The 576,716-nt window shown below is 39.5% G+C and overlaps 4 protein-coding genes and 1 pseudogene across 17 annotated transcripts; 3 read left to right on the top strand and 2 right to left on the bottom strand.

Moving 5' to 3' along the window:
* Window positions 1-63,222: 63,222 nt before the first annotated feature.
* Window positions 63,223-137,040, top strand: SMAD1 (SMAD family member 1). 4 transcript variants are annotated; one of them, XM_012453995.3, is made up of 8 exons: window positions 64,282-64,556; window positions 85,276-85,403; window positions 96,411-96,985; window positions 117,874-118,131; window positions 120,568-120,684; window positions 124,634-124,855; window positions 131,701-131,957; window positions 135,682-137,040. In XM_012453995.3, the coding sequence occupies exons 3-8, from the start codon at window positions 96,586-96,588 to the stop codon at window positions 135,823-135,825; spliced, it is 1,398 nt and encodes a 465-aa protein (XP_012309418.1). In that variant the 5' UTR covers window positions 64,282-64,556; window positions 85,276-85,403; window positions 96,411-96,585; the 3' UTR covers window positions 135,826-137,040. The 4 variants fall into 4 exon arrangements, with proteins under 4 accessions (XP_021522393.1, XP_012309417.1, XP_012309418.1 ...); XM_021666718.2 differs by lacking the exons at window positions 64,282-64,556; window positions 85,276-85,403 and adding an exon at window positions 63,223-63,423; XM_012453994.3 differs by lacking the exon at window positions 85,276-85,403 and having other exon boundaries at window positions 64,171-64,556.
* Window positions 137,041-182,129: 45,089 nt separating this feature from the next.
* Window positions 182,130-221,727, top strand: MMAA (metabolism of cobalamin associated A). 2 transcript variants are annotated; one of them, XM_012453997.3, is made up of 7 exons: window positions 182,130-182,144; window positions 201,151-201,655; window positions 204,394-204,516; window positions 207,982-208,152; window positions 212,741-212,826; window positions 215,348-215,497; window positions 216,816-221,727. In XM_012453997.3, the coding sequence occupies exons 2-7, from the start codon at window positions 201,211-201,213 to the stop codon at window positions 217,101-217,103; spliced, it is 1,263 nt and encodes a 420-aa protein (XP_012309420.2). In that variant the 5' UTR covers window positions 182,130-182,144; window positions 201,151-201,210; the 3' UTR covers window positions 217,104-221,727. The 2 variants fall into 2 exon arrangements, with proteins under 2 accessions (XP_012309420.2, XP_012309421.2); XM_012453998.3 differs by lacking the exon at window positions 182,130-182,144 and adding an exon at window positions 195,289-195,377.
* Window positions 186,821-198,760, bottom strand: LOC105718350 (nuclear receptor coactivator 4-like; annotated as a pseudogene).
* A 19,472-nt stretch (window positions 221,728-241,199) lies between the features above and the next one.
* On the top strand, window positions 241,200-306,382 carry CUNH4orf51 (chromosome unknown C4orf51 homolog). The gene is made up of 7 exons (XM_012454028.2): window positions 241,200-241,486; window positions 255,263-255,336; window positions 283,261-283,319; window positions 285,391-285,451; window positions 285,798-285,871; window positions 288,663-288,829; window positions 306,160-306,382. The coding sequence occupies exons 1-6, from the start codon at window positions 241,257-241,259 to the stop codon at window positions 288,768-288,770; spliced, it is 606 nt and encodes a 201-aa protein (XP_012309451.2). The 5' UTR covers window positions 241,200-241,256; the 3' UTR covers window positions 288,771-288,829; window positions 306,160-306,382.
* Window positions 306,383-308,219: 1,837 nt separating this feature from the next.
* Window positions 308,220-485,650, bottom strand: ZNF827 (zinc finger protein 827). 10 transcript variants are annotated; one of them, XM_012454009.2, is made up of 15 exons: window positions 485,043-485,648; window positions 448,456-449,505; window positions 438,537-438,709; window positions 431,663-432,143; window positions 416,775-417,008; window positions 396,044-396,283; window positions 393,356-393,413; window positions 373,629-373,732; window positions 330,009-330,146; window positions 326,451-326,622; window positions 325,175-325,341; window positions 316,208-316,399; window positions 315,647-315,833; window positions 313,706-313,738; window positions 308,220-312,219 (listed from the first exon to the last, which is right to left on the bottom strand). In XM_012454009.2, exons 1-13 carry the CDS (start codon window positions 485,083-485,085, stop codon window positions 315,652-315,654), a joined length of 3,234 nt encoding a protein of 1,077 aa, XP_012309432.1. In that variant the 5' UTR covers window positions 485,086-485,648; the 3' UTR covers window positions 308,220-312,219; window positions 313,706-313,738; window positions 315,647-315,651. The 10 variants fall into 10 exon arrangements, with proteins under 10 accessions (XP_012309432.1, XP_012309431.1, XP_012309422.2 ...); XM_012454008.2 differs by having other exon boundaries at window positions 315,656-315,833; XM_012454002.2 differs by having other exon boundaries at window positions 312,131-312,219; window positions 315,656-315,848; window positions 485,043-485,649.
* Window positions 485,651-576,716: the final 91,066 nt, after the last annotated feature.

Raw genomic sequence — 576,716 nt, 5'->3', positions numbered from 1 at the left:
CAGTGAACAAAGGCAAGATCTTTGATCCAACTCCCCTTCCATAAGGAAAGATTCTAATGGGCTATGCTGCAGGGAGCCGGCAGAGAAATCCACTAACGACAAGTTGTTTCTGGATTCCGAGGTTCTTGTGAATGGGCCAGTGAAATAGATCCCTGAAGGTTTGTCTGCTGTAACAAAGATTTTCAAAGGGAAGAAATTGTATAGACTTTTTTTTACCTTCAACCAAAAAAGCTTCAGTTTTCTGGGGTAAAATTAATCTTAGGAACAAATAGGGAGTGGAGTCTGGATAGGATAAAGCAGACAGTATTTACGCTTCAGGGTTTCAAACAGTGATGTCAGCCTAATGGTCCACTGCACACCCAGCATCCCTCATTCAGTTCTGCAGATGAAGGTTGCAGAGAAAGGAGGTTAGAAGCATGGACAGAGCTTGGGAGTGACACTGAAAGCAGGGAGAGATGGCATCTCTAGGAGGTCTGCTGGAAGTAAAAGGATTGCCCTTTAATCTGAGAACCCTTTTGCTTTCCTACAGCACATAGCTCTCCTTATCTTGCACCCCTGCCCTCTTCCTTAAGGCACGAACAGGAGACTCATGGATGTGGCATTCTTCACCTTCATGAACATCATGCCCCACCTCATGCCTTCCACCTCCTGTCTCAAGACAGGAAGAGAGAAGTATGCAAGATGGTTAGTCAGTCAGGGTTCTCCAGAGAAAGAGAACCAGTAGGATATATATGCATATATAAAATATATAACACATACCATATATCATATAAATGATCATTACATATCATATGAAGGAATGTAAAGAATATGTAATATATGTCACATAAGATAAAAATGTACATTATATATATACACACACACATAAGAAAGAGATTTATTCCAAGGAACTGGTTTACATGATTGTGGAGGGACTGGCAAGTCTGGAATTGTGTGCCAGTCTGGCAGGCTAGAATGGTGTGCTGATTATCAAGGAAAGTCTCCTTTACTTAAAGTCAACTGATTTAACCACTTCTACAAAATACCTCCATAGCAATACCTAGACAGGTGATTGATTAACTGGGTACTCTAATCTAGCCAAGTCGACACATAAAACTAACAAGTGGCCTTGGAAATATATACATGCACTTAAACTGAGTTAGAGGAGACACATACTAAGTGGGCTAACACCTGAAGTAGGGGGAAGTTTGTTCAGCATCCTCCTACCTTCTTTCTACACTCAGCTTTTCCCTGGGGCCACTGCATCAAGATTTTCCTCACTCTGGACACTCAATAGGTTTCTGCTTTCTTGATGATCCTCAACTTTCAGTTTCCCTATGATTCTTTATTGTTGTCTTCTTTTTTTCTTCTTTAAAAAAATTTTTGTTGTTGTTATTTTTACTTTTATTTCTCTCCCCATGATTCTGCTCTTTCACACCACGGATCAATCCATTAGCAAGTCCTGTCAACTCTCCCTCCAAAACACACCCCGTAGAAGTACATTTATCTCCCCTCCACTATTATCTCCAGGTCCAGAGTCCACCATGTCCTCTCTTTAAGTCTCCTCACTCACTCCCTCAGCTCCTTCTTTCATTCCATCCTCTTCTAACCCACTCACCACTGAGCAGCTTGAGAGATCTATGTAAAATTAAATATGATTTTGTCACTCTGCTGTTTAAAACTCTCCAAAATTGTCTTAGCAATAAAACTCAAGTCCCTTATGTTACAGGCTGAACTGTATCTTCTCAAAATTTATATGTTGAAGCTCTAGCCTCCAGGATCTCAGAACCTGGCTATATTTGGAGATAGACTTTTAAATACATAAATAAGTTGGCATGAGGATGTTGGGGTAGGTACCTAATCCAATATCACTAATGTCCTTATAAAAGGAGGAGATTAGGACATAGAGACACACCAGAGGTTTCTATACGCAGAGGGAGTCACCAGGTGAAGAGGCAGCAAGAGGATGCGGGGGAATCATCTACAAGCCAGGGAAACAGACCACAGGAGAAACCAGTCTTGCTGGCACCTTGATTTTGGATGTCCGGCCTCCAGAACAATGAGAAAATAAACACCTGTTGTTTAAGCCTCCCAGTCTGTGGTATTTTGTCATGGTGGCCCTAGCAGACTGAAATGCCTTACTATGACCTACAGGGTCCCAGGTGATCCATCTAATCTACATATCCATGCCCATCTCTTCTCATTCTACAAGTCACTCACTCCACTCAATCTTCCCTGACCTCTTTATTATTTCTTAAGGGCACCCAGCTGGTTCCTTTTGCAGGACTTTGCACTAGCTATTTCTTCTGCAGGAAAGGCTCTTTCTCACTTCTTTTATATAAATGGGCTCAAGGCTCAGTTCAAATGTCACTCAATCACAGAGGTCTTCCTTCAGCATCTAATTCAAAGTAGTCTGCCTGCCACCAAACTCCACTCAGACACTACCACACCATTCTGCTTTTTTCCTTCCCAGCACTTAATCATTTTCTGTGATGTTATATTTTTTACTTGGTTTTTCACTCACTTATTGCCTGTCTCCCCATAGGAGAAAGAAATTCCCTGAAAGCAGACATGTGCTCTGCCTTGCTCAGCAGTGGATCCCCAGCATGTGGGGCTTGCCTCAGAGTTGTTGACTGAGTACACATTTATTTCTATTTATATAATGTGGCCATTATATAAATTACCCAACCTTTCCTAATTTTTAATTAGTATAAATAACAAAGTGAAAATGTTCATTAACGAATGAATGAACAAATGAATAAACCCAGCAGAATATTTGGAGTGGAGACTCAAAAAATGAAGATATTTGATTTATGTATTTATGTTTCTATTCTCTTTCTTTTTATTATTATTTTTTAAATTTTATAGTGATGGAAGTCTTGCTATGTTGCCTAGGCTGGTTTCGAACTCCTGGCCTCAAGCCATTCTCACGCCTCAGCCCAAACATTGTTCCAGGATTACAGGTGTGAGCCACCATGCCTGGCCCTGAATTACATATTATGTTTCATAGATCCTTTTTCCTTTGACCCCATGAAAACTTCTGTTCCCTTAAGGTTCTTTTTTAAATCTCATTCACTTGTTAAAAGAAAATAAAACTAATAAATTAATTTACGCTAAAATGTATTTGGCTGATGTCTCTTCCTGGAATCCACCAGAGAAAGTTACAAATTGGAAGAGTTAAGCTCATTTAATAAATAAATATTTGATTACTGAAGACTTTCAAGTGGTGCGACTAACTGAAGAATTTCACTGTATCACCTACCTGGGTCTTTCTAAATTATGGGGATCTGATATTCCTCAAAGTATCCTTATTGCCCTATAAATATTGAATATATTCATTGAAATCTTTAGACCCAAATCAGTTTCTTCAGACTGTTTCTTAGTGGACTTTTCCCAAGGCTTCAGTATGCCAAAGAATGACCTTGAGAGCTGTTAAAATGGCAGATTCCAGGCCCTCACTTCTAAAGATTATGGATCAGCAAATTTGGGTGTGTCCAGGAATCTTTATTTTTAACAAACATCCCTCCTAGGCAACTCATTTTTGAGGAAACATCATTCTAGGGCAGGATACAGATACTCCTCCAGACCCAAATTTGCTGAGAACATTCCTAGGAATTGAAATGGTGTCAAAGAAACCGCTTTCAGTTACACCTCTCTCCAGATATGTCAGAGACTGGGAAACACAATAGGAGAGCATGCTTGAAGCTGAGCGACAATAGGTAAAAACTAGATTGAGGGTCTACTATTTCTTGCAACAGCTATGTTCTCCTTTGTTTAGGCATAGGCAATAGCCTAAATAATGGTGGCTGCTTGCTTCATTCACTTTTAGGCAAGGCATGTGGCAAAAACAAACTGAAGAAGAGCTATGGTCTGTGTAAGGTTTATCCACCAGGACTATCTTTACAGCAAGCCTGCTAAAATGTAACCAGAGGATATCAGGCCTTAGTAAGATGAGAGGGAGATGCCTGTGTCGTATTTCCATGTCCTGCTGCCGCACCACCACTCATTTCAACCATCCCTGCAGGTTGCATTTTAGGCCTTGTTCATGTGAAGATCTGTCTTGGTAGATACTTGACATCTAGGTCTGAGGGACATAGAAACTTTTGAGGGCATGAATTTTATCTTATTTTTCTATTCCCAGTGCCCACCACAGTGCCAGGCATAGAATAAGAGCTCTGAAAATACCAGTATCTTCGAATTTAGAAGAGGAAGACAATAAAAACGCATTTTCTCTCCCCTGAGGTAACATCTGGGAAGACCTCTGATGCAACGGCACATGTTGATGGGAAGCAGCGATTACATCACACTTCTTGGTATATAAATCAATAGAGAGAAATTGGCTGCCCTTTTGTTCTTCCTAGAGTTACATGAATTTGGGTTTCATTATTTCTGATTAATCCCAACATGTTGAAAACCTGTATTTTCTTAAGCTTTAAAAATGTGAGGAGACTTGCCTTAGGGGGGAAAATATTTGTATATATAGGCATTATTTCAGTTACAGTCGTGAAGAATGTGGCCACATTCTTATAACTTCCCATTTGGTTTTTAATGATGCCAATGCATCATACTTAAGTCACAAATGTGGAATTTTGAGGCAGAGGACTCTAAGGATAAAGTCATATATTTTGTCCACATTTCCCCAAGTTGGTCATTGAGAGAAGAGAATCTACTCTATAGTTGTGAGAAGTAGAGTACTTTTACATTTAGCAAAAGAATTGCCTGAGCAAGTTATACAATTCCCAACATATCCATTTTTAGCTAGGAAGGAAAATTCTGATAGATTATTTCTCAGTTATTTGACAGAAAGGTGATAGGACAAAGTGTTCCCTTGGTAACAAACAGACTCCCAGGACACACAGCTGCTCAAGACAACACATGTTCAGGGAACACTGGGAACATGACTGTTCTTCATAATAAAAAGGTTCATCCTTCTCAGATGCCAAGAAATAGTCAAACATTTTGGATCATTTCCAATTCTTTTTGGTCAGGTCAGTACTCTCTTACCTCTTGTAGATGTTCTTTCAGCAGCAATGCAAAAAAAAAAAAAAAAAAATGTGGACTAGGAGATGAGCCCTCCAGGAGGGAGAGGGAGTGAGCATACCAACAGTTCTTTGGTTAGGTGTGGAAGCTGCTGTTTAACTTCAAATACAGAAACAAAGGCAGGTTTAAAGATCAAGAACACAGATAGTGCTGTCTTTTATTTTCCCCAACTGTGTTTGAGATCTCCTATCTTCTTCAAGATCAGTTGATTGCCTTTTCTTAAAATAAATATAAAATTGTCTTGAATTTTACATGACAATTCTAAGCAAGCCTCAGCTTCTGCCTTTCACATTAATGAAGGAAATAATTTTATTCTTCTTCCTATTGTCAAGCATAAAACTTGGATCTGGAGAATCCCCAGGAGTAAAAGTGTTGTGTTTCACTCACCAAAACAAAGTTAGACAAAGTAGTATTTTGTTAAATGATATGTAATTATTATACAAACATATTTTTACACATTGGCAATGATTTATTATCAGGAAATAATAAAGCTTACTTTAAAATATTGAACAAAATGATAAATTTTTATAAATAGTGCAGTGTCTCCTGGATATGTTGGTAGGAGAGAAATATATGGAAATATAGAAATGGAAGATAGATATATAGAAATGTAGATACATAGAAATGGAAACCTTTATAACAGAAAGAGTGATCCAAACCAATCCTGGGATGTCACAGGGATGAAATTCCATGCTTAATTATGTTATCCAAGGGTCTCAGGATACCTGGAAAAGAAAGAATAAGACCATACATATGAAGAATTGGTGGCCTGTGTAACTGACATGGTTATCTGAAAGACTGTCCCATCACTGTCTTTTGAACTCCAATACCTGAAGTTCCATTGTCAGAGCCATGCTATGACCTCCAGAAGAACCATAGTATATTCAAGTACTTTTACCTTGGAGCAGTGTTACATTAACTCACTAATTCTCCCTTGGCATGGATAAGATAAGCAAACCGTAATGAACCCTGGAGAAATGGCTCAACAGGAAAGCAGGTTTTGAAGATGAGAAAGGACCTATACCAGTCCTGAGTATAGGACCCTGCTTGGGCTGAGGGAGAGGCAGGAGCCCAGTGAGCCAAGGGACAAGTCTGAGGACCCTGAATGAGGGCAGGAAGAAGTTAGAGAAGGGTGAGGGGAAAGTCTCAGGGTCCTGGTCTTGTCTGAATTACTTGATGGTTGTCTATTAAGAGAAGGCATGAGGCTTTAGACTCTGGAACCTAAGAAGACTGCTCACTGTTTGGTTGGGTGCAGCATAATGAAAAATGAACATTAGGGAGTTGTCCTTTGTCCTTTTCATAAAAGAACAACTCTGTAGGAGGCATTTCAATTCTCTCTGCTTGCAAGCTCAAGAACATATTTCCCGAACAGTGGAAGGTGGGCCACTGTAGGGCAAGATGGATATTTTTATTCTAATAATTATATATGTTTAATATCTATTAGAAAAAGGTAAGTAGGGCCGGGCGTGGTGGCTCACGCCTGTAATCCAAGCACTTTGGAGGCCAAGGCGGGCAGATCACCTGAGGTCGCGGGTTCAAGACCAGCCTGACCAACATGGTGAAACCCCATCTTTAAAAAAGAAAAAGAAATAGAACATTTAATTTACAATCTTGACAATTAAAAAAAAAGAAAAAGAAAAAGGTAAGTAGTACATCAAACTTATGATTTCATGAATATTACAACTTAGGAAAAATCTAAAGTAAAAAGAGTCAGTTTAAAGGGAAATATTAAGTAGGTTATAAACAAACAAAAAAAGTAGGCTGGACTCGGTAACTCACACCTGTAATCCTAGCACTTTGGGAGGCTAAGGTGAGTGGATCACTTGAGGCCAGGAGTTCAAGACCAGCCTGGGCAACAAAGGAAGACCATCTTTGCAAAATAATTTTTAAAAATTAGCCCATAGTCACAGCTACTCAGAAGACTGTGGAGGGAGGAAAGCTTGAGCCCAGGAGTTCAAGGATGCAGTGAACTATGATTATGCCACTGCACTGTAGCCTGGGTGACAGAGCAAGACTCTGTCTGAAAAGAAAGAAAAGAAAGGGAGAAAGAAAGAAGAAAAGAAAGGAAGGAAGAAAGAAAGAAAGGAAGGAAGAGAGAAAGAGAGAAAGAGAGGGAGGGAAAGAAAGAAGAAAGAAAAAAGCTCATCAGGTAGAAAATTTTAGAGATATTTGGAAATAAATGTACCTCTGGTCAACTTAAGAGCTATGATATGTTTACAAACTAGTAAATGAAGCTATTTATCTTATATGCAAATGACTGAGAACAAAATGATTGGATCTTCAAATGATAGCATTCTGATTTCTGCAACTTTTTTTGGAAAGTACTGCAATCAGTAGGCAGCACTTCAGAGTCAGTATTGCAGGATGGTTAAACAAAGTGGCGTCATTCAAGTCAAGGTCCGAATTCAGACTTCATGAATTACCAGCTGTGTGGTCTTGGATAAGTCACTCTATATCTCTGAGTTTCAGTTTACTCACCCCCAAAGTGGAAATACAGTTGGCCCTCCATATCCATGGGTTCTGTATTCATGGATTCAACCAACATTGGATCAAAAATATTTGGGAAAAAATGGACGATTGTGTCCATTTTTATACAAAACATGTAGTTTTTTTTCTTGCCATTATTTCCTAATCAATATGGTACAACAACTATTAATATAGCACTTACTTTATTACATTAGGTTTTATAAGTATTCTAGGGATGGATTCAACCAACCTCAGATCAAACCTATTTGGGAAAAAGTGGACAATTTTGTCTACGCAAAACATGTATAGTTTTTTTTCTTGCCATTATTTCCTAATCAATACAGTACAACAACTATTTATATAGCACTTACTTTATTGTATTAGGTATTATAAATAATCTAAGGATGATTTAAAGAATGCAGGAGGATGTGTATAGGTTATATGCAAATACTGCATTATTTTATGTAAGGAATTGAGCACTCACGGATTTGGTTATCTGTCAGGGGTTCCTGGAAGCAATCCCCTGAAGATACAAGAAAGTTATATTTCCTTCTAAGGATTATTGTAAGGGTTAAATGAGATGGCGAATGTAAAGTGCTTAGCACACCTGAAAAACAGCGATGTCTCAACAATCTCAAAAATGGTTGTTTTGATATGCCTATTGTCCCTTTCTTGCTTGGGTCTTTTCTCAATCCTTTTAAGTATCTTTAACTGGCTTTTTTTCACATCTCAACACATATTTATTATTATATACTTTTGTTTTACATATCTTCATTTTAGTATAAAAGACCACAGGGAAGTAGAGGATTACGTCCCAAAAAACTCCTGACTGTCTCCCTGGGTAATTCACTTCAAGACTATTCTCTGCTTTTCGTGCATTTTTAAATGCTTTTGTTCTGTTCATAGAGGATCCCATATAATCTACTTCCTTGTATTGCCAAAATTCCAGGAGGCTTTATGAGGCTCTTTCACTCATTTGATACTTTCGTAACAGCGAATCAACCTTGTAACTACGTGACACATTCTTCAACTTGTGAGTCATTTCTTCTTTTGGAAAGACATTTGAAATAGACTCATCTGTTTCTTTATCTAGATACAATGTGCCAATCGCTGGGGTCACCTAATACTGGGAGACGGTCAAAAGGAGACATTCTTGAAACAATTCATTCTAGTGCCAAACTGACCAGCTTAGCTTCCTAGAGCTGAATCCTAACATTCGTTGTCTAACACATTAGGCTAACTTGCCAGAAGCCGGAACTACCAAGTAACTAAGGCAAGGCTGCTCCACACTATTTTGAAATTTTAAAAATTCCTTCAGTGTTTTCACAGTATTTTTTCAATAATGAAGACCTACATCCTCCTTATGATGTTTCTGCTGTTGCTGATCACCATTGTCGTCATGATTTGATGAGCAGAATGCCGACTTAGTTAGGAGCGTGGACTCAGGTGTGAATTCCAGCTCTTCTAGCGACTATGTGACCTTTAGTCAGTTACCTCGCCTCTCAGTTTTGCTCAACTGTAAACTGGGAAGCACATGTAAAGTGCCTAGAAGACTGTCTGTGTTGTGGCCATCCTGCAGGAAGGTATGGACCCCCACCCAAAATTTAGTTTGTATGTTGACACTGATAATGCTATACACACACCAGGGGTGTGAAAAGGTTTATGGAGAGGCTTTTTGGAGAAAGCAGAGCAGCTCTCCTGAACTGGTCCAAAAATGGCTTAAGAGAGCGAGAAAATGTATTTATTGTGATTGGTAGGTGGGGCTCAGGTGAGGGTCCTGAACGTGTTTGGAATCTCTACTGGTGCCAATGAAGGGAGCACTAGGGTTTCTTACTTTCTTGCCCTGACGTGCAGATAAGAACAAAGGGAAGGGGTGGAGCTTAAAAGCTGTCAGCAGTAGAAAGTCAAAAAATAGAGTCAGAATCTATTATAATGTATCACAGAGCAAAAGTCAATAAATTGTATTACGGTATTCACCTTCCGCTAATTCCTAATGTCCGCCTATGGATGATATTCTAGGAGTGTTGACCTAATAATGAAATATACCATATAGACTTGCCAGATAGACTTGTTCTCTATTTAATGCTGAATAGAGCATCGCCCTGAGTGGGTTCGTGTTACCCAAATCAATGTGTCTGTATAAACTCTTCATTACCAATAGCAAATGACTTAAGAGTGGTAAAGAAAAAAGTCTCAATCTTTCTATCTTTTTGTATTTACATGAACGTGTGTGTATGTTTGCTTGTCTATATGCATATAATAATAAATGCACAATTATTGGTTGTGACATTAGTGTCAGTACATTGTAATAATTTTATACATTATTCATTAGTATCTTCAAAATGGTTAAAAATGTGTTTTACCTTAGGAATATGCATATATGAGGTGATAGGTTTGCTAACACTTGCTTTTAGTTTTAAGAATTTTACATCAAAATACCTGTGATAAATCAAAAGGCAAGGAGAACTTTAATGTTACATGTATGTGTTTTACTGATTTATAATTTGCACACTATAAAATGTAATAATTTTAAATGTACAATATGATGAATTTTGACAAATATACACAGTCATATAATCTGTACAATAATTACGATATTTCCATCACCCCAAAGAGGTTTTTTGCGACCCTTTGCAGTCAGTGACCTAAAACTCTTGGCCCCTAGCAACCAACCACTGAACTGACTTCAATCACTGTAGTTTTATCTTTTCTAGAATTTCATGTAGACAGAATCATACAGTATATAATCATTTGTTTGTGGCCTCTTGTATTAATTTTCTATTGCTCTCTTAATAAATAACCACAAACAGCAGCTTAAATCACACCCATTTACGATCTCACAGTTCTGTGGGGCTGAAGTCCAGCTACAGTGTGGCTCAACCGGGACCTCTGCTTAGATTTCACAAGACCATAGTCATCAGGCAGCCCTGCGCTCCTTGCTAGAGGCCCTGGGGGAGAAGCTCTTTCCAGGTTCCTTCAGGTTGTTGGCAGAATTCCACACAGTTGTAGGACTGAGGTCCCCATTTCCTTGCTGGCTGATAGCTGCGGGCCATCCTTACTTAGTTCCTAAGGCCTCTCTCCAGTCCTTGTCAATGGCTTCAATATAATCCCCAGGGATCATTTTGACTTCCCCTTCTGCTGCATCTCCATGACTACAGTTAGAGAATCTGCTGTGCTTTTAAGGGCTCATGTGCTTAGATTGAGCCCACCTGCTTCACCCAGGATAATCTCCTTATGTTAAAGTTTTTAACCTTATTGACATCTGCAAAACCCCTTTTGCCGTTTAATGTAGCATATTCATAAATTCCAGGGATTGGCGTGTAAACACCTTTGGGAGGACATTCTACCTACCACAGAGCTGTCATTTAATATAATTATTTTAAGATTCATCCATGATGTTGTATGTTTCAATAATTCATCCATCTGCTGAGTAGTATGTCACTATAAAGTTATACCACAATTTGTTTCTTCATTACCAGTTGATAGAAATTTGAACTGTTTTTTGTTGTTGTCTAATAGTAATGAAATTGCTGTTATCGGAGGTCAGGAAATGGTACCCTAAAATATGACATTTTGACACACTAAGTACTTTGAACTAAAGAAGCAGCCTCACAGCCAAGGTCTCTCTGACCTTTTCCAGGTCCCCTCACTCATCTCTTGCCCCTTTGCTTCATCCGAAGTGCTGGGAAGTGCTTTCTATTGCATTCTTTTTTCTTTTTTTTTTCCTGAGACTGAATCTCCCTCTGTTGCCCAAGCTGGAGTGCAGTGGCACGATCTTGGCTCACTGCAACCTCTGCCTCCTGGGTTCAAGCAATCCTCCTGCCTCAGCCTCCCCAGTAGCCAGGACTACAGGTGTGCGCCACCACGCCCAGCTAATTTTTTCTATTTTTAGTGTTAGCCAGGATGGTCTCAGTCTCCTGACCTCATGATCCACCCACCTTGGCCTCCCAAAGTGCTGGGATTACAGGCATGAGCCACTGCACCAGACTTTCTGACATTCTTCTATCTGACTAAGGGGAGTTTCTTAAGAAGACATGCAGTCACCTTGAGCCCTTTCCTGTATCCCAGACAAATTTTGTTCCTGGCTGTGTCTGGTTTTGGGTTTGTTTTTTTGCCCATTCATCTCCCATAAAAATTATTTACTCTTCCCCTGAAAGTGCCTACAGGCTTCACCTTCCTCTCTTCCATGAAGAAAGATATAGAAGCTTCTAAACCTAGTAGGGTTAATAGGTGTCACTTTCCTGTGATGCACCTGTGCATGTGATAAATTTATATGCCTGTCTCTCCTGTTAGTCTATTGTAAGTACATCTCTCTCTCAAATATCAAATCTCAACAGGGAAGAGAGAGGGTTATCTCACCCCAATGCTATAAAACATTTTTATATAAATCTTTATGTTAATACCTATTTGTGTGTGTGTGTGTAAATACCTAAGAAAAGAATGATTGGATACATGGTAAGAGTACATTTAACTTTAGAAGAAAATGCCAAATTATTTTCAAAAGTGGCTGTACCATTTTTCTTAACCACCAGCAATATATGAGAATTCTAGTTGCTCCACATCCTCACAATAGTTAGTGTTGTCAGTCAAAAAAAAAAAAAAAAAATTAGCCCTTCTAATAGATGTGGAGTGGAATTTCATTGTGGTTTCAATTTGCATTTCCCTAACGACTAATGATGTTAGGTATCTTTTCATATGTTTATTTGCCACATATCTTTTTTGGTGAAGTCTGCTAAATTTTTGCTGTTGTTCACTTAAAAAAGTGGGCTGTCTTATTATTGAGCTATGGGAATTGTTTATGTACTCTGGATGCAAGTTATTTCTCAGATACGTATTTAGTAAACATTTTACTCAGTCTGTGACTTGCCTTTTCATTTTCTTAACAGAGTGTGTTGAAGAGTAAAATGTTTTAATTTTGATGAAGTTTAATTTATTGGTTTTTTACTTTTATGGTTGCTGCTGTTTTAAAAATCTTTACCTAACCCAGGATCACCAAGATTTTTTTCCTCTGTTTGCTTCTAGAAATACGTTAGACTTTTAGCCCTGATTTACAGGTTTGCAATCTATTTTGATAATTTTTGAACATGCTGTGAGATAAGGATTGATTTCTTTTTCTTTTTCTTTCTTTTTTTTTTACATGTGAATATCTGTAATATTATGAAACACAGAGTTGACCCTTGAACAACACAGGGGTTAGACATGCTGACCCCCTCATACAGTTGAAATTTCACATATAACTTTGACTCCCCTCAAACTTAGCTACTAATACTGTTGACTAGAAGTCTTACTGATAACATAACAGTTAACACATATTTTGTATATTATGGGTTTTACATACTCTACTCTTACAATAAAGTAAGCCAGAGAAAAGAAAATGTTATTAAGAAAATCATAAGGAAAAGAAAATATATTTACCATTTATTAAGTGGAAGTGGACCATCATAAAGGTGTTCATTTTCATTGTCTCCATTTTGAGTAGGCTGAGGAGGAGAAGGTGGGGAGGGTTGGTCTTGCTAAGAGTGGCAGAGGCAGAAGAAAATCTGCATATAAATGGACCTGTAACAGCTCAAACCCATATTGTTCAAGGGTTGAATGTAATCCATCATTACCAATTACTGAGAGAAGGATGTTGAAATCTCCAACTATAATTGTGAAATTGTTCTTTCTTTTTTCAGATCTATCAGGTTTTGTTTCACGTACATTAAAACCTTGTTATTAGATACATATTGCTGTGGTCTAATATTGGATTTCCCCCAAAATTTATATGTTGAAATCTAATTCCCAAGGTAATGGTAATAAGAGCTGGGGCCTTTGGGAAGTGATTAGGTTATAAGAACAGATTCCTCATAAGCTGAATGAGTGCCTTTAGAAAAGAGGCCCCAGAGAGTTGCCTTCACCTTCCCACTACCTGAGGACATTTAGAAGGTACCATTTATGAGGAACAAGTCCTCATGAGATACTAAATCTGCTAATACCTTTATCTTAGACTTCCCAGCCTCCAAAACTGTGAGCAATTTCTTTTGTTTATAACTTACCCAGTAGTGGCATTTTTATATAGCAGCCCCAACAGACTAAGACACATAATGTGTGTATTCTGGGCTTTTAAGTCTTGATGTATTTACTCTTTTTTTTGAGACACGGTCTTGCCCTGTCACCCAGGCTGGAGTACAGTGTGTGATCACAGCTCACTATAGCCTTTACTACCAGGCTCAGTGATCCTCCCACTTTAGCCTCCTGGGTAGCTGGGACCACAGGTGCACACCACCATGCCCAGCTAATTTTTTGTGTTTTTTGTAAAGATGGGGTTTTGTCACATTCCCCAGGCTGGTCTTGAACTCCTGGGCTTTGGCAATCTGCCTACCTTGGTCTCCCAAAGTGCTGGGGTTACAGACATGAGCCACTGCACCCAGCCTATTTCTTTATTTTTATAAAATGACCTTTTGATCCCTGGTAGTGTTCTTTGTTCTGAAACATATCTTGTCTGATATTAATAACCATGCCAGCTTTTAAAGTTCATTTTAGCATAGTATACGTTCCTATTCTTTAACTCACATAGCTTTCTATTTAAAGTGGGTTCCTTGTAGACAACATTTAGTTGACCTTTATTTTCATCCATGCTGATAATCTCTGCCTTTTAAGTTGGGTGTTTAGCCTACTATACTTAATGTAATTATAAGCATGGTTGGCTTTAAATCTACCATTTTCTTATTTGTTTTCTGGTGCTTTTTTCTCTCATCTGTACTTTGTTACCTTTTTCTTCTTTTCCTGTCTTCTTTTGAACTGTTATTTTTTAATGATCTCATTTCATTGGCCTTTGTTTTGTTTTTATTTCAAGTTTTTTTGTTGTTGTTTATCTGGTTTTTTAAATTGGTTCCTCTCAAGTTTACAGCATGTCTTTCACTTGTTAGAATTTACCTTCAAATAAAATGTATCATTATATTTATCGTTTAAGAGCCTTGAGTATACGTTCATTCTACTCTCCAAGCTTTGTGCTACTGCTTGCCATCTACATTTCACTTTTACATATTTATAAACCCCACAATACATTATTACTTTTAACAGTAGATTATCCTTTAAAGAGATTTTTAAAAAATTATCTATATATTTACAATCTTGTGTTCTTCATTCGTTTGTAAGATACAAGTTTCCAACTGTATAATCCTTTTTGTCTGCTGTCTAAAGGACTTCTTTTTAAATTTCTTGTAGTGCCAGTCTACTGGCAATAAATTTTCTCAGATTTTTATATACATGTAAAGTACTTTTCAGAGTTCACCCTGCTGTGTTTTGGCTCATATGTTTTAATGAGAGACTACTGTTATGTTCATTTTTTGGTATAGGCTAAATTTTGCACACACACACACACACACACACACACACACACCCCCATATCCCCAGATTAATATGTTGAAGCCCTAACTCCCAAGTGGCTGTGTTTGGAGATAGGGTTTTAGGAAGTAAATAATATTAAATGAGGTCATAAGAGTAGAGTTTGAATCTTATAGGATTGGTGGCCTTATAAGAAGAAAAACAGAAATACCTTTCTCTCTGTGTGTGTGTGTGTGTGTGTGTGTGTGTGTATGTGTGTGTGTGTCCATGCATATACACTAAGAAAGGGCCATGTGAGGTCACAGCAAGAAGGCAGCCATCTATAAACCAGAAAGAGAGCTTTCATCAGAACCTGACTAAAATTCCTTTGCTATTATTACTTCTTAAATACATTTCTGTTGTATAAGCTACCCATTATGTGGTATTTTATTAGGCAGCCTGAGCTGACTAACACATCTTTACTTTTCCATATGTAATATTTCTGTTTCACTTTTAAGATTTACCCTTTATTAGTAGGTTGCAGTACTTTGGCCATGCTGTGCTTTTGTGTTGTTTCTTTCATTTTTTCTTATTAGGGTTTGTTGCGCTTTTTGAATCTGTGGATTTATCATTTTCATCAAATTTAGAAAGTTGTGGCCATTACTTCCTTCAAGTGATTTTTCTGTTCCTTTCCTAACCTACCTTTTCTGGTACTCCAGTTATAAATATATTAGGTTGGTCATGATGGTTTATGCCTGTAAGCCCAGCACTTTGGGAGGTAGAGGCAGGTGGATTGCTTGAGCACAAGAGTTTGAGACCAGCCTGGGCAAAATGGTGAAATCTTGTCTCTACGAAAAAAAAAATGCAAAAATTAGGCAGGTGTAGTGGTGCATGCCTGTGGTCCAGCTACTCGGAAGGCTAAGGTGGGAGTATTGCCTGAGCCTGGGAGGTCAAGGCTGCAATGAGCCATGATTGAACCACTGCACTCCAGCCTAGGAAACAGAGAGTCTCAAAAATAAGTAAATAAGTAAATTAAATAATTGGGACTACTTAACTTTGTTCTACTGCTTTCTGATGTCCTATTCATTTTTTCCCAGTCTTTTTTCTCTGTGTGTTCTATTTGAATAGTTTCTATTATTAGGTCTTCAAGTTCACTTTTTTTTTCCCTTCTGCAGCGGTTAATCTGCTGTTAATTTTACCCACTATAGTTTTGGCCTTAGATATTGTATATTACATCTCTAGCCTTTCCGTTTGTGTCTTTCTTATGTCTTCCATTTCTTTCCTCATCAGGCTCATGCTTTCATCTACCATCCTGAATCTACACAGTACATTTACAGATGGCTTAATGTCCTTTTCTACTAGTTCTACCACCTGTGTAATTATTTTATATTTTGTCCAGTTTTATATTTGTTTAAAGATGGGGAGGTAAATCTGATTCTTATTATTCCATCATATTAAGAAGGTAAAGACTTTAATGTCGTTGGGACAACTGTTGAAGAGTTGTTTTATGTATCTGAAGTATGGGAAACAATTAACCAACTAGGAAAATATTAGAACTTATTATTAAGTTCTAATTAATAATTAGAACTGGTCTCTGGGAGTTCGAGACCAGTCTGACCAACATGGAGAAACCCGTCTCTACTTAAAATACAAAATTAGTCAGCCATGGTGGCGCATGCCTGTAATCCCAGCTACTCGGGAGGCTGAGGCAGGAAAATCGCTTGAACCCTCAATTAGAACTTAATTCCAATTGAGTCAAAACTGTTGTTTGATATAATTAGGGAAAATATGTGATTTTATTATTGGAAAACAAAAATTGACTACGTCTTAAAGGTTCTAAATTTTTTTCTTAAATATAATAAAATATTTTTATATCAACCTTTTTTTTCTGTTTCTATACCACTGCAGTCACTAAATTCTCAGAAGGTGGTTGGCAATTTCTACGTCGGTACTCCTGTGTGCATCAAAAATATGCCTGCACTATGGAAGAAGTTTTAATGTTAGCTGCTAGATGTTTAGATCTTCACTTGCAAATATCTAGCATAGTTTCCCTGCTCAAATCCCACAGAATTTACTATCTCTAGGCTGGATGCAGTGGTCCATGACTATAATCCCAGGACTTTGGGAGGCTGAGGCACGCAGATTTCTTGAGGCCAAGAGTTCGAGACCAGCCTGGTCAACCTAGTGAAACCCCATCACTACTTTAAAAAATAAAATGGCTGAGTGCAATGGCTCACACTTGTAATCCCAGCATTTTGGGAAGCCGAGGTGGGTGGATCAAGAGGTCAGGAGATCAAGACCATCCTGGCTAACACAGTGAAAAACCATCTCTACTAAAAATACAAAAAATTAGTCGTGGTGGCACGTGCCTGTAGTCCCAGCTATTCAGGAGCTGAGGCAGGAGAATCACTTGAACCCAGGAGGCAGAGGTTGCGGTGAGCTGAGATCGCAACACTGCACTCCAACCTGGACGAGAGTGAGACTCTGTCTCAAAAAAAAAAAAAAAATTAGCTAGATGTGGTGGCACATGGCTGTAATCCCAGCCACTTGGGAGTCTGAGGCACAAGAATCATTTGAACTTGGGAGTTGGAGGTTGCAGTGAGCTGAGACTGTGCCATTGCACTCCAGCCTGGGCTACAGAGCAACACTCTGTCTTAATTAAAAAAAAAAAAAAAAAAAAAAAAAATTTCCCATTTTTAGATAGTATCTAGTAAATGCTCGTCACTTCTAAGCATATCCTCAAATTGATAAGTGAAAACACAGCTGTAAAAATCTCCTTTTACAGGCCAGGTACAGTGGTTCAAGCCTGTAATCTCAGCACTTTGGGAGGCCGAGGCTGGCGGATCACCTAAGGTTGGGAGTTCCAGACCAGCCTGACCAACATGGAGCAACCCGTCTCTACTAAAAATACAAAATTAGTCGGGCATGGTGATGCATGCCTGTAATCCTAGCTACTCAGGAGGCTGAGGCAGGAGAATCGCTTAAACCCAGGAGGCAGAGGTTGTGGTGAGCTAATATCCTTCGTTGCACTCCAACCTGGGCAACGAGAGTGAAACTCCATCTTAAAAAAAAAAAAATCTCCTTTTGCACCAAGCACTATTATTTGGTTATTTGAGAGGAAAGCACCGTGTATTGTTTGTTATATGGCAACATCTTTGGGGAAAGCAGCATGTCTTGTGCATATAGCTATATCCACAGAGACTATGCTGAGCATATAGTAAGTGCTACAAACATATACAGAAATAAGTAAACAGACTGCTGTTTATACTCAAAAGATACTCAATGCTCTTTGATAATAATTTACCAATATGTCTCAGAACCTGTTAATTCTTGCATTTTCAGCTGTGCATCCAGAAAATTGAAAGAATAAAAAATGATGAAGTACAGCCTGAGGTGTTAAAGATTATAGTTAACATCTGTTGGTCAGGAGCCCTCATGCAGTGGTCTATTAAAGTCTGGATGCAAAAATCTAAAAAGACTGGATTGCTGGCATCAGACTGAATTCCTAGAGGTGAGGTCTTAACCATAAAGATAGAACTTGATTCTGGCAGCATGTATTTTTATAGTACCATGAACATTTAACCCACCTTAATTAAAATTATATTCCATAAACAATACTTTTTCTTATACATTTTGTCACTTATTTTGCGACTTCATAGTTAAATATTACAAAATAAGAAGTAGCAAACATTTTGGCTGTCTTTAAGTGTTTACTGAATTTTGCTTGTCAGCAGCTGGTCATTGCTATGTACTTTCTTTTTAACCAAACCCAAATTGGAAAGAAAATAACAAATGTTCAGTGAATTAATTTTCTGTGTGTATGTGTGTGTGGCTGTCTTTCAGAGACATCAACCATAAGCATTGCTTATTGATGGTCATCTTTTTGGTTGCAAACTAATCAAGTGGCAAAGATAAAATGGATCCTATACAAGGGATTTAGAAAATACTTTATAAAAAAGAACTCGAATAGCAATACTTATAGGAACTAGACCATACATGTAGAGTAAAGCATGTAGTGTGTACTTTGGGAATAAACAATGAAGTTATTAGCTATATGAATCTTAAATGATTACATTAATATGCTGGATGACTTGGGAAGTTGGACAACTGGTCCTTCACTTTTTGTATCTTTCTCTCTAACACCTCTGTCATTTTCAATAGCCTTTTACTTTTTGAGGCTTAGCTCTGTTATATACTCTAGGTCATAGGTATAAATGAATAGAATACTTTCTGCATTCAATTTATTATAAATTATCTTTAACATATATAATAGTTTAATAAAGAAAACTTTCCATATGATAAAGTTTTGTTTTACTTAAGGCACACAAGCTTGCTTATCCCGATTTATGTTGTTGTTGTTGTTTTTCTGTTTTGTTTTGTTTTAGGCTTTCAGAAGCCTGAAGCCATGGTTTTCTGTCTCAGTGATAAGCTTAAAAGAGGGATGAGGAAGAGGATTTACTGGCTCAACCAGAAACAGAAACTAAGAATCCATGACTGTATTCTCTCCCTTAGACACCCAATAGCTTCTTTCTTCTAGCAGGATAAATATCTTTGTAAATGCTAAGGCTATCTATGCAAATGTTTCACATTCTTTTTGATAACACTCACTCAATTAATTCCAAGATAGCATTATATATTTTTTTCTTTATTTCAAATACAGGGTAAAGGAAAAGACTTCCTTAACAAAACATTGTACTACTTTCTCACAGCTCCAGTGAACCCCGAGTTAAGAACTAAAAAAGCAGTTTCAGGTAGTAGTCTATCAAAAACAGTGAGGCTCTGCCATCAACAAGATATGCGGTGCATAATGTAATTTTTTTAAACGAGAAAAAGATAGAGCAGAGGGTATAACCATTCCTCCACAGTCACCCAGGAGCTCTGATTGGAACTAAATCCACACATCTTTACATTCAGTATCTTTCTTGTATAATCGCAATAAGTCTATGACTAGCTTTGTATTTATAAACACAGATTCTCCATTATATTAGTTGAAATAACTATTAACAAACATTTATTTAATCATTTTCAATGTTAGTTGCATTAGTGAAATATTACAATATCTAAACAAGCATAAATAGTGCCTACATAACAGATTTTTAAATTCGTTTTCAAATTAGCATTCAAAGCAACTATGTTATAACTCAAAAATACACTCAGCTATGATATTGATACAGGCAAAACTACCTGAGAAGAAGCCTCAATGATTTACCACTTGAATCACTACTTGAAAGGGAGGTAGGATCAAGGCTAAATGAGGTATGCCTGTAATATGATGATTTTATGTCTTTTCAAGTAAGTATCAGATCGTACTCAATTTGTGTTTGTCTCTTTAAAGCGAGTACAACAAAAGACTACATACTCATTTCAACTGATACCATCGTTACTTGACAAAACTTTGGCGCTCCTCCTTTGAAATTGTCTTTCAAAACTACAACAAAAGCAAGATCAACATTCTCATCTTGCTTTTACCCCAAATGTAATTATCTAGATTAATCATTCACACATGTATTTAATGTGTTTGACCGTTTTTCTTAATCATATCCATGTTAAAAATTTTGCCACCATTGAGCACATTAAAAATAATGAACTAGAGATCTGAAGAAATTCCTATTAAAAAATTTGAACACAGGCAGAATAAGTAATTGCCTTCTATAGAGAAGCTCCCCACACACACATACACAAACACACCTTGAGTATTCATGTTCTAATATCTTTTAGAGTCATTTCTTGAATACAGATTGATTAGTAAATACTTATTGACTATACTAGAAAAACAATATGGCACAGTAAAAAAGAATTTGGCCTTTTGAGTCAGATTAATCTATTTTGCCACCTATTCTATTATCTTAATAAATTATTTGAAATTTTGAGTTTCTGTATCTTAATTTGTAAAATGGAGATGATAATGCTTATTTTGCAAAGTTGTCATGAAGATTAATGAAGATAATTTATCCAAAAGCATTGAAACCTCAATGTAGTGTAAGACAGGCTCGTGCTTGTAATCCCAGCACTTTGGAAGGCTGAAGTGGGCAGATCACAAGGTCAAGAGATGGAGACCATCCAGGCCAACATGGTGAAACCCTGTCTCTACTAAAAAATACAAAACATTTGCTGGGCATGGTGGCGCATGCCTGTAGTTCCAGCTACTCAGGAGGCTGAGGCAGAATTGCTTGAACCCGGCAGGCAGAGGTTGCAGTGAGCTGAGATCGTGCCACTGTACTCCAGCCTGGTGCCTGGTGACAGTGAGACTCTGTCTCAAAAAAAAAAAAAAAAAAGACAGATACTTCAAGAAGTCATCTCATTCTAGCCTCAGATCAACTCTTTTTAAGTATACCAGACAAATTAAGTAGCTTGTTCAAGTTTCCATAGTCATCAGTCAAATAAATCAACTGCTCTTTACCCCACCATGCTAGCCAATGGTGAGCATCACAGAAGTGAAAAAACAAAACAAAACAAAACAAAACCCACTAGTCTTCCTTATGAGGCTTGGAATCTTTAAAAATCATTCCTGAAAATAATAGGAGACCCAGTGTATAGCACAAAAACAGACTGACAACCTAATTTTCCAAGGCTATATTATCTAATTGCCCTTTAATTTTCTCTTTTCAGTTAGACTTTTTTTCTTCTATTTCTGATGCTCTTTAAAATTCCTACTGCTATAGCAGAGATGAAACTTTTACAAGGAAATGGGTATCAGAGAAGAGTACCTGGATGAAACATATGTAGCTTGTTATTCAAAAAAGAGATTGCTGTAATTAATAATGATCATATTGGAATAGTAACTAGCTATAGCTTCATAGTAAAGCAGTTCCTCTTGAAGTCCATGTCATTGTATAGAACTTCAAGAGGGACTGCTTTACTATGAAGCTATAGCTAGTTAGCTATATTGTAAGTATAGCCCATTAAATAGTATACAGGATAGACCATTTTTATTGCCTGGATTTTTTTCTTTGTAAAAACAGCTTTAATGAAGTTTAATTGACATATAATAAATTCATCTATTTAAAATGTAAACTATGCCAGGCACCTTGGCTCACGCCTGTAATCCCAGCACTCTGCGAGGCCAAGACAGGTGGGATCACTTGAGGTCAGGAGTTCAAGACCAGCCTGGCAAACATGGTGAAACCCTGTCTCTACTAAAAATACCAAAAATTAGCCGGGTGTAGTGGCAGGCACCTGTAATCCCAGCTACTCAGGAGGCTGAGAGAGGAGAACTGCTTGAACCCAGGAAGCAGTGAGCCGAGATCATGCCATTGCACTCCAGCCTGGGCAACAAAAGAGAAACTTCTTCTCAAAAAAAAAGTGTGAACTGTAATCAGTTTTGACATATGTGTATACCTGTGGAGCCATTAGCATATTCAAGATAATGATCATATCCATCAGCATCAAAAGTTTCTTCTTACTCCCTTTATAGTCCCTTCTCCTTGCCCCTTCCTGCACTCCACCTTCCCCAAGCAACCACTAATCTGTCTTCCGTCACTATAGATTAGTGTTCATTTGTTGGAATTTTATACATAAGTAATATGCATATGGTTTACACTCTTTTTTGGTAGGATGGGAGCTGAGTCATGTTGCAGCGTGTATCAACAGTTTGTTCCTTCTGGTTGCAGTAGTATTCCATTGCATGACTGCTCCATAGTTTGTTCCTCAGTTTTCCTTTTGATGGACATTGTGATCTTTTCAGTTTTGGGCTATTACAAATAAAGGGTCTATGGACATCTCTGTGCAAGTAGATAGAATGTTTTCATTCCAGAATGTCTACTCATTTCAAAATAGGCATATGCTTTCATTTCTCTTGGGTAAAAAAACCTAGGAGTGGAAAAATTAAATTATATCTTAGGTGCATGTTTTTAAAACTGCTTTCCAAAGTGATTATACAATTTTACATTCTTACCAGTAGTATATGAGATTTCCAGTTATTCCATATCTTAGCCAATATTTATATGGTAAATATTTATATATCAAACTTCTGAATTTTAGCCACCCTCGTAGGTGTAAGACTAATAATGATGAACATCTCTTTATGTACTTATCTGCTATTTGTATATCTTTTTTGGTTAAGTGTCTGTTTCAGATATGTTTAGGTATTTTGCCCAGTTTTTAATTTGGTTGTCTGTTTTCTTATTATTGAATTTTGATAGCTCTTTATATATTCTGGTTACAAGTCCTTTATTAGATGTAGTGCACTGAATAATAGCCCCACAAAGATGTTCATGACCTAATCCCCCAGAACCTGTGAACATATGTACCCTGTATGGCAAAAGGGACTTTGCAGAAGTGATTAAGTTAGTGATCTTCAGGTGGGGGATTATCCTGGATTATCTGGGCAACCCTGTATGTAATCACAAGAGTCTTTATAAGAAAAAGACAAGAGGGTCAACATGGGAGAAGACAGTGATATGACAATGGAAGCAGACATCAGAGTGCTGTGACCAGGAGTTAGAAATGTTGGAAGCCTCTAAAAGCTGGACAAGGTTTCACATATTCTCTCTTGCAGAATCTAGAAGAAACCATCCCTGTTGACACTTTGATTTCAGTCCCTAAAGACTCATTTTGGACTTTTAACCTCCAGAAATGTATAAGAATATATTTGTATTGTTATAAGCTACTAACTTTGTTTTAACTTGTTATAACAGCAATAGGAAACGAATAAATCAAATAACTACTTTGCAAATATTTTTCCCAATCTGTAATTTGTCTTTTCATTCTCTTAATAGTCTCTTTCAAATCTGAAGATGTGTTGAATGTTGATGTAGTCCATTTTGTCAATTTTTCAAATAGCACTTTTGGTATCTAATATCTAAGAGATATCTGTACTTAAACCGAGGACACAAATAAATTTTTCTATATTTTGCTCTAGATGTTTCATAGTTTATATTTTATTTTTAAGGGTATGATGCATTTTGAACTAATTTTGGTAGAAGATGTGAGGAATGAATCAAAGTACATTTGTTTGTTTTAGAACCTTTTATTGAAAAGACTGCTCTTTCTTCACAAAATTGTCTTTATAACTTGTCAAAAATTAGTTATCCACATATACGAGGGTTAATTTCTGGAATCTGTATTCTCTTGCATTAATCTATGAATCTACTTTACAGCAATATCACACTGTCTTAATTATTCTAGTGCTTTAATAAGTCTTAAAGTTAGGTATTATTAGTCATCCAACTTTGTTCTTTCTTCAGATTAGTTTTGGCTTTTCTAGGATCTTTACATTGTCATAAAATTTTAAAATCAGCCTGTCAATTTCTACAAAAATGTTGCTGCGATTTTGACTGGGGTTACATTAAATCTACAGGAACATCTCAGGATAATTGATATCTTAACAATATTGAGTCTTTTGATCTTTGAACATGATATGTCTTCCCATCTGTTTAGTTTTCTTTACTTTTTTTTCAGCAATCTTTTGTAGTTTTCATTGTATAGGACATATATTTTGTCAGATTTAACACCAAGAATTTCATATTTTTTGATGCTATTGTAAACAGTATTTTTAAAAAATTTAATACCTGATTGTTTATTGCTAGTACATAGAAATAAAATTGATTTATGTATACTGATCTTCTATCTTGAAACTTTGCTGAATCACTTATTAGTCCACATAAACAATGGTGATTTCTCCAAATAGGGATAGGTTGGCTTCTTCCTTTACAATCTAAATGTAATTTACCTCTTTTTATGGCCTTATTGCCTTGACTAGATCTTCCAATGTAATGCTGAATACAGATGGTGAAAGCAGATATCCTTGAATTGTTTGTAATCCTAAGAGGAAAGCATTTAGTCTTACCCATTATGAATAATATTAGCTGTTAGCTTTTTATAGATGGTCTATAGCAGACTGAGAGAGTTCACTTCCATTTCTTGTTTGCCAAGAGTTTTTATCAGACATGGATGTTGGATTTTGTCAAATGCTTTTCTGTGTCTATTGCTATGATCATTTTTTTGTTGTTGTTAATGTGATGAATTACCTTGATTAACTTTCTAATATTAAACCAACTTGCATTACTGGGACAAACCTTATTTTGCCTGATATATTATCCTTTGTCATGATGTATTATCCCTATTGTTGTATTCAGTTTGCTAACATTTTGTTTAGAATTTTCACATTAAGTTCAGGAGTTAAGTTGGTATATAGTCTTAATGTTTTCCTCTGGTTTTAGTATCAGGGCAAAACTGGCCTCATAGTACTAATTGGGAAGTGTTCCCTACACTTTACTTTCCTGGAAGAGATTGTGTAGATTTGGTACTGATCACCAGTTTTCAGGAGAGAGTTAAATGCAAATTCTATTTCTCTATTAGATACAGGATATTTGAGTTATCTGTCTTTTTGAATGAGCATGATAGCCTGTGTCTTTTAAGAAATTTGTCCATTTCCCCTAAGTTGTCAAATTTATTGGCATAAAATTGTTCATGATATTCTCCTATTATCCTTTGAATATCTGAAGAATCTCATGTGATACCACTCTTATTCCTAATACTGATAATTTATGCCTTTTCTTTTTTGGATGTGCTGGTACAGTTTTCTTAAATTTCCTTAGAGTTTGTTTAATTTCATCAATCTGTGAGTTTATAGTTTTCAACAAATTTGGGAAGTTTACAATATTATTTTTTCAAATGTTTTTCTGACCCCTTCCTTTTCAGGAACTCTGATTACACCTGTATTAAGCCATTTGAAGTTGTTCCATAGGCACTGGTGCTATTTGTTTCCTTTTTGTTCTTTGTTCTCTCTGTTTCACTTTGGCTAGTTTCTATTGCTATATCTTCAAGTATACTTATCTTTTCTTCTGCAATGTTCAGGCTGCCATTAATCCTACTCAGTGCATTTTTCATTTCAGACATTGTAGTTTCCATCTCTAGCAGTTTAATTTTGTCTTTAAATATATTCCTCGCTCTAGTCCACATTTTAAACTACGTAATATAGATACAATTGTTGTTTTAATGTCCTTGTCTGTTAATCCTAATGTCTATGTCAGTTCTGCATTGATTTTGATTTGTTAATTCTTCTGTTCATTGTGTTTTATATTTTCCAGCGTCTTTGCATGCCTGGTAATTTTTGGTTGGATATCAGACAGTGTCAGTTTTACTTTGTTGAGTGTTGAAATGTGGATTTTTTAAATAATATTTTCTGTAAGTATGCCTAATCTTTTTCTGGAATGCAGTTGTATTACTTGGGATTGGTTTGAGTTTTGTCTTCCTTTTAAGATTTATCAGCCCAGTCCAGAGCAGTGTTTAGTTCAGGGGCAATTATTTCTCATTACTAAGATAAGACTCTTCTGCACCATGAATTATGAGTTTTTCAGTCTGGGTGTACAGACTGGAAAGTGCAGAAAGGCACTTTCCCATCCCTGTGTGCATACTAGGCAGTGTCCTTCTAATCTTTACAGGTGGTTCCTTTCCTGATTTTCTCTTATGAATTCACACAGGTCTCTGAAGTTTTCACTCTGCACTTTTCTCTCTTCTCCAGTTCTCTGTCCTATGAATTCTAGCCATCTCAATCTACTTGGACTTTCAACCCCATCCCCTCAATCCAAGGAATCTGCTGAGAACATCCTGGCTTTGCCCTTTCTGCACTGCAGCCTGGAATTTCTCTGAAGTCAGTAAACTGAGGCAATTTTAAGACCTACCTTTTTACTTTCTAGGCCTCCAAGATAATCTCCATTGTCTTGAAAAATCATTGTTTTATGCATTTTGTCTGGTTTTTTGGTTGTTTCATGTACCAGGGTAAATTTTGACCCTGTTTCGCTATTTTGACCAAAAGTAGAAATCCAGTTTCATTGTTTTAAAGGTACAGTGTTTCAGCAGGACTTCAGGATACTTCACCAAAGTATGCATATTTACTTTATTATTCCAAAGTTTAACAATGACGTACCTTGGATGTGTATGCAAACCCCAGCAATTATGTCTTATTCACCCTTGCATTCTTAACATCTATCACAGTTCCTGGCCTGTAGCGCATACTGAGTGCTTAACAAATATTTCAAAATTAATCATGAGTGAAGTAAAGTAAAAATGTATTGCAAGGACATTACAGTCAGATGTTGCCTGTTTGACTTCTGGATTCTCTCTCTCTGTTTGCGTATGCTTGATTTTTATTTTTCCTTACATAGCCAGGCTTTCTCCAGGGAAAAATATATCAGGGTTGATATTTCCAAGCAACTCCATTTTTATATCCTTCTAGCTATATGACTTCAGAGACTCCCTTCTCTTCCCTTCTCCTCCAGCTGCAAATAGAAAAGTCCTAGGGAAGGACTCAAATCAGTGCAGATTAGGTAATATGCCCACCCATATGGTGAGAGATATAACACATGTTATTTTTTAAGAAAGCATTTTATCCATTAAAGTATATGTCATTTATAAAAATTGTGGAAAATTTAGACAAGTATATAAATATATATAGCAATCCAGTGTTAATATTTTGAGACCGATCTTTCCTTTTTATGAAACATTCTCATGGAAAATGGGGGAGGGGCAGCAGAGTCTATATGTTTAGCATGTTATTTCAGTTTCTATTTGTAAATACTTGAATTCATTCTTTCTGAGGAAAGTTAGATGGAGATGGAAACCAATTAGAACCTATAATTTGCCTGTAAACACAGCAAGTCTATGTGTTTGCAGGAAATAAGGAGAGAAAAGAATGGTTCTACGTCTTTGACTGTATTGAGAAATTCTGTCTCTTTAAGAGACCCAGAAACTATTTGTTCCCATTGCTGGTCTCGACTCACCTGTGTTACAAAACACCTGTGTGCCTTCAGGGCAGTCTCTTTTGAACACTTGTATAAATTAACATTTGCCTTTAGGGATTCCAAAGTTCTGTGTGAAAAACTATATGCAAGGGGAGTCTCAGCAAATCAGCTCCAATAGTTTTCATATGGCACAGGCCTTATTATACAGATTTTTAAAACAAATCCATTTTATTCAGATGAACCATTTAAAAATGTTTATTAAATACCTACTTAGGGCATAACATTATACATGCTATTTCGGGGATCATAAAGAAAATGGAGGCATGATTCCCATCCTTAAAAAGCAAACTAATAATCTAGGTGGGGAGGTAGGTAAAATGAATTTATCAGCTTTAGTGAGAGGGAGAGGTCAGGATTTTAAAGCCACAAATCCCAGTTTGACAAACATTCTGTTGAACAAATTCATATTTTATTGCCCATCCCTGCAATTCATTGTGTCACTGAGGCTTAAAATATGAATGGCACAATGTCCCTCCCGGCAGGGCCGCTGCTAGAACATGAAGAACCTCTTAAAGGGAAATACAAATCTCATCCATATCCCTCTGGATTGGGCTTTGTAAAAATGTGTCCTCTTTTGACTGACCAATTAGAAAAAAGCGACCCCTCTGGGCAAGCTGATTAGAAAAATGTGCCCCTTCCACAGCCCTAGGCTGGGTAGAGAAGCTGGAATTTGGGTACCATTTGTACTCCAGGAGCACAATCTAAATGAGGAATCTGCAGTTTATTCTCATTATTCTGTCCTCACATTTTCTAATAATAACCAATCCTAATTCTTTGAGCCAGGTAAATAAGGGATATTCTTATAGATATGGAACTCTGCTGCCTCAAGTTGTTACTTTTTTCAAGTTGAGACTTTTTTTTTAACCTCTTGGCATACCTACAGATTCCTCAGGTTTGGTGCTATGTTTATTATTTCAAGAGATATATATACGTTTTTTTCACCACATTGTTAGATAGATGGCAGAAGATCTGAAGGGCTTGTCATAAGAAGCCCTGGGCAGCTGGGGTAGTTTTTCCAATACATGCATTTCAGTGCTATGACTGATGGGCAGAGACAAGAGGGTCAGAGTACCTTTGAGCAAATACACAATCCTCCAGTGACCCCTCTGGCACTACATCAGAGGTTCTGCAGTATAGCTCCAGGCAACAACTTGAAGCTAGCCAGAATTTATGGGGGAGCCTCTGCTGTGCTCAGTTTTTAAAAATACCTGCACTACAGTGCCTGACAACTGGCTTCTGCTTAAGTGCATCTGATGACTCCAAACTGAGCCTGATTGATATCAGGCAGGACTGTCCTTGGGAGTGCTTTTGGGAGATAGCTCTCATTTGCAAAACTTTCTTTTGAGTCAGGGTTGTCTCAAGGGTGTAACTAGGGTGTTCCTATAAGTGGTTCCAAATAAATGGAAGCCTAAAGCTAAGAACTTCTAGTCTTTTCACGACCCTTGCTATAAATTGCCTGGGATTTGTTGGGACTACCATGTGTACTAAAGTTAGTAACCTGAAAATAAATATTGTTTTGGAGGGTTATCATCCTTGGTTAGAAAATAATTTGATTTCTAGACATACTTCATGGTTGGTAGCGAACAGCTGTTTGGAAAGCATGAGATTTGCTCCTCTTTCATCTCTGCTTGTTTACTCTACTCAACCTTCACTAAATAAATAATAATCTCACCAAATAAGAAGGATAATCTAGGCTCCCAGAAAAAGAATTAAGTTGTTTGTTGTTGCAGTGTTTGTAGTAATGGGGAGTTGAAGGTAACCTCAGGATTTACTGGATAGTAAATGCACACCCAGGAGTATTATGCAATGGTTAGAAACAATAACTTAAATGTACCTGTAGCAACATGCATGCATCTAAAACACATCGTACCTAGTGGACGAAGTAAGAAGCAGAGGTAAATACAGCACATTAACATTTCCACAAGTTTAAAAATACATGCATACAAGACAGCACTACCCATACTGCAAAAATACACACAAACGAAAAGGTAACACATCACAAATGTTAAAATGGATGCTTGTGAAGGCAGGAGAGGAAAGGGAATGGGGTATTGAGAATGAAAGAGTAAATAGCATAAGTGAGACTTACACACATAGCAGTGATTAGCTCTACCCTCTGTTTCTCAGGATAGACAACAAAAACAGCAACAGAGTTCTACTTTCCTCTGCTAGAGACTTCCAGAAGGTCTGTTGGAGTCCCAGGAATGTGTATTTAACAAGCCATTCTTTTTAAGTCTTCTCGTCAGAAAATTTGGAGAAACGTTCTAAAGTCTAGATAAAAACAACTTACGAATATCCCACTTTCATTAAATTTACTTCAAAGCAATCATTGGAGAACTTGACGAGAACCTCTTATGAAAGGTGCAAAATGGGAGAAACAAAAGAAGTAACATCTGTTCCCTGCCTTTAATAAGCTAAGACCAACACACCTGGAAAAATAAAATAGAACGCGTACAGGCATACCTGGGAGATATTGTGGGTTCGGTTCCAGACCACTGCAATAACACAAATATCCTTGCTTATATTAACTGTCAGGGTGATCTGGAGAAGAGATATTGAGTGCACCAGAACATTTAGGGAAAACCTCAGCAGGTGCTGGAATGTCTGTTCTTTGTAGGTAGTATGAAGAGTTAGAAAGGGAAAGTGGTGTTGGCATTCTAGCAAAGAGAATGGTGAGCCACGTTTCAGAATTGGGAATTGGCAGCATGCGCAGTACCAGTGAGGTAGATAGTCACCATGAAGGGCACATTTTGGATTGGCATGAGGAATCAGTTGAACAGATAAGCTGAGAAAGAGTAGGAAGGATTTTTAAACCCACGGGGAAGGTTTAGATTGATCTTGGAAGAACAACACTACTCCCCAACTAAATCTCATGTACATCTAATCCCATCTTAGTATCTGCTTCTCGGTGGACCTGAACTAATGCAAGTAGTACTGACAGTAATCCAAAACATAGTCAGTTGAGACAGTGATTTGGGATTGGCTCACCCTGCCCAGCAGGCAAAGAAGACATCATCTTGAATAATAAGTGGGACACCCTGATACAAGGTGACAACTCACATGCTAAAGATTTTAGTGGTGATGACCTAGCAAAATGTCCCAGTAGAGGGAAGCAAACTTGCAAGGCAATGATTCAGACAGGCATGGAATCTCATGAAACATGGCATGCAACCACGAGACCCTCTTCACAGTGAAGGGGATGTGAAAGTGGGTCTGGGGCCATGGGATCCACTAATCTTTGCATGCTGTGGTCTAGATACAAGCAGCATTATGGGACACTGGAATAACCTTTTAAAGGTACAACTTCACTTTCAGTTCTGAAACAGTACTTTGGAAGGATTCAGTACCATTTTCCATAATGGCATATGCATTTACTCAGAAAGCCATACTATATCCCAAATAGGAGAAATACATGGGCTTAGAAACAAAGGGATGGAAGCATAGTGGCTTATTCCCATCACTCACTTGGGATTTTGTCTTCTCATCCCCACAACTCTAGGTTCTGCAAGGTTGGAGATCCCAAAGAGTGGCCCCACTCTTTCCAAGGGACACAGAAAGGAAAGTATTGAACTAAATGCTTTGGCTGCACCCAGCATACTCCCTGTGACTCCTTGTGACTAGGGATTGGCAAATGATCAGTCAATAAAATGGTAGGGGTAATTGACCCTGATTAGCAGGAAGAACTGTTATGAGATCCTGGCTAGCTTACTCCAAGACTAAAAGTTGCATATTTTGTTTTGCTTATAAACTGTTTCCCAAAAAATGGACAGTACTTAGATTTTCTGATTGAACATTATATTGAGATCCCTGCTCAAAAGTCATTTGGGTCCCACAGAGCAAAAGAAAGCAAGTTCACCTGGATTACACAGAAATCAAATAAAAATGCTTTGGACATGCTAAAACCCTATCTCTAAGAAAAATACAAAAAATTTAGCCCAATGTAATGGCGGGTGCTTACTCAAGAGGCTGAGGCAGAAGAATCACTTGAACCAGGAGGAGGAGGCTTCAGTGAACCAAGATCGCACCACTGTACTCCAGCCTGGGTGACAGAGTAAGACCCTGACTCAAAAAAAAAAAAAATGCACTGGACAAATGAGCAGAGAACATCCAGTTTTGTTTAAAAGTAACAAAAGTTGGAGTGTTTATTAAATTTTAAGTGAAAGCAATAGCAAAGACTTGGAACCAACCCAAATGCCCATCAATGATAGACTGGATAAAGAAAATGTGGCACATATACACCATGGAATACTATGCAGCCATAAAAAAGGATGAGCTCAAGTCCTTTGCAGGGACATGGATGAAACTGGAAACCATCATTCTTAGCAAAGTGACGCAAGAACAGAAAACCTAACACCATGTTCTCACTCATAAGTGGGTGTTGAACAATAAAATAAGAACACATGAACACAGGGAGGGGAACATCACACACCAGGGCCTGGGGGTGGGAGGCTAAGGGAGGAATAGCAGGGGGTGGGGGAATGGGGACGGGTAGCATTAGGAGAAATACCTAATGTAGATGACTGGGCGATGGATGCAGCAAACCACCACCATGACACGTGCATACCTATATAACAAACCTGCATGATCTGCACATGTACCCTAGAACTTAAAGTATAATAATAATAAAAAAATTTAAGTGAAAGAAGTTTGCCTTTAAGAGATCATAATAAAAGGTGATATATTTCTTTTTTTTTTTTTTTAGATGGAGTCTCGCTCTGTCTCCCAGGCTGGAGTGCAATGGTCCAATCTCAGCTCACTGCACCCTCCACCTCTAGGGTTCAAGTGATTCTCCTGCTTCAGCCTCCTAAGTAGCTGGGATTACAGGTGCCTACCACCACGCCTGGCTAATTTTTTGCATTTTCAATAGAGACGGGGTTTCACTATATTGGCCAAGCTGGTCTCGAACTCCTGACCTTGTGATCTGCCCATCTCGGCCTCCCAAACTACTGTGATTATAGGAGTAAGCCACCGCGCCAGGCAAAATGTGATCTATTTCAACAATGGAAATTTCATGGACTTTCTCACACCAATTACTGAACTGGGTCTTTTATTTTTTCATGGACACATGGAAACATTTCAAAATAAAACACTAAATGTGACTTGTTTATCCAAAACAGCTTATAAAGAATTAATAAAAACAAGGTGAAAACTGGTACAAAATGAAATAGCAAATTAAATTAAACCAGAAAACAAATAGTTTCCTTCTTATAGATTCTCCACACCAGATGTGATAAATACTAATCAGATAAATACCAAAAAGATGTGTGAAACAGTTACGATGAAAATTCCTAGGAGGCATTTTTAGCTTTTTTGCCAGCTGAAAATCATCTTCCCGTTACTTCATTCAACAAAGCGAAGGTCTGGATAATCCTAACCTGCTTCTGGACAACTGTCATTGTCAGTCTTAGGACAACATGTGGTGAAAGTGAAACATAGCGGTGCAAACAAGACTTTTAAACATTAACAAATTTGTATGTGTGCCACGTAAGGCTTAGTCCTTTAATATCATTAGTTGTGCAAAAGTTTTCTCTTTCCAGTTTATCCTATCAATGAACTATTTTAAGTTATTTTAAATATATAGGCTGTTTCAACTGAATTACATCCCTCTACGCACATCTTAATATATTGAAGTCCTAACCCCCGTATCTCAGAATGTGGTTGTATTTGTAGATAAGGTCTTTATAGAGGTGACAAAGTTAAAATGAAAAACAACTAAAAGGAAAAATAATGGATACTAGGCTTAATACCTGGGTGATGAAATAATCTGTACAATAAACCACCATGACACGTTTACCTATGTGCCAAACCTGCACATGTACCTCTCAACTTAAAATAAAAGTCAAAAAATACATTAAAAATAAAGTTATATGTTCAACAGCAGAAGAAATCTGTTAAGTTACTAAAATTGAAAATGACAAAGATGAACTATAAAATTAATAGAAATTGTTTCGATGTAAAGCAAATTATAACAAAAGTTTCAAATCATACCAGAAGCCATAATTCATTAAAAAAAGATTAATTTTTTCAAACTGAAATAATTAATAGGTTATTGGATCGTTTGGAAACATAATGAAGAGAATGATGCATAAATATACATTGGGAAAACAAACTCTTTCCTGATTTCACAATATTTTGATATCACTCGCAATAACATACAATTCACAATATTCTTCTAAACAAGTATATCAGACTGCTATGGCAAGCTAGTTACTGAGTGTTGTCAATTCAAAGACTATTTGAAATTAATCATTCATTAGAAATCTTAAAATACCCTGAAATTTTATAGTATATGCATAAAAGAATCTAGATTGAAGTTTTCCCAAATTGAATGACAATTCTAAAAATTGATGAGACAGCATCAATAAGAAAAAGATGAATAAAACCCACACATGTTTAGAAATTAAAAATAGGCTACTACATAATAGTTCAAAGAAAAATACAAATTAAAGTTTAAAACACTTAGAAATTAATTAAATTGAATGTCAAAACTTGGACGCATCAAAACTTGTGGAATGAGGTGAAAATGGCACTTTCAGAGGATATTGTAGAAAAGAATAAAGATTGAAAGGTAATGTGGTAAGTGTCCAACTAATAAATTAAAAACAGAACAATATAAGCCTGCAGGAAGAAGAGAATAAAGACAAGAGCAGAAATCAACAAATTAGAAAACAATTACAAATAGAACAGCAGCAAAACCAAAGTTGGCTCTTCAAAAATACTTATTTAAAAAATCAGTCTCTGCTAAGATTGATCAAAGAGAGAGAGAGAGAGAAAGAGAGAGAGAGAACATGCCCAAATGAACAATACTAGGATTGGAAGGGGTATAACCTCGTATAACCTCTGTTGTACCCATGGTTGTAATATTAAAGAGTCCTATAACTAAGCTTATGCCAATTTAAATTTGAAAATAAAAACAAAATACACAAAATCTTAGAAAAATATATCCCAAAACCAACACAAAAAGAAATATGTGCCTATTACATATACGTGTGAATTTTATCCAACTTTATGAAATGGATAATTCCAATTAGAATTATCTTACAGAACTTATTATCTTATAAGTTTATACCAAACTGTTAAAAGGAAAAACTTGGAAATGCATTTTACAAGGCAGTTTAACTTTGATCTTAAAACTAAAAAATTGTACAAGAAAAGAAAATTATAGGTCAATCTAATTTAGAAACATGATGAAAACTTCTAAGTACAATATTAGCAAACTGAATCCAGCATATACAGAAAAATGAAATATGCCATGACTAAGTTGGGCATTTATCCCAAATATGCAACAACAGTTTAATATTAGCAAACTTATGAATATAGTTATCATATAAATAGATTAAAGGAGAAAAATGTGATAATTTTAATAAATGTAGAATAAGAACTTTATGAATGTATAACTCATTTTTTAATTTTAAAAACCCTATCAATTTAGAAGCTGAAGATTTTTACCCTGACACAGAATAACTACCAAAAATTTGTACAAAATATCATATTAGCCAGGCACAGTCACATGTGTCTGTTGTCCCATCTACTAAGGAGGCTAAGGCAAAAGAAACTTCCTCCCAGGCTTGAGCTTGGCAGTTCAAGTACAGCCTGTGCAACGTAGCAAGAGCCCCCATCTCTAAAAAATAAAATGAAATGGCATAATCAGGAAAAACAGAAAAACAACATACACTTCTACTCAACATTGTATTAAATATCATAAGCCAGTACAAAGAGTCAAGAGAAAAACTAATAGAAGCAAAGATTGGAAAGGAAGGAACAAAAACTATCATTTTTCATAGATATATGTATACATAGAAAACTCCAAAGAATCTGTAGAAAATTTATTGAAAGTATGAGTTTGGCAAAGTGGGTGGCAAAAAGATAAATGTACGAAAATCGATTCATTTGTATACACCAGCCACAAACAGCAAACGGACTCTAAATATCCATTTAAAATTGCAACAACAAAAAAATGTACTTCAGAACAATCTCACACAAAAAATGCAAGTCCTTTATGGATAAACTATAAACCATTCCTGAAAGATGTAAAAGAAGAACTAGATAGGCAATGGTTCCATGTTGATGAAAAGGAAGACTCAATGCTCTAAATATGTCAGTACTCCCCAAATCGATCTACAACTTTAATACAGCACAATTCAAATCTCATCAGTGTTTTTGGTGGAAATTCGCAAACTAATTTTAAAAGGTGTACATAATAGCAATGTGCCAAGAATAACAATACTTCTGATGAAGAGGAATAAGTAGATGTACTTGCCAACTAAATATTAAAATATTTTAAAACTCTAATAATTAAGATAGTATTGTCTTGGTGCAGGAAGGCAAATTGACCAGTGGAACAGAACAGAGTTCAGGAATCAGACGTCTGATGTATGGTAGAGGTTGTATTGTAGTTTGGTGGGGAAAAGAAAAGATGAGATGGTCGATAAACATGCAAAGATAACTGGCTATCTCTAAAAGAAGTTGGATTCCTACTTCATTAGTACTCTAGGGCTATCATAACAAAATACCATAGACTGAGCAGGTTAAACAACAGATGTTTATTCTCTCACAGTTCTGGAGGCTGGAAGTCTAAGATCAAGGTGCTGGTGGGGTGGGGTGGGGTTCTCATAAAGCCTCCCTCCTTGACTCGCAGATAGCCGCTTTTTTTCTGTGTTCTCACCTGGCCTCTCCTCTACACACATTGCATCCTTGGTGTATGTGTGTCTCTCCTAAGACAGAAGTCCTATTGGATCAGGGCCAAACCCTAATAACTTCCTTTAGCATTAACTACATCCTTAACGGTCCTATCTCCAAATATAATCACATTGAGGGTTAAAGCTTCAATATACAAATTTTGGGGGGACATGATTCTGTCTATAAAGCTACAGTAGACCAGTAGAAAGAAAAATCTATTCCAGATTGATCAAAGATTACATGTGAAAGACAAAACTTTAAACCTACTACAAGTGGATGTAAGACATGAAACAACAGTTTTTGTACATTGGACATCAGGCAGCTCAAGACAGCAATCCCTGAGAAAATAGAAATTTACAAAGTAAGCCCTAGAATGCCCCCAAATAATTGCTTAAAGACAGCTTCCGGGCTGCAGTGCAAGAAGGAGGATCTCAAACAGCCTGCATGCTCCTAGTGTTAAGGGGACAGAGCTAAGGATTCGGGGAAGCCAGGGCAGCTAGAATTTGTAGGACCAAGTAGTGGAAAAATTGCTGCACAGAGAAGAGATCTGCACAGACAGAGCTGCAGATATCCACAGAGAGTTCCCTTTGAATCTTCAGTTAATTATTGATCAGTGAATGTATATGCTAAGAACCAGAAAAAGAATCACTAGAAAGGAACAGGTACAATAATCCCCAGAGATTACACAACAGGCTATTGCAGTCAGAATGGAAAAACCGATACTAGAAGAGCCATAGAGTACTCAGAAAGGAATTGCTTCACTAATGGGGCCAAATTAGCTCCAGACTAAAGGCTGCTCCGTTCCTACCTGAACAACCTTAAAAGCAAGCACTGAAAATATCAAATTGCTTTCCAGTAGCTTAATTGCATCTCAGAACAAAGTTCAAGAATATGTAAAGGAATGAAGATGTCCTGCAAGGAACAATATGAAATTCACAATGTCTGAAATCCAATCAAAATTGCCAGGCATGCAAAGAAGAAGAATATGACCTATAATGAGGAGAAAAATCAGTCTATAAAAACAGACCCAATGAAATGGATTACAGAATTAGTGGACAAGGAACTTAAAGCAGCTATAAAAAGTATACTCCATATGTTCTAGAAGGTAGAGGGCAACAAGAGCATTTTAAGAAGAGATGTGAAAGAGACTTTTTAAAAAAGACCCAAATAAAATTGCTAGAGATGAAAAATACAGTCATTAACAAGAGTTGATGCTGTAGAAGAAAAGGTTAGTAAATTAGAAGACATAGCAGTGGAAATCATTTAAAATGAAACACACAGAAAAAAAAGAAAAACAAACTAAAAAGCACAGTGCATCACTGAGCAGATGGAAATATGTAATTGGAGTTTCCAAAAGAGAAAAGAGGAAGGAAAGGGGAGATAAAAAGAATTGAAGAAATAATGACTGAAAATATTCTAAATTTCATGAAATTTATTGAAATTTTATTCCAAATTTAATTATCAAAGGTCTAGTGGATTCTTTCTTTCTTTTTCTTTTGTTGAGACAGTCTCGCTCTGTCATCCAGGCTGGGGTACGCTAGCACAATCTCAGCTCACTGCATCCTCCATCTGCTGAGTTCAAAAGATTCTCATGCCTCAGCCTCCCGAGTAGCAGGGATTATTGGTGTGTGCCACCATGCCAGGCTAATTTTTGTAATTTTTAGTAGAGATAGGGTTTTGCCATGTTGGCCAATCTGGTCTTGTACTCGTGACTTCAAGGGATCCACCCACCTCAGCCTCCAAAAGTGCTGGGATTACAGGCGTGAGCCACCAGTGCCTGGCCAGATTATTTCCTGAAGCCATTCAAGACAGTCATTAGAAACTACAAAAACAAGAAATTTGATTTTTTTATGGACCCACAAAAAGACGGTAGTTTGTGGTTAACTCAGAAAAAGAGTGAGAGAGAGAGAGGCATACAAAAGATGGGAAGTGGCAGATATCTCCTACTTCTTCAGAACAAACTTCAGGTGATTTAATTCCAACTCACTGATGATTTTAGATCTAGAACATCTCCCAGAGATCATCTTATCTAATTTCCTTGGCTTATAAATTCAAGAGCCAAGAATAAAGATATTGAATGACTTGTCCAAAGTCACATAAAATGTTAGTTACAGAATTATCACTAGCACTTAAGTTCCTTGATTTCCAGTATTCTAGGACTCTAGAAGCACTCTAGGCTTTCCAGCAAATCAGAGAGAAAAACACCTCTCTCTCTCCTTTTTTTTTTTAAACCCTGGGCAAACCATAAGGTATCCCCAATGTACAAGTAAAATTCTCTGATCACATTATTCATTTTAGAGAATAGCTATAAAAATGTGATCTGCTTTGAGGATGAATAGTCTGGTTTAACTGGCTATGAGGTTTGCTTGAGGATCAGTGAGAGAAAGTACCTAGTAGTGGCTCCAGGACCTGGAACCCTATCATAGGACTGTGAGGGCAAAACTATTTTCTTAATAATGCTAAGACACTATTTGCCTTTTCATGCTCCTTCTTTTGTAAATACACAGTGGAATTTTCCAGAGTCTACATGATGTGTGATATCATAGCAGATTGAATGTACAAGAAGGTGTGAGACTATAGCTGTCTTCTATTGTCAGGCATTAGAAAATTAAAAAAATAATGCTACACTTCTCACTATTTTTTTGTTTTGAAAAAGTAATTTTTTCATAAAATATGTTATGTTAACATGTAATCAGTTTGTTGTTGCTGTTTAAAATTATATAATAGGCTGGGCACGGTGGCTCATGCCTGTAATCCCAGCACTTTGGGAGGTCACAGCAGGCAGAGCACAAGGTCAAGAGTTCAAGACTAGCCTGGCCGATATTGTGAAACCCTGTCTCTACTAAAAATACAAAAAAAATTAGCCAGGAATGGTGGCAGACATCTATAATCCCAGCTACTCATGAGGCTGAGGCAGGAGAATTGCTTGAACCCGGGAGGTGGAGGTTGTGGTGAGCCAAGTGGCACCACTGCACTCCAGCCTGGTGACAGAGAAAGACTCTGTCTCAAAAGAAAGAAAAAGAAAAAAATACATATATAAAATAAATATTTTAAAAGTTCCCTCAGTCTTAACTTCTAATTTAATAAATAGTGATAGGTATAGTCCATATAAATAAAAGTTCCTTGGAGTCCCTTAGAGTGAAAAGGGATCCTAAAACAAAGAAGTTCAAGAATAGCTATTATACCAGGTTTCCAAAATCATGCTGAAGAATTTATTTTTCACTCTCAGGCTCATCACTGAAGAGTTTTGAACAGGGACGTGTCATGATCAGAGTCAGGCTTTAGTGAAGACTTGCCTGGCAATTTATGGGTGGATAGACAATGAAGAAGGGAATGAAGATAAAACAATCAGAAGGCTATAAAAGTGCAATTGAGAATCGGGGAGATAATGGACTAAATACGAGAAGGAGGCAAAACGATGTAGCAGTGGAACTTACGGGAGAAACAGTGATGAGATTCAAGGGTCACTGGAGAGAAAAATGACCAATATGTTACCTAGATGACCAAAACAGTGGCAGTACCATTAACAAAAATAAAACAGTCAAGAGGATGAGTTTTAAGTTTTGAACTGTTAATGTTGAAGTAAAATTGTGAATACAACCTGCAGAGAGTTGGAACTGTGGAACTAGAATTTAAGAAAGGTTAGTTCATGTTGGAAAGATGGAGTTAAATGGTGTTTGAGGTTTGGGGAGCTGAAAAATTCCCCAGGGAGATGGAGGGGCTGGGCTGGAGAAAGGGGGGCGGGGGAAGAGACTTCATAGGGCCAAGAGGGGAGGTATCAATCCTAAAGGTAGAGTTAGCACTAGGATTTTGAATGCCTCTGAAGCCAGGAGGAGTGCTTCTAGAAGGAGAAAGAAGAGTTAATGGTACCCAGAAGCCCATAGGGGTAGGAGCTAAAATAATTTCTGTGATGTCTCAGGAATCTTCAAATATAATTTTACTGGAGTGGTGGATGTGAGTCAGATTTCAGAGGGCTAAGGAATGAGTGTGGGTTGGGAAACTCCAAAAACAAGTTTGCCCATAAGAAAATAGAGTGAGAGAAAATGGTAGCCAACCCAGAGAATGGATAAACTCTGAGGATGAAAACATGCAGGAAAAAAAAAAAAAAAGAAATCCTAGAAAAACTTACTGTTTGAGGCCAGAAAGAAGGAGCCTGAAAAAGAGGGTCAGGATTGGTTAGTGCCCACGAAAATGAGATTGGCTACAATGTGGGAAAAAAACAGCTAACAATGCCCATGAAAAGCTTATATGCCTAGAAAACTGCAGGAGATTTTATAATAGTAAACTTTTGCAAGTGGTTTCCTCTGAAAAGTAGGACTCATGGAGATTTCCTTTTTGTATTTATTCTTCTGTATAATTGGAGTTTGAAATCTTTAAGATCACGACCCATGTTTATTTTATATAATTTAAAATATTTAAATTTTTAACCATCTGTGTCAAGTTCAAAATTTTAAACAATTTGACCTTGATGAATTGGAAGGAAAAATTGAAGAAGGTATCTCTTACTATATATATACACTTCAGAATTTCTTCATGTGCATAAACTTCTTTTATAATTTAAAAAATGTAGGAGAAAATATTGTCATCAGGAGGAAAAATAAATAGTTGGAACTACATTCAATAACATTTACCTTTTTTTTTTTGAGACAGAGTTTCACTCTTGTTGCCCAGGTTGGAGTACAATGGTGCGATCTCAGCTTACTCCAACCTCTGCCTCCTGGGTTCAAGCAATTGTCCTGCCTCAGCCTCTCCAGTAGCTGAGATTACAGGCGCATGTTGCCATGCCTGGCTAATTTTGTATTTTTAATAGAAATGGGGTTTCACCATGTTGGTCAGGCTGGTCTTGAACTCCTGACCTCAGGTGATCTGCCTGCCTTGGCCTCTCAAACTGCTGGGATATAGTCGTGAGTCACCATGCCCAGCCAATATTCACCTTTTAGTGCTAGGCAGGAGGATATAAAGTCTCTGCCCTCAGAGAGTAAAGAGACAGGACATGATGCAAAATGGCTTCTAAATCCCAGCCCAGGATACAGAGTAAAAACATTGTGGGACAAATTAAAAGAATTAACTCTAAAGCTACATCTAAAGCCTTTAAGGTGCCTGGTATATGGTAGGCACTCAATAAATATTAGTTATTATGATTTGTCACTTTATATTTATATTTAGTATATTATAAAATATAAATGGAGAGAGATACAAGATGGCCGATCACTAGCAGCTCAGGATTGTAGCTCCCAGTGAAAGCGCAGAGAATGAGAGGACGCCACACTTTCAGATGAATTTTTATTGCTCACGGACCAGGAGATTCCCAGTGGAGGAGCCCCACAGGTCACCAGCGTGACTCTTGTGACTGGCGCAGTGGTTCTTGGTGCAGAGTAAATGGGACTGGGTTCCCTTTTGGTCGACATTTGGAGCTCCGGGAAGGCAGAGTCGCCTATTCAGCTGATTGAAAAAGGGACTCAAGAAGGAAGCCAGACCGGAGATTCCCAGACAGAAAAGCACCATGAATCTTAATGCCGCTGTTTTAGCCAGCGCAATGGGTTGCTCAGATTCCGGCACTGGGAATCAACAAGTGGAACGTCCACTCAGAGACCTAATTTGAAAGTCAGTAATTACAAAGATGACAGGTGGATATGATGGAAAGAAACCAGAATAAAAAGGCTGAGAATACCCAAAATCAGAATGCCTCTCCCTCTACAGGGGATCACAGTTCCTCATCAATAAGGGAACAAGGCCTGATGGAGAATGAGTACATTCCATTAACAGAATTAGGCTTCAGAATATGGATAATAAGAAACTTCTGTGAGTTAAAAGAACATGTTCTAGCCCAATGTAAAGAAACTAAGGAGCGTGAAAAAAAGTTTGATGAAATCCTAACGAGAATAGACAATTTAGAGAGGAATATAAGTGAATTAATGGAACTGAAGAATACAATACGAGAACTCCGCGAAGTGTGCACAGGTTTTAACAGTCTAATTGATCAAGCAGAAGAAAGGATATCAGAGGTCGAAGACCAACTTAATGAAATGAAACGAGAAGACAAGATTAGAGAAGAAAGAGTAAAAATGGATGAGCAAAGTCTCCAAGAAATATGGGACTATGTGAAAAGACCTAATCTACGTTTGATAGGTGTACCTGAATGTCATGAAGAGAATGAATCCAAGCTGGAAAATATTCTTCAGGATACTATCCAGGAAAACTTTTCCAACCTAGCAAGCCAGGACAATACACAACTCCAGGTAATACAGAGAACACCACAAAGATACTCCTCAAGAAGAGCAACCCCAAGACACATAATCATTAGATTCACTAGGGTTGAAATAAAGGAGAAAATACTAAGGGCAGCCAGAGAGAAAGGTCAGGTTACCCACAAAGGGAAGCCTATCAGACTCACAGCCGATTTCTCAGCAGAAACCCTACAAGCCAGAAGAGAGTGGGGGCCAATATTAAACATCCTTAAAGAAAAGAATTTTCAACCCAGAATTTCATATCCAGCCAAACTAAGCTTCATAAGTGAAAGAAAAATAAAACTTTTTGTGAACAAGCAAGTACTCAGAGATTTCATCACCACCAGGCCTGCTTTACAAGAGCTTCTGAAAGAAGCACTATACACAGAAAGGAACAACCAGTATCAGTCATCCCAAAAACTTAACAAAAGGTAAAGAGTATCTCTCCATAATGAAGAATCTGTATCAACTAACGGGCAAAATAGCCAGCTAGCATTAAATGACAATATTAAACTCACAAATATCAATATTAATCCTAAATATAAATGGATTAAATGCCCCAATCAAAGACACAGACTGGAAAATTGAATAAAAAGTCAAAACCCATCAGTATGCTGTATCCAGATCCATCTCACAAGCAAGGACACACAAAGATCCAAAACAAAGTGTTGGTGGAAGACTTACCAATCAAATGGAGAGCAAAAAAAAAAAAAAAACAAAAAAAAAAAAAACAGGAGTTGTAACTTTCGTCTCTGACAAAATAGACTTTAATAATAACAAAGACTAAAAGAAACAAAGAAGGACATTACATAATGGTAAAAGGATCAATGCAACAACAGGAGTCAATGATCATAAATATATATGCACCCAATATAGGAACACCCAGATACCTCAGACAAGTTCTTAATGACTTATAAAGAGACTTGGACTCCCGCACAATAATAGCGGGAGTCTTCAACACCATATTGTTAATATTTGACGGATCAACGAGATAGAAAATTAACAGGGACATCTATGATTTGAACTCAGACCTGGAACAAGTAAACTCAGTGAATATTTATAGAATTCTTCACCCCAGGTCCACAGAACAAACATTTTTCTCAGTATCACATTACACCTATCTTGAAAGTGACCACATAATTGGAAGTAAATCACTCTTCAGCATTTGCATAGCATTTCACAGACTTAAATGAAATATTGGTTGGCTGTTTGTTTGTTATTTTCCTCCCTTATTCCTTCTTGTCTCTGCTGTTAAGCACAATTATTGGTATAAAAGAAGTTTTTAATACCTATTTTTAGATTGCATTCCTGGGCAATAGAGCAAGACTCCTGTTCTCTCTCTCCCTTTCTCTTTCTCTTTCTTTCTTTCCAAAAAAAAATATATAAATGTAGTAGCCTTAGACCTCTAATAATTCAATTAATATTTACAGAACACTGTGCCTGCACATGTGCCAGAGATTAGAAAATGAGATACTATTCTTTCCTTAAAAGCTAATTGGTAGGCTGGGCAAGGTGGCTCACGCTTGTAATCCCAGCACTTTGGGAGGCCGAGGCAGGCAGATCACCTGAGGTCAGGAGTTCGAGACCAGCCTGGCCAACATGGTGAAACTCCATCTCTACTAAAAATACAAAAATTAGCTGGGCAGGGTGGCGGGCACCTGTAGTCCCAGTTACTCGGGAGGCTGAGGCAGGAGAATTGTTTGAACCTGGGAGGCAGAGCTTGCAGTGAGCCGAGATCATGCCACTGCACTCCATTCTGGGTGACAGAGCAAGACTCTGTTTCAAAACAAAACAAAACAAACAAAAGCTAATTGGCAAACAAAATATAAAAAAATATATAATAATGCAGGTCAGTGTATGCCATATTCCAAATATGTGATCCAGACACAAGTGGTTTTGCAACTGAAGATTAGAGAAATCACAGAGAACAGGAGCAATTAGGAAAAGCATTGCAGAGATAAGACATGAATGGACCTTGGAGAATAGGTTAAGAAAGAAAAGGGCATCCTAGGGGGAAAAATATGATGAGCAGAGACTAGAAACAAAAAAGATGTGTGGTCTAAATATAATTTGTTATGCTGGATGGGATCCTGAAACAGCAAAAGGACAATAGTATAAAAACTGGTGTTCAGTCAAAAGTAATATACTGATATTGTTTTCTTAACTTTGACAAATGTATCATGATAATGTAAGATGTTAACATTAGAGAAAACTGGATAAGGAGTACACTTATAGGAATTCTCTGTACCAACCTTATAATTTTTCTGTACATCTAAAAATTATTCCAAATTAAAGTTTATCTTTAAAAACATGCATGGTAAGTTCATGAACTAGTGAGTAAATGAATACCACCAAAGCTGAGAATTTAGTTAGAAAGATAATGATAAATTAAGATGAACAGGTAGGTAAGTCCTAGATTGCAGAAGACATTGAATGCCTGGCTAAAGGTTTCTGATTTAATCCTGCAATTCATGTAGTGTCTTTGAAACTAACCGAGCAATGAGGTGTTTGAAGGAGAAAGGAGTCTTCAAATAGGTGGCCCAGAAAGTCTTATGTCACCATCAACATTGACTTCCATGTGACCACTTCTAAAAACCAACACAAATGACACACTAACATATTCTTTTTCATATTTCCCTCAGTTATTAAAATGCTAATGTTCAATAAAAATACCAGGTAATGGGAGAGAAGCAAACATTGTATCCCTCGCCTCATGAATCATCGAGCCCTAAATAATGTTGACTTGGTCTCACTCAATATCCATAGTGCTAGAAGCAGACCTTTCTCTATGAAAAGTTAGTGTTGCAATGAACTTCCGCTTTTACTGTCAGCCAAGAACAGTTCCCTGAAGGATATTGCTTCACTGTAGGAAAATCATTTCAAAGACCCTCCAAGTCGAGAAAATGTAAGGCAAACGGTTTTTGCCTGAGAGTTTGTGTGTAGGTGTAGGTGTCCAAAATGAGCATATGTTTGTTGCTTAACCACATCTGCCTTTCCCCTTTGCATGCAACAGGGAGATTCATTATTGGGGTGTGGCGAGGTAGTCCAGTGACAGGAAAAGATGCTAAGACAGACCAAACCGGGATTTTTGAAGAAGATCTATGTGTTCCAGCATGTCAGGAGGCTGGGATTGGGTTCTTTTCCAGCCTTGGCCCACCTGGCTCGGTGCTAAGCATTGCAGGGAAAAACAGATAAGTGTGTGAATGTGATCTAAAATAGATGTGGTCTCAGAGCTCCAGAGAGACACTGCCGGGGTGATGGGAAGAAAAGAGCTGAATCAATAGGAGCATCACAGCAGCCACAAACAAATGCCCTGCTATCAGAATGTGCGGGACCCATCTTTAACCTTATGTGGCCAAGACCAAGCCAAGGCATTAGTGGATTGTTCATACTTCCCAGCTTTCTCTCTCTTCCTGGCTTTTTTGCAGGACTGATCTCCTTTGAACTGAGTAAGTTCCTGGTGTTCTTACCCAAGCAGGGTGGCTGGGGGAGGCCTTAGGAAATAAGTGGACTTCCTGTCACTAAGGGCAGGTGGGATCAAGCATAAATTGAACAAATAAACAAGAGGCAATTACGTTTGTATTCCAAGCTAGCAAAGTGGATCACTCCAGATATACTATTGATGTGAATTTCTACCAAGTGAGTCATTTCCCCTATGGTCTTTCCTAACATTTCTTAAATGTATTCCCACAACACCTGCAGTTCAGTGCACTGTTTTTTAGAATAAAAGAAGCAGAGCGTACAGCCTGCCTAAGAGAAAAATGGACCCAGAGGATAGGAATGAGAGCTTCATAAAGAGGAAATCTGAGTGTAGTAGTCTGATTATTTTTTCTGCTTGTTTAGGACATACTAGCATGCTGCCTGTTTGAAGCCATCTCACAGGATCTTTATAAGAGCCACTAGGATGTCAGTTCCATGAAAGGAAGAGTTCTGGGTTGCTTACTGACCTGTACCAGGGCCCGGTAGATGCTCAGTAAATATTTATTGAACAAACCAATGAATCTAGTGAGCTAAGGGACATCAGAGTATCTAAATACTACAAAGTAGGATTGAAGACTGATGATCGTTCATGTCTATCCACTGAAAAAACTACTAGGGAGGGACAAACTTTCTGGGAGAAGATTGTCAAGAGGAAATAATACATTAATATAAATACACAAGGGAGAAAGTTTATGTAATGGAGGGCTCCAGTCTAGGTCTCTTTAAGCTAAATTGAGCCAAGAGTATTGCCTTACTGATGAGTATTCCTTTGTGGAGGAAATAGAGATCTTTGAGAAGTAGAAGTAAATCTCAATTTTCTGGGCCTGATACCAGATATTCTAACACATTAAAGAAGACAGACAAAGGAGATGACACCTTAAGATTTATTCCAGACTGTATATTTTCCTCCTTTTGTGAATTAGACTGTATATTTTCCTCCTTTTGTGAATTAGACTGTATATTTTCCTCCTTTTGTGGGTTGAATAATGCATGTTGAGGAAATAATAGAGAATGTGGGGAAAGAAGGTTTCTGCTGTTCTCTCTATAATTTTAGGAGCGACACTATCTGGGCAGCTTGAGGTCTAACTAATCCTGTGATATCTAGACTAAGTGAGAAGAGATGGGTGAGCCTCCAGGTAAAGGAAGATGGTAAGATGTATCTTGTCCAAGGGCTCTTCTGGCTGAGTATGCACTAATAGCTGATTATCCCAAAGAGTAACTGAAAGACCCAGGGTAGCTCTACTTACTGGGAAAGAGGGACATTTTATATTTGACTTGAAATGTTTGTTATATTGTCAGAAAACTCTATTGTTACAGATTTTCTGGAACTCTATACCAAATTTCCCCCATTATTCTAACGAGAATGACCTAGTAAGTCAACTGTGTCTTGCCATGTATAATTTACTGTACTGAATACTGGAAATTATAATACAATGGTAAGTATATGTGTATCTAAACATAGAAAAGGTCCAGTAAAAATACAATAGGAAGGGTGCAGCTCAGGTGTTTCCCTCAACTAGCGTCCTGGATGCGGGTTGTCTCCAGGAGCACTCAGGCCAGTGGACAGTGAGGGTGCAAGTTACAATTTGGATATAAAACCATTTTTCTAGCCCACTTTAGAGAAGACTGTGGACACACTAATTAGAATGGTTCCAATAGTCTACCTTACAAGACACTTCAGATTCAAAGAATTTCCTTTGTAAAAACAATAAGGAAGGCATCACAGTTTTCCATTTAGATCAACAACTTCAAGTTCTTACCATGGAAAGTTCAGAGTAAGACTGAAGTGGTTCTCCTTGCTGTGGCTCCTTCAATCCTATCACCAACAGGCACCTCAGGTTGTTTGAGCTGGACAAGGACTACGTGAATGGAACAGGAAGATACAGAGTTGCCAAAGGCATGATCTCTCCCATTGGCAATGCATATAAGAAGAAAGACCCATTCACATATAAGAAGAAGGGGTCTTTATTCTTATATGCATCACCTGGGTTCAAGTAAGTCTCAAGTCTCAGCCTCCCAAGTAGCTGGGAATACAGGTGCAAGTCCTAGCTAATTTCTGTATTTTTAGTAGAGATGGGGTTTTGCCATGTTGGCCAGGCTGGTCTCAAACTCCTGACCTCAAGAGATCCACTCACCTTGGCCTCCCAAAGTGCTGGGATTACAGGCATGAGCCACCATGCCCGACCATCATCTGCCCTCTCTTTATTTTCAGGAACAACTTCAGGGACGACAGCATGCAACTTTGAATTGAGAGAACCACAGATAATGAGGGGTCTCATTCAAGAAGCTTATACTTCTGAATGCTTTTTAGCATTAATTGATAGCTTAATCAGACCTGAGTGGACTTCTCTCACACTGTCGTGCCTTCCTACTAGGAAGGACCTGTGCCCTGCTCAGCTGTAACTCTACTGACCTCAGGACATCACTGGACAAGGCATGTGGGGACCCTTGCAGGAGCCCTGGTAATGATGAAATGATCCTATTGTTACACTATTTATGGAGCAACAACTTTGTACAGAGTACTAGCTGCTTGGCTTTTTCTCCCAGTGCGCAGGATGCTGCTGATGCCGCAGCGTAATAGCATAACTCTGGGTGTCCTCAAGGACAGAACTTCCCCTTTGAATAAGGAAATTAGAACAATAAACTTTACAGGGGAATAAATATTAATGACTGATATGATTTTCTTTAAGGAAGAAGAAAATATGCCATTGTTGGTTCCCTCTCGCATCATTTCCATAATTTGCTTTTGTACAGTGAATTTAGAGGAAATGAGTGATGCTGGTGTTTTGTTTTGCTTGTTTGTTTGATGCTGGGGGTTTTATGTGTGGTACAGTTTTTGCCCCTTACATTGTGTAATTTGAACACAACAAACTTGCAGTAAAAGTCCTTTATTGACGTCTTCATTCAGATGAAAAATAAAATAAAATAGGAAAGATTTTTAAATGGTACACTTGTATAGGGCACTTGCCATGAATAGAGCTTGCAGGACTGGAAATTGCTCTGTATGAGTCAGTGGGTGAGAGGAGGGTGAATGTGAAGGCATAGGACATTAATGTATACTACTGTAGACTTTATAAACATTGCACACTTAGGCTACACCGAATTTATATAACAAAGGTTATCTCGATAATAAATTAACCTTAGCTTACTGTAACTTTTTAATTTTATAAACTTTTAAGTTTTTAAACTTTTGGATTATTTTGTAATAACTTAGCTTAAAATACAAACACATTGTACAATTTTACAAAAATATTTTCTTTCTTTGTATTATTATTCTATAAACTTTTGCTATTTTTAAATTTTTTAGTGTTTGTTGTTGGTTTTTGTTTTTGTTTTTGTTTTTGTTTCTTTTTAAACTTTTTTGTTAAAAACTAAGACACAAACACACACATTAACCTAGGCCTGCACAGGATCAGAATCATCAATATCATTGCTTCCCACTGTCACATCTTGCATCACTGGAAAATCTTCTTAGATGACATGCATGGAGCCATCATCTCCTATGATAACAATGCCTTCCTCTGGAATACCACCTGAAGGAACCTGCCTGAGATTGCTTTACAGTTAACTTTCTTTTTAATAAGTAGAAGAACTATACTCTAAAATAATGTTAAAAAATATAGTATAGTAACCACATAAACCAGTAACATAGTCATTTATTATCATTATCAAGTATTATGTACTGTACATAATTGTATGTGCTATACTTTTATGCAACTGGAAGCACAGCCAGTTTGTTAACACCAGCATTACTACAAACACAAGTAATGCATAGGGCGATGACATTATGATGGCAACATCACAGGTGACAGGAATTTTTCAGCTCCATTATAATCTTATATAGAACCACCATCATATAGGCAGTCCATCGTTGACCAAAACATCACTATGTGGTGCATAATTGTATATTTTTATGCTACATTTTAAATTTCAAAATTAAAATGCCAAATATTATTAATAATACGACTGCTGAAAGTTTTCTTTTTTAGTTATTTTTGTTCTTCAATTATATCCCACCAAGGATTTACAGATTGTTGCATTTTTTTAAGTCATTCAAAATGAATCCTTTCTGTATCACAAGCTTAATTAACAGGATGATTTGTGTTTTTTTTAAATTTTAGTTTTTATTGATTCTTTTACAAAATGACTATTTATTTATTTATTTTGAGATGGAGATTTGCTCTTGTCACCTAGGCTGGAGTGCAATGGCACGATCTTGGCTCACTGCAACTTCCACCTCCTGGATTCAAGCATTTACACAAAGGACTACGGGCACCCACCACCATGCCCGGCTAAGTTTTGTATTTTTGGTAGAGACGTGGTTTCATCATGTTGGCCAGGCTGATCTCGAACTCCTGACCTCAGGTGATCCACCTGCCTCAGCCTCCCAGAGTGCTGGGATTACAGGCATGAGTCACCACGCCTGGCTTGACTTTCAATTTATAAGTAAGTAAAATATTTCCATGGTTCAAAGTTAAATCCACAAAACATGGTATATTCAGAGAACTCTAGCTTCCATCCTGTTTTCTCAGCCTTTTTTCCCTTTGCCCTCTCTGTAACTTTATTTTTTTTTTTGTTTTTTATTTTTTAAAGAGAAAGAGAGAGAATGGGGAGGAGGAAAAAGGAAGAGAAAGAGAGAGAGGGAATGCGGAGGAGGAAAAAGGAAAAGAAAGAGGGAGAGAGAATGGAAGTATTGCTTTCTTGCCCAGGCTAGAATGCAATTTAGTAATGGGTATTGAAAACCTCTTGTATACTGATAATTACACTTAATGATGTAGTCAGGAAGGAATAAGGGAAGAAGATAACAAACAAACAGCCAACCAATATTTCATTTAAACCTACAAGCCAGAAAAGAGTGGGGACCAATATTTAACATCCTTAAAGAAAAGAACTTTCAACCCAGAATTTCCTATCCAGCCAAACTAAGCTTTATGAGCGAAGGAAAAATTAAATCTTTTGCGAACAAACAAGTACTTAGAGAGTTCACCACCACCAGGCCTGCTTTATAAGAGCTTCTGAAAGAAGCACTATACATATAAAAGAACAACCAATATCAGCCTTTCCAAAAATATATCAAAAAGCAAAGAACATTAATACAATGAAAAATTTACATCAACTAATGGGCAAAACAGCCAGCTAGCATCAAACGCCAGTATTAAACTTATATATATTGCAATTGGATAAAAAACCAAAACCCATCGGTATGCTGCATCCAGACCCATCTTACATGCAACAATACACAAAGACTCAAAGAGAAGAAGGAAGATTTACCAACCAGAGAGTAAAAATAAACAAATAAACAAAAAGCAGGAGATGCAATTCTCATCTCTGATAAAGTAGACTTTAAAGCAACAAAGATCAAAGGAGGCAAAGAAGGACATTATATAATGGTAAAAGGATCAATGTAACAAGAATAGCTAACGATTCTGTAGATCAACGAGATAGAAAATTAACAAGGATATTTAGGACTTGAACTCAGACCCGGAACAAGTAAACTTAATAAACATTTATAGAACTCTCCACTTCAAATACACAAAACATACATTACCACCTCACACCTATTCCAAAAGTGACTATATAATTGGAAGTAAATCACTCCTCAGTAATCGCATAGCATTTCATAGGTTTAAATGAAATATTGGTTGGCTGTTTGTTTGTTATCTTCTGCCCTCTCTGTAACTTTAAAACATTTTTTATTTAACCTTCCATGATTATTTTTTATGAGCAAACATGTATATATTTATATCCCTCACCTTTTAAAAATGAATGAGAACATAAATACATATTTTTCTCTACTCAACATTTTTCACTTAACAATATATACCAGCAATTACTCTCTGTAGCATATAGAAAACAGTCCTAATGCTTTGTTATAGCTCCAAAGTATTCCATTGTGTTACTTCAGCTAGACCTCTAGGAACGGACAGTTGTGTTGTTTCCAGTTTTTGACAAAGCCAAGGTTTCTGAGAATGGAATAATGACTAGTAGCATTTAATGAGTCTGAGCCATGCAATAGAATAAAGACAGAAAAGTATTGATTGGATTTGGCAATACAAAGGTCAATGAAAATTTAACCAGGGAAAAAGTGTTATGTACACAACCTTCCCAGCAGTATGGAGTGGCCCTGCCTTAGCAAGAATAGTTTCAATGGCATGGAGCAGACAGAGGTTGGATTCTAGTGGCTTATGGGATGAATGTGACTTATGAAAATGAAGACAGTGGGGGCATGAACTACTCTTTCCAGAAATGTGAATGAGAAGAGAAAAAGAAAATGGATAAAACTAGATTAATATTTAGGAACAAGATGGGTTTTATTTTTGTGGTTCTGTTTTGTATATTTATTGTGTGCATATGTGTATATTTTTAGGATGTTTATTGTTTGGGGGAAGGAGCCAATGGAGAGAAAGAGTTGAGACTACAGGAAAAGAAATGTTGTTGCTGGTGAAGATATTTAGCAATTCTTCATTTTTTAAAGAGAAGACTCCTGACGTTATTGAGAGTATGTTGAAAAATATAAAGGTGTCCACCCCTTACCTTGCCCTGTTTTATTGGCCTCATATCTTAGATTTCACATCTTATCTTGTGTTCTAGTGTTCATTGTTTGTCTCCCCAATTAAAATATCATTGCCAACTTAAAGTGAAAGCTTCTTGCTCACTGCAGTTATCCAGTGCCTAGAACTGTGCCCAGCATGCAGTAGGTACTCATTAAACATTAGCCACCTGAGTTAATGTTGTTCTTTCATTGTTACCAGGACTTTAATAGTAAAAACGTTTCCATGTTTTCACTATTATTTTATCTCCTGTGATTTTACACAAAGCATTCCAATTTAGCCATGGCTTTTAGGGACTATAAAATCCATTTGAAATGGTTACAATTTGAGCTTAAGCACCTTAAAAACAAAACACAAACTTACGTGGGCATGGTGGCTCATCTACATCCTAGAACCCAGCACTCTGGGAAGCCAAGGCTGGAGGATCACTTGAGGGCAGGAGTTCAAGACCAGTCTGGGAAACATAGGAAGACCCTATCTCCATTAACAAAAAAATAGTTAGGTGTGATGGCATGCACCTGTAGTCCTAGAACTACTAGGGAGGCTGAGATGGGAGGATGGCTTGAGCTCAGGAGTTCGAGCCTGTAGTGAGCTGTGATTGCACCACTGCCCTCCAGCCTGGGAGACAGAGTAAGACCTCAAAACAAACAAACAAAAACAACTTCAGGGAGTCTTATTTAGGCAAAATGGATCCTCCCTTGGTTAGCTGGGGAAAAACGTGATCATCTTGTCTCAAATGGAAAAGCACAATATTAACCTGTCTTTTGAAAGAGGAGGTAACATAGGGTATAAACTGGTACAGAGTGGAAGACTCTTTCTAGAAACTGGAAGAAGGGCATTTTCTCGTGAGAGAGTGACCTTTTATGATCCACAGTTATTGCAAATACATTGCAGCCTGTGGCTGTTCCACTATGGTAGTATCTGAGACTTTAATTTAGAGGTAAAATATTAGCAAGCAAATTTGGCCACAGATCTAAGGCCAAATCTTCCAGTCCACTTGTAAAGGGGCGGGGGAGTGGGGAGCGGCAGCATCAGGAAGATGCTCCCAGTTCCTTGATCCGAGGTTCTTGGCCTCTTACCCAGAAGAATGGGGAAAGGGGCCCCGGAGGGGAGGTGAGTTTGCCGTCGTTTGAATAAATATAGTGGACCCAAAGAGTTTTGTAGAGAGCGATTTATTACACATAAAGAGAGAGAGAGAGAGAGAGCACGCATGAGAGAGACATAGCTCTCATGCTGCCCTGGGAGGGGATTCAGAGTAGGAAGCCATCTGTATAGGGAGAGAGCAGTGGGATTTTAACACTTTAGTTATTCCCTCCCCATTCATGTTCTCGTCCAATGAGAGGAGTTCTTTCAAACTTCCTCTGGAGTGATTGATCTTTGACTCTGATACCGGATTGGCTACTTTTGATTTAGAGAGCCCTCTCCTCCCAGAGCTTTCAGTGGGGTTTTTGGACAAAGGAGCCCACCTAGATTTCTCTACCTAGCACCTAGCCTATGGGCAGGAAACCCAGACAAAGAACTTTGCCTTCCGCATAGAGCCAGGAAACTCCTGCCTTTGAAACCCCACCCCTCATGGACTTGGGAAGAGTCCCTAACACTTTTTAGATAATAAAGATCATATTTAGACTTTTATCTCTCTGACTTCTGATTTTTTTTTTTTTTTTGGTGGTGGGGCAGGGTCTGCCACCTAGGCTGGAGTGTCCTGGTGCAATCATGGCTCACTGTGGCCTTAAACTCCTGGGCTGAAGTGATCCTCCCACCTTAGCCTCCCAAAGTGCTGGAATTACAGGCATGAGCCACTGTGCTGAGCCTGATTTTGGTCCTTATTTGGCTTCATACTTAGGAGAGCAAGCAGGTGTCATTTATTGACCATCTTCTAAAAACCCTCAATAGACAGTGTTCAAATATGTATAATTCACCTGCATAGCCAAGCCTTTCAGATTGATCATTATGGATCATCTTTTTAAAAATCTTCATCATAACTACTAGAGTTGGATAACATTAAAGGAAGTCATACAAAGCAAGATTTTTCAAAGAAACATTTAAGGTACATGTTGCAACTCTAACACACATATCTTTGTTTCCTGTGCTTCTTTCTCTATATTCTAAATACTGTCTTGGAGGCAAGACCCTTTAAGTAGGTTCATGCTCACAGATTTTTGAGGCTTTCTTCTTAATTTCCAGCTCAGCCTCTAAAATCTTTCTTCTTATTGCTTCCTTTCAAGACAAAAGGAAAGCATTTTTTGTGTTGTCAATGCTGTGCTTTTAAGTACCTGTTTACATTCTAAAGAAAAGGGAAAAAGACCTATTTTAGGAAGTTTCCTCCTTGAGGATGAAGAGCCATTGACTCTTCCTTATAACCAGGAGGAGATAACATTCCACTTTACTCTTTTCTCAGGATTAAATTTTGAAAGAAAAAATTATTGTAAGGTATTTTTTTCTACCTCAGTAAAATTATACCTTAGAAAAGTTAGTGGTCTTAGCAACAGCTTGATATCACAGTTGCTTCAAATATAAAATTAAGAAGCTATTTCGGAATATATCTGAATCTTTCCAGATCAGAATATTTTAAAATAAAATCTTTTAAATGTCTAGAACAGAAATTCACAATATTTCATAGCACTCCTAACTTACTATCAAGAAACAACTTGTACATTCTCTGCAGAAAGAATTAAACTCAATATAATAAAGAGAGAAGGTTTATTAAAACGCCAAGTTTTTCCAAAAGATTACTTACCTATGTGTTAATAAGTCTCAGTCAGTAAAGTCAGAAATGAGTGGCGAATGTAGTAAGACAAAAAAAAAAAAAAAAAAGCCTCAGTAGCAGGGACTCCCAGTTACCTGACCAATATTCAGTGTTGTGCCGGTAAAGTTTAACAACTGCCTCTCCACAAAAGGGGGCAGGGCCTTAATTTTTGGTGTTTGACTGTTTTTGCAATGTAAATACTCCCACCATAGACAGTTTCAGGCTACCAATGTGTTTAATGACAAACTTGCAAAAAATCTGAAAATGTTGTCATCAGCTCTCAGAACCAGTACAAGTCATTTGGAGCACACTGTTGTATTCATCTTTTACCTTCTTTCTCACTTTGTCATTTTGTGGTCTGGATTAAAAACAATTTGATTAGATTAAAAACCAAAAATGATATTTCCTAGCCATCCTTGCAAATAGGAGAAGCCACATGAGAGTTCTCACCAAGGATGTGTAGGCAGATGTTGCAGTAGTGATGACAGCCTATCACTATGACATGGTGGCGATAGGTGGTGTCTTCCTTAAAGGGGCTTCAGGCTTGGTCCACCCCTCTTGTTCTTGTCTGTTTGTTTTTCCTGTCTGGAATAAAGATGTAACTGGAGCTGCAGTGGCCATTTTATAATCAACAACGAGGGAGAGGCAAACGGAATCACAGAGACCTTGGTCTAACCTAACACCTTTGAGTTGATTACTTAGAGTTTTTAAAATTCACATGACAAACGTTCAAACCCTGGTTTGTGCTAGATATGGTCCTGAGCTACCCTACTGAACTGTCCCTGGAATTCCTTTTTCTGGTCTTCTTTCTACAAGAGATGAAGTAAAATCCCATCTTGCTTAAGCCACTGTTATTTTGATTTTGTATTAAATGTAACCAAAGCCAATCTTTCACCATGTAAAACCTTGCCAATGGATGAAGGCCTAGTGAAGAGAAATTACTTTTGAAAGCAAAACTGTTAAAGAATTTTTTCTGGAAATCATGTGGTCACTAAAACTTTTAAAAACTGACAAATCCACTAATTGAGTCTACCTAAAATATTTCACTAAGGTACAACACTATGAATGCTCAGTGAAAAGAATATTGGCTACATTTACTGAACATGTATATATGCCAGATACCTCATTAAGTACTTTAGAGACATTAGCATATTGTCCTGTGACCTTGAGAAGTCACTTAAAAATTAGTGTTTCAGTGTCCTCACCTATAAAATGGAAATAGCATAGTATCTGTCTCATTGGATTGATTTGAAGAATAAAGGAGTTAAGAACATATATGTAAGGTGCTCAAAACAATGGCTGGCAAATAGTAAACATAAGTGTTAGCAATTATTATTACAATTATTATTATTCCTCACAAACCCTATTCAGTCGACATTGATACTATCCACAGACGAGGATGGTGGCATCTACCTTGTATGGAGATTTGAGACTGAAAGAGAATGATGCCTCTCAGGTGTTTAGCATTGTGACAGGTAAATGCTCTGTCAACTCTGGCCATTATAAGTTTGATATGTAACAGCACTTGAAAAAGGCTCTCATTTCAATTTTATTTCAGCAGTTTTTGGGGAACAGGTGGTTTTTGTCACATGGATAAGTTCTTTAGTGGTGATTTATGAGATTTTGGGGCACCCATTACCTGAGCAGTGTACACTGTACCCAATGTGTAATCTTTTATCCCTCAACCCCCTCCACCTTTCCCAAGTCCCCAAAGTCCACTGTATCGTTCTTAAGCTTTTGCATCCTCATAGCTTAGCTCCCACTTATAAGTGAGAGCATACCACAATTGGTTTTCCATTCCTAAGTTATTTCACTTAGAATAATGGTCTCCAACTCCATCCAGGTTGCTGTGAATGCTGTTTTTTTTCCTTTTTAATGGCTGAGTAGTATACCATGGTATACATGTGGCATTATGTCCTGAAGCTGCACAGAGCAGTGGGGCCCTGGACCTTGCCCACAAAACCATTTTTCCCTCCTAGGCCTCCAGGCCTGTAATTAGATGGGCTGCTGCAAAGGTCTCTTACATGCCCTGGAGACATTTCCCCCATTGTCTTGGCTATTAACATTTGGCTTGTCTTTAATTATGCAAATTTCTGCAGCCAGCTTGAATTTGTCCCCAGAAAATGGCTCTTTTTTTTTCAACTACATGGTCAGGCTGCAAATTTTCCAAACTTTTATGCTCTGTTTCCCTTTTAAACATAAGTTCCAATTTCGGACCATCTGTTTGTGAACATATATGACTGTATGCTGTGAGGAACAGCCAGACCTCATCTTGAATGCTTTGCTGCTTAAAAATTTCTTCTGCCAGGCCGGGCGCAGTGGCTCACGCCTGTAATCCCAGAACTTTGGGAGGCCGAGGTGGGTGGATCACGAGGTCAAGAGATCGAGACCATCCTGGCCAACATGGTGAAACCCCGTCTCTACTAAAAATACAAAAAAATTAGCTGGGTGTGGTGGTGTGTGCCTGTAGTCCCAGCTACTGGGGAGGCTGAGGCAGGAGAATTGCTTGAACCTGGGAGGTGGAGGTTGCAGTGAGCCTAGGTCACACCACTGCGCTCCAGCCTGGCGCCTGGTGATGGAGTGAGACTCTGTCTCAAAAAAAAAAAAAGTTCTTCTGCCAGACACCCTAAATCATCTCTTTCAAGTCCAAAGTTCCAAGATCAAGTCAAAAGATCTCTACAGCAAGGGCATAATGCCACCAGTTTCTTAGCTAAAGAATATCAAGAGTGAATTCTGATTCCCAATAAGTTTCTCATTTCTATGTGAGATCATCTCAGCCTGGACTTCACTATCCATATCACTATTAGCATTTTGCTCAACATCATTCAACAAGTCTCCATAAAGTTCCAAACTTTCCCACATCTTCCTGTCTTCTGAGCCCGCCAAGCTGTTCCAACCTCCGCCCATTACCAAGTTCCAAAGTCGCTTCCACATTTTCAGGTCTCTTTATAGCAATCCTCACTTTCCTGGTACTAATTTTCTGTATTAGTCCATTATCACACTGCTATAAAGAACTACCTGAGACTGGATAATTTATGAAGAAAAGGGGTTTAATTGACTCACAGTTCTGCAGGCTAAACAGGAAGCAAGGCTAGGAGGCCTCAGAAAACTTACAATTATAGTGGAAGTTGAAGGGGAAGCAAGGACGTCTTATTTTCATGGAGCAGGAGAGAGAGAGCAAAGGAGGAAGTGCTACACTTTTAAACTATCACATCTCATGGGAACTCACTCATTATCAAGAACAGTGTGAAGGAAATCTGCCCCGATGATCCAATCACCTCCCACCAGGTCCCTCCCCTGACATGTGGGGATTACAATTCAGCATGAGATTTGGGTGGGGACAGAGAGCCAAACCATATCACCCCACAAATTTCAGAAACTTGAAATATAAAGTTCTACTGTCAACATAATGTTTACCATAGAATTTTCACATGGAATTTTGTAATGTATAGACTGTTACAAAACTCTTAGAAAAAGAGCTAACAACTCTTTATTAATTCCTACTATTTATAATTAGATCTGAATGTCAGATATGAGGGCAATAATGAGAACGATTACTATGAAGTATGCTGTAATTAAGAAAAAGATACCAATTTGTATTTTACCACAACAGTTGTATTAGAGATTTATTCTTTCAGCAAATATTTGAGAGTCTGCCATGATAAGTCTGTGCAAACTTTGGGCTTGGAGATGGGAACACAAACTAGATATGGCTCCCACCCATATATTACTTAGAAGAGCAGTGAGATTTTCTCACTGGATGTTCGACAATACAATGAAATACGTTTATAATTACAGACAACTATAAGTTCTTTGTAGTAAAGGGTGTGAGGAGAGAATAAAGGATTTCAACAACAACTATATATATATATATATATATATATATATATTTTTTTTTTTTTAAACAGAGTCCTGCTCTTTTGCCCAGGCTGGACTGCAATGGCACCCTCATACTTCATTGCAGACTCGACCTCCCAGGCTCAATCCATCCTCCCACCTCAGCCTCCCGAGTAACTGGGACTACAGGCATGTACCACCACACCAAGCTACTATTTTGTATTTTTTGTAGAGGTGGGGTTTCACCATGTTGCCCAGGCTGGTCTCAAACTCCTGATCTTAAGTGATCTGCCCACCTTGGCCTCCCAAAGTGCTGGAATTACAGGCATGAGCCACCATGCCTGGCCAGCATTCCTTTTAATATGAAAAATAACACACCAATGATCCTAGGCAGGCTCATTCCAGGAAAACTGAGTCACTTAAATTCCCTGAGGGATCTGAAGTATAAATCATTACATTTATTTTTCTATTGAGTAGAATCATCTCTTAAAACAGGTTTTTGGATTTACATTTTGCATATATAAAATTTGCAGCCAATTTAAAGGGCTCATCTTATTGTGATTAGTAGCTGATTTTTTTCTGATAAACTGATTACATAGCATAATTAATTTGCCTTCAGTTCCTTAAAATCTTTTTTTCTTTGAGGATCTTGTCTTCCTCTCTACCTTAGCTATCCACTATCTCTGGTCACACTCTTAGATCTTGGCAGTGCTCAAAACTGCTCCAGCATCATCATTTCAATTTCAAGTATCTCATTCTCAGACTGCTCCCCAGCTTTTGGAAAAGGTTCCCAACTCCAGTAACTCATGGACCTCACTAGTACCGTCAATCAGTGGATCCTATCATCTTTCCAACATCTCACATTACTATATGTTCTCACCTCCCTCCTACCAAGACCCCCACAGTCACTCCATTGCCTATACCTTCTGCTGTCTAATCCTGTTTCCTTCCATGACATACACCTACAAAACCCCAGCCCTAGTTAAACTCAGCTCTGCCCCCTTAGGTTGAAGGAGGCTGGAGAAGACCCACAACCATGCTGACTGGTCTTACTTTAAATTCATAGCCACTAGGCTGGGTGTAGTGGCTCTTGCCTATAATCCCAGCATTTTGGGAGGCCTAGGTAGGTGGATCACCTGAGTTCAGGAGTTCAACACCAGCCTGGCTAACATGGCCCCGTCTCTACTAAAAAATACAAAAATAAATTAGTTGGCTGTGGTGAATGTGCCTGTAGTCCTAGCTACTCCTCAGGAGGCCAAGGGAGGAGAATTGCTTGAACCCTGGAGGTGGAGGTTGCAGCGAGCTGAGGTTGCATCCCAGCCTGGTGACAGAGTGAAACTGTCTCAAAAAAAAAAAAAAACAACAAAAACAAACAAACAAACAAACAAAAACAATGTTTAATGTATTCACAGTTTCACATGGCTGGGGAAGCCTCACAATTATGGCAGAAGGTGAAGGAGGAGCAAAGGAGCAAAGATGTCTTACATGGTGGCATGCAAGAGGACGTGTGCAGGGAAACTGCCCTTTATAAAACCATCAGATTCTTGTGAGACTTATTCACTATCACGAGAAGAGCATGTGAAAAACCCGCCCCCATGAGTCAATTACCTTTACCAGTTCCCTTCCATGACACATATGGGTTATAGGAGCTACAATTCAAGATGAGATTTGGGTGGGGACACATAGCCAAACTATATCAGTGGTATTCTATTCCAGCAACACAAAATGAACTTAGAAAGGGAAGGAACAGCTAGCACACAGACACTGAGGTGAGAATGTGCCCAGACTGTTCCAGAAAAGTGAGGACACTAGTGTGACTTGGGGAAGTGAGCAAGAGGGAGAGTAGAAGAGCAGATCAGAGTAGTGAAGGAAGGGGAAAGAAAGATTATGTATCTGAGTCACGGCACCAAAAAAAAAAAAGAAAGATTATGTAGAGTCTTGGGCTCATTATGGAAACTTAATTTGAGTGAAATGGGGACATAAGGGAGGATTTTTAAAAAATTTAACACAATACCATTAATATATAGTCCATATTTATGTTTTTACAATGGTCTCATCAACATCCTTTAAAAAAGAATATCCAAATTTTTATTACCATTTAAAGAAATAACTTGCACAATGGGCAAAATCAAATTTTATAGCATACATAATAATATTAATAATCATCATTTAAGATCTCTAGGATTACACTAAGAAAGATCATCTAGGCTGAGCACGGTGGGTCACGCTTGTAATCTCAGCACTTTGGGAGGCCAAGGTGGGTGGATCACTTGAGACCAGGAGTTCAAGAGCAGCCTGGCCAAAATGGCAAAACCCTGTCTCTACTAAAAATACAAAAATTAGACGAGTGTGGTGCTGGGTGTCTGTAATCCCAACTACTTGGGAGGCTAAGGCAGGAGAATTGCTTGAACCCAGGAGGTGGAGAGCACGCCATTGCACTCCAGCCTGGGTGACAGAGAGAAACTCCATCTCAAAATTAAATAAATAAATAAATAAATAAATAAATAAATAAATGCCATCTATAGGTTTTTTTTTTTTTTTTTTTTAAAGCTTTAAAATATCAGTTTATAGCTCCCCCTCCCCATTCAGGATCCAATCAAGGTCATATACTGCATTTCATTGTCATGCTTTTTTTTTAAATAGCTTGAGGAAAATTCACATATCAAATGATTGACTCATTTAAACTGTACAATTCAATGGCTTTTGGTATATTCACAGAACTGTGCAACCATCACCAGAAACTAATTTTAGAACAATTTTGTCACCCCATGACCTTTAGCTGTCACTCCCCAGGTTCCTCATTTCTCCAACCCTATGCAAACCAAGAATCTACTTTCTGTCTCCATAGCTTTGCCTACTCTGAGCATTTCAGATATGTGGACGAATACAATGTGTGGTCTTACTGTGTTATCTTCTTTCACTCCACATGTTTTGAAAGGTTATCCAGGTCACATGCATCAGTATCAGCACTTCTTTCCTTTTTATGGCCGAATAATGTTCTCTAGTATGGGATATTTTATACTGTTTATCAAGGGAGAGTTTTCAGCAGGGGAGTGGCCTAATCTGAGTGGCATTTAACAAGGCTCACTTTCCTGTTGTTCCAAGGAGCAGAGAATGACCAACTGCATCAAATGCTGCTTTTAGGGAAAATAAGATGAGGTCCACGAATTGACCAGTAAGGGCTCAAATAGTTTAAGGCAAAAAGGAATTTAATATACATTGATATATATTAATGATATACTGATACACATGGCTGGGAGTGACGTTTTTTTGCTTCATGTGAAATTTATTCCTCAAAAAATTATTCTTTTCTAAACGTAACTCAACATTATGGTAATTATCCAAGATTTTATGCAGCTTCCAGAGAGTTGGCCAAGAGAAAAGTTGACTCTTGCAAGAAGATATTTTCAATGTCCATGCAGATCAGGTAGGTAAGAGTTAAGTTTGTTTTCGGGGTGTTGGCACCATCTAAAAGACTGCAGAAATTGGACCAAAAATGCAGAGTTCTAAAGCAGTATCTCCTTGTGGCATGTTATTATTTGGAGCAACAAGGTTACCTACTCGAATCATTGGATCCTAAGTTGACACAAAACCCATCTGTTGACCCAGGGTTTGTATCAGCACGTGCAGTAGTTACTAGCTAACCACTTCTGGGTACGTTCAACTTCTGGGGCCCGCAAATTATTGGAGAGTGAGTAAGGGACAATGAAAACTAGACATCAAAGGGCCAGTCTCGAAAGATAACTGTCAACATGCATTCCATGTTTACAGAAGAGTTAATGAGCGTTTCAGAAAATAAACACATGGAGCATCGAAATTCACTTGCAGATAATGCACCACGTCCACTCCACTGGGACTAAAGAAGGCAGGGTTAGGAAAGCCAGAACGCCGCCACGCTTTTTCTCCAGGAATAAACGGGGCGTGGGGCTGGGAGTGGAAGGGGGTGACTCGGGCCGCTCCCCCGCGCCGTCCTCCAGCCCCGGCCGCGCTGCGCTCACGCCGGCCGGGCCGGGAATTTGGAGAGGATCCCTGGTCGCGCGGCAGCGGCGGCGGCGGCGGCGGCGCGCGGGTGAGCGTGTGAGCGGGCGGGCGGGCAGGCGAGTGCGCCGGGCATTGGCAGCCGGGGAGTGGAGGCTGGGCGGCTCCGACTCCCTGACGCCAGCGCGACCAGATCAATCCAGGCTCCGGGAGAGACGGGCTGACGGGCGGGCGGAGGAAGGAGAGGCCGAGCGGCTCAACCCGGGCCGAGGCGCGGGGAGGGACCCTGGGAGCGGAGCGCGGCGCAGCGCCCGGCCGGCCGGACCGGGGCCGCGGGACCCCGCTCTCCCGGCCACTCGTGCGCCCGCGCGGATGGGCGCGCCGCCAACCCGGTAAAACGAAACAGACCCGAACCCAACTTTCCCTTCATGCTGCGTCCCCGCCCTCCCCTCGGCGCCCCGGGCTTTCCAGCGCCGCCGTCTCTGCACGCGTGGGGCCGCCGCGGTCCTGCGGGGCCGGGGGCGCGGGCGGCGGGGGGGAGGGGGCTCATTCCTCGCGGGGCGGACCGTGACCCCCCCCAACCCCCATGATGGCGCCTCCCGGCCGCTCTGAGGAGCGAACCTGCCACCGCGTCCTCTCCTCGCGCCCAGCCCGCCGGGCTCCCCCGGTGTCTTTGTTGGGTCTTCTGCTGTGGGAAGCCGAGTTCCCGGCCCCCCTAGCCTCGGCCCCCGGGCCTGACCGAGCCGGGACCTCCCCAGCCGCGCTCGCTCTCCGCGCGCTCCTTACATCTCTCTGGTGCTGCAGCCGGGCCGAGGCCCGTCCGCGCGGCCCGCGGGCCCATTGTGTCCCCGCGCCGGCGGAGCGACCCCTGCGGGAGCTGGAAAACGGCCGCCAGCGCTGCCTTCCACGGCGCCTGGAAGAACGGGTCTCGCGGGCGAGGGACCCGGGCGCCCCGGGCCCCTCCACATCCCGCACGGGTTTCCTTCTCGGCCCTAGCGAGCCTCTTTGGGGTCGAGGTCAAGGAAAGTTCGCACAGAAATCCCCTCTAATTTATTCAAAGGTTTGGCCGCGGCGCGTAATTTTTTTCCCCTCTTCCGCCTACACCCGCTGCGTCTCCTGGTGTCTCATTCCTTTCCCTTTACCGCAGTCGATTGCCTCACTGCATGTGTATTCGTGAGTTCGCGGTTGAACAACTGTTCCTTTACTCTGCTCCCTGTCTTTGTTAGTGTTTCTCGGGGTTGTTTCTGTAGGAAGGTGGGGGTGGTGGGCGTGAGAGACATACGTGGGCTTGTTTTTCTAGTTGCTGAATCTGTATGAAGGCTTTAAAGGGAGAACGTTTCCTTGATGTGCATTAGGAGGGGGGAGGAATAAATGCCTGCCAGATCTCACAACTACAGTAGCTGCGCTTTTGTTTATTTTGAAGCGCACGCAGTTTTTAAATACACGGTGCAAGACAACCAGTAAAGACGCGTTTCTGAAAATTGAGACCGGTCTCAGAACCATCTCCTGAGAAAGCATCATTTTCGTGAGTGCCAAGACAACTGTCCTTTTTCTGTGTCCTCCCCCGCTTTCCTTTCCACTGCATCTGAAGTTTCAAAGTACGTTGAATGATACAGAAGTTGCATGATTCCTGTTGTGTCTTCCTGTTGCTGGAACTCTCAGCTGCTAAATCTCAGAATGCCTTTATTTCATTTTTGGCTCTAATTGCCTGTTGCGGATAACTTGCTCACATCTCAGTAACACAATGAGAAAGGTGTTCCCTGCCCATGTTGATTTTTCATCTTGTTTGTAATTACTTTAAATTGTATTGAAGGTAGGTGAGCTGTATTAAAAAAAGAATCGGGGCAGAACCAGTGTTCACTGCCCCAGCATTTTCAATTGGTATAAATATTGTTGCATCAGTGTTATTCTGATGTAGGTGCCAGATCTAAATATGCTATATTGATTAAAGTGTTTGTTCTGCCCTCTCCCACTCTCTTTCCCATTTTCAGTTATTTGATATTTCTGTGCAGGTGATGTATCATTGGTGGTATAATACTGCAATTCTTAGGAAAGTTTAACTAGGGTCGTGAAAGATGATTTTTCTGGAGGTGGGTGATGCCAGAGCCTCTAGAGGATCCAGGAAGGATCGGGTTTCTTCTGAGGGTAGGGATTTGTCCTTGATTTAGTTTTGACCCCTACAACCATAGGTATGTAACCAAATACATTTTTCCTCTTGCTGTATCCTTTGGTTTCATATCCTTGAAGAGCTGGTGATCTTTGTGTTTTAGAGAAATGACAGTTTTTAGGCAACTAAAAAAACATTGACCTCTAACACTTCTTGGAGTTTAATTTTATTTCTACTACGTTTAGTAAGGCATTAAGATGAAGTAAGTCACATTTTCTCAACTGCATTTATTACATTTATTAGCTAAAAACTAAATTTCACTTTGTAATTTCGATTTCTAGCAATTCTGGGTTAAAGATAAAATATAATAACTTAGTAGATTGGAAAAAAAGGAGTAACTTGGGTGTAATTAGACAAGCATGTTTAAGCTGCAGTAGCCTACATAATCAAGGCCAAGTGTGTGTGTATAACAGATCTCATTTGTGTAGTCTTACAAGGCTAATGGAAGCATCACTGAGGCTTTATAAATAATGTAAGTTGTGTATAATGTAGAGTCTCCAGAGACGGCAGAGAAAGCATCATTACCAGCCTTTTCAACCTGCTTGAAATCTTAAATTGATTTACAGCACTGAACTGGTGCAAAATGATACATCAGGATGACATGGGGTCAGCCTGTAAAAGTCTATGATGTCAGCCTATTAGTTCAGTCATCATAATTAAACCATATTACAGGGGTAGCTAAGCAGGAGTCTGGCGTTATACTTCAGATATGGGTGGTACATAGGTTTTGTTTATAGTGGAAAGGCTGAGATAGCCAGGAACACCAGTGTTCCTGGAAGAGGGAAAAGGCTTACAGAGCTATGAATTTTTGAAGAAAAATTTGAGATGAATGCAGAGATGCTCAGTCTGCGTTGTCTAAGTAGCTTTTCATTTGGTAGAGGAGAAGCAGCTCCTTTAGAGATGCTGAGAAGGACCTTTGCAGCTCTGAATCTGTATACTGCTGTGTAGTGAATCATGCTTCATGTGAGCTTGAATTTAACTTGGCCTTGGGGACCTTCTAAAATATCAGAGTACCATGTACTTAACTCTGATCCTTTTATTACCACTGAATTTGCACTGTATTGATGTATCAACTGACATGTAATTTCTTTACTAGTCAAACTTACCAGGTCTACACCGGAAACAAAGATATTTGAATTGAACCTATAAAAAATTTCAGAAAAAGAAGATCCTTATTTTGCTTAAATTTCTGACAATTCTTATTTAGCTTATGGATTATCTAGGGCCCTGCTATCCAATAAAGTCTCACATGTAGCTTTTTTGAAATTTTGTTTTATTCTATTTTTTTGAGACAGGGTCTTGCTCTGTCACCCAGGCTGGAGTACAGTGGCACTATCATAGCTCGACCAGCCAGGCCCAGTCAGCCCTCCCACTTCAGCCTCCCAAGTTGCTGGGACTGCAGGCACTGCCACCATCCCTGCCTGACTAATTTGTTTTTGTATTTCTTGTAGAGACAGGGTTTCATCATATTGTCCAAGCTAGTCTCAAACTCCTGCTCAAACTGTTCTCCAGCCTCGGCCTCCCAAAGTGTTGGGATTACAGGTGTGAGTCACTGCATTCAGCTACTTACAGCTATTTAAGTTTAAATTAAAATTAAATAAAAATTCATTTTCTCAGCACTGACCACATTTCAGGTGCTTAGTAGCCGCTAGTGGCTGCCATACTGGACAGTGTATATATAGAATAGTTCCGTCATCACAGAAGGTTCTGCTAGCCAGTGCTGCCCCAGCACCTTTACCACTTCTCACTTGTTACCTCTACTAATGAGTTTGTGGAGTTAAAGATGGAAAGTCATATATAAACTAATTTTATTTCTAACTAGCTGTTCTTTTTAAACTACAGTCCAGTTTGGAAGGACAGTTGAAGCTACTAGATAAAAGGAGTTTGACTTTTCTGTAGATTTTATTTATTATTATATTTAGTATTAAAAGTTGCTTTAAAGTCATGGATCCTAATTTGGTTTAGAGCCTTAGAGAGGAGAAATAATTGTAGCTAAGCTTTTTTCTGAATTTTTACTTTATGTATGCCAGGCATTGTTTATAATTCCCATATCTCATTTAAGCCTCAAAACTTCTATAAGTACTGTTGTTGGCACATTTTACAGGTGAAGAAACTGAGGCCAGAATAATTTAGTATCTTGCTTCAGGCTATGTAATTAGTGAGCAGTTATAGTTTGTAATCTTAGCTGGGATCAAGGCAGTCCGGCTCTAGAAACTCCATATTAACTATATTTTTTGTTCTTTTGTTCAGAAGACCCAAGTCGTCCTTGTTCTGCTGTGCTTTACTATGCCAGTATAGACATGACTTGGCTTGTGTTTTTTTAGGTCTTTAAATAAATTTACCTTCTGTTGTGCCTTTCTAGGCTATCTTCTGTCGTCCTTTTGTAAGTGTTTAAGAAAAGAAAAATAATGCTTATCTAAGCAGCACATAATTTGAAGAATAAATCTGACATGAAAGTAACGCATTTCAAAGCCAAGTTAGTTTTATCTCTGCTTCTCTGCATAATCCTTATCACTTTCCTCTTGCATTTTCTTACATAATCTCGAACTGATGTTAAGTTAGGGATAGTAATTCAGTTTGTCTGTCTTACCAAAATTAGTCGTCTTCCCTGAGCTGTTAAACACTATAATAATAGTAACTGCAAATTCGTTGGGGATTTTTTTTTTTTTTTGAGCCAGAGTCTGGCTCCCTCACCCAGGCTGGAGTGCAGTGGCGCAATCTCTGCTCACTGCAACCTCCACCTCCCTGGTTCAAGCGATTCTTCTGCCTCAGCCTCCTGAGTAGCTGGGACTATAGGCGCATGCCACTATGCCCAGCTAATTTTTTGTATTTTTAGTAGAAACGGGGTTTCACCATGTTGGCCAGGATGATCTCCATCTCTTGACCTCGTGATCCACCCGCCTTGGCCTCCCAAAGTGCTGGGATTAGAGGTGTGAGCCACCATGCCTGGCCTTGTTGGAGATTTTTTTTAAAAAACATTTAACATCTATTTTTATAAATGTTTTACAAGGTCAGAGCTGTTTAAGGATCTGATGAAACTGTGGATCCTGTATCTTCTTATTCCCACCTTCCTATCCAAAAATGCTTATATGCCATGATGAGTTAATATGTACACTTAACTATCCAAATCGTATGTCTTTTGGGTGAAGTATGTCTATGGGACTGTGCTGCCAAGTGCTTTCATAAACATTAAGACTTGTAATTTTCTTTACAGAGAATAGAGATATTTAGTATTAAAAGTTGCTTTAAAGATTTTTGAATCTAGTTGGTTCATATCAAGGTGAACAATCTGAAATCCAGAGAAGGTAACTGATGTTCAAATTTACCCATCTAGTGATTGGAAAAGGGAAAGCCAGGACCTGGATTCCTCTTAGCATTAAGAGCCCATTTGTTTGTTTATTTGTTTTCCCTTACCACGCTCACTAGGTTCCTGAGACTTTGGTCTGAGCATATCCAGCGTAATTTAGGGAAGGGGGGAAAGAAGAATTTTTTGACACGTTAGGGACTTTTGATACCTAACATTGTTTGAGCTAAGTAGGAATCAAGCCTGACAACCATAGAGAAATGCTTATTTTCTACATATTAAAATTGATTCTTTTTCATTCTGGAGGTGGAAGAGAAAAGCCCTATGTCTAATTTAATCAATACAACCTTATTAGAAAATGGGAGATCGAAGCTTGTACAAAGTTCGAATTAAAGCAGGCAGCTCTGACATCTAGTAAAATACACAAATCTCCTCTTGACCCTCACAAACAAATCATATTTCTAACCGAAAGCTAAAGTTTGGGGTATTTAGGGGATACTAGGGAGCTAGGGAGTACTAGGGAGAGAGTTAGACAAGTCTGAGAAGAAAAAGGATAATTTAAATATTAAAATGTGGAGAAAATAGGTTTAAGTCATAGCATGTCTTTGAGGTCGATGAAATGTTCTGCTACTTCTATATGTGGTATTACTTTTTGGTACCAAGATTTTAGAATGTACTTTGATAACGAATAGGGACATCTCCTCTTTGCCCCAACCTGAAACCTCTTGAATCCTCTATATTCCTTTCCTGCTGTTATCTGGTAGTACAAATATTCAGTCTAATCTGTTGATCTGTCATCTGATTTGCAGCAAAAATACCTGAAGTAGTTTCGTCACTCTGCTGTAGCTACCTTTAAAAAGAAAAGGAAGGGGGGAAAAAAAGGCAGAGCCAAATAGTATTAATGTAATTGCTTAAAATCTAAATTAAAATACTCATTTTGGTGTGTGTTATTACAATGGTATCAGTTTTAGAGGTGCAGGGCTAGTCCTATATGCAGAAAAGTAATGTCTATAGTTATTGCTGGCTGACTTGCAACAATGAGCGGCTTCTCTAGAACATTCATTTGCATAAAGGAAACTACCTTTCAGAAAAGAAAAGCCAAAACTTTCATAAGCAGTTTCACTTCAATGACTACACCAGAGTTTTAGTAAGGTACTGGGAACTACAGTATTTGAACAGTTCAGCATCTTTATAATTTTTGTTATAAGCTAAAATCAGAACCTTAGAGAAGACTCTCTCTTGCAAATAAAGCATTAAATCCACGAGGGTGTGAGGGAGTCCTTACCTGGTGATTCTCCCAAATCTCTTCTCTGTTCTTAGTGTTTGAAAAAGGAGCTTTTTCTTTGTAAGAACCTAGATTTGCGGTATAGATTTGTTTCTTAACTAATTTTTTTTTTTAGATAATAAGCCTAGATTTGAAGAAAGAATGTACAGTTGTTAATTATGCATCTGTATGCTTTTGAGCTCAGGATGTGAATGAATATTCACTAGGTCCTGTTTGGGAAGAGGAGGAGAGAGGGTTCTATCTGTTGATTCAGAATATATTTTTATACATAATTTTTAATGCTTTGTTTGTAGTTCCTCCTTAATTTAAGGACTTCTTTACTGTGAATATATTCCTCTACAATCTGAGATTGTTATTTTTACTCAAACTATCCATTTATTATCCTTCCCCTGTCTTTTTTTTTTTTTTTATGGTTTCTTTGTGGTATGCTTATGCAAAGTAGAAGTATTCCAGACCTTTATAGCTTTTTTTCTTTTAGTTTCAAGCGCTGCAAGAAAAAAAGGTTGGGGATGGGGGGAGACTGTCTCTCAACTGTTATAATTAGGCATTAAATTAAGTCATTATTCAGTTAACTAAATGCAAGATCTTTTGTTTGTTTAGATGGAAAAGAAACATATCTTTTTAATGAAGGAGAGATATTAATTGGCCCCTTATTTGATAATTTTGCTGCAGTATTGTAATAAGTGTATGCTTCATTTATTCCATGAATATTTATTAGTTCTGAGGCTCAATAATTAGGGGCTACACAAAAATGAAAAATTAAATGCAGCAACATTGTAAGGGTTGTTACAAGATAGTATAGGAGTAAGTTGTACAGACAGCTCACATCAGGACCACTGTGGCATGGAAGGACATGTGAGTTTGCATAGGTAGAAGGAAGAGGGACATTATAGCAGAGTAATGGCATGGAAAACTTGGGAGATAAGCATGAGTGTTGAGTATCTGTAGAGCAGCACTGTCCAATAGAATATCTGCAGTGATGGAAATGTACTACCTCTGTGCTGTCTAATACAGTAGCTGTAGCCACACATGGAACAGCATTTTTTGTTTTAATTAATTTGTGTTTCAGTTGCTGCATGTGGTTATCATATCAAATAGCACGGATCCAGAGATAGTGAGCAGCCTTGCCTGACCCCAGTGGGTGTTCTTATGGAGCCTGGTATGGTGATGTGGAGGAGATGCTCGGAAAGGTTAAGTTCCAGTGAGAATTTTAGGGCCTTAGAGTGCCAGAATAAGGAAACATTGAGAAGTCACTGAAAGTGTTTGAACATGCAGTTTGTACTGGAGGGATAGAACCCAATGCCAGGAGGTCAATAAGAAAGCTATTGACTTATGTGTGAGATGATAAATATCTGGTAGACATAGAAAGAGAAGCGTATTTTAGGTAAAACAAAACAAAAAACCATGAAGGCTTGGTGATTACATGGCTATAAAGTAATGAGAAAGAGATGTCAGAGATTATCCTTAAGTTTCTAACTTTGGTGGCTGGAAAATTAGTAAGGGTGTTACTTAAGAATAGGGGAGAGCTGGTTGTAGAAGGAATAAAGATTGTGCGAATGATAAATTAGACTTGATGTGTTGAATTTAAGGTGAGATATCTCGGTAGAAGTATGCTACAGGCAAGCTGGAGATAAATAACTGAAGGTTTGCGAGGACTTGGAAGCTTTACGTTAGACTCTCTGCAGTCATCTACTGGGTACTATGAGAGAACCACAAAGAGAAAGAACTGGTAGATTGAATCTTCCATTGGATCCCACAGTTAGGAATTAATAGAAGAAAGAGGCTAATTTGAAGTAGACTGTCTGAGAGGCTGTTTGACGTAGACCAAAGAAGGAACTGGAAGAAAGGCACTAGAAGAGAGATTCTGGAAGTAGGTTTGGAGGGGAAAATGTACAGTTCAGGGTGAAAGAGAGTAAGTCAGATAATCATGTCAATGCAATTTCAGAGAATACTGAATACGTTAAGAAGTGAGAAACAGATTCTTATACTGTCTTAAGTGACTTGCATTTTAAGATAGATGAGACCGCTTCGTATTTGAAGGTTGAGGGGAAGAAGTCAGTGGACAGAGAGCAGTTGGAGGTGATGGAGTTAGCAGGTGACAAAATGTTGACCGTGATAAGGAAGGAGAGTTGTCTGAGGAAGAAACAGAATGGGGTCTGAGTGAGATGAAAGCATGTAGCAGAGCTCCTGCCCACTTTTGCTGATTTTCCTGTATTGTTGGAGGTAAGTCCTTTCACTGGGATGGTGAAGAGGAAGGTCAGCACATGGTAAGGGAAGCTTAGGAATACTGGAGAAGTTTTGGAAGAACCAATGTAGGTAGTGTGCCAGGCAATTTATGGAGAAGTCAAATTCTGAACAGTTGCGGGGAAGGCTAGGGTAAAGTTTGATGAGGCAGTATAGGAGACTAGGTTAATTGTTACTTTTGGGTATCACTTTGAGGACTTGTAGGCTTAGGGATAGCAAATGGGTTCAGAGATAAGGCTCTAGAGTCGATTGCCTGGGTTTAAGACCAAGTCCCAACACCACTTCATAAGGAGCCTGATGAACAAAATGAACTGAGAAGAGGTAAGCCATGAGAATCCTGGTAATGAAATAGTGAAATATCAAGTTTGGGTATTTGTGGATAGAGCATTTCCCTAACAATTCTAGATAAAGGTTTCTAAGAAAAGTATAGAAATTGAACTAACAGAAGAATCCCTTTAATGATTTTAAAGGTTATTTAAATTGATTAGAACTTTAAAAAATTAGTATTGTATTCTGAATTTTTCTGCGGCTTTTCTTGTAGCATTCATTACAGTTAAAAACATTTCTTTTTCACTAAACCAATACATGCCTAATGCAGAAAGATTCTGCAGTGGATTCTTGTCATAGCTTTAGAAGGAAAGGGGAGATTGATTTATGCCGTTGGGGGGAGGGTTATTAATAACCAGCCACAGGGCCTTTCTAAATATGGCTCCAAAGGCAGAAACAATAAGCTTTTTATAGATTTGATAGCATTTATTATATGACCAAACATACTCAAAAACAAAACCTGAAAGACAGATAACAGTTTTGCAACAAGATATTGTTCTTTGTAAGAAAGTCTTATATCAATAGGAAGCACCACCCCAACAGAAAAATTGGTAATGGATGTGAACAAGCAATTCACAAACAAATAAAATATAAACTGCTGATGGGAAGGTTCTGTGCCTGTAATCCCAGGAGGCTGAGGCAGAAGGATTGCTTAAACCTAGCAGTTCAAGACTGCAGTGAGCTATGATTGTGCCACTGCACTCCAGTCTGGACAACAGAACGAGACTCTGTCTCAAGGAAAAGCAAAAAAGAAGTAAAAACTACTAATGAACGTAAAATGTTCTGGTTATGTCCTAGATCAGACTCTTGATTGAAATGGGGATGATGCCTTCCTTTTTCCTGTATTTTGTTACCAGTCTGAGAAGACTGGGCTTTTCTCATTTAAGGAAAGGAAGCCTAACTTTCCCAGTCTACTAACAGAATCTGGAGTTACAAGGAGGTAACAAGGTGTATGTAAAGTGGAGTTGTAAGAGGCAGGCACCCTGCTTCCCTCCATAACATGGTTTTGGTCCAGGAGTTTCCTTATTAGAATGTGAGGGACTATCAGTTACACACAGTTTCTCAGTCACCTGGCATAGTTGATGAACCTTGAAGACACCAGTGCTCCTTAGAGCATGTTGAAATAGGCCCCTTTCTCTCCTACCTGAATTGCAGTATTAGATTTTATAGTGGCATTTACTCATTGATGTGAGATGCAGTGATGGTCTTGGAGTATGGTTTTGATTATTGAGATGGATGAGTTTATGAGGTATTAAAATAAAGTGAGAAAAGTTCCCTTTGTAGTAAAACCTTATAATGTTTAAAAAAAAACGTAAAAGTTAGGCATCAGTCTTTAATTTTCCAAATTTGTTTTTTAAAGGATAATAATGGTCATAGGTTTTCTGTCAGTAGAAAATTCAAACTGTTTTCTCTCTGCTCTCAGACTACAACAGTCAGCACAAAATACTTCTGTGATTAAATGTGTGGGTTTTTCCCTACACACCAAACACTGGCTGGGTGTCTTCCAATTCAGTTTTGACACTACTTGGAGATAGCATCAGATCCTACAGATTGAGGGTTCAGTCCCACCCACCTCCAACATAAGTCCAAGCCTCTGGAACTTCCGGCTGACTAGCTTCAAGTTGGGGATCCTATGACCCTGCTCTTTGGATTCATTTAATTTGATAGAAAGGCTCACAGGGTTTGGGGAAACTTACGTTTACTGATTTATTATAAAGGATATTAAAAAGGATACAGATGAAGAGATGCATAGGGCAAGGTGTGGGGGAAGGGGGCATGGAGCTTCCATGCCTAACCTGGGTGTGCCACACTTCAGGAACCTCTGCGTGTTCAGCTGTCCAGAAGCTCTCTGAACCTTGTCCTCTTGGTCTTTTATGGGGCTTCATTTTATAGGCATGATCAATTATATCGTTGGCCACTGGTGATCAACTTAACCTTCAGCCCCTTGCCCCCTCCCTTGAGGTTGGAGGGTGGGGCTGAAAGTCTCAACCCTCTAATCCTGCCACCATCCAGAAGCTGGTTAGGTGCTGCCAACCAACAGTCAGCATTAGCATGCAAAAAGACATCACTTTGGAGTCTCCAAGGATTTTAGGAGCTGTATGCCAGAAACAAGGTTGAAGCCCAAATATATATTTTACAGTATCGCAGGTTTAAAAGGCTATTCATATCGTTCCCATAAGGGAATGAGTCTAGTGGTTATTGGTAGGATCCTTACCAAACTGAATTACATTCAGTCTTAAGTGGGTTCTTACCTTGTCGCTAGACAGAATCAGAATTTATCCGCGTCTTCTGTCTTACCATCTCCTTTCTTTTAAATGACCTGCAAACATTTTAAAGTTGGATAAAAAAGGCTTTTAAATCTCACCTTCAGGCTCACAACTTGGCCCACTAGCATCCCCTGCCCATCCTCACATCCTTTCTGAGTGAGGCGTGACTGGGAGTGCGGGCCCTGAAGTGGTATGCATTGGTGAGACCTGGCACTCAAACTCCTGGGCTAAGTGGTAGAGCCAGGAAAATGGGTCTTAATTTTATCAGAGACAGTAGCTTTTCATGAAAGAGAATAACGATGCAGTGAATGTTGCTGTAGAAATTATACAGCTGGTTGTGTATAGCTTGCCATCTCATCTATTACAGCTTCCTGTTTTGCTTTTTGCCCATTGCCAGCTTTGCAGTACAACATAATTAATAGCAACCCCTTTATTTTCCGTGTGTTTATGTTTGTTTGCTAGGACTTCTGTTTAGTTTACTCAAGCTTGAGGGAATATTTGATTAGTTTAAATGTTTTTCTGTTAACTGTGAACAAAATTAACTTGATTATCATTTAAATGTTGGCACAAAAACTATTTATAGCATTTATTTGCATTTATTTATAGCATATATTTGCTGAAGAGTTGTCAATTTGTGTGGGCTGAGATGTTCTGTATTCTAGAAAAGGCTCCTTTAAAAGGGGTGCATCCTCACTGTGGAGTTCTGCTTTTTTATTAAGCTGATGTTAATCAATTCAGCAAGTATTTCATGTATTCCTACTGTGCATCCAGCACTGGACTATGTTTTGGGTAGGGTAGAGGAAAGTGTAAATCATTTTCTGCCCTGAAGAAGTAGTCTAATTGGTAAGAGGAGATTATACATTTGAAGCTGTTTTACTTACAGTTGGGATCATGTTTTAAAATCAAGGGATTGCGTTCTTTTCCAATCTGATGGAATTGTTAGAGCTTTTGCCTCTGGCCCAGTTCTACCTTAGTTCATTCTTTTAGCAAGGTTTTGAGTGTCCATATTTCTGTTTATGCTTATGTTCATAGTATGTCTCTTAGACAGCTTCATAAAGTTGGGATAAGGGATTGTAGGTTTAAGACCTGCACTGAGGATCTTCTAACTTTGAGGAACAATACAAACCTGCTTGTTTAGTCTAGCATCTGTTGTAATACTTTTTACTACAGTTACCTTATTAACTGTTTAGACTGAGTTCCTTGAGGGTATGGACAGTGTCTTTATGATCTTTGTGTTAGCACGGTACTGGTTCTCCCTTGTCTATTCATTAGAATTGTATGAACAGCCACCACCACAAAAATGCCTGGGCCCGTCCTATCGACGGATTATGGTAAGGATTCTTTCACAAAGTACCACAGGGAATATTAATATTGTTAATATTCAGAAAGAAAAAATATTGTTAATATCCAGCAATATTAAGAGTGGTTGGCCTGACACACAGTAGGTACTTGATGAGTGAATGTTTTCTTTTTGTGGTTTTTAGAACTACATCAGGAAATATAATATGGTATATTGTGAGTTCATTGTGGTTATGAACCATGTCTTTTATACTTGGTAGCACCCAGCACTGTGTGATGCCGGTTGTGAGTGCTCAGACTCACTAGTTAAGTTCTGAGGATTGACTGCTTTGCTTCCCCTTTCTTTTCGTTGAGAAGAACAGAGATAGAAAGGGTGTGTGTGTTTGACATGTTTCCCTCTTCCCCTTGTGGAAGAATCAGCAGTTCTGTGAGTCCCAGAGTCTAGAAACGAGTTATAGAAAGCTGTCGAGGCCTGAGGTGCTTATATTGCAAAGAGAAAAGAAGAAAAGTGGCAGTATAGAGCTGTGGCTTATCTGGCTATGTTAGAAAAATGTTTGGTTGTCACAACTGGGAGGGAGGGGCTGGAGGGTTGCAAATAGCTTCTAGTGGGTAGAGGTCAGAGATGCAACCAAACATCTTGTAATGTTAAAGTTGAGGAACCCTGAAATAGAGGATGAAAAGGGAGATCAGAAGACAAATGGGATAACTGAAGTGGTAGTGTCATGACCGTTTCTGCCACACCAGCACACAATTTGTGTGCTTTATCTTCCCACTTCCCTTACCCTTTACCCCAAATCATTCAGAGTGCAGAGTACTATTTTTGCCATTATCTGTAAGTAGCATTGTGACTTACAACTGTGTATTAGGTGTTAAAATTAATATCTTAGTATCTTACCTATATTAAAATATACCTGCAAGATTCCTTTAGTTTTCTTTATCTCTACATTTACTTGATTAGAAAAGTATTAACCTCAAGAAAAAGAGAGCTCACCATTTTTGTTTTATGTTTTCAATAAAGGATCTTAAAATAATTAGTGGGAATGTAAAGAAAATGAATTAATTTCTTTCTTTCTTTCTTTCTTTCTTTCTTTTTTCTTTCTTTCTTTCTTTCTTTCTTTCTTTCTTTCTTTTTTTAATAGACAGGGTCTTGCTATGTCACCCAGGCTGGAGGCTGGAGTCCAATGGTGTGATCACAGCTTACTGTAACTTTGAACTCTTGGGCCCAAGTGATCCTCCTGTCTTAGCCTTTCAAGGAGCTGAGACTGCAGGCATGCACCACAGTGCCTGGCATTTTTTTTTTTTTTTTTTTTTTTTGTAAAGGCTATATTGCCCAGGCTGGTCTCAAACTCTGAGCCTCAAGCAATCTTTCCACCTTGATTTTCCAAGAGTCCTGGGATTACAGGTGTGAGCCACTGCGCCTGGGTCAAGAAAATGAATTTCTTAAAAGGAGTTTAATTTTAATGTTCTACAGATTCATCATGAGAAAAGGATTATTAAGATTTGGACATACAAGAGCTAATGGTGCCCATTTTCTGATGTCTTGTTGAAGGATATAGCTTATAATGTCTTATTCTAAGATCTTTAGATTAAAATGAATTTAATTTTGTTACTGCTACACTAATAAAACTCTTGGTTTTTTCATGTCCTAACAGAGTGGGAAGATATCAAGAAGGAAAGCAACAGCAAAAACAAGAATAAATTAGAAGGGGAAGGGAAGGAGATGGAGGGCATTTTTTAAAACTATGAGCAAATCCTTTCCCATTAGTTCTTCTGCCTTATGCATCAGACCAAGAAGGGGGTGACTGAGGAGAAGCAGTAGAGGGGTTACCTTGGCAGGTTCCTTAACCTTTTTGTACCTCAGTTTTGTCATCTGTAAAATAGTAGTTATTTTATAGAACTCATAGAAGGATTAAGAGAGCTATTTAATAAATTTAAGGTGCTCAGAACAGTGCATGGTGATTCATTATGGTGGTGGTTGTGGTAATGAGAATGATATAAGGATGATTTTTGATTGTTTTTTAATATAGTTGACCCTTAACCAACAAAGGCTCAAACTGCTTGGGTCCACTTATACCCAGATTTTTTTCTCAATCAAAAGTGGATAGAAAATACAGTATTCACAGAATGTGAAACCTGAACATGCAGAGGGCGAGCTTTTTGTTTATGCATGAGTTCCAGAGGGTCCACTGAGACCTGTATGCAAGGATTTTGGTATTGGGTGGTTGGATCTGGGAACCAGTGCCCCAGGTATACCGAGGGATGATTATACTTCTGTTGAAAATTGATGGAGTCCATGGATGTACTTTTATCCAGTGTTTCCCATAAAACCACCTACTACTTTCTCCCTTTGAAGTTGGTGGTGATAGTGATAAAAGTTTTGTGAGTTTTCAAACTAGTATATTTCATGCGTTCTGTAAAAGTCTGTTTTATGCCTATACTCTGCATTCCAAAAGTGATTTATATGATAAAATGTTTGTCTTTATGTTTTTATAATATACTAAAACACTATAATTAACTGTCATCCGTTTACAGATTTTTCACAGCAATTTTTAAATCTTAAATAGGCATTTCTCTAGAATTTGCTGTGTTCTCAGGGCATATTGTAGCTTTATTAATAGTATAAGCAAAATATAAATGATTAAAAGCTTTCTTTGTTGAATCATAATACATTGTAGCAGCAATAGTTAATTATTAGTAAGGCTGCTTTGGATTATCCGTTCCGTTTTCCATACCCACTAATGCAGGTGTTTGATAGTTAGACCATTTGGATTTCCATTGTAGGGTAAGTAACACAGCTCAGAAGGTGTGGAAGATGTCATTGTAGCACAGACTGTAGGCCGCTTTGTCTGCATGTATGTTTCTCTTTAGATGAAGAGCCTGAACAAGTGGTCCTGTGACTTTTATCACAGTCTACCATCTGATATGGTTCTCCCATCTCTCCCATACCCACTTTATAAGCTTGATGGTGATGGGAACTGTCGTTTTCTTTCTACTGCAGCTTTATGTTGGTGATGAGGGCTCACAAATTTGTTCAGTTAAATAGTGGATAAATGGAAACTAAAGCCTTCTTAGTAGTTCAGCACGTGAAGGAGGAGAACTTGGGTTCTGAAGCCTTCTGAGAATATTGTCTTGGGTTTTTCCATTGTAATTGGTAAATAAGTTACTTTAGGGAAGTTAGCAGATAAGATTGTACTAAACAAGTGATCAGAGGTAGAAAGGCCTAGATTCATGGGTACAGATCTCACCTAATTCTGTAGGTGATGGTTGCTTATATCTAAAGCATTATTTCTGTAAAACCAGTGAAAAACTTTGCTTTTGCTTCTTTTAGGTCTTAGGTGAGGGAGCTCTCACATTCTGGAAGAGGGTTGCTGCTGCTGTTTGTTCAGTTTCTCCTCTGAGGTGGCCAAGTGAATGTTTGCAATTCCAGTCCAGTTTTTGGCAGATTGAAAGAGTCTGTCACTGATTGTCATATGAAGGAGAGTGAAATCTGGCCGATCTCAGTGTTTGTTTCAGTGGTTATATAAACTTTGATTTTTAGAAGTTATTCTTTCAAATAACAGATTTCTGTAATGGAAAAAGGACAGGACTAAATTGCTCATGAAGATACTTGAATAACATATAACATTTTTATTTAGTAAGAAGTTCGTGCATTGAAAAATTTATTGGCTATTTGAATAGTTAATAGAAAGGGGAGTAAGGGTCTAATATGGGAGGGAAACTTTTTAGTTATAATGTGCCATTTTGTGAAATGGAATTCTTTGATTATGTGCCTGGATGCTTAATAAAAGCATACATTCCATTCCTATCTATATCATATTAACCTAGAATAGGGTCATGTATTTTACCAGAATACATTTCTCTGAAAATCCTATGCAGATACACTTTGAAATTATTTTTTTCCTTTATAAGAAGATGTATCTTGCCACCTGTTGGTCATAATGCTGTCTTCTAGGGCTATGTAGAAATAGCTCTCTTACTTCCTTTCAGTTTTTATTTCTTTTTATTGTTGGGGTTTTAAATTTGAAAACAGCATTTGGTTAAGAGTAAAAGTAATTGGCTCTCCTGCACTCCCTTGCACCCAGCTCACTCTTAAAGGTAACTGCTTGTTCAGTTTCCTTTATTTTTTTTCCAGGCCTTTAAAATTGCACATGTATATACATAGACAGTTTTTGTTTCTATTTGCGTTTTTAAAAAGAGACCATACTATAGGTACTGTTTACCACTTCTTACTGAACAGTTGCGGTAAGGTTTCCTTTTCATGGTAGTATTGTACATGGAAGTCCATCTGTCTTTTCTTTTGTTAACAGTTACGTCATAGTCAAATGTACCATAATTTATTTAATCATTCCATTATTGTTAGGCACCTGTGTTATTTAGAACATGAACATCCTTAAACATGGATCTTTGAGTGTGCTCATCTAAGGTTGCCATTTCCCCTGTGGCTTTCTCAAGCCGTGGCTGCTTTCTCCCATAAACCTGTTACCTCTTCTTGCTACCTTCAGACCATTCTTCTAGCATCCTCTATAAAAAACACCTAGCTTTGACTATCCCGTAAAATTATACCACTCATTACCCTTCCTTGTTAGTCATTTTCTGCCCCACTGCCCATATCATTCACTCTAATTCCTGCAAGATTTAACTCCTAGTTGTTGTTCCCTTGGTTGAGCAACCCTAATCCAAAAATTCAAAATGCTCCAAGATCCAAAACTTTTTGAGGACTGATGTGGCACCACAAGTGGAAAATTCTACGCTTAACTTCATGTGACAAGTCACAGTGAAAACACAGTCAAAACTTTTTTTGTGTACAAAATTATTAAAATTATGGTATAACATTGGCTAGGTATGGTGGCTCATGCCTGTAATCCTAACCCTTTGGGAGGCTGAAGCAGTGGATCACTTAGCTCAGAAGTTCGAGATCAGCCTGGGCAACATGGCAAAGCCCTGTCACTACTAAAAATCCAAAAATTAGCCAGGTGAGGTGGCACTTGCCTGTGGCCCCAGCTATTCAGGAGGCTGAGGTGGGAGGATCACTTGAGCCCAGGAGGTCTAGGCTGCAGTGAGCCATGCCACTGCACTCCAGCCTGGGCGACAGAGCAAGACCCTGTCTCAGGAGAAAAAGAATTACTCTTCAGCCTATGTGCATAAGGTATAGATGAAACGTACATGAATTTTATGTTTAGACTTGTGTCCCATCCCCAAGATACCTCATTATGTGTATTCAGAATATTCTAACATCCAAAAATATCTGGAATCTGAAACACCATCTGGTCCCAAGCATTTCAGATAAGGGATACTCAGCCTGTATTCTTGTACAGGAATTATGGATATTTAGTCCATCATTCTTGGACTGCTTCTCCTCCAGTGGCCTTGTCTTTGGTCCTACCTCAGATACTCAATCTCTGGCTGGAAAGATTCTGTAAAAGAAAAAAAAAATCTCACTCAGTCTCATAGTCCCCATAATATGAGATTTCATACTTCTAAAAATTAAACAATTCTCCAATCTTGTGGTTATTTTCTTTATTTACATAAGCAGTGAAGTATTATTTGTTCATGTCTATACTTTGAGAATATATCCCAAATCTGACGACTTCTGCCATGCTGATTGAAATCTTTATCATCTCGCACCTTAATAATTGCCATAGCTTTCTAACTGGTCTCCCTACCCACCAGTCCCTACTTCCATCCCTGCATCTTTCAGTATGTTCTCAACCCAGCAAGCCATAGTAATTCTGTTAAACTGTAAGCTGGATGATCTCTCCTCTGCTCAGATCTCTCGGTGTTTCCATCTCAGTTTGGAGCAAAAGCTCTGAAGTCCCTATGGGCCCCGCACATACCTGCCCCTGTGATCTCTCTGTCCTCATCTCCCATTTCTCTTCTCTCACTCACTCCATTCCAGCCCCAGTGAGGACTCCTTGCTGTTGCTTGAACATCTCAGGAACATTCTTGCCAAATGGCCCAAATGGCTTTTGCAATTGCTCTTCTCTCTGCTTGGACTGCACTTCCCCAGATATCCCTTTTCAGAGGGCTGTTCAGATATCACATTCGCAATGAGGCTTTCCTTGACCACCAGAATGTAGGCCCCATCAAGGCACAGTCAGGGACTTTGAAAAACTTTTTTTTCTCTTTCAGTGCTGCGTTTCTAGTGCTTAGAATAGTGCCTGGCACGTGATACCTGTTTGTTGAGTGAATTGAATTACTGTAGTGGTTATCAGTTTTTCTTTTTTTGTATGAAGTTAGAACTTCATTAAACAGACAAAAACTAGACTGTAAACCTCATTTTTTTGCATATGCAAAATATTTAAATTAGCCTTATTTGTGAACCTACTGTGTTAATAAATCACTTTTGTTTTTCGGCATGTTATAATTTTGAAGTAAGTCTTTCATATTCAGGTTTAATCTGCATAACAACCCAGTGGATTGGGCGGTGGTATCACAATTTTGTGGAAAAGCAAATTGAGGCTCAGAGTTGTTTTCTTGAAAATACAGCTACTTAAGTGGAGAGCTGCAGTTCAAACCTTTTCAAGTTAAGGACTCTTGTTTTCTAATTTAGAAGCCATCTTAAAATGACAAAAGATGGTTAGAGGTTTTATTTGAAAGTATGAAGAATGTGCCCTACTTTCTCTTTCTCATTCTGGGTTTTGTCTGCCTTTTGTTTCCATTTTGAAAATATGTAAAATAAATGGTTAACTTTAAAATTCCTGACAATGACAGATCAACAAGTTTTATTTCTCTCACCTGTGGAGGAAGTGGCCTCCACCCAGTTTTACTGAATTAGGAGGGAAGTGATTTTTTCAAGTGATAAAAAGAAATAAAATTCCATGCTCTTCCCAGAGGAGGAGTTCAACAATTGGGAGAGTGGCGTGAGACCATATGTTGGTTTGTAAAAGGATATAACTTGTAAAGATGTTTCCTTTGATGCCTGTGATGAATATGGATGTGTTTCCCTTCTAGAGGGTCCTGATTAAATTATGCAATTAAGAGCTGAGCTGAAGGATCTAAATATAGGAAGAGAGTTCAGGCTGTCCTGCTTTGTGTCTGTCAGTTCACCCCTACAGATGTGCATGTTTGTTGTCATAAACAGCACCTGTGAGATCAGCGCAGAGAGAGAAATATGTTCCAAAAAATGAAGTACAGCAGGTTTTTTTTTTTTTAAGGGATAGTTTTTTCCTCCTGTAGTCGATTCCATTTTCATCCATGAATTTGGTATTTGGATTACTTTTTGTTTTTTAAGCCTGACTGAGGGACTTCAGTATCAGTCAGTACTGGTTTAAAATGTAGATCTACTACTTACCAGATTACGGTCTGGAGAAAGTTACTTTAACCTCTGAGCCTCAAGTTTATTAGTAAAATTGAGATAATGATTTATACCTTGAAGGACTGGTGTGAAGAGTCAATGTAATAATGTTTGTAAAAACAACCAGTATAATGCTTGTCTAAGGTGGTAACTCAAACAATTCTGTTTATTAGCTACTAATGAATCATTCATAACTAGCCACTTACAGAAATCTACCACATTTAGCATTCTCTGTAGTCTAAGATTGCTATTCTAGGATAACTGACTCAAAGAGAATAGTTTTTTCTAAGAGACAAATACCGTAGACTTTTTCCTTGGGTAGTCAATAAAATTAAATCTTAAAATGTCTGTGGTCTTCAGTCTTTCCTGTGTTTAAGGAGTGAGCATTTGTAGGCCAGGAGTCTTTACAATGTTTGAGTTGACATGAATGTGAATGGACTTTATCAGGGTAAGCTTATGAGGAGCTAGATATTTTCAAAGCCTACCATGTCCTGAAGGACAATATTCCATCACAAACATGAATTTGGGAATGGGGGTTCAGTGGGATTAAGGAATGTTTTATAACTTTTAGAAAAAATGGCAGGGAAGTAGAGAAAAGCCAACTTCATTGAAGTTTGGGACAATAAGAAAACTTTAACTGCCTTCAGTCTACTTACCTATGCAAGTAATCATCTAATGAAACAAAACAGATGTGACAACTGCTATTTTATAGAGAATCTCTATGATTAAGACAAATTAACCAGGTGCTCTATTAGCAGCCTAGATTTGTCAGGATGAAGGATTTGTGTATGCAGTACAGAACCAGAGAGAACTCCAAGAATTTTCTAATACAATGAAGACTTGTTGAATAGCATACTTGGCACACCTAAAATACATAACCTACAGTTTATATCCTTAGAGACTCTTGTCATTGTGACATCATAAGTTCCTTGCTTTTTTTTCATCAAGGGGATGTTACTTTTGAAATTGTTTGGCTGAAGTATCATAGCTTCAGTGAACTTACACGTTGGTGAGTAGTAAGCTGGAATTCAGTCTACATGTTATTCCTTTTCTTTGTGATTCCTAAGATTTCTACTCACTTAGTACTATTGAGGGACCATATTGCGTCTCTTGCTAGCATGTCACTTAAATCACACTGGAGGGACTGGAAGACCTGCTGTTAGTGTCTCTGCTTTAAAGGCAATAGTACCTGTGTTATTGCATTACTGTAAATAAAGGTTTTCACGAGCAGAACCTCTCTCCTACCTCCAACCCTCAATTTCTCCAGATTTGGAAAATCAATATCTGGCAAAAAAAAAAAAAAATTCAGCAGGAAAAACATCAAACTAGCTATTCTGCATCGTCAATCCCATGTTTGGAAGGTTGGAAAGTGTTTGAAAGTAACCGGAGCAAGACTGAATAGTAAGAGGCTCAGTAAGATGGAGCTTTACTTGTGGGTGTTTGTGATAGTAGAACTCTCCTGCTGCTGTGAACTGAGACCAGCAGAGTTCTCTGTTCTCTGTGGGTCTCCATATGGCTTTCTTGTGTAGGAATTTTGGCTAAATACATTTTTTCCTTTAAGGACTCCGTTGAAGTAGAGTTCATTTTAGCCTTTTTAGCAATGAAGTTAAGCGCTGTACTTTATGAAGTACATTAGAATTAGTAAAAGAGTGAGGTTTTATCCATTTTCATATTTGTTTCTGTTCTAGGTTTTTTTCCCCCTTCATTTTGCTTAGTGTTGAGTTTTATTTAGCTAAATTTGACTTATTTGAAACTGAGAAATGTTGAAAGTTGAGGGCTAAGTGCTGTTTTAAAACAGGAAAAAGGAATGCAGGACACTTCACCTGTTTCCTCCTCCAGTACAAATACAGCAGGTCCTCAAACAACCTCATTTCGTTCAGTGTCATTTCCTTATAATGTTGATGAGAAAAAACATTCCCAACCTAGGCCACTCTGTGTGTGGAGCTTGCACTTTCTCCGTGTCTGCGTGGGTCTTCTCTGACTACTCCAGTTTCCTTCCATATCCCAAAGGTGTGCACGTTAGGTGAATTAGTATGTCTACATTGTCCCCATTGCAGTGAATGTAGGTATGTGTTTGAGTGCACCCAGCCATGAAATGGCGTCCTGTCCGGGGATGGTTCCCACCTTGTACCCTGAGATGCTGGGATCGGCTTGGGCCACTGTGACCCTGAACTGCAATAATTGGGTAAATAATTATCTTGTTTCTATTAATCTTTCTTAAATGTATATATGGCTCACATTTATTTCAGTGTTAATTGTATAAGTGTTTTGGGTCTTAGAAGTTTGGTGATGTTTTTGTGACCAGGAGTGCCCTGTAGGAATTTAACTCTTGTTTATATCAGTTAGCTGATGCTAAAATTAGTTTTGTTTTACATCGTTTCACTTAAAGAAACAGCTTCCAAAAACCTACTTAGGACATTAAGTAAGGATTTACTGTATCTGAAAACCCAGTTATTTCCTAATTGGAGTAACTGGGTTAAAGAAGCCTTTGAACGTTGTTATTTGTTGAACTAGATCTAACTACTTTAGGGTATTTTCTGGAACTGAAATAACTAGATCCATTTCTGTTTTTATATTCATTGTAATGGCATTGGACTTGTATAGCAAATTTTAACTTGTCTTTTGCTTGTCTGCCTTAAGGGTAGATAGAGATTTATCATTTTCCTTAAGGAGCTGTACCATAATCTTTTATGCTTTTTATTAGGAGCCGTTTACAGTTCCTACCATCTACTAATTATTGTGTTCTACTTGTTCCAGAGTTCTGTCTCCACCTGTCTTTATTTTTAGGGGTACTGATTTTTAGGGGTACTATTTCTCTGTTTGGAAATGTGTGCGGATACTTCTGTCTCAGCCTTCTTGCTGGGCCGTTGTCTCATGTGGGTTGTCTGCTGTTCCACATTTAAGTAATAGGTATTTAGCTTTATCAAAAGTTTTAAGTTCCTAATTCTTCTGGACCTCTGATTAATTCAGTCTGATTTTATTTAGGGTAATGATTATGATCGCCTTTCCATTTTATGAGGTTTTCATCTTTTACCAATAAATCTCATTGTAATTCTTTGCTTACAAGATGGCTTGAAAGATGCAAGCAGTGATGGATTGCTCTTTACATTGTAAAGTATTTATTGGCATTAAGTTGCTGAAATAGTATGTTTTTTGCAACCTTTGTGCTTTTATGCATTTTAAACCCTACATCTTCAATGTATAATATTCTGTGAGTCTATAGTTTCTGTAAGTGTCAGGAATGTTTCAGGTGTCTTTATCATCCTTTGGAATCATGATCTATTTGGACAATTCCATTTTTGTTCAGAGTATACAATTGACTTGAGTACCTAAGTAAAATGAAGCAGGTTAGAAAAAAGTAGTTTATTTTAGAGTAATGAAAATTACATTACAGGTCCCCTGGCATATTCCCCTTTGACCTTTTTTTTTAAAGACGGGGTTTCACCATGTTGGTGAGGCTGGTCTTGAACTCCCGACCTCAGGTGATCTACCCGCCATGGCCTCCAAAGTGCTTGAATTACAGGCGTGAGCCACCACGCCCTGCTGACCTTTTTTGATGTTTTAATTTAAGCATCTCAAGGCAAGAGTTAATCTCACCAGGCCTTGAATTCTATCCAAAATTGGAAGTTAGGTTAGATAACACATATGTTTCTGTAATACTAATGTTAGCAGTTAATATTGATCACTTTCTACAACGTCTCTGAGGTATCTTACATCTCCATGGCATCTAATGAAGTATATTGTGAAACGATTTCATATATTAAAAACACTGAACTACAAAATTCGTGCAGTTTGTTTATGATCACTCTAAAGTCCACCGTAGATCTACTTTGGGAGCTCAAGTCATACTTTTTCTGTGTATTCACAAGACCAGTCTATCTGTTTAAGAAGATATCTGGTGGTGTAAGTCTGGAAATTTGCACATAGGTGGTTTAATTACTTGGAAATACTTGTTTCCAAAAAGAAAAAAATGGATCAAACAATTTTATTTCATTTTTTTTGAGGTGCAGTCTCACTGTTGCCCAGGCTGGAGAGCAATGACGCGATCTCAGCTCACTGCAACGTCCCACCTCCTGGTTCAAGTGATTCTCTTGCCTCAGCCTCCCAAGTAGCTGGGTCTGCAGACACGCACCACCACGCCTGGCTTATTTATGTATTTTTAGTAGAGACTTTAAAAAGCCTTCGCCATGTTGGCCAGGCTTGTCTCGAACTCCTGACCTCCGGTGATCCGCCCACTTCAGCCTCCCAAAGTACTGGGATTACAGGCATGAGCCACTGTACCCAGCTGATCAAACAGAATTTTTATAAAGTTGTCTTTAAAAAAAAAAAAAAATTATTCAGCTGTTAAACATTTTCAAAGTGAAGTTAATCAATACCCTTTACTTTTAGTTTCTTAATTCTTTTGATCTTTGTGCCATGATTTTTTTAACTGTTAAGAAAGAGTTATGAACCAAAGAACAAGAAGTGGGGGGAGAAAGAGTGGCCTTCTTCATTTGACATTAGACCATTTATCTTCTGTCATTTGCCTTTCTTAAAGTACTGGAAGTTTTTGGATTTTTTTTCCCTCAGTCACTTTTTGTAGCTTGTATTTTTTGTTTATTTTATTGAATAATATAATTATTCCCTCAGTATTTAATGGGAGCATTTATTTAGTCTGTTGAATTCCACACCGGTCCAATAATTATAAAATTGTAATTGTTAGTTTTTGTCTGAAACTGATACATAGGGTGGTAGGACATTATTTGTCTCCTCATCGTTTTATTAATGTACTTGGATTTTAACACTTGGTGGTTACTCCTCCCTTTAAAAAACAATTGTATCTTCATATGCAAATTAGAGTAATTAAAAAAAAACTTTACATGGGAATTTGGGATCTGTAACATATTAAATGGAAGAGAGTGTGTTTTGTTGATATTCACAGGAGTTGGATAATTTAAATGTTGCTTTATTACTAGATGATACCAAGATGAAGAAAATGCCCATTTGTTGTGCAATTGGCTAATTAGGTTTCCTTAATATATAAAGCAAGTTACACAGCAGTTAATAGTATTTTAAATTTGTTTTTTTTTCTTTTAATGTTAAGGAATAGCACATAAGTTGGAAAATTATATAGCTATGTCGAGAGGAGTTGTATAAGAGTATTTTTCTAATTTCACTTCTCGCAATTCTGATAGAAATCCTTCCCATGAGTGAGACTCCTTAGGAAAACGTTCTGAATTTAGAACACTGCTTTAAACTACATTTTTTTTTAACTTCTCAAACCAGATCACACGATAAATCCAACCTGATTTCTAAGTAGTGTCTAGGTGTGGTTTGAGCTAATGAATTGATTTTTGTGGGGTTTTTTGGCAATTAGCAAATATTTGCATAGAAAGCCTTTTTTAAAAAATTGTAAGTTACAGTTTTTCATTAAAGAATGTTTGAAAAGTTTAGAAAAGGAGGAGAGAGACACATTACTAATCTTCCAAACCCAGTTTTGGTTAATATTTTGATATATTTACATAGTTGTTCATGGTACATATAACCATTTTATGTTCTGCTTACAGTTTTCTCCAAGTTTTTACATAGTCTTTATGAACATAATTTTTAAGGGCTATATAGTATTCCATTGAGTAGGTGTATGTATGCAGTTTACTTAGCTATTTTTCAATTATTAGATGTTTCTCATTTTTTCTCTATTATAAGTAATGCTGATGAAAATCTTTGTGCAAAAACTATTTTTCCTTTCTGGTTCAGAATATTTCCTTAGGGTAAATTTCTGAAAGTAAAGTTACTGGAATAAAGATCTCAATATTTTTAACGCTGCTGGATTGTTGTTTTAACTAGATGAATACTTTTTCTTTTTTGTCAGTGTGAAATGTTTATATTTGGACAAGAGGGAAGGAAATCTCTGTTTGCTGACTCATGTTTTTATTTTGCACTTTAAACTGATAAGGCCACTTAGCTTTTGACATAAACTAAGGCAGGAAGTACAAAAAGGGGCAGAAAAAAAGTAGTTGTCTTGCCAAGGCTATAGTATAGTAGACTCATTTGACTTCCTTATATGAAGTAGGTTACCTGTTTGACTTGTATGTAAAAAAATGCTTAACTCAGGTAAAAATTAGTCATCAGCCTGCATTTTGTTTTGTCTGTGCATGTTTATATGCAAAATGCTGTGATCCTTTGACTTTAATTTTTGTGGGAGGCCTCAAGACATTTACCACCCAACTGGCTTCTATAGTGTTTGGAGGCCCTTGGTTTAGATTTTTTTTTTTTTCCTCTCAGTATGAAAAAACTCTTTCTGTATTGAAGATACTACCTTAGATGTCTTTCTAAACTGTAGATCTAATTATGCTAATTCTCAGATTTAAAACCTCCACTTGTCTACATGATAAGATTCTTCACAGTCTTGCCAGTGCCTTCATATCAGCCTTGTATAATCTCCAGCCAGATTAAACCTTAGCATTTCTATCATGCGTCTGTTAGAACAAGCCATTTAGAAAAGTAGTTTAAAAATTCTGGCTCTACGTCCCGGCAAAATGGGTTCAGATCCAGGTTCTGCTACTTATAGCTGTCTATATAACTTTGGACAAGATACTTAACTTTCCATTTTATTTTTCTTACATGTAAAATAAAGAAAATAATGGTAATTACTTCACAGTAAATACTGTGGCGTTGTTGCTAAGATTAAACTGGTTAACAAATTAAACAACAGTGAGCAGTGTTTGTCAAGTAATGAACACTCAAAATATCTGCTCTATTGCATTGCAAAATTCTACTTATCTTTTAGGTCTGATGTTTTCTCTTGGGAAAAATGCCCTGAAATCTCTGGAATTAATTGTTCTTTCCTTTTCTGTTTTTATATATTATTGTTTATCTTAGTTTGTAGGCTGCTATAACAAAATACCAAATGGATTGAGTGGCTTATAAACAACAGAAATTTATTTCTCAAAGTTCTGGCAGCTGGGAAATCCAAGATCAAGGTACCTGGTAAGAGCCCTCTTCCTCTTGGATGGCTTCTTCTCACTCTCACATGGTGGAAGAGAGGAGAGCTCTCTCTGGGATCTCTTTAATAAGGGCACTAATCCCATTCATGAGGGTTCTGTCCTCATGACCTAATCACCTCCCAAAACGGTTCACCTCCTAATTCTATCACCTTTGGGGTTAGGATTTCAACATGTGAATTTGGCGGGGCGGGATACAAATATTCATACCAGAGTGTTGTTGATACTTGTTTTATAGCCTTTATCACATGGTATTAGAGTTAGTTAATAGTAGGCAAATGCACAGCATGTGGGCCTCCTCTTCTGTTATTCTTGTGCCATGGTTGACAGTATAATCATAGCATTTCTTCTGACAGAGTCCCCGGAAGTCGCCTAATAAGACATCTCAGCACTTTTAGATTAGCATGCAGGTTAGCAGTTTGCTCTCTGGGAGTTAGTTGTTTACGCACTGGCTTTCCCAGTGGATTGTGAGCTCCTCCAGGATGTTAGACATCTTTGCCTCTGTGCTAGCACTGTGCTAGGCCCTTAGCAGGTGCCTAATACAGCTTTGTTGAATGAATGCCGATTTGAATAGTTAAAACAGAAATCTGAAATGGTGGTTCTTGTACACTACCTTGAAATAGCCCCAAGTGATTTTGATACAAACTTAGCCATTCTGTTTTAAAATTATTGGTTAAAATGTTAAAAAGCTGTTTTTGAAGTAGAAGAAATGGGCATATAGAATATGAAGAAATACACTCCCTCTACAAATTGTTCCTAGAAGCCTAGAAAAAAGTTCTTGTTCTTTTGCAAAACTAACCTTTTAGTAAAAAGGAAATTATCATATCAATAGGTACACTCTGACCAAGTGTGACTTTTGATAATAGCATAGTTTTGTTTTCTCTTTCTGTTAATGTTAAATGAAAATAATACCAACTTCAAAAAACAAGTAAATTTGGGTGAACTCTTTAAAAAGGAAAACAGCAGACTCTCTATAGCCTCCCAAATAAAGTTGACGCTCCACATTTGGCTGTCTAAGTTCTTCAGGGAGTTAAATTATTCATCAGGCATTTAGTGAGAATCTGCTATGTGCCAGGTACTATGCCAAGTTCCAAAGGTAAGAAAATAATAAGCTGGAGTCCCACAATCATTTCCTGTAGTGAGGATGATAAATGTGTAGATTATCACAATGTAGTCATAGACATGCACAATTTGCCATGACAACTATTTATAATAATTTTTTAATTTCTGAGGCTCACTAATAATTTTCCCCATTCTAATTCATTTCTTGGTAATTTGTGTCTTCTCTTTTATTTATCAGTTTTGCTAGGGGTTTATCCAATTTTATTAGTATTTTCAAAGAATCAACTTTAATTTTGTAGATTTTCTTTAGTATGCTTTAAATTTCTACTTTCATTTTCTTCTTTTTTTGGGTTTAATTTATTTTTCCTTTTAAAAAAGTCTTTGGTGGGTATTAGAATGTTAGTTTTCAGCTTTTTTCCTTTTCTAATATATGCATTTAAGACTATAAATTTCCCTCTGTGCCTTGAGCCACATCCTACATTTTTGATGTGATTTTTTTTTTTTTTTTTTTTAAATTGGGGCAGAGTCTTGTTCTGTCACCCAGACTGGAGTGCAGTGGCACAATCTTGGCTCACTGTAACCTCTGCCTCCCGAGTTCATGTGATTGCCCTGCCCAGCCTTCCGAGTAGCAGGGATTACAGGCACATACCACCATGCCCGGCTAGTTTTTGTATTTTTAGTAGAGATGAGGTTTCACCATGTTGGCCAGACTAGTCTCGAACTCCTAAGCTCTAGTGATCCACCCCCCTTGGCCTCCCAAGGTGCTAGGATTATAGGCATTAGCCACCACTCCCGGCTTTGATGTGATATTTTTACAAGCATTCAATTAAAAATATTTTCCATTTCCACTATAATTTCTTCTTTGACACTTGGGTTATTTTAAAGTGTGGTTCTTTTCAATAACAATATTTTTATTGATTTCTTAGTTACACTAAGATCAAAGGATATATTCTATATGGTTTTAGTCTTTTGATAAAGATTGAGATTTGCTTTGTCGTTCATTATATAGTCAGTTTAAGTAAGTATTCCATGTGTATTTGAAAGTGTTATGAATTGTACAGTTGTTGAAGGCTGTGATAATATGTATATGAATTGGATCAAGTTTTTAAACATGTTTCTTTTCTGTATCTTTTGATTTTTGTTTGCTTGTTTTATCATTTACTATGTTAGTCTCCCACTAGGATTGTGGGTTTGCCTGTCATTGTAATTGTTAATTTTTGCTTTATGAATTTTGAGGATGTTATTATTTGCATAAAAATTGGAATTTAAAAATCTGCATAGTGGCTCAACTCATCACTATAAAATATCCTTTTTTTCTTTTTTATCTTTAAAAATCTCTGGTGATACCTCCTAAACTCTATTTTATCTGAATGGATAGTTTCAGTTTTTTGGGTAGAATATGCACAGTATGTATTTTTCCGTTCTTTTGCTTTCAATCTTGTGTACTTATATTTAATGTATGTCTCTTTTAAGTACCATATAGTTAAATAATGTTCCCCACAACACCTGTCTCTTAGTTGTCATATTGTAGTCTATTTATATTTAAGTAATTGCTCATACTTTTGGGATTATATCTAAATCTTATTATTTTCTATTTGTCTCATCTGTTGTCTCCTTTTCATTTGTTTTACGTTCATCATTTTTAAAATTTTTATTTGATTTTTAGAGACAACGCTCACTCTGTCACTCAGGTTGGAGTGCAGTGGCATGATCATAACTCCTACTGTAACTCTTAGGCTCAAGCAGTCTTCCTGCCTCTGCCTCCTAAGTGGCTGAGATTACAGGCACGTGCCACCTTGCCTGAGTACTTTTTAACCTTTTGTAGAGATAGGGTCTTCCTGTGGTGCCCAGGCTACTCTGTAACTGCTCAAGCTGTCCTCCTACCTTGGCCTCCCAGAGTGCTAGGAGTACAGGCATGATCCACCACACTGGGCCAATATTTTTTAACTCCATATTTTTTAACTCCTCTATTGTTATAATTTTTAACTTATTCTCTCTCAGTTGTTGCTTTATTATGACGTGAATTCATAACTTATTATACTAATAATAAATTAATACTTTACCATGGCCTGGATAACACAAGAATGCTAACTTCATTTATCTCTTTTTGCTGTTGCCATGCATTTTAATTCTACATATATTTTAAACACCACAAGACATTCCTATTTTTGTTTTGTAAAGTCAGTGTTCATTTAAACTTACCCTTATTTCTCCTTCAGGAGCCCTTCCTCATTTCTTGCAGTTCTTGGCTTATTTTTATAATCTTTTTCCTTTTGCCTGAAGAATTTTTCTTAGTATTTTTTTTTAGTGGCAATCTACCATAAACCAATTCTCTCAGATTTTGGTTGTTGGAAAGCATGTTTATTTCACAATCATTTTTTGAATGATTGTAAAATGATTGAAAATTTATGTAGAATTTTAAGTTACCAGCTACTTACATATGGCACTAAAGATGTTATTTCATTGTCTTCTGTTTTCCATTGTCTATACTATAATGTCAACTGTCAACCTGATTGTACTTACTTGAAGGTAGTGTGCCTTTATAAAGAGTTTTGTCAGGTTTTCAGGAATTTTATGGTAATATGACACTTTGAAACTTGTAGATTTCTCTGTATGTATCCTTGGTAGGTGTGTCAGGCTTCATGAATGTATGATTAGATGTCTTTTGACAGTTTTGGAAAATTCTTGGCTAGTATCTAAAAATATTTCTCTGTTACAGTCTTTCTTCTTTTCCTTTAAGACTCTACTTACATGGTACTAGATCTTTCCACTAGATCCATTATGTCTCCTCAGTTTTTTATTTTTCATTTTTTCCTTCTCTTTGCATTAGTGTATTTTTTACCGATCTTTCTGTTCACTAATCTTTTAGTCTGCTGTGTCTAACCTGTTGTTAAGTTCATCTATTTAAAGTCTTCATTAGTTACTCAATTTTTTAGTTCTGTAATTTTTTTTTTTTTTTTTTGAGACGAAGTCTCACTCTGTTGCCCAGGCTGGAGTGCAGTGGCACAATCTCGGCTTACTGCAACCTCTGCCTTCTGGGTTCAAGCGATTCTCCTGCTCAGCCTCCTGAGTAGCTGGGATTACAGGTGCGCCACCACGCCCAGCTAATTTTTTGTTTTTGTAGTAGAGATGGTGTTTCACCATGTTGGTCAGGCTGGTCTTGAACTCCTGACCTTGTGATCTGCCCGTCTCGGCCTCCCAAAGTGCTGGGATTACAAGCATGAGCCACCGTGCCCAGTCAATTCTACAATTTTTATTTCATTCTTTTTTATAGATTCCAATTCTCTGTTAAAATCTTCAACTTTGTCTTCTTTTTCCTTGACATATTAAATAGTAATCATTAATATTTTAAAGGCTGTATCTGGTAACTCTACTACCTAGGTCACCCCTTAGGTCTATCTGTATTCTGTTTTGTTTTGGTCATTTGGTCCTCTTTCCTAGTATGCTTGATAACTTTTGGTTGATTGCAATATACTGTGAATTTAAAATTATAGTGGCTACATTTGATGTCTCTATAGAGAATTTGTTTTTCTTCTGGCAAGCTGTTAGAGAGCAAAACCCATCACCTAGATCCAGGCTAGGATTAAGATGATTCTAGGTTGGTTGTAAAGACTGCTGCACTTCATTTTTGCCCTTAGACTAGGGTGTATTCCTCAAGGAGATTCCATTGAAAGCATAGACTAATTACCAGGGTTTCTCCTCAGCAGGCCTTCCACTCCATTTGTTGTTGTATTTTTATTTTGTGTTTCCTCAGCACTATGAGACTACTAGGAGCTCTGCTTTGTTTTTTATTCTCTTAATTACCTCTTTCTGCTTGGTTCCTAGACCTTTTGCTGCTCATAGCATAGCTATTGGCAAATCCCTGGAAAGGAAGAGCAGTGAAGAATATTCAGCTCACTTCATTGCATTTCCCCTCTCTCCAGAATCTTGGCCTCTTCAAGTCCTGGGTGCCTTGGTTCCTCTTTGATGCCTTTAGAAAGCTGGGCTTTTGTTTGTTTGTTTTCTGGCTTGTTTGTTTGGAAAGAGGTTGGTCTGATATGTGCTACTCCCAATTTAGCCAGGGTTTGTACAAAGTTAACCTCCTTAACCTTTTTCACATTTTATGTTTTCATGTGATGAAGAGTAAATAGCTTAAATGAGGCAACTTGGCTGAAGAATTTGGTACAGTATGTGTCCACGTGCATTCCTTTTATGTCAATAAGTAGCAAAATTTTTAAAGCATGAGATGTATTTCCTGTCTTATTTGCCCTATAGCCCATAGACAGTCTTGTTCACTGAAGAAATGCCCTAAGATATTACTACATTTATATAATAGGAATTTTCTTTTAGCATAAGAAATATTTGTAGAACAAACCAAGAACAAATATTAAGACTAATATATATTTTTTTCACTCCCTGTTGCTTCTAGTTTTTGTTAATTGAGGTGTTTTGAAATATATTTTTAGAGGTTATAAATGAATCTAAATCTAAAACATTGTAATATCTGTTGAGAACTTGGACTTTTTTTTTTTAACTTTGTTGCTTTTATTCCAGAGCTTATGTTAACAGTGGCTTACTACTTTTTAAACTGCTTCTCAGTTTACTCATCTGTAAAATGGCAACAATTGTATTACCTAGCTCAAGGGATTGTGAAAAGCATTCAATGCTGTATGTTAGTCTGATTTGGTTGCCATAATAAAATATCATAGACCGAGTGGCTTAAATCACAGAAGTATATTTTCTCACAGTTCTGGAGTCTGGAAAGTCCAAGATCTTGGTTCTGGACAATCCAGGCTTTGGTGAAGGCTCTCTTCCTGGCTTGCAGATGATCACCTTGTTGTAGTGCCCTCCACAGCCCTTTCTCAGTGCATGGGCATAGAGGCTGGAGGAGGGAGATAGCAATCTTAAGACCACCTGTCTTACCAGGTTGGGGCCCCACCCTGATGACCTTATTTCACCTTAATTACTTTCTTAGAGACCCCATCTCCAAATATAGTCACACTGGGAGATAGGGCTTCATCGTATGAATTTTGGGGGCTACAATTTAGTCCACAGCATACTGCAATACATGAAAGCATTTAATATAGTACCTAGCACATAAAATAGTACCTTAATAAATTTGGTTGTATAGTAGAGATGATTCTAACCATTTTTTTTTTCTTTTGTAGGTGCTGACTTTTGGTTACTTTTTGAAACACTAGGAATGGTAATTTCTACTTTTCTGGACTTCAAACTAAGAAGTTAAAGAGAGTCCTCTGTAACAAATCTCTTCCACTGTCCTTTTGCATTTGGAGACTCCTTTATTTCACCATATCCAAGGAGTATATAAAGAGTGCTGTCATTATGAATGTGACAAGTTTATTTTCCTTTACAAGTCCAGCTGTGAAGAGACTTCTTGGGTGGAAACAGGGCGATGAAGAAGAAAAATGGGCGGAGAAAGCTGTTGATGCTTTGGTGAAAAAACTGAAGAAAAAGAAAGGTGCCATGGAGGAACTGGAAAAGGCCTTGAGCTGCCCAGGGCAACCGAGTAACTGTGTCACCATTCCCCGCTCTCTGGATGGCAGGCTGCAAGTCTCCCACCGGAAGGGACTGCCTCATGTCATTTACTGCCGTGTGTGGCGCTGGCCCGATCTTCAGAGCCATCATGAACTAAAACCACTGGAATGCTGTGAGTTTCCTTTTGGTTCCAAGCAGAAGGAGGTCTGCATCAATCCCTACCACTATAAGCGAGTAGAAAGTCCTGGTAAGTGAGTCCTTTTATGTTGATCTGCTTTGTGTGCCCAGTACCAGATTTGTGTTGTTTAGAACATCAAAATAATCCCTTTCCTTGTTTGTAGTTATAATTTAAAAATAATCATGGAAACTGTGTGTGTGTCTGTAAGAGAGAGAAGGCCTTTGAGTATTTCGTACATTTTAACAGCTTAGTTATCTCTGGTTAACGTTATGTCTTAGGAGCAGGCTATGACAATTGTCATTGCAGTACTAATATCTCTAATTTTTAATCAGTTGTTTTCTTTCTAAATTTATTTTTTATGTCCCATATGGTTCTCTGCATTTCTCTAGATAAAACTAGCTATGAATTGTATTCTAAGGAAAGAAAATTAGAAGTGCAGTATTGCTGTCTATATGCTTGAGGGAAGTACACAGCATGAGGGCATTTGCCAGTGACTTCAACCATTTTGAACTTAAGAACAGCACTTTTTATCATCTCTGGTGGAATTTTGCTGTAGCATATTTCCTGTAGTGAATATAAAGGGATTCTATTCTTCTGTGGAATCATTTGATACTATTACTTCATAAAATACACCTAGTTTTTATATGTGTAGTCTTTTGAGAGGTATGGTAAAGAACGTATATCAAAATTTGTACGGTTTTGCCCTCAAGTTAGAATCTACATTCTAGACAGTTGGATCATTAGAAAGTGATTAGATATTCATGCACTTAAATGTCTCATTGTCAGATTGGGACCAATTTTGTTGATGGATTGGCTGTTAATAGTTACTGGGTTACTAAGGCTGTACATTAGAATCATATGGCTCTCCTCCCAGACATCCTGATCCTGGAATAGCCTGGTAATCTGTTTTTAACAAGTACTTCAGGTGTTGCCAATGTCTATTGAATTGGTGTTTGGGAATTGCTAAACTTGATCATGTAATAGCATGGTTTTCAAATAAAAGGCATTCTGTAGTTTTGTGGAATATTTAAGACATGTCAAAAAAAAAAAAAGATTTTGAAGACTAGAGAATAGTATAACAAGTGTCTTTGTATCCACCACTTATTTTAAGAAATAAAAGATTACATGTAAACTGGAACCCCTGTTTCTGCTCCTCTGATTTTGCTCTCTTTGATAACCACTGTTCTGAATCTGACGCTTATCATTCTCATGCATGTTTTTATATTGTTATTACATATGTATGAGTCCATGACAATATGTAATATTTTTTATATTTTAAAGTGTTATATAATGATATTGGAATTTCCTTGTATAACTTTTTTATGTTTATCCAACATTACGTTTTTGTGATTTCTAGATGATATACTTTAGGATTTCCTTGTTAAGTCTTGTGACTTTGGGAATTTATTGGAATTTCATTGATTTTATTTGGGGAAGATTGACATAGTATGCTCTTGAGCATAATATTATGTAGTACACTTTTAAGTTTCTCCATATAGCTCTTGCACATCTTAGATTTATTTCTAGATAAGTCATTTTTATTGTTTCCTTTTAAAAGTTACATTTTGCTGCAGTTGTTCTTGGCTAAGAGTGTATTGCCTTTTTTCTAACAACTGTGCTGAATTCTCCTTACTAGTTCCAATATAGACATTCTTTACTGCTTGTTATATCAGCTGTGATGCAGTGTTCTTTTTTCTCAACTCAGCACAGAGATACATATCCCTTTTCTAGCCAGAAACGGAAATGGAGCTAAGAGTTTTGAAGAGTAAAATGTATTGGATAAGTAATATGTACCAGCAATGTTATTTAGGAACATGATTTTTTTTGATCCTCATAGTAAACTTAAAAAGTATTAATACATAGGGAAGATTTTAGTTCTACTGCATAAGCAATGAAACGGAGGCCCCTACAAATTAAGTGCCCTGTGTTAGAACTAGAAAATAGAGGCATTTGACATGAAAACCAAAATTCACTATTTAAAAAACACTATGAGGCCGGGCGCGGTGACTCAAGCCTGTAATCCCAGCACTTTGGGAGGCCGAGGCGGGTGGATCACGAGGTTGAGAGATCGAGACCATCCTGGTCAACATTGTGAAACCCCGTCTCTACTAATACAAAAAAATTAGCTGGGCACGGTGGCGCGTGCCTGTAATCCCAGCTACTCAGGAGGCTGAGGCAGGAGAATTGCCTGCACCCAGGAGGCGGAGGTTGCGGTGAGCCGAGATCGCGCCATTGCACTCCAAGCCTGGGTAACAAGAGCGAGACTCCGTCTCAAAAAAAAAAAAAATGAATATGTCTTCTCCATCCACATTCCCCCTCACCCTGCACTAACCTTCCAGCATTTCATCTTGCAGTGCAGCAGCTGCCTCCTGGCTGGTCACCCCCTTCAGTCCATTGTCTACAGAGAGGGGTCTTTTAAGATGCAGACATGATCCTCTTGTCCTGCTTTTCATTGCTCTTGGGAAGTCCTCTAGAGAGGTCTGCACATTCTGGTCTTTGCCTACCTTTCCAACTTCCTTTGTGCTCTTGCATGCTTTGTGTGCTTGAGTTTAGTGGAAACATTCCATGCACGTTTCCTCTATCTGTAGCTGTTTATCCTCCCTCTGCCTAGCCCACTCTTATTTATCCTTCACGTATAGCACATGGTCATTACTTAATAAACTAAGTAATTGTGTGGCAGAGGTCAATTTCTCCCTTGGGAAACCTTTCTTGATACTGCCTTCTGCACACATATCTCCCTACTCCACTTGGGGAGATTAGGTCTCAGTTCCCACAGCAACTTGAATTTCTTTAGAATGTTCTTCACACTTGTAATGATTGTTGTGTTGGTCTTCTCTGCAAGATAGTAAATAAAGCTCCATGAGGGCAGGGACTATGTATATTATTAACGTCTCTGTTTTTAGCAACAAGCTCAGTTTGATAAATTTTAGCTGTTAAATGATGTTGCTGATTTTTCATTTAATATAGTCATTTGGCCATTTTTTTTAGAGCTGAATTTTCTATTTGTCTATACCTTTTGACCATCTTCTTCCCTTCTTTGGTCATTTTATGGCTATTACACCTCTGATACAAGATGAAAAGTTAAAACCAATACCAAGAATTGTTCTTTAGAGTGTAATATCTCCATTTCTTTGACCAAAAATAATGTTATGGACTGGAGTAATTGTTGTATTTCCTTAACCTATGCCCTTTATTTTCTTATGAATAAAACAGTGTAAAAATGGTAGTGTGGAAAAACAAACTTATGGAAACACTTTGCTGCAACTTGTATTTATTATAGTTAACAATGACAAGTGTGCAAGGAGAAAAACCTTCCTTTTGTTGAAATTTACTACTTTGACCATTGCTGAACAATACATCTTTGGGAAAGTAGAAAATGTTAGGAATTTCTTTTTCTGCAAATGTGTGAACACTTAACAGGAAAGAGAAAGTTTGTGGAGCTTCTGAATACTATGACCCTACTGATGATGTAACAGGTGGACTGTTTACTTGGACTTTTACTAGCCTTCAGAATCAAGGCTACTTATTAGTGGTTGAATTAAATGTAGGGTTTTTTTTTCTTACCAGAGTAAATGCTGATAGTGGTTAAGGAAGTCATCTAACTGTGGTATTTGAGAAGACCATTCAGTTGCTATCTGCTGCTATTAAAAAATGCCTTAATGGAGATTACCTGCCATTGGCATTTTTTTTTCCAAATGTTTTTCACATGGTTCTTGAAAATCATCTTCTGCACTTTCGACTTAGTCAACTTGAAAGGGCATATTAAACCTGAGCTTGAAATTCTGAGATTTCGGTTTTGATATTGAAGATAACACCCTGGCGTTAGCTTCCAGGTGCTTTCATTTTCAGCATGCTGGCTGCCAGCTGTTTAAAATTAAAATTCATATAAAATCCTCTTCACCTGTTGACTGAATGCATGTTTTCACTCTTTGGCAGTCTCAGTCACTGTGTAATTCATGTCTTGGTAAATTTTATCTTGAAGAGAAATTATCTTAACATTATAGAAATGGAGAACAGATTCGTTCTCACCAGGGGCTAAGGAGAGGAAAGAGGGGAAGGGAAGTGGGTGTAGCTATAAAAGGGCAAAGTGAGGGATCCTTGGGGTGATGACAGTTTTCTATATCTTGACTGTGTCAATGTCAGTATTCTGATTGTGATAATTCTGTAATATTCTGTGATAGTCTGTAATATTCTGATTCTGTAAGTGGGATTTCTCTGTTATTCTTAAAACTGCATGTGAATCTACAATTACCTTGATTTAACAAATGGTTTTCCATAAAAAAGCAGCTACTTCAGTCACACTAGTGCTTTTCCTTAAAATAGGCATTGTACTTTGGCATGTGATGAAGGTGCTTTTTGTGCACTTTTCATTTTGTTACACAGAATATTAAAAAGACAAGAATGGAGATTTAATAAAATTAATATTTTAAAAAAACAAAAACGAGCCAGGAGCCATGGCTCATGCCTGTAATCCCAGCACTTTTGGAGGCCGAGGAGGGTGGATCCCCTGCAGTCGGGAGTTCAAGACCAGCTAGACCAACATGGAGAATCCCTGTCTCTACTAAAAATACAAAATTAGCTGGGTGTGGTGGTGCATGTCTGTAATCCCAGCTTCTTGGGAGGCTGAGGCAGGAGAATTGCTTGAACCCGGGAGGCAGAGGTTGCAGTGAGCCGAAATCACGCCATTGCACTTTAGCCTGGGCAACAAGAGTGAGACTCTTGTCTCAATGGCATGGGAGTGGGGTGGAGGGGATAATGGAAGTCTTTAAAAAATGTCTTGCTTCACTACATTGTGAATGTGTTTTTATATGTGTCTGTGGTAACAAAAAACTTCAGTCTAATTGAAGTTTTTTTAAAAGTGTTTTAAATACTTGGGATTAATTAGCAATAATATTAACTATAAAAATTACGATAAAGCATTATGCCTTGTGTTCCTGCATGTCTAAATTGCTTTTCATTCAGACATTTAAAGCACATAATAAACTAACTCCTTAGGAATAGTGCCTGCTCCAGAAAGATAGCATGTAATTACAGCACTATATGCTAGCATGAATAGAGGTGTGGACAGAAACTGCAACTAACTTTTACACACTACACAGGGGCTGCAGCTAACTCTTACACACCCAGGAGTCACCACAGAAAAGCTTGCTCACTTAACTCTGACACATACAACACACTGTGTTGCAGCCTGTGTGGTGAAGGAATACATGTTTGTGTATGTTTCAGCGTAGAAAGGACTTAAATTTAAGTTTGAAGGTAGACATACAATAAAATACAAAAGAATTACTAATAAAATAGACCAGGGAAAACACAATGAAAGATCAAAACTAAGGAAAACTAGCACAAAGCTGTTTCATAGGAGTTACTGTAATACAAATATACTATGTGTAGTTACATGTTTATAATCCTAGCCTACATGTTTCTCATAATGGCTTTGGTGTGGGGAGAGGTATATGTATTAGTAGCTTGGAGATGAAGGAAGAAAGTTTCAAGAGTTATGAGATACAAATCAGTTTTTGTGCTTGAAGGGTGGGTTCTGGGCAGAGCCACTGAGACACTTGCAGAAGCTTCTAGCAGGAGGGGTGCCTTAGGGTGGGGAGGGTGCCCCCTGGCTTTTGCAGTTGCCCTTCCACAGTCCTCTCAGGGCTCCATTCTTCAGTCTACATGGAAATTCTTTTTTGGCTTTTTGTTTTGGTTTTTTTTCTTGAGACAAGGTCTGGCCCTGTTACCCAGGCTGGAGTGCAGTGGCACAGTCATAGCTCACTGCAGCCTCAAACTCTGGGCTTCAAGAGATCCTCCCACCTCAGCTTCTCAAAGTTCTGGGGTTACAGGCATGAGCTACCATACCTAGCCTGGAAGTTCTTTTTTGAAAAAGCACAAGGTCAGTACTTAGATTTCTGTCCACACAGCCAACTGGACATGGAGTTAAGACAGTGAACTCTCGCCACGAATTTATCATTTGCATTGGCTTATGTTTGATAATTTTATCATTGTCATCTATAATATTACTAGAAACAGATGAAATAATATAGTTATGACTAGGATTTTATACCCAGATCTTTTAGTGGATTCCAGTGTTAAATCCTAGGCAAAATGTGAAGCTTATTATTATTATTTTTTCCCTGAGCAACTGTCTTAAATGCATTATTTGTAGCATTTGTTTTGGGTTATTAATTGGTGAATAGATACTCTTTCAGCAATTACTATATGTTACTTTTACATGAATTGTGAAAGTACATAAATTATTATACATTGATTGAAGCAGACATCTAGACAACCACCATGTGATTTGTTTCTGGGCAGAATTTTTCTATTGCCAAATTAATTTGAAATTTTAAGACAGTAGTCCATAGATCATGCAAAGTACCTTTCTCATACTTTTGCTTTCCTGATCTTTATCTTCTGCTTTATTATTTTTCTTCTATTTCTACAGTATTAAGTGGGCAAGAGAAGATATTTTCAGATCTTTCAGATTCATTTAAAGTACAGCTGTCTTCCACCCTCCATTGCTAGTTCATAGAGCTGAAAGAACACCAGCCAGCCAGCAGCTGTTAAAAAGAAAACTAAAAAAAAGTGGCTGAAGAAAAACAGCAATTTTGAAAACCATAGAAAAACATTTGTCATAATATTTTAAATTAAAAGGAAAAAAACCAGGCTAATATTTCCAAGACTGCCTTTGGGTGAAATAATAATTGAGACCTTCTGCATTGTGCTTTTTGGCTTATTATTCCCACATGTGGATCATCCTGGAGCAATGATTTCTTGTAGGTTTGAGGAAGTTTTATATGTGGTTGTAGTTGGGAGGAGTCACAGGTGATTTGCCCCCTGTGGGAGTGCCCTGTGGCCTTGCTGGACACTTAGAAAGGGGAGAGAAATAGAAGGGGATGGTTGCTTATGTAATGATCTCAGGGTGATTAATTTGGTTTTACTTTCAGTCTCTTTGGTGCTAGATATCAAAAGATCAGAGAACAGACCGGAGATTGCTTTCTCTCAAATATATGTTCTATCTCCTTGCCATTTTCCACTCCAAAATGCAAATATTTCCCTGAAAGACTAAGCATCACGACTAATAAGCATGAATTAGCCAGATCATCAAAACTCTGCCCTGATATTTGGAAAAATGAGGTTTGTTTAGGGAGGAGATGGGGAAGCAACAAAGGTTTATCTGTTTTGAAGAAGCAGAACTGGAGGATTTGAAGCAGCTGTAGGGTGGATAACATGAGCTGTGTGGTAAAAATCTAAGAGGGCTTGCAGAATAGTAGAGCTAAAACTCCTACATTTTGTCAATTTGCCAGTTTGGCTGGTGATTGGTGTAGTTGTTTGATACTGGTGCTGAATCTAGTTTGAACGTCTGCATGCAGACTCTTTTCCCCTGGGTTTGGGCTTGGCTGTTGTGAGCCAGGCCAGGCCTCCCTGTGTATGGGAGATGGAGAGATAATCACTTGCTGCCTGCCCACTCTGCTTTCCTAATTAGCATTGCCTTCAGTCCTCAACAGGATTTCTCCAGCACTGAAGCCTGGCCATAATACTCAATTGTAGGTCTGCTCTACATAAAATTATGTAACTAGAGGTAAATGTAACTTCCTTGATAAAAATCTAGGGTCTTGGAAACACGTTCTGTGGCTTAAATAAAGATTTAGGTCAACAAAGGAGTGTTTGGCAATTTCCTCCAGTTCTCTAAATTGTAATGTTCGTGCTCTGGAATCTTAGCAGGTTTTAAAAATGGAAGATCAGGTTTATATTCTGCTGTATCACCACCTTGGTTCTAACACAGCTCTCCAAGAGATGCTGCTGTTCTTAGTTCTTTACTCTTTCACATGAAAAAAGCCATTTCTTATCGAAATTGTGGCCTGGCGTGGTCTAGCTTATGTAGTCACATATCACCTTCACTCGACTAATTGCCCAGTTGCCTTTCTGGGATGTTCAGTCAGCATAAAGTAAGAAGATGATTTTTATAAGGAGTATTTGGACAGCTCATTGTAAACTGAAAATAAACATGTAAATGATAAGAGTGAAATTGCCTTGTACATTTTCGCCTTTGTTTCCCTATTGTTTCCCTATCAGTTGTAGCTAGCTAGCTAGCTTTGTAGCAGATTCTGCGGTATTTTTTTCTGTGACAGTATCTTTCTTTGAGCACCTGAGAAGTTTACCCAGGGTATGGTGGTGTGCTTGACAGATACTTAAGTAAGATGATCAAGTTGGGAGAAAAGTTGTGGATAAATGTCTATTCACATACTTAGAGCTTTTAAATAGGGAAAAATGATAGCTAATCTTAAAAAGGTTATTTAAGAGAAAAATGATGGAAGCATGTCACAAAGACCCAAGGGCCAGCTTGTGACAAATCTGAGACAATTTGATCAACAGAATAATTAAGGACAGAAGTGAGTTGTAATTGGCAGAAAAACAGGAATTCATGCTGATGACAAATGGGGGAGAAGGAAAAGGCTCTTGCTCACAGTAGAATGCAGTTGCCAACCGTGGAGTTCTTTAGGGTATTCGGGACAATAAGGCCATTTAAAGGAGATACTTATTTCTCTTTAGTAGATCAAATATGGTAGGGGAGAATCTAGGGTTAGAAGGCCTGGACTAAATTTTGGCACTTGATAACTTTGACCTTGGGTTAGTTATTTGTCCTCTTTGAGCTTGTGTTTGCTAACCCATAAAATGGAGGAGTGGTTACATCTACTTTTCAGGGTTGTGGTGAGGATAAAATTAAATAGTGCATATCAAAAGGCTTTATGTACTAATGCATTCTTGAAACAATGTGACTGAAATAGTGATACAAGAAACATCACTTCTGTGTATCTTTCTTAGAATAAAAACAAAATTTGTAATTTGAGCAATTTTCACTAAACAAATACTCAGAAAACAAGTGATATTGTTAGAATAAAAATATTAACAAAGTTAAAATAGTGACTTGTTATTGCTTCCTGTGTGCTGGACACTGTGCTTATCACTTACCAGCTATTCTCATTTAATCCTAACCACAACTGCAGAAGTAGGTACCAATGTGACTACTGAGATGCAGAATTTGAGTAAGTTTTCACACAACTTATGTCTGGAGAGCGAGGATTCAAATTAAAGCCTGACTGCAAAATCCATGATGCTAACCACTGTATTGTACTGCTTCCCAAAAGAAGTATTTTGTTTAATCAGTTACAAAAAGGAGGGGCATCCAGAGTTTTTGGTAGTAGAGCATGTGATCTGTGATCATATATGCACCAGCTACATGAGTTTTAGGTTGTGAGTCCTCATCTGCCCATTAAGTGTTTATGGAGGCTTGTGTTTCCCATTGATCAGTAAGGTTTTCTTTTTATTTATTTATTTATTTATAATTAATTTCGGCTCACTGCAACCTCCACCTCCTGTGTTCAAGTGATTCTCCTGCTTCAGCCTCCTGAGTATCTGGAACTACAGGCATGCACCACCAAGCCCAGCTGCTATTTTTTGTATTTTTTGGTAGAGATGAGGTTTCACTATGTTGACCAGGCTGTTCTTGAACTCCTGACCTCAAGTGATCCACCCACCTTGGCCTCCCAAAGTGCTACCGTGCCTGACAATAATGTTCTTTATTAGATAGCAGGTATCTCATTTTCATGGAACATATTTAATTGCATCAAATATAAACTCAGAATGAGCTGAATATAATTAATTGAGCTGCAGTTATAAATTAAGCGAAGATGCCTGGAAGACACCTGGGTTAACATTTACATATCAATAGTGCAATAAATGATTGGGCACCACAGGCTAACTGCTTTATACGTGATGATGACTATCCCTCACTGAGTGCTTATAGAACTTTGTTAAAACTAACCTGTGCAACGTTGGGAGACACCATAGCACAGTGGCTAAGAACTTCGATTGTGGTGCCAGGCTGCCTAGGTTTGAATCCCGTCTCCCTGGTTATTGGTTATGTATTCTCTATCTCATTCTCTGTATCTCATTTTCCACTTTTATAAAGTGAGGGGTAATGTAGTGCCTAGGATCAGAGTTGTTATGAGGATTATATGAGTTAATATATGGTACAGCTTGGTCTATGGCACTTGGTACACACATGTATAAGCACCATATTAAAAGAAAATCTGAGAAGTACTATTATTCCCATTTAAAAGTGAGGTTTAAATAGTAAATTGCCCTAGTTAATTGGCTAGTAAATAATTAAAGCAGAATTTCCAGTTTTGGAACTGAGAAACTAAAATCTGCTTCTGACTGTTGTTATACTTCATGTGTGGCTTTTGAAGGTATTTTTTTCACCTGATGTTTTTAGCTTATGCCTTGAATTTTTTTTTCTACCTCTAACAACTTTTGAAGTCTCTAATAACATGGCACCTTCCTTCTGTGGAAGTAAAGCAAATAAATGCTTGGCAAAGGAAAGGAAGCTACTGGGGTAAGAGTGGGAAGAGAAAAGACAGAGAGGTGACTAGGTTATTCTCACAGTGCTGTTAAGGGCTTGCTATCCCTTTGGGGAAGCTGAGGTGAGAACTTATGCCACCTAATTCATACAGCTAGGACCCTGGGCAGTCTTGATCCAAAGCCATTGCTTTTTCCATGACACCATGCCACTTGACCAAAAAAACTGGACACTGTAAATTTTCTGTAAGCTTAGTATAAGGCCATGCCAGCCTTTTCCATGTCATTTGGATTTATATCTGTATAGTATCAAAGAATCAGGGCCAACACTGTGTAGAGTTTTTAATAAGTGAAAGGGATGATCTTTAGAAATTTGACTTAAGATTAGAAAAATTGAAGTTCAAGTTCCACAGCTACTTAGTGACATAGATAGGGCCAGACACCTAGCTCTCTTGCCAGTGCAGTTAGTAACTGTTCATCTTCCTGTAGCTAGGCTGTGTTCACCCAAATGAAGGTTTTGATTTGTTATACTTGGGATGAGGTATAAAAATCTGCCTTTTAAAATAAGTATCTAGTTCAGGTGCAGGGATTCTGAGGGCTGAACTTTGAGAAAGACTGGTCTTTATGAGCCCATTTATACTAGAAAGGTCAGGAATAGCAAAACAATTTACAAACATACAGTAATTGAAAAAAAGCATTCATTCAGGACCTATTAAGTGTCAGACACTGGATAATTCAAAAGAAAGGAAACCAATTCTACCCACAAAGGCATTATGATCCAGGTGAAGAAAAGTCAAATTAGCAATACAACGTTGCAGATGCTACTTCAAAATCACTGTAGGGCATACTGAGGCACAAGGAGGAATTCTTTTCTACTAGGTGGAAAGACCAGGAAAGACACCATGGAAATGCTGTTAGAACTAAGACTTGGAAATATGGCCAAGTAAGCAAAGGTACAGAAATATGAAACTGGCAGATGAAAACTGCAAAAATCCCCAAAGATACGTTGCAGCAGGAATCTGAACTAGGTCATGGAGTCATAGCAGATGTTCTGTGGGACACAGAGAAGGTATTTTTCAAGAAAATCATCTGTGGTATACAAAAAGAATCATTGGCCTGGCATTATCGAGGAAGTTGTATTCTCAGAAGTTGAGTTAGATTTAGATGAATTATAGGTAAATTTAATGGCTGTTTTTTAAAGCTTGATAATGTTATTGAATGAAATTCATTTCTTTATGTCAAATTGTGTTCACATATTTGTCTATTAATATATTTGTACTTAAGAGTAATTATACTCCTAGAAAATACTTCAGCGTTGCTACCTTTAGGCAAAAGTGTCATACCTTTTAAGAAGATCTTCCCCCAAAAAACTAAACAGAAAGATGGACAGAGAATTTAAAAAACAACTTCCACAATCTCTTTCCAGTTTTATAGTACTAAGTGATTGTTTAGTGGTTATGAGCAGACATTGATGCACATCCTGGTCCCCAGTTAGCAGCTGTGTGACCTTGGATGGGTTACTTAGCTAGGCTGAGCCTGATCCTTCTCCTGTAAAACAGAGATGGCTGCTGTGAGGATTTAGTGATAGACACTTTTCCCTATGGGCAAGGACAATGTCTGTCCTGCTGACTCACCTGCAGTGCCCTGCATGATGGACACATACATGGTACCCAGCGAACCTTATCTAATATTTCAGATCTTTCGAACTATCACCTCAAAGCAAAGAAAGTGCTACCACTCAGGGATTCGGGCTGTTATATATTTTCATTAAAATTTAACCTCTATTGAGGTTCCAAGAATCGTTTCTTCAGTGTAAAATTTCCCTGACATAGCCTGAGGTAAGGAATTTTATTTCATAAATGTGTATACTGTTAATTTCATAGCCTTTCCAGCACTTTCTACGTGAAGTGTCTCTTTTTAGAAGGTCACTGAACACACACTGTTGGGGACATCTGACTTGTGTAGACATCATATTGGGCACAGCTGCTCTGGCAGCTTGCCCTCCCCTTCTCACAAGAATTGACTAGTTCTGGAGCAGCTGACTAGTTCTGGGGCCATTCTTCTACTAGCCCTGGGCCTCCTTTCTGTTTGTAGGTGGCCTCACTGAAATGTCCTGAGATTCAACTTAGATGCCATCTGGGGCTGGGCTTTGAACATTACGAAGCTCTAGGTGTACATGAGCAGCATTCTCATCAATCAGAAGACTTGCAGAATTTAGAGCAGGAAGTCCTGGTGGAGAGCAAGTTTCTTACTCTTTTGTGTGAGGAAACAGTCCCTGAGACATTAAGTGATTGGCTCAAAGTCACAAAGGTGGTTCTCAGAGTCAGGACTAGAACTCAGGTGTCTTAACTCTAACCTAAATGCCTTCTCCACCTTGTCAGAACTAGAAAGCATTTCTCTACTGCCAGTTAACAAGGAGCTTTCGTCCATTATTTCTACATGGACAAACATATATCAGAACTCTCTCGTGTGTTTAAAAAAGAAAAAAGCTACTTTTTCACGAACATTTGGTGGGTCACAGCCCACAGGATTTGTCAGACTTAGTCTCGTTACTAGACTACTATACCACTGACAACTTGGTGATAGAATTTCAAGCAGCATTTAAAAATCTTAAAAAAGCTCTCACATCTAGAGTTTACGGGAATCCTTTCCAGAGCTCAGTCCCTCTCTACAATTTTAACTGTTCTTTTTCATTCTTTTCCTTGTACCTTAGCAACGCAGAAAAGCTGAGTGTAATAGCAGAATCACAAATAACTCTCAAACTTTTACTTCCTGAAACATTCTTAGTTCGGTTTCCCTGTTGACTGGAAAAGGGATTTTATTTTTATTTTTAACAGAGATGCACAGTTTGAAAAGCAGAGCTACATCACTGAGAAAAGGCAGAAATCTGAAGATTTTTTTTCTCATATGAGAAAAGGAAAAGAGGTCAGAAAAAGAAGATAACTTCAGCCTTTTAAAGACATAACACAATTAGAGATTTTCAAGTGGGTGGGGAGGATTGGTGAAATCACCTAGGGGCCTTTTTTCAGAATATATTTGAGGGGTTGGGGTGGGAGATGAGATTTGGGTTTTTATCAGGGTTAGAGCTCCTAGGATACAGGAATGACATACATGGTCTTATTTTTAAATAACTCAAAAGAAATCCATGTGTACAAAGAAAGATGTTTTAACATTGGGCTCCTCTTTGAAAGCAGATTCTTATTCAAATTAATCAACAGGAGTAGCCCTCAAAGAGAGAAGTCCCACACTTCAGCCATTCTTTGAAGTTACCAAGCAGGGGTCACCCTAGTGCACTAAGAAAATGGTTCCCCGGAATAGTCTATGTTCCCATATTTGTTTTGCACAAAATAGTAACAGCCTGAGACATAAAGCAAGTCAAAGGGAAACACTGCTCACCCTCTCTCCCTTCCTTATTGGTGACCTTAGTTGGTCCTACAGTTTGCAAATCCTTATTCTTCAGGCTGGTAAACCTCTCACCCAAGAAATGAGAATGGCACAAAGAAAGTGTACTTAAACATGAATAATTATCTGAATGTTTCTTCTTTCCTTTTCCCCTAATAGAAAACATATTTTAATTATTCTTTACTGAAATCTTGCTGAAATAAAAGGAACATGAAGTGGGGATAAAGTGAGATATCTGGGAGAGAATCACAGCATTGTCCAGGATTCCACACAAAGAGAGAGGCCTGGGCTGTGTTATTTTAGAGCAGCACGTGTGTGTAGGCTTAACCCAGCCTGACTAACTTCCATGTGTCTCCTCTCTGCCACATTAATACTTCTTTCTAGGGCTGGCAGCTGTTCCAGAACTGTCTCTTTCCTGAATTTAGTCAGTCATTGCTTATAGTTAGGATGAGCATTTATTGTCCAAGCCAGGAGGCTTGAAATTGACAAGTCACTTATTACTAATTACATCAGACAACAGGTACAAATTGGGACTCTCCCAGGCAAGCTAGAATGTACAGACACCCTACTTACACAGTTTCAGGCTGGGTGTGGTGGCTCATGCCTGTAATCCCAGCACTTTGGGAGGCTGAGGCAGGAGGATAGCTTGAGGCTAGGAGTTTGAAACCAGCCTGGACAACATAGTGAGACCCTGTCTCTACAAAAAAAAAAATTAACTGTGCATGGTGGCAAGTACCTGTAGTCCTAGCTGCTCAGGAGGCAAAGACAGGAGGATCTCTGGAGCCCAGGAGTTTGAAGATGAATTGCTCCTATGATCGTGCCTGTGAATAGCCGCTGCACTCCAGCCTGGGCAGCATAGCAAGACCCCAGCTCTAAAAATAATAATTGTTTTTTAAAAAAGCAAATAAGGAAGTTTTTGTATGCACTGCTATGGACTGTGTGGTAATAATTACCAGTTAGAAGATACATTGGAGGAGAAGCCTCATTTAATCTCATTGAAAATAGCAACAACTTGATAAATTTAACAAGAAATGTACAAATCCTATATGTAGTGTTAGGAACTGAATTTTATGCCCCAAAATTGATATGTTTAAGCCCTAACCCCAAGCACCATAGAATATGACTGTTTTTGGAAATAGGACCTTTAAAAGAGGTGATTAAATTAAAATGAGACCATGAGCATGGGCCCTAATGCAGTCTGACTGGTGTCTTTATAAGAAGAGGGATGAAACATGCAGAGACACCAGGAGAAAAGGCCATGTGAGTACACCCTGAGGAGGCAGCTGTCTACAAGCCAAGAAGAGAAGCCTCAGGAAAACCAACCTGCCAACACCTTGACTGTGGATTTCCAGCCTTCACAGCAACAGTGAGAAGATAAATTACTGTTGTTTAAGCCACCAGTCTGTGGTATTGTGTTAACGGCAGTGTTAGAAAACTAATACAGACAGTACCTGTGGAACACAAAAGTGGGCTTGAACAGACCTTCCTATGTCTTCAGAAGGGCATTTCAGCATCATGAATATATTAATCTTGACTTAATTTATGAATATAATGTGACCTCAATAAAAGTATCAGTAACTTTTTTTCTGGAGGTAAACAAGGTGATAACTGAAGTCATATGGAAAGCTAAGCATGCAGACAAAACACTGAAAAAGAACTGTGAGAGGGGCTGGCCCTATCAGATACTAAAACCTCTATGAAGCTTTTATAAGTAAAACAGTGGTACTGGGGCACAGGCTAGAATAGGATGAAATGCAATGGAATTAAATATCTAAAAGTAGACCCAAACATTTATGGAACTTTTATTTTTTTTTTAAAAAAGTGGCAACTCCAATCATTGGGACAGAGATGGGCTTTTTGATGAATGATATTAGGTGACTGGCTTTGGAGAAAGATAAAATTAGATCCATTCCTCATACCACAAATAAAACTAAACTCCAAAGGAATCACAGATCTAAATAATGAAACTTTATAGGCACTAGAAGTATGCATGGATGAATTCCTCCTTTTATAATCTGGGTATAGGAGAAGGCTTTCTAGGACTCAAAAATCCATATACAATAAAATAAAATGTTGATAAATGTGACTACCAAAAAATATACATGAGCAAAGTGAAAAGACAAATGACAGTTGTGGTAAAATATCCACAACATATATCACAGGCTAGTATCTCTAGTATGTTGTTTTTTTAAATGAAGGATGAAAAGACCAAAAATGGGCAAAAAGCATAAGCCAGCAGTTCACAGACAAAGATAGAAAAGCACTCTCTCAAATACATGAAAAGACAATCAATATCACTATAAGAGAAATGTAAATTAAAATTGCACCAAAATGCCATTTCTCACCTATCAGATTGTCAGGATTTAAAAGCTTGACAGTCTGTTCTGGAAGGTATGGAAAAAAGGGACTCCTATGTGACAGTGCAAAATGGTGCAACCATTGGGAAGGGTACTTGACAATAACAAAGTTATGTCAGTGTACCCATTTGCCCAGCATTTCCACATCTAGGAATTTGCCCTGAAGATACACCTTTGACAATACAGTCATTGCACTATTACATTTTATGGTAAAATATTGTGAAATACCTACATGGCCAGATATGGGAGTTAAATGAACTTTGGTTATTATCTGTCAAAACACATGAGGAAGACCTCTGTGCACTAATATGAAGTTATTTCTCATGTATAGATGAAAAACACAAAACCCAAAAGAATACATATAGTAGGCTACCTTCCTTTTTTTTTTTTTTTTTTTTTTTTCTTTTTTCTGTCACCAGGCTGGAGTGTAGTGGCATGATCTCGGCTCACTGCAACCTCTTGCTCCCTGGTTCAAGCGATTCTTCTGCCTCAGCCTCCCGAGTAGCTGGGATTACAGGCATGTGTCACCATGCCCAGCTAAGTTTTGTATTTTTAGTAGAGATGGGGTTTCACCATGTTGGCCAGGATGGTCTCGATCTTCTAACCTCATGATCTGCCTGCCTCGGCCTCCCAAAGTGAGTAGGTTACCTTTCTTTTTAGCAGTAAAGATGAAATAAGAAAGCGTGCATTTATCTGCTTGCTTTTTTAAAGAAGAAACACAGGATAAACCAGAAAAAAATGAAGTTGGTGACCCTTTGAGGACGTTAGAACTGGGGGACTAAGTTAGAAGGGACAGGGTAGGGAATGTATTGTTTTGACTTTAAAATCATGTTAATATTGTCTGTATTTAAAAAGTAAAATCAACAAGAATGAGAGAGGAGAACTCCTAAAACTTAAGTGCAAACAGCAACAAATGTATTCAAATTAACTAATAGGAGAAATTGAACAAAATTTAAAATTAATAAAATAACACTGAAGAGGGAGATGAATCCAAGTAAATTTTGAATGAATTTGAATGAACCCAAGTAGTTTGTATACAAATTTTTTTTTAAAGAAAGTAAACCCCAAACTTGTCTTAGTAGGTTTATTTTATAATTTCTGAAATTTTTTCAATGTATTATAGAATTAAGCACATTCATAAATACTTTAATGTTGGTAGCCAAGGTTCTCACTGTTGAAGTAAGGAGATAGAGATATGAAATAGAGAAAGACAAATGAAAACCCTATGGAGTTGGCTTATGCTTGGATATAACAGCATAACTCAGTTTCCAATACACACATGCACAGACACAGGGCTTAGAATCAGTGTGACTCCAGTAGACATACAGAACACAGCCAAATCCCATATTTTGGTTTCTAAATACCATTCCTTACTAAAGGGAACAAGATATTACAAGGACTGGCTAAAAGGGAAGGTAAGAGATAAGCCTGTTGTTCCAAAAATTAACAAATACTAAAAAAATTGGGGCATGTTAAAAAGGCACAGGGACTAGCTTGAACAGGCACCAAATGGCCAAATCTAAGACAATATGACCATCAAAATGGTTAAGGACAGTAATAGATAATAGCCCATTGACTAAGACTTCATGAAGCCATACTGATGACTGTTACAGATAGGCATATAGATACATGAGAAGATGGAAAAGCACTTCCTCATATTAGAATCCTGACTAATAATGAAGGAATATGGAGTTAAAAGTCACCAGTTCGCAAGCTTTATGGCAAAAATTTATTCAAGCAAAAATGGATGCTAAATATAGGGGATAAAGCTTGATGAGGAACAGGATATTTTACACAGTCTTGTGGTATCTCTCACTACTTATTAATTACAAAAGCAAGGTTAGTAACTGTCTACCGTGGAAGAAATGCACAATACCTTAACCAGGGGATCAAGATTAATCCTCAAACCTGCAAACACATTGTGTGCTTCTGTATGTATGAACTGAGAAAGGAATAATACCTCTTACGTAGTAGTCTAACCAAAAATCTCAGAGTTTAATCACAGGGAAGCATCAGAGGGACCCAAATTGAGAAGTAAAATAACTACCTGTATTCAAAAATGTCAGTAGCATGAAAGCAGGAAGGGAAAAAAAGACACTGAAGAACTATGCCAGATTACAGGAGACAAAAGAAATACAGCAACAAAGTATAATACCTGATTCTACCTTAAGTCCTGTGTCAAGAAGTTGCTACATAGGACATTGTTGAGACAGTTGACAGACTTGGAATATGATTTTATATGAGATAAAATCATCAATGTTAAATTTCCCAAGTTTGATAACAAATGTGTATATGTAAGTTAATGTTCTTTTTGGGAGTTACTCTGAAATGCCATAGGGTAAAGGGACATGTATGTTACCTGCTCTCAGATGATTCAGAAGGAGTGTATATGTGTTCCAGGGCAGGGGAAGGGAAGAGAGAGAATGAATAAGTTAATGTGGCAAGATGTTAAAAATTGGTGAATCTGGGTAAAGGGTATTTAAGTGTTCTTTGTATTATTACAGTTTTTCTGTAAGTTTGAAATTATTTCAAAATAGGTTAAATTTTTTTAAGTTCATAGAAGGTTTTATAGCTGCCTCGAACTGGAAACAACCCAAGCACTGGGTTGATTTTCCCCCCAACCCAAGTATTTATTAGTGGAAGATAAAATTGTATCATCAGATAAACTGTGGTTTATACACATAACAAGATGCTACACACACAACATTGGATGAACGTGCATTGAGGAAGACGTATGCAGATCATTAGCTTGGAGAGCTGAAATACATTGCCCTTTGCTGTGGCTATTGGAAAGGCTGGTTCTTCCTCCCTGACTACCCCCATTTGCAAGTAGTAGGAAAAGTAAGTCTCCAGTTCTAAAACTGTTAGGAAACAAGAGCTGCTAAAACAGATGTTCGACTAAGTGTTACATGGGTGCAAAAGTTACTGTGGTTTTTGCCATTAAATGCAAAACCCGCAATTATTTTTGCACCAAGCTTCATAGACTCTGTGCATACGTGTTGTGGGAGGGAGGGGTCCTCTGAAGGATAGAGGAGATGAAGAATTGGTTCTAGCTGCTGTCTGGTGCTACGTTTGTGGGAAGGAGTTTAGGGGCCAATGTTTTCCCCTTTTAAGGCTAAAAATCATAATTGAGACCATAGCCAGATCCCTGTAAAAGGCACATTTGGAAATAGTAACTCAAGTTACAGCAACTAAAAGAAAAGGGAATGTTTGTCATTGCAAAGGTGATTGAAAGGTATTGGGCTGTTTTGGAATATAAATTTTTACTGGCATTGGGGATCCTTATCAGGAATGTTTCTTCGACAAAACAAAGGTATTTTATGGTTCAGATGACTATTGAAAGATAGACAAAGAAATTATGCTTTTAATGATTTGGTTTGGGAAGATTCCATCACCGTACTAAAAAATACATTTATTATATACTCAAAAGATTTGTTTCTAAAGAATCAAATAGGGAAGTCAACAAATCTGATGCTATGGTATTATGTAGGAGTATAAAATATAGCACATAAGAAATTTTAATAGTTTTTTTAAAAACCTATTTTTTAAAAATAGGTTTCAGCTCATAAAAAAGTGATAAAAAAGCAAGTTTCAGCTCATAAAAAAGTGATAATCCAAGTGTTAAGAGAACTTTTTACTGTAAAACTGATATAAATTATGCATAGATTCCCTGGAAAGCCCTCAGAAGTCTGCTAATTCCTAATGCCACTAAATATTGTTTCTTTGGGGAAATATAGTCTGATTCCTAACTACCAACAATAATTATAGGTTTTAAATCTCTCCTTTCTCCTCTCATGGAGTTTATAAAATGGGTTGTTTTTTTCTCTTCGTATCTGAGGCCACAGAGCAGGAGGGATTGCAAAGGCAAATATTAGAGTGTCCATCTGGTGACCCTGGCAGAGAAACTTAGGATCTAACCCTGGGATCTGGCTAGGGCTCTGTAACTGACTGTTAGCCAGCCCTGCCTTTCTAGGATAATTATATGTATAGTGGCTTTGCCTCAGGTGGTTTCTGGAGGTTGATGACGATGCCAATTATTAACTCCTTAGGTTCCTAACATAGAGCATTTAAGAGTGACAGGAGTTGTTTTCTTTACTTCTCAACAGGTGCCTACCTATTTGGCCGCCTTTGTACCTTGAGTTTTCAGTTCGCAAAATGTGGATTGTATAACCTATTTCTTCCTTGGCCTCTCAGCTGGTGTTAAGGATTATTGAAAAGTGGATAAGATTCTTAGAAAAAAGATATTTATAAAGTATGACTCCTAGAACAGGATACAACAAAAATCCACAAAATACCTTATATTTTATATAATTGACTATCTTCATGGCATTTAAGTTTTTTATGGCTCACTGATTTTACTTCTTCAGCTTTATTTACTGTACTGCTTTTTTATGTTAAACTAGGGTGTCAGCTTAAAACATTTGTGAATAATTCATATCATTCAATAAGGATTAACTGTTAAATGTGAATTCTTACCAGCAGGACTATGAAGTATAATTGTCAATGTTGATAAACAATTATGCTTTGGTTTTTAGTGAATGAAAAAAATTAAGAATGAGGGAACCTTAACACTTTTAACCTAAAAGATTGTATTTTGCCAACTTTCCTTGGGCAATTGGTGAATACTGCAAATCTCAGGCATATGTCATCAGTGATTCTAAAGGGATTGTATTTGTTCCTGCATTTGTTCCTGAGGGTAAAATTGCTTTTCATTTGAATGATGCTTTTGAGTTGGCAGCAGGGCAGGGATCAGATAATTTGTTGTCACAGATTTTTACTTTATTGTGATGTAATTATAGATCATCATTCTCATTTTTGTCTTTTCTCTTTTTCTCCTTCTTTTTCTAGTACTTCCTCCTGTGCTGGTTCCAAGACACAGCGAATATAATCCTCAGCACAGCCTCCTAGCTCAGTTCCGTAACTTAGGACAAAATGAACCTCACATGCCACTCAACGCCACTTTTCCAGATTCTTTCCAGCAACCCAACAGCCACCCATTTCCTCACTCCCCCAATAGCAGTTACCCAAACTCTCCTGGGAGCAGCAGCAGCACCTATCCTCACTCTCCCACCAGCTCAGACCCAGGAAGCCCTTTCCAGATGCCAGGTAGGTTGGAATGTTCAGTGTTGTTCTGTGGTCAGATCAGATAGTGTTATCACGGTGTCACAGAGAAGCTGGATCAACATGCAGTAGAGGGAGCTTTTCAGCCCTGGTATATGACACAGTGCTTCAGCACTTTTCAGATACGATTTTTGGAGAAAGGAGACCTCATAGCCAAGTAAGCAAATGTCTTATTTTATTTGTCAGGCACAGATGCTTGAATAAGCTGTATTTTTCCCTTCTTTTTAAAAGGTTTTGAAACAGCTGCATCCTTCTGGGAGTGGCATAATTGTTACAGTCTTGACTCTTGATAAAAAGAAAAATAGTATATTTACACATTTGCTCTTAGAACACAACCTCAATTAGCATCGTTTTCATACATGGAGAAACTCCTGTTGTAAGTGCAACCTCAGAAAAGATATTTCCTAAGGGATCACACCCCTACTTAATTAAATTTATTTAAATGATGATGTAATCCCAAGAAACACATACTTTAACAACAAAGGAATTAGAACAGAAGTACTGGAAACCATCTGCTTTTTCAACTTAGCAAACACAAAAAACAATTCTTTTTTTAGACATAACTAATGTTGTAATGGTTATCAAAATAAATGATTAATAAGGACATTTTATATTTTACAGGTTAATGAGCAAGCATCTCCAAAAAAAAAAAGTGCCAAATTCTTGCCAATAGACCTTAAGAAGCATACCCTAAACAAAAATGTACTTAACATCTATTAATGTTTTAGGAAAGGAAAATGACTGGGCACGTGTGTTTATTGGGCTGCTTGAAATTTTTTAAGTAAATTTGAATTTAGTATCATTGCTAGGCCTTCAAAAATTGACAAGTGGTCCACACTTATATTGCTTCATTTTATTTATGTATTATTATTTTCTTTTATTTAAATCTCATTTATTTCACATTGTTTTGTCTGTTTTTCACTCCAAAGCTGTTTGGGACGAGGGTTGGGAGATAGACTAGTTTAAAAATCAAACTCACGGGTGACTCCTGTCCACCTCACCCCCTTCCACCTCACCACTAACCTGTTTGATGGGTAGGTTAGTGGTGAGGAGACACATTTCAGAAGACTTCTGAGCAATGGCAACACAGAGTTGCCCCAAGAGTGAATTAAAGGTTATTGCTTGAATTTACACTTTGTTTCAGTTGTCAGGGATTAAGGTAGGCCAAGTAGCAGAAAAATGGAAAACAGTTGCAAGGGATGGGAGGAGGTGCTTGTAGGAATAGTAGAATAGTATCAATAACCTCTTGGTTATGCTGCTGCTGTAAGTTGCCAATGAAATTTTCACCAGCTTCTTGGCAGAAATTCATTGATTTGGGCTCAGAGGAGGCTTTTGGTCTTTATTCCTGGCTTGAGATAAAGCCAGGTGAGCCTTACAGCTGCAGGGAAGAGGCTGAATTAAAAGAAGCTGGAGAAAGGGCAAAAAAAGACATCCAGAGAAGGTCCCAGTAGTCCTGTCTCAGTACTGTGAGTCGTTGCTTGTTAGCAGCTGGATGTAAAGTTACTGGGTTGGGATTCAGCTGGAGAGTGAGTCTTGGAAATCACTGGGGCTCTTTGAAGGAACAACATGAGTTATTTATATTTGACAGTTGCTCTGAGTGGTCTTGATTACTTACCCAAGCATTCATGATTCCCTCAGGTAAAATTTTGTCTCCAACGCTCTGTCACATATGTTAGATGGGCTCATGATAGCTAGTGAGGAACTTGCTTTTGGGTAGAAAAGAATTATTTGTGAGAAACCTATACCCTTTGTCTTATGTTAAGAAAATGCAAGACTTGTGTTAGTATTCTTTGTTGAAAAAATCATGTTTGCCTCTTACTTGCCAGAAGAAACATATATACAAATTCTGAAGTAGAAGATAGCTGTGATAAACTGATTTATTTTCTTTTATTCTGTTACTAGGGATTTAAAAACTAGTGATGATTTAAATGGGTAGGGAGGATGTGGTCCTAACAGATTGCCTAAAGTCATGGAAAATTAACAGTTCAAATCAGTAGGCTATAATGAAACTCGGTAAATTTCCTAAAAGCCCATAGATTTAATGCAAAAGACCCTGAAGCTCCTTTTCTTAAGAAGTCCAGTGAAGTTTTCAGAGGTTTTCCTCTACCAGTGAAACTGAAATGTAGTGGTCCTCTCAAAGCAGAATAAAGTATGCTTAAAATACTCTTCTGATTGGATAGGCAAACAGCTTCTGGAACTGGCTTATAGTATAATACTTTTCCGCCCACTTAATTATCACAGAAATGCAAATGATTGTGGCATGATTAATACTTTTTAGAAATTGTACATCAAGGCCAGTGCCTGTAGTCGTTAGTCTTTAAATGGGGAGGTTGAAATGGCAACTTGATCTCTTAACAGTTTCAGTACAGAAGAGGATATGTGTTTAAGGGTTAAGAAATAACTTCTTTCAAAACTTTGTAGCTGATACGCCCCCACCTGCTTACCTGCCTCCTGAAGACCCCATGACCCAGGATGGCACTCAGCCGATGGACACAAACATGATGGCGCCTCCCCTGCCTTCAGAAATCAACAGAGGAGGTAAAACCAATTGTTACCTCTTCCCTTTCTTAGAGTCTAAAGTTTATCTGTCCAAATGTTACTTTCTCTCACAAATTTTTATTAGTCTTTAAAAAGAGACTATTATTTGAGAAAAATAGAGCCCAGTGGTAAGAGAAGCTCAGTAGAATTCCTTCAAGTCTTTCATTTAAAGAACAAATACACTGACTTAACTAATGAAGACCTGAGAATGATTTTGCAGTCATCTGTTTAGGTCTTTAATACTTATAATTTTTAACTGATGATGAAAATAATTTTTTTTTTGAGACTGAGTTTTGCTCTTGTCACCCAGGCTGGAGTGGAATGGCACCATCTTGGCTCACTGCAACCTCTACCTCCCAGATTCAAGTGATTTTCCTGCCTCACCCTCCTGAGTAGCTGGGATTACAGGCCCACACCACCACACTCAGCTATTTTTTGTATTTTTAGTAGAGATGGAGTTTCACCATGTTGGCCATGCTGAACACAAACTCCTGACCTCAGATGATCCGCCCACCTCAGCCTCCCCAAGTGCTGGGATTAAAGGCATGAGCCACTGCACCCAGCTGAAAAGAGTATTTTTAAATGAACAAAATGGTATTCAGAAACAATAAGCATAACAGTACTGAAGTAGCATTTCATTGATGATTTCCAAAGTTGGAAGTTGGTATAACTGGGCTGTCCAAAGGCTTTCTTTTGTAATTAAGATAGATATTCATAAACCTCATCTGTTTTTCAGTCCTTATGTATGTGTAACTACAACTGGAACAAACTAATAGCATTTCTTTCTTGCTGTTTGTTTCTAACTTTGTTACTAAAAGAAATTGAGGCACAAGTTTTTCCTCTTCTCAACCTGAAGAACTTGCAAGCAGAAATGAAAATTTCTTTCCCTCTTTAGTAAAGGGTGGGTCTTTGATTCCAGCACTGTATTATCCTTAGCAGTGCTGAATGGAGGATCGTTCTTCCAGCTCTACATGGGCAAGTAGAATAGACTTAAGTGAGCAGAGAACTCAGGTAAATAAGTCTGGTAGAATCTCTGAGAATTTGTTAGAATCCACAGCCACACTGGCAAATAAAACTGTTCCTAAATAACCTCTCATGAAAGAAGGTGCTTCACTGCTGCACTCAGCACATGGCATGGGTCATGCGATTTGTATAATGTTGATGCAAATTGACGTTAAAGTGCAATTTGATTACTAGGCGTGTCTTATTTCATTCTTAGTGCTTTTTTATTAAAATAGGAGTTGCTTATTGTCTGTATGATACATCATACAGTGGTAGCTGCATGTCATTATACATTTGTCCAAACCCATAGGATGTACACCACCATGAGTGAACCCTGATGTAAACTATAGACTTTGGGTGTAGGTCTATATGATGAATGTAGGTTCATCAGTTATAACAAATGTACGACTCTGGTGGGGTAGAGTCGTACATTTGTTAATGGGGGAGGCTAGGAAGGTGTAGGGGTTTCGGGGGGCATATGGAAAATTACTCTGCCATACGCTCAGTTTTGCTGTGAACCTAAAACTGCTCTAAACATCAATTTAAAAATTGGTGTTGAAGGCTGGGTGTCATGGCTTATGCCTGTAATCCCAGCTCTTTGGGAGGCCAAGGCAGGCGGATCACCTGAGGTCAGGAGTTCGAGACCAGCATGGCCAACATGGCGAAATCCTGTCTTTACTACAAATACAGGAGGGGTGTAGTGGTAGGTGCCTGTTGTCCCAGCTACTCAGGAGGCTGAGGAAAGAGAATCGCTTGAACCTAGGAGGCAGAGGTTGCAGTGAGCCGCGATTACACCATTCTACTGCAGCCTGGGCAACAAGAGCAAAACTCAGTCTCAAAAAAAATAAAAGTAAAAACAAAAATTAGTGATGAACTCAAAGGACCTTTCTTAGATATTCAGTGTAATAAATTGGAATGTACACCTTTTTAATCAGTATAATTTTAAAATCTTTTTTATTGGCTTCATATTTTATGGTTCTTGATTATCTCTTGAACATCTTATCAAACATAATTATAAGTCAACGAACACTCTCGTTGGGGGAAATAACCTCTGTCTCACACATCTGCGGAATTTATATTTGGGGACCAGGATAGCAGGAGAGAATAGGCACAGTACCTCACTATTAGGAGCATGTGGACCCGGTAACTATTGTTGCTAAGCCCAGAATGTCTGATTTCAGGAAACAGATCTTTAAATTGCTTTCAGATTTTTTTCATTTAAATAGCTTTAAATTTTTTTCCTTTTTAGTTTATAGTCATTTAATATTTTCATGAGAAAGGAATGTTGGCCATTTTTTTTGTTTTCCCCTTTTTTTTCTACTTTTCTTTAACCTTTGGTGATTTTCTTAGAGCAGGGGTCAACAAACAACAGCCCACAGGACAATTCAGCCCGCTACCTGTTTTTGTAAATAAAGCATTATTGGACCACAGCTGTATTTATTCATTACATATTGTCTGTGACTACTTTTGTGTTACAAAGGCAGAATTGGACAGTTGTGATAAAGATTATATAGCCCATAAAATCTTTCTGGCCTTTCACAGAAAAAATTTATCAACCTCTGACCTAGATGAATAGTATTTTGAAGTATCCTGATAGCTGATAAAAGCCTTCTGTTAAAATGCTGCAATCTGCTTTAAGATTTGTAAATCATAAGTTTTGTTCTTTGAAATATAGCAAATTGATATAGTAGAGTTGCTTAGCAAGCAGGGAAGACAATGTATGTTTTCAGCTAACTACTTAAGTAAAGCAACTAACTTATGTCTGGGCATTTTAATGAGTATTTTCCTTGTTTTTTTGGTGTGTGTGTGTATGTGTGTGGTGTGTGTTTTTTCTTATTGTTGTTCTGTTTTGTTTTGTTTTTACCAAATTCTAAAGTAAGTGCATTTTAGTATTTGTGGAATTTGATGTTAAGAACACAGAGGTGCTTCTCCCTTAGCAATTATAGCCTGGGCTTCTGATGTGGACTTTCTTTTCTTTCTCTTATTATTCTATACCCAAGACTTCATAAACCTCAGATCATTATATATTGGTTTGCTGGAAATACATGGTTTGTATTCCTGGAATCTCTAAAGCAGCGATACAAGAGGTTTTACTACAGAAGGAATTCATCTTTAAAACCTTTTAGTTTCAAATGTTTAGAAGCATGTTCTGTTTGGAGAGATTTGTTAGTCTTAAGAGATTTGACTTAACAAGCTGCATCCTGTCAGTAAAGTTGGGTAATTTCCATTGTTGGCCCATTCTGGGAATGGAGAGACAAAACACACCTGCTCTGCATGACTTAAAGCAAATATAAGGAAGTTAGCATGAAATCTGGATGAGAAAGATATGATTCATTCTGTAAGAATGGCCAGCTGGCAAGATTTCTTCCTGAGTTTGAGAACTGGAGCACCACTGTAGCTGTGATAGTTATTGGCGACTTAATATGAGGTAAAGTAACTTCTTATCAATAATTAGAAACTGATTTTCATTGCTTTGAAAAAGCATAGGCATACTTAGTCTTTGCCAAAACGAATTCATTTTTATGCCAGTACTTTTGGCATATTTCCTGTCTTCTATTGCCCTCTTCCCACTTATTTTTTCACTTGTCACTTTTTGTGTTTCTTTAAATGGTGAGTCAAAGTCTATAGTGGGGTGATTTCCATTTCTGCATATTACAGAGCAATTAGCATATTGTTAGTATTTGGCAAAAGTTGTTGCTATGCTTCCTTAGCTGGTGTTTTGGTTATCTGATAGTAATTGGAGAAAATTGTTTTCCATTAAAGGAGAATGTCATATTTAGTAAGAAGTACCTGCTTTAAACATCATAGAAAAACTGTATACATTATAATAGCAATTGCTTTTCCAATATCTTCATTCCATGATCCTGACCCAATTCAGCAATACGGTTTCAATTTTTGAGAGCCTGAGGCACTAACCTTGGTTGATAAGACATTTTCTTTCTTATAGATGTTCAGGCAGTTGCTTATGAGGAACCAAAACACTGGTGCTCTATTGTCTACTATGAGCTCAACAATCGTGTGGGTGAAGCGTTCCATGCCTCCTCCACAAGTGTGTTGGTGGATGGTTTCACTGATCCTTCCAACAATAAGAACCGTTTCTGCCTTGGGCTGCTCTCCAATGTTAACCGGAATTCCACTATTGAAAACACCAGGCGGCATATTGGAAAAGGTGAGTTTTTGCTTTAACCTCTTTCAGATGTTTTCAGTTGTGTCCCTGTTCCTCCAGAGCTGACTTAAAATCATTCCTCTACCAAACTAGTATAGCAAAGACCAGGTAATATTCACTTGCTGCAGTTTGTAAATATTTTTCCAGTTTCTTCCATCTGGAAGCTCTTGCAGTCAGTGATTTTTGTGCTCGATCAACTCTCATGATATTGAAATTAATTAGTTGAAATTATGATTTGCCATTTTAAGACTATTTTATTTGATATTTTGCTACAGAATAAATTGACGGTTAAAAAATAAATTACAACCTAAAATTAAAAGCAAATTAAACTTAATTGCTAATTGTATTTCAAATGAATACCGTAATTCAGTAAATAGAAAAGAAAACTAGATTCTAGCACAAACATCGTGCAAGGTGGCCAGATAGAACCCTACAGTGGTTGTCCCCCCACAGGGACACCAAATCGAACAACTATCCACATAAGAAAGCACCTTCATAAGAACAAGAAATCAGGCATGGATATATTTATAATAAGAAAAAGTAAAGACCAAAAAGCAAGCCTAACAAGTTACCAATATAGTATGTGACTATCCTCGGTCTAGGCTGAGTGGAGTAGATAGAGTAGGGGGAGGATTTCAAATAAATCCTGAACTCTTTTTAGTAAACTTGATTATTTCACAGCTGTGTGAGTGAAACCATTCTGAAACTTTCATATGTATTAAAAGATGAAGCAAATGACTAAATATGTGGATATTGTTGGGAGCCTGGGTTTCCACTGTGGAAAAATGGACATAGAAATGCAGAAGGTAGCAAAAAATAAACCCTATGAAGGAGGATGAAGGTATCAGTGCAAAATCCTGATTTTAATAATACATATGTGTATGCATGTTTATGTTCTCATGTATTATATATGTGTGTATGTATGCATATGTATATGCATTTTTACATGCATATAGTTGCTTATCTGCCTGCTGAAAGGGCCCAGAAGCATACATACCCAGTAGCAATAAGCACACCTAATGTTCAGATCATCATCTCTGTCTAATACCATGTTCCACTAAAAGGAACTAGGGCTCCTTGAAGAAATGGCTGATCCCTAGGCTTGGACAGGTAGGCACAGGAGGATCGTGGAGCATCTTGTTGTGGGAGAAAGTAAAGAAATAAAGAAATGCTTATGGAAATCATGGGGCATGCCTCAGGAGCCAACTTGGAGGGTCTTCCACTGGCCAACTCTCAGACAATTTGAGCTTCAAAATAACTACACTGATGAATTTTATTTTATTTTATGTATACATATACATAATTTTATTTCATTATATATTATCTATATTATATGCATTATATATGTATATGTGTGTGTGTGTGTGTGTGTGTGTGTGTGTATATATATTGACATGGAGTCTTCCTCTGTCGCCCAGGCTGGAGTGCAGTGGTGTGATCTGGGCTCACTGCAAACTCCATCTCCCAGGTTCAAATGATTTTTGTGCCTCAGCCTCCTCAGTAGCCAGGAGATTACAAGTGTGCACCACCACACTTGGCTAATGTTTGTTTACTTAGCAGAGTCTGGGTTTTACCATGTTGGGTAGGTTGCTCTCAAACTCCTGACTTCAAGTGATCCACCAGCCTTGGCCTCCCAAAGTGCTGGAATTACAGGCGTGAACCACAGCACCTGGCCTCAGTATAGTATTGAATTTTAAACCACTGAAAAAAAAAATGAATACATAAGTCCATACTTATAATAAATAAATAAGTGAATGGGGAAGGCTAATTGATAATGTAGAGTGAGTGCTAAAGTTTGAATATCATCATTTTGTAACCATCATAGTAAGGATCAGGCAAGAATCATCAATGGATGCTAAATATAAAGAAAATGTTTATGAGAATCGATATATTTGCATGGTCTTAGGAGTGTTGTCCCTCAAACTGCCTATTAGTACAAGGGAGAATAAAAAACATTAACTAAACAGTGGAGAAACTGTATCATTTGTATTTTAATTGTAATTGTATAATTGATGCCCTGTTTTGACTGGGGGATCAAAATTATCATCACCAATGAGAGACAGATGGGTATCATATATCTCCAGATGTCATACCTTGAGAAGGCGGTAACGTCACCTACGCAGGATTCCAGCTGAGAATGCAAATCCAAATCTAATCCTGAGGAAATACCAGACAGGCTCAAAGCAAGGAACATTCTATTAAAGAGGGTGAAGAAGGGGGACTAATTTTTCCAAAATACTATGTCAGAAGATACATAAAGATATGAAAATGTTCCAGATTAAAAGCAGTTAAAGAGATAGGACACCTGTATGCAATACCTGACCCTGGACATGATCCTATACTGAACAGGAGAAAAAATATACTGTAAAGGACATTATTGAGGTCAGCAGACAAATCTGGAATATGAATGGTAGATTAGACCAATGTATTTGCATTACCAACTACACTATGGCTATGTAAGAGACTATCCCTATTCTTAGGAAATACTTAAGTATTTAAGGAAGTGGTTCAGGAAGAAATTAGTACATAAAGATACCGGTCTACTCACCATCTATCTAAAACCTGTGTCACAATACATACGTACATAGACACACATGCACGGTGCGTGTGAAGCAGCAGCGTGGAGGGACGGCACAAGTGATCAAGCAGATGGAGTAAATTGTCACAGTAGACGCATCTGGATAATGATTATACGAGTTTTCTTTGTTCTGTTTTTCTTTGTTCCCTTTCAAACTTTTCTACAAATTTGAAATTATTTCCAGAGTAAAAGTATGAAACAGTGACCTACTGTGAAATTCAGAGCAGTGGACCAGGTTAAAAGATTATTTATTAGATGCTTAAAAAGCACTCAAGGTAAAGTGTAGCATTTACTCCTGAGGGTAAGAAAACTCCAACTCTTAAATCAGGAATTGATAGATATTTTCTTACATAATTAAAGGAAAAAACACTATACATTTAATAATGAAATGCTAGAACTTAGGTTCACAGCATACATAGATATTTTTCTGTGATCTGTAAACCTCTGAAATTGTATATAAACACAATTTTGCATACATTTGGGAGGGAAAGACATACTTTTCATTAAATTCTAAAGATGACTGTTATCCCAAAATAGAAAAAAAAAAAAAAAATGTATTTTGAGACATTTCCTCTTAAAACATTAAGAAAATAAGGATTCTTGGAATGCTGTTGTTCCAGATGCCCTGAGTAGTGTCCTCAAATACAGAATTATAGATAATGGAAATAAGTCAAGATTATCATTATGTGTAGATGATATGTTTGATTGGCAATATTCTTGGGATAGACTCTTGAAGTGAAATTAGTAGATCAAAATCTCTTGATATATTTCACCAAATTACTTTGCAAAAAGTAATTCCAGCACTTTGGGAGGCCAAGGCAGGTGGATCAGTTGAGGTCAGGAGTTTGAGACCAGCCTGCGCAATGTGGTAAAACCAGGTCTCTACTAAAAATATGAAAGTTAGCCAGGTGTGGTAGCACACACTTGTAATCCCCGCTACTCAAGAGGCAGAGGCACAAGTATCACCTGAATTTGGGAGGCGGAGGTTGCAGTGAGCTGAGATCAAGCCACTGCACTCCAGCCTGGGCGACAGAGAGAGACTCTGTCTCAAAATAAATTAATTAATTAATTAAAATAAATAAATAAAATTAATTTGCACTCCTACCAGAAGTATATGATGAGAGCCTTTCTCTTTTCATCCATGCCAGTATTATGATTGGACATTGTGCCTATCCAAATGACGTGATTGTTTATTTAGAAACCTCCATAGAATTTATCCTTTAAAAATTATGAAGTAAGTTTCCTTTAATCTGGTAAGAAAATATAAAGAAAGGGGAAATCTCCTTCCCAATAGCCACAGAAAACATCAATTTCTTGGAAATAATCTGAACCTGCAATATGTGAGAATTGCATGAAGAACCCAAATTTTACTGAGAGAGAAAATTTGAATAAATAGGCAGTCTGTGTTCCTTAAAGGGAAGGCTTAATATTGTGAGAACATTTTAAGCATATTCCATCTAATTTAATTTGTAGTTTAAAACAATTCAGAATCACAATGTAATTTTTTTTGAAAGTTGGAAAATGTATTCTGAATATTACCTTGAAGTTTAAACAAGTGAGGCTAGCTATATTTGTAAACAGAAAGTAAAGAAAAAATTATTGGCATTAGGGCTAATAAAACATTGTAAAACTATAAATAAATCAGTGTGTAGACAAAACAGAATGAGTTAAACTCAGACTATACTGTATATAAAAATATAATGTATGTTAAGTGAAGCATTACAAATCAGTAGAGTCTTCTAATGGTTCTGCAATAACAAAGTTAGCTTTTGGGTGAGGCTGGAAAAGAGAAACACTGACCTCATACTATATATGCAAACAGATTAATGAGTTGAATATTTTTAAAAAGGCAAACAATTAAAAACCTAGAAAAAAGTATACTTGATCAGAGAGGTAGAAATTTTCTAAGCATAATAAGCAACAAAGGATCATAAGAGGTTTGACTAAGATTGCAAACTTCTGTAGGTTAAAATTACGTCACAAACAAAATTGAAAGACAAAGGACTAACAGGGAAACAAATAAGACATAAAGTATTTATATCCTTCCTACATTAACAGTTCATTAAAAAAAAAAAAAATAGAACCCCAGTGAGATAAATAGGTAAGAAATGTGAACAATGAATTCACAAGAGAAACACAGATGGCTAATAAACTACAAGAGCATATCCAGCCTCACAGGCAAATTAAACAATCATTTGTCAGCTATAAATTAGGGAAATTTTGTTTTTGCTCTACATTCAAATTCAGTACTGGCACGGGTAAAATGAGAAAGGCATTCCTACACTGCTGGTGACAGTGTAAATTGATGCATTCTGGAAAGTCATTTGGCAGAGTGAATCAGCAGCCTTCCATCCAATAATTTAACTTCCAGGAATCTCTCCTAAGGATATTATCAAAAATTGTCCAGAGACATTTATCATGGCATTATTATAAAAGCAGAAAATTAATATCAACCCAGTGATCCACTAATGGAAGAATCATTTTATAAATGCTTATACAATCATGCAGATATATAAAATGTTTGAAAAGACATTTTAATGATACCTAAAACCTAATACAGTATATCAGACTATTAATATTTATTGCCGCTAAGTCACTAAAAAAGTGATAATATTTTCTGCTTCTTTATATTTTGATTTACTTTCTGATTTTTCAGAATGAAAATCTGTCATTTTTATTATCAGGAAAAATTAGTAGCATACACACTCTTAAATTGTTTTCTCTACATCAGGCCAAAAAAAAAATGGGCTTCTGCTCTAGCAGCTATTTAATTGTCATAGAAATTCTAACCATTGTATATACATATAAATACAACATATAATATTTTCTATGAGACAATAATTTAACCTTGACTAAGTCATACCAGAGTTACCTACAGTGTGGATCATTTCAACCCACATAGGATATAACGCTGTTGGGTGACCTGTATAAAGTCATCTTTCATAATGGTGTGGGGCTTTGTGAGAATGAGCTTTTTCCCCCTATTTTTCTTTTTTTTAAGGCAGGGTAAGACCAATTTCCTACACTTTAAACACTCTAGGTCTCACAGGAAGAAATTCAGAGCAGGTAGTAGTTTAGTGAGATCTGATTTTACACTTTATAGTTTTTTCTTTCCTCTTTTCTTTCCTTTCCTTTTCTTTTCTTTCCTTTTCCACTGGATCTTATGTCTTACAGCTCTTGTCAATACTTCTTCCACCTGTGGTTTTCCAGTTTCTCTACTTCTTTTTCTCCATCCTTCCCTCTCTAAAATTTTCCAAACATCTTAGCTGCAGAATAAATGCAAGAGCACTTTATATATAGTGAATACATAGCATCCAGGTTTTGTTATGCTATATTTTTAGAGTGGAAATACACTTTCAATATATGGCCAAATAGGGCATTAATCACTTACCAAAATGAAATTGCTATGCTTTGTTGTCGTTGTTGAAACAGGGTCTCACTCTGTCACCCAGTCTGTAGTGCAGTGGCATGATCACAGCTCACTGCCGCCTTGACCTCCTTGCCTCAAGCGATCCTGTCACCTCAGCCTCCATGTAACTGGCATACACCACTATGCCTGGCTAATTTTTGTATTTTTTTTTGTGGAGATGATGTTTTGCTCTGGTCTTGAACTCCTGGACTCAAGCAGTCTGCCTACCTTGGCTTCCCAAAGTGCTGGGATTACAGGCGTGATCCACTGTGCCTGGCCTATTGCTATTTTTAAAACGTTTTGTTATGTTATTTTCTAGAAACCTCCTAAATATTGTATTAACTAATACAGTTAACTAAGATTTTATCAGTCATACAGCATCCATCCCCAGTCTTTTTGGCACCAGGGACCAGTTTCATGGAAGACAATTTTTCCACAGAGTGTGGGGGAGGGATAGTTTCAGGATGAAACTGTTCCATATCAGATCATCAGGCATTAGAGTCTCATAAGGAGCATGCAGTGTAGATCCCTGGCATGTACAGTTCACAATAGAATTCATGCTCCTGTGAGAATCTGATGCTGCCACTGATCTGACAGGAGGTGGAGCTCAACCTGTAATGCTTGCTTGCTTACCCACTGCTCACCTCCTGCTTTATGGCCTGGTTTCTAACATGCCTCGGACTGATACTGGTCTGTGGCCCCGGGGGTTGGGGACCCATGTTGTACAGGACTTAGAGAATAGCTATCTAACTAGCCAAAGTTTAAATCCGTGTAAATTTAAGTTTCTGTGTTGAAGCTGCACAGATGCCTTTGAGCTATAAAAACTAATGATAACAAAATGATATGTTTGTCTTCCTACAGGAGTTCATCTTTATTATGTTGGAGGGGAGGTGTACGCCGAATGCCTTAGTGACAGTAGCATCTTTGTGCAAAGTCGGAACTGCAACTACCATCATGGATTTCATCCTACTACTGTTTGCAAGATCCCTAGTGGGTGTAGTTTGAAAATTTTTAACAACCAAGAATTTGCTCAGTTATTGGCACAGTCTGTGAACCATGGATTTGAGACAGTCTATGAGCTCACAAAAATGTGTACTATACGTATGAGCTTTGTGAAGGTAAGTGAGCCCTGACTCCTCCATTTAAGGTCTAATATACTTTTACTGATTTGTTTGTTGTTTTTTTTTTTTTTTTGGCAGTATATGAATCCGTATCCTCTTGATAATATGTTCATATTAGCTGACCTAACTATGCATTTTTAAACTTTAGCAAGAATGTCAATTTTTAGGAAAATATCATTGGAACATAGGTGTGCTTATATTAAATATCAAAAGCAGTAGGTTTTAATAGCCTTTTCCTTATTCAAATAGCACCGCTTTAGCTATTGTATTACCATTAGCATATGTCGTGTTATATATTTACCATATCATTTAAAAGATCAGTTGAATAAGCATATCTTCCTTTTCATTCTCGTTTTTAGTACTTTTATGATGGTAATGCTTGTTTTTGTTTCAACAGTAAGCAAGTGACTTTAATTTTGTAAAAATTAAAGTTCGTCGTATTGGAAGTTGTGTTTGGTCAGGTTTTTTTAGTGGTTTCAGTAAGCCTCGTGATTTTTTTATTATTCAAAAGTTACCTTGCCCAAGATAAATAGATGCCTTAGCTCAAAGATTGCATTGTAAGGTTTGATGAGGGAGAAGGTTAAAGACATTGCTCATAATAATTGATCTTTTTGCTGTCTCATCCTCTGCCTCTGAGAAATAAAAATGTTTAAGATGTCATTGAAATCTAAAAAACCTTAAATGTCTGATTAGATTTCATGAGTCAGTGACTTATTCTAGTAACTGACCTATCTCTGAATTCTCAAAAATAAATTTTATCCTCTGGTACTTTCAGAAACAAAACTAATTACATATTTGAGTGAGCCAATTACCTTTTATATCTTCTCTTCAGAAGCTCACCAAACTTGTTGTTAAACCTGTTTTGTAATGTGTTTATTACTGAGGATAATTTTGGACCTTTACTTGTTGATCATCCCTTAGATCATAGATATCTTTTCCTGAATATAATTACTTTTCCTACTTATTTAAAGCATCTTAGATTTTCAGTGTGTTCCCTCGGTGTTTTTGTTTTTTTTTTTGTTTGTTCGTTTGTTTGGCAGTGTACTTCAACAGCTATTTGTAGCTGAGTCTGGTGTTAAGAAAATTTTTTTTACCCTTTAAAGAGGTTGACCTATATGCTATGTACATAGGGGACTACAAAGACCTTTCTTATTCATTATTAACATGTGCTGTTTAATTTTTGTCTTAGCATTTGGCTCAAATGATTTTTAAAATAAGAACAGTGACCTGCCAGAAGTGTTTTTTGTTTGTTTTTATTGGTATGGAGGAAAGAACAGCTCTAGAGAGTTGAGATGCAGTTTCCAGTTTTTTTCTACCATTCTAACTGTATGATTAAGGCACAGATTTTGTCTCTGGTTCTTATGTTTATCATCCTTGAAATGGAGGTGGATGGAGTTGAGAACTATGGTAATTATTTTTAAGGTCCCTCAGTGAGTCTATTATTATTGAAGGATCACTCTAGGTGAATTTATGACTTTAATGTTCCAATTAGCTTTCTCCTCAAACTCATTTCTTATTGATTACCCAATCAATTTTAATTATTTTACTTTTGTACAGTTTTAATAATTTACTTTTACACAAGTAAAAACACCCTTTACACTAATAAAAGGTATTTATAATACAAAGTTATGCATTCAAAATTTATTAGATTTCATTCATTCAGCAGATACTTTAGCACTATTTCAGAGAAGTAATACAAGGATGAAAAAGCACCTAAAGTCTCTATCTTCAAGATCCTTATGTTCTAGTATATCTTTAATTATAATATGATAAGCACTAGAATCGAGAGTTATACAGTATATAATGAGCTTAGCCTGGAAGTTGGATTTAGAGAGCTAAAGATAAATATTATTTAAAAATTCTGCTGAATGTTAAAGAGAAGTTGTTTATCATATATTAGCAACAAAAAATTTGCACACAGTTTTTACAAAATTGTTCTTTATGATAAGGACTACATACTTTATCCTCTCCCATTCAGCATTTTAAAGGAATTATAATAGAACATTTTACTAAACAATAGCCAATCTTGTGCTGTTTTTAAGATGATCATTTTTGGATGTTAACATAAAACATATTTTATAAATTATTAAACTCACCTATGTCTGAAACTCTCCTGTGTCTGAAAATTCCAAGTCAGTTCAACTGAACATGTGTTTATTGAGCTTCTGCTTTCTATTATTATGCCATATATTGGAGGTAAAGATAAATTCTTGCCTTCAAAGATCTTGTTATCTGATGGAGGAAACCTGCACATAAACCTGTAAATTAAATTTAGGAGTTTGTTTATATTTACAAATGCATGGTATACCTACATCTATATATATATGTAGTTCATATAGGTTCTGATGTTGAGATAGTTTTCTTTTCTTTTTTTTGAGACAGAGTCTTCCTCTGTCTCCTAGGCTGGAGTGCAGTGGCATGATCTCAGCTCATCGCAACCTCCACCTCCCAGGTTCAAGCAGTTCTCCTGCCTCAGCCTCCCAAGTAGCTAGGATTACAGGCTGCAACGCCACCACACCTGGCTAATTTTTGTATTTTTAGTACAGATGGGGTTTCACCATGTTGGCCAGGCTGGTCTTTAACTCCTGACCTCAAGTGATCCACCCACCTGAGATGTCTTGCTCTGTTACCCAGCCCAGAGTGTAGTGTTGTGATCTTGGCTCACAGCAACCTCCCCCTCCTGGGTTCCAGTGAGTCTTATGCCTCAGCCGCCCGAGTAGCAGAGATTACAGGCATACACCACCACCATGCCCGGCTAATTTTTATATTTTTAGTAGAGACGGGGTTTCGCTATGTTGGCCAGGCTGGTCTTGAACTCCCGACCTCAGGTGATCCGCCCATCTCGGCCTCCCAAAGTGGTGGGATTACAGGCATGAGCTACTGCGCATGGCCCCAGATATATTTCTTAAAACTACTGGAGTAGGTAGGTAGCACAAATAAATAGAACCCAGCCTTCTCTAATACTCCTCATGAAACAACAATTAGAAGATTAATCAGAATATCACATTCATTGTCCACCCACACCAATGAGTTTTTGATGTTTGCAGTAGCAGTTACTTTTCTCTTTTTCATAGTGACTTTATTCTGTAGAACTGTAGTATCTTAATGCAGTCGATCTGGCAAGCTACCTTCTTGTACAAATGAATGATAGAATGTATTGATTGATGGTAATGGCTGGGTGTCAGTAATAGCTTTTTGGATACTTGAATGTACTCCTGCCTGTTTTGCTTAGAGATTGAAAGATCAAGAGCTGTGTGTTGATAGAAGGACTTTCAGTGGCTAAGTAGGGAAGAAATTGAATGTCAGTCTGTCTAGCATAGCTTTTCCTTATTTTCTTGATGATAAAATGAGAATTTAACAATAGCTATTACATTACTATCAGTAATGTAATGGGCAATGACAATTACAGTTTTAAAGTGTCTTTATTAAGACAGCTTTATAATGTATTTTAAAACCTTCATTCCTCAAGACCAGTAATTCTTATTGGAATCCATGGATGGACCCTGGGGAGCTAACATCCATCCCTTGAATTGCCTGCCCAATTATGTGTGTGTTTATGCATGTGTGTGTTTATGTGTGTTTTTTTCTCCCCGGGGATGGGGGGCAAGGGGGAAAGATGCATAGCTTTAATCAAAGTCTCTGGTTATGTAAACTCTTTTTACTTAATAAGTTTAACCACTGAATTAAACAAGTTAAATGACCTCCAGTATGTTTTTCCTAGGGCTGGGGAGCAGAATACCACCGCCAGGATGTTACTAGTACCCCCTGCTGGATTGAGATACATCTGCACGGCCCCCTCCAGTGGCTGGATAAAGTTCTTACTCAAATGGGTTCACCTCATAATCCTATTTCATCTGTGTCTTAAATGGCCCCAGGCATCTGCCTCTTGAAAACTATTGAGCCTTGCATGTACTTGAAGGATGGATGAGTCAGACACGATTGAGAACTGACAAAGGAGCCTTGATAAATACTTGACCTCTGTGACCAACTGTTGGATTCAGAAATTTAAAAAAAAAAAAAATCTTGGTAACATACTGTTGATATCAAGAACCTGTTTAGTTTACATTGTAACATTCTATTGTAAAATCAACTAAAATACAGAGTTTTAGCAGGATTTTGTGTATAGTTAAAGGGGAGATGGCCAGGCCAGGGACAAATTATCTACTAGAAAACAGTCCTAAGAGATTCTTTTGTGTTTGGCACTTTAAGGTCATCATTGGGCAGAAGTTTAGCATTAATAGTTGCTCTGAAACAGGTTTAGAGCCCATGTTGAGTCTTCTTTTCATGGGTTTTCATAGTATTTTTAAACTATTTGTTTAGCAACGGTTTTGTTTGTTTAATAAAGGTTAATCTTGATGATATACATAATAATCTTTCTAAAATTATATACTGACCATACTTGCTGTCAGAATAATGCTAGGCATATGCTCTTTGCTAAATATGTATGTACAGAGTATTTGGAAGTTAAGAATTGATTAGACTAGTGAATTTAGGAGTATTTGAGGTGGGTGGGGGGAAGAGGGAAATGACAACTGCAAATGTAGACTATACTGTAAAAATTCAGTTTGTTGCTTTAAAGAAACAAACTGATGTCTGAATTTTGCTGTGTTTCCATTTTTTTTAGAGATTTTTATCATTTTTTTCTCTCTTTTGGCATTCTTTTATCTCTTCCTCTTCAAAAAGCAGTGCTGCAGCTGGTTAATTCATGTAACTGTGAGAGCAAATGAATAATTCCTGCTATTCTGAAATTGACCGCCTACATGTTTCAATACCAGTTATATGGAGTGCTTGAATTTAATAAGCAGTTTTTATGAAGTTTACAATACAGAAATAGGCTTTAATTTTCAAGTGAATTTTTTGCCAAACTTAGTAACTCTGTTAAATATTTGGAGGATTTAAAGAACATCCCAGTTTGAATCCATTTCAAACTTTTAAAATTTTTTTGTACTATGTTTGGTTTTATTTTTCTTCTGTTAATCTTTTGTATTCACTTATGCTCTCGTACATTGAGTACTTTTATTCCAAAACTAAGTGGGTTTTCTCTACTGGAAATTTTCAATAAACCTGTCATTATTGCTTACTTTGATTAAAAATTTGTCATCTCCTTTGTTCACATACTAGATTTTAGGATCAGTAAAGTTTGCTACTCTTCTGGGAGTTTTTTCTCAAATGTCTTCCACCCAACATGAGCGAAATTGCTAATACACTGGAGCATGAAGAGACCGGAGCCAATTTAAATCACAAAAGAAAGGGCATGTTCACCTTAAAAAATTAAGAAAAACTACCAAAATCTAAATGTATAAACTTTTTAATTTTAGGAATTACAACAGCAACACTTTTTGGTTAGTACCATGCAGTCAACCAAAGTAACAATTTCTAAACTTCAGATTGAAGATACAAGTGTGACTGACAGGAGGTAATAAAGGGAGAGGGATGAGAACTCACAGTACAGCAGGAGAAGATGACTGCCTTTGCAATCTACTTAAGACTGGGATGGTCCCAGCACTACCCACACCCTCCCAAAAAAGTTTACCAATGAGGGACACAGATTGAAGAACATTTAGATTATTTCCTGGCCCAATAGATGCCATTCTTTCTCCTTTACATTTTTATATATCTTTCCTGGAGTGTGTTTCTGGGGCATGAAATTTAAGGACCCTCCCTTTTTAAACCCAGTTTAAAAGAAAAGGATGCCTTGCTTTTTCACCCCCAAAATACAACGTTTATTCCCTAAACTATGACCGAGCAAAAATTGCTGCTGCTGTTTTTTGTGTTCAAAAACATCATGATATAAGTAGAGAAATCCATGGATAGAAGTCCTACATTATAACACAAATTCACGCACATCTTTGCTGGATCACTTAACTTCTGTGAATTCTGTTTCTTCATTTGTCAAGTGGAAATTATAGTTGTGTCCTTATCACAAAATTGAGGTAAAGGTAGCTTAAAAACATCTGCCTTGCAAGTACGGGGATCACTTGAACTTTCCCATATGCTCTATTTTCCACTTACCTAAGTCATTTCAAGCACAGGCAATCTAGATAATAGTGATTGGTGAGATGTAATCAAAGATATTAAAACTATTAGGCCTAACAATGAAGTATAACTGGAATTATCTGGAAATAAAGAGCTCAGGCCAGGATTCCTCATCCTTTTCCTTGTAGAAAGTCATGTTTGTGGTCCCATGGTTGCCTGCTGGGACAGTTATACAAATTATTAGTTGGGTGTAGCAATGCTGATAGCCAGCTTGAAGTTCTATCAGATAAAACACAAAGATCATCCAGTAGATTGAAATCTCCTGGTTGGGGACCCGTGGAGTTCACAACATGGTGCATATGTAGCTCCTTCATGGTTAAGTGCAACTCTGTGTATTTTTGGTGAAATCTTAGGAAGATGATTGTCATCAACCATAGGAGGCTGTAAGTCTCTTTGAAAGGTTTAATTAAAGGAATGGAATAAATCAACTATTAGAAGTGGAGGGTCCTGGAGCTCTTGTCTCATTCCATCATCTAATATTATTTGACTTCCAGCGAGGGTTTTAATTTTTCTGCACCTTTTTCCTTATCTGTAAAATGGAGACAATAAAGCCTACCTCCTGGGGTTATCATGATCAAGCGTATACATGCAAAGCAGAACCTCTCAATAAGTGTTAATACAGCCAACTAAATCTGGCTGGGGAAACAACCGAAAGGAATTTTATTCAAGAGACATTTGATGAAGACCTACTTACCTTTGAAGTACTTAATAAACACAGATCTTATCTTCAAGGAACTCTAGAGAGAGAAACCTGGAGAAAGAAAACTAGCAATGCATGAATGCCTAGCCTATTGTGTTCCAGGACTCTGCAAGGGGTTTCCAAACATTGTCTCTTTTCATCCTCACAAGGACATACTAGTTACTACTCCATCCTCAACTCCTAATGCCATTTTTCTTATAAATGAGGAAATTAACTCAGAGGCTATATAAGTTGCCCAAAGTCACCTAGCTAGTTTAGAAATAAGTTTCACTTCAGATCTGACTTAAAATCTAGAATTAATTCTATTAAATACCATATTCTTACTTCTCTTGTGAGTTCAGTCATTCGCACTTAGAGAATGAAGAGCACAGAGGGAAGAAGTAGTTCAGACTTGGTTGGATGGAGATCAGTGGAGGTTTTACAGAGGAAGTGGCATTTAGTATTGAGCCTTGAATGATGAGATTTTGATAATTAGAGGAACTTCCGGGCAGGACAAGAGTCCAAGACAGATACCTGTTGTTCGGCATGCCCCAGCATCTACCCCCCAGTTTTTACAGATGTGCCTCGCAGACTCAGGGTGACTGGGATTTATCATACTGCATGACATAGCCCCTCTGGCCACTGTTGGGTGGAATCTGCTCTTTGGGAATTCTGGAGCTAGAAATAAAGTTTGTCTCTGCATATCTGAAGATGCAATAAACCTTAGGAATTGTCCCCTGTCATCTCACCTGCTATATGGGCTGGAGACAAGGAAAAAGAGAATTCTCAGGACATCCAGTGTCCTGGGTCTGGGATTTATCAAGACCTGCCACATTTCTGTTCTTTGCTATCCGTGGATACACCAGAATCTGTACAGATAAATCCTCCCTTTTACTTAATGTAGTTTCACTTGGGTTTTTGTTCTAATACAGTATGAAATTATTTGGCTTTTTTAAAAAAAAGATTTTTTTAATTATTTTCTTTTAACCGAAATAATACTTGTCCACTAGAGATTTTTAAAGTACAGGATAAACAAGCAGAGTCACACAACAGAAGCATGCTGGGCCCATAAAGTACGGGGTAAACAAAAAGAAGAAACCTAAAGTCACCTGTATTAACCCATGATAATTAAATGAGTTTATCCTTGAACTAGGTGATGATAACCTGGCAGAGATAGCATGCTATAGGAAATGCAGGTCTAGAGGCTAATTGGAGCACCAGCTTAGTAAAGAGATGATGATTGACTCCATTTGTTAAGCAGTTATTGAGTACCAATCCTGTGTCAGCCACTGTGGTAGGTGACAAAAGTGAACAAATCTCAGCCCTGCCCTCAAGGGGCCTGAACTCTAACAGGAAAGGCAGACAAGTAAATAGACTGATGGCACAGTGCCATGATAGCAAGGGGCACAGAATGGCACATAACCTAAACAGGAGTAAGGGGAGACTTCTCAGAGGAGCTAGTGCCTCAGAGCTGAGTCTAATAGCTATTACACAGCAAGGCATGGGAAGGGGGAAATGTGTACCAGGCAGAAAATAAGGCACAACTGTTGGGAACAACCAGTAATTCTGTGTAGCTGGAGTGTACGGCAGTTATATGCAATGATGGGTAAGAGAATGGAGAGGTAGGAAGGGGCCAGGTCATTAAGAATCTTGAATATGTTCTGCTAAGAAATGGGATGTTTCCCAAGGATTTTACCTCCTAGGGATCTCAGCCTAAGAGCTAAAAGGATCAAATAGAACAGGGGCCAGGAGAAAACCAACAGCCAAGCACATACATAAGGAGCAGAAAGGAGCTAAGAAAGAGTAGGAAATAATCACAGAAGCCAAGGGAGGCAATTCAACAAGCAGGGCTTGATTTACAAGATAGAGAAGGATGGAATTTAGAAAAAGTTTACACATAGACTAGGAAGTCTTCGATAACTTTAAAGTTTTGCAGGGGTGGGGCATAAAGCCAAATTATAAGGGACTAAAAAAAGTGGAGGAATTTGTTTCTTTTGTAAAGATGAAGTCTCACTATGTCGCTCAGGCTGGTCTCAAACTCCTAGGCTCAAGTGATCCTCCCACCTTGGCCTCCAAAAGTGGTGAGACTACTGGTGTGAGCCACTGTGCCCAGCTCAAAAAGCATTTTGATTCTGGAAAAGTTTATTGGTGAGAAGGACACAAAGAAAACAGAATGAGGTGGCTGGAGAGATGAGCAGATGTGGAGAGAGGCTCTGTTAGGACAAGGAGCTATGGACATGCCTGTTAGATGATGTGTGCCTCCTTGGTGAGGTCATTCATTCAAAGGGGACTAAGACCGGGCTGAAGAACAGAAAGGTCACAGCAGCCATTATAAAGAGAGGAGTCCACAAGTAATAAACCAAAGCATTGTCAAGAAGTATATCAGTGTGCACAGCAGAGGTGGGTGATAAGACCTTGAGGTGGATTCAGTCCACATAGTCATACAAAGTCTCTGTAATTTGGGGGCCAAATCAGAGAAAAAGAATATGGTAAAGTGCTTAGAGTTGAGGATCAGCAAAGCAGTCCTGGGGAAATTCTGTCAGACTAATGACTATCATTGGAATGATGGTCTATGTGGAGAAGGCTAAGAATCAAACTAGGAACAAGAAGCCAAAGGGAGTTGCTGGGAAGCATTCAGTGTGAGTGTCCACAGCCTTCAATCATTACCTCCCCCTCATAGAAATTTGAGAAGACGAGCATCTTGAAATTCCCAGAAATAATAAATCCTGAACCAAAGCCATTTCATGAGGGATACTAATATGGAACAGAGTTGTAAAAGTCATGGGAAGAGAGCTCCAGCAGAGCAGCTTCCACAGACACACACCAGCCCACCTACACCCTTTCCTCACTGCAGCCCCCTCGTGCTGCTTTGCCTGCACAAATTCACCCATAGCCACCCCCAACCAACATCACTACACCAGTACATATGTGCATCAGCAGATCTCACCTCCTCTTCCCCACCAGCAGGCATGAGCATGTGCACTCACGCCACTGCTGCTGGCGTGAGTGCACCCTGCCCCCTTCCCCATCACATTGCCACTGCTGTCAGTGTTGGCAGGCACAGACCCTGCCAGCCATGCCCCACTAGTGCCTCGTCCCTGCACTGTCACTGCCACTGGTGCAAAACTAGGCCCAGAAAACTGAGGACGTACCCTGAGTAACCACCACTGCTGGTGTAAACGTGCACAGAGGGCACACAGTCCTGTGCTCAACAGCATCTGGCCCCCATGCTAATACCACCACTGGCAGGAGTGCATGCACAGTCACCAGCAGAGTCCTCCCCCCACCCCTGTACACACACACACACACACTGGCACCTCCCAGTCATGCTGCCACTGCTGCTGTTGCAAATGCCCACACAGAGACAGGCACCTTTGTATCCACTAGCAACCTGCCACAGCCAATGAAATGTGCACCCCACTGCGCTGCTGCTGCTGCTGCTGCTGCTGGCTTGTGCAAACAAGGGTAGATCCCACTGCTACTACCCTACAATGTGCTTTGGCTGGCACTACCCATTGGAGTGTTGTGACTAGCCTGTAACTAACAGCCAGAGGATATGGCAGCCCCTCCAGTGCAGGAGGTTTTTAACCTCAAGGAGCCAGACAAGAAAGCCAGGAGCCAATACCAGCCCCTAGTGTTTGAGCATGCAGTCTAGAAGTCCTGAGTTGATCCTTGACCCCCTAAAATCTTCCAGAAATGATTCCAGTCAAATGAATCCACCTTATACCACAATCAAACCCCCAAGGTCATTAAATAGGATAAAATAAAATTAAAAAAAAATCATCTGAAGGATAGCAACTTTAAATACTGAAGGAACTTCAGTTCACAAAGATGAGAAAGAAACAGTACAAGAACTCTGACAACTCAGAGAGCCAGAGTGCCTTCTTTCCACCAAATGACTGTACTAGTTCTCTAGCAAGTGTTCTTAACTTGGTTGAGATGGCTGAAATGACAGAAATAGAATTCAGAATACTAATAGGAACAAAGACAATTGAGATTCAGGAAAACATTGAAATCAAACTGAAGAAAGCCAAGAATCACAACAAAACGATATGGGAGCTGATAGGCTAAATGGCCTGTGTAGAAAAGAATGTAACCAACCCAAGAGAGCTGAAAAACACACTACAAGAATTTCATAATGCAATCGCAAGTATTCACAGCAGAATAGATCAATGTGAGGAAAGAATCTCAGAGCTTGAAGACTGGCTTTCTGAAATAAGACAGTCAGACAAGATAAAGAAAAATGGAATAAAAATAAATGAAACCTCCAAGAAACATGGGATTATGTAAAGAGACAAAATCTACAATTCATTGGTATCGCTGAAAGAGATGGGAAGAATGGAAGCAACTTGGGAAACATATTTCGGCATATCATCCATGAGAATTTCCTTAACCTAGCTAGGGAGGGCAACATTCAAGTACAAGAAGTGTAGAGAACCCTCACAAGATACTTCACTAGGAGATCATCCCCATGACACATAATCTTCAAATTCCCCAGGTCAAAATGAAAGAAAAATGTTAAGTGCAGTCATAAAGAAAGGTCAGGTCACCTACAAAGGGAAGCCCATCAGACTAACAGTGGACCTCTCAGCAAAAACCCTACAAGTCAGAAGAGACTGGGGGCCTATATTCAACATTTTAAAGACAAGAAATTCCAACCAAGAATTTCATATCTGGCCAAAATAAGCTTCATAAGTGAAGGAGAAATACAAGCCTTTTCAGACAAGCAAATGTTGAGGGAATTTGTTACCACCAGACCTGCTTTACGAGAACTCCTGAAAGAAGCACTAAATATGGAAAGGAAAGAATATTACTAACCGCTACAAAGACATACTGGGAGTACACAGACCAGTGACACTAGAAAGCAGTCACACAAACAAGTCTGCATAATAATCAGCTGACAACACAATGACAGGATCAAATCTAGATGTATCAATGCTAACCTTGAATTTAAATGGATTAAATGCCCCAATTAAAAGGCACAGAGTGGCAAGCTGGATAAAGAAACAAGACCCAATGATATGCTGTTTTCAGGAGAAGACATGCAATGACAATGACAGGTTCAAAATAAAGGGATGGAGAAAAATCTACCAAGTAAACAGAAAACAGAAAAAAGCAGGAATTGTGACCCTAATTTCAAACAAAACAGATTTAAAACCAACAATGATTTAAAAAGACAAAGAATGTCATTACATAATGGTAAAGAGTTCAATTCAACAAGACCTAACTATCCTAAATGTGTATGTATCCAACACAGGAGCACCCTTATTCATAAAGCAAGTTATTAGAGACCTTCAAAGAGACTTAGACTCCCAAACAAAAACAGTGGGAGACTTCAACATCTCACTAACAGTATTAGACAGATCATCAAGACAGAAATTTAACAAAGATATTCAGGACCTGAACTCAACACTGGAGCAAATGGATCCAATAGACACCTACAGAACTCTTTACAACAGAATATACATTCTTCTCATGGCCGCATGGTACGTACTCTAAAATTAACCACACAGTTGGACATAAAACATTCCTCAGCAAATGCAAACACACTGATATTATACCAACCACTCTCTGGGACCACAGTGTGATAAAAATAGAAATCAAGACTAAGAAAATGATTCAAAACTATACAAATTACATAGAAATTAAACAGCCTGTTCCTCAATGACTTTTGGGTAAATAATGAAATTAACAAGTTATTTCAAACTAATGAAAACAAACATACAACATATCAGAATCTGGGACATAGTTAAGGCAGTGTTAAGAGGGAAGTTTGTAACACTAAATACTCACATAAAAAAGTTAGAAAGATCTCAAATTAACAACCTAATATTACAATTAAAAGAACTAGAGAAGCAAGAGCAAACCAACCCCAAAGCTAGCAGAAGACAAGAAACAACCAAAATCAGAGCTGAACTAAAGAAGACTGAAACAAGAAAAATCATTCAAAAGATCAACAAATCCAGTAGTTGGTTTTTTGAAGTAATTAATAAGATAGATAGACTTCTAGCTAGACTAATAAAAAAGAAAAAAGAGAAGATCCAAATAAACATAATAAGAAATGACAAAGGGAATGTTACTGCTGACCCCACAAAAATACCATACACACAAACTAGAAAATCTAGAAGAAATTGATAAATGCCTGGACACATGCACCCTCCCAAGACTGAAATAGGAAGAAATTGAATCCCTGAACAGACCATAATGGGCCCCAAAATTGAATCAGTAGTAAATAGCCTACCAACCAAAAGAAAACCCAAGACCAGATGGATTCACAACCAAATTCTACAAGCTGTAGAAAGAAGAGTTGATACTATTCCTACTGAAACTTCTCCAAAAAACTGAGGAGGAGGGACTCTTTCCCAACTCATTCTGTGAGTTAATATCATCTTGATACCAAAACTAGACAGCGACACAAGAAAAGAAAATTTCAGACCAATATTCTTGATGAACATAGATGCAAAATTCCTCAACAAAATACTAGCAAACCAAATCTAATGGCACATCAAAAATATTTACTCCACCCTAATTACTCTGCTTTTTTCTGTTTTCTTTTTACTTGGTACTAAACAGTTTACTGTTTACTATGCTTTTTTTCTGGTTTCTGTTTACTTGGTAGATTTTTCTCCAACCTTTTGTTTTGAACCTGTGGTTGTCATTGCATGTCTTCTCCTGAAAACAGCATATCATTGGGTCTTGTTTCTTTATCCAGCTTGCCACTCTGTGCCTTTTAATTGGGACATTTAATCCATTTACATTCTACACTACAATAAACTAGACTTTATCCCTAAGATGCAAAGTTGGTTCAACATACGCAAATCAATAAATACGATTTGTCACATAAACAGAACTAAAGACAAAAACTATGTGATTATCTCAATAAACTAGGTATTGAAGGAACATACCTTAATATAATAAAAGCCATCTATGACAAACCCACAGTCAACATCATACTGAATTGGCCAAAAACTGGAAGCATTCACCTTGAAAACTGGTATAGGACAAGGTTGCCCACTCTCACCACTCTTATTCAGCATAGTATTGGAAGTCCTGGCCAGAGCAGTCAAGCAAGAAAAGAAATAAAGGGCATCTAAATAGGAAGAGGGAAAGGCAAACTATCACTGTTTGCAGGCAATATGATTCTATCTAGAACACCACAGTCTCAGTCCAAAAGCTCCTTAAGCTGATAAACAACTTCAGCAAAGTTTCCATAGACAAAATTAATGTATGAAAAATCATTAGCATTCCTATACACCAACAGCCAAGCTGAGAGCCAAATCATGAACCCATCCCATTGACAATTACAACAAAAATAGTAAAATATCTAGGAATACAGCCAGCCAGGGAGGTGAAAGACCTCTACAGTGAGAATTACAAAACACTGCTCAAGAAAATCAGAGAAGACACAAACAAATGGAAAAACATTCCACACACATGGGTATTGTTAAAATGGCCATATTGTCCAAAGCAATTTACAAATTCAATACTATTCCTAGATCAAACTACAAAATTAGAAAAACCTATTCTAAAATTTGTATGGAACCAAAAAAGATCCTGAGTAACCAAGGCAATCCTAAGCAAAAGGACAACGCTGGAGGCATTGCATTACCCAACTTCAAACTATACAACAGGGCTACAGTAACCAAAACATCATGGCACTGGTCCTAAAGCAGACAAACAGACAAATGGAACAGAATGAAGAGCCCAGAAATAAGGTCACATACATACAACCGTCTGATCTACTACAAAGCTGATGGAAACAAGCAAAGGGGAAAGGACTTCTGATTCAATAAATAGTGCTATGATAACTGGGTAGCCCATATGCAGAAGATTGAAACTGGACCTCTTTCTTATACCATACAAAAATCAACTCAAGATGTATTAAAAACTTAAATGTAAAACCCAAAACTATAAAAACCTTGGAAGACAACCTAGGCAACACCAACCTGGACATAGGAACTGGCAAAGATTTCATGACAAAGATGCCAAAAGCAATTGCAACAACAAGAATTGACAAATGGGATCTAATTAAACTGAAATGCTTCTGCAAAGCAAAAGAAACTATTGACAGCATAAACAGACATTTACAGAATGGGAGAAAATATTTGCAAACTATGCATCTGACAAAGGTCTAACATCCAGCATCTACATGGAACTTAAGCAAATTTAGAAGGAAAAAAACAAACAACCCCATTAAAAAGTTGGGCAAAGGACTTGAATGGATACTTCTCAAAAAGAAGACATACATGCAGCCAACAAGCATATTTTGATATTAGAGAAGTGAAAATCAAAACCACATGAGATACCATCTCACACTAGTCAGAATGGCTATCATTAAAAAGAAAAAGAAAATAACAGATACTGGTGAGGTTGCAGAGAAGAGGAAATGCTTATATATTATTGGTGGGAGTATAAATTAGTTTCAACCAATGTCAAAAGCAGTGCAGCAATTCTTCACAGAGCTGAAAACAGAACTAGCAATCCTATTGCTGAGTATATACTCAAAAGAATATAAATTATTCTATCATAAAGACACATGCATGCATATATTCACTGCAGCACTATTCACAATAGCAAAGACACAGAATCAACCTAAATGTACATCAATGATAGACTGGATGTATTAGTTCATTTTCATGCTGCTGATAAAGACATACCCAAAACTGGGTAATTTATAAAGCAAAAGAGTTTAATGGATTCATAGTTCCATGTAGCTGGGGAAGCCTCACAATCATGGCAGAAGGCAAAAGGCATGTCTTACATGGTGGAAGGCAAGAGAGAATGAGATCCAAGCAAAAGGGGTTTCTCCTTTAAAACCATCAGATCTTGTGAAACTTATTCACTACCACAAGTACAGTATGGGGGAAACTGCCCCAATGATTCAATTATCTCCCACCAGGTCCCTCCTACAACAAGTGGGAATTACAGGAGGTACAAGTCAAGATAAGATTTGGGTGGGGACCCAGCCAAATCATATCACTGGATAAAGAAAATGTGGTAGATATCATTGCTCAAGGAAATAAGAGAGGACAAAACAGATGAAAAAACATTCCATGCTCATGGTTAGGAAGAATCAATATCGTGAAAATGGCCATACTGCCCAAAGTAATTTATAGATTCAACACTATCACCATCAAGCTACCATTGATCTTCTTCACAGAGTTGGAAAAAAACACTTTAAACTTCATATGGAACCAAAAGAGAGCCTCCATAGCCAAGACAATCCTAAGCAAAAAGAACAAAGCTGGAGGCATCAAGCTACCTGACTTCAAACTATACTACAAGGCTATAGTAATTAAAACAGCATGGTACTGGTACCAAAACAGAGATATAGACCAGTGGAACAGAACAGAGGCCTCGGAAGTAATGCCACACATCTACAACCATCTGATCTCTGACAAACCTGATGAAAACAAGCAATGGGGAAAGGATTCCCTCTTTAATAAATGGTGTTAGGAAAACTGGCTAGCCATGTGCAGAAAGCTGGACCCTTCTCTTATACATTACACTAAAATTAACTCCAGATGTATTAAAGACTTAAACATAAGACCTAACATTACAAAAATCCTAGAAGAAAACCTAGGCAAAACCATGCGGGACATAGGCATAGGCAAGGACTTCATGACTAAAACACCAAAAGAAATGGCAACAAAAGCCAAAATAGACAAATAGGACCTAATCAAACTCCACAACTTCTGCACAGCAAAAGAAACAATCATTAGAGTGAACCAGCAACCAACAGAATGGGAAAAATTTTTTGCAATCTACCCATCTGACAAAGGGCTAATATCCAGAATCTACAAAGAACTACAGCAGATTTACAAGAAAAAAAGAAACAAGGCCATTCAAAAGTGGGCAAAGGACATGAACAGACACTTTAAAAAAGAAGACATACATGAGGCCAAGAAACATGAAAAAATGCTCATCATCACTGGTCATTAGAGAAATGCAAATCAAAATTACATTGAGATACCACCTCACGCCAGTTAGAATGGCGATCATTAAAAAATCTGGAGACAATAGATGCTGGAGAGGATGTGGAGAAATAGGAACACTTTTACACTGTTGGTGGGAGTGTAAATTCGTTCCACCATTGTGGAAGACAGTGTGGTGATTCCTCAAGGATCTAGAGCTAGAAATACCATTTGACCCAGCAATCCCATTACTGGGTATATATCCAATCCAAAGGATTATACATCATTCTATTATAAAGACACATGGACACATATGTTCATTGCAGCACTATTTACAATAGCAAAGACCTGGAACCAACCTAAATGCCCATCGATGATAGACTGGACAAAGAAAATGTGGCACATATACACCATGGAGTACTAAACAGCCATAAAAAACGATGAGTTTATGTCCTTTGTATGAACATGGGTCAGTCTGGAAACCATCATTTTCAGCAAACTGACACAAGAACAGAAAACCAAACATCACATGTTCTCACTCATAGGCTGGTGTTGAACAATGAGAACACATGGGCACAGGGAGGGGAACATCACACACTGGGTCTGTTGAGGGGTGGGGAACTAGGGGAGGGACAGCAGGGGGCAGGGAGGTTGGGGAGGGATAAGACTGGGAGAAATCCCTGAAGTAGGTGATGGGGGCATGGAGACAGCAAACCACCATGGCATGTGTGTACCTATACAACAATCCTGCAAGATGTGCACATGTTCCCCAGAACTTAAAGTACAATTTAAAAAAAGGAAAGAAAGAAAATGTGGTACATATGCCCCATGGAATACTATGCAGCCATAGAAAAGAACAATATCTCATCCTGTTCAAGAACATGGATGGAGCAGGCGGCCATTATCCTTAGCAAACTAACTCATGAATAGAAAACCAAAGACCACATGTCCTCACTTATAAGTGGAAGCTAAATGATGAGAACATATGGACACAAAGAGGTGAAAAACAGACACTGGAGCCTACCTGAGGGTGGAGAGTGGGATAAGGAAGAGGATCAGAAAAAATAATTATTGGGTACTTGGCATGGTACCTAGGTGATGAAATAATCTGTACAATAAACCCCCGTGACATGAATGTACCGACATAACAAACCTGCACATATACCCTGAACCTAAAATAAACGTTTTTAAAAAACGGTAAGAAAAAATAAAATTAAATCAAAACTTGGAAGCATGGTCTCTAAGAAATACTTTGTGAAAAGCTGACAATTTGTACATTTCCCCTTGATCCAAAAAACAAATATATCAAAGTGTAATATGACTCGCTTTATCTCTAAACACAGACAATTTTTAAAATGGAGTGGAAAGAAAGAAAAGAAATTGCAACAGAGCTCCTTGTTACTCTAGGATTAGAAATCCTGTGAGACATGAGACAGAACATTTTCTTTTTAAAAACAAGAAAACAAACAAAAACACTCCTTATTTTTGTATTTATTTATTTATTGAGACGGAGTCTCACTGTCACCCAGGTTGGGGTGCAGTGGAGTAATCTCAATTCACTACAACCTCCACCTCCCAGGTTCAGGTGATTCTCCTGCCTCAGCCTCCCAAGTAGTTGGGATTACATACATGCACCACCACTCTCTGCTAATTTTTTTCTTTTTTTTTTTTTAGTAATGGGGTTTTGCCATGTCGCCAGGCTGGTCTCAAACTTCTGACCTCAAGTGATCCACCCACCTTGGCCTCCCAAAGTGCTGGATTACAGGCGTGAGCCACTGCACCTGGCTGGAGAGAGAACCTTTTCATCTTTGCTTTGGTCTTGTGTCTGAGAGACTAGAGAAGAGTCACCCACACCTAATTTCCATCCCATGGATTCATAATTAGACTCTAGAGGTAATGGCTAGGAGCAGGTACTGAGTTTATACAGACTTGCCAGCTCTACCACTTTCTAGCTAGGTCATCTCGGGCAAGTGAATTAACGCCTGAGCTTTAGTCTCATTGTCTGTAAAATGGAAAAATAACAGTCACTCTCTCATGGGTGAGATACAATGGTGTGATGTACATTAAATACTTGCACAGAGCCACACAGTAAGTGCTTAATAGTGGCTTGGCTGCAATGGTCATGATGACCTAGAGGGGTTCATTAATACAGATCTAGTGTATACTCAGTAAGCGGAGGTGGTAAGGTTTTCAGTATCCCTGGGATATGATAGATGACTTGAAACCTAATAGGAATTTTTTAAATCCCCATAACAATAATTAGCATTATGGTAAAGAAAAGAAAAAATAAAAAGCAGTGCTCAGTACATACATAGCTAATGTTAATAAAATAGACCCTGCCAGTTTTCCCCTAATGCTTCCAACAGGATCCATAGATTCCTGACTTGAAGAGAATGATGTGACTATTTTTTGCAAGTTTTATCCTATTTGCTAAATAATTGTACTCTCAGGGTACTTATAAATGTAAATGTTCATTTATGTCATTCTTCACCCCACCTTTAGTTTATGGACTAGTCAACTGCTTTTTAGGGCATCCCTGACCCCTGTCATTCCCAATATGAAAATAATTTCTTTATTCTTGGTTCCAGCCACAGTTACACTACCTTGAATGATTTCCACATCTGATCTGAGACTTGTGACTTCCACCCTCAGCCTCAGAGCTCTGCTGACCTCAAAAGATTCGAGCTGCTCTTCAGTTCTTACTGTCACTCACATCCCACTGCCACTGCTGAAACCACATGCCAGTCATTCTCTCACCCCACCGGGAATTCGCAGTCAGTATATGGCTTCACCACAACTTTGGCCATTCTCTGTCTGTAGAGTTCCACGGCCCACATTCTTCCTTAGCCCTCTGTAAGCAAGGATTTATTTTGGTAGTGTAATTTTGTCTCCTTTGGTCAGGACATCAAAGTCTCCTTTTCTACTTCTGGAAGTGTATGATTCATAACTGGGTGAACTAGCAGCCACTTTGCCCTGGTGTCTGCCCAAGTACACGGCAGATTCTACCCTTACCAGCCATCATATGTGAACTCACTTGTATCTAGTAAAATCCATTAACTCATGTCCCTACCACTTTTCCTACCCACCCCAACACTTGGCTAAATATATTTAGAAACTTAAATTGGCAAAGGTCCTTTTGAAAGGAAGGAGACAAGATAAGCCAAACTGACATTTATAGGACATGTAATTCTATGTAAACACAAGGCATTAGACATAACACCTATAAGACATTTCTTTGAAGTCAATCTCCATATGGCAGTAAAACATTTTAAAGTTCAAACTGGTAAGATTCCAATACCAATGAGTTTTGGCCTTGATCTATCCTTAAAATAGGTGGAGAGTTTTCTGTGGGTATTCCAGACTCTAGCATCTCTCTTTCAGGAGACGAAGGGGAGGATGAAGTAAGGGAAAGAGAAAAGGATTTAAGTCAGAGAGACCCGCGTCCAAATCCTGGCTCCTGCTCCCTCCTGGGGTGATCTCTGGGCAGTTCTTCAGATCCTTTGAGGTGGGATTTTCTCTCTGTAAAATGGCAGATACACTCTTCAGAGATGCTGGGAGGATTGGGACTGATCAAATGCTGCTTATCATACCCTAAGTTGATGCCCAATAAACAGTAATTGCTATTTTATGTTTTGTTACGCTGGCAGGGTGATTTAGTTTCTAACTTACATATGTTTATTTGAAAATGCACTGTAACCACTTCAAATTAAAGATTAAAATTGTATGGTATGAGAGTTATACCTCAATAAGGCTGTTAATTTTTTTTTAATTTAGAAAATTGAATCAAATTCCCTTAGAAAATGTGAAAGTCATTTTTAAACTGAAAAATTTCATGGCCGATTCTGTAGGTGACCAATAAATATTGATTAATGGACTTTATTTGTAACTTTTCTGAGAACATGAGTCCAAGGCCTTCCTTATGTAGCCTGCCCTTAATCCAAACATTAATTACTACTTTTGTATTATAAGATTATTATGATATCCATACTCTATGCATTGGGAAATAATTTGAAATTCATGAAGAAGTCCATCCTTATGCTTTGATAAATGAGTATAATTAGTTCCAAAATTTTTGTTCATAAGGCAAAACTGGTGTCATCAATCATTGAGTATTCTCATTAAAATTAACGTTAAAAACCTCAGTGTTTCTCTTAATGGAGTAATTAATAGAAGAGAGTGTCTCATTTAATAGTGCTGAAGGTCCCTGAGGCTCTCTCCTGACCGCCTTTCTCTCCTCCGTCCGCCCACGCTCCCAAGGTGACCTCACGTCTCCAATCCCACGGTTTTGGATGCCTTCTGTGTACCATTGACTCCCAGATGTGTCTCCAGCCAGAACATCCCACAGGAACTCATGTATCTAACTTGACATCGCCACATGGCTGTCATCTCAAACTTGGGAGTGGCATGGGGATCATGAGTTTAATTTGGGCCATGTTACATTTAAAAACAGTAAGAAGACAAAGCCATGGATTTCTCCCAGGATCTGTAAAGGTATGTATCATTCACTCAGTTTACTAAAGCCAAAAATCTTTTCTCATCTCACATCAATGCCATCAGTAAACCCTGTTGCCTCAACTCTGAAAACATCCTTAATCTATGAATTTCTTTCCATCTCTGCTCCTTCCCTGCTGCCTTGCCTGAGGCTAGTCATCTGTTGCCAAGGTTTCCCTGCCACCACTTTTGCCCTGCTACCATCGATTCTCCACATGGTATCCAGAGCACTCTAAAAAACGCACATCAGTTTGTGTTACTTTCCAGAATAAAACCCTTTAGTGGATTCCCATGGTACTTTCAATAAATCCAAACTCCTGCCAGTGGCTCAGTGGTTCTCATTCCTGGGGAGTGCTTGGAATTTCATAGGAGCATTTTTTATTGTTGAAATGATTGGAAAGAGGGGCTGCAACTGGCATTTAGCAGGCAGGGTCAGGAATGCTAGATGCCCCACTCCAGTGAGATGTTCCTTCATTTTGCCTGTCAATCATTATCTGAGCCTGGATAATTACACAATATTATATATTAAATACAAAGTACTTGCATGGAATTTTCCAGGAACGCAATGACTGTGTCAATGTAGAAAAGGTTGTACTTTGTTTTGTTCCAAAATTTGTCTAGAAATGTTTACTATTTCAGAAAATCACCTCACCCTTAGAGGAGCTACTGGCTGTATCTGAGTCACTATTGCAACATTCCTGCACCTGCACAGTGATTCCACCTAAACAGGTAATCATTTGATGGCTTCTCATGCTTTCTAGTGGACACATGCCTGAACATTGACAGGTGGCAATAAAAAGCCTGTGTTATAAATTTCTTTATGAAATTACTCATTTAACAATAATTAATGGTTGATTGACAATACCAGTCCAGGCCTATGAGCAAACATTTTGGACTAGTTATACCCATCCATTGAGGAATAAATGCATTTCTATATGAAGCCACAGATGATTTCCTGATGCATAGAATATGGTTGTCATAACAATCTAAAGACAAAATAAGCAGGAAGTAATGCAGGCCACAAGGGAGCAGTCTAAATCTTTGCACCAGCTATTTATTCCCTCTTCCTGCAGTGCTCCTGCGGACAGTGTGCATGGATGGCTCCTTCGTGAGTATTACCTTGAGGCACTCTCCATCCCATCACTTACTGGAATGCTCTTTGGCACTTGTCACCTGATCAAGGACCTTTTTTGTTTTACACAACAGTGTGTCCACTGTGCCTCAAACACTGCCTGGAATAGAGTAGGGGCCCAGTGCATATTTGTGGAATGAAAGAACTAAGAAGATGAGGCAATGTAGTGAGCATCCTGGGTAATATGTAAATAGCATTCCCAATTCTATAATATAGAAAACTGTCAAGTTTTGCCAATGAAATAAAGTGTTAAAATATTTTAGCCAACTTGTAGCATTTGTGGTTCCCAGGCCACCATTTCAGAGGTAGCAAATTAGGGCTAACTGAAGCTGACATTTACAATATATTTGTAAGCTCTTTTATTCCCATTAGTTAAAACATATTTGTGGGCACAAATGTAGGGTTTTAAAGCTTATGTAAGTGATATCTTATCAAGACTGGAGATAAAAACCAACCAATCGTAATGGATAGATATGTGGTCAGATGCCTCCCAGCAAACCCTGATTACCAATAAGCACGAAAAGGCTTGTCAGCATCAAAAATTGAAGTATAAGCATAGTGCTTAGGCAAGTGCACATTTTCCTCAAGGGAATCTAAAAAGAGATGTGTGTAAAGTGTGTTAACCTGTTCTAGCCTCCCCATCTCCAGTCCGCCCTTCACACCATCTTTCCAAAATATCAATTATATCACTCTATTCCTGTGGAAATCCTTCAGTAAGTTCTTGTCCCCGTATATGACATGTGTAATGAGATTTTTAAAATGCCATTTACTTGCAAAGCGTGTAGGGATCCTTTATAGTCTGGCACCTCCCATTCTCCTAGCACGACCCCACACATGGCTAAGCTCTAGCCTCTAGCCACACCTCATCCAGCCTGTCTAACAACCGCTTGCTTTTACACAGCCATCTGTCCAAAAGGGCCTTCTCCTGCTGCCTGGAAAACTCTAACTCATCCTTTAAAAATTATTTGAGACCTCCCTGATTCCTGTCTCAGGCAGTGGTGGGTGCTCTCCATTGCGCATCCACATTTCAAGCAATAAACACTCCTCAGTAATTTTCTAATCATGTTCTCCCACTCTGCTAGCTGCTGTTTGAATCCAGGACTGTATCTCATTTATCTTAGGATTCCCAGTGCTACCCCAAGGCTCAGAAACAATAAGCACTCAATAAACGCTTGCCTGAATGAAAAAGTGTACTCACCTAAAGCTATATAAACTCTTTATGCAGGAGTAGACAGACCTCTCAGAAACGGATATTATAAATATGATTTTTGGCTGGGCGCAGTGGCTCATGTCTATAATTGCAGCACTTTGGAAGGCCAAGACAAGTGGATAACTTGAAGTCAGGAGTTTGAAACCAGCCTGGCCAACATGGTGAAATCCCATCTCAACTAAAAATATAAAAATTAGCCAGGCATGTTGGCGCATGCCTGTAATCCCAGCTACTCGGGAGGCTGAGGCACAAGAATTGCTTGAACCCAGGGGGGGAGGTTGCAGTGAGCCAAAATCGCACCACTGCACTCCAGCCTGGGCAACGAAGTGAGACTCCGCCTCGAAATATATATATATACACACATGTATGTATATGTATGTATATATATATTTTATCCTTTTAGGATTGAACATGACTCAATTTGTGAGGAAGGCTAACTCAGTCTGAATGTGAAATCTGAACTTTCTTTCCTTGGGATTCTTAGATTCCATCTCTTTAGAATATAGTTTAGCAAAAACATAGGAGAGATATGAAGACAGGTGAATGTTTATGTGCATTACATTCAACAAAGTTTTTGTTGTTGCTTTGGAGACAGGGTCTTGCTATGTTGCCCAGGCTGGTCTCAAACTCCTGCCTCAAGTGATCTTCCCGCCTTGGCCTCCCAAAAGTGTGAGCCACCACTCCCGGCCCTTAAACTTGATAAGATTTTTATGAAGGATGTTTTCAACCTTAATGCTAACATGAGGTTTCCAAAAGAGTGAAAGACGTGGTCTATCCTGGATCACAGTTAAACTGAGGAAGCCCAGTATACAGGCATCGGAGAGAGACTGAGGGACCAGACAGATGGTGTAGCCCTCTACAGGCCCTTGATGGTCCTTGCGAGGCATTAATGGCTGCAAAATGAGACCCTGAAATTGCATGTAAAATATTCTGTGTATGTACCAAGGTGTATTTCTCCTAAAAGGTGGGGGTGGATGGGCCCATAGCTTTCATTAAATTCCCAAAGCCATCTGTGACTGGTAAAAGGTTAAGATCTAGCCCAATATCTATTCCTCCCACTGCTATAGAGGAAACCGAGGCCTAAGCATAACTATGCTATGATACTTACATCTCCCTGTCCCTTCTCACCGACTCTCCACAATTTGAAGATGCTTTTAAATTCCTTTTACATTTGTACCAGGTCAGAATGCAAATTTTATAATAAAATTAGTGAGTTGTGTTTGAGCTTTTAAAATTGCAGTTTCATAGGCTCTTAGTTTCTGAAACAGTGATGATTTGCTTTATTTATACACGAGCTAAGCTATTAAACTCTTTAAAAGGAACTATGCATTTCAATATTTGGTTTTCTCTGTAGGAAATGACAATCAGAAGTTCCCCAGGGAAATTCTTGTTTTGACTCCATTTTTATGCTTTCGGAAAGAAAAACATTGCTTTTTGATTTGGAACAGCAAAAAGAGGCTGTGTCTTTCTGTTTCTCATGGAATATGCCCCCTTTGGAGTTACTGCCTTGATGCAATTGCTGATGTATCAGTCAGAACAGCCTATTGTTGTGTAACCATTTTCTTGGTTTTTAAATACAGTGTTCCTCCATATCTGAGGCATACAGCAGAAGGATTTGTTTTAGGACACCCTCAGATATCAAAATCCCCAGATGCTCAAGTCCCTTACATAAAATGCATAATATTTATGTAAAACCTATGCACATCCTCCTGTGTACTTTAAATCATCTCTAGATTAATTATATACCTAATACAATGCAAATGCTATGTAAATAGTTGTTATGCTGTATTTTGTAATTTATAAACGAAATACACTGAATTGTCTTCTTAGTTGTAAGATTTTTAAAAAGAGGTTCAACTCTATGTAGTTCAGAGGTTCAATTCTAATACTAAAGGAGAACAGGAAGTTCTTCCCAGGTTGCACACTGGCTACAGTGATTCTGCTTAAAGCATGGTATTATTGATGAACTGATCTCACTCAGAGTGCTTGAATGGGGTAAGGGAGAGAGAAAAAGCTTCCAGGTGCAGAAGAGCTCAGGGAGATATGCTACTATCACTATAAAACATCTAACCTTGGGAGGTGGTGGGGAGGAGCTAGCAGGGAGAAGGGAGGATGGAATCAGTCCTCCCTCTATGGGAATTCCTAAAAGAAAAGAAAAGAAAAGATAGTCTGGAGGGGAAACAACCAGAAGAATTATGCAAATATAGTAAAGTATTAGCATTATGTACACAGGAGGGACAAATGCATGTAAATTGCAAATGCGGAGAACTAGAGGAGCACGAGGGGTGAACCCGGAGGAGGCTTGACAGACCAGACCAGGGGCAAAGGAAGACAAGAAAGGAGGGAAAAATGAGGAGGATTAAGGAATGACAACAAGAAAAAGAAAGACAAAGGAGAAGAAGAAGGAGGTGGGGAGAAGAGGAAGTAAGAAAGCAGGAGTAGGGAGAGGAGAAGGAAGGAACAGACTGAGAGCATGCGGCTGTTATCTGCACCTCCCCATTTCCCTGGGGTACCCACCTCAATTCCCAGCCTTCCCCTACCGCCAGTTGCTGACCTTCATGTTCCTAAACTCCTCTTGGAAGCTTATTCTTCCAGTTTCTGATCATTCATTCAGGTAGCAAGCATTTCTGCAGCAAATATTTATTGATAATGGCTCTGGCAAGAGTGAAGATTTCATCTAGCCTTGGAGCAGGACTGCCAGGAAATTGCAATGAGGAAGTAAAACCTGGGACAGTTCTAACAACAGCCTCAATCCCCAGCAGTGTGTGGTTACACTCAAATAGAACTGGGGTCGCTGGCAAAATGGTCCCTTTCCCTGGGTTCCTTTACACAACAGTCAAGTTGATGCTCCATTTGCGCTGGCTGTGGGTGAAGTGGGCAAGAGGCAGGCGCCTTAGATGTCAGGCAGGTGGAGATATGCCCTCTGACATTAATTAGGGATCGGTTGTTACGTTACTATGTCATTATACTTGACTTGTTCTCTAGTATTCTTCCCCAGTCTCCAGGCCAGCCTAAAGAATGAAGGATAGAAAGGCTGATTAGAAGCTCTGAATACGGGCAAAGGGACTTTTTGACCATCAGATTTCCCCTCACGGTCATGGTGTTAGGGGATCCCTAAGACCAAAATGAGCAGAGTTTTGCTCTAAGGTTCTAAGCTCCATGGTGGCTGCCCTAGTTCTTCCCAGAGAGTTTGCTGGGGAAGAATCTTTGCCTTGGAATAATTGCTGTGTTGTTGCAGTTCTGCAAGCAATCCTGCTGGAGTTGGAAGGGAGGTGGGAGAACTGTACTCTATATTAATCCTTCTGTTCTCTGCCTCACTTCTCATTTCCGTACTGTGATATCTGCCATTTCCAGTCCCCTCCCCAAAGCTGCAGCCCTCACTGCTTATGTTCTAGGTGGCTTCTGCCTCCTGTCTGCTTCATGGCCAACACTCGCCATTCTCTTCACACATTCCAGAAGTGTGTTGAGCTCTCTTATCAGTGGATGGGTCCCTCGCCATTTTATTACTATTTTTGCTGGAAAATTATATTTTTTTACGTTTTAAATTACTTTACTATAATATCAATGGGCTCTCAAGGGGAGCTGTATTTCAGCGTATGTTCTTTGTCTGCCATCTTGAGTACAGTATTCTGTGGAAATTTGATACACCAGAAATTGGGTCAGGATATGGGCAAAGGAAAATCATTAGGAAAACAACCTGAGGCAAATGGGACTTGACTGTGCCCTGAAGGACAGGAAACACAGCCACAGACAAAATAACATAAGATTCCTATTGACAGATATAGAAAAATTATTAATAGTCTTTAGTGGAACAGTTGGAACCAGCCCCAGTGCTGACATGCATCATCACAGCCACAAGCCACAAGACATCCCCAACACGGAAAAAAACATTAACCCAGCATGAATGGTTTTTTCAGTCACCAACACCAATGATGAATATTTATTCAATAAATAGTTCATTAAGCATCTATTTCATGCCAGATATTGTGCCAAGTGCTTGAGATATAATGGTGAACAAAATCAGACATATTTCTTGGCCTCAGAGAGTTTACAATATTGTGATTATATAATTAATATGGTTTGGCTGTGTTCCCCACTCAACTCTCATCTTGAATTCCCCTGTGTTGTGGGAGGGACCCTGTGGGAGGTAATTGAATCATGGGGGAAGGTCTTCCTTGTGCCGTTCTTGTGATGGTGAACAAATCTCACAAAATCTGATGGTTTGATAAGGGGGAGTTTCCCTGCACAAGCTCTCTTCTTGTCTGCTGCCATCCATGTAAGATGTGACTTGCTCCTCCTTGCCTTCTGCCATAATCGTGAGGTCTCTCCAGTCATGTGGAACTGTAAGTCCAATAAACCTCTTTCTTTTGTAAATTGCCCAGTCTTGGGTATGTCTTTATCAGCAGCATGAAAACAGACTAATATAATAAATAAATGTAAACTTACATCTGTGGTTACTGTTTTTCTGGAACAATGCATCCATCTGTGAGAGTGAATAAGGGGTTGCTAACCAAGTCTGAAGGGTAGGTGAAGGTTTTTGGGAAAATCTGACTTATGAGGAGCACAATTTTCAATAAGGGCCATTGTACATTTTATAAATATGTATGTATAAAGATCGTTAAATCCAGCCTAGGCATCAGGAGACCTGGGAGGCATTTTAGTTTCAGGTTTGCCAACAGGTGGTATGACTCTGGGCAACTCAACTCAGCTTCCTTGGGAAAGATTTCTTCATCTGTAAAATGAAGAGATCTGATGAAGTAATCTGTTAGGTAATGAGTAAGACACAGAAATATATTTGTCTTCACATAAAATGACCTCATATCTTTGTATATTTCTGTTTGCACTTAAAATGACATCATATTGACAAATATACATTGGTCTTGTTTCTGGGAGGTATGTTGGCTGAAGAACAGGGTTTCAAGCAGCAATTATTTTTGAGCATTAATTAAGTAGTCTTTTGGGATTTTTAATCTTAGATTCCTTTTAAATTGTGAAGGTTTCTAAAATGTTCCTTTGCAATAGTGTTAACTGTTGCTCTTAAAATATCCTTCATGAAATTGGGTGGAAGTTTGTGTGTGTGTGTGTGTGTGTGTGTGTGTGTGTGTGTGTTTTGTATTTATTGGCAATAAAAGCCCCCTTTGAGGAAACACAAGATTATTTTCTTGTCTGTAGAAATGTCCCTAGAAATGATAACATATCTCAGGCTGCCTGAGTGATTTGGCAAATTGAAAGAGAAACTTCCATGTGGTCAGAACCCCAAAACAGTTTTTAGAATTCGGCTAGCACTGCTTCTTGAAGGATGTTATCTTTAATCCTTTCTTTATCGGTTTGTGTTTATTCTTGTGCTTGATTGAAAATGTTCATAGTTTGGAAACACTATCTCTAAGTGAATTAAATGCTTGTGTATTTTAAAAATAAAGTTACACTTCCATCTTTTAATTTATTTTCAAATTATCCTTGATTAAGCTCATAGTTTTAATTCCTAATTTGGAGTAAACTCTCTGCCTTCAGGAGCTTCAAGTCAGTGATCCACTGGTCCTCAAATTTAAGTGAGTTCATTGTTTCATCAGAGAGGCTGTCCTCCTCTGGATAAAGAGTTGGTACTCAGGTGTGGTTTAGCTAAATCCACAGGAATCCTGACTCTACTATGATTTCATTGGGTGATATTGAGGCAGAAAATAAAAGTAACATGTGACTAACAGTTTCGAGAGGAATCTCATCTGGGTCCCTGATAAAGACTAAAGGAGAAATGTCTGTCTTTCACCAATATTCTTTCCCCCCTGAGAAATAGTGGTTCCACCAGCAGAGTGTAACTGTCCAGCTCTGTTGATCTCCAAAAGCCTTTGAAATATGAATATAATCACAAACAGGGTTTTGGGTGGCACAGGGAAATATTTAACATCATCTTTGGGAAAGCGGTGGTGCTCTCTTCAAATTCCTTTCAAAAGAAGTTTTGTGTCTTTCCTGTTTTCTGTAGTGATGTTCTAGTTGCTAACCACCATTTACAGTCCAGAGTGTGCAATGAGATGGCAGTCAATGCATAAATAAATACTTGTGAACTGCTAATAAGTATCTCAGAAAAAGACGGTCATTTTCAAGTATTCATGTCAACATTACTTTATGGGCAAATGTGTTAACAATATACATAGCCTTGATCAGTTGTGGCCATATTAGTCAAAATGCAGCTGTGAAGGGATTAAGAAAAGGCTGACCAAATTTTTTCTTATAAATTGCATTAAAATGCAATGCAGAAGAAAAAAAATGAACGAAAGCATGCATGGTTTTCCTAAACCTACAACATCTGTGCTGATAGTTCAGACCTGCATTTTGATATTATACATATGTAGTTACACATATAAAATATGTTTAGCATTAAAACCTATATTGAGGATGAATACTTACTGACATGGGAAGAAATTTGTAATAGACGTATAATTTAAAAATCAGGTGTAAAAACAATTTGCAGTGAACGGTGTCACTGTAGTGGATAAGTGTATACATATTAAAAAGAGAGAGAGAGAGAGAGAGAGCTGAGTTGATATACAGAAGCTGTTAACAGTGATTACCCCAAGACAGTAGGGTCATGGGCATCTTATGTTACTTACTCTTCTTGCTAACTTTTTTCCAATTTTTCTTCAATAAGGTTGCATTGCCTTTTTAATAAGAAGAATAAATATTAAACATATTGTATAACAAAAAGTGTTATGATCACTTGTCAGCAACTGAGCCACTGATATTTGCAGCGATCACATAAGTATGAGTGAGAAAGAAATAAATAACAATAAATTCCTTAGGGCCAACCTTTCCCAATGTGTGTTCCTGAGAACACATGTTCACAAAATTCTCTGTGAAAAACATAAGGAGGATTGATTTTATATAGCCATGTCGCCAACATTTTAAAAAGGACTCTAAGTCTTTCATAAATTCAAAAGGCACTCTGGAAAGTTCTGCAGTAGAGAAACCTGCTACAGCAATTTCAGTTGTTGACACTCCAACAACATGGGTTTGGACTGTGTGGGACCACTGATATGCTGATTTTCTTCTGACAACTGCCAGTCTAAGACAGCAAAATCAACCCCTCCTCTCCCTCCTCCTCAGCCTACTCAACATGAAGGTAATGAGGATGACAACCTTTATGATGATCCACTTCCATTTAATGAAGAGTAAATACATTTTCTCTTCCTTATAATTTTCTCAATGAGATTTTCTTTTCTCTAGTTTACTTTATTGTAAAAATACAGTACATAATACATATAATATACAAAACATGTGTTAGCTGTTTTTGTTATAGGTGAGGCTTCTGATCAAGAGTAGGTATTAGTTGTTAGGTTTTGGGGGAGTCAAAAGTTGCATGCAGATTTTTGCCTGTATGGGGGGTTGGTGCCCCTGACTCCCAGGTTGTTCAAGGGTCAACTGTACTTATTTGACCACAGACCCCTTTTTTTTTCATGGAACACCTATTAATATTTCATGGCCCCCACTTTAGAAAATGTCAACTTAGTCTATTTTGTGTTGTTATAACAGCTCACCATAGACTAGGTAATTTATATATATATAAAAAAAATATTGTTTACAGTCCTGGAGGTTGGAAAGTCCAATATCAAAGTGCCAGCATCTGGGGAGAGTCTTCCTGCTGCATCATTTCATAGTGGAAGGTGGAAGGTCAAGAAAAGATGCTCCAGAGAAAGCAAGACCAAGAGGGGTCTGATCTCACCTTTATAACAAGCCCGCTCTCATGGTAGCTGACCCACTCCCACAGTAACAACATTCATCCATTCATAAAGGCAGAGTCCACCTCTTAGTAGGCCCCACCTACTGCTGCATTGGGGATTCAGTTTACAGCACATGAACTTTGGGGGACACACTTAAGCCATAGCACCGTCTTCAGTCTGAGAGAATTTCTTTCATTGACGTTCCAAAGGCTTATTCTGATGACTTTGTCTAAAGAAGGGATTCTGCAGCCAAATGCTTGCTTTTTAATATACCTAATGAGTTAAAGTGCAAAAAAGTACAGAACTATCAAACAGCAACAAATGTGCTTCTGCTGCCTACCACAGCGTTTTCCTTGGTGAGAAGAAAACCCTGCATTACGTTCCTCTTTGGCTTCTGTCTCTGCAGATGAGAAGAAAGTGGACACCCCACAACAAACTACAAGGAGTTTCCGTTTTCACGTCCAAGCCCTAATTTCTCAGGGTTAGCCCTACTTCTAGTCTTTTCCAATCCACTCTCACTTCCTCCAGTTGGTAGAAATGATGCTTCAAAAGTCCTAATGAGAATTTCCAGAGCTGGATTCCAGCATTCACAGACCAGTCACTGGGTGTTTGGTACCCACAAGGCTAACAATTTGGGATACCTTTTTAAAAGATAGGGTCTCACTATGTTTCCCAGGCTGGACTTTAACTCCTGGGCTCAAGCAATCCTCTCACCTCGGTCTCCCAAGTAGCTGGAACTACAGGTGCACACAATCATGCCCAGCTTTAAGTATATTTTAATCACAATTTTAAAATCATAATAAAACAATTACTTTAATGTGGTAATGTAAAAAAAATTGCCATTTTGACCACTTTGAAGTATGCAATTCAGTGGCACTATATACATTCATGTTATGCAGCCATCTCTACCATCCATTTCAGTAACTTTTTCATTACTCCAAATGGAAATTATGCCCCCATTATTGGTAGCCTTTATATTAGTTCTGTCTGTGTGAATTTGACTATTCTAGGTATCTCATATAAGTCGAATCATACAACATTCATCACTTTATGTCTGGTTCTTTTCACTTAGCGTCATATCCTCAAGATTCATAATGTTTTTCAATTAATAAAGGCTATTTCATATCAATGAAAGGGATGATGTTGTTTGTAGTTTTTTGCCAAGATAAAGAGCCCACATGCAGTCCATGTCTTTCCTGACTCTATTTCTGCTGAAATAGCTCTAATCATAATCATTGGTGATCAGGATTGGTAGAATTATACTATAGTTTGGTTTTCTTAAGAAAGCCTGACAGCCATGATATTTAAAATAATTAAATTTACACTTTGACGTGAGGCTACTAAAAGGTAGGATATATCATTGAGATATGCCACTTGAAAAAACTACTTTAAAAAAATGGCATTACTGGTGTCATGAAGAAACGCTTTTATTTCAACCATGGTTTCAAAAACTTGTGTAAACACTTTTCCCCTTGATAAATAGTTTACTTCTGTGTAGAAAAGGAGGCCCCCTTAGCATAGGGTTGGAGCAATAAATTAGTCAATAAGTCACTGGGCACTTTTCTTTCACATATTTCTGCACATTTCTGTCAAGCACCGATTGATACTCTGCACACCTGATTCTTTCCAAATGTAAGCCAAGTATCTGCTAGCGTGTACTCCTAATAAGACATTGCTCATCTGTGCTGTATGCCGTTAATATTATATGATATACAGCAGTTCACTTGGATTATGAAATTGCCAGCAGCTAATTAAAGTTTCTTTCTGAGCATGGTAATTATCATTAACCTTAGAGCTGGTTTTAGAAACTGTTTAGTGATAATGTGACTTCTATATTTCTTTTTTTGATATATAACTTTGAATAATATTTATTTAGTTTCAGTCTTTTCTCCATCTTTAAATGACAAAATTTATCAATTTCATATTAGAAAGCATTATTTTGTGCTTGTTCAGGAAAAACTCAATTGGTTTATCAGAAAGGTCACGGAACTCTGAAAGCAATGCAAAAGCTCCTGTGGCTTCCTGCCATTCTTTAACAAAGTTTTGTAACAGACAATGCAATAGAAACTAGAGGCAAATTGATTGCTGGTCTGACAAAATCCAATTTTCACATACTCATCAAAATTCACTTGTTTTAGCAAATACAGCTTCATATTTGATATTTGCATCGAATTCCTGTTCACTGTCTACATTTACAGTGTTGTTCTACTTATATTACAATTTTATCACTACTTTTATACTTTACTTTTAAATAACTGATTTGTTTCTGTGAATTGGCTATCATGACACAATAAAAAGTCTAAAACTGACAGATGTAAATGACATTTAAATATATAAAATTCAATAGTCAAGGCAAAGTGCACTATTAACTATTAGCTGAAATGCACAACTTTTAGGAAGAAATACAGTGATTATTAAGCATGTGATTAGCTTTCTATAAAATATAGTAAGTTAACCTTAACTCTCAAGTTTACGGAATAAATATGAACTCAATTGTTTTCTTGCTCTTTCCTCCTATAGCTAGCCTGGAAAACATCAATGACCCATAGTCTACCTGAGATCAGCATTTCCCTATAGGGTCTGATTTTGTGGCTGCCTGTCCTCCAAAATAGCTCATTATTTAAAGCCTCCAAGTTATTTTTTTCTTCCTGTGACTGCAGGATAGACCTGGCTCATCAAATTCAAAGGATGTAAATACTGTGTGAACCAATTGCGTCACTTGTCCCAGCTACTCCGGAGATTGAGGCAGGAGGATCAATTGAGCCCAGAAGTTCAAGGCTGCAGTGAACTGTGATTGTGCCTTTGAATAGCCACTGCCCTCCAAACTGTGTGATAAAGAAAAATTCTGTCTTAAAAAAATACTCAAAGCTATTTTTATTAATATCATGCAGCCTACACCATTAAAGGCAGGCTATAGACTTGAGCTACATATGAAATAGACATAGTCCCTATCTTCCCAGGGCATATGATTCAGATCTTAAATAAATAAGCACAAATAAACTGCAAACTACCAATTGTAATAAGTGCTGAAGGAAAAGAAAGATAAGAGAGAATAATTAAGTGAAGGTGAGTGTTAATTTAAACTGTTAGGTCAAAGGCAAGCACGGTGTGAGCTCCTCCACCTGGGGAATAATCCACAGGTACTTAGTATATGTCCTTTTTCTAATAACATTTGTGTAGTATAGGAATGCCTGGAGATAAAAGATGTTTCTTCTATGATTCAATTACGTTTTTTAGTGGTTACTATAATAAGACATTGTTCTAGACTTGGCAGGTGCAGATGGGGGCATAGAGTGAGTAAGATAAGATTTCTGTTGTTATGTAGTTTTGTTCTAGAGGTGAGATGTTCCTCCTCAGAATATGGAAAGAGAGGCCAGGCACGGTGGCTCACGCTGGTAATCCCAGCACTTTGGGAGGCCAAGGTAGGCAGAACACAAGGTCAGTCAGGAGTTTGAGACCAGCCTGACCAAAATGGTGAAACCACATCTCTATTTAAAACACCAAAAAAAAAAAAAAAAAATTAGCTGGGCATGGTGGCGAGTGCTTGTAATCCCAGCTACTCAGGAGGCTGAGGCAGGAGAATTGCTTGAACCCAAAAGGTGGAGGTTGCTAGTGAGCCGAGATTGTGCCACTGCACTCCAGCCTGGGCAGTAGAGCAAGACTCCATCTCAAAAAAAAAAAAAAAAAAAAAAAGAATATGGAAAGAGAAAAATATAACTTTTTTATAACTGTAGTAAACTATTTTTTTATAACTGGAGTAAACTATTAAAAAAGTTTATGACGTTCACCACGGGGATAAAGAAATACACCCATGCCTGATGACACTTGACTGTAGTGAATATTTAATAATCTGTTTTTTACAAAGGCATATATCAATCAGAAGTGGTGATGAACAAGACAGAAGATAAATGCTAACATGGAGCTGGTATAGTAGATATTGTAGATTGATGACACTACCCATTACTATTACCTTACTCCTCTTATGATTGAAATTTGGCCTCAAATATAAATTTGTAGAGAGAATTATCAACAAGAACTGGATATGCTGCTGGCATTCTGATCACATATATTATTAGTGTTTGGGAGTGTGTTTACCATGAATCTTTACCTGAGTAGACTATAAATGAAGCTGTGAGCCTGCTAGGCCAGGCACTGGCTCTGGATTGAGTGCGGTGCCATCATCCCCAAGTAGTGCCCCCAGGGCCTGTGTTGGGGTGGCCAGGCAGCTTTCACCTTGAGACTACTGGCTTTAGGGTTAGTTTTTTTTTTTTCCAATCAGCAATTTGAATTAATCAATTATCATATTTTTGAGATACTTCATCAACTATCTCTAGAAAGACAATAATGACTTAGAATGTCAGATAAGAATGGTTATTTCAAGGTTTCATAAAAAAAAATTTTCAAAAGATAGGCTGATATTCCCAAGTGCTATCAAAATAGACTAGAAAATGTAGGAGCAATTGAACCCACAACTTTTTATCATTTTATAAATGCAATTGCCGATTCTATAAGGAAGAAGATGGGCTAACACAGCCAACAGGATTCTTTTCAAATAAATTAATACATTAAACAGACATTTCTTTTATTCTGACAGCTGAAATAGTTCATAAGATCAAAAATAAACATTCAACAGTTCAGTCTTGTCTCCCTTTCTTATGCAACTGAATAAGCACATTTGAATTTGATGTAAAGAGGACTAAGAATATTTATCATAGACAGTTGAATAATATTTATCTGAGACCAAATCTACTCATTTCAAGTTCAGCAAAAATACACAAAGAATTTGATAAATATTGCATTATGCTTCAGGGCAACTGCTCATACTTTTAATATAATCTTTTTTAAAAAAAAACTAATTCCTTTTACTTTGAAATTGAGGTCCATCATCACATATGACTTTAAAAATACATTGTATTTCTTTTTGTCTCAGCCTAGGGAAGATTTTTTTGCTTGCTTTTACACCACAGTCTTCAGTTATTTTTCTCCTGAATGAGAGGAAAGAAAACTTGAACATTTGCAGAAAAATGCAGCAAAAGGAAAAAAAAAATAGGCTGACTGTAAAATGATGTGGTCACGTTAGATAATTGCATACTGTTGCTAAGACAGTGTGTTTAGAGACATTAACTTAGATTATGCTAATTATTTTGGAAATTTATGGTGTTCAGTTTATGGAGCTTTATGTAAAATGGAGAATACTTAAGCAACTTAAAACATTGATTAGTTTTTCTACAATTTGACTGCACATTAAGATCATGGGATATTTTTAAATGTAATTTTTTTATTCATAACAATTAAAAAGTGCTCTTTACATACTTAATTAAAACATGAAAGAGGGAGACAGACACTGCTAACATGTTGTGCATTTCCTTCCAGCATCTAAATAAATAAAGATAGTTGTAGATTTAGGAATCACACATTACTGGGAGATTTGACCATGAAAGCAGAAAACTCTCACATCTTCTGTCTTCTCTCTTCACTACCAAGGCACATGAAAAGAGATGCCTTCATCACAATCGCAGTTTCACATGATGCCTTTGCTGTTGCTTCCCCACCTAATGAACCAATTTTCCCTATAATGGTTCCTTTCCACATTTATTTAGGAAGCCACCTTTCTCATAATTTTTTGTTGCTGGTATTCTGAGCCAGGTGCTCTCTTTTTTTTTTTTTAGATGGAGTTGCTCTGTCACCCAGGCTGGAGTGCAATGGCACGATTTTGGCTCACTGCAACCTCCATCTCCCAGGTTCAAGTGATTCTCCTGCCTAAGCCTCCTGAGTAGTCGGGATTACAGGCATGTGCCACCATGCCCAGCTAATTTTTGTATTATTAGTAGAGACGAAGTTTCACCATGTTGGCCAGGTTGGTCTCAAACTCCTGACCTCAGGTGATCCACTGCCTTGGCCTCCCAAAGTGTTGGAATTACCGGTGTGAACCACTGCACCCAGCCAAATCAGGCATTCTTTATTGTGACTTATAACTAGTTTTCCTGCTATAAAGGAAAATTATGATTATTATTTTTAAATATATTTTATTGAACTTTAGGTTCTGGGATACATGTGCAGAACATGCAGGATTGTTGCATAGGTACATACATGGCAATGTAGTTTGCTGCCTCCATCCCTGTCACCTGTATCTGGCATTTCTCCCCATGTTATCCCTTCCCAACTCCCTACCCCCCACTGCACCTCCTCTAGTCCCCCCCAATAGACCCCAGGGTGTGATGCTCCCCTCCCTGTGTCCATGTGTTCTTATTGTTCAACACACCTCTGAGTGAGAACATGCGGTGTTTGATTTTCTGTTCTTGTGTCAGTTTGCTGAGAATGATGGTTTCCAGATTCATCCATGTCCCTACAAAGGACACGAACTCATCGTTTTTTATGGCTGCATAGTATTCCATGGTGTATATGTGCCACATTTTCCTTGTCCAGTCTATCATCGATGGGCATTTAGGTTGGTTCCAGGTCTTTGCTATTGTAAATAGTGCTGCAATGAACATATGTGTGCATGTGTCTTTATAATAGAATGATTTATAATCCTTTGGATTAGATATATACCCAGTAATGGGATGGCTGGGTCAAATGGTATTTCTAGTTCTAGATCCATGAGGAATCGCCATACTGTCTTCCACAAAGGTGGAATGAATTTACATTCCCACCAACAGTGTAAAAGTGGTCCTATTTCTCCACATCCTCTCCAGCATCTGTTGTCCCCAGATTTTTTAATGATCGCCATTCCAACTGGCGTGAGGTGGTATCTCAATGTGGTTTTAATTTGCATTTCTCTAATGACCAGTGATGATGAGCATTTTTTCATATGTTTGTTGGCCTCATAGATGTCTTCTTTTGAAAAGCGTATGTTCATATCCTTCAGCCACTTTTGAATGGGTTTGTTTTTTCTTGTAAATCTGCTGTAGTTCTTTGTAGATTCTGGATATTCGCCCTTTGTCAGATGGGTAGACTGCAAACATTTTTTCCCATTCTGTTGGTTGCTGATTCACTCTAATGATTGTTTCTTTTGCTGTGCAGAAGCTCTGGAGTTTAATTAGATCCCATTTGTCTATTTTGGCTTTTGTTGCCGATGTTTTTGGTGTTTTAGTCATGAAGTTCTTGCCTATGCCTATATCCTGAATGGGTTTGCCCTGGTTTTCTTCTAGGGTTTTTATGGTGTTAGGTCTTATGTTTAAGTCTTTAATCCATCTGGAGTTAATTTTAGTGTAAGGTGTAAGGAAGGGATCCAGTTTCAGCTTTCTACAAATGGCTAGCCAGTTTTCTGAACACCGTTTATTAAAGAGGGGATCCTTTCCCCATTGCTTGTTTTTGTCAGGTTTGTCAAAGATCAGATGGTTGTAGATGTGTGGCACTGCCTCTGAGGCCTCTGTTCTGTTCCATTGGTCTATATCTCTGTTTTGGTAAGAGTACCATGCTGTTTTGATTACTGTAGCATTGTGGTATAGTTTTAAGTCAGGTAGCGTGATGCCTCAAGGTTTGCTCGTTTGTGTCCTCTCTTATTTTGTTGAGCAGTGGTTTGTAGTTCTCCTCGAAGAGGTCCTTTACATCCTTTATTAGTTGTATTCCTAGGTATTTTATTCTTTTTGTAGCAATTGTGAATGGCAGTTCGTTCTTGATGTGATTCTCTTTAAGTCTATTATTGGTGTATAGGAATGTTTGTTATTTCTGCACATTGGTTTTGTATCCTGAGACTTTGCTAAAGTTGCTTATCAGTTTCAGGAGATTTTGGGCTGAGACTATGGGGTCTTCGAAATATACAATCATGTCGTCTACAAATAGAGACAATTTGACTTCCTCCTTTCCTAATTGAATATCCTTTATTTCTTTTTCTTGCCTGATTGCTCTGGCTAGAATTTCCAATACTATATTGAATAGGAGTGATGAGAGAGGGCAACTTTGTCTAGTGCCAGATTTCAAAGGGAATGCTTCCAATTTTTGCCCATTCAGTATGATATTGGCTGTGGGTTTGTCGTAAATAACTTCTATTATTTTGAGATATGTTCAGTCAATACCTAGTTTATTGAGAGTATTTAGCATAAAGGGCTGTTGAATTTTGTCAACGGCCTTCTCTGCATCTATTGAGATAATCATGTGGTTTTTGTCTTTGGTTCTGTTTATATGGTGAATTATGTTTACAGACTTGTGTATGTTGAACCAGCCTTGCATCCCCAGGATGAAGCCTACTTGATTGTGACAGATAAGCTTTCTCATGTGTTGTTGCAATCAATTTGCTAGTATTTTACTGAAGATTTTTGAATCTATGTTCATCACGGATATTGGCCTGAAGTTTTCTTTTCTTATTGAGTCTCTGCTGGGTTTTGGTATCAGCATGATGTTGGTCTCATAAAATGATTTGGGAAGGATTCCCTCTTTTTGGATTGTTTGCAATAGTTTCAGAAGGAGTGGTACCAACTCCTCTTTGTATGTCTGGTAGAATTTGACTGTGAAGCCATCTGGACCTGGGCTTTTTTTGGTTGGTAGGCTATGAATTGCTGACTCAACTTCAGCCCTTGTTAATGGTCTATTCAGGGTTTTGACTTCTTTCTGGTTTAGACTTGGGAGGGTGCAAGTGTCCAGGAATTTATCCATTTCTTCCAGGTTTACTAGTTTATGTGCATAGAGTTGTTTGTAGTAATCTCTGATGGTAGTTTGTATTTCTGTGGAATCTGTGTTAATATCCCTTTATTGGTTTTTATTGCATCTATTTGATTCTTCTCTTTTCTTTTTTATTAATCTGGCTAGTGGTCTATCTATTTTGTTGATCTTTTCAAAAAACCAGCTCCTGAATCTATTAATTTTTTGAAGGATTTTTTGTGTCTCTATCTCCTTCAGTTCTGCTCTGATCTTACTTATTTCTTGTCTTCTGCTAGCTTTTCAGTTTTTTTGATCTTGGTCCTCTAGCTCTTTCAATTTCAACAATAGGGCGTTGATTTTAGATCTTTCCTTGCTTCTCATGTGGGCATTTATTGCTATAAATTTCTCTCTAGACACTGCTTTAAATCTGTCCCAGAGATTCTGGTACATTGTGCTTCATTCTCATTGGTTTTGAAGAGCATCTTTATTTCTGCCTTCTTTCCCTTTCTTCCTTCCCTTCCTTCCTTCCTTTCTTTTCTTCTTTCCTTCTTTTTTCTTTCCTTCTTTCCTTCTTTCTTTCTTTCTATCTTTCTGGAATCTTGCTCTGTCGTCCAGGTTGGAGTGCGGTGGCATGATCTCTGCTCACTGCAACCTTCGCCTCCTGGGTTAATGTGACTCTTCTGCCTCATCCTCCCAAGTAGCTGGGATTACAAGCACCCACAACCACACCGGGCTAATTTTTGTATTTTTAGTAGAGACAGGATTTCACCATGTTGGCCAGGTTGGTCTTTATCTCCTGACTTCAGGTGATCTGCCTGCCTCAGCCTTCAAAATTGCTGGGATTACAGGCATGGGCCATAAGTAACACAGAGGATCCCTAACTTTTGGGTGCATCCAAAACACCTGAAGGGCCTCATTCCCCAAGTTTCTGATTCAGTTAAAAGTCTGAGTGTGGCCAAATAATTTGTATTTCTAACATTTCGGGTGATGTTGATGCTGCTGGTCTAGGGACCAAACTTTGAGAATCACTGTAATAATGACAGGTAAGGATTTGTTTCAATAATTTCTGAAAAGCAATGCTTCTTCCTTCTATTGTTGGTTCAACCTTTGATAATTCAAGGAAAAAATAATGTTTATTTTAGATTAGAAAAAGTAGTAATGTCTATCAAAGGTTTTAAAAAATCTTAGTCATTGGCTTTTGCTAACTCCTTTGCACGGATTGTGGAATCTTACTGGAACCATTTGACCCTGGAACTACATCACGATACAGCTGGTCTCATTTTTTAAATGTCACCTGCTCTCATTTAATTCATTTCCTTTGGTGTTTTCCTTCCTGTGGAAAGTCTCTGACATCTGTCCTACATACTTCCTTATGAATACAAAAGCTCATCTTTTTTATTTTTAGCTTTTATGAGCCAATTACTCTTACCCTTTTTGTATTTGTGATGTTTTCATGCCTTATGTTTTCAAAAGACACTCTAGTCTATAATTATTTATGATTGCTCTTTAAAAAGAATTTTTTAACCATCTTTTACTACATTCTGTTGACATATTTAGGTCTGAGCCTAATGTCAAATACTAGCAGCAAGATGACTTCTCACTTCATTGGCACCATCATGTGGTGAAATTGTGCGCTACATTGAAACATTTGCCAACATGGTGCCATTTTATCACATCTTATATATAGATCACACTGAAATTGGAGCGATCATATTAAGTTAGGGAATCTGAAATAATCCTGTTACTTTAGTAAATGCACAAAAAAGTAAGCACCAATGATTAAGTATGTGGACACTGAAGTCAATTACATGAGTTCAAAGCCAGGCTTTTATACTAACATATGACATTGGGCACATTGGTTGATATCCATATGTAAAATGGGATACCAGTAGCATCTGTCTCACAGGGATGTTGACAATGGCCATAAAGTAGTATCATCTGTGATTGTTACTATGCCATCACATTTGATTTTCCCTTTATGTTCAAATCAAGAAAAGAAAGAGTATCAGAAGACTTCCCCTGTGAATTTAGAAAATTACACCAAAACAAAATAATTATTTTCAGAATGATTAGAAGTAACATGAAGTTAAAAATTGTTAAAAGATCAAGATTGAAAAAAACATTTAAATAAAAATTATTTTATTAAAACAGCAACTTCTGGAAAGAAAGATCTTATGAACTTTAACCAAGTGAAATTTGAAAATTAATCTGGTTATATTAAGCATAATTGACAGTCAAAATAAATAATTGTCAAGGATGAGTAACTTAAAACCTTTTAAGGGTCAAAAATACTTTTTAAAATTAAAAATGATTTATAGTCCCCAATGCTCTCAATGATCTATTGAAAAAGAAATGTATAATTTTATAAAGCCTTGAAAGAGATACATATGGGACAAATCTGTATGTTGGAAACCTATTAAAAAATAAATTCTAATTATTTTATTAGAATAATAGTGAGAGTAGAAGAAAGCATGCAGGTTTGCTGTGATTTGAATGTGTTCCCCAAAGTTGATGTGTTGGAGGCTTCATTTCCAATGCACTGGTGTTGAGAAATGAAACTTTTGAGAGGTGATTAGGTCCTGAGGGCTCTACTCTCATTAAGGGATTAATGGAGCCATTATTGCAGGAGTGCATTAATTGTCATGGGAGTGAGTTTCTGATAAAAGGATAAGTTCAGCCCCCTTCCTTGCTTTTTACCTACTTTTTCTTTCTCTTGCCTTCCTGCTTTCCACCATGGAATGATGGATCAAGGAGGCCTCACCAGGTGCAGGCCCCTTGATTTTGGACTTCCCAGTCTTCAGAACTGTAAGAAATAATTTCTGTTCCTTATAAATTACCTAGTCTGTGGTATTCTGTTATAGAAGCACAAAACAGACTAAGAACATTCGTGTTGAGGAGTCAGGCTGTTGCTATAACAAATACCTGAAAACGTAGATGTGGCTTTGGAACTGGGTAACAAATAGAGGCTGGAAGAATTTGAAGGAGCAAGTAGAAAAGCCTAGACTGCTGTGAATGGAGCACTGGGCAATTCTGTTGAGAAGACAAGAGCTGTGAGCAGAGTCTAATCTTCTTAAGGATTACTTGAGTGGTCATGACCAGAAGGCTGGTAGAAATAAGTAAAGTAAAGGCCATTCTGATGAAGTCACAGATGGAAATAGAAACAAGGCATTGAAAACAGGATTAAAAGCTATCCTTGTTTTGCAGAAAGTTGTGGTGGAACTGTGTCCGTTTACTAGGACTTTGTGGAAGGCAGAACTTAAAAGAGATGAACTAAAATATCTGGTGGAAGAAGTTTCTAAGCAAAATTATTGAAGGAGTTAGATGGATATGTTTAACTGCATACAGTAAAATACGAGAAAATGTACGATATGAAAGCTACAGAGAGAGAGAGAGAAAGAGAGAGGTGATTTAGAATTTATACTGAAAGGAAAGCAGAGCAGAAAGATTTGGAAAATTTGCAGCCTGGGCGTGGAGAGTGTGTTATCCAAAAGACCACCAGAATGGCTGTATGGTAGAATGGAGAGCTTTATTGGCAGTATCAGTTTACAAACTGAGAAGAGAGTCTTGGCAGGTGCTCTTTGAAGATGAAAAGGGCAGGTTGGGTCTTACGCCTCAAAGGGCCTGCCTGTACAGTCATTCACATTCAGCAGGTTGGGGGAAAGCTATACATATTTATGTGGACAGCTGAGTGAATGTGTAATGGGCAGACACATGTAACACGTATCCCATGTTCCCTTTGGGGAGGGGCTTTGGCATTAAAATGAGGTGAAATTTGGCTCCATGTTAAACGGTTAACTATAAGGTACAAAGATTGTGCATAATCTCTATAAGCTTGCTGAAACTAGTTTAAGGTCTAAGTAACTTATTAGGAAAGAGTTTTATAAGGCACATCCTCTGTCCAATCAGAGTTGCAGTGTACTGGGTTGTAAATCAGAGTTTATGAGGGCTCTTGATGATTTACCTGATAGCTCCTATTGTTAGGGAGTTTACTGTGTTTTTTCTTATAGCCATAGGAATTTAGAAGTTATCATGTCAGTTGAGCACTGAACCCTCAACTGTAGGTAATATCTGTTTCCTTAACCTTGGGGTCTTAGTTGATAGAGGGGCATCTATTCTGGTTTCTCAGATTACAAGTAAAATGGTATTTTTAGGACAGCAAACCAAGGATATGGCCAAGCAACTATTTGCTAAAGAGGTTAGTAGGGTTAGAAGGAAACCAGGTGGTATTCATCAAGACCGTGGAGAATAACCTGAAAGGAATTTCAGACATCTTTGAGGCTACCCTTACATCACAGGCCCAGGGCTCTAGGACAGAATGGTTTGGGGTGGGGTTGGCCCAGGGTGCCCTCCAGGGCACTGCCCAGGGCCACTTCCAGACTCCTCTTTCTGTATGCCAGTACAGTAATCCTGTCACCCCAGCTGTGGTTCAAGCAGGCATGGCTATGGTTTGGGTTGTCATTCCAGAGGACACAAGCAGTAAACCTTGGTGGGATCATGTGGTGCTGATTCTGCAGATGTGCAGAATGAAAGAGCTGTGGGGCATAGTGACTTCCACCTAGATTCCAAAGAATGTGGACAGCCCAGTAGATCAATGCCTAGTGGTCTTGGGAGTGGGGCAGCTCCCAAGACCACAAACTGTAGGGCTACCAGCATGCAACACCAACCTGGGAAAGCTGCAGGCATGAAATTTCAACCTGAGTGCTGCTGGGTGGACAGTCCACCAAAGCCACAGGAGTGGAGTTGCCTGAGGCTTTGGGGACCCTGCCCCATCCTGGTGTGCCCAGGATGTGGCATATGGAATCAAAAGAGATTATTCTCCAGCTTTAAAACTCTCATTTCTTATTGGATTTTAGACTTGCTTGGGTCCTGTTACTTTCTTCTTGCCTATTTTTCCCTTTTGGAATGGGAATGTCTATCCTATGCTTGTCCCAACATTTTTTATGGAAGTAGATAACTTGTTAAATTTCACAGGCTCACAACTGGAAAGGAATCTGCCTCTGGATGAATTGTGCCTTGAATCTCACCCATATCTGATTTACATGAGACTGGTCTTTGGACTTTTGAACTGATGCTAGAACAGGACTTCTGGGACAACTGGGATGGAATGAATGTACTTTTCATGGTGAGATGTCATAAAGTTTGGAGGCTAGGGGTGGAATGCTATGGTTTGAACGTGTTTCTTGAAGTTCACATGCAGAGGCTTGATCTCCAATGCAACAGTGTTTAGAGGTGATTAGGTAATGAGGGCTCTGCCCACATAAACTGATTAATGCCACTTCACAGGAATGAGTTGGTTGTCACAGGAGTGAGTTCTCGATAAAGGGATGAAACCAGTCCCCTCCCCACCCACCCTTCTTCCCCTCCCTTGCCCTTCCGTCTTCTGCCATGGAATGACACAGCATTAAGTCCCTCACCAGAGGTGAGCCCCTCTATGTTGCACTTCTCAGCCTTTAGAACTCTAAGAAGTAAATGTTTATTTTAATTTTTATAAATTACTTAGTCTCAGGTATTGTTATAGTAGCACAAAATGGATTCTTTTCCATCCCCTTTAACACTATGTATAATTATTAAATAGAATGAGTAATCTTGCCAGAACCACAGTCTTACATTCAGTTTCCAAACTGTAGTTTCCCCAGATAGTTAGCATTGTTCAATGAATTTTTGTTATGTCATTATGCAAATGTAGTCTATGTTCATTATCTTTGTACTTATTACATTCATCAAAAGCTGTCCAGGAACAGATTTTCTGTTTTGTCAACTACACCAATAATCTTGTTCCCAGATTTTACATCAGTATTTTCAGACTGTGAGGGAAGGAAAACAAGAAATGGAAACAATTTCATGAATTTTAAATATGCTGTAACTCTGTTTTAGTACAATAAAGTATATAACAGCCGTCTGCAGTTGCTTCCAGCATACCCCAATCTCAGGACAGTGCCAGGTTAATGCAGTTGGTTAGAATGTGGCAGTATGTCCATAATTATTTCCCACGTGAATCACTTGGCTTGGCTGTGCAGAGAAGAATGTCTTCAGTGTTAGTCTGAACTTTTGAGGCCAGCAGTCTGGAAAATCTATGCCTTTGATTATTGACATTTGGAGATTTCCAAACATCTATTATTGACTTCCATTTTTATTCCATTGTGGCTGGAGAATAATACTCTATACGATTTTAATACTTATAAGTTGAGACTTATAACCCAGAATATGATCTTTCTTGGCACATGTTCAATATGCATGAACATGGCACCTCTCTCCATTTATTTAGCTTTCATTTCAGCAGTGTTTTGTCACTTTAGAGCACAGTTCTTGTATGTGTTTCATTAAATGCATTCCTAGGTGTTTATAATACAGATGCTCCTCAACTTATATAACGAGGTTATGTCTGAATAAACCCATCCTAAATGAAAAATACTGTAAATTGTAGGTGGGTTTTCCACTTAATATTTTCAACTTACGATGGGTTTATCTGGATGTGACCTCATTGTAACCTGAGGAGCATTCTGAATGCCTATCACTTTCACATTATTATAAAGTAAAAAAAATCCTCAGTCAAACCCTCCTAAGTCAGGGATCTTCTGTACTATTATAAATGGCGTATTTTAACATTTCATTTTCCAATTCCTGCTTACTAGTATATATTTTTTATATATACTGAACTTTTACCCTATGACTTCAACATCTAGTAGATATTGAAGATTTTCCACATGAACAGCACACAAAAACAACTTATGTAGTAGTTTTGAAAAACAGATTTTCTACATAGACCACTGTGAATAAACAGTTTTGCACTTTTCTAATATTTATATTTTATTAATTATTTATTGTACTGTCTAGAACTTCTGATACAAAGTTGAATAGAAGTGGTGAGAGCAGACAGCTTCACCTTGTTCCCAATCCTAGGTTGGATATTTCACCATTAAGTGTAATAGCTATTGATCTTTCACAGAGATCCTTTATAAATTCTTTTACTTCTAGTTTTGTGATTGTTGTCATCATGAGTTGGCAATAAATTGTGTCAAATGCTTTTTCTGCCATTACTAAGATTTTCTCCTTTATTGATGTTGTAAATTATTGTTTATTAATGTTGGGCAAATCTTGCATTCTGGATAACCACAACTGGCCATTGTATTTTACTTTTTTCTGGGTTCAATTTGCAAGTATTTTCTATAGGAATTTTGCATCCGTATTAGTGAGTTTTTAGGCTGTTCAAAAGAAGACTATGCACTGGACTTGGCCTGTGGACCACAGTTTGCCGATTCTCGATCACTGATTTTTTCTTCTTTTCTAATAAAGGCATGAAAAAACTATCAATTTCCCTCTGAGAATAGTTGTATTTCATAAACTTTGAACTGTTGTATTGATGGCTATTAGCCAAATAATGGTTATGGAGAGTGTTTATGAAGATAAAGTGAGCTTGACTGAGTGTTAGTCCAATAAAAGAGCTTACAAATGGACTTTTGGATCTGTGAGAGATGAGCAATGAAGAACAATATTAATATAAGTACTTTTTCAACTAGTTGATAAATTAACATAAACTTGCATAATCTGGCACCAATTCTTTTGGCTCCTATCCCTAAAAAAAGCCAGTCTGCAACATCCAAAACATTTACCAAGACAAGGAAATTGCAATGATTTTACTGTACCTTATCCAGTATTAATTTGCTGCCACCTGCTGGGAGGCAGAAATGGGTCTCCAGCATTGCTAGCTACAATTTGTCCCCAACTATTTATTTTGAAAAATTTCAAATTTATAGAAGAGTTAAAAGAACATTCATATACTATTTCACCTGAAACTACCAGCTATTTTGTTTTGTTTTTTGGGACTGGTGTCTCACTCTGTTGCCCAGGCTGGAGTGCAGTGGCACCATCTCACCTCGCTGCAACCTCTACCACCTAAGTTCAAGAAATTCTCCTGCCTCAGCCTCCAGAGTAGCTGGGACTACAGGCATGCACCACCACACCTGGCTAATTTTTGAATTCCTGACTTCAAATGATCCACCCACCTCAGCCTCCCAAAGTACTGGGATTACAGGTGTGAGCCACCATGCCCAGCCGAAACTACCAACCGTTAACATAGTGCTCTATATTCTCTCCTTCCACGTTTTTGTTTTGCTTTGGTCTGGATTATCTGTAATAAATTTGCAGACATCATGATTCATTCCTAAGTACTTGGACATGTATCACCTGAGAACAAAACAATTCTTCTAATAACTACAATACCATTATCATTCCTGAGAAATTTAAGTCAACAATATGTCACGCTTCCGGGTTTTTTGTTTTGTTTTGTTTTTTGTTTTTTTCGAGAGGTGGTGTCTCACTCTTGTCCCCCAGGCTGGAGTGCAGCAGCACGATCTTGGCTCACTGCAACCTATGCTTCCTGGGTTCAAGCGATTATTCTGTCTCAGCTTCCTGAGTAGCTGAGACTACAGGCATGTGCCACCACACCTGGCTAATTTTTTTATTTTTAGTAGAGAAGGAGTTTCACCATGTTGGCCAGGATGGTCTCAATTTCTTGACCTCGAGATCCACCTGCCTCGGCCTCCCAAAGTGTTGGGATTGCAGGCGTGAGCCACCGTGCTGTGCTCAGCCCAGGTTCAAATTGTTTAAATCCTTAATGATATCTAGTTGACAGCTGTCTCTAATGTACAACAGTCCTCCTGCCTTTTTTTCACGTTAACCTTATTGAAAGGTCCAAACAAATCACATTCTGAGTTTATCTGAGTGTTTTCTCACAATCAGATTCAGGTTAAACATTTTTAGCAAGAGTACTACATAGGTGTACTTCCCATAGGCTCATAATGGCAAATTCCTATTCTCGCCAGTATTGGTGATGTCAGCATTTTTTTTTCCCATGAAGCATCTATTAACATTTTGCTAAAGACTATTGTTCCATGGAAATGTGTTCCCTAACCTGTGTTGTTTAGGAAACATCTGAATAAAAAAGTGATAAGAACGAAAATGTTTTAGGTAGCAGGTAAGGATTAAGTCAGTTTTAAAATTAACAAACTTCTTCATTTCTAAGACAGCACAAACTGAGTTTTCATGAAACGTAACCCTTACCAAAACAAAACAACTGTCCAGACGAGCAACGACAAGTTTAAAGAAACGAAATAAACCATCTCAAGAACTGTCATTCTGTTTGTGTTCAATAGCTGAAATTTGAAAGGTCTAATTTTATGTTCTTTCCATGAGATCCTCGGTTTCATTTAGACTTGTGCTTAATTTTTTGTCATTGACTATTGAGTCTACAATCACTCTTTGGACTGTGGTAGTCTTTTAGTCCAAATAATAATGAAAATGGTGAGACAGTAATTCATTTTTTATTATTCTATAAGAATCAACCTATATCAAATAGCTGCAAAGGCCTAAAGTCTCCCAAATGCATGTCATTATGAAAACTGTGTGTAAGGACTGACATCTTGGTTCCATATACTAATTATACTGCATGGCCCCCATTTATAACCATATCGACTTGTCATAATTTGATCCTGGCTACTGCCTATGGATGCTATCTTTATCACATTATAGCAAACATTTGAGAGATTAAGTTTTTCTTAAAACTCCTAGAATAGCATGAACGGCTTTACTACTTATTACGTCATCTAAGAGGCTTTTTAAAAATTAGTTGCCATTCCGCCCACGCAGTGAGGTAGCATATATGCCTATTTTCATCTCCATTTCAGGCTAGCGCCTTTCCTCCCTCCGGTGACTTCCCGAGGATATCCCCGCAGCAGTGAGCCCGAGTCCTGGCTTTGGGTGCATGTTAAGAAATATTAATCAACATGAATGGGTGCCTTTTAAGAGAAAAAATTGTGGGTCCTTCAGCCTTTAAAAACCATGCCACGGTTTAAAAACTTAAAACTATATTCTGGTGGAATGCTGAGCATTTCTTCAAATCACTGTGAGGAGCTTGTCTTTAATTTCACCGGTCTGTCAAACGTAACACGTCTCTCCCCCACCCCACATTTCAAGCTTCCAGGGAGCGGAAGAAGGGGCTCTGGGTTTCCCGGCTGCTACAGGCTGCTGGGGGTGACGGCAGGGCTTGGCCTTCGTCCGACTCCAGGGCGTCGCGAAGGCCGGGACGAAACGAACGTTACCCTCGACCTTCGAGGGCGAAAGATTCCATGGGACCTAAGAAGGGCAAAACCTACCCTAAAGGCCGTAAACCGCCCTCCCCGCCCCCGCCAGAGAACTTCCCGGCGCAAAGCTGCCGCAGGCCGCCGCAAGCCGGGAGACCTTCACGCTCACGCCCTATCCGCCACACGCCGGAACTGCGCGGCCACGTCCGCGGGGACCCGGGCCATGCCCCGCACCGCCACCCGGCCCCAGGCGACCCCCGGGCCCCACGCGCCGGCAGACGGCGCTGCGCCTGCGAGAGAGGATCCGGCGGAAGGGGCGGGAGCAGGCGGCACTTCCGTGGCTTCGGGCGGGTGAGTACACGGAGTACGCTCGGCGTCCGGGAGGGACTGAGCTCCCGCCTACGGCTGCCCTCCCGCCCTCCCGCCGGGGGGCCAGTGCAGCCCTCCGGGGCGCCCCCTGGAGGATTTGGGGTGGGGGAAGGAAAGGAGAGTTATTACCGAATAGTCTCCTAGGGGCGCAGGATATTGTGTGGACAGGCAGGAGTCGGCAAATGGGTTCAAATGGAAGGTTTAACAAAGAAGGCCCTGTACATAAACAGTGTTTTATAATTCTCATTTTGGACAGGTTTCTCAGGTTATCTTTGAGCCACAGCAAGGAAGCTTTGTTAAGGTGGCTCATGCCTTTTCGCTGCCAAACCCGGTGAATGGTTAACCCGAGGCCGCGTCAGAGAAAGCCACTGTGACTTCTACCAAAGAGTGAAATTAAAACTCTTTTCGGGGAATAAAATCCAGGATATGAAAGTAGGATTCAAACTAAAAGTTAGGAACAGTATCTAGGTTCTGTCACCTGCTGTGCCGGGCAGGGGCTAAATCTTTTTCAGCAGAGGACATGCTGTCTTCGTATTTATTTCTCATTAGAAAATGAAAGGCAACCTAAACCAAAATAATCTGATAAAATTTTTGTATTTATTACCTGCCTTGAGAGTTGTACCCTAATCCATGTTTTGAAAACATAAACTGATAAAACTTCTCCAAGTTGGTAGAAAGCCAAAAGTTTCCAGAAAAACTGTGGGTTATTCAGCATTTTTCGGTTGTCTACAATGCTCAGAATATTCCTTTACAGTGATTTTACACTACTGTTTTGTTCAGGGTAACAAGAGATTTTTAAAAGTCAAAGACAGGGACAGGTTTTTAAAGGGCTGTATCCTATTAGGAGAGAGAAAACAAGCATGGAAAGTTACATAACCCTAAGAAATGTAAATCACCATTTGAGATATTTGAAGATATCAAAACCTTTACTTAGAATGGAAAGAGCTGGTGAGTGCTTGAAACAGTTACCATTTAGCTGATTGTTGCCATGTGGGAATGGGCGTCCCTCAAATCCAGATCCTATTTCCTCCAACACAGGCCAAAGATCTGTATTTTTACGTGATTTATCTTGATTTTTAATGTTACTTGCTAACAAATTAGTTAGGTGGGCCAGGTGCAACTAGTTTGTGACCTCTGCAGATTTTCACCTTAGTACAGTCCTTCACTTAAAAATGATTCAGCTAAAAATTTTTTGACTTTGCAGTGGGTTTATCCAGACACAAACTTCATCGTTAGATGAACAAATAATTGAATAATAATTACTCAGAAATAATTGGAATTAGAGGTCAGAAAAAGTCCTGGAGACTGGGATCGTCAGGAAAGATTTTAAGCTGGGTAGGAGAGATATCATAGAGGGGGAGGGTTAGAAAAGATGAGTCAAATCTTGGGGTTGGGCGAGTGGTAGGTTTGGAAGATAGTAAGTAAACTTTCCTTAGAGGAAATTTGGAAAGGCAAGTGCAAGAGGTGCTGCTGGTCTGGGGACTACACCTTAAGAACCATTGTCCTAGAGTATGGTGAACTTTCGGAGGAATTTGAGTAGGAGGGTAAGGAGACCACATTCATCTTTCAGGATGAGTCTTGGCTGTGAAGTCTGAAAGGAGAACTGAGGAGGGAGAAAAGAGGACGGTTTCTTAGAGGTGATTGGCACCTGCTTGGTGCCAGGCCCTGTCCCAGGCTTTCTCATGCATACTGTCTCATTTCATACTCACCATGACCCTGATAGGTAGATCTTAATGTTTTCATTTTGTAGGTGAAGGAACTTTGAGAATATGAGAAATTACCTAGGTACCATAGTTGGTCACAGAGCTTCCTAATTCAAGTCTAGATTTGAAATAGGGTGGTCGCAGTGGGAATGTATCAAAACATTTAATGGTCATGGAATTTAGAAAAATAGAGACTTCTCAAGCAAATTTAAACCCAAAACTAGAAATTGGGATATCTGAATCTTACTGAAAAAGTGATCAAAGTTAAAGTGGACAGAGAACTTTAGAGAATCCCTGCATGAATTTGGTATGCGTTCTTTATTACTCTTAAATCATGATGACATATTTAAACCTATTTAAAAGTTGCTTATTTAAAAAGTCATTCTGCTCTACAAAATTTTTCTGAAATTATTTGAAAAAGAGAAAGTAAAGCCTTCTGTGGGGGATGGTGGGATATGGTAAACAGATTAATGGCATTTGAAATCAAATCAAAATCTTATCTTCAAATCAAAAGTGATTAGCATTGAGGAATGGAAACACATGGTACAACACTGCATTGCCTGTATGAATTGTGCTGTCGTTCTGCAGACATTGATCTAATGTATTGATTTTGGAAATTCTGTATGCTTTTTTTTTTTTTTTTTGCCAGAGTAGTTATTGAAATTGAGAATATTCATTGGATCAATTTCAAGACAAATATCTCAAGTCAGACTGGCTTCTGCTGAGCAAATTTTTAATGAAGGAAAATATCCATATATTGAAATCAGTATAAAAAGAAAGTCCTTGAAATAAATATATATATTACTGTAAAATCTAGAAAAAAATGTACATTTTAAAAACATCAATTAACCAAGTAGTCACTGTAGTGGAGTTATTGACCCATGCAGAATTATGGCATATATTCATTAATTCTGTGAGCAAATAATTGTCCTATAAATACAAAGATAACCAATATGGTTTGGCTGTGTCCCTCCCCAAATCTCATCTTGAATTATAACTCCCACAGCCCCCATGTGTCATAGGAGGAGCCTGGTGGGAGGTGACTGAATTGTGGGGATGGGTCCTTCCTGTGCTGTTCTTGTGATAGTGAATGTGTCTCTTGAGAGCTAATGGTTTTAAAAAGGGAGTTTCCCTGCACAAGCTCTCTCTTTGCCTGCTGCCATCCATGTAAGACGTGACTGGCTCCTTTTTACCTTCTGCCATGATCGTGAGACTTCCTTAGCCATGTGGAACTGTAAGTCCATTAAACCCTTTTTCCTGTATAAATTACCCAGTGTAGGATATGTCTTTATCAGCAGGACTAATATACTAGGTATGGCATACTTTGAGGTATCTTACTGAATCTTAACAAAGCTGAGGAATTTCTCTTGTATTTTGGTAGTGCTTAGCTTACAAATTGTAGAATGAAGCCATATTCCCAAGAATCATGAAAATTAATTGAAACATTTTGATTTAGGTTTTTTTTTTTTTTGACTGTTATGCTTTAATGGAGGCAGATACAAAATTCATCAATGCAAAAGAATGTTTTACATACTCATTAATCTAGTCATTAATGCAAATTATATTTTGGCAATGTGAAATACAGTGTGTTTGGCCTCAAAAAGGAACTACAGAGTTAGCTGCAACTTAAGATAACTGGAAAGGCTCCTTACATTGTCTTTGCATACCACCTTTATTATAATAGTTCTAAATGATATCTAGGGAGGGAATTAAAAAATGATACAAAGCTCTTTCCAGCTGTGGTTCAGAGAACTCTAGTGAAGCTGTTTGGCAATGACATTGTGGGACCATGAAGTTTCTCCAGAAGTATTTCCAATAACAGGCAGTTAAGAAGCTTAATAGTTTTCAAAGTTTGGAAAGCACCTAAGATATCTTAGAGAATTTAAAAACATTATAAACCCCAGTTCTTTCCTACAGAGGCATTTTAAAGCATGGACATAACTTTAAGGAGATTGGGAAAACCTGAGTAGTATTGATAAAGTTTCAATGAATACCCCAAGGCACAAGTGTTGAAAACACTTGTTTTCAACTGTTCACTAAAACGTCACTTTTGGCCGTACAGGTAATGCTGTACTTGCAGTAAGAGGATTACTTTATCCCTAGTTAAAAGCATCAGGTGTCAAGCTTGGCTTCCATTTACACAGGATGCACCAATAATCCCTAAGATAGTGAATGGTTCAAGTACTATACTACATTTCCAACATGTATTTGCCTATTTGCTTAGTCGGTACTAGGGTTCTTTTAAACCCCATAGGTTTGTGGAGTATTTTAAAAGTCTAGAACTACCTCAAAAATAGTCTTGAAATAATACCAAGCTCTAAAAGAGCTCACTGGATATTTTAATAACATTTACAGAAAGAAAGACAAAATTTGCAGTAGCTGAGTTTCTTTCAAGTGAAGAATAATAATGTAGAACATGTAGGCTAAAATGTTTGGTAATTAATGTCAAAAATTGCCAAGATAATGAATATGTATTTTGATAATCACTATTGACCAGGTTAATTTTTTGTGCAAAATACACTCTATATTAATAGAACAGGAAAATCATTATTTCAGACCACTAACAGAAGAAAACCCACAGCAAAGAAGTACCTATAGGGCAATTAATTTTTCAGGAAGTTTACTAGCTTTAGAAGACATCATTACACTTCAATTACAGAAATATTTCATTTTTAAAACTAGAGTGTTTTAATGTACTTTCAGTACCGACTCAATCTAAGGAGGCTTGGAGGCTTGTGAAAAAGATATATCCACAAAGATGCTGCATTTCTAGTGTGGGGGTGAATTAATACTTCTGTAAGAAGGAAGGAACTGAATCACCTCAGCATCAATAAACAACATTTTTCTTTTAAACAGCAACTCATAATCTGATGACTCACTTTGCTTTACTAGTTCAAAATTAGGCAGGAGAAGAACTAAGCTAACTGGTCAGACTCAGAAACGCAGTCACGTAGCTCATGATGTGTGATAATCAGCAGAAAGGCCACTCAACTCTTGTCCATCCTTCACATCTGTATAGGAGTTCAGTATAACCACTTGTCTTTATCAACTTTAAGCTGCATACAGGCAGAGAGATCACAAACTGCAGGGAGGTCGTAATGGTCTGAGGGGAAGTTATGTTCTTCCTATAGAGGTGAATTAAGTAATACTTCCTGGGCCTTCTTTCGAAGCAGCCACTTGTCTTCTCCAGAGGATAACTGCTAAGGTTGCCCATCTTCTTTTCTGGCAGGACCTAGTCAGCTATGTTAAAGGGACACCAGGAAGTGGTCATGGGACTTTTAAGCTTTTGTTTGCCAGCTCTGTCTTCAGTACTAGGCACTTCCTTGAGACTTCCTTCTTTGCTTGGGGGCCTGATAAGCTACTCAAGGGGCTGTTCTTTATGACTTGGAAGGAATCAGCAATTCTTCAAGGAACCATTGCCTTTGGTGCTTTAGTTTGTTCTGTTCTCTTCTAGAATGACAGTCACATATTCAGGAAATCTTTATGCTTCTCAGGCTCAGGTTTGGGTTCCATGGGCATCCCATTTTTATCCTTTCCTTCTTTCTTCAGAAGCCACTTATACAGAGCCTCCTTCTCACAATTTTCATCACACACACAGCCAAAGTTTGTGCAGGGCTCATTGGCTCTGCACACCTCCTCTACCTTACATGGCTCATGATGATTCTGGACAACCCAATCCTCTGTAACCATGCTGGGGGTGGACAGTGGTTTCTTGGCCTCCAAGTGGTTATTCAGGCACTTCAGATTGCCTAGATTTTCAATCTCCACACCTTTGGGCTGTTTTCTCTGACAGTTGGTACAGGAGTCAGTCTTGACAAGCCAGTCATTCACATTTAGGACTGGAACAAGAGCTTAAACTTCTCACTGATTTCACGACTGCCATTCTCAGGCTTCCCCAGCTGATGGGATTTCTGGGGAGTCACCAGCCAATTTGATAGGTCCATCTCATCTTGCTTAGGAAGCTCTAGATCTTCAACCTTTTCAATGGAGAAGGAACTAGTAGTGGAACGGCTGTTACACTTTTGATAAACTGGTTTTTCAGGAACTTCGTGTTGCTGATTCTTCAGGAGCCAGTTTTCTAAGCCCTTTAGATTTCCCCAGACATTACTGAAGAAATTGCAGGCTCTGGAAGAACTCTGACAATTCTCCAAGGTCTGCTGTTGAGTGAACCAATAAAGAATCAATTTCTTTATTGGTGCTGGGTATGTAAGGAGTCTGATGACCACTGGCAGGTTTGCTTCCAAGGAGTCATTCACTGAGAGAGACAGCTGCAATACTGGATGCTGACTTCTGCTCTGACATTGGAATATAGCCTCTCTTCTCCAGGAAGGGCCCAGTATTTGGTGAACTATGAGCCATCAAGTGCTCAGGAATTTGAATGGTTTTGGGAGACACAAATGTGGTGATGTTGTGGCACAAAGCAGTTGTGTCAGCTAAAAAGCAGGACAGTTGAATCTTCAGGTTTAAGGGTCAAACTACCCAGTCTATCCAGGCACACAGAGACTTGATTAGCTAGAGCTTTGTTTTGGGTACACTCCATTTGATAAGTAAGACAACTGAAATGGCCAAATAGCCAGTCGAGCTGCTGAGCCTGCTGTTGAAATGTCTCCTCTTTAAGCTGATAGATGAGGTCTACCTGTTCATATAGCCACACTTATGGTGTCTAAGACATTCCAGGTAATGGCTTATACAACTGTGAATCTGAGCTTTGACCTCTCGCAAGCTATCTTTAATATGCTGTTCAGCCTGGAGATCTCCACCAATAGCAAGCTCCCAGTCCCTCCGTGCATCACTACACCTCCAAAGGAGTTCTCTATTACTGGAGCTGCCACTCTGGTCTTGGAAGGTATTCCTTCTTCTCACTGCTCCAGGCCAAGTGCCCCAAAGCTGATCAGATTATTGATCAAGTTCTTTGATTTCTTCCCATGAGAAAGCAGGAAAAGATGCTGAGTTACATGAGCCGGTAGGAAATCCTCTCTACTTACATGATTTTGCCATTTTAGTGGAATTAGTCTGTTCTGCCTGTGACAGTATATAAGGGTAGAAAGCTGCTCATACAAGGCTGAGTTATATTGGCTTTTTAAAAATTTATAGGCTGCTTTAAAATCTGGTTGATTGGATAAATTCATGGGGCTAAATATATTATGAACTTAGTTATCAGGAGTTAATTATTGTCTGTGGAGCAAAAAATATTTTAAAATGTGGTCTGTTCTGTCACCTTACACATTATTGAGATCTCTTACTGATACAAAACTTCACACAGGAGATAGAAACTAATTTTTCATTTAGGCCTAAGCAAAAAATAAATAAAAAGATAAACTGCCAGCCATAAACAGGCATGTTCAAATGTACAGGATTATTTTATTTTCTCTAGAGTTGACACCATATAAATCTAGAATTATGAAATCCATAATTTTTTCCAGTTTCTGCCACTAGTTGTGAAGCCTTGGTGAATCAGCCTCATGCTGCTGGGCCTCACTTTTAAAATAGGATGTCATCCACTGTAGGATTGTTGTGAGGATTAGCTGAAAAAATGCATGCACGATGCCTCACACATAATAAACACTCAGTAGAAGGTGGCAGCTGCTGCTTGCCAGTCAGATGGTCTAGAGAGTTGGAGGGAACCAAGAAAATTAGTCCTCTGGGAAGAAGTTTGAGGATGTCAAAAGCCACAATTACGCACATCTGGGTAGCTTTTTGGTTTTGGCGAAAGAATTGGAGTAAGATGGTATCATCCTTTGTCTGATTCTTTCTTTTCACTGAAAGTCCTTTTAAGATTTGTATTGGCATCAGAAGGCAGAGAACTGTAATCCCAAATTGTGATAAAACCTGCAGTTTAAATCATAAGCTTATCAAGCTGGGCATGGTGGCTCATGCCTGTTATCCCAGCACTTTGGGAGGCAGAGGCAGGTGGATCACCTGAGGTCAGGAGTTCGAGACCAGTCTGGCCAACATGGTGAAACACCATCTCTACTAAAAATACAAGAAAACTAACTGGGTGTGGTGGCACATGCCAGTAGTCCCAGATACTTAGGAAGCTGAGACAGGAGAGAATCACTTGAACCTGGGAGGCAGAAGCTTCAGTGAGCCAAGATCGTACCACTGTACTCCAGCCTGGATGAGACAGAGTGAGACTCCATCTTAAAAAAGAAAAAAATCGTAAGCTCATCAGACAGTTGGTGTAGATTTTCTGAGAAAGATTGCAATTAAATTGTTGTATGAAACCACTATTTTTAATGTTAAAGCAATCTATAATATTTAGAGAATATTTGCTTACATTATTATAAATGGACATATTTTCATCTAGTAAAGCTTTTGGTTTTAAGTTTTGATTTCTTGCAAAAGAAAATCAAAACCGTTTTCTTACCGTTTTTCTGTTTAGAAGATTGGTTACATGTCAAAGGTGCCTTGATTCAAAACAGGAAACTTAGAAGGCAGAATATTTTAGTAAAGGTCCTTCAGTCACACAGGTTAAGATTGTTACCCAAACTTTTCTTTATAGTTTAGTAGATTAATATAGAGTAGATAGAGTATATATTCATGAACCTAAAAAAAAAATATTGGAAGGTTACTGTGTGCCAGGCACTGTGCTTGTTTCTGAGGAAATAGGCCCTTTCTCTGGGAGAATCAGTTGAGATGAGCAATGAGAATTGGTAGGGAGAGGTCTATGAACAGATAAATTAGAAGACAAGAAGACAAATACTATTTCTCAGATGAACAAAAGACTGTGAAGCATTGAATAGAACACTTAACTGCCTGGATAAGGTGTGGGAAGATGTATCTCTGAGGAGGTGCTATTTGAACTGAGTAGCCATTTGTCAGCAAAAAAGTGAAGGACATGCATTACAGACACCTAGTTTTTATTACAGCATATATATAGTTAAAAAAAATTACCATGCTCAAAAATGGTTACTGTCTCATATATATCATGTTATTTCAGAGTTTTTTTGAACTTCAAATTTAACATGATGATTCTGATAAAATAGCTGTTCATAGAAGAAAAGGTAAATTGTGATTATTGCTTATTTCACCTTGCACATAATTATTTTTACAATTTTTTTTTAGTATATATGCTGACTTTACATCTAATTTAGAAACATATGAATGCATTTGATGTAACACTGATAGTCACAATAACTGGTAAAATTAAGCATTCATCAAGTTTGACTCTGATGTTAGGAAAAAATCTAAATGCAAAAGGAAGCAAGTTACAGGTTATGGCAAAGATTATAAATCATGAGTAGTTATTAGACATTTCTTATTAAATTTTAAAAATTCTGAATTTTATCTTTTAAAAAAGATTTTTGTTTTTATTTACTTTTTCTTACCATACAACTGTATTAGCTTTCTATTGCTCCTGTAATAGATTACCACAAACTTAGTGTCTTAACGCAAATTTATTATCTTATTATAGTTCTGTTGGTCAGAAGTCTGACACGGGTCTCACTGGGGTAAAATCAAGCTGTCAGTAGCTCTTCATTCCATCCTGTAGGATCTAGAGGAGAATCAGTTTCCTTGCCTTTTCCAGCTTCCATAGGTTGTCCTCATTCCTTGGTTCATGGCCCTTTTACTCCATCTTCAGAGCCCTGAAGGGTGGATTGAATCCTCACATAATATTACTCTGCTGTTCATTTCTACCTCCCACTTTCATACTAAAGGATATTGGTGATTACATTGGGTCCACCTGGATAATCTAAGATAAATATTTTTACATTGTCAGCTGATTAGCGACTTTAGTTCCATCTGCAACTTTAATTCCCTATTTGCCACATAACATAACATATTCATAGGTTCCAGGGATTCAGATGTGGACATGTTTGGGAAGCCATTATTGTGCCTATCATAGTAACATGCTGCTTTAAAAAAAAAATTAGAAAAATATGGTCAGCCAAAAAACAACATAAAAGCACTATAATACCACTGATCTGTAGATGAGGTTACATACCCATTGATATATATATTTCTCCTGGGTGTGTGTGTATGGGGAGGGTGTCAATGTGTGTTTAAAATTTTTTGAAAAAGGTGTCACACTTCCTCTTTATCTTGAATCCGTTTTTTAGTAATCTGGTCTCGTGGATTTAAATAACATCTAAACATCGAAGGAATGTTGAATTTTATCAGATGCTTTTTCAGCGTCAATTGAAATGCTTGTACGCTTTTTGTCTTTGTTCTGTTGATATGATGTATGACTGATAGATTTGTATATGTTGAGCCATCCTTCTATCACAGGGATAAACCCCACTTGGCCATGATCTTTTTACTATCAGGCCAGTATTACTCTGATACCAAAACCAAAGATATAACAAAAGAAGAATACTAGAGGCTAGTATTCAAAAGAATAGTATTATTTTTCTCTTAAGTATTCAAAAGAATACTAGCCTTGTATTAGTTCATTTTCATGCTGCTAATAAAGACATAACCAAGACTGGGCAGTTTACAAACGAGGTTTAATTGAGCTTACAGTTCCACATGGCTGGGGGAGGCCTCAAGATCATAGTGGAAGGCAAGAAGGAGCACGTTACATCTTATAAGGATGGCAGCAGGCAGAAGGAGAGCTTGTGCAGGGAGACTCCTGTTTTAAAATCATCAGACCTCATGAGATCCATTCACTATCAGGAGAACAGTACAGGAAAGACCCAGCCCCATAATTCAGTAATCTCCCACTGGATCCCTCCCATAACATGTGGGAATTATGGGAGTTACAAGGTGAGATTTGGGTGGGGACACAGAGCCAAACCTTATCAACCCTGTAGAATTTTTTTTTTTTTTTTTTTTTTGGAATGTCTTTGGTTTGGGTGTCAGAGTAATACTGGCCTCATAGAATGAATTTGGAAGTATTCCCTTTTCCTCTGTTTTTCAGAATAGTTTCAGTAGGATTGGTATTAGCTCTTTAAATACTTGATAGAATTCAGCAGTGAAGCCATTGAGTCCTAGGCTTTATTAGACTTTTTATTAGAGCTTCAATTTCATTACCTGTTACTGGTATGCTCAGGTTTTGGATTTCTTCATTGTTCAATCTTGGTAGGTTATATATGTCTAGGAATTTATCCATTTCTTCTAGATGTTTTCAATTTATTGGCATATACTTGCTCACAATAAGCACTAATGATCCTTTGAATTTCTGCAGTGTCAGTTGTAATGTCTCCTTTTTCATCTCTGCTTTTATTTATTTGTATCTAATCTCTTTTTTCCGTAGTTTGCTCTTGATTTTCTAGTTAAGATACATTGTTTATTTGAAGTTTTTCTCCTTTTTTAATGAAGTCACTTAAGGCTATAAACTTTCCTCTTAGTACTGCTTTTGGTGTATCCCATTGGTTTTGGTATGATGTGTTTCCATTATTATTTGTTTCAAGACATTTGTCAATATCCTTAATTTCTTCATTGACTCACTGTTCATTCAGGATCATATTGTTTGATTTCCATATATTTGTTAGTTTCCAAAATTATTCTTGTTACTGATTTCTAGTTTTATTCCAATGTAGTTAGAGAAGATGCTTGATCTTATTTCAATTTTTTGAATGTTTTAAGACTTTTTTTGTGAGCTAATATTTGGTCTATTCTTGAGAATGATCCATGACCAAAGAGAAGAATGTGTTTTCCCCAGCCATTGTATGAAATGTTCTGTAAATAGCTATTAGGTCCATTTGGTCTGTAGAGCACATTAAGTCTGATGTTTTATTGTTAATTTTTTGTCTTGAAGATATGTCCAATAATGAAAGTGGAATGTTGAAGTCTCCAGTTATTATTGTATTGTGGTCTATCTCTTTAGGTCTAATAATATTTGCTTAATATATTTGGGTGCTCCATGGTTGGGTACATATAGATTTAAAATTGTTATATCTTCTTGCCATATTAAACCTTTTGTCACTATTTAGTGACCTTCCTTGTCTCTTCTTATAGTTTTTGTCTTGAAATATATTTATCTGATATAATTATAGCTACTCCTGTTCTTTTTTGGTTTCCATTGGCATGGAATAACTTTTTCCATCCCTTTATTTTCAGTCTATGTTTGTCTTTATTGCCTATAGAAAGTGAAATGGGCTTTCTATAGGCAACAAATCATTGGGTCTTGTATTTTTTTAATACAATCCACCACTCTATGTTTTTTGACTAGAGAGTTTAGTCCATTTACATTTAATGTTATTATTGATAAGTAAGAACTTATTCCTCCCATTTTGTTATTTTCTGGTTGTTTTTTGGTATTCCCTTTTTTCTTTCCTGTCTTCATTATAGTGAAGATGATTTTCTCTGCTGAAATGATTTGGTTTCTTGCTTTTTATTTTTTGTGTATCTGTTGTATGTATTTTTTTCTTATGTTTGAGATTACTGTAAGACTTGCAAATACTGTCTCTTCACCCATTATTTTAAGCTGCAAAAAGTTAACAGTGTTTAGATAAACAGAAACGTGAATAGAAAACTAATAAAGAGTATGCCTTAATTCCCCACTTTTTAATTTTTTGTTGTTTCTGTTCATATCTTATATGCTGTCTGTCTTGAAAAGTTGTTGTAGTTATTATTTTGATTGGTTCATTGTTTAGTCTTTATACTTAAGACTAGTTTACATACCACAGGTACAATGGTCTTTTGTATACTTTCTGTTACCAGTGAGTTTTGTACATTCAGATGATATCTTACTGTTCAATAATATCCTTTTCTCACTGGAGTGTTTTTTTAGCATTTCTTGTAGGAAAGAATTGGTGTTGATGAAATTTCTCTGCTTTTGTTTGTCTGGGAAAGTATTTTTACTTCATGTTTGGAGGATATTTTCACTGGATATGCTATTTTAGCATGATTTTTTTATTCCTTCACCACTTTAAATAGGTCATGCCACTCTCTCCTGGTCTATAAAGTTTCCACTGAAAAGCCTGCTCCCAGTCATATTGGAGTGCCATTGTATGTTGTTTGTTTCTTTTCTCTTGCTGCTTTTAGGATTCATTCTTTATCCTTGACCTTTGGGAGTTTGATTATTAAATGCCTTGAGGTAGTCTTTGAATTAAATCTGCTTGATGATCTGTAACCTTCTTGTATTGACTATTGATATCTTTCCCTAGGTTTGGGAAGTTCTCTGTTATCCCCTTGAATAACATTTTACCCGTCTCTTTCTCTACCTCCTCTTTAAGGCCAGTAGCTCTTAGATTTGCCCTTTTGAGGCTATTTGCTAGATCCTGGAGGCATGCTTCATTGTTTTTTATTCTATTCTCTTTTGTCTTCTCTCCCTGTTTATTTTTAAATAGTCTACCTTCAGCTCACTAATTCTTTATCTTTTTGGTGGGGGGAGGGATGGGGTCTTGCTCTGTCACTTAGGCTAGAGTATAGTGGTGTGATCAGGGTTCACTGCAAGTTCAAGCAATCCTGTCACCTCAGCCTCCCAAGTAACTGGGACTACAGCCACCACACCCAGCTAATTTTTGTATTTTTTGTAGAGATGGGATTTTGCCATGTTGCCCAGCTGGTCTCAAACTGGGTTAAAGGCGTCTGCATGCCTTGGCCTCCCACAGTGCTGAGATTACAGGTAAGAACCACCATGTCTCGCCCAAGCTCACAAATTCTTTCTTCTGCTTGATCAATTCTGTCTTAAGAGACTCTGATGCATTCGCCAGTATGCCAGTTGCATTTTTCAGCTCCAGAATTTCTGCTTGATTCTTTTAAATTCTTTCAATTTCCTTATTAAATTTATCTGATAGAATTCTGATTTCCTTTCTTGTGGTATCTTGAATTTCTTTTTTTTGTATTTTGAGATGGAGTTTATTCTGTCACCCAGGCTGGAGTACAGTGGTGCCATCTCAGCTCACAGCAACCTCCACCTTCCAGGTTCAAGTGATTCTCCTGCCTCAGCCTCCCAAACAGCTGGGATTACAGCACCCACCACCTCACCTGGCTAATTTTTGTATTTTTAGTAGAGATGAGGTTTTACCATGTTGGCCAGGCTTATCCCAAACTCCTGACCTCAAGTGATCCACCCACCTCAGCCTCCCAAAGTGCTGGGATTACATATGTGAGCCACCACACTCAGCCATCTCTTGAATTACTTTGAGTTTCCTCAAAACAGCTATTTTGAATTATCTGTCTGAAAGATCACATATCTCTGTTTCTCCAGGAGTGGTCTGGTGCCTTATTTAGTTCATCTGGTGAGGTCATGTTGTCCTGGGGGGTCTTGATACTTATAGATATATTTGTTTGTGTCTGAACATTAAGGAGTTAGGTATTTATTGGAGTCTTCACAGTCTGGGCTTGTTCGTACCTGTCCTTCTTGGGAATGCTTTCCAAATATTTGAAAGGGCTTGGGTGTTCTGATCTAAGCCATATCTGCATTTGGGGGCACCCCAAACCCAGTAACACTATGGTCCTTGCAGATTCATAGAGGTACTACCTTGGTGCTCTTGGATAAGATCCTGGAGAATTCTCTGGATTACCAGGCAGAGACTCTTGTTTTCTTCCCACACTTTCTCCCAAACAGAGTCTCTGTTTTGACCTACCTAGAGCTGGGGATAGGGTTATATAAGCAACCCTGTGGTCACCACCACTATGACTGTACTGAATAAGACCTGAATCCAACACAGCACTGGGTCTCACAAAAGACCCACTATAATTACTACCTATCACTTGTGTTTGTTCAGATTCCTAGGGCTGTACAATCAGCAAGTGGCAAAGCCACACAGGCTTATGTCCTTCCTTTGAAGGTGGTAAGTTCCCCCATGCTCCAGGCAAGTCCAGAGATGTCATCCAGGAGTAAGAGCCTGGAGTCAAAAACCCTAGAAATCTGCCTGATGCTGTGTTCTACTGTGGCTTAGCTGGTGCTCAAACCACAAGACAGTGTCCTTCCTACTCTTTTCTCCCTTTTCTAAAGACAGAGGAACCTCACCCCATCACTGCCACTACCACAGGCCCACAAAGAGTACTACCAGACTACTGTTGATGATGTTCCCTTAAGGTCCAGGGGCTCTTTGGTCAGCTTGTGGTGAATGCTGTCTGACCTGGGACTCACCCTTCAGGGCAGTGGGCTCCCCTCTGGCCCAGGGCAGGCCCGGAAATGCCATCCAAGAGCCAAGTCCTGGAATTGGGGACCCCAGGAGTCCACTTGTTTCTTTAGCCAAGCTGGTACCTAACATGCCAGACAAATTCTCCTTTATTTTTCCCTTTGCTTTTCTCAAGCAGTAGTCTTGCCCTGTACCTACTACAGCTTGGAATGTGCTGAGTCTCACCTGAAGCCAGCAAGTCTCAGAGTCTCACCCAAGGCCCTCAATGTGGTACCTTGGTATTGCTGCTGGGCCCAAGGGCTTTTCAGTCAGCAGGTGACGAATCCTGCCAGGACTGGCTCCTTTTCTTCAATGCAGCAAGTTCCCTTCTGGCCCAGGGTGTCTACGAATGTCATTCGGGAGCTAGGGCCTGGAAGGGAAACCTCATGACTATAACTGGTACCCCATCCTGCTGTGGCTGAGGATATCCAAGATGCAAGACAAAGTCCTCCCCACTCTTCTTTCCTCTCATCAAGCAGAAGGAAGGTGTCTCTTTTGTAGCCATGAGCTGTGCAGCCTGGGATTAGGGAAGGAGTGATGCCAACACTCCCTTCACTGCCCCGGCTGGTGTGTCATTGGGTTGTGTTCCCCCGCTAAACTCCCTAGTCCACTGGCTCTGGGCTCAGTTCAACACTAGGACTTACCTAGGAGTTGCAGTCCTTGTGGCCTAGACTGCCTTTAAAGTTTAATTGGGACACTAGAGCACTTTAACCCACAGTGGCAAGGCTTGTGTGAGCTCAGGGAACTCAAGTTCCAACTGCTGGGAACAGCCATTCCTTTCTGGCTGGTTTAATGGTTTAAATGCTCCTTCTGTGTGCGGTGTCCAGTGAGTTTGTTCAGGTTTTGCTTTCTGCTGTAGCAGGGCGGCACTGAGTTCAGTGCCTCAAAATTGCTATGTTCTCCCTCTCCCCAGCGCACAGAAATGCTCTCTGTATCATGCCACCGCTGCCAGGGAATGGGAGAGGACTGGCGTTGGGATTCAAAACGGTTTTTCCTACCTCTTCAGTGCCTCTTTGAGTGATAGGAAGTTAAATCCAGCTAGAAGATGATTGGTGGAGTCTTGCATTCTGCTATCTTGCTCCACCCCGACCACCTCTCTCTCACTTTTTTTGAACTTGTTTGGTAACAGGAGGTAGTCATGGTAAGACTTGTTAATTAAAGAGCATATGTTAAATAGTTCTAATTTGCTCTTAGACTACATATGACAACATCTCCCCTATGGGTCACTAGGACTAGATTTGATATTAAGAATGTTTTATATCCTGCAGATTTCCTCTGTCTGTTCTTTGGCTCTTCCTCATGCCACCACCATCACTGCAACTGAAAATATTTCTTACTCACTTCAGAAGTGGGCAGAGTTACTAATATCTACTTTCCTTTTAGCCAAAGGACTTCTCTGTTATTTTAACATAATTTATTAAGGAATGCCTGCCATAGAGAGTCAAACAACCTGGGTTTGAATCTTGGCCCTGCCACTGACTATGACTGTAATCACTCAATTCTCTGGGTTCATTTCCCCCTCTGTTAAATGAAAATAATAATAACTGCTATACTGCCCTCATGTAATTAACTGGAGAATAAAGTGAAATAAAGGATCTGAAAGTGGCTTGTAGACTCTAATGTGCCAGGCATTTGGGGAATGAAGTAAGTTCAGATCAGCAGCAGCTCTTTTTTTCTTTTTATTTAAGCAATTGCAGTGTGCCAGGATCCATGTTAAACTTTGAGGATTCTAACAAGATAAACTAGGTCAAAAAGGTCTTAAATCAGGCTTTTCTTTTCCATTCCTTAATACCTTGCCGAAGTCCAGGTCCTCATCATCTCCTTTGCTAGGCTTCCTGAACTGGGCTCTGTTAAAAAGTCTCATCACTTTTGACTTCATGCCACTGCTTCTAGAGTTATCTCTTCAAAAGCGAAGTTAATTATGTCACCTCCATAAAGGTCTCTGTCATTTGTCCACCGCCTACAAGACAAAATTTAATTTCTTGACCTCAGTTTACATCCGATCCAGTCTTATCTCCTACGAGTTGTTCCATATACCCTAGGCTTCTGCCTTACTGAATTTCTCAATTTTCTCTGACATGACAGGGACGAGACCAAGTCCTAACTCTGATTTTGCACATTTAAGTCCTCAGCCTGGAAAGCCTGCCTCAACCTTCTTCAACATTTTTGTTATTTCAGACTCAATCTTGACATAGACTCCTCTATGACTTGAATTCCCCAAGGAGAATGAGTTCCTATAATCTTGTCTGTTCCCGTGGCACTTTGTCCCTTCTTTGATGTGGTGTATTTTACTCTGTGAGCTCTTTAAGTGCTAGGATTAGGTTATTTAAGATAAGATAATGAATGAGGCATTCTACCTGAGAGAGTATATCGGGTTGAATGATGGCCTTCGAAAAGATATGTCTACATCCTAATCCCTGAAACCTGCGAATGTGGCCCTATTTGGAAAAAGAGTCTTTGTAATGTAATCAGGTAACTAATTCTGTTATGGTAATTATGGTAATTTGTTACAGCAGCCCTAGGGAACTAATATATTAATAGAAGGTTATGTTACAATGGCTGCAACATAATCAAATACTATTGTCATCACCATCAGTACCATTACTATAGTCACCATTATTATTATCACCTATCATGGAACCTGAAAGTAGTATATACTTAGAAAATTGTGGTTGAATAAAAATACAGTTCTTGCCTATGAGCTTCCAGTCTGTTGGTAGTGGCAGTGGTGTTGATGAGAATTGTGCTTAAAGGTGGTGTTGAAAGAGAGCTTCTAAAACAGACTCCCTCTTAAATTTTTGTTTTGAATATCTTTTTGTGTGTTTGTGTGAAAGGTGATAGTAGATGTTTTAAAATTATTTTTTAGAAAAACTTTTATACATTTTTAATTGTCCTTTTAGAATAATGCTAGTTTTGTACAAATAGACATTAATAATGCACCCCCCAAATAGGAAAAAAAAAAGTTGTTGTTTTTGGAAAACTGATGAGCATTTATAGTTCTACCAGTTTAAAAAATCTTAAACTCTTCTTTCTCCCTAATAGAATGTTAAGTAGCTAAAATTAATTTTATGTTCTATTGGCCTTGAAGTACCATGCAGAGGTGGATCTTGGAGCAATAATTTATTCCATCATGCCACAAGGTGCTTGAAAATCAACCAAAGTTTACAAATACCCATAAACCCAAACTGGGTGAGTTATAGATAACTGTAAATTTTAGTTTGCTACTGGAAGAATTACCAGTGTTTCATAACTTGGTGTAATTAAAATAAAAACTAAGGTTAATTGAGCTCTTACTCCATGGCAGACACTGTTGTAAGCTTTTTACAAGAGTTGTCATTTTGCTGTCACAACCACCCTGCTTTCTCTTTACTCCAGAGGAAGCTGAGGCACAGATTGGTCAAGTAACTTTCCTAAGTTCATTTTGGCTTAAGTAGCAGAGACTCATAGTGACCATGGCTCATAACCTCTGCACTGCCCTGACTCCGCATACCATGTCAACTTTCATTCTTTAATACAGTTTGAAGTAGAGAATATCAATATGTCATCATAAAAAGATTCTTATCTAATTTCATAGTGTTTCAAACTTTAGTGTGAATCTACAGGGATTCTGATTAGTGGGGCTGGGAATGTGCATTTTAAATAAACACCCAGATGGCTCTGACTGTACTTTGAGATACACTGATCTGGTTACTACACGACCCCTACGGTTCACTTGTGACTTGTTTCTGTGCTTTAGGTTAGGCTCCTCTTTGCATACATCTGTGTTCAAGAGTGAGTCTGTTGAATACATATATGTGTCTAAACTTACACCTGAAGTGCCCACCCTAGTAATCACATTTCCTTTTGTAGAAAATGAATACAAGGCCAGCATCAGAGAGATTCATTCTTTTAACACCTTTTGTATGAGCTTCAGAATCTGGTGTATTGACCTGAGGAAACTGTTAAGATGAACGTAAGAGAAAGCATAACATAAAGTTTCTACCCTAGTGGTATTCTATATATTCAGTTTTTATTAGAAGAAAATTTTAATGTAAATTCCACTTCGCAGGAGAGTAGTAGTTCCATTATTTGGGTTACTCTGAATATTAACTGTGACCGTAAAGGGATTCTTCTCTTTTATTTAGTAAGAAAACTTTCACCCATTTGTACCACCAAAATCTCTGATTATGTGTGGTTTAGAATATGGGGGAAACACTATGCTTTCAAATTTTACTACTTCAGTATTTTAGTTATATATTGAACTGGCTAACATGTTTTTCTTTCTTCAAGGAAGGTCACAAATCACATTGAGCCAAAACGCACCCAGTGTTTTCTTCAGTTACAAATAAAATGAATATGCCCATGCTGCTACCACATCCTCACCAGCATTTCCTAAAAGGCCTTTTAAGAGCACCTTTCCGATGTTACCACTTCATCTTTGACTCACGGACTCATCTCGGATCAGGAATCTCATCTGCTCGGCCATTTAATTCTCTTGGACTCCATTGTACAAAGTGGATGCTACTGTCAGATGGTTTAAAGAGAAAATTATGTGTACAAACAACCTTAAAGGACCACACAGAAGGACTTTGTGATAAAGAGCAAAGATTTGTGGATAAACTTTATACTGGTTTAATCCAAGGGCAAAGGGCCTGTTTAGCAGAGGCCATAACTCTTGTAGAATCAACTCACAGCAGGAAAAAGGAGTTAGCCCAGGTGCTTCTTCAGAAAGTATTACTTTACCACAGAAAACAAGAACAATCAAATGAAGGAAAACCACTAGCATTTCGAGTAGGTCAGTCTTTTTTGTGTGTTTTTTTCAGTAGATATTTTTATACATTCTCTGTATTCTGTTTTTAAAAGAAGTCTAAATAGTTTGCAGTTGAATGGGGACGTTTTTCACATATTTGGATGAATTTTAAATGACTTTTCATGGCAAATGTTAGTTAAGTTGAAAAAATTGCCATGACCATTTGAACCAAGGCTATGTATTTCAAGAAAATAATATAAGATTTTTATTTTGGCAAGAATCTTGCTATCTTCCCAGGATAGAAATATTCATAGGAATAACTATTAGTGAGTTTACACCTTTTTCTTCTGGTAGTCCTTCTGCTTAATAAAGTGAATTCCCTGTTTTATTGTCGTATCAACTATAATTATCACATTTCAAAATTCTGTCTCTTAGTTATTTTATTAGTCTTTGCATAGACAAGCCTCACTTCTTTCAGGTACTTTTTATTGAGTTTCTGGGTGTGGCTGTAAATACAGTCATCTCAATACCAAAATGTATTTCTTTTTTTTTATTTTTTGAGTCAGTTCACTCTGTTGCCCAGGCTGGATTGCAGTGGTGCGATCTCGGCTCCTGGGTTCATACACTTCTTCTGCCTCAGCCTCCCGAGTAGCAGGGATTACAGGCGTGCACTACCACACTAATTTTTGTATTTTTAGTAGAGACGGGTTTCACCATGTCAGCCAGGCTGGTCTTGAACGCCTGACCTCAAATGATCCACCTCCCTCAGCCTCCCAAAGTGCTGGGATTACAGGTGTGAGCCACTGTGCCCAGCTGTTTTATTTTTAGAGATGGAGTCTCACTCTGTCACGCAGGCTAGAGTGCAGTGATGATCACAGCTCCAGCATCGTGCTCAGCTACAGCATCATGCCTCCAACATAATGCTTGGCTAATTTTTTAAAAAGTTTTTCATAGAGATGGGGTCTCATTATGTTGCCCAAGCTGGTCTCGAACTCCTGGCCTCAAGCAGTCCTTCCACCTTTGCCTACCAAAGTGCTGGGATTACAGGCATGGGCTACCATGTCCAGCCTATCAAAATGTACTTTAAAAAAGAGATCATATTTATTTGTTTTCTATTAGATGTTCATTTGATTTCTTGAATAATTTGACTTGGTTTTGAAATTGTTCATTGTAAAACAGTTTGGATATGTTTGACCAGCAGGAATCAATCAAGGCAGTTAGGATGGAATGAGAATGTCCCATGGTGGTGAACTAGGTGATTTGACCCAACCCTCCTGCTAAAAGCAACTTGGTTTGGTGGTTAAAGTGCAAAAATTTTGTGGAGAAAGGGTAAATACTTTTAAAATTTAATATTACATTACACTTTTATCTCACAGTTTATTGGCAATGCAGAGATGAAAGCCTCCTAGTTTTTAGGGTAATGGTCATAAAATGCTTTAAAGATACTTCAAAATAGCTCACCAACCAGTATTTATACTGGTCCCCATATTTCAAACTTCTTAATCTTCTGCCCTCACTGAGGGATTTTCATTTGAGAGTACTACATTGGATGTTAATAATCTTTATGTATGGTAGACAAAGATAATAGCAAACTCCCACAGAGAAATTCTTGTTATGACAAAGTGCCTACTTAACTAGATTTTAGAGAATCTTTGAGAAAATGTCCCAGAAATATCTGGAATTAACTAGCAGTTCACACATAACTTTGTAGTGCTATTCTGATTCTTCCATCTTGATCTTATGAGGCCAGATAAACCTGTGTTTTTATTGCAGTTATGTTTTCACCATCATAAGTAAAAGCAACAAATGTTTATTCAGCACCTAAAAAGGTGTTTAAGATAGGGATTGGATCTGCCCTAAGAATTGTGGTAAGGAGTCAGGCATACCATACACTTTACATACTTTGAGTGTAGTTAGTTAAATGCCTATGTTTTATGCATTTCATTGAATATACACTTACAGTGTTATAAGTGTATATTCATACACTGTTATACCATACACTGTTCTAAACATTGCAGACATTAACTCATCTAATTCTTAAAACAATCTGAAGAGAGAGGTACTATTACTATATCTCTTTTATCGCAGTGGACACTGAGGTATAGAAGGAGGTTAAGTAACTTACCCAAGATCACACGGCTCGTAAGAGGCAGAGCTAGGGTGAGAACTGGCTGTGTGGCTTCAGGGTGTGTGCTCTTACCTGCCAGGCACTGGCCAACTCTCTAAGTAGGGGAGTTTTCTGCTTTTCTTAACATAAATTATTTTTTTCAGGATTCAGTTTATATTCTTTGAGTTATGAGTGAGATGAAGAAAAAAGATGATCCTTTATAAATAGAAAATTGTTTTCTTAATCACTGGGAGTTTCTAGAATAATGAGTTGTTTTTTAGTGGGAGGAAGTGTACAGAACTGAGGTAGGTAGAATAATTACTGATCATGGTGAGAGATGGGCAGATGTAGAAATTGAGCACATTGACAACAGAGACAAGGAAGCCTGTCCAGGAAGATCTAGATTATAGTACAAAAGCAAAGCATGTTTTGTAATTTTTAAAAGTGAATCTTGTGAACATGTGGAACTCAGAGTGTTTCCTTTGTATGTCTCCATTACTCAGGAATTAGATAAAAAAAACAGACTTTTATTGCCGTTTTAGGACATGTTGAAATATAATTGCAATTTTAATACATTAGGGGAAATAGAAGGTAGTGTAATATTTTACTCAGTAAAACTGATCATAGTTCTGATTTCATTTATTTCATTGAATTAGAAGATCTCTTTCTACCATAGGATTGTCTGGGCCCCCGGGTGCTGGAAAATCAACATTTATAGAATATTTTGGAAAAATGCTTACTGAGAGAGGGCACAAATTATCTGTGCTGGCTGTGGACCCTTCTTCTTGTACTAGTGGTGGTAAGTATGGTTGATTCTTTTTAAATTGCAGGGCTCTGGGGGCTCTCTGTTACAATTTAGTAGGAATTGGCACAGTTGGGAGACCTCTAACTGCTAGCTAAGTTTGGTCTCACTGAAGGAAGGGAGTTCTGTAGTTAGCGGGGAGCTGAGGGAACTAGTTTGGGAGCGTTATACTCTTCAGAGGAGGCCAGCTTGTAGATAGCTCTGCGGGTACTCAGAAAACTGCACTAACAGGTGCCAGAAGTTGAAGATGATCAAATGGAAATTTCAGTCCTTTGGCTCCCATGCATAAGACCAGGCCCCTCTTTGCTCCTGTTTTTTTTCTTTTCCTGGCTGCATTAGGACCTGTACAATTCAGAAAATAGGTCCTTACTCATTCATCGTTTTCCTCATAATGTTTTAACATCTCTTAAACTTTTTTTAAAAAACCTTACTGTTGTATATAATTGTCAACTGTTTATATAATATGTTCAGTTAAACAGAAAGCTCTTAGAGGGGCACTGTAATATACTGCTGTTCCCCTTACAGCATTTAGCGTAGTACATTGTACTTTGCACAGTGTTCAGCAAATACTTTCTGATTTGAGGTCATGCAGTCACTCAAAGTTTAATTTGCAGCCCATCAGAGATAAAATGAATATAAACTTAGTTCGCCAAAAGATCATTTAAAGAAAACAGAAAGCATACCATATAAACACTCAGGAAAGGTTTTTTTCTTCCCTTACCCCTCTTTATGATTTCAGCTTTTCATATTACAGTTACTTACTTAACAAGTATTTTAGTGCCTTCTATACGGGAGGCATTGTACATGGAAGGTTCTTAAACTGTGTTATATAATGGTGAACAAGATATACAGTCCTGACCTTAGGGAGCGTTCGTCTTACATGGGAAACACAAACACAGGCCATTACAATATAAGCTGTGTTGTGAAGGGGTAAATACAAGATGCTTTATGGAAGTATTTGGTTTTTGTATACTCTGTAATAATGCAGGTTTAATACTAAAATTCAGAATGGTGATGTAATCATAGTTTAGGGACTTGGGTTAATATAGATGTGGAAGATTCCTGTTACCACCCACTGAGAAAGCTAGCTCAGAACTTTCAAAATTTTTGAGTCACTATAATGAAAAAAGTTAACTGTAAAATAAAATTTTTGCTCACAAGGTTCAGAATTAAATCCATGTCAATGTGTTGTATAATTTATTTACAGCTTTAGAACTTTGTTAAAGGTATATACTTAATAAAGGATTTTTAAATAAGGGGACCTCATTTATATATAGGTCAGAAGACCATTCCCCCATTTTCACAACATTCTACAATACTTACAATACAAAAAGAAAATAATAGTTTGAGATAATAATAGACAAAAATAATGTCATAAAATAGTTTGTGATTAAAGTTACATGGCCATGTAGTTCCTAACCTTTCTCAAAAAATAAGGTTCCTTTCTTAGGCAAAAAGTCATATAGACTTTGAAAGAAAAATATACAACGATAGACTAAACACTATAAATTTCTACCTTATTGCATCAGTACATACATACACTTAAAAAATAGCATTACATTAAAGTTTAAGAAGCATTAGTTTTTTGGTCTAAACTCAATCTTTTTTGTGCTTCAAATTCACAGAACCCCTGTGATAGCTTTGAGATCTTCCTGAGGTTCTGCAATTAACAGTTTTGGAATTGCTGGCTAAGACATGGGAGAGTAATTTCGTAATGTTGACTTCAGTGTGATGGGATCTATAGGATAGTAATTTAAAGTATAGCTTTGGCAGGTTGTTTACTTACACAGAAATTATTTCATGTGGAAAATTACTTTAGAAAAAGGTATGTGAAGTAAATAAGGAAGTTGGGGTATGGGGCACATATGTGCTCTAGAATTGGAACCCATCAGAAGACTCTGAACTGGCATTTAGTGGTAAAAGAGCGTATCTTTAGGAAACTTTTCAATCTTTAACACTACGTAGAAAAAGTAGCTCTTAAAAAGAGGGAAAATAAACACTCAGATTAGAACAGCAGTATACCTGCAAATGTTATTATATGACTAAAGCAAAATAGTAGAAGGTAATAGTAGTCCTGGGACTTTCAGTCTTCTAGAATTTGTAAGTATTGATGTTTGTCAAAATATTATACTACAGTGAACACAAAAACATAACCAGTTTCATTCCACAGTTATTGAGTGCCTACTCTTAACACTTTGCTAAGCATTTAGTGTAAAACATATGTAAGACATGGTCCTGTAGGCAAAGACTTACGCTAAAGCATGGTTTCTCAACCTTGGCAGTAGTGACATTTTGTGTCAGATCATTCTTTGTTGTGGGTGGCTGTCTTGTCCATTGAAAGATGCTTACTTAGCAGTATATTTGGCCTCTACCCAGTAGGTGCCAGTAGCACCCTACCTCTCACTTGTGGCAAGCAACTGTGTCTCTAGGCATTGCCAAATTGCCCCCAGTTGAGAACCACTGTGTGAAAGAGATAAGATATGAAACCAAAAAAAATGTGTTGTATGAATAGTTTTCCATCCATTAACTTAGCTTACACTGCATTCAGTGAGAGCTCCAAATTTTCTAAGTAGTAGGCGATTAGAAGCAACAGACTGGGCAGAAGGGGCAGCTTGAAGATATATTTGCGTAGCACTTACATAAGGTTGAGAAAATGTCATTTGCAAAAATAAAAGAATGAGGAGTGGAGGGTGCATGGAGATAATAGAAATAGGAGGGGCACTAAAGTTCTCTTATGCCCTCCAGGATGCTGGCATACATTGCAGAGCTGTTGTACCGTAGAAATTCACAGAGATGGGCATGGACTGAAAAGGTTCCAGGCAGACTGTATGAAGGAACAAGGACTTTTACTGATCTTTTTGAGGTGGATAAGTTCTGTGTTTTTTGTTATTAACAGTTTTGAAGCACGTTCCTGTATATAATTACATTTGATTCTCCCAGTAGCATATTACCCTTGTGATGTAGCTGAGGAAAGAAAGGTTCAGGAAGGTAAAGTGACCTCTCAAAATTGAATAGCATAAAATGGTGGAGCCAGATTACCGACCTTGGGCTTGACACATTGTAACTTACCAGTGAGGAAACCGAGAGATACTTCTGGCATGAGAGCACAAACAAAAGATGGGAAGAAGCAAACACAGTGATGTTAAGATGACATTAATATCCCTGGTTGGAACACAGGATTGGTGTGGGGAGTAGTAGGAGCCAGAATTGGACAGGTAAGATGCAGCTAAAGAATCTAGATGGGAATCTTTGGTCGGTGGGAAGCCATAAATGATAAGTTTTGAAGGGCTTGAAATGTTAAGATTAATCTGACCTCATTGTATACAATGAGTTGGAGGGAAGCTCAGTAATATGAAATGCAGTTTGAGATTTAGGGAGAAATGGCATGAAGCCTCTAGAAACTGGCTGATAATTGACCCGTAAAACTGTTCTATGATTATAAAATGTAGCTGTGTGTTTCAGGATCACTCTTAGGTGATAAAACCCGAATGACTGAATTATCAAGAGATATGAATGCATACATCAGGCCATCTCCTACTAGAGGAACTTTAGGAGGTGTGACAAGGACTACAAATGAAGCTATTCTGTTGTGTGAAGGAGCGGGATATGACATAATTCTTATTGAAACTGTAGGTGAGTGTGATATTCTATTTCATAACAACAATATACTATTTTGTTAATGCTGTATAAAGATGAGTGACAACTTATTTTTGTTCAGCAGGTATTTGCTAAATGTATAATTAAATACAAGATATCCCATACTCCATAGAAGATATGAATATATAGGTTATAATCCTTACCCTCAAAGATCTTACCATTTAAAAAGTAAAACTAAACCATCTATCTGGATAACTGTTATACAGGTGGTGTGTTATACACGCCAGAGGAGAACTGTAAGCATTAGGATGACTTGTGTAAATGATGCTTTAGCACAGCACCTATTTTGTTTAAGTACATTTCATATGTCTACTATGTTCACTAAGAAAATTAATGTAGGTTGGGCGCGGTGGCTCAAGCCTGTAATCCCAGCACTTTGGGAGGCCAAGGCAGGCAGATCACGAAGTCAAGAGATCGAGACCATCCTGGCCAACATGGTGAAACCCTGTCTCTACTAAAAATACAAAAAAATTAGCTAGACATGGTGGCACGCGCCTGTAGTCCCAGCTATTCGGGAGGCTGAGGCAGGAGAATTGCTTGAACCTGGGAGACAGAGGTTGTAGTGAGCCAAGGTCGTGCCACTGCACTCCAGCCTGGCGCCTGGTGACGTAGTGAGACTCTGTCTCAAAAAAAAAAAAAGAAAATTAATGTAGTTGGGTGCCTTTTGAAAATGCAGATATGTTTTATTTCATTGTTTTATATCCTTAGCTTATACTTACATGCAATGAAGATACTGAAATGAAAACCCCAAGAAATTCATTCTTGTGGAGAGACAGTCTATTATATTACTGTGTGATAAATGTGATACAGCCTAACTCAGATTTGGGGACCCAGTGAAGACTTCCTAGAGGAGGTGACAGCTGGACTCAGTTTTGAAGGAAGAATTGGAGTTAAACAAAGTATGGGATAAAGGGCATTTGCAAAGATACATGGAAGTGAGAAAACATGGCCCATCCAGAGAAGTGCAGTTTGCTCAGGATACTGAGAGCATGGGGTGTGAAAGCAGGGAGTGAAGGGAGGTAAGCTGGAGCAGTAGGCCAGGCCAGATTGTCAGGGACCTTACATGCCATCCCAAGGAGTCTTCCGGAGTTTGCCATGAAAGGAGTGGGAAGATGCTGCTGGAAAAGCAGGAGAGTGAGAAAATCAGATATGTATTTTGGAGAGATCCCTGGCAGCAGAGTATAGAACGGTTAGCAGGAGGACCAGAATCGAATAAGGAGACTACTGTACTTACCCAGAAGGGGATGGTAGATGTCTGAACCAAGCAGAGGAAGTGGGAATGGAGATGAGATGGATCAACAAAACATTGAACATAAATGAGCAGGATTTCATCCATAATAAGATGTGAGATAAGGAAGGAAGGGGCATTGCAGGTGATAGAGAATACTGTGGAAAAAGTAGATTTGCAGAAAGGAAAACAATCAGCTCAGTTGTGAATATATTAAGTGTGAAATGCTTATTAGGTGTCCGAGTGACTGTGTGTCTCAAGAGAAAAGGACTAAATGAGAAATACAGACTTAAACAGTTACCAGCATAGTTCATAGTTTCATATTTTAAGAATTTGGTTCAGATAAACTGGGGAAAATATGAGACAAAAATGGAAGATAGTTATATTAATCTGCTAGGGCTGCCATAACAAAATACCACAGACCAGGTGGCTTAAACAACAGAAATGTATTTTCTCACAGTTCTGGAGTTGGAAGTTCAACATCAAGGTGCCTATAGGGTTGGTTTTTCCTAAGACCTCTCCCTTTGTCTTGTAGATAGATGGCTGCCTTTTTGCTGCATCTTCACTTTACTTTCCCTTGTCTCTTCCTGTTCACTCTACTCTCTTAGTGTCTCTTCCTGTCCTTTTGAGGACACCAGTCCTATTGGATTAAGGCCCTACCCTTATGACTTCATTTAACCTTAATTGCTTCTTTCAAGGCCCTATCTCCAAATAAAGTCACCTCGAGGGTTAGAACTTTAACATAGGAATGTTTTTAGATGAGGGAAACACAAGTCAGTTCATAACAATAGCCACGATAGGGCTTTAGAAACTCCACCATTAAAGAGTAGGTGAAAGAAGAGTTAGTTGCCTGAGTGGTATTAAGAGAATCAAAGAAGAAGAGCACCTTAAAAACCACATATATTACCTGAAAATTGTAGTTAGCTACTTTTCCCAGAAACTCAAAATAACAGTGACTCAAACAAGAAAGAGGTTATTTTCTAAATAAGAGTCCTAGACCAGGCATTGTGGCCCCAGCCTGTAATCCCAGCACTTTGGGAGGCCAAGGCAGGCAGACTGCTTGAGTCCAGGAGTTCCAGACCTGCCTGGGCAAGATGGTAAAACCCTGTCTCTACAGAAAAATATAATAAAAATTAGCTGGGCATGGTAGCATGCACCTGTAATCCCAGCCACTTGGCAGGCTGAGGTGGAAGGATCACCTGAGCCTGGGAAGTTCAAGGCTGCAGTGAACTGTAATGGCACCATGGCACTCCAGCCAGGATGACAGAGTAATCATAAAATAAAATCAGAGAAGCCTGAGGCCAGGCATGGTGGCTCACACCTGTAGTCCCAGCACTTCAGGAGGCCAAGGCGTAAGGATTGCTTGAGCCCAGGAGTTTGAGACCAGCCTGGGCAACATAGCAAGACCTCAGCTCTACCCAAAAAAAAAAAAAGAAAAGAAAAAAAATTAGCCAGGCATTTTGTTACACACCTGTAGTTCCAGCTACTCAGGAGGCTGAGGCAGAAGGATGGCTTGAGCCCAGGAGTTCAAGGCTGCAGTGAGCCATGATCGTGCCATTGCACTCTAGCCTGGACAACAGAGCAAGAACCAAAATCAAAAAGGAGCTAGAGGCAGGCAGCCCAGAGTAGGTCTGGTGCTTTGACAGTGCCCTCAGAGTCACAGATTTCTTTTGTCTGCCTGCTCACCATTCTTAGCACTCAGTTTCTGTCCTCCAGTTTGCTCATGGTTAAAAGATGGCTGATAGAGCTCTAACTGACACTTTCACATTTCACACAGAAGGAAGAAGGAAAGGGAAATAAGGAAGCAGATGGGTGGCAGAAGAGGTATAGCTAGATTAGCCATCTTTAAAACACTTTTCTGGAAACCCCATCTAACGACTTTTGCTTTGACTTATTCATCACATCTAGCTGAAGGGGGATCTTGTGAATGTGGTCTTACATCTGATACATTGATACTCCTAATAACATTGGGGTAAGAAAATAGGGAAGAATCGATATTAAATACGCAACTCTAAGTCCATCACACCAAGAAAGGGAGAGAGTTTCCAGAATTTTAGTGGAAGCAAGTTTTTTTTTGTGAGATGGGGTATCACTGTGTTGCCCAGGTGGGAGTGCAGCAGTGCAGTCACAGCTCACTGCAACCTCAGCCTCCCGCCCTCAGGTTCAAGCTGTCCTTCCACTTCAGCGTCCCAAGTAGCTGGGACTACAGGCACACCACCATGCCCAGCTAATTCTTATATTTTTTGTAGAGACAGGGTCTCACTACGTCACCCAGTCTGGATGCCAGTTTTAAATGGGGTGAGATGGACATGAAGTGAAGTGGAAGCAGTAAGCATAAATTCCCTTTTTCCAGAAACTTGAGTATTAAAAAAAAGTGAGAAACATGGTGATAGTTGGAGGAATTTGTGAGTTTTTTTGTTGTTATTTTGTTGCTGGTGTTTTGGTTTATGTGGTTTTAAGATGAGAAAGATTTGAGCACAATTTATGTATTGTGCTGGGGAGCAAGAGCCTGTAAACAAAGGAGAGGTTAAGATAAAAATCAGCAAGAACCCAGAGGAAGTGGAAAGGAATGAGAGGTTCCTTTTCAGTCAATAGTTCTTACACTGAGACTGCAGATGAGGCAGTAAGGCTGAGTTTGTATTTGTGTCTTGTTACCTGTGGAGTCCCGGAGAGGGAAAAGGTGAGGAAGTTCTTGCCTTTATTTCCTCTGTGAAGTAGGTGATGTGGTCCTCTTCAAGCAGGGAGATTATGGGACAGTGAATACTGTGGGAAATGGAACGGAGGCCAACTGAGGGCGTTAAGGGAGATTGCTTTTGCCAGGCAGCAAGGAAGGTGCAGCAGAGGCTACCTGTCATGTCTCTTGTCCACAGAGTTGAGCAATTTCTCTCACGTGCTTATGGAGGAAAGAGCACACATAGTTGGATTGATCCATGCATAACTGGGCGTTTGCAGGCAAGTATGAGGACGAGAAGGCAAAAAAGATGAAAGTGTTTGCAAGCATGATTCAAGATTAAAGTCACAGTGTTCAAGCTGCTTGCCAATGGAAGGGAAGCCAAGAAAGAGCTGTGAGAATAAGGAGAGGATGGAAGCTTCTAGGTTCTCCATTCAATCCAAGAACAGAGGGGGAGAGCTGGGAAGGATAACTGGTTTGCTTAGAGGGTAAGATAGAGACATTTAATACATTCTTCAGAAGTGGAATATTTAAAGTGGTGACCAGGTTTATTATGTGACTATTAGTATGAGTGAATGAAGTAGAATGAAAATGATGGTCAGTGTAGTTGAGAAAATCTAATAAAGGTGAATATTTTAGGATATAGCTGTGATTTGAAATTTCAGGTGTGGGTCAGTCGGAGTTTGCTGTCGCTGACATGGTTGACATGTTTGTTTTACTACTGCCACCAGCAGGAGGAGATGAGTTGCAGGTAATTGTTTTGATTTTTTCCCCCAAAAATACAAAGTGTATGTCTCTAAAAATAAAAATTTCCAATGTTGTGTTTTTGTAAACTAAGTTGATAATGGTTTAGAAAAAGGAGCATCATTCATGCTGGCTAAAATACCTGAATCAAAGGCAGATTCTCTGTATTTTTTCCCAACTTACAGGAATAGAATATATAACCTTGAGAATGAAAAATTATGCAACATAATTTTTTCCATCTGCAGCATGACTGAAATACAGGGGTAGTTCGAGCCAGAAGAGACCATTGTTGCGTGGATGTTGTTAGTACACTTGATTCAAAAGTTCTTCATAAGCTGTAACTGGGATCCCACTAACCTAGTTTGTATGTTGTAACAACAGGATTCTTACTCTCCTCCTGCACTGCAGTTCTGGCACTACTACCCAAAGTTAGTGCAGACTTCATAGGGGGAGGGCATAGTCCTCCACAAGCCTCCTTTCACTTCAGACACTAGCTGCAGGATCCAGGGTTCCCAGGCCACCCATACCTCTAACCAACTGGCTATAAATTTTAGGGTTCCCATTGCCCCTTAGGTTTAGTAATTCATTAGAGCAGCGGTCCCTAACCTTTTTGGCACCAGGGACTGGTTTCATGGAAGACAATTTTTCCAGGGACTGGGGGTAATGGGGGATGGTTTCAGGATGAAACTATTCCACCTCAGATCATCAGGCATCAATTAGATTCTCATAAGGAGTACACATCCTAGATCCCTAGCACATGTAGTACACAATAGGATTTGCACTCTTATGAGAATCTAATGTCACCACTGATCTCACGGGGCAGAGCTCAGGTAGTAATGCTCACCCACCTGCTGCCTACCTGCTGTGAGGCTCAGTTCCTCCGTGGCCTGGGGGTTGGGGACCCCAGAGCTAAATGACTCAGAGAACTCAGGAAAGCAAGATATTACAATTGTAGCGTGCTTATAAAGGATACAAATCAGCACCGTCCAAATGAAGAGCCACGTAAGAAGTCTGGGAGGGCCCAAATGCAAAGCTTCTGTGTCCTCAGGACACATTTCTCTCCTGGCATATTGATGTGTATCATCAACCAGAAGGCTTCCTGAGCTTTGGTGTCCCAAGGTTTTCTTGTGGTTTCATTATGTAGGCATGACTGATTGAATAACTGAACTTGATCTCTAGCCTCTGTCCCCTCCCTGGAAGTTGGGTTGATATCACATGGCATAAAACCTCAACCCTGTAATCACATGATAGGTCTTTCTGCCGTGGTCAGTCTGCCATCCTGAGTGATCTCATTGTATAAACTCAGGTACGGCCCCAGGCACCTCCCATGAATAACAGACACTCCTGTTACTCGAGAAATTCTAGGAATTTAGAACTTAAAAGATTACCTCCCAGAAACGCAAAGACCAGACAAATTTTTTCTTTTTTTTTTAGAGACAGGGCCTCACTCTGTTGCCCAGGCTGGAGTTCAGTGGCATGATCATAGCTCACTGTAACCTTGAACCCCTGGGCTCAAGCTATCCTCCTGCCTCAGCCTCCCAAGTAGCTGGGACTACAGCCATGTGCAACTACTCTCAGCTAATTTTTAAATTTTTTTTTCTACAGATGAGGTCTTGCTTTGTTGCCCAAGTTGGTCTTGAACTCTTGACCTCAGGCATTCCTTCTTCCTCAGCCTCCTAAAGTGCTGGGATTACTGGTGTGAGCCACCACACCTAGCCCAGACAAATTATTTGTTATACAATATTTCCATTTCAATTTTATAATTCTAAAGCATAGTGATAGCAGACTATGGCTGCTGATTTAGAAACATTATCTATTAGAATTTCATAATTGAAAGTTTTGTTTAAAAATATTTGAAAATAAATTTTAATCTTATATAGAAAAATCTGTATTTACCAAATAAGGTTTGGCTTTTGGATTTCATCCTTTATTTCTAATATTTTTATGTAACATAATTTGAATTAAGAGATTGAGGTTTGTCCACGTAAAGCTGAAGAAAGAAAAATACCAAGTATAAAAAGAAATAATAAAAAAGATATTGACATACTTTTAGATATCAGATTATTTTTCCTCAAATGCAAATTGAAAATAAAATCCGAATTTTAAGGAAAATTTCAAAGACATTTTTCTGGAAATGCAGATGTTAATGATAGGTGTGTTTTCTTTTTAAGAACCTTAATGATGGATGGTTTTGCATCCTGCAATGTTAGCTCATGAGAAGCAGATTCCATCATGAGACAATGTGAACTCTCCTGCCTCAATCATGTTGTGGCTTGATGTATTTACCCTAATTTTGAATGTATTTCAACTTGTTAGTCTCTAAATTTGGAAGAGAGATTACAGACGACTTCTATAATCTCAACGCCAATGCTTTTGAGTAATTTCTGTCATGTAATTGTGTCTTGACATCCAGGGCTTAGGAGGATACAGATAAAAAGTTAATGACATATATGACTTTCAAAATCTTAGCATTGACTAATTTTCCCATTTTTATTTTGGTCATCATTAAATGTTTTTGATCTCTTTAGGGTATCAAAAGAGGTATAATCGAGATGGCAGATCTGGTAGCTATAACTAAATCTGATGGAGACTTGATTGTGCCAGCTCGAAGAATACAAGCAGAGTATGTGAGTGCACTGAAATTACTCCGCAAACGTTCGGAAGTCTGGAAACCAAAGGTAAGCTTGCACCGCATTCTGCATCTTTCACTCTGAGTGGATTGTGTACATTAGAAGACGGGATGTAAGTCCCAAAGTAGACATATAATCAATCTTGCTTCTGTGTGAAGATTATAGTTTTAAAAATCATGACAAAGCCAGAGTGTGTAGTGATGATTTGAAATATAATCCATTAACCACTAGATGTCAAAAGCTAGATAAGAGGTGATAGATTTGATTGTTTAAAACTTGATTTGAGCCATTTGAAAGTGATAGCAAATCCATTCTGAAAGGAACCATCCTTAAGTTATAGAGCAGCTAATGATTTGATTACCTATATTGGAATTTGAGTAAGAGAGAAAAGGCCTCCATTCCCATTATGTTTGTTGGGTTCCATTTTCAGTAAGGAAAAAATTTTAATCCTGTAGTAAGTGATGCAGTAATATTGATGTGGGCCACTTTATTTGTAGACAGACACTATGTTATTAAGGAATAAGCTGTAATCATTATAATAAGACAATGATGACTTGCCTTACTGTCATATCCCAGTTTTTCCCAATCACGTTGTCTGTGTTGAGTCTGGAGTCACCTTAGATATACATGCAGGTATCAGATGCCCAGCTCTTCCACTTGCTAAATCAGGCAAATTTGACAAAGGGAATTAGGCTATTTCTCAACCTAGCTTCATTTTCTGGCACTCAGGCCTCAGGGGAACCTACCTGACATTGCTCTTATCACAAGTCCTCTATGATGCCCCTGACCATCTGAGGAATCCTAAATTAAAACAAATCTTGGCAGGGCACGGTGGGTCACCCCTGTAATCCCAGCATTTTGGGAGCCTGAGGCAGGCAGATAACCTGAAGTTGGGAGTTTGAGACCAGCCTGACCAACGTGGAGAAACCTCTTCTCTACTAAAAATACAAAATTAGCTGGGTGTGATGGCACATGCATGTAATCCCAGCTACTCGGGAGGCTGAGGCAGGAGAATCGCTTGAACTCTGGAGGCAGAGGTTTCAGTGAGCCAAGGTCACGCCATTGCACTCCAGCCTGGGCAACAAGAGCGAAACTCCATCTCAAAAGAAAAAATAAATAAATAAATCTCTGGGCTAAAAATTTGACCTTGAATCAGTGTTTTATTTCTGCTGTGCACTTACTAATCCTAGGTATATTACCTCAGAATATATATTGGTATATTTACTTTGACACAGCAATAAAATCTCATTCATGTCAATTGTCTATTTCCGTAGACTGTAAGAATTAACTGGCAGATATCAGAGTCCCCATGAAAATGTTTTCTATTATTTTAAGTAAAATGGTCTGGTTCTTCCCTTTTCAATAGGTAATTCGTATTTCTGCCAGAAGTGGAGAGGGAATCTCTGAAATGTGGGATAAAATGAAAGAGTTCCAGGGCGTAATGCTTGCCAGTGGGGAACTAACTGCCAAACGACGGAAGCAACAGAAAGTTTGGATGTGGAATCTCATTCAGGAAAGCGTGTTAGAGCATTTCAGGACCCATCCCACAGTCCGGGAACAGATTCCACTTCTGGAACACAAGGTTCTCACTGGGGCCCTGTCCCCAGGACTAGCAGCAGACTTACTGTTAAAAGCTTTTAAAAGCAGAGATTAATAAAATTCATTCCATATAATTTTACATATCATTTCATAAATTATTTTAATAGAAAAATCACTTGTATGCTTACGTTTTCAGTAATTATTGTATGGTGTTCTTCTTTGATTGTGAACTGTGCTTGAAAACTTGAAGGAAGTTAGATACGAATGGCAAAGTTTAGACAGTCAGGCAGTATTTATAAGGTACCTGTTGTATGTTACTGATTTCTGTTTCTTTCTCTTCTTATACCCTGACATGGTGGCCTGTAGGGTAGTTTCTTCTTATTAGTCAAGAGCAGAGAAAGCTGAGGAGAGCAGAAAATATCTTGCACTTTAAAATGCTTACTTTGATTCCATATTATCTGAATTTACAGAGAAGATGTAAACAAGAGTGGCCATAGTTTTGGAGTCCTTCTTGAAACCAATGCAACACACATTGGGTTGCTATGAGCTGAAAATCATAATTGACATTTAGTGTACCAGATTATTCTAAGAATTTCTGAAATCACCATGTACATGTGTAATGAAACAACTGGAATAATGTGATGATGTGAACACGGTTCTGAAGTCTGCTTGTCTGGATTTGCAGGCACCCTTCCCCCACTGATGTGATAGGTAAGAGAGCAAAAAGGAACTGGGAAAATCAGCTGCAAATAAAATGGGTGATTAATCCCCAATTCTTGGACCCATTTTATTTGTAGCCGATTGGAGTAAACCTCCAAAGACGAAGTGAGGTCAGAATGGTTCAAGGATTGTTCAATTGAAGACTACCAAAGCCTTTTGTTTCTCTTCTTCCTTGGGCATTTCATTTCATTTTAGCATTTTTTAAATATACTTTTTTCTTGACGGTGAACAACTTTTATCCTATGGAGGAAGCATAGCACAGTGATTAAGAACTTGGGCTCTGTAGTTGGACTATGTGGGCTTAAACTCTAAACCCAAGTCAATCACATATTAGCTATATGAGCTAATCTCTCTAAGCTTTCATTTCCTCCCTGGTAGAATGAAACTGGTAAATAACTTTCTAAGGTTAGTGAAGACTAAATGAGATAACATAGGAGAATTATTGAACTATCATCATGGTATATAGGAAATACTGAAATGCTGCTTACTATCATTATTACATTAAAGTTATGGATACCTGAAACTGTACAAACCTGATATGTAATTTCAGTTTTCTCCCATGGTCTTGTTACTACCATCATGCTTTTTTGATGTTTTATGTTTATCTTTGAAGAACCCTTTCTAGTTAATTCTTTGAATACATTTTATACTATTTGATTGTAGTTGTAATTATGTACATTTGAATAAAGTTTCTAACCATAAAATTTCTCCACTGCACAAAAAGCCATTATAGAAGTTTCTAGCATATTCTATTCTGAACCCTGTAGAATATTTTATGTAGAATATTTTAGCAGTTTGCATTGTTACTTACCCTACTGTGGAATCAAATCTCTTGAGCATTATTTTAACAAACATCCCTTTAAATATTTTGGAAAGATTTTTAGTACTCCATTGGCATAGCTATTTCCATACAAGGATTAGGAGAAACTTGGAAAGGTTTTCCAGTTGACTTTTCTGATTTTTGAAAGGACTACCATTAAACCACCCTATCAGACAAAAAACCTGGTTTTAGAAACCTGAGAGAAGGAATTGGATAATTACCCTGAGTAAACTGTTACAGGGCATAACAAATCTACTGCCATATGTGAAAACAGTGTAAGTAACGCTGGAGCACACACACTGCATTATAGAGAAGGTAGGAAAGGTGGAAGGACTTTTGTTAGCCTTAATTTTAAGGCTAAAAGCATTTCTTCTCAGTTTGAACTACTTTTAAAGGTTATAAATGTCATCATAAAAATCATTAGAAAACTCCCTTCTCCTTATGTTGTCATGGTACCATTGGGTATTGTATAGAGACCAATTTCTAAGAGATTTTTCACCTCTTTCTGTTACTTGCCATACTGGAGGTAATATAATAATAATGAAATATAGCCTTCTTTTTCAACTCAGAAATCCTATTCCCTCTCCCTATCTGTGATTATATTGTGCTGGACTTCTGACTTGGTCAAAAGCATAGGTTTTGACTTAGGTACATATGGGGTCAGATCTCAGCTCTATCACTAACTAGCTATATGATTTTTGGCAAGTTTTTTCTTTATATGCACCAATTTCCTTATCTGTAAAATTAAGATAATAGCTACTTTACAGGGTTGGAAGAATTAATTTAGAACTTATAAAGTGCTTAGCACTCAACGATTGGTAGGTGGTGGTGTAAATATTTTACATAGATATTTGTGACGGTTCTTGGTTCTACAGAATAGACTAATATTTTCAGATTGGCCAAGCTACTTAATTTCTCTGTGCCTCAGTTTCCTCACTATTAAATAGGGATGACATTAGTATCCACCCAGAGCAAGACTATTTTAGTATTACATATAATCCTTGGATATAAGTGCTGATGAAGTTTGGATATTTGTCCCCACCCAAATCTCATGTTGAAATGTAATCCCCAGTCGTGGAGGTGTGGCCTTGTGGGAGGTGTATGTATCAGATCAGATCTCTCATGAATGGCTTGGGCCATCCTTTGGGTGGTAAATGAGCTCTTGCTCTGGGTTCACACAAGATCTAGATCTGTTTATTTAAAAGTATGAGGCACCTCCCCCCTACACTCCCTCACTTCCTCCTACTTTTGTCATATGACATGCCTGCTCCCCTTTTACCTTCTGCCATGATGTAAGCTTCCTGAGGCCTCCCTAGAAGCTGAGCAGATGCCAGCACCATGCTTCCTGTAGTCTGCAGAACCGTAAACCAATTAAACATCTTTTCTTTATAAATTTATAAATTACCCAGTCTCGGGTATTTCTTTATAGAAAGAACAGCCTAGTACAAGGGCTAAATACGTATTTGATAATAAATGGTAGTTATCTCTTAGAACTGTTATGAGGATTAAATGAGTTACAGTGTCTATTCATCTTAAAAGATAGTTCTGAAAAAGTCTCATAGGTTGACTTTGCCTTGTCAAGAACATAATTACCATTAACTCCTGTAGGTAGGAAAAAAATGTACTGAGCTCCAAAACTGACAGACATTTTGCTGAAAGATATCAAATCTCATTAAAATGATGAGAGTTATTTTAATAGTTGACATTAGCTATCCCAATGCAACCTAACAAGGCATTTACTCTTCATAATCACTTGATCATATGGCTATTTACCTGCTTTCCCTAAGCCTTTATAGCTATTGCCTAGTGTATACTGAAGACAGCAGCTAACGAACAACATATGTATGATAATTTATGTAGCTAAACCTGTAATGCAAAAAAAAAAAAAAAACAACAGGAAAAATCAGTGCAAATCATCCAAACATTGTCCTCACCAGATAGACTGCCATCATCGAAGTCATAATGCTGCTGCTAAAAACTAGTAAACTACTAGTAAACTGTGAAGACAGAAGTAACTCCTGTGATCTATACGTTTGTGCAGATGGTGGAGCTTTACTGCTCCTGAAGTCTGAGAAATGCAAATGTGGCTTCGTTAATGCAAATGCTTCCTACACCAGACTTTATGAAACTCCTCCTAAAATTGAATTCTTATCCAAGTGGGCATATGTTAGGGTGCCATTGTAATTCAGGTAGAGTGTCAGAGTGGAGGCTGGCACCAACAGTAGATGTTCTAAACATTAGCGTTATTCAGGTAAGACTACAAAAATGATGAACATGTCAAAACTTTAAAAAGAACAGTCAGAAAAACTATTTAACGTATGTTTTTCTTTCTATAGTATTTTAATTAAAATTTACTAAATTTATGAACATTTTTATCCCGCTTGAGATGAATACTAAATGATAGTTCTTGTTCCATGAAGCTTCTATAGATTTGCTTTGTTATTTGTGGTATGTTTGATAACAAAAATATTAGTGGCAGAAAAACAGTTATATTGAATGCTTTTGTTTTAGAGAAAATTTCACTCTGTACTAGAAAATGTAGATGATATAAGTCAAAGTTCATTAATACTTCCCTGAAAATTTGTGTATAAAAGTAGCCTTGGAGCAGTTTATTTTGCTCAGCCCTCTCAGCTTCTTGATAGAGTAAGGTGAGGGCATATGTAAGTCAGTAAACTATTCTACTGTTAGTAAGGTCAAAGACTTAATCTAAATAATTATGCTTTTAACTAACACAGAGGAAATCATGTGACCTTATTCTCAAAGCTCGTAACATCCACTTGGCCAATCTCGAGATGTGGATAGAATTCTTTTTTTTTCTTTCAATTTTTACAATAATTTTTGACACATCAAAGCTGTGCATGTTTATGTGGGCACAATTTGATGCTTCAATACATGTATATGTTGTGTAATGATCAAATCGGAATACTTAGCATATCTGTCATCTCACACATTTTTCATTTCTTTGTGGTGAGAACATTTAAAAATCTTTTTTTCTAGCTATTTTGTAATATACAGTACCTTACTGTTGGAACCATAGTCACCCTACTGTGCCATAGAACACCGGAACTTATTCCTTCTGTCTAATTGTAACTTTGTACCCATTGAGCCCCTTCTCTTCCTTCCTTCTGCTCTCCCCTTCCCAGTGTCTGGTAATCACTGTTCTCTTCTCTATGAGATAAACTTTTTTTTAGATTCCACATGAGTGGGGTCATGCATTAATTGTGTTTCTGTGTCTGGCTTATTTCCCTAAACATAGTGTCTTCCAGGTTCATCCATGTCGTTGCATGGTGTTAATAGAATTTTACAGAGAAATATCTTAGCATGATAGCATAGCCATTTATAGGGCTCATACTTAAATGCCAAATCTTGTTATATATGGAACCCAACTATTTCAAGGATCGATGTTCTCTTATGAAGTCACATTAGCATTTACACCCAGATTTTGCTGACTCAGAATTCCATTGCATGCAGGATCTCGGTCTTCTGAAAAGTCCTCTCTCCAACTATTTTTGGAAGTCTCAGGGGTTTCCTCACTGATTCACAAACAAGTTCACACTCTTGGGTGCAGCCTACTCGTGCCAGGCTTCTGTTGGGCCTCTACTATTTCTACTGGTGCTGTTCCTGTAGGAGAATGCTGCCTTGCTTAGATGTTCCCAAACTGTGAAACACTTAAGTTGCCAAAATAGTGCTGTGTTTTCAAAGCACAGCATCCTTGCCTCTCTTCCCACAAGGGCCAATGCTTTGTGCTGGGATAGGAACCAACTACTACCATCTCTCATTGTCCTCAGGTCTCCTGTCTCTCTCTTCCCCTGAGCACCTAAGTACACAACCTCTGGAGAAAGTCTTCCCCACACAAACCCACTTTTCAAAATGTAAATCAACTCCTGCAAAGGATGCCTGGATTCTTGGCTGTCCTTCCTTTTCTGGTAGTATCACCTTTGGCTGAGTCATGACCTCCCAACTTCACATGTGGATATGGTTGCTAATTCTGTCAACCCCTCAAAAAAGTATCACCTCCATTTTACAGAAAGAGAAACTGAGCATCAGGCATACTAGGAAATTAATCAAAGTTCACCATTTCTAAATGTGATGCATTATATACATTAGATTCAACCCATTACCATTTTCCAAGCTGCTCAAAGCACTCTATGAACCTCATTCTTTCTATAAGACAGTTCAGTGGCAGATGTTATCTTCAATTATATGTAACATCTGTGGTGTGGAGTAGTTAAGGAATTTGTACATAACTCAGATGGTAAGATCCTGCTCAGTGTTTTAACTTTAAGGTCTTTCTTCTATAACCTAATATCCTTGATTTTGCTTTTGTGGAGAACACACCTCAAGGTATTTTATTCCTGTAGAATTTTTTGCTTATGTTTAAGGATAATATTTTAGACATTCAAACCAAATAGAAACCCTTAATATCAGCTTCTGTATTAGCCCAACTAGAAATGATGGAAATCTACTAGCTTGGGTAAGAGAGTAATATACTGGCTCGTCTAATCATACAAGGAGAAGAGTAGGAGTACAGTAAACTTCACAGGCACAGATGATGCTGGGGATTCTCCCTGCCGTTTATCCTCTATGTATTATTGACTTCATTCTTCTGGCTTCCTCCACATAGCTGGAGATATGGCAACAGCAGCACTTAGGTCCACAGGAAGGATTTCCCCTATCTCCATAGACCTAATTCTAAAAGACCTAATTCTATCTCCATAGACCTAATTCTAAAAGACCTACTTCTAAAAGTCTCCATAGACCAGCATTCTTGCTGGTCTGCCTGACAGGTCGTAGGTCCATCTCCATGGCCAAGGATATGGGTTCTATAATTGATTGGAGTTGAGGAAAGATCAGTTCCCCAAAATAAGAGGTTTGATAGTCACAGAATCAAATCAGATGCCAGGCAGACAAAACAGATGTCTATCATATATACTTTAATCTGTTTTGGAATAAAGTGAGATATAAATGTATTATTGATTGGTGTCATATTAAAAGGTTAAGTCTTCATGAAAAGGTTTAATTACTGAATTATTGGTAATATAGTTAACCCTTGAACAATATGAATTTGAACTGTGTGGGTCTATTTACACGCTGATTTTCTTCCATCTCTGCCACCCCTGAGATAGCTAGACCAACCACCCCTCTTTTTCCTCCTTCAGCCTACTCAACATTAAGATGACAAGGATGAAGACCTTCATGATGATCCACTTCCTCTTAATGAGTGATAAATATATTTTATGATTTTCTTAACATTTGCTTTTCTCTAACTTTATTGTAATAATATAATATATAATACACATACAAAATGTATATTAATCAACTGTTGATGTTATCAGTAAGGCTTCTGATCAACCGGAAGCTATTAGTAAACTTTTTGCATAGTCAAAAGGTTTCAGCACCTCAGCCTCAGTGTTGTTCAAAGGACAACTCTATACCCATTGAAACACACACAAGTGAAGTTCGTATTGTCAGCTGTCACATATTTGAACTTAATAACGCATAGAAATAAATAACACCCTTATTTATTAGATATATCCATCCCTGATCCAGTTTTACAAGTAAAATATTTTTCTTTTATCCACCTATACTAAATTACTATTTACCCTTCCTGTCGTTGAAGATGCATCTGAAAACAAAGGATCAGTAGCTTCAAGAGGAATGGTTAAAGCATGGTATCTTTTTTGTATTATTTCTTTTATGTCTAGTTGATTAATAGGAGATTTTAGAGTTGAAGAAGCTATGACTCATGGAAGCAATAAATTTTAGACACAGGACTTTTGATTGTGTGGTTGATCTACCCAAGCCAACTCTAGAGAAAAATTACTTTATTTTAAATATAGAGAATCTCATGAAAATCCAAGGACAGGAATCAAAATTTAGCCTTTAAGAATGGAGGCAATAAGGACTTCCATTTTAAACTCTGACATATAAAGAACTTGAAAATCACCACTCCCACCATCCTTACCACAGGAAAATGCTGGTCAAACTGAAAATCAAGGACTTTGGGACCCACAGGGAACCACCACACTGAAATCTGGAGACAGGTGCACACAGATAGTCACAGCTCAGATCTGCTTATCTAGAGCAGAAATCACTGGAGCCATGAACTGTTAGATTATCTTGAAAAATGAAGTGATTATTTTGAAGAATTGCTGGAGGCTGAGTTTAGACTAGTGTAAAAGTGAGAAACTCCTGGACATTGCAGTCTTAGGGGAATTCCCACAGTTTCACGGACTTTACTTCTAAGAACAGTGTTGTCACAGTGTAGATTAAAAAAAAAATCTCTCATGGTTCTGGCAGGAGGAGGAAAAGAGAAATCATTATGTAATAAGCCCAGTGCCTCCTCATAGGCCTACTCTCCAGGGGAAAAGACTGAGCTTTTTCCAGGCTGGGATAATGGCATTCCTTCCACTCCATTCCCAGCTGATGTTTTTTCTCACCTAAAAGGGACAGGGAAACATAGTCAACAGGAGTCAGGGCTTGGGGCAACTAGATTAGAAACTCAGTAGCCAGTGAATGGGGAACGGAGTGGGAGTAGGAAGAATCTGTATCATTGGAAAAAAATTTGTGAAGTCACAGTTCAGAAACACAGGACCAATTAAAAAACTGATATTTAATTTTAAGATTATGGGACCCTCCCCTATTAAACCTTGCATTAAACCTTGCTATTGTAATAGTGGATTACAGTTGTAAGAACTGCCAGACACAGACTCTTTGAGGAGGAGTACTTAGGAAAGCCTCAAGTCAAAAGGAAAGACAAAAATAAAGACATGAGGAATTTGAAGACTCTAGTACCTGTAGATACCCCAAATATTAAATACAGCTCAACTTCTAGCCAGACTAATATGCATCCTCACACTAAACGGCGGTAAGTTTTTGTTAGCCAATAACATGTATATATTTCAATAAAGAAATTACGAGGTATGCCAAGAGGCAAGAAAATACATAATATGAAGAGACAAAGCAATCATCAGAACAGACTCAGATATGACACAGATGTTTGAATTATCAAACAGGGAATTTAAAATAACTGATTAATATATTAAGAGATCTAATGGAAAAATAGACAACATGCAACAACTGATAGTTAATGTAAGCAGAGAGATGGAGACTCCATGAAAGAAAAGGAAATGCTAGGAATTTCTAAAACTAGCAAAAATGAAGAAAGCCTTCAATGAGTTCCTCAGTAGACTCAACATGACCAAGGAAAAAGATCAATGAGCTTAAAATAAGCCATTAGAAATTCACAAACTCAAATGCAAGATAAAAACAAATAAAAGCATGGAATAGAACATTCAAGAATTGTTGGAAAATTCCCAAAGATACACATTTATGGATTACTAAAAGGAGAAGAAAGAAAAGAAGAAATGTTTGAACTAATGATGCCTGAAACCTATCCAGAATTAATGACAGACACCAAACCACAGATCCAGAAGCCTCAGCAAACACTAAACAGGATAAATAAAAAACAACAACAACAAACCCACACATAACCATATATTTGAACTGCAGAAAACCAGACAAAAAGGATGTGGGCCATTCTCACATGAATCAGAAAGTCTCAGTCCTGATAGTTCTCTCTATCTTATTTCTGCACCATTCTAGATTTTAACTCTTTCATAACTGTTTTTTATATGGACTACCAAGGGCCTTTCTAGCTTAAATTTTATCTCATTACCTTACATCTTTAGTTTCCACTTTAGCACTTTATAGTTTATTGATTTCAAATTTCGGATTCCTGACAGAAATCTTCTGGTGGCAACAGGGGTCACTGAGAGGAATCTATGGGTAAGTTTCCCAGAATCTGGTGCTCACCTCGATCTGTGTTTCAGGAGGTGGGATAATAAAGCATAAATATGGTTCCTGCTCATTCATCAAGAACTGTTTGGATGACACTTTTTCTTGGGGTCTGTGAGTAAAACAGGCAGTGATGGGTACTTCCACCACAGAATATTAGGTAGACCAATGAGTTCCAGAGGGGTGAACAGTTTTGCTTAAGCAGCCAGTATGACTTAGACTCAAACCTACCTCTCCTAACTAGCATTTACTCAGTGATCTCTCTGTGACACAGATTAGAAACAGTTTGTTAAGAAAAATGTTTTGCCTTTTGTTAAATTTTTTTTTTTCATTTTAAGACAGGGTCTTAAATGAAGTACAATGGCACCATTATGGCTCATTGCAGCCTCGACCTCCTGGGCTCAAGCAATCCTCCTACCTCAACCTTCTGAGTAGCTGGGATTACAAGTGCATGCCACCATGCCTGGCTAAATTTTTGTATTTTTAGTAGAGACAGGGTTTCACCATGTTGGCCAGGTTGGTCTTGAACTCCTGGACTCAAGTAATCCACCTGCCTTAGCCTCCCAAAGTTCTGGTATCACAAGCATGAGCCACCGTGCCCAGCCTTTTTTTTTTTTTTTCAGCTGTAGAAAAAGATACAACATAGGTGGGGTACAGTGGCTCACACCTGTAATCTTGGCATTTTGGGAGGCAAAGGTGGGAGAATCACTTGAGGCCACAGTTTGAGACTAGCCTGGGCAACATGGCAAGAGCCCATCTCTACAAAAGATAAAGTAAAAATTAGTCTAGGTGTTGTGGTTCATGCCTGTAGTCCCAGCTACTTGGGAGGTTGAAGTGGGGAGGATGGCTTGAGCCCACGAGTTTAAGGCTGCAGTGAGATATGATCTCTGGACTATATTACAACCTGGACAATAAAGCAAGACTGTCTCTAAAAAACAGACACACAAACAACATAAAATTCACCCTCTCAATTTCCAAGTATAAAAGAGCATCAACCACATGCATATTGTTGTGCAACAGATGCCCAGAATCACCCCCACCCTGCATGACTGAAATGCTGTAGCCACTGAACAAACTTCCCACTGCTTTCTTCCCCCAGCCCTTGGCAACCACCATTCTACTTTCTATTTCTATGAGTTTGACTATTTTAGGCACCTCATATAAGTGGAATCATGCAGTATTTGTCTTGTGACTGGCTTATTTCACTTAGCATAATATCCTCAGTTCATCCATGTTGTAACCTAGGACAGGATTTCATTTTTTTAAGGCTGAATAATATTTCATTGTTTGTCCATACCACATTTTCTTTATCCCTTTATCTATCAATAAACAGGTTGCTTCCACCTCTTGACTGTCATGAATGGTGCTACAAATGTGAATAATGCTGGATGTGCAAATACCTCTTTGAAATCTTTAATTCTTTTGGATATCTATCTAGATGTGGAATTGCTGGATGTATTACTTTGTTACCACGCTGCTATAAAGAACTGCCCAAGACTGGCTAATTTGTAAAGGAAAAAGGTTTAATTGACTCACAGTTCCACATGGCTGGGGAAGCCTCAGGAAACTTACAATCATGGCAGAAAGTGAAGCAAACACATTCTTCACATGATGGCAGGAAGGAGAAGCACAGAGCAAAGAGGGAAGAGCCCCTTATGAAACCATCAGATCTTGTGAGAACTCACTATCACAAGAACAGCAGCTCCCATGATTCAATTACTTCCCACCAGGTCCCTCCCACAACGTGTGGGGATTATGGGAACTACAATTCAAGATGAGATTTGAGAGGGGACAGAGCCAAACCATAACACTGGCTCAATATGGTAGTTCTATTTTTAACTTTTTAAGGAAACTCTATACTGTTTTGCATAATGGCTGCATCATTTTACATTCCCAGCAGTGCACTGGAGTTCCAATTTCCTCACATCCTCACCAACACTTTCTGTAACTCTTACCATTACTTTCTTTTTTTGGTAGTGGCTATCCTAAAGGGTATAATGTGATATCTCACTGTTGGCCTTGACTTCCATTTCCCTGATGATTAGTAATGTTGAGCATGTTTTTATATGCTTAAAGTCCGTTTGTATATCTTCTTTGGAGAAATGTCTATCTAAGTCTTTTGCTCATTTATTAATCAAGTTATTGTTTTTTTGTTATAAAGGTGTAGACGTTCTTTACATATTCTGAGTATTGACCCCTTATCAGAGATATAGTTTTCACATAAACCTTTAAATTATTCCTGTTCTTCCCTCATAGAATTATCCGTCTATCTCATTCTAGAAATGTCATTGCTTCCTAGAGATCTGCTACACATACTATATCTTTATTTCAAATAAAGAATCTGAGAAATCACACCACCTCTTTTGTAAAACCAGTGGTGTTACTGGTGCCAGAAACTTTCTTCCGAATAGCTCCAGTCACCTGGGGCTCTTCAAAATAACAGAGGACACAAAAACCATTTTTCTCAATGAATCTCAGAACATGTTATTGCCTGTCATATATTATTACTGTTATTATAGCTTGATTGTGATTGTGTCCCTTTCTCAAAAAATATGTTGAATTCTAACATCCAGTACCTTAGAGTATGATCTTATTTGAGAGTAAGGTTGTTGCAGATGTAATTAGTTAAGATGCAGTCATGCTGGAGTAGGGTGGGTCTATCCAATAGGACTGGTGTCCTTATAAGAAGACAACATGTGGCAAAGACACACAGGGAAAATGTCATGTGATGATGAAGGCAGAGATTGGAGTGATGCAGCCAGCTGCAAGCCAAAGAGCACCAAAGGCTGCCGGCAAACCCCAGAAGCTGGAAGAGGCAAAGGAGGATTCTCCTACAGATTTCAAAAGGAGCATGGCTTGGCCAGCACCTTAGTTGCAGACTTTCAGCCTCCACAACTGAGAGATAATAAATTTCTGTTGTTTTATGCCATCTAGTTTGTGGTATTTTTTAATGGCAACCTTTTCTCTTCCTTTTATATTCCACAACTTATACCGTATCTTGGCCTTAAATTCAGTATTGGGCTTTGAATATTCCAAATATTGAAATAGACATTTTTCCAAAGAAGATACACAAATGGCCAATAAGCATACAAAAAGATGCTCAACGTTACTAATCATCAGAAAAATGTAAGTCAAAGCCACAGTGAGATACCACCTCACACCCTTTAGGATAGCTGCTATCAAAACAGAAAGTAATAGTAATAAGTAACGTTACAGAAAGTGTTGGTAAGGACGTGAAGAAATTGGAACCCTGAGAAACTAATACAGCTGTCAAACTATCTAAGCCTGCCTCAGAGAGAGAAATGTCTACAAAGATTTTATAACTACCCCTGCCAATCCCCACTGCCCAAATAAGAATATATTCTTTCACCTCCCAATTCTGCTTCCCTCAGCACCTTGGAAACCCATGAAAAGAAAGCAACACATGAGACTCCTGGTGTTTCTCTTATCAGGGTACTTTGCTTCCTTTTATATTCCACAATTTATACCCTATCTTGGCCTCAAATTCACTATTGACATTTGAATATTCCAAAGACCTAAATTTTACAAGTCTGGGAGGTTGAGTTCCTTATAAGAGGGACCCAGAAGATGTTAGAGGCATTCTAAAAAAATTAGGGATGAGCAACAGAAAAGTCATTATGAAATCTTTGGTCACTCAAGCTATTCTGCCTTGAGGAAATAATGGGGAGAAGGCAGAGTACATAGTGTTCTGCTATTATAAAACTCATTTCAGTTCTATCAAACTTTTTATTTATTTATTTATTTATTTTTGAGATGAAGTTTCGCTCTTGTTGCCCAGGCTGGAATGCAATGGCATAATCTCGGCTCACTGCAACCTCCGCCTCCCAGGTTCAAGTAATTCTCCTGCCTCAACCTCCCAAGTAGCTGGGATTATAGGCATGTGCCACCATACCAAGCTAATTTTGCATTTTTAGTGGAGATGGAGTTCCTCCGTGTTGGTCAGGCTGGTCTCAAACTCCCGACCTCAGGTGATCCGCCTGCCTTAGCCTTCCAGAGTGCTGGGATTACAGGCCTGAGCCACTGCGTTCAGCCATTCAACTTTTTATAATATGCATTCATGTTCTCTAGCATCAAGCTCTATCACATGGCATTTACGTTACAAATTTTTAGCTCAAAATTATATATATATATATATATGTATTTCTTTTTTTTTTTTTTTGAGATGGAGTCTCTCTCTGTCGCCCAGGCTGGAGTGCAATGGTGCAGGCTCAGCTCACTGCAACCTCCACCTCCTGGGTTCAAGTAATTCTCCTACCACAGCCTCCTGAGTAGCTGGGATTACCAGCACCCACCACCACACCTGGCTAATTTTTTGTATTTTTAGTAGATATGGGGTTTCACCACGTTGGCCAGGCTGGTCTTGAACTCCTAATGTCGTGATCTGCCGGCCTCAGCCTCACAAAGTGCTGGGATTACAGGCCTGAGCCACCATGCCCAGCCCTCAAAATAATATCTTAATAATTTACTAGGTATTTGTACTAGGTATTTGTGTCTCAAAACAACAGATAATTCACTACACAAAATTTACCTACCTTCCAATATCAAGAAAGAATACCTAGTGAAATTTGTATGCTGTTTATGCTGTCTTTTTACACAGTTTTCTGCTTAAATACCTCTTGATTAGAGAATTAATCCTAAGCAGGGTAGCAGGAGGAAATGACATGGGTATAGTGTATATCACTCAAATGTATTTGTAGAAAGTGGACAGGGCCAGGCGCAGTGGCTCACGCCTGTAATTCCAGCACTTTGAGAAGCCGAGGTGGGCAGATCACCTGAGTTCAGGACCAGCCTGGCCAACGTGGTGAAGCCCTGTCTCTACTAAAACTACAAAAATTAGCCAGGCATGGTGGCAGGCACCCATAATCCCAGCTACTCAGGAGGCTAAGGCAGAAGAATTGCTCGAACCTGGGAGACAGAGGTTGCAGCGAGTGAAGATCGTGCCACTGCACTCTGGCCTGACCAACAGAGTGGGACTCCATCTCAAAAAAAAAAAAAGAAAGTAGACCAGTATGGCAGGAAATAATAAATGGTGCTGTTCAGTGACCCAAGGTAGTTGCAAAATAAGTATTTATTGAATGAATAGGTGAATGAACAAATTCTGAGCAAAGTTAATATGTAGACACAGGGACAAAGAGGCAAGGCCATAGATTAAACAGTCCCTTCAAAGAGTGACAGATCAAAGGGCAGTAATATGTTGAATTAATACAATTCTCCAAATACCCTAAAATGGCATTTGTCAGGATACTCACATTTCTGTAAGACAAAACATTGCATTTCTTGGCTCAAACTATCTCTCAGTGTATCTCTGGAAATGCAGAAACAGGTATGTAAATGCCAGTGCACATTATAAATCTGCTACCATGCAGACTAAATGCCCAAAGGACATAGGGTGAAGTATTAACCTTGATCATTCTAGGATCATCTGTTCCCAGGTTTTGGCACATTTCTTTCTGTACATCCTTAAACTTTTAGGTCCAAAATCAGCACATAGTGAGAAAAGAGATAAGGACAGTCAAACTTGGAAATGTATTTGACTAAGCCACCAACATAGGCAAATAAGCTCCCCTTGATAAATAGGGAGGGAATGAAGGATCTGTCTGTTAAACCCCAAGAAGATTTACCCTCTGGTCTCTGTTCACCAACATTCATACATTAACTAACTATTTAACAACTTTATTTTATGGCTTTCTCCACCTCTACCATGAGTTCCAGATAGAGTTCATCTATCTATTATTTGTCTTCAAGCATTAAGAAACTGTAATTCACTAAGATTAATCTCTTTTTAACAGAGAACTTTTTTGGACTCCAGTTAGGCAATATGCCATGGGTGATAGCCTTCTAGAATATCTCCTCTGAGCTTGAATAATTTCTGGGTTGTGAGGGTTTTGCATGTTAATATTTTATTGATAATATTTGATGTGTGGTTCTTAAACTTGGTTTCAGAATCTTCAAAGTATTTCAGTGATGCATGTGACAAGAGACTGTATACTTCTTTCCTGTAAGCAAGTCTACAGACCTCAGCTTGGGTACACAAGGCAGTTGGCATTAAAAATAAATAGAGAATGTCATTCTTTGGTCTTTCTCTGCAGGACTTACTTATTAGGTCATGATTAGAAGCTTCTTTGAATATGAAATCCAGTCATATATGGCTTATCAGAGATGCTTTTGGACAGTTCTAAGAAGAAGGGGAGTAGTCAGCAAAAGTGGGACCAGACAAAGCCAGGGCAGAGATAGGTGGAGGGTGACAAATAGATGGAGTGTTCAGTAGGTAAGAGTCCAGACTCCGCAACCACATTGCTGAGTTTCAACCCCAGTTCTCCTGCTTCCTAGCAATGTGACTTTGGGTAAACTTTCTGTAGATCAGTTTCTTCCTCTGCAAAATGAGGGTAACAATGGTGCCTTTCTCATAGGGTTGCTGTGAGGATTTAATGAATGTTAAAGTCTAAGAAATGTGCCTGGAAAGTGTTAAGTAATTTGCCTCTATATTAATCCATTGTTATTATTATATACATGAGACTCAGGTTAGTTAAGCAAGAATACTTTGAAATATCTTTTAAGACATCCTTCTAAATGACTTTTGACTATCCCAATAATGTTTTGCGTATAAGAGACTGAGACAGGTGTGCAAGCAGAATTGTATAGGAATGGCTTACATTTACAGTACAGGAAAGATAGGCCAGCTCCACTTGTGAGTCAACATTCCCCACTCTCTCCGGGGGTGACCTGACAAAATCAGCTATTACTACATGCTGTTTGTCCCAGAGTTGCTGCTAGGAAATCCATGAAGTCTTGACCATTATTATGAATCTTTTTTTTTTTTTTTTGAAACAGAGTCTCACTCTGTTAACCAGCTGGAGTGCAGTAGCCTGCTCTCAGCTCTCCGCAGCCTTTAACTCCCGGGCTCATATGATCCTCCCACCTCAGTCACCCAAGTAGCTGGGACTACAGGGACGTGCCACCATGCCTGGCTAATTTTTGTGTTTTTGTTTTGTACAGAGGGGGCTTCGCCATGTTGCCCAGGCTGGTCTCCAGTCCCTGGGCTCAAGCAATCCGCCCACCTCAGCCTCCCAAACTGCTGGGATTGCAGGTGTGAGCCACCGTGTTTGGCTTTGATCATTTTTTAGCTTCACTTATTAGGAGCCTTTTGACTTATTCGTCTGAGAGTGTGAGACACAATTTGTGGACTATTTCATCACAGGTATTTATGAATAGACAGGGTTTCCTTGAAAAAGAACAACCATTCAAGTTTCCTCACATGAATACCTTGGTCCTTTCCTCAGTGGGCTCTCATATTCTTTCCCCCCTATTTTCCTATTCTCTATTCCCCACCCACTACACACACACACCCTAAAGAGCTGTATACCTTATTTTCTCCTACCTCTGATTACTGGACCCAGAGCTAAAAGGAAGAAAGTTTAAGAAGTATCGTATTCGATTGAATTGGTTCCAATCTCCATGCCTTAGAGGTTTTCTTTCTTTCTTTTTTTTTTTTTGAGACGGAGTTTCACTCTTGTTACCCAGGCTGGAGTGCAATGGCGCGATCTTGGCTCACCGCAACCTCCGCCTCCTGGGTTCAGGCAATTCTCCTGCCTCAGCCTCCTGAGTAGCTGGGATTACAGGCACGCGCCACCATGCCCAGCTAATTTTTTGTATTTTTAGTAGAGACAGGGTTTCACCATGTTGACCAGGATGGTCTCAATCTCTTGACCTCGTGATCCACCCGCCTCAGCCTCCCAAAGTGCTGGGATTACAGGCGTGAGCCACCGCGCCTGGCCCAGAGGTTTTCTTTCTTAAGGCCTAGATTCTGGAAGGAAGTGGAAAAGTAAATGCAAAGAAGTTCTTGCAAGATTTGAGTGATTGATTATGATATGACTTGGATATTGGTTCCCCCCTCCCGCAAATCTCGTGTTGAAATGTGATCCCCAAAGTTGGAGGTCATGCATCCTGGGAAGTAATTGGGTCATGGGAGCAGATCCCTCATGAATGGTTTAGGTCCTGCCCTGCCATGATGAGTTCACAGGATATCTGATTATTGAAAGAGTCTGGGATCTTCCCTGCTTCCTTCTCTTGCTCCCTGTCTCATCATGTGACACGCTTGCTCTCCCTTTCACTTAAACCATGAGTAAAGCTTCCTGAGGCCTCACCAGAAGCAGATGCCAGCACTGTGCTTCTTGTGAAGTCTGCAGGGCCATGAGCCAATTAAATCTCTTTTCTTTGTATATTACTCAGCCTCCGCCATTCCTTTAGAGCAACATAAAATAGCCTAATACAGATTATATGTCAATGCATTTAATTTGCTTTAATTTTTGTAAAATATCATTTTGACTCTGATTATAAATTACAGATATTCATTGTAAAAAGTTTTAAAAAAATAAAAGAATATAGGATGTAAAAATCATATGCATTTTTCCACTCAGCTAAAATAAGTATTAACATTTTATATATAACCTTCTAGGCCTTTTCTTCTAAATACACACACACATACACATATACACACACACACTTTTTATTAAGTGAAATCGGGATCACAACATACGCACTGTTTATAATCAGTTTCAGTTTTCAAATAGTAAACAGAACCAAAAATAAATTTCAGGAAAGCAATGAAAAAAGATCCTTCCTTTTGGTCTTTTGCTCACTAATTTTATCAATTTCCTTTTCCTGTTCCTTTGCGGTTTCCCCTTCTTTTATTTCCATCAATTCTTATTGCAACTGGTTCCTTGTATCCCACGTCTTTTAGGCCATCTACTACTCAGTTTTTGATAAGTTGCTAAAAATTTCCAAATCCCACAGTTAGTTGGTAAGCATGGAGAAATTATTCCAAGAACAAGGACTAAGAATTAATACTATTGTAACTGAAATACTCAAACAGTTACTAACTGTAACACATTATGTGTACTCGTTAAGGTGTATAGCCACACTCATCCAAATATCAGAACTTAGTACCTTATGGGGAGGAGATGGATTCAGGCTGAGATGGAAATTTCAGCTTTGTATGTTTTTGTTTTTGTTTTTCTCAAGGCAATTCTGCTTTCTCTAGTCTTTATCTGGTATCTTCCTAGGTTTCATCTTGTGATGCTATCAGTAAGCTTCTGTCTTCACAGGATATTGCCTGACATACTAGTCTATGGTGATAGAAATTGAAATGGTGGTCGCCAGATGTTGTGTTTTGTGAGTGTGCGTGCTTGCGTGTGCATGCGTGTGTGCACATATGCGTGTGGGCATGTGTGCATATGTGTACGTGTGTGTGTGCATGTGTGTGTGTGCACATATGACTGTGTGTGCTGTTTTGACTAGAAAGGGACACAGAAGAGCCTTCTAGCAGATATGGGTCATAGTTACATGGGTAAGTACATATGTAAAATATATGTGTGTACTTTACTGTTTGATGTTATCTCTAATTTTTTTTTTGAGACGGAGTCTTTCTCTGTTGCCCATGCTGGAGTGCAGCGGTGCAATCTTGGCTCACTGCCACCTCCACCTCCCAGGTTCAAGCAATTCTCCTGCCTCAGCCTCCTGAGTAGCTGGGACTACAGATGCGCGCCTCTAGGCCCAGCTAATTTTTCCTATTTTTTTTAGTAGAGATGGGAATTCACTATGTTAGCCAGGATGGTCTCAATCTCCTGACCTGGTGATCCACCCTCCTTGGCCTCGAAAAGTGCTGGAATTACAGGCGTGAGCCACCATACACAGCCTGTTATCTCTAATTTTTTTTTTTTTTTTTTTTTTTTTTTTTTTTTACAAAATGCCCTTTGATCCACCGTTTTGGCAGGCTGTCTGTCAGTACTTCAGGCTGGTGATCTAGTCAGGATGCAGTAACTTTCAGAGACTGCAGCCCAGCCATCGTGTGAGCTATAGAGACCTCTGGCCTTTCCTGTTCCTGGACTCTTCTATGGAATAGCAATCCTCAGAGATGCTTTTGACAAAAGGAGTTTTGTGGTCAAGTAAGTTTAAGAAATGCTGCGCAATCTAGGCCATTTTGCAAGATGCACAATGCAAACAGATGTTAAAAGCACCGAGAAATCTTACAACAAAGAACATGTTTATCCCAAATTGTTCTAAACTTACTTACCATGAAACCCTTTTAATTAATACCTATTGACATCTCATTCGAATAATCAGCTTATGTTCGGAGAGAAGTCTAGTCAAGGCCAGGTCACCAAAGGCTCCCATGCACCAGGTGAAATGAACACCCCCTTCTAGTTTTATTTGATGTGAGGTCACTTGGTAAGTTCCTATTTTCACAAAATCATGCTCACAACCCAGAGTTTGTTGTCACAGTGCTCTTGACTTTTTTTGTCATATTTAACACACTGGTAACTAAACAATACAGCTTGCCATAAATCAGTTACAAAAGGGAAGTTTTAGTGCAGATTTTCCAAACTAGAAGTCAGACCATATAAGTCAATGTCCATGGAAAGTTAAATATCTGATAAAATGTCAGAACAAAGAATGAGTGTGAGGTCCTCTAGAATAATTATAGATTAAACACTTACGATAATAAATTCAATTAGTCTGTTCACTTATTCTCTAATTTGAAGGCCAATTTATTTTTGACAGACTTGTTCAACATCTAGTGGACTGCTGAACTAAGCCATAATTCTATCTAAACCCAAGAGTAGACATTTTCCCTTAAGTTTCACTTTTGGTTTTTGAGGTTATAATTATTAAAATGATATCATAACTGACTATGGGAAAAGTAAGATATTATAGAGGACAGGAAAATGATAATAAAGTACCCTGATACCATAATGTATTTGTAAAAGACCTAATTTTATTTCATATTCATTTATAGACTAACACATAATTTGAGAAGAAAATTTTAAAATGTTTCCTACAAATGATCTTTCACAGTTTTGTCTATTTATGTTCCTGTCTCAAAACAATACATATGGCTGGCACAGTTTTCCTTAAGCAGCCACTACCTGATGCTGAGAGGGTTGAAAAGACCTAGACAGCCCAGTGTTCCTTTCTCATCTTCACTCTTTATCTTCATCATCTTTTATTTAGAAAAAAAATAGAGATAGGATCTTACTGTACTGTCCAGGCTGAACTTGAACTTAGGCTCAAGTGATCCTCCTGCCTCAGCCTCCTAAGTAGCTGGGATTACAGGTGTGTACCACCACCCTTGGCTTCTTTCATCTTTTCATCTCATCTGGAGTTCTCCAAAAGTCTTCAATTCCATGATAAAAAGTAGCTAAATCTGCCAATATCAGCCTAATTCTTTTTCTAGGACAAAGGTGCTTATGTTCCAGATTTCAACATTTTAAGAAAGAAACCATAAGGAGACATACTAACAAGTATTTGCAAATAATCTCATTCTCAGATCAACATACCATATAGTGTGTCAGCCTGATTTTAAAAGTCTTCAAATTCAACTCCTGAAGCAGCGTCACTTGTATTCAAAGACCAGTTGCAGCAGAATCCTGTAACAATATGAAAATGCGGATCCCTCGGCTTACCTCAGACCTGTAGTCTCTGAAGGTAGAGCTGAGGGTTCTGCAGGTTTAATGGGCCCTATTGGTGTTGATCAAATTAACTATGGAATTTCTTTTTTTCAGCACTTAATGATAGCTCCACCTGCAGAGTTGCTAATCAGTACTTCTGGCATGAGGGTGTTGGGGTGAAGTGGGGAAGGTACATGGCATCTGTGTTTACTAAGAATTCTGAGGGTTACTTGAATGCACACTGGGGGGTTGAGGATTACTGCACCAACAGCTAATTAAAAAAATAAGAACAAATGTTGAAAAATGTATTTGATTATGATTTGCCAATGAATTGTTTTTTAATCTGGAAATGTGAGGATGGGCAAACATAATAATCTGATTTACAGTAATTATTAGTGAAGGATGGAGGGATTCAAGTGAATAGAAGATCAAATGCTATGACTTCTCAACATAAAAAAGTTCATGGTTTCATTTCCATGACCTTAATTCTCTCTCTCTCTCACTTTTTTTTTTTTTAGGAGGAAATACACTTTTTAAACATTTCAATAGTTTTTGGGAAAACAGGTTTGGTTACATGGATAAGTTCTTTAGTGGTGATTTCCGAGATTTTGGTGTACCTGTCACCCAAGCAGTGTACACTGTACCCAGTATATCATCTTTTATCCCTCACCCACCTCCCACCATTGCCCCGGAGTCCCCAAAGTCTATGATATCATTTTTATGTTTTTGCATCTTCACACTTAGTTCCCACTTACGAATGAGAATATATGATGTTTGGTTTTCCATTCCTGAGTTACTTCACTTAGAATAATGGCCTCCAACTTCATCTAGGTTGCTGCAAATGCCATTACTTTGTTCCTTTTTATGGCTGCGTAGTATTCCATGGTATCTATATCCACCACATTTTCTTTATCCACTCATTGGTTGATGGGCGTGTTGGCTGGTTCCATATTTTTGCAATTGCAAATTGTGCTGCTATAAACATGCATGTGCATGTGTCTTTTTCATATAATGACTGCTTTTCCTCTGGGTGGATAACAAGTAGTTGGATTTCTGGATCAAATGGTAGTTCTACTTTTAGTTAAGGAAACTACATATGGATTTTCATAGTAGTTGTACTGGTTTACATTCCCAGCAGCAGTATAAAAGTACTCCCTTTCCACCACATCCATGCCAACATCTATTATTTTTTGATTTTTACATTATGGCCATTCTTGCAGGAGTAAGGTAATATCTCATTTTGATCTGCATTTCCCTGATAATTAGTGATGCTGAGCATTTTTTCATGTTTGTTGACCACTCATATATCTTCTTTTGAGAATTGTTTATTCATATCCTTAGTCCACTTTTTGATGGGATTATTTGTTTTTTTCTTGCTGATTTCTTTGAGTTCCTTGTAGATTCTGGGTTTTAGTCCTTTGTCTAGAACTAAAACTTTGCATGGTTTGCAAATATTTTCTCCCACTCTGTGGTTTGTCTGTTTACTCTTCTGATTATATCTTTGGCTGTGCAGAAGCTTTTTAATTTAATTAGGTCCCATCTATTTATCTTTGTTTTTGTTGCATTTGCTTTTGTGTTCTTGGTCGTGAGGTCTTTGCCTAAACCAATGTCCAGAAGAGTTTTTCCTATGTTATTTTCTAGAATTTTTATGATTTCGGGTCTTAGATTTAAGTCTTTGATCCATCTTGAGCTGATTAAGGTGAAAGATGAGGATCCAGTTTCATTCTTCTACATATGACTTGCCAATTTTCCCAGCACCATTTGTTGAATAGGGTGTCCTTTCCCTATTTTATGTTTTTGTTTGCTTTGTCAAAGATCAGTTAGCTGTAAGTATTTGGCTTTATTTCTGGGTTCTCTGTTCTGTTCCATTGGTCTATGTGGCTATTTTTATACCAGTACCATGCTGTTTTAGTAAGTATAGCCTTGTGGTATAGTTTGAAGATGGGTAATGTGATGCTTCCAGATTTGTTCTTTTTGCTTAGTATTGCTTTGGCTATGCAGACTTTTTTTTTTTTTTAATTCCATATTAATTTTAGGATTTTTTTTCTAGTTCTTTGAAGAATGATGGTGTTATTTTGATGGAAACTGCATTGAATTTATAGACTGTTTTTGCCAATATGGTCATTTTCACAATATTAATTCTACCCATCCATGAGCATGGGATGTGTTTCCATTTGTTTGTCTTATCTATGACTTCTTTCAATAGTGTTTTGTAGTTTTCCTTGCAGAGATCTTTCATTACCTTGGTTAGGTATATTCCTAAGTATTTTATTATTTTTGTAACTGTTATAAAAGGGGTTAAGTTCTTGATTTGATTCTTAGCTTGGTTGTTGATGGTGTATAACAGTGCTACTGATTTGTGTACATTGATTTTGTATCCTGAAACTTTACCGAGTTAATTTATCAGACCTAGAAACTTTTCAAATGAGTCTTTAGGATTTTCCAGGTATATGATCATATCATCGGTGAAGAGCAACAGTTTGATTTCCTCTTTACTAATTTGGATGCTCTTTATTGCTTTCTCTTATCTGATTGCTCTGGCTAGGACTTCCAGTACAATGCTGAATAGAAGTGATGAAAGTGGGCATCCTTGTCTTTTTCCAGTTCTCGGGAGGAATGCTTTCAACTTTTCTCCATTCAGTCTAATGTTGGCTGTGGGGTTTTCATAAATGGCTTTTCATATTTTGAGGTATGTCCCTTCTATGCTGATTTTGCTAAAGGCTTTAGTCCTAAAGGGATGCTGGATTTTGTCAAATGTTTTTTTCTGCATCCATGACCTTAATTCTTAACCCTGGCTGCTCTTTAGAATCCTCCAGGATTAAGCTTTAAACAAATAGTAATGCCTGGGCCCTACTCCACACCAACTAAATCAGAATCTCTGTGGTGGGGGTCTAGACTCCTGCTTATTTTAATGGCTTTCAGGGTGACTCAAGTGTGCAGCCAGCCAGAGCACCACTACTCTGTGACATATGAGAAGCTGTTGAGTCACCTGCTATTGCTGACATTATAAGCAGTTCTCTTTCAGACACGTGGAGCCTAGGTCTTTAGGGGAAGTGAATGCTTGGCACTGTTCTTTCATCTCTTGTTTCCACTTCTTGAACCACCATCATTAGGAATTACTGCTTTATTCATGATGGCAGTAATATACAAATAATTTTGCCACATGCTTTCTTGCCATAATTATGAAGCAGCATATTTCTTAAAGTCCAGAAAGTTATATAACTTACAAATTTGTTAGTTAAAATTTCCCTCCCTTAGGAGGCAAGGGGGTAGCGTTCGTGGAATTTTGTGATTCGTTGCTTGGCAACTATATCTAAGACAATTAAGCTTCTGCACTCTGTGAACTGTTGAGTCATAAAGTTTGGTGAGCCCAGTCAATTGCTTCCTGCTACTAGAAGGAAATTAGTTCTTCATTATGCAGAGAACTTGACAAGTTGTCATCCGGAGCAGGCCTTTCGTAGTTATGTCACACTTCTACTTGACTCCACAAATTCTTCTGCCCTTTAACCCTCTTACTTCTCAAGAGTTTGATCTGATCAGACGCAAGGCTGGAGCATCTTGGCAGGATGAAACACGATGGTCAGATTCTTCTGTGACAACATACACAGGCAGCTACCAGAAAAAACAACTGGACAAGTCCACGTGTAGCCGATTTTCTTTAAGAGCAGGACAGCATGAGCCTGAGTGTAAACAGTAAGATTTCTTTGTAATTCGCACCTGGATATATCACTATAAATAGACAAGAGTGCTCTTAGAAGAAAGAGGTATTGTAGACCCTGAGAGACTTCATAGACTTTAACCCTCTATATTTTCTTTTATAAATGTCAGCAGGAAGAAGAGCTAAATGCCAGTGACCAGCTGAAATTATGATCTTATTCTCTATTTAGTACTCTTAAAGTTACATATAGCTACCTACTCCTCAAAGGATATGGATATGAATATTTGACTAAATTTTGGAAATTTTGAGTTCTCTTTTCAGCAAAAAGGTGCTCCTGAGAATTTTGCTTTGTGTCTTGCTTAGTTTTCTGGCTTTCGGGAGCTTAAAATTTCCTTCAGAGCAGGAAGAAATTGACTAAATCCTTTCCTACTCCCTACCTGTGGTTATTGCATTTTCTGAGTGTTTACTGTAAGCCAGGCCCTGTGATAAGCCCATAATCAAAAAAATTAATTTCAGTTTGATACAGCAACTGCAACTATAGAAATAAGTAATCAGCATAAACAAAGGAGATTTTGTGGGTATCTGGTGGGGGAGGGAGTGTTGTGTGTTGGAAGAGAGCTCAGTAAAGCAGGTTTCTTCTAAGCTGGTTTGGAAGGCCAGTGAGTGGGAAATGGAAAAGCACACTGCATGGAGAAAAAACATTCAGCCCCAAGCACTAACAAGGAGCTGCAAGGAGCTCAATAATACATTTGAGAATGTAAAAGTAGGGATGTGGAAAAATGTCAGGACTCATTATGAAATCTATCCTTCTGTATATATTAATTGGTAAATATTTTACCCAAATTCTTGAAACCTATTTGATAATCAGTTAAATTATTAACTTCAACTTCAGCTACGTGGAATAACCCACATAATACCCTGATAAATATTAGTTATATTGCCATCCAGGCCTTTCCAAATTATCAAAACTAAGTGCTTAAAGCTAAAATGTCTCAGAAGTACTTTCCAATTGGGTGCCTTGCCTGGTTTAGTCTAACAAACTATAATTTCTGCATTTTTTAAATAAATCTCAACTATGTTGGCACTTAATTAGCTTTGGACATCCCTCTGCTAATTTTGTGACACTTGAGTTTCCTCTTGGCCAGATAGTAAAGTTGTCTTAGTCCATTTTCTGCTACTATACCAGAATACCACAGACTGGGTGAATTATAAATAATGGAAGTTTATTTGGTTTATGGTTATTGGAGGATGAGAAGTCCAAGAACATGATGCCAGCATCTGGTGAGGATCATCCTGTGGCAGAGGGTGAAAGGTGGAAGAGAGCACTTGCAACAGAGAAAGATACCAGAAACTGAACTTGCTTTAAAACAACCTCCTCTTGAGATAACTAACCTGCTCCTATGATTAATCTATTTGTTAAGATTCCACACTTATAACCCAATCACCTCTTATTAGGCCTTACCTCCCAAAACTATTGCATTACGGATTAAATTTTTAACACATGAACTTTTGAGTGACACACTCAAACCATAACAGTAGTCTTTAAGCACTACTGAGGTCTTTTCTGAAAATAGCGTTTGAAACAAAGGTGGTATCCAAACAGATCCACTTATCAGAACAGGAAAAAAAGGTACTACATTTAATAATTCTGAAAAAAAATTAGAATATGACATCTGGTGAAACTGTACAGAACTCTGATTTTTTTTCCTATTCAGAGTGTGATCATTATGTGAATCATTCCAACCAAGGTGGCCTGTGACATTGCAAACCACAAAAGAGCATGAGCTAGTGAGGTTCGTCTGTTTTTGGAACCTCAGAAATGTAAATATATTCTTTGCACAACTATTTCTTATTCTAATAGAAGCTAAGAAGAAGCAAGTGTTATAAATGAGGATGAAGTACAGATTCAGCTCATTTTGAAAGTACTGATTATATTCTAAATTTGCTTTTGTTTTTAATCTTTTTCATGGCTAATTTTAGCCCCAAGGACAAATGTCTTTTTAAGTTCTGAGCAAAAGCTATTTGATTAAAATTCTGTAACCCTATAGAGAGACATTTTACATTGCTATAAAATCAGAATTGTCCAAGGAGAATTATTGAGACAAAACAGAAAATCATTGATCATTTAAAGTGGGTTAAGTCAGAAAAGAATTAAAATATACAAAACATTATACTTTTTATTCATCATTTTTATTTACTATACATTGAATATTCATACTGTGTGAGACAGAAGAAACTTAGTAGAAGTCCTGATTATTTGGTTCTGAACCAGTTTTAACCGCAGATATGTAAATTTGTAAACATAATCAAAGGAATTCGGCATTTGGAGGATAGAGATTAGTGTGATACAGACCTTAAGCTATTATGAAATATTGGTGTCAATCCCAGTTGTCAGCCAAGGTTAAAATAAGGGAAGAGTCCCACTTTGAAATTCCTAAACCAGGAAGATGGCTCAAGTATAAATTATTAAGTCTTGATTCTTTGTGTGTTCAAGACAAGGAATGGAATGGCATACAAATTGGGAAGGAAGAAATAAAACTGTCTTTGTTTGTAGATGACATTATTATCTACAAAGAAAATCTGAAAGAATCAGAAAAAAAAAAAAAAAAACCTGGAACTAATAAGCTATTACAGCAAGATGCAGAATATAGGGTTAATATATAAAAATCAATTACTTTCCTATATATGAGCAATAAACAAGTGGAATTTTAAATTAAAAACGTGATACCGTCTACATTAGCATCTCTCAAAGTTAAATACTTAGGTATAAATCTAACAAAATATGTACAAGATTTATATAAAATTTTATAAAACTACAAAATTCCGATGAAAGAAATCAACCAAGAGCTAAATAAATGGAGAGATTTTTCTATGTCCATGGATAGGAAGACTCATTATTATCAAGATGTCAGCTCTTCCCAAATTGGTCTATAGATTAAATGTAATTCCAATCAAAATCCTAGCAGGTTAGTTTGTGAATATCAACAAACTAATTCTAAAGTTTACATGGAGAGGCAAAAGACCAAGAATAACCAACACAACAACTTTAATGCTTATTATAAAGCCAAGGTAATCAAGATAGTGTAGTACTGGTGAGAGAACAGATCAATGGAGCAGAATAGAGATCCTAGAAATAGACCCACATAAATATAGTCAACTGTTCTTTTACAAAGAAGCAAAGGAGCAACTATTGTTCTTTTCAACAAACGGTGCTGAAACAAATATTCACATGCCAAAAAATTAACTGAGACACAAACCTTATACCATTCACAAAAAGTTAACTCAAAATGGATCATAGACCTAAATGTAAAATGCAAAACTATAAAACACCTAGAAGATAACAAGAGAAATCTTAAGTGACTTTGGGTATGTTAATAGCGATGACTTTTTAGATACAACACCAAAGGTATGATTCAGGAAAGAAATCATTGATAAGCTGAATTTTGTTAAAATTAAAAACATCTGTTCTGAGTAAGATAATGTCAAGAGAATGAGAAGAGAAACCACAGACTGAAAGGAAATATTTGCAAAGGATATATTTGATAAAGAACTGTTATCCAAAGTATACAAATAACTCTTAAAATTAAACAATAAGAAAACAATCTAATTACAGAATGGGTCAGCAGGGCGAGGTGACTCACGCCTGTAATCCCAGAACCCTGGGAGGTAAGGCAGGCGGATCATGAGGTCAGGAGTTTGAGACCAGCCTGGCCAATGTAGTGAAACCCTGTCTCTACTAAAAATGCAAAATTTAGCCAGGCATGGTGGTGGGTACCTGTAATCCCAGCTACTCAGAAGACTGAGGTGTAGGTTGCAGTGAGCCAAGACCACACGATTGCACTCCAGCCTGCAGGACAGAGTGAGACATTGTCTCAAAAAAAGAAAGCAGAGGTAGCCAAAGAGGCCAGGTACAGTGTGGCTCACACCTGTAATCCCAGCACTTTGGGATGCTGAGGCAGGAGGATTGCTTAAGCTCAGGAGTTTGAGACCAGCCTGGGCAACATGGTGAAAACCCGTCTCTACTAAAATACAAACAATTAGCCTGGTATGGTGGCGTGCGCCTATAATTCAAGCTACTAGGGAAGCTGAGGCAGGAGAATTGCTTGAACCTTGGAGGCAGAGGTTGCAGTGAACTGAGATACTGCACTCCAGCCTGGGCAACAGAGCGAGATACCATCTCAAAAAAAGGGGGGATGGGGGACCAAAGACTTTAAAAGGCGCCTCACTAAAGGGATATACAGTTCCACAGTTGGCAAATAAGCATATAAAAAGATGTTCCACCACAACATATGTCATCAGGGAAATACAAATTAAAATAACAATGAGATACCATTACACACCTATCAAGAGTGAACCCCTAAGGTAAACTATGGGCTTGGGCTGATAATTGATGTGTCTGTGTAGGTTCATCAATTGTAACAAATGTACTGCTCTGGTGGGGGATGTTGATAATGGGGAAGCTATGAATTTGTAGGAACAGGAGGTATATGGGAAATCTCTGTACATTCGTCTTAATTTCGCTATGACTGAAAAGCTGCTCTTAGAAAAAAAGTCTTTAAAAAATTGAAGCAGAGGAAGCTGAGGAGTGGCAAGGAGGGCTGCTTTAAAAGGGATGGTCAAAAGGCAGGAAATATTATTATGGTTAAGGAAAGACATTTTCTAATAATAAATGAGTCAACCAAATAGGAGAATAGAGCAATCCCAAATTTGTCTGCATCTAATAACATAGTCTCTAAGCTTATTAGGTAGAACTGAAAGAGCCAGAAAGAGAAATGAGTAAATACACAATCATAATTGAACATTTTAACATAGCTGTCTCAGTAACTGATGGAAAAAACTCATTAAGAAGGGCAAACCAAATTTGAACATGATTAAGACACTTGTCCTAATTGACATAACTACCAACCACAGAATATACATTCTTTTCAGGAGTATGTGGAATATTTTCAAGAATTGACTATAACTTAGGACATTAAAAAGCAACAATTTTCCAATAATTTAAATCATGCAGAGTATGTTTTCTGACAAGTGTTAAGCTGGAAATCAATGACAAAAACAAAACTAGAAAATGTCTAAATATATAGAAATATAACAATACACTTAAAGCAGGAAAAGCTGCAAGACCAACCTCTCAAACACTGAACTGGGAAGGAAGGGGTGATTTATTCCGCTGGGAACAGGGGAGCATAGTTGCCTAACAGCCAAGCTCAGCTCACAAAGAAAGTCCCTGCCCTTTTAAAGCTTACAACTCTAGAAATTAGATGTGAAAGGGTCTTGACCCATGAATTAGGCATGGGGTGGGTGTTTGATCCTGTTTAAGTAAAAACAATGCCTTCGGAGAGATTCCTCCATACCATATCTGTATGATTATAGATGGGATTGTGGTTAGCAATAGGGGTCTTACCCTTAACCAGGCTGGCGGCGCCAACTGGGCCCTTCTCTGGTTAACTTCTAACTTCTCCTTTTGAGATGCAATGTAGAAGGCCGAAGATGATGAAGGGTCTCCTTCCTCATACTTATATAACCCATGAGTAAAAATTAAATCACAATGGAAATTAGAAAACAATATTTGAATTGAATAATACATAAAGTATGATAAATAAAAGATTTGTGAGAGCCATTGCCAAAAGGTGGAAACACCCCAAATATCCATCAATAGAGAGATAAACAAAATATGGTACATACATACCATAGAATATTATTCAGCCTTAAAAAGGAGTGCAATTCTGGCACATGCTACAACATGGATGCATTGAAAAAAAAAAAAGCATTGAAAGCTTTATGCTAAGTGAGTGAAGTCATACATAAAAAGACAAATTTTGTATGAGGTACCTAGGCTAGGCAGATCATAGAGACAAAAAGTAGAATACATGTTACCAGAGGCTAAGAAGAGGGGGAAATGGGAGTTATTATTTAATGAATATAGAGTTTTTGTTTGGGTTGACCAAAGAGTTCTAGACATGGATAGTAGTGATTATTGCACAACATTGTGAATGTTCTTACTTTCACTGAATGTACACTTACAAATAACTAAAATGACAAATTTTCTGTTGTGTGCATTTTACAATAATCATAATAATGAAAACTTGTGAAGGGTAGGACTTGTAGAATGCAGAGAGGGGGCTCGTGTATATCCATCCCTCCATATACCTCTGCATATTCATTCCTTGCACAAATTGTCAAAATCAACTTTTTCAAAACTCTGGAAATTAACCAAATGGTTACAGCAATCTGAGGAGTGTATATTCAAGAAAACTACAAAACTCTGGTAACAACGGTGAGGTTTCCATATCGTAACTTGATCACTCCCATCCCCTTGATAGTCCTTGAGAGCAATGATGGTTACTACATTTGTTTGATCATGAAAATGGTAAGTTCTTTTTAAAAATAAAAGTTCTCAAGTGACTCTCCTTAGAAGTTATCATAATGAAGCACTGATGAATGTATGTTTAATAAGTGCTCCAGATGAATCTTATGATCAGAAAAAAAAGGGAAATGCTGTTTGGAAGAGGGTGAAAAATCTGTTCAAGCCACATGGCACCCTGACACAAAACTCATGTCACTTAAGGGGCTGTGAGGAGTCACTCTTTCAGAAGACATTGGTTCCCTTTACTCTCTGTAAAAGAAAAAGAAATCTTGGGGCTCCTAAATCACTAAGCAAAAGGGAAAAGTCAACCTAGGAACTGCTTAAGGCCAACCTGCCTCACATTCTTCTCAGAGTCACCCCTCTGCTCAGTGAGATAGATGCATATCTAATTGCCTCCTTTGGAAAGGCTAATCAGAAACTCAAAAGAATGCAACTGTTCACCTCTCATCTCTCTGTGACCTGGTAGCTCCCTCCCTTCTTTGAGCTTCCTGCGTTTGCTTTAAGCTGTCCTGCCTTTCCAGACTGAACCAATATACTCCTTACATACATTGATTGATGTCTCATGTTTTCCTAAAATGCATAAAACTAAGCTGTGCCCCAACCACATTGTGCACATGTCCTCAGGACTTCCTGAGGCTGTGTCATGGGTGCACATTCTTAACCTTGGCAAAATAAACTTTCTAAATTACTGAGACCTGTCTTTAATTTTCAGGGTTCACATCTCCTTTTCACTAGAGGACAAAATTTACTTTTCTATGTCAATCTTGGACTCTTTCAACTGACCTCATTGTTGCTTAGGAGGAAAACAAACCCAGAAAAGAGAAAAAAGTTGTGATAACTGTGACTGAGCCTTTCAAAATAGTCCAAAATTGTTTGAAAAGCAATCGTTTTCCTTTCTGAATTGGCAGTTATAGAAACAAATTCCTGAGTGAAAAAGCAGCAGCATGTCAGGTTATGCTTCTCAAATGAAGTAGCCCAGGACAAATAGGGAGAGCAAGTTTGTTACAGCAGCAATAGAAAAGTAATACAGGTGGAAGGGTGAGCAGAAACATTTTTATAGTAAAGAAAAAGTATAAATGATTTTTATAATAAAGGAAAACATAGCATGATACAAAATTTTTAATAAATGTTTAAATTAAAAGAGGAAATTTAAAAGTTAGTGCTTACCAGTAACAGTTAAAAATGACATTTAAAAAAATGCCACATACCAGCCTGGGCAACATAGTGAGACCTCATCTCTACAAAAATTAAAAAGAAAAATAGCTGGGTAGTGGTGACACATGCCTGTGGTCCCAGCTAATCGGGAGGCTGAGGTGGGAAGATCACTTAAGACTAGGAGGTGCAAGCTGAAGTGAGCCATAATTGCACCACCACACTCCAGCCTGGGTGACAGAGTGAGACCCTGCCTCAAAAAAAAACAAAAAACGCCACCTACAACATGGCTAAAATAGGTCACATCTCTAGGAAGAAATGTAATCAAAGATGCGCAAGATCTCCACACAGAAAACTGAAAGACATTAGAGGAAACAGAGAAAACGTAAAAGGAGATGCAAACCATGTTCATGAATTGAAAGATGATTGATGTGGTTTGGCTCTGTGTTCCCACCCAAATCTCCTATCTAATTGTAATTCCCACGTGCCGAGGGAAGGTCCTGGTGGGAGGTAATTGGATCATGGGGCAGTTACCCCCATGCTGCTTTTGTGATAGTGAAGGAGTTCTCATGATAACTGATAGCTTGAAAAGTGGCAGTTTCCCCTGCATGCCCTCTCTCTCCTGCCACCATGTAAGATGTGCCTTGCTTCCCCTTTGCCTTTTGCAATGATTATAAGTTTCCTGAGGCCTCTCCAGCCATGTGGAATTGTGAGTCAATTAAACCTCTTTTGTTTATAAATTACCCAGTCTCAGGTAGTATCTTTACAGCAGTGTGAAAATGGGCTAATGCAAGAATATTGTAAAAATGTCAGTTCTTTCCAAATTGATTTATAGATTTTATACAGTTCCAATAGGTGTTTTTGTAGAGCTTGACACAATGATTCTAAAATTTATGTGGAACTACAAAGAGCCAAGAAATAGCTAAGACACTCTCAAAAAAAAAAAAAAAAAAAAAAAAAAAAAAAAAAGTTGAGTGTCTAAGGTAGGATGCTTTTATGAAACAAGAATAAACAAAGACCAGTGGAACAAAATAAAGAGCCCAGAAACAGACCCATGCATATACAAGTACTTGATTCATTAAAAAAAAAAAAAAAAAAAAAAAAAAAGCAGAACAGCAAAGAAAGGCTATGTTTTTAATTCCAGGTAGATTAATTCAGATGAATTCAATATCAAAGTATAAAAGGCAAATCAATGAAATCATTAGATGACAATATGGAGATTATCTTGATGATTTCAAGGTTGGCAAAGATTTCTTAAACAGAACACAAAAAGCACTAACCACAAGGAAAAAGTTAGGTAAATTTTGAAATACCTTAAAATTAAGTAGTTCTATTCAATCAAATACAATATTAAGGGTATATAAAAAGGCAAGCCATAGAGAAGAATATATTTTCAACTTAGTGACTGACAAAGGGCTTGCACCTATGAGAGATATATGTACCTATATACATATATATGTGTGTATACATATATATATGAATTTGTAAGAACTCTTACAAATTAGTACCAAAAATAAAAAAACACAACCCATTAGAAAAATAGGAAAGAGGCTTCAAAATTAAATTAATAAAACAAGATATCCAAATAACCAATAACCAATAAACATACCAAAGGTGCTCAACCACATTAACAATCATAAAACGCAAATTAAAACCACGAAGATCTTATGCTAAATACCCTCCAGAAAAGTTGAAACTTAAAAAACCATTAATATTAAGTGTTGACATAGACCAATGGCACAGAATAAAGAACCCAGAAATAAAGCCACACACCTACAGCCAGCTGATCTTCAAAAAGGTCGACAAAAATAAAAATGGGGAAAGGACACACTATTCAATAAATGGTGCTGGGAAAACTGGCTAACTATATGCAGAAACATAAAACTAGACCCCTACCTTTCACCATATAAAAAAATTAACTCAAGATAGATTAAGGACTTAAATGTAAGACATCAAACTATAAAAACCCCAGAAGAGGCTGGGTGCAGTGGCTCACACCTATAATCCTAGCACCTTGAGAGGCGGAGGTGAGCGAATTACCTGAATTCAGGAGTTTGAGACCAACCTGGCTAACATGGTGAAACCCCATTTCTAGTAAAAATAAAAAAATATTAGCTGGGCATGGTGGTGCACGCCTGTAATCCCAGCTACATAGGAAGCTGAGGCAGAAGAATCACTTGAGCCTGGGAAGTGGAGTTTGCAGTGAGCCAGGATCGCACCATTGCACTCCAGCTTGGGCAACAAGAGAGAAACTCCATCTCAAAAAAAAAAAAAATTCTAGAAGAAAACATCTAGGTAACACTCTTCTGGACATTGGCTTAGGCAAAGAATTTATGACTAAGTTCTGAAAAGCAAACACAACAAAAATAAAAACTGACAATTGGGATCTAATTAAAGCAAAGCTTCTGCATAGCAAAAGAAGCTATCAACAGAGTAAATAGATAACCCACAGAATGGGAGAAAATATTTTCAAACTTTGCATCCAACAAAGGACTACTATCCAGAATCTATAAGGAATTTAAATCAACAAGCAAAAGCTAAATAACTCCTTCAAAAAGTCCACAAAGGCCCAGGTGTGGTGGCTCACATCTGTAACCCCAGCACTTTGGGAGGCCGAGGCAGGAAAAGATTGCTTGTCTCCTGAGTTTGAGACCAGCCTGGGACTATAGGGAGACCCCATCTCTCCAAAAAAAAAAAAAAAAAAAAAAAAAAAAAAGAATTAATCAGGTGTGGTGGCATGTGTCTGTGGTCCCAGCTACTCAAGAGGCTGGGATGGGAAGATTGCTGTGAGCTATGATCATGCCACTGCACTCCAGCCTGGGTGACAGAGTGAGACTTTGTCTCAAAAAAAAATTGCACAAAGGACATGAATAGACATTTCTCGAGAGAAGACATAACAAGTGGCCAACAAACATATGAAAAAATGCTCAGCATCACTAATCATCAGAGAAATGCAAAGGAAAACCACAATGAGCTACCATCTCACATCAATCAGAATGGCTTTAACAAAAAATTAAAAAATAAGAGATGTTGATGAGGTTACAGAGAAATGGGAACATTCATACACTGTTGGTGGGAATGTAAATTAGTTCAGCTTCTGTGGAAAGTAGTTTGGAGATATCTCAAAGAACTAAATATAGAACTACCAGCGACCCAGCAATCCCATTACTGGGTATATATCCCAAGGAAAGTAAATCATTTCACCAAAAAGACACCTGTGCTCATATGTTCATTGCAACACTATTCACCATAGCAAAGACATGGAATAAACCTAGGTGCTCGTCAATGGTGGATTGGATAAAGAAAATGTGGTGTGTATACACCACCGAATACTACATAGCCATGAAAAAGAATGAAATAATGTCCTTTGCAGCAACATGAATGCAGTTGGTAAATGAATTAATGCAGAAATTGAAAATCAAACGTAGCATGTTCTCACTTGTAAGTGGGAGCTAAACAGTGGGTACACATGGACATAAAAATGGAACAGTAGACACTGAGGAATCCAAAAGTTCAGAGAGGGAAGGGAGCAAAGGGTGAAAACTACCTCTTGAGTACGAAGTTCACTATTTGGGTGACAGTTTCAATATAAGCCTAAACTTCAGCATCACACAATATATTCATGCAACAAATCTGCACATGTACTCCTCGAGTCTAAAAAAAAAAGCCTACTAAGTGTTGGTAAGGATGTCTAACAGTAAGCTCTCTCATATACAGCTGATGGGAATGTACACTGATGTCACTGTTTAGAAAAAGTTTGGTTTTACTTTCTACAGTTGATTCTATGGATATCTGAGACCTAACAATTCTACTCCAACTGAAATGCACTTTCACATGTATGCCAAGAGACATATATGATAATGTTCTTAGCAGTACTTTGCGTAATAGCCAAAAACATGAAAACAAGCAAAATGTAGAATAAGTACTATTCATCGGCAGAAGAGCCAACAGTGGTGTTATTATCAATGGAATACTATATAGCAATAAATAAGAAGAAACTATGGTTCCACTCAATAATCTCACAAATATAATGTACATTTTGAGCTAGATGACATGCTATATAATTCTATTGATATAAAATTAAAGAAAAAAAAGGAACATCGCAAACCATCATGTTTACTGATAAAATATATTAAAACAAGCAAAGAAGTGGTTCCTGTGGAAGTGGAGAAACTGGCTCACTTGCCACCTGTATCAGAACCATCTGCTCCAGATGTACTAAAGAATCCTTGCTGACAGTCGAGCTAAATAATCTGCACTTTTAAATTCATACTCCCAGGTTAGAAGAATGATGCAGGGTAGGCCACCAACCCCTGTCTCAGGAATTATTAGGGCTGATTTGTATGCTGATGATATGTGTTTAGGGCTAGTTAGGCTGACATTAATTCCACTCTACCCCTACCTCACAGAGTCACAGGTTCCTGAAGCTTGAGGTCCCTCCTCCCTCAATCAGAGGCCCTAAAATAATAACTACTGTGTGTTGCACTCTAGAAACTGATGACTTTGTTCATTCTGTACAAAATAATCTGTTCTTGCCACCCAGTCTCTGCTTGCTTAGAGTGTCATATTTGGATTCAAGGAAACTAGGATACAGATGTGTTTCAAAGGATACACACTGCATCTGTGAGTCCCCAAGTTACTCCACTGATATTAAGTTTTTAGTTTTTTTCAGACACCAACATAATTACTGTAATCTTTCTTATCTCATTCATAGCACTTATCTTATTTTGAAAACAACTCCCTAGAGAAACACTCATAAATCCCTTTGAAATAATTACGAACTTAATGTTTGAGCTTTTCATGCACAGAAGCTGAAAATATTACCCTTTTATGACAAATTAGAGAACAAACAAATCACTAAAGATGATAAAGTACAACTTTAGTTTATTTAATGGGATTGTGGGATTATCGTTAGGAGTGTGGAGAGAGAGGAAGAGAAGAAACAAATGTTTAAGAAACCAAATGAAAAGATGAATGATTCATATTTCTCTGAGTAAATACCCAGTAGTGGGATCACTGGGTAGAATGGTAGTTCTGTTTTTAGCTTTTTGACAAATTGTCATACTGCTTTCCACAATGGTTGAACTAATTTACCCTCCTACCAACAGTGTACACATGTGCTCTTTTCTCTGCAACCTTGCCAGTATCTGTTATTTGTGACTTTCCCAATAATAGCCATTCTGACTAGTGTAAGATGGTATCTCATTGTGGTTTTAATTTGCATTTCTCTAATGATCAGTGATAATGAGTTTTTTTTGATATGCCTTTTGGCCACGTCTTCTTTTGAAAAATATCTGTTCATGTCCCTTGCCCGCTTTCTCATGGGATTGTTTGTTTTTCTCTGGCAAATTTGTTTAAGTTCCTCATAGATGCCGGATATTAGACCTTCGTCAGATGCATAGTCTGCAAATATTTTATCCCATTCTGTAGATCGTCTGTTTGCTCTGTTGATAGTTTCCTTTGGTATGCAGAAGCTCTTAAGTTTAACTAGATCCCCTTTGTCAACTTTGACTTTTGTTGTGATTGCTTTTGTTGTCTTTGTCATGAAATCTTTGTGGAATATAAATCATTCCACTATAAAGACACATGTATGCAAATATTCAATGCAGCACTATTCACAATAACAAAGACGCAGAATCAACCTAAATGCCCATCAATGACAGATTGAATAAAGAAAATGGGCCGGGCATGGTGGCTCACGCCTGTAATCCCAGCACTTTGGGAGGCTGAGGTGGGCGGATCACCTGAGGTCAGGAGTTCAAGACCAGCCTGACCAATATGGTGAAACCCCATCTTTAAAATAAAAAAAAGAAAGAAAATGGAGTACATAGGTACATAGGCATCATGGAATACTAAAAGAGAACAAGATCATGTCTTTTGCAGGAACGTGGATGGAGCTAGAGGCCATTATCCTTAGCAAACTAATGCAGGAACAGAAAACTAAATACTGCGTGTTCTCATGTATACATGAGAGCTAAATGATGAGAACACATGGACACAAAGAAGGGAACAACAGGCACTGGGGTCTACTGGACAGTGGAGGGTGGAAGGAGAAAGAGAAGCAGAAAAATTGCTATTGGGTATTAGGCTTAATACCTGGTTGATGGAGTAATCTGTACAACAAACCCCCATGACACAAGTTTTATCTATATAACAAACCTTCACATGTGCCCCCAAACCTAAAATAAAAGTAAAAAAAAAAAGATGAATGGAAATCCCTGTAATCCATAGGCTTCATGTGACTTAAAAATCCATACATTTGTAACTCGTTTCTTCTATTTGCTCTCCTTAGAATGTCATTGCCAAATAGTTCTGCCTGCAGTCTTCTCCACTGGGCTGGTACCCAAGAGACTACAGATGTCAAAAGTAAGTGCAATATGATCTGTTTCTGGGCCCAGCCCTTTTGCCAAAGTTGCTGTGTTTCTTGGAGGTTCTTTATTTCTCTTGCTTTACTGAGGTGTGATTGACAAATAAAAATTGTAGGCTGGGTGCTGTGGCTCACGCCTGTAATCCCAGCTCTTTGGGAGGCTGGGGTGGGCAGATCACTTGAGGTCAGGAGTTCAAGACCAGCCTGACCAACATGGTGAAACCCTGTCTCTACTAAAAATACAAAAAAAACAAAACAAAACAAAAAACAATTAGCTGGGCATGGTGGCGCATGCCTGTAATCTGAGCTACTCAGGAGGCTGAGGCATAAGAATCACTTGAACCCGGGAGGCGGAGGTTGCAGTGAGCCAAGATCGCGCCACTGCACTCCAGCCTGGGCGACAGAGTGAGACTCTGTCTCAAAAACACCAAAACAACAAACAAGAAAATTGTATATATTTAAGGTGTAAAATATGATATTTTGTTATATGTGTACATTGGGAAATGATGATCACAATCAAGCTAATTAGCATATCAATCACCTCACATAGTTACTGTGTGTATTTCGTGTGTTGAGAACAATTAAGATCTACTCTCTTGGCTGGGCACAGTGGTTCATGCCTGTAATCCCAGCACTTAGGGAGGCTGAGACGAGTGGATCTCTTAAGGTCAGGAGGTCGAGACCAGGCTGAACAACATGATGAAACCCCATCTCTACCAACAATACAAAAATTAGTCAGCTGTGGTGGCAGGTGCCTGTAATCCCAGCTACTCAGGAGGCTGAGGCAGGAAAATTGTTTGAACCCAGGAGGCAGAGGTTGAAGTGAGCCAAGATAGTGCCATTGCAGTCCCGCCTGGGTGACAGAGCAGGACTCCATCTAAAAATAAAAGAAAAACAAAAACAAATCTACTCTCTTAGCAACTTTTTTTTTGAGACAGAGTCTCACTCTGTCACCCAGGCTGGAGTGCAGTGGTATGATCTCGGCTCACTGCAACATCTGCCACCCAGGTTCAGGTGATTCTTGTCCTTTACCCTCCCAAGTTCCTGAGATTACAGGCACCTGCCACCATGCCTGGCTAATTTTTGTATTTTTAGAAAAGACAGGACTTCACCATGTTGGCAAGGCTGGTCTCGAACTCCTGACCTTGAGATCTGCCCCACTAGGCCTCCCAGAGTGCTGGGATTACAGGCTTGAGCCATTGCACCCAGCTTTCTTAGCAAATTTTAGGTATACATTTTAATTAACCATAGGCACTATACTATACATAAGGTTTGCAGATTTATTCACCTTATAACTGAAAACTTGTACTCTTTTACCAACAAATCCCCATTTATCTTACCTCACACCTCCTGGTAACTACTGTTCTACTATGCTTCCGTAACTTCAACTTTTTAGATTACACATATGAGTTAAATTAGGCAGTTTTTGTCTTTCTGTGGCTGAGTTATTTCACTTAGCATAATGTCCTCCAGGTACATCTATGTTGTCACATAGACCAATTTGTCCTTCTCTTTAAGGCTGAATAATTTTCCATTGTATGTATATATCACATTTTCTTTACCATTCATTATTGATGCTCACATAAGTTGTTTCTGTATCTTGACTCTTGTGAATAATGCTGCAATGAACATGAGAATGCAGGTGTCTCTTCAAGATCATGATTTTACTTCCTTTGCATATGTATCAGTGAGATTGTTAGATCATATAGTAATTCTATTTTTAATTTTTTTGAGAAACCTCCCAAATAACATTCTCATCAACAGTGCATAAGGGCTTCCTTTTCAGGCGGGGCGTGGTGGCTCACGCCTGTAATCCAAGCACTTTGGAGGCCAAGGTGGGTGGATCACCTGAGGTCGGGAGTTCAAGACCAGCCTGACCAAGTCTTTAAAAAATAAAGTCTTTAATAAATAAATTTAAATAAAATAAATTTATTTTAATTATTTTATTTAATTATTTATTTATTAAATAAATTTAATAAAATAAATTTATTTAAAAAATAAAGTCTTTAAGAAATAAAGTCTTTAATTAATAAATAAAGTCTTTAAAAAATAAATAAAGACCAGTCTTTAAAAAATAAAATAAAATAAAATAAATTTTAAAAAGGGCTTCCTTTTGACATATCTTTGCCAACACTTATTTTTTGACTTTTTGTTAATAGCCATTCTAACAGCTATAAGTGATATGTGGTTGTGGTTTTGATTTGCATTTACCTGAAATTAGTGAGGTTGAGAATCTTCTTATATACTTGGCCATTTGTTTGTGTTATTTGGAAAAATGTCTCTTCAAGTTTGTCTGTGAACAACAGCCTCTGGATGTCCTGACAACATATGCCTGAGGTTAGGGTACAGCTTGGTTTTATACATGTTAGGGAGACACGCGATATAGGTCAATACATGTAAGAAGTATATTAGCTCAATTCAGAAAGGTGGGACAACTCAAAGCAGGGATTTCCAGGTCACAGGCAGATTTAAAGATTGTCTGATTAGCAAATGGTTGAAAGAGTATTTATCAAAGACTTGGAATCAAATAGAAGGGAATGTCTGGGTTTTGATAAAGGGATGTGGAGACCAAGACTTTATCATGTAAACGAAGCCTACAGGTAGACTTCAGAGAGAATAGACGGTGTTTCTTACCAGATTTTAAAAGTCTGTTCTATCAGTCTTAAGGTCTCTGTGTTGCTGTTTGTGAGACATGTCTGACCCCCACTTCCCATCATGGCCTGGACTAGTTTTTTGGGACAATTTGAAATGCCTTTGGCTGAGGAGAGGGTCCACCAGTCAGGTAGGGGGGCTTAGAATTTTATTTTTGGTTTACAAGTTCATTATATATTTTGGATATTAACTTCTTATCTGAGATATGGTTTGCAAATATTTCCCCTTGTTCTGTCAGTTTTCTTTTCATTTTGTTGATTGTTTCCGTTCCTGTGTAGAAAGTTTTTGTTTAATATAGTTCCATTTGTTTATTTTTGCTTTAGTTGACTTTGCTATTGATGTTATATCCAAAATTTACTGCCAAGACCAATGTCAGAAAGCTTTCTCCCTATGTTTTCTAGGAGTTTTTTGTTTTCAGGTCTTATTTTAACTCTTTATTTTGAGTTGATTTTTGCGTACACTGTAAGATAAGAGTACAATTTATTTCTTTTATATGTCGATATTCATTTTTCTCAGCCCATTATTGACAAAATTACTGTGGGAGCCATAGGCTCTTGGCCCCCTAAAGGTTTGCTAAAAATCACTGACATTAGGCAGATTGATTTTTAGGAGAAAAGGCATAAAAATTTATTTAACATGCATCCACAGGAGCCTTCAGAATAAAAGCCTAACTTCCCAACGAGTTACAGAAATGTGTATATTATCCTGAGGCGCAGTAAAGAATGCAGACTATGGGCAAGTCTAGAAACAGGCAAATCAGGTTTAATGGCAAGGCAGGTTTAAAGAAAGAGAAATGAGGAGACCTGACTAGCAAAGGTGGCCTTTTTGTGTAGATGAAGGCTCCCTCAGAGAGAATAGATAGTAAATGTTTCTTTTCAGATCTTTAAAGGTGTCAGTTCATCTGCTAGAGGTGGAGGAAAAGGTTTTAAATAAATAATTAAGGCGTCAGACTCTCAACTTCTCCTGGATCTGGGGGAAGGCATAGGAAGGGAAGTAGAGATGGCTTCACTAATGGAGATTCTCTACAGATGCAAATTTTCCCCACTTAGAATAGCTTCACAAGGCCACTTCTGCCTGCTGGCCAAGAAGCAGCCATTTAAAAATATGTCAAAGAAATGTATTTTGGGATAAAGTATTTTAATTTCCTTCACTATTCTTTCCCTATTGTGTAATCTTGGTGCTTTTGTTGAAGATCAGCTAACTGCATATGCATGGGTTTATTTCTGGGCTCTCTGTTCTTTTTCATTGATCTGTGTATCTGTTTTTATGCTAGTGCCATGCTCTTTTGATTGCTACAATTTTCTAATATAATTTGAAATTAGGACAAATGTTTTCTCCTGCTGCTTTCAAAATTGTCTGTCTGATTTTTGTAAGTTTTGTTACTAGTGGCAAATCCATATAGGTTTGCAGCAATCGCAATTCTTGCCTCCTCAGAAGAAAGAGTTTGACTGAGAGACAAAAGCAGAAGGAGAGACTAAGGCAAGTTTCAGATCAGGAGTGAAAGTTTATTAAAAAGCTTTAGAGCAGGAATGAGAGGAGGTAACGTACACTTGGAAGAGGGTGAAGCAGGTGACTTAAGAGATCATCTTGGAAGAAGGTAAAGTGGGTGATTTGAGAGATAAGTGCACGGTTTGACCTTTTGTCTTGGGGTTTCATATATTAGCATGCTTCCAAGGCCTTGCATCCCTTCTCCCCTGTTTCTTCCTTTGGGAGGGGCTGTCTGCACGTGCAGTGGCCTGCTAGCACTTGAGAGGAGGGCATGCAGTGTGTTTACTGGAGTTGTATATATGCTCATTTGAGGTATTCTTCCCTTACCAGTCAAATGTCCCTAGAAGGTCATATACTAGTTAAACTCCACAATTCTGCCTCTTAATGTGCAAGCTTGAGCCCATTCACCCAACTCCTGAGATCTTATCAGGATGTTGCTGATCACCAGTTTCAGGTGTTTCTATTTATTGGGAGACTGCCTTTCCCTGGAGTTGGCTGTGACCAATTATTATCTTAGAGAGACAGTTAACAACCACCTGACCATCACCTGATGGTTGCCTGAAATTTTTGGTGGGTGCGTGTGGCAGGGTTGGAGGTTAGGCCCTCTCTTGACCTGCTCAAGCTTGACTAGCTACCTACTATAACATTTCCCCCCTCAAGAGTCCAATACCCCAATTCTTTGAGGAAAATGGATGAAGGTCAATCTTCTGTAACTGATTCCTGCTGACAGAGAGGCGTTTTAGTGGTTGTTCTGCAGGTCTTGGCCTCTTGCTAGTTGTCAGGGCAGAGCTGGCTCCATGGGTTGGTGAAAGCAGTGTCCAACCAGGTTTTTGCCTCTGTCGTGTCCCACTGATGAGCAGTCTAGGGGTTGTCTGTAGAAGGGTGCCTCTTGAATATTGAGAGGACCGTATCCCTCAGTGACATCATCTGGAACTTGATGGCCTGAAGACAAAAGGAGACAAATAGGGTTATTAGAATTAGAAGAAAGCCAAACCAAAATAAGGGGGTGATGATAACTCCAAACAATTCTGAGACTGCCAATATGCTCAGGTAGTTGATGGCCATAGTTATGCCTGCTAAGACTTGGGTGTGTGGGGTTGTTAGCTGGTTCCAGTATGTGCTCAGAATTAGAATGTTGATCCAGATTTTTACATTTCCCATCCATCTTGTTTCTTCTGAGTTGCAGCCAGAGATCACTGGTTGGTTCACAGGAATAAGAAGGGTTAGTCTAAATTGCAGACAAAAATTCAAAAACAACTGATGAGACTACAATCTAATAATAGCTGTACCATAGTTTTTGAAACATAATTTTTTTCTCTCCAGTCCTCAGTTTTATTAAAGACAAATCATGATAGAACTGACTTGTTCACAAAATAAAGTCTTATTATACTTGGCCTGATTATTCGCGTAAAGCACAGTGAGAATAATTATTTGCCATATAGCCTCCTTTTAAAATTATCTTTAATGAAACTTTGTTCCTTAAGGAATTTCAGATGAGACCTTTTTAAAGCCTTAGGTTGGCACCATCAAATACCTGTATGACTTGGGTAAAATTTCTCTCCTCTTGAGGTCCCAAGGTAACTTGGGGCTTCTAGGCCTGTTAGAAAGTGACATTCTTTACTTACCACAGACCAGGAACCCCATACAGGGACTACGTAGCCAAGGTATGAGGGCAGTTTTCTGAAGGGGCTTTTATTGGCTTCATAATTTCATTTTGATTCCTTAAAGGAAGCCTGCCATTCTAGTCAAAGCCTTGGTAAAATAACCAGTTTGTCGAATTGTGTCCTGTAGAAAACAGATTCCTTTTTTTCTTTTTCTTTCTTTTTGAGACGAAATCTTGCTCTGTTGCCTAGGCTGGAGTGCAGTGACACAATCTTGGCTCACTGGAACCTCTGCCTCCTGGGTTCAAGCAATTCTCCTGCTTCAGCCTCCCCGAATAGCTGGGATTACAGGTGCCTGCCACTACACCCAGCTAATTTTTTGTATTTTTAGTAGAGACAGAGTTTCACCATATTGGCCGTGCTGGTCTTGAACTCCTGACCTTGTTATTCACCCACCTTGGCCTCCCAAAGTGCTGGGATTACAGGCATGAGCCACTGTGCCTGGCCCTTGAAAACAGATTCTTATTGCACTTATGCAAATAACTATATTGCCATAAGTTAAAAATGCAAATAGTTTCCAAATTCTGGATAAATTAGGTAGAGAGAAAAAAATAAGCTCCAAATTTTGTTTACAAGAGTATATTTTACTCAATTGTTAAAAGCTATAAATAGCTCAAAAGAAAAGTTTTCTTGGCTCTGAAAAACAAAGGATCAGCAATGTTTTAAGCAAAAAGTCATATAAGGATTATTTCAATCTTCTATCAGTTCAGTCCAGGCAGCTAACTCCTGTTCTGCTTGATATTCATGAACATTTCAGCTCTCTAATAGAGTCCTGAAAGGTTTTTTTTCTTTATTCTAATGTCACAATCTCCAAAGTTATCTGAAATCTGCATTTAAGAGCACCTGTTAGGCCAAGTACAGTGGCTCAAGTCTGCAATCCCAGAATTTTGGGAAGCTAAGGCAGGTGGATCACTTGAGGCCAGAAGTTTGAGACCAGCCTGGTCAAGATAGATAGTGAAACCCTGTCTCTACTAAACATACCAAAAATATAGCCTTTTGTGGTGGCACATGCCTGTGGTCCTAACTACTCAGGAGGCTGCAGCAGGAGAATTGCTTGAACCTGGGGTGGCAAGATTGTGCCACTGTACTCCAGCCTGGGTGACAGAGCAAGACTCTGTCTCAAAAAAATTTAAAAAGAGGACCTGTTAGAGCCTTAGAGCTAATTATAAAACCATCTGTTAAAGACAATTAAAACAAGACAATGGTCTGTGGATGACAAAAAGTCTTAGGGCAGCCACAGTCAAAGACACAATTGACAAGGACATCAGACAGAAGTGCAGATAGGGCTTGACTCTTTCTAGCATAGCCAGGGGGCATGGCAAACTCTGTATATCCCCAGGCTTTACCTAGCTTTAAAGCAGACAAGGCGTACAGTTAAGTCATTGTAGCAGTTTATGAAGCATTTAGTAGGCATAATAACCTTTAAAATTGCATAGCATTTCTTTTATAAATTCCCTTTCATGAATCTTTTTTATGACTCACACAGACTATCTACAACATGCTTTGACTTTCTAACTTGTCCTAAACATCACTCTTTTTAAGCAACCAGTTATTTTACTTTAGGACAAGAATTTACCATCCAAAATACTTTTTCATATCAAATTTCGTTTCTTTATAAACTTCCTTGCCTTTGAATTTGACAAACCATTGAATTGTACTGCATGCTGCTTTGCACATTCTTTAAAGGGGGGCACATGAGGAGGTTATTTACATTCTGTACTGGAGAAGTTATCTCCCCTCAAGATATTGCTCAGTTAGATTTTTGCTAGGCCTTGTCTGAATAAGTGTGGCCTATTTCTATGCCACTGGGGTAGGATTGTCCAGGATGCAGTTATTGGTTAAAGATTTAGGTAGCTTTCCTTGGAGAAATAGAGCTATTAGAAAGATGAATTCAGGGGTCAGGTAAATATTAAGCAAGCACCCATGCTGGTGAGTATATTTTTCCCCTCAAGAGGTGTTGGGTATTTAGACATCACCAGGGACTGGTCCCTTAAGTAATATAAAGGGATGTGAATATTTTCTTTTGGAGGGATGGGGTGCCATTTCTCCCAATTACCTGACAAGATTTGGAAGAGAGTTGCTCAGAGAAGATTAGCACAGAGTAGTCAGCTCTTGAACCCAAAAAGGAAATTTATAATTTTACTTCCAACCTCCAAAGTTGCCCTCAGCTTTGTCTTGTTGATGGCAGTGTCTGATTTGGAAGCCAGCCAGAGCAGACAGCCCCTTTAGCTCAAGGCCATCAGGAGTTGAGATTCTGTCCCATGGGTGGTTTAGACCTCAGAGCAGTCTCACTTCCAATGGCCAACCTTCTGCCAGAAAGGGCAAGCCATCCACGTGGCTTTTATCCTACAGGGGCAGTGCCTTGCAGTGGCATGGCTTCCTGCACCAATGGTAATTACCTGGAGAAGTGTCCTTGGGGCAACCTGGAGGGGCTGGTGGACTTGCAGAGCAGCCAATAGTTGAGCTCACCTTCTTTCCCTTTGTTTCTCCTTTTTCTTAGCCCTGTCCTTCTTATTCTGCTCCCAGTTATGAAAGACTGAAGAGGCTAATTTGAGGACCTCCTACACAGGGGCACTGGGTTCCAAGGCTGACTTTTGCAATTTTCTTTTCATTCATTTTTAAGCCAAATAGTGTTACAAAGGAAAACTAGTTTCTTGTTTTAAGGTTTGGGGAAATCTTTCTGTTTTGGGAGATGCATCCAAGGGATATGTCATGTGTTATGGAGACGAGATTATCTGTCTGTGAAGACAGAGAAGAAAAGAGTAAAAACAAGGTGTCCCCTCTTATTTTCCTATTATCCTATATGGGGCATCCCCTATTCATCCTTAGGGTTCCAGAATGAACCAGTCTTACCATGTACCCTTTACCTTGGCCCCATCTCAACACAATTATGCACTTGAGAATAGAGGAGATATTGGAGTAAACAGTGGGCCCCCTGTTTATCCTTGGGGTTCCAGAATGAACCCGGCTTACCATGTATCCCTAACCTTGCCTTTGTCTTTGTTCTGATGGTAATCTGTTAGTCTGGGACCAGTCTTTATCTCTGTCCTATGGGTTTCTTGTGCCTGTGGTATTGGGCTGGCCTATATCCTTGTCTCCATGACCTCATAGTGACTCTCACTTGGAGCATTATAGCAACAAAATCATTATCTTTTCTCAGATTCCCATTTTCCATGTTCTTTAAGTAGACAAGAGGCCTGCTTTTCAGCTAACTGCTTGAAGGGGGCTGGACTTCCCTTCCTTTAAATATGACCTTGAAGGTCTTGATGCATGTTGAGAAGGGCATGGAAGTGATTAGAGAAATGGAGGCTACAAGAAGTGGGAGGAAGTGAGAATACTACTCATGGGAAGCCTTCATATACTTACAAAAACAGCAGCTCTTGAATTTTAGAGGGAAACGTTTATTTGCCCTCTTGACATAAAGTAGTAACTTCCAGAGGACTTGGGGCTTGGAGAAAGAACTCACAAATGGCAAAGGAAGAACTTTCCCTCCTTCTGGAGGGGTTCTAACTCAAAATAAGCAAGCATGTGGGGTTCTTAAAGGGCCACAGAGTGAGACCTTAAGCAGGTGAACAAACTGTTTCAAAAGCCACTGAAAAACTTACGCTTGGAGCATAACAGGAACAAAAGCATATGGGAAGCCATAAGTTGTCGGCAAAGCCAGGGTTCCAGTTAGTGTCTATCTCCACAATGTGCCAAGAGACAGGGGAAGGATTGGAAGTCATCTGAGTTGGTGGGGTAAAAACAAGTATAAATCTCAGGGGATACCTGCAAGGAAACCCATGTCTTTGCTGCCGTGCAAATGCAGCAAGAGCTGCAGGAACATGAATTACAGGGAGTGTGTGTTGAAGAAGTCATGTGGCATGCAAAGTGAAAACAAGGAGGCGGACTTGCCCCCAAGGCAGTCCGGTGGGTGTGCAAGGCCATTTCAGAATATACATAGAGAAAACAGGAGAATAGGCAGTGTAGGTTTTTTTGTTGTTGTTTTTTTTGGGGCAGGGGAAGAGATAATTTTAGTTGAAAAAGCAGAAGAAATCCCAAACATTCCATGGGTTTAGGCTTCAGCCCTATCACTCTCACTAACTCCCTGTTTTGAAGGGCCATTAGTGCCTCAGTTCTACTTGATGTGGGCCCCAAGATTTTTCCCACCCCACAAACCACCTGCCAGGGTGAGCTGAGAGATCAGCCAAGAGGAGCAGAGCCACTTGTGGCTGAGAGGAATCATTCTGGGGGTTGGTTAGTAAGCAGGGGAGTAAAAGGGGAGAAGAAAACCATGTATAGGGGTTGAATGTCTCCAGCTGAAGAAGGTAAGGTGTAGAAGTTTCTTACCACTAGGGAACATAGCTGAGTCATGCAGCACTGAAGTATGTTAACAGCAGAATGTATTTGAGTCATGTATTATACCAGTATTATACCAGCAGCGAATTCATACAGGTCTGCAGCAATCTCAATTCTTGCCTCCTCAGAAGAAAGAATTTAGCTCAGGGGTATAAGGCAGAAGAAGATACAGAGGCAAGTTTTAGAGCAGTAATGAAAATTTATTAAAAAGCTTTAGAGCAGGAATGAAAAGACGTAAAGTACACTTGAAAGAGGGCCAAGCCGGTGACTTGAGAGATCAGCTGTGGAGTTTGACATTTTGACTTGGGATTTTATATATTGGCATTCTTCTGGGGTATTGTGTTCCTTCTTCCCTGATTCTTCCCTTGGGGTGGGCTGTCTGCATGTGCAATGGCCTACTAACACTTGGGAGAGGAGCATGCACAGTGTGTGTACTGGAGTTGTACATGTGCTCACTTGAGGCATCCTTTTCTTATCAGTCAAATGTCCTTAGAAGGCCATATCCCAGTTAAACTCTGCCATTTTGCCTCTTATTGTGCACACTTGAGCCCACTCACCCATCTCCTGAAATCTTATCAGGAAGTTGTCAATGACCAGTTTCAGGTGTTTTAGTTTATAAGGAGACTGTCTTTCCCTGGCATTGGTTGCAGCCTATTATTATTTTAGAGATACAGTTAGGCCTGTCTCTCTGATGGCTGCCTGACATTCCTGGTGTGTGTGTGTGGTGGGGGGTTGGTGGTGGGAAGTGAGGAGCCCTCTCCTGCTCTGCTCATGTCTGACTAGCTACCTACTGTGACAGTTTGAATTTAATGTGTCATGATTGAAGAAAGCAAAGATCACTTGGTGACCGTCTAGAGGCAAAACTTCTCTATGGAATTTAGAAGTAATTAGATTTTCCTATTATCTAAAGCTGGCATCTGGTACCAGGCTTCTTTGCCCCAAATTTATCAATAACTAGAATATTTATACATCTCCAGAATGCATGTATGTCAAAACTCATTGTGTAACCCTTGCTGACATCAAGGCACCAAAATGTCTACAAATGTAATAATTTATCATGACCTACATGCCTAATATGGTCTAAATTATCCTTAATGCTTCTGCTTTAAGGTCCATAAATACACCTAAGGAAAAATCCATCACAGTGCACTCAGTCATCTCTTGTTGAGGTGCTCTGCTGCACTCTTCTTCAGTGTTCTATCTAATAAAAGTTTACTTTTCAAATCTATACTGTTGTTGGTAAATTATTCTTACTATCCTGCTATCTGTGAGCTGACCAGTTTCCATTGCTTGGGCTCTAATACCTCACCTAACAATGGAAAAGTCATCTTTGGGTTGCCTCTGTTTGGGAATTTTTGATCTTCATGTACCTGGCTGTCCATATCTCTCTCCAGGTTTGGGGAAATTTTTGTTCTTTAAATCAGTTTTTCAATTCTTTCTCTCTTTTGGTGCTTTCTCTCTCTTTTCCTTCTGGTACTACTATAATCTGTATATTAGTTCTCTTGATAGTGTTCCATAAATCCCATAGCCTTTTCTCATTTATTTTCATTCATTTTCTCTTCTTTCTCCTCTGACTGGATAATTTCAAATTATCTGCTTTGAGTTCATAGATTTTCTTCTGCTTGATCAAGTGAATTGTTGATGCTCTTCATTGCATTTTTAAGTTTATTTATTGCTTTCTTCAGCTCCAGAATTTTTCAAAATAAATTTTATTGTGCTAACAAGGTACAGGAACACCTTGTTTTGTTGCATTTTGCTCTACTGTGCTCCATAGATAATTGCTTTTTCTCCTTTTTTTTTTTTTGAGACAGAGTTTCACTATTGCTACCCAGGCTGGAGTGCAATGGCGCAATCTCGGCTCACCACAACCTCCGCCTCCTGGGTTCAGGCAATTCTCCTATCTCAGCCTCCTGAGTAGCTGGGATTACAGGCACGCACCACCATGCCTAGCTAATTTTTTGTATTTTTAGTAGAGACGGGGTTTCACCATGTTGACCAGGATGGTCTCCATCTCTTGACCTCGTGATCCACCTGCCTCGGCCTCCCAAAGTGCTGGGATTACAGGCATGAGCCACTGTGCCTGGCCCGATAATTGCCTTTTTCTCACAAATTGAAAGTTTGTGGCAACCTTGCATCAGGCAAATCTATTGCTGCCATTTTTCCAACAGCATGTATTCATTTCTAGTCTCTGTGTCACATTTTGGTAATTCTCACAATATTTAAAATTTTTCATTATTATGTCTGTTATGGTAATTTGCAATTAGTGATGTTTGATGTTATTATCGTAAGTGTTTTGGGACACCACAAACCACACTCATATAAGACAGGAAACTTAATTGATAAACTTTGTCTGCTCTGCCAACCTATCTCTCCTCTTCTTGGGCCTCCCACTTTCCTAAGACACAACAATATTTAAATTAGGTCAGTTAATAACCCTACAATGACCTCTAATTGTTTGAGTGAAAGGAAGAATCACATATTTCTTACTATAAATTAAAAGCTAAAATGGTTTAGCTTAGTGAGGAAGTCATGTTGAAAGCCAAGATAGATCCAAAGTTTGGCCTCTTGCACCAAACATTTAGCCAAGTTGTGAATGCAAAGAAAAATTTCTTGAAGGAAATTAATGATGCTACTCCAATGAACACATAAATGGTAAGAAAACGAAACAGTCTTATTGCTATTATGGAGAAAGTTTTAGTTGTCTGAATAAAAGATCAAAGCAGCCACAACATTTTCTTAAGCCAAAGCCTGATCCAGAGAAGGGCCTTAACTCTCTTCAATTCTAGGAAGAATGAGAAAGGCAAGGAAGATGCAGAAGAAAAATTTGAAGCTAGCAGTTATTGTTGGTTCATGATGTTTAAAGAAAGAAGCAATCTCCATTACATAAAAGTGCAAGGTGGGCCTGGCGCGGGTGGCTCACGCCTGTAATCCCAGCACTTTGCAAGGCTGAGGTGGGCAGATCACGAGGTCAAGAGATTGAGACCATCCTGGCCAATGTAGTGAAACCCCATCTCTACTAAAATACAAAAATTAGCTGGGCGTGCTGGCGCGCGCCTGTAGTCCCAGCTACTCGGGAGGCTGAGGCAGGAGAATTGCTTGAAGCTGGGAGGCGGAGGTTGCAGTGGGCTGAGATCGCGCCATTGCCTGGCCAAAGAGTGAGACTCTTGTCTCAAAAAAAAAAGAGCAAGGTGAAGCAGCAAGTGCTGATGTAGATGTTGCAAAAGTTATCCAGAAGACCTAGCTAAGGTAATTAATGAAGGTGGCTTTACTAAACAATATATTTTCCATGTAGACAAAATAGCCTTCTGTTAGAGAAAGATGCCATCTAGAACTTTCATAGCTAGAGAGAGGAAATCAAAGCCTTGCTTCAAAACTTCAAAGGACAGGCTGACTCTCTTGTTAGGGGCTAGTGCAGCTGATGACTTTAAGTTGAAGCCAAAGCTATTTACTATTTTGAAAGTCCTAGGGCTCATAAGAATTATGCAAAATCTAGTCTACCTGTGCTCTATCAATGGGACAATAAAGCTGAATAACAGCATATCTGTTTACAGCATGATTTTCTGAATATTTAATCCCACTGTTGAGACCTACCACTTGGAAAAAGAGATTCCTTTCAGAATATTACTGCTCACTGACATTGCACCTAGTCACTCAAGAACTCTGATGGAGATGTACACGGAGTTTAATGTTGGTTCCATGCCTGCTAACACAACATCCATTCTGTAGCCTATGGATTAAGGAATAATTTCAACTTTCTAGTTTTATTATTTAAGAAATATGTTTCATAATGCTATGGTCACCATAGATGATGATTCCTTTCATGAATCTGAGCAAAGTAAGTTGAAAACCTTGTGAAAGGATTCATCATTGAAGATGCCAATAGAATATTTGTCATTAATAGAAGGAGGTCAAAATATGAAAATTAACAGGAGTTTGGAAGAAGTTGATTCCAACCCCTATGGATGACTCTGAGGAGTTTAAGACTTCAGTGGAGTGCGTATTTGTAAGATGGGATGGAAGTAGCAGGATAATTAGAATTAGAGGTGGAGCCTAAGGATACAACTGAATTGCTACAATCCCATGGTAAAATTTTAATAGATGAGGAGTTGCTTCTTATGGATGAGCAAAGAAATTGATTTCTTGTGATGGAGTCTACTCCTGATGAAGATGCCATGAACATTGTTTTAATGACAACAAATAATTTATAATATTACATAAACTGAATTGATAAAGCAGCAGCAAGGTTTGAGATGATTGATTTCAACTCTGAAAGTATTTTAAAATTAAGGTATGTCCATTTTATTTTTATTATTTTATTCTATTTTTTTGAGATGGAGTCTCACTCTGTTGCCCAGGCTGGAGTGTGGTGGCACAATCTCAGCTCACTGCAACCTCTGCCTCCTGGGTTCAAGTGGTTTTCCTGCCTCAGCCTCCCAAGTAGCTGGGATTACAGGCACCTGCCACCACGTGCAGCTAATTTTTGTATTTTTTAGTAGAGATGGGGTTTCACTATGTTGGCTAGGCTGGTCTTGAACTACTGACTTCAAGTGATCTGCCTACCTCGGCCTCCCAAAGTGCTGGGATTACAGGCATGAGCCCTGTGTCTGGCCCATTTTATTTTTAGACATAATGCTCTTGCACACCTAATAGCCTACAGTATAGGGTAAACATAACTTCTGTATGCACTGGAAACAAAAAGTTCATGTGACCCACTTTATTGTGATGTTTTCTTTATGAAAATGGACTGGAACTAAACCCACATTATCTCTAAAGTATGCTTGCATACAATATGATGCTATAGAGTACATGTATAGTAAACAGATTACCGTAATGATGCAAATTAAATATCCATCAACTCACATAATTACCCTTTTGTATGGCAAAAGCAACTAAAATCCACTTAATGATTAATAGTATGAATCCAGGATCTACTAGTTTTATTACCTGCAGTCCTCATGTGTATATTAGATCTCTAGACTCGTTCTTCCTACGTATCTGCCACTTTGTACCTTCTGACCTACATATTCTGTTTGTTTTTTATTTCTGCTCGTTAAACTTCTCGTTTGGTTCATGTGCTGTTTTCCTGATTTCATTAAGTTGTCTGTGTTCTCTTTGTGGCTCACTGTGTTTTTTCTTAACAATTATTTTAAATGTGTCTGGAAATATGTAGACCTCCATTTTGGAGGGTTGTTTACTGGAAAAATATGGTGTTTCTTGAGTGGTGACATGTTTCCTTGATTTTTCATATTCTTCAAAGTCTTGAGTTACCGTCTTTGCATTTGGATATATAGTCATGTCCTCCAGTCTTCACTGACTGGCTTCAGGGGACAAACACCTTCACCAGTCAGCTCAGCTGGGTATTTGACAGCTCTCTCAGGCCTTTTCCATGGATGCGTCCATACCACCCCTCTTGCTCCCTCTTTGAAGGAAATTCTTAAGATTGTATGCCTTCTATAAATCCTGCAGCACCAGACCAGATGCTGAGAGGCTCTTGTTTGTCCTCCCTAGAGCAGTGCCCTAAAATGCTCACATTTGTGTGCTTTCTCCCAGTCCCATGGAGTTGGGTGGTCTGTCTGCACATGCTGTCTGCAGAGGCTTGCACTTCTGTCTCCAGGGACACATGTGAAGAACAGGCTACAGGGTAGGGGGTAGTGATGCATGTGGGGCATTGGGGGTACCCATGGGCCAGTTGGGGTGGTCTGCAGGTGAGACATCCCAAACAGCTCATGGGTGGGTTTCTGATGGACTCCCTGAAGCAGTAAGTGGGGTCCATGGCCCTTTGTTGAGTTCTGAGCCCTGGTGGCTGTGAGTCTTTGCCTGTCTTCCCTGGTTGCAGCCTCCCTCCCCACTCAGCTGTGATAATCACCTCAGTATTTTCTGTGGGGTGAGAAAGAAGTGGGCCTCTTGGGCAGTGTCTCACACAGCTGGAGGAGCCGGGAGCTCACTCACCGTTGTCTCTTCTTCCCGTGGGAGAAATTGTGGGCTGAGGAGATCTCTCTTGGCACTGAGTTGTGCTACCTTGCAGGAGAGGTGTCATGGGTAAAGGGAAACTGTTCTTCTTGCCCTCTTCAATGCATCTATTCTTGGATTTTTTACTCCAATAATGTTCTGGAATTTCTCCACTGGCCACCCAGGCTCCTGCTACAGTACTCTCATCCATGGGTAGTCATCAAAATCAATGAGTCCATGGGGAAATGATGGTAGAAAACTCCTATTCTGCCATTTTACTGACAGCATTCTTCTCTACTTTTAGATTCTTTATTGTAGCCCCGATGGCTTCCATTTGCCTACTAAAGGCACGGTGGTCTTTAGCAAGAAAATGACCATGTTCCACTCTGGAACGATTGCTCTTAAAAATGACAGTTCTTCTAAAGCAAACATTTTTCTCCGTTATATTAGTCACAGAATGTAACTTCCACCAGAGCTTGGAGCTCTAGGTGATATAATCTGAGCTTTACTGAGTACACCAAGAAATTAAGAAGAGAAACACAAACTATCATCTATCACCTAGTACACTATATTTACCAATCTATAGCCACTTCCACTCTGTTTCAGGTAAATTAGGTTAACACTAGTTGCCATAGACAACCCCTCCATATTATCTATTATCAAAATTATCTATTAATTAGTGGGTTGACAGATAAACCCCCAAATTCCAGTTGCTTAACACAATAAAATACTTTTTTCCTTTATACAAAGGCAAAGGTGGCTGTTCTTCAGGTAGACGTTTCTCATGGTGACTTGGGACATGGACTTCCTTCCTCTTGGGGTTCCACCAGTTTCTGAAGCCCCAGAGCTCCTTGTCTCCATCTGGCAGTGGGGGATAAAGGAGACGGGAGACACACATGCTCTTTCCTCACTCAGCCTGGAAGCGACTTGCATCACTTATGCTCACATTCCAGTGTGATGCCAGAGAGCTAAGAAATGGATTCCTTGGCTGGGCAGCCAGTTCCTAGCAACAACTGCACACTATGGAAGGAACAGCTGGCCGTTCTGTCACACACTGATTTTGAGAAGGGAACACAATAGGTGATTTTCCATATAATTTCCATCTCTCAGGGTTGAATCGTTGAAGGTTTAATAAGACTGATGATTGTAATCTCAAATTAGGATTTGTAGCAGTTTATAAAATATTCAGGTAATACTCATTTGTGGTGGGATGTGTTTATGTATGTGGTGGGGGCTGTGATGGTGGAAAAAGCTATTCTGCAGCTTTATTGGGTTTTCCTAAATGATGGAGATAAAGGTTTTTGATAGTTGCCTTGGATGAACACTATTTTGTTGGCTTTCTTAGTAAAATTTGACTTTATGAGCATAGCACATCTGAGGAGGGTTTTATGTGTTCCTCTGTGGTTTGTTGAGGCAAGAGGAGAGGGCACCTGACCATGTGTGCTATTGTTAAAATCAGGAAACACTTTCTTTCCTCCCTTTGCAGTAAAGAACATAAAATTGAAACATGCTACATAGCCTGAAGACCAGTCTGAGCCCGTGTTTGGGAAATTGAATGGCTTGATCATGTCATTCATAGTAAGCTAAGGTGACAGTGCATCTGATCTGAGTAGCACAAAGTGTAATTCTATTACATTCATATTGTTTTTTGTGCCCTTCGGAATTCTGATGAATTCTGATTAACTCTGCTAATCACCCGTGGCCTGCCAGACCTGCTGAGCAGTCCTGCAGTTGGATGGGTGGGAGTATTCAAGGGCTGGTACCATGAGCAGCAAAAACAATAATCTACTACTCTGCAGTAGGTATTACTTTGCATTCCTATCTCCTCTCCAGTTGTTATAGTAAAGCACTGGTAGGAGGAAAGGTAGAAATGGCATCAGTGAATACACGCATAATGACTGCTTGTCAATTTACCCATATTGCCTTTTTCATTCTTCTCAAGTGGTCATTTTCATATAACTGATGCCGCGTCTCTTCATTAAGAGGTAACAGTACATCAAGGCAGAACTATTTACCCAAATGATAATTTCTCCTTGTGCTTTTTCTCCATTTCCATGTCAAATTTTAGATTATCAATATTAATTTTGCTTGAAGTCAAGGATCAAATTGTCAATGCCAGCCAACTATATAAATTTGCTTGTCACTAGTGGACTTAGGTCTACTGGTTACTCCTTTGCAACATCCGTTCATAAATAGAAAAATTGCATGGGCAGTTCTTAAGTGTGATTCATGATCATCATAGGAGAAAAGTTCTCAAATTCTTTTTTGCATCTGCCTTTCAAAGATTTCAGTTGTATTTCTGTCTACATTAAGGTGCTTTTCTTTTTGCATTAATATTAATTTTCTTTCCAAGGATTTGGTTTGGTTGTGGCTTTTCTGACCTGGTTCCCTTCTATATCGTATGCTCAACTCTCATATTCAAAGTAGAACAAAGCAATAGTTAAAAAAAATCCAGTATTATAAAGCTGCAATACACCAAAATTTTAGTTCAACTTTCTCTCCATTATGCTATGCTAAGACAGGTTCTAACATGTTTTGTCTTATTAAACTTCTCTCCAGCAGAATCATCTTTATGAACAGCACATAGAATGCAAAGCATGATACAGCTGGGCCAACACTTACTGGCTTTCCCTTTCCTTTCTCTGTCCTCAGCTCCATATCTGTATCCCACATCTGTACTGCTCTAGGGAGAACCCAGCTGAAACTTGCAAAAGAGTGCACTGGTCTCTTTTATTCTTGCTGTTCCAGGAGATGTAATATGCACTAGGAGGAGGTGTTATGTTCTATGACCACAGTAAAGCCCAGACGTGAAAACATGTGTAAGATGTCCTTGGGATATTTCCTAACCACAGACAGCAAACTTCAAGTCTCCAAATCAGCTACTTGGAACTGCTTTTATGGGATATGACATTTAACAAGGATGGCAGTGCCTAGGATAATATTGAAATGAACCAAATAATATGCTAAGAGGGCCAAATACATATGAGTTGTAATGTAATTTCAAGAGTATTTGTGTCTGTTTTTAACATCCTTTCTCCCCGATTCTTTCAACCCCACTTGTATTCTTCTGTAAAGCCTTTCCAAGCCCTGAAAGACTTCAAAACGCAGTAAGAACTCACTGGACTATCCCGTAAGTCATGTCTTGCCAACCCAATCTATTCTCCATAGAGGGATATTTTAATGCATAAACAAAATAATCTCACTTCTGTTTCCTGTTGCACTTACAACAAAATCCTAATTCTTTACCACAGCCTAGACGGTCTTGCACGAATGTGACCCTGCCCATCTTTCCAGTATCATTTCACACCTTCTCCCACTTTTGCTCACTCTGTTCCAGTTATACTGTATTCGTTTAGCAACTTGAAAATGCTAAGCTATTTCCCACCTCAGGACCTTTAGGTGTGCTCTGTAGTCTTTGCTGGAACACAATTATCCCAGTTCTTTTTTTTTTTTTTTTTGAGACAGCGTCTCGCTCTGTTGCCCAGGCTGGAGTGCAGCGGCATGATCTCGGCTTACTGCAACCTCCTCCTCCCAGGTTCAAGCAATTCTCCTGCCTCAGCCTCCTGAGTAGCTGGGATTACAGGGGCATGCCATTATACCCGACTAATTTTTGTATTTTTTAGTAGAGATGGGATTTCACCATGTTGGTCAGGCTGGTCTCGAACTGCTGACCTCATGGTCCGCCTGTCTCGGACTCCCAAAGTGTTGGGATTACAGGCATGAGCCACTGCGTCCACAATTATCCCAGTTCTGCTGAGCTGTATCCTTCAGGTCCTTCAAGTCTGAATTTAAATGCCACCTCTTCAGAGAGGCGTTTCCTGGCTACCATGTTTAAAGTAAGTTCTTCACATTCTCACCCTCTTCATCTCTATCTTGATGCCACTTTGTTTTCTATGCATTATGGTATTTGTTTACTTGCTTATTATCTCTTTCTCCTACTAGAGCATAAGCTTTATGAGGGCAGGAACTTGTCTGTCTTGTCTTTGTATCCCCAGCACCTGGCACAGCTCGTCACACAAACCAGATTGTTTGTCACTGTTTGCTGAACGATGGTTTTTATGGTCCCTCCATGGTTGGCTTTTCCTTCCCACAATGTACTTCCTTATAGGGGCAGTTCTTTGTTTATAATTTGCCTTCCAAAAGGAAACTTATAAATGACTTTTAAAAATTAGAAGGCAGTGTATAGAAGCAACTTTTGAAAAACTGTATTTCGAACGACAGCCTTCAGGATCCTATGTAGGAGCCCCTGGAATTGCGATACTTAAAAAATGAAGCCAATAACTGGTGCATGGCACTGTTGCACACAAACAGGATTTTAATTATATTCACTTCTCCATCCCCTACCCAGCTTCCGCGACGCATTAAAGGAGATACGGCCAGGTAAAACCCACATCTGAAACTTACAAGGAATATAAATAAGGAATGGCAAATGTGATTTGGGGGAGAAGAACAGAGGAGAGAGAGCAGGTGACTGGCTGGTGCCTGTGGGAGGAGTTGGGACCTGAGACTGGGAAAGGACCTTCCATTTCTTAGCACCGTTCCAATATAACTGGAACAGAGTGAGCAAAGGTGGGAGAAGGTGTGAAATGAGACTGGATAGATAGGCAGGGTCACATTTGTGCCATACCTTCCTGCTTCCAAGCTTGGTTGATTTCATCATGCCTCAGAGGTGTGCCCCTTGTTCTGTGGTTGGATCATTTCCAAAGCTTATTTGATCTTGGAGGTTGGGGACCCAGAATGAAGATGGAAGCAGGTGGGTTAGGGCATTCCTGAATAGAGGGAGGCTTTTTCCATGGGTTTTGTGGTCTGTCTGTGAAAGGGACTCTACGCTGGCCCTGGGATGTGAACATAAAGGAGCAATGGGCACCTCCCCCAGCTCTCCTGGGAGAGACTCACAGCTCGCCAGCCACGGTTTCCTCACACCTAGGCCAGCTTTTCCCAGCAGAGGGAACTTCCCGCTCAAGGCCTCCTCTGTTCTGAAGCCCAGAAATGGGGCCAACAGGAAGACTCTCACTTCTCACTTCTCAGCTATATGGGGAGATATCCAGAGTGAAACTCACACACCTATACCCCCCAAAGGAGCCCTAGGTCTCACCTATCTCCTTCTGTGAGTGACTCCACACAATATTCCACCCGTCAATTGAGCCATTGCTAGCTGAGGTGCTGCACTTTTTACCCCCACCATAGATCCCCGGGCATGTTCTTGTTCTTCCTTCACCCATCTCCCCACTAACAGAGACTGATTTTAGCATTTCCTTCCTGGTACAAGGCCTTAAGGTCTTTCTGCTGAGGGGAGAGAAGGGCTCAAAAGGCTTTGGTGTGATGTCTTCATTGTTTTCCCCTAGGGCCACCCTTATTTACTTCCCATTTTCAACAAAGGAAAGATGCCCCTGTGGGACAGTGGAGGGGTCAGGGGTCAGACAGGCAGGCTGCTCCCTCACCTAATCACCACCCTCACCCTCCTTCCCATTCCCCTGTGGAACTTGATAGTCACAGCTGCCCAATGTGTACAATAAGGGCAAGAAGATGATCTACAACAAGCCTCACTCACCATCGTGTGAGCTGTCACAGAAGAGGGAACTGTTAACTTCATGATTTAGATTGTTTTCTGGCTAATTTGTATGCCTTGCTGTGAAGAGTACATACATTTCTTTTAAACTACAGTAAGAAGAAAATACCACATTGGCCACCAATACTTCTAGGCAGAGTGAGAAACACTTTGCCTGGAATTGAGGTCCTCACCACACTAAACATGACAGCTACGCTGTGTGACTGCCAGCACACCCCAGAGAATCGCAGGATGGGCCTGTGGACTGAAAAAATATCAATGTCCCTTTCAGGTGATGGGAATCTTGTTTTATTTTGCTCTCTCTATTTTAAATTAGAAAACAGACTAAGAAATGGTTAAATGTGTTTGCCGGAAAATATTCAAGTGTAAGGCAACAGTTTCCAAATTCCCTGCAGAGACTGGGCACAAGGGAACATTGGCAGCCAAGCCTGTTATTAAGAAGGTCACAAGATGCCATCTGTTACTGCATGCACTTTACTGTTCAAGCATAACATCGACTAGGAGGTGGCTGCAATTGATTTTGCCTGTGAACTTAAAAGATAGAGCTATGATGGACACCATAGTGAGTTTAGTAGGCTTATATGAACAAACCATGTGTCTGACTATGAGATGGGCAGGAGTTACGTGGGGAGAAAATAGGGAAAAGGTGAAGCATTATTTTCAGTTCTGTCCTTGGTTATAGCTCAAATGTAATTTGGGATGCTCCTGGGTGATTTTCTTTTGTGTGTGTGTGTGCCTGGTTTTAGCCATTTACAAAATATGGTAGTAGAACTGCCTTCTTTATTTATAATTATGAAGTTAAGGCAGATAAATGGGGGAGAGCATGCATAAAAAGACAGATAAATGAACTGCCTTATTCTTTTGTTATCAAAGAATAAAAGAATTAAAAATTCTTTTGAAGAAAATTCTTTTAAAGAATTTTAAAAATCCACAAAGTTAAAATGGCACAATCAATACTCACCTACCCTCTCCTAGATTCATCGATTGTTAATATTTTGCCACATTTCCTAACATTCGCTTTACCTCAATCTCTCTATACTGATATACCTACAAATACTTATTTGCTGGAATGTTGAGAGTAAAATTAAAATGTCATAGCAGTATATCCTAAATATTTCCACATGAGTATCCTATGGATAAAAATGTTCTCTTACATAACCACAATATTATGATCCCACTAAAAAAAAAATGACATTTTCTTAAAGTCAGCTGATTAGAAAAAAAAGGAATTTAACATTGCTAGAATAATTTTTACCTAATATGCAGACCATTGAATGAGTTATTCTTAAAAATCTGTCAGGAAAGAGATTTGCTCTCTAATCTATCTTGACGGCTAACACATCTCTCTTTAAGACAATGATACCTTATATTTTTGAGACACTTCGAAAAATCTGATGGAAGCTCTGGGCCCTATCTTCAGAAAAATATTCATAAAGACAGTACCAGTCTGTGGCCTGTTAGGAGCCAGGCTGCACAGCAGGAGGTGTGCAGTGGGGAGCCAGCAAAGCTTCATCTGCATTTATGGCCACTCCCCTTCGTTGGCATGACCATCTGAGCTTCTCCTCCTGTCAGACCAGCGGCAGCATTAGCTTCTCATAGGAGCGCAAACCCTATTGTGAACTGCACATGCGAAGGATCTAGGCTATGTGCTCCTTATGAGAATCTAATGCCTGATGATCTGTCACTGTCTCCCATCACCCCCAGATGTGACCATCTAGTTGTAGGAGAACAAGCTCAGGGCTCCCACTGATTCTACATTATGGTGAGTTGTATAATTATTTTATTATCTATTACAATGTATTAATAATAGAAATAAAGTGTACAATAAATGTAATACACTTGAATCATCCTGAAACCATCACCCTTGCCCCTGCCCACCTGCCTTCCATGTTTCCATGTTTCCATTGTCTTCCCTGAAACTGGTTCCTGGTGCCAACAAGGCTGGGGACTGCTGCATGAAGACACTTAAACTGGTCAACAATGTATACATCTTGGCTGCTTCTAGTTATGTTTTCACATTTAATCTAAATTCTCCTCCTCTGTGTACATACAATTTAAGACCACAGTGCTCAAAAAACATGGAGAACGTTTTATCTTCACCTTCCAACATTGTGTTTTGTGTTCATGAACCTTCATTTCAAATGATAGGCATGTGGGAGCTCAAAGTTTCCCCAACCTATTAAAGGAAAACAGAGTCACAGATAAGGCTGACAGTTGTACTATGGCCGACACCCAGTAGGTGGACTAAATGATTAGAACAGAAGACCTGGAGGTATGCTTCTAAACTTGAGCTTCTCTGATTCTGCAAGTCTACACTTGCTTTCTTGATAATTTGCTTTTAAAAACTAAATACCTGTAAACTGGAATTACAGGAAATACAGGTATTTCCATCAGGGTTGGCACAACATTTAAGGACCTAACACCTAAAGATGGAATTTGTTGGTAATCACAAAGATATTTAGTTTTATCAACAAATTGCCCAATTCAGTTATAGTTCTAAGACTGGGCAGGGAAGCAAGAAGGTACATGCTAGCAGATTAAGGTAACATGAAATGTCCTTAACTAAAAGGCAGGCTGAAGCTGCCAAGGTCAAGTTGTACCATAGGCCCTATTTTGTGAACTGTGAACTTGCAAAGAAAAGTCACTAGCTAACCATACTACAACATAAGGGAGCTTAACACTGGTTAAGAGGAACACCGGTTCCTCCATACCGACTAAAGAAAATGAGAGACATTTCTAGTTCAGTTAGAGTAATAATCAAGTTGGCTGAAAGATGAACACAAATGTGTAAATACCTAATGCTATGGTCTAGCACAATCCTAATGTCTGCTTTTGTTCCCCCATAATGCACCAAATGCCTCAAAATTACTTTCTGTAAAACTTTAATATTGTAGAATCATATCACTTACTAATTAATGATTAGTATAATTCTTGAAAGGAAGGGTAACAAAAAGCTAGTTAAGCCTCTGGGAGGCCTGTGGGATTTATAAAAGTCTTACAGAGCTTTGAAAGGCTAAGAATTCACAGAGCGTGGAACAATCAGCACTAATTGTGAAGGATAAACTTCTTATCCATCTGCTTTTACTGTGACTGTGAAAAAGTAGGTTTTTCTTGAATTTAGCTAAGTAATTGTTAAGCTCTTTGACTCTGGCTTAAGATATCTTGTTTTTAAAAAGAGTTTACCAGCATAAAATAGCACACAAAGCAAGGAACATTGGCCACTGGCTAGTTTTCTCTCTTGACTTATTCCTAATGACCAGACCCCATCATATTACATCAAGCAAGACACCCTTTCAGCATTTTCCTCTGATTTTTAATAATATCACACCAGATAACTCAATATCATTAGTCATTAAAAAATCAAGCTGGATACCATGGCTCATGCTTATAATCCCAGCAGTTTGGGAGGCTGAGGTGGGAGGATTGCTTAACCTCAGAAGTTCGAGACCAGTCTGGACAATAGCGTGAGACTTCATCTCTACAGAAAACGTTTAGAAATTAACTGGGTCTGTAGCATGTGCCTGTAGTTCCAGCTACTTGGGAAGCTGAGGCAGATGGATCACTTGAGCCTGGAAGCTGGAGGTTGCAGTGAGCCATGATCATGCACTGCACTCCAGCCTAGGTGGCAGAACAAGACTATCTCAAAAAAAAAAAAAAAAAAAAAAGAGAAGTACAAGTAAAAAAGCACAATGACATCATATGTTCTCATTTGGAAGTGGGAGCTAAGCTATGAGGATGCAAAGGCATAAGAATAATATAATAGGTTTTGTGGAACTCAGGGGAAAGGGTGAGTGGGGGTGAGGGATAAAAGTGGGTGCAGTGTACACTGCTTGGGTGATGGGTGCACCAAAATCTCAGAAATCACCACTAAAGAACTTATTCATGTAACCAAACACCACTTGTTCCCAAAAAACCTATTAAAATTAAAAAAATTTAAAAATTTTAAATAAATAAATAAAAAGAAATAAAACACAGGCCGGGCGCGGTGGTTCAAGCCTGTAATCCCAGCACTTTGGGAAGCCGAGGTGGGAGGATCACGAGGTCAAGAGATCGAGACCATCCTGGCCAACATGGTGAAACCCTGTCTCTACTAAAAAATACAAAAATTAGCTGGGCGTGGCGGCGTGCGCCTGTAGTCTCAGCTACTCGGGAGGCTGAAGCAGGAGAATTGCTTGAACCCGGGAGGCGGAAGTTGCAGTGAGCCGAGATTGCGCCACTGCACTCCAGCCTGGCGCCTGGTGACAGAGTGAAACTCTGTCTCAAAAAAACAAAACAAAACAAAACAAAAAACACAATGAGCTACTACGTCACATCCATTAGAATGGCCGTAATCACAAAGACAGTAACAAACTTTGGGGAAGATGTGGAGAAACAGGAACCTTCATTCATTGCTGGTGGGAACATAAAGGAATACAGTCATACTGGGCACGGTGGCTCACACCTATAATCCTAGCACTTTGGGAGGCTGAGGCAGGTGGATTACCTAAGGTCAGGAGTTCGAGACCAGCCTGACCAATATGGTGAAACTCCATCTCTATTAAAAATACAAAACTTAGCCAGGTGTGATAACACACTCTGTAATCCCAGCTACTCTGGAGGCTGAGGCAGGAGAATTGCTTGAATACAGGAACTGGAGGTTGCAGTGAGCCAAGATGGTGCCACTGCACTCCAGCCTGGGTCTGGGTGACAGAGCGAGATTCCATCTCAAAAAACAAACAAACAAAAACAGCTACGTTGGGAAACAGTTTCTTTAAAAGTGAAAGAAAATTTAATAGCAGGATCCAGTGATTCTACATATAGGTTTTTACTCACTAGAAATGAAAACATATATCTACACAGACTTGCAGGTGAATGCTCATCACAGCATTATCCATAGCAGCCAAAACTGGAAATAACCCTAATGTCTGTCACCTGGTGAATGAGTAACAAAATCTAGTGTATTCGTACAATGGAATACTATTCGACAATTAAAAAAAAGAACAAAATACTAAAACAGCTACAGCATGGATGCCCCTCAAAACACCGTATTAAGTTAAAGAAGTCAGACATAAAAGATCGCACAGTGTATGATTCCATTTGTATGACATATCCAGTAAAGGCGAATCTATAGAGACAGTGGATGAGTGGTTTTCTGGTGCTGGTAGTAAGAAAGGGTATTAACTATAAATGAACAAAAGGAATCTTACTGGAATGATGAAAATACTCTAAAACCAGATTACAGTGATGGTTGCATAACCTGGTTAGTTTACTTAATTCATTGAACTGTATACTTAAATTGGGTCAATTTTATGGTATATAAGTTATATCTCAATAAAATTGTTAAAAAATACAATTGAGCTTCCCAAGACCTTAATAAAAGTTTACAGCCTTGAAATGTCAGCAGTCTTACTTCTCTCTAATTCTGAATGTAAGTTTGTATCATAGCATAATATTTCAGACACAAAAATGTTTACCTCTCCCAAAAGCTCCAGAAGAATTACTATGAATTTAACTAGTTCAGTTTGGTCTTACCTGTTTGATGTTTACTTTTAAAAATAGATATTATTCTTAATTGACACATAATAATTGTATATATTTCTGGAGAACAGTGTGATATTTTAGCACATGTATATACTTTGTAATGAGTGAGTCATGTGGCATATCCATCACCTCAAATATTTATGACTTATTTGTGTTGGGAACATTAAAAATCCTTTTTTGTAGCTATTTGAAAATATACAATATTCCAGAGACATTTCAAATAAAAAAGAAAATACACAATAATTTTTTTTTTTTTGAGACAGAGGCTTGCTCTGTTGCCTAGGCTAGAGTACAGTGTGCAATCATGGCTCAATGCATCCTCAACTTCCCAGGCTCATGCAATCCTCCTGCCTTAGCCTCCCTAGTACCTGGAACCACATGTGCCACCATCACACCCAGCTAATTTTTAAAAATTACGATTTGTAAAGACAAGGGTCTCCGTATGTTGCGTAGGCTGGTCTCAAACTCCTGGCCTCAAGTGATCCTCTTGCCTTGGCCTGCCAAAGTGCTGGGATTACAGCCATGAGACATGGTGCCTGGCCATAAATTACTGTTAACTGTATTCCCCCTACAGTGTTATAGAACACTAAAACTTATTCCTCTTATCTAGCTATAATTTTTGTTCAGATGCTAAAGGGAAACAAATGATGTGTGTACAATTTGTGGTAATAGCCTAGTTGGAAGTGCAAGAAATTTTATTCTAACACTACATTTAATCCTGAATTTTCCTCTTCATGTGCATGCAGGACTATTCCCTGATATAACCAGACCCTTTAAAAAATTGTTTGATGTCAAGCATGGAGTGGTAAGTCCAACATTTCTCAGTGATTACTTAACTGTAGAGAGCTTAAATGATTGTATACTGCATATTATTTATTTAAAAAGGGGGTTAAAATTTTAAAAAATAATACTCACCATTTATTCCTGATTGCTTATTTTGTGTGTGGCTTTCTATTAGGTGATAGGAATACAACAATAACCATGGTTACAAATTGTGAAAGACTGATGATACTGTGTTTTTATCATCATCACCAACTTTTCCTCTTTCCCATGCAGAAGAAAAATGATATGTAATATACTGGTAGTTAAAAATAACTTTTCTCTAATTGTAAACATTCAAATAATACAGAATAATAAAGTAAAGATTATCTGAAATCCTTTCCCTTCCCCCAGGGACAATCACCATTTTCATTTCAGTGAACATCTTTATAAATATCTCTCTATACTTATGTATACCTAAGGATACATGCACACACACAGTATATTGATGAGATCATACTGAACACTGTCCTCTGTAACCTGCTTTTATTACTCAGTATTTTCGTGGATATCCTTCAGTGTTAATTAACATAATTATTTATTATCATTTTTAATGGATACATAATGTTTAATTGACTGACTCCATTACAATTTAAAAATATGCCATGGGTTGGGCACAGTGGCTCATGCCTGTAATCCCAACACTTAGGGAGGCTGAGACGGGCAGATCACCTGAAGTCAGGAGTTCAAGACCAGCCTGACCAACATAGTGAAACCCCATCTCTACTAAAAAAAAAAAAAAAAAAAAAAAAAAAAAAATTAGCTGGGAATAGTGATGTGTGCCTGTAATCCCAGCTACTTGAAAGGCTGAATCCAGCAGGTGGAGGTTGCAGTGAGCTGAGATCATGCCACTGCACTCCAGCCTGGGTGACAAGAGCAAAACTCCATCTCAAAGGAAAAAAAAAAAAAAAAAATATATATATATATATATATATATATATGCATGCCATATCAGGAGGCATTTAGGGTTTTCTAATTTATAACTATTGTAACCAATGCTGTGATCAACAAAATTTGAATACACGTTTTGCAGCTGTGAAACCATCTTTTCAGGATACGTTCCCATAAGAAGAATTCTTGGGTCAAAAGTACACTTATTTTACATATGGCAAAATTGCCTTCCCAAAAATTGGCCTCATGCCCCAGTAGTGTGTGAGAGTGCCCATTTTCCTATATCCTCTCTAACACTTGCTTTAAAATATAATCTTGATGTTTTCCAACTTGATAGATGAAGATAGTTCAATTTTCTTTTAATTTTATTTATTTGATTATTAGTGAGGTCAAGCATCTTCTACGTTTATTTATCATTCATAATTCTTTCATGAATTGTAGTTGATTCTCATTATTTGTGGTTATATTTTGTAAAATCACCATGAATACTGAATTAGGTAATACTGAACCATTGTTCCTAAAGGAAATATAAGGTTAGGTTCCTGGGAGCCTACAGTCATGACATTTTTGCCAACTGATCAATATGTAATTTTGTTTTTATATATGTTTCTGTTTAAAGACACTTAATTTAATTCATGTTGTTATTTTATTAACATTGAACTCATGGCTAACAGCACTATAACTAATGCCAGAATGGAGCTTAATTAGTTGACAAATTTTAACAAGTAGGTAAATTTGCAAATATAAATTCATGAATAATTATATTTGAATGATAATGATAGTGTATTTCCTTTGTCCATTTTCCTACTAGGGTGTTTAGCTTTTCCTTATTGATTTGTATAAAGTATTTTCATATTAGGATTATACTCTTTTGTCTAAATTTTACTGTTATTGTTATCACAGTAGTGGCTTTTTTTGTTTGTTTGTTTTTGAAACAGGGTCTTGCTATGTTGCCTTGGCTGGCCTTGAACTCCTGGGCTTAAGAATCCCCTGCCTCAGCCTCCCGAGTGGCTGAAACTACTGTACTCATGGTGGTGGCTTTTGACAACAGTATCAGTGCTTTCTGAATGTAGGGGTGGGGAGGAACAATGTTGGGAAAATGAATTTTATTAGATTTCGATTATTATGAAAGTGGTTGGTATTTATATCTACCTCTCCTTTTCTAGGCACATCAAATTTGGGGTTTTGTTGATTTTTTCCCGACACCACCAAATTATGGAAAATCTTGTCTCATCCTAGACTACCATTTTATATCAATTTTCTGCCTTTATTTTAATCATGGTCTTCATGTGATATTTTCATACCTTTTGCATTTCTGCTTCCTTCCTCCCGGCACCCACATTGTTGCGTCATTTCATCTCTCCTAACAATGCAAAAGGTAGGATGCAGAAATAACAGGAGGGAGAAATACAAGAGGCATTTGCCCCTCATGCTTGTGGTAGAGATAGGGGCTGTGTATGTGAAGGTTTGGATCTAGTGATTTAAAACGAGGTTTGGGAATGTCAGGAAATTTCACTTATGGTAGACTCTGTTTATCACAAACATTCACACATTGGCTGTCTCTTCACCCTAGGTGTGAGACCTAAAAAGCCAGCACAAGAAGCCCTGATGAACTACGGTCAGCGAGGGATATGTGTCCTAAAGCATGTAAGAATCTTTTCACTTGCTGTGCAACAGATCTCTGGGGGAGAGTCAGGAAGTGGGGTTCCGCGTGTCTCCACATGGCAGCAGGGAGGTGGCCTGTGTATGTTTAGAGCTGGTATAAACGTATTCCCTAAGTTACAATCAGGCTAAAAGTGGAGCAATTCTGATAAGAAAAAGTCTTCCTTAAAGCATCATGAACAGTTTCTTGGGTAGATCTCTCTATAGCTTTTTTGGAACAAGCCCCTAAGAGGCTTACAGCACTTGGGATTTCTATTGTACTTCTGAATTTTCATCAGTGAGTTGCTGGGTTCTGCCTGTTGTGAAAGAGGGAGTGAGTTCTCAGATCGCCCTGCCCTGCCACGTATCCATCCTGTGTGTCCGGTGGCTGGAGAGTCCCTCTCCATATGCCTGTCCTGCCACCCAGCATTTATGGTCCCTGCTTCCCCAATACGGCCCTCCAGACCAGGGAGTCTCTCCTTCCTGATTAGACTTTCTCAAAACCCAGGGCTTATAAACAGATTGTTAAAATGGGGTTCTTTTTATGTCTTAAAGTTCTGGCAGAGACTTTCAGAAAATAAGTCGAAAGAGGCCAGTTGCTATGGCTCACGCCTGTAATCCCAGCACTTTGGGAGGCCCAGGCGGGCAGATCACCTGAAGTCAGGAATTCAAGACCAGCCTGGCCAACATGGCAAAACTCTGTTTCTACTAAAAAGACAAAAATTAGCCGGGCGCGGTGGCTCACGCCTATAATCCCAGCACTTTGGGAGGCCGAGGCGGGTGGATCACGAGGTCAAGAGATCGAGACCATCCTGGTCAACATGGTGAAACCCTGTCTCTACTAAAAATACAAAAAAAATTAGCTGGGCATGGTGGCGCGTGCCTGTAATCCCAGCTACTCAGGAGGTTGAGGCAGGAGAATTGCCTGAACCCAGGAGGCGGAGATTGCGGTGAGCCGAGATCGCGCCATTGCACTCCAGCCTGGGTAACAAGAGCGAAACTCTGTCTCAAAAAAAAAAATAAATAAATAAGACAAAAATTAGCCGGTGTGGTGTTGGGTGCCTATAATCCCAGCTACTCAGGAGGCTGAGGCAGGAGAATTGCTTGAACCCTGGAGGCAGAGATTGCAGTGAGCCAAGATCATGCCATTGCACTCTAGCCTGGTTAACAAAAGCAAAACTCTGTCTCAAAAAAAAAAAAAAAAAAAGAGAGAGAATAAGTTGAAAGAAAGAATAGAAACTGGTTTCTACATAGAAGGTACAACTATTTTTGCTATTCTATTTATTAAGATTTCTCTTTAACTTAAAAAAACTCAAACTCATCCTAAGTAGTTATGTTTATTATACCATGGGTTTGATATGCTCATTATGTGTGTTAGAAAAAAAACCCTGACCATTAAAATAAAAAATGCTATACAAGTACTACCTAACAGTATCACAAAAGCCACCAATTATACATACATTTCACTTTGGAAATGCTGGTCTTTGGGCCTTAACTAGCAAATCTGATACATTTCACTAATGAGAGAGGGTTGGATGACCCATGCTGATTCCTAGGCAACTAGTCTATTTTAGTGGTGGTCTTTCAGAAATGGTGCAGTTTTTCTTGACTTTTCTACTTAGGACCTGATAACTTTCCCAGGGAGCATTTCAAGCATGGGAAGCCAGTGATGTGGCAGACCAAGGAGGGAGTTGTTTGGGGGCATTTGTAGCTGTGTGGTCCCCTTAAAGTTATATTGTGTGATCAACCAGGGACATCCCTTCACTGTAGGGTTGATGCCTGCTTCTAGGAAGGGTAGATGATTTCCTGAAAGTACATTTACTGAAAGCTGTCCTCTTGGGAGTGGCTTTGGGGAATCATTATCTATTGTTAAATAAATAAATCCCTCTTGCCTACATAGAGTTTTACTGATGCCAAGCAATTCCTTTGCCAATCAGTGTCTGCAGCTGTTCTGGGGAACAGTTGCTTCTCTCTGTAAGGTACTTCCCCAGCCCTCGCCCCTAGAAAGGGAATTCTCTCTGCTCACAGTAGCAGCTTTTAAGTCAACCATTCCCAACAAATAAATGACATTACATATTGCTCTTGCTTTTGTGGTGCAATAACAGGCTAAAATTACATGCACGTGCACACACACACACCACACAATTAATATGGGGCGCATATTTGGAAAACCTTGGACCTAGAGTTCAGATCAAAAAATAAATCATGACTTTTTATTTATGAGACAAGGCAAATCTTAATATTTTTAAATAGGTGATATATTTTGGAGGAGAACAAGCTCTGAGATACATAAATGCCTAATTTCCTTCATCAAAGCAACAAGTAGAAATTGAACGAAATTTTCAACCATTGTTAACACTATTCTTAGTTTAGAAAGTATTTGCTTGCTGTGTAGTGCCTTTGGTAACCATTCCCTAAATGTTTATATTCCTGTGTCCTATCTTGAAGAAGTTCCTGATGGAAACTGGAAAGCAGAGCATTCACCTCCAGGATTGTGGGGACTAAAGGAATGGTAGGGAAACCTGGAAAGAATCTTACCAGAGAAGCAGTGGGGGCCGGTTAGGGACTGCAAGAGTTCCTGCCCTTTTTCTCTCCTGCTTTAGTCATCTGGCCTTCCTGACAGAGACACAATATATTAAACAGGAAGGTTAAGAGAGATGGACCAAAATGCAGGATCAATCCCATCTCCTGTTCATGAATGATGTCTGGTTTGGAAGAGACCATTTAATTCTCAATTGGGTGGAAAAGTGACCTTTGCAGATGAGTGAGTGCTGACAACCAGGCCATTTTTCTCCAGCTTCATAGACGGTGGGATTCAGAAAGCAAGGTTGGCTCATCTGAGGATTCAGAAACTGATCCATACTCCGATTATGGCTCGGGAGGACCCTCATTACCATTTAACTGAGTTGGAAAACGAAGCCACAGTGCTGGAGGCCTGTAGTTTGTTTAATAAACAACTTTGAGGTATGAATCCCCCCAAATCCTCCCCCCTCCCCCCTTCGCCCCCGGGAACATCTGGATCCTGGCAGGTTGGCTTTCTGGGACATTTCCATGGGCTTCATTTCTCGTTTTTTTTCCTTTTTAATTGGTGGAGAGACAAAAGTTGTTATAATCTTTATTAAATCTTCCTTTTAAAATAAATACTTGGAACCACATTTCGCTGCAAGAACCACAGAAATGGTGCTGCGACCCCGACCGTCGTGGGCTCGGGCGTCACAGAGCCGGTCCCTTGTATCTAGGAGCCCCGGGGAAGGGCGCAGGGGCGTGAGAAAGGCTCTTTGTATTCAGAGCGGTCACCCGGCAGAGCCGGAGCCTTCCACCGCCAGGTTTTCCTCCGCGCAAAGCGCCGCCGGGAAGCGAATTGGCTCAGACCTTCGGGCGGGAGGGGGCGGCCTGAGCCGCGGCGGGCGCGCGAGCTCAGTGGCGGGGATCGCGGCCCTCCCGCCCCGGCTCCCCTGGTGGCTGCCCGCGCCCCCGAAGCCCCGCCCACGGCCCACCCACCCACCGCCTGCCCCTCCCCCGGGCCCGCCCCTTCCCGCCCCGCCCGCCCCGCCCGAGCGGCCGCCTCATCCTGCCTCCACGGTCCGCCTCCTCTCCCGCACGATCCTCTGGCTCTCTCCACGGTCCTCCTTCCCCCACCAGCATCCACGAGCCGCCTCCGCCGCCTACGACCCTCCTCCTCCCTTGGCGACCCTCTTTCTGCTGATTCTCCCCCCACCGCCCGCCTCGCCGCCCCCAGCGGAGCGCACCGGAGGGAGGGACCGGGGGGCTGCCGGGCTGCGCGGTGACCTGGGCGCGGGAAGGAGCCCGCTGCAGTCCAGGCCCGCGAAGGGCCCCGGCAGCCGCCGACTTCCGAGGAAAGGCAGGACGGTGTTTGGTTTGCTAAAGTAGCCGCCTCCTACCCCCTCTTCCTCCCCAGTCCCCGCTCTCTGCTCCCCATGCCCCCTAGTTACCAAGACAGTCCTTCTCTTAGGATTTCTATTGAATAGAAAATACAATTAAAAGTCGCAGCACCACCCCTGCATCCCGCCCCCTAAACTGCTAGTGATTATTTCTGTCCCTTAGCCCTAGATTGGGTTAAATACATTCCCCGGGAGCCATCTGGTTTGATTCCCGGCAACCTTCATATGGTTTCCATTAAGCTCGCCAAAAGCATGCATTGAAAAGGCAGCCCTGTAGCCACTCAGGAACCTCCGGAGTTTTGCTCTGGTCAGCCCCGGTAGACGTCTCAGGCAGAGGAGGAGAAAGGCCTCTGTTTAGGTTCCGAGTCTAGTACAGCGTGATCCTGGTTTTAATCTCAAATTTCTTTGCTTTTCCTAGTCCAAGAAAATACAGTTCTCCAAGGTAATGGTTATCATTCATTTATTACTTGTTTTTTTACTATATGCAAGGGCTAGCTGGTTAGAATTCTGTTTTAATTCTAAAAATGAAGGCTAACAGCTTTACAGATGGGTTGCAAAAGTAACCTGGCCACAGAGGTTAAATTTGACCATTAGCATTGGTATGGTGGGGTTTACGCCTTCTCTCCTGTCTGTACCGCATTCCTTAACCCCCAAAACGCAAAGAATAAATGTTAGCTTGTGGAAACATATTCCCTCACACGTGGGTTGGGGCTTGTGGTCCAAGAAAAAGGGAACCGGCAGTTCATAGACTCGGAGTGTTATAACTAGAACGTTCCTTAGGGTTCATCCAATATGTATGGCAATTAATTGAGAACATGCAGAAAGTGGAGAGGCTACAGGAAGGTCACCTACAGTACTGCGGCCTAATATGGGGATGGGAGGGTGGGGAAGAACCCTGGGCATCAAGTGCTTTATCATATACAGTAAGGAAGATTGTGTCAAACCAATTCATTAGTGGCACATCCTGGCTCTCCCCAGCCCCTCAGCTGCAGTCCCATCCCTGTCCTGCTCTGTGCCTCCCTGTTTGGGGAGTTAGAGCTCTTTGCTTTTCTTCCTATTTCCCCACTCCAGCCCTGACCGTGTGATTTTTATTTGGGTTTTTAAAATGAAACCAGGTGCTGCATAAAACAAAAGCAAAGTAATAACAAGGAAAGACTATCCAGCGCCTGAGGAATGTGCTGAGTTTTATGACTCAGGCTGTCCTGGCAAAGAGCTTGGACTGACAGCAAGAGGTGGGTGGCACGGAGCACAGACCATACATGGCAGCCCTGGCCTCCCCAGATAGGCATGGTCAAGGCAGCCTGTGACTCATTTCACAAAACCAGAGACTCTTGTTCTTTGTGGAACAAGACTTCCCCGAGGCTAGAGCAGGATGATCATCAGCTTTTCTCCTAGAGCCAGTTCAGTCTGATAAAGCAGGGGCCACCCCGGAGTTTGGAGGGGAAGAGAGCCCAGGCACAAGGCCATCCCTAGGAAAGAAACAGGCTTGGTGGACTTGGGCAAGGCCTTTGATGCAGTCAGGAGATGAATAACAGGGAAGCTGCAACGTGACATGAAAATTAGCATGTATTGTAATGGAGACAATGGCTTGAGAGTTCCAGGTGGCGGGACTGCCACAGTGCCTTGGAGAAGGGGACTGTTGGTGTGCTTCTAAGCCCAGAGGAGGTGTTTGCTCCTCCTGAGTGCATGGAGCACAGGAAAAGCTTGTCAGATGCCATGGGGTTTCCGAGGTGCCATTCCTCTTGCAATCAGGAAGAGTAACTAAGGGCAAAATGAGTAGACTTTGCATAAACACCCAGAGAGCCACCCAGGCACACATCCTCACATTCTGAGAATTCTTTTCAAATGAGCATAGTAATGGGGTGAGGTGTACATTTTTTCTGTTACTAAGAGACAGCCTGAGAGAGTGAGAATGCAAAGGAGAATGTCTCTCCTAGCAGAGGTGGTGGGAGGGGCTGGAATTTGGGTGACAAGGATCTGTTTGTGCCCCCTTTATTACACAGGCCTGGGTGGAATGGGACTGATAGGGCTCCTTCTGATTTCTGCGACCCCAGAGAAGGCTGTCACGTTTTGAATGAGAATGAACTTTGACTGGCATAAATAAGATCTCCGTGCAGCAGCCCCATGGAACAGGGGCTTGTTTTTCCTTTTCTTATTTCTCTTTTTCTTTTCCTTTCCATGGAATACCCATTGAAAAGCTATGGTGACTATTCCATAATTGCAGGCAAAGCTCTGCTTAACTTTTCCCTCAAAGTCTACTTACCTGGAAAAATAAAGTCTTTTGAGAACGATGACTTCATAAATATTTATAGTGGGAACAGGCGTCACTCTGGTTCTGCGAGAGAATGGGCTCATTCAGTTTTATTTATGATGTGACACCTGGGTGAGTGACAGCCGTCATCTGGGTCTGCCCTACACTCTGTTCCACTGAAGCATGTTTATGGAGTGATTATGGCTGCAAATATTTGCTATATTTAGGTCCTCTCCTCCCCTAACTCCCTCTTAGCCTTCTTAAGTCCCCAAACCAGCAAAAAAGTCAAGCTATGATCTAGGAAGGTTTGAACCCTAATGACAAGGCACGAGGGCTTGAACGTGTGCTATAGAAGGACTTGACGAATTGGGAGGCAATTAGAGTGGGAATGCTGTTATTATGGCATTCAGAAGGTTTTGCTGTTCCTTGTCTAGCAGGTGAGGGCTCTCAGCTGGGCATGAGGGGTTTTGACAGGTAACGAGCACAGCCCTGAGTGATGAATGCAGAGGGATGCTTATGAAACTCTTCCCTTCCCAGGGAGCTTTCTCTGGACAGGATCTCACAGGCCCTGAAATCGTCACCATGTACCCCAGGGCTCTGGGGGCAGGATCTTGTGGGGACTCTGTGACCTCAGCTGGGTCAAGGTCTGTGGTGTAACCCGAGGCCTCCTCTCAGCCACACCTGGTCTGGGGCTGGGCACAGCAGCTGCTCTCCATCAGCTGTGGAGGAGGGAGGATGTTCTCCGGCTTCCTGGCTTTCAATTGCACATGCCCTGACCTAGGCATTTCAGGCTGGACCTAGACATTCCTCAGGACTCAGTATTTGCTTGCGATCAGCTTGGCAATCTATTGTTTATCCTGAGAAGGGCCAGGTCTTGGCACAGTGGCCTGAAGTGTTGCCAGTGTTTTATTTTTAGAGAGAGGAAAATGTCTGCCTTTCAGCAGCTGCTCTTTTTCTGGCACACATCAGTGATGGTGTAAAAAAGTTCAAGTGAGAGATTCCAAGCCCTAAACTCATGGCCTATGACACAGACAATAGCACCGTAAGCCTCTCAACAGGCACCTTTGGGGAACCTAAGATGTGTCATTAGAAGGCCTCCTGGGCAGAGTAGTAGCCTCCTTGCTACACCCTGGAGGCAAGAGTCTTGTCTAGTCCAGAAACCTCAGAGCCTGAACATCTTGTGAGTCCCTTTTGAAAGCATCAGCTGATCTGAACTATTATAGCTCTTACCTCTATTCATCTCCTTATCTGCCAGTCCGTAATCTAGTTCAACTTGGTAGGCAGAGTAAAAAAAAAAAAAAGAATCTGTTAAATTTCACGTTCATCAACCCTTCTTAAAGCCAGTGACGTCATCATAATGATTGCAAAAGCCAGCCAGTGTCCATGGCAAGAAATATCTTACTAGACTCAGGAATCACATTTCCAAGTTTTATTGCAATTAATATTTGTCCTAACATAGTGCCCTTTTGAAACATATTTTTGTAGGTCTTGTGATTCTGGCTACTGACAATTTGTTGGAAAGCATTTTGTAAACTGTAGTGACATATTATGCAAAGGTAAAATGGAATGGAAACAAAGAGAAAGAATTATCATTACCTTCTTTTCTTCCCAGTTTTTGAAAAAAGATTTCTTTCTAACTGCACAAATAAAACATGAATACATTCTCCTTTACTGCTTATAGCCCATGATCACCTTTTGGATTCATTTTTCTTCCTGCTGGAGCACATCCATGGTAGATTTTCTTTTGCTTTTCCTCCCTTGTCCATCAGAGTGGGTAATACATTTGTCTAAGGGCTTGTATATGTGAGAAATTATTTTGTTCTCTCTGTCTGAGTGTTAGCTTGGCTTGTTATAGAACTCTAAGATCAAGTTGACTTTTCCTGGGCATTTCTAAGTTATTCCATTATTTTCTTGAGACTGCTTTGGTTGATGAGCAGTCTCCTTTTGATCTGACTCTCACTCCTTTGAGGTAATCCTCTGTGTCCTCTTGTACCTTTTAGGATTGTCTTTTTCATCTTGATGCTCCAGAGTTTCGTTTTGATATCGCTATGTATGAATTTATTTTTAAAGTTTATCCTGATTGGTAACGATAGGCTCTTTCAATCTGAGTGTTCAGGTTCTAAGATACGAGGTGGAAACCAGAAAGGTTAAATTCATCTATGTAGCAAAGTGCTGAGGAAGAGAGGAAAGGAATTGCGTGGCCTGAGCATTGGAGGAATTTTAAGGGGTGATAGAGACAGCAAGAGAGTAAGGCTTGGAGAGATTCTTTGTTAGTTGGTTCCTGCTGGAGCACATCTTTGGTAGAGAAAAATGTGTAAAGAAGCTTTTTAAGCTCTTTGGATGCATATTAAAAATATACTCCCAGCAGGGCTCAGTGGCTCACATCTGTAATCTCAGCACTTTGGGAGGCTGAGGTGAGTGGATCACCTGAGGTCAGGAGTTCGAGACCAGCCTGACCAATGTGGTGAGACCCCATCTCTACTAAAAATACAACAATTAGCCAGGTATGGTGGTGGGGCCTAGAATCCCAGCTATTCGAGAGGCTGAGGCAGGAGAATTGTTTGAACCTGGGAGGCAGAGGTTGCGGTGAGCCAAGATCACACCACTGCACTCTAGCCGGGGTGACAGAGTGAGACTCTGTCTCAAAAAAAAAAAAAATATATATATATATATATGTGTATATATATGTGTGTGTGTGTATATATATGCATATATATGTGTGTGTGTGTATATATATACACACACACACACACACCCCTCTTTGGTGTTTTATGAAGAAGCTAAGACTTAAATTGGTGTTAAATATGTTTTTTCTGTGGGATTGTTGTATCTGTGGTTTAATACTAAACCACAAGATTGAGCCATATGACTGCTTTGAATTAATATGAATTACATAAGCAATTATCATTATTATTTTGAGATAGAGTCTTGCTCTGTCACTCAGGCTGGGGTGCAGTGATATGATCTCAGCTCACTGCAACCTTTTTCTCCTGGACGTAAGTGATCCCGCCACCTCAGCCTCCCAAGTAGCTGGAACCACAGGTGCGCACCACAACACCCGACTAATTTTTTGTATTTTTGTTAGAGATGGGATTTCACCATGTTGCCCAGGCCGGTCTCAAACTTTCGGCCTCAAGAGATCTGTCTGCCTTGGCCTCCCAAAGTTCTGGGATTACTGGCATGAGCCACTGCACCTAGCCAGCAATTATTTTTTAATAATTAGGCAAATATCCTTCTTTCATTCTGTCCTTCTTCCTTCTCTTCCCTTCCCTCACGCTGACCAGGCTACAGTTTCTTCTTTTACGTAATGAAGGATTATTTTGCAGAATGAGGTGGAGTTAGATGCTCTAAAGTCCCGCTGTTTCTCTATAACTCTCCTTCTTACTCATTTGTCATCTACCTATCTAAACATTTTCTTTTATGGCTTAATAGCTTATAAGTGGACACAAATATTTTGTCCACTCATTTGGTAATCTGATTTCTCACCAGAGAGTTGTCATGTTTAAATTACAGCTTTGGTCAGAAAAGGCTGTACAGTGACCAAAGTTATAGCAGGTTAGGACTCTTAGCTTAAGATCTAGAATGCGAAGCTCTGCTGACTCCCCAGAAGTTTACTACTCCAGACTGAGGAATTCATTCCATAGATTGTCTTAGTCCACCCACAGGAGTTAATGTGTGGCATAGAGGGGCAAGATTTGGGAAAGGCTCAAACACAAACTGATATTCAACCAACAATATAGAGTCTCTGAACAAATGAAGGCAGGAGATACCAACAAAATTATATTATGCCTTTTCACTCTCTTCTTGAAACATAATCAATCATTGAATTAGCTTTTATTTTACCATGTGCATGTATTACCTTTTAGAAAGCACTAAAAACAGTTGTTAAACTTTTAAAAGTGTAAGGACAGTAGGATAATTATTGAGGGGCCAAATTCTCCCAGGAGATTTGAATTACTTGAGAGCTTTTTCCTCTACTTCTAATCTCCACACTAAAGTGTTTAATATAACGAGACAGTAAATATATGTAGTCTGTAGAATCTGAGTTATTCTCCTGACGAAACGGTAGAGATTGAGTCTCTGCAGCCCAGCACCCCTGACAAATACTGAACTCCTAGTTGTTAGATGCTGCTATTCTCACTAGGATTTGAGATATGCATAGTCTCTGCCTGAGTAAGCAGGGATGCAGTGTGACCTAGAGGAGGGAGATCCGGGAAAGGCTCAGCGTGGAACTGAGATTCAACCACCAATAGCATCTCTTAGCAAATGAAGACAAAAGATGCAAACACATGTAAGTTCAGAGTCTGCTGACAATGGAAGGCAGCCAGGTGAAACCCGTTCACGTGGATCTTCAAGGGAGTCGGGTGTTTCTTCGAGTTGCCATCAGCATTTCTTCTTTTCTAGAATGTAAAGTTAGATTCAGTTTGTGTGTAACTAGGGCTCTATCTGTCTCCAGAGAAGGTGAAATGCTTTGCAAATTATAAATATTTCTTCCTTTCTGAAAAAAAACAAAACAAAACTGACAATGTGAGGTTTTCAAAACTGCATTTTACAAAACAAGAACTGTGCATTTACTTTATAATTTCAAATTCTGTGTTTTCCATTTTTGGTTAATCTGTAATTAACTGTGGCTCTCAACTCATCAGATTTCCTACAGTCCTTTTCATCTTTTCTCCAACCTTTATGATAAACAATTAATGATCTATACATTATGTAAATACCCTTCTGAAATTCAGTACCCAAGGAAAAATCCATTTTTAAAGAGAGGGATTCTGAATAATAACCACCCCTTGTTTTGAAAATATAGGTTTTCACAAAACAGCATTTGTAAAAGCAGGTCCACTTCTATAGAACGTGTGACAAGTATCTAGCAGATGTCATTACTGCAAAGTACTCCCTTCAAAACCCTTACATTTGCACTTCCTCTGGATTTGCCGCTTTTATGGAAGAGCCCACCATGGCAACACACGCTTTGCTTCTCAAAGTGTGGTCTGCAAGGCTTTACCAGATGGTCTCCTTCAGAGTAAATGCTTTCAATATGATAATGTTTATATTTCTGTTTCTGGCATGCACTAATAATTTTCTCATGATAGTTAATAAAAAACAGATTATTTCATTTCTATCTCATAAAACCCAGTACCTTTCCTCTCATTCTATCTGATGAGGGTTATTTTTCCCATTGGTGAGGCGGCAGCGAGCGTGGGCAGGATTATGGAGCTGCCACCTTCTCCACGGCTGAAGTGGTGTGCAGCCTAGAGTTTGAGGTCACTCCTCCTCACAAAGGTCAGGCTTGCAATGCATTAGAAAAGGTCAGTTTGTCAGGGTAACATGAGATCAGGGCTCCAATATAAACAATCTCTTTGAAGCTTCAAGGTTTACCTTTTAGCTCTAATATTCTGGAATTTACTGACTGAATCTGGGCTCTCTGGCCACATCCATCATGTTTTCTTAGAGGCTGATCATATTCCCTTCTAATCCTTCATTTTTGCAGACTTGAATACTTACTTTATAACTCTTGCCACAGCAGAGGGGTGAGGGGTAGGGCCACTTGTCATCCCTTGACCTCTTTTTTTCCTTTTTTAACTTTTTTGGACTCTTTGTATTTAGGAGAAGCGGTACTAAATTTTTTCTGTGTAGCCCTGTTTTCCTGTGGATGTGTTTGGCTAACAGAAACTGGTCCTGGTGGGCAGCAATAGTAGGGATGGTATGAAGACGGATGGCCTACACTTCAAAGGAGGACTTGATAAAAAAAGATATGGAAAATTGGTTTGGAATGTGACTGGATATTATAATGCCACTAGTTTACTCTTCTTCAAAGGAATGTGAAGAAGGGAATGTTTTGGAAAAGGTTAGTTTTCCCTTAGAAAGAAGGAAAGATTTGGGGTCTTTTCGCAAAAGCTAGGATGCATTAACTTTTCTTTTCTTTTCTTTCCTTCTGTTTTCTTTTCTTTTGAGACAGAGTCTTACTCTGTTACCCAGCCGGGAGTGCAGTGGCTCACTGCAAACTCCGCCTCACAGACTCAGGTGATTCTCCTACCTAGCCTCCTGAGTAGCTGGGATTACAGGCACCTGCCACCATGCCAGGCCAATTATTTATTTATTTATTTATTTATTTATATTTTTTTTAGTAGAGACTGAGTTTCACCATGTTGGCCAGGCTGGTCTCAAACTCCTGACTTCAAGTGATCCACCCACCTCGGCCTCTCAAAATGCTGGGATTACAGGCATGAGCCACTGTGCTTGGCTGCATTAATTTTATTTCTTTCAGTACTGAACTCAATAGAAGGGTAGACTTTTCTCTTTGTTGCCAGCGTCTCACCATCTACACATTCTTTAACCAACTGGAATTTAGCTTGCACTCCTAACCTGTCATTGAATCTGCATCCTTAAAGATAACTAAGGGCCTTCAAATTGATAAAGGCTATGAGATTTCAGCCTCACTCCACTCATCCTTCTGTGCAATTTCACATAACATCTCTCTGTTCTTGGCTTTTCTAGCAATGTGGTGCTTCTCTCCAACTTCTCTGTTTCTTCTCGTTCTGTGTTGACACCTCCTCCTTTTTCTTCTCCTCCTTAAAGTCACTCCCTTAAAGACATCTCCTAAGTTCTGTCATTGGTGCCTCTGTTGTTGCTGGTTGTTGCTGCTGCTGTTGCTTCCATGATGTTCCCACCCTCTTCACTGTCTTCAAATATCGTCTTTGTTCCAAGTCTCTTCCTGAACTTTCTTCTGAGTTTTGGAATACATTTTCAGTCTTCTATACAAGAGCGTTTCATCTAGACAGGAAACTACTGTGATCTACCTGGTGAGGATGCAAAGAACCTACACAAGGATGTTAAGAGTGGAAAAGACAGGAGAGAGTCATAAAAATATTTGGCAGATAAAATAAACAGAGCTCTTTGATGGATGAACTATCCAAAGAGCAAGAGGAAGAAAAAGAAGTGGGAGAGCTAAAAGGGGACAAAGCTGACCCCAAGGTTGATAGTTTAGGTAAGTTGGAGGATAGGTGTGCCCTTATTGGAGCAAGAAATACATGGTAAGGGTCAGATTTAAGGGAGAAGAAGATGACTTCAATTTAGGACATTTGGAACATACCTCATCTATCTGCCTTTTTTGCCTTTGAGTCTTCCTTTCTGTCTTAGTCTGTTTTGTGTTTCTGTAACAAAATGCCTGAGACTCTATCATTTATAATAAATAGAAATTTATTTGGCTCGTGGTTCTGAAGGCTGGAGAGTCTCAGATCAAGAGGCCAGCATCCTGTGAAGGCTTTCTTGCTGCATCATCCCATGGCAGAAGTTGGGAGGGCAAGGGAACGCATAAGAGAGAGAAGGGGACGCGGGTTCAACTCATCTTTTTATGAAGATCTTGCTCCTGGGATAACAAAGCCACACCTGTGATAATGGTATTAATCCATTTCTGAGGGCAAAGACCACATGAGCTAATCACCTCTTAAAGGTAGTATCTCTCAACATAGCTGCATTAGGGATTAAGTTTTCTACACATGAACTTTGGGAGATTCAAACCATAGGACTTTCTTAGTGCTGCTAGAATTATCTTCCTAAAATGCAGGTCCAATTCATGCTATTTGCCTTAAAATTTTTTTGCTAGCTCTTACTAACTACAGAGTAGTTTAGGCATTCAGTCTCTTTGACGGGGATTTGAAGCCCTACACAAGCTGTCTTTGTTTGGTTTCATTGTAATCTTCTAGCACAACAGAATCCACCAAGCAATTTCTCACCTTCTTGCCTTTGCTCAAGCTGTTCTCTCAATCTGGAATGCCCTCCCCAATTTTTCTGTCTATGGAAATCCCACTCATTCTTTAGATTGCAGCTTGCATGCTACATCCTCCATAAAGCCTCCTCCCACCACAGTTAGAATCTGTCATTCTTTATTCAATATTTTCACAGCAATTTATGTGTATTTTTCTTTGTATTATAATTCATATGCTCAGATGTGCGTTTCTTCTATTGGTTGGTAAACTCCTTAAAACTGGGACATATATCTTAGTTATCTCCATTCCTTATCAGCTGCCAACACATGACTTTCCATATATTTGTTGCTCATTAAATAATAAATGAAAAGGAGAGGAAGACATTGATCATGGTTAGGGTAGAAGGGGAATCGGGGAGAGAGAGATGGTTGGTAAGGTAGGCTGGGTCTTTCTTTAGAACATGTTCAACTGGGATGGAAACTTTGGGTTGTGAAGAACAGGGACGGAGAATAATGATGAGGGAAGTGATGGATTACGGGTAATGTGAAAGGCTCGTATTTAAACACAGGATCCTATGACACAAAATCATGCATGTACACGTTTAGCTTCTTATCCACAGACAGATAAACCAAATTGTAAAGTCCTTCAGCAGGCGATTACTCTGCCCATTTAATTGTAACCACAACTCTGGAATATTTCACTATTGCTGCTCCTATGTCTATTGTCTCATGCCATAAAGAGATGGGACCTTGAATAATAGTGTGGTGATGATCCATTGCTATGCCCATTTATTTAATTGTAGAAAAGGTGGGCAAGGAGGACTTCTGATTAAAAGATTTCTTTGGCCCTTAATTTTTATTTTCATCAATCTGGTTTTATATTAAATAGTACAAAAAATGAAAAATATTGTCTTTAAAAATTATTTATTTTGGTGGGTACACAGTAGGTATATATATTTATGGGGTACATGACATATTTTGATACAGCATGCAAGGCATAACAATCACATCAGGGTAAATGGGGTACCCATCACCCAAGCATTTATCCTTTGTGTTACAAACAATCCAGTTATACTCTTTTAGTTATTATAAAATGTACAATTAGATTATCATTGACTATAAGACACACTGTTGTGCTATCAAATACTAGGTCTTATTCATTCTTTCTATAACCATCCCCACTTCCCCCTAACCCCCTACAGTTCTTCCCAGACTCTGGTAATCATCATTCTACTCTTTATCTTCATGAGTTCACTTGTTTTAACTTTTAGATACCACAAATATGTGAGAACATGTCAAATTTATCTTTCTGTGCCTGGCTCATTTCACTTAACAATCTCCAATTCCATTTATGTTGTTGCAAATGACTGAATCTCGTTCTTCTTTATAGCTGAATAGTACTCCATTGTGTATATTTACCACATTTTCTTCATTAATTCATCTGTTGATGGACACTTAGATTGCTTCCAAATCTTGGTTATAGTGAACAGTACTGCAAGCAACGTGGAAGTGCTGATACCTCTTCAATATACTGATTTCCTTTCCTTTGGGTATATACCTAGCAATGAGATTGCTGGATCATACAGTAGCTCTATTTTCAGTTTTTTGAGGAACCTTTAAATTGTTCTCCATGGTGGTTGTACTAATTTACATTCCCACCAACATTGTACTAGGGTTCTTTTTTTCCACATCCTCACCAGCATGTATTATTGCCTGTCTTTTGGATAAAAGCCATTTAAACTTGGGTGAGATGATATCTCATTGTAGTTTTGGTTTGCATTTCTCTGATGATCAATGATCAGCTTTTCATAAACCTGTTTGCCATTTGTATGTCTTCTTTTGAGAAATAGGTATTCAAATTTTTTGCCCATTTAAAAATCAGATTATTAGAATTTTTTTCTTTAGAGTTGTTTGAATTCCTTATCTATTCTGATTACTATTCCCTTGTCAGATGGGTAGTTTGCAAATATTTTCTCCTAATCTGTGGGTCAGCTCTTCACTTTGTTTATTTTCTTTGGTGTGGAGATTTTAACTTGATGTGATCCTATTTGCCCATATTTGCTTTGGGTTGCCTGTGCTTGTGGAATATGACTCAATAAAACTTTGCCAACTTCAGTGTCTTGGACAGTTTTCCCAATGTTTTCTTTTAGTTTCATATTTTGATGTCTTAGATACAAGTCTTTAATCCATTTTTATTTGATTTTTGTATATAGTGAGAAATAAGGGTCTAGTTTTATTCTTCTGCATATAGATATCTAGTTTTCCCAGTGCCATTTATTGAAGAGACTGTCTTTTCCCCCAAGGTAAGTTCTTGGCACTTTTATCAAAAATGAGCTCACTGTAGATGTCTGGATTTGCTTCTGGGTTCTCTATTCTGTTCCATTGTTCTATAGGTCTCTTTTTATGTCAGTACTGTACTGTTTTGGTTACTACAGCTCTGTAATATAATTTGAAGTCAGGTAATGTAATTCCTCCAGTTTTGTTCTTTTTGTTTAGGATAGCTTTGACTATTCTGGGTCTTTTGTGGTTCTATGTACATTTTCGGATTATGTTTTCTATTTCTTTGAAGAATGTCGTTGGTATTTTGGTAAGGATTGCATTGAATCTGTACATTGCTTTGCCTAGTATGGACATTTTAACAATATTGATTCTTGCAATCCACGAACACGGAATATCTTTCTTTTTTCTGTCCTCTTCAGTTTCTTGCATCGGTGTTGTATTATTTCATTGTAGAGATCTTTCTCTTCTTTGATTAATTTCTAGGTGTCTTATTTGATTTGTAGCTGTTATAAATGGGGATCCCTTTTAAAATTTCTTTTTCAGACTGCTGTTGGTATATAGAAATGCTACTGACTTTTGTACGTTGATTTTGTATGCTGCAGTTTTACTGAATTTATCAGTTCTAATAGTTTTTTGATGAAGTCTTTAGGTTTTCTCAAATATAAGGTCTTATCATCTGCAAACAAGGATAGTTTGACTTCTTTCTTTCCAATGTGGATGCCTTTTCTTTCTCTTGTCTGATTGCTGTAGCTATGGCTTCCAGGACTATGTTGCATGACAGTGGTGAGAGTAGGCATCCTTGTTGTGTTCCATATCTTAGAGGAAAGGTGACTTTTTCCACTAGTGATATGATTTAGTTTCTTTTTATTTTATTTTTATTTTGTGTGTATCTGTTTTTTGGTTTGAGGTTACGATGAGACTTGAAAATACTATCTTATCACCCATTATTTTAAGTTGATAACAACTTAACACTGTTAGCCTAAAAAAACCAAACAAGCAAACAGAAAACTAATAAAGACTCTATGCCTTAATGTCATCTCCCACTTTTTAACTTTTTATTGTTTCTATTTGTATCTTATATGTTATCTATGTCTTGAAAAGTTGTTGTTGTTATTATTTATGATTGGTTCATCTTTTAGTCTTTCTGTTTAAGATGAGAGTTGTTTACACACCAGTTACAGTTATAATACGCTGTTTTTTTTCATGTATTTATGTTTGTGTACCTTCAGATGATGATATTTTTTATTGCTCATTGACATCCTTTTTTTTTTTTTCCTGAAAAGAACTCTCTTTAGCATTTCTTGTAGGACAGTTCCATTGTTAATGAAGTCCCTCAGGTTTTTTTTGTATGGGAAAAATCTTTATTTCTCTTTCATGTTTGAAGGATATTTTCACCAGACACACTATTCTAGGGTAAAAGGGTTTTTTTTTCCTTCGGCTCTTTAAATATGTCATGCCACTCTCTCCTGGCCCATAAGGTTTCCACTGAAAAGTCTGCTGCCAAACATATCGGAGCTGCATTGTATGTTACTTGTTTCTTTTCTCTTGCTGCTTTTAGGATCCATTCTTTATCTGTGACCTTCAGGAGTTTGATTATTAAATGCTTTGAGGTAGTCTTCTTTGGATTAAATTCGCTTGGTGTTCTATAACCTTCTTGTACTTGAATGTTAGTATCGTCCCATAGGTTTGGGAAGTTCTGTGTTATTTTCCCTTTGAATAACCTTTCTACCCCTATCTATTTCTCTGCCTCTTCTTTAAGGCCAACAACTCTTAGATTTGCCCTTTGAGGCTTTTTTCTAGATCTTGTAGGAATGTTTTATTCTTTTTTATTTTGTCTTCTCTGTGTATTTTCCAATACCCTGTCTTCAAGCTCAACAATTCCTTCTGCTTGATCAATTCTGTTATTAAGAGATTTTGCTGCATTCTTCAGTATGTCAATCACACTTTTTCAGCTCCAGAATTTCTGCTTGATTCTTTTTATTTTCATCTCTTGCTAGATTTGTCTGACAGAATTCTGATTTCCTTCTCTGTATTATCTTGAATGTATTTGAGTTTCCTCAAAGCAACTATTTTGAATTCTTTGCCTTAAAAGTCACATATCTCTATTTCTATAGGATTGATCTTTGGTGCCTTATTTAGTTCATTTGGTGGGGTCATGTTTTCCTGGATGATCTTGATGCTAGTAAAACAACTGCTAGTTGTGTGTCAAAGATGAGAAGAAACAGGCAAAACCCCTATACTGAATATTTTAATTTTTAATTATTTGTTGTGAGTACAACTACTCTTTGTCCAGCCCCATCTTCCTGAGGAAGTTATATGTTCCTGAGGGAGTTATATGCACAGAAAAGATGCCAGACAAATGTAATCTTTTTATTCCTAGTTGGAGTATGGCTCACAACACCTTTCATGATAAGTCTGAACCTAGGAGAGCCACTGAGATGCCTTTTCACTTGGGCTTGAGGCTTCCTGCTAAGGCCTGGGTGGTAACTTCTTCCTATCAGCCCTGTTTTGATTATCATGTGGCTTTCCTAGGTCAAGGAAGCTATGGGGGAAGGCAGTGCACAACTTTCTCCCATGGATTCTCCCTAAAAAGTCCTAGAAGAGCTACATCCCATCAGAGAAATAAAAAAACACACCCCCAATATGAGAGAAATCTAAAGAGACGCTGCTACATGAATGAGAAGGCTCTGCCTGCCTCTTGATGTGCCGACTCCTCCATTTCTTAGCATCGTGGCACAATGCTGTCCATAGCTCTGCCGAAGCCCATCAGTCCTTCTCAGGAGTGAGGGGCCAGGAGTGGAGGGGAAATGCTTTGAGCTAACCCAGCAGGGTGGGTGGGTAATCAACCTTGACCTAGAGGCTAAAGACCTGGCAACATTCACACCAAATACGATCATTTTATTGGACACCTCTTGTTTTGCACCTCACAGACTCACCTCATTCTACTTTTTGCTGTAGCAACCAGCTCTGGTCAGATGTCATTGACAGGACCTCCTCTCGGCTTCAAGCAATTGGGGTGGGAAATGGAGGGAATAGAGTTGGAGAGATGAAGGTGGGCAGGGCAAAGCCTCACCATCCATCTGGCAAACCCCTAACTCATCAAACCAGATCAAACAGTTCAGCAAAATACGTTTAAGCCACCCTCAAGATGGCTGCAGGCAATCCAGGCATGGAGATTTAGCTTTAATCAGAAGAGAAAAACTTAAAGCTGGTCGCTCATGGGTGGCTCATGCTGGTAATCCCAGCATTTTGGGAGGCCAAGGTTGGAGGATCACTTGAGATCAGGAGTTTAAGAACAGCCTGGCCAACATGGTGAAACCCCGCCTCTACTAAAAAAAATACAAAAATTAGCTGGGTGTGGTGGCAGGCACCTGTAATCCCAGCAACTCAGGAAGCTGAGGCAGGAGAATTGCTTGAACCCATGAGGTGGAGGTTGCAGTGAGCCAAGATCATGCCACTGTATTCCAGCCTGGGCAACAGAATTGAGACTCTGCCTCAAAAAAAAAAAAAAAGAAAGAAAGAAAAGAAAGAAAGAAAAACATGTAATGTGAGCAGAACAATCTTTTTAGTCATTTTTTTTTCCCTTCACTGAGCCTGTTGTGGCTTGAAAATGTTGAGGTGCCATTTTTGCTGTAACTGCCTTATAAGGATTCTGCCTTGCAACCATCTCTCTTTCAAAAAGCTTTTTCTTGTTTACAACAAGTTGTAGAACCATGGTTGATTATATGTTATATTAGAAGTAGGAAGGGGGCCTCTTAGAGATCATTTAGTTCAGCGTCTCTTTTCATAAGATGCTTAATGGTATGTCATAATCACACCCCTCGTTTGTGTCTGAGTCAGGTTTGTAACTCAGGTAGTCTGACTCCATGGTAATGTCCCTTGTGGTTGGCAAAAGTTATAAGTAATCCAAATTTTCTCACTATACAGGGTCAAAAAACACCTGTAGGGAGTTGTGTAGAGGGAATTGATTTTGAAGTGTGAATTGAGGTAGATTCTCTGCTCCGGGTTTATAATTCTACTGAAAACCAAGAATTATAAACTAATACTTAGCTGTATGAGAAAGGAATTCCAGGGAGATATAGCAATTGGTTTTTCTTTTCCCTTTTTATCCTCCTATCAATGTGAGCAGGATCTGCATTTTCCTGTTTTACAGATTCAACTACAAAGGAAGAATGATGAACTGAAGCTCTACAACTTCATAAAGAAGAGGACTTGATTAATAAATAACCTGACAGCTTTCAGATGTTGCACAAGGAAAAGCAGGGTGCCCCAATTTCTGGGAGTCACTGCACTTCACTTACCCTGGGGCCTGTTTTACAGGCATTTTCCTGCTTAGTTAATTGTAGTTATTCCCAAAATAAACCTCATTTTATGTGGCACTCTTCTATTCTGAGGCAATGATGTAAGCAAGAATATTGGCTGGAGTATCTTGAATATCTGTGATAGATGGCTCCTTAGAATGAATCCTAAATCTCCAAGGGACCTATTTTATCTTGTGATTTTGCTCACAGGTTCTAAGCTACTGCTGGGCAGGGTTCCAGTTCTATATTCTCTGTCTTCTGGAAGCACTGATGAAATCACTCAGCGGCTACCGCTTCCATCTCACTAGGCACCTCTTGGCTCTCCTTCATCCCCACAGACTGAAAGCACAGTGACTAATGTGTCTTCCCCCTCAAATTATTCACAAACCCCACATGACCTTTGGCAGGCAGGGGTTCTACTGTGATGCTTCTGATTGTGGGTAAGGGGACATATGTGCTCACTATGGCTTGCTATTTCTCCTTGCTCCCTCGAGACCAGTGAGGCAGCTCTGTTAAATGGTCAGGCATAGTTTCTTGGTGGCCCCCAAACAATCCATCGGCAATGGATATATTACAGAAAACATGGCTTTGAGTCTTAGCTTAAACTCTATTTATGTAGCATGACAATAGGAAAAATCTCTAATTGTACTTGAATTAAAATTCAAACAAAGGCTCCATGACTGGCTTGAAGATGCCCAGGTCCAAGTGCCATGTTTTCCAGGGAAGTCAAGATGGGAGAGGATGTGGTCTGTTCTGTCATGGACAGTTCTGTTTCCAGACCATTTCTCAAAGTCACTGGAGGCCCATTCTGGGGAAATGATTACTAAACTGTTGATTATTTTCTTTGTATTGCTGGCTATTCCCAACCACAGGGAAAATATGAGGTAGCTGTGGAGTTTAAGAAAAAAAAATGTGTACAAAAATGAGAAGCCACGCCTGCCTGCAGCACTAGCAAAAATCAAAGACGTCTGGTTTATATGAATATTTCCAATAAACACCAGACACCCAAAACAAAATTAGTATTGGAACCAAATTAAAGAATTTGACTCAATTACCTAAAAAATAGCTATTGGATGAAAAAATAAAGGATAAAATAGTGTCTAATTACTGACTGGCCATTTTCAAAGTGGCTTCTCCTACATTATCCCATTTTTAAAAAAGTAAATTTGATCTTTTTAAATGTTAGAGTGAAGTGGTTCACAATTGCTTGAAATAAGCAAAGGACATTATATTTATACGCATGCAAATTACAAACCAGGCAAAACAGTCTCTTCTGCTGCTTTATATATTTTTGTCAACCATCATGGATTCATGGAAAGGTCTCAAATAGAACAAAATGGATTTTAAAAAATTGTTTGAACTTAGCATGTTTTTCATTTCATTCTCGCTCTGTCTTTGGTCTCACTTTCTTTCTCTGTTACCTTCCCTTGAATGGTGAACTATTACTTGCATTTGGATAGATCATTATTTAGTTTGCCAAACATACCATTTTTCCGCTCATTAAAATCTCATAGTTGCTCAGCTTCATTAAGATAAATGGAATTATTCATCTGTTTTCCCCCCTTTGGCTATGGGGTCAACAAAATGATGTAAAGCAGGAGAGGACAGGGCTGGTGAACACTTTTAAATGTCACTAAGTAATTTTAGGAAGGAGCTGGCCTACCACTGTCCTGAATGTTGGATATGCTCTCAACCTTAATGCCCATTAATGATGTACATAATAACAGTTTGTATTGTAACCATGGCTGTTCAACACTTGAATTTTGTGACAGTTATAACCGGGAGTGGACATTTCTGAAATCTGATTAACATACACTGAGAAGTAAAAAACCGGAACAAAGCAAGACAAACAAGACCCTGAGCCTAACAAGCAGTCAAGGATGGCAAACCAAAAAAGAAAAAGAAACAAGAGTATAGCCAACCTTTTTTTTTTAATTAGAGTATATTATACTTTCAAACTGGATACACTAGAAATTGGCAATGCAACATAAGATGCAAAGGAATATACCAGTTACTGTCAAAATGACCCTGTACAGCCTTGTAATGCAAAAAGCTTTATACAATACAAATTTTCAGTAATGTACACAAACCTTGACAGTATGATCATCTGAACATAATATGAAGAGTTAAAAAAAGGACAGAAGAAAGAAAGTGCTGAGAACCCTAACTGCATTACTATATGGAAAAATAAGCTAGCTTTCACTGAAGAATGCATAGTGAAAACAACTGAAGTTAGTTGGTAGGTGAATTTCTCAAAGATGTTAGTGTTTTACACGGAAAGGATATCTATGGAATACATCCTTCCCTGAGTATCAACTGCAAACCAAATTCAGGGGTACATATTTTCTAGGGTGGAGTCTGAAAAATGCTGTAGATTTTTTTCTTTATTAATAACAATAATAATATAAAAAGTCAAACAAACTCCCAACACACCTGTTCTCACTCAGAAAACTTTTATAATTTACCAGAAAGATTGATGACTCTTTCCAAAGTGCTAAAAAAGTTGCCCAATTATATTAAGCATTACTAAGTCATTCAAATACAAGTTCAGTGGCAAGCAGTGAAATGCATGGCATTTGAGCAGTAAACGTCTCCTTCCTTCACCCCTCTTGTTCTTGAAAGTGTCAACCCTAAGACCTCCTATTGCACAAGTGGCATGCTGTAAAACCTATAGTTGAATTGTCAGGGCCACCCTTTCAGGTTTTTAACCCACTGGTGCTTAAGTGTTATTCACCTTTTCTACCAGCCTCTGTGGGATTATAGCCCTCTTTCCTGTCATCACTGAACTTGTAATTTTGAAAACATATTATTAGCCTAGTGGCACATTCTCCATTATATGGGGATAAAGACATGACTTGAATAAAGACATGACTTGGAAAAAAAAAAAAAAAACAACAAAAAAGCCATCCCATCCATAAGCCCAGAATTCTTGGAGTGTATTGTCCATAACTATCTTTAGTGTCTTTTACTGAGACATTGACGTGGCGAGGTTGAACATCGTTTCAAACCTGGCCAAGAGCAAAGGTCTCTGCTGGAGAATGACTGAGGGTTTGGGAGCTTCCCGCCCTAGCTGGTTTGGCCTCCCTGACCCTGTGGGCATCTCCTTAGTGTAAACAGGTTTGCCAGGGCACCAAGCAGGCTCCCCATCCACAGCGGGTGACTGGCAAAGGGAGGTGTAGCACACCTGCTGGGTGTGGGGACGAGGGACTGGCATGGAGGGGACTGGGGAGAGCATGGTGTGGACAGACAGTACAGTCTTCTGGCTTCCTGTAGAACTGTAATAATTTCCAGGGAGCTTTCAGCAAAGCAAACTGACTAGAGGAAGAATATTAGGGATGCTTTTATTTTCCCCTGGTGAAACAGATTTAAAAAAACTCCAACTCTTAGGATAACACGATGGAAAACAGCAACACAGAAAGAACGCGTTCCTCCTGTACACCAGTTCTCCAATAGATAAATAATATATAAACTTTTATATTCCAAACTTCCCATTATGATACAAAGAACATTTCTTCCTGTTCTTTCAGCCTGTTTCATACTGGAAATTCTGTTGTTTTAAAAATACAAGCAATGAACATATTCAGCCAAAGATTTTTTTTCCTTTTTTCTTTTTAAATCACTCATTACTTTTTAAGATTAGCGAAGGGCTTTACAACCAACCCACACCTGCTTCCTGCTGCAATAAAGTGCTGCACATAAATTGCCATTTTAATGACCACAAAATAAGAGCTTTTAAATAAGTATAAAGTTAGCCTCCTAGCAGGTTACATCTACCAGGCGTTAACAAAATGGAATACAGAGTTATTAATAACATGGAGGATACCGCGATAGCCAGAGGATCAGCAAAACACAATGGAAACTTGTCAGGGGCATAAACTGAACCATAGGACTAAACAGCACCTTTTTGTTGCGTCATTATATGTCAAAGAGGTTGTGGCTAAATCTTCAAACATACAGTCTTCTCATTCCATAAAAAAGGTACATTTTCTTCCTTTTATTTTACTTTTTTTTTTCAGATGAGAAACAAAAACTAGTGCAAGACCATAGCACTGTGCAAAACTGCCGTTTCTTTTTTTTAGTCTGAGCATTTATACCCAGAATTTATCCAAACCCCTTTTAATCTCCTTGGCTGGATTTATCGACCATAATTTTTTTCACTCATACATGTCTTTTTCCTGCAAACAAATGGTAACCACTGAATTAATACATCATATATATATATAATCTGCCCTTAAAAAAATGATGCACTGTGTGTGTGTGCACCGTCCACATTTGTCTACGTGTGGGCACACACACACAAGATACACTTAAGTTCTGTGATGTTAGCTGCAGTGCTGCGAGATATTTCTTCCAGATCAGTCACTTGATTCCTCGCATCTTCATCACCAGAGAAGATCTGAGCACAGGGTCTCCAGCGCTCTGGCGGAAATCTCCAGCAGCACTGCAGATGTCTACCATTCCTTCATCGACTAAGCACCAGGCCCTACCACTCTGTAGCCGTCAAAGAGAGAGGGAAAGGTGATGAAGGAGCACAGGGAGAGACAGTTGTGGATGAACCACCCAGGAGGGAAAAGAACGTTCATCGCTGTTGAAGAAGCCAGTACAAAGAATGTGCAATAGAAATGTCACGGCACGCGACACACGGCTTTCTCTTTCAGAATCCGCAAACGCCCACGCACCCCATTCACCCAACAGAAAACCAAATGCACCGGTATACAAGCTTACAAGTGCTGATTGCTATTAAGGGCACTCTCTTCAGGGTTTAACAAGACAAGATTCCTTTCAGAGAAAAGTACGGAGAAGGGCTGAGAGTGGGAGTGGGTGGCTGGGGAGGCATGCCTCTGAAGGTAGAAGTATGCAGTAGGTCACCTCTCTGAAGATTGGATAAAGCAGCTTTCAGGTCAATGCAATAGGTATACACACAGAGCCAATTCTCTATTCCTTACTAAAGATATACAGTACACATGTTTCAGACCCATGGGGGCCTGTAGGTTTTGCAGCAACATACACCTGCTGGGGTTGTGTTTAAGTTTTGAGGGTTTTTTTTTTTTGTCTTTGTCTCTTTGTTTTTTGGTACAGAACATGGCTGCCCTTAGACAGTCTCTGCTCTTTCTCTTAGTCCGAGATAGGCGAGGAAGGAGTGTTTGGGCGAGGGGATGCTGGGAGGCGCAGTCTGAGGTCGGGGAGGGTGGAATGTGAGATCCAAGTGGTTCTTGGGGTATAACATTGTCAAGGGAATGAGATGGGCAAAATCTGAGTTCCGGTACTTGTCAAAGCGCAAAGGGGAGCCGTTGAAGGCCAAAGCCTTGAGTGCCAGGTTGGGCTCTGAGCTGCTGCCGTGGGCTGCCGACAGGGCCACGGTCTGCAGAGCCTGGGAGGCGGACATGACTGACAGGGGAGACAAGAGATTCCGGGAGCTCCCGACCACCAGGAGCGGGGCCCCGGGGCCGGCCGGTTCCTTGGGGGCTGGACACAGGCCCTTCTTGTCCTCCTCGGGGCAGTCCCCACTCTGGTGCTTCTTGACGTGGCGGCTGAAGACGAAAGGGTGTGTGGTCTTGAACAGGCACTCTTCGCAGCTGAAGGTCTGGCGTGGGGCGTGCTTCAGCTTCTTGTGCAGGTTGAGATTGTCCTTGCGCTTGCAGCTGTAGCTGCACTGGTCACAGTGGAAGGGCCGCTCCCCGGTGTGGACGCGCACGTGCTCGATGAGCTTGTTGGCGGTCTTAGACAGGTAGCCGCACTGGTCGCACTTGTAGTGGTTGCCCAGGCGGTGCTCCCGGGTGTGCGTCTCCAGCTCCAGCTGGTTGGCCTTCACCGTCTGGCAGATCCGGCACTTGTACTCCATCTTGTAGTGGGTCTTGAGGTGGCACTCCATGGCAGCGGGGCGGTTGGTGGAATAAATGCAGAATGGGCACCTGCCGGGGGAAGCAGCACAAGGGAGGTTCAACTGGGATGGTTCCGAGGCAGCCCCGCTTCTCCCCTCCTCACCAGCCTTCCCTCACACCGCCCCCCAGTGTCTGAGGCCTGCCCAGCCCAGCCCTGCTGCCTCTCAGGGGTGGAACAGCCCTTTTTGGCTCTCCCTGCTGACAGAGCAGTCCCCACTGACGAGCAGCTCTGGCGAGGGTCGCTTGGCCTATTCTGGGTCTCCTGGCCAGCACAGCCAAGGCCAGCCCTCAGGAAGGGGAGCAGAGAAAGTGCCAGGAATCAATTTCCTGGTGCTCCCCTCCAGCCCCCACCCAACCCCTCGGAGCCCTCCCCACTCCCGACCAGACAGAGCAGAGGTCTAAACCTCCTGACCTCCCCTCTAGATGGGAGCAACACAAAGAATCGACTTTTCATGCACCACACCAAGCACACGCAGAAAGGCTAAGAGGTTTTAAAGAACAGCTTATAGGGGGAGCGCTACCTCCAGCAAACAGAAAGTCACAGGGGTCAGAATCGTGCTTATTAAGGGGTTGTTAGGATGAGAAGGCCTGTGTGTGTCTCTCTATGTGAGTGTGTGCGTGTGTACATATCTATGTACTTGTAAAACATATCTCCTTATAGGACTGGCTCTTGATCAGGAAAGGAGGCTGAGGACTATGGCAGGGGCATGGGAGGAGAAGGAAGCCCACCCAAACAGCCCATCTGCTAATGAGGAAGGGAGGAGGGAGGAGACAGCTGCTATCTGGAGCTCGAAGACATTATTAGTACATGATTATGCCGTAGAAATGGTAATAATCCAACTGAATCGGAAATTCTCAGAGGGCAGGAACGAATCTTACATTTCCTCTGCATTCTCTGCAGTGCTTGGTAGAGTACTCAGCACATGGTAAGCACTCAGGACATACTGGTTCATTATTTGAGTGGTCTCTACAGGCAATTTAGGTAGATTCTGGAAGGGTGGATGCTGGTCTCAGCTCCATCACCTTATCAGGCCGGAGCTGGATACCCTAGGATGAGCCTGGGCCTCTCTGTGGCTCAGTTTCTCCATCCTTTGCAGTAAGGCTATGCTACCACCAACCCTCCTGTCTGTCCAGAGGGGCCACGAGGAGTGGTGAGGCCACGTTAACAAACTCCGCTGAGCTTCTCTTTTAGAAGCTGCCAGGCTGGAGTCAGTGGCTTAGAGAACGGTGGCGTGTTTGCTCTCTTTCCACAAAGAATGCAAATGCAAAAGTGGCTGCCTCAGCTCTTGCTTGGCTCCTGCAGGGCAGGGCCCGGGAGTGGACTGTCCTCGGAGGGTCTGGAGAGAAGTGTTCAGCAGAGCCCAACACAACCAAGTGCACCGTGCACGGCCTCCTCAGCGCCAAGCTCGCCGTTAGCCTTTGAACCTCAGCTCACAGAAGAGTGCACACGAGAGAAATATAAAGCCCATTCCCAGGTCAGGTGCACACACAACCCCTACGCCAAGCTGGGCCTTACCTAGAGGAGTCTGAAACTCACCACTGTCCTGAGCTACGGCAAAAGAAAAATAATAGTATAATCTTATTTGATCTGCATTATGAACAGGATATAGAGTACAAGCAGTTCCATCACAGAAAAGCAATTTAGACATCGGCAGTCTGTTTCATTTTAAGGACATTTCTGTGACCCACAGCTCAATCTTTCTTTCGCTGCTCAGGCAAAGTGCTAAGGGTTTTTTTCCGTGCTCCCGTTATTTTCTTAAAGACACTCTCTCAGGCAAATTAATTCTCTGATATGGCAAAGGAAACAAAACAAAACAAAACGAAGACTCACTGTATAGCCAGAAGGCATTATCAATTTTTTCAAAGTATTCTTCTACTTGGTCATCCTAGAACATAAACTATTACACAGGGGACGGTTAGCACCGCACGGGAAGTGTCTGTACCAGCAAAAGCATCAGAGTTCACTGTGCATTCTCCCCCATGGCTTCAGAGGCTCGGGACTTTGGAGGTCCCTGAGGAAAGGCGAACTGGCAAAGCCAAAACTGGCAGGGGCCGTAACGTTCATGGGTGTGACTGGGCTACTGGGAAGGGCAGTGAGCACTGGTCCAACCACAGAAAAACATGATTCTGGTGTTTTTCTTTTTAAAATAAGAGCACACAAATATTTATAAAGGGACAGTGGGAACAAACCAAATGGAATTCCCAAATGAGCTCTCACTAGGCATTTCCCATCGGCTGGTTTCCCTGAATTATAATCACCCCCTCCCCAATCCCCTCTGCTCTCCCCTCCCCCTCCCACGGAAGCACCCCCAAGAGTGAAACGAAATGGAGTTCAACGGTAGGTCCTGTTGCTCCCTGACTCTCCCGTTTGGGGCAGTTTTTGAGGAGGCAGGGGCCTGGGGGCACGAAGCCTGCGCCGCCCCCCGACGCGCCGCCCCCGACACTGCACCGCCCCCGACACTGCACTCCCAGGGCCCTTTTCCATCTCTCCCTTCCTCACCCATTTGGGGGAGTCATGCCACCTCTCTGGCAGGTTGCGAGTTTCAATGATGAAAATGTTTTAAAACAAAAGTTTTTTTTTTTCCCCTTAAGTAAAATGTAATTTTTCATTCAACATGATTGTTTAGCTAAAAATGAGTAATTATGCCTTGAAAACGGTGTCTTTCTGTGTCGCTACATGTGCTGCTTTCTCTTTACCAGACCCTAAGTGCCTTGTGAACAGGGACTCTGATTTCACTGGGCAGATTAGGTAGTACTAGGGGATACATTTCTTGAGGGTGGAAATGGTGTTTTATTCCTGTGTGCCCATTAGCACCTGTTATCAAGCCAGACACACAGTATGTTTGATATTAATTGATTGGTCACACTTGAGACCAAAGAGTCTCTTGAAAATACTGGTTAAAGATGATGGTCGCTGTCTACATCTCTGGAGGAAGACATCAGTATGTTTGCAGGAGGATAGGAAGCACATGCTCTTTGTATGAAAAATGTTGCCTCCTGCCTCTTCAAACTGTCCAATTTTGGGGGGTGGGGTGGTTGTAATGGTTACTTAAAGGATGTGTAGCAAGCCATCTGAAAACCAGAGATGGTGAATCTCGGTGACAGCATGATTTATGCTTGCGGACACTAAGCCCAGACTCCATTAAAATCAAGTCTGAACAAAACTCAAGCAGTGTAGGAGGAGTCTATTCTTGCATGCTGGGCTGTTGCAACGTGTAGTTTTTCTTGCCCTGAATCCCAGGATATTTGCAAAATGGATTCTCCTGCTGAGGTCTATTGACACCTTAGGGGGAACAGGTCTAATTCAATCCAGCTAAAAGGCAGCAGAGGTTCCTGACTAACTCCCCTCATACCAAGCTCCCCTTTTCCATGACTCCCGAAACCTTCACGGGAAGGGACAGGGTAGGGAATGGGAAAGGGTGTTTAATAACAACGCAGTAAAAGGTTCTGTACTTGCTTTCCTTACTTGAGCCCACCGGTGGGGACAGTGTGGCATTTCTTATGCTCCAGCAGCTGTTCAGGGGTCTTCATGAACTTGTGGCACACATCACACTCAAACATCCGGGTGATGAGGTGTATCTGCAGATGACGCTCAAACATGTTCTTCGTCTTGCAGACAAAGTTGCAAAAAACGCATTCGAACCCTGCAAGGACCGAAGCTGGGTATAGAGGTGCATGGGGCGGGGGGAGAGGAGGGCAGGAGTGGAGCCGAGTTTCTCCTTCCTCCCGCCTCCTCTGCCTGACAGCTATACCCTGCCAGGCACTGTTTCCCACATCTCTGTGCTAAAAGGAGTCAAACATACAAATATCGGGATCAGTGTCACCCTCCCCATTCTTCCACCCCATAGTCAGATGCAAATTAAGCCAAAGGAAATGCAAATTTTAGGTGATGCCCAGCATACTGCATTCTGGGCCTATTATCAGTTTCTGACATCGCTCCTGTCCAGGGCTTATTCTCAAGAATGGGTCATCCTGGCGTGCGGAGGATTGAGCAGGCTCACACCCACCTCCTCCTTACCTTTCTCTGGCTTTTCCTCACTGTTCAGTGAGGGCTGGCTCCCAGGCATGACAGAGATGACCAGCAGGTTGTTCCCACCCTTGTTTTTCTGGGAGCCATCTGAATCATCTTTGCTGTTGGCCGAATCGCTCAGAGCTGAGAGGGAGGATGAAGAGGGGCTATTTGATTCGCTGGGGGTCTTCCTGTCTTCCCCTGAAAAATAGGCAAATAACCCAGTCTTGTTACTGAGATGAAAAGAATGATAGCAACTGAGGGTGACGAGTTGAGTCTCATGGATGCATCAACATTCTGGGAGCACAGGCTCATGTCCCCAGCAACCTCAGCGATGGGGGATCCCAGGTCCTAAGGCACCTACCTCCTTTGTGGTACTGGGGGCCAAGAGCAGGCATTCATTCATTTGACAAGTGTCTATTAGCTAAGATGTACCGAACATGTTACCACATTCCAGGAAGTGTGTTATACTTTGAATTATCTCATTTTGTTTTTTCAAAAATCCTATGTGACACAACTGTTATTAGTCCCATTTTACAATGAGGGAATGAAGTCACAGAAAGGTTAATCTGGCCTAGATCATCTGACTGGGAAGTGGTGGTGAAGAGGTTTGAGCTGGTCTGCCTCCAGGCTCCATGCTCTTCATCAGTACACTGGTCCCTCTCCCTCAAAGCCAGATACAAACAAGTTAGCAGGTCATTAAAATCTAGTGTCAAAAGACTTCTGCTTCTACTCAAGAGGGAGTGTCAGGGACTGGGTTTACCATTACTACTGAAACAACTGCAAAAATCAGACAAAATGTATCATATGCTAGTTTTCACATCACTGGATGTTAGGCAATGAAGAAAAGTGGTCCCTGAGAGACAGGAAACAAAAGAGGTGAGCCCTGTGACTGATCAGCTTCCTGCCTTGAGACTTTCCAGGCTTCAGTGCACAGAGGAGGAATCAGGTGGAACCTGACAGACTCCCTGAGTGGAGGAGATGGAGTTGAGGGCCTGACCAGACTTTGCAGAACAGAGTATCAGAGAGGAAGGGGCAGCACAGAAGAAGAACTCCAGAGACCACAGAGGGTTCCCCTTGAGTATTCAGCAAAGTATGGATCAGAGCATGGGGGTGAAGAAACTACCTATAGTTGGAGAGGGAAAAGCCACCTGAAAAGCTTAGAGAACAGTGCACGACACTCAGAGAGGGCTAGAAATAATGCTTGTTTCCACCAGTCAGATTGGAAAAACACTTAATCTACAGGGCATTAGGTAGAAAACTGAGAAAGCTCTCTAAGTCATGGGTTAAACCTAGATAAATCACCACCTAGTGATCTAGACCCACCGAAGAATTGTGAAAGCAAGACCCCAAAGGAACGAGGTTTCCAGGTAGCTAGTTGCATCCTAAAACAAAGGTCAAGCATATGTATAGGGATATAAAATATTAAGCATCCAACATGGTAAAAATCACAATGTTTGCATCCAAGGATGATCAGATGTGCAAAACAATAAACACAATTCAAATTGAGAATAATCAATCAGTCAAAGCTGACCCAGAACAGACACAGTTGTTAGACTTTGCAGACAAGGACGTTAAAACAGTTGTAACTATATTTCATATGTTCAAGAAATTAAGTAGAGACATGGATAATATTAAAAGATCCAAATAAAATTTCTATGGATGAAAACTGCAGTCTGTTACCAGCAGTAATCCCATTAGACGTGGCATAGGAAAAGATGAGTAAACCTGGAGATAATAGCTATAGAAACTATCTGAAATGAAACAGAGAAAGGAAATCCCCCAAATGAAAAGAGCATCAGTGAACTGTGGGGTGCCTTTGGGAAGTGTAAACTTAAGTTTAATTGGAATCCCTGGTGGGGTAGGGAGGGTGGAAATTTGAAATGGCCAAACATTTTCCAAATTTGAAAAAAATTATAAACCCATAGATCCAAGAAGCTCAATGAACTTCAAGTATAAGAAACATAAGAAACCTGTACAAAGGAACATCATAAATTGCTTAAAACCAGTGCTAAAGAACAAAATCCTAAAAATAGCCACAGGAAGACAGATATGTTAAATGCACAGGAACAAAAATAAGGATGATGGTGGATTTCTCACTGGAAACTATGCAAGTAAGAAGACTGTGAAGGAACATCGTTAAAGTACTGAAAGATACATTGTCAACCTAAAATCTTATACCCAGTAAAAACATATTTAAAAAACGAAGGCAAGAAACAAAAGGAATTCATCACCAGCAGACTTGAATTACAAGAAATGTTCAAAGTCCATGCAGAAGAAAAATGGCATCAGACATAAAACTGATCTACACAAAAGAATGAAGAGGCTAGAAATGATAAGCACATGGATAAATTTGTAAATTTTAAATTATTGAAATATCTTTAAAAGTAAAAGTAACATTGTTTAAACAAAAATAACAGTGTTTTGTAGGGTTTGTAAAACATATGTAAGTAAATATATGACAATAGCATAAAGGCTAGGAAGAGAAATGGAAATCTACTATTGTGAGGCTCTTATACAACATATGAAGTGGTTTAATAATCCCTTGACGTTCTACTGTGACAAATTAAAAATGTACTTTTTTTTTTTTTTTTTGGAGACAAGGTCTCCTCTGTCACCCAGGCTGGAATGCAGTGGCATGGTCTCGGCTCACTGCAACCTCTGCCTCCTAGGTTCAAGAAGTTCTCCTGCCTCAGCCTCCCAAGTAGCTGGGATTACAGGCATGCGCCATCATGCCTGGCTAATTTTTGTATTTTCAGAAGAGACATGTTGGCCAGGCTGGTCTTGAACTCCTGACCTCAAGTGATCTACCCACCTTGGCCTCCCAAAGTGCTGGGATTACAAGCATGAGCCACTGCACCCAGCCCAAATATGTACATTATAAACCCCAAGTAACTGGAGAGCTAAACTTTGTTCCTGGTTCAAGAAACTTGAGAATGTTAAGATGTCAATTATCCACAAAATGATTTACAGATTCAATGTGAGCCCGTAGTTTTAGGTTAGGGGAGAAAATATAGGGAGACTGTTCTTCAGTTCCCTTCAAATCAGTTAATTAAGCAACCTAGTGACTGTAAATGTGCTCCTAATAACTTCCTTTACTAGGAGATTAAAAAATAAGTCATATATAGGTATGCAAAGTTTGGAAATAAACAGCGCTATAATGGTGGGTTACGTCTAGAGTATAAAATTATTGGTGTCATGTTTGTTTACTTTTATTTCATTTTCAAAATTTTCTAGAGTGACCATATTTTTCAAAGTTTTTGGCCTGACACAGTGGCTCACATCTGTAATCCCAGCACTTTGGAAGGCCGAGGAGGGCGGATCATCTGAGGTCAGGAGTTCGAGAGCAGCCTGACCAACGTGGAGAAACCCCTGTCTCTACTAAAAATGCAAAATTAGCTTGGCGTGGTGGTGCATGCCTATAATCCCAGCTACTTGGGAGACTGAGGCAGGAGAATCGCTTGAACCCGGGAGGCAGAGGTTGCAGTGAGCCAAGATCACTCATGCCATTGTACTCCAGCCTGGGCAACAAGAGTGAAACTCTGTGTCAAAAAAAAAAAGCTTTTAAAAAGAGAAAGGAAGAAATATTTACCCACTTACAATGTTTTCAAATGATGTTCCCATCAGAACTGCACTTAGGGTCCAGGGCAGACAACTCTTACTTCAGTTCACAATTTTAAAAACTTTGTTCCTATTAGAACTGTAAGTATGTGACCTCAGTCACTGACCATGAGGAGCAATGGCATATGCCTTTAGAATTCAGACTCCTTCTTGGTACAAGGAAGCTATGTGAACGCTAGTACCATTATTGCCAGTCACTTATCTGTATATATTTAACCAGCTTAGTTACATTTTCCAGATAGAACATTTTCAGCGGGGACCCTGAATCCCTGATATTGCAACTCCATCTTCTAATACTGGCCTGTTGCAAGTGATTCTTTTAAATTCATTTTTAGAATTAAAACATATTAATTTCAACTACCATCTCTAAACGTAGATTCAAGTACCCTCAGGCTTATGGCCCCAGGCAGAAATACCTAAATTAATAAATTTATAAAGATAAAATGTGCTGTGCCAGCCACTCTGTGATGCAGCCCAGCTTGCTCAATGTGTAATCCCTAGTCCAAACGGCCTCCTCTGTTTCTGACCTCATCTTGTTTTGCTACGTCTGTGGAGAGAGCCAGGATGCCCTTGCCAGTCAAGTCCAAAGCTGTGACCCAAGTGGTCATTTACCTTCTTCAGCATTGCAAAGATCTTGGTGAAGGACACCTGTGCACAGGTGATGCAACCTCACACATTAGGACAACCAGCTGAAGAGAACTTACAAAACAAAACAAAACCCCGAAGTATTGCACAATTTAAAACAGCACAAATTAGGAAATTGAAGCCATAAAAAATTACCAATCATCTTGCTGCGTCAATACAGACACTGTTAGATTTTAGTGCACTTCTTTTCATTCTTAAAAAAGTAAGCACTTCTACTTTTAAATTGTTGCCATTAAGGTTAAGAATAAGGACTCTAGATATCCAGGCTGGGCGCAGTGGCTCACGCCTGTAATCCCAGCACTTTGGGAGGCTGAGGCGGGTGAATTGCTTGAGGCCAGGAGTTCAAGACCACCCTGGCCAAATGGCAAAACCCCGTCTCTACTAAAAATGCCAAAAAGTAAGCCAGGCGTGGTGGCTAACACCTGCGATCCCAGCTATTCAAGAGACTGAGACATGAGAATTGTTTGAACCTGGGAGGTGGAGGTTGTAGTGAGCCAAGATCGTGCCACTTCACTCCAGCCTCGGTAACAGAGTGAGACCCTGTCTCAAAACAAATAAATAAATAATAAAAATAAAAAACAGATCAGAATAACTGAGTTTGAATCCCACCTCCACCACTTAGTAGCTGTATGACTTTGGACAAGATACTTAACTTTGTGCCTCAATTATCTCATCTATAAAATGGGGATAATATCAGCACTTACCTCATATGGTTGTCGTGAGAATTAAATAGGTTTTTATATGTAAATCACTAAGAACAATGTCTGGATCACAGTAAGCTTTATAGAAAATATTATTCTATTATAAAACATACGTATTTATAAAATATGATGATAACTAATGCTTTGTATTTTCCCATGCTATTTTAGATATCTGTACATAGTTGGCTTTCAAAAAAATTCATGAAAATATTTCTGTTGTTTTAAATATTATTATATTCATGGAGGGGACTCACTCTACTTAAATAGTTCCTTAAAATTAAAGTTAAAATTAATATTTCACTGATTGAATATTTTCCCATGAATAAATTCCCAGAGATGGTATTACTGGGTCACAGGGCATTACATTTTAAGCCTCTTGGTATAAACAGCTTAATTAGTTTCCAAACAGTTTTACCACTCTGCAGGGCGACAGCAATGTGAGTGTCAGTGTCATCCCAGCAACAGTGAGTATTAACATCAAATGCTCTCCTAACTTAACAGGTGGAATATAAGCCTTGACTTTCCGCTGGACTGCCAGTGAGGCTGCATGTGTTTCCTTATGTAAGTGGTTAGCTTTTACTTCCTTCACTGTGAATCGAGGCTCACGTCCTCATATCCTTTGCTAATTCTTCACTTAGAGGCCTAAAGGTTTTCTTAACACTTTATAGGAATATTTTATGTAGTAAATAGATTAACCTTTTGTCATTTTTGTAAACACATTTTTTTTAGACTGAGGTTTTGGTTTTGCTTCTCTTTTTCTGTTATTTTGCAAACTGAAGAAATTTTTATGTGTCGAATCTCTCAACTGTTTTCATTTGTGCTTTATTTTATCACGTAAGATTTGTCAAATCCTTCTCGCTCTGTGAGTTTGATAAATATTCTATTTTCTTCAGGCTTTTCTAGGGCTGATTTGTTAACGGGGATTCTGTAAGTTATCTGGAATTTATTTTGTGTCAATGTGAGGTGAGGTATTGATAGCTGTATTTTCCAAATAGCCATTCAGATTCCTCAATGCCATTTATTGCAACATTTAGAAATTGCAGTAAAATTTGCATTGAAGAAGTCACAAGCACCAGAGGGGATATTTCCCACTTGTTGATACTCTCTTCAGGGACAAGGTGTCAGATGCTGGGAGAAAGAAGGTGAGGAGGGGTCACTATGGGGAAACACCTAATGAGAGGACAGTTCTTCAGGTACTCCCTTAACATCCCACTAACAGGCATGCCTGGAGTCACAGCAACCCATAAAAAATGTGAGAAAGCATGGGTTCTGTAGGAGGCTACACAAAATGCGTGCTGTTGATTAGAGCTCATCCTGTAGATCACAACTTCACTTAGGTAACAAGACAGTGTGGCAGATTTCCTAAGGTACTGAAATAGTAGGTGTCTTTTCCTAAGATAGGAAAATCAAATTAGAGAACAAGGCTCATAGAATTAGAGAATCTTAGGCCCAAGGGCATCTCCTGCACATCTGAAAATATAGGAACAGATGGAGGCTCAGAGAAGTTAACTGAGGTCCTATATTCACAATACTACTTATGGTACCACGGGGTCTAGAACGTGGATTCAGTGTGTGCTTTCCTCCATGTCAAGTAACTTCCACATAGATTACAGAAATAAGTCACTAGGACTCTAAGGTTCAAGCAAGGGCCACATCTAAGTAGTTTTCTTACTTAGCATGCACAAATGTGCATAGATGAGCTTGTACACAAATATATTCATTCACTGAAGGAACATTGAGTCCCCACTTGTACTATGTAGGGTGTGTTCCAGGTGCTGAGATACAGCAGTGACTTAGACAAGCTCCCTGTTATTGGGAATACATATTGCTATATATGTCATGTAACATATATATTGCTTTATATCATAACTTTGCAATAATCTAACTTACTAATTTACAAATTTAGATTGATCTATTTTGGGTTAAACTCAAACACGTCAAAACTACACTAAATACAGGAAATCTTTGCTGTGAGACCTTTAGCTTATAACAGAGGTCAGCAAACTGTAGTCCTTGGGCTCAAATGAGCCTCCTGTTTTTGTAAATAAAGTTTTATTGGAACATGGCCATGCCCACGTATTTGCATATTGTCTACAATACTTTCAAGTTTCAACAGCCGAGTTGAGTAGTAGTGACAGAAACTGTATGACCTGAAAGCCTAAAATATTTACTATTTGCCCCTTTTGAAAAAAGCTTACAGAGCCTTGGCTTATAAAATAGGTTTTAACCTTATTCTTAGAGCAGCAGCATTAAAGGCTTCTACTGAATTGAAAAAGAAAATTCTTTAATGCATTTCACTCTTGGGTGACTGTACTAATGAACAAGAATATTCTTTCCTGCTAGACAATAAGCCCTGAGCCCTGCTACATCAGAGAGAACAAGAGCTATGCTTCATTCCCTGTGGTAATTACCAGGTATGTGTTTGCGCTGGTTAGCTGTGAAGTTTCCACTCATGACAATTAAGTGATGACAAGTCCAGCTTCTTTCTAGCCATATGGTATGGTTTTTATGGTTTCCTTATGGTGGGATGGGCGAGGAGGGAGATTTGGAGCAGGATGGGAGGGAGGAAGGTTTTCAGCTGGGTTCAGGTATACTTTGGGTTAAAGAGGGTTAGAACGAAGGTTAACAGAAAGGAGAAAAAAAAAGACTATCTGAAAAGGCAGTGGTAATGGAAAAGAGGTTAGCCTTTTCCTCCATTAGCCACTCCAGAAATGCTGAATTTAATTCGTCTTCAACATGGGTTTCCCAGCTCACCTGCTGCCCACAGGCTAATGTGGTTACAGTCAGACAACTGACTGTAAAAATGGCACCTTCTCACTCAGCATAACAGCTCTCTGCAGACCTCCAAGTCATAGATGCTCAATTTACTGACAAAAACAAGCTTTTATTGCTGTTGGCATCACTGAGCCAAAGTGGCCAGAGAAGCACAGAGAGATCCTTTTCTGCCGTGCACATCGTCAGCACAACTGTCAGGGAAACTCCCCTTCCCAAATCCTTCAAGTGCTGATGATGTGAGGGGCTGACCCAACACCCAGGGCTGGCAGTCAGCAACGTCAGCTCTTAATTTGTAAGCCCTGCAAATGCAGTGGGGAGCTCCTCCTCATTCTCACTTAATGACTCCATGCTGGTATCATCTGTAACCACCACTTGTGAGAGTATAATTGCACGGTGAAGTTACAATGTTAACATCAATAAACGGAAGAAGTTAACCAGAATGGCAAGAGGCTTAAACAACAGGCGAGCACTGGTGGAGGCTTGGCCGTGGCCTAGACGGTGATGGGTTTGTTTCAGGAGAATCTATAGTTTTCTTTGGCCCTGAACACACATGCCATGCGTCATTAAGGAGAGCATCAGGGCTGCAGTTTCACTGGAGAGAAGCAGAGCCTACAGAAGTAGGTGTGCAGTGCCTGGCACAGGAAAACAGACAGGTTCAAAGCTCTGCCAAGTGTTTCTTGGGTTGTCAGAACAGCAATGATAGAGAGAGCAAGCCCTGGAATGAAAACTGTTCTGGGCTGAGTTTCACTAGTGACTGAAACTAGTGACTACAGCAACTCCTAATTGCTGACCTTGGATGGAATACCCCACCTCTCTTAAGCCTGTTTTTTCACTTGTACTATACAGTTTGATAACAATAGTATTCACCTTAGAGGGTTGCTATGGGGCTTAAATGAGATCCAGGGTGCAAAGATGTAAGGCTGAGGCATTAAAAGATTGTCACATATGGTGATGAGGAAGAGGACCAGGGTGAGAGAGCAACAAGCAAAGAGCTCAGCCCCTCTCTACTGCATCTGAACTTGGGAGTCTTTCAGAGCAGTGACGCCCAGGCCTTGCCAGGAAACAGTATGATGACTACAGGGAAACGTGGCTCTCATGCCTCGGGAAAGTCCTTCCTTCCATGGAAGGAAAGGGCAATGTCTCAGGGCAGTGGGGATGCTTCAGCCAGGTGGCAGGTGCTCTGGGGTGCAGGGGATGGAGGAGGAGCGTGAGAAGGACAGACAGGAATGGTCACCTGTGTGCTTGGTGCCAATGTGAGTCTTTATCTCTGCTTCCTCCATGGTGACGAAGTCGCAGGCAGTACAGCAGATCGAAAACATCCACTGCTCCTTGTCCACATGGAGTGACATGTGGCTGACAAACTGGACATTGAGCTCGGTCTCAAATCCACACACGTGACAACTACATGAAAGGGTAAAAGAGGGGGAGAGAAAAGGGTGACACATACTTCTAAATGTGGGCTGCCCATTTATACACAGTACCCTCAAGAAAACTGGAATTTTTAAAACATTTGTCTCTCCACCAAAAGGTTTTGCATTAGAAAAGCCTTCTGCTTTCTGGATTGCCTCTAAAGTAGTCAGTGTGCCAAAGAGACTAAGGGCCATCATGTAACAATCACATAGGTCTTATAATGATGTTAAATAATCATAAAGTTAATGAAAAACTATGGATTCCAGATGCCGCACATCACCTAACTGATTTCCTTTGGGCGAAGAGACACGGGGTAGTGTTGCCAAGGTATTTAGTGGTGCTGGTCCACTGATAAACTTGGAGAGCACCTCACAGCCCAGGAGCCTCTCTCTGGCTCCGGAAACCTTCCCTAGTTGCAATGAAAGCACATACAGTTTGTTGTATGGCAATCCAAGCAAGAGGTTACTTTGTCTGGGACAACTTCTGATAGAAGCCACCCATCGCTAGAGACATTTCCTGCAAAAGTAAGTTTCCACCAATCAGTATGGCATATCGATAGGGCAAGATTTGACAGACAGCCTGAAACTTGGGGGTTTTATGGCTACCAAACCAATATTGATTCATGATCGAATACAGAAACGAAACGTAAAATCCAGGAACTAAAGGATGTACAATGGAGGGGAAATATGTAACGTCTTCTGGACTATTTCTTTGGGGTTCTCAGATTTACATTTCCTCAGCTTTTTTTAAAAAACAGTTCTTAGGGAGCAGCAACACACTCAGTTACAAAGGTTGGAGCTTCTGAGCTGAACAGACCTAAAAATTCAACATCCCCACAGCCCAGTCACTGTCTGAAGCTCCACCCCAGAGAGCCACCTCCAAAATCATTTCTCTTTCAACTAATACTACCAGGGACACCCAAGTCAAGAGAGGAGTCTGTGCAACTGCAGGGCTCAACCTAAGCAAAGAAATTACTAAAATGAAGGCTAGGCTATGATTGAGAAAAATGGCTTGGTGATGTATGTCCACAGCAGACGGTAGAAAGTGTTGAAGCCAAGAGTCTGAGAAAGGCAGACTAGCACGCTCCATCTGCAACTCACCTGTAGTAATAAGGATGCTTCTTCCCGTCACCGCCTTCAGAGGTGACGGCGCTGACAATGTCCTCAGTGTCTGTACTCACCAGCTTCACGGAATGGACAGTCAAGTGCTGGTTCAGATTTGCACGGCACTTAGCAGCATAGGGGCACAAGTGGCATTTGTATTTTCTTTCCTCTGCAGGTGAAGGAACAGGAAAAAGTCCAAATCGCTTTCAAAAAAGGAAGTCCCAACACCATGCAAGAATCAGTTGAAGGTATCAAGGAAAGAACGGTTCAAGTCATATTTCAAATGGAGACCATGGTAATGCCTTGGAATTGTAAGAATCTAAAAGTCTTTACCCAGCAGGTCACTCCTGTATTAGCACTTCTAAATATAAAAGAAAATCTCCGACTGGGCACGGTGGCTCACACCTGTAATCCTAGCACTCTGGGAGGCCGAGGTGAGATTATTTAAGGACAGGAGCTCGAGACCAGCCTGGGCATCACAGCGAGACTCCATCTCTACAAAATTTTTTTTAAAACTTAGCCAGGTGTGGTGGCATGCTCCTGGAGTCCTGGCTACTTGGGAGGAGGAGGTGGGAGGATTGCTTGAGCCCAGGAGGTCAAGGTTACAGTGAGTCATGATCATACCACTGCACTCCAGCCTGGGTGAAAGACGTAGACCTTGCCTCTTAAAAAAAAAAAAAAAAAAAAAGTCCCAGGGCAACTAGAATAGATAATCTGCTTTTTTTTTTTTTTTTCTGGACACCCATAGCCCCTTTTCCAGATAAGATAAGCTCCATATTTATCTTATTGTGTGAGTGAGTGATCAAGTGTGTGTGTATGCACCCATGTGTCAGTTGTGGGTGGGTGTGTGCTGAGCAGTGTGGGGAAATGAAACACAGCATTTGCAGGACTGCAGCGTAAGAGAGGCCCCATCATTCTCCCTAAGCTCCTGGCCTGGGTCACCCAGGAAATAAAAAAACTAATGAAATTAAGGGGGAAAAAATGCTGTGTGAAATAATTTAATTGGAAATTTCATTTTACATAAATAATTTCAATTAATTTCCTAATGGAAACCCTCTCATAAAACTGACAAATGTTTCAGGATCATTTTCAGAGTGGCATTCTGAATTCATTTGATTAATCAAGCAAATTAAACTAAGAGGAGCAGGCTTTGCTTTCATCATACAGATAAAGGTAATAGCAGAAGATGAAAGAAAGAACAACTCCAGTGTTCTATCCTTAATGCTTACTTGGTATTACTGAGCCTGGCTTAAAGAAAATACCTGTTTTCCTTAGTTCACAGAGAAAAGCATGGAAAAAACTTCTTCTCTACAAAATATAAGGCCATTACTATTATAGGTGGTCCACAACATCTTGAAGGGCTGGCCTCTGGGCTCAGCAGGGTCAGGGGAGGAGCCCTATCATGCATATATAATGTGTCCTTTCTTTAGAAGTTTTGCTTTTGTATGAATAAGTGAGTTGTTAAGTTTTGTTATTAAGGTTATGCATCCTCCATAAAGTGAAACTGTGGAGCTTTTTAAATCTTCTTCTATCATTTGGAAAGGTTTAATAACATTGGAATTTCCTCTTCTCAAAAGGTTAGAAAGAACTCACCAGGGAAAATTTTTGGACCTGATGCCTTTATTAACGGTATGTCCTTCATCATTTTTCCAAATATCCCTTTGGGAACTGATTGATTCAAGTTCCCTCCCCATTTTGGGTCAATTTTAGTCGTTCTGTTTAAATGTGCTATGTCATCTAAGTGTTCAGCTTTTTTTTCCTAGAGCTTCATTATTCTCCAATAATCCTTTAACATCTTCCGAATTGAAGATTAGGCTTCCTTTTTCATTCTTAACTTTGAGTATTTTTGCTTCATTTTCTTAATCAGCCTTAAAAGGATTTATCTATTTTATGGCCATCTTTTTTCAAGACTTTGTTGTTTTACCAATCTTTAAGGTGACTGTTAAATTCCTTTATTTTTGTCTTTCTCTCTAATTAAAACGTTTAATCTATAAATTTTCCTCTGACTAGAGCTCTGGCTCCAGGTTTACCTAAGAAATGTTTTCTGTTTCATTCCTTCTAGATATCTGTTATTTGAATTTTTATTTTCTCCCCTTTTCTTTGGTTCAATTAGGCAGGACATTTTATTGATCCTTACTTATTTAAAATTTCATTTACGTATGCTCAGAGAATGTGACCTTATGAAACTCCATTTTCTGGAACATCCTCAAGTTTTCTTTGTGGCTAAGTATACAACTAAATTTTACCTTTAGTGGAATTTAAGATTAAAAATATTAAAAATATAAAAAGAAAAAAAAGTCACCAGCCTGGGCAGCATGGCGAAACCTCTTTTCCACGAAAAACTTTTTTTTGTTTTTTTTTTGAGACTGAGTTTCACTCTTTGTCACCAAGGCTAAAGGGCAGTGGCACGAACACAGCTCACTGTAACCTCCTCCTCCAGGGTTCAAGTGATTCTCCTGCCTCAACCTACCAAGTAGCTGGGATTAAAAGCTTGCGCCATCATGCCCAACTAATTTTTGTATTTTTAGTAGAGACAGGGTTTCACCACGTTGGCCAGGCTGGTCTCGAACTCCTGACCTCAGGTAATCTACCTGCCTTGGCCTCCCAAAGTGCTGGGATTACAGGTGTGAGCCACCATGCCCGGCCACAAAAAACTTCCTTAAAAAATTAGCCAGGCATGGTAGAAGCGTGCACCTGTAGTCCCAGCTACTCAGAAAGCTAAAACGGAAGGATTGCCTGAACCAGGGAGATGGAGGTTGCAGTCAGCCAGGATCATGCCACTGCACTCCAGCCTTGAGAAGAAAAAATAAAAAGACAAAATTAATCTTGTCATATTAATACTTCCTGTCTTGCTTTTTAAATTTTGTGTGATGTACAAAATCTTTATTTTGAACTTTTCTTTATCATTTGGTTGTTGTGTTCCCTGTATATAAGATATAGTTGGATTATTTAAAAACCTGATTTCAATGTAAAAAATGGAAATGTTTGATTTTAGTATTTCCATTTTGCTTTATGTTTACTACTGATTTTACCTTACGTCTTTTTGTCTTCACTTATTTTTGCTGTGTGGGTTAAGTTACTATTTATTTCTCCTCGTTAACTTGGTTGCCTTCCCTTTCCCAACTTTCAGAACCAACTGTATTTCTCCACGATTATATGTAAATAAAGGCAGAAGCTGTTTCTCTACCAAGGTGCCTTTTCCCCCACTGCTCCCACCCACCACAATAAGATGAAACCAGTAAGATGGAGTGTGTCCCCGTCCTGCACTCTCAAGATGAGATCAATACATTCTCTACAGAGTTTAGGAATTTTACCTGAATAAACCTAAATCGTGTATATTTTCTCATCAGAACTCAATGAGCCCTTTCAATACAAATAAAAAAGCATTTCCAAGGTCTTCCTTAAACATGCCAGGCAAAATGGCTTGAAAAGGTCCTGATAAACACATTCCCAGCACTTCCTGTAACGTCTCTCTTAGAGAAACTCAGCTTCTGGGGAGTAGAGAAGTTGGTGATGGAGGACAGAGGGCTGACAGCCCAGGTCCCACTCACTCACCTGTGTGCAGCGAGAGGTGTCGGGACAATGTCTGCTGTCGGCCAAACACTTTCCCACACACGTCACAGGGAAAAAGCTGGTCATTGAATTTCCAGGATGGCAATCCATTTCCTGCCTCTAGGACTATCTTTTCTGTTTCTGGGTCAAAAGAACAAAGCATCATGAGAAATAAGGCAACAAGAATACATTTTACGTTAGTCGACATTCAGGATTTCAGCCAAGACATCTCTCTGAAGATTGTGGCTATTAACTACAAATTAGTTTCTGCAACTGATTTTCTTGCTCACTTCCGGTCTCTAAGAAGGCCATTCTTGAAAGCTGCAGTGGCAAGTGTTTCCGACTCCAGTCAAATCATCAGTATGTTTTCTCTTTCATCACTAAAGACCAGCCAACTAACCCTCTAGTAGGTTGATAGCACTGTGCCCACTGTACAGCAGATATTCAATAAATATTTGTTAAATGAGTTGCCTGAGTTGCCTGTTAAAATTCCAGAAATGTAGGCTCTTGCCACAAGACAGTAAATAAAGAATTGTAGGCCGGGCGTGGTTGCTCACACCTGTAATCCCAGCACTTTGGGAGGCCAAGGCGGGAAGATCACTTGAGCTCAGAAGTTCGAGACCAGCCTGGCCAACATGTTGAAATTCCATCTCTACTAAAAATACAAAGATTAGCTGGGCATGGAGGCGGGTGCCTGTAACCCCAGGTATTTCAGAGGCTGAGGCATGAGAACTGCTTGAACTTGGGAGGTGGAGGTTGCAGTGAGTTGAGATGGTGCCACTGCACTCCAGCCTGGGTGACACAGTGAGATGCTGTATCCAAAAAAAATAATAAATACATAAAAAGAATTGTAAATCTCAGATTCTGAGGTAAAAAGAAATGGTTCAGTCCCTTGAAAGGAAACATGCTTTCATTCTCTTTAAGAAGAAAGCTTTGCTCTTCATTCCAGTTTGTGCGAAATCCTTAATGAGGAACCTCTGTTAAGTAGACTTAGTGATGACTACCACACACTGTGCCACAGAAAATTCCCTAATGCAAGAATGAACCAGAATTTCCCCAAAGGTCTCAAATTAGGGAAAACAGTGAGTGTCACAAATTATCTACCCATAGTTCATAGTTGTGAACGAAATCAATGGACTTTAATATATTCTCTAATCATCTTAAAGAGCTTTTATTTTCTCATTCTTACCCCTAGGATTACCTTTAATTTTCTGATCCATGTTTCTTCTTGTGGAACTGTACCAACTTACACAAATATTCCTTCTATGGTAATGTCATAAAACGGGTGACAGAGAACACCAGAAAGAGGGACGAAGACACTTCTAAAAGGACACTTGAATGGGCCACTGATAGGCCTTTCCCCTCACTTTGAAGACCAAGACAATGGATACACTAAGTTAATATCTTGTCTATCACCTCAGTGAATCATTGCAAATCTCCTTCAAGCACAGTACTGCATTATAGCACTGGACACCAAGTGGTGATAATTAAATGGTGGTAAGAACGTCTCATAATCCAAGCAGATGAAAATGCTCACAACACGGGTCAGAGATAACATCAGAAGAAAGAACTTTATTTCACACAATTTGGTTGAACTGCGAAACTGCTTCCCAAATACAAGCTTCAACTTCTATGTGGACAAATCAATGGGATCATTTTTCATTTGAATGATTTGTCAGATAGGGTAATCTAAGAGAAGAAGAAACAAGTATGAATGTATGTCTGGAAAGGGGAGGAGAGGAGATGATGGTGAAATTGCCATACTGTTCACTGTGAGGCACCTGCCAGCAATCCCAACACTGATAAAGCACATGAATTGATTTATCTGTGTTTGGGGCCTCAGGGAGAAGAGCTGCTCTAATGAAAGTACGAATGTAGAAACCTTTAAAGGGGAAGAGGGCAGAAATGTGGGGGAAAAGGAAGTGGAAAAAAAAGGCAGTTGAACTTATGAGGACGAGAACCACTCTTAGACGGCGGTCCTTGAGTTCAAGCAGTGGGCATTTCAGCTGTGCAGTGAATTTCAGTATATCAGTAGCCTCTTTTAAGTGTACACTCAAAACAGTGCTTCAAAGAACAGTAACAGTAACAATTATAAGGAGAAGTCAAGAGCGTACAGGGTCTCCTAATACATTCACAACAAGAATGAATGAATGGGGTCAAATGCCAAACAAGCAGATGCAATTATAAATAAATAAGAATCTTAATAATTCCTTCAAGTATCAGTCATGTACTGGAGAAGTTGAAGCATCATGAACTGTCTGATTGCCTCCACTGGCTTGGAAAACGATGACAGCTACCGAGGTTGTGCTGCAGCTGAGTGGGATGAACACCCAGAGCCGCAGTGAGGCAGGCAGCTGCCACGGGGCACCCATGACCGCTCAGCCACTGCCCGCACCCAACTCCAAGCCTCATCTAGGGATAGCTGCCCTCCCCACCCCACCTTTGCGTTTGCTACAGCCATCCATTTCATTTTGCACACAGGAACGAGGCAACCACAGGCCATTTGGAGCCTTATCCCAGAAAAAGACCTCGAAATCACAGCTGGGTGGGGCCCGGCAGGAGAGGCAGTCGGGGGAGGAGTATCACTGTGGAAACACAAGACCTGAAGCAAAGGCCTGCTCCTTGTTCTAGGAGCTGAGATGGGGCTCTGCAGATGCCACACTCTCCCACATCTCCTGTGAATGATGCCACCCAAGTGCCATGTGAGAAACTTTAGAAACTTTTTTTGACTCCTCCCCTGACTCCCTTTCCACACATCCAATCAGTCATCAGAAGCTGCTGCACTTCCATAGATCTTTCTGGACCTCGCTGCCTTAACTGTGTCACCATCTTTCACCAACACTGTGGCTAAAGCCTTCAAAACAGCTTCTCTGCTCCCAGACTCTCTCCCTTCCAACAGCCCCTCCTCACCTCACAGATTCCAGAATGATCTTTCTGAGGCACAAATCTCATCATGTCTTGTCCTGTATGCCAACGGCTCCCGAAGGCCAAACTTCTGGCTTCTGGGTCCTTCATGGTCTGGCTCTGGCCACCTCCCACCACCCGAATGCTTGGCAGAGTAGACTGCTTGACTTTTCAGGAAGAAACAATTCCCTTTTAAGTGTCATTGCTTTTGAATCAACTGTTTCTCCACCAAAAGCTACTCCCCCCAACCACTTCTGTACAACAAACTCAGACTCAATTTCAAGCCCTATCTCAGATTTCATCTTTTCAGGGAAGCCCTGCCCAATTCTCAAGGCAGAGTTAGACATTTTCCTTCTCTGTCCCAGGGCACTTTCATGAATATTTCTGTTGTACCACTTTACCTATTATATTACTTGCTTACATAGCTTCTATAAGCCATATATATATATACACACACACACACGTACACACACATATATGTACACACACATATATGTACACACACATATATGTATACATACACACACGTATCTTCTGCATATAAGGCATCCCGCACAATCCAACATGAAGCAGTGCTCATTCAACAGGTTCCCTGGCCTCCCTCCCCTGGGGAAAGGGTTCTGCATTATTTATTCGTGTATCCTCAGCATTCACACAATCTCTGCTACATAAGAGGTGCTTAGTATATATTTGTTGAATAAGTGAATGACAGAATAAAAGGGTTCAAGTGAGGCAGAGAATAGACATTATTCTTATTTTATAGTGGGAAAGACTAATAATTTATTAGCATTCATTAAGGCCTATGGCCAATTCAGAATGAAAAATCAGGCTACCTGCCTTTCGAATTGCTGTTTTAACTAAATTCATTAACTGCTTTTATGATTCTATTTGTAGAAACGTTTGCAGGCCTGAGCTATACTCCCAAAGGCTCTAAATTCTTACCTCTTCCCAACAGCATCAAGCTACAAGATGATTTTCTTTATGACAAACTCTGGCAGTTGCTGTTTGTCGGTTAACCCAACAGTCATTCTCAACTTCCCTTACCCCTGGCTTTCTCCAGCCACGGAAGCAGCTGGGGCAGCCATGTGCCAAAGTCCTGAGAAGGCTTCTGCTTTTCTGATAAAATGAAACATATGACTGGTATTGGCCCTCTTCTCTTTTCCAGCCTTGATCACAGAGGAAATGGCCGGGACTCTGAATATGAGGCATGTGGACAAAAGCCAACTGCCAAGGATGGAGAAAGAGAAAGATGAGAAAAGTACGGGTCCTTGATATGGTTTAGATCTGTGTCTCTGCCCAAATCTCATGTCAAATTGTAATCCCCAGTGTTGGAGGTGGGGCCTGGTGGGAGGTGATGGGACCATGGGAGTGGAGTTCTCATGAGCTCTGAGTTTTTAAAAGTGTGCAGCACCTTCCCCTTCTCTCTTCCTACTGCTCTGGCCATGTAACATGTGCCTGCTTCCCCTTCACCTTACACCATAACCAAAAGTTTCCTGAGGCCTCCCCAGAAGCCGAGCAGATGCCAGCATCATGCTTCCTATAGAGCTTATGGAAGTGTGAGCCAATTAAACCCCTTTTCTTTATAAATTACCTAGTCTCAGGTATTTATAGCACTGTAAGAACTGACTAATCCAGTCCTCCATGGCATGTCTCAGTAGCTGAATGAACGCCAGAAACCACCCACTTCTGGACTTCTTGTTTTGTGAGGAAAATAAGTCTCTGTTTGTTTCAGCCACTGCTAGTTAGATTTTCTATTACTTATAACATTCTTAACTTAAAGCCCCTCCTGTGGTTCCTCTTGGTTTTAGAACTTTGAACATCAGGTTCCACCTTTTGACAGGCTTTAATTCCCAACCCCCGCCCATCCTGTGAAGAATTCTACACATTTATTATCAACAGCAACAAGTGTACAGCCATCTGAACACATTTCCATCTGAATTATCTTCTTCTGCTGGGGAAGAAAAACTTTAAAAGCTTCTTTTAGATTATTCAGAAATTTCCTTTTAAAAAACTTTTTATGAAGCATAATACATGTAGCAGAAAAGTGCACATATCAATAACTACTGTTAAGTTAGTTCCAAAGTCACAAAACAGCTTGGAGTATGGGTACTATTTTTAAATTTTTGCTCTTCTTCATCTTGATTCCCATATCCCTTAATATTTGTTTCATTATTTTAAGTGGCTTGAATGTATACTTAAGATTTTCTTCATTTCTTTTAGAAATACTTGTCTAATGATAACCTCTTTTTTTGTACAGAGTCTCACAGGATTTTGTCTCTTATAAAGCATTTTATTTCTTTTCACATTCTTATATTCTGATCTGTGGGATAACCATAAATTGCTTCCATAAATTCCTGGCTACTTGGTATTATGTGATCAGATGGTTTTCTCTCTACTTTCCACTTATGATGTTTGCCTTGAATGTCATTTGAGCTTTTCCTCTTCCTTATATAGGTTTTTGTTTTTGTTTTAAATGCAGCAAATAGGTGTATAGGATTAAGCACTTTTGTCCTTAGAGTACAGCTAGAAAAATAGGAACACAGTGTAAGGAGAACGATCCCATCCTAGCAATCCCAAAACAAGGCTTTCAGCTCTTCCTGTTAATGGCGAACTGAGGTCTGTTATCCATAATGATGAGGACTAGTTGGCCAAAATACAACATGGCAAACTATGCTTCTTATAACCTAGTGATCCAAGGGGACATGTCTCATTTCATGCATAGGTCCTGGGATGATGAAACCCATCCAGCATGTTTCCAAAAATGTTCCTTAATTAAACCCATTTGGTAAAATTCAGGAGGGAGTTCTATCAAAATCTGCTTGACAAAACATTATATGAAGTAGAGGACTCAATTATCTTCAGATCCAATTTGTTCATTTTCAGGAGGATAAAAATGACACATTATATTCCAGGACCTCTCCTACCCCAGAGGACCCCACAACTTGCACAGGTTGGGCAATGGTTTCCATAGTAACTAAGTCTCTCTCCTGCCCCAAATCTTAGCTCAAGGAGGAACCTTAACGATCATCTTGTTCAATGTCTTCTGTTTTTTTATATAAGGAAACTGAGGCCAAGAGAACCTAAGTAATTATCCCTGGCTAGTGACTCTGGGAGAGCAGAGACAGACTCACAATGTCATTCAAGCTCCTCCAAGCCATATGAAGTCAATGCCAAAGTCTACAAACAAAGGAGGGATTTTTTTTTTTCTTCCTGTTCTTTGGCTCTGAGTTGAAGTACTCTTGGTTACAAATGGGCATGTGCAGATTTAGCAACAATCCACAGACACTAGCATTTTTCTCCATTTCTCTTCTTAAAAGTGTAAGCCTAGACTATTTCCAGGCACAGAGATGTTAGAAACTGTCACATGTCAAAACTTAGAATAAAGAAGGAACAAGAGGAAGATCAAATAGGGAAGTCCTAAAAGCCAATCCTCTTTGACTTAAACATGGTGTTACTGAAGAATACCATGGGCTTTTCATTGCCATTTGGGGAGCATTTTTGGTAAAACTAAACAAACAAATAAGCAAAACCTCAAAAACTGAGAGGGACAAAGGACAGGACCTTAGTTTGCTTCCTTTCAATTTTAACATCATTTGACCCTATTGTTTGGTGTATTGTTTGGCTTTGTTGGTGTGTTTTACTGTGTGAAAAGATCCCTGTATTCCCTGACAAAACAGTCCTCTCAAAGAACCATCTCTCAACCTGATTTTGGTAAAAGAAATGCTAAGACAGAAGGCTTTATTTGGCTACAGCCATAAGCAAAGATTGGCCAAAACATGACCTCAATGCATAAATAACTGTTCAGATCAACTAAATCTTGTTACTAAAGAAGAGGCTCTGGGGCCGCTTGGGTTTTCCATTGTGACATATGGTATTTTGATCACTTCTTTCTTTCATCATCAAGGCTGGAATGTTTTGAGGCATACCTCAAACTGAAATTCTGAAATCCTCTGTACTCCTGGATAGGTTAAAACCTACCAGGTCATTTTCCAGGCAGAAAGCAGAGGGCATGAAACTTTCTGGTCAGACTCTATCCCTACTGGCTCTGTCCTTTGGTTTCATGGGCTCTGCGTGGCCTCTGCTTAAAACAAGCTACCACCTTCTGAGGGCTGCTTGTGAAGCTAAGAGCCAGGTGTGGTTTATGACTCTTTGGGGGTTAATACCTTTGTTCCAGTGCTTGTAGCTCTTCTATATCCCTTTTTAATTTTTTCAGAGTCATTTCAATTTAGGATAACATCTACCGTTTTAGAATTTCCAGCTCAGAGGATCTATCTTGCAGTGTCACAGCTGTACTGGAACAGCAGCCACAATGCAGGTGGCTGGCACTGGTGACCTGTCCAACCATTTCATTTACTACTAGTGACCCTGCACAAGATGCCAGAAGTGTTGCTCATGCCACTCCTAACAGACTTACTAGGCTCCCTATGACCACCTCTCTGCAGGTCTTGATGTAACCAACTTCTCCTTTAAGGACCATTACACTCTCCCAAAATACAGGATTTTCTCCTGGCCAAGGTGTTACTTCAATGAACTGCTAAGACAGAAGAATTTAGAAATAGTTTTTGTTGGCCAGGCACGGTGGCTCATGCCTGTAATCCCAGCACTTTGGGAAGCCGAGGTGTGTGGATCATGAGGTCAGGAGTTCGAGACCAGCCTGGCCAACATAGTGAAACCCTGTCTCTACTAAAAATACAAAAATTACCTGGGTATGGTGGCACACACCCTGTACTCCCACCTACTTAGGAGGCTGAGGTGGAAGAATCGCTTGAACTCGAGAGGCGAAGATTGCAGTGAGCCAAGACTAAGCCATTGCACTCCAGCCTGGCGACAGAGTAAGACTCTGTCTCAAAAAAAAAGAAAAAAGAAAAAAAAAAAAGAAATAGTTTTTGTCAATCTGTGCTCAGTTAGCAACACTGGGTGGAGATTCTAGATGTAAAACAGTTAACACTCTTGATCTTCTTTGGACTCATTTCAAACTTTAATGCTTAACAAACTTAGCAAAGTAGAGTTTTGCATTACTACTTTCAGAGGGTCCACGCACAGGTCCTGGGAAGATGAAACCCATCAAGCGTATCTCCAAAAATTTTTATTAATTCAATCCATCTGGTAGACTTCAGGTGGCAATTCTCTCAAACTCTGTTTGACAGAACATTAGATCAAGTAGAGGACTCTGCCACTTCCAATCCAACTCCTTCATTTTCAGGGGGATGAAAATGAAGCCTGACATTCCAGGGCTTCTCCGACCCCAGGGCACCCCACAACTTGCAAGTAATCGCTTCCACGGTAATTAAATCTCTATCCTGCCCCAAACCCAAGATCAAGGAGGAATCCTAACAATCTTTTTTTTAAAGTTGCTGTTTTACATATAAGGAAACTGAGGCCTACAGAACCTGAGTAATTACTCGACGTAATCTGTCTAGTGACTCTGGGAGAGCAGAGATAGACCCACAGTCTGCCTGCTCCTCTAAGCCATAAGAAATCAATGCCAACTGCTTAGTAAACGGGTGCTTCTGAAAAATCATCCCAGGAAAACTGGGTGACTTTTTCTTTTTTGCTTAGTGCTGGATAACAGTTAGCTTAAAAAATACTTACGCATTGACTTATCCTCTCATAAAAAACTGTTTTCTATATCTGGTTCTTTATGCAGGTCATTTTAATTCAATAGTAGAAAACTGGATCTCGATTCCTCGGGTAACAGAAATGGCTAGAACTAGGTACCCCTAATTCCAGTGAGGCTAATTACATAGAACTTGAGTACCATAGGGACCTTCTCTAAGCCTCCAAATGTAGACACTCACCGAATCTAGACCAATTGATGCCTGCCATTATAACAATATTTATTAAAAAAGAAAACTATATAACTTAACCTTTTACAAGATCCATGTATGAAAATTTGGAATGTTGCTTCTATGTTTTCCCTACACTTATATTTCCAAGATCAGTGGGATCCTCCATAAAACCTTATTGAATAAATGATATAATCACATCACCAAGATCGGACTGTTGTACTGAATGGCAACCTAATTTGATATTACAACATGGAAGCAAACTGACAATATTGATTCAAGAATCATGTCTAAAGGATCTGGTTATTATTTTCCCCATTACACAGACCAGTGACGACTTCTCTTCTTAATGATAGGCAGGATTTAAGGTCTTAGCAAATGCCCTCAGAATGTCCCAATATTGAGGACATTTATAAATCTTTGTTAGAAAAATAATCAGGCCTGAAAATTGTGTCTTTTTTGTTAGTTTGCTTGGCTTTGTGGTAGAAACTGATGTTTATTTACTTAATGTCCAACAGAACTTTGTGGCTTTTTTTTTGTTTCAAGGTGGCAATGTGCCCAGTTAGAAACATACCTTCCTTACCAGCTTCCACTGCTATTAGAGGCTGTTCATGAAACATAGCTCTGGACAATGAGATACAGGTGGAAGTTCCTGCAAAGAGATTCTCTGACATCCCTCCACTCCCCGGAAAAGACAGTCTTAGAAAACGACTTTTGCCCTTCACTCTGGGCTTTTGCTTCTTGGCTGTCTAGAGGTACCACAGCTCTCTTTTGATTACGAAGATGAAAGCCATTGATGAGGGTAGGGGAGCAGAAAAGTAAACGGTGTGTCCTCGCTGTCTCCTTCAAACAGCTATACCAGCCTTATATTGCCTATTTCCGAATTCTTTATTATGGGAGAAAAACAGATCCATAATTGGTTAAGTCTCTGTGGTTAAGCTGAACATGATTCCAACAGATAAAGACTTAAAGTGTATAAATAGTTTCATCCAATTTTGGCAGTTTATCTCCATTATGCAAAATCAGAATTTGTTAAAAACATATTAAGGAGACAATACAAAGTTAAAACAATAGCTTATATTTATGGAGGACTGACCATTGCATTAGTCACTATATGATGCATTTTACACATATATTAATATTTAACCTTATAGCAGCACTATGTATTAGACGCTATTATTACCATTCCTATTTTACAAAACAAAACAAAACAAAACACAAAAACAGTACCAGGCTCAGGGTGGTTGAAGTCAAGGTCACCTAGCAGGAAAGTGATAGCCTTTCCCAAACCTAAAGCTGTCTGACTACAAAGCCCATACTCTCAACCATTTATTACATTACATTACAAGACCATAGAGGAAAATCTAATGGTTCTAATTTATTTCACCAGAGACAGATCTTCTGTCTGTTACAATCTCGATTTGTTCCGCTGTAAATTCACCAACCATAAAGAAGAAGCATCCACGATCACATAAATCTAAAGAGAGCTTTATTGAGGCAACCCAAATGCTTCCCCCAGGGCCTGCCTGGAGACAGAATGGTGGAATTTGGAGGCTCTGCCTCATTTCTATTACCCAACTCCTCTTTGGCCTCTTCCTATGTCTTTACATCTGGTGAGCTGCTGGGTATGAAAAATCTGAGCACCAATTATGTAAATTTTAATTATAAAACTTATTTCAGGTCAGCTTTCACTTGCTCCAGAATGAGACCTTTATAGTCTTTTCTTTCAACTTTTCCCAGAGAAGAAAAATAGCAGGCATTCAAGTGCAGAGCTACCTAAAGACTGTATTAGGTGATAGTAAATCTTTAAATCCCGAAGTTATCTTCTATAATTTACTGTAAAATATGGGAACATATGAGAACACCTTGAGGAAAAACATTATCATTGTTTGGGCAAATAAAATAACTTCCTCTTTTCCCTTGTTTTTTGTTGAACTAGGTTCTCAATATATATTAATATGTACTTAATAAGTGAGGAAAAGGGATAAACTAAATGAAAAGAGTAGACCACTATAATTAAAAATTTAATGATCCTAAAATACTCTGATATTCTAGAAATACTCTGAATTTAGAAAGTAAATCCAGACTTTCTAAAATACTAAAATATTAATATTAATTTACTCCTGAAATTATGCAATGTGCTAACAGAGTCATACCTATAGAGTCTTTAAAATATTAAATATATTTCTTCTTAAAATTCAAGTCACAGTCATTTCCAAATATTATTCAAGTAAGCCTCTAGGGATTCTGCAGTTCTCTTCACTAAGATCGGAATCCACTGGTATTCTCAATTATTCTAGTCTTCTTTTCTTATGGACAAGCCTTGATCATATCAACCATTCCTTTAAAGATTTCTAAATTTCCTTAAAGCCCTTATCAGCTCCCAGACACTGCAATATTCTTGTGTGACTACATCCAGTTTCAAATTTTCAGTCTTCCTTTCTCTTCTCCTAACCTATTGAATTCTGTATTAATAGAAAATATAACTATTCTGCTTTGCCTTTCTCCTGACCTTGGGTTTTAGCACATTATAACATTTTTGTTAGTTAATGGCAGATTTAAAGTTTTAAGGCAACAGTGGTCACAAATAATTTTTCTCCTTGATCCAGAAATTCTACCTATTTGACTAGGCAGGGTTATATGTTTTTATATGGTGAGGGTTTCCGTTTGTTGGTTTATGTAATCATTTTTCCTCTGGTGGGGAATCACAGACATAGGATTGGGAAATGCTTTGTGTCTTAGTTCAGCCTGCTATATAACAAAACACTAGGTGAGTTATAAACCACAGAAATGTTTTTCTCACAGTTCTGGAGGCTGAGAAGTCCAAGATCAAGGCACTGGCAGATTCAGTGTCTGGGGAGGCCCTGCTTTCTCATAGACAGCTGTCTTCCCACTCTACCCTCAGATGGCAGAAGAGGCAAGGGGTCTTTAATAAGAGCCTCCTTTATAGGGGCTACTAATCCTAGTCATGAGGGCTCCACTCCCAAGATCTAAGCCCTTCCCAAAGGCTCCACCTTCTAAATAGCATCACTTTAGGGGTGAGGATTTTAATGTATAAATTGAAATGGTCGGACATAAAACATTTAGATCATATTACTTTGCTAGGAGAGGAGGAAAAAGATTATTAGCATTTTCCTATGAACGTATGCCATAATGATTGGCAGCTCTGAAAATTAGTTACCAGTAATAATAAATAGCACAGTTGGCAAATATTTTATTTTTTAGATAAGTGAAATAGGCCATAACTACTGTATCATTCTTAATAATTTGAACAGATGCATACTTTAATAATTGAGAAAACTTTGTATTTAGGTATAGCTGAAAGAGGAATTACACATATGAATAGCTAAGATTTATTTAGCACTTATTTTACTCTGGGCACTGCACTAAGGCTACAGGTTTTACTTACATAATTTCATTTAATCCTCTTAACAAAAGATTAAGGTTGGTCTCATTATTACCTTATTTTATAGATGAGACAAATAAGGCTCAGAATTGATTAAGAAATCAGCTTTTTCTTACATAGCTGGTAAGAGGGAGAGCCAGGATTAAGCCCGGAATGCCCAACTAGGAAGCATATGTACTCTACAGCTTTCCTTATACTGCACGAAACTCTAGCCGTGTCCACGGGGTGTGTTATTCCTCTTGGCAAAAACCTCTACTTTCTGTGACAAAGTAGAAAAAGGCTGAGAGTCTTGAGGCTGAGCTTCTGGCCTGAAGATTTCTATGAGATGGTGACCTCGTTTTGGACCTGGTGCTAAGAAGGCCAATATCATGTGTAAAATGTTTCTCTTTCCTAGGTGGCAAGTGCCATTGCATTTCATGGTCTCAGATCAAAATACAACTTCATTAGCTTCTTTGAACAAAACGTTCCTGTTGAAGAATGGAATGGAGTTAACAGTGTAAAGGGTCTGATGCAAATTGACTCCTACTCCAAATGCATATCCTATTGACAAAGAGTTTGAACTACTGAATTTGTATATGAAAGTTAGGGCATCCTTTTGCTTTCAGTTGTCATAAGAAAAAAAAAAAGAAAGGGCATTACTACTGTCAATATAAATAAATGAAAAATCGAAATCACTTCTATTTATCATTTCAGAATTGAGAAAGAGTAAGAAACGGACTTTTGGCCCACAAACCAGAAATATATATATTCAACAGCCTAGGAATATATATATATATATATATATATATATATATATATATATATACACACACACATAGTTTTTTTATTTTTTACTTTTTAAGACAGGGTCTCACTTTGTCACCCAGGCTGGAGTGGTGCAGTGGCATGGTCATAGCTCACTGCCATCTTGAACTCCTGGGTTCAAGCAATCTGTCTGTCTTGGCCTCCCCAAAGTGCTGGGATTACAGGCTTAAGCCACTGTGCCTGGCTTGGGATATTTTTAAGTAACGGATAACATTCAATGATTCAACTCCAAAGTAGTTGAGCAAAAGAAGTACATATATTTAAAAAGATGTCTTCCTTCCATTTCAATGTTCAAATTGAAAAGGAATTCAAATAAATTATATAAAAAATTCAATGTAAAATTTCAACTACAAATAAAACTAGAGAAAGATCAAATAATAAACTGGAAAATATGGCAGGACTACCCTACTCCTGAGTGGAAATGCAATACATTCTGGTTATGTGCCCTGTATTACTCTAGGTTGTTTGTGTGTTGATTTTTCACATGGATTATGACTCGACCATCTTTGAAAGCATCTCTTCCTACCCTCTCTCTTTACATAGATCTTAAATATAATAGCCAATAAATATTTGTGGATTTGATTAAAATTTCACTAGCTATAGGCAAGAGAAAACATGCATGGATGTATGACATATGTAATTGAATATCAATAACGTCCGCATAGACAAGACTGAGAAGCCCCTGCCTGTGCATGCTGTATCCTTACTATATTAGTCAGAGTTCCTTAGAGGGACAGAATTAAGGGGAGTTTATTAAGTATTAACTTACATTATCACAAGGTCCCAAAATAGGCTGTCTTCAAGCTTGAGGAGCAAAGAGAGCCAGTCCGAGTCTCAAAACTGAAGAACCTGGAGTCTGATGTTCAAAGGCAGGAAGCATCCAGCATGGGAGAAAGATGTAGGCTGGGAGGCTAGGCCAGTCTCCCCTTTTCACATTTTTTTTGCCTGCTTTATATTCACTGACAGCTGATTAGATGGTGCCCACCAGATTAAGGATGAGCCTGCCTTCCCCAGCCCACTGACTCAAATGCTAATTTCCTTTGGCAACACCCTCACAGACATACCCAGGATCTATACTTTGCATCTTTCAATCCAATCAGGGTGACAGGATTAGCCATCACACTTTCTTCCTCCTGACAGAAAGCCGCTACCTCTAACTTTGATGGTAAAAGTTCAACCTCAAAAGGTCTTTGGAGACCTTCCCTCAGCAGAATCTTTGCCTCATCTTTGGTGAATTACAGAGAACTGCAAGAAGACATAGTATTGCTTCTAGTTCATAGAGAACCTGAGATGTGGATAAGCTAATTCCTTGCCTAGGGTCCTCCAATGAAATTCTAACTGGGAGGAAGTCAGTCTCAGCTCAGCTCCCTCTTCACCTCACCCCCTTGCTTCCTCACATGCTGAGGTTCAGGTTCTTAATCACACTACATACCAAAGGCTTTGCAGAACTAATCGGTCTTCAACCATACACTGTATTACTGAACATGTCCTAGAGTGGAAAACAGATGTCACCATGAGAATCTTATTTTCTGCTATTTCCCGATTTTGGCATGTGAACATTTGTAACCTTAATGTTGCACGAATGAAGATTTTTGCATGTAATATTAATAATGGGAACTCACAAATGCTCCTTCTCCAGTTGGAATGCTGCCACATTCTGATTTCAACACTGTATGGCTGCTTTTCCAATGTGTGAATTTGCCTAAAGGTCCTGGTGGTGTCTTCCGAGCTGAAAATGTGGTCACTTCTAGTCTTACAGATAATGTCAGGTAAAGTTTAGAGATATTTACATTTCTCACTTGCAGAGCACACATAGCCTGTAATCCCAGCACTCTGGGAGGCCAAGGCGGGAGGATTGCTTGAGCCTAGGGGTTGGAGACCAGCCTGGGCAACATGGTAAAACACTGTCTCTATAAAAAGTACAAAAATTAGCCAGGTGTGGTGGTGTGTGCTGGTAGTCCCAACTACTCAGAAGGCTGAGCCAGGGCAGGGTGGGGATGGGATGGGAAGGGAACTGCTTGAGCCCAGGAGGTTGAGGCTACCGCATTCCAGCCTGGGCGATGGGGCGAGACACTGTCTGAAAAAAAAAAAAAAGAAAAAAAAAAGCATATACATACCCAACACCAGTAAAGGCCCATGGAAGAGCCTTTTACTTGTCAAGACCCAATTCACAGAGCTATTTCTACTGTTAAGGAAACCAGTAACATCCAAAGCAGAACAAAACACCGCATAACACCATATCCCAAATATTGGTTTGCCAAGTAACCGTGGGTTAAAAAGTGAGTTTTCAAAGAGAGGGCTTTCAAGTGGACTGGCACCTTTATTTCTTCTTCCAAAGTGAAGGTTTAAAAAAAATGGCAACCTCTGTTGTCTAGCCAAGGCTGCTGAACCACGTACACCTGCCAAACCACCCACGAATCAAGTCAGCAGCTGCTATATAGTGGCTGAATCTGCTTCTTCCCTCAAGATGCATGTACTGGGGATGTCCTCACAGGGTCACGCCAAGTCAGAGGCAGGATGTTATGTTTCATTTTGGTTTTCTTTTGTTGTTTTTGTTTGTTTGTTTGTTTTCAAGACTGAGTCTTGCTCTATTGCCCAGGCTGGAGTGCAGTGACATGATCTCAGCTCACTGCAATCTCTGCCTCCTGGGTTCAAGCGATTTTCATGCCTCAGCCTTCCAAGCAGCTGGGATTACAAAGCACCCACTAACTTGCCTGGCTAATTTTTGTATTTTTAGTAGAGACGGGGTTTCACCATGTTGACCAGGCTGGTCTTGAACTCCTGACCTCAAGTGATCCACCCGCCTCGGCCTCCCAAAGTGCTGGTATTACAGGTGTGAGTCACCGTGCCTGGCTGGCATTATGTATTATAAATAAGTTTGGTCTCTTAGAGCCAGTGGCTCTGAGTTACACAATTCTGGGGCTACATGTGCAATAATTATGAAGCAGTGGCATTCTAACATCATCTAATATCCCAAAACAAAAATCAGAGGTCGGATCCTATCTGGTTCAAATCGGAACCTGAGTTCCTCTGTGTTGGATCACACCGCATGAATCAGGCAACATGATAATGAGAAGTATTTCCTTTTGAGCCAATCATTTTGCCTTAAACAACAGAACGTGGAGGAGCTAAATCCCTACATTAGATTCACATGTGTGAGGTAATGTTTAAAAGGAAAGTGGAAGCAGTTGTACTATCTCTGAAAATTTTTGCCGCATCTGCCCACCCAGAGTAGGGTATCTCATCAGTGGCTCCTCAGCTAAGGTTTCTAATTCCTTTTGAATTTAATTTGGACCCAGTCAGTTGATAAATCATATACAATATGGAAAAGAGAAATAGTTGTTGATTCTGGGCACACATATATTTGGCCCATATAGTTAAACGATAGTTTCTCTACAGTGAGATAAAACGGCCTATCAGAAGCAGTAATAAACCCCAGGTGACTCCACGGAGCCATTCTTTCAGGCTTCAGTGTCTACCCTACCGAAAGGGTGCTAATGTCCTTCATATTCTGTTAACTTGGCAAAGACGTAACCGCTTGATTCTACTGGGTGAAAACTTGCCATTTGGAACCATGGAGGGAAGAAACTTTTACTTTATTTCCCCGATTCAATCAGCTTGAAAGGAGGTTCTTTACTCTTTCAGGTAGAGAGCTGCTTAAGAATAATTGTTCCTAAAACAAACACACATAGACATGTTTCCACTTGTTTGTGCGTAAAATATCTCTGGAAAAAGGTACATGAAACTGGGAACACTGGCAAGGGTGAGGGTTCGGGGGTGGAGAGGTTAGCGGAGCAAGGAGCAGTGAACCGTTGGTCGGGAAGGAGGGTGGGAGGAAGACCTTCTTTGGTTACTTGCAAATCAAATTTCTAACGAATTTTGAAAATTTAGTGTCACCCCTCTGTAATCTACCTTCTTAACACCCGTGCAGGAAACATGGCGACAACAATGATGATACAATTTACTGAGAGCTGATGATGAGTCAGGCACTCTGCTAAGAACCTGACATAAATAATATCATTTGTTCCTCTTTTTTTTTTGAGATAGAGTTTTGCTCTTTGCTGCCCAGGCTGGAGTGTAGTGGCGCAATCTTGGCTCACTGCAACCTCTGCCTCCCAGGTTCAAGAGATTCTCCTGCTTCAACCTCCCTAGTAGGTGGGACACCACCATGCCCAGCTAATTTTTTTGTATTTTTAGTAGAGATGGGTTTCGCAATGCTGGCCAGGCTGGTCTCGAACTCCTGACTTCAGGTGATCCACCCGCCTTGGCCTCCCAAAGTGCTGGGATTATATGCGTGAGCCACCACACTTAGCCTCATTTGTTCCTCCTAACAACCCATGTGGTAGGTACTATCTTCATTTCACAAATACCGAAGTGAATCACATACACTGACTGACCAGAGATGCATGTACTGGGTGTCCTCCTGGGGTCACGCCAAGCCAGACGCAAGGTGTTATGTTTTATAAATAATTTTGGTGTCTTAGAGCCAGTGGCTCTGAGTTACACAATTCTGGGACTACATCTTCCATAATTATGAATCAATAGTGTTCTAGCATAATCTAATATCCCAAAACAAATATTAGAGGTCAGATCCCATCAGACTCGAATCCAAACCTGAGTTCCTCTGTGTAGGATAGAAGAAACTACAGAGCAAAGTAAGTTCAGATTGTGCTGTTCAAGGTAAACTCTTTGCCTTTAGGAAAAATTATTTTAGGAAGCTTCACACTGACCTTTACAGACACTCCCTCTACTGCTTTTATACAACAACAGCTACAGAGGATTATCTTCCTATCAAGTTACAACTGTTCACCTGGTCACTCACATGAGTCTTATGCCAAGGACAGGTTTGTGAAATCTCCCCTACTCACAAAGGCTGCCTGACAGGAAAAGGACTTGACCTTCTTCTCGGGAGCTTGCTCACCAGCTTAAGGTGATCAGTCCTCATTCCCGTCTCCTTCTCTGCCTTTCTAGTTCCCGAATTCGCTTATTTTAAAACGAAAGACGATATCAGTAGAATCCTTGTTTTTCTTGTTGGAGGAACCAACACTCTACGGCTTGTTTCGTCAAGTCCTTGAATACTTTTTAAGCATTATACTACAATATGTTGAGTTTTAAAAGATGAAAGCTTCTGTAGTATAAACGGAAATAATTTATTCTGGAAATTCTCATTGTATTGTTGCTAAACCCTCACTCCCTCTGACTACTTACATTTTTAGCCAGCCTAGAAAATATTTTGACCCAAGCCAGTCTAAATAACGTTCATTTCCATATGACTATATGCAATTGTTTTATCATTTTCTGTTGATAAAAATAATATGAATTGCCAAATGAGTCACCATCATTCTTCCTCACCGAATTTAAGATTAAATGTAGATAGAATCATCCTATTAAATTTCATGTTGTGAGAACCAAAGGTTCTTTGAGAAACTTTTTGAGAAGAAAAGGAAGACAGAGGTTTGCATACTGGAGTGTGGTTTTCTCCGTGGACTTCACATTCACATGAGGGTAGGTTATAACCTATAGAAGAGACAGCCTGCTCCTTTCAAGCAATATATATGGTTTACATTTCTGTCACTTCACATGCAAGTAAAATATTGCCCTGCTTTGAAAATTTACACTGGTAAAAAGTATGAAATGACCTAACAGTGAATATGTGTGCTTTAGGGGCCAACCTATCCTAATATCAATACAGGATTTTCTCTACGTATATATGTATGCTTGCAAATTTAAAGATGTTCTGGCTGGACGCAGTGGATCACACCTATAATCCCAGCACTTTGGGAGGCCGAGGCAGGCAGATCACCTGAGGTCAGGAGTTCGAGACCAGCCTGGCCAACGTTGTGAAACCTCTTCTCTACTAAAAACATAAACGTTAGCTAGGTGTGGTGGCATGCACCTGTAGTCCCAGTGACTCAGGAGGCTGAGGCAGGAGAATTGCTTGCATACAGGAAGCGGAGGTTGCAGTGAGCTGAGGTTGCACCATTGCACTCCAGCCTGGGTGACAAGAACAAGACTTGTCTTAAAAATAACAATAATTTTAAAAAAGATGTGCTAACTTTATTTTAGCCATGTTACCTATTAGAACTGATGAGGCGGAATTTCAGGGAAGGTTATCTGCAACATGATGTAGAAATCTAAAATAATGTAAAAGGTAAGATAACCACTGACATTTGTAAATCTGAGTTGTGCCTCTTCGACTGTGAGTTTCTAAATGTCTTTACTGAGGATAAAGAATTTTCACAAATTTAATGATCCTTGTGGGATCAAACCAGAAATCTCTGACATTGTTGAGAAACATGAATGCAAGGCGATGTTATCTAAAGTTGACAAAACAGCTGGAGCATCAGTTGCCCACACTGAATTTCTAGCTTGGCCATCAAGGTTCTGACATAAAAAGCTGGCAATCTACTGATTCATGATCGGCTTGAGCCCAAATCAATTCCAATTTAGCATTATCTTCATATTCAAAGCAGATCTCCCATTTTGATACTTTACTGGGGTTGGGAGGTTGTGGCTACAACTCCAAATTAGATTAAAGTAACAAATACTGGGATTTACAAACCAAATGAAATTAACAGACATTTATGTGCTTAATAAGTTAAGGCTTAAATCAGCTTGTTGGGCACAGCAATCACCCGTAACAATAACATTTATAGCTCTTAGTGGAGCTATATATGTGTTAGGGACTGTTCTGAGTGTTTTACATATATGACATCATTAATGTGTTAGGGACATCACTATGTGTTAGGGACTGTTCTGAGTGTTTTACATATATGACATCACTAATCCTCACCATAAGCCTATGAGTTAGGTATTATTGGCAATTTACAAATGAGGAAGTCTGGCATAGAAAGTTGATTGTTCAGAATTAATGTAATAGAGTGAAATAACAGGCCATCGCAGACACTGTCACAGTCTGTGAACTCCATCCTGACCAAAGGCCATTTGGAATTATTAACCAGTATTTGGGTTAACCTAAAAGAATTAACCTAAAACCAGACATCTGAGCAGAGACTGCTAGCTGTCCTCCAACATCCATACTTTTCTCCTTCCTTTAATAAAGGAACCCCTGAGTTTTAGCTGGGCACATGGCTGCCCAACAAAACACCGTCAATCTCCTTACCAGCTAGGGATGGCCATGTGACCAATTTCCAGACAACAGGGTGACCAGAAGTGATGTGTTACATGCCCTTAAAAGGAGGGCCATGCCCTCAACTTCCTTCCTGCTGTTTAGGATATGGATGTGATGGTGGGAGCAGAGGCAGCCATAGCAGACCATAGGATGGAAGACGGATGCCAAGAATGGCAGGATAACAAGAGAGAAGGAGCCTGAGTCCCTGGGGCCGCCACGTCAGCTCTGGACTGCTTATACTCTGGCTGTTACATAAAAAGAGAAATCAGCTTCTACCTTACTTAAGCCACTGCTATTTTGGCCTTTTTTTTACAGCCATCAAAATTTTATCATAACTAATGTATACAAGAGTTTTTTCATTTAAAGTATGCTTAGTTTATAGAGAGTAGGACCCCTGCTCTATAATGCATATGTTCTGTTTCTTGAGATTTTAATAATTCATGAGCAAGATTCCATCATATTTGATGCTTATTTTCCAGGCCACTGTTACAATGAAATTGCAGTTGTCTTTTATAAAACAAGCACCAGTATTAATAGAGCTATTAAATAACCAAACTGTAAGTTAGAAAGTTGAAGAGTTTCCAGAAATACATGTATAAACAGTGAAGGAATTTCATTTCATCTATTTCATCCCTATAGACGGTCTTTTTTTTTTTCTTTTTGACAGAATCTTGCTCTGCCGTCAAGGCTGGAGTGCAGTGGCGTGATCTCAGCTCACTGCAACCTCTACTTCCCGGGCTCAAGCAAGCCTCCCACCTTAGTCTCCCGAGTAGCTGAGACTATAGACCCCTGAGCTGAAGCAATCCACCTGCCTCAGTCTCCCAAGGTGTTGGGATTATAGGCGTGAGTCACTGCACCCAGCCTGTACAGCTGGTCACTGAGTCTTAGTTTTAACATGCCCTTTATGTACACATCTGCCAGCACAATTTGGTGTTTCTCAACCTCAGCACTACTGACATTTTTGACTGATAATTCCCTGCTGTAGGGTCTGTGCTGTGCATTGTAGGATGTTTAATAGCATCGTCACCTTCTACCTACAAGATGCCAGCAGTACTTCCCCTAGTCAAGACAATGAAAAATATCACCAGACACTGTCAAATGTCTCCTTGGGGGCAAAATACCTCCCAGTTGAGAATCATACATCTAATGTATCCTGGGTTACAGATTTTGAGAAAGCAGAGACTGAGTATTTAAATTCTAGTAGGGATACAGACAGGTAGGTCCTTAATGTACTTTGAATGATAGTGGTGCCCTGGTGATTAACAAGGGCAAGGAGCATGAGCTAATTTTTATTTTTTAAATTAAAAAGTTCACTGAGCTTTCAATAAGAAAATTCACAGGGTAGTAAAAAAGTCATAGGCATAATTCCAAGCACATTTAACTATTAGTCCAACTTCCTCTATCCAAGGTTAAGATGGAAATAATTGCCTATGTGAAGTTAAAAAAAAAAAACCTCTATGTATGAATAGGTTTCTTTTAGAGAATCTCTAATGGTAGTAGAGAATTTGACCCTTTCAGAATTGAGACCGTTGCCCTATTAAATTTCCAGTTCCTTTAGCAATTGTATGTTGCTAGCAGTGTACTTGCAGATGTTCAGATATTATATATGTATAATAAGAGAAAATCGTTTGCAGACATTTTCAAATATGTAATCTTTAAAAGCCCCATTATCAAGTTCTTCTACCTTGATACCCCTATCAGACAGCACTGAATCTGTTTTGATGGAAACCTTTCCACATTCCATGGGATCGGCTAATTCAAAGCAAATAAAATCTTCAAAATCTCTTTCCTGTTAGAGAGAGTGGGGAAGAAGTGTACTCTAAAAAAGATACATCAGGCCCGTCACTGGTCCTGAGATGGGACTCCAGAGTGAGGAAGAAACTGTCAACTTGTGTTTCTTTCAAATCACTACACTCATCCCCAGCACCTTTGGCATAATTAGTGATTGTCAGGGCGTGGGAGGCCAATCAATTTGATGTTCATTTTCATCAACATTAGCAGAAGTAATGCCCCAAGGGTAGGATGGAAATTACATTGTTTTAATTGAGAGAATTTTCTCTTTGCTGTTTCTGGAGTGGGTGGAATCCAAGACATAGCTTCTTTTCCCTTTCAATACATATGCTTTTAAAAGCTTAGCTGATTGCTGCCAGCAACCAAAAGCTCTATTATTTCAATGTGAGCATTCTATCACTCATGGCAGGGAGGGTGGGGAGGGCAGCAAGGTGGGTCTGCTATTCATAGGAAAAGATCATTTTAGAAAATGGAAATCAAAGGCAACATACTGGGGAGAGAGGGTCATTTGTCCCTTATTTAATACACCGAATAAGAATGAAGGCTGGCATTGTTATAGTTACCTATATCCGTGAAAGTGCATAACCAAAGACTTGTTTCAGATACTAAGAACTCTAAGAGTTCAATTAAATGGCTAAACGCAGAATTAAAAAATTTCTTCTCTTTCCTCCCACTTAAATTCACTTTATCATTACTTTAAGATTCTGAAGAGCATTTCAGAGACACTGCTCTTGAATGAGATTCGCTCAAATGTAAAACACCGTTACTTTCTCTTTCCACTCAGATACAAAGCAGAGCATCACCAGACTACACTGGGAAAATGCTTGGTTCCTTTTGTTTTGTTTGTTTTCACTCCTGTTGGGCACAGCTTCAAAGGTCTGGTTCGAGAATAATCCAATCAACTCAATAAGGATGGAAGTTAGGATCCACAAGGTGTTTGGCACAAACCGGCCTGTTCGGTCAAAACCAAAGCAGCTGGCACAAAGGTGGGAGCATGAGGGAGTTCTCAGGTCTTCCTGAGGGAAATCAGAGGCGGGGACTCCAGGCTTTCTTACTGGTTAGCCCAGTGATGTTCAAATTTCTGGTTGTGACCCACCAGCAGATCATGAAATTAATTCAGTGGATCTCAACCAACATTTTTTTAAAAGGGTGAAATAGGTTGGCCACAGTGGCTCATGCCTATAATCCCAGCACCCTGGGAGGCCAAGGTGGGAGAATAGCTTGAGCCAAGAGTTAATGGAGAAACCTTGTCTCTAGCAAAAAAAAAAAAAATTAAAAAGTTCACCAGACAAGGTGGTATGCATCTGTAGCCCCAGCTACTCAGAAGGCTGAGGCAGGAGGATCACTTGAGCCTTGGAGACTGAGGTTGCAGTGAGTTGAGATTATGCCACTGTCCTCCAGCCTGGGTGACACAGTGAAACTCTGTCTCATAAAAATAAATAAAAAATAAAAGAGTGAAATAAAATAGGATAGATTTTAAAATTGCAGACATGGTACATGTGTGAGGATTGTTTCAGTTACCTGTAACTATCTATCCCTTTTTCCTTCCTTCCTCGTTTCCTCCCTCTTTCCTTCCCTCCTATCTATAATCACCTATCTGCTTCATGGACCAACCTATCTCTCTGTATTTTACATTGTCATTTAACACAAACATATGCATACACACATATAAACAGGTAAAACTATATCTGGATTTTTTTTCGAAAAAGTTTGAAAGCCACCAACTCAGTACATCATTTCATCTACTTTGTCATGACAAAGGATCCTAAAGTCGAAGTCTATTAAAACCAAAACAAAACAATGACAAATATCCTTTTCCCAGTGCAGATTTAAAATTCCTTCTTTAGAAATCTCTGTAATCCCATTAAACTCAGCAATTTGAAAAAAAAAAAAATGAGCTCAAGCTGGTTACTACCATCAAGAGGGTAAGAAAATCACTTCTTTGCTAGCAAACAGTTTATCAGGATCACTCTTAGTTCTTCAATTGCACAAATAAAAGCAGTCATGTTGGAATCTAGCTGTTTGCAAGAGGATTTAGAAACTGTCGTGGATATAGTCTGAGAGGCACAGAGCGAACATCATCATCTTGAGAACATCAACCACACAATCTGACCAGGGAGACATCTTTTCTTCCTCCATCGTAAGCAGAGAGGAGTTTTTCCAATTGATCAAAGGATTCCTTATAAATCGGCGTATACGACTCTCCAACGCTCTAGAACTTAATAGAGCCGGCAATATTCCTTAGCTTTAGCCAGTAATGATTTCCCAAAGGCCAAACTCCAACTTTATCCCAGTTTTCCAATCAAATGAAAATGGACTTAAATGCATTCAGAGTGTGTGCTAAGCATACAAGATCCTCCTGGTTGGGTTATTTATGCATATGAAAAGAACTCAGTTTCTCAAAACGGATGCAGTTTACCCTAACTGCATTTCCTTTTTGTTATAACTTGTTCTGCTACATGCTTGTGCAACCCAGAAGAGGGGACACCATTGCCGGATAGCAATCTGTTCATTCCAGTAAACCAATCATTTTTTTTCTAACTCTAAAGTCTCTTCAGTGGAAATTTCTATTAAAAACAGCAAAACCCTTTTAGAAATCTTGACTAGTTTACTCTTACATGCCAAAAGGAAATGAACGCATACACATACACGTATGTACACACATAAGTGAAAATCGATGTAATCCAGTCACTTGTGAAGGGTTCTCCTCTCCACCCTCTACTCCTCATTCCAGTGAATTTTGAAGCTTACATCATTCCAGAGGAGACTGTAGTTTGGACTCACTCTCTGGCTCAGGCGTTAAGTAATCAACCTCACAGCCTGCCAGTAAGGAGTGGACTGCCTATGTTATCACTGAAATATATTATCTCACTCCCTATCTCAGCAAACTGCCTCTGAACAGCTTGACTGAAGAATGGTACAAGAACAGGTCTAGACTAGATAATCTCCTACTCTGTTCTAGTGGCTAAAAAACACTTAAACATCTAGCTGAACAATGGGTTTATGTAATCCAAGTCTTGAAAAGTCTATGGAGAATCTACATTTCCTCAGATATTATGAGTAACAAAGGAAAATGTTTTTAAAAAGTGATTTTGATATCTGAAGATTACTGAAGGTGGTGGGAAGTGGTATATTTAGCTGAAAACTCGTCTTGAACCTGAACGCTTCAGTGGCTGTGGTCATTTTACTTAGTAACTAGGTTTTTGATGGCATAATATTTAGTAGTGTTTCTAAGTATGGGAGGCAAATAAATTTCTTATTAGGTAATATTGCCATGAGTGGGGACAAGGCAAATCCCTCCCTCCAAAAGATGCCTATTATGTACTAGCAAACACGAGCTTGTTTGACTGTCAGTATTACATTCACAAAACAAATATTTAAGAATTCCATTCTAAGTAATGGATGTTACTGTCTTACACAACATAATTTGGTATAACATTTAGAAAATGCCATCACTGGTGGTTTTAGGACTGTAAATCACCTTTTCAATGGCAGTACTGGCAAAATACAAATATACAACAGCCTCTAGGCATGTTTTGTTCGCATCTGTTAGAGTAATTTGCAGTTTTATTGGAGAATGCATAGTTCTCTGACACCGGCTCTTTATAAATAATACTGGAGCAATTCTTGTGTGAAGTGAAATTCACCTTTCTGATGAAGGCATTCTCTCTTCTAGAAGAAATTCTAAATAATGAATTTGTCTCTTTTAAAAATTTTCCTGGTTTCAAGTTCTTTAACTTTCTGAGCCTTTCTTTTTGTTATTAGAACAAATTTTGTAGACTTTTCCCATAAGTATTCAGTTAGATATCTAGATAGTCGTTTTTAACTGATTAGGAAAAAAAAAATCCCCAAATGTCAACCAAACATAACAAAATATAATCCCTCGTTGGTAACTTAATAAGAAAAATTCAATGAAATAAATACTGGGCAACACTCACCATCAATAATTAACTAATTGTTAAAGGGATATGCACAGATTCCATCCACTACAAAAATTCTGCTCAGCAAATTACTTTTCTTTGCCTCTTTTATCTCTACGCAGGGCCTCTCTGTTTCCATTAGGCCTTTCAGGGGACATTATTTGGGCTTTAAAGATTAAACAGGAAAGAGTTAAATGGAAGTAAGATCATGTCACTTTTCTGCTCAAAGCATTCCAATGGTTCCTGGCATACGTGCAACAGAGCCCAAGTCCATGCTATTTCAGATAACCTAGGAGCAGGCTCCCTCCCTCCCCTCCAGCCTGACCTCCCTTCCTGCTGTCACTTCCCCAACCAAGCTCACCCTCAAGTCAGGGCCTTGTTGCTCCCTTTACTTGAACTCTTTTCCTCAGGAGGCAATACAAAACTTGCTCCCACCCTTGCTTCAGATAGCTGCTTGAATTTCACCTTCTGGGGAGTCTTTTCCTGACCATCCTACCTTATATGACCCTTTCCCAAACCCCCTCTTTCCCTTGCTTACTTTTTTCACAGTGTTATATATAATTATACTTGTTTATTGTCTGTCTCTGCCTCTAGGGTGTACACCTTATGAGGACAGGGGCTTTGTTTTATTCACTGCTATTCCCCAGGACCTAAGAAGTAACCGGCATATAAAGGCTGCTCAATAAGTATGTTGAATGAATGAACTTTTATTTTTTTAATAGGATCTGGCTCTGTTGCACTGGCTGGAGTGCAATGGTGCTATCTGGACTCACTACAATCTCTGCCTTCTGGGCTCAAACCATCCTCTCACCTCAGCCACCCAAGTAACTGGGACCACAGGCACATGCCACCAGACCTAGCTAATTTTTTTGTATTTTTGGTAGAGATGGGGTTTTGTCATGTTGCCCAGGCTGGTGTTGAACTCCTGAGCTCAAGCAATCCTCCTTCCTTGTCTCCCAAAGTGCTGGGATTACAGGTGTGAGCCATTGTGTTGGGCCATGAATAAATGAACTTTCTTTTCACCCCAGTGATACGCAAACCTCACAGTCTTCTCACACTGCTCATCAAATGTTTAATGATACTCAGATCCTTATTTTATTTAATCCTCATTTTGCAACATCTCAGTATTCTTTGACACTGGCAGAGAAGAATTAAAATAACCTAAGGGGAAAGTCAATGATAGGTTTGTCAGGAGTCACTGATACCCTTTTTCTAACTGACCTTCTTTGTTAGGAAATTAAACAGATGTAAGAGAAATTAGAGTGCTTATTATATGTTTTGATGTAACTACTGAAAATACCCTCCCACAGCAGCTATTATTTTATTAATTATACCTAAGTCATTGATACTTATGAGACCAATGATGCAATGAGACAGTACAACAGACTTTCCCATTGAACACTCTATTTTCAACAACCAAGAGAGAGAAAATGGCGTGCAGTTCTTCTATCACACCTGGTGCCCTAAGATTAATTTAATTCATGAATCTCCCTTGCAAGGTTAAAATAAGAAACCACCCTCAAACTTCAATCATTCCTTGAGTAAGCTTCATGAACCTCCAAATGGAATTGACTGTGATCACAGTCGTATTTCATACAAGGATTTCACAGCTCTTTATTAATAACTTACAGGATGTGTAACTTTAAAGTTGCGGAAATGACTGCCAAAATTTGTTCATTGTTACACAAGATGTTTAGCAGCCTCTGACAAAGACCTATCCTGTGTACAATCATGATAATTATTAAGCTTATGGCCTATTAACTCAAAGCACCAAGAGTCTTATCTTTGTTATTTAACATCTTACTCCCTCTAATCATTTAATTTTTCTTTATAGAAGTGTTTTGTGCTCATTATGGAAAACTAGAAGAATAGAGACAAGGTAGGGGAGGAAAATAAACCCCAAAACCAAAACCCACAGTCAGAGTTTCTATCATCACTCAAAGATAACTTCCATGAACATTTTGGTGAACTTTCATTTTTCTTTTTCATGTCCCAATGCTTTTTTTTTTTTTCTTTTTTTTGAGACAGTCTTGCTCTGTCGCCCAGGCTGGAGTGCAGTCGTGTGATCTCGGCTCACTGCAACCTCCACCTCCCAGGTTCAAGCACTTCTTTGCCTCAGCCTACTGAGTAGCTGGAATTATAGATGTCTGCTACTATGCCCGGTTAATTTTTATATTTTTAGTAGAGACGGGGTTTCACCATATTGGCCTGGCTGATCTTGAACTCCTGACCTCGTGATCCACCCACCTCAGCCTCCCAAAGTGCAGGCGTGAGCCACAGTGCCTGGCCGCTTTTTTTTTTTTTTTTTAAAAAAACCACGTTAATTACTATGAAAGGCATGGCAAGTCTTAGTATGACACCAGTGATGATATTTTTAAAATACCACATTTTCGAGTGATAAAAGTAACAGTTGGGAGATAGACCAGAGTGCTTTAAAAATTAACATTTTCATAAAAATGAAAAACAATTTGACCAAAAATAGTGTCAGAAATAACTTTCACATACAGAAAGCATGCCTACATGTTAAAAGCATTTGCAAGAGTACACATTTTTTTTCCTGAGTAAACTTTCCCCTGTTTTTCTGTGGGTGCAAGTGCCTATACAGTACATAGAAAATTAGTGAGCAAAAAAATAATTGGGATGAGTCATCTTACCTTTTAAATCATCTTGCCACAAAACGGTTACCTAAAATCCACCTAACCAATTAATTCCTGCCTTGTACTCTAACAAAGACAGCCAGAATTTGGATTTAATCTTTTTTGTAAATCATTCTACCTCCAGGCTATCCCACTCCCTCATTATCCTGTTTCCTGGCCTCTTTCCCATTCCTATAATACAGCTGATTTCCCTGATAACCTCGGCAGAGGCCCCTTTCCCAGGACCCTCCCCCATCATGAATCTTTCAAGCCTAATTCCACTGAAGTTAGAAAAGAAGCAACTCATTTAAGTGACTCATTCCTAGATACATAGGGCGGAGAAACTAGATTCTGCAGCTGGATGAGTCATTTTGACTGGAAAGCCCCGATGGGAAAGAGGTTCTGTAGGGTGCAGAGGACGAGGAAATCATAATGATAGTAGGTACCGATGAACTCAGAACATTCAGTGTTCCTTAGTCTGAAGCATGTTGATGCCTTAAAGAGGAGTTCTACTTTGCAAATATCTCTTTACAAGATTTTTTTCCCCAACATTTTCGTCTCTTGCAGCTGAAAATATCTCCATTCACTTTTGTTGCGTTTAGGTCTACGACTTTTCTGGAGGCATATTTATTTGTTTGTTTTATTTATTTATTTTTTTAGAGACAGTGTCTCTCTGTTGCCCAGGCTGGAGTGCAGTGGCTCGATCTTATTAATAGCTCACTGCAGCCTTGAACTCTTGGCCTCAAGTGATCCTCCTGCCTCAGTCTCCCAAATAGCTGGGACTACAGGTGTATACAACCACACTTACCTAACTTAATTTTTTGTAGAGACAAGGTCTTGCTATGCTGCCTAGGCTGGTCTTGAACTCCTGGCCTTGAACGATCCTCCTGCCTTGGCTTCCCAAAGCACTGGGATTATAGGTGTGAGCCACTGTGCCCATCCTGGAGTCATATTTAAATGTGGTTCTGCCAAAGTGGATTTTATCCAAAACTCCAGGAATATCCTCATGATAGAAACTTCCAGAAAGAGCTGGTGTTAAGCATTCAGTATGAAAATGTACAATACAGTTTTTCCTTTGTTCAAAATGGAAATAACTTAATTGATGTTTTTTGATTGAAACCACTTTTGCAAAGATCATGATAGTGAGAGAAGTCTAGCATGGCTGACTCCATCTTGCTTCTAGCCTCAGACTGGCTGCCTTTGCTTATTCCTGGGCATAGGCCAGGCTAACCATGGGGAGAATTTAGTTTATAATTTAACTTTGAAGCAAGGATGATAATAGTCCCTCCCTAAAACTAATGCCCTCTTGGCTCAGGGACTGAAAACTAATAAAAGGCCATAAGGCTAGGATTATGAGAGGGGTCTGAATTCTAAAATGTAGGTGTAGTTTCTATAATCTTGTACTGCTCAGGAGTCATGTGGCCAGAGGTCACAAGATTTGTGACTTCCCCAATTGCTTCTATAGATAACATCACTATTAGAACCTAAGATTGGTCTTTTGAGATGTTTTTCAGACAGCATTCTGGCAACTGACAGACCCCATCCAGACCCATGACTCAACTCAACCAGTCCTGTGGCCCCCATCCAGAGGTAGACTCAATGCATGAGGACCATCTTCTATACTATGATTTACTCTCCAACCAATCAGCAGCACCCATTCCCTAACCCCCTGCCCACCAAATTATCCATAAAAACCCTGGGCTCTGACTTCCTGGGAAGACTGATCTGAGTGATAACTCCAGTCCTCCTGCTAGGCTGCCGTGCATTAACTGAACTGTTTCTTTATGCAATAACAGGGTCTCAGTGAATTGGTTTGTCTGTGCAGCAGGCAGGAAGGACCCATAAGGCAATTACATGATTATGAAAATAACATATACTTCTTATAAAAATGGAAGTTCATAAAATATAAGCATAAATACTTGACATGTCAACTGAGGAAAAGCTAACATTTCTAGATTTATTCTTTCTGATCTTTTTTTCCTATATGCCCATAGTTTTATAAATTGTGGTTAGCATACCATTCATGTGGATTTGTAACCTGCTCTGTAGTCTCACAAACTGTATGAAAAACTCATTTAACTCTGGCTTCTGGTTGAGGGAGCTCACTGAAGGAAGATGGCTAGGAATTATTGCTTTATATTTTTAGCAGTTTACTTGATCTAGAGATTATTCACTATGGCTCCAAGTTATTATATGAGTAAAGGCCAATTCTGAAAAAAAAAAAAAAAGTGACTGAACACAATGTCTTCCCACTTCACATTTTTAACTTTTAGAAATTATAAAAGTAATGTAAATTAATGAAAAAAATAGAACAAAGGATATAAACTCAAAAATAAAAGACTACCTCTCACTACTTCCCCTTCTCCCAATCCCTGTCAGTGGTAATCACTATTCACAGTTTAAGAAATTATCCACGCATATACAACCTATTGTGTACACATAAATGTAGTGCCTCTGTTTTAAAACATAAATGGGATCATGTCACACATGTTGTCAATAATCAGTATCCTTTTTTTTAATCTAACAATATGTCTTAGGTATTTTTTCAAAAGAGATTCCTACAGATCTCCTTCATTCTTTTTTAATGGCTGTGGAGTTTCCCACTGAATATTCATGGTTTATTCAAACAGTTTCCTACCTATGTGCATTTAGTTTGTTTTCTGGTCTTTATGCTGCAAAGTGGTATTTTTGTCCATATCCCTTAAAGTGACTAGCTCAAGTCTATTTGTATTAAATTCCTAGAACCAGACATTGACGTCTAGCTCTGTTATTTTGTTCTCTGTAACTAAGAGAACTCATTTCTTTTCTTTTCTTTTCTTTTTTTGAGTCAGGGTCTCATGCTATCTCCCAGCCTGGAGTGCAGTGGTGTAATCCCGGCTCACTGCAACCTCCGCCTCCTGGGTTCAAGTGATTCTCTTACTTCAGCCTCCTGAGTAGCTGGGATTACAGATGTGTGCTACCATGCCTGGCTAATTTTTGTTTGTTTTGTAGAGACAGGGTTTCGCCATGATGGTCAAGCTAGTCTCAGACTCCTGGCCTCAAAAGACTGGCTCGCCTGAGCCTCCCAAAGTGCTAGGATCATAGGCGAGCCACTGTACCTGGCCTCCCTCTCACTTCTTGTTCATATTTTTAATAGAGTATTTCATATAAGTATTGCATTATGTAAGCCTCACCATGGCTCACAGTAGACACAGAGAAGCAAAAGACTGGGAGGAGATGGAACGCAAAAGCTCTTGAGAGTGTAGGAAGCTAAGGACAGAAATGGCTGTGTACATGTGGCAATTTCCAAATCTAGTAGGATCTGTCTCTGCTGTTTCTTGTAGAGGTGAGGAGGTCTAAGACTAGGGAGGTGTGCAGCTTGACAGCTGTAGAAAGTTCTTTCTCTCTTCATGTGCAAGAAACATCCTTGGAAGTACTGGAAGATTTGTGGGACATGTTTCCCAAGCAAGAGGGAAAAACCATGCACAATTTTTTAATAATTTAAAAGAAATACAGATTTATCTTTTTTCATGGGAGGCCCAAATTCCACAGTGATTTAGGCCTGAATTTAAATTTGTCTCACACAAAATTTACCATAAGTATTGATGAGAGACTCCAAAGTGAAATTCTGCCTTATGGGGATCAAAATATAAAACTGCCCATCACTAAAATAATTTATATTAAAAAAGAAGCAATTTGATAAAAAGATTCTATAAAAACATCTGTTAGCCCAGAGATGGGAAAAAAATTACTTGAAGTAACTCCAACATTTTTTTTTTTTTTTGAGATGGACTCTCGTTCTGTCACCTAGGCTGGAGTGTAGTGGCATGATCTCAGCTCACTGCAACCTCCACCTCCAGGGTTCAACCGATTCTCCTGCCTTAGGCTCCCAGGTAGCTGGGACTACAGGCGTGCACCACTGCACCTAGCTAATTTTTGCATTTTTTTTTTAGGTAGAGACAGGGTCTTACCATGTTGGTCAGGCTGGTCTTGAACTCCTGACCTGAGGTGATCCACCTGCCTTGGCCTCCCAAAGTCCTGGGATTACAGGTGGGAGCCACCGCACCCAGCCAACTCCAAGCTTTTTAATGTGAAGCTAAGGACAGAGGGAATTTTTATGACTGGGAGATTTATTATTACATGTGAAAATCAGCATTCGGTTTTCATATTAAATATTGGACTCTCACATCAAACCATCTAAAGTCTTCTTGTGCCTCCATCTCCCACCCTCTGCTTCCAGAAATGCCCTAGAGCTTCTTTAGTGATTGGCAATCAGCTCTGCATCTAAGGTGAAAAAACGAATACAGCCCTGCAATCTTTCTCCCATCAAGGTAAGCCATTTTATTCTTTTTATTTATTTATTTATTTGTTTATTTTTGAGACAGTGTCTCACTCTGTCACCCAGGCTGGAGTGCAGTGGTGCGATCTAGGCTCACTACAACCTCTGCCTCCCGGGTTCAAGCAATTTTTCTGTCTCCGCCTCCAGGTAGCTGGGACTACAGGCGCAAGCCACCACACCTGGCTAATTTTTGTATTTTTAGTAGAGACGGGGTTTCACCATATTGGTCAGGCTACTCACAAACTCCCGACGTCAGGTGATCCACTCCCCTCAGCCTCCCAAAGTACTGGGATTACAGGTGTGAGCTACCATGCCCGGCCTAAACCATTTCATTCTAAAAGCAGAATTACTTCATGGGACAGTCATCCCTTCCTCTGTGGGTTTGCTTTCTAAGGTTTCAGTTATCCACGATCAACTGTGGTCTGAAAATATTAAATGGAAAATTCCACAAATAAACATTTCCTAAGTTAAGAAAAATTGCATGTTGTTCTGAGTTAATGAAATCTCTTGCCATCCACTCTGCCCTACCTGGGACATGAGTCACCCCTTTTTCTGGCATTCCATGCTGTATACACTAAACACCCGTTAGTCATTGACATCCTCTGCTCCTGACATCTAACCATCAACATCGTCATGGCTCCATGATCCAGGATCACCAAAAGCAGATGATCCTCCTTCTGACATTGTGTCAGAAGGTCAGCAGCAGCCTCACACTATGTCACTGCAGCTGTCATTCACCTCACTTCATCTCATCATGTAGACATTTCATCATCTCACATCAGCACAGGAAGCGTGAGTATAGTGCAAGAAAATCTTTTGAGAGAAGGATCACATTTGAGTAACTTTTGTTATAGTATGTTGTTATTAAATTGTTCTATTTCATTATTATTGTTAATCTCTTGCCACGCCTAATTTATGAATTAAACTTCATCACAGGTATGTGTGTATAGGAAAAAAACATAGTATTTATAGGGTTTGGTACCATCTGAGTTTTCAGGCTTCCACTAGGGGTCTGAGAATGTATCCCCTGAGGATGAGTGGGGACTAATGCAGTGTGAGCACCCGCATTAGGTAGAAACCAATTATATTTATAAAAGGCTTTATGGTACGTTTTATTTTCATAAATGGATCCATTCTAACCTGTGGCAAAACCAGACTCGTATCATAATCAGTCTTATGAGTACATGTGCATCAGTCAAAGTTTAGATTTTATCCTGATGACAATGGGAAGCCCCCTGGCTGGTAGCGGCCTGATGAGATCTGCAGTCTAGAAAGATAGTTGGACTACAGGATGAGCAGGGATTGGAGGGGGTGACACTGGAGACAGGGAGACCAGCCAGAGGCCACTGTAATCCGGAGAACTAGTGATGAAGACTGGAAAAAGTTATTGCAGTTAGGATGAGGAGAGATCTAGGAGGAGGGATCGATGTAGGACACGGTAACTGAATGGAAGTGGAGGGTGAGTAAGAGGCAATAATGAAAGATGGTGCAGCAGACAGTGTTGTTCCTCGTGTCCCTCCCCAATTACAGCTTAAGCGTCCCAAATCCCAAAACCCCAAATCTGAAATGCTCAGAATGCGAAGTTTTCGAGCACCAGCATGACGCTCAAAGGAAATGCTCCTCAGATTTTTGAATTTGGGATGCTCATCCAGTATCATAAAAATATAAGAACAAAAAAATCTCAAATCTGAAATACTTTTCTGGTCCCACACGTTTTGGATGAGTGACACGCAACCTGTATCACCGCTCCTTCATGGCTTCAGTGCCTTACTTCCCACCGCCAGTGCTGCATATATTTCCCATGGGCTTTCTGTGGCCACTGAAACCTGGTTGGCCCACCAGATTGGGGGAACTAACTCTCCTGGGTGCAGCTTTAACTGATGACTGCTTGCATAAATATCCCAGCTGTCTCACCCTTCAGGTAGGAAACTCTGAAGTGTGTATCCTACATTGTGTCCCAGAGGTCGCCAGGGAAATTAATCTCCAGTTGGCCACAGTGGTAACCTGTTTGGCTGCTTTCCTTTGCTTGGCTCACTTTTGCATCCTGCTACCAGTGTGCTTCCTGGTCTCACCTCCAAAAAAAACCCAAAAAAACAAAAAAACAAAAAACTAGGCTGGGCGTGGTAGCTCATGCCTGTAATTCCAGCACTTTGGGAGGCAGAGGTAGGTAGATCACCTAAAGTCAGGAGTTTGAGACCAGCCTGGCCAACATGGTGAAACCTCGTCTCTACTAAAAACACAAAAAAACAAAAACAAAAACAAAATTAGCCGGACGTGGTGGCATGTGCCTGTAATCCCAACTACTCAGGAGGCTGACACAGGAGAATTGCTTGAACCCGGGAGGCAGAGGTTACAATGAGCCAAGATGGCACCACTGCACTCCAGCCTGAGTGACAGAGCAAGACTCTTGTCTCAAACAAAAAACAAAATAAAACAAACACTGCACCCAAATTTGTCTCACAATCTGCTTCTGCGGGAATACAAACAAATGGTGTCCAAACTTATGGTGTGTGCCATGGCAGGTGGTGATTATGATGCTATCTATTAAGACAGAAAAACAGGAGAGTAGGATTTTAATTCATTGATTGACATTTTTAGAGGAGTGGTATGAAGAAAGTGGGAGGCAGGGAAAATGCCGCCTTCAGTTTGAAGACCTTTGAATTTAAAGAGCTCTGGGGACCTCGATGTGAATGTCTGAATGGAACATCTGGGAGGGCGTGGTGAACCTTACATTATGAGAATGCAAAGACTGGCCAACTTCTGCACTTCTAGTGAACATCTTTTGTTTCTGAATGATAAAGTGAGAACAGAAAAGCTAAGTAACTTGCTAAAAGAGACATACTGAATGAGGGAGAAGAGCAGAAAATAAAAAATGAATTATTGGACCATCATTCCTATCACTACATCAGGAGACAGCCATGGTGTGATGTAGGAGTGTCTTTCTTACCACAGAGAGGCACTCATCTGGCCTATGTAAGAGAATACAGAATGGATTTGTTTGAATGAAAATAGATGGTCTAGTTTATGAGTGGAATTACTTTTCTTTTTTTCTATCCTGGTTACCAGAGGGCAGTTGCTGCCCTGAAAAGGAATAAACACAAAGAAGAAATTGCATGAAATGAGAATATGTATTTTTGATAGCAAAGGAATGGAATAACATATTGTATATAGAGAAAAGGCCTTGTAGATTGAATTAGCCAGCCCCAAACTGAAGCCAGGGTCACTGCATTGCAATTTTCAAACAAATACTCTCCATCATCCATTACACATACTCAAGAATTTGGCCTTTTATAGCACTATTCATTCTCGAGGCATCTAAATAGTCTTTGCAAAAGTAAAAACGCAACCACAGGCACTGCTGAGGCCTTATAAAGGGTGTTTGGAATATTTTATGTGAGCACATAGAAATTTGCTCTGTTCAGAGGAAGAAACCAGGCCAAGGCCAAAGTGGCCACAGCCCTGGGGGTAACCCATGCTTGAGAAACAAAGTTCTCAAATGGGATTTGGGTTTTTCTGAGATGGGGTCTTGCTATGTTGCCCAGGCTGGTCTCAAACTCCTGGGCTCAAGTTATCATTCCACCCCAGCCTCCTGAATAGCTGGTATCATAGATGCAAGCCACCACAAATCTGACTTGGATCTGGGTTTTAGAAGGGCTTCCGAATGCTAGCATTTCCCACAAAGTACAAACATGAAAGTGTTGATAATTATGTTTAATACCAAGTGACTCAACCCATCTGGGGAGACTCAAACCATACGGGCAGAGATAAAGGGGCTTGGCCACACAATCACATTTTTTTTTCTTAACCTTTGTGCCTTTCTACAGATACTTTAGGTGTAGAAAGTATCTTCTACCGGATACACATTTCTCCTTTGGAAAGGTTGTCACCCTTTAAAAAAGTGTACCTGTACTTTAGTGTGTGAACCTATAAACGCTGGTCTGTAGGGGCTGACAACTTAATTTAATTAGTTAATTACTGAGAAGAGCTAGCTCAGACAGATAGCTGACAGTGACTAATGAAATATCTTTCTCTACAACTAGTTTCTAATGGAGTCAACAGCTCCCCTTTGGAATACACCTATACTCTGAGACTAAATGAGGCTGGTGGGGGACAGATGGGGCTAGCAAGGAGCACACAGTTCTTGGCCTCAAATAACATTGTCTGGATCAAGAAAATCCATAACCAGGAAACTTTCTCCCTCTAGTAAACAGCTGCACAGACTATAGCTTATCTCCTGCCATACATCAAAGAAATGCCATAAGCAGTGTGGAATAGTTTTTGGCTTTGAAATGCAACAGGAAGAAGATATATCAACCTACATGTCATTAGTTCAGGGCAACCAGTTCATGTTACAAATAGAAATGTTCCTGCAAACTAAGTGGCATAATTGAAAAACTATTGTCGTCATTATCACTGTCACAGTCTGAAGCAAATGTGCACTCCTATAACGGCCTTAAGGTGTCCACTTGGCATCTGGATTCACCTATTTGTAAAAAAACCAATTAGCCTTGATAAATGCAGAAATACTATCATAAGAATGCAGCTTGATGAATTTTTACAAAATTGCCTACGTATGTAATCAGTAACCAGATAAAGAAATAGAATGCCCCAGCTTCCTAGAAGCCCTTCTCATGCCCATCCCAGTCACTACCTCTCCTCAATACTGTGTCTTTCAAGAACTAATTATGGTGACTTTTCCCTTTCCCAACTTTCACTGTGGGTGGCAGAATTTTAGCATTAAAGCCCTAAACTAGACTGATTTTCTCCTGTGCTAGCATATAGTCTTGACCCTAAAAAGAAAAGAAAGGAGCCTGGGCTAAACTTACAATGCTGTAACAGATGTGTATTAGTCTATTTTCACACTGCTATAAAAATACTACCAGAGACCCGGCAATTTGTAAAGAAAAGGGGTTTAATTGACTAACATTTCTGCATGGCTTGGGAGGCCTCAAGAAACATAATCATGGTGGAAGGGGAAGCAGGTACATCTTACGTGGCAGCAGACAAGAGTGAGTGAATGAAGGAGGAACTGCCAAACATTTTTAAAACCATCAGATCTCGTGAGAACTCACTATCACGGGAACAGCATGGGAGAAACTGTCACCATGATCCAAACATGTGGGGATTACAATTTGAGATGAGATTTGGGTGGGGACACAGAGCTACACCATATCGAGATGGCAGAACTTTTAATACGGGGCATGTACAAGGAGCTTGTGAACCTTCTCATCTCTTTCCACAGGAAACTGGGCTAGGACCAAACCCAAGTTCTCCTGAATCCCAGTCTAGATATGTTTCTTCTGTGCTGCTGACCAGATCATCACTAAATTTGGCATTACATGTTTTATCTAACTGAAAGTTTTAACACAGCTTCATAGAACCGTTTCTATGAATCAGATGACCCATTAAAAACTACTGACATCTTAACTGAAAGAAATGTTCCAAGGAACTATGATATTACTGATTTTCTCCTGTGCTAGCATATAGTTCTGGCCCTAAAAAGAAAAGAAAGGAGCCTGGGCTAAAGTTATTAATGCATTAAAGGAAGAGAGAAAAGACAGAAATAGAAGAGTATAAAATTAGAATTCTGTTAATCAACAGTAAGTACTTATAAATTATTTCGAGTGTCTTACTTAACGAACTCATTTTTATTTCTAACTAAAAGAAGGCAGTGCATCAGTAATACTTAAAATGCCAATAGCTGGGGTCAATGTGGGCAACACTGGGAGGTGTGCTCCTTTTGGTCAGGGTCTGGTGACATCATCTGACTTAGCAGGCAGCAAGATAGGGCAGAAAGAGAGAAAATGTGCTGTGCAATTCTGAGTCTGAGTTCCTGTGCTGCCCCTCCCCAACTGCATGACTTTGAACAAGTTATTAAATCTCTCTACACCTCCAGGTAGTCATTTGTAAATTGCAGATAATTCCTATGTCTCAATGAGTTGTTTCCAGAATTAAAAATGAGATGACATATGTCCTGTGCCTGACAATTTAATAGACCCTTGAAAACTGCTAGCTTCCTTCTCTGTACAAAATGAATTTGTCTCATCAAAAAAAAAAAGCTCAAGTTACAAAACGATACACACCAACACCCTATGTTCTATTGTTTATCTATGACTTTGTCTAAATTGAAAAAGAATCTGCTGTGTTTGAGAATGGATTGAAGAAAATAGTTTGCTATAATATAATCCAAGATAGCTTTATATGTGTGTGTCTCTCTCTCGAGGCATGAGTTGGGAAGTCTTAACACAAAGGAAGGTGACACGCACACATCGAGACATGTCTTTTTAAGCCAACTGTTTTAAAGAGGTCACTCACATCTGACCAGGAGTGTGTCAGGCTGAGAGCTAGTTGCAGGTGGCACTCTAATGCAAGGCATCATTTATTTAAATTTCAGGAAAGTATATGACACAGTATATTAGATTGATAGGCAGACCAGAGAGGGGAAAATGGATCAAGAACAAGCCTGGGGACAAGGCAGACAATTCCAAACAATTCAGACAAGTCCAAATTGAACATCAAATTCTGATTGGCATAGCAGGTCCTGAAGAAACTAAAATTTCCCCCTGCCTACCAATAAAAGCTTGTTTTGCTGAGGGGTGCTGATGTTTATCTTTTCTGGTTTGTACATTATAAACAAAATCAACAAAAAGAGATTTTTTAAAATGCAAGTTAGGAAATAATGAGGGAAGGAATTGACAAATATAATTGCAGATGTGCTTTCCATCTCTCACTCCTGGCTCCATCTGAAATAACACACGGAAGCACGGGGGACTCCAAACACTCGGATAGAGTTCCATGGAGACCCACATTTTCCTTCACACCCGCTCTGGTTGTGTTTTTGTTTTTTGGCTTAATACAGAGCAAACATACTGTGACTTCAAAATCATAATAACACAGAATGGAAGCTCCACATTGTTTAAAAGCAGTACTGGGATATAAATTCTTCTCTTAACGGTCTTTGCTTACAGCAAGATGATGGGAAACAGGAACAGCTGCAGGTACGATGGCAATGGGTCTGCTCTTAATACAGACTCACCCGCCCTGAAAATCACCTGACCTCAGAATCTTTCTTCTATTGATGTAAATTTTGCACAAAGTGAGACAACTGTAAATTAAATAAAGTACATTAAATTACACGTCGTCTGTAATTTCTATCTCCCCCATGATAGGAAAGCTCTTTTATGTCTTTTGTAAAGTCACCAGTAGCAACATCACCACCCAGAGTATATTCAGTAATCTATTTATGGCTCTAAGGATATTTTGTCCTCACATCCCTCCCGCAGAAGTTGACAGCGGTTTTTTACTCATCATTTTATTGACGATTCCTGATGCTACCTCTGCCTAAGACATTCGCAGCAAGCGAAAATGTTAGGTCTTGGCTAACATGAGCATTCTTTAGTTCTCAGGAAAGTCAGTCTAGAAATACTGGCAACAACCGCGGCCAGGACGCCGTGAAGCTCTGTGTTTATTCTGTTTCTCTGGGACAGTGGCAGCTGTGAGTTTCAGATGCCATCTGCCGAAGGCAAATGCCTAGTTAACTGTGCTATTCTCGATCTCTTCACAGTCCACAGTTCTACCAACCTCTCCCTACTTTGCAATCCCACTCACTGCTGGCTTCCTTCTCCAACAGGCCTGAAACACAAGCACAACACAGTGAGGCTACCATGGATCCCCTTGGCTCAGCAGCTGCTACGCACTAAATGATATTCTCATCTGGCACCTCAATTGCCCTGTGGTTTTAATCTGAAGGCATCTGGACTCTTCATCCTATTGGTAGAAGGTACATAACTACAGACCAATACTGTATATATTGTTGAAATGATGCTATGTATTTTCAGCATTTGCAAGGGAAATGGAACTAGGCACATTATATCTCATTAATTATGGTCTCTGCTAATAGAGAATCTGACAGAATTCTCTGGGCTGACATTTATTTTTGCATTATCTGCTGAAAGAAGAGGTTTGTTAAGTAAATAAAGGGTGGAAATAGTTTCTTAATGGTAATGTTTAAACCACCGAAGAGAAGATGTCTAAGGATTCTGAGGCTTTCATTTGTATACTAACAACAAATTATTTTCTACCTAGTCACTAAAGCCAGCTGTCTCCTTTCTGGCTTCCCCATTTCTGCACAGCCACTATCATTTCCTAATTCAACCTGCTTATTAGCAAAGCTAGCCAGTCTCCCAACCAGCCAACTCATCCTCTGTCTGCTTCTCCCACCCAACTCCTCTTTTTCTCTCTAACTCAGGCCCTTATTAATAAAGCCGCCCTGGAACTAGAGGATCCCGGCTGGTCTCCTGTCCTTTGCCCCCAATCCTTTCCAATGATTCAGCAATCTGCTGTTGGATTGGTCTTCTAAAAATTTCTTTTCATTTTTTTCCTTTCACACCCCAATCTTACTATCCCAGATGAAATGTCCTGTAAGAACCCATGACTCTTATACTCCAGAACTTTAAGATCCTCGACTGTAGCTTCACCGTCCTTGCTCCCAGCACTGCATGTAGCAGATTACTAAAATAAATGTGGACTCACAATAACTATTTGAAACCCCTGGGGCCAGATGTAATTTGGGATTCATACTTCTTTCTGATTTTAGGATGACAATATGGTGCATAAAACATACTTTATGTAACATCCCAGTGGACCTGGAGCAACACTTCATAGTCAAGTGCACTGATATTTCTGCAGCAAAATGTGTAAATTTCACCCTTGCAATAAATAAAGACTACAAATAGCCTCCCATTAGGTTTTGCCACAAAATATGTATACCAAAAATTTTGGTTGGTAGGGTTTTTTAGATTTGAGAATTGTGATTAAGGGACTGAGGATGTATACTCATCCATGGCCATTTATCACTGTCCAGACTTGAAAGAAGTAAGTTTTCTTTAAAAGTCTCCACACTGCTAACTTTGATTAATTCAGACTGGTCTTCTCCACAATTAGTCCAAATTATTGAGACCTTCCTTACAAAACTGTCTTCAGATTATGAGACCTTTATGATCACAAGGTTGTCCCTATCATTTTAATTTTTTTTCAAATTTTAACTCCATTCTCAAAGCATTTTCACCTTGCTTATTTTTTTAAAAAAGTCTTTTTTTAGCGGCTTATTTTAACAAAATGTAAATGAAGTCATTTTGTTTTTCTCTACCTAAAGAAAGGCTTTGGTGAAGTATTAGATTGATTATCTTTCAGCAGGGTAGATTTACATTTTAAAAATCCCAGTTATGCTGATTTTCTCCCCCAAACAAGAGTTAAGCCTTTAAAGTGTGAGTTCATCTAATGTCTAATGTAAGTTTATCAAGCAAATCACAGAAAACCCCCTATGTACAGTTAGACATATACTGAAATCACTCTTCAGGTCAAGTTTTAACTTGACCAATAAACCCTGCTTTAAATACAGCCAAGACAAACATTAAGCCAGCAGTGCAGGTTTGTATATATATCATGGGATGCTGGCCGTATGGGTCACAGCATTCTGACAGGCAGTTCCTAGGCAGTTACTTTGACATTAGAAAGTCACAATCCATCAACTTAACAGCAGGGCAATAATTTTGGGACCAGGGAGACGGCTATTCAAAATGACACTGTGGGAAGTAAACAGTAGTTCCAAGAGCCCCTGTTGGAGTATGAAGACATAAACTAAGCAGAATTTCTTTCCACCTCTAGAACCAGCTATTATGTAATGTGGTTTTGTGTAAGCACGTTATTTCTGGTGTTTGAATAGAAAAGCCCTGCCTGCAAAGCTAGAAAGCATGCAGGTATCTGGATTCTTTGACTGGATGTGTGGAGATGAGAAGAGATGGAACTGCCCTTATGAGACTCAAGAATGACAAAGAGTTGCCTTCCCCACTCCCACCCTCCACCCCTAGTTTGTCACAAACCATTTCCAATGACCTGTGATACCCGATGCCAATATTTCAGATGTTACTGGATTCTTTCTGCATTGCAAATTAATCAGTTCTCCAGCGTCCTGTGAAACAGGGCTCTTTGAGTATGTGGAGGAGACTTGGACTTTATTATTGAAGGGGCTGTGGGGCTAATAACCCTGCTGTGCGTCCTGCACATACCCGGCCTCAGTCTCCTGGACAAATGAATGCAGATAGAGGCTACTGAGTGCTGCTGAGATCCTCTCCACAGCTGCTGACATCCTCTCCACAGCCGGGAAGGAAGGTAGCAACTGGAAGAAGTTTTCTGGCTGCTGGATTGGTGGTAGGTGGGGTGGGTATAGGTAGGAAGTATGAACTAGAGTGCAGTGGTTCTCAGATTTTCTCATTTCACAATAACTCTGAGAACACACATGTAAGCCGTCCAGGATGGCCATGCTGCGGATGAGGAGCAGCAAGCACATCCTTCCTTCTACCCTGAAAAGAAGAAACAAAAAAAGGAAGAATGGATAAAAAATGACGTACTGATGGCTGAGATGGCAAACCAGAGCACTGGATGGATATATTTAGATACTATGGCCAAGAAGAGAGACAAAATCTGGGTGGCACGGTTTTCTCAATGAGCCGTCTTGTTTCCATGGAAACCGAGGTGGTCTTTGTGGCGGCCCACACTCCTTGGGGTCATGACCTGCCCTACTAGGAACTAGTGCTCTAGCCACTGCCCTCCCCTATGCTCCTGGCTGCCAGCCTGAAACACAACGTGTAAAGCAAATTATTGTCAGGTTATACTTCATTATGTGGGTGAAATATCAGCAGGTAAAGAACAATAAGCTCCTAAAGCGAAGATGAAGAGGCTTATTCCTGTAAACATTTTATTTTAATAAACTTTTCTAGCTTAAATTGAGTTTCTCCTTCTTTTCTAAAACCTAACCATATACGAATGACTACATCTGTAAGCTGAAAGTATCTGAAAATTCACATATTTCAAAAAGTAATTCTTAAGCAACCAACAGTAGAAGCAAAGCCAACAATGTTTCCATACCTGGAGCTGATATTCTTCCGTGCAGCACAGATTCACTGGGCAGCAGTTCTTTTGAATTGGAGGTGAATGGTGATTGTCTAAATGTGTCTTCTGAAAAGAAAGGGCTGGGGTGGGGGAGGAGGAGTGAGGTTTAGTAAATTAAAATTATTTAAGACACCCAGAACATCTGGCCCCAAATACATACACACGCAATATTGGATAAGGTGTTGTTTTCAATGGTGTTTAAGAATATAATTAAGTGAATATAAGAAGATTGTGCTTAAAATGGAGAAAAAGAAAAGTCATCACGTCAGACAAGTGCCAGCTGTACCTTCTGCCTATGGGTTTTATATTTGGGGGAATATACAAAACATCATCTTTGAAACACTGTTAAATCCATAGAAAAAGACAGCTGAGCAGTATGTTTTCCTCTTGCTCTGCTCTTTCTGTGTGTGTGTTGTGCCCTGCCTAGGTCAGAATCAGAAAGGGCCTGTCCTTGCTTTTCCCAGGGTAGAGATGGAATTGCCCTGGCTCACCCATGTTCTGTCACCTGATCCCTCAGGGACCCACTGCATACATCAAGACAGATGGCTGGGGCCAGGGAAAAATACACTGAAGGAAACATGTCACTTGTCCCCACAGAAACGAAAACTGCAACTTGAAATTGTGTTGGTTCTGAAGGAGTTAAAGTCACAAAATGGGGTTGCCAGAAGGGACCCCAGGGAGCTCCCTCATTTAACATGAAGGAGAGGTCTTGACCTAAGTGACCCTAAGTGACTCAGCTTGAACTAGAACTGGTGCCACCAGACATCCTGCCAGGTTCCCCCTAAAACCATGGCCACAGTGAACGTAAAGGATTAAATGTTTTTAAGGGCCAGGTGCAGTGGCCTATGCCTGTAACCTCAGCACTTTGTGGGGGCCGAGGTGGGCAGATCACGAGGTCAAGAGATCAAAACCACACCGGCCAACGTGGTGAAACCCCATCTCTACTAAAAATAAAAAAATTAGCTGGGTGTGGTGGCACACGCCTATAGTCCCAGCTACTTGGGAGGCTGAGGCAGGAGAATTGCTTGAACCCAGGAGGCGGAGGTTGCAGTGAGCCGAGATTGCACCACTGCACTCCGTCCTGGTGACAGAGTGAGACTCCGACTTAAATAAATAGATAAATAAATAAATAAATGTTTTTAATTAGAGGATTGTAACTCAGTCACAGGGTCCAACTTCCATGCCTTTAAAATAAAATGTGAATAAGTACTGCGATCACATATGAGAATACTGGAGTATCCATCAGAGTCCAACATAGAAAATGGAAAGCCCTATCTATTTAAAACAGAGGAAATTCAACTATAGGAACTGGGTACCCAGATGGTGGAAGGTCCATGGGGCAGTAACACAGCCCAGAGACGGGAAGGGCAGGAAGCCATTGTCTCCCTGAGGCTGGAGGGACAAAAGGAGAGACAAATGGAGCCCAGGTCATGGGAGCCGGAGCACTAGAGGAGATGCAGCTGCCGTGGGAGACAAAGAGGGAATGGGAGAATACCCAGGTTCTTCCTTAAGCCCCATCCCTCCCTCCCACCAGTGCCTCTGATTGGCAGAACCTTCCCAGAAGGTGGGGAAACGCAGCCAGGAGGGATCACTACCTGCACTGCCCCCCGACCACCACTCCCCTGGGCAAAACAGCAGATCTGGAGCAGAACAACAGACCAAGCCTAGGACTCCCAGGACTGGTGCTACTTTGCTAAATATGCCACAAAGCTATGGTTGCTATTATTAAATTGTAAAAAAGGAATGTTAAGATGAAAATGAAAGCCACTTTTTTTTATAAAACATCATAAAACATACATTGATAGATAATACAGTTTTACATGACTATGTTAGGCTAGATTTAACGCAACTTTGTATGTCATGGCTTTTCTTTGTACTTAAACACAAACCAATTTAAATAGGCTTAAAAAGCAAACACTGGCTATAGGCTAGTAGGAGGCAGGAAGTGGGGAGAAGCGAAGGGGCAGATATGTCACTTCCTACCAAACATCTCATAACCTGCAAGTGACTGACTTCTTTAAAGGACAAAGCAGTGCAGCATGGTGGCTAAGTGCATGCACTCCAGAGTAAGCAGTTATGGGTTCGGATTGCAGCCCCTCGACTTAGCAGCTGTGCAGCTTTGCACATATCATTTACCTTCTCCAAGCTTTCATTTCTTGTCTATAAAATGGGATAACAGTATCCACTCCTCACAGAAGAGCTATGAGGATTTTACTCAGATAGTCTCTGGAATGTCCTCTGCCATAGTGCCTGTCACATAGTAAGCGCTCAATAAATGAACTATTTTTTACTTGTATCTGTCTAGTGCAAAGGAGAGCGTAAATTAGTCAACTTATCTGCACAAGTTAACACAATGTGTAGAGTATCCTTGATATAAAAGGCGTTACAAAATGAATGAAGAAAAGGACCCTCTGAATTGGAAAGGTGAGTTAGCTGCAGAGGTTAGGCTAATTTTCAACCCTTCCACAAATAAAACTATGAAGGATCAAAGCACTCTCAGGGAGGTAGAGACCTTGGCAGACTGCTGGTCAAACCCAGAGTATAAGATTTTCACAAACAGCTGTAACTCTGAAGCTTATACATAGGTGACAGTGACACTCTTGCATCTGAGTGGACAATCCACATGAGAAACACTGTGGGAGTGTTGCTCATGGGCACAGGGTAAAGGTTAGGTAAACGGCCTTGGCGTTTCCATGATTCTGGCTATAGAAATTACCTTGAAATCTGAGAGTTCAGGGGAATTGTTGGAAGTGTTTGGACTGAAATGTAGAGGGTTCGATTTGGGGACAACAGGAGTTCCAAGAGGGGTCCCCTAAAGGGTGTAAAACTTCACTGTCATAGAGAAACTGTGTACTACCTTCATTATCTCAGTTTTATGGCAATTATTATTATATTTGAGACGGAGTCTCTCTCTGTTGCCAGGCTGGAGTGCAGTGACACAATGTTGGCTCACTGCAACCTCTTGCTTCTTGGGTTCGAGTGATTCTCCTGCCTCAGCCTCCCGAGTAGCTGGGATTACAGGCATGTGCCACGAGGCCCAGCTAATTTTTGTATTTTTAGTAGAGATGGGGTTTCACCATGTTGGTCAGGTTGGTCTCGATCTCTTGACTTCATGATCCACCTGCCTCGGCCTCCCAAAGTGCTGGGATTACTGGCGTGAGCCACTGTGCATTTTACGGTAATTATTTGGTGGGTGCCCATGATATAATGTTCACTCAGGCACTCGGAACATCACAGTGAGCAACATCAGCTATGGTTGCGAATCTCAGGGAGTGTACATTTACCTAACAACTACATACATAAATGGCAACTGCAAGGGAAGCTAAGGCCATGGAGGACGGGACACAGTGTGACCAGGCCAGGGAGCCCAGGAAGGGTCTTCCTGCAAAAGCCACCATAAGCTGAACAGAGAGTAGGGTCATTAGCGTTTTAAGGAGCTGGGGAAGGTGGCCCCAGCACTGCGAGAGAACAGCCAGTCTGCAGAGCTGCAGGAAGGCCCATGGTGGATGCTGGATGCTGTGTGCAGGGATCATGGCTTTGTCCCAACAGTAGTGAGGGCACTGCAGTGTTTTAAGTAAGGGAGTCAGGGAACCACACTGCAGTTTCAGAAAGCTCCATGTGGCTGCAGCAGACAGTGAGGCCTGGGGGGCTTGCAGAAGACAAGGCACGTGGCCAGTGCAGCAGACCAGATGGGAAATGGTGATGCTGGTGGCCAATGTTCCCAGCCAGCAGCGACACTTCCAGGTTGAAGAAGAGTTTAAAAGAGAGGGCTGGTCAGGTACATTTAAGAATAACCTTCACCTAGCTTTCTAGGTGAAGCAGGCAGAGGATGTCATGCTATGTGCTGGCAGTAGTCTCCTGGGTCTTGCTAAGTAGTGGCAATGGGCTAGTGCTGTGTCTTCACATGTTCTCTTCGAAAGTGCAGATTCCTGCTGATGTGAGGAGTGGAGCCCTATTATCATTGAGCTGCTCCAAAGAAATTGAATCGAAAGAGAGACAAACACTGAGGGAAACAACATTTAAGATAATTTTCTACCCTGGATGCCAGCTTTATCCTGTATAGAAAAGAAAAGATTTCTTTTGAGGGAGCAGAGAATTAGAAGGGAGTCCTGCTGGATACTAAAAATGCACAAAAGGGCTGCCAATGTTTCTGTGGGGGCAAAGAATCAATGGAGAAACTTTCAGAAGGCAAGGCAGCTTAAGGCTGGCATAAGCCTTATCTACAAAGAGAAGATATTAGGTAAACAGAGAATTGGTCTCAGGCCAAACACGTAGCTGCCATGCTCTGCATTCAGATCTGTTCATGCCAGGAGCTGGGGAGTGTAGTGATTTTGCAGAGAGTTTGGAATCAGAAAAATCGAAGTCTGAATTTCATATTGGTCACTTCATAGTTAAGGGACCTTTGTCCAATCAATAACCCCTCTAGCCTCAGTTTCATCACTGAAAAACAGTTTTAACAATACCATCTTTTAGTGGGGTGCTGTAAGGGTTCAAATGAGATACTTCATATTAAAGTTCTCAGTACATAGTACATGCTCAATAAAAAGTAGCAGCACACACTAAGTATCTGGCACTGATTTAAAGTGCTTTGTGTGTATTAACTTCACTTGGTCTTCATAAGAACCCTATGAGAGTAGATACCATTATTATAGTAATTCCCCTTATCCACAGTTTGGCTTTGTGTGATTTCAGTTATCCACAGTACAGTACAATAAAATGTTTTGAGAGAGATAGCATATTCACATAACTCTTGTTACAGAATATTGTTATACAGAATATTGTTACAGGTGTCCTAGTTTATTAGTTATTGTTAATCTCTTACTACGCCTAATTTATAAATTAAACTTTATCATATGTATGCATAGGAAAAAGCATTGTGTATACAGGGTTTAGTACTATCTGTGGTTTATGGCAACCACTGTGGGTCTTTTTTTCTTTTTTGAGACAGAGTTTCACTCTTTTCGCCCAGGCTGTAGCTCAATGGCGTGATGTAGGTTCACTGGAACATCTGCCTCCTCCGTTCAAGCGATTCTCCAGCCTCAGCTTCCAGAGTAGCTGGGATTACAGGGGTGTGCCACCACGCCCGGCTAATTTTTGTATTTTTAGTAGAGACGGGGTTTGGCCATGTTGGCCAGGCTGGTCTCGAACTCCTGACCTCAGGTGATCTGCCTGCCTTGGCCTTCCAAAGTGCTGGGATTATAGGCGTGAACCACCTTGCCTGGCTAACCACTGTGGATCTTGAAACATATTCCCTGTGGGTAAGGAGGGACTACTGCATTATCCCTATTTTACAGATGTAGAGACTTAGGCACACAGAAGTTATGTAGTGGCCCATGCCCATGAGTTGAGCATGTTGGCTTCCCCATCTTCACTCTTTCCTGCTCAGCTACACTGCCTTTCGTTGGTCTCTTACACCCAAGGAATTTATGGACAATAGAGAGCCATGAATCCTTGGAACAGATGGAGAAAAGGAAGAGACAGAGAAAGGGGAGCTGGAGGGGAGTAGAAAGCAGCCATTTCAGTATAAAGGTATTGAAGGAAGCTGAACGAATTTTCTATTGAGAAACAGAGCAAGTAAAAATAATTTTTGTTATTTTCCTATAAAAGTTAAGATATGCCTGATTTTCTAAAACTTCTGCCACTCATGGGCCTGGTCAATTTGCAACTCTTAAACATTTGCCACTGCTTCTGACAGCAAACCTGTCTCTGCTATTAACTCTAAATGAAGAAGGAAGGTAATGAGGTTGTTAGCTGTTTGTAAGCTTCGATTTCTCCAAAGCTATAAAGTGCATGGTGGCACTATGGCTACATACACATTTATGTATGAATCCCTCTGCTGCCCAGATTAGCATCAGACTTCAGGAAGGAGCAAAAACTAAACTTGGAGCATGCCCTATAGTCCAGAACTTGCTTCATGGGATTAGAGCTCCAATAACACTCACTGGTTATCCTGAACTCTCTGCCCAAGGTACTAAGAAGACACTCCACGTGTAACTTTGTGCCATGAAATTTCATTTTAGAATGCCAAGATCATATTCCATAAGTTCCTTTTCTTCACCTATGCCTCACGGTAACCGTAAGGTACAGAAGCACATACATTCTCAGGTGATGCCCAGCTTTGCGGTGGACAAAGCACTTCCGTAAGGGGTGGTAAGGCTAACACCTCATTCATGCTGTTCAGTGACGGTCACTGTTGGCGGTGGGCAGTGGAGAGGCAAGTTCCAGGAGGTAGCGGACACAGGATGAAGTGGGCTGCATCTTCCCAGGGAGGAAAACAATCCATGAAATGCCTCAGGCTTTACGACGTGCCGCCAAGCGTGTCTGTACTGTCCTCCAACTGGTGACTTCAGCCAGTTACCAGAAAAGGAGCCAGTTCGTGAACACCATATAGCCCGTGCTTCTGAATCTCCAGCTGCCTAAACTTTAGTCATTTTATTATGAAAAAGCCTCTCCATCCAGAAAGTAAGCCAAGGAAGTGGAAGAAAGAAAAAAAAGAGAGATTTATTTCTGGTTAATATTTTTGGTAAAAAGTTGATAGAGGAGGAGGTGGAAATAGCTAATAGGGAGGGGATTGTCACTTATTTTCACTCAACAAAATCATCATCTACCTCAACATATTCCCTTTGGCCTAGGTCAAAGACAGGGTCCTGGAAGACTTACATAACTCATATAAATATTCAGCAACTATTCAGTAGCAGCATCTGGAAGTTGATGGTATGGACTTAAACAGCCCAATCCCCCTGTTACTTTCCCTGAGTTTTGCTATTTAGAAAATACAATCTTAGAAAACTTTTATCTATTTGAGTTTCTTCTTCTAGATACAAGTGAAATGGCCGTGGAAAGCATGTTTTGATTTTTCTCCTGTAGAAAATCTCTAAGGGCTAAGATATGAAGGGTTAGGGCTGTCACAGTGAGTGGACAATTCCAGGCCAGGCATGGGCTGTGGGGTCAGCAGCACAGGGCTGAGAGAGGAAAAGATTTACAATAAATAATAGAACAGTCTATAAAAGATTATGGCTCTAAATAGCGATACCTTTTGCTAAGTGCCTGTTGTGGCACCAGTATTGCCACCTTTAACACCTGAGGGCCAATAGGAAGTTTTGCTTCATGCAGAAGAGAAGGCCTATCTACTTAAAACCAACCCTCCCCACGTGCCACCACTAAAACCAAATGTTACAGGGATTCTCATTTTGACAGCAATAACAAAACCAAAAGAGAAAAGAAAAGGTGAGTACAGACTGTGAGAGAAAGTTCAGAAAATACCTTGGATTGGTAATGACACAATAGTTTTAAAGGAGGAATAGAGAAGAAACAGATTTTTTTTTCTAAGAGACAGTTACTTTCAAGACTAAACTTGGGAATGACAAATAGAAAAGAAAAAGATTAAACAAAGAAAAAAAAAGACTGCACTGTAATGTGTTTTTACTTAGAACTCAGAAGGGCCTAGATAGATCTGGGTGGCATGAAATTCTATTAAATGTTAAGAGTTTCTGACAAATCATCCTAAAGTGATAGTCTGACTTCTATCTGTGCAGAGATAAATTACTTCAGTAATTTTTTTTAAAATAGTGAATCTTAAAAAAAAATTCTTCAGTGAATTAATCAAGTAAAAGTATTCGATTATCTATTCAGCCATATATTATGTGACCTAACAGGATTTACAGATTTCTTTTGAGAGTTGGGTGAAACATGTCCAAAAGAATCTGGGGCAATTTTTATTTTCTTTTGTGTTACTTTAAGAAAATTTTAAAAACAAGTTATCTGAAGTAGATATATGTCTGAGAAACTATACTGCAAAAAGAGAGCTGGAAGTCCCCGTGTCGGGTAGAACGGTTCTCTGGGAGCCAGTCTGTTCTCTCTCTAACTGCTACCTGCTCCCCAGCAGACCTCAGCCCCTGGGCCCCTCACCAGGTGGCTTTTCTATCCCTCCTGGTAACGGCATCTTCCTCCTCTCTACTCAGACCCAGTTATTAAGCCACTGCAATACTGGTTTTCCATGTTGATATATCACGCTATTTTTTTAAGAACTGAAATACCGTGGATGTGTCCATAATCGCTGAACCAGTATTTTTAAAACTCTGACCTCTGAATCACTTAGACCTTGAGAAACCCTCCAGGAATTACACACGGCATTAACATTTTGAAGTGAAAGGAAACAGTAGTTGAGAAATCAGTATTCCATGTCTCCAAAAGCCACAAGAAAAGGCAGGCAACAGACCAAAGTTATCTCAAGAATTAATCTGACATTAGTTCAAAAATCTTTTGAATATGTGGAATATGCATGTTACAGAATTAAAATGGATACAGTAACTTGCATATGGAATCTCCAAGTCTATGTTTCATATAATGACACTAAAGGAAATGAGAACAAACCGGAAATGTCTCTTTGAACAAAAACTAGAGCTTGCTAATAGTAACAGATTACAGGCCTTGCCAAAGGAGAAAAAAGATTTTTTTTTTTCAATGATTCTCAAACATATCAACTAAGAAAGGTGGGATTATTCAAAGATAAGGAAAAAAGGAAATATTTGAATTAGTTATGACTATCTCCTCAGCATTTCCTCAAGTACTTTAAGGTCAGAAGACACTCTTGGAGAAGCTGGAATAGCTTACATGAAAATAACTCACACTCAAAAAACACTTTATTTTTAGATATTCCACTTTTTAAAAGGATCTAATAACAGTATTTCATTTTCAACTTAATTTTCATGATTAATGCAGTCTTCTTCACTTCTAATGATTTTGTTTTGCTCAAATATTACTTCCTTTTATTAATTTATTTGATAATAACAGAATAATAGATGTTTAATATTTCTTTTTATATATTTATATGTGTACATGTTGTGTAACACATTTATAAGTGATTGTATTTGAAATATATTAGGTGCTTAGCTCTACATATTTTTGTAAAAGATTTTCAAACACTTTAATAAACAAAATACAAACACTCTATACAGGTACATCAGTATCATGTGAAATGTAGAAGAAAACTCTGATATAGTCCTTCTGTTCCATGGTAGCAATCAGTCTCTGTGGCCTAGGACCGTATGTGGTCTTCCTAACTTCCTCATTTTCATTTTGAATAAGAAGTTAATGTGCCCAGATATTAACATGTTACGTATAAGAATCAGGGCCAGTTGTCTTACTTTCTTGCAGTTGATTAAAAAGGTAATCTATAATGAAAGAAAATAGTTTTAATGGTACTCATGAACACTGCTCTTCCCTTTTCAATACCACAGAAATGAGGACCCCTGTTCCTAAAGGATTTTATTTATTGTAACGAAAAGAACCCTGGGTGGTAGGTTAGGGAATGTGGGGGTGGACAAGAGTGCCCAAGATTAAAAATGACTGTGAGTCCCTGCCCTGAAGACAACCCTGACCATCTGAAAGAGAAAATGCCTTATTTGACCATGCAAGGGACATAACAGAGACCTCCTGTGACCCCAGTCGGTTAGGCCTGAAAACTCAGTCATTGATCGTGTTGGGCTCACACATTTTCAAAGAAAGAGGGGCCATTGTGAATAAAACTTGGATTAATCCCTATACGTTGGCAAGCTTCAGCTGGGGCATTTATCTAAAAATTGAGTCTGGCATTGCAAATTCAGTGGGTTTCTAAATAGGGCTGTGGCAGAGGGGACTCAAGGGTACTCCATCACTCTACTAGCATCTAGGCAGAAGATTTTCTTCTTTAATTTTTGGAGATGACAAGGAAGCTGAGATGGGTTTCCTCTCCTCCGATTCACTGATGTAGCTGCACACTTGGCTGGGGCCAATCAAACAGAAACTTTGCAGCAATTAAAAACTAAAGGTGTTGCTAATTTTGTAAGATGTGAAATAGTATTACGGAAAAATCTCCTTACTTTTTAGAGATATATACCAAAGAATCCGGGAATGAATGTTTGGCATCAGGATGTGATTTAAAATACAGGAGGAAAAAGAACTGGTAAACCAAGTGTGGCAAAATGTTGACACTTGTTCAATATGGATGATGGGAATATAGTGATTTATTACTTTATTCTTTCTAGTTTGATTAAAAAATTTCATAATAATAAAAAACCAGTAGCAACAACCAAACAAAAAATCCGACTCAAACAAGCCACCAAACAGAATAAGAAATGACAGTAAAAGAAAATACATGGTCATGCCTGGTGGCTATGTCTGTAATCCCAACACTTTGGGAGGCTAAGGTAGGAGGATCACTTGAGCCCAGGAGTTTGAGAACAGCCTGGGCAACAACATGGTGGAAACCCAGTCTCTACAAAAAATATAAAAATTAGCCAAGGGTGGTGGCGCATGCCTGTAGTCCCAGCTACTTGGGAGGCTGAGGTGGGAGGATCACTTGGGCCTGGGAGGTAGAGGCTGCAGTGAGCTGAGATTGTGCCACTGCATTCTAGCCTCGGCAACAGGGCAAGACCCTGTCTCAAAAACAAACAAACAAACAAAAAACACAAAAGAGCAGATACAAATGTCTACCCATGAACAAAATACTTAAAAGCACTAGAAATCGGGCCGGGGGCAGTGGCTCATGCCTGTAATCCCAGCACTCTGGGAGGCTGAGGTGGGTGGATCACGAGGTCAAGAGATGGAGACCATCCTGGTCAACGTGGTGAAACCCTGTCTCTACTAAAAATACAAAAAATTAGCTGGGCATGGTGGCACGTGCCTGTAATCCCAGCACTTTGGGAGGCCGAGGTGGGTGGATCATGAGGTCAAGAGATTGAGACCATCCTGGTCAACGTGGTGAAACCCCGTCTCTACTAAAAATACAAAAAATTAGCTGGGCATGGTGGCGCATGCCTGTAACCCCAGCTACTCAGGAGGCTGAGGCAGGAGAATTGTCTGAACCCAGGAGGCAGAGGTTGTGGTGAGCCGAGATCGCACCACTGCACTCCAGCCTGGGTAACAAGAGCGAAACTCCATCTCAAAAAAAAAAAAAAAAAAAAGCACTAGAAATCAATAAATGAAAAGATTTTAAATGGAAGATAAAATTTTTCACCCTTCAATTGTTAAAAAAAATTTTAATGATAAGCACAGAGTTGGTCAGGCCTTTGAAACATTCTCTCAGTCTCTCTCTGTCTCTCATGAAAACTGTTAGCATTGCAGATTCAATCTTTTTAGAAGTCATTTTGACAATTCGTACCAAACGCCTGAAAAATACGAATGCTGTTTTGAGTCATTTTATCCCAGCATTATTTATATTAATGATTTTTTTGGGGGGGAGACCCTTGAAATCCAATTACAAGGGACTGATTAAACAAACTGTAACCCAGGCAAATACTGAATACTATGCAAATGTTAAAATAATAATAGAATGTCCATGGAAAAATGGACAATCTTATATATTGCTAGGTGAAAACAGAAGATTATAAAACTGTATATGTATTTGGATTCAATTACACATACATAAATATAGACTTATAAATATAAATGTATACATATATAAATGGAAAAAAATCCACCGCTAAGTTGATGGTGTGTATCCTTATACACCAACTCAGCGGTGGCTGTCTCTAGCTAGTAGGACTAAAAGGATGTTTTCTTCTTTATGTGCTCCTATATTATCTGGAAACAAGTTACTTTTAAAAGTTAAAAATAACTATTAAATTTTACTGTTTAGGATCCTTTACTTTTGAAAAGACTAGGTCTTTTAAAGAGAAAGCTCTGAGGGACAGTTGTAAAAGACACAGGCAGAAACAAGTGCATCTCAGTTATGACCCTCAGTACCAGTCTGCTTCAGTTTCAGAAGTCTGAAAGCTGTGGAAGGACGAGGTTGTATGCAATATTGTAAAAATAGAGCATCTTAGGAAAATATACGTATTGTTCATGTTTTGTATTTTCCTCTTTGAAAAGTATAAATGCCTCCTATTTCAGACTGTCTTAAAGGTGGGCCAATATGTACAACCTAACACTGAGTTTTCAAGGAACAAGTTCCTGTTGCTGCTGCTCTAGCATTCATGCACTGTGGAGCCAGGAAACTTCTCGGGACACGGAGCACAATGCCAGGCCTTGTCGAGGGCCGCGGCAGTGCAGAGGCCAGACCGGGGGAGCCAGAGCCAACCGCAGACCAAGGAAGTGAACCCTGCACGTCCGGATACTTGAAATGTCAGCTTGTGGAGGATCTCCCACAGGAATCTGACTTTATACACAAACAAAGACTATGAGCTTTCTGCTGAGGTGAGCTGAGAACGGATGAAGTTAGTCTTCTCTGCAGTGACGTAAGTAAGACTCTGTCATGTGGAAGTTACAGATGTTACTAGTGAAACAATGTGGATGGCCTCCTGGCCCACCTCATCATGCAAGAGGGCTGTTTCACAGAGGTCAACCCTTGAAAGCCTGATATATTTCCAGTAACAACCATGAAGACACTCTTGAGAGAAAATTCCAGATAAGAACAGCACTTAAGCCACATATACTTTTTGGTTATATCTTTCTTGCAAAACCTGCCAAAGGTAGCCAGAGAGGAATACAGTCTCTGGATGTCTACTGACAGAGACTTACCAATTCACACTTCATTCCTGACTATTAGGAGTTATAAAAACAAGGTAACACTATTGCAAACTAGTAGAAATAAAGATGAGAGTGTCCATGGAAAAGGAAAAGAAAGGAACAGCCCTCTTTAGATCCTGAAAAGGAGATTCAAATTTGCCCCTTAAGAGAAACACAACATTGAACCATTCTGGAAGCATGTTGTTCAATATAACAATTCAGTATCGATGTCACAAATGCAAGGAAAAATGGTAGATATTTATCTATAGGACAATGGAGTACAGGAATAGGAAAAAGTACTGAGAAAGGGCTTGGTGAAATGGGAAGGAAAAACAAATCCAAATGGCAACAATGCACCAAGTAGTTTCAGGCTGTGTGTGCGTGTGTGTGTGCGTGTGTGTGTGTGTGTGTGTGTGTGTATCTCCATTGTTTTCAAGGATCAGTTTTAATTTCTTTGAAAAACAGAAACTCAAAGATACGTTGCAAAGAATGTATTGCCAATGAAAAGACTCTCAAGTCAGCATGTGTGTCAGGGCAGCTGCAGATAGTGGTGTAGGCTGTGAACTGCACAAAAGCACATCTAGAGGGGCATGAGTAACATCACAGACATCAGATTTACTGTGACAATACTCCAGTAGATGGCAGTGTATTAAGGGAGGGAGTCTTTTTAAAATGTACAATGGCACCATGTGGCCCCAAAACAGCCTTGAGTTCACCAAAAAGAAATGAATGTCCTAATTGAAGGGACTCCATGAAATTAGTAGCAATTTCCATTCTTTGAAAATAGAATGCTCATTGCATTTAATTTTAAAGTCACAAAATGCAAAGGGTAAAGAGAATATATGGAGACCTCCTCAAGTATCAATTTCATTTGCTCTGTTTCTGGTTGCTTTTCTTAATTGCTTCTGTCTAATTCAGTGTTCTCTGAAAGTAATATTTTACTTTTTAAGGTAATATAGCATTATTCTCTTATTCCTTCTGAAGAAATGAAAAGGGAAAATTGTGCGAATTGAGGCAGCACATCATGCTTTTACAAATTTGTGCAATTTCTATTACTGAATCATAAATATTTAAGGACATGCATCTAAACCATCACAAAGGAAAATTCTACATTAGACAATTCCAAGTGAATATGTCTTTTAGTAAACACTATGTGCCATTATCTAAATCACAGAAAAATGGCCTGCATTTCAAATTCTGAAAATTGGGCAAATTAAATATTGGTCTGCACAGCATGATATGAGTCTATCTTTCTCTGATTTTCCCACTTCTGCTTTTTGTCTAGTAATGGCGAAAAGAACAATTCAGGCGAACTCTTTTTTGCTTCTGGAAGAAAGCAAGCCAGGTGTGAGAAGTATTTCTTATAGGCCTGCAATCTTATACCCCCATGGACACTGAATTATTAATGGGAAAAAGAGAGAACAAATAACCAAGAGAGGGTTCTTGGCAGCCCTTGTTTGAAGTTCATGGTGTTACACAACATTGAGCATGTCCAATTCACCTGCCAGGAGCTATCTGATTCTTACTCTAGGGTTCCATTTTCCTATTTCGATCTTATCCAGCATCTGGTGGGGTGATGGTCCATGTCAAAGGATGTAGATCTTCTTTTTATCCCATTAAACTTTGAGATCTGATTATGATATCATGCCTCATGTATTTTCATCTACCAAATGATCATAATAGCCAGTTATCTGCTCCCTCCAGAACCTAGGCTTGTGCTGGGAAAGGAAATAGAAAAATCAGGATTTTATTAGTCTCAAATTTTCGGTCCTTCTGTTCTCATGGATCTGGCTGGGACTATCTCCTCATCTCATTTGTCACATAGAATGGCATTCAGAACACTCAGTCCACACAGTATCTCAAAGGAGACCCACAGCCTTCTTTACACTTGGATTGAATTTTCTAGACTCTGAGGTTAAACAGGAAAAAGGACTGCTGTTTTAGCATTTACAGTGAAGTTCCATCTAAAGGACTGATTCAATGGGAAGTGCCCCGATGAGGACACAAACAAGGGTGGAGGGAAAAGGTCAAGGCATTGGTGAGCAGGACCACATGATTCAATCATTCCAGCTGCTAAGTAGATTGATTTTTCTGCCTGGCTACATGGTGAGGTTTGGTGGATTGTTTTTCTCCTTTACTTTTGGGAAGATTATCCTAATTTGAGCAGCAGAGTCTAAGTTCTTAGGATAAAAAAAAGAGCATTCTCAAACCAGTTCTTAAAATGATGTCTGGAATTTGCTTCAAAATAATCTACAGGGAGGGGGAAGTTGAGGAGGGAGATAGATAAAGCATCATAAATCATTACTTGATAATTGTTTAAACTGGATGACAGATGTTTCTGTATATGTTTGAAATTTTCCATTATAAGAGTTTTTAAAAATGTGGTAGAAAACCAGTGATCCAGAAACTTGATAGTTACTAGTTTGAACCTTTAGCTTCACCTAAACCCCTTAAAAACATCACTAACAAAGAATGCTATTTCCCATCATTTTCACACTCCTTATCTACCCATCGTATAACAGAGGTATTAACAAGGAGCAGAGTTGCCACTGGACAGGTGTGAGGAGGGAGGATTTGATGATGAGGAAAGTGCAGTCACCAGGGCTTATGGGATAAAGAATTAACAGCACACATCCGTGGACTTTTGTGTTTTCTTGGTGCAGGACATGGGCATCAGCACACGTATTGGAATGCCAAGCTACAGAGTGTTTCCTCTTGGGTTGCTACACTTTGCATTAGTTCTTGTGGTTGAAATGAGCATCACGATCAGTAATGATAAACAATTGTGAGGGAAGCTGTGGGTTTATAAAAGGCAGGGATAGAGTCAGCTCCTTTCTTCAATTTTGTGTCTCTTCTCTCCACCTCATGTCCTTGGATATCCAGACCCTAGGATGAGGAGATGGCAAGGAGTGGAGGAGCACAGGCATTCACCAGCATGAGAAATGCAAGGGAAGGCTTGATCTCAGTGCTGCGCTGAGGCCAGCATACCAGGCCTACCCTTTACAAATTAAACTATCATAAATACACCTAGCTACTCCCAAAGAGCGAAAAATTCTGAATTTGATTCCAATCACAAACCATCCTTCTGAATAGTCAGTTTCTTTTAAGAAATCAAACACGGAGGATATGATTACTGAATAAACATTCCATTAAGTACTTAAAAATCTGAAGATACAGAAATTCAGCAGTAAATCTTTCTGAAATGTATCACAAATCACACCTTAAAGCATAATCCACACACTGATCTTGTATGTGCAAAGCGAGAGTTCCTTCTAAAACAGGAGTCAGAAAAGAAGAAAGCTGGCATTTTTTTGTGTGTTCCTGATATCAGTTAACTCAGGTTAAAGAGAATTTCTTGGCATAAAAAAATTTGATTCTATTCCACCTAATGTAATAAGGCAAGAGGTAAAAAAAGAGATCTATTTGTGGATAGGCTAATCGAGCAAGTTGCCTCTACTAAGAAAAAAAGCCACACACACACTGAGGACTTTGTAGAACTATAAGCCAAGAATTCCTTAACACTGATTTCCATACACCATATCATGCGGAGGGCTCACAGGAAGAACCTCTTCCTTTGCTTTGGGCAAAAGATCTAATTCGGATTTCCTCTTACTCATAATCTCCCAGCAAGAGGAGAATTTAAGGATTGCATCATTTTTGCCAAATGGTTAAATTTTTTTTTTCTCTTCTATCCTATAATCATGCTTCAGCTCCACCCAAGGCAGTTTAGACTGGAGGCACATTAAAATCCTTGTATGGGGCCAATTTGAGGCCTCCTCTTACGTCTTCCCAGAGAACACCTGAAAAGCATAAAATAATACGGTCTTGCAGCACATCTTTTTGTTGTAGAAATGTTATGTAAGCTTAAAGGGCCAGCAGAAACCTCCATAGAGGTTTCTTCATAGATCATGCTGTCGGGGTCCTGCCCAGATCCTCCTTCCGGCACTAGTGTACCCACCCCAGAGTTGCTATAAGTGTTGCCTAATAACTATAAGTGAGAACCACTGTCCCCATTGCAACCCAATCACATGGGAGGTTATACATGCCATGCAGGGGATGACCTGAAGCTAGTGAACCTCCCTGGGGGATGGAGCTGAAGTTAGAAACCAGCCGAAACCACATCCTTGCTCTCAGCTCCTTCTTCTCCTTTCCTCTTCTGCCCCCATCATCTCCCTGCAGGTTCCTCTGGGAGTATTCCCTCAATAAAGCACTTCTATGAGACTCTCCATCGCTAGAGGACTTAACCTATGACAAGAATCCTATGGCAGCAAATAAAAATGAACATTTATTATTTTTAGTCTGCTGTCTTTCAAGGACTGCTAATCTGGCCAATTTAATCAATGTTTACATCCACAAACACAAGCAGGTACACTAAATAGCCTTAAGATTAGATGTAGGAGGCAGTAGGATGGACTCTATGGGAGCTCACATCTCCTATTTAACATACAAAATAGCCTTTCCATCTCCCCAAAGCCATTTCGCAATACAATCTGCAGTCCACCTTCCTAGTCTCATTTTCTATCTGTGTACTTATATACAGACACAAGACTTAAGACTAAGGGTGGTAAGACATACCACTTTTCTGTGCTATTAGAACGAGGTTCCTTTCCCTAATCTATATAAACCTAATGTGAACCAATCACTGTGGCTCGCCCTTGAAATTCCAGCACTTTGGAAGGCCAAGGCAGGCAGATTGCTTGAGCTCAGGAGTTTGAGACCAGCGTGAGCAACCTGGCGAAACCTCGTCTTTACAAAAAAATACAAAAATTAGCAGAGGATGGTGGCACATGCCTGTAGTGTTAGCTACTCAGGAGGCCAAGGTGGGAGGATGGCTTGAGCCTGGAAAGCAGAGGCTGCAGTGAGCCAAAACAGGACTACTGCACTCCAGCCTGGGAAACAGAGTGAGACTGTCTCAAAAAAATAATAACAAAATAAAATAAATAAATAAACCCATTGTGAGGCAAGCTGGCTCTGTTTTAATTACTGTTTGAAATTTGATATTCCTAAACTCCAATTAATGGAATTTTTATTTTAAAACCTCAGGTTAAAGTTTAAAGAGTACTGTCCACAGGCCTGATGATGCTCTGAGGTCAGTTAATAACACATCAAAAAGAAAAATATCATTTCCCTTTTGTTGCAATAATTAGAAACACAAAACCCAACAACTGTTCCCATCAGGAAGAATCTTTCTCTGTTTGCTCAGGAAAGCAAAGTTCCTTGATTTAAAGACTCCTTGGTAGCTACCAGCTAGTTCCCAGTGTTCCTAGTTATTCATCCTAAAAACTCATATGGCTCTTGAGCATTCTGTAAAGCTCGTATCTTGGGCTAACTCAGAAACTAGAGGGAGGTTTGAAGGTGGAGAATGGTCCTTCAAAGGTGGAGAATGTGTTTCCTCTGAGCTCCTTTTCTGCAGTGGTGGGGTTTTCACCTGCTGGCTTTCGCCAACCATGTTGCAGGTTTGGGTGGACTTCAAGGCTCCATGGGAGCAGCAGCACTGGCCTGGCCTCCTCTTTTCACAGTGGCAGATGGATGGTGGGCAGCCCATACTGGCTGACCTCCTCAGACTGTCTTTGGCAAGTAGAAAACTCCCTTGCCCACAGGGTGAATGATATAAATTTTCTCGCAGTTTTTAAAAATATACTTTAAGTTCTGGCATACCTGTGCAGAACATGCAGGTTTGTTACATAGGTATACACGCACCATGGTGGTTTGCTGCATCCATCAACCCGTCATCTACATTAGGTATTTCTCCTAATGCTATCCCTCCCCTAACCCCCCACTCCCTGACAGGCCCTGGTGTGTGATGTTCCTCTCCCTGTGTCCATGTGTTCTCATTGTTCAACTCCCACTTATGAGCAACAGCATACGGTGTTTGGTTTTCTGTTCTTGTGTTAGTTTGCTGAGAATGATGGTCTCCAGCTTCATCCATGTCCCTGCAAAGGACATGAACTCATCCTTTTTTATGGCTGCATAGTATTCCATGGTGTATATGTGGCACACTTTCTTTTCCAGTCTAAGATTGATGGGTTGGTTCCAAGTATTTGCTATTGTGAATAGTGCTGCAATAAACATACATGTGCATATGTCTTTATAATAGAATGATTTATAATCCTTTGGGTATAATATACCCAGTAATGGGACTGCTGGGTCAAATGGCATTTCTGGTTCTAGATCCTTGAGGAACTGCCACACTGTTTTCCACAATGGTTGAATTAATGTACACTCCCACCAATAGTGTAAAATCATTCCTATTTCTCCACATCCTCTCCAGTATCTGTTGTTTCCTGACTTTTTAATGATCGCCATTCTAACTGGAATGAAATGGTATCTCATTGTGGTTTTGATTTGCATTTCTCTAATGACCAGTGATAGTAAGCTTTTCTTCATACGCTTGTTGGCCACATAAATGTCTTCTTTTGAGAAGTGTCTGTTCATATCTTTTGCTCATTTTTGATGGGGTTGTTTGTTTTTTTCTTGCAAATTTGTTTCTTTGTAGATTCTGGATATTAGCCCTTTGTCAGATGGATAGATTGCAAAAATTTTCTCCCATTCTGTAGGTTGCCTGTTCACTCTGATGATAGCTTCTTTGGCTGTGGAGAAGCTCTTTAGTTTAATTAGATCCCATTTGTCAATATTGGCTTTTGTTGCCATTGCTTTTGGTGTTTCGGTCATGAAGTCTTTGCCCACACCTATGTCCTGAATGGTAATGCCTAAGTTTTTTTTAAAATCCTTGCCTTCCAAATAATGCTGGGAGGCTAAAAAAAAAGTTGGGATATCCTTGGTGACAAATTATCAGCCTATAGTCACAGAGACAATTAGGAGCAGGGTTGCAATAAGACAGAAGGAGGCCTTCATGAGATACAGACCCAGCCCCCAGTCCCAGTTGAGCCACCCAGCTCAACTCTCAGGCCAGGAGACTTCTGCATAGAGGATGATAATCTACTTCACAAAATTACTATCAGGAATACAAAACAATAATGTATGGAAAATTCCCCAGCAAAGTGCATCTATTAGATGTTTAGTAAGTATTAGTGGTCTTCCTCCTTTATTTCTGTATTATTTCTACCATCTGAGAAATCCTGGTAGAAAATGGTGTAAAGGGTGTGACTCCTTTGAACCTGGTGGGAGAAAGCAGTTTGGGGACAACATTCAACATGTGGTATAGGCTGGTGGCCCACACTGGGTGTTCTGGAGGAACCCCACACAAAGTGGCCTACCTGGTGGTCGTCCGGATGGTGTTTTCTTTTGTATGATTGTGCTCTTTGCTCACTTTTTCTGTAAGGAGAAAGAATGAAACATACACCTCTTAGGTTGTTCTCACTCAACTTGCATCTCTTAGCCTTAAACAGAAAATCCTTAATATCTCTCTTTTTCTTTGTGGTTTTCTTTTGATTTTTAAAACATCCAGATCCTCTCCAATTTACTGGAAAAGACAATCATTGAAAGCATGTCAGTAGTATCCATAAAAATATTTTATTAAAAACCAATCAGGATAGGCGTTGTGGCTCACGCCTGTAATCCCAGCACTTTAGGAGGCTGAGGCAGGCGAATCACTTGAGGTCAGGAGTTCGAGACCTGCCTGGCCAACATGGTGAAACCCTGTCTCTACTAAAAATGCAAAAATTAGTCGAGTGTGATGGCACGTGCCCGCAGTCCCAGCTACTCGGGAGGCTGAGGCAGGAGAATTGCTTGGACCCAGGAGATGGAGGTTCCAGTGAGCCAAGATTTTGCCACTGCACTCCAGCCTGGGCAACGGAGTGAAACTCCATCTCAAAAAAAAGAAAAACCAATCCAAGAGAAACAGTTAATAACAAATATCAAGTGTGTGGTCTGATCTGAATGAGGCCTTAGTAAGTACACACACACACACACACACACACACAGAGTTATGGGCAGAGACAGTTATTTCCACTGTATCTTTCCCCAGCTGAAAATTTCTGCTTTCCTCTGATTCAGCATGAAAACTGCAGTTGTTGCAACTGTTCCGCCTCTGACTTTGATGACAACCTTTAAGCATTCTGTATTGTGAGGCCCCTTTGTGAGAGGGGACATAAAAACAGCCTAAGACCTCTTGGTGCTGCAGTCATTCAGCGTTTATTCTGATAAATGTCATAAGGGACAAAAAAATATCATTTAGACAAGAAGAGGTAGACCCTCCCTTACTGTGGCTTGAGGTCTATATCTGTCAGCTGCCAGAAATTATTTAATGAGCTTTCAAGAACACAAAAGTTGAACTCTGGCCTTCCCAATCCAGTTCAAATGTGAGGACCCTACCCTGACGGTCACAACTGTCAATGGCTTCTTTTAATATCTAGAAAAAACCTGGCCAACTCTATAAGAGTTTCAGACTTAAGCAGCAGGGCAAGTGAAAAACTCTTAATCTTGTGGATTTTTGGAAAAATTTAAACAAAGATTTGCAACACCTGTCTCACACTTTGTACTACTAGTCTGAAGCTACTGCGTGCGTGTGTGACGGACAATTCCTTTCTGTCCACTCAACAATGACAACGAGCGGGAATTTGGATTCACAGCCAGTACTCTTTCAGAGAGCAGGAAATCGGGGCTAAATGACTTGTCTGAGGTCACCCAGGCAGTGACGGCGCCAGGGTGAGAACGCTCAGACACAAAGTTTTTAGCAGATAGGAGACTGCGACAGCATATGGATTAGAGACAGACTTTCTGAAAAGAACCATGCAGGTCTCACTTTTGCAAATTTGAACCCCTCAATCATTATTAAAGTTATATTGTTTTTAAATAGGCTTCATCCTTCAAAAAAGAAAAACTAGCACGTTTTGGAGCTTGCAAAGATCTGTGCGTCCTATTAAGTTTACAGAATTGGTGATTTCAGCTACTGCAGAGATCTGCACAAACACAGTCCCTGTCTGAGGACCTGGAGGCCACTGTTTTCAGCACCATCTGATTATTACACAGCTATGGGCTATGTTGCCAGGTCAATGAGAAGGTGAACTATTATGGTGACAGACGGATTTTAGCTTTTTTTTCTCTTTCCTGGTATCTTCCTTAAAAGAGAATTTATGGATGCTTTATATTTGTTATCCATAAGAAAACAGAGTTTGTCGAACATTATAACAGACTTTCTTGATGCATAAACCTTAATATTTAGGTCAGTGCTTGACTTTGGACAAGGCATTTGCATTTATTTCTATCTGCATCTTATATATGTATATACCATCAACCTCAATCATGTGCAAAAAATAGAAGCATATTAAATTTGTTAGAGACAAGTGGTGTGTGGCTTGAAAGAGATGACAAAAGGAACAACTTAGGCATTGCGATCTTTAACTGTTTCATCTCGACACTTCACTGAGCTGGTAACTACTGCACTTTTCAATTGTAAGTATGTGCAGTACGAAAAGTTGGTTTACAAAAACTGTCCTTCTAAGGCTATAGCTGGAAATAGTTCTCATACTTTCATCTTTTGCTTTTTCTTCCTTTGTTTTGCTTTTGTTTTGTCAAGATACTATAAAACCTCGTTAATTCAGACTGCACTAATTTGGAAGTCATAGTAATTCAGTCACTGTTGGAATACACTGAAATTTATCTTTCGCACATTAAAAAAAAAAATGCTGTTAATCAGATCAACTCCCTCAACAAAATTAGAGGTGAGGTGTTTAGCCCAGTCAACAGGAATCATTTGCGCAGAATTGAATGGAGTTTTAATTTCAAGTGATTCTTAACTATTTATTAGGGAAAGTTTGGCAGGAATTCTACTTGGCAACACTTTATTAACTGTTAGTTTGGGTGGCACGTACGTGCGTTAAAGCAATAAAATTGATTTCTGTCTAAAAAATTCTGTAATTCAGGTTGTTTTTAAAAAAACTGTGTTAGAAGGGTTTTCCTTCAATGATTTCCAATTATTGACATTTTTCTGTATATAAACATACCCGACAGTTGAAAGAGGAGCTCAGAAGCCATCTTCACAGAGATATCCTGACTGAAGAGGTTTCTCTCTGGAGGTACTCTGCCCTCTGGCATCTTCTGTAAGGGTTCGGTTTTCTCTCGCCCAATTAAAGTGCTGTAGCCAACATTCCGGTTGGGTGATATTGAGACGTGGGAGTCCTGGATGTCCACCTCCATGGGTTCCTCTTTAATCTTCACCATCTGTGTGTCCTTGTAGCTTTCCGCTGCAAGCAGGTGAATGAAGAGAAACAAAAACACCACCATTTCTTAATTCCAAGCTAGATCCAGTTTCTAATTACAGACAAAAACCATGAAGATTGTGTCAGGGAAGAGAAGAGCACGTGTGCACGGCACATCAGACCATAGTTTGAAAACTATTGGTTCAACCATCTGATAACTGAAACAGTAGAGACTTCAGTTTTTTTTTTAGCCCAGATTCAGGGGCTTGTTCAAGGTCACACAGATGGCAGCAGGGCCAGGTCTTGGCCTGCAAGCTGGAGCCTAGGTTTCTGGACCAAGGTCTCTCACCACCCACATGTGCCCTTCCTTTCTACCAAGCTGTTTCCAGAACTCAGAGAGGACATGGTAAATGTCTGTTCTTGCTCTGTAACTTACTCAATTCAGCAAGTCAAATAAGAACAAACATCTGAATATTACGGTTTTCTCCCTTTTTTTGAGATGTAGTTTCACTCTTGTTGCCCAGGCTAGAGTGCAGTGGCATGATGTGGGCTCATTGCAATCTCCACCTCCCGGGTTTGAGTGATTCTTCTGCCTCGGCCTCCCAAGTAGTTGGGACTACAGGCACTGACACAATACCCGGCAAAGTTTTGTATTTTTAGTAGAGATGGGGTTTTGCCGTGTTAAACCAGGCTGGTCTTGAACTCCTGACCTCAGGTGATGTACCTGCCTTAGCCTCTCAAAGTGCTGGAATTACAGCCATAAGCCACCGTGCCTGGCCTCTCCCTCTATTTTTAAAGCTCTGACCAATCGTTTTTCTCTCTTCTAGGGCACATACATTAATCAAGGATAAATACTGTCAATTCAGCTGAGCCATTTGCACCTTGCTGGAGGTGTAGGGAAGACCACACAGGAAGTTAACTGCAGCCCAAGGAGCAACACCCAGGAAAACAGGCATCTTACAAGTTATAATAATGGTATAATTTACTGTTTGTCATTGAGGTGTGGCTATTAGATGTTGGGTCTTTAGTCTGAAACACATATGCTTTGTAAGGGTGGAGTGTCTATGTCCATGTATTGCTCAGAGTTAATGATAAAACATCTTTGAAACAAGGTGGGACAATTAGCCCAGAAAATAAATTGCATCACTTTAAAATAAGGCCACATTTTCAAATTAATAATAATGATTAGTAACTAGTGTGTACTCAGCACTCTGGAAAACAAAAAACAAAGAGGATTTTAAGAGTTGAATAGATAGATAGATGAAGGACAGACAGAAAGAGTAGTGGATTGAATGGTGGTCCCCTAAAAGAAACATTTAAATCCTAACCACAGAAACTTGTGAATGTGAATGTGACCTTATTCGGAAAAAAAAAAGGTCTTTGCAGATGTTATTAAGTCAACACTCTCAAGATGAAATCATCGTGGATCATCTAGGTGGGTCCCAAATCCAATGATAAGTGTCCTAATAAGACACAGAAGAGAACGAGACAGAGCAACAGTGGAAAAGGCCATGTGAAAACAGAGACAGAGGCTGGAGTCATGCAGCCACAAACCAAGGAGTCCCTGGAGCCACCAGAAGCTGCAAGAGGCACAGAAGGATTTTCCCCAGAGCCTCTGGAAGGAGCAGAGCCAGACCAACATTTTGATTTCAGATTTCTGGAACTCAGAACCATGAGAGAATAAATATATGTTGTTTTAAGTTTCCAATTTTGTGGCAGCTTGTTACAGCAGATGTAGGAAACTTTAGATAGATAGATAGATAGATAGATAGATAAATAGATAGATAGATAGATAGATAGATAGACAGACAGACAGGCAGGCGAACAGATACACAGACATGCAGATAGAACAAACAGTAAGAATCAGTGTAAAGGAAGTGCTGATCTGTGGGACAGTCAGGAGATGTCATCAAGGAAACCTCATTGTTAGAAACTGGGAGGTCCAAGAAACTATGCTTTCCTTGGAAAGCATGACATGAGTGAACATCAAATACATAGTTTATTGACTAGTAGTTAAAAAAAAGAGAAGAGCATTTTAAACTAAATGATCAAAACTAATACAGTGCTATCAATAAGATCTTATGTAAGAAGAGTGCTAATTGCTCTTTTTCCTTCCTGACATATTACACATGCTTCTTAGGGAAAACTGTTTGTTTTTTGTCAACAACTAAACTGCAGGCAAGGGTGGTATTTACTTTAGCTCCCTTCCTGCTTTCCCTACTCCTGCCAAGCTGTTTCTTCTCTGCATGTCTGTGAAGCAGCTCATAAAAATCGAGTTCACTAATTCAGTCAGTCATGATAAAAAATATTTGAAAAGAAAGAAAGAGAAGAAGAATAAAGCTGTCCAAGATACATGCTTAGCTTCTCTGCCTTTACTTCCAGTCTATCTGATTCTTCACGGAGGACTGATCTTCCTCCCTCAAGCCCCTTAGGGGATCTGGTGACCTCACAGCCATCCTGACCTCCAGCCAGATCACCCACCCTCATGGGCAGCCACAACGCAGCTTCCCTCGTCATGCTCCCCCAAAGTACCCAATATCTGGAAAATAAACAGTGGGGTCAGTGTCATAGGTACATAATGATGCCTCTGAATCTTGCACTGGGAAGTCATTCTAAGGCCTGGGGACAAACACAAAAGAATACTAGGACAAATACAAAGGGATTCACTGCGTTTAAAAAAATCTTGACACTATAAAAAGCAAAGCCAGAAAGAAGCTCTGTTATTTATCTTCTCTTCACACCTCACACCACCCTGACTCTTTCCCTAGCTTTGACCATGGAATACAAAAAATCACCTGGCTATTTGCACCACTAAATTTAATGAAATTAGTTTTTAAAAGCTTCCTGTGATCACATAAAAAAAAAAAAGTGTGATTTACATGAAGTGCTTTCTGCTTTTTCTTATGACAACCCTTGCCCTTTCAAGAATGCACAAAAACAGTGATTACTGATAAAAAGCCTTTGGCCTTCTTAATCTACTCGACAGATTCCAGACTCACAGAGAGGAGTTTTCAAACTAACATCTCAACGGGCAAGTGAAACAATGGACAAATAATACAGTAAATACCATACTCCCTTCTCTTCCATGCAATAGCATTATTGCCAAATGTTTTCTTGCCTTTTCTTTTCAAGCAGGATTTCTCAACCTTGGTACTACTGACATTTGGGGCTGGATAATCTTTGTAGAAGGGGACTAAATTGCTCATTGTAGGGTGTTTAGCAACATCCTTGGTCTCTCTACCCACTAGATATCAGTAGCACTACCCTCTAGTTTTGTTTGTTTGTTTGTTTGTTGTTGTTTTTTAAGAGATGGAGGTCTCACTATGTTGCCCAGGCTGGAGTGCAGTGGCTATTCACAGGTGTGGTCATAGCACACTGCAGCCTCGAATTCCTGGCCTCAAGCAACTGTTCTGCCTCAGCCTCCTGAGAAGCTGGGACTACCTGCACAGGCCACCACACTGGGCTCCATCCTCTAGTTTTAACAACCAAACATGACTGCAGATGTTGCCAAATTTTCTTGGGGGCTGGGGAGTGGCTAAATCACCCTGGTCGAAAACCACAGCTCTGTTTTTTGCCACACTCTAGTTTTTGCTCCAAAAAAAGTTCAAACACAAGACAAAGAAGAAAGAAAAAGCTCCTTTCATTTCTAGCCTGGGCCTGGTATCAATCACCATCTCAGCCAGGTTCCTGGACAGGCTGACCTGGGAACACAAGTTTCTGTTACCTACCTCACTTGGTCCCCGGGTCAGCTCTCCTCTTTTTGCCTGGGGTGTTCTAACATAACAATGGTTGAATTAATCATTTCTACTCACTCTTAGCTTTGTCTCCCATACCCAGGGACATGTCTACACATCTAGGATTTTACTCTTTCCTGTATACATACAATGTGAATCCTTTCAGAGTCTCTTCCCAAAATAATAGGACAAATAGTCATTTTATCCCAAGTGGTCTATATATTGTTGCTGCTGGTGTGGTGGTGTGCCTATAGTCTCAGCCACTCAGGAGGCTGAGGTGGGAGGATCTATTGAACCAGGGAGTTCAAGGCTGCAATGAGCTATGATTGCGCTACTGCACTCCAACCTGGGCAACAGAGGGAGACTCTGTCTCAAAAAAAAGAAATCCCACAAAAACGAAAAACTCACAAGATATTTCAAAGGTTGAATAGGAAGGACTTGGTGGCTGACTGGAGTCTGAATTAAGAATGAAAAGACAGGCTGGCTCTGTGTACTTCAGGAGGCTGAGGTGTATGAATTGCTTGAACCCAGGAGTTCGAGACCAGCCTGGGCAACATGGCAAAACCCTGTCTCATAAAAAAGTACAAAATTAGCTGGGTGTAGTGGCACACGCCTGTAGTCCCAGCAACTTGGGAGGATAAGATGAGGGGATCGTCTGAGCCTGGGAGGTCGAGGCTGTAGTGAGTCCTGATTGTACCACTACACTCCAGCCTGGGCAACAGAGCAAGACCCTATCTCAATTTAAAAAAAAAAGAATGAAGAAACAAATGTGAGAGAAATTATGGATGAAACTTGTACAGGAATTGGATGAGCGGCAGGTAAGATGAAAACAAAGCCCTGTGAATTGTAAGCTGCTAAGGTTTGCAAGATAATATCAATAGAAATAATGAAAGCAGAAAAGTTGGGCCAAGGAGAAATCCAGGAGAAGAAGTTCTGTGTTCCCACAGGAAGTGGAGGTTGTGATGGCTTATAGGCGGAAGGGAAGGGCATTTGTGACACAGAGATGGGAAGTCATCTGATTTCCTGGGACTGAGTGAGGTCTGCAAAAGAGAGCGAGCAGAGGGCAGTGGATGGGGTGGAACTGTTATTACCTATCCTTAAAGAGATGGAGGAAGAAAATAGCAAGGAAAAGAGATGGAGAGGGAATAGTCCCACTTCTCCCATGGAAGCTGGGAGAGAAGCAAGAGGCTCCGCAGGTGCTACGTCAGCTTCCTGCTCTCTGCCTTCTTGCCCTTGAATTCCTGCACCTGCTTAATGATTCCTTCTCTGTCCCACAGAAATCCTCAGCCCCACCCTCCCTGCCTCATCCCTGAGCACTCCTCCATGTTACTTTATGCTCCTGTAATACTGAAATATGCCAGTTGCTTGAACAGGCCATGCTTCCCCTTGCCTTATCTTTTTTATGTGCCCTCTCCTTCATCCTAATAAAACCCTATTCAGATGTCCCCTCTGTGAGCAGCCGTCCTGTATCTTCCTCGGGTGGCACTCTCTCCCTCATCTTTTCTATATCTAGATTGTTCGTACCTTGCAAATATTGTGATGTCTTACACAACAATTATTTTGTACAGATTCATTTCCCCCCTGGACTGAGCTCTCAGGGGAGTCCTTGGTTCTTGTTCATCTTTCATCCCCAAGACAGCACAGGGCATGGCGCATTGAGCAAGTTTAACGCTATGTTTGCCATATTATCACCTGAGGTGTGGTGCGCGGTGGTGTGTTATGTTATCCTTCCTTTCCTGGGCCTTCAGTCTGCCACAAACACTCATACATGCTACAGATTACAACAAAATATGAAAGGACGGGAAATTGGAAATGGCACTGAAATAAACAATATCAGTTGGTCATTCCACCTAGACTGCATGCTATCATGATTTGGAACTAGTATTGTAGAACAAGAAGCTTAAAAGAGCAACTGGAAGCACTGCCAACTATGCTATACTGACACCATTCCCTTTCTAGAGCGACAGGCTTTTCAATGTATAAATTAAAAAGCTTTCATCTCCAACTTACCAGGCTCAAAGATACAAAGGTCTTGGTTGGGCAAATACCCTCCACATATGAAATTTGATTCCTGCTAATCTTGGGTTTGATCATTACTCAAAACTTTGTGAAAAAGAATGCAGACTAAAAGGACAAATGAAGTGAAACAAATGATCAGGACCCAGAAATGAGATCCCATGGTAACACCTTTATCTGGGGCCTGGCACCTGCTGGCATCTGATAAAGGCAAGATACCTGCTCCATTTGCCTTCTCCTTTTGCCTTTCCAAACCCACAGTGGAATGAAGAGTTGGGCTGGGTTGTCTTGGTTGCTCAGAGAATGGTTAAGCCCCAGAGTTACTGGAGTGGAGGCCAAGGATGGAGGCAGAAAAGGAAATGTTTATTCCACAGAAGTCTGATACTACGTATTTGGCTTTTCCTTTTTAGAGAGAAGGAGTGTGGAAGTGAAGCAGCCTCAGGCCCTGAAGCCATTCCTTCACCCTATGGCTGGAGCTAGGTACCCAGTGCAATGGAGATACCTTCTATCTCCAACCTTGTTATGAGAATTAAGAACCCAGTGCTTAGATGCTGAATGTTATTCTCCCTTTTGACTTTTTTTACCCTATACTGTGTCTCCCTCTGTATCACAGAACAGAAGCAGAAGTCTATTGAGATAAGTTTCATGTTCTATAAAGGATTGGCTTATTATATGCTTCTTCTCCATGGAAAGTTACATATTAAATTTCATATTTCTCTACCATGTGGCCTTTAGTGGGAAAAAGCTCCCCATTCCTGCTCTGAGGAGTGAATTCCAATACTGAGGCTTGCCCATGGGTGCTGCCACACCCCAGAGAGAGGCAATGCAAGCCCTGCTCCCATGCCTGCTCTCCCTCCTGGACACACTGGCCATCTGTTCCTGAGGTAAAAGAGAGGACACTCTCTCCATAAAATAAAACAGTAGTGGGGCACATTTTCCTTTAGTTCTCCTCAATATTCAAGAAACTTCAAGGTAGGTAGCTTTCAACAGAAAATCCATACAATGACTTCCAGTACACACACACACACACACACACACACACACACACACATCACTCAGAACAGTGCAGGAAAAACTGGAAAAACTGAGCAAACCATGAGACCAAGAAAATGTTTATGATGAAGATGATAAAAAAAAAAACTGTGTCAAATTAAGTATTTAATTAATCATTCATTAATTGAATTAAATACTCTTTTCTGGGTGGTGACACCAATCTTTACAATAGCCTAAACATTAGAATAATTTTTGTTAAAATGATAAAACTAAGTTTTTCTGTATGCCTCCTCTTTCACACACACACACAGACACACACATACATACACACACACACACACATACAATTTTATTCCTAAAACAATTTCAAAGGTATTTTGTCAGAATTGACTTCTTGAATTTGATCATCAAAATCATAAAGTAACCAACATTTTCCCTCTGTATCAGTATAATACCTGGAAATTTAGTAAGGAAAATTAACAAATGTCTGAAGAATTAGTTATGTACATTAGAATTCATAATTAAGTACACAGAGGTTAGCAGGAGATCAACTTAAGAGTCAGTTTTAAAAAACTCCCTAGAAGCACCAGATATTCTATTTTGCTAATTGTTTTGAATTCGCAAAGAACAAGTATGCCTTAAAAATGCTGAGCTCCAACTTTACAGGTAAAAAAAAATTAGTGAGGGTTGGAATTTCTTTCTAGGGTACATGAAACATACCATTTTCTACAAGATCAAAGCACTTGTTGCTTTACTTTTATGTAGATTTTAAAATCAGTCTCGTGTCTTCTATACCAGTTATCAGTGCAACAGGTCCTTGACTGAGATAACTCAGTTGGATATCTGCAAATGTTTTCAGACTGGCCATAGCACTAAGCCCACACCTGCAGTATAAGTTTTCAACTTGACTCTGGTGACCAGATATCAGAATATGTCCATCAAACATAACAAATTCTGCACTCAATTTCACTTTTGTCCAAATCCAAATCCAAATTAAAATCTTTCAGTCACCGGGGGCTCAGGGAGATTAGCTTTGCCAGCCCAGCAGATGATGTGGGGTGGCTCAGTCATTATCTGTTGAACTTTGAGTGTCCTGGTGTTAAATGTAAAACCTCTCCCGATCATCTTGTTTTCTTTTCATTTAATGATTTCACTAGAAATTAGCTAAAGAGGTGCATTTGAACTGTATATATGTCATTTGGTAACATTCCAAATGATCTCATTTTTAAAAAATTAACCTATTTTTCATCTAATGTCCAGAATATACTTTTCTTGTCTCATATTAAAAAGCCAGAAAAAGAAAAAAGCGGAAAGGGTCAATTAAAGTATCTGATCTAACCTTAAAGCTATTTAACATTATCCTTTGCCATTTCATAAATCTAAGCCCTGTCTATCCTTATCTGTTGTGATTAATAAGCCTTTATATATCCTTCCATGAACCAGAGTGCTGGTGTGTGTGCATGTGTGAGTGTGTAAGTGTATGTGTGTATGTATGTGTGTGTGCATGCACACATGTGGCTTCTAAACAGGATTCCTGGCAATGGTTCATGACTATAATCCCAGCACTTTAACAGGCTGGGGCGGGAGGATCACTTTTAATAAAGATGATTTTCAAAATGAGATGGTACATCAAAATCAGTCTAGAAATCCCCTCTAAAACATAAAAATCTAAAATATATAAATTCTGGCCAGGCACAGTAGCTCACATCGATAATCCCAGTACGTTTGGAGGCCAAGGTGGGAGGACTGCTTGAGGCCAGAAGTTCAAGAACAGCCTCGGTAACACAGCAGAATCAGTCTCTACAAAAGATAAAAATCAAAAAATTAGTTGTGCATGGTGGCACATGCCTGTAGTCCCAGCTACTTGAGAGGCTGAGAAGGAAGGATAGCTTGAAGTCAGAAGTTTGTGGCTGCAGTGAGCTATAATCATGCCACTATACTCCAGCCTGAGGGACAGAGAGAGACCCTGTCTCAAAAAAAAAAAAAGAGAGAGAAAAAAACGATGAAAAATAAACAATTCCTGAAAGATTGAGTAGTATTCCTGCTGCCATAAAAAAATTACCAAAAAGCAAAGGCTATCTCTGTCAACCGATGGGTTGGCCATTGCTTTATGCACAAAGAGTTGGAGGACAGAGGGATTCCTTAATGCCCAAGGAGGGAAAGGAGAAAAATAAATTTCATTTTAATAACTGAGAGTTTGTCAATTTTTCAAGTATTTTCCACTTTCAGAGGGTCAAAGGGCTTCAGTATATGCAGACAAGTTCCACATGCTTTTCTTATGTGGTGTTACATATTACTAATATGTACTAGTATATAAACACTAATATATACTAGTAATATTAATCTACTAATATTGCTATTATAAATGATAATGAATGTGTAGCAAGGATATTTCTGCTGAGAAGCTGTGACTACTTCACTCCTGCTGATCAATGTTCCCAGCAGGCAGGGAAGGGCTGGTAAACATGCAGAGAGTGGAGCATTAGATAATAACAGAGACCAGAATGCAGGCAATACCAGGAGTAAGATAAGGTAGCAATAGATGGGGTGGGAAGGGAATGTAGGCTCCATGCAGGTGAAGGCCTTATTCACTTTTGTATCCTTCGTGCCCAAATAGGGCTTGAAAAACAGCAGCAGCTCAATAAAGACCTGCCGAATGAATGAATAAGTGAAATAAAACAAAAAGGAAGGAGGTCACTACGAAGAAATGGAAAGATAGGATGAGAAATATAGGGTTCATTTAAATCCCAAGAAATCTTCACAACAGCCAATAATAAGTGAGTCTGTGTTTTTGATAGGACACTGTCCTTAGTCCCATGCCTGTGGGAGTCGCTAGACTGTGGGGTGGGAGCTCCCGCTGGTGGATGATGTTCCCTCTGAGCTCTCACTTCCCCATAGCTTCTGGAGATACAGAGTGCATGGATATTCCCTTGATGTATTCTGGCTGTGTTTCAACCTTCTTTTCCAAATGCTTGTTAAATCAAAGCTACTTACAAGTAGTGTAAGCAACTCATTTTAATTTCCCTTTCTCTCTCTGGTTCCCGTGTCCTCTCTAGTGCAGGTGATGAAGAGCCAGTCAACCAGACAGTAAAGGGAAGAGAAGGTAACCCTTAACACTGGTTACCGAGGCCCTAATCACTGAACACTCACAGTTACACACAGGATTGATACTCCAGCCCTGGGTGTCTCCGGGAGAGCTGAGAGTCGGGTAGGAAGAGCTTTCTAGTATGAACAACGTTTTAGAAGAAAATATTTTAAACTGTATAATAGGAGAAACAGGGTCCAAAATGTAGTGGGGGCTAGCAGAAGTAATTGAAAGGGTTTGTCTTGATTAAATGTGTAATTCTGTCCTGATTAAACTATCTTCCTAGTCCCCAGCTTTCTTCTTTCGTCTTCACAGCTCTTTGGAAAAAAAGTTCTAAAAAGAGTATCACTTAACTACTTCCCAATATGTTGGCTAAACAAACATGGCTGATTTCCAAGTGGAGGGTCTTACTAATATTTCAATGTGCAGAAGCAAGAGATCCCGCTCACGTAATCAGGTCCACAATTCAGTGCAATTTCATCTCTTGTTCTCATTAATCCTTGGTTCTGCTGAGGGCCTCTTTCCCTCGAGTTGAGGGACTATTAGCATACCTTTGGCAGCATGCATGTGGATCACAGGAAGCTCTGTAAGGTTGTCCCCATAAATGCCCTCTACCTCAAAATAGCAGGAAGAATCTCTGGTAGCCGAAACAGGGGAAGTGTATGCACATGTTTAGGGCATGAGTAGGTTTATGGGGAAAAGGATGGTAGTAGTCGGAAGCAAAGAACAAGTTCATAATTTATTCTTTAAACAGTGACCTTTGCCATCTGATTTTGTACCTAAGATAAAATGTGATGGGTCATGCATAAATTCTATCACCTCCCCTCTCCAGCTGTGGAGAAAAGTGATACAAGCATATGGCAAGCCACAGGAAACCAGGAAATGTGCTTGAATCCAGCTGCTATCCCGTAGTTAGAAAAAAGGAAGTAAATTAACTCACAGCACAAACTCAGGATGACTTAAAATGGGAAAAATACATACATGGGTGGAGTAAAGAGAAGAATTATTAGAAGGGAGGACAAAGATCCCTTCAGAAAGAATACTGCAGGTCCTTACAACTTGATAGCGAGAAAACACTTTTAAATCATTTGACTTTCTGTAAGAATCATAAAAGCCGTAAGAGAAAAATAATTCCTTTGTGAAAGTTTCCATTATTGGGCTAATATGGGCATTCCCCTGCCCAATGGAAAAGGTCCCATCCCTCCCAGACTATGTTCATCTTCCAGTGCGGTGTGCACATGCACTGAGTAGCCCCTGTCCTACCAAGCAGTAGAGCCCCTGCCCAGCGGATGACCCAGCCACTTGGCAGCAGACAGGCTATTTAGCAATGAGGATTCCCTTCTCCAGGGGTAGGTCCATGAGACCAGCATGTACCCAGATGGGCACTGTATCCATGGGGTTTAATTATGCATGTGAATATTCCCCTTCTTTGACATGAATAAGTTAAAGGTGAAAGGCTAATATGGTGATGAGAAGAAAAACCACTGTGGAATGAGAATGCTTTTGATATCTCTTTGAGGAAAATAACAATTATGCTCTCCCCTCACAAGACTACAACTGTATTAACATATAGCTAAAAGGGCTGCTGGGAGGAACCCAAAAAACCTAGAATGGTGCAAGGTACACAGCTTCTACCCATCAGGGAAACTTGTCCATTGAGTGAAAAACTGAGCAGATTGTTTGACTGGTTACTCAAAATTTGCAACCACACTGTGACTGGATCTCTCCGAAAACAAAGCTTCTTCTCAGAGTTGTCATCATCAAATCGTATTTACTAGCGGCCTCTTTGTTTGTACCCCGGTATGTGTTACAGATAAGGTAACATCTGTAGTCATTTATACCAGAAACAGAAAGTGATGCAGGAATCCAAGAGGAAGGCCTAGATGTCATTCTTAATTCTTTTGCTCCATATTTATAAAGGAAGATCTGGAGCCCCTCCACCACGCCCCCACCCCAGATGCACCACCTGCAGCCCTACCCACTCCCTGCTGTGCCCAGAGCCCTCCCTGCCCTAGTCCTGAAGCAGCCCAACAGAAAAGGAATCTACGCTGAAGGTGGAGCACATGAAATTGTTTTCAGCATTCTTGCCTGGTTTCTGGGAACACCAGACAATACAAATTTTCGTGGCTATATTAACATACGCAGCTATGGGACAGGGAGATGATAATAAAACAAGAGCCCTTTTGAGTCTGGTCTTTGGAATCCCAGACCTTAGAGAAAGCCGGGTCAAAAAAGCAAGAAGAGTAGCCTGAAGCTTGAGGGCTAAAAAGGGAGGTGGAGAGGCCCTGGCCTTGAGGGTGTGAGCTGGAACAGCTCCTATATGGGGTGAGGGAAAAGCAGGAACAGCCATTCAGGTGTATGGGTTCCAGGATTTGTAAAGGGCATGTGGAATTACAAAATAAACAGATGGGGGCTTACTGGCTACAGCGAGTGTACCACCAGGTATGGTCAGACAGCCTGTTGGAATAAGTTCCTCTTCGTAGCTGAGAAAGAACCGATTTCCAGGGTTGACTGCATCCAGCTACTTCTGAGTCTGTCCTGCTGAAATGGTCAGGTTAACAAAACTGCTGTCTAGCCTCTGAGCTTAACAAGATCCAGACCTTCAAGAGAAGATTTCTCTGGGTATAGAAACATGTCAAATTTTTACCTTATTAAAGTGACCTATTCCCTGTTTGTACAGGATATAGTTTTGGTACTCCCAATATCTACAGTTCTCATTGAGTTTTCAAGGGCTAAAAAAAAGTCTAATTCCTTATTTATATTTCACTGTCCCCCAGCCATGGGTTTTATAAATATATATATATAATTGCTCATGGTATATATGGCAATGAGGAAAGTGGTCCAGCCATTAGTTGTAGGCCCATTGCTGGTCATGTTCATTATAAGTAATTTAAAAAGTTGACATATAAATATTCTTTGCCATTAGACATATAAAGAATGCTACAGCAAATACAGAAGTCAGAGGGAGCCACTCCACTGAGGTGTTGTTCAATAAATTCGGTTTCACAGGCTTTATATCTCTGAAAATTAAATAGCACTATGTGAATATAAGACAAACTTTACTTTTAATATGAAATAAGTCTGCATTTTTTGCTTAATTTTTGGATTTATGGAAAACGCGATAGTACTCATAAGCAACAAAAGAAAAACTGAGATAAACAGGACTATATCAAAATTAAAAATGTTTATGCTGCAAATAATACCATTAAGAAAATGAAGGACAACTGGCAGAGCTGGGAGAAAGTATTTGCAAATCCTATATCTGAGAAGAGACTTATGTCCAGAATACATAAGGAACTTTTAACACTCAAGAATAGAAGCAAATAACCCAATTTAAGAAGTAAGAAAATAACTTGATAACTTGAATAGACACTTCTCCAAAGAAGATCTACAGATGGCCACTAAGCACATGAAAATATGCCCAACATCATTAGTCATCGGGGAAATGCAAATCCAAACTACAATGAAACACTAGTTTACATTCTTCAGATGGTTATAATAAAAAAGACAGACAAAACCAAGTTTTTGCAAGGATGTGGAGAAATTGAGACTCTCATCCACTGCTGGTGGGGATGTAAAATGGTGCAGCTACTTTGGAAAATCACTTGTCAGTTCCTTAAAATGTTAAACACAGAGTTAGCATTTGACTCAGGAATTCCATTCCTAGGTATATTCCCAAGAGAATTAAAGACCTAAGTCCACACAAAAACTTGCACATGAATGTTCATAGTAGCAAAGTTGGCAAACAATCCAAATGTCTTCATCAGTGGATGAATAGATCAAGAAAATGTGGTATATCCATACAATGATGTGTCATAAAATGAAAATGAATAAATGAAGTACTGATTCATGTTACAACATAGATGAACCTTGAAAACATTATACTAAGTGAGAAAAGCCAGACGCAAAAGACTACATATTGTATGATTTCATTCATATGAAATGTCCAGAATAGGCAAACGTACTGAAATGGCAGATTTGTGGTAACCTGGGTAGGGGGTGTCGGGGTGGGGATAGAGAGTGATTGCTCATGGGCTTGACATTTTTGGGGGCAATGAAAATTTTCTGGAATTTGATGTGATGATGGTTGCACGACTCTGGGGAATATATTAAAAATCACTGAATTGTATACTTTGAATAGGTGAATTCTACGGTATGTGAATTATATTTTAATAAAGACGGGCTGAGTGCAGTGGCTTAGCCTGTAATCCTAGCACTTTGGGAGGAAGCGGCAGGTGGAGATTGCCTGAGCTCAGGAGTTCAAGACCAGTCTGGCCAACATGGTGAGACCCCATCTCTACTAAAACACAAAAAATCAGCCAGGTGCTATGGCAGGTGCCTGTAATTCCAGCTACTCAAGTGGCTGAAGTATAAGAATTGCTTGAACCTGGGAACCCACTGCACTCTAGCCTGGGTGACAAAATAAAACTGTCTCAAAAAAAAAAAAAAAAAGGTGTTTTTAAAAATGAGATGGTACATTAAAATCAGTCTAGGAATGCCCTCTAAAACGTTAAATATATAAATTCTGGCCAGGTACGGTAGCTCACACCTGTAACCCAGTACTTTGGGAGGCCAAGTTGGGAGGACTGTCTGAGGCCAGGAGTTCAAGACCAGCCTGGGCAACATAGCAAGACCTTGTCTCTACAAAAAAAAAAAAAAAAAGAACGCTGAATGTGATGATGCACGTCTGTAGTCCTAGCTACTCAAGAGCCTGAAGTGGGAGGATCGATTGAGCCTAGGAGTTGAAGGCTACAGTGAGCTATGATCACACCACTGCACTCCAGCCTGGGTGACAGAGCAAGGACCCTGTCTCTAAAAATAAATTAAATATATAAATTCGAGAAAAGCAGAATATTGAATTCAATAAATTTCTTCAGGGACTCAAAAAAAGTTGAAATGAATTTTTGATTTTGGGACTGATTAGACTGATTAGATCTACCTAGTCACTTTATAAGTGAGTCCACATTTAGCCTTTTATGCAAGCAGGTAAAATCATAAGGGACTAAGTACAAACAGGCCTCACATCATCTCCACCACCTAACTAGATAACTTCCAAGTCTGAAGGAGGCAAATGTGAGAAGGCCGTGACAAAAAAATACATGTATTTTCCATCCTTATAGATTACTAAAGTCAAACTGCTTAGAAAGCTTGCTAGACTATAATTTTCAAAGGGAAAATGTCAAATAGGATAGTGAATAGTTTTTGCCCTGAAAAATTATTAAGCTAAAAATCTCTAATTAATCTCAAAGAATTCTTTAGAAGAGTCTCCAACATGGTCTTAGATTATGTTGAGGGGCGGTAGGGAAAGGTTTTTCTCCAAAAAGAATGCCAACATTGCTCAGGAATAATCATGAAATTTAACAGCAAAGACCACTGAAAAAAGTAGTGTTATCTGAGGCTCACAGCCAACACTATCTTGATTTATTAGGTACATGAGCCCTTCTAAAAAAGGGTTCCCAGATACCATTATTTCATAATAAATTAACAAGAATCTTCACTGAAGAGAGATGGCTCTTTTTAAAAAATAAAATGTACATTTAATAGAGCTTTGTTCTCTGTCAGCTTCAACCTAAAGTATTCTTCTCAGATGGATGAAACTTATTTTTCCAATTAACCATTTCCTCAGCACAGTGCTTCTCATGCCTTAGCTGTCAGAATTGCTAAGAGGGCTTGTGAAAACACAGACAGCAGGACTCCCACCCCCAGAGTTTCAACTAGGTCCAGGGTAAGTCTCAAGAATTGACATTTCCCCAGGCGTGGTGGCTCACGCCTGTAATCCCAGCACTTTGGGAGGCCAAGGAGAGCGGATCACCTGAGGTTAGGAGTTCAAGACCAGCTAGGCCAACATGGTGAAACCCTGTCTCTACAAAAACACAAAATTAGCCGGGCATGATGGCAGGTGCCTGTAATCCCAGCTACGCAGGAGGCTGACGCAGAAGAATCACTTGAATCCCAGAGGCGGAGGTAGCAGTGAGCCAAGATCATGCCATTGCACTCCAGTCTAGGCGACAGAGCAAGACTCCATCTCAAAAAAAAAAAAGAATTGACATTTCTAATACTTCCTTGTCCCCACAAATTTCATGATGATTCTGCTGGTCCAGGGACCACACTTTGAGAAGCACTGCCTTAGCAAATTAGAGAGGTTTTTCTCTCAGACCCTTTCAGGAAGGAAAGATAAACAGCACCCAAAGGTCCAAACACATTTCCACTCAATACTGAAATGACAGCAATCACCATAATTGTCCCTGGACCTTTTGTGGTTCATACATATTGTTCTATCTTCCTGTTTCACACCTCACCCTCCTGCCCTCCCTCCTGGCAATCCCACATCGCTAACGGCAGCAGCCACATCTGCCCAGCATGCCCTCATCCCTAAATAGAGAAGTTTCCACTCTTGAGTCCCAGTTGAAGCTAAGGCACACGGTTGGGATTTAGGACTGGGATGAAGACATTTCTGTCTGGCTACTCTTTTAAGCAAGACATAAACTCAGAAGCTGCTGGCAATTCCCCCTTTCCATCATGTGGACTGAGAAACAGAAGAAGTCCATCTGTCGATGAAGAGAGAAGCAGAAAATGAGGTGGGGGAGGGAGTGGTTCCTGGGTTCCATATGGTCCTCCAGCCTCTGGCTGCAGTGGAAGACGGAGGCCCCACTGCGTCTCTGCCCTTAGGATTCATAAGCCAATCTCAAACCCACATCTTATACTAAATTCTTCTATCCTGCCAAAACTATCTGAAGAGGGTTTCTGTTATTTATAACCAAAGGGGCCCTAATTACAACTGCTAATAAAGTGAGTTCTTTTCTTCTCTGCTTCAGTTCACCTCAGAGATTAAATTCATCTTAAAATGTCATCCTACTCAAGTTGACCTGTTCCTAAATATTTCCTAGCTGAAGCTCCATCTCGTTTAGGTGATACCCTAAACCAAACATCACTACGTATTTCAAATCTAGGGCCTGCTTGGATTCCCATACAAGAGGCAATTATAATTTATATGCTTCTCCAGGACTAGGCAGGAATAAATGAATATAAACCAGAAATGAATATAAATCCACTGGGTGAGCACAGAAATTTTAAAAACCAATAAACTTGTTTCAAATTAAGGTCTAATATGAAGTTTTATTTACCATGTAGAGAAATGTAAATGTTTAATTTTACATTAATGTTTCTGCATAACTCCAGCTTTCCAGCTATGTACCTTTTGTGTATGGAATTCATATTTTTAAATGGCATTCTTATCTACTACTTCTAGGCTCACCCAACCATGCATGATACATTTTATATATGCATTCCCATGGAAACATGTAACTCCCCAAAGAAAGCAGAGGGCATTTATCTTTCTTTATCACTTTGCATCTAGCTACTTCTCTTAAAGCAGAACAGAGACAAAGCAGACAAAATTTTGTGTCGCTTTCACCCTTACATCATATCCATAATAACACAGCCGTCCCATAAGTTTGCAAGGTGACCAGACATTGCAAAACCAGAGTTTAAAGAGGACTTTGAATATCTTACACTACCTAATGTTATATATCCTCTATGTTGAACATGAAGATTTTGGTCTCCTTGAATGAAGACTTCTGGGAATTATCTTTGGCAACTATATGCTTAGCAAAAAAGTCTGATTATTTTGGCTGCCTCGTGTCACATAACAACAAGTAGTTGCAGACTTCCAGTGCTTTCCTCAGAGTGTGTTGCTTTCTTTATGGCAATCAATTTACTTGGCCCAGCTGTCAGGCGTTCAACTTCCCAATTAACAGCTGGAAATAGAACTTGAACCACAGGAAGGAAGAAAGCTCAGATTTTCCCAAACGCACACTTAATGAAAAATTGAGCCTACTCTCTAGCTCATCTGCGTTTCTCCCGTAAAACACAAATGTCAATTTGGAAAACAATATACCTACAGAGGTTTCTCCACACAGAAAAGTTCCACATGATATATGACTGGGCCAAGTGCCAAGTCTCCATCCTTAAGGAGTAACATAAATTAATTTAAAACTGAAATGAAGCAGCCAAAATTGTGGACTAGTTTCTTCTTATTAATTCAGTGAGAAGACTGAAAGGGTCTAAACTATAGGTCACCACTTCTAATCTCAAAGAAATAAGTAACAGGGGGAAAACTCCTTTTATTCCACATCTTAGAACTACTCCTTGGGTCAAAAGTGAAACAAGGAAAAGCATGCCCGATGCATCATTCTTGCATAACTAATTATCCTCACTCAACTCCTCCTGACCAAGAGGATTTTCCCCAGCATAACAGAAGACTATAAATGAAAACAAGCAAGGCGGGAAGCAATAGGAACGCCTGTTCACAAGAACAACTACAAGAAAGCTTTAGGGGTATCACCCAAGGTGAACTGGTGGTGCAGCCCTGACCACCTACACAGACGCTTCGGGAAATGAGTTATTACTCTTGTCTATAGAGGAACAGAAATGATGATGGAAAAGGGTGTCTGAAGACATTCAAAGTCCTTTACTTGGATGTCTTTCAGGGCATGAACAGTGAAATTGTTAAAATCACAATTTGAGGAAAGACCATACAAAGTTTTTTCCTAACCTAATTAAGGATGAGTCCTCTTTACCTTATGGCTTAGGAATGAAAAGGTATTTGCTTTTAAGTCACATGCCTATTTTTATGACAAAAATCTTCTTCCCAGTTTACCTGATCATGGCCACTAGAGTATGGCAGTACTAAGTTTCAAGTGCAAATCACTTGAATGGATCTCACTGCCCTGGATTACTTCTGACTAGACCACAGCATCTAAGGGTCAGGACTGTGATGCATATCTCTTTGATCTAAGAGATATGCACACAGAATGCTGAGGATTTTTTTTTTTCAGAGCAAAAAAAAAAATAGTCGTTAGTCTTCAAACAAGTTTTCATTTCTACATCACGAAGCAGGAGCAGATGTCCTTTGGAAATAGGACCGTGTCATCCATTCAACTACTGCTGAACCCCATAGCACATGTACTTAACCAAAGTCAACATACACATTTAGAAGGACCACTGCTGTCCACAAATATCTTTCAGTGCTCATGGCTGACAGACATATTCTGTTGGAAGGATATCATTATTATCTACAAAATGATTCCATACTTGTGTCTCAAATCTCATCATGCAAAAGGATTAAGATAAAATATTTTTCCTTTAAGAATATCTCTCCTGAAATCTCATTTTTTGCATATTATCTTTTGGTGCTACCCAAGTCTCTTCTGCTCACAACACTTGCTTCACAGCAAACTCTGCGCTAGAAATATCATACTCTAGAATCTGACCATAAGGAGGGAGACAGGGGTCACTGTTGGATAAGACTTCAAGTCACTGGAATGTGAAATTGTATTCTACGGGGGAAGAATCAGAGCTATATGGCTTCTTTGAATTTATTAGAAAAACAACAAATGGATTACTCTACACCGTTTGACATAGGAAGGAGAGTTCAAATATACAAAAAATGTGTTCACTTGACCATCCTTCATAAAAACGTTCAGCTTTTATAATAGCAAATAGTACAATCTTACTAGACCTCTCATCTGCATAGGAGATACTGCACTATCTCTGCAAAGTTTAGGAAAATGGGGCTATGATAAGGATATAATAATTGCATTATGCTTTATTTATAACAAATCATGTTACCTTGAACTTCCAATGTGCTTGAATTAATATCGAGGAAAATAATTCTTAACCCCACCAACTGGCAAGTATAGGAATTTCATCTGTTCTGATATAATGACTAAGTAAATCACTATTAATTTCTTACTTTCCAACCCACTAGTCAACTAGAAACACAGTCAGAATTGCTGATGAAATTACAGGTCTTAAAGGAGTCTCTCTAATGCATTTCTTGCTTTCATCCTTCAAGCACAGCAAGTTCCAAACTAAAAACGGCTTTTGATTCATATTAGCATTTTAAATATAGTTTCTAAAAATTACCCTTAAGAGGTAATGAACTCAGGATGGGGTATGACTTGACAAGTATTATTATTGATATAACTTTTCTTTCTATGTTCTGAAAGTCCTATCTTTGAATTTAAAAGACACTATGTTTTTACCTGTTTCAAAGGGACAGGACAGATAAGAGAGAACATGGGAAAACATCCAAACTATATACATTTCAAATTATAAGCTATTTTTCCTACATTTAATAAGCTGAGATTACATTTAGATACTAGTAAAGAATGATTCATTAATCTTAAGAACAGATTAATTATTGTAATACTCCATTATAAAATTCTCTATCCATAAAATCTCTTATTGCCACTCTATTGGTAATTATTTCAAGTGCCATCTCAAATGCCTATGAAGTTAAGAAAAATGTTTTTAATGGTGCTTAAAGAGTATAGTATAAATACACACAAAATGCCAGGTCCTCTATTAGGAAAGAATAGATATTTTGATCAATTAGCAGAAGAGCTTTGAACATCATTAGAACCCATTTAAAATTGTGGCCTATATCACCTTAGAAAGCAACAGTGGTTTCCAACAATTTGCCGTGATAGTCAGAAAAAGGTCAAGATAGGTACACAGCTAATCCACACAAACAAACTCACATACAACACAGGAATTTAAGCCAAGTAACCTGATCGTTCCTTGAATTCACAGCAATAATGTGATATTGCCGCCATCGGGTTAATTATAACCCATGCAGGAAGCAGTCTAGTTGGCCTGCAAGCGAAATTATCAGAATGTGAATAGTTTAGAATAAATAAAGTACCTGAGAGTTTCATGAGAAGTTCAGAGGCTGCTTTGACTGACACATCCCGCCTCAGCACACTTCCCTTCCCTTCCTGGGGCTTTAGTGTGTCCTCAGAGGCTCCTGGGGCTGACACTTCAGATTCGGGGCTGAACACATAGCTGGACCGAGGCAAAGTCGCACTCAGGGACTCCCCTTCCTTAGGTTCCTCTTTCACTTTAAAATTGAGATTCATGGGCTCCTTCTGATTTGCAGCTGTCAAAAGAAAAAAGGGATTATATATACAAAAAAGGCCACTCCCCCACTTAGCCGCCCTGGTACTTAACGAAGTATGGAATGCACAATCACACTGTGCTAACACGGGAGGGATCATCAGAACAGGCTGGGTCCTGGGCAAAACCACACAATACACTCCATGGGCCTACGACTCTGAAGAGTGTGGGTTTCTGAATCTTTCGAATCTAGAATATTTTAAGAAGTGCTACATCTACAAAGTCTCTGGGCATTTTCTCTTTGGTTTCTCTAAATGTTCTTTCCTGTGTATGCCACTGCCTCCCTGACTTATTAGCACTCTCCCCACCTAATCCTATTATGAAATAATGCTTTCAGGCAATTATTCTGCCATAAGATAATGAATACAAACATGAGTCAGAGGCAATATTCAAAGCAAAAACCTGGGGTGCGATGGTAAGGTGAGGATGGAGAATTTGCCAAAGAGATAAGCTCAGACTAGAGATAGACCACTGTTGCCTTATTATAAGACGATGCTACTGATCCATAAACAGTGGGGCATGTACTTAGCACTGTTCTTCCAATTATGGTGAATAAATCCATGTCTGTAGCCCAAGTCACCACCGAGTCCAAAATGGCCTTTTTTTTTTTTTTAAAGAACAGTTTTTATTTTGGAATAATTTTAGATTTACAGAGAAGTTGGAAAGATGGCTCCAAAAGCTCCCATATATCCCTCACCCAGTATTCCCTAATGTTAACATCTTACCTAACCATGGTACATTTGTCAGAACTAAGAAATTCACATTACGATGATCTAAACTCTAGATTTTATTCAGATTTCACCAGTTTTTCCACTAATGTCCTTTTTCCATTTTTAGCACGGTTGGTTGCTGTGGAGTGTGTGGTCAGGGTAGAGCGAACTGACCTATTATGGGATGGATTCTGTGGCTTAGCCACGCTGTACCAGGCCTCCCCCACTGGGCTACATACTACCCAGGAAAGACCAAGAAGGAAGAGACAAGCACCCTCTTCCCACCACTTTTCACTTCCACAGGCATCTCACTCCCTTTAACAGTCCATGAGGTGGGAACTTACGACTGGTTACATTGGATGTGTCTATCTTTTGAGAAAGAGGATCTCATTCTAATACAGGATTCTTAGAAACACTTATTAGAATGAGCCTTAAGCCCATTCCATTTTAACAAACAAAAAGATGAAAATAAATCCCTAAAGCAAACACCTTGCTCATGACCTACTCCAAGCCAATACTCAAGCACAAAGTCTGTTTTCCACCGCATAACCCTCTAAGAATATGTATTCTAGAATCATAAGTTCACACAGACCAGCTTATTTGGAACCTGAACCCCAAAAGTCCAAAATATTATTTGGAAGTTTTACTACCAGAAAGATGCAGAGCTGGGACCAGAACCTAGGTCCATGGGCTTCCCACTCTGTGTCCCTTACCTGCCTCCACCGCACCACCTCCACTTCTGGACTCTTGTGTTGTAACAAAACTTGAAAATACTTCATCTTCCAATTTGCTCAAATACTCAATTTGAGTATTTGAAAATACTCAATTTGAGTATTTGAAAATACTCAAATACTCCAATTTGCTCAGTGAGGTCTACTCTGATCATCCCCTTCAAAACTGCAACCACCACCTTCACCATCCTCCCAACCTCTCCTACCCTGATCTTTCTTTTTTCCCTCCAAATTCTTATCATCTAATAATCTACTGTTACGAACTCAGCTGTGTCCCTTCAAAATTCATATGTTGAAGCCCTAACCTGCCAGTGTGGAATATACTTGGAGTTAGGACCTTTAAGGAGGTAATTAAGGTTAAATGAGGTCATAAGAATGGAGCCCTAATCCAATGTGACTGGTTGCACTAAAGAACCAGAAGAATAAGAAGAGAGAGAGAGACACCAGGGATGCATGCACACAGGGGAAAGTCTGCACAATGACACAATGAGAAGGAGGCCATCTGTAAGCCAAGGAGAGAGGACTCAGGAGAAACCAAACCTGTTGACACCTTGATCTTAGGCTTCCAGCCTCCAGAACAGAGAAATAAATGTTATTTAAGTCATCTCCTCTGTGGTATTTTGTTATGTGGTATTCAGTTTAACAGACTAATCACATGCTATATAGCTTTTAAAATTTATTATGTTAACAATTTACGGCCGGATGTTGTGGCTTATGCCTGTAATCCCAGCACTTTGGGAGGCTGAACTGGGTGGATCACTTGAGGTCAGGAGTTCGAGACCAACCTGGCCTCGTGATCTGCTTGCCTTGGCCTCCCAAAGTGCTGGGATTACAGGTGTGAGCCACCGAGCCCAGCCCAACAATTTTCGTTTTAACACTGATGTGTCTCAAGTGCCTAGAAGAGTGCCTGGCACATAGTTGGTGCTCAATATATATATTTGTTGAATGAATAAAATGTGTTGTTCCAAATTAGTGGCATCCAATAATGGTGTTCCAATATTATCTGAGGTTAACAAAAACTAAGACCTCCAAAATATTGCACCAAAAGCAAGCAGAAGTGCTTTCTCTGGATTTAATAATTGAATGGGAGATAAGACCTTTGAAATAAAGTTAAAGACCTTTCTACCTAGACCACAGCATTACTGAAATAGCTAATCATCACTTGAACTCTAGCATTACTAAAGGAGAAGTCCAGAAAAATCTCAAGAAAAATGCTTAAAAGCTAGCCCTTTGGGGACAATGCCATAGGAATCTGAATCAAAGGGAGCAATGATGGTCTACAGAGCAATCCAAATAAGTACTTCCAACCTCTACCAGGAAGGTTGCTCCTAAGAGGACTTGGTTTATTTAGCACATTTCTACCCTTTGCACCTTTCCCCCACTTCTTGGGGGATTTTGCTGGTCACCTTCTAAAGCTTGCTCTCTCCCAACATCATTCTCCCAGAACTCTTTATAAAGTCCTTTTCCAAGGGCACCCTAGTTCATCATGACAGAGTAATTAAGTAGGGTGTTTATTAAGTCTGTGTCTTCAATTCTTTGAGAAGGAACAAGTTAAAGTGAATGGTTAAGTATGTTTAAAATGCTTCATTGCTGCATCTTTTATTTAAAAACATTTTAAAATTTGACTGGGCATGGTGGCTCATGCCTGTAAGTCCACCACCTTGGGAGGCCGAGGTGGGCGGATCACGAGGTCAAGAGTTAGAGACCAGCCTGACCAACATGGTGAAACCCCGTCTCTACTAAAAATACAAAAATCAGCCGGGTGTGGTGGCACATGCCTATAATCCCAGCTACTCAGGAAGCCGAAGCAGGAGAATCCCTTGAACCTGGGAGGCAGAGGTTGCAGTGAGCCGAGATCACACCACTGCACTCCAGCCTGGGTGACAGAGAGAGACTCCATCTCATAAAAAAAAAAAATTAAATTCTAAGATGAGGCTAAGAATTCATCTTAGAGTTCTTAAAACTACTGAGGTCCTAGAAGCAAATCCCAACTTTTAGAGATTGTTAAGCAGATGCTTTCTGCACATGTAAGTGGTTTCTAGAAGCATTAGTCAGAGTATATGCTATGAGAGACTTAGGGAAAAAAGTATAGATATTTAGCATTGCTAGCACAACCTGAATTTAACAGAACTTCAAAAAGACACTTTAAAAGGCAATAGGCAAGCTGTATATTGTTGGATTGTATATTTACAAGGCACTACATACCTGGTTTTCATTCTGACAATACAGGGAATGACAGAAAATTGTAATGTGCTGAAGAAATGTAAATATTGCTAATGACATGCCAGAAAAGCACGTGGAAATCACTCATTTGCCCAAGTTTTAATTTTTTAAACATCTGAGTCTCAATAGAAGATGTAAAAATAGAAATGTGAAGGCTAACCTGCTTTTTTCAATGACCAAAAATATTTACATTAAGACCAATACACAAAGCCTATATTTTAATATTAATATGACTTAATAATTACCATCTTTTAAATTATCTCACTTTACAAAAAACCACACGTGCAGTGAGAGGTGGAATTCAAGATGTTTTCTTTTTCTTTGGGGAAATTACTAAGAGAAAAGCAACCATTTATGACTCATGACATAGTCTTTACTTCATTTCTACTACTAACACTGAAAGATTTGTGCACATGTGGAATCAAGGACTTAACCAGCACCTGCCTTGACTTCTGTTTACGTACTTGAAAGTTTCCGGATACTGCACTTTTGATGTGGCGAGGAAGCCCCCGTGAATCAAGAGGCCCCTTCTCTCACTGTTTGTTCCCAGCATCCTAGGACCTGGGTCACTCTGATGATCAATTATACATACCTCTCAGTTTATGTACTTGATGGAGTTTATGTACTTGAAGGAAACAAATCAGCTTTTTTGAGGATTTATGAAGGATTCAAGATAAACGCAAACGTGGGAAAGGAATGAGAAAGCCGCTGGGATAAGATGATTCCAATTTTCCAATTCTAGGTAATGACTATATAACTAGAAAATACTATATATTATATATATATATTTATATTTGTATGTACTATATTATTTTTATATTACTATATAACTAGGAAATATATAGTATCATTACTATAATATTATTATATATATATATAGAAAATATATAGTATTTTCTAGTTATATAGTAATTGTGAAAATACTATATAACTTCCTTCTAAAGACCATCATTTGTTTTAACGATACATACAACTAGCACTTGAGTAATGACTCAGGAATCTTGCCTTCCGTCAACCACAAGAGATAGATGTTATTACTATCTTCGTTTCACAGGTGAGGAAACTAAGGTCCCAAAAGGTTAAGAAACTGATGCCCCAAATCACAGAACTAATTCACAGAGAAACTAGGCTCAGAAGTTCTCACTGAAAATGCATCCAAACCCTTTCCTTTCTCTCCAAGACACCCAGGTACCTTTAAGAGGGACAGTATCCTCAGCAGGTGAACCGTGGCTTTGGAAAATAAGTGATGTGAGTGGATTAAGCATTTTTCATGAGAAAGGGAAGGGTGGGTTTCGCCTGAAGAAAAGGGACATTTTCTGGTAGGAAGAAATCTTGTGAAGATTTGACTAAGAGGTTGAAAGAGAAGGAATCGACTGCGAAATGAATGCTTCTGTTCTGTTGGTTCCCTCTGGTGAAGGAAAATGACACCTTTTCTCGAGTTTAATAAGACAGAACTCTCTTTCAGTTCAGAGTATGGCAATTTTGTAAATGCTGAACTGCTCTGTGAAAAAGCAAGGCCACTGAGAATTTTATTTATGACCTCACCCAAAACCAGAGCCAAAGACTCTTGGACCTGGAAGGGACTATAGAGCAATGGTTTTCAAATAGTGCTCCAAGGAACCCTCGGATATGCTTTAGGAGTTCCAACAAATGTTTGTTTCAAATTGAAGTTTTTAAAAATTATTTTAAAATTAAGTTAAAATTTAAGTTCAAAGTATGCATCATCCGCTGCATTATATATAAAACATCAGCATACTGGAGACTGCTAATGTGTTAACTTGTGTTGACAAGTTAATTCAGTTTTGTGTAGTGCCCTCGTAAAGCAGTTTCTCCCGCTCTCACAGGAGTGCTGCAGTTCTAGCAATATGTCATCAATAATGACGTGGCTGCCTTGGCACTGGTTTTTCAAAAAGTTCAGGCCTATGCATATGTGTCCATATATAATTACAGCAGTACTAGAGCCTGTATATATACTTTAAATTAGTGTTTATCTACCTCAACACCACTGGATAATCTGCTGGGAGGAGTTGGGGTGGGGGACTGTCTTGCACGTTGTAAGATGTTTAACAGCATCTCTGGCCTCTCTACGCACTAGTAGCCAGGAATATTTCCCAGTTGTGAAAAAATAAAAATTTCTCTAGACATGGCCAGCTGTCCTTAAATTAAATGCAAGGGTAGGTTCAAGTGTATCAAGTGTATCTGCTTGGTGCAGCTTCTGACCATAGCTAATAGACAGACAGACAGACATATCTAGATAGATAGATAGATAGACGTAGATATAGATATAGCTAGATGTATATCATTGATTGAGCACATAACATGAGCCAGGTGATACACTAAGTATTTACCTGTATTAAGTTATCTGATCCTCACAATCACCCTTTGAAGTAGGCACTAATATTATCCCCATTTTGCAGATGAGAAATCTCAGACCTAGAGAGATTAAATGCATTTCCCAAATAATAGTTAAGTGAGTAATAACCAAGTAGTTGACACAGAATTACAGATGGCTTTAGGGCATATTGTGAGTTTTGGATACTGCTTATCTCTCATTTATTATAAGGAATGAGGGCAGTTGCTAAATGCTGTCAACTTTGAAGCAAAAACTTGTACGCTTCTTTAATTGAAGAGATCCTGAAATTACAAGACAAGTTGTTAAAAATCTGTTCCTATTTGCCACTATGTGAAACTGTACTTGTATTTTTTCAAACTGAGATCAGCAAAATAAATTTAGAAATATACGAGATGATCACATTGCTTTAGACTCTGCTCCCTCATAGCACTGCAGTGTCACATTTTCTGCTCACCAAATAGCAACTTTTTTTCCCCCTAATTGTTTGGCTTTTTAAACGGTATATGTAATAAATGTGAACTTTTAAAACAAAATGAAAGCCATTACTGTTTTCTACTCCCTTATTTTACAATAAGAAAACACAGGCTCAGAGGATGATACGATCTTTTGAAAATCACACAGCTCATTAATGATAGAACCAGAATCAGAGCTTAACTCTCCAGACGACAAGTTGGTACTGTTCTGTCTAACCAAGTTCCCTTGTTAGCAGTGTGTATGTATGTATGTATGTATGTATGAATGAACAGGCTGGGGATCTGGGATTTTTCAGCACTGCGATGTGCTCTGGGTGAGAAATTGCCTTCTGAAATCATAAGAAAAGCCAAGATTTAATTAAATAATAATTAATAACGGTTAAATATGACTGTTACATGTTAAGCGTATTATATTCAAATGGAATGTTTAGAACATTCGCTAAATATTTTTAAATCTTGTTCTTTAATTTCCCTTAAATCATTTTATAATTAGTGTTTAGTGAAATTTAGCCATCTCATATTTCTCATTAACCCCCACCTGAGCTAATTCTTGGCCACACTTCAGGGCCTATGTACCCAAACCAAGACTGTAAGCGCCCCTGTGATAGCAACAGCCAAAGGGGCAAACCAGCTTCTGGAGAAGGGTCAAAGGTAGCCAGTGAGCAGTGCCTCAAGAACTTTAAAATAAATAAAGTTTTTCTGTAAAAACTAAACTACTAAAACCAACCCACGAAGGATAAAGGTAGCCATTTGCAGTAATCCACTTAACAGACAGGATATCTCCCTTGTCAAAAGCAGGAAGAACAAGTCCTGGAAAACCAATCAAGCTCTGAGTAAATTCCTACTATTAACATGGCCAAAGAACGAAATGTGTGAACAGCAATGGAGTGGTTTGCCTGGAGACTAGAAGAAAGAAAACCTGAAGATTGGATAATAGATTCCCAACCTTTTTCAGGAAAGTCAGTACCCACCTGCCCTAAATGACATCTCCTCTTGACTGCTATACCTGTCATTTTAAATTAATATGCTGACATTCTGCTTTACAGATCGGTTTGTAAATGATATTTGTCACTGTGGATCACTCAGAGAATCTGAAGAACTCTGGACTATGGCAGACCACGAAATGGCTACGGTTCCCCTCTCCAAAGGACCACCTTTTTACACTGTGACTTTGTAGCTCCCCTCAAGAGGAGGAAGGTATACATGTAATTCCATGGTTCCAATGATCAAACCCCAAGAAAAACATGAATAAAGGTAGAAAAATGGAAATGAGAGGGGTATGTTCATGAGCTGGTAAAGACTGTTAACAGCTTTCTTAAGAGGAGTGGGGAGATGGTTACTCAGGAGAAAAGAGCCGGGGCTGAGCATGGTGGCCTTGGCCTGCGCCTGTAACTGCAGCTACTTGGGAGGTTGAGGTGGGAGGATCGCTTGAGGTCAGGAGTTCAAGATCAGCTTGAGTGACAGAGTAAGACTTCATCTCGAAAGAAAAAAAGGATAAGACAAGACAAGGAAAGGAAAGACAGAGAAAGGAAGAAAGGAATGGAGGAAGGGAGGAAGGAGGGAACGGAGGGAGGGAGGGAGGCGGGGAGGGAGAGAGAGAAGATGGGAAAGAAAGAAAAGAGCTAGCCAGACAGGAGTATGATCTGATGCAAGAGGTACTGGAAGAAGAGTCCATCAGAAATGCTGGGTGGATGGGTGGGGACGGTGCTAGGTGGAAAAGGCATGGAGGGGGAGCTGGAGGGGCAACTTCAAGGCGCGAGGAGGAGGCTGAATGTGAAGGGATGGAGTGTAGATAAAAATTTCAGTACAATTTTGAAGACATAAAAAATTTAACCGGATTAGTGACTGAAAGTGCATGCATTAGAAATGATGCCATGGTTTGAAGCCAAGGAAAATAAACAGTGAAGCAGGCGGAGGTCAAAAGACAGTTTGCTCAACTGAGAAAAAAAAATAGGTAATAGCTAATTAAGTGGTCAAGAGCCAAGCTTTTGCTGTTACCCAGAGCTGTATCCTTGCTCTGTCCCTTGCAGCCGAAACCTTTAAGTCTCAGCCTCCTCATCTATAACCTAGGTTTACTATTACAGACCCTACAGGGCTGTGGTGAAGGTTAAATGAGAAATTACATGATGTGGCTGGCAAAGTGCTCAGCTCACTGTAAGCACCTTTGATTAATTATAGCTCTTAAAATAATAATAATAGTAGAAGCAGTAACAATAATAACAACAGTAGTAAAAAGAGTGGACTTCAAGGAGAATGACACTTTGCTTTGTTTTTACAGATACAACAGAGTTTGGTAAAATTTCCCAGGGGTCTATCACGATAAAAAATCACTCTCATGGCAATTCTAGAGCTAGATACACTCTATTATCCAGCACAGTGAGGAAAGAAAGGTCTGGATTCCAGTCATGACTCTTCTACAGCTATTTACCCCAAATCTTAGTTTTCTCATCTACCTGCTCGTTATGAAATGATATATTTAGAAATACACTATACACTATGAAGCGCTACAGAAATACCAGTTGGCCCTACCCTTACTGCTCTATTTGCACTAAATAATTCCTGAGATGCCTAAAACTATTAACACAAATTCTGAAGTTGTCTGACATAACAGCATCCAGAACATGCTGAAATTCTGGCTAATTCCACAACACACAAGAAGGGCAGAGAACAGAGACCTTTTTGCCGTTCTCTGTTTTTGCTGCTTCTTTCTGTAATTTGGGGGTACAGACAGCCTGAGGAAGGGAAACCTGGAACCACGCTGCCTGGATTAGAATCCCACTTCTACCACCTATTCATTGTGCTAACCTGGGCAAGACTCCTAACCTCTCCACTTGTCAGTTTCCTCATCTGTAAAATGGGAATACTAATACCACCTACTTATGGCATTGCTACGAGGTTCAAAAAAGTTAAAGGGCACAGAGTAAGCATTAAATAAAGTAAAAATAATAAGCAATGAGCAACTAGCATAAGAACTCAACCTGTGTGTGTAAGCAATCCAGGCCCCACTCATAATCCTCCAGGCCCCAGTTACCTATAATCCCACCTGCCCCTTTCTTAACTCAGGTCAGTGTTTGTCTCATGAGTGGCAAGTCACTGAAAAACAGGAAAGAGTCACACTCTCCCTCTCATATGAATCACCAAGTTCAATAAAGTCAAAGATTTCAAAAGGGCATTCAAGCTGCTTTCACATATAAGGCCCCTAAACGCAGCTGCTCACATGAGGAATTTTAGTCACATGATCAGTGAGTGCTCATCACGAGGAAAACAAGGCAGGGTTAAAAGGAAGGGCCAAACTGGAAATGCAAAGGGAAACTGTCAAAAATCACCTAACTGGGGCAGGCATGCCCAGGCGTGGGCAGTGGAAGAGCCCCCTGGCTGCTGGCACTGCAGTCACAGGGTGTGAATAACACGAGGATGGCATTTACTTGGAAGAAGGCTCATTTGTTGAGATGATTGCCTTTACAGAAAGGCAATCAGAGCCAATGGGCAATGAAGATGACTTGGTTCAATGGGCATCTCCCATCCCTCCTTCTCCAGCAGCACAAACGAAGGTAAAGCAAGACTGGGAGCCGCCATTTATACAAAAATTCTATTGTACCTACAGAGGCTTAAAATAGTGTGAAATAGATGGAAGCTGTAGAACAAAGGCAGATGGAAAACTACAGTATATGACACAAACACATTAACCTACACCCTACATTTATACGTGGACACCTTTGCTGTTTAATGGCTGAGCTACTACTAAGTCAGAAACGGTTAGCTTCTATCCATTTGTTCACAAACTGTCTCTGTGAGGCTAAAAGTAAGTTGCTGCTTTAAAGAAGTCCATGTCTCCTAGTTAAAATTATTTTGGTCTCAATTTTACGAAATTAATATAATGTGGGAGACAGCACAACAATTTTTGCTGGCTTCCAAATTAAAAATAGTTGAAATGACATATCTTTTATTTTGGAAAACCAGGGACAAAAAGATATTCCCAGCCAACAAGTGAAGTGCCAAGTTTCTGTCAACTGCTTGGTTATAATTTGGAGAGTTAGAATTAAATTTTATGTCTTTAAAAGTGTAGTTTTCAGAAAAAGAAATGATGTAAGGCCACTGTTGCAGGCAACTTTTAATCAGGCTTCTAATAACGATGACCCTGTCAGTTCCTTGATGCTCTGCACCGAGGCTTGAGACTTTTTGACTGGAGAAAATCCCCTGTCAGGAGGCCCCACAAGGAACTACCTGGAGATCCCTGAGCACGGCTCACCCAGGCCTCTCCTTCATGTCAATCTTAATCCATGGTGAAAGCCACAGACCCATCTTATACCACCATGTCCTGTTTCATGGTCTAGGGTGGAGACCACAGCAACAAAACTGCACTGATGAAAACCACAGCTGTCCCAAAAAATACAGTACCAGGTACCAAGTTTATATCCACGTCAGTGGTCCTCAGCCCTGGCTGCACATTAAAATCATTCTGCACATTAAAATCGTTTGAGGATATTAAAGAAAATACCAATGTCTAGGGCCTATCCCAGTGAATCATAATTTCTGGACGCTGGCATTTTGTGAAAAACTCCCCAGGCAAGGCTAATGTGCAGCTGAGGTTAAGAACTGCTGCTGGCTATGGGCGACAAGGCACAGAATCAGCAGGAACTCAGCTCTCCACAGTCAGGTGAGCACCTATTCCCTGAACACCCCTAGCCACATGACCACTGGCTCACCTGCCCTGACATGCAATGATTTGCATATGCCTTCCAGCTTCCAGGAAAGAGCGACTGAAACATACAGGCCTGGAGCCCTCTCAGGCCTGCATCAGTCTAAACCATGGGCGAAATTTATAAAATTCATTTTTCTGTCAGCCCAGAAAGCTACCCATACTCTTCTTCCCTGAATCCACTGTGAGGCCGGGCCTGGAAGCCTCGGTTTTGGAAGCAGCATTATTCTTGAAGGACCAAGCAATGTTCAGCGTGGGGTCAGTCAGAAGAATAGCTGATGGTTGGGAGACGGGGTTTTATTTCACAATCATGCACGTTAAGAAACCTCTAACAGGAGTGGGGGTGGGGGGCTTTGAGGGTCCATTTAAAATAGCATTCTATCCACTGACTTTTAATCCCATTGGGTTCCATTCAGACATCTTTATGCTTAGTTTTAGTTGAAGGAGCAAGAAAGGCTCCTCTTAATAACCAGGCAAGAAAGCATCAAGTGTTTTCTCTCTTTTGGAAACAAGTAGGTGTCTACACGCTTGAATTTGTCACTGTGCTCCAGTTTTGCAGACAGTGATCTGGCTGGCACAAAGATTCACAGACTCAGTGCCCACAAACAGCTGCACCCTACAGTACCAGCAGGTGCACGGACAGAGCCCAGCGAAAAAATTCAGTGCAAGAACAATGGCGCCGTTATAACGCCAAGGGACAAGGCCTGAGACTGGCCACTACTCCACTACATTTGATTATGGGAAGAGCTAGAAACTCAGCCGCAGCTCCCTGGGATTTAGCCTTTCTGTCCCTAAATCATATCCACAGACACAGCCAGGTAGGGCACCACAGCGAAAGCAGCTATCAAATGTATGGCCAGAACAACCAGAGTAAGAAAAATTAAAAAAAAAATTGCTCCAGAAAATGTATTCCTTTCCTTTTAACACATCTTCTCTCCTGAGCTGCACTGCCACAGTCACCAAGTTTACATTTACATCCAAATATGCACACACAAAAAAATTAAGGATGCATCTCTCTCCCCGGTGACTTTATAACAGGTTGCTAGGTAACAGTGCATACAAGTCAGGTTTCAGGACCTCTAGTAAGCCACCATAAAATAGCTGCATGGGCCTTTTGCATAAATAGTGTGTGCATTTGTTATCTGTTTTCTTACGCCAATTGATCAGTCAGTAAATATTCTGACTGCCAAACCATAAACAACTCCCCATCAATAGCTAACTGAAAACACAGACCACAATGTAAGGCTTTGATGTGCAGTTCCTCACCCCAACCTATCAACTGGCTTCTCCCCTCGTGCCTCTGCTGCTTGCAGTGCCGGCGCTAAGCAGCCTTATCTTTTGCTCCCCGAGAATGGGTCTGGAGCTAATTAGAGCCTAATGTGGGCACTCAGAGCTGAGCCCAGCAGGAGCCACACATCATACACAAGTGTTTTATCCAAAGACCAAACCTTCCCTGCTCCCTCTCATCTTCCTCCAGATTTTAAAATATCCCTGGAGTCATGGAGTAAAGGGAGTAACACCTTACTCAGAGTCATTCACCTCCACTCAGATTGCGCCAGTCTATTAGGTAAAGAAATGTCCCCTTTCTAAGCTATGCTATGTGAATATATCATTTGCATTCCTTCTCTGGGGATTGCACTATAAGGGCCCATAAAAGAAGCCCCCTTTGCTATCACAATTAAGGAAAAACTAGAGTTCCCTTGGAGGTGAAATCCTGAAGGATCAGGACAGCAAACATGGAATTTTCCCCACAGGTTCAAAAATTTTTAAATATGAAACTCAAAGTCTCTAAAAATCACACTTTCCCCTACACTGGAATAGAAGAGGGAGAAGTCGGGGGAGAGGGGTGATGAGGAGCAGAGAAGTTGGCGTTCTCCAGGGCCGCAGTGAGAAGCATTTTAATCCTGTGACTTGGCCAATTTCAGCATAGGATCCCCACACTCTCACTGCAAGTCAGTGTGCTTCACTGTCACATTCCCTGCTCTTTGCCTACTTGGTTCATTTCTGGGACACCTAACTTTCCATCCCCTACCTTTCCTCACTTCTTCCAACTAGTCTCTCCCACTCGTAAGGAGCAAAGATCTGGGATGACGGCGACATTCCAAAAGACCCGACTGAAGTGTCGCTGAGCAAAGGGACTTCAGAGTGGAGCTGAACCTCTAATTCACCTGGCAATGACATTTAGTGAAATGCGACTCACAGTCCATTTAAAGGAAGGCGGTGACCAATTATTCTCCATTTAAAAGGGTATTGTCAATCTCGAAAGAGCTGAAATGGCATTTGGAAATCATCGTGGGGCCTGCCATCTTCACTGAAAGACAGAACCAATTCTCCACAGACCTTTCCCCACCCCCTACATCTCTTTTAAAATTTAAAATCATACTTTAAAAAACATAATGAGTAGCCGCACAATCCTGCAACACACCTTATTCCAAAAGAGAATGATAGGAAAAACAGAGTGCCCTAACACCTTGATGCTCCTGTTCAACACCACAATCTAAATCAAATACGTGGGGAAAAAAATGATAAAAAAACGAGAAACATCACGTACAATTTGATGGTGATGGAAAGTAATGTCAACTAATAAGAACACATCTTTATAATCTATACTCCATCTTTTTTTCACAAATGGATCAGGGCAGTTTTTTTTAAAAAAAGAATTTTTTAAAAATGTGTTTTTAAATTCCGCTTTACATGAGGTCCCTAGAGTAGTCAAATTCAGAGACATAAAGCAGTGGTCTCCAGGGCCTGGAGGGGAGAGGTGAACTGAGAGTTGTTTAATGAGTTTCTGTTAGAGAGAATGAAAAGGTTCTTGAGAAGGATGGTGGTAATGGTTTGCACAAACAATGTGAATGTACTTAATGCCACTGAATTGTACACCTAAAATAGTTAAAATGGTAAATTTTATGTTAAATATATTTTGTCATAATAAAAAAATTTCCCATTAAAAAAACCTGAAAAGTTTATTAAAGATAGTTATCTTTGCTCAAATTTTAGAAGTCTGTAATTCCTAATCGTAGCCTTTGTATAGATGTCCTTTAAAAATCGTATAAATTAAGACAGTAAAGAACTTGAATAATGCCAAAATGAGGTATTCCATGCAAGTCCAGTGCAGATGAGACACGTTAAACAGGGCCCAAGGTCACACAAGCAACTGACACAAACCTGGCTTACCATGCGACCTTTCCCCACTACAATAAGAACTCACCAAGGGGAAAAAAAACAGAAGGAAATAACAATCCCTACTGTTTTGAGACCCAAGCCAAAGCAATACTACTTCCAAAGGATTACACACACACAAAGTCAAGGAGAAAATGTATGAAAGTGCAGACTATCCAAATTTAAAGGGACCTTGAAATCATCTAGTTCTACCAGCTTATTTTGCAGATGAGAATACTGATAGAGAGAGAAAGAGAGAGAGAGGGAGAATACAACCCTATTCAAGTACCTGACAGCTTCATGAGAAAATCAGACGCCATCTTAACAGAGATGTCCTGGCTGAACAATGCTGACGCACTGTTGGCCACATACTCGGAGGGGTCTTTCAGCTTTGTGTGGTTGGCGGGCCTGTCGGCAGCATTCAAAGTAAAGGAGGTGGGCAGGCCGTTATCTTCCTTGGGTTCCTCCTTCACCAGCAAAGGCGAGACGCCAGCCCCTCCCTGGCTAGTCCTCTCTGGAGTGTTAGACGTCATCATGGTCCCCACTAGCTCTGTCCCTCCTCCTTCCCTTTGCTGCCCCAGGCAGGCACTGTCACTGAGGTGGGGAGATCCCTTGACATCTGGGTCTGGGATCTCCTCCTTCACCTTGGCTTCTGTCCTCAGGAAGTGCTGATGGCAACGCATGTGGAGTTTCAGGCTGAAGTGGCGTGAGGAAGTAAAAGGGCACAGCTGGCACTGAAAGGTCTCTCCCCGATCCTGGTGCTGATGAACCTGACGGAGAAGCAAGAAGAATGAGCTAGCCACCGTGCATTTATGGAAAATGCCTTGCTGTAGATCCAAACTATTCATCAATCATTTCCTCACCATGCGAAGGGCTGGCCTTTGTACTGCAGAGCATTTCATTACTGGGCTCCAGGTAATGAGGCCAATCCCTAAACATAAAGTGGGTCCACACAGGTTAAGAGTCCATTACTGGGGCCACGTTCACCACTGAGGATGCAGTCAGCCAATGGATGCTATTTTGGGTAGCATTCCAATATTCTGGTCATCTGATCTCAGCTGATATCTTCGGAGAAAATATTATAAACCCAGCACAATTCAAACTTACATAATTACTAGTTGGGGGTCAAAGAAGTAACCTGTCAAGTAATTCCTCTCACAGTAATGATAGTTTGCATGTACCCAATTATTGTCACCCAGAGAATTAGCTATGTTTTGCAAACATAATTTCAATTTTCAAAATGCTGCTCTTAGGTAATTAAGAATGTAGAAAATGATGTCTCCAGGGTATTCCCGTTTCAAAGACAGAGAAATTGAGGCCCCAGAATAAATGGATTGAGCGAAATTACAGACAAAAAAAGCAAAGTAGGAGAAAAACCAAGGTCTGACCCTCACCAAGTATTCTGAGCAAGAGGAAACTAATTTTTCCAAATGTGGCTATAATATCATGCTCCGGGTTCTGACGTCTGCAATGAAAGAATGCAGACTTTTAAATCCAGTTCCAGTCTTGCATGCACATGATACCTGTAAAAATTGGGAGAAACTTTTTTTCTTCCTGTCACTACCAAATTTAGTGCTTAAAAAAGTGAAGAAATCATTGCATTGGCTGGAGCCAGGCTTTGAGCTGGCAGGTGCTCATAAGCTTGTAACTTCCCCATTCATCTCTGCCAATGTACTTTAGTGCTGACCTGCTACACTCTGCTATTTCAGGACTGGCCCTCCCTTAAGTAGAAACTGCCAATGGTGTAGATGTGGGCCAAATGATTTGGGGAGCTGTGTGATCTGAACAAACAAGTAAGCAATTGGAATCCAAAAGCAAAACAAAACTGACACTTGCTCTTTTAGGGGTGACCTAAGCAGGACTTGAACCCAGGTCTCACCAAGGTCAAAGGCTCATGAGTTAACCCGCTGCACCACCTGGCCCCTCTGGGTAGGTTTTCTTTCCAAGAGAGTGAGTTTTACAACAGCTGTTTATGCATTCTGAATGCAATCCAAAAGCATTATTCACCAGCCAAAACATACTTTTAAATAATGTTAAGTGACCAACAAAAGCAAAGAAATTAAAAGTTAATGGTGAGATCCTGTCGCTACAGCACCCCACTGTGGCTTTTTGAAAAAAACAACCGAAGAGATTCTGGGTCCCCCAAGGCATGAGTTTCTCAACAGAAATAACCATACACACTTAAACCCGGTTAGGCAAAGTCCTGCTTATGAAAAGGCTTTCCCTGTGCCCGGGCAGAGTGCTGGGGGTGGGGAAACACACCGATTGTCTCCGGCTGTTAACATCACCTTTCTGTTCTTTCACAACAAAGGGATTTCACTGGATGCTGGTCATTTCATTTGCTTCCTCCCTGAATCCCCACCATCTCCTCCAGACAATTCATGCAGAAGCAGGCACCTTGGGGACCTGGGTTCACAGTCCCACGGGACCCTGACTGGTGCTGCCAAAAGCTTGCCCCAGCACCAGGTGGTAAAGGTCATGAGGCAGAGAGCTTCCATTTCATTTGCTTCCTCCTCAAATCCCCACCATCTCCTCCAGACAATTCATGCAGAAGCAGACACCTTGGGGACCTCAGGTCACAGTCCCACGGGACCCTGACCGGTGCTGCCAAAAGCTTGCCCCGGAACCAGGTGGTAAAGGTCACGAGGCAGAGAGCTTCCATCATCCCTGAGAGCAGTGCAGTGGGGCACATGCCATTTCAGAAGTGTCCTTACATCTACTGACCCAAGAGAGGACAGGAGCTAATCCAGAACAGAAGCTCCGGAAGCAGCTTCTGGAAGAAGGAAAAGGACAGAGCGTGAGCCCAAGTTCTAAAATAAAAAGGGAGCCCTGGATTAAAAACAGTCCGTGTGCAAGTATTTTATGTGGCTTCTTTTCCACCAGATCCTGGTCTTGTTATATTTAGTTATGGACAAATTAGTGAAGCTTTAAAGGAAAAACAGTGGGTATCTTGTTGACTTTTGCACTTAACAATTTTATTTGAGCTATACTTTTCCAAAGGGACTATATATCACATTTGGCCTTTGAGAGAAGTGTTGGCTTTATCCTCTGAATGCAGTTTTATCCCCTTCTCTCCTGACATTGGAGCATTTTTCTGATCATAATTTTTATTCTGTTTAGCTTGACATTTGCTTTAAAGACCCTCTTAGTCTACTAAAATGAAGAAATGCTTGTCTAAAGCATGTCACTCTCTCCAGGCCATGTTTAGGGGCTCACTAACACCCTGGTCATTTCACACAGACAACCCATATCAGGTGCCGTGACATCATTAGGGCTATCTCTTCACCATTAGGGCCATTTCTTGGTAACAGTTGGATGTTTGGGTCGTGGTACTTCAGAGCTTCGGCAAATTTTGGGAAACCTCTACTCCATCCCGCACTAGGGGGACAGGTGAGGGCTTTAATAAGAAGTTACAGCTCCTTAAACGGCAGACCTGAGACTACTAGAACTCAGTACCCTGACTCTTGGTCAGTTTCTTGATAATATTTCACCAGTGTTGTCTTAGCAGTCCTTCTCACCTTTTCCATTCAATTTTAGCTTATGAATTCATGTTTAATTCCTGTATGTTCCTTAATGGAAATCTGAGATAACCCTGAGGAAGCTGGAGGCCTTTATAGGCTCCTTCCACACTATTTAACTTCATAAAAACATTTGCACAATATATTATGAAGGAAAGGTGGACTAAAAAAATGTACAGTGCCTAGAACACAATAGGATAGAGTAAGTACTATAATACAAATACAGTAAGTACTATATTTGTTGAACAAAGAAAGTAGAATCCCATTTTTCTTAAAAATATTGATACAATCAATATAGAAGAATATACATCAAAATGATAATGCTTATTTATCATTTTGGGTGATGGGATTAAGGATCAATTTTATATTTTTTTAAATCAGTTTTTCTAAGTTCTCAGCATTAATGCAGATTACAAAAAGAGAAAGGCATAAAAATTTATTTTAGAGTAATTTTTTATGCCATTTCATTGATTATTTCTAAATGTAAATAAACACTAATGTATATTCAGATGGCTTTCAGATAATGATTACTGAATGTTGTTTCTCCAGGCTTGGCACTGTATTAAGTGCTTTATGTGCGTTATCTCATTTAACTCTTAGAACAACCCCATGAGATAGCCTGTGTGATTATTAACTGCATTAGTGGAAACAGAGGTTTGGACAGTTAAATGATTCTTCCAAAGTCTCACAGCTCCTAAGGTGAAACTCAGATTCTAAGGTTTTCCTGACCCTACAGTTTGAGATCTGTTTGAGATCTTAATCTCTGGCTATACTCCCTCCACTTTTTCTTTTTTTGAGACAAAGTCTATCGCCCAGGCTGAAGTGCAATGGAGTGATCTTGGCTCACTGCAACCTCCACCTCCTGGGTTCAAGGGAGTCTCCTGCCTCAGCCTCCGGAGTAGCTGGGATTACAGGCACACACCACCATGCCCAGCTAATTTTTTTGTATTTTTTTTTTAGTAGAGACGGGATTTCACCACGTTAGCCACACTGATCGCAAACACCTGACCTCAGGCAATCTGCCCGCCTCGGCCTCCAAAAGTGCTGGGATTATAGGCATGAGCCGCCTCGCCCAGCCTACTGCCCCCACTTCTTAGGCAGAATTCATTTTAGAAAATCTGTCCATGGCTGGGCGAGGTGGCTCATGCCTGTAATCCCAACACTTTGGGAGGCCAAGGCGGGCAGACTGCCTGAGGTCAGGAGTTTGAGACCAGCATGGCTAACATGGTGAAATCCTATCTCTACTAAAAATGCAAAAATTAGCCAGGAGTGATAGCGCATGCCTGTAGTCACAGCTACTTGGGAAGCTGAAGGAGGAGAATTGCTTGAACCCAGGAGATGGAGGTTGCAGTGAGCTGAGATTGTGCCATTGCACTCCAGCCTGGGCGACAGAGCAAGACTCGGTCTCGAAAAAAAAAAAATTGTCTGTCCATATTTGTAGTCTCTGGTGGATGTAGCAGAGGATATCTATGCGTAAGACTACAACCATTATATTTTCAGGTAGACTGGGTTTGCAAAATGTAGCAAAATTAAAGTATGTTTAGCCAAATAAAATCATGAATGCTTTAATTAAAAAAAGAGCTGCCAATAAGAGAGGTGGAAAGCAGGAACAAGAAAGAATATACCATTTGATAAAATTAAACTTGCATGAGCTCTTCTCACACTTCCCGTATCAAAAGCTCAAGTCATAGCTCAACAGGTTAGGACACCATGAGTTTGAATAAAGTAGTAATTTCACACAACTGCTTTATCGTACTGGTTATTGATTTGTTCTGAAAGCATTCTAGGACCCCACGACCCGCAAAGCCCTTGCAGCTCTCATCTGTGACACTGCCATGGCCGGCCGTCTGTGTCATCAAGGCACCCAACTCATCTCCCTGTAGTTTCAGGGTCAGTAGTTCCTGCTATTGAAAACCCTGCTTTTTTTCCATGGGTTTATAAATAGGTTGTTTTAAGTGACCCTGAGATGAAACCAAGCTTCCAAGGTGTCAGGCTAGATGCAAGTTTTCTGTTCGCTGAAGCTTTAAATTTGCCAGAGCTGATTTCTAAACACAGCTTAGGAAATAGTAACTAAAACAAATTTCCATTTTAAAGGCATTTCTTTTGAAGTCTCATCCTGCTAATGAAATTCAACTCTGCAGGTTTAAAATGTAAGTTTTTACTTTGGGAAGACGTGACAGAGGATGAGGAGGGTTAAAGTAAAAACTAAGTCAGCTGAGTAAAATTCAGCCAACCAGAACTCCTGGTTAAATGGATTCTGAAGACGAAGGGCATGCTACTCCCAGGAGACAAAGGCAAATGATAGAAAACAAATTACATCATGGATTTAAATTATTTTAATCTTCCAAGCTATTTCTTAAAGTCAGTAGAGGTTCTATCTGGTCACACTTTTTTAGAGATGCAATTCTGAAGAGTGATTACTGATCTATTCAGAAGGATTAGACGGTAAGATTTCCAAATAAGCAAATACCTTAATTATGTCCATACATTATACTTCTTATGGTAGGAAAGTAAACACTTTATAAATAACATCCACAGCCAAATCATACTGAAATATCAGTGAAGATATGATTGCTATTAAGATGCTCAATGATAGTTACTAGAATTAAATAACTTCCATTGAAAATTCCTGTGTCAAACATTTTGCTAATATTCTCTCCTTAAGTACTAGTAACAACTCTTCCAGACAAACATTATCATTCCCATTTAACAGATGAGAAAATTCAGAGTCTAAAGGTTAACGTTAGCTCAAGGCCACTTAGCTAATAAGTTGCATAAAAAGATTTCAATTCACGTCTATCAAATTCAAAAGCCCATGCTCTTTGGATCCCGTGACTTTCCTCCTTGATTTTGAGACAAAACCCTTCGCATTAATAGGGTCAGCTAAAAAGATTTCCATCTGACTAAGTTTTCCCCCAGCTCACAACAGAGGGACTCACGGATTCTAGTCAATTCTGTACATGCTTAGCTTAGATTTGAGCTCCCTGTTGTTTTTAATAGGACATTGAAAATGATGTCCCTGGATGTTTGGTAAATGTAATCCTGGGAATTATGACAACTCAAACACTGACAGCCTCAAGGACTTTAGCCTTGTTAGAAAGGGCCCCGAAGCCTCCCAAAGGGCTAAGTAAAGTTAAAGGCCAGCTGCCTTCCAATGTCTTCATGCTTCCTACATGGTGTCTCTGTGTGTTTCTCTGGGTTTGCAAGCTCGAGGGTAAAGCCGTAACAGCCGACAGCAGTCTCTCCAGGAAGGGGAGCAGGTCCAGGAGCCCTCTCTTTGGTTCTCAGTCCAGCAGTTCTTCCTGAACTTGGCTTTCCTTGCTTCTTGCTGTTCCCCAACCCTGCCTCTGAGTGCCCCAAGAAATGCGTCAGCACACAAGCCAGGCAGACTTGCTCCCCTATAGGAGAGGACCACCCTCCAGTAAATATATTATTTGGATACTGAAGGTTCTCTCTGCCTTTAAGCTCTTGGCTGCAAAGTGGACATTAACACGTTGATGTTGAATTCTACCTTGCTACAAGGAGTGCTGTCATCTACATGTTCCATCAGTGGTGCCCTCCCTCGGCCAAGAAGCCTCCTGTACCAGACCATGTACAGGAGCCCTGGCTGTGCCTGCCTCTCCAAGAGGTCCGTAGGTGGCTTACCTTCATGTGGGATTTGAGATTGTCCTTGCGAGCACACCGGAATGGACAGAGCGGACACTGATGACTTTTTAAACCTGTGTGAATCACCATGTGCCGCTTCCAGTAACTCTTCCTTTTTATAACCAAACCACATATTGGACACTGGAAAGGCTTTCCACTTTCCTCTTCTGAGGCTTGGAAGAAGGAGAAAGAAAGGAACATTAAGGAAAACAACAAGGCACGTTGCATCTGGCACTAATTCATATACATTGCCATATAAAAAGCACTAAAAATGATTTGGGGTTTTTTCTTTACAATTCCAAGATTTTATCCATAAGAAAGTTTTAGTACTGCTTTTCTTCAGGTAGGAACCCATATTCATCTAGTCACTTCCATCTGGGCTCCATTTTCCGAAATCTGATCATCCCGCCCTGTGAAACTCTTACTTCCAAAGGCCATCAAACACTAAGGAAGACATCTGCAAAGGGACTTCGCCTGGCCTGTCCTAACTCAGGGCCCAAGGGCACTGTGCACAGTAACAGAAGCCTGAATGCAGGGGCTTTGTTTCCTGAAGGAAACTGTCAGACTTGAGTCCGTGTCTGAATTCCTGAACTTGGAAAACAGTGAGAAATAAAAACAAATCACATGGGACAGAGAATAATGCACTGCTCCACACTGAAAACCAAACAGCTATCATAAACCTCAGTCTCTGAACTTCAATGGAGACAAATTTTCGGATCCGTACTGCTGACTTGTTTAGCTGTGGTTTGAGCAGATGCTGCTGCCAATTTAGCCATCAGGGGGTCTTAAGGTCAGGGTTTTTGACCCTTTTATTTCTGTCCCTCTGGTAGCCACTAACAATATGTGCTGCCTTCGTCTGCACGGTGACTGGGCCTCGCTGCTCACTTTGGGAAGAGCTGCAATGAGGCCACCACAAATGCTCCAATTTTTCCAGAAATTAAACAAACCAACTACCTCCTCCAAATAAAGCTAAGATTCCTTTCAAAGTGAGGCATCTCTGTTGTGACACTATTGCTAAAACTTCTGGTCTACCAACTTACGTTGCTCAGTGCCACACTAGCCTCCGCAACTTGAGGATACAGGGAGTATAAAGAAGCAGAGTTAAGAACTTGGACATTTCTTACTTAATCATAAGGAATCAGAAATATTTCCAAACTGGCTAAGTTACTTGGCATATGCTCACACAATAAAATATAGAAAGCACTTTTAAAAATGAGCTAGATCTAGAGACGATGATATAAAAACATGTCCAGGATATTAGCATTGGTGGATAAAGCAATATACAAAACCACATATCCAGGATGATTCTATTTTTGTTTTCGAAAAAATGAGAATCAATCTCAGCTAAAACCATTGAGTGAAATATTAGCAGCGAGCTTTATAAAGAATGGATCAAGTTGACAACACGTAAAACCACTAATTAATCTTAACATTACTAAAAATGGGACACATACTGTGTGTCATAACAGATACTTCTGATATGCCATCTGTGAAATGTCCTTATAAAAAATTAAACAATCTTCTATATAACTAGCCCTTTATTGGAAATACAATTGATTTTTTTAAAAAGTGTTAAACACACCAACGGGATGAAATCAGCCAAATCCATAATGTATGAATTCCTCAGGACAAACAACCCGGTTTCTTCAACATGTAAATGACATTTTTAAAAAAGAAGAGGTTATGGAAAAATAAGACTTAAGAGATATATACAAAAAACCGCAAGGTGAGAAGCTTGTTTAGATTCTGTTTAAATAAAACAATTGTAAAAGAATATTTCTCAGATAATTGAGGAAATACTGATTATAGCTTGGATATTCCATAATATCACTTAACAATTGTTGCTCCTGTTAGATGTGATAGTGGAATTTTGGTTATTTTTTTAAAGTCCTTATCTGTTGAAGATATATACATGGAAGTATTTACAGGCAAGCAGATATGGTGTCTGGCATTTGCTTTAAAATACTTGAGAAAAAATAAAGGGAGGGAGTGGGGAGAATGGCATGAATAAATGAAACAAACAAAAAACGGTATCTTCTTGTTTGTATGAAAGTTTTCTGGAAGCATACCCTGGAAACCACTAAGCAGTTACCACTGAAGGACTGTGAATTAAAAGGAAGGAATCAGGGAGGGAGACTTCTGTTTTCATTTCATATCCTTTTGTACTGTTTGAATTTTTAAATGTACACGTTACTCTTCTAATTTTAAAAGAAAATATTCCCAAAAGTATACTTTAAAATAATGTCATTGTGTATTTATTGAATCAATTTAGTCTCTACATACAAAGGAACACTTGAAATGGATGGTACCAGAAGGGTTCTGGAATAAAGTCGGGGCATTCCAAAAATGCAGTTTTACTAACACAGGTCTAAGCAATATTGGTTAGCTCAACCATGCAACTTGAAAAAGAATCATGTCTGGAAATTCTACTTGTGATGTGTTCTACCACATGTATTTCCTTTTTTAATTGGGGGGGTAAGAGGAAGTGAGGGTTTCCTTTTACCCTAAGAAGAGCACACCTTGTAGATACATATAAACAAGCATTTTTATTAACCCTCTGTAGCTTTTCTGCTGTCTGTTTTTGTAGATTGCCTCTGCTTATCTGGACCCTATCTGCAATTATGTCTCTCGTCTTCTACCCTTCCTTGTCATTTCCTCCACCCTGATATTCTGATCACGAAGACTACATGATGAACAACAGACTGGAGAGAAAGGACTGAATCAGGCCTCTAGGTGAAATTATTGTCATACACTACAGGGAGAAAATCATAACAACGTCTATTTGGGGTTGTAAGAACATCAAAATAATAGGAAAGAGATAAACAAACAGGCTGTCATTGATCCCCATCTTCAAGAAGTATATCCCACTATCAAATCCCTAAACTGCCTAATTTTACCGAGCTGTCTGGAAGAGAAGAAAAAAACTGAGATGTTTTCCACTGACCTGAGATTTCATGGCACACCACAGGAAGGCAATAAAAAGGGCATTTGCTGAAAAAATGAACACTGCCAGCTTCCCCTAGTTTGCCTTGCCTAATGTGACCAATGTGTTTCCTGTTCTGAGACCCCCCAACCTTCACCCTAATCAACGATTCTTTATTTCAAATGTATCACAGAGTACATTACATTTAAACCCGCATATTATTATTTCATATAAATCCATTTAGCTATGCTTCCTTAGTTTTAATTAACATCAAAATACACGAGTTGGGCACAAATTAGGGTGCACTTGGACTGACTCAAAAAAATTAGAACACACAATGAAGAGAAACTAACTGCAAGAAATATGGTCAAATAGGTACACTACTATAACTTTTGAAATTTTTAACTGATCACAGCAGGATACGACGACAGAAACCAAATGATAAAAGTAACCTGAGCACCATGATTGATTTTCACCTTTGGCCAGTAATCTCCCCTGGTAACATCTGCATTTTTGTTTATGCAAGAAAGAAATTTCATATTTTAGCAGGACGCCCTCCAGGTGTCTATGATATTGTTAACCACTTTAAAGAAGGGAGGAAGTAAGGTTGTATTCTATTTCATATGCCAAACTATTTTCAGGGAACTGACAGCTGTAAATTTCACTCAAATTTAGAACCTAAGGAAATATGACCACTTCCTCAGAATGAACCATACACTCTTGAGGCAATGGGATTGAAATGTTCATAATTTTACCTAGTTTACAATTGCCTAATAAATAACTTTCCCCAAGCATAACACTAGCTAGTTAGTATCACTGCAAACAAAACTAAACTCCACCAAATGCTAAGAGAACCAGTGCAATGAATAGCTGCTAATTTGCTCCTCTGGAGACATATTCTCTTTATAGGCAATAATATTATTGGAATAAACGAAATACTGAATGTACATAAGACACCTGTCACAAAGAAAACAGAAGCTACTTGTAGTAGTTGTTGTTGTAGTAGGAGTAGTGACAATAAACAAACTCTAGACATGCTCTGCAAAGCTGAAAACTCACCATCAGAGCAGATGTAAATTTAAACAACTAACATCACATAATAAATACACGGCTCAGGGCTTGGCCCAACATGGTAGTTTGTCACTGGAGCCAATATGAAACAAAGAAGCAGGAGTACATAGTGTGGCTCAGGTGCGGTCCGGCTCAGCCTAGACAGAATACTGAGGGGCAATTCCAGCTCAGCAGAGAAACAAAGAGACATGGAAAAGACAGAAGAAGAGAGTGGAGGGAGGAATTGGCTGCAATAGGGCCTGGAAGTGCTTACCTTTGTGTCTCCAGCCCCCAAACAATGCCAGGTACAACATATAATTCAGTAAGTGTGTAAGTGTGTATTAGACAGTAAGGAGATAAAGTGATAAAGGTTGGGTTAAGGGAATAGAGAACAGTGAAATCAGGGCTAGAAAGACGCAGGAGGCTGCTAGTAAGTCCCAATGGAACTTGTGTTAGCCCAAGAGTGTATGTACGCTTTTCACATAGTGCGCCAATACACATCCTAAATGAATGGATGGATAAACAGATAAATGTTCATGTACTTAGACCTCAGCTATTTCCAAAAATGAACCTGGAGCAGCTTATATTAAAAACGCATATGGTATGACTACATCATTAATAAAGTACAGTGATATATGTTGAACTATTTATAACAAGCAAGAGCTGCCCAAAGCAGAGATGATCTTGTGGGAGGTTTGATAGTGAATTTTAAGAAGTCACATATTAAACTCAAAAATTGGAAAAAAAAAAAAGTTTGTTTTGAGTTAATAGAGTTTTAAAACACTGAGCAGTAAGTATAAGCAAGGAATTCTAAAACAGGAAAGGATCTTGGAGATCATTCCAAACCAGCTCTGTTTACAGATGAGGACACTTGACTGAGGTGGTATGCTGCAAGTCTCTCTACTAGTTAGTGGCAGGACTGGGATTTCAGCTAATCTCTTCATTTCTTGTTTGGTGCTCTACCCTATTGTCTATGCATAAATCCACAAACAACAAAATTTCATTGGGCTAGATTTTTTTTTTTAAGTCACAGAGGGTTGTAGTAGCTTAACTGCTTTAACACAAAGGTATTTTAAAAACAAATTAACTGTTTTGTAGCCTTTGAAATCAAGTGTCCTGTTGTTCAGTTCTATGTGGTGATTTGCAGCAGGTCAAGATAACTTGCAACTGGGTAGTTTCTGCATATAGACCTTACCTACTCTACACACAGGAGTTCAAGATGCCTGGTGACCCTGGGCCTGCATCATCTGTGCATCATCACAGTCTCCATTCTGGACCTACCAACACTACCAGTGCACATCTGTGTAGGATGCCAACCCATCTTCCTTCGTAACAATACACATGGATTTTAAATCTTTTAACAGAATTTCTTTGTCATGTGTCTCAAATGCTATTTCATGGCAACAAAAACAACCTAGGTTAGCAATGGATGTCCCTGAGTTTATCTGTGATTATGGATGCTGACTTTATTAATGCCTATTTTAACTAGTAAGTATTCAGAGAAGTCTGATACCTATAGCCATACTATGTTTAAATCACTGGGAAAATATAATTGAGATTAATGACAGACAGTTCCAAAAATCTTGGTTAAAAAGCAAATTTTCTAAACAAGTTCATGTATGAGATCATTCTCAGATTAAAGCTTATTAAGACTTATGGCTGGGCCCAGTGGTTCATGCCTGCTATCCCAGCACTTTAGGGGACCGAGGCAGGCAGATCACTTGAGGCCAGAAGTTCAAGACCAGCCTGACTAACATGGTGAAATCCCATCTCTACCAAATATACAAAAATTAGGTGGACTTGGTGGTGCCTGCCTAGTCCCAGCTTCTCAGGAGGCTGAGGCACAAGAATTGTTTGAACCTGAGAGGCGGAGGCTACAGTGAGCCGAGATCATGCCACTGCACTCTAGCCTGGGTTACAGAGCGAGACTCTGTCACAAACAAACCAAGAAAAGACTTATTATAATAACCATGGGCCTAATGGAACTATCAGGAGAGGCGATCTCCTCCCCAGACTTTGTATGCTTTGCAATAATTTTAATAATATCACATAAATGTGAAAGAAAACAGCAGCCAGAAACCCCCTACGTATTGATCCACAGGAAATATTCTTAGTTCTCAGCTGTACAAGACCAGGTTGCTTCTAAGAATATTTACATTTTATTCAGTACAATAAGATGTTTTGGAGACCCTCTCTCTGAAACTCTCCCTGTTATTTCTTTTAACTCAGAGTCTGGCATCCTGGGAATCTTGTTGGCCTTCTACAAGAAACTTTGTCTTTAAAATCAAAACTATTTGTTTTATTTTTAGCTGCAACAGAACAGTAGCTTCAAAGAGAATTCAGTCAATGTGTGACATTTATCTTTATAGCAAACGGACATAATCTTCCCTCTATCGTGTCCGCTTTCAGAGGAGCCGTGTAGCATGTGCTGGGGGCACAGGGTCACATGAAAGAAACCTCCCCCTCAAGTGTCACATCTCTCTTGCAGGGCGAAAAAGCTGTCGAGTGGTGGACTCTTTAAGGAATTAAATACACCATGACCTGGCAACCACTGAATCCTGTTCAAAAAAGAATAATAAGGCCAAACCTAAAAGACAATTTTTTTTCATGGTTTGGACTTCCCTCGACCTAAAGAAGGTCAAAGAAATGCTGGTGTCTAAATTACTCAAGGCAGGATCAGCTTTTCTAGCATATATCTCTTTGTAACTTAAGAATCAACTTCATATGCCCTTTTTTTGGCAACATTTTGAGAAATCGCTTTTTAAAAATGCAATCCCTGCATCAGGATGGTGTGTAGTTTATTTTTGTGGCTTTTTGTTGTTGTTGTTGAGGTGGTTATTATTTGTTTACTTAGTTATTAGGCAACAGAAACTCTTTTCCCTGTTGTGAGAGGCCAGTCCACCTATGTATTTTGAATCAAATTAAGATTTCCTTTTAAGGGAGAGGAAAAACAATCAAGACAAATGTTCCGAAACAGGGATGATGGCTCTCACATTTCCATAACGCTTCTTACGTAAATTAAAGGTATATCCCAATCCAGCCCCAGGTGGCCCCCAAACCAACAGTATAATGTGTGGAAGGTGGGGGATGGAGGGGGAGGAAAGGAAAAGGAGTCAGGGAGGGTGGAGGAGACAGATGGAGATGACCCACCTTTCCTTCCACTCCTGAGATGCCAATATCAGTGATCCCCAGTAACACCAAATCATGTACCCATGATACAAAGACAAATAACAAAATCAGATACTCTATGAACTCCTTATGAACCCATAATCTAGCTAGGCTGCTGAGAAGTAACGATATTCACTTTAACTGGAAAGAGTGCGGGCATCCCCTTTTCTGTTTCCAATCCATACAATAACAAACAACTTGAATGTAGGATGTGTCTACTTGGACGTATGGAATATTTTTTGAGTAACAATTTCAAGGGTCCTCATTTTCTTGGCAGTGATCTTTCCTCATGCATGAGTTTTACAAAATGAAAGATTTTTTAAATAAAATTACTCTGCTGATGAAGCTGCTTCTCCAAGTCTTGGACTGTGAACAGAGGCACATTGAAATGGGGGATCGGGGTGGGGAGGCCTTAGGTACAAGTCAATCAGCAGAGGTTTCTATAACCCAAAGCTGAGACATTCCTTTCCCTCCTCTTTCAGTTTGAACATTCTGAACATCCACTGATTAAAATATTAAGTGTTTCACCAATAGAATAAATTTAGTAAAAAGCAAAGTAAGAAACGATTTCTTATAGATCTCCTATATTAAATTCTTCTGAGAAGCCCACTGAGTTGCTGGCATAGATTAAATGCATTTAAACCAAAAAAGGAACACGGCTTTTCCCTCGGGTGTATTTCCTACAACAAAACAAACAAAAAGTCTACCATTCACTGGAAGCTCATGACCTCTTTCTCATCTTTATATGCATCTAGTCGTTTCAGGGAAAAAAATTATAATCACAACCATTGTTGGTTATACCCAAGACTACTTTAATATGACAAAGCCGCTACAGTTTGGCCTTCAGGAGACATGGTTTTATCAGTCACTTCTTTCCAAGTCTTCAGTCAACTAAAGTTTAATATTAATTTTGTATAAGCTATTCCAAGTAACTAATGTCCAGATGAATTTATACTAGAAACACCATTCACACATTATTCAATAACTAGATGTGCAGAATATATATATATAATTATTATTTTCATTTTTTCATTTTTTATTTTTTTGAGACAGAGTCTCACCCAGGCTGGAGTGCAGTGGCACGATCTCAGCTCACTGCAACCTCCGCCTCCCAGGTTCAGGCAATTCTCCTGCCTCAGCCTCCCGAGTAGCTGGGATTACAGGCATACACCACGATGCCCGGCTAATTTTTGTATTTTTAGTAGAGACGTGGTTTCACCGTATTGGTCAGGCTAGTCTTGACTCCCTGATCTCAGGTGACCCACCTGCCTTGGCCTCTCAAAGTGCTGGGATTACAGGCGTGAGCCACTGTGCCCAACCTAAAATTATATTTCGTATATAGCCATATCTTTCTTTCTACCACTATCCCTAAATGAAATTTCTATAAGTCAGGGGTGATTTTTTTTCATGTAAAATTACCCCAGCCTCCTTTGCTTTTCTCCTTGTTTCCTAATTTTACCCATTTCTCTCTTTATTTCACCAGATGGCAGGTGAGAAGAGAGGAGAAATGAAATTGATAAACCTTCTAGGATTTTATTGACATTTCAGAAACTCTGGAGTGAACACTTTGGATCACTGAGAGCCATAAAAGTCCCAGATACACATTTTCCTCGTTGTCTTCTGCTGTTGACTCAAGTTTTGAAGTAATTATAATTAGCGCATATAGCTCACTCAGCAATTTAAATGGAAATTTGTCATAAATGCATCAAATTGATGTTAACTGAGATCGTTCAGTCAATTATTTGCCATTCCAAACCCTCTTCATCACTGTTGCTGCAAATAATCAAAAGTTGGCTAGACACACACAATGGCAGTGTTTGTACCAATGAGGACACACATAACCTACTTCCTGCTCCAGTCTGGCAGAATATCCTTAAGAGACATCTGAAACCCCAACATGCATCCCCAGGAACATGTATTTATCATGCACATGATTTAAAAGCAAACCAGAACAAGAAATGATGTTTCCTCTGTGAGAATTCAAGTGACTAAATTTCTCCCTCAGATGAATAATTGTGAATACCAATGTCCTATATGACAGTGATTTCTCCTTCGGAAAGACTGCCTCCACTAGAGAAACCTTAGGATTCAAATTTTCCACATGCATATTCCTTCGGAATTGGATTGGATTTGACTTAAATAAAGCATTCACAGGAAATGTGTTGATTATGTTTGATTGACAATCTTTTTTAGAGTTCTTACAGGACAAGAAATTGTAGAAGAACAGGATACGTGAAAAGGGCTTAAATTCCACAAAAAAGTAATAAAAATGCTAACATAAAAGTATATGGTGTGATAAATTAGGGCAGAGTAGTTCCTGATTGTACAAAAGTCCATTTGTGATGGAGGCAGCAGGAGTGTGGGCTCTCCGTTGTCCACTATTTCAAAAGCAGTGGGCTTTTTCCCCCCCATGTTCAGTGATGCCATGCACTCCATGACAAAGATGCTTTGATCTTCCCCCATTAAATATATCTTGTATAGACCTAGCCTGAACTTAGTAAGAAAAAAAAAATCATTTGTATGAAAGGGAGGAAATGCTGTATGTCTCTAAGATTATTCACTACCTTTCAAAAGGGAAGCTATTTGTGAAGTCTTTGTGTAATACGTAGACGAAAGACTACTATGCTGCTTACTTAAAGTATTTTTGTTGTGCTCTTGCGTTTTTATTCTTGTCTCAGATCAGATGGGGAACCCAACTGAAAAAGGCAAAGAACTTTAAGACATGGCGGCTGATAGTCAAAAGGACTTACACGATGATCGAAAGAAAAGATGCCATACCTGAATTGGAGGGTTTAGAAACTCTTCCCTTAGGAACTGGGAGTAATAATAATTCCAGAGATTGTGGTGGTGGTGGTGGAGGTGGTGGAGGTGGCGGTGGAGGAGGCGGAGTGACTTTTTCTGGTTTCTTCTCTGAAGGCGGGGGCGGTAGAGGGTCCTCAGGCAGCAGCGATGATTTCTCAGCCAGAAGACTGCCAGCAGCCCTTGCGGCCACCTCCTTCAGAAGGGCCGCTGAGGAGGTCATAGAAGCCAGGGAAAGGAAGGAGCTGGCGGGAGGAGGGTGCTCCTGACCGGGAGTCAAACTTCTCTCACTGACCTTCTTGGACAAAGCGGCCAAGGTAGAACTGGCAGACTGGGAGCTAAAAGGGGAGGAAAAGGACTCAAATCGCATGGTCTCCTCAGTCCTGGTGAGAGATTTGTCCTGCAGAACGGCATTGGCTGCAGCTTTCAGTTTTAGGATGGCTGAATCCGGAGACAAGCTGCAGGCGGTGGTTGAGTTTGGCAACCACTTACCTTGATTCCATATAAAACGGTTACTTGGAGTGTATTGGTCATTCTGTTCCTGCTTCTCGGCCAACTTCCTGGCCAGAACACTGAGCTGCTGGGCGTGGTGGGAAGGCGGGGAAAAGGAGAGGTTTGAGCCAACGTTTACGGGGGAATCCACTCTGCCATTGGCCGTGGCTGCGGCATCGAGTTTGAGGGAACCAGCCTCCAGCAGCCGCCTCAAGTTGCTGCTCAGGGGCTTGTTGGAGCCTGGGTCATCTTCACACAAAGAAGACACTCCCGGGGAGAGGTGATCTTGACACTGCAGTGAGTCTCGCAGGACCTCACCGTCCAGTGCCACCAGCTCCAATGTGTGGCTGCTGGGAGTCGCGCTTCCCAAGGAGGTGTCGGGGGACGTGGACTGCTCCTGGATCCGGTCCTCCAGCGACAGCTTATAGTTCTCCTGGACTTCCCCATAGGATGCTTCTGACGGAGTCTCTGAAGAGTTTCCATACCAGTGTTCTCCTTCACTGAGCTCTCCCTCCGCCTCTTCCTGCCTACTAACATCTGGGGAGAATTAAGAAGATCAGGTTTACTCCCAAAGTGAGCAATAAGTCAGTCTCAAGACATTCAAATGGAGTTGATGACATACTTTCTCTTCCCTTCCACCCAAGAACCAAAGGAAAGGTGGCAACAGCCTTAACAGAATGTCAAATGCTGAATCAAACAGACTTGGCAGAAGGCTTGAAAAAAGTAAAAAAAATGCTAAACAGGCAAAGGTAAAAACACACCCACGTAGTCCAGGTAAGTTGAAATGGAAAAGGAAAAAGAAAAAATGGATCTGGTAAAGAGGTAACTAGAAGAAGAAACTGCTATTTTCAGTGAATGGGGGGAAATGGAAAGCCTATATCCTTGTGAAAAACTAGCACTGTATGTTTAGCACTGTGACAGAATGAGAGGGGCAGGCTGGCATAGTGGGACACAGACCGTGAGACACAGACAGTGGGAAGCGCTTCCCTACTTTCTACCTGGGTGACTCTAGGCAAGTCATTTAGCTGGTCTGAGAATCCACTTCCTCCAATATAAGATGAAATTCTTTTTTAAAAAAGCTTATCAAAAATGTAAATAATACCTGTTTAACTCACTTCACCAGTTGTTATGGAGCTTAAGTCATAATAACCATCTGATCATGTTTTGAAAACAGTCAAGTACTGTATAAAATTGGATTGCATTAGCAAACACTATTCACATTTCTGACTTCTGACTGCGACAATACTCCCATGTTATGCATGCTACCTATTTGAGGGACCTCCATTTCTGACTTCTGACTGCGACAATACTCCCATGTTATGCATGCTACCTATTTGAGGGACCTCCATTTCTGACTTCTGACTGCGACAATACTCCCATGTTACGCATGCTACCTATTTGAGGGACCTCCATTTCTGACTTCTGACTGCGACAATACTCCCATGTTACGCATGCTACCTATGTGAGGGACCTCCATTTCAGTCACCAACATGCTTGCCATCTTAGGCAGCGATTAGGAATCTGTTCCCTCCCTCCACTAAGAGTCCCTTTTCGTTACTTTCTATTTATCGACCCACCGCTACCACTCCCATGTGCCAGTTAGGCAGGCTCCTTGCATTCACAAGCCCTGCCACTTTTCTGCCTTTGCTCACAATATTCCTTCTATCTGAAATATCTTTCCCCAGAAAAGCTGACTGTCCAATTCTACTTACACTTCAACATCTGGCTCAAAGGTTTCTTCCTTTTGATTCTCCCTGGAACTCTCAGTCAGAATGAATTTCTCCTTCTTATTCCCTCATTTAACAGATAAATACAACTGTATACTACATGCCAAGCATGGTTCTAGATTGCCTAGGTTGTTCTAGATTGAGTAACATTGAACAAAACTAAGATGCTGCCTTCTTAGAGCTTACATTCCAGTGAGGGAAGACATGGGTCAAACAAAATTAATAAATGAGTAAATCACATAGTATCCCGGAGGGTGATAAGTCCTATGGAAAACCACATAGGGCAGGACATGGAGAATGGGGAGTAATGGGTGGGAAGACAGCTGCAATTTTAAATGGTGGTCAAGGTGGAGCTTCACAGATGTGGTGACATTAGAGCAAAGATTTGAAGGAAGTGAGAAACTGACCATGCACAGGGAGAATCACTGTGAAGGCCCTGCTGTGGGAACATGCCTGGCACATCCATAGAACAGCACTGAAGCTATTGTGCATGGAGTGCAGTGAGTGAGGTCAGAGCAGTGACACAGGAGGTCAGAGAATACCATGAGTGTGTGTGAGCATATGTATGGCAGTGTGTGTGTGTGTGTGCACATGTGTGTGTGTGTGTGTGCATGCACTGTGGTGCAGGAATGAGGTCACGCAGATCCACAGGACATTGTGAGCTGCAGAAGAGTCTTCTGCATTTGGCAGAATTGGGGACCACTGGAGGGTTTGTGGCAAGGGAGTGTTATGACGTGACTTATGTTGTCAAACCTTTGTTCTGGCTGCTGTGTGGGAAACACGACTCCAGGTACAAGAAGGAGCACAAGGAGGTCCGCTAGGAGGCCAGAATCCAGGTGGGGATTATGAAGGCTCAGCTCAGGATTGCAAGGGTTGAGAAGTGACCCAATTAGATGCATATTTTGATTGCAGAGCCAACATTCTCATATTTTGTTTATATTGACTTTATGTTACTCTAAATTATCTGTCTGCTGTTGGCTTCCCTTCTAAAGTGGTGCTCCTAGAGGGCAGGAATTGTATTTTATTATCTACATATTCCACACTTGTGCCTAGCACAATGTCTGGTCCCTAGCAGAGTTCCATGTATCTGTAGGAATTAAACCAAAATCCCTCCTTGTGCCAAGTTTTGTCATATAACATGCTGTTTCTTTTTGACATAGAAATAACTAGAACTAGTAATGCATAAACTACACACTAATACATTGATCTTCCCATGCTATTTAGAGAAGAAATGTCACAAATGACAAATTTTCTTTCACAAAGCTAAAATTCTGCAGCTCCTTCCTGAGATTCTTTATTAAGTTATCAAGAAAATGTAAAATATCAAATGGAATTTGCTGGGAAAAAAGCAGATAAAATTGAATTTTCTCTGTTAAAAACAGTCTAGTTCTTTGTGATCTGCCACATTTCCTTCTTCCCACTTGATTTCAACATTTTTCATCTTTCCTAAAATAGGCGGAGACCCTAAACTCATCATTTCCCCAGTGGCTTCTTGGAGAGATGCTTTTTACCAAACACCAAGCAGTCAACACCAATTTCAACAATAGGGCTAATTTTTTGTTTCTTTGGCAAACCACCTTTCTTGATTGCAGATTAAACACCTCATCCTTCAATAGAATCACATAAGAAGTATTCTACAAATAGTAAGTCAAAAGTTTAAAAATCCCTACAGTAAGAATTTGTTGAGTATCTGCTCAAAGAATCTTTTCTTTAATCTTTATTATTAAATGAAGTACATTCACTAAGTGAAGTAAAGGGAAAACATATTATTCAAATTTAAATACTTCTAGGTCATATGTGTGTCATACCAGAGTAGCTCTAGATGTCAAGAATGGTCACAAACTAATGCAGTAGGGTCACCTAACAACATACATAAAATCTAGGTTTCGAGAACCACAAGAAGTTACAACCACACATCCAATCTTATCACTTTACTCAGACTATTAAATATGTTTAATTCAAGGTTACTGGCTGAATCAAAGACACACGACCATGTAGAGCTAATGCAGAAACCAAGAACCCCAAATCTCTCAGTAACTCAGTGCTTCTCTGCAAGGCTCCACTGCACAATCTGCAGACAGAACCTCTGAATAGCAACTTCTAGAGAGCTCTGAGCAGCTGCTCACCCCCTTTCCATTCCCCCATCCTTCCTGCCAGCCTCTTGAATCAGAAATCAGCAAGGGATTCTCTTAGATAAGGACAGTATTCACTCTTTATCTTGAGCTAAATCATTAAGGGGTGAGTACTCATTATTTCTGTACTCTAATCTCTTTATTCCCATTCTGGTTCTTTGTTGCAGCCCAAAAGGATATTCAAATGCCTAAAGAATTTAGCACTTCTACTTGCAAAGTGCCAAAAGCAAAGCTTAATTCCCTAACCCCCTCCACACCCTCAGTGAGCAAGAATATTCCCCCTCCAAACATACTGAAACAGGTGAGTGTGCAAACAGGTAAGTGTGCCAAAGGCTAAAGAAACATTCAATTCAGGCTCTAATCCTACCAAACAGTGATAAAGATGTCTGAACATTCTTGAAAGATACAACAGCTAATATCTACATTTAAGGCAACTTTCCTATCCTTGCCAAAACGCAAATTCAAAACAAATAACTGAGTAAACAAAGTATTTCTTAAACAGAAGTGTTTATAGCTCCTAAAATGCCTGGATAATTTCTCAGCCATCCATCTCTGTTGTTTGCAGATTCGACCACTGATATACACACACTTCTAGACTGCAAGAAAACTTGGATGCCTAAAGACTATCTCTTGGCTGGGTTTGGTGGCTCACATCTGTAATCCCAGCACTTTAGTAAACTGAGGAGGATGGATCATTAAGTCAAGAGTTTGAGACCAGCCTGACCAACATGGAGAAACCCTGTCTCTACTAAAAATACAATATGTTAGCCAGCCATGGTGGCATGCACCTGTAGTCCCAGCTATTCAGGAGGCTGAGGCAAAAGAATCCCTGGAACCTGGGAGGCAGAGGTTGCAGTGAGCAGAGATCATGCCACTGCACTCCAGCCTGGGCGACACAGTGAGACTCTGTCTCAAAAATAAAAAATAAAAAGAATATCTCTTAAATTCGTAATACTCTATTAATCACTTTTCTGAAGATGCCGCTACTGAAATTGAGGTTATTCAACAAATAAGTTACCATATAATTTTAATGCGCGGCCTAGAAAGAGAAAGAGCAGGAACTTGAAGAGAAACATCTGAAATTATTCTGGCAATACCTGAGGTCAAATAAATGGTGGGGGTAGCTTTTTGAGAAATGAATGCAAGATAAATGAGGATGTACAGAGGGTGGGGAAAAATCTTAAGAAGCTCAAACAAATATGTCTGTGTTCACAAAACAGCAAGGATTTTCTCCCACTTTTTTTTTTCTTTTTTGCCTGCTGGGCTTCTCTATTTTCCTGTTCAATCTCATCAAGAAGGAGTTCTTGAAGGCTGCAGTGGTCCAGCTATGGTGAGCTCCCCTTCTACAGAGTCTATAGGACAACCTGAACCTTTTCTAGCCTGGAATTTCCTTTCACACTACATTGTAAGAAAAGGTTCTCTCATTGGGAAGCTCAAAACAAAGCATGCCTGAAATCTAGAGGATGAATTTGCTGGACACAACAAACTTGAGAATATGCCAGCCTTGAATTTTGTGTCTCTCTTTCACAATCTGAGAAGTCTCAGGCAGCAAGACACCTCCATTTTCCAGTCTGCCAACCACAGAGCAGCACCACATAAGCCGGGGTCCTGGAAATGCCTCCTGCAGTACAGTGACTGTGGATTTCACAGCTTTCTTAACTAAGGCTTCCCGGGGAAGCCTCTGAATGGCCAAAGTAAATAACTTCTTTGTAAATACATTATTTTTAACCTCCAGAGAAGAAAGCTATTTTCATTGCTAATTTTACAACAACCTCTGTCTCTGACTGTCAGGTTCACACTCATTCTTGTCAATTTTACACAACAGTCTGTTTTTGTGTGTGTTTTCCCTTAAAATCAGAAACACAAAGAATTAAGAATAGCAATGGTGCAATTACAGAATGAAAATATGCTGAATAAATTTTGTTTCCATGTGGCGAATATTTCTCCTTTGGGGAAAACAAAACAAAATTCCACTACCTAACACATTTATTTATAATTCAGTTCTCAAGCAGCAACTCGGTAACTTGATATCTACAACTCTTGCTGCATTCTCAGTAGAGAATGTCTTTTCAACTCAATTCCTTTTTGGCTTGACAGTTTTAATCAGATGCATTTAATTGGACCAATATACAACTCAGAGCATCCTCGTTCAGAAAGATTGGGAATGCAGAGTGAAAAAATATATAAGAAAGAAACACCTATTAATTTTCATGCTTTTTGGTTGAAGCAAGTGGGGAAGGAAGCCTAAATGTCCCATTTCTAAATCTACTCACAAACTATTCCCACCAGTCACCTACATGAATAGTCAGTCCACATGAATCTAGCCAGCAGGTGTTAATAAGAACAGGACCCAAATTCTTAGGACTCACCTGGTCAATTCTCTAACAATCAGTGTCTCCAGCACTCTCTTCTTGTGACCACAGGTATGATCACCTGGTACCTACCAACCAACCTTCTGGTTTATTTTCATGTAAAAATCTTTTAAGTTTTTCCTTTCCTACTTATACACCTCTAAACCTAAATATCTATGCCAATTAAGATGGTAAATTAGCATTATCAGTTATACCCATAAGTACTACAAATCAACCTTTACATGCAGTTTACCATAAAAGTAGTTTGTAAAGTTTAATACAAAAGTTATTAGCAAAACCAGTGCTAATAATTGACTTATTTCAACAAGCATTTACTGATCACCTACTATGTTCAGGGAACTGTTCCCCACAAAGGGAAACTCAGAGACACGACAATCTCTGACATAAAAGTTTACAATCAACAGACGAATGAGGGTTTCACAAGCATTCAAAGCATAATGACTGGTGCCACCATACAAAAACAGCAAGGGTTGTGTGAGCACAAAAGAGGGAATAATTAACTCCAGCAATGCAGGTGGCTTTGAAAATGGATCTTAAACGATGAAGGCTATTTTAATGGTAGACAGAAATTCATTTACAAGTAGCCTTGCTCCTCTGCAAACTATCAAAAAGGAAATATGCCAGTCATGGAGCTAGCTAATATTCAAGTGATCCATGTTGGATAAATTAACCCAATGAAAAAATTTTATATTCTTATAAAATACACTATCTTCATATCTTAAAAATATACTATGTATTGATTTGTCAAAGGTAGACCTTACCAACTATTTTATCATACTCACTAGTTTTGAAATCAAACTATACATTATAAATACCTGGAGGAAGGGCTATGAGTTAGTCATTTTTGTGTTCCTTCTCGATGCCCTGCTCATAGTAGGGGTATCTGGGCTCCTGTGGTTGTAAATGACAGAAAACCAGCAGAACCGCATGAAGCAGGGAGGGAATTTTCTCAGTTCCTGTACCAAACAATAAAAGGGGCACAATGGAGCCAGCATCAGATAGGATGTCGAAAGCACCATCAGGGCTCTCTCTCATTCGCCTCTAGTCTCTTCCTCTCTGGCCACTTTTCCCAGGAGGCTGAAAACCTGGCTGCAACCGGTTCTGGGTTTTCACTCTCAATGACTTCCCACTAGAGAAAGGTCTTTCTGCCTCTGATTGGCCTGTTGGAGGTCATGTTCCCCTTCCTGGGCCTATCACTGAAGCCAGGGGGCGGGTTCTACAATGGGCTCAATGTGGGTCACAGAAGAAAGGAGAGGGAAGAGGTATCAGGAAGACAAAGGCAATGACCTCTATAACGTTTAATAAAGGTTTCTTCTGCCGCATATCAGGCTGTTCTGAACCAATTTTATGATGCTAAGCATAAAACACATCCGCATTTAGGCCGGTTTTACTTGCCAAGTTTTAAATTGTCCCTTTGTAGCCTGAAAGCCTTAGCACATCCCCCACACCAGGTCTGCCTGAAACTAAGAGACCTCTCGCTTCTTCAGGGCTCCAAGTCCACAGTCTGAGGTAAACGCACGGCCAGCAATCGGCTCCACAGGACAGAGACTTAGAGATTACAGTTATCAAAACATGGATGCCCAGGACGCCCAACTGCTGTCAGCGTGGCCAGGAAGAAAATGTAAGAACTGCTAGTTATTTAAAACTGCCAGGGTGGAGAAGACAACCAGATTCCTGTCACCAGTCCAGCTAGGGAAAAGGTGCCGCAAAGGCATGAGGAAATGAGAGGAAGTCTGGAGAGCAGAAGAGTCCACAGGCAGAGAGCCGGGGGGCTCCTGGGTCAAGACGAGCATTTGGCACACAGCAAAATTGTCAAATCATTCTCCTAAATGACTGTGAGTAAAATAAAGGTAACACAAATGAACACATCACTCCTCTACAGAGTGAGTTCCAAATAGTAGCTAAGTCAGTCTCAGCATTCTCATATAAAGTACTTAGATCTAACATGGCCCAGGAGCTGCCCGAGCTCCTCCCTCAAGCTGCCCAACTCAGCAGGAATGGCAACTCCCCCATTCTTCCAATTGCTTAGTCCCAAATCCATGCCACCTCTCTGGACTCTCCTCTTTCTCTTGAACCCCACATCTAATTCATTCTCAGATTCTGTTAGTTCTACCTTCAACAGAGGTACCAAATCTGGCCACTTGGCACCATTTCCACCACTGCTAACCTGGTACCCAGTGCTGCCATCCCCCACGTGTACTAAGGCTGTAGCCTTCCAACTGGTCTCCTTACTTCCCAATCTTGCTCCATCATTCTCAATCAGCAGCCAGAGGACATTCTCAAAAATAGTATGTCAAATTCCATTACTCCCATCCCCAAAGCCTCCACAATGGTTTCCCACGGTTCTCAGAATAAAACACAAAACTCTTACCTGGACCTCAAGGCATCCCTAATCCGTCTCCTGGTGACCTCCTTTCCTAACACTCTCCCTTACTAGGAAAATAAGCTCCTGCCTCAGGGCCTTTGCAATTGCTCTTCCTTTGCCTGAAATCCCTTTTCCCACACAACAGCCAGGAGCCTGAGTCGCCTACTTCCTTAGGTCTGCCCTCAAGCCTCACTGTTTTTAGAATACAAGCTTTGAGAGAGGGCTCTGTTTTGGTTGCTACTGCAGCCTCAGCATTTAGGATGGTACTGAACACAGAGCAGACACTCAATTATTATTTGTCCAGTGCATAAATGAAATGGAAGAATAGGCTGAAAAATCACAAAGGTAACACGTCAGTAATGGAAATGAGAACTATTTTCAAAATTATAAATTATATTGCTATTTTTCTCATGTGAGTCAAACATGGAACAGGGAAAAAGCCTGTTTTGCAAACTTCCACCAGTTTCCTCAATGGCCAAGAAAGAACAGCACTGCAGGGGAACTTGGGACTAAAGTTGCGGCCCCCTCTAAGAAGCCCCCACTTTCTTTGAGTTTTAGCTTAACATTTCAAGTGAATTCTGCATTCTACTCTATACATAGCTGTGCCTTCAAGGAAACTTTATTCTCTAGAAAGACGCAACCTGCTTCTCCAGGTACCCACCTGCTTTGGAGAAACATATACCTTATTTGCAGAAGCAGGAATGTATAAAAATACCTAGCACAATGCCAAGAGCTCAATAATGGGTGACTATCATTATTACTGCTATTACAAACCAGAAAACAGTACTAGACCTATTACCTCCACTTTCAAAGACAACAGGGAAGGTGCAGAGGATAAAGTAACTTGCCAGTATGATACAATTAATCTGTAAGATATCAAAAACTATTCATTTGTATTTCAATTTTGTTGTATGAATCATTTTAGAGATGAAAAAGCCTTGGAAATCTAGTCTATATGGCTAGTTTCTAGTTAGAGGCCTAGAGAGGGCCAGAGATTCGCCCAAGGTCCCATAGATGATTTTCAAACATAGGCAGTGCTAGAGCTCAGATGTCCCAATACTACTAAACTATGGTACCTTTCAATCCACATTAAGTGAATTAATGAATGAATTCTAGAACAAGCCCTGGCATACAGCAGGTTCCCAATAAACATTTGTTGAATGAATGTATAGTCATGAAAATACATCTGGAGCTATGATAGATGTTTTCGTATTCATCAGCAAATCTCGTCCTCACAGTAATTTTATATGGGAAACCAAACTCTTCATTTTACAGACCAGAAAATCAAAGTTCCAAAAAGTTAATGGTTTACACAATATGCATGCTTATTGAGGGACAAAGCCAAGTTGAAACCCAAATATTCAGAACTTCTGACAATATGTGAACAGCTTGACAAAAAGTAATTTTTCAGGTAACCAAAAATTACCAAAGCAGCATCAAGTACTCAAGATTTTTTAAATTTTATTTTGGTGGGATTTAAAAGTGCAAACACACTCAAACACAGTATGTTGGTGCTGTTATGTCTGTTATACATGAATGTGTTTCAGGAGCTACTGGAACTTTCAGCAGTTTGTCCCTACGTTAAATGGCCCCAAGCAACTATGTATTTTAAGTTCTTATTCCTACTTTAATAGTCTTTTTGCATAGTTTTGCTCTCCATGATACCCTCAGCAGAGACCCTTTCTCCTACATTTATAACTCTGTCTGCATAAACTGAGATGAAAATCACCAGGCTTATTAAAACTGTGTGCAAACTTGGAATGAATACCTAGTATCACGGGTTGAATTGTGTTTCCTCAAAAGATATTGAAGTTCTGACCTCCAGTACATGTGACTGTGACCTTATTTGGAAATAGGCATCTACAGATAATCAAGTTGAGATGAGGTCATTAACGTGGACTTGAATCTGGTAGGACTGGTATCCTTATAAAAGGGAGGAATTTGGATGCAGAGACCCACATGCACACAGGAAGAACACCATGAGATGAGTTATGTTGTCATAAGCCTAGAAACTACCAGAAGCTGGGCGAGAGGCCTGAAACAGACCCTTCCCTACCTCCTTCAGAGGGAGTATGGCCTTGTGGACACCTTAAGCTCAGACTTTTAGCCTCCAGAATAGTGAGACAATATATTTCTGTTGTTTAAGCACTGGTTTGTGATACTTTGTTACAGCAACCCAAGAAAACTAATATAAGTATATTTGGATGAAGGCCTGAGGCTTTTTTCCTGGATTTTTTCCCCTCTGGATTCTCAACCATAGCCTCAGTTTGTAATGTAGTTTTTGTAATAAGCTAGGTATTATTACATAACACTGACCACACTGCTGATCAGTGTTAAGTCTTGTGAGGCTGGAAGGACTATGAGTGGACTAACATTATTTTTGCCTATCTCTCAATTTTAGTCAAATTTCTTTCAAATGAAAGATTTAAAAAAAATAGGCAGAGACAGTGGCTCACACCTATAATTCCAGCACTTTTGGAGGCCAAGGCTGGCAGATTGCTTGAGCTCAGGAGTTCAAGACCAGCCTGGGTAATATGACAAAACCACATCTCTACCAAAAAGACAAAAATTAGCCAGGTGTGGTGGTGCATGTCTGTGGTCCCAGCTACTCAGGAGGCTGAGGCAGGAGGATCACTTGAGCCGGGAAGCGGAGGTGGCAGTGAGTCGTGATTGTACCACTGCATTCCAGCCTGGGCAGCACAGTGAGACCCCGTTTCAAAAAAAAAAAAAAAAAATTAGCAAGAGAGGCCTTCAATTACTATGACTACTTAGAAATCTCCAAACAAAAAGATATACTCATCCTTACAACCTTACTTATGTTTCAGCAAATTAATAAGAAAGGGATAGTTGAAAAGATAGCTTGAATTCACTCGCCAAAAGGCCAGTAAGACCAAAATGGAACTGGTTAGTACACGGATTGATTACTTGCTCTCTCACTCTTTCATGTACCTCCATATTACAAAAGGCACATAGAATCTGTCCCCTCAAGCAATCAGAAGTAAATTTACCATGGCTACCACATCGTTATCAGAAAAATTGTCTGCTAAGGCTGATAAATCGGTTGATTATCTGCTTCCTTGATTTTATTTCTTTTTGTATAAATGTTTTCATTTTAACATTACTAATACTTGTTAGAAGATGAGTAATAAATTACCAAACTACTGAAATCACCAGGAAATCCTTACTAGAGCAAAGAACCTAACCAAAAAACAAACCCCCTCAAAAGCCCTAATCATATAACAATGTACTCTGCAGTCTAAGAAATAGTATTCTATGGATAAATGGTTACTTATCAAAATCTTAGCTTATACATAAAATGATACATTTCTTTGTAGATACACACAGACACACATACACGTATATACAACAAAAGCACTGGCATCATGTACCTTGTAATGAAACACATTATAGTCATAATCCTTCTGTCTTCCAAAAAAAAACTTCATACAGTAAGTCCTTTATTTACTAAAAATATACATATATCCAGAAAGAAAAGGGCCGTGGGAGAGAAGAGACTTAGCAAGGGAAAAGAGACGAAATAGCTTTTTATTTAGTGCTTAAATACATATAAAACAAAAGCTGCAAGGAGGCAGCTTTCCTCAGTGCACCGCCCCCCACCCCCGCAACCCACCGCCGACGCATTCACAAAATGATATTGGTGCATTTGATTGTATGAGAATATTTTTTACCCATTATGCACAAGTATCCATGACAGCAAAGGACAACCGATTTCAAGGACAGCCCTAACTCAAAGTTAACTTTAAACACTGATTTAGGCCAACAGTTTTAACCTTTATTCTTACTAGGCTTTGTGCCAGGGCTGCTATCAAGTGGTCAGATGTATTCTTAGTATTCTTATTCCTTGTCTCCTTTTATTTTCCCTGTCCACCTTCTGGTACACACGGAAGAAGTCAACAATAGAGAGATAAATAAATAAATAAATAAAAATTAAAAAAAAAAACAATAACAAAAGCTGCAATCAACCAACAAGCAAAGGTAATTTGAAGGGCTAGGATACCCCACAGCTAAATTAATATTCCCTTAACAATTCAAGTCCCGTGGTTTTATCCATTTAATTTTCTTTGAAGAATCCTAACTATACCTTCCTTTCTTCTTGGGCATTCCTCAGGCACGCCACTTGGGGTTTTCACTAAGAGGGCTATTCTAGGTATTTCACCTAAAAGAAACTCAGCACTGTTTTCTAGGACTTTGTCCCTAGCAGTGAGGCTCCAAAGAGCCATTCATTCCGTCCCCAACAAAACTCATATGCTTCTTGTCTTAGTTGATTTCATGTTGCTAAAACAGAATACTTAAGACTGGTAATTTATAATGAACAGAAATGTACTAGCTCATGATTCTGAAGCCCTGGGGGCCACATGTAGTGAGGGCCTTCTTAGAATCACGACAACAGAAGGCATCCTGTGCCAACAGAGAGCACGAGCAACAGATGACCAAATTCACTTTTATAAAAACTCACTCTCCCAATAACCAACACACTCCCGAGATAAGGATATTAGTCCCTTCAAAGGACAGAGCTCTCCTGACCTAATCACCTCTTAAAGATTCCAATTCTCAACACTGTTGCATTGAGGATTAAGTTTCCAACATATGAATTCTGGGGGATGCATTCAAACCACAGCATTCCAACCTTGGCTCCAAAAATTCATGTCCTTCTCACATGCAAAATATATTCATTCCATCCCAATCACCTCAAAAGGCTTAACTTCTTTCATTATCAACTCAAAAATCCAAAAGTCCAGGTCTAATCTAAATTAGATATGGGTGAGACTCAAGGTGCAATTCATCCTGAGGCAAATTTCCCTCCAGTTGTAAGACTGTAAAATTCCTGTAAAATTAAACAAGTTATCTACTTCCAAAATACAATGGTGGGACAGGCACAGAATAGACATTCTCATTCCAAAGGGAGAAATAGGCAAGAGAATGGGGTAAGTGGTCCAGAGTAGGTCCAAAACCTGACAGGGTAAACAATATTAAACCTTAAGATGCCAGAATAATCTCGTTTGACTCCATGGCCCCAATCCCCTGTACACTGAGGTGGGGATTGGCCCTCCAAGGCCTCAGGGAGCCCCACCCCAATGGCTTTGCTGGGTTCAGTTCATGCAGTAACTCTCAAGGGTTGGTCTTAGGCCTGCAGCTTCCCCAGGCTGGAGCTGCGTGCTGCCCCATTCCTACAGTTCCACTAGGCATCGCCCTAATTAGGGCTCCCTGCCTTAGCTCTGCTACTGCAGAAAGTCTCTGGCCTGCAGAAAGTCTCTGGCTGGGCCCCCAGGCTGTCGTAAAATCTAGATTGAAGGAAGTCATGTCCCCACCGCTCTTGAATTCTGAGCACCTGTACACTTCTACCACGTGGACATAGCCAAGATTTGCTGCTTACACCTTCCAAAGCTGTGACACCTGGGGTGACCTGGGAGCACTAGCTGCACTGGAATAAGGGGAGCAAAGACTTACAGGGAGCCTAGTGTCCCAACAGCATACCGAGGCCTCTTTTTTGACATTTCCTTTCCCCAGGCCTTGGCACTCTGGCCTGTGATGGAAGAGGGGCACTGATCATCTCCAAAGCACCTTTGGGGTCATTCCCTCATTGCCCTCTGGTTTCCTTCTATCCTTGTTAACCTCCTTATCAATCAGTTGCCTAGCCACACCTATGGTTTCCTCTCCTGAAAATGTTCTTTCATTCTCTACTGCAAGGCGAGGCTGAGAATCCTTCAAATTTCTCAGTTCTGTTTCCCTTTTAATTATAAATTCCATCTTTAAATCATTTCTCTCTTCTCTCATTTTACTGTATGAAGTTAATAGAAGCCACGTAGCTCTTTCAACATTTTGCTTAGAAATTTCTCTCAAGAGATACCCTAGTTGATGGCTCTTAAATTCTGCCTTCCTAAAAGCCCGAGGGTATGGACACAATTCAGCCAAGTTCTTTGCCACATCATAACAAGGATGGCCTTTACTCCAGTTTCCAATAATTCCTCTTTTCTATCTGAGATCTCATCAAAATGGCCTTTACTGTCCATATTTCTACTAACATTCCAATCACAACCACTTAATCTCTAAGAAGTTTCTTAGTTTAGCTCTCTTCTTCTAAGCCCTCACCAGAATTGCCCTTAATGCTGTTTATAGCAATCTAGGCTTTTTCTAACCTGCTCCTCCAAATTCTTCTAGCCTCTATCCATTATCCAGTTCCAGAGCCATTCCCATATTTTCAGGTATTTGTTATAGCAATAGCCCCACTTCTTAGTACCAATTTTCTGTCTCAGGCCATTTTATGTTGCTATAACAAAACACCCAAGCCTGGGTAATTTATAAAGAACAGAAATGTACTGGGTGCACAGTTCTGGAGGCTGGGAAGTCCAAGATGAAGGGGCTACATCTTGTGAGGGCCTTCTTGCTGCATCATAACATAGTGGAAGGCATTACCTGGAGACAGAGTGAGTAAGAGAGAGCCAAACTGGTTTATGTAACAAACTCACTCCCATGAAAACAAGATTAATCCAGCTATGAAGCCAGAGCCTCTTAAGGTCCCTCTTGATTACCTCATAAAGGCCCCACCTCTCCACACTGTTGCACTGGCAATTGTTTCAAACACAAGAACTTTGGGGAACACACTGAAGTCACAGTACTTTGGGAAATGCATCAAGTGGTAAGATTGAAATTCAGAAACATGCTCTGCTTCTACTTTGGATAAGGCTCAACTCCAAGGTACCTGGTTCAAAAAACAAAAAATGGCATTCATATGCCATTTCCTGGGAGTGACCACTTATATTATTCCTACATCAGTTCCTCGGGTTCTTGACCTTTTGCGTGTCTATAAAGTGCCATAATTTTGTATTTGAATAAACACACCACTTCTTTTTCATCTAAGAACTGTCTCTAGTTCTGTAGCTGCAACATTCCTACATATTGCAAGAATTTCATTAACCAGCTTATCCTCCACCCAAAACTGGCATTTGAAAAGGAGAGTGAAAATGTACTGGGCAATTTAAAGAAGTTATTTGAGAAACAGAAGTTTGAAAAGCTTCTGATATATTAGGTTGGTGCAAAAAGTAATCACGGTTTTGCCATTACTTTTAATAGCAAAAAACCTCAATTGCTTTTGCACCAATCTGATAAATTTGCTCGACTAATCAGGGTTTGTTTTAAATCTCTGTTTTGAAGTTACTTAGAGAAAACCTAATTTAAAAAAAAGTTCCACATTAATATCAGCAGTAGTAAATCTGACTTTATGTTTGTGGGCCACAAAGGGTCTCTGTCCTTATATTTTGTTGTTGTTGCTGTTGTTTTAATCAACCCTTTAAGAACGTAAAATCTATTCTTAGCTCAAGGCAAAAAAACAGGATACAGTTTGCAGACTTCTGTTCTAAAACAGCAGTGAGCTAAGATTGCACCACTGCCCTCCAGCCTGGGCAAAAAAGTAAGACCCAGACTCGAAAAAAAAAATTCTGATACATGGCAAAAAGTTTCATATCATCTTTTAAATCTAGTCATTTGTGTGAGTCATTGAGCACCTTTGTGCCTCAGTATCTTCATCTATAAAATGAGGGGTTAGGATGGATCAGTGGTTTCCAAACCACGCATAGAGGCAGCCTGGGGCTGTCGGACAGGGCTGGGCTCTATGGACACACCCCCAGCTCTCGCCTCAGCACATACCAGCCAGCACAGCCCCTGTTTTGGCTCTGATCTTTTCAATATAATGGAGCTCTCCATAAAGACAAGGAAGGGTTCCATCAATTTTGTTTTGTTTTGAAAGCCATTGTTTTAGATGACCTCAGGGATCCTCCCCGTGCAAATCCTCTATGAATCCACTTTAGATCACAATCATTATCCAATCATCTTACTGGGGACTAAACGTCAGGTAAAAAAAATTGAAAATCCTATCTTGAACCAGGCATAGTGTCTCACACCTATAATCCCAGCACTTTAGGAGGCTGAGATGGAGTATCACTTGAGGTCACCCTGGGCAACATACCAAGACTCCCATCTCTACAAAAAGCTTAAAAATTACCCAGGCCTAGTGGCATGTGCCTCTAGTCCCAGCTACTTGGGAGACTAAAATGAGAGGATCACTTGAGACCAATAAGTGGAGGCTGCAATTAGCTGTGACCGCACCACTGCACTCCAGCCTGGATGACAACAGTAAGACCCTGTCTCAAAAACAAAAATAAAAATAAAAGTATATTCCCATATTGAGTATTTAAAAGAGGAGAAGCAAAAACAAGAAAGATCTTATTCTAAGGGACCACCTGTACTTGTTCAGATTTGTGGAAGTTCACTGGCTAGCCAAATCAAGAGTATTCCCAAGTCCACACATACCCATGAAAGGGAGAACTCATTCCTGCATCTCTCTGCTTAGAGCACTGGGAAGAGCAGAATGCTTTAGCAAAGGAACGACCAGTGAGCTGAGACTCAGAGACCTGGTTCCACTTTGAATTTGGAATTTACCAGCTATGTAACTTCTGATGTTTATCTAACAAAAATTGAAGAGCCTGCTATATACCAACCCTTAGACATGGTATTAAGAATACAGTGATGAACCAGAACGATGAGGAATGCTCTATCTTCCATTACTCAAATCCATCATCCACAAAGAAGGGTAACAATACTGCTCTCTCTCCCATACATGGTAGTCCTGCAGAGATGGCCAAGTACATGTAAACTCCAAAACATGGATAACATTAAACCAGAAACCTGTAGAGTCTCCTCCTTTTCAGTAAATAAAATATATTCAACTTCAAGCATTCACTAATATTGATGAAATAAGGTCACAATAAGTTTTGTAAAGCAAAAAAAATCTATTTATGTAGCATGAAACAGCATGGCAAAATAGAAAGCGCATAAGCTTTGAAACCAGACACTGCCACTCGAATCCTACCCTGCTATGCACTAGGCCCACCTCAAGTCTACAAACACCTTCTCCTGTTTAGAGTATAAGATACTAATATCTGCAATTGTACATGGTTGTTGTAAAGGTAAATTAGCATTATATAAGTAAAGCACCTGGCAGAGTTGGCACTTAGTGAATAATAGCTTTCCCTTTCTCTTTCTCCCAGACACCTAGAAATCTCAGATGAGAAAACATTATGTTTTAAAGAGTAGGGCTTACCTCAGAACTGTTGATACTGTAACCCAGCTCTATATCATAATCACCCCAACCAAAGAAGACAGGAAACTTCTGGTTGTTATGACCATGGAATCCAGATGCAGAATATGCCCAGTCATCAGGAAAATCTGACAGTCTTGGCACAGTTTGAGGACAGAAAGAGAGCAACAGCTAATAGCTGAGGGGAGACTCTACAGTCTGGAATGCGCCACAGACTTCCAACCACAAAAGTTCTCTCTTGCACTTAGACGGTGGTATCCCCTGCTGCATAGGCCACGCCCTCTGCTCTTCTGGGCAAGTCTCCTCGGGAAGGGAGGAGAAGCACGTGACTCCCTCCAGGAATCTCCAGGCTACATTCACGTGAATGTCCAGGGCACTATTCATTGCCTCCTACCCAGCCTGGATGTACAATTTAGGCAAATCGTTTTCTCATTTTTGAAGGAGGAAGACAGCAGGGGACGGACTCCAAAGTCTTTTCCACGTCTAAAACCCTTTGATTCTGTGACCCAGGTTTAACTTCTTTGTTTACTCATTCAGCAGTGTTTATGAAACACCTCTTATAGGATCCCCCTTCTTAACTTCATTCATTTGTTCATTCAGCAATATTAATAGAACATCTCCTATTTATTGGCTTCTGTGACCAGTTCTTTACTTCTCCCTTCATTCATTTATTCAGCAATATTTATTGATCACCTACTATAATCAGTTACTGTTATGTGCAAGAATGTACAAAGATGAATAAGAAATAGTCCATGCCCTTTAAAAGCTCACAGTCAATAAGAACATCAACAAGTAAGCAAGTATAACATGCCTAGGAGGTTATTATGATAGAGCTACGGGAATCAGGGGAGGGGATGCCTGATTCTGCCCAGGAGGTGGGATGATGGAGGAGGGGAAGCAGCAAAGGCTTCTCAGAGAACTGAGTGTTGGAGGCTAAGTAGGAGGTTATCAGGCACGTAGATGAGTTGAAGTTATTTCAGAAACAGGGAAAAGAATATGCTAAGGAAAGGAGGCATTAGTATGGTTTGCAGAACAGATAGTTCAGTACGAATGAAACAAGGAGTACATAAGATGGCAGAGGAAAGGGGCTCAGATGACGAAGCATCTTCTAGACTTTACTTTTTGGCAAAGTCTAGAAGTCCAAACTTTATCCTTTTAGAAAATGCCTAAAGGATCTTAAATAGGATTATCTGGATTACATGAGTGTTTTAGAAAGTCTGCCATGGTGGCAGTGTGAAGACTGGATTATAGAGGCAGGAATGGGGGAAGGGAGAGGTGAGTCTCAGGCAAAAAAAAAAATAAGAGGTTGGTTGGCAACCATTTCAATTATCTCTGAGAAAAAATAAGAGTGTAAACCAAAGCAGTGGCAGGAGTGGGCATGCTTTATTCTAGAGATATTTGGAAGGTAGAATCAACAAAGACTGGGTGGGGAAGAAATTCAATAGGGGGAGGAAAAGGAGAGGGTGGCATTTGAATTCCACTCAGGTTTCTATCTCAGATGAGTGGGTTCATGGATGATGAGGACAGCAACCCAGAAAAAGGAGACATGAAGACCAGAAATACTCCTAGTTCCTCAGGACTGGAAATGTTAGTCATCTCTTCTTTGCTACCATGCAGTCTCCAAAATAAATCATGCTGGACTGAGGCACTCATTGGAGTTCTCCTCCAACAGGGGTTCCAGGAAATCATAGGGGTACCAGGATAAACATGGAGCATCTTCACAGACCAACACTGTTGCATACATATTTACAAGAAACAATATTAGTTTCTTGTAATTTGATGAGTTACTGAAAACATTACTTTTAGTCTAAATCAACAGACATATACTGTATAATGCATATTTTAAGATAATTGAAAGGTACATCAAAGAAATCTCACAGAAGCTGTGAGAACCCTTGTGAGTTTAGGATTCCCCATCTTCAGGATTCTTTGCCTTTTGGGGGTCTTGGGTGAAAATATTCCAAGTGCTACATTATAGCATTATGTAGTAAAGCAGAAGAAGCACATGAACCAAGATGCAGCATTTCCATTACTGTGTAGATACCTTAGAGTAGCGGTTCTCAAAGTGTGGTGCGTGGACCCCTATGTGTCTCTGAGACCCTTCCAGGGATCCTCAAGATCAAAACTGTTTTTATAATAATACTAAGCTATCATTTGCCCTTACCACTCCGTTGACATCTGTAATGATGATACGAAAGCAATAGCGGGTAAAACTATTGAGACCTTAGTTCGAATCACGGCAAAAGCAATAAATCATACTACTAATCATTGCATTCTTCACTGCTGCACATATTTGAAAAACTAATACACAAACATAAAAGCAAAACAAGGAGAAAAGCCCTGCCAGTTTCATTTAGGTATGTCTTTGATGAAGCAGTAAAAATTATTTTCATTGAAGACTGACCCTTGAGTAAACATCTTTTTAATAATACATGTAACAAAATACATGCATAAAGCACTTCTGCCATCACTGAAGCACGGTGGCTGTCTCAAGAAAAAGGACATGTGTGACTGAGTTAGGAGCTGAATTAGCCACTTTTTTCATTGAACATTACTTTTTTTTTTTTTTTTTTTTGAGACAGGGTCTTGCTCTGTCGCCAGGCTGGAGTGCAGTGGCGCAATCTCAGCTCACTGCAACCTCTGCCTCCTGGGTTCAAGCAATTCTTCCGCCTCAGCCTCCTGAGTAGCTGGGACCACAGGCACGTGCCACCACACCCGTCTAATTTTCGTATTTTTAGTAGAGACGGGGTTTCACCATGTTGGCCAGGATGGTCTCAATCTCTTAACCTCGTGATCAGTCCACCTTAGCCTCTCAAAGTGCTGGGATTACAGGTATGAGCCACTGCGCCTGGCCTGAACATTACTTTTAATTAAAAGAATAACTGACTATGGTCATTCAAGTGTGGGTATTTGGCAGACTCTTCATTGCCAAATGAATAAAAGTAACACTGATACTTCAAGGAAAAACTGACAGTATTTGTTGCCAATGATAAAATTCAAGCTTTCAAGTAAGAATTAAAATTTTGGAAAACATGTATCTTACACTGTGAATTTGACAGCTTCCCAATACAGTCCTTAAAGACTTTTCAGATAACATCAGTGTTGATACTAATAAATTTTTTTATATTGTATAACAAAATGTGTCAACATTTGGTAGATCTACGTAGCTCAGTGAACCAGTATTTTCCAAATGTCCAACGCAAGATGTTCTATGCACATTGATCCATTCAAAGCACAAGAAAGACCAGTAGATTTTAATGCAACAAAATATGAGAAGTTTATTGAAATGTTTTGATTCATCATTGCAACTAACCTTTTTAAGAAGCTACCTCTTTTTGAGTCTTGGTGTATTATCAATGAATATTCACAATTATCTGAAAAGACTATTACATATTGATATGAAGTCAGATTTTCTTCAGATATGCCATCCAAAGCATGTCAAAAGATTGAATGCAGGCCAGGATCAGTGGCTCACGCCTGTAATTCCAGCACTTTGGGAGGCCAAGGCAGGCAGATCACCTGAGGCCAGGAGTTCAAGAGCAGCCTGGCCAACATGATGAGAACCCGTCTCCACTAAAAATGTGAAAAAAAAAAAAATTAGCCAGGCTCCGTGGTGGGCACCTGTAATATCAGCTACTTGGGAGGCTGAGGCAGGAGAATCGCTTTAACCCAGGAGGCACAAGTTGCAGTGAGCTGAGATGGCGCCACTGCACTCCAGCCTGGGCAACAGAGGAAGAATCTGTCAAAAAAAAAAAAAAAAAAAAAAAGATTGAATGCAGTAGCAGATAGGAGACTCTCGCTATCTTCTGTTAACTCAGGCAAGAGAGATTTGCAAAAATATAAAACAATAGTACTCTTCTCACTAAATCTATTTTGGAAAATATATTTTTATTAAAATATGCCTACTTATAATTAACATGTAATGGGTTAGAATCAGTGTTTTTAATAACATATTTAATTTCTCAGTTTTAATTTCTACTATGATATAGATAAACAGATACAATGCATATACCCAAAAGGTTTTCGGAGTTTAGGGGTCCTGGTAAAAAGGACCTAAAACCAAAATGTTTGATAACCAGTGTCTTAGAGAAATTCACACTCAGGCTAAGCTGATATGTACATGCATGTTCAAAGCAGCACTGTTCAAAACAGCAAAAAGAAGTGGAAACAAAAGCAAATATCCATTGTGGTATGTTTCTGCAGTAAAATACTGGAGAGAAGTGAAAATGAATGTGCCAGAGCTACATGCATCAACATGGAGAAATCCCAGAAAGGTAACCATTGAATGAAACACCAAGGTGCAGAACACACAAACACACACTGTACACTAACACTGTTACACATCTCAAAGACAAGCAAAACTAAGCAATACAGCAAAGTCCACAGAAAAAACAAAGAAAACAATAAACAGAGCATTTAGGGTAATGGGAACTCTTAGGAGACAGGGAGCAGGAGAAGAATACACGAACAGGTTTGATAGCATTAAAACTAGTTAAATTGGGTGGTAGGTTTACAGATGTTTGTTTCGTCATTATGCTTTTCATTACACATGTCTGGATGTTAGATATTCAATTTTTTGTTAAGAGTATACACTCTATGATCCTCTAAGGGAGACACAGCATTAGAACTCTCCTTGCTGATTATTGAGGAACCAAAGAGGTAAGGGAAAAGAGGGGACGGCAAATGCTGGCTGAGTGTCTGCAGCACTGGCCCCGAGAAGCTGGTTTGAGGCAGAGCTCACCCCACAGCCCCTTCAGGGGTGGCATCCAGTGCCATCCGCCTGAGTTTGGTTTTTCAACAACCCTCCCTACTTGAAAAGGCCACTTCGTCATTTAGGCCATCGCCCTCCATCTCCATTTTTATCACCGTGGCAGAAACTACCACACTTCACAGTTGATTTTTGAGATGTAATCAAACCGCTGAATTTAGCAATCATAATCTCTTATCTGGGCCAGCTCCTTCCATATTTTTCCTGCTTCTTATCTTTATATCACCAATATGGCCCCTCTGGTTCAATGAACTCCCTTATCTTAGGGTCTCTCACATAAATGAACTTTTGGTTTATTTTGCCCTCTTTTGGTTAATGTATTAGTCTGTTATCACATTGCTAATAAAGATGAAACTGGATAATTTATAAAGGAAAGAGGTTTAATTGACTCACAGTTCCAAATGCCTAGGGAGGCCTCACAACCACAGTGGAAGGCAAAGGAGGAGCAAAGTCACATCTTACATAGCAGCAGGTAAGAGAGTGTGTGCAGGGGAACTCTCCTTTATAAAAGCATCAGATCTCATGAGATTTATTCACTATCACGAGAATGGCATGGGAAAGACTCGCCCCCATGATTCAATTACCTCCCACCAAGTCCCTCTCATGACTTGTGGGAATTATGCAAGCTACAATTCAAGATGAGAGGTGGGTGGGGACAGCAAAACCATATCAGCTAATGACATTTCTTCTTGGAATGTTCTATCCTCTCTGCTCAGGATCTAAGTCCATTGCTTCCTTCAGGACACTTTATATGTCATTCCTCTTTGAGAATCTTTTACCCATCATACTTGCTCTGTGTTTCCTCAAACATTTACACATCTAACTGATAGTGTATCATCTTGCACTTGTTAGCATATTGATTTGTACTTATCCTCTGTGATTATTTTGTGTCAACATTTGTAAGAACTGTCAGCAGAAGTTGCATCCTACAGAACTTCTGTGAACAAGGTAAATGCTCAAAACTTTTCCTTAATGAATGAGCACCACGTGGGAGTTACAATTCTCAGCCAGTCAAATCGTCACTGCTCCAACATGATACCATGTGTGTCGCCACACACCTTTACTCCCAAAAGGCTCTCAATTCAGTATAGTGAAAGACGTGTTCCCCTGCTGTGGGAACAGATTTCCAACTTTAAATAGAAACCAAGCAAAGCAGCACTTTATAGAATCGTTTCCTGAAATATTAAATAATTTTAGAGTTCAACAGTTCTCATCCCACCCCACATTACTTGAAGTCCTTAGAAAATCACCCCCAACGGGCGGTTGAACCAGCTTCTTCATAAACACAATATCTGCTGTTTCACTTTTGGATAGTTTTATTTTTATTACGTTTTTTCGAGACAGAGTCTCGCTGTCACCCAGGCTGGAATGCAATGACGCAATCTCAGCTCACTGCAACCTCCACCTCCCGGGTTCAAGCAACCTGCCTCAGCCTCCCGAGTAGCTAGGACTACAGGTGTATGCCACCACACCCAGCTAATTTTTGTATTTTTAAAATAGAGACGGGGTTTCACCATGTTGGCCAGGCTGGTCTTGAACTCCTGACATCAGGTGATCCACCCGCCTCGGCCTCCCAAAGTGCTGGGATTACAGGCTTAAGCCACCATGCTCAGCAGGATAGTTTCATTTATTCAACAAATTTTATCAAATCAAATTCCTTCTAACTTCCACACTATTGGTCTTACTCTCTGTTTTCTGACCAGCACTTTCATAAGTTAATGAAAATACTTTTCAAGCTGAATTTTAATTATTTGTTTCCATCTCTTTCTCTGCTCATTTGTCTCTGAGCTCCTTGAGAGCAGGAACCATGCTCTATTCAGCTCCACAAATTCCCAATCCCTGGCACACATGTGCTCAGTTAGTGCTGGTGAAATAAATGAATGAATGAGCAAATCAAGTATCAGTTATCACACACCAGCTGAGAATTTAGGATGAATAACAATTTACTCCCTTTCTCACTTGACAGAACTTCATATATTTGAATGTAGCTACCATGCACAATTTTTACACCCCCACTCTTAAATGAAGTATTCCCAGTTGCCTCAACAACTAATTTTTCATATGATGATTTCAAGAACATACAACATTCTAGTTGCCTCCCTTCTTGTGAGTACTTTATCAATTTCTCTCTTTAAATCTGTTTAACCAATCTGAGATTCAATACTATAGATGGGTCGAAGTAGTTTCTAAGAGTGATGTTGCCACCCTTGTTCTGAATTCCGCACTTAAATTCTTTCAGCCAACTCTGCTGAAATGTATCCATTTTTCAAAGAAAGGCTGAGTTTTAAATATTAATTGTTGATTAACAGTGGTTATCTCTGGGGGTGGAAGTTGGGATGAGGGAACTTTCATACTTAACCATTATTGCATGGGTTTAATTATTTATACTAAGCATGTACTAGTTTTGTCATTAAAAGCCAACATTGATTTTTAAAACTAAATTAGTAAAGAGTTAATATTTGTGATTTCTATGGTTCCAGCCTGATGGAGTATGTCCAAGTCATATTTAAGCTTCTCGTACTTTTTCTCTTCTTCTACACATATTTTTTCACCTATCAACAAGTATTTGAGTAGCCATTTGTGCACAGCACTTCTCTCTAACTACGATCTAGTAGCCAACCCAAACCCTACTTTTAGATTGTGAAATTTCCCTCTTTCTATAAATGTCACAAAGTAGCTCACTGTAATTTGATTTCTAACTTTTTAAGGTCAGATTAAAACCCAACAAGTTATTATTTGAAGTTTGCCTTCCCCTAGAAGAGAGAAATCATATAGCACATTTCAGTAACATTTGCTGGAGCGTAGGGTCTCCCACACTTTGTTTCCTCCCAAATACAGCTGTGTTTCATGCTCTAGAGAGGACTGTTGGGTTAACAAGTAGGGCCAAACAAGTGCAGATTAGAAAACACCGCCTAATTCTAGGCCATTACGCGAAGGCAGTACTCTCCATATGGAGTACATAATTCAGGCCTCAGACAGTGTCACTGCATGTGACTCCATTCTATTACCCTCTGCTTAGTCTAATATCAAAAACTCAGATCTTGAGTCTTTGAGGAGGGAAATATTATTGACAGCAAAAGTTTTCATGAATCACGGGGCCATCACGTTCCATCAGCACCTAAGGGGTTCTCCTCCTGTAGTTGAGGGTCTCTGAGCAGTTTATAGTGACCAAAACCATCTCCTTCAGGTTGTGAGATCCCATGTAGATTTCACAGACCTACAGCTGCACTGAGTCTCAAGAGACCATCAAATGGTCCAGCCCGTGGTAGTGCTGACACTGGTGACTACATGCTAGCTTCTTCCTCTCTCTGGGTCTGTGTCCACCTCTGTCCAATCCGTGGGAGAAGCAGCCCTTCCCTGCCTGCCTCACGGGTAGATGATACCAGTGAAAGTACTTCATGAAGAATAAAGCATAATATAAATAGGTTTGGGTAATGTACTGGATTTTCCGTTTTACATGATGGAGCTACTTAAGCACAGAGATGGTAAGTGACTTGCCCAAGGTCACACAGCCAGTGAGAAACCTTGGTGCTGGAAGAGTTTGAAGGAGAAGACAGGAGTCTGTGTCTCCTGCCTACTGTAGGTTCCTTCCGTGCGTCTCTCTGGTTTCCAACCTTGAAGAGTTGCAGTCAACTACTCAAGTCCACGAGCTGAGTTTAGGGTTTTAAGAGCCTAACAAATTACCGTCAATAAGCTGACCTGGCTCAACATTGAATGTCTTTATTTTTGGCTGAAACGGTCACATCCCAGAGTGGGAGTTCTGGTTAGTTCAGGGGTCCTCAACTCGGGATTAAGCAAATTAATCACATCACCCAGAGAGCTTATAAAAAATGTTCATGCTCAAGCTCCACTCTGGGTCAATTCAATTTAAATCTCCGGGAGTTTGTATTTTTAAAAAATCTCCCGGATGATTCAACTATGTAGCCAGGGTTAAGAGCCACTGGGTTGGCTGATGGTGATCAGAAACTGATGGGCAGCAAAAGTTGTGCTTGACTGATTACATAATACAGTTCAAGGAATCCTCAGTTGAAATGAATTCACACCTCAGCTGTGTTAATATGGCCAGCATTTACTGTGCACATACTCTATGCCAGGCGCCAATCAAAAGTCTCTACGTGTACAAGCTGACCTAGTCTCAGAGAACCTACAATGACCTCCCACTTAACAGATGAGAAAAACAGGCAGACTAACAGCAGTAACTTGCTAGTGTCACACCTACAATGTGGTGCTGCCAGGATCTTAATCCCTATACGGCTTCTTGATACTGCCATCAAATGTGCTATACAGCACCTGAAACACAGTGATGAATGGAAAGATCAAAGAACTCTGGGGCATGCAGAACAGTTTCTAATCCAAATGCCTACAGGGACCAGGAGGTAAGACACCTGAGGGAGGCAGGCAGGTGTATATGCATATGGGGACACGGTGGCCGAGTGGCAGGAACTGTGGCAGACTGACGAGCACATGCCTAGGGAACGGAGACAGCCGCCACCGACTACAGCAGATTGCTGCCATGTGGGGAGGTGGGCCCAGTGCGAGTGGCTCTTCCAAGTTTTCAAAGGAAGCTGGAAATTTGGATTTTTATATGAAACCTCCGATTTCCAAAATGTTGTCTCAAGTTTTTAAACAGTATCTGTGTGGGGCAAAACACATTACTATGGCACCAGCTTGTAACCTACGATATGATCTCTCTCTCCCGCTACGCACACACCCCCATCCCTCGTTTCAGATTCATTTAGTATATTCTCTTGAATTGGTTCTCTGTGATTAGAAACAGCAGACCCTGCCTTTCCTTTTTTCTGTGTAAATGAACTATTACCTATGTAACATATGGAACACCTAATATAAATTTCCTCTGTGTATTCTCATCAGTGGGCTCCCTGTTGAACAGAAGAATAAATAAATATTTATGGAATACATATTCTCTAATTTGGGTCTCACTCTAAGTGTCCAAAGGAGGATTTAGTATCCCTGCTTTATAGTAAAACCTGGTTATAATGCATATGATTATTACACAACTTAGATATAATTCAGGTCAAATCGTATAACTAGAGAAACTCATTCCTATAGTAAAAGCCCAATATAATATTGTTGGCCTATGAAACAAGTATTAGTCAAGCCCTATAATAATAGCCTTGTAAATGAATTTTACCATCTCATATTAGTATTACTCACCACTCTTATGAGACATATTGAGAAAAAACCCATAGAAACCACCAAAAAGTTCCAGGTCAGAAATACCTGTAATCTATTCACAATCTAAACAAACTAAAACACATTTTACGTAATAATAAGTAATATTTACTGAGTTCTTTCTATGCAGCAGACACTAATTAGGCATGATTTTGTGTATATGTATAATATTTACATTTGTATATGTATTCAATTAATCCTTCTAATAACTCTGTGACATAGAAACTATTATCACTATTCAATGATGAGGGAAGTGGAGAGCAGGGAAGATAAGTAATTTGTCCAAGGTCACACAGCCAGTCAGTGGCAAAGCTGGGATCTGAACAGCCTGGCCCCGGAGTTAGTATGGTTGACTGCTGCCCTGCGAACTTCGAAAGCGTATGAGTCCTGTTTCTACTTTAGTTGTACCATACACAGTAGACAAAGTTAAAAGAGGGCACAGTCACAGATGAAACTTTCTCCCTCTCATTACAAAACAACAACAAAAGCTTTTTTAAAATACAGTGCCAGACCACCTAAGATACTAGCACTATGTAACCTTAGAAATAACTATCACCCTTCACAAGCACAGTAGCTTGTTTCAAAAGCTCAGATAAGCAGAGTGCTACTGATCAATCATGTAAAAGATCATTTTCTCCTGGCCTTCTTCAGTCTCCTTTGAAGGCCAGCTTCTTCAGCACACTCAAAACAATTCATCCTGAGATCCACATCTCTCTCTCTCTCACCTCTTCTTTTTTCCTTCACATCACAATTCTAATGGGATCAACCCATGTGGAAATGACCAAAGAGAAAGAGATAGAGAGAAAGGTTATTTTAGAGTTTGCTTTTTCAGTCCCCAGTCTCCAAGAAGGTCCATTCATTTCTTCCTTGGTGGTGGAGAAAACTTGGTTGAATTAGGATTTTCTTACAAACAGAAGCCAAGTGTATCTAAATCCCGGTCACTTAAGAACTCCAGAGACAGAACTTCAGAGGTAAAGGCTGTTTTTTAATAAGAAGGGAATGGACAGTTGGAAACAATATCCTTTTTAGGTACACTGAATCTGCTGCATTTAATATAACCCCAGGTCAGACTGTGAAAGCAGAGTTGCTAAAGGCCACATTCTGACTTCAGATCGTGGGCGCATATCACTGTGCATTTTATAAAATTAGCTACAGTGTAGCCTGTGTGTGTGTGTGTGTGTGTGTGTGTGTGTGTGTGTGTGTATACAGGGAAGCTAACTTTTATAAAATAAACAGCAACATGTACCCATACCATTTAAGATTAGTATCAAGCCAAAGTCTGATTTTAATTTATGAAACTACTTTTAACTACAACAATTGCATCCCAAGGTGGGTCCCTGGGGAATGACAGGAGTCATCTGAGAGGCCCTGCCTCAGCACATAGTCATACACTATTCTCCAATATCATAAAACATAACTTACAGAGAGAGGACAGAAATACAAAATTTGCTCCCAAATAGGAGAAAGCAGTCAGAAACTTCAGCCCATCAAGTACTCTTAGCTATTTCTAAGGTCTCTGCTTTACACATTATTCTCTTATAAAATATGACAGAAGACATTTCAGCTACCATGAACTGTAAAGTGTTTTGTACACTTAGCCCTAGATGGAATGAATTACTGAGCTATACCTAGCAAAGCAGGAGACAGAAAAGAGTACATCAGAAACAGGCACCATCATTTACAATCTATACCTCTAAAATGTGGTTCTAAGAGTACATTAACTAAGCCAATATAGTAATGAAATGTGTTGAAGAAAAGCTCACATCCTACCATAACTAGGCCTGGTCTGGATTTTTTTCCAATAAGAGGAAGCTCAACATCTATGCCTTCGCCACAAAGCTCATGGTCTTGTAAAACCTTATGCTGGAAATCCTTAATGCCCCCAAAAGTCCTATTCTGTAGGTCATACTGTCATTATCTTGTTCTGCGATCAGTCTGATTAAATTATACAAAATTACGAATACATCACTCAGAATGGAGAGATTAGCTCCAGCCTATTCTGTTTTTCCTTTTCCTGTCCTAATACTCCAGTGGATATTTAAAAATGAAGAATGGAGGACGACATGGCAACCTCAAATGGGGACAAATATATTAACCTAATCTCGGAAATATGCCGCCTTCAGTTTTCACAGATGGCATTGCTGACCAGTCATAGAAACAAGCATAGCAATGTGGGCTCCACCGTATTTCCCTCCCTCACACCTTGTGCTGTGGTCTGAATGTTGGTGTCCCCCGCAAATTCATGTTGAAAGTTAATCCCCAATGTGACAGTATTAGAGATGGGGCCTTTGGGAGGTAACTTGATCGTGAGGGTGGAGCCCTCAAGAATGGGATTAGTGTGTTTATAAAAGTGGCCCCAGGGAGCTTGTGTGCCCTTTCCACTATATAAAGACACAGCAAAAAGGTACCATCATTGAAGCAGAGACAGAGCCCTCATCAAACACTGAATCTGCTGGCGCCTTGATCTTGGACTTCCCAACTTCCAGAACTGTAGGCAGTACATTTCTATTGTTTATAAAATATCCAGTTTAAGATATTTTGTTATAGCAGCCCAAACAGTCTAAGACACCTTGTCATCTTTAAGTCAAAGATAACAATTTGCAGATAAGTGACCAGGGTTAATGATAGCGGATGAGAGTTTTTCCTCTTTTCTGAAACTAACTTGTCCAGACAGGATCCAAACCCAATCTACGGAGATTACTTAAGTAAACTAGTTTACCAACACAGCCAGGCACCATACATTTCCAATCTGGCCTTTTCTACAAGAACGTGTTGACATTAATAGAACTCCTTGTATTTTAAAGCAACTTCTGACCTCAGGAGAAGCCTGTGTCATCACTCCATGAACACACACTCTCCCTTGGGAGTCCCCATGGTCTTTGTCCATCTAATTTTACAAGCCTCACAAGACAGAGATTTTCTACACCTCCCTTGGAACTCTCCTAATAGATGCCATTCAACGACTCTAAAATCTCCAATGCACAGCAAGCTCTAACACTGGCCGAAAGCTGTCCAATTTATACTTCTCCAGCATGATTTATTAACACTTTGTGCAGTGAGACTTGTCAACTCACACAAGCTGTGTCATCCCCAGAGTGAGATGGCAGCATGCAGGTAAATTAAAAATCAATTTTTTTTATTAGAAACTATTTTGAAGCATGAGAAGAAATGTGACTTTGAGTTTTCTTTCCTATTTTAGCAGGAAAGCTCAGTGATACCCTACTTACTGCATTAGAAATACAGAGATGTTCTTTTCAGAGAACAGATAGGCATGATTATCCAGCATCCACCTAGACTGCTTCTGGGTACCTTGGAATCATTAGCTCTGGCTGACAGAATCAGTGAAATATTTTGCTACTTCAGACTCAAATTTTTTCCCACGTGGTCCCTGCCACAGTTAGTCAGGAGGTACTGCCCAGTCACTGCAAAAATTAAGAAGAATAAATAGGGAAAAAGAATTAAATCTTTCACCCTTTCTCTTTCATTAGACATAAAAGGACTTGTAAAATGATAAAAATAAGGAATCCTGTTGCTTTCCAGTCACTTTGCTTCCCAATTTTACTAGAAAGCAGGAGAGAATTTTAAAAAGTTTTGTTAATGAAAAACACAATAACCTGATCTGGTCTTGATCCACAACTGAGTAAACAATGAAAATACTGGAATCATAAAACAACTGCTTTATTAACTTTTCCTTTGTGTTCCCCCTCGGGAATAGGCATCAGGCAAATTTCCAATGGTAAATATAATAGGATCTAAACTCGTACACATTTATGTGTAAGTTGAAGCTAATGAGGAAGTAAGTGCTGATCACCAATGGTAAAAAAGATTTACAGATGCAACAAACAGAAGAGAACACCTTTCCTTATCCTTTCCCTCTTCAGTTTGTGATTCCAGATGTAATAATGTTCACAAAGTGCCTAGTTCCATGCAGGATAACAGTCACAGCATCAGTTACCCACACAGTTACTCATTCTTCCTCTTTCTTAGGCTGACAAAGTTTTTAAAGTTATCCAGTTCAGGATTCTGCTAAAGACAACCAGGTGCTACAGCTCAAAGGGCCTCTCGGACTTTTTTTTTTTTTTAAATGTAGTATTGGACCTTGTTAATGGAAAGAACGTTTGTAAAAGAGCCATGAACTACAGTAGAATCACATTTAAATCCCAAAATGATAATTACCACTCTAGTCCAAAACATAAAGTCTGCATCTTGTGTAAGAATTTTTAAAACCACCCCTCAAAAGTAGTGTAGGTTTAATATCCTTTGCTTAGGGTCACCTGCAAAAGTTAATACAGGACTTCTTTTGATTTGTAGACAGTAAGATCGCCATTCAACCCCACAATATAGGCTGTCTTTTTCTGCAAATGTATGAGGCCCATATAACAAAACAAACACAGATACAAACACACACACTTACTTCAGAGGCCCAGGAGGAAATGGCTGTGTAGAATTTTAAATCAGAAACCTAAGGCTTAGGTTAGTAGTGTCAGGTTAAAGGCTAACCCATCTCCAAAGCTAATTCGGTTCTGAACAGTCCCATGGGTGTCTAGCTGAACAGAAGGAGCTAGGAAACCTTAGCAGGCCGGAGCCCAGACTGGGGAATTGCTGGGACTCCGTGCCAGGGGTTGAGGCTCACCCCAGACTTGGTATCAGATAATACCAAGTGCTAGTCTGGATTTCCAGGACTAATCCACTCCAGGGTGGAACTTCCAGGTTCCCTGGTGTCTGTGCTGTGTAGTGGGAGGACTGTGGGCTTTGTAGATCCAGACTGCGTTTGGCTAGTATTGTAGTCAATATCAGAAAAATAGATCCAACACAGAGTCTATAAGTAGCAATGCTTTATGCTGTAGAATCCTTAGGGGGTTGCAGGCACAGGGAGAGACCTAAGAGGAAGCGGAAAGCCCTCCAAATTTTCTATAGATACAGTTTTCACAAGTTCCTTTATTTTTGTATTCGAATTTGCCCTTCTTAAATGTGTGTTTACAGGTTCTACAGATTCTTAAAACAATATATTAACAGTGGCTATTAACCACTTTTGTATTTACTTAAAAGGGCCATTTGGCTTCAAAAACAGTTTTCCACTCTCATTCCTTCAAGATCTCACTTCTCCTCCTCCGTTACATACATCACTTCTTTCTTTTAGAGTCAACTTTTAAATCTGCCCCTAACTTCTTAAAACCCTGGGATGACTTATAGGAGGAGAAATTTAAACCCCAGACTTCCTATATTTTAAGTTTGATACAAAACAGTACTCGAGCGAAAGAGAAATCCTCCTCTCACAGATAAACAAAGTGTTTAGCATTAAAACTGGGACTCAGAACTGCCATTATATTCAACATTAAATACAAATTAACACTAATTTTTCCCAAAGTCAAATAATTACTACTTCACACCACTTGCAAGTTTCAAGCCTCACTCAGCACTTAGCAAGCCTTGGTGACTGTGACTGAACTGCAAAATACACCATTTGCCCAGAAATTGCAAAGTCCAAACTCAAACTGCTTTAAAAAAAAAAAAACCTGTGTAAGCCACACTTAGCACAGGCTACACACATCCACAAAAATCCATTCAATGCAAAGGTAAGTGGAAAAGCTTAGAAAATTAAGGCTTCCCTCTCAAAACTGCAGGGACTTTTACGGTGTTTCCAAAGGTAATTGCTTCTTACTTCAGTAAAAGTGACTTTATGTGACTGAAAGAGGGAGGTAATTTTTTTTTAAGTGAGTGATAACAGGATTCAATCAGACCGCAAAGTAGGAGAGCCCACTCTCAAAATATAACTTCATCACCAGGCACCGACGCGCAGGAGAGGCCCACCAAGCACCCGAGCTAAAATGGAGCCTGAATTTCCTCTCAGGCGGAGAGGGTAGTCGCAGGAGGTCAGGGTCAAGGTCACCAGCAGGGCAGGCTGCAGCTGCCCGACTGCGCTACACACCAGAGGAGGGAAGGCGTTCCATCTCCGTCACAGCCGAAACAGATAAATCCCTTCTCCTCTCCCACCCTCCCTCTAATCCCGCCAACATTTTTTTTTAAGCAGGGGGAGAGGAGAAGAAAGGGAAAATGACCAAATAACCTCACCGCCCTGTTTTCGCACACAAGCTCATCAGCTCCCAAAGTTGCCATCTAAGGGCAAGTTCGCAGAGAACACTGAAGCCCATTTTGTCCGAGCAGGGCAGACCTCCCCTGACCCCCTGAGGATCCCTGCCTCCTCTCCCTTCCCTCCCCAAGCCCCCGGCCGGAGCCGGGCAGCGCGGCGGGCCGGCCATGTGCACGCACACTCTTCTACCAACTGCTGCGAGTTTTCTGTGAATCGCAGCGCGGAGCCTCCCAACTCGCCTTCCCCGACTGCACCGCCTCCTCCTTCCTCGCACAAAATTTCCCTACACACGCAGCCGCCTGCGAGTGATTTTATGTGCATATATATTACATATGTGATATTATCCTCAGAACCTCTAGCGGGCAGGCGAAGAAAGGACTGCACAGGGGCATTTTTTTTTTAAAAGGAAGGGGAAAAAAGCACAACCCAAGCCCTTTGCGTCGACTCCTGCGTACCGGGAAGGGAAAGAAAGAGGAATGTTTGCAGAGCGGACTGCTTGCAAGTGCCCTTGCTCGCCACTTCGGCTGCGGCCCGGGTGACACGGAGCCGCGGGGGCGCCCGGCCCGAGTAGCCCACGCCCCCCTCCCTGTCCCCTGGGCAGGCACCGCCGCGGATATTTCGCGAGGGGGAGATCGATCGCGCTGCCTGTCTGCAGCGGAAACGCACACGCTCACACACAACCCGAGCCCGAGACACCATAACCTTAACCCTTCCCCCACCCTCCGTGAACTTCAGGTGACCGACCACGTCGGCCTGACACCCGGGCGGGCGGGCGCTCCGGCTCCACTCCCGCCCCCAGCCCGGGTTTTGCAGGATCGGGCTCCGAGCAGCGCCAAACCGCCGGGAGAGGGGAGTAGTGTGGGGGGAGAGAAGAGAAATTGACCCTCCGTCTCCCCCGACCCCTCCCTCCGGCGCCTCCAGCGTCCCCTCCTCCCAGTCACCCCGCCCCACGCCTTCTCCCCTTCCCCCTCTTCCCTGCATTCAAGGAGCCGGGCGGCCCCGGGGGATATTTTTAGTTGCTTCTTTCTCCTTCACTTTTAGCTTTAGCAGCATCTCGGAACACTCAAAGCGGAGAAAGACTGGGGGTTGGGGGGAGCTGGAGAGGGAGTGGGGGAAAAGTTAAGAGTCGCGCAAAGAAAAGCCGGAGGGAGGGCAGAGAGGGACCGGGGGCGCGAGTGGAGGAGGGGAAGGGGACCGGGCCGTGCCGGCGGGTGTGTGTCTCCAGTTGGCGTGTGTGGCTGCCGCCGGGGAGGGCTGTGATGCACTTTAGTCCTGGACTCTGCTCAGGCTCGCCAGGGAGGGGGTCTGAGAGCCCGAGTCTCGCCCGGCTCCGTCTGCTCCGACTGACCCCGCATTTTATTGCGGCCAGGAGCCCTGCTCCTCCCTCCCCTCGGCTCTGCAGGGACCTCGCGCGCGGCGAGCCGCCCTGCCTCCTGCCTCCGCCTCGGCGCAGCTCCCGCACCCCACATCCGCCCGCCGCTGCCCTGCCTCGCCCCCCGCCCGGCCGCCCCGCGCCCCGGCGCGCCCCCTCGCCCCGGCGCCGCGGGAGCAGCCGCCCGGCGGCGCGTGTGTACCCGTGTGTTTGTGTGCGGTGTCCCTACACCCTCCCCAGCCGCTCCCGCCTCGCCCGCCCCCGACTCCCCTCCTCCGCCGCCGCCTCCTCCACCTCCGCCTCCTCCTGCTCTAGCCGCCGCCGCCGCTGCCGCCGGCGGCTCCGGGGCCGACCAACCCCGGCGCAACCTTTAGCCAGGGACGGACGTCTCCCTGGATCCCGTACCCGGCGGGCTGCCGCGCGCCCTCGCCCCGACACCCCCAAACGCCATGTCACGGCCCCCAGCCCTCCGCGCGTCCCGACCCCCCGCACCCTCGGGCGCTGGAATCCACAAGGAATTTTTTTTTAAAGATTCCAACCTCTCCCACCTCCCCCCCACCAACCCCCCGATAAAAACCCCAGGCATCCACACTACTCCCCTCCTCCCGCCTCCTGCCCCCTCCCCCCAGCAACCCGGGGCGAGGAGGGGGAAGGAGAGGGAAAGGGAAAAAAAAAAGCCCGATCTCAAGGAAAAAAAGAGGGGGGGTGAGAGAAAGAAAGAAAAAGAGAGAGAGAATAGAAAGGGCACGGGGCTGATCATCACCAACATGGCTGCCTCAGCATAGACCTAAACGAGGAGTAACCCGGGCTGTGTCTTTGTCAGTTTCACCTCTGTAACCCTAAACTAATGCAGAAAACAACGGAGGAGGCTGCGGAGGGGAAAGAGGAGAGGGAGGGCGAGAAAATGGCACGAGAGGAGGTGGAGAAGGGATGACTTACGTGAGGGAAGGCGCTTGGGCTGCTCCTGCTTCCTCCTGGGCATTTTCCCCCTTTTCTCACATTCTCCTCCTTGGTTAATGTGAGATCAAATAAACCCCCGTGGGGGCAGAGAGGCAGACACTGGCAGGAGCGGGGAGGTAGTTGGGGGGCGGGCGGGCGGACAGGGGGAAACCCCTTCTCTCCGGTGTGTGCAATGGGTTGAAGCTTGTTTCCTGGAGCCAGAAGAGGGGTTTTCTTCTTTTCTTTCCTTTCTTTTTTCCTTTTTTTTTTTTTTTTTAATTTTTGGTCGTGCACCTGGCTTGTCCCCGAGCGTAATATTCTTCAATGGAAACGGATCTAATAGGTGTGAGTGTGTGTGTGTCCTATGCTCGCGTGTGTGATGGGAGGTATAAATAAATGAGTGCCGGTGCGGCGGTGTCTATGGCCGCGCTCTGTGTCTCCGAGCCCCTAACACTAATGTCGGGATCAAAGGGCAGCGGCGGCGGCAGCACAGCTCACAGCTCGCTCTCTTGCTCTCTCTCTCTCTTTCTCGCTCTCTCTCCTCTCGCGCTCTCTCTCTCGCTCTCTGTCACACACACACACACACACACAGAGGCACAGACTGAGGGAAAGAGCGAGAGCTACACACACGCACGCACACACACGCACACACACACACAGAGCAAAGAGGAAGGTGCCCCAAGGCTCCCAGGGCGGACTCAGCCTCGGATTTACAACCGCTCTGTCTGGAAAGAATGGGGGGTGCGCGTGCGGGGGTGGGATGGAGTTCTTCAAATTTATCCCGCTAGTCGCCAAATCTAGGGGGAAAAAAGTTTTTCTCACTCTTTAAACAACGATTAGTTCATTATTTTACTGATTTTTAAAAGGAAATAAATTTTTGTCTTAACTTTCGTTTGTTTATTAAGCTACATTTTGTTCTGTATGAAATTCTGCAGGCTTTTGTCCCTAAAAGAATTACTCTCTCGCCCCATCACCTTAAATCTGGAGGTTATCGTCTCCCACACACTCTCCAAAAACATTCCAATAAAACTAATCAAAAATAAAAAAATAAAAAGACAACATATGGTGAAATCAATAACTCGGTTGACAGTTGACAGAGTAAGTGCCCAGTTTTGGAGTGTCCAGTGGAGTTAAAACTGAAAAATGCTCCTAAATGAACATTACAGCTACTTGACAAAGAGAGGAAAATAAGATTAGGTCACCCCTGATGGTTGCTTTAACTGCTACGTGGTACTCCTAGAGTGCACATAGCAATCTTTACTTCGGAAATTTACTTTTTCCCCTGCTATACACTGCAGGTATATGAAGTTTACCCTGAAGCAATTCCAGTGTGCATTATGAGCCCAATATAGCAGTTTTTATTAACTGATACATACTTTCATTACCTTACAAATCACACATCTTTCTTCAAAGACAGGCATAAAGGAGAAAAATAGAAAAGGACGGGTCTCACTCTAGCACAAAAGGTACTTGGTGAAAGAGGACTGTTCTCTTTGTGACTTGCAGTCATTTGGATAAAAGTTCACTCAAAGGTTGTTAATGATTTAAACTCCAAAACCTGCTACTATAATTGAAGTAAAAATGGTCTGAAGAAGAGTTGTTTCATAAAACTCTCTTTGTAAGAGGAAACTTTGAACTTAGCAGAATACATTATATGTCATGAGTCAGATGTAGCTAAAAAAATAAAAAGGTGCATTATTTAACTACATCTTCCCTTTTTAGCTTTTTTAAAACTCTGACTCATCATCTTATTGTGTTAAATATTTTCCTACCAATTTTTAAATAGACCTTTTCATCAAAGAAGATGGAGGCACAGTAAAGATATAGAATATTAAAATGACACTCCATAAGCCTACATGGATAACTCATGCCTCTTTGAGGTTGAATTAAGTCTTACAACTTCAGTGGTGTTAAAGAGAGCCATGGGGGTTAAATTCTGACCTGCCCCTTTAACAATAATAATAAAGCTTTATATTGCACACTTTTATAAGTGAAGCTTAAAGAGTCCTGTATCTCCCAAAAGATGTCTTTTATTGATAGAGAAATCTTAGGTTCAATACCTCCCTGCCAACTCCCCCCAAAAGATCTAGCTTCCCAGTAACAAGTAATCCTATTGAAAACAAGGTTTGAAACACCTGCATGAATTCAATCTCAAACCAAAACAGAGAGCAGTCAAGTTTAAAATGGAGCATCATCCTTAAACCAGTTCTTCCTCAATGTTGGCTTTAAAAAACTAGTAGTTAAGTTGTCCTGCATTATAATTTGAAATATAACTATCTTTCCACTCAGGTCAAATTCAATTTGCCATAACTTTGACTATTGTCGATGACATTGGACTTGAAATTAATATATTAATGATAAATCAGAGCCCATCCTTTCCAAGTAGACCATTGCCTTGAGTGTGTAGGATCTTTACACCTAAACAGAATGGTCATCACACTTCACTGCTGCTTTTTCAGAACCTTTGGCTAAGGTGTTCAGGATTATTACTCTGCATAGACACACCACCACCTTTTCTGAATTGCTGGGGCTTTTCATAGTGTTTAGTATGCTATAATTGAAAACACACTTTAGGCCTTTCCTCAAAGCAGAGTACATTTCCTACAACCTTTTAAAGGCATGCAGGCAAATGCTGTCAACTTTTAATTATATAGGTGTTGTAGCAACAGCCAAAAGCATTTTTAAATTGAATTTATTCATAACTCCACCTCTTTCCAAAAATTATTTGAAGTAGTACACAACAATAGAAAATGGAAATAAGGACAGAACAATTTCCACTTCAATCTCAGGTTGGTGTCTCTATGCTACAAAACACTCTTCAGGGTCATTTGCATCTCACCCTCAACTGCTGTATGCTCAGGGAACACGAACTAATTTTAACGTCAGACTAACATAAAACATTAGGAAAATAAATAGTTGGGGGTTACAATAATGGATTTCAAAATCAAACAGATAAATAATTTTGGAAATGTATGCTTTTGGGATATACATACCCATGAACCGTGAGGTTGGATTATTGTTGGCCATATTCATCATATTGGAATATTCTATTTGATTCACCCCACCCATTGGCCAAGCTTTTAAAAGCATATTTTATCTTAATAACTACAGTACTTTCTCCACCCCCATCTCCATTATCTCTCAAATGTGAAATTAAAATAGATTTTCCCAAAACTGTGCATTCTAAGAAGTTTCATAAACACTCTCACAGGAGTGATATCTATTCAAACTCAAGTATTGCAAAGGGTGGGTAGACAAAGGGAGCACTTACCCTAGAATAGTGCGTGGTCTGCAGGTACAAAACTACTTTCATATTATCCAGGGTCCATGAGGTCAAAACTACTTTCATACTAACACTAAGATATTATTTGTCCTTTGATCTGCGTTGACATTTGCACTTATGATATAACAGCAATAGTGGGTAAAAATGCCACACCTTAGCACTAATTAAGGCAGAGCACCAAAATGTATAATAGTCATCCTATTCTTCACCATTATGCATATAGAGGAAGGAAAAAGGGAGGTTTGTTTAAGAATGTCCTTGATAGAGCAGTAAAAATTATTAATTTTATTAAATCTCAATCCTTGAGTACAAGACTTTTAAATATTCTTTGTTGACCAAAAGGTAGGTACATATAAAGCACTTCTGCTGCATACTGAAATACATCAGTTGTCTAAAGGAAAATCACTTGTGAGATTGTTTGAAATAGCCGGTTTTTAATGGAATGTTATTTTTACTTGAAAGGACGACTGACTGACAAACTCAGAGGGGTATTTCTCAAAAAAAACAAATGAAGTGAACCTACAATTTCAAGGAAAATAATGCATACTATTTTTTGGCAGTGACAATATTTGCATTCATAAGTAAAAATTAGAAATTTAGATTACTTGTATCCATCACCATGAATTTAACAGCTTCCTGATACTTACAGGCCTTTTTGATGAGATGGATGGCAATGTTAATAAATATGACTTTTTGATATTGTCTCAAGATTTTGGAAGATCTGCCAAGCTTAGTGAACCAATATTTTCCAAATGACCAATGCTTGATGTTACCAAATCATGGTGAGTACAAGATCCATTCAATGCACAAGATAGATCAGTGGGTTTTAACATGAAAAAATATGAAAAGTTTATTGATACAGTTTCAGATTTTATACTGTAAGTAATCCTAAAGAAACTACCACTCATCAAGTTTTGGTGTAGTATCAAAGAAGAATAGCCACAATTATCTAAAAAGGCTATTAATCTACTTCACCCTCCTCCAGCTACATATCTGTATGAAACTGCATTTTTTTCATTTACTACTTTAACCAAGGCAACATATCACAATAGATTAAATGCAGAAGCAGATATGATAACCCAGCTGTGTTCTATTAAGCCAGACATTACAAAGACTTTCAGAAATGCAAAATAGTGCTCCTCTCCTTATGAAATGTTTTGTTTTAAAAAAAAGTTATTTTTAATAAAAATGTATTAACATATTACATTTCTGACTGTTATGTATAAATGAATTAATAAATATTTTTTAAAATCTACAGTTTCTATGAGCAACACAGTCGTAATCAATGGACATAACTGATATAAACAAAAGCTCTTTGGGGCGCTCAAAATCTTGTAAGAGTATTAAGGAATTCTGATTCCAACAAGTTTGAGAACCACTGCCATAAAAGTAAGATGCAGTTAAAAAGAACAATGAACAGGTATTGAGGTTTTACCAGAGGTGTTGGAATCCAATTGTAAACATGCTTACCCATTTCATAAAATGAAGCTCACTAAGACCCTGGAGCTGAGGGTTAGTCTGTGTGCCCAAGCGTAGCTCCTCTGATGAGATCCCTTATGGGACACATGATGCAGAAGATGCTCATCCAGTCTTGTTGAAACGGGTTATCCAGCCACGTAGAGAGACCAGTTACTCTGAACAGAGGGCCCAAGTCTCTCCTAGCCTCAGACCCTCGAGGAAAGTAAAACCAGAGGGGATCCCACTCTTTTCCCAAGGCAAGAACCATCTGCCTCAAGAGTTAAGACGATCACGAGGTCAAGAGCTCGAGACCATCCTGGTCAACATGGTGAAACCCCGTCTCTACTAAAAATACAAAAAAATTAGCTGGGCATGGTGGTGCATGCCTGTAATCCCAGCTACTCAGGAGGCTGAGGCAGGAGAATTGCCTGAACCTGGGAGGTGGAGGTTGCGGTGAGTAGAGATCGCGCCATTGCACTCTAGCCTGGGTAACAAGAGAGAAACTCTGCCTCAAAAAAAAAAAAAAAAAAAAAAAGAGTTAAGATGAGACACTCTTTACCCCAGATGTGCTCCAAGTCTGACATTTTAAATAATGAATGCCTGTCCCAAAGCAGAGACATGGGTCTGGTGTCTCTCCTGGCCTGGACTTCACATGTTATGTCAGTATCTGGTGACGATGGCCGGCCATTCTTTACAGAGGGTAGACTTTTACTCTAATATATACTTTCATGGGCCTGGATGGAGTTGGCACATTTGGTCACAATTTGCCTAAACCTTGCTTTAAAAAAGTAGTGGATGTGTAGGCCCATGGCCCAATATAGTACCTGGCAACAGAAACATTTCTGGGCATTTCTGGGCATATCTTTCATCTAACTCATGGCCTTGGGCCCCTTCCCTAAATACCTTCCCAATAGTTCTTTACCTCCAACACCTGATGTGAGTGTTTCAAAATACAAAGTCATATTCAGATTGGTCAAATTCCAGATCTCTGTGGTGTGTTTCCCTCACCTGGTCCATCCTGGCAGCTCTGATGTCAAAACCACTCAGTTCTTCCTTGCTTACTCCTAACTTAAACCACAACTTGAAATAAATCTCATCTCCAAACCTTTACATGCCATGATTCTTAGCATCTCTGTCCATTTAGCTTTCTTGGGTCTTTTTCTTAAATCTGCATGGATGGGAACTCCCCTAAGCAGCTGCTCCCCACTTTCATGTATTTTTGAACTGATTTGTCTGATTGTGTAATGTACTTCTTTACTGCCTGACCCAGCCATCCTCCGACCTGCCTCACATCATACTGCTGCCTCCTTGTGAGTCCCCTCTTGCATGTGGCTTCCTTCACAGCCCCTCTTCCTGGCAGCTGTGATTCAGCTCCTCTGCAACATTCATCTGTCTCTTTGTACATTCTGCCCCCAAGCCTCTTTCCCCACTGTGGTTCACACACCCAGGCCATCTTGACAAACTTGTTCACCCAATGTACACGTCAAGCAGTGTCTTCCTTACACTACAACATTGTTATAAGAATAACAAAAGACAAAATTATTACATGCCCAGACTCATGATTTTTGGTGACCAGCAAATATAATGGGAGCAGAAACCAATAAAAAAACTTCCTGTGCGTTTCCCTTAGACCTTCTCTTCCATAATTACTGTCTCTGCCATTTGTGGTCACTCCTCTCTACCTCTATTTATGGAATTCCACTTCTACCACTGCCCATTTTTATGCCAATTTTTATGTAGTTGGTTATCTCATGGAAGGTAGGACCAAGTTACCCTGAGCGCCATCTGTTTCCTTTTGGTGCTAGAGTTTGGCTATGTCTTTTTATTGGGCTAGAAGTCCTTTCATATAAAGCAACAAATGGCAATGCTGTGAGAGTTAACTATTATATATTCCCTCTTTGCCGTCATTTCATTTTCTACTTTAATATTTTTAATAAGGAGGCAAAATTAGAGCTTCAAATTAGAACCACAGAACTTTATGGCCAGAAAGTGCCTTGCAGATCACTTGGTTTTGCCCTGATATACACAAATGAAGAGTCAGAGTAACTAAGTCAGAGTAACAGAATCAGAGGCTGCTTGCTGAGCTCTGACTAGTGAGCTCTCTGCTATTCCAGAAAACTAGAGTTCAAATGTAGGATAATGTAAAGGCATATTTATGCATCCCAAAGTATTTAAGTAAACCCATTTTGAAAGCCAGAATGTAGAAGAATTTGAAATTGCAACATACAAACTTAAGGAATTGAGTGCTTTTAAATATTGCGTGTGGACAATTTAGTGTAAGTTTAATATTGTTTTGGTAGCTCCTGGAAGGTTCTTTTTAAATGTGAATGAAGGATAGCTATTGGGATTAGAAAGAAACTTTAAAATTTACCACCTCCCCCGCAAAAAAAAACCCAAACCATAGAGATGAACTCTATCTTGAGAATATAGATATTATGATAAAATACAGGAAACCCTTAAAAAAGATGTTACCTTCTCCAAGAAGAAAGCTTGTGGACATTTCAAAATAAAATGTTTATACCTTCATGAATAAAGGTAGCCTAAGTTCAGATCCCATTTCATTGTCTGCCAATGGTACACTTAGTCTTGGCCAATTGTCTCAGGAAGTCTTTCAGTGGAGTTCATAGGTACCCAGTGTCGATGTATCACTGCAACTCTCTTACTCTTAAAGCACAAACCATGAGTCACTAAACTCAGCCCAGCTCCCTGCTGGCAGGTCCATGAGACATTTTCGTGTTGGAAGGATGGGTGCTCTCACAGAGGCAGCTTCTGAAACCTCATCCTCCTTTACACTGCACTCAGGGGTTCGTATCTGGGGAACAATGAGAGAAACAATTTTTGTGAACTGTTAGGGGCAAGAGAATGATTTCTACAAATTGCTCAAAATAGCAGGAAGGAACAGAATGGATAAACCACAGTTCACATCCTTGTCCTGGAGTCTGAAGCACAACTGGTCCAGCAAATGTCCTTTCAGTAAACAGTCTGGGGAACGGATTAACAAGTTAATGTGGAGTTAGGCTAGGACAGAGGAGCTGCACCATGGAAGTTTGAAGCATGCTTGTGTAAAAGCCTCACATACCTAGGCTCTTTTGGCATACATCTTGGGCCCGCAGGATACAGAGAACTAGCTCCATATAGTTCCTGTTAATGACATCCTGAAAAAAAGACACCACCAGGCATTGCAGGAGTTACTTAATCCAAAGATCATGGCGCTAGAAATTTGTACCCCAGGAGATTCAAGCTTCATTTGTGCCATATTTTTTGTTGTTTTAGAGGAAAGTTATATTGCTGACTGCTCTTTTACATATTCCAGCTTTTTGGAGAGGTTGCTTCTTAGTGTAGTGTCCATGGGAAGCTTTGTTATGACTTTTGCATAATATAAGTGTGTTCAGCAGTATTTGTGTTTGAGTGTCAACACAGCTCCATCTAGGAAAAAAAAGAAAGAAACATACCATATCAGCAAGGACTACCTAATTCATCTTCACATCAACTCTGTGAACCATTTTTTCCTCACTTTAAGGCTAGGGAAACTGAGGCATGGCCCAGACAAGAAATTGCTCAAGGCCACATAATTAGACCACTTGCACTTGAGGGCTATGGACATCCTAATTACAGCTCCAGTGATCTCCCTACGATAATCAGTCGGAAGCCTGAGGAACAGATGAACCACACATCATGTCCTGAATGTCAGGAGACTGGTTTTTGTCTAACAGGGAAGGAGTAGACCCAGATGCCCCAGTGCTCTCCCCAGGAAATGTTGGTTCCAGTTTCCTGGAAAACAAGTATAAGCTCCTATGTAGATATCAATTGTTACATTATTAAAGAGAGCAAAGTAATCTCTAAGAGCAACCAGAGCCTAAATATGCAGAAATGGACATTGAATTTCACATGTGCTAGTGAAGTAGCATTGTGCTGGTTTCGCCACAGTTGCCTCCCCGCTTGTTGTCCCTTCTCTACCCCTGTTCTCTTTGCCCCAGGAACTGACTGCTAGTGACTGCAGCACCCACGCTCCCTGGCTGGCTTGATGTACAGCTGGATTCAGGCAATGGGAGGTAATTGTAAGAGGGACAAGTGGGATGGGAGAAGGGTAGGAATATTTCTTCTCTTCTATGCCTTTGCTTCCATGCTTTGTCTCTGGCTGTAAGTCTGTCCTTCCATGATTACAGCCTCTAGCATGGCACAGACTTCACTAGTGTTGGAATACACTGTTTCCTCTCCTCATCCCTTCAGCCCTAGCACTGGTGGTGGCTCCTGGATGCCTCTCAGCCCTCGTTAGTTCCCTTACCTTTACTCACCACTGTAAGGAGTTCCTCATTAAACGCTTTTCATTTAAATCACCTGGGGTAAATTCTGTTTCTGCCCGAACCCAGACTGATACAAGCTAGTTTCATTCATTCACTAAATATTTAATGAACACCTACTATGTGCCAGGCACTGGCCAAAACCACTGGGAATACCACAGTGAGCAAATAGAGATATTATCCCTGACCCTGTAGGGTTTACGGAACTCCGTGGCTTATTTTACTTAACTCTTCTTTGTTATTTCCCATAGCATGTAGATGATGATTATTATTATTTTGAGACAGGTTATCTCTCTGTCTCCCAGGCTGGAGTGCAGTGCTCCAATCTCGGCCCTCTGCAACCTCTATCTTCCAGGTTCAAGTGATTCTCTTGCCTCAGCCTCCTGAGTAGCTGGGATTACAGGCACACACCACCTCGCCCGGCTATTTTTGTATTTTTAATAAAGACGGGGTTTCACCATGTTGGTCAGGCTGGTCTCCAACTCCTGACCTTGTGATCTGCCCGTCTTGGCCTCCCAAAGTGCTGGGGCTACAGGCATGAGCCACCGCACCCGGCTGTATTTTTTTTTTTAAGTACAGAAATTCTCCAAGCAAGCCAGGGATTCTGAGAAAAGATAATGAGGCTATGTGAGAGGTAATTTAGGCTTCAGACAAATGTGAAGTACATCATTACTAGATGATTATGGCAGGGGGCAGGGCAGGGAAGGGGTGCAGAGAGGGAGAAATGATCAAGCAGAGCCAGTCTCCCAAAGAAAAGCCTCAGTGCCCTAGGATCTAGCACCATCTCGGTTCCATGCTCTGAACAAATTTAAGGTGACGTAAGCAAAACTGCTGAGTGGGCAACACTGATCTCCAAGACCCCTTCCTTGATGTTTCCTCCATCCTTTCTCCTGTCTGCACTTCTGGAATGTTTGATGCCATTTGCTCTCTCAGCAGTAGCAGGCCTTTAGCAACCAGAAATACCACTGTGGTGTCCCACTTAAACCTCTCCTGATAGATGGTCCCATAATCTTTCTTTATCCAAAACATAACTGTTCTTTTTTTTTTTCCTTTCCATTTCCCAAGGCTTCCTCGTGCTTTTTTTCCTCCCAAAATGATAGCTAACACGATAATGAGAGTTCATTTTTTTCTCTTTTATTTTCTATGTTTTTAAGAGTGAAACGTATCATTACTATAATTTAAAACTTTTTTTGAACCGCAACAATAAGTCAATTAGCTACTCAATGCAAATATCTTCAGCGGCACGAATCGCTTATCCTGTTTTACCAACAGGGATACCTTTGAAATACCCAGAAAGTAAGAGATGTTACAGAATAAATATGGCCACTTTTCTGGAATGCTGCTTTTGTTGATACATTTGTTGAGGGGAACTTAAGCAATTTAACTTTGACATAATATAAAACATACTTTTATTAAGATATATGTAGAGATACCATGTACTCTGGTTTTTCTCATTAAAGATGAGGATAATGACAATATTGTACTTCCCCTATCTTCCCCTATATGAGGTTGCTATGGGATTTAACTGAATCCTTAAGCACAGTAGCCGGGATATGCTGCTGCTCCTGATGGCATGGGATATGCCATGAGGTCCAAACTATGCATGAACTTTAAGTCAAAATGCAGGGTTTCAAAGAAATTTTGCCCAGAGACTTCTTCAGGCTCTGTCCCCAGATTCCCAGGGGAAACATTTTCATTTGCTTTGGCTGCTAGAGGAAAAATCTGAATATATTACCTCTGCTTTCTGGATTCCCCACGCTTTATCCCACAGCAGTAACTTTCACAGCAGGAATTTTAGGCATTGTGGCATTTATTCAGTTATAAATTTCAGTTATAAAACATTTATTGAGGTTTTCGTGATTTGGGTTTTTAAACCAACCTGTTCTCCTTCTCCTTCCCCTATTGTTGTGCCTGAAACAAAATAAATGACCCAGAATTATTTGGCATTCATCTGACATAAATCACAACCCACATCGGATTACGTTCAAGTCTACATTATAGCCCCCTGGAAAAGTATAATTCTGAATGAGGACTACTTCCCTTTCAACACTTCTTTATCAATGTCTGAAACAAACAGATAGGCAAGGAAAACTAAAAAACGAAAGAGAGAAGGAAAGAGAAAGAAGAAAGAAGCAAGCAGGAACTAATAGTATCAAAAACATTTATTTTATAAACTAGGACTTTCTCTGAATTCAGAAAATGATTTTTACACCAAACAAAACAAAACAAAGCCCACATACACAAATTTTGATAATGTTTAACCCAATCTTGGGTTCGAATCTTACCCTTGAAAGAACTAAAGTCACAGAACAAGTCTTGCTGTCTTGATGCGCTTTGAATGAATAGTTTTAATCACACGCTATTTTAAGTGCCTGTGTCATCCTGTTACTGAGTTGGATGACTGTTTTTAATTCACCACGAAATACACTCAAAACTTAATAACAACAACAAACCATAATATTATTTTACTCGTAGTAATGGCTAATGTTATCATAAAACCTAGGCTTTGAGTATACAGTGTGAGAAAACATCCATGGCCCCTGCTCTCATGGAACAAATATCATAATGCCAAGTGATGACTATTTTTGTAAAAGGCTCTAAGGGTAACAGCTTAGACTTTACTAGTTGTTTTTGTTTAAGAATTAACATAACAAAGTAATTGAATATATGAATATTGGAAAAAAATGATAAATGTAATATTCTCCTGTTTCAGATGCTTTGGTCAAAGAGCTTGTATCTTATCGAAAGCTCTTTAGGTATGTAAGTCACTGACATCTACCACTTGATTATAATTGGGTAGCTTGCCTAAATGAACAACTAGGCTGGGGGCAGCAGGTCACACACTGTTGAGCAGGGCAGTGAGGAGGGTACCTCCTTTTTCTCACTCCAGGGATTATGAGCCCATTGCTGAGGTGTTTTCGCATCTTATAGGAGAAGCGGGATATCTATATTTTATTGAGAAATCTCCAAGTTCTGGGACATATATACTGAACAAAGTACATCTGCAGGTCAGATCTGTGGATCATCAGTTTGCGATGATCATGTGTTATGTACATGTAACTCCCAACAAACCATTACAATTCATGCTTTATTCTTATATGCATCAGACCAGAAAATAGACAAATAATAAGATTCTCAGATACCATTGTGTCACACATTCACAGACTCTCAATTTTGGAACTAGACTTACATTTATATAGACTAACTTCCGATTTGATCATACTTAGTAATGAGGCAGACCCTAATTGGACACATCTCACTGTGAGATCATTGTTTCTTAGAGTCAGTCAAAATCTAATATTTCCCTTCACACCCATTAGATGGCCATTATTTTAAAAATTAAGAACATAAAATAACAAGTGTTGCTGAAGACGTGGAAAAGTCGGAATCCTTGTGTGTTGCTGTTTGGAATACAAAATGGTACAGACACTGTGGAAAGTAGTAAGGTAATTCCTTAAAAAATTACGTATAGCCGAGGCGGGTGGATCACGAGGTCAAGAGATCGAGACCATCCTGGTCAACATGGTGAAACCCCGTCTCTACTAATACAAAAAATTAGCTGGGCACGGTGGCGCGTGCCTGTAATCCCAGCTACTCAGGAGGCTGAGGCAGGAGAATTGCCTGAACCCAGGAGGCGGAGATTGCGGTGAGCCGAGATCGCGCCATTGCGCTCCAACCTGGGTATCAAGAGCGAAACTCCGTCTCAAAAAAAAAAAAAAAAAAAAAAAAAATTACGTATAGAATGGCCATATAATAAGCAATTGTACTTCAAAGGATATATCCAAAAGAGTTGAAAGCAGGGATTCAAACATATTTGTACATCTGTGTTGACAGCAGCGTTATTCACAGTATCTAAAAGGTGGAAACAAACCAAATGCCCACTGACTAACAGACACACGAGTAAACAGAACGTGGTGTATATATACAATGCAATATCATTCAGCCCTAAAAAGGAGGGAAATCCCGTCCCATGCTATAATATGGGTGAACTTTGCAGACATTATGCTAAGTGAAAGAAGCCAGACATGAAAGGACAAATATTATATGATTCCTCTAATATGAGATACTTAGAGTGGTCAAATTCATAAAGATGGAAAGTAGAATGGTGATTGTCAGGGGCTGGGAAAGGGGGAAAATTGAGAGTTATTTTATTTTTTAGGGGGTACAGAGCTTCCATTTGAGGAGATGAAAAGGTTCTGGAGATAGATGGTGTACAACAGTGTGAATGTACTTAATACCATTGAACTGTGCACCTAAAATGTTTTAAATGGTAAATTGTTATATTTATTTTACCATAGTTTAGAAAAATGAAAAAAGGCAATCTAGCATTTCCACTCTCTGTGCTTTCTTCTGCCCTCTGAAGCCACAGAGCGTAGATTTGCTATTTTACATGACTATCCTCCAAATACTGGCAGAGATCAGCCCTCGCACACCTCAGTCTCCCTTCCTGCATCCTTGCTGTTCTCTGAGGCCTGCCCTTTCGCCATGCCCTGCATCCGGGCCAGACGCAGTGGACAGGTGAAGGAGTGCAGGACCGTCACCTCCTTTGTTCTGAATACCAGACTGTGGGGAGGTTCTCTCCAATTGCACAACTCAGGCATTTTAGGCTGCATCTCATTTTCTCAGGGACCCTCAGGGATTGGGGTTCTAGCACCATTTGTATGGCTCACTTATTTGCAAATGATAGATAATGTCAAAGAAAAGACTCAAACAAAAAGAGATGCTCAGGACTGTTATTTCTGATCAGACATCTTCAAAGCAGATCTATCAGCAACACTTTTAATTTCTTTCTGAATTCTGGAACTGCTACATGGGTGAATTTGAATTTCCACTGAAAATTAACCTGCAGTTGAAAAGGGTCCTAAAGGGGGCTTCTTGGTTTATTCGCAGGCTTTTCCATCTGGAAGCTATATCTGTCAGATCTCAGATGAGGCTCAAAAAATAGGCTAAAACAATTTTTTTTTCCCTCTACATCTTTCTATCACTTTCTCTGATAATGTTTACAAAAGTAAAAGTAGTTTTACAAGTTTATATTTTGGGATGCTAGACATTTAATGAGCTCTTCTTACCCTTAGGTGTCACTAAAACTGATTTTCCTCCTTCCTGTGAAGTCCACCCTAACTCTAAAATTCAGAAGCCCTTTTATATTATTTTAAATTTGGTATTTGCCCATACAGGAGAAAGTAATAAAAAGCGACTTCCTAAAGAAGCTCTGACAAAATCCGTGAGCCCTTTTGACCTCACAGACTTTAAGGCATCCCAACTTATTTCCTTCTAAGAAGAGAGGTGGAAAAAAGGCTTCCTTGCTCAAACAGCCAGCTTTGCAAAGGACCTTGAGAGGTCTGGGGGATGCTGGGAGCTCCCAGCTTGCTGGTGCAGGCACCAGTTCCACTAGGTCATGTTAAATATGAGTATGCACAATAGAAAATGAGAGATGACCTCAATTGTCTCAACAGGATGTAGGAAATCAAAGGGACGATGCAGCAAGTGGCTCGGGACTTCACTGTTAAGAGCTTTAAATATCGCTGGTATTAGTAAATGAGAAGCTACAAGCAGTGTCATAAACATTATGAGTTCACAACACAGTGTGACAATTCCTGAAATATTGGTTGTGGCTGAGAGATTCCTGATTATGCTGGGTATGGACACAAGGTAGGCAAGCTGGCAAAAAAGACTATTTGTCTCTAAGCCAAAGTCCATCCATGGGCAGAAGCATTATTACTTATTATTATTGACCATCATGACAACAACCACATTTTTATGGCATTTGAATATCACAAAATGCCTCAACATCATTCTAACTTGTTACTGTATCTCACAGTGGAGCAGGGTAGAAGGTCAGAAGGAAAACATCAAGCTTAGATGCAACAGAAGCTGATCTCGAGATTCAGGTGGAGTTGGTAACCTACAAGAAGTCATTCATTTAATTGGTGAAAAATTAAAAAGTCATTAGAAGCCCCTTGCTTGAAGTGGTCAGAAATGTTCAATGTTCCAATAGTGGACTTCAGCAGCATCAAAAATTCTGAGTACTCAGGTTTTTTTCTTTGCCCCTCTCCTCCCCCTTTAGCTGCCTACCTTCCAAATCCAGCCTGCCAGACCTGGTGTTCCACCTGCCTGTATCCCTGCCTGCACCTCTGAGCTCACTTCCTGCCACCCTCCCTCCACCTTCACTCCTCTCGTCACATAGCCTTGCTTTTCTAAAGCCCAGAGCTTCATGTGACTTTCATGGGCCCTTTCCTCCAGTACAAAAAAAAAGAAAAATCAGAATTATATTCTACCACTGCATTGGTATAAAGATGAACATACAAACATTATGTATTACAACACTTTTTTGACCTGAAAGTTCATTTTTTTTCTTCTGATTCGGAAAGAATTAGAACATTTCTGTGGGCACCAAAACTATTGTAAGCCCTGCGTCTACAGCACCTGATAGAGAAGTGGGATCTTTCAGGACTTTTGCAGTTGCTCTTCTCTCTGCCTGAAATGTTCCTTCCTCAGCTCTTCATATGACATACAGCCTCAGATATTTTGCGTTTCTGCAAAAATGGCAATCTTTTTAGAGAGGTTTTCTCTTATCACCTTACCTGAGACAGGCCCACACCTCCACTCCAGTCAAGCATTTCCTTCCGTCTACCATGCTCTAATTTCTTCTAAGCATCTGACATCAGTTAATTACTTATGTTTTACTTGTTTGTGACCTGTCTCTCCCACTAGAGCATAAGTTCTGTGACACTAAGGAACTCTGTCCTCAGGGTCCAGAAAGTTCCAGGCATATGGTATATATACTCATAAATGTATGTTCCAAGTGGAATGAATTTCTTCCTGGGATACTTCTTCTATATTCCAAAATCATTATCTCTTACTATAAAAGGAGAATGAAAAGTGATCATGAGGAATGATGGAAAATACTCTCTTGCTTAAATGTCCAACCTTAATGGAAGATCTTTGGAGGGCTGGAGATATGCTAGGAGCCCCACTCCTTCCAACCAGGCCCCCTGCTCTGTGCTCCGCATCACTTTTTACATTTTCCTGTCCTGGTGCGCACCACCTGTTCTGTAATTAGGCATATTTGCTGAGGCTGAGGCTGAGGCCACCCATCCCTCATGCCTTCTAAGAGTACGTACTGAGCACTCTGTAAATCATTGGTGGATTGAAAATGGATGAATGCGAAGAAGAGAAGGATACAGATGATGCTGTCAACATGTGAAGAACTTATGCTTCACCACTGGATTGCACAGAATGAATGAGGATGGCTTCAACAAAATGGGGAGCCCTTACCAGGGGACATTTGTTGGAGACTGTAAGACAAAGATCATTTTAACAAGCAAAGGAGAGTGCATATAAATAGAGCCAGCATCTAGAACACAGGGCTCTGGGATGATACTTGGAGTGCCACGTATGACCCTTTTGGTTGCAAAATCCTGCCTTAAGATCAAAAGAGGATTAATGACTCTGAAAAGCCCAGGAATTGGCTTGTTTCAGGCCTTCCTGTATTCAGAGCGCTAACAGCATATTCAGGACTTGGTTACTCTCTCAGCAACTCCTCCTGCTGGGGTAGCTTTCATCACAGGCTCTACACTGCAGCAAAATGAAGGCACAGCTCTAACCTTTTGCCCTCTCAATTTCAGCACGGGAAGAAAGAAAGTCTCTTTCCCAGAAGTATCTGCTCGAACTCACTGCTCCTTATGGGCTCTGACTTAGCCATTTACCTACCTTGGACCCAGTTGTAATACCCAGGACAGTAGGATCATGCACTGACCACACTAGGCCTATATGGAGCGATGCCTTTGAGCCACAGGGACCAGGAATGAGTTACGGGTGCTTCCCTGACTGCAGTTACAGGAGCTAGGGTATATATATGGACACGGAGTGACCAAAAAAACAAATGTCCACTCCTCTTGGCTCTAGAAAGAAAGTGTAATGGATCGGTTTGGTGTAAAAAGCCTGAACATGAACTAAGAGTTTGCAGGGAAGTGTGCTAAGTGTTAGATTCTCTAGGGACAATGCAAAAAGATCGTTAGCAAATGTGGAGGAAAATTAGAGACTCCTTTCCTCACAATTCTCATGTTCCATTAGGCAAGCAGTTCCCATGATCTAAGGAGTGAGATGGAGAATTTAGTTTTATTGAAACTTTTTTTTAAAAAAGATGCAGATATTAATTTTGTTTTTAACCCAACTTTGTCCTGATCAATGGGTGTGGGTGTGGAGTGAATCACCTTTGTTCATGAAAGGAGGGAATCTGTGTTCAGGGGATGTTGCTATATAGGAGGAATAAGTGGTTTTTCTGCAGCTGCTTCTGACCAAGTTATCTTAAACAAGTCATTTCAGTAACTCAGAGAAGCTGGCTAGATGCCAGATGACTTTCTGCTTGGGCTTAAGGTGTTAGTTAGGAAGCAGAGCTTGGCAGAGGTCTTATTTTATTTAGAGATAAAGAGGAAACTGAATGCTACCAAGCCTCCCTGGTGACCACAGCCCACTCAGAAGAACAAAACTGACTTCCTCCAGGCCTATGGTGTTGGGATGAAAGGAGAGAGAAAGTTCCTGTCAATGACGTGTTCTGAAAACCCATCAAATCTTGCTCAACTCTCTCTGCCTGCTCTAAGGCAGAATGCCACTTAGACCAGATCAAACCAACAAAGGTACCTATGTTCTTTTCTTCAACACTGTGAATGGATTGTTCCCATTGAGTAACAACTTCCGTTAAGCCATAATTGGAGTATTTTGCCTCTTCAGAGAAAAAAGAAAAGCACCAAACAAAATAAACAAGAAAATATTTAATTCAGATAACAACCACCCTATTTCATCACTATCCCCTTTTTTCCCTAACGAAAGAAACTGTGTACTTTCCATTTCAAACTTAAAATATTGTAAAGGCAGCACAAATTAAAATTCAGTAAGTGTGCCCCTCTTAGAACATGGGAGGTGCCATGTTGGCAGCCGCACTTTCTGCTACCTAGCTTGCAGAGTAAGAGAGCAGTGTGTGTGTAAAATATTTTGCAATCCTTTTTGGCTCGAGATGTATAACAACAAAAAAAATCTTTGACATGATGCTATGTTAGTTCTGTTTTATTTTGATCCATCAAAATATCGCATAATGTCTTATGTCTTATGCCTTCATTCCTCTTCCTCCTCCTCCTCCTCCTCTTCTTCTTCCTCTTCTTCTTCTTCCTCTTCTTCCTCTTCCTCCTCTTCCCCTCCTCCTCCTCCTCCTCCTCCTCCTCCTCCTCCTCCTCCTCCTCCTCCTCCTCCTCCTCCTCCTCCTCCTTCTTCTTCTTCTTCTTCTTCTTCTTCTTCTTCTTCTTCCAGAGAGAGAGAGAGCATGAATTTTCTGATTTTCTCCTTCTTGGGGGCAAGGAGATGGTGTTTAGAATTTTAGATATGGATTTGTAGTCTGATATCATTACATGAACCTTTTTCCATTTAGCTCTATGAGTCTTCTCTGATACAAACTTTCCTTGTCTTTCACTTTCCTCCATGTCCCCCAAACTTTAGTGCTACTCTCAAGATCACCCCAAAGGAAGCTAACTGAGGAAATGAAGTGATGATTCCACACTCAGAAGCAAAGAACGAGATGAAAATCTTGACACTAACCCGGATAATTAAACAAATATCTACCTATTCCTCCCCCCATGAAGGGATAAATGCAAGAATGAGCGACATTCCATCCTACTTGCTGATATTCATCTTCCTCCATTCTATGTCCCTCTCACATAACCCTAAATGTGCTCTCCTAGCCAATCTCGATTCCCATATTTGTCTGGAGGACTTCAGTACCACATTTCACCCAGCTGCATCTTTCTGTCACCTGCCCTGTCCCATGGTGAATCTCTCTATCTCTTTTACATTTTCCATTTGATCTCTTGTTTTACCAGTTTGACTAAAACCTGCATTTCTGTCATGAGATTCCCTTACCAACCTTCTCCACCAGAGGTCACTCTTCCTGCTCATGGGCTGAGGTGAGGGGGTTGCCTCCCCGAACTCTGCTAATTCCAGGCTATCCTTCTACTACTTCTCTTCTGAAGCCCAGCGTCCACTCACGGCAGCCTCTCTCCATCTCTTTCACCCTCACCCACATCTTGCCAAGCACACGTCCATCTTCCTCTGTGACTTCAGTGTCTGCGTCTCATACGTTAACATCCATTGGTATGCAGGTATTCTCATCAATGACACTGTAACCCTTCAGTTTCTTGACGTTTTAGGTTCTAGGGACAATAATCTCCACTCTGTTTAACTGGGCCACTGATGTGGCCTCACCTTAACCTTTGCCTTTATTGTCTTCTTTTTTTTTGACACAGGGTCTCACTCTGTCACCCAGGCTGGAGTGCAGCAGTGCGATCATGGCTCACTGCAGCCTTGATCTTCCAGGCTCAAGCGATCCTCCCACCTCAGCCTCCTGAGTAGCTACGATTACAGGCGTTCCCCACCATACCCAACTAATTTTTGTTTTTTTTTTTGTAGAGACAGGGTTTTGCCATGTTGCTCAGTCTGGTCTCCAACTCCTGGGCTCAAGCAATCCACCTGCCTTGGCCTCCCAAAGTGCTGAGATTACAGGCGTGAGCCACCCCACCAAGTCTTTATTGTCATTTTGTAATGCTTCTTGCTAAGCATTCATGGTAACTAGCACCAAACATGGCTTCTAAAAATGTTCCCCTCTTGGAACACTCATGCTGGCTGCCTCACACATCAAGAACTGTAATTTATTTGCCATCCTCTGAAATCTGGCTTGGCCTTGTGACTGAGTGTGGTGGAAGTGACTTCTGGGATTTCTGAGCCCAGGACTTAACAGAATTGTTAGCTTCTGCTTCCTTCTTTTGGGAATTCAGATGCCATTTGTGAAATCTGATTACCCTGGGGCCTCCATGCTGTGAGGAAGCCCAAGCTAGCCATGTAGGAGGCTATGTGGACACACAGAAGCCTGACCAGCCCCCAGCTGTTCCAGCCATACCAGCTGAGGATTCAGACATATGAATGAAGAAACATCTTGGACATTTCTCAACCCAAATGCAGAAGGGACAGAAATAATAAATTTTTACAGTTTTCAGCCACTTAGTGTGAGGTGATTTGTTATATAGAGATAATGAACTCAATCTTAAACTGTGAAATTCCTTTCCTTCTTCTTCCCTCCCTCCTTCCCTCCCTCGCTCCCTCCCTTCCTTCCTCCCTTTCTTCCTTCCTTCCTTCCTTCCTTCCCTCTTTCTTTTCTTTTTCTTCTTCTTTTTTTTTTTTTTTTTTGTAGAGATAGGGTCTCATTATGTTGCCAGTCTGGTCTCAAACTCCTGGCCTGAAGCAAACCTTCCACCTCACCTTTCCAAAGGTTGTTGGGATGACAAGCATGAGCCAATGTGCCCAACTGCTGTTCTGTAATTTCGTCCCTACTGACCATCCCAACATCCATCCAGTCTTTAGAAGGATCTTTATTTTTTAATTAATTAATTTTTTTAGACTAGTCAAGAGCAGCAGAAAGAAGGGAGAAAAGAGTAGAATGAGGAGTTTCATCCGTAACTGACTGTGAACAATCAATTGAAGTAACTCAAAACCTTTTGGACCAGCCCAGAGCGATCTTTGAAGCTACAACCCATCAGCCTGCTACTCTATGAAACTTGGACCCCTCAAACATGTTCATGCTTCATATACCCCTTCTCTACACAAAAGGCTCTTCCTTGAACTGTATAATATTACTAGTTCCAACTTGTCTCTTCTTTCTCTTCGCCTATACATTTCTCTCTTTTTTTGAGATGGAGTCTCGCTTTGTTGCCCAGGCTGGAGTACACTCACTGGAGTACACTCAGCTCACTACAATCTCGGCCTCCCAGGTTCAAGCGATCCTCCTGCCTCAGCCTTCTGAGTAGCTGGGATTACAGGTGCCCACCACCATGCCTGGCCAATTTTTGTATTTTTTTTTTTTAGTAGAGATGGGGTTTCATCATGTTGGCCAGGCTGGTCTTGAACTCCTGACCTCACCTACACATTTCTTGAAAATGTCTGTTTCCTGCCTTTATTTCCTCATTACCCTCTCCCTTTTGGTTTCAATCACTCAAAAACATATATTGGGCATTGATTACATACACCATTTAAGGAAACAGCAGGGATAACATAAAGAGTATCTCTGCCCAGCCCTCATGAAGATTACATCCTGAGGAGGGAGTCAAACAGAGACAGAAAATAACAACAGTAAGTTAAAAGTATAGTGTCAGGTGGGAATTCATGTTTCGAAGAAAAAGCAGAGTAAGGACAGTGAGGTAAGGCGTCTGCCTCCCTCATCTCCGATCTTTGTCTCCTCTACTCAGTGTGATCGCCGTGCTTTGCTGGCATTTCTTTCCCTAAGCCAGCATCTGGTAAATGCCTCCAGGCAGAACATTGGGTCTATCACTGAGCTAACCTTTCTTGTTTAAATTATTTCAGTGATGACAGTTGCCAGTTGTGCAATGTCTAATGTTGATTCATAGACGTTATCCAGTTTTCTAGTTGTTTATGATGGGAGGGCTAGTCTGGTACCAGTTACTCATTCATGATCAAAAGTGGAATCCTCTGGCTTAAGGGTTTGAGGGTGGCTCTGGCTGTGTTTTTCACTCTCTGCTGCTAATTTCTGCCCTTGATACTCTACTCAAATTGCTCTCTTCTCACTTCTAGCCTTCAAATCCAGTGGACTCATCTTAGTCCTTGCCCTTTCAGGTGTCCCTTAGCATTTGATTCTGTTGTCACCCTCTCTTTCCTGGAAAAACTCTCTTCCTTTGGCTGTTATAATACGCAGGGGTTTTTGAGGGGGGAGGAGGGGAGGTGTTCTGTTTGTTTGTTTAAAATCATACTTCACTTTGTGTTGTGCACATTGGACATATGCACCATTTTCCCCACGGGGCTGCAAGCACCTTGAGAGTAAGAACATGAATTGTTCATTTTGCATCCCCATGCCCAGCATAGCACTCTTGACTTTAGTAGGGACTGTACAAATGTTTATTCAGTGAATTTGAAGCCCAGTAATAAAAGGCAGTGTATGGGAAGCACCCTTGGAGAGGCATAGACAGCTGCAGGTCCTCAACCATTCCTGTTTGTTCAGAACTGAGGATGCTGAACTTTAGAACTTTTAGTGCTAAAACCAGGAAACTACTGGGAAAACTGAGATGGTTGATCACCCTGGCACCTCCCAGCCTCATTCAAGTCATAGCACTTGTGGAAAATGGTTGTATTTGTAAAGTATCCTGGTGTCCTTGGGTAAGATTGCTGGGGCAGGAGACGAACTGCCTGGGGCTCCCAACATCTCAACCTTGCAAGACTCTTAGGAAGCCTGCAGGGATTTAGTTACTCAGTTCTCCTCCAACCCAGCAGGGATCTCTATGTGCACTCAGCAGCCGGGAAGCTCTTCTGCAGTGATCTTAAGGAGATGGTCCAGCTGTTGGCCTCCGCCTGGAACTGGAAGGCTCGCGTTTGAGTCCTTACTCTGCCATGGCCTACTTGTGTGAGCAATGGTGAGTCACCTTACCTCTCAAAGATTAAGAGTGAGAAAGCATTAATACCATACAAATGTTTTACCTCATTATTGTGTCTTAGTTTGTGCAGGTAGCTATAACAAAATACCTTGAGTAACTGATAAACAACAGTTATTTATTGGTCACTGTTCTGGAGGCTGGGAAGTCCAAGATCAAGTTGCCAACAGATTTAGTATCTGGTGAGGGTTTGCTTTGCTCCATAGATGGCACCTTCTTGCTGTGTCCTCACAGGGTGAAAGGGAAGGGAGACATGGTGTTCCCTTCAATCTCTTTTATAAGCGCACTAATCTTATTCATGAGCGCAGAGCCCTCATGACATAATCTCTTCTCAGATACCCCACTTCTTAATACTATCATGTTGGGTGTTAGGTCCCATATAAAAATTTTGAGAAGACACCAACGTTCAGACCATAGCATATTGCTTCTGCTACATAATTTGACTGTTTAGAGAGAAAGGAGCTGGTTGAAGGGATAGAACCATAGAGAAACTCTCCATGACAGTGGTAGAGGGGTTAGGCTTAAATATGTGAGAGGATGCCATCTCTCCTGAGATAAAAGGGAGGAAAGAAAGGTTCTGTGGAGAGATAAAAATGCAGTGGCTTGAGGAGTGTTAATGGGGGCCTGTTTAAGTTTACCCATTTTGGACGGCTGAGCGATGTGAAAGTGGTTAAACTTAGGTGGTGAGTGTGACACTGGGAGCTGAAGGTCTCTGCAGGAGGTTTAGAATAACTTCCTTTTACTAACGTGAGAGTGGCGGTGGGTGGCAGAGGAAGAGTTTGGGGTTGTTTGTGGGATGAGTGAGTTAGGGCCACCCCAGAGGTACTCCTGGGAGGCTGAGCAGGGTTGAAGAGTCTGGGAGAAAACGTCGTGACGGAAGATGCTCATCTTATTTTCTTCTCTTTCCCTTCCCCGTATTTCTCTTCTCCTTTTTCCCTCGTAACTGGCCACAACGCAGCTAGTTTTAAAACATTGGTCTTATTACTTGTATGTACTGAATTCAATATTACCTTAAAAGCTTGAGAGTTGAATGCTTTGTCTTTTTTTCTTTCAAAAAAGAACTTAATAGTGAAAGTGTTTTTATATCCATGTAGCCAATAATGATTTTTTTTTTTAGTGGCTACTTTATGACTCTTACAGCGGAAAAAAAATTCTCCACCCTAAGACTATTCTTATAGTGCTTGAATTATGTGGCACTAATAGCTCTTCTTTGATGTTCATTTACTACAATGTATCTTTTTCAGCTTTGTTTCCTGTGCAACTTTCTTTCTGGAGAGGCAAAATCTTCCTTTTGGCCATCTTTCCCTGAATGGCAAGGACACATAATAGACCCTCCCAAAGGTCACCTGCCTTGTAGCCTGTTCCATAGCTAGTGCTTTACTATGAAGAGGAAGATTTAAGTTTAACAGCTGTTAGGTTCACCTGCCCCAAATCTTAGCATGCTTTGCGTGGTTGTGATTATTCTCATAAATAATAGATTTCTTTAAATTATTGCTTTGATCTTCATGCTGTAATTTAATTTGTCCCCATTTTCATGACCATGCCTTCACTACTTATTTATTATGAATACCTTAATACAAGCATATTTTTGTGTGGGAACAATCAGGGTCACATCTCTATCTTTGGCCTACAACAAGTGAAGGATTAACCCGTTGCCATTTCTCTGTTTGTTGAAATCTGAGCCAAGAGATCATTTTTAAAGTTGAGTTTGCTCATTTGGCTTTGCTGTTTGGAGTTAATTTATGGCATGCCCAGCTAAGTTGTTACCTCCTTACTAGCCTACAATCATTTGACTTTGCACAGAGGCAAGAGTATATTGTAAAAGTATCGAATGGTTTTAGACTTTCTTTTTTTTTTCATTTTAGATTTTTAAATGCTATTTTTGTCTTCTTTCCTATGGCTTTCAATATCAATCATCAAGTCAATAAGACACGATCTGATATTATTTAATATATAAATATATCTTCATTCAACTAGGTATTTCTCTTTTTTTATTATACTTTAAGTTCTGGGATATATGTGCAGAAGGTGCAGGCTTGTTACATAGGTTTACACGCACCATGGTGGTTTACTGCACCCATCAACCCGTCATCTACATTAGGTATTTCTCCTAATGCTATCCCTCCCCTTTTCCCCCATGCCCCAACAGGCCCGGTATATGATGTTCCCCTCCCTGTTTCCGTATGTTCTCATTGCTCAACTCCCACTTATGAATGAGAACATGTGGTGTTTGGTTTTCTGTTCCTGTGTTAGTTTGCTGAGATTGATGGTTTCCAGCTTCATCCATGTCCCTGCAAAGGATATGAACTCATTCTTTGTATGGCTGCATAGTAGTCCACGGTGTATATGTGGCACATTTTCTTTATCCAGTCTAATATTCATGGGCATTTGGGTTGGTTCCAAGTCTTTGCTATTGTGAATAATGCTGCAATAAACAAACATATGTGTGCATGTATCTTTATAGTAGAATGATTTATAATCCTTTGGGTTAATGGGATTGCTGGGTCAAATGATAGTTCTAGTTCTAAATCCTTAAGAAATCACCACACTGTCTTCCATAGTGGTTGAACTAATTTACACTCCCACCAAAAGTATAAAAGCATTCCTATTTCTCCACATCCTCTCTAGCTTCTGTTGTTTCCTGTCTTTTTAATGATTGCTGTTCTAACTGGTATGAGATGGTATCTCATTGTGGTTTTGATTTGCATTTCTCTAATAACCAGTGAGGATGAGCTTTTTTGCATATATTTGTTGGTCACATAAATGTCTTCTTTTGGAAAGTGTCTGTTCATATCCTTTGCCCACTTTTTGATGGGGATTTTTTTTTTCTTACAAATTTGTTTAAGTTTCTTATAGATTCTGGATATTAGCCCTTTGTCAGATGGATAGATTGCAAAAATATTCTCCCATTCTGTAGTTTGCCTGTTTACTCTGATGATAGTTTCTTTTGCTGTGCAGAAGCTCTTTAGTTTAATTAGATCCTGTTTGTCAATTTTGGCTTTTGTTGTTTTAGTCATGAAGTCTTTGCCCATGCCTGTGTTCCAAATAGTATTTCCTAGGTTTTCTTCTAGAGTTTTCATGGTTTTAGTCTTACATTTAAATCTTTAATCTGTCTTCAGTTAATTTTTGTGTAAGTGGTAAGGAAGGATACCAAAGTGGGTTTGTCATTAATAGCTCCAGTTTCAGTTTTTTGCATATAGCTAGCTAGTTTTCCCAATATTATTTATTAAATAGGGCATCCTTTCCCCATTGCTTTTGTCAAGTTTGTCAAAGATCAGACAGTTTTAGATGTGTGGTGTTATTTCTGAGGTCTCTGTTCTATTCCACTGGTCTATATATCTGTTTTAGTACCAGCACCAAATAGTACCATGCTGTTTTGGTTATTGTAGCCTTGTAATATAGTTTGAAGTCAAGAAGTGTGATGCCTCCGGCTTTGTTCTTTTTGCTTAGGATTGTCTTGGCTATATGGGCTCTTTTTTGGTTTCATATGAAATTTAAAGTAGTTTTTTTTTTCTAATTCTGTGAAGAAAGTTAATGGTATTTTTTTTCATTTGTTTGTGTCCTGTCTTATTTCTTTGAGCAGTGGTTTCTAATTATCCTTGAAGAGGTCCTTCACATCCCTAGTAAGTTGCATTCCTAGGTATTTCATTCTCTTTGTAGCAATTGTGAATGGAAGTTTGCTCATAATTTGGCTCTCTGTTTGTCTATTGTTGGTGTAAGAAATGCTTGTAATTTTTGCACATTGATTTTGTATCCTGAGACTTTGCTGAAGTTGCTTATCAGCTTAAGGAGTTTTTGAGATGAGATGATGGGATTTTCTAAATATACAATTATGTCATCTGCAAACAGAGATAATTTGACTTTGTCTCTTCCTATTTGAATACCCTTTATTTCTTTCTCTTGCCTGATTGCCCTGGCCAGAACTTCCACTACTATGTTGAATAGGAGGGGTGAAAGAGGGCATCCTTGTCTTGTGCCAGTTTTCAAAGGGAATGCTTCCAGCTTTTGCCCATTCAGCGTGATATTGGCTGTGGGTTTGTCATTATTAGCTCTTATTATTTTGAGATATGTTCCATCAGTACCTAGTTTATTGAGTGTTTGTTTTTAGCATGAAGGGGTGTTGAATTTTATCAAAGGCCTTTTCTGCATCTATTGAGATAATCATGTGGTTTTTGTCATTGGTTCTATTTATGTGATGGATTACATTTATTGATTTGCATATGATGAACCAGCCTTACATCCCAGGGATGAAGCTGACTTGATCATGGTGGATATGCTTTTTGATGTGCTGCTGGATTCAGTTTGCCAGTATTTTACTGAGGATTTTTGCATCACTTTTCATCACGGATATTGGCCTGAAATTTTCTTTTTTCTTTTTCTTTTTTTTTTGTTTCTCTTGTGCCTCTGCCAGTTTTGGTATCAGGATGACACTGGCCTCATAACATGAATTTGGGGAGGAGTCTGTCTTTTTTTATTGTTTAAAATAGTTTCAGGAGGAATGGTATCAGCTCCTCTTTGTACTTTCCTCTGGTAGAGTTTGGCTGTGAATTTGTCTTGTCCTGGGCTTTTTTTTTTATTGGTAGGTTATTAGTTACTGCCTCAATTTAGAACTTGTCATTGGTCTATTCAGGGATTCGACTTTTTCCTGGCTTAGTCTTGAGAGGGTGTGTGTGTCCAGGAATTTATCTGTGTCTTCTAAGTTTATTTCCATAGAGGTGTTTATAGTATTCTCTGGTGGTAGTTTGTATTTCTGTGGTATCAGTGGTAATCTCACCTTTATCATTTTTTATTATGTCTATTTGATTCTTCTCTCTTTCCTTCTTTGTTAGTCTGGCTAGTGGTCTATCTATTTTGTTAATCTTTTCAAAAAACCAGCTCCTGGATTCACTGATTTTTTTGAAGGGTTTTTCATGTCTCCACCTCCTTCAGTTCTGCTCTGATCCTGGTTGTTTCTTGTCTTCTGCTAGCTTTTGAATTTGTTTGCTCTTCCTTCTCTAGTTCTTTTAATCATGATGTTAGGGTACTGATTTTAGATCTTTCCCGCTTTCTCCTGTGGGCATTTTGTGCTATAAATTTCCCCCTAAACATTGCTTTGGCTGTGTCCCAGAGATTCTGGTACACTGTGTCTTTGTTCTCTTTGGTTTCAAAGAACTTATTTATTTCTGTCTCAATTTTGCTACTTACCCAGTAGTCATTCAGGAGCAGGTTGTTCAGTTTCCATGTATTTGTGCAGTTTTGAGTGAGTTTCTTAATCCTGAGTTTTAATTTGATTGCACTGTGGGGTCTGAGAGACTGTTTATGATTTCTGTTCTTTCGCATTTGCTGAGGAGTGTTTTATTTCCAATTATGTGGTTGATTTTAGAATAAGTGGTATGTGGTGCTGAGAAGAGTGTATATTCTGTTGATTTGGAGTGGAGAGTTCTGTAGATGTCTATTAGCTCCACTTGGTCCAAGCTGAGTTCAAGTCCTGAATATCTTTGTTAATTTTTTGTCTCATTGATCTGTCTAATATTGACAGTGGGGTGTCAAAGACTCCCACTATTATGGGAATCTAAGTCCCTTTGTAGGTCTCTACGAACTTGCTTTAAGAATCTGGATGCTTCTGTATTTGGTGCATATATATTTAGGACAGTTAGCTCTCCTTGTTGCATTAATCCCTTTACCATTATGTAATGCCTTTCTTTGTCTTTTTTTTTATCTTTGTTGGTTTAAAGTCTGTTTTATCAGAGATGAGGATTACAAACTCTGCTTTCTTTTGCTTTCCATTTGCTTGGTAAATCTTCCTCCATCCCTTAATTTTGAGCCTATGTGTATCTTTGCATGTGAGATTAATCTCCTGAATACAGTACACCAATGGGTCTTGACTCTATCCAATTTGCCAGCCTGTGTCTTTTAATTGAGGCATTTAACTCATTTACATGTAAGGTTAATATTGTTATGTATAAATTTGTTCCTGTCATTATGATGCTAGCTGATTATTTTGCCCATTAGTTGATGCAGTTTCTTCATAGTGTTGATGGTCTTTCCATTTTGGTATGTTTTTGCAGTGGCTGGTACCAGTTTTTCATTTCCATATTTAGTGCTTCCTTCAGGACCTCTTGGAAGGCAGGCCTGATGGTGACAAAATCCCTCAGCATTTGCTTGTCTGTAAGGAATTTTATTTCTCTTTCACTTATGAAGCTTAGTTTGGCTGGATATGAAATTCTGGGTTGAACATTCTTTTCATTAAGAATATTGAATATTGGCCCCCACTCTCTTCTGGCTTGTAGGGTTTCTGCAGAGAGATCCACTGTTAGTCTGATGGGCTCCCTTTGTGGGTAACTCGACCTTTCTCTCTGGCTGCCCTTAACATTTTTTCCTTCATTTCAACCTTGGTGTATCTGATGATTATGCATCTTGGGGTTGCTCTTCTTGGGGAGTATCTTTGTGGTGTTCTCTGTATTTCCTGAATTTGAATGTTGGCCTGCCTTGCTAGGTTGGGGAAGTTCTCCTGGATAATATCCTGATGTGTGTTTTCCAACTTGGTTCCATTCTTTCTGTCACTTTCAAGTACACCAATCAAACGTAGGTTTGGTCTTCTCACGTAGTCCCATATTTCTTGGAGGTTTCATTTGTTTCTTTTCATTCTTTTTTTTCTTGTCTTGTCTTTATTTCATTAAGTTGATCTTCATTCTCTGATATCGTTTCTTCCACTTGATCGATTAAGCTATTGATACTTGTGTATGCTTCATCAAGTTCTTGTGCTGTGTTTTTTCAGCTCCATCAGGTCATTTGTGTTCCTCTCTAAACTGGTTATTATAGTTAGCAATTCCTCTAACTTTTTATCAAAGTTGTTAGCTTTCTTGCAATAGGTTAGAACATGCTCCTTTAGCTTGGAGGAGTTTGTTATTATCCACATTCTGAAGTCTACTTCTGTCAGTTCGTCAAACTCATTTTCCATTTAGTTTTGTTCCTCTGCTGGCAAGGAGTTGTGATTCTTTGGAGGAGAAGAGGCATTCTGTTTTTTTGAATTTTTAGCCTTTTTGCGCTAGTTTTTCCTCATCTTCGTGGATTTATCTACCTTTGGTCTTTCCAGTTGGCGACTTTTGGATGGAGTTTTTGTGTGGTTGTCCTTTTTGTTGATGTTAATGCCATTACTTTCTGTTTGTTAGTTTTCCTTCTAACAGTCAGGCCCCTCTTCTGCAGGTCTGCTGGAGTTTGCTGGGGGTCCACCCCAGACCCTGCTTGCCTAGGTATCACCAGCAGAGGCTGCAAAACAGCAAAGATTGCTGCCTGCTCCTTCCCCTGGAAGCTATGTCCCAGAGGAACACCCACCAGATGCCAGCCACAGCTCTCCTGTATGAGGTGTCTATCGACCCTTGCTGGGAGGTATCTCCCAATGAGGATACGCGGGGCTCAGGGATCCACTTAAGCAGGCAGTCTGTCCCTTATTAGAGCTCGAGTGCTGTGCTGGGAGATCTGCTGTTCTCTTCAGATCCAGTAGGCAAGAACGTTTAAGTCTGCTTAAGCTGCACCCATAGCCGCCCCTTCCCCCAGGTGCTCTGTCCCAGGGAGATGGAAGTTTTATCTATAAAACTGGGGATGCTGCCTTTCTTTCAGAGAAGCCTTGCCCAGAGAGGAGGAATTTAGAGAGGCAATCTGGCTACAGTGACTTTGTGGCACTCAACTAGGTGTTTCTAATAGCAATAGCTTTTGTTGAGCTGCCAGGATATTTGTTAAATTCCACTTTTACACAGAAAATAGTTTAAGACACTAATTATATGGAGTTTTGAAACATCCAAACCCAGATATTTGGATAATTCTATTCAGTTTAACTCGTGATTCTCTATCAAGATTGCATTGTGCAGGAAATTCATTTGGTATCAAAATGAATAACTATCAGAAAGTTAGACTAAGCTTTTTTTATTGCAGTGCATTTAGTCTACCATATTTTACACACTTTTGTAAGGATTTTAAGATTCATAAATTTATAACAATGTTATGCTGCCTCCTCTTTCCATTATTATTTACTGCAATCTTCCAATCTTCAAGTAACTCTCCTGCTTTTGTAAAGAAATTGGAATTCCTCTTTGCTATGTTCTTCTCCATCCCAGTTCCTGCCATCAGCCTGGGTTAGTTCAGTTTTTATGTGCACTCTATCTTGCAGTTTCTTAAATTTATTGTAAGTCAGTGTTCTTGGTCTCTATCTCCCTGAACCTCTATTAAGACCACACCCTGGACTTTGTCATCCACAATCACCCCACCTCTGAAACTTTACTCTTTTCTTCTCAAACTAAAACTTCCTATCCATTCAGCTCTTGTCCTCTTATTCTGTAACTTGCAAGGCTCTTTTCTCAGTCTTATTCACGAATGCAGTCTCCTCTGTTTCTTAATATGCCAGTGGTTTTGAACATGATTCACTTCTCTTCTTACTCTACATTCTATCCTTGAGTGATCTCATCTATTCCATTGGCTTCCACTACCATGTATGAGTTGATGACTCCCAAGTTGTTTTTCTCATCTGTATCCCTTACTAGAACTAGAAAAACCTTTCTAGTTCCTTAATAACAAAAGTAACTAACATTTATAGAAGAGTTCCTATACAGTATATTAAATGCTTTAAGTGTTAACCCACAACCCTATGAGAGAGGTTATTCTTTAGTACTGAATTTCACTCTGTCTAAGATAATATAATCTAGCAATTCACTTTTGAATATACACCCAAAAGAATTGAAAGCAGGAACTCAGATATCTGTATCAGAGCAGCACTATTCATAATAGCCAGAAAGTATATGCAACACAAGTGTCCATCAACAGATAAATGGATAAAGTCATACAAAAAAGCCATAGACATGCCACATTTTAGTAATAAAGTATTAATATTTAATAATGAAATATTATTCAGTCTTAAAAAGGAAGGAAATTCTGACATACTGTACAACATGGATGAACCTTAAAGACATTGTGCTAAGGGAAATATCAGACAAAATGATAAATATTATATGACTTCAATTACATGAAGTACTTAGAGTAGTCAGATTCATATAGGTAGAAAGTAGAATGGTCATTCTAGGGGACATGAAGAGAGGATAAAAGGGGATGATTGTTTAATGAGTATAGAGCTTTAGTTTGGGAAGAAGAAAATGTTCTGGAGATCAGTAGGAAGAGTTGTACAACGATGTGAATAATGTATATGTATGTAAAGTCACTTAACTACATTTAAAAATGAATGATTAAGATGACAGATTTTATGTTATATATATTTTATGAGAATTAAATATTATAAAAATGCCAAGAGTACAGATGACAAAAAAATGGTTAAAATGGTAAAAAAGAGATGATAATGATTGCAAAATACATCATTACTTTATGTACTGCTAAGGAAAATAGTGATACCAATTAAACAATAGTATAATACTTTCTTATCACTTAGAATTTTTAAATATATATTGAGAGAACTCTTTTATATGTATCCAGACATTTTATTTATTTATTTATTTAGGGGCAGCGTCTTGCTCTATTGCTCATGCCAGAGCGCAGTAACATACTCCAAGGACCTCAAGACTAGCTGATGCCCAGTACATCTGGCTCTAGCCAAACTGGCATGAGTCCTATAGATATTTCCTCACAGAGACTTACATAAAATAATGTATGTTCCCCTGAGGAATTTGATTCCTATTTTATTTTATTTTTAGAGACAGGGTCTCATTCTGTTGCCCAGGCTAGAGTGCAGTGATGCAATCATGGCTTGCTGCAGTCTTGACCTCATGGCTCAAGTGATCCTCTCACCTCAGCCTCCAAATTAACTGGGACTACAGGCACGGGCTACCACACCCAGCTAATTTTTGTATTTTTTCATAGAGATGGGGTCTTGCTATGTTGGCCAAGCTGGTCTTGAACTCTCAGTCCCAAGGGATCCACCTGTCTTGGCCTCCTGAAGTGCTGGCATTACAGGCATGAGTCACTGTGCCTGGCCCAGGCATAATTTTTATCATGGATTACTCTTGTGCATATATATAAAGAAACTTCATCATAATCAGTATCTTAATTTTCTGAATCGCTTTTCAAATCAGAGTTGTTGATACCCATGATTTTCTACACAAAGTTGTCCTCTGTGCTATCCACAGAATTGGTGAAATGGCATTTTAAAAGAGAGAGCTCCACTATGGTTTCTACGTTTTCTTCCAGGGCACTGACACGCATTCTGTAAGTTTTGATGCTGACACTATTGATTGTACCAGAAAGTATCAATGGAAGGTTTTTGACAACTATAAAGGCTCATATTTCTTCCTCAAATGGTCTTTAAAGGATGTGTTGACTGCAGTGTGAAAGGAGATGCTGTTGTCCAGTTATGACACCAAAAGTAACAATCATATTAGCATACTTTCTAACAAGCTTATCTTTAGCTGTTAATATACAAGTCCAAGAAATTCATCAAGAACTAATATACTGGCTGGATTATGTGGGGTTCATGGAGAACTATTCCAGATGATATTTAATCATTTCCATTTCTTTCTCACCTTTCCTGTGCTCTGGGAGAATCACTTTTTGGCCCAGGAGAAATCCTTCTTCCTATGAGAGTTTCTGTGAGTGAAACTTCTATGTTTGTGATTTTTCTTTTCTCCTAAAGACTAAGATTTTGCTCCAGCAATGTACTCAACTCAATTAATATGATAAAATATAAATAGCCATGATTAAATGTGTACATATAGAGACAAAAATTGTTATGTTGTAATTGCCAATAGCAGTTGAAAGACAGCTCCTAACTTTACAGAAGTTAAAATTTATATCTTTAGACCTCTACTTTCAAGGACATGAAATAGACATAATTTTCCCTATTTGTCTTGCTAAGTACAACTAAAACCTCTGGATATTATAAAGCAAACAGAGCTAACATACCTTAAAATAATACCTAACAGAATTTGTCTAATCAGAAAGGCAACAATAAAAGAAGACACCTTGGATCATCAGGAAGAAAGATCGTGGTAGGCAAAAATATGGGAAAATGCAGTAGACTTTCCTTCTCTTCTTGAACTTCTGAATTATGTTTCATGGTTAAAACAAGAATCATAACACTGTCTAATGTGATTCTAACTGTATGTAGGGAAATACTCAAGATAATTATATAAACAGGAGAGAGTAAAGGGATCTAAATGGAGATAAAGTTTTTATATTTCACTCTGAACTGGTAAAATGGTGATACCTGTGATGTTATGTAGCTATAATGTAGTACCTATAATACCCACTAAAAAGGCCATACCAAAATAAAAATACATTTGAATGGCCAGGCATGGTGGCTCATGCCTGCAATCCCAACACTTTGGGAAAACAAAGCAAAAGGATTTTTTGAGGCCATGAATTTGAGACCAGCCTGGGCAAAATAAAGAGAGCATATCTTTACAAAAATGAAATAAAATAAATTAGCCAGGTGTAGTGGTGTGCACTTGTAGTCCTAGCTACTTGGGAGGCAAAGGCAGGAGGATTACTTGAACCTAGGAGGTTGAGGCAGCAGTAAGCTATGATCATGCCACTATACTACAATTTGGGCAACAGAGCAAGACCCTGTTTCTTAAAAATTAAAAAAAAAAAATGCATTCTATGCTGGGCATGGTGACTCATGCCTGTAATCCCAGCACTTTGGCAGACCAAGGCAGGAGGATCACTTGAGGCCAGGAGCTCAAGACCAGCTTGACTAACATGGCAAAAATCTGTCTCTATTAAAAATACAAAAATTAGCTGGGCATCTTGGCACACACCTGTGATCCCAGCTACTTGGTAGGCTGAGGCATGAGAATCACTTGAACCTGGAAGGCAGAGGTTGCAGTGAGCCAAGAATGCACCACTACACTTCAACCTGGGTGACAGAATGAGACCCTATCTTAAAAAAAAAAATTCTAAAACTCTTTAGAAAAATCAAAGTGGAATCTAAAAACATGTTCAAGTAATCCACAGAAAGTCAAGAAAACAAAAACAGAAAGAACAAAGAAACAAAATGTAAAATGAGAGACCTAAGCTGTAACATATCAATAGCCATATTAAATACACATGGTCTAAACATGCCAATTAAAAGACAGAGGTTAGCAGAATGGGTTAAAAACATGATCCAACTATATGCTGCCTACAAGAAACTGAAAATATAATAACATAGGTGGAAAGAGAAATGATATAAAAATATGTATCACCCAAAGGAAAGCATGAGTGGTTATGTTCAGATTAGGTAAAGTACACTTTAGCACAGAGAACATTACCAAAGATAGAAAGAGATATTATATAATGTTAAAAGGGTCAATCCACTAAAAAGATATAGCAATCCTAAACAAACATGTACCAAACAACAGAACTGCAAAATGCATAAAACAAAAGCTGGCAGAACTGAAAGGAAAAATACTAGAAACTTCTCTCAGCAATTAATGAAACAATTGGACAGAAAATCAGCAAGGATGTAGAAGAATTCAACAATACCATTAACCAACAAGATCTAATAAAAGTTTATATAAAATTTTATAAAATATTTCACCAAAGAACAGTAGGATACACTTTATTTTCAAGTGCCCATGGAAGATACACCAAGATGGACCATGTTCTCGGCCCTGAAACAAACCTCAACAAATTAACAACAACAAAAAAATTGAAATCAAATGAAGTTTGTTTTCTCAACCACAATCGAGTTCAACTAGAAATCAATCACAGAACAATAACAAGTAGGTCTTCAAACACTTTTAAACCAAACAATACATTGCTAAATGATCCATGGGGCAGACAGGGCATGGTGGTTCATGCCTGTGATCACAGCACTTTGAGATGCCGAGGTGGGCAGATCACAAGGTCAAGAGATCGAGACCATCCTAGCCAACATGGTGAAACCCCATCTCTACTAAAAATACAAAAATTTAGCTGGGCGTGGTAGTGTGAGCCTGTAGTCCCAGCTACTTGGGAGGTTGAGGCAGGAGAATTGATTGAACCCTGGAGGCAGAGGTTGTAGTAAGCCAAGATCGTGCCACTGTATTCCAGCCTGGTAACAGAGTGAGACTCTATCTCAAAAAAATAAAAATAAAAATAAAAATAAAAATAAATAATCCATGGGGCAAATAGGAGTTCTCAATGGAAATTTAAAAATACATTTAACTGAAAGAAAATTAAAATACAAAATATCAAAATTTGTGGGACACAGCTAAAGCAGTGTGAAGAGAAAAATTCATAGCACTAAATGTATAGTTTAGAAAAAAATAAAATGTCACAAATCAGTCATTTAAGCTTCTACCTCAAGAACCTAGGAAAAGAAGAGAAAATCTAAAAACAAGCAGAAGGGAGGAAAGAATAAAAAGGAGAAATCAATGGAAGTGAAAAGAGAAAAAAGGATAAAAATAATAAACAAAGCTGATTCTTTGAAAGAAATCCATAAATTTAACAAACTTCTAGTAAGACTGACAAAGAAAAAAAAAAGGGGTGACAAAAATTTTAAACATAAGAATTAAAATGAGATATTACTACAGACCCTGCAGACATCAAAAGGAGAACAAGGGAATATTATGAACAACTCCATACATACAAAATTGTAAACTTAGATGAAATAGATTACTTCTGCAGGAAATACACAACTACCACAATACAAACTACCACAACTCATCCAACAGGGGATCATTTGAATAGCCCTGTAACTATTAAAAATTTTAATTAATAATTTAAAAACTCCCAAGAAAAAATCTCTATGAACAAATAGTTTCACTGTAGAATTCTATCTAACATTAAAAGAAAAATTAACATCAATTCCACAAGCCTTTTCCAGAAAATAGAAGATAAGGAACCACTATCCAATGCTTTTTATGAAATTAAAATTACCCTGATACCAAAACCAGATGAAAGTAGTGCAAAAAGGGAACTATAAATAAACATTTCTCATGAATACAAATGCAAAAATCCTTAGCAAAGTAAGTCGAATTTAGTAATATCTGAGAAGAATTATATACTATAACCAAATATAGTTTATTCTAGAGATTTGAGGCTGGTTCAGTATCAGAAAATCAATCAGTGTAATCCATCATATGATTATATCAATTATAGAATAGATATTTGATAAAATTTAATACTTTTTCATGATAAAAACTTTCAAAAAGTAGAATAGAGGTGAATGTCTTCAACTTGTTAAAAATCATCCAAAAAATTCTATAGCTAGCATCTTATTTAATAAAGAGTAAATGCTTTCCCTTTAAGCTGGGAATAAGCCAACAATGTCTCCGTTTACCACTCTTATTCAACATAGTGATGACATTTTTAATCAATGCAATATGGCAAAGAAATAAAAAGCACAGACATCAGAAAGGGAGAAATAAAACTGGCTGTGCTTTCAGATGACATGATTACCTACATAGAAAATCTTAAGAATAGTAATAAGAAAACCTTCCTAGAACTAATAAATGAATCTAGCAAGGCTGAAAGATACAAGATAAACATATAAAAATCAATTGTATTTCTATATACTATCAATGAATACATAAACAATGAAATTAAAAATACAATACCATTTACAATTGCTAAAAAAATAAAACTTTGGTATAAATCTAACAAACATGAACAGGGCATTGGTGATAACTACACAATTCTAATGGAAAAAAAAAACCTAAATAAATGGAGCAACTTATTGGGTTTATAGATCGAAAGACTCATGCATAATAGAAATATCAATTTAGCCAAAACATATGCACAGCTTTAATTTAATTCCTATCAAAATTCTAGCAATATTTTTTGTAGGTTATAGGCAAGATTATTTAAAAATTTATATGGAAAGGCAAAAGAACCAGGATGGCTAAAACAATTTTGAAAAAAGAAAAGGAAAAAATGAGAAGAATCAGTCTACCCAGTTTCCAATTTCAAGGCTTTCTATAGTAATAAAGATTGTGGCATTGGTGGAGAAACAGACACATAGATGAGTGGAACAGAATAGAGATCCAGAAGTAGACTCATAAAAATATGCCCAACTGATTTTTAACAAAGGTGCAAAAGCAATTTAGTGAAAGAATGATGGCCTTTTCAATAAAAGGTCGTGGAACTATTGGGCATCCATTTGCAGAAAAACTGAACTTCAAACTCCACCTTAAACCTTATATAAAAATTAACACAAAAAGGATTACAGTCTTAAATGCAAAACTATAAGACTTTTAGGAAAAAAAAAACCAAAAACCAAAAAACCATAACAGTCGGGTGTGGTGGCTCACGCCTGTAATCTCAGCACTTTGGGAGGCCAAGGCTGGTGGATCACCTGAGATCAGGAGTTCGAGATCAGCCTGGCCAACATGGCAAAATGATGTCTCTACTAAAAATGCAAAAATTAGCCAGGTGTGTTGGCAGACACCTGTAATCCCAGCTTCTCAGGAGGCTGAGGCAGGAGAATCACTTAAACCCTGGAGGCAGAGGTTGCAATGAGCTGAGATTTTGCCACTGCACTCCAGCCTGGGCAACAGAGCAAGATTCCATCTCAAAAAACAAAAAAAAAAAAAACCATAGCAACAAAAAAGTTCTTAGATTTGATATCATAAGCATGATCCATAAAAGTAAATAAAAAAAAAATAAACTGTAAACTGGACTTGATCAAAATGAAAGCTTTTGCATTGCGAATGACCCTGTTATAATGATGTAAAGAAAACTTACAGGATGTGAGAAAATATTTGCAAACCATATATCCAACAAAGGATTACTGTCCAGAATATATAAATAGAGCTCTCAAAATTCAACATTAAAAAAATTCAACTGGACATGGGCAAAATACATGAAGCGACGGGTATTTCACTGAAGAAAATATACAGGTGGCAAATAATCACAGGAAAAATGTTCAACATCATTAGGCATTAGGGAAATAAAACTTTTAACCACATTGCAATACCACTACAAACCTATTGGAATGGCTAATATAAAAAATAACATCAAATGCTGGTGAGAATGCAGTGAAACAATCTCTCATATACTGCTGGTGGGAGTTTAAAATAGTGTAGCTACTATGTAAAACAGTTGGGCAGTCTCAAAAATAAACCTAATATGCACTATAACATGATCCTGCAATGCATTCCTGGACATTAATCGTAGGAAAATGAACACTTATGTTCACATAAAACCCTGTATGCAAATATTTGTAGCAGCTTTAATTGTAATAGACCCAAACTAGAATCAACCCAGATGTCCTTCAATGAGTGAATAAACAGTGGTATATTCATATCATAGAATGTATCCTTATCATGGAGTAAAAAGGAATGAATTATTGATACATACAACAACCAGGAAGAATCTTAGATGAATTCTGCTCAGTGAAAAAGGCCAGTCCCAAAGTTACATACTGTATGATTCCCCTTATATAACATTATAAGTGGATAAAATTATAGAAATGGAGAAGAGATTACAGTGTCTCTTCTGTACAGAGATTACAACCTTCACGGAGGTTGCCAGGTGTTAAGGAAGGGGTGGGAAGAGAAGGGAACTATATATGCCTATAACTGCACAACTCAAGGAACCCTTGTGATGGAAATGCTCTGTATTGATTGTCTCAATGTCAATATCCTGCTTGTGATGTTGTTTTCTCGTTTGCAAGATGCTATCATTGGGTAAAATGTAATCTGGTAAAGGGTATACAGGATTACTTAAAACTGTATGTGGATCTATAATTAACTTTTTAAAAGTTTAATTTAAAAAGTGTACTGTATATCTTAGACCTGATCAAATACAGTATCTTACTCAGGATCACACAACAAATAAGTGATAGAGCCTGTTGGCACTCAGTTCTGTCTCAACCCCAAGGCCGTGGTGCTTCTCAATATGTCTATTGGACATTCCTCAGTTTCCTTCTTTCTCTTCCCTTCCCCACCATTCCTTTCTTTTGCATTCTTTTCTTTTTTCTCCTTTGCTTTCCTAAACAACTCAGCCCTGAAGCTGTTAGGCAAGACAGTGCAGGATGAGCATCTGAACCCAAGGTAGGGTGGCTCATGAGGCAGGACCTGCTGTGCCCAGACACCAGATAGGATGTCAGAGCCTGAGCAGGGTGAGGAAGGCACCTGTATGGGAGCAGTCCCATGGGAGGTGCCAGGAGGTGAGTGGGATGAGAAGGCCTCTGTGCAGGGGAAGGAGCAACAGTAGAGCTGGGGTATTACTTACAATGCGTTGACCAAAAAGTAACTAGAAAGCCAGATTTTCTACTGTTCGATGTCACTGTTCAGTGTCACTGGCCTGGAGCATTGACACTAATAATATGAGCATATCTAGCTCCCAGAATGTGTCTTCTAAATATTATTCTTCACTGAAAGAAACCAAGACTTTTTTAGATAAATGATTGATCTCAGGGCTGGTAGGCTAAGTACAAGATCAGTCCAAAATGTCTTATTTATACCAGAAATCAAGGAAGTGCTCAAAGAATGACAGGAGCGTGTCAAAATGACTCAGGAACCAACTGGAAGGGGCTCTTGCTGGCCAAATCTGGGACAGTTTAAGTGCTTAAACAAATAATGATAGTAATAGATAATAAACAATTGAATACAGAAATCACAAGTCCGTTCTGATATAAACTAATGAAGAATAAATTGGAAGTGTGATGAAAAGTAGCAAATTTACTTATTAATTACATAGGGGAAAAGAATAATTTTAAAGTGAAAGAAAACTGGCAGACACCACTTTAATCAAATGATCAAAGCAAACATCATCAGTAAAGGGACAAATTGAAATAGCGTGCCACCCAATAAGGTGCAATAAGAAGAATGCAGCATCACTTCTTTGATTTTCCTGCCAAAGCAGCATAACCCGAATCTAATAATGAGGAAACATCAGACAAACCCAAACTGAGGGACATAGAAAAGAGTAACTGCCCGATAATTTTCAAAAGAGTCAAGGACATGAAAGGCAAGGAGACTAAGGAACTATTCCAGCCTGAAGGAGGCTAAGGAGTCTTAACAAGTGAACTCAGCCCATGATTCTGAACAGGAATATTTTTGCTACAAAACATCAGTGAAACATTTGGCAAAACTTGACTGAGGTTTGGGAATTTGTTGGTTGCAATGTATCTAGTTAATTTCCTGATGTTGTAGTTATGTTCTGATTATGTGGGAAAATGATACCATTTGTAGGAAATAAATACTAAATTGGGGAGTGATGTGGCATCAGGTCAGTAACTTATTTAGACGTAGTAAGTAGGAGTTGGGGGGAAGTTTTCTTTCCCACTTTGTACTTTACTTATAGCCTTGTTTGAAGATGTTTCAAAGTTTTTTCTTTAAAGGAAAAGAAAGAAAAAATGTCACCTGGTTAAACTCTAAGTTTATCTAAAATTTATCCAAGTTATCTAAAATTTAGTATATCTCAAACAGAAATGGCAACCATTCCAATTTGCTCCTTTTCTGACCTCAATTTTGATGAATGGTACTTACATCTAATCACTTACCAAAGATAACCATGAAAGTCAAGAAAACCAAGGGATGATTCTTAATGTCTCTTTCTCAGTTACTCCCACATCTCAGCTTTATCTACCCTGCCTCGGAAATATCTCCCAATGTTAATGCGTCTTCTTCACTCTCACTGCCACTGCAGTGGCCTCTTTCTTTGTCCCTGATATCACTAACTAGCCTTTCTCCATCCATTGCTAGCCTCCATGCTAGCAATTAACTTACTAAAAGTGAATCTTTTCACGTTATTATCCTGCTTAGAGACATCATTTGGCTCTCCATGGCATTCAGGATAAAGCCTGGCATTAGTAGATTCAAAGCCCTCCTTAATCCTAACCAACCTATAGTCATCTTATCTTCTGTCTCTCCTGTAAAACAACCAGCTACGCAAACTTCTCCACCTTCCTTAGACATAGCTGCCCTTCCTTAACTTTATGTTTTTACACGTGTTGTCTCTACTGTGTAAAACACCTACGTCACCTTAAAAGCAGGAGACACAAATTGGAAGGCCAACAAACCGAATCTGGGCTCCAGAATATTTCATATGACCAACACAGAGGTTTCGGAAATGTGCAAGGGGCATCCTTCAGGTGGGGTCTTCCCTCTGCAGCTCACCAGGAAGCCCCCAACATTTAGCAACTTCATGCATTCCCCTTTCCTGGAAGGATTTTAGTCGGACTTTTCAATACTCATCTCCCCTGAAGCCTTTCATGACTTCCCCCTTGTGAAGGCTCCATTCATGATCCCAAAATAGTGCTTATCACAGTATCCTGAGATCTCTGCTTGCATGCTGCTCAACTCTGACTCTCAGCAGGGACTGTGGCACCAACCTAAATTCTACCAAGAAAAGTACAGACACACACTGGAAAGCACTAGTTAGGGATCCAGAAGTGATTCACTCTTTCCTTGGAATATTTTTGATCTCCAAAGATATCTGGAACAACCATTTTCAAATGATCCCAGGTCATACATATTTTAGAGGAAAGTTTCAGCAGGGGAAAGTGCTTTTAAAGTTTCTTTTATCTTCTTTGGAAAGGTGGTGATCCTAAATGATTGGCCTGAGCTATGTGTTAACATTTTGCCTGATTAAGGTTTTAGGTGGGTTGTGAAGCAGAACGTGACCTTCTCCTTCACTTTGGTATGGGTGATTCCGTTTCTGTTCCAGGTCTGCAGGCCTTTGGACAGTGAGTAAGCAAATGAAGGAGCATGATCAAGAGACAGATAGATAAATAGATAGTATTGATATGTATAATGTCTATCATATATATATATATATATATATATAGAGAGAGAGAGAGAGAGAGAGAGAGAGAAACATGTTTGAGGCCCTAATGGATTGACATAATCATATACATTATATACATAATATACTTATTTTTTTAATTTGAGGGATTAAATCGTGTGAGTGTGTGTGTGTGTATATGTGTGTGTGTGATTATCCCAATTCAGTAGAGTAACAAACATATGTCTAGTACAATTTAATAAGCCTTTTTGTTATATAAGTAAACATTAGACTTTGGCCCAAATAAAAATGAACAAAAGGATTTGCACAATTCTACCAATACTGCATAAATATTTATTTTGATGAGTTTTTGGCTACTTTTTAAGGTTTTTTTTTTTTTGTTATTTTGACTAGGCTTTGGCTGTTTGGGGGCATATTAATTGTGTTCTCTCATTACACATTTTTAGAGGATTTTGGAAATTAGGAAGCACAACAAGCAGATGAACAGAGATGAAGGCACAACAAAAATACTCACCAGGTGACTTCCATGAGTGCAGTCATAGGCCCATTTACCCCCATTAGAAATTAGAACTTATAAAATCTTGTACAGCAGAGATGGCAAACAGATGCCAGACACATGTGGTTCTCCTAAAGAATGATCTTCTGGGGGGTGTTCTCCGTGCTTCTAACAGTCCTCTCTGTGTGTCCCCTTCTGGGATCCCTTAGATTAAAGCATGCTCCTCGAATTCTCAGTGCAATGAGAAAGAGGAAGGTGGGGGTATAGAGAAAGGGGCATGAGAAGGTGTAGGTTTTGCAATAAGGGAATGGCACTAAATTTCTTTCTTTTTTTTTTTTTTTGAGACAGAGTCTTGCTTTGTCACCCAAGCTGGAGTGCAGTGGTGTAATCTTGGCTCACTGCAACCTCTGCCTCCCAGGTTCAAGCAATTTTTTTGCCTTAGTCTCCTGAGTAGCTGGGACTACAGGCACGCACCACCACACCCTGTATTTTTAGTAGAGACAGGGTTTCACCATGTTGCCCAGGCTGGTCTCGAACTCCTGACCTCGTGATCCGCCTGCCTCTACCTCCCAAAGTGCTGGGATTACAGGCGTGAGTCACCACACCCAGTTGTAACTCAGATCCTGTGTCTACCTATGGAGAAAGCCACAAACATTTAGCTCAAATTCTGGTGAAAGTCAAAGTTAGTAAACTTCAGTTCTTCATTTTACTGCTTTCTATGATTGGAGGGCACAAAAAATTGTTTCTCAAAATTATCAAAAAGTTTTAAAAATTCATTATATTATTAGGGAAGGTGGTGGTAATGCCTAACTGTTTAAAGTGGGACAATGTGTATAGACATTTTGTTGACAAGTGGGTTTATAAGGTTGACAGTATTGCGCTCAAGCAAATAAAAGAAGCCTTGTCTCTCCATGGTTCCTTAAATTTACTCTGGCAATTTGTGATGTACGAAAAGTCTAGATATCTCTGCCTACAAGCACATAGGACTCCTTTAACTTGAGCACATGGGAGTAAATAGCATGTAGCTGACCCTATTAGCTTCCCTCATTTGTGTCATGTAGTCCCTGCTTCTGAGATACCCTCAATGCAAGACATTCCATCAATCTAATAACTTTTCAAGGGAAAAAAACTTCATTACATTTAATATGCATAGTGACTGTATGGTAAATCCTGATTTTAGAAATGTTGTAAAGGAGTAGGAAGGAGGATAGAGAAGTGCATCTTAAAATTGGGGTAGGGAGATGCTTACTTGAAGAGAGTCTCTTCTAATTGGTTCAATAAGAAATAGCATGTGGGTTAAGGATGTAGATATCCCAGAACCTGATGGCAGGACGTGTAGAAAGACTTCTCAAGAACTAGGCAGTCAGCAGGCAGCTGATATTTTGAGTTCTGGTGGTGTCTTCTCAGCACATCTGTTTGGTTCATCTTTCTGCAGCCCTTCCTATCCATGACCCTTAACTTCTGCTCCCTCAGAATTTCAGCATCAACTTTTCATGCTATCAACTTTGGACTCAAAATTTGACTGTTTTGCACTGCTAATAGACTTACTCTTAACTACTCCAATTACAAAATTCTACAAGAGGAATCTGATGAGCCCAGCTTGGATATTTCCTCTTTGTCCTATGAGGTTTGGCCACAGAGTTCGGTTGCCTAATAAAAACATGGGCACATGGGTTCACTTCACAGTGTATAGGTGGAGCTAGAGTCTCTTAATATGGGAGGAAAGGTAATTATCATCATTGCATAAGAATCATGGATGTGTGGGGAATTTTTGAAATCAATAGATATTGGAGGTAAGTGAGAGATACTCATAGGTACCTTGGCTTATATGTTAAAATGACCAAAATCTTCATGTTCGTCTAACTTGTGACTTGTTTTAAGTCACGAGGCTCTATCCTCAAGTGACCTATAATCTAGATCTGCCATCTAAAATGTCAGAGATTTAAAATGACAAGATACTGGATTCATGTAATATACAATTTATGTGACACACTCTTTTAACTAAATTTTTTATTTAATGCAAGACATACAGTGAAACAAGGGTCTTCTTGCATTGCTTGTCAAGTGTCAGTCATCAGAATCCTCAGGAGGCAATTTGGAAAAATGTAATCGAGAGCTTTAATGTGTTCATAACTTCATTTTGAATTTGGTTTAAGACTTATTTGAGCTGGTTATATAGTTGGTGCTCAATGAAAGCTTGTTGAGAGATTAGTTTACACTTTGCTCTTTATATCATGTTCTTTTATGCTTTCCTGTTTAACCTGCCTTGCTGTCTATGGCATATCGGGCTTGTGTCTGAACGAACAGAACATTTGTGAAAGCAGGTTAAAAAGTGTGCATGCAATTTGTACAATTGAACATAAATTTCTTGAAAACAGAATTTTGTGCCCAAGTGGCCAGGTTTATAATGTGAACTTTAGGACATGATGACTGAAGGCAAACTTGGAGAAAGGGCACTGATGAGAGGTTGAGGTTTTACTTTCTACACTCCAGTAAAATTTGATCATCCCGGAATTTTCTTGGTCTGGCTCAACTCAACGTCTTCTGCAGCCAGAACTCATCACCTCACCCAGTGTGTAAGAAGCCCGTCTCTTTCCTTCAACACTGCCTCTCTGTAGGTAGTTGGAGAGAAGGCTGCATAGCATGACATATCTTGAATGCCATAGGCTTAAGAACTCCTCTTTCACCACACATACTCCCACATATTTTATGGCATTCTACTTCAAACCCAGCCATTACTACAGAATTTTAACTTACAAAGTCTTCTAAGAGTGAGATCACATGTTGGTCCTTCAGGGTCTAGTACAGCAGGATTCTGGATGTTACTTTATTGACTTGCACAAAAGTGGTCCCAATCTCAACGAGAATTTGTCATCATACATTCTTGTTGCAAGAATCAAGATGTAGATCATTCTTTTTTTTTTTTTTAATTGTACTTTAGGTTCTGGGGTACATGTGCAGATCATGCAGGATTGTTGCATAGGTACACACATGGCAATGTGGTTTGCTGCCTCCATCCCCCATTCACCTACATCTGGCATTTCTCCCCATGTTATGCCTCCCCAACCTCCCCACCCACCCCGCTGTCCCTCCCTTGGCCCCACACAACAGATCTGAGTGTGTGATGCTCTCCTTCCTGTGTCCATGTGTTCTCATTGTTCAACACCTGCCTATGAGTGAGAACATGCGGTGTTTGATTTTCTGTTCTTGTGTCAGTTTGCTGAGAATGATGATTTCCAGAATCATTCATGTCCCTACAAAGGATAAAAACTCATCATTTTTTATGGCTGCATAGTATTCCATGGTGTATATATGCCACATTTTCCTCGTCCAGTCTATCATTGATGGGCATTTGGGTAGGTTCCAGGTCTTTGCTATTGTAAACAATGCTGCTACGAACATACATATGCATGTGTCTTTATACTAGAATGATTTCTTTGTTTACTTCAGAACTGTTGTTCCCAAGGCAACAGTAGGGACTGGTGAATGCCAAGATTCTGCTTCCTCATTGTAGCTAAGCTCAGGTAGACTGCCACCTTTACCTGTGGTTTGTCATAAACTAAAAAAATCTATGTAGAAATCTCCATACTTTGAGGGTGTGCAGAAGCGTATGAATAGTAATCATATTTGTTCTTTGACATGTTGAATTTAGACGTATTTAACACAGTGTGGAATTTGTCACTGAGTAGAACTGAGTGTTGACTGTGAAATCACTTAAAATAACTTTTAAAATTCAGTATTAATGAAATTGAGGGGTTTTGTTAGGTTTCTGAGATTCAAGCACATCTTTAACGACATCTCTCAATGCCAGCTGCATTTGACGGGTTTGCATGATCCAGCTAAAGAATATTTTACAAGAGGTTGCTGAAGATCTCGTACATACATACCTTCCTTTCTCGTCAAGACTCTCCTAACTTTTCTAATATTTGGTAGCACAACAGGGTGACTACAGTTAACATTAAATTATTATATATTTTAAAATAACTAAAAGAGGCCAGGCATAGTGTCTCACGCCTGTAATCATGGCACTTCGGGAGGCCAAGGCAGGTGAATCGCTTGAGGCCAGGAGTTCAAGACCAGCTTGGGCAACATGGTGAGACTCCATCTCTATAACATCTCTGTGAAAAGTTAAAAACTTAGCCAGGCGTGGTGGTATGCACATATAGTTTTAGCTACTTGGGAGGCTGAGGCAGGAGAATCGCTTGAGTCCAGGAGTTCAATGCTGCAGCCAGCCACCACACTCCAGACTGAGCGACGGGGTGACACCCTGTCTCTAAAAGAACAAACAAATAAAATAATAACAATAATATGAATAACTAAAAGAGTGGAATTAGAATACTCCTAACACAAAAAAATGATACATGTTAGAGGTGATGGACACTCCAATTACCCTGATTTCATCATTAGAGACTATATGCCTATATCAAAACATCACATATAATATAAATATATGCCACTATCATGTACCAATAATAATTAACATTTAAAATTAAAAAAAAGGATTTCCATATCTGATTACTACAAAAACTCAAGTTAGAGTTTTGGGGGCTGGGGAGAAATGAGAGGAGGAGTAGGGAAGAAAAGACAAAGATGTTGTCTGTCTGGGTTTTGAAACAAAGTTTCTAAGTAGGTTCATGGAAAAAAATCAACATAAAGTTAAATTGAGGTACTGCAATTTATACTCAATGTTCACTTTATGATTGTAACTCATTTCCCAGGATTTCCTGTTAAAATTTGTATTTTCTAGGAATTGATGGTACAATGATAAGATGATCCTTCTAGTCTCTAGTCCGTTTGAGGCCCTACTATATAAAATCATTTCCTCCCAAGGGTAAGGAGTATTTGTGGTGTATTTCCTTATTCCAGGTTCTTACGGGTTCCAGGAAGTCTTGCCTTGTGTCCCTTTGTCCTAGAGCTCCCATAGAACTGCAGACAGATCTGGCTGCTGGGACATGATGCAGAATGCTGACCTGTAGGGAGGGTGAGGGGACTTGCTATTGCCCACCTGCTTTTATTTTCAATTCCTAAGTTCAGCAGCAAAGGGGAACTTCCACCCTGTCCCTGGACCTCATTCTTTCCTGGAAGAGAAACCTTCTGGCACTGGTGCTCACATCAGACCAAGAGGAGCCTGCTTTCCTTGACTTTTCTGATAACCGAAGGTACAAAAAGGGACCACAAAGCTTTCGCAGGGAATCACACTGAGGCAGAGACAAATCTGAATTGCTCTGTTAATCTCCTGTCGTTCAAGGTCAAGAGAATAAGAGATACCATACCCTAATGCTACCTGCACATGCAAAGTACCCTCAGCCCTACATTCTGCATTGAGAGTTGTGTGGAAGCAACAAGAAAACAGTGGAAAGTCAGGAGAAAAAAAAGAATTTCTCAAAATCAATATGCCATATCTTTCAATCGTGCTCAAATAAACCGTTTTGAAAAAGGTAAATGTCTTCATCTTTTCCTGCCAAGGGCGAGGCATTTTCAGTTTTTCCTTTGTGGTGGATGCAGGAAGAGACAGAGGAAATGCCAGTGTTTAGCCTGGAAAATTGTTAAAAATCTATACTTAATGTTAGTATTCCGTTACCATGCAAAGGTTTACGTAACAGAGACGGTTATACTTTAATTGCTTGGTAAACCATGTAAATGACTTAAGTTCAAATAAGGATTTTATTAATGTATAAAGCAAGAGGAGTTTTCCTTTTATGTTTATTTTGTTTACTTATTTGATTTTAACCGTTGTTTTTATATAACATTTTACATATAAATATAAAAATACCTTTTGTATATGAAAATGCTATTCTCTGGAAATTTTCAAATTAATGCTTTCCTGAATTTTCTGTTTAGTAGGAAAGAGTCCAACAAAACTCTGCGAAGCATTTCTTTAACTTGCATTGGCTGTGATTCTATTTACGATGCTTACTTACTCTTCAGTTAAATGCATTAAACACTATTGTTTCAATGGCCCTTGCTGTGTCAAACTGTTATTTCTGGCATTTCATACAAGCCTGAGGTCAAGAAGAATAGAAAACACCAAATAAATTTCTCAGCAGGAATTCTAGCTTCCCTTCTCCTATATGGTCATACTTCTGATTTCTATGAAGAAAGAAAAATCTTAGAGACAGATTAAATCATCTGAATTTTGCTCTCATTTCTGCTCATGGCTTTTAAAATACTAAATGTGTAGTACTCTATACCATACTGGATAGTTTTGTATAGTAGATGCTGACTATAAATGTTCTTGGCTTGTACAGAGGAAGTGATCCTAAAATAAAATATATTTTAATTCCTGAACTTATGCTCTCTCTAAATCCTTCTTTATATAATTCTTCTACGGAAAAATAAACCACCATGATATCTTATTTCTGGAGCTCTCCTTGTCTGGTACTTTCTAAACTTTGATGTCTGAATGTCTTTAAAAATGTTTAATCATCATAATGCATAAAACAATTGGAGTAGTCTGACATTGTTTATCTTTGTGTGGTTGAAAAAAATGCAAAAATAAATTGTTTGTATAGTGCTGAAAATGGAGGTTGGGATTAAATTGACCTAAGGTTAATGATAGGATGAAGATCAACTGTCAAGCAGCAAGAAAATGCTATAGCCTTGGCAATAATTAATGGTGAACAATGGCTGGAGTTCAGATTATTGTAATGAGAGATGATATGCTGTTCTGACTGTTCAGAGGTCAATGTTACTTGGTTTCCTATGGTTAGGGATAAATAAGGAGGACTTTCTAGTAAAAACAGTATAACTGGATACAATGAGCCTGCAGCGACCCAAGGTTCATGGGAGACATTGTTTGTATGTATAAAGAGTTTATAAAAAAAAAAAAAAAAAAAAGAGTTTATAAAATATGTAGCAACCAGTGTTTTATGGAATTCAGTGCCTGAATGAGGAATGATGGGGTTGGGGAGGTGGAGCCAGGGAGGTGTTTATCTAGCTGCAAAAAATAGACTAAGATTATAGTTTCCAGAGTCCCATATGTTGGCTATTATCCTGTATTTCTAACGAATCTTTTCTGAATCCTTCATTTTTTGAATGGCACCATTCTTCCCATAATATATCATCAGTTGTCCTTGCTCTGATAATGTATTACATTAATATATCATTAAAGCAACAGATATATTAGAGTAATACATTATCAGAACAAAGCACTCTGGTGGTGATATATTTTGCAAAAGATGGCTCCACCTTGGCAGCTCAGGTCCAGAAGCAGAGTCAGTTCAACAAGACAGAAGGTGAATCCATGCTGCATGTTCTTTAGCACCTGACATTTGACTGCAGCTGTAAGACACAACCCAAGTGTAATGTACATTCCGGTTTCTATTGGACCACTGTGCCTTCATCAAAATCCTTGAATATGGTGAGTCTCATTTCTGAAAAAGAAATAGAGTGGAACATATGTCTTCTCTGAGAGAAGATTGTTTGTAAGGAATGAATTGTCCAACACTTTGTTGTTTCTGGGAAGGCAGGTTCATCTGTGAGGGCAAACTTAAGTCCCTGGTTGGGGTGGTGTCTGCACCATTTGGCATCCCAAAGTGTCAGCTGTATTTGCTTTCTCTACCATCTAACTACAAGAATTATTTTCCTTTCCACTACTGAGTCCTTTAACTTGGAATAAGTTTTCATTTTGCATATGGACATTCAGTTTTCCCACACTATTATTGAAGAAACTGTCCTGACCCTTTCCCAACTAATGTTCTTGGTACATTTGTCAAAGATTGGAAGATAGATTTGTTTAATGGTTTATCTATCATCGTCTTCTTCTCCTGATAATTGGCTTAGGATTTCAGAATAGGGAGAAAGTTGAACCTCCAGGGTCTTTGGGTTACCTCGGGGATATTGACTTGTTTACATACAGATAGGGCCATGGCCAGTGCAATGACCAGTGTTGGGATTTTTCATGTTATAGCTATCTATAGCAATAACAAAATTTCAATCATGTTATAGCTATCTCTGTGCAGAAAATCAGATTTCTTGTTCACTGCCACCCATTGCAGCTACAAGGCTTGACCAAAGAAAGGAATAGAATGTTTATAATAACTCAAAGGCAAGCTGGCTAGAAGCTGCAATTGATGGGAAGAACTTCATTAATCATGATGCGGGTGAGGATGGGGAATAGGGCTCCTTTCTAGGTAGTGACCTCTTACATTTGAATGCGCCTGAGAGAAAGGGTCATTCATGTAATTCCTTCCCTTTCACAGTCCTCTTACAGCTGTGAAGTTATTATGCTCCTTCCTCCCTCCCCAGAAAAGTAATAATCACCTCCTAATAAGAGCCTGCCTCAGCAGTCAACACCTAGAGAAAGTAGCCCCAATTTAGAGAATGGCATCCCACAGGGACTTCCTTCTGGCACTTGAAGAAAGGATTTGGAAGTGTTCAAAAGAGGAGCATAATACTTGCTAATGTGTTTTTACAGTAATTGTTGTGACTATTTTTCATGTCTTTTTCCTGGACTCTTAGTATGAGATGTTTGTTAACTCACTGGTCATTTCCTAAGTGGATGACTTAGATAAATAGATGGATCTACTCTTTAATAGGTGGACTACTCCTTAATAGACTGCCAGATAGATCAGGAGAGAAAGGTAGAAGAGAACTGCCAGTACATGTGAAAGTCTGTTACAAAGTGAAATAGACATGAGTTATACACCTGCAAGGGAAAGACCTTTGAGTGAGGCTCATTTTTAAATGGTAACAACCTCAAATAGAAGACACAGCAACAGGTTTGTAGGAAGAGACAATTATCTCACAAATGAACTATGGTCCCATTGTGTGTTTATTTACCAGTGACCTTGCCACTGTCACTCAGTACTGGATAATTTGAGAAATAACCAGGTGCCATTTTTAACCTTTCACCAGAACAGACTCAGTTCCCACAAGGGCACTGACATATCCAGCCCCTGAAGTACCATAGATTAATACACTGATTTTAAATATTTTATAAAATGCACCCATCAAAAGGCTAGAAGCATATATCCATCAATTAAAAATTAAACAATCAAGGCAAAACAATACACACACACATGCACACATACACACATATACACACACAATACTCATCCATGACTGAGAACAAGTCCATCAACAGGAGATCAAGGAAAGACAAATAACTTACATCAGGTTTGCAAGTAAAATGCATTTATCAGCCCACTTAATAATGCTTTTTGACATTTAAGAGCCTTTTTCTATGTGGTCCTGTACCAAGAGGGATTTACACATACATACTCTTGTGCATTCTCAGAGTTTATATTCTAAAAAAGAGTAAAGTCCACTTAAGACTTCCCAGCAAGCTGCACTAACAGGGAAGTTATTTTTAAAATAAAATTAATATGGGTGTCTTTGAGGGGTTTATTATATCAATCTCAATTTGGAAGACAGATGAATTAGAAGGCTCCCATTATACGAGTACTCAGTAACTCGCAGATATTAGAGAGGAGAGAACAAATGATTTCCAACTTCTTAGGGCAATTTGACAATGCACATTTAAAACCTTGAAATTTTTCATTCCCTCTGTCCCGGAAATTCCACTTACAAAAATTTATTTTAAAGATACTGTCATATAGACTGCAAAGATTTAACAAGAATATTAATTTCAGGCAGGACATTCTGGCTCATGCCTGTAATCCCAGCACTTTGGGAGGCCAAGGCAGGAAGATTGCTTGAGTCCAGAAGTCTGAGACTATCCCCAGCAACATAATGAGACCCTGTCTCTACAAAAAATAGAAAAAATTAGCCAGGCATGGTGCACACACCTGTAGTCCCAGCTACTTAGGAGGTTGAGGTAGGGGGATCACTTGAGCCCAGGAGGTGAAGGCTGCAATGAGCTGTGATTGTGCCCCACTGCACTCTAGCCTGGGTGAAAGAGCAAGACCCTATCTCAAAAGAAAAAAAAAAAGAAAATTAATTTCAGCATTATTTACAATAGGCCAAATTTTAAATAGTGTAAATGTTTGAAAATGCAGGATGATTTCAACTTTTTATGAAACATCAATATAGTGGAAGCCTATGCAAGGTTCTGAAAATGACAATGAAGAATAATTACAGACATCATTGTAAAATGGAAGAAGAATGCCGTAGAACGGTATTTTTTTTAACTCTTTGGTTAAAAAAATTATGCATACAGATATCCTTATATATATGCTCTAATTTGTTTGTACACGTAGATAGGGAATGTCTGCAAGGAAAGAAATCCAAATATTAATAATAACTATGTCTGTGTGATACAATTATGGATGATTTCATTTTATTTATGCTTATTTGTAGTGGCTTCATGTTATAAATTCAACCATTTAAAACTGATAAAATGCACAACGGTGGGTAAAAACAAGTATCAGTATGGTTGAGGAGGGGCATGGCAAAGAGATAAAATTGGAGATGTAAGTGGAAAGCAGAAGAGCCTTGAATGCCAGGCTGAGAAAGAAGACATTTTTCTCCACATGTGACATATTTTATTGGCATTATACACGTTTGAACCACTGCTATATAAAATATTAACAGTCTCACTCTATGTTCAAAACTGGAGATAACTTGAATCCCCCACTCTCAATACAAAAGCCTTCATCAAAAACCACACACTATCAGAGCTGGCGGGCTGAGTGGTCGGAAGCTGAGTGGGCTCTATGCCACTCAGCAGCACCCCTTAGCCACCTTCACCCTCTGTCAATGCCTGGTGAACCTGTTGTTTACAGGCACGGGAATGTTTGTGAGCGATCTGATGGCTTTGCTTCAGTTATTTTAACATTTGCTGCTGTTATAATTTAAACTCTTCTTTATATCCTACCTATAATGCTGTAACAAGGTCATCCAAGGGTTCTTTAAGTGTTAGAGCTGTAAAACACTCAGAACGCTGAAGAAACTCGGGGAATTTGGAAGAGAACTTAGATGTGCTAAATCTCTATTGAGAAGGCCAAATAACCACCACAGTGCGCTGTACTGTTAATTTAAGAGAGAGCACTTCAAAATATTAGAGAAAATACAAGGAAAATAAAAAGCAATCTTAAAGCAAATGTATGTTACAAGGTTTGCAGATTTATGCACTCCAAGATTGCATTTTCCCTCCTGCACACACTTTACATTCAGTCCTGTGGGAAAAGAAGGCTTGAATTATGTAAGCTTTGAATTATATGAGGTATCCAGAAATGCATTCTTCTCATGAAATGCAACCATATTGTATAATGGGGTGGAATGGGTTGAGGGTGGTGGTGGCAGATGGAAGGCAGAGGGGCTGTTGAAAATAGTGTGACTTGAGTATAGGGCTAAGAAGCCTACTTAGACTTCTACTCAACTTGAGGGATGAACTAGAGGGAAGAGAAAATGGGACCTCAAGAAAAGGGTGAGAAGGAATTAAAACTAGCTGAAGGAATTAATACAAGGCACTAGGGGAGTCTACTTGTATGGATCATGTGGCTTCACTTTCACAAGTTGTGAGGCATTATTTCTTTTTGCCAGTAAGAAAAACCAATCAGAAGTCCCAGAGATGTGTGCATGGAAAGACTCCTTTATTTATTCATCAATTTGTTTTTCATTCTTTTGATTATTCCAAAATGAAATTTTTAATGATAAATGTAATGTATGCCTAAAGAAAAAGAAGCTCAAATAATGATGAACTGTTGAAAATAGAAAGGGGAAGCTCATTATCCAACAAACCTCCTCACCTCCCACCATTGAATCCTGCGCTTCAGAGATAACCAGTTAAGCATTTAGTTACTAATGTCTAGACATCCTTACACATATAAATGGATCATTCTATAGCTACTGTTTGGTAACATGCTTTTTTCTCCATGGAATCATATGTTGTGGATACTGAGCCGTGAACCACCAGATCCTTTTTCAAAAAATTAAAAAAAAATTATTTTTAAGAGAAATTTTAGGTTCACAGCAAAATTGAGTGGAAAGTATGAGAGTTACCATAATAGCCCCTGTCCCTTCCCCACTCCACTCCTAATTTTTTTCACAGATGATATACTGCACCACAGTGGTACATTTGTTACAATCAATGAACCTACATTGACACATCATTATCATCACCTAAAGTCCATAGTGTATGTTAGTGTTCACCCTTGGTGGTGTGCATTCTATGGGTTTGGACAAATGTGTAATGACATAAGTCTACCACTGTTGTATCATACAGGGTAGTTTAACTGCTCTAAGAAGTCTCTGTGCTCTATTTATCCCACCCTCCTCTGGCTTCTCTCATTTAGTAATATGCATTTAAGGGTTCTCCATGTATTTTTCCGGCTTAATAGCTAATTTCTTTTCACTGCTGAATAATATTCCACTATCTGTATGTACCACAATTTGTTTATTCACTCACTTACTGAAGGACATCTTGGTTGTTGCTAAGTTTTGGCGATTAGGGACAAAGCTGCTGTAAATACCAGTGTGCAGGTTTTTGCATAGAAATGTCCTAATCGATGTGGTAAATACCAGCAAGTACGATTGCTTATAGTAAGAGTATATTTAGTTCTTTTTTGTTGTTGTTTTGTTTCTATTTTGAGACAGAGTCTTTCTCTGTCACCCAGGCTGGAGTGCGGTGGCACAATCTCAGCTCACTGCAACCTCTGCCTCCTGGGTTCAAGTGGTTCTCCTGGCTCAGCCTCCTGAGTAGCTGGGACTACAGGCATGTGCCACCATACCTAGCTAATTTTTGTATTTTTAGTAGACACGGGGTTTCACCATGTTGGCCAGGCTTGTCTCAAACTCCTGAGCTCAAGTGATCTGCCCTCTTTGGCCTCCCAAAGTGCTGGGATTACAGGTGTGAGCCAATGCACCTGGCCAAGAGTATATTTAGTTTTGTAACAAACTGTCAAACTGTCTTCCTAACTGGCTTTTCCATTTTGTATTTTCACTTGTTCCAATGAATAAATATACTTGTTGTGCCACATCTTTACCAGATTTTTTTGTTGTTAGTGTTTTGAATTTTGGCTATTCTAATAGGTTTATAGAGGTTGTCAGAAAAACTGTGTCATTGTTTGAATTTTCTGTTTCATAGAAATATCTTGCAACTTTGCTATAAACACTTATTTGAGGATTTTTATGGGGTTTTGGTATGGGGATTCAGTCAGGCTGGTGGGAGAAATTTTAATTATAGAGAATATACACAAATCATTTTGGAAGGCCTAAAGGTTTTTTACTATAGTTCTTGGCTGAAGGCAGCCTTGTCCCCTTAGTTAAATAAATTAGAGTGGAAAAAAAGGCATGTAAGGAGTTTGCCTAACTAACTTGTTTACTCATGTAAACACCGCTATAGGCCTTTAATCTCTACCCTGTAGTGGTGTTGACTCAAAGCCTTTGCCATTTAACGTGTGCTGAATAAAGGCCGGCAAGGCCAGTGTGTTGGGGCCAATGGCTGCTATATCTTTACAGCACTCTCCTTGAGTGTCTGTGAGTGGCCACGGACAACCCAACCCACTTGTTCACTGTATTCTGTGTTTGACTAAATTTATTCATCTGCCATTGAGTCAGGGTCTGCAAGGCAGATCCCTGCAGGTGGTGACTCCGATATTTTTGGTCAATTATTTTGATTTTTTTATGTAGATGATCATATTATTTGTGAAGAAAGATGATTTATTTATTCCTTACCAATCTGTATACTCCTTTATTCCTTTTTATGTCTTACTGAATTAGAGAGAACTTCTAAAGCAATGTTGAAAAGCAATGGTGAGAGGAGACATCTTTGCCTTGTTCCTGATTTTGGCAGGAAAGCTTCAAGTTTCTCACTATTAAGTATAATCTTAGCTTTAGAGTTTTTGTAGATTGTCTTTATCAAGTTGTGAAAGTTCCCCTTTATTCTTAGTTTGCAGAGAGGTGTTTTTTTTTAAATTTTTTTTAAATAAGTGGGTGCTGGATTTTGTCAATTTTTTTTACTGAATCTCTTGATATGATTATGTAGTTTTTCTTCTTTAGTTTGTTGATGGGGTGGATTACATTAAGTGATTTTCAAATTTTGAACCAGTCTTGCATAACTTGGATAAATCCCATTGGGTCATAGTTTATCATTTTTTTAATTCACTGTTATATTCCATTTGTAAATATTCTGTTGAGTATTTTGACTTTACGTTTATGAGAGATATTGATTGATCTTTTCCTGTAATATCTTTGTTGGGTTTTGATATTAGGGTAATGCTGGCTTCATAGAATGAATTAGGAAATAGTTCCTCAGCTTCTACCATTTGGAAGCGATTGTAGGGAATTGGTACAATTTCTTTCTTAAATGTTTGGTAGAATTCACCAGTGAATCCATATGAGCCTGGTGCTTTCTGTTTTGCAAATTATTAATGATTCAATTTCTTTAATGAATATAGAACTTTTTAGATTATTTATTTCTTTTATGTGACTTTTGACAAGTTGTGTCTTTTCAATGATTTGATCCATTTCATCTAGGATATGAAATTTGTGGGCATAGAGTTGTTCATAATATTACCTTATTATTTTAATATCAATGGGATTCTTTTTTATTTCTGATATTAGTAATTTGTGTCTTTTTTTCTTAGCCTGGCTAGTGGCTCATCAATTTTATTGATATTTTCAAATAACTAGCTTTTGGCCTTGTTGCTTTTCTTTATTAATTTTCTATTTTTAATTTAATTGATTTCTGCTTTTTAAAATTATTTCTATTTTTTTGCTTATTTTGGTTTTAATTTGCTCTTCTTTTTCTAGTTTCCTAGGGTTAAAGCTTATGTTGATGATTTTAGATTTTTCTTCTTTTCTAATATAGGCATTCAATGCTATAAATTTCCCTTGAAGCACTGCTTTCACTGCATCCCACAAATAGTTTATGTTATATTTTCATTGTTATTTACTTAAAAAATTTATATTTTTCTCTTAAGATTTCTTCTTTGACCAATGCATTATTTAGAATTGTGTTGTTTAATCCTCAACTGTTTAGGGATTTTCCAGATATGTTTCTATTGTTGATTTTTACTTTAATTCCACTATTGTCTGAGAGCAGGCACTGTATAATTTCTATTCTTTTAAATGTATTAAGGTGTGTTTTATGGCTCAGAATGTGGCCTATCTTGGTAAATGTTGCATATGAGCTTGAGAAGAATGTGTAATATGTTGTTGTTGGATGGACTTCTAGAGATTTTAATTATATCCAGTTGATTGGTGGTGCTGTTGAGTTTAACTATGTCCTTGCTGATTTTCTGCCTGCTGGATCTGTTCATTTCTAATAGAGGGATATTGAAGTCTCCAACTACAATAGTGGATTGATCTATCGCTCCTTGAGTTCTATCAGTTTTTGCATCACATATTTCAACACTGTTAGGCTTATCTCCATTAAGGATTGTTATGTCTTCTTCATGAATTGATCCTTTTATTATTATTTAATGCCCCTCTTTCTTCCTGCTAACTTTCCTTGCTCTGAAGTCTGTTCTGTCTAAAATTAATATCGCTATTCTTAATTTCTCTTGATTAGTATTATCATGGTTTATCTTTTAATCTATATATGTCTTTATATTTAAAGTAGGTTTCTTCACACTGAGATACCATCTCATGCCAGTTAGAATGGTGATCATTAAAAAGTCAGGAAACAACAGATGCTGGAGAGGATATGGAGAAATAAGAACGCTTTTACACTGCTGGTGGAAGTGTAAATTAGTTCAGCCATTGTGGAAGACAGTGGGGCGATTCCTCAAGGATCTAGAACTAGAAATACCATTTGACCCAGCAATCCCATTACTGGGTATATACCCAAAGGATTAGAAATCATTCTACTGTAAAGCACATGCACACATATGTTTATTGCGGGCCTGCTCACAATAGCAAAGACTTGGAACCAACCCAAATGCCCGCAAATGACAGAATGGATAAAGAAAATGTGGCACATATACATCATGGAATACTATGCAGCCATAAAAATGATGAGTTCATGTCCTTTGCAGGGACATGGGTGAAGCTGGAAACCATAATTCTCAGCAAACTGACACAGGAACAGAAAACCAAACACCACATATTCTCCCTCATAAGTGGGAGTCAAACAATGAGAACACATGGACACAGGGAGGGGAACATCACACACTGGGACTTGCAGGGTGTTGGGCGGGGCTAGGGGAGGGATAGCATTAGGAGAAATACCTAATGTAGTTGACGAGTTGATGGGTGCAGCAAACCACTGTGGCACATGCATACCTATGTAACAAACCTGCACATTTTGCTCATGTACCCCAGAACTTAAAGTACAATAAAAAAAGATTATTTGCTAACAAGGAGCTGTCACTTAACATAATTGTGGTATGCTTGTAATTAGAAAAAAATAAAGTAGGTTTCTTACAGACAGCATATAGTTGGGTCTTGTTTTTTTGTTTTTTTTTTTTTTAAATCCACCTGACAATCTTTGTCTTTGTTATTATTGTTGTTTGTTTAAGACAGGATCCACTCTGTCATCCTGGGCTGGAGTACAGTGGTATAACCATAGCTCACTGCAACCCAGAACTCCTGAGCTCAAGTGATCCTCTTTCCTCAGTATCAAGTAGCTGGGACTACAGGCATGTGCCACCATACCTAGCTAAGCTCTGTCTGTCTTCTAATTTGTGCATATAGAATATTACTGATATTAAAAAAAAGTTGCTGGTTTTTCAATTTTTCTGCTTTTTGCTTGTTGTTAGGACTGAGTGACAACTTCTAAGCTCCTTACATGCTGAATCAGAAACCAAAAGTCTCCACCTTACCCTTTTAAAAATACCTTCACAATGTCTGACTTCATGGTTGTGCTATTCTTTAACAAGTCCTCCATTATCATGGGCACTTGTCACATTTTTGGCCACCCAGCTTCCATTCTTTGCTCTTAATTTATTAAATATAAAGCTCATATTTTATTCACATATTAAACATATCAATGTAAATCCAGAATATTGTGCTATTCATAATTGAAACACAGCAGGTCCTTCATTAAACTCCCCTAAAACACTGCTCACAATGATGCAAAACTTTTCTCACTTTAAAAAAATTATGATTTTGGCTGGGCATGGTGGCTCACGCCTGTAATCCCAGCACTTTGGGAGGCTGAAGTGGGTAGATCATGAGGTCAAGAGATTGAGATCATCTTGGCCAACATGGTGAAACCACATCTCTACTAAAAAATACAAAAATTAGCTGGGTGTTGTGGTGCATGCCTATAGTACCAACTACTTGGGAGGCTGAGGCAGGAGAATTGCTTCAACCATGGAGGTGGAAATTGCAGTGAGCCAAGATCGTGCCATTGCATTCCAGCCTGGACACAGAGCAAGACTGTCTCAAAAAAAAAATTATGATTTTTAATTGACACATAATAATTGTATAACTTTAGGGGTACAGCCTCATATTTAATACTTTGATATATGTATAGAATGTATAATGATCAAATCAGGGTAATTAGCATATCCTTCACCTCAAAAATTTATCATTTCTTTGTGTTGGGAACATTCAAAATACTTTCTAGGTATTTGGAACTATACAACAAATTATTGTTAATTATAGTTACCCTACAGTGCTATAGGACACTAGAACTTATTCTTCCTATCTAGCTGTAATTTTGTATCCATTAATCAACCTATCCTGATGCTCCACTAAGCCTCCCTGCTTCACAGCCTCAATAACCATTATTTTACTCTCTAATTCTATGAGACCAACAATTTTAGCTTCTACATATAAATAAGAATAAGCAGTATTTATCTTTCTATGCTGGTTTATTTCACTTAACATGATGTCCTCTAGGCTCATTCATATTACCATAACTAACAGAATTTCATTCTTTTTATGGCTGAGTAGTATTCTATTGTGTAGATATACAATTTCCTTTATCCACTCATCCATTGATGGATATTTAGGTAGATTCTGTATCCTGGCTGGCTATTGTGAATAGTGCTGCAATAAATGTGGCAGTGTAGATTTTTCTTTAACATACTAATTTCCTTTCTTTTGGATTATAAACCATGTAGTGAGATTGCTGGATCCCAAGGTAATTCTATGTTTAGTTTTTTGGGGAACCTCTGTACTGTTTTCCATAATAGCTGTATTAATTTACATTTTCACCAATGATGTATTAGGGTTCTCTTTCCATTGGATCTTTGCCAGCATTTGTTATTTTTTGTTGTTTTGATAATAGCCATTCTAATCGGGGTGAAATAATTTTTCATTGTGGTTTCGATTTGCATTTCCTTGATGACTAGTGATGTTGAGCATTTTTTCACATACTTTTTGGCCACTTGGATGTCTTCTTCTGAGACATGTTTTTTTAGATCCTTTGTCCATTTTTAGTCAGATTGTTATTATTTATTTTTACTATCGCTACTAAGTTGTTTTAGTTCTGTGAATATTATTGATATTAATGTAAGACTCAAAACTATAAAACTACTAGAGAAAGATAAGATGGAAATGCTTCAGGGCATTGGGCTGGGCAAAGATTTTCTAGATACAACAAATGGGCAAAAATAGACAAATGGGATTATGTTAAACTAAGAAGCTTCTGCACAGGAAAGGACACGATCTACTGAGTAAAGAGACACCTGCAGAATGGGAAAAATATTTTCAAGCTATTCATCTGACAAAGGATTAATATCCATAAGGTTTGTTTTGTTTTTGCTCTTCTGATTCTTTTATGTGTATTGCTAGATTGTTTATTTGAAATCCTTTTACCTCTTTGATGTAGGTGTTCATTTTTATAAACATCCTTCTTAGTAGTGCTTTTGTTGTATTCCACAGAATTTCTTATGTTAGTTTCTATTTTTATTTGTTTCAAGAAATTTTGCATTTCCTTCTTACTTTCTTAATTGACCTATTGATCACTCAAGAGCATATTGTTTAATTTCCATTTATTTGCATAGTTTCCAAAGTTGCTATGGTTTTCTTTTCTTTTTCTTTCTTTCTTTTTTTTTTTTTTAACTTATTTCTAGTTTTATTCTTTTGTGGTCAGAAAAGATACTTGACATTATTTTGATTTTTTAAAGTTTGCTGAGACTTGTTTTGTGGCCTAACATATGGTCTATCCTGAAGAATGTTCCATGTGTTAATGAGAAGAATACATATTCTGCAGTTGTTGGATGAAATGTTGTGTAAATGTCTGATACATCCATTTGGTCTATAGCCCAGTTAAAATCTGCTATTTTTTTATTGATTTTTGTTTAGGTGATCTGTACAATACAAGTGGAGTATTGGAATCTCCAACTCTTATTGTATTAAAGTAATCTTTCCTTTTAAATCTTATATTTGCTTTATATACCTAGGTGTTCTGGTGTTGGAGGCACATATATTTACAATTATATCCTCTTGCTGAATTGATCCATTTATCATTATATAATAATCATCTTTGTCTCTTTCTATAATTTTTGACCTAAAGCCTATTTTATTTGACATAAAGGTAGCTACTTCTGTTTGCCTTTGGTTTCTGTTTGCATGGAATATCTTTTGCCATATTTTCATTTTTGTTCTGTGTATGTCTTTGCAGGTGTAGTGAGTTTCTTGTAGGAAGCATACAGTTAGGTTATGTTTCTTTAATCATGCAGTGAGTTTATATATTTTAATTGTAGAATTTAATCTGTTTATATTCAAGGTTATTATTGATAGGTAAAGAGTTACTCTTGTCATTTTGTTATTTTTTGATTGTGTTATATGTTCTGTGTTTCTTCCTCTTTTATTGTTTATCTTCATGATTTGATGGTTTTCTGTAGTTATGATGTTTGCTTTCTTTCTCATTCTCATTCATATTTTTTCTCTACTAGTAAGTTTTATACTTTCATGTGCTTTATCTTAACAGTATATATGCTTTTTCTTCCAAATGTAGGACTTTTAAAAGCATTTTTTGTAGTGCTGGTCTAGTGGTGATGAATTTTATCAGTTTTTGCTTATCTAGGAAAGGCTTTATTTCTCCCTCTTTTCTTGGGATAGCTTTGCCGAGTATAGCTTTCTTGGTAGACATTTTTTTCTTTCAGTACTTTGAATATATTATCACATTTTCTTCTGGACTGTAATGTTTCTGCTGGGAAATCTGCCCTTAGTACAATTGGGATTCCCTTACAAGCGACTTGATGCTTTTCTCTTTGATAGAATTCTCTCTCTCTCTGGACTTTTAAAAGTTTGACTATAATGTATCTCAAAGAGGACACTTTTGGGCTGAATCTATTTGGGACTTTTGAGCTTCCTGAATGTAGATGTCCATATTTCTCCCATGACTTAGGAAGATGTTTAGCTATTTCTTTGTCTCCTTCTCTTTCTTTTCTTTTCTTTTTTCTTCTTTCTTTCTTTTTCTCTTTTTTCTTTCTTTCTTTCTTCTTTCTTTCCTCTTTCCTTTCTTCCTTTCTTTCTTCCTTTCTTTTCTTTCTTTCTTTCTATCTTTCTCTCTTTCCTTTCTTTCTCTTTCCTTCTTACTTTTCTTTCTAATGGAGTCTCACTCTATTGCCCAGGATGAAGTACACTGGTACAGCCTCAGCTTACTGCAGTCTTCACCTCTCGGTTCTAGTGATTCTCCTGCCTCAGATTCCCACGTAGTTGGTATTACAGGCATGCACCACCCCACCCAGGTAATTTTTGTATTTTAGTAAAGACAGTGTTTCATCATGTTGGATAGGCTGGTCTCTAACTCTTGATCTCAGGTAATTCACCTGCCTCAGCCTCCCAAAGTGCTGGGATTACAGGCATTAGCTACTACACTGGGCCAGCTATAATTTTCTTAAATAGGTTTTCTATGCTTTCTCCTATCTCTTCTTCTGGAACTTTCATAATGCAAAAATTTATTTGCTTAGTGATGTCCCATAAATCCTGTAGGTCTTATTCATTCTTTTTTATTCTTTTTTCCTTTTGTATGACTTGGTTATTTCAAAAGACCTGTCTTCAGATGAAGTTCAGAAATTCTTCTACTTCATCTAGTCTGTGGTTGAAGCTCTCAATTATATTTTTATTTCATTCATTGAATTCTTCATTTGTAATATTTTTGTTTGGTTTTCTTTATGATATATACCTCCTTATTGAATTTATTACTTAGATTATGAATTATTTTATTTTGTTCAATTGTCTGTGTATTATTTTGTATCTTGTTGAACATCCTTAAGATCATTATTTTGAATTTCTTTTTAGGCATTTTATAGATTTTCTTTTCTTTGGGGTCTGTTACTGGAGACTTACTGTTTTCCTTTGGAGGGGTCATGTGTCCTTGCTCTTTAATGCTTCCTGTGTTCCTACATTGATGCACATGCAGTGGTACAATCCCCTCTTCCAACTTTATGGAGTAAATTAAGTAGCTTCATCTACATGAAAGTCTTTTCCATATGAGTTTGGTGGTTTTGGTTGGGTAGGGTGCTTTATCTTTGGTTCTGGGTGGGCAAAGTAGTGTAGTCTCCATGTGATTTATTTGGTTGCAAACAACGTGAGCAGTGTCTGTGAGTGCCTCAGTGGCCTAGCTTGTGGGTGTTTGTGGAGACAGTACTGTGGGTTTTCCAGGTCTAGGGACTGCCTGGCAGGCCAGTTCTCGGGTCCTGAGGCTGTGCAGCCAGGTGTAATGGCTCCACCAATTACAGGGGTGGTCTTGCTAGTAGCAGCAGGTACCAGGCAGGCCAGTCCTTAGGCCCTCGGGAATGTGTGCAGAGCATGGTAGCTCTGCTGGAATTTCTTGATCAACACCTTAGTTTTCTTGCATTTACTTTGGGTGTGACATTAAATTCAATGGTCTGCCTCTCACTCAGATAATCAAAGGGGAAAATCCTTCTTCTCCCTGCTTTAGACACAAAGAGTTCAATCATATGTTCTTGGCTGGAACTTTGAAATTAAATGAGTGACCCAAAGGAAAACACTGGAAAATGTCAGAAAGTACCTCATTCTAGGCAAAATTGTATATTTAGTCATGTCCTGATTAAACCATTCTTACTACTGGTTATTGGCTGTGGTTTCTGATTCCCTGGCTCTCAGAACTAGCTCAATTTTCAAACTGGTGTTTCCAGCCTCTGTTGATCTTAACTGTCGATCTGTCAGTCTTTGAGAACCTCTAACAAGTTGTCCAGATTTGATTTTTGTTGTTTCTACTCAGGAACCCTAACTTGTGCTCCCACCTTTCAGGTCATGCCACACACATAAATTTGCATGAAAATTGTATGTTTATGGCACAGTGGGATAAACCAAGGACACACTTTTGCTACATAAGACCTTCAGTAGTTGTTCTGAGAGGGAAATGACCAATCTCAGCACAACTGCACCCCATTCTTAGCCCACCAAGGCATATCAGGTGCAAGCTCTGTCCTCATTTATAAAGTTATTAATACACATTTAGATTGTTTCCAATTTTGCACTACAAGAAACTATGCTATAATAGGTATCCTGCAATGTTTCTTTTCATCCCAAATTAACTTACTGAATTCAAAATTTCTCCAAAATTTGGTCCACATAAATTTTTAGAAAGCATTTATTATAAATCAAAATGGTGTCTGTACTTTCCCTCTGTCTCACAAAGAATATTTCTACTAGCTCTAGACAAATGACCTCTTTAGGTACCCTACTGGATGATGCCACTTGCTTTGTTCTCTGTGGAAAGGGGTAGACTTCATCACACAGAAGACTCACATTTCAAGGCTGCTTTGGATTAAAAACTTGTCTACAAGTTGTGTATAGCTTTCAGATTGTCACAGACTGCTATGTCCTATCCTGGTTGTGAAGACTTTATAGAATTGTAACAGAGAAGTAATGCAACAACTAAAGTTTTTAAGGATTTACTATGTGTGACACAATTGTAGGTGCTGCACCTGTAAAGATTCATTTGATCCTCACATCCAGCCTATAAAGAAGGTCCTATTATCAGTCTCAATTGATATATCAATAAACTGAGACAAGAGAAATTAATCTTTCTCAATGTTACTTGGATAGTAAGTAGTAGAGTTAGTAATTAAACCCAGAACTGTATTGTTCCACAGGCCTCAGGAACAAGTATGTTAAAACAGATACCTATACTTTAACATTTTAGGAAATATACTGATTTTATATCTCTTAGACATCCAGATTGGTATCTGTTTGTTTTCGTTTTTAAAGAAATAAGATGTAATGATTGTCATAAAAATAGAACAATTTCATTATTCTAAAATTTGAGGAAAATCACAGGCAATTATTAATAGGAAAAGAAATATGTCATAGTAATGCCATTGTATTTCATTGTTCCAAATCACCCTTAACATTTTGACGAAATTCTCTTTTGTATGTATACTAGACATATTAAGATTTGTTTTATAGAGTGAAGACATACTGTACTAATAGGGTCTGTTTGTTTGTTTTAGAGATAGGATCTTGCTCTTTCACCCAGGGTAGAGTGCAGATTGATCATGGCTCACTGTAACCTTAAGCTTCCTGGGCATGAGAGATCCTTCTGCCTCTCAATCTCCCAAATAGCTGGGACTATAGGTGTGAGCCATCATGCCTGGCTAAGTGTTTTTGTTTTTTTTTTTTTTAAAGAGATAGGGTCTTTTATGTTACCCAGGCTGTGGTCTTAGACTCCTGGCCTCAAATGATTCTTCCACCTCGACCTTCCAAAATGCTGGTATTGCAGGCATGAACCACTGTGCCTGGCCCTGTACATATAGTTTTATATCTCAGTTTCATTATGTAAAATTTTATTATAAACATTTTACACATTGTTAAATAATATCCCAAGCTTGATTTTTAATGGTTACATAATATCCCATGGAACTGAATGTACTATCATTTAGTCAATCACTTTCCTTTTGTTGGCATTTAGGTCAATATGTATTTTTTGCAGAAATAGCTATTACTGTGATGAATATTCTTGTAGTTTCAATCCTGATATTCTGGGACTTTTATCAACTCAGAAAATACTGAGTACCTTGCGATTATGCCAGTTCATGTAATGCTGATGCCAAAATCTGTAGTTGGATAGGCATAATCTGTCAGGCCCATTTTCCTCACTCTCAGATGCAATTATAAGCCATGAGAAAATGAATTGAAAGACAGATCAAATAGATGTTCACACTTAAACCCTAGGCATGGTCTCTGATACATTTTTATTATTATCCTTCTTCAACTGAATTGGCTAGGCTAAAGGCGGGTCCAGGGGCCAAGCAGATCATATGTGAATTCAAAGAAATACATCAAGTTTAAATTGCATTTTAGAATAATTTGTGATCAATCATTTGAAGTTTCCAAGAAATGTGTCAGAGAGTTTTATTTTACAGTCTTAAGAACTCAAAGGCTCCAGTTGCTGCTGAATAAATTAACCAAAATCTATTTTTGTGGTTAAAAACTATCAATTTCCAGGCTAATCATCATATCCTGCTCTGTGTGGTTCACAGTTGACCAGAACATTCACTGCATCCAGGTTCACTGATACTGGGTCAGAAATTATCTTCTTCCCCGTAGCAGTTTTCTACAAAGGAACATGGAGAACAGTCCTCTCCATCTTCGTACACTGTTTCTTTTGACTGATACATTTGCAATCCAAGTTTCTTAAACCAGTATTTCCTAAAGCATGCTCATGGGATCATTTTTTTGTTTGTTTATTTTTGACACCTCAAGTGATCCACCCACCTCAGCCTCCGAAAGTGCTGGGATTATAGGCATGAGCCACTGTGCCCGGCTGGGATAATTTTTTAAAAATGAAGTTCTAAAGAATTGGTGGTGGTGTGGTGGTAAGCACATACATGGGCACTAGAGCTGACTTCCCGGCCTGCACAGAGGCTTTACCTCTCACAGCTTCTGTGTCCACATCTTTAGAGAGGGGATAAGTGTACTTACCTTACAGCATTGCTATAAGGACTAAAGAAGTAGTGAACATATACATGGTGACTGGCGTGTTGTATGTGCCAAATAAGCATTATCTATTATTATAACAATAATTCCTATTGTAAATAAGTTTGGGAAATTCTGGATTGAAGCCTGCTTACTCATTTGTACATTGCAAGACTTCTCAGAACCTGCAATGGGAAATATGATTTTTGAATCTTTAGAAGGGTTTCCCAAGCTTATTTGACAAGGGAACTCTTTCAAAGAGGACTTTTCAGGAGTAATGTTCCAGAAAAGCTTTCTGGAAACACAGCACCCCAAACCAAAATACTGCGATGTCAGTCAATACTCTTTTTACTTCGTATCCACTTTGCTAAGTTTCAACTCAATAATTTAAAATTACCATTAAAGTGCTCTTACTAAAATTCAACCTGTTCAATGTTGCCTTTGTTGCAGTTCACATCTTTGTGTAAGCACATGATGATGAAGAGAAAATTGCCCGCTGGTGAGCCCACACAGAAGGCTGTATACTCACACAAACACATACACAAACACAATGCTATGGGTAGGCCCATCTGAATGGGGCTAGTGTCAGTAAGAGGAGACAAAGTGGTTATTTTTGAGACAGGGTCTCGCTCTGTTGCCCATACTGGAGAGCAGTGGCATGATCATAGCTCACTGCAGCCTCTACCTCCCAGGCTCAACAAATCTTCCTGCCTCAGCCTTTTGGTAGCTGGGAGTATAAGCACGCACCACTACGCCTTGCTAACTTTTAAAAACATTTTCGTAGAGGTGAGGTCCCACTTATGTTGCCTAGGATGGTCTCAAACTCCTGGGCTCAAGCAATCCTCCCATACCAGCCTACCAAAGTGTTGGAATTATAGACATGAGTTACTGTGCCCAGCCAAAGTTTTTTATTTCACTCTAATTTATATCACATCTGGAAAAAAAATCTGTGTTTGCAAACAAATAGAAACCCCTAATAAATATTTCGCTGGGAGGGATCAGAATCTCCTGATTATTAGTCGTATGTTGCCTCTGTGATTTTGGTACATATACAGGATCCCCCAAACTACTAACTTCTATTTTTAAAACTTTAAGTATAATTTTCATATTGTAAAGTTCATCTATTTCAAGTATATCATTCAAAGATGTTTAGTAAATTTACTAAGTTTTACAGTCCTCAGCATAATCCAGCTTTAGAACATTTCTGTCACCCCGGGAAGGATCTCTCGTGCCCATTTACATACCTGTTTACCCTACGTTATTACCCCCACCCTGTCATCTGGGCAACCATCAGTAGACTTCCCGTCTCTATAGATTTGCCTTTTCAGGACATTTCTTTTCTTAATTGTATTATTATTTGTTAGAGACAGGGGTCTCACCATGTTGCTCAGGTTGTTCTCAAACTCCCGGCCCAAAGTGATCCTCTCACCTCAGCCTCCCAAAGTGCTGGGATTATTTCATATAGTTGGAATCATACAATAGGTAGTGTTTTGTTTCTGATGTTTTTCAATTAATACTTTTTTGAGGTTCATCCGTGTTGTGGTTTGTATTAATAGTTTGCTCCTTTTTGCTCCTAAATAGTACTCTATTGTGTAGATATACCATATTTTATTTACTCACTCATTAGTTAATGGACTGTTTTTACTTTGGTTATTGTGAATAATGCTGCTTTGAAGATTTGCAAGCAAATCCTTGTGTGTGTGTGTGTGTGTGTGTGTGTGTGTGTGTGTGTGTGTGTTTTCAATTCTCTTATGTATATACTTAAGAGCAAAATTGCTGGTTCTCAATGACTTATTTGACTTGCTAAGTATATGATGAACAAAGAAATCTGGTCAAAATAGATCCATTTCCATCTTATAAAGAAATGATAATGAAGGCAAGGAACATACCTTTATTCATGAAAGAATGATGATTTCTCAGGAACTTTACTTTGCTGCATGTTATTTGCTTTTTGTCATAAATCCCTTATCCATAAAGTGACTGTTCAAAGCTACTCTTTGAAGAAAGCTGTAAGTAGATATGGTGACTGTAACTTGGCATTCATTCCAAATTCCTATTCTTGTGTCTTCATTTACTACACAGGTTGGAAAACAGGTTGTTCCTGAGAGGGAACCCTTGGGAGGTTAGAAACCGTGAGAGCTGGGTTTCTGGTTGTGAATTAGGTGCTTCTGGTTAGGTCCTGAGACTTGCAAAGTGGAAGGTGAGCTTTATTCTGGTTGCTTGGCTGTTGCTCCTGACAGGTGCAAGACACATTGTGTTTTTCTGCAGTATTCCAGTGCCGAGTGTGTGGTTTTATGAATATTAAAGAACATTGTTGCAGTAACAGTGGTTTCCTAAGCCTCATACCACAGTTACAGTGGTATGATCTTGTGGTCAGCAGTTCTATCCAGTTCCATTTTCAGGAATGTGGGAAGTGGTCTCTCCTAGAGGGCTAGTTTGGAGGTGTCCTTCAAGGGGTCATTCCTGAAGATCAGTGTAGAACCAGACTCTAACAATCTGTAAGGGCCTAATCCCTGCATTAAATTCCTTCTGCTTAACACACCTAGCATTGTTTCTGTTTCCAGCAACTGAACCCTGCTAATTGCAAAGCCTAAATAGTATTACCTGATAATACAAAATAGCTGGGGGATCTTGGTTTCAATTCCCTAGTAACAATTCTTCACTGGGACAAGAATTCAGAAACAAGCGATTTATTAAGGAAGCTCTTCCAGGAAACACTGCAAGGGAATAGGAGAATCAGAAAGGGTAAGGGAAGATGCCAGGCAAGGATGGGATCTTAGTTAAGCCTTACAGAGAGCAGCTTTTGCTCTATCCCTCATGGGAAGTGATGTTAAGTGTTGGTAAGTGATGCCTCGGAGCTGTTCTAATCCAGAGCAAGAGAGCTGGATCTCATACTTTGTATCTGTTAGTCATTGGTTAAGAGTTGACCTGGGGGTGGGAGTTTTCAGGCACTTCAGCTCACTAGGCAATATGGCTCCAGTAGCAAATGTTAGTCCTTCCAAGAAAAACCGTAGGCACTGGATGTTGGAAGGGACCACACTCAAAGACAAAAAGGGTGCAAAAAATAAAATAAAAATAAAGTGTTAAGAAGGGAACTGAGGAGATTTGGGCAATGTTCAGAGCTACACTGGATTTGTTCTATACTGGGACTAAGATACTGGAACACTGGCAATTCTCTGACATAGCCAGATCTCCTCCTCTTGATGCAACTTGAGGGTTAATTACAAAAACAAAATGGAAGGCACAATATTAGCCATAAACAAGAGGTTTGACTCAAACTTCACTTTTTAGTCAATTTGCATTTAACAGACAATGGAGGTTTGTTTTCTATTGTGGCCTCAACTACCACAAACACTTATTGGACATCTGTTTATATCAAGGCACTGTTAGGTGCTAGGGATATGAAGAGATAGAGAACCCAAACTCATTGGCAGGGCCCAAAAGATTGCCAGGCATCAGCTCTGCTTATTCTCCCACAGTTTCCCATTTCCCTGCTTACATTTAGTGTTTCCTGCAGAACTTTTGCAAGCAATTCAAATACACTGTTCTGTTTCCCAACTCCATGTCTTCTCAAATGTCATTTCTTTAGTTTGAATGCCCTTCTTGTCTATTTGCTAGTTCCCTTCCCATTTGTCGTAATCCAAGTTACGGCAGATGCTATGGATGGATAACTCAACAACAGTTCCCAGCTCCTCCTCTGTTCATTTCCAGTGAGAGACAGATAGAGAGGAAAATATCCAAGTCCCTTTTGTAGCCTTTTTAGCTGTCATGATTGACCAGGTACTTAGTTCTAGCCAATATAACAAGGGGGAATATCTACTTGGGGCTCTGCGGAAAGTTTCTGCTTTCTGATAAAAGAGACAGGTACAAGAGGAGAGCTGTTGGCATTGCTCCTTCCTTCTTCTTCCTGAATTGAACATGGATGGATCCAATGCAGGATCTAGTCAAGTGATCTTGTATCATGAGAAAGCAGGCATGAAGGAAGGCAGCACAGCCAGATGGAAAGGGCCAGGGATCGCGATGTGATCAGGAGCTCCTGAGCCAGAACCAGTAACTACCCATCTTGGAGTTTCTTACTATAAGAAAAGACTAGACTATCTGTTTAAACTGGGGATTGGCAAATTATGGCCATGGATCTGGCTGCTTGTTTTTTTTCTGTTATTCTAGCTAAAGCTTTCTTTATTTTTTATTTTTAACTTCTGTGGCTACATAGTAGGAGTAGATATTTATTGGTTCCAAGAGATACTTTGATAGAGGCATGCAATACACAATAATCACATCGGGGAAATGGGGTATCCATCACCTCGATCATTTATCCTTTGTTACAAACAATCCAATTATACTCTTTTAGTTATTTTTAAATGTACAATTAAATTATTTTTTACTATGGTCACCTTGTTATGCTAGAAAAATACTAAGTTGTATTCATTCTTTCTATTTTTCGTATCCATTAACCATCCTCTCTTTCTCCCTTCACCCCAACCCCTGCCCTACTGTTCTTCCCAGCATCTGGTAACTATCCTTCTACTCTGGGACTCCAGGAGTTCAATTATTTTATTTTTTAGCTCTCACAAATAGTTGAGCATATGTGAAGTTTGTCTTTCTGTGCCTGGCTTATTTCACTTAATATAATGACCTCCACTTCCATCCATGTCATTGCAAATGACAGGATCTCATTGTTCTTTAGGACTGAATAGTACTCCATTGTGTAGATGTACAACATTTTCTTTATCCATTCATCTGTTGATAGACATTTAAGTTGATTCCAAATCTTGGCTATTGTGAACAGTGCTGCAATAAACATGGGAATGCAGATACCTCTTTAACATACTGATTTCCTTTGTTTTGGGTATATACCAAGGAGTGGAATTACCAGATAGTATGGAAGCTCTACTTTTAGTCTTTTGAGGAACCTCCAAACTGTTCTCCACAGTAGTCGTACTAACTTACATTACCATCAACAGTTTATGAGGATTCTCTTTTCTCCACATCCTTGCCAACATTTTTTATTGCTGACTTTTGGATGAAAGGCATTCTAACTAGGGTGAGATGATATCACACTGTAATTTTGTTTTGCATTTCTCTGATGATCAATGATGTTGAGACATCATTTGATCATCTATTTGCCACTTGTATGTCTTCTTTTGAGAAATATCTATTCAGATTTTTTTGGCTATTTTAAAATAAGATAATTAGAATTTTTCCTATAGAGTTATTTGAGCTCCTTATATATTCTGGTTATTAATCCCTTGTCAAATGGACAGTTTGTAAATATTTTCTCCCATTCTGTGGGTTGTCTTTTCACTTTGTTGATTGTTTCCTTTGCTGTGCAGAAGTTTTTTTTAACTTGACATGATTCCATTTGTCCATTTTTGATTTGGTTGCCTGTGCTTGTGGAGTATTTCTCTAGAAAGCTTGGCCCACTCCAGTGTCCTGAAGAGTTTCCCCAATAGTTTCATTATTGGAGGTCTTAGATTTATAAGTCTTTAATTCATTTTTATGTGATATGACAAGAGATGGAGTCTAGTTTCATTCTTTTGCATAGGAATATCCAGTTTTTACTGCACCATTTATTGAAGAGCCTGTCCTTTTCCCAATGTATGTTCTTGGCATCTTTGTTTAATGAGTTCACTGTAGTTGTATAGCTTTATCTCTGGGTTCTCCATTCTGTTCCATTGACCTATGTGTCTATTTTTATGGCAGTATCATGCTGTTTTGGTTACTATAGCTCTGTAGTATAATTTAAAGTCAGTTAATGTGATTCCTTCAGTTTTGTTCTTTTTGCTTAAAATAGTTTTGGCTTTTCCAGGTCTTTTGTGGTTCCATATATATTTTAGGATTGTATTTTCTAGTTCCGTGAAAAAAATGTTATGGTATTTTAATAGGGTTACATTAAATCTGTAGATTGCTTTGGATAGTATGGACATTTTAACATATTGATTTTTCCAGTTTATAAATATGGAATATTGTTCCATTTTTTGTGTCCTCTTTAATTTCTTTCATCCATGTTTCATACTTTTCATATAGTCTTCTCTCTTCTCTTAGTCTGACTAAATGTTTGTCACTTTTGTTTATGTTTTCAAAAAACCAACTTTTCATTTTGTTAATCTTTTGTATTGTTTTCTTTGTTTCAGTTCTTTTCTTCTACTCATTTTAGGTTTGGTTTGCACTTGCTTTCCTACTTCTTTAAGATGCATCACTAGGTTATTTGTTTGACATTTTTCATTTTTTCTGATGTAGGTGCTTATAGCTATAAGCTTCCCCCTTAGTACTGCTTTAGCTGTATCCGTAGGTTTTGGTATGTTGTGTTTCCATTACCATTTGCTTCAAAAATTTTTCAATTTCTTTAAAAAAAATTTTATTGACCCACTGGTAATTCAGAAGCATATTTAATTTCCATAGTTTGCATAGTTTCCAAAATTCCTCATGTTATTTATTTCTAGTTTTATTCTGTTGTAGTCAGAGAAGATGCTTGATATGATTTCAAAGTTTTTGAATGTTTTAAGACTTGCTTTGTTACCGAACATATGATATATCATTGAGAATGATCCATGTGTTGAGAAGAATGTGTATTCTGTAGCTGTTGGATAAAATGTTCTGTAAATATCTATTAGGCCCATTTGGTCTATAGTGCAGATTAAGTTTGAAGTTTCTTTGTTGATTTTTCTGTCTGGAAGATCCGTCCAATACTGAAAGTGGGGTATTGAAGTCTCCAGCTTTTATTGTACTGGAGTCTCTCCCTCTTTATGTCTAATAATATTTGCTTTGTATATCTGGATGTTCCAGTATTGGGTGCACATATATTTGACAATCCTTATATTCCCTTGTTGAATTGATTCTTTATTATTATATAGTAAACTTCTTTGTCTCTTTTTATAGTTTTTGTCTTGAAATCTATTTTTTTCTGATGTAAATATAGCTGGTCTTGCCCTTTTGTGGCTTTCTTCAGAATGGAATATCTTTTTCTATACCTTTATTTTCGGTCTACATGTGTCTTTATAGGTGAAGTGTGTTTTTTGTAGACAACAGATGGTTGTTTTGTGGTCTTCTCCTTCTTTCCTTCCTTCCTTTCTTCCTGTTAGGGAAGGTGATTTTCTATGATGGTATAATTTAATTTTTTGTGTATTTATTTTATTTTTTAATTCGAGCTTACCATGAGGCTTGTAAATACTGTCCTATAACCCATTATTTTAAGCTGACAAAAACTTTACTGTTCACATAAACAAGCAAAAATAAAACTAATAAAAACTCTACCCTTTGTCTCTCTGCTTTTTAACTTTTAGTTGTTTCTATTTATATCTCATTGTATTGTCTATGTCTTGAAAAGTTGTGGTTATTATATTTGATTGGTTCATTGTTTAGTCTTTCATTTTGATAAGAGTAGTTTATACACCACAGTTACAGTGTTATAATAGTCTGTGTGTTTTTCAGTGTACTTACTATTACCAGTGAGTTTTGCACCTTCAGATGACTTATTATTATGCATAATGTCCTTTTCTTTCTCAATGAAGTATTCTCTTTAGCATTTCTTATAGGACAGGTCTGGCATTGATGAAATCCCTCAGATTTTGTTTGTCTAGGGAAGTCTTTATCTCTCTTCATGTGTGAAGGGTGTATATATATATATATATATATATATATATTTTTTTTTTTTTTTTTTTTTTTTTTGCCAGATATACCATTCTAGGGTAAACTTTTTTTTTCAGAACTTTAAATATATCATACCAGTCTCTTCTGGCCTGTAAGGTTTCCATGGAAAGTCTGCTGCCAGATATATTGGAGTTCCATAGTATGTTATTTGTTTCTTTTCTCTTGTTGCTTTTCAGTCTTTATCCTTGACCTTTGGGAGTTTCATTATTAAATGCTTTGAGGTCATCTTCTTTGGGTTAACTCTGCTGAGTGTTCTATAACCTTCTTGTACTTGGATATTGATGTCTTTCTCTAGGTTTGGGAAGTTCTCTGTTCTTATCCCTTTGAATAAAATTTATACCCCTACCTCTTTCTCTTCCTCCTCTTTAAGGCCAATAACTCTTAAATTTTCCTTTTCGATGCTATTTTCTAAATGTTGTAGGTTTGCCTCATTGTTTTTTGTTCTTTTTTTTTTTTTTTTGGTCTCCTTTGACTGCTTATTTTCAAATAGCCTGTTTTTAAGCTCAGTAATTCTTTCTTCTACTTGATTGTTTCTGCTGTTAAAGACATTCTTCAGTGTGTCAATTGAATTTTTCAACTCCAGAATTTCTGTTCTATTCTTTCTAATTACTTTAATCTCTTTGTTAAATTTATCTGATAGAATTCTGAATTCCTTCTCTGTATTATCCTTAATTTCTTTGAGTTTCTTCAACACAGCTATTTCAGATTCTCTGTCTGAAAGGTTACATATCTGTTTCTCCAGGATTGGTCCCTGGTGTGCTGTTTTATTTAGTTTATTGGTGAGATCATTTTTTTCCTTACGGTGGATGGTCTTGATGCTTATGGATGTTCATCTACGTCTGTGAGTAGAAGAGTTAGGTGTTTATTGCAGTCTTTGTACTCTGAGCTTATTTGTTCCTGTCTTTCTTGAGAAGGCTTTCCAGCTACTTGAAAGAATGTAGATATTCTGATCTAAGCTGTATCTGTAGTACACGGCACCCCACATCCAGTAACGCTGTGTTTCTTTCAGACTTGTAGAGGTACTGCCTTGATGGTCTTAGATAAGATCTGAAAGAATCCTCTGGATTACCAGGCAGAGACCCTTGCTTTCTTCCATTCACTCAAACAAATGGAGTTTCTTTCTCTCTGTTCTGCAATAAAGCACCAGATAGACTTCTAAGGCTTTTGATGCCAGGCCCTGGTTTCTGGGTGGCACCTCTGGACCTTCCTGGGGCCTAGAGAAACCTGCCACCCTAAAGGGAAGTCAGCAGGTTATGAATCCTTCCAGGACTGGGTCCTTCCCTTCAAGGCAGCAGGTACTCTTCTGCCTCAAACACCTCAAACACTGAGACTGTACTGGGGCAGACCTGAAACCAGCACAGCACTTGATCTTGCTCAAGGCCCACTCTAATTACTACCTAGCTACCACCTATGTTCACTCAAGGCCCTGGTGGTATAAAGTCAGCAGGTAGCAAAGGAGACAGGCTTGTGTCCTTTCCTTCAGGCTGGTGAGTTTCCCTAGGCCCCAGGTGGGTCCAGAGGTGCCATCCAGGAACCAGGGCTTGACATCAAAAATCTTAGAAGTCTATCTGGTGCTGTATTGCACAGTAGCTAAGCTGGCACTCAACTCACAAGATGCAATCCTTCCCACTCTTTCCTCCCCTTTCCACAGGCAGAGAAACTTCACCCCATGGCTACCACCACCGGCCCAAATGGAGGCTACTGCCAATATTCCCTCAAGGCCTAAAGGCTCTTAGGGGAGCCTTGGGTCCAGTGCAGATCCAGAAATGCTATCCAAAAGCCAAGACCTGGAATCAGGGACCCCAAGAAACCACTTGGTACTCTATACTCTACTCTAGTCAACCTGGTTCCTCAGGTGCAAGACAAAGTCCCCTTTACTTTTCCTTCACTTTTCTCAAGCAGAAGGAGTCTGCCCATAGCCACCACAGCTGGAAATGTACTGAGTAGTACCTGAAGATCCAGCAAGTCTGAGTCTCACCCAAGGCCTATGGCATACTGCCTGGCATCACTGCTGATTATTCAGGGCCCCAGGGTTCTTTAGTCAGCAGGTGATGAAACCTTCCAGGACTGGGTCCTTCCCTTCAAGGCAGCAGTTTCTCTTCTGGCCCAGGGTGTGTCCTGAAACTAAGGCCTGGATAGGGAGCCTCATAACTCTGACTGGTGCTCTATCCTACTGTGTCTCAGCTGGTATTCAAGATGCAAGACAACATCCTCTTTACTTTTCTCTCTCCTCGCCTCAAGCAGAAGGAATGGATCTCTTGGAGCTGTGAGCTGTGCAGGCACCTGAATGGTGTCTCCCTAGGTCACATGACCCTCACTTCACTGGTTCAGAGCCCAATTCAGCATTAGGACTTACCTAGGAGTTGCAGTCCTTGTGGCCCAGACTGCCTTTTGAGTTTATTTAGGACCCCAGAGCACTTTAGCTCAGAGTGGAAAGCCTTGCTAGAACTCAAGTTCTGACCACTGGGATGGGCGATGCCCCTCTGCTTAGGACTGGTTTGAATACTTCCTCTGTGAGCAGGTGTCAGATTTGTGACAGAGCACTACTGAGTTCCATGCAATGTCTCACGGTTGCTGTGCTCTCTCTCTCCCAAACATACACACACATTTCCTCTCCACACCACATGGCCACTGTTGGGGCTGGGGGAGGAGAGGTGTCAGCAATTCAAGATTGTCTCCTATTCACCTCACTACCTCTTCCAGTGATATGATGTTTAAGTCAGGTACTGTGAGTACTCACCTGATTCTTGGTTCTTATGAAAGTGCTTTTGTGTATAGATAGTTGTTAAATTGTTGTCCTTGAGGTGGGGGAGATGATTGGTGGAGGCTTCTATTTTGCCATCTTGCTATGCCCCTTCTCCTCAAAGCATTCTTTTTTATTTTTTATTTATTTATTTTTTTGAGATGGAGTTTCACTCTTGTTGCCCAGGCTGGAGTGCAATGGTGCCATCTCAATTCACTGCAACTTCCACCTCCCAGGTTCAAGCAATTCTCCTACTTCAGCCTCCCAAGTAGCTGGGATTATAGGCATGTGCCACCACACCCAGCTATTTTTTTTGTATTTTTAGAAGAGACTGGGTTTCTCCATGTTGGTCAGGCTGGTCTTGAACTCCTGACCTATAGCAATCTGCCTGCCTTGGCCTCCCAAAGTGCTGGGATTACAAGCATGAGCCACCATGCCTGGCCAAGCATTCTTAATTGAATGAAACATGACCAAATGACCACCTCATCTATGATCTTCCCTCCACTCCTCCATGTTATTAATGTATCATGTGTATTTGTAAATTATTTTATTGCACTTATCCCCCAGAGCTAGATTGGCTGCTTTCTCATTTATCTGCGAGGTACTGAGCTGGGAAGTGCAGGACCCAGGTCTTGTTACTCTTATATATTTAGCGTCATTCCAGGTCCATACTCAATACTAAAAAAATGATTGTTGAGTGAAGGGAAGGCATAGTCTCCCTTCTGTGATGGACACTGATTGTTGTCTTTACCCTGCCCCCTGTCCCCACAGTCATATAATCCTGTGGCTGCAGCACTCCTCCTATCCTGCTCTATGCCTAGTATGCCCACTTTCCTTTCCCCGCATTCCCCAAAGCACCACTACCATAGGCTACTGAGTATAGCCATGTAAGTGTAAGCCTGTCATACTCAATAAGAGTTTAGAGTAATGGATGAAGATTTTAGCACAGGTGAGAACATGGTACAACTTAAAATGAAGTTCAATATTTGACATCACTGTCTGAAGTTCTTCGGTGACTTGTACCATGGGATATCTCATATTGGTTGTCTTTCTATGCAGGGCTGGCCTGCTTCCATTTGCTCTCTCACTTTCTCATTCTTTCTCTCTCCCCCAAGAGGCCTCCTTTTCTTCTCCCCCATTTTAGAACATGCTGCCTGTATTTCCTCACCTCATTACATAAATATATTGACAGATTTAGTTCTCAAGGTCTTTCCAAATCAGGTCTGGACTTACTTTTGAATCTCAATGGTATCTTGTTAAACAAAAGTGTCATCTAACTCTGATGACACTTGGCAGAAGGTTTTTGTTATTTGTTTGTTTGTTTTGAGACAGTCTTTCTCTGTTGCCCATGCTAGAGTGTAGTGGCACAATTATAGTTCAATGTAACCTTGAACTCCTGGGCTTAAGTGACCATCTAGCCTCAGCCTCTGAAGCAGCTATGACTATAGGCACATGCCACTGCAACCAGTTAATTTTTAACATTTTTTGTTTCTAAGGGGGTCTCACTGCATTGCCCAGGCTGGTCTCAAACTTCTGGCCTCAAGCAATACTCCTACCTTGGCCTCCCAAAATGCTGGGATTATATGCATGAGCCATTATGCCCACCTCTTGGGAGAAGTTTTGAAATTCTTTTTTTGTCTACTTATGCAGGTTCTTAGGCAGGGTTTATTGCACCATATAATCTGTGTGCTGGGGTGGAATAGAGGTGGAGCGGTTCTTATTCTTGTTACTAATAAAAAAAAAGAGATGATTTATCTTAGAAAAGAGAAAGCTAAGGAACAGTTTAATATTCTTCAAATAAAAATTTTATTAGTATCTTGAGAGAGGAGAGTGGTGGCTCTGATAATCCTAAATTTATGAACAACTTTGAAATGCATATGTTTGCACACTTGACTTAGCTAATTTTATAATGAGTTTGTATTCACCTGCTTTTTGAGAATATGCTATCTGGGTCAGAAAAGGAGATGGTGCTATGATAATGTACAGGATAACGGAGGAACTTAATTTAGGATTACAAAAAATACCACAATGTGGATAATTAAGAGCTAACTGTCCAAGAAGAGATATTATGTAATCATTCTTCAACCCCAGGAGCAACAGAAGTGGGACGAGGGAAGAGGAGAGGAGGGAAGAAGCAGAGGTGTTCTTTCTGTTACTCTTGTGGTGATGACATTTTCTGCAATCTCTGCTGAGGGGTTTCCTGTTCCTTTAAACAAAAGGATCATATCACAAAGTGTTTCCATGCCAGCTTTTGACTATCTTGGTTCACTCAGCTGAAATGATGGCTCCAGAAGCTGGTAGTACAGTGTAGACATACAGAGCCTACTTCAGCCAAGGACAGTGTTCCTTGGAATAGCTTCTACTGAGCTTCTGAGAACTAAACAGAGACCAAGATACCATGTGCTGAATTCTTCCCCTCACCACCTCCCATATGTTGTTTTCCTGAGGTTGGCATAGAATGAACACACAGCCAGAGAAAGAAGAAAAGAAAGACCATCCTGCTGTCCTATGGGAAGAAAAGGAATGATTTTAAAAAACTCAGGTTTTAGGAGCATTTAGGGGACCCTATACCCCACAACATACTTTTTACCTTCACCCATGTGTCTGCTAAGGAAAAAGAACTAGGATAAATAATTAAGTGACCTAGGATGTAGCCAAAGTTTAGCTCAGTGTAAGTCTGAACTGAACTCTATCCAAGGCAGCAGGTTTTATAGATTCTGGAAGAATTAAAGAGAAGACATGTAGGTTACTTTGGAAATAGAGAAGCAAGGGGATAAGGCAGAGAAAGGAGTGGAGAGAAAGGAGTATGTGAATCACATGACTCATTGTGATAATGGCTTTAGTCAAGGTCTTACCTTTGGTTAGAAGTGATGGGTCCCTAGGTGCTTATGATATTATTAAAAACAATTAATTAACCAAATAGGCAAAAGCAGATTATAAATGAACCAATGATGGAGATGTGCCGTGAATCAAGGACTATGTTAAATCCAATGCCAAGTTCCTGAGATCAAAAGGGGAATATGACGGAAAGAGACTCATTCTCTTTCATAGTGCCTTTGAGTTTCTGACCCATATGTTAAAACTTCAAAATATTGAAAGGAATTTAGGAGGGAAGGCACTGCATTGGCTGTGGCAGGTGATCCTCACAATGAGTTTATGAGTGTCCATACAGTGCAATCTCACTTGATCCTCTCAAACAGTCCATGGATTTGGTATCATGTCCATTTCACAGATGAGGGGACCAACGTTCAGAGAGGTTAGATGATGTGCTTGAGGTTTCAGAGCTAGGAAATGGTGTCATCAGGTTTGTAACCTGATCCTTCCTCCCAAAGCCTGAGGTCACCCTCCGTTCTGCCATGTGACAGGTTAGTGGACCTGTGGAGAGTGAGGGTTGGGTGGCCAGGAGGGTCATCACTCCTCTCCCATGGGTCCCAATCTGGTGCCAGGTGTGTGGGCAGTATTTGTACTTTCACAATGATTCTTTCACAAACTAAAAGCACAATCATCATCATCATCATCATCATCCCTTCATATTATGGACAGGTTCAAAATACCCAGTTTCTCAGAAATCTTTGTTTTGGGTAATAAAAATACTTTTCCTAAGAACTAAGTTTTGTAAGTTTCTAATGTGTAACAATAGTTAAACCAGGTCTCATCATCATCTGTCAGCCACAACATCTAAAACAACAAAAATAACAGCAAAAACTCATAGCAAATAACAGCAAAAGCTCAGTGTGGGTCTGAACTGAACTCTATCCAAGGCAGCAGGTTTTATAGAGTCTGGAAGAATTAAAGAGAAGACATGAAGGTTACTTGGGGAGTAGAGAGGCAACGGGATAGGTGGGTGGAGAGAAAGGAGTGTGGGAATCACATGACTCATTGTGATAGTGGTCTTACCTTTGTTAAGACCTTGACTTACAGCACTATCAGGACTTGCAAGAAGAAAATATGGTCACAAACTAGACTCAGTCCACAACACAAGGTCTCGTGATCTCTGTGTATAGTCCTCATTACACTGTCCTTTAAAATAGACGGGCTTCAGCCCTTAGTAGGTTTTGAAATCAATTGAGTGGGTCTTAATCAGTATTTTAAAACAAACTTTTGAATTAATCTACATTTTAAGGGTATTGTTTTATAAGGCTTTTGCTTCAGTCCTATAGGTGTATATGTGTGTGTGTATGTGCGTGCATATGCACATGTGTATGCACCGTGTGTACACTTCTTACTGTGGTTATTTATCAGAACGGCTTAAAGGCCTTGCTTCTGGAAGCATTAATGAATGTCTCTGAGGAGTTAATGAAAAGGTAGCTGGGAGTGTTCCCTGATCTTGTGCACCCATAGAGACCATGAATGCCTTCACGTGCAGGATTTAAAACCATGCTTCACAGGGCTAGAATTAGACACTGAGGCAAATCATGAATGCATGCCACTTTAAAGTGGATGACACCTGGGTATAATTTGGAAGATGAATGGTCAGCTAGGGAGTTGGGCTGGACAGAGCCATTCAGACCAAGTAATTGCAAGAGTTATAAGAGGGTAGGGAATGTCAGGTCTTTAGAAATATTGTGGTCTGCTACCTCACTTTCTTTAGATACATTGGGAAAGAATTCCTTCTACTTCTTGTAGCTAGTAATTATTTATTACTCCTTTTAAGAATAATTTGAGACCCACAAACATGTGTGTCTGTGTATGTGTGCATGTGTGTGTATATATATATGCACTTAAACATACTAATAAACAACACCAGTAGCAGTAATTTTCACGGTATTGTCTACTGGGTGTCAGGCACCCTATTAGGTGCTCTCCTGAGTTATCTTTAATCCTCTCAAATACCTTACAAGGTTGTTCTTGTGGAAGTTTTACACATCAAAGAACAGCAGCTATTGGTTTTAAGGCGTTAAAGGGAAAGACTAGCTGGTTGTTCAGGCACAAGAGTAATAGGATTCCATTAACTTGATGACTTTAACCCTGCCTTTAGCTCTGCGGGTTCAGAACCACTTTTGTCAACAAGTTGAGAGTTGGCATCTCAGATACGGGTCATGTTATCCAGTGGAGGTGTGGACAACCAGAATGCCTCCTGATTACCCTGTGATGACAGTAATTGTGACACAGCCTAGACCACTGGAGCCAGCCTGAGCAGCCCATAGGAACTCATAACCCAATTAAAAGTTTATTTGGTGAACGTTGATTTGAAAAAGGGGATGGGAGGTGACTATACAGGTTTAATGTTATCAGGTAAGAATGGCTTGAAGTGCGGTTACCAGTCTTTACCTTTTATCCTGGTAGTTTCTCAGTGGGAAGGAGAACAGACTCAGGGAACTTTCAGGACATAAGAGTGGTAGGCTCTGCCCCCAAAGCTCCAGTGCTCAGAGCTAGAGACTTCAACCTTGGACTTGAGCTAAAGTGCTGGCCTTCGATACCTCACCTCATCCAGAGTGGAAATAGGGCAGGGCCAGTGTGACTTGCTTGCCTGCATGCACTGTAAGAAGCTGTAGCAGAAGGAAGGCGAAAGGAAGACCACCCAGGAGCTGAGGTAGGAGGGCCCCTGGACTGAGCAGGACAATCAAAGGAGGTGAAAGAGTGCGCACAAGCAGTGCCCCAGGTCCATCACCCCACCTTCTGATATGTGAAACCAAGTGGTTGATATGCTGCCTTGAGTCAGATTAGCTACTCGTGGGGAGAGAAGAATGAAAGGTGGGACAGAGAAAGAGTATGTGTCAGTTCACATATTCCCTAAAATGGTCTGCAAGTTGGGGGTGGGGGGAAGTTCTCTCATCTATGAGCCTGAGTTGGGAATATGGGAAGAAGAAGAACAGCGTCTACAAAAGGGCAAGCACTGCTCTTGGCCAGGAGATGGTTATCTTTAACCAAGATGCATTTCTTCCCTGAGCTGTTCTTAGATGGACCTGTCAGCCGGCTCTGGAACCCCATAAAGGCAGGAGTAGAATTTGTTCATTCTCTCAGTGCAGTGCTTAGCAGACACGCAACGTATGTATGGAGTACATGCATTTACTTCTCTCTCCTTTTTCTTCTTTCATGGTATTGAAACCTATTTTAAATTGACTGTTATCCCTTTAGCTGTGTTATTTTCCTCAATCAGATTACTATGTTTAGCATGATGACTTTGCACATCTCTGCTCCATACAGTATGTATCGATTTTGTTGTTTAGCTCTTGGAGGACAACCTCATTTTCCTTCCTGACACCAAGTTCTTTAGGGACACATTTCCCTATAGCTGTCAAGAGCTTACTGTCTCATTCCCATCCTACAATCACTTAAGAGCAAAGCCAAAGTTAAAATCCAAGGTCACAGGAAAAAAAAAGTGTTATCAGATGTACTGTTTGAACAACTCCTGTTAGACGTTAGTGTTTCACAGAACGCATCAGAGAAACCCAAGTTTTCACAAAACGCTGCATTTATTTCCACCTCCCACAGCAGTTATCTTGCCCAAGAGAGGAAATTGTTTCCAATTTACACATGGTAAAGGACACCTTCTGAAAATTTCCCTTTGGGGCCAGAAATTGAATCTTACTACTGGGTTAATGCTTTTATTTGGGTGGCTTTTTAACCTAAATAAGTGAGCAGCATTTCCTCCCACCATCACTTTCATAATTGCTGTGAAAAAAGGCCCTTGTGGGGTTGCTGCAGAAGCAGCCTGGGGAAACCCCATGAAGTTAAAGCACTGCTTGAAAACAGATTTGGCTGCCAAGGAGCCTAGCAGGGCAAAGGTCAATTTCTCTTTGCTTTTTTACTTCCACTTCCTGTTCTTCCACTCTTTCCACTGCCTTCTCATAACTATCCCAGACACTCTCCTTCTTTTCCTCTTCTCTTTTGTGTTCTCAAACAACAGGATAACTTCCAAAGCCTTTCCTTTCTTTTCTCACTCTACCCATACCCCCTTGGCTGTTAAAATGTATAAAGTTCATCCTTCAGCTAAGGAGACAGTGCAGCTTTTATAGTCAAGAATGTGGGCCAAGAAGCCAGACATCCTGGGGCCAAATCCCACTTCCCTGGGAGTGTTATTGAATCTCTCAGGGCCTCAGTTTCTATGTCTGTAAAATGGGAATAATACTAATAGTTCTTATTCCATAAGGTTATTATGAGAGTCAGATCAGTTAATATATGTAAAGTGCTTAGAAATGTTATGTAACATATATAAGAGTGTTTGCTGGGAAAAAACAACATGTCACAAGTGGGTGAGAATGAAAATGGGCTTAGAACAGGGATCATATTCCACCCTCTGCCCCTTTGATTGAGGATAGGGGTTTGGCTGCATCTGCATTTCTTCCCCTAGAATATCCACACATTCTAGAACTCTTAAGTATGTTCTTTGTGTAAATTGAACGTAGTTCATAACTTGTTTCTCAGCTACCATTTTCTCTCTGCAGCGTGAAAAACTTGGACTCTTTTGTGAAGAGCTATTTCTGGCTAGCTTTAAAATAGTGTTTAAATTAATGACTATTTGTTTATGCCCATGATGTATAAGCTAAACAACTGCCCCTGCATTCCACAATTCCAGTCCCAAGGAAGGGGAAAAAATGCCAGGATAGCATGGGGAAGAAAGAAGCAATCATCACCAACCCACCAGAAAATCTCCCTCCTCTCATATTCAGTCTTTAATTACAGAACTGCATTTATGCACACATTTGGAGAATTACATGTTTATATGTCTTGTCTCCTCTTGATTATAAGGTAGTGTCTGCTCCATATTATGTATCCTTGGTGCTCAGAACAGTGCTACACTTACCTGTGGGTGTTAAGTACAATTTGCTGACAAACTATAAACCAATATAAATAGAACACATATTAGACTAGTATTAAAGGTTTTAAAAATAGCCCATTTAAAAAATATAGTTTGTCAAATTTATGAGTTTTAAATGACAAAAATTAAAGAAAAGAAAGAAGACGAGAGTGGTTTCCATCTTTTGAATCACATTTTCTGCTTTTATTCCCATGTGCCCCTAAAAGGGATTATACATATAGTAGGTGTGAAGCACTTACGTAAGGGATATATATAAGGTATATATATGTGTGTGTGAGGTACATGTATATATGTGTGTATTTTGTGTGTGAATCAAGCTGTCAAATCAGCACACACAAGGAGAAAATCATGTCCAGAAATGCCTTAGAAAATTGTATACATCACTTGGGGCTCCATGCTTGGAAGCTCAAACGCTGATTTAGCTTCTTTTGTTTCTATTTACAGTTTCTCTATAGTCTCATTCTCTGTGGAGCACTGGAGGATAGAGTCTAGTTTGAAAGGGAGAGTACATGCAACAGGGCAAAAAAGAATTTTTTTTTTTTTTTACTTTTTGCGCACTAAGATTTATGAAAATTAAATTCTTTCAAAATGCAACTTCACAGTGTGTGTGCATATGTGTATATGTCTATTATATATGTGTGTGTGTGTGTGTGTGTATATATATATATATATATATATATTTTTTTTTAATGGATTCTCTCTCTGTTCCCCATGCTGGAGTGCAGTGGCATGATCTTGGCTCACTGCCACCTCTGCCTCTTGGGCTGAAGCGGTTCTCCTGCCTCAGCCTTGTGAGTAGCTGGGATTACAGGTGTCTGCCACTATGCCTGGCTAATTTTTGTACTTTTAGTAGAGATGGGGTTTCACCATGTTGGGCAGGCTGGTCTCGAACTCCTGAGCTCAAGTGATCCACCCACTTCGGCATCTCAAAGTGCTAGGATTACAGGTATGCACCACCATGGCTGGCCTGTCTGTGGTGTTATGTTATAATCTATGCACTTTTATTTTTATTATTTCACATAACTTTTACAACAAATTTGAAAACGAGGTTTGCACTTACAGATCAGGAAACTAAGAGCATTGAAGTCTTTCTCAGTGGTCAGTGGTGGTATTAGGTTAGAACTGGGCAAACAAGCTTACAGTTTAATGTTTACCCACTAGCACTACCGCCTTCAAAGCTGATCACAAATCATAATAGTGAAAGAAGCTTTGAAACTACAGACCTACAACTCCCTTTTGTAGGTCTGGAAGGGACCTTAATTAAGACCCTCCGATTTACAGAGGAGAGAGAGCAGAAGTCCAGAGATACCAAAAGAGTCGGCACGGGTCACACCTTGGTGATTGGAAGGACTAAGAACAAGCCTGGCTCTTGACTCCTGAGCTTTTCTACCCCACGTCCTGTTGCCCCCGCCAGGAGGCTAGATCTCAGAATGCAGTCAGAAAAATCCTTTGCTGAGAGGACTAGATTACAGCTCTGGACAGAGCAGCATGCAGAAACCTGCGGTGTGAATTTTAGCTCCAGATCCACTGCAAGAACAAAACAGTGATCCCGAGAGGACCCACAGACTCTCTGAAGAAAGCGGACTGCTCCCACAGGACCCGGGAGGCACCTCAAATACTGTGAGTGCCCCAACTGCGGAAGTGGGAAAGGGAGACCCTCTTCTTCCCAACACACACCCCCACTGGAGAAACCGAAGGTCTGTTTGCGGGAGAAGTTTCCGACTTTACCCAGAGCAGAGTCAAGTTAGAGAGCCCAGTGAAAGACAGGGGTAGAGGAAGCAGCAGAAAGGCCCTGGGGGCTCGCTGGGTCCCCAAGCAGCACATTCCTGCCTGATACCACAGGGATCCGTCGGGAGGGTGGCCAGAGGAGCGGGAGGAAAAACTCCATGGGGAGAAGGAATTCTCTAGCTGAACTCTGCAACAATTTGAATGGGGCGAGAAGCTTCCTGGCCAGAACTCAAGGGAAAGCATGAATCCGGTGTGCAGACTTCACAGGTGGGGAAAAACTGAAGTCCTTTTCTCTCGCAGCTGGGAAGCAGATAGCCTGGGGCAAATTTCCAAGCCTGTCTCGCCCTCCTGGAAACAGACTCCAGGTTGTTGTAGCGGGCACAGTAGAAGTGAGACTGGCCCTTCAGTTTGCGTGGGAGCTGGGTGAGGCCTGTGACTGTCATCTTTCCCCCACTTCCCTAACAACCTGCATGAGTCAGCAGAGGCAGCCATAATCCTCCTTGGTACACAACTCCAGTGACCTGGGAATCTCACCCCCATACCCCACAGCAGCCACAGCAAGACCTGCCCAAGGAGAGTCTGCGCTCAGACATGCCTAGCCCTGCCCTCATCTGATGGTCCCTTTCTGTCACCTCTGATAAAGACAAAAGGGCATATAATGGGGAGTTCTAGGGCCCCGCCCACCGCTGGTCCCTCTCCACACTACTACAACTGATGCTTTCTGGAAAGCGCCACCTCCTGCCAGAAGGCAAACCAGCACAAAAATAGAGCATTAAGCCCCCAAAGCTAAGGACCCCCACGGAGTCCACTGCACCCTCTGCCACCTCCACCAGAACAGGCGCTGGTATCCATGGCTGAGAGACCCATAGATGGTTCGCATCACAGGACTCCGTGCAGACAACCCCCAGTACCAGCCTGGTGTCAGGTGGGTGGCTAGGCCCAGTAGAGAGACAAAGATCACTGCAGTTTGATTCACAGGAAGCCACATCCATAGGAAAAGGGGAAGTGTACTATATAAAGGAAACACCCCATGAGACAAAAGAATCTGAACAACAGCCTTCAGCCCTAGACCTTCCCTCTGACAGAGCCTACCCAAATGGGAAGGAAACAGAAAACTGACCCTGGTAATATGACAAATCAAGGCTCTTCAGCACCCCCCAAAAATCACACTAGTTCACCAGCAATGGATCCAAACCAAGAAGAAATCCCTGATTTATTTGAAAAAGAATTCAGGAGGTTAGTTATTAAGCTAATCAGGTAGGGACCAAAGAAAGGTGAAGCCCAATGCAAGGAAATAAAAAGAAAAAATGATATAAGAAGTGAAGGGAGAAATATTCATAGAAATAAATAGCTTAAAGATAAACCAATAAAAAAATTCAGGAAACTTTGGACACACTTTTAGAAATGTAAAATGCTCTCGAAAATCTCAGCAATAGAACTGAACAAGTAGAAGAAAGAAATTCAGAGCTCCAAGACAAGGTCTTTGAATTAACCCAATCCAACAAAGACAAAAAAAAAAAAAAAAAAAAAAGAATAAGAAAATATGGGCCAGGCACGGTGGCTCACGACTGCAATCCCAGCACTTTGGGAGGCCAAGGCTGGCAGATCACAAGGTCAGAAGATTGAGACCATCCTGGCCAACATGATGAAACCCTGCCTCTACAAAAAAATACAAAAATTAGCTGAGTATAGTGACAGGCACCTGTAATCCCAGCTACTTGGGAAGCTTCAGCAGGAGAATAGCTTGAACCAAGGAGTCGGAGGTTGCAGTGAGCTAAGATTATTCCACTGCACTCTAGCCTGCTGACAGAGTAAGACTCTATCTCAAAAAAAAAAAAAAAGAAAAGAAAATATGAAAAAAGCCTCCAAGAAGTCTGGGATCATGTTAAATGACCAAACCTAAGAATAATCGGTGTACCTAAGGAAGAGGAGAATTCTAAAAGCCTGGAAAACATATTTGGGGGAATAATCAAGGCAAACTTCAATGGCCTTGTGAGAGACCTAGACAGCCAAATACAAGAAGCACAAAGAACACCTGGGAAATGCATCGCAAAAAGATCTTCACCAAGGCACATTGTCATCAGGTTACCCAAAATTAAGATGAAAGAAAAAACCTTAAGAGCTGTGAGATAGAAGCACTGGGTAACCTATAAAGGAAAACCTATCAGATTAATAGCAGATTTCTCAGCAGAAACCCTACAAGCTAGAAGGGATTGGGGACCTATCTTCAGCTTCCTCAAGCAAAATAATTATCAGTCAAGAATTTTGTGTCCAGTAAAACTAGGCATCTTATATGAAGGAAAGATATAGTCATTTTCAGACAAAAAAAAAAATGCTGAGAGATTTTTGCCATTACCAAACCACCACTACAAGAACTGCTAACAGGAGCTCTAAATCTTGAAACAAATCATGGAAACACATCGAAACAGACCCTCTTTAAAGCTTAACTCACACAGGACCTATAAGACAAAAATACAAGTTAAAAAGCAAAAACAAAAAACAAAAAGTACACAGGCAACAAAGAGCACGACGAAAGCCACAGCACGTCACATCTCAATACTAACGCTGAGTGTAAATGGCCCAAATGCTCCCCTTAAAAGATACAGAACTGCAGAATGGATAAGAACTCACCAACTAACCATCTACTGCCTTCAGGAGACTCACCTAACACATGAGGCCTCACATAAACTTAAAGTAAAGGGGTGAAAAAAGGCATTTCATGCAAATGGACACCAAAAGTAAGCAGGGGCAGCTATTCTTATATCAGAAAAAACAAACTTTAAAGCAACAGTGGTTAAAAGAGACAAAGAGAAACAGTAGGTAATGGCAAAAGGCCTTGTCCAACAGGAAAATATCATGGATCCTAAACATATATGCACCTAACACTGGAGCTCCCAAATTTATAAAACAATTACTAATAGACCTAAGAAATGAGATAGACAGCAGCACAATACTAGTGGGGGACTTTAATACTCCATTGACAGCACTAGACGGGTCATCAAGACAGAAAGTCAACAAAGAAACAATGGATTTAAACTCTACCTTGGAACAAATGGACTTAACAGATATATACAGAACATTTCGTCCAACAACCACAGACAACACATTCTATTCAAGAACGCATGGAACGTTCTCCAAGACAGACCATATGAGAGGCCATAAAATACGCCTCAATAAATTTAAGAAAATTGAAATTATATCAAAGACTCTCTCAGACCACAGTGGGATTAAACTGGAAATCTACTTCAAAAGGGACCTTCTTTCTTTCTCCTCTTTCTTTCTCTCTTTCTCTCTCTCTTCTTTCTTTCTCTCTCTTTCTTTCTTTTCCTCCCTTCCTTCCTTCCCTTTTTTCTTCCCTCCCTCCCTCCCTCCCTTCCTTCCTTTCTTCCTTTTCTTGAGACAGAGTTTCACTGTTGTCATCCAGGCTGGAGTGCAATGGCATGATCTTGCCTCACTGCAACCTCCACTTTCCAAGTTCAAGGGATTCTCCTGTCTCAGCCTCCCAAGTAGCTGGAATTACAGACACCCCCCACCACCACCATGCCCAACTAATTTTTGTATTTTTAGTAGAGATGGAGTTTCACCATGTTGGCCAGGCTGGCCTCCAACTCCTGACCTCATGTGATCTGACCATCTCGGCTTCCCAAAGTGCTGGAATTACAGGTGTGAGCCACTGCACCCAGCCGTATGTTTTCCTTAGAAAGTATAAATTGCTATGTGTCATCACCAAGTATGGGCAAATTGATGCAGAAATTATAAATGAGCAGATCTCTTTATTGAGATGCATATCCCACCTATTTTTCATTATTTAGTGATTTTTCATAGTTTAGTATGGCAGAAATTGCCAAAAATAATGATCAAATTATCAATGATAATTTGATTTGCAAAGGCAAATAAAAATTTTTATTAATAATTTTTATAATAAAAAATTAATATTTATTATTTGCAAAGGCAAATAAAAAATTTTTAATTTTAATTTTTGATGAGTTTATGAGTTGGAAAATTACTGAGGAATCAAGGGAACTCTATGTACCTGTTCCAAGCAGAGAGATTATGTTAAAATAATTTTGACACACACATGAAAGTGGGGAAGAATCAGATACACGACTGAATCAGACATGTGGCTGAAGTCAAATAAGATATCATCAGGCCAGCATGTAAGGCAAAATTCCACCTAGTCCCTACTCTCGAGGGGTTCATTAGGAGTTACTGCATAGCTTATAAGTGATTGAACTACTAGGATGATTTTGAATAGTGAGGTTATCTACTATTGCAGGTTATTTATAAATCTATACCTGTATCTGTATATGAGTTAGCTAAATGTGATACTACATTTGGTTCTTTTAACATATGTGTGAGAATCAAACTGAGAACAACTATGGAACATTGTATCTGATGCAATAATTTAATATGGAAACATATAAAAATGAGTTAGTTATCTCTGAGCCAC

This window comes from Aotus nancymaae, unplaced genomic scaffold (assembly GCF_030222135.1).
Source record: "Aotus nancymaae isolate 86718 unplaced genomic scaffold, 86718_ANA_hifiasm-v0.15.2.pri h1tg000033l, whole genome shotgun sequence".
Lineage (NCBI taxonomy): Eukaryota > Metazoa > Chordata > Mammalia > Primates > Aotidae > Aotus > Aotus nancymaae.
The sequence above is the reverse complement of the archived record's forward strand: the minus strand, read 5'-3'. Positions and strand labels throughout refer to the sequence as shown.

Bases quoted from the DNA above. Each gene is read 5' to 3' on its own strand.
- SMAD1 (XM_021666718.2), top strand. From the start codon at position 96,586: ATGAATGTGACAAGTTTATTTTCCTTTACAAGTCCAGCTGTGAAGAGA. The intron at 96,986-117,873 runs GTAAGTGAGTCC...TTCTTTTTCTAG, and splicing joins TAAGCGAGTAGAAAGTCCTG to TACTTCCTCCTGTGCTGGTT. The intron at 124,856-131,700 runs GTGAGTTTTTGC...GTCTTCCTACAG, and splicing joins CAGGCGGCATATTGGAAAAG to GAGTTCATCTTTATTATGTT.
- MMAA (XM_012453997.3), top strand. From the start codon at position 201,211: ATGAATATGCCCATGCTGCTACCACATCCTCACCAGCATTTCCTAAAA. The intron at 208,153-212,740 runs GTGAGTGTGATA...TTGAAATTTCAG, and splicing joins AATTCTTATTGAAACTGTAG to GTGTGGGTCAGTCGGAGTTT. The intron at 212,827-215,347 runs GTAATTGTTTTG...TGATCTCTTTAG, and splicing joins CAGGAGGAGATGAGTTGCAG to GGTATCAAAAGAGGTATAAT.
- CUNH4orf51 (XM_012454028.2), top strand. From the start codon at position 241,257: ATGTCACACTTCTACTTGACTCCACAAATTCTTCTGCCCTTTAACCCT. The intron at 241,487-255,262 runs GTAAGATTTCTT...TGCTCTCCTTAG, and splicing joins CATGAGCCTGAGTGTAAACA to AATGTCATTGCCAAATAGTT. The intron at 255,337-283,260 runs GTAAGTGCAATA...ATGTGCATGCAG, and splicing joins AGAGACTACAGATGTCAAAA to GACTATTCCCTGATATAACC.
- ZNF827 (XM_012453999.2), bottom strand. From the start codon at position 485,085: ATGCCCAGGAGGAAGCAGGAGCAGCCCAAGCGCCTTCCCTCAC. The intron at 373,733-393,355 runs GTAGGCCACTTT...CCCCCACCCCAG, and splicing joins ACCATCCGGACGACCACCAG to CCCTTTCTTTTCAGAAGACA. The intron at 316,400-325,174 runs GTGACCATTCCT...CCTATTTTTCAG, and splicing joins CATTGGCACCAAGCACACAG to GGGAAGACAGGAAGACCCCC.